Below are 558,854 nucleotides of genomic sequence, written 5' to 3'. Positions count from 1 at the left end.
AGAGAGAAAGATTGTAACATATTGGCAAATGATAAAATCCATCAAGAAGATAAAACAGTAATAATTTTTATTTATTTTTTGTCCATGCCTATGGCATGTGTAAGTTCCCAGGCCAAGGATTAAACCTGCACCATGGAAGTGCCCCAAGCCTCTGCGGTGACAACGCTGGATCCTTAACCTGCTTGCCATGAGACAGCTCCATAACAATAATAATTTTTAAAGCAAAACCAACAGGAAATTTTTTAAAAATTAAGAATTCCTTGGATAACATATTAACTCGATTAAAATGTAATTATAGGAAAAAATTTTATTATACCTTTCTCAGAATTTTACAGAGTGAGTGGTTAAATTATCAATAATAATAGTTATTTAATTAATTGATTGAATATATGTATATATAAAACAGTGCACTTAAAACAGAGAACATACATTCTTATGTTCATAGAACTTAAAATATACACCAATTTCATTTCACATTTTTAAAATTCTAAATTTTTTAAAAGCATATATTTCATAGGTCTCATTCTTTAGATATAATCCAATATAAGTTTATATTAAAGAATAAAAACTTTATAAAGTTTTCCTGAATCCAAAAGAAGAACAAGTTATACATTTTTTAAAAAGTAATTTAAAACATTACATTAATTCATATGGCACACAGCTATATTAGGACTCAGATGAGAGCCGAAATGCATTTATTATCAAATAAAAATAATTTAACATAAATATTCACTTTGAGGAAAAGTTAAAGTATCATAAACCAAAACAAGAAAGATAATGGCATTAATAAAAAGGTTGAAATTATTGGGAAAAAAAACACATACAAAGATGCTCAAAATCATTAGTCATTAGTAAAATGCATAGCAAAACTTCAATAAGATACCACTATGCATTTATTCAAATGGTGATAAGCACCTTTGTCAAAAGGAATTGGCTATAAATATAAGGGTATATTTCTGTGCTATTAATTCTATTCCATTAATCAGTATGAATATACTTATGCCAGTACCACATCGTTTTAATTACTGTAGTTTTGTAATAGGTTTTGATATTGGAAGTGTTAATTCTCCAAATTTATTTTTGTTTTTCAAGATTGTTTTGGCTATTCTGGGTCCCTTGAATACCCACGTGTGTTTTAAGACCAGCAAATCAGAAATTTGTCAATTTCTGCAAAAAAAGAAAGTAGGATTTTGATAGGCAATATACTGACATAATCATGTAGGGTTTTTTCTGTATTATATTCATATAATGTGTTACATTGATTGATTTTTATATATTAAACCAAGCTGACCTGGCTGGTGGGCTAAATCCCACTTGGTAATTGTGTATGATCCTCTTCTGATGTTACTAGACTCAGTTTACTAGTATTTTCCTGAGGAATTTTGCTTTTATATTAATAAGGGATATTTGTCTATAGTTTGTCTTTCTTGTGATAACTTTGTCTTGGTTTGGTATGAGGCTTAATATTGCTCTCACAGAATATGTTGATAAAAATTTCCTCCTCTGCATTTTGTGGACATGTTTGTGAGTATTGGCACTAATTTCTCTTTGGTAGAATTCACCAGTGAAGCCACCTGGGGCTGTACTTTCCTTGTGAGAATTTTTTGTTGACTAATTCAGACTTTTTCTTGCTATAGGCCTATTCAGATTTTCTATTTCTTCTTGCACTAGTTTCAGTAGTCTAGGTCTTTCATTTCATCTAGATTATCTCACTGGTTGATTTAACAAGTGTTAATAGTATTCCTTTATAATCCTTTCAATTTCTGTAAGGTGAATAGCTTTTTTTTTTTTTTTTTTTAATTTTGATTTCAGGAACTCCCATTGTGGCTCAGCAGGTTAAGGACCCAGTGTTGTCTCTGTGAGGATGCAGGTTCAATCCCTGGCCTCACTCAGTTGGTTAGGGATCCAGCATCACTGCAAGCTGTGGTATAGCTTGCAGATGCAGCTCGGATCTGGCGTTGCTGTGGCTGTGGTGTTGCAGCTACAGCTCCGATTCAACCTCTGGCCTGCGAACTTCTGTATGCCACAGGTAAGTCCATAAAAAGAAAAAGAAAAAAAAATTGATTATAATAATTTGAGTCATCTATTTCTTGCTCAGACTAGCTGAAGGTTTGTCAAATTAACTGATCTTTTCAAAGAAATAGCTTTTGGTTTTGCTGATTTTCTCTTTCTCTGTTTCATTTATTTCTGTTCTAATCTTTATTATTTCCCTCTTTCTGCTTTACTTGGTTTAATTTGCTCTTCTTTTTTAGTTTTTGAAGAGGGAAGATTAGGTTATTGACTTAAGATCATTCTTTTTTCTTGATATAGGTAATTATAACTATATATTTCCCTCTAAGCACTGTTTTAGCTGCATCCCGTAAGTTTTGGTATGTTGTAGAACTGTTCATATGAGCTATAAACTGGTGCTCTTTTCAGGAGGCAGTTGTCAGGTAATAAAAATTCAAGGAGGTCTATGTTTAAATTGGCATTGCTATTGTCACTCAATAAATCTAATACTGACACTGAAGAAATGTGCAGCTTTTAATGGTCAATATTCAATTCTCCGTATTAACATTTCATTTATATGCAATATTCCTACACATTCCTACAATCTTACAGTTCATACTACTACTGTCTCCTGAATAGGAAGAAAAAGATAGGGGAAACATTTTGACAAATGTCTTCACTTCCACCCAGAGTCAGCTAAAACTTTTTTTTTGATCTTTCATTCCATTTTGGAGTTTTAAGGATTAAACAATGTTAAGTACTCTGACAGAATAATGTGATAAAGGTAGATATATATCTTATCATTTTCTGTTTATAATTTTCTCACAAATCCCTCAAACTTTATTGCCTTTTGTCCTGGCTCACATCCCTTGGGGTAATACGTATGTAAAGAATAAAACATGTGATTTGTGTTCCAAGAACTATTTGTATCCATTGTCTCAGGAAAAGATGGCTTTTTAATATGTCCAGTTGTTTTTTAAAAATCTGGAAGAAACGCTGACAAGATATACTAAAAGTAATTAAAAATTGAAGGTGCCAAGACTGCTTTATTTCAAAGTATTTTTTTTTTTTTTTACTCATCCTATTAAAAACTGAGTCTTTCTCTAAACCAGTTTTATTAGCTGCAAGTTAGGGTGGCAGTTTTAGAACAGTAGGAAAATCACTTATAAAAATTTTCTAATAGCCGCATAGGTCATTGTCTTTATATTTAACTGAAAAAATATCAGAAAAATATACCAGACTTTTTTTTATTCATTACTCTCACTGTATTTCTGAGACTTTTCTCTTGACTATCCTACTCATGGCTTGGAAACATTTTTCTTTTCTAATATGCTTAAGTTCTTTTGAGGTTTCACATTTTTAATGCACTTTGTCTTTCTCTTTAATTCTCAATAACACTAATTTATTTGACCATTATATACCTATTATTTTGTAAGAATTTGCTTGGTTTTCATTCACTCTAAATAATCTCTTTTATATGCCAAGAAATTTTATTAGAGTATCAATTTCAAAATTTATGAAACTTGGAATTTGTTCTGTTTAGTCTTTTCTTTCTAGCTACTAGCTATTCTCTTAGGTTTTAGTAATTTATAAATCAGAAGGAAAATGTATGCTCGCATTTCTCTCATTAATTCCAATTTGGCTTCCAGAAGTAGAACTCTTTCCCATAGAAGTCAAACTCACACTTTTAATTTCCTTTACCTCATTCTTTGACACAATTCAAAACAAAATTGTAGTCTTTTAACCCTACAAACTTGTTATACCTAATATTTGACCTGAAGAAAACATAAAGAAGCTTTCTTTCCCAAGCAAAAGAGGAAACGAGGCCCATCTCTTGCACTGGAATTTGTTTCTGATTCAGAAGACCTTTACACCTTCTTCAATTCTTATGTCTAACACTAAATTCTTTTGACACTATTTATCTGTACTTCTTTACAATATAGATCTGCAGATTACACATGGTAAAAAGCCAAATAATCCTTATCTTTTGAGAGTAAGAGACACTTGTTTTTTTAACTCATAAATTATAGATTATTTAATCTTGGTATCTGTCTCAAAGAAAGTAATGGAGATGAACCAGTTTATAAATAATTCTTTGCTTCTTTTACATCTGATTAAAGATCTTAGAGTTAAAGGCAGGCAAATTGGTGAAGCATTATTCAAAACTCTATCTCATATTTGCAAGATACACCCAAATATTCAAAGGCTTTCTCTTATTAGTTTCTAAATAACTAAAATTTGTTTTCTTACACCACACTCGGACCTTCATACTCATGTTAAAATGTCAGCAGTTCTAAATCATGAGAAGTTTTAAAGGGAACTTTCAAACAAAAAGAGACCTTAGATAACCAATTAAGCACTTTTAACTGAATAAGGAGGTATAGTAAGTAGACCAAAGACTTATCAAGATTGCACATAGTGACAGATATCTGATTCAAACACAAGTTGCTAAAATCCTAAGTTTTCTTTCTCAATTGCTTTCTATGGCACAATGAAGTGTCTCTTAACCTTAGAATATGTTTCACGCATAAGAACACATGAAGCCACAGGAGTAAAGTAACTCCAGTTGAAACTCCTAGCTATTAAGTCACAGATTTATGAATTTTTGCTAGGATGAAAATACTCAACAAAAGAAAGAAATATAATACTCTTAAAATCAAAAATATTTCTAACTGTAAGTAAAATATGTTTTAAAGAGCCTTAAATCTTATTTCTTAACATTTATCACACTGTTTTCAAAGTTGACTACACTTATTAGATAGGTCAGCCTTTTATTTGTCTGAATGTCTCTGTTCTTTTGAAATACAAATTCCAGAAATATTTCCCACTGAAATACAATAACTCAAATATTGGCTTGTGTTAACTAAACTCCATAATTATGCACTATCTATAGGGCTATAGTATTATACAATATGTTTTTTTTTTCAAGTCAACAATTCCCCATTGAAAGGAAAATATCTATTATTCTGGGCTTTACTGAGGAAAATGCATTTTAGAAAAATTATTTTTCCCCACAATGGTTCCACAGTTTTGCCTGACTACTATTTTGGCTTATGATTGGAACCACAAGATTAAAGTCTAATGTTTATAGTCCTTTCATTTTAGTTTTATTTCTCTGGACTGCCCATAATCCCTTCTAATCATTTCAGCTATGGCAATTTTACCAGCTGCGATAATGCCTGCTCCAACATTCAGGCTTTTGTGTGTAGCTATGTTATTCGACTGGTTTGGCACATTTGTGTCATATTTTCAAGCCTGAGTTTTTTCAGTGGGCTGTCTTAAAGCTTTGTAGTCATTAACTTGAAATACTACTTCTTGCTGAAATGTTGATCCTGTCCAAACAACAGAGTCCTGTTCTGTATATTATTATTATTCTTTGTCAGGAAGAAAATTTTAAATATGAATAAAATAAGGCTCCATTTGCCTTTGCTTTCAACCTTATATCTAAGAGAAAGTATAAACATGGTTCCATATTATTAAGTAATATTTATTATAAAGATATACTTTGATATAAAGATATAATAAACCAAGAACTGTCATATAAGTAAAAACATGTTAGATATTTCTAAATCAAAAACAGGGTAAAAGCTCTTCTAGAAAAATATATATCAAACCAAGAAACTCCACAAAGTAACTGGCTTAGGGAAAAACAGAAAAAAAAAAAAAAAAAACTATGGAAGCATTTAAACTTTGTTTCAATAAAGACCTTGAGACCTTCAAAATACTAACAGCAAATGCTGTTCCAGACTGGCTTATAAATTCAAAGAAATGTATTTCACAAGCTACCAGAGCTTACTACTTCATTTTACAGAATTCATACATGAACTGCCACTCCTGTCACCGCAGAGAAATTATAGAATGATTCTGAGAAGAGAGACAGGAGGGCGTGAAAATGGATGAGTGAGGATTTTCCAGGTTGCTACTCTCAATTTTCTCATGGGATTCAAAGTGTCAACTGCCTTGAGTGATATTAAAGTGTCATTTTCAAATGCCAGTGTGACCCACTGAATCTGATATCTTTCTGGGAAATAGATTCTGGAAACCTAATCCAAAGAGCACTAGGAAGACACAAGATAAACTGTAGTACTGAGTGCCTCAGGGACACACCTTTGGCAGGAAGCTTAAAATCTAGGACCTTTAAAGAAAGGCTCTTCTAGAGTATTACACAAATTCAAAATATTTTTGAAGCTCCTGACCATAAAATTCTGGTCAAATAACAGGAAATTAAACATTGTCAAGATGATAATCACAATAATTTATATCTGTAAAATATCCTTGAATGCAATTATTAATAGAATGACAATGAAATAAAATGCTTCCAGCATTCTCTAGAAATCAACTATCACCCAATGAAGAAATACATTCATGTAACACTAAATGATCAATAATAACTATTCAGTAGTTTCTCTTAATCTGCCTGAACTCTTCTGAATTTGTGTAAAAGAACACTTCAAAATCAAAGTTTAATGATTGAGCAGCTAATCAAGCTTTAAAAAAAGACCCTTGCCATTAAATGACAAAATCCACAGCCCTTCAGGACTAATTAGATGATATCAACCCTCAATCCTCCCTAATTAGACCTTTGTAAGCTTTAGACCTATTTAACTTTTTAAATTTGAAAGCTGTATAGACGTGTCAGAGTTTGTCCTTTTACTTGAAATAATATTTTACATTTTGCATTTAAATTGTTAAAGAAAAGTCTCTGACATTAAAAATTCAGTGTCAGTGTAAGTTAATCAGGAACCTTAGAAAGACCCTAAAGCAGTTCTCCAACTCACAGAAGACAAGAATCGCCTACAAAGATTCAAGGGAATGTTTTAATAATTCATCCTTCTATTGTGCACCTTTTAAATTATTTAACTTCAAAAATCCAAGTCCATTTCTAGGTCACACTCATTCAACTGCATGTTTTTCACAAAGTGATTCAAACTCCACATACTTTTTAAATGATTATAACATATGTGGAAATGTGATTAACTGTAATCCATCCTGTGCCTGAATGATACTGACCATGGAAGTGAATCAAAGTTTGGACTTTATTCTCAGCATAACTGATCAACTTGGTAGTGTGCTCATTTTCACCCTGAAACAATGTGAAATCAGAGAACCATATTAAGGAATAAACATTTGTTTTGAATTCCTAAATCAGAAAAGGCTAAAATTTTATAATAGCAAATATGAATATTTAAGAGCTAAAGCAATATCTACATGTGGGATTTGTTATCAAGATTTACCATTTTCTCTCTGAATGCATTTGTGTGGACAATACAAACATTAGGTCATCTTTGAAGATAAGTAATTTAAAAGGTCCTATGCTCAAGTACACAGTAGAAAAAGCAACTAAATCTTGAATGATTTGTAGGATCATGTCCTAATGCTATATACTTGGTAACATTTAAATTTTAAATTTAGAGGAATTGACCTTTCATATACACTTTTTCTCTTCTTTCTCTCTCATGGAAATCTTTTTTTTTTTTTTTTTTTTATGCTTTTTAGTGCCATACCTGCAGCATATGGAAGTTCCCAGGTTAGGGGTCAAATGGGAGCTGTAGCTGCCAGCCTATGCCATAGAAACGCAGGATCTGCGCCACATCTCTGACCTATACCAATGCCAGATCCCCGACCCACTGAGCAACGCCAGGGATCGAACCCGCATCCTCATGAATACTAGTCAGATTTGTTTCTGCTGCGCCACAACAGTAACTGCAAAATCATTCTTATCATTAAGAATTAACCAAGCTGGGAGTTCCCATTGTGGCTCAATGGGTTAAGAACATAACATAGTGTCCATGAGGATGTGGGTTCGATCCCTGGACTTGTTTAATGGGTTAAGGATCTAGCATTGCCACAAGCTATGGCACCAGTCAGAGACGTGGCTTAGATCCTGTGTTGCTGTGGCTGTGGTGTAGGCCAGCAGCTGTAGCCCTGATTTGATACCTAGCTCAGGAACTTCCATATGCTGCAGGTGTGACCATCAAAAAATAAAAAATAAAAAAGTATTAACCAAGCTGTCTTCAAGTAAATTAAAAATACTTATGCTTTCTCAGATTCATGCTTTAGACAGAAAAATCACTTCTATAGAGCAAAAAATCAAACTATTAAAAGTCATAAAACTTTATTATGTGTGTTATTTTTGTAATATCTCCACCTGAAAAAATGAAACTATATATACTCATTATGTCAAAATCAATTAAAATTGATTTTGTTTTTAAAATATAATTATTTAGCATTTGAAGTTGTGAAAGATTACTTACAATGGGTTTTTTTCTCTCAAATAGCTTGTGATTTTTAGTCTTGTGTGCTAAAATGTTTGTTTATTACCAGTTGTCTTTTGTATACTAAGACTGCATAAAGTGTTTCATTTGGTTTAAATTACAAAAAATATTTTCAACATCTTTGTTTTCTGTGTCTCCCCTTTACACTACATATGCAGAATACTAACCTAAGTAAATGCTGTCATTCTCCTTAGAGTTAAATATTATTTGGTATCTAAAAGAAAATTCAGGGGAGTTCTGTTGTGGCGTAGCAGAAACGAATCTGACTAGGAACCATGAGGTTGCCGGTTCAATCCCTAGCCTCACTCAGTGGGTTAAGGATCCGGCATTGCCGTGAGCTGTGGTGTAGGTCACAGACGTGGCTCGGATCTGGTGTTGCTGTGGCTCTTGCATAGGCTGGCAGCAACAGCTCTGATTAGACCCCTAGCCTGGGAACTTCCATATGCTGAGGGTGAGGCCCTAAAAAGACAAAAAATAATAATAATAAATAAAAGAAAATTCAACATAGGCTGACATAAAATCAACTTTTATTTCCTGAGTAAAAAGTTTTACTTTTGAAAGCTTAAAATCAATAATGGCAGCAATGAAGGTATGTGGTAGGGCTGGTTTATTTTCATAATTAGGTACTAAATGGTAAAATTTAGAGGTGAAGTACCAGAAAGAAGCAGCTAGGAATGGCCCTGGTTTGGCTTGCATAGTGCAAGACACCCATAAGCACAGGAAAATGATATAGATAGCATCATGAAGTACACAGAAAAGTTTAAACAGTAATTGATAAATCTCATAAATAATAACATCAGTATTAACATAGTAGTACTTTTTACCCCCAAAGCCACACTCACTTCTCCCCTATCTTCGCTACACTTCTAGGACAGAAGAACAAATTGAACTTTTTCTGTGTCTTCAGAGTGAGGAGTGAGCTACAATTGTCTCAACAAGTTTGAAGCAGTGTAAATTATCAGGACCCAAAAAAGGTCCTGATAAGAACTTGATTTTGATTTTTTTTAAAGGGAAAAAGTGTGAAATAAAGTATAAGCAAAACTCAGGGAGAATTTCAGAGGCAGAACTTTCTTAGGGGCCCTATAGCAATAGGATACAGCAAGAACGAATCTTTATAGTTGTGCCCATGGCTGAAGGCCTGGATGGGAGGCTATGTTAGAATGCTAACTCAAAAAATTTTCCTATTAGTTTTCTCATGTAAACGTGTACCTGCAGGAGTTTTAAATAAATTTTCTATTAAAACATACTATAAAAGTACTGTAATTAAAAGAGTTTGGTATTGCTATAAGGACAGACATCATCAACAAAACAGAAGAAATACTATGAATAACATTAAGTTTAATAATATATTACATAAGGGATCAAATCAAAGAGGAAAGAAAATAACTTTCAATAAATGGCTCTGAGACGATTAGCTATTTTGGGCAAAATCACTTTAAGATCATGTTTTCATATCATAAACCAAAATAAATTTCAAGTGATAAAAATTATGTTAGGATAAAATACTAAAATAAAATAGTGACTTTTTACTAGCCCCTGAATAGGAAGAATATTCTAAGTTAGAGAAATCATAAAGGAGTAATATATTTGACTCTATAGAAAGGTAAAATTTCAGTGCACAAAAAATTTAGCAAAAACAAATGTAAGGTAAATTAATTTTTTAAAGGGATTGAAATATTGTCTTAAAATACAGAAAAGACTAAGCATTCTTCCAAAAATTGACAGTTTTACATCACCAAACTTGTTCTTGCCTACTGGGACATGAGAGTTCTAGTTCCCTATTTAGGACTTCCAACTATCAGTAGAAATACTGATAGAAATGTAGAATCAAAATAGTAATTTAGAGATATAACTTGATTAGTTACCTGAAAAATATAAAATTTCTAGAAAAATATTATGCAAACTATTATTTTAGCTTATAAAGTCAATTTTCATTGGATACTGTCTATTACAACACAGATTATGCAACTGTTGTATTTGTTTACATCCTCAAGTCAGGAGCCCTACAATTTCCAGTAGAAGTCATTTTAATTTTCATTTCTCTTCCTTGGAGAACACCTTTTTTTCTTTATTTTGTATATATATTTTGTGCATGTTTTTTGTGTATATATATATATGTGCATGTTTTGTGTATATATGTACATATATATGATAGGGAATTTTTAAAGAGATGCTTAAGAAAAAAAAACCCTATTTATAAAAGGGATGTTAAACATTAGGGGAAAATTGTTCTTTTTTGCATACAACTTTGTCACATGAACATCAAATTAAAGGTGTCCACCTGGCATTCTTTTATAAAGGCATATTCATACAATATATGCTAGATCAAAAGTAATCAAAGCAATAGTCATAATAAATGATGCTTTGCTTTTACTTTTAGTTGGATTGCAAGTCCAGAGTGTAGATTAGATTTCTGGTTTATGAAACAGCTTGATTAGCAAACACTCTAGGAATTCATGAATCTATAATAAGAATAATCACTAATCAAGCATGCAGCTATATGGCAGCCAGAGTGCTTAAGAGTTAACTGCACTTTAGTCTTTATCATAATCATATGAATTATGGACTCTCATCATCAGCATTAGATGAGATGAGGAAACTGAAGCTTCATATAGTTAAGCAATTTTCCCAAAGTCATATAGGTAAAAAATGGTGAAGCTAAATCTAAATCAGAGCCCAAGTACTTAATTCCTATTTTATTCTAGACACTCTCACCCACCAAATGTTGACCTGAAATCATGGAATCCTACTTCATTTATAAAAATTAAATTTATAATAGTTCCCATGATACAAACAGTAACACAGAAAAAGGACAAATGCACCCCATTTTCAATATGTTTTCTAAATTACATTCAATCAGTTGCTACATGTGAAAATATCTAAATAAGGTCATAAATTTGTAGATTTAGTCTACATATTGGGGTCAAATTTTGGAGGATATCTGAAAACCATTCAATTGAAGGAAAACTATTGATCATTTGGATTTTTGTGATTTATTCAATTAACAGATATTTTTCTATGAATATATTAGGTTTAAATATTAATTATTACTCTTTCACTTATGGAACTTTGATTTTAAGGGAAGAAATTTCATATGCAACTTCCTTTGTAGCATACTATGGTACCTCACATAAATTCATATAGTAACAAACAGCAGGATATGAGGCTTTTAGAAATAAAGATTTGGGAGTTCCCGTCGTGGCGCAGTGGTTAACGAATCCGACTAGGAACCATGAGGTTGCGGGTTCGGTCCCTGCCCTTGCTCAGTGGGTTAACGATCCGGCATTGCCGTGAGCTGTGGTGTAGGTTGCAGACGCGGCTCGGATCCCGCGTTGCTGTGGCTCTGGCGTAGGCCGGTGGCTGCAGCTCCGATTCAACCCCTAGCCTGGGAACCTCCATATGCCGCGAGAGCAGCCCAAGAAATAGCAACAACAACAACAATAATGCCGAGGGAGCGGCCCAAGAAATAACAATAACAACAACAACAATAACAACAACAAGACAAAAAAAAAGAAATAAAGATTTGTTTTCATTCAGGAAACAAAGTTCTTTTAATAAAAAAAAATTCCTAAACGCAGATAATTTATTTTACAATTTATTATGCTTCAGCAGAACTACTCTTACACATCTATCATCTCATGCCAGCATACTTGCTCAGCTGTTACCATGTCTTTCTGTTAGAATTCTTATTTTTGGATGAGTGATCAATTTTTTCATGTTGATTTCTCCCAGCAAGCTATAGATTCACCCCAGCTGCAAACATTTTCTAAACTCTGAGCAGAGGCTCCATAGGAGAAGTCAGGATATGACCTTTCAAATATAAACAATGTAACTCTGTAGGTATCTATTTAGGAATTTGAAAAAGGAACTTGTGAGAGAGTAAGTTTGTAGCATTTATGGCTGTTTGCAAGGCTGACTTTAAAAAGTGATTAAAACCCACATATAAATGACTATACTTAATTCACATATAGGACTTGTGATATACTTTTATTCAGTTTACAAAAATTTATCCTAAACCCATATTACTAGCTATTCTGCAAAAGAAATTAAATCAGAAACTTGGAACAAGTTTTTCAGGGTCATCCAATGCAAGTGCCAAGTTAGATATACAGCTTCTAGTCTTCTAACCCCAAATCAATAATACTGAGTGTATCCTGACCGTCAAACATTGATAACACACATGTTTCCCCTAATAGATTGGATTTATTCCACATCATATTTCCAAAATGGATTGAAGTTGAATGTTTAAGATTTTGAACAGACAATCTGACATATGTTTGCATAATTATCATTCCCTCAGAGAAGTCTGATGAAAATAAAACCAAATTTATTTCCTTTGGCCCTGTCAGATTCTGCAAGGACTTAACTAGTTGCTCCCTAAACTATCAGAAAAATACAAGTTGAAGTGGACCTTGTGTCCCACACTTGACTCAAGGGGGATCTACAGCAAGATGATATGGGCATCAGGACTCCACTGTTCTCCATGTATAATAATCATGCTACAAAGTAAAAAAAAAATCCTCCCTCTTACAAATGTCTTTCATTTTTCCCTCAACCAAAGGCCCCTCATTTATTGCATTAATCTATCATGAAAGCATTTCTTTATTGTAAAACGAAACTTAATTACACAAGTGGCCTTACATTCAGGGGCAGTTTATCCTCATTTCCTTTCTTTTATCCTTCCTTTTAGGAACACACCTCTGCTTCTCAAGATATGATCCCTCAACTAGAATTTCCCAGCATTCCTTGCATCCACATGACCATGTGATGTTTCTTGCTAAGGGTAATGAGGCAAGAGCAATGTGGGAAACTTCAGCCTTCCGTATTTCAAAGAGAAAAATCCCTTGCCTCTCCTATTTTCCATATAGCATAGTCTATAAAGCAAACAGTGGTGAGCCAGTGTCCACCAAGCAATTGAGGACAATCTTAGGGAACAGCACAGCAACAATATAGAAAGAAATTGAAAGAACCCCCATTCTGAAGGGTTCCTGAATGTCTCAGCACCCTTCTTCTATTTAGTTACATTAAACATCTACTTTGAGCCCCTGTGTTTTAGGATTTGTTTGTCACAGTCTCTTGTCTGTATCCCAAAATAAAATTATTCAAATTGGAACTCCTTTCACTTCATTACTACTACTTCTGTATGCATTGAAACATTGCTGTGGTGACAGTTTTGCTAGGTATGTAGCAAAAGGCTATTAGGAGGTCAGTTTTGATTCACTTTTTGGACAAACAAAGTTAGTTTGTGGTGTATACATGAACCACTGTGTTGTCTATTCAAACTTGGGTTACCCAAGCTGTTACTCTTTAGTTCCATGATAATTGTTTTTAATCATTTTCTTATAGTGTCAATCTTATTTGAAGTTTTTTTTTCACTGTGTTCTTGTATTGAATCTCTTTTCTGCCTTTTTGATTATCATCATAGAACATTTATTTGTATGTAGTTATTATCCATTATTTGATGTGTCTGATGAAGGACAATATGGCAATAGTATTGATTTCACTGATACTCCCCAAATTTCCTGATAGATCCTCCCAAGCTCTCCCATTGGACTAATGCTGAATATATAAGACCTACAGCAGCAATGTTGCTGCAGGTGTTAGCCCAAGTTATTGTGGCCCCAGTGCTCACATATTTTAACACTGATGCAAGTTTTTCTTTGTCTTTTTAGAGACGCATATGGAAATTTCCAGGCCAGGGGTCGAATCAGAACTGCAGCTGCTGGCCTATGCCACAGCCACAGCAAGGCCAGATCCAAGCTGTATCTGAGACCTACACCACCGCTTACAGCAATGCCAGATCCTCGACCCACTGAGTAAGGCCAGGGATCAAACCCACCTCCCCATGGATATTAGTCGGGTTCATTGCTGCTGAGCCATAATAGGAACTATGCACGTTTTCTTGATAACCTTCTACCACCTGGATTTATTGCAAACAAAAATATAATTATTCTCATTTCTTCTTAAATCCTTTTTTAAAGGCAAAGGTTAAAGTCTCAATGAAATGATGTACAACTACATTGAAAAAGTCTTACATAGAATCTGTAATTTCCAGTCTTTCTTACAGCTAGAAAAAAAAAAAATGCCTAGGGAGACCCCATTGTGGCAAACTATAATGGTTGCAGATGCAGCTCAGATCCCACATTGCTATATCTGTGGTGTAGGCTGGCAGCTGCAACTCCGATTTGACCCCTAGCCAGGGAACTTCCATACGCTGTGGGTGTGGCAATAAATAGAAGAAGAAAAAAAAAAGGCCCCAGAGAGTTCCTTGTGCCTCTGTCATTTGAGGACACAACAAGATGGTTAGGAGGCTTAAAAAAAAGATGCTATCATCATGGAGCTCTCAGTTCTCAGAAAAACAGGCTTTCCCGTTGTGGCACAGTGGAAAGGAATCTGACTAGGAACCATGAAGTTGCGGGTTTGATCCCTGGCCTCACTCAGTGGGTTAAGGATCCTGCATTGCTGCAAGCTGTGGCGTAGGTCATAGATGCGGCTTGGATTCCTCATTGCAATGGTCGTGGTGAAGGCCAGTAACTGCAAATCCAATTTGACCCCTAGTCCAGGAACTTCCATATGCCACAGCTGCAGCCCTAAAAAGAAAAAAAAATAATCATTTGAGGTATTGTTTTTTAAATGAGTTCCCTAATATTTGAAGAGTGCAAATCTAATCCAAACCAAATGAAGGAACAAGAGCTTAAGAGAGTTACCTGTGAGGTGAGAACTGATTGGCAGTGAAGTTAAGATGGCATCCTAGTCTCTTGACATCTTGTCCAGAATTTTTATACCAAAGTTATAAAGATTGTTTAATAAAATGTGGGCACTCAACCACACATAATTAACATGACACAGCTACTCTCATATTCATGTAACTTTTAGGAGTTTCAACATCAACTTCAAATTTCCCTATATTTTTCATCTGACTTATAGTTCAAAATAGTTCTAAATGTTTTGATTTCTATATACACCAATCAAGATTAGTATTAGTATTTTTCTACTTTAGAAAAGATAACTTTTTAATTTAAAAAAATGCTCTACAAAATAAAAATAAATTTTAAAAGCAATAAGGATGTACCAGAATGCACAGGACTATAACCAGAAACGTGATTCTAAATACTGCTCTGTTGTCAAAGAAGTAGCTTTGTACCCTTTCATTACTAGTCACATCATCTTGACAAGCCTCAAATTTTCTAGCTTTTTAAGGAGTTAGTCTATATGACTTATAAGGTCTCTTCCGATCTAAAAATCTAAGACCCTCCCTTCCAGGTTAATTCTGTCCATCCCAAGATAAAGCAGTAAAGTATATTCAGTGTATATCTCTATGCATAATTTATGTATGTATATATTAGCATATGCATACAAATCAAAGGAATCTTTTAGCTTTTAATTTTCTCTATGGGGTTTTTTCCATTTTAAAAAATACAATGTTATTCGCATTCAATAAATGTGCACTTTTAAATGTGAGTTTTGATGAACATATACAGTTACATAATCACCACCAAAATGTAGACATATAACAATTCCATCATGCCAAAAAAATTCCTACATCCCTTTAGAGTCAATACCACACCATTTCTATCCCCTAGCAACTACTGCTCTGTTTTATTCAATTGTGGTTTCATCTTTGCTTCTTTGTATATTTTTTAAAAATCTTGAACCTTCTTACCCTGGCACCTTCATCTATAGACCTGAAAGCTAAATAGTATACTCTGTACCTACTCTGATGGTTGCCTTATATCTTGCTTAATCTTAACAATAATTTTGACAAAATTCCTTGATGTGGGCATCACTACACTTAGTTTACATATGAGGAAACTAAGACTCATAAGAAGTAATTTTCCAGGGTAACACAGTTAAAAGTAAAGAACCTCTGTTCCCTAATGACCACAGAACCACATTATACAACCTGATATAGCCTATCTCCAGACTTCTTGTGTGTGAGAGCAAAATTAAATTTTATTTGTTTGAACTGTGAGTTTTCTGTTATATGAAGCTAAATCTAACCTGATTTGTTTTGAACCCTCTTTTTGGAGCAGACCCTTCTTAGAGTACACACTATTTATCTCTGCAGTAAGCTTACTAGACACAGGGAGATGTCATAGTTTAATTTGTAATGTTACATTTTTGGAGCCACAGACCCAATACCAATATTAATTATAGCCACAGACCCAAGTACCTTCTCAATTCTTATTTTTAAAATCTTCATCTATTGGAATGTAAGTCTATATTTCTATTAGTTCCAAACCCTGAGGAGAGCAGGAGTGATCCTTACTGAAGCTCCAAAACATCAACATTTATTTTCATTTTTAATTTTCCAGATGATTGCCCATTCTCCAATTCAACAATTTAATTGGTGTTATACATAATTTTTAAAAGCTGCTTAGTCTTTTTTTTTTTTTTTTTTTTTTAGGACTACACCTGAAGCATATGAAAGTTTCCAGGCTAGGGGTTGAAGCAGAGCTGCAGTTACAGGTGTACACCACAACCACAGCAACAGCAGATCCGAGCCACATCTGCAACCTACACCACAGCTTGTGGCAATGCCAGATCCTTAACCCACTGAGCAAGGCCAGTGATTGAACCTAAATCCTCATGGACACTATGTTGGGTTCTTAACCTGATGAGCAACCATGGGAACTCCAGAATTGCTTAGTCTTGATTTTAGAAAAGTGTGTTAAAAGTACATCTTATGTCATACTCACATTCACAGAGGTTAATTTGCTTTAGCAAAGGCAATTCCGATGCTCAAATAGGACAAATCTTCACATTCACAGGTGCAAAATCCACAGGCCAAGATTCCTTCCCTTTAAGTCCCCTTAGAGTATTATATACAGTGGAATATAGCTCCATGAACCAGCTTTCTCAATCTTAAAGCTATTGGCATAAGAAAAATAGGTGTCTCCTATAAGGAAGAAGGCTAGAATGGCCTGTAAATTTTAAAAAAAAAAGGTACCTATGTGGGAAGAACAGAAGCCTGCATTTTAAAACACTGTGCTTTCACGTGTGCATTTATGTTAAGCAAAGTGATGAAAATTCAAAAATATTTACTTCACATTGCAATCTGCATATAAATTTCCACGTAAGATATATGAAGGATACAATTAAAACATCAAACCATTACCTACACAGTACACAAGAAATTTACTTGAATGAGTGGGTTAAAAAAAAGGGGGAGTTTTTTTTTTAGTGTTGGAATCACTAACTTCAGGAAGGGAAAATAATGTTATCTGGTACTTTTAGATGATAACAAAACTAATCTTTTAGAAATTGGAAGAAAGTCATAGTGTATACATTTGTCATGGAAGAAATTTTTCTCTACTCTCAGCATGAGTATGTGCTCCAGAGGACCAGTAGTTTTATTTTTTGCTTATGGACCTTCTCACTGTTGGACCTCACAATGTTTTGCTCCATTATTTTTTTTTACTGCTAAAGTGTAGGGACATGTTTATGTACCCCTTCCAGCAACCAGATCTAAATTCATAACCTATGTTTTATGTTCTAACATTCCAGAGGTCATCTTTTCTTTCTAATCGTCTTTTCCTTTTGTTTATTTTAAATCATTTTCTTTTTTAAAATAGAGGTATTCCTTACTATTTCTTAAATCATCTGTGGAATAATACAAATTCTAAATTAATAACTAGTAAATGATGCTAATATTTGTACTTTAGTTACCCACTTAATTAAAATCATACAGGTATTAGAAAAGAATGTGAACGATATTTATATTATCATTTAACTCTATGAGATCAGTAATCAGAGGATGTTACAGAGTCCTTCTCTGTCATTGCTATGAATTTTATTTAACTCATAGAGAAACAAAAACCTAAGAAAGTAAATAAGTCTAATGGTTCAAAAATTAGAAACCTGATATTAATGCACTATTACTGACTCCAAGTTCAGACTGGCATGTCAGTTATGCATCAACAGAATGAAAGCTAAAGTTAATCAGAGTTATTATTTTAAAAGTGTAGATATATTTAAATATAACCATACCACTGTGTTTTGGTTGGTTCAATTTCTTTTTGCAGATGAACTCAAGAGAAAAATACATTTGCTAAAATATTTGTGTAGATATATGAATCACTGTAACAATATTTTTACATAAAGTAGAATAAATCAAAAATACTCAATATTAATATAGCTTTCACTAACAGTACAGGAGGAAAGAGAAGGGAAAACATTCATTCTTTTTAGAATCTTTTACCTTTGTTAGGACCCCAGGCAATTTTCTCTAAACCTTTCTGTCTTAGATGCAAACATTCAACATCATTAGACTGAAACAGTTTAACAGAAGGACTTCCAATTTACCTCTTCTAGACCAATTACTACAGATTGGTTGTTTATGCTGCCTCCTCTCACTTTCAGTTTATCCTGGTTTGAGATCCATTATGTAGTCACCCTAAATGTGATGGATTTCAGTTGCTCCCAAGATAGCAATAAGGCCCTTACTTCTAAAAGGCCATGATTCTGTCTCTGGGAGACAAATTAATGATGCAAAGTGAGGGAAATCACTCTCTGAATACTATGGCTAAAGATTTTTATGATTTGCCCTTAAATTATCTAGTCTTACAGCATATTTGGGGATTTTTGTACAAAGCGCATAAAAATAATTCTAGATTAAAGCCATGAGAGGTTAAGTGACTTTCTCCAGGCCACATATTTACTAAGTAACAGAGCTAGAATGCTCTCCCAGATTTGTTGGATTCCAAAGACAGTGCCTTTAACTACCTCTGCTGCAATAACACCGTCTGCCTTAATCTATCATTCTTGTCCAACTCACAATTTGTCGGAACTCTACTGTACAAAGGCTGGCACACTGCTCCCTCACTCCCATCACCTCCCAGAACCCCTGTCATGAGATCATGACAACTCTAGTTTCTAATATTTCCATTCTTCTCTGCCAAATCAAAATTAACCTTTTTTTCTCCTGGTCTAACCTAAGATCTGTAACAACAGGTGATAATAAGTAATCAGATAAAGTAATCATTACTAATGAGTTGATTTTGAATGTGCAATGTCTACTCAGGGAAAATAATATCATAACTATTTAAAAGAGATATTACAATATGCTGATTAAGGGGCAGTATAAGTATTATAAAATAAACACATGTCAGTGGGGTTGGGGGCATAGGAACTGGCAGAAGGGCAGTATTCTGAGTCAACTGCATTCTGACATCTGTCAAAACTACTGCGGAAGCCTCTCAGTCTACTACTATGTAAGTCAGATCTAGATGCTTATACATATGAGATTGCTTAAATAGAATTCTAGAGACAAAAACTTTCGGTGTATCCCCACCACCACCACCACCACCACCACCAAAGTCCAAGAATAGCAATAGGCTTGGATTAGCCTAAACAAAGAACTCACTTGTCTGCCCTCACCTCACTGAGCCCCATACCTGCATAAGATAAACCACTCTGCAATGCTTTGCAGGTTTGCTGACTTGATGAGAAAGTAACCAGGGATAAGTGAAGGAAGCCCATAAGATCAAACATTCAGAATAAAGAGCCAGTAAAATCATAAGTTGTATGCTATACAATAATGTTGTAAACTATTTTTATATTTCATCTGCTTTGTAAAAATTTTATTCAGACTATAATATTTTAGTGTCCTGTCCTCATATCTCACAAACATTTTTATCCCTCGGAGGCAGCCTCTTCACTTCTGTCACTACTTCTCAAATCACTAAGCCAAGAGATCCTTCCTTATAGCTTTAAGAATATAGATTCCCAGGCAAAAGGAAGAAAGGAAAAAATTGTTCGATTTCACTGACCTGCCTAAGCAATTTTTGACCTATAGCCTGATTTTCACTGGGTTTTTAATGAGATTTGTATCTCTTCCCATTTGTTCTAGAGCTTATTTTCATGAGAATGTTATCCCCATATTTACTTGTCTGCAAACAATTCCAGAAAAGCTAGGTACAGCACTACCCAGAAAAGAAGTTGTTGAATCCCTTGGGTATGGGGCTCAGTGAGATGAGGGCAGACAAGTGAGTTCTTCGTTTAGGCTAATCCAAGCCTATTGCTATTCTTAGACTTTGGTGGTGGTGGTGGTGGTGGTGGGGATACACTGAAAGTTTTTGTCCCTAGAATTCTATTTAAGCAATCTCATACGTATAAGCATCTAGGTGTCATCAATCAGAAGGCTGATGTCCAAATCAAATTTTTGGCAAAATGTGGCAAAAGAGTGCTAGAAAGTCTGCTTTTATACATCACAAGAGGCATGATACTGCTGTTCATAAAATTTACAGTTTGTCCTGTATAGTTTGACACTTAAGTCAAGACATCTTCCAAAAATCTGCAGCCAAGTACATGCCTTCTTACACATACTAGTGGACTGGGGCTTAGGATGCAGCTGAGCTCTTACCAAAACTATAAAACTTAATTTCTGTGATACAGAAGCCAAAGATTACCCTCTCAAAAGTGAAAAAAAAAAGTGTAGTCTTTAGACAGGCATCAAACAATATTATTGGCAGCTTACTTCATTCAAAATGATGTTCTGGTGTTAATTTAAGTGTCTATAACATTATTTGAGCTCATTTGGAGCCACTAAAAATACATACAGAACTTGTGACAATAGCTGTTAAATTCTTTGCCTACCTGACCTAAAGTGTTCAGATACCTGTTTGCTAAGAAACATCTTCCTTCTTCAATAGCCAGTAATGCTTTTGACTCTTAAGCTCTTTCCCAGGTCATGGCCAAAGTAAGATGTTTTGAGCATAACAGATATAAACTATCACTCATCGGTTCTACCTCCTGTTTTTCTTATCCCTCTATTTCCACCACTCCCATCATCCTCATCCAAGTTAACAGAATTTCTCACCCATATTTCTGCAATATCCTCATAACTGATCCCCTTTCTTCCAATCACATCCAAGATCATCCACTTTTTGCTCTGCAAATAAATTTTTTTAGCTGTGCCATATTTCCACCCATTTGTGTAATCTCCCATTTGCGTAATCTCCCATTTCCTTAGGATATAAAGTAGAAGAGACTCGACTCGAGGCTGCTTACATTTCCATTATTGGTTTTTCCTGCATTCCCAGTCTTTCTGGTCCCCAGACTCACCAAGGTCTCTTGCCTGGAGAACTTTGAAATGCTAATCTCTGCCTCCTCTGAATTATCCCACCCACCCCATCTACCAGCATCCCTTCAACATTTTACCGGCTCACTTCTACTCCTCCTGCAATCTCAGCTTTAATTTGATTCCCCAAGAAGTCTGTCATTGACCTCTGGTTTCCATATTATATTCTTGTGATGTATTCTCATTGCACCCTTTATTTCACCTTTCTTGATACTCTTAACAGTTGAAATGAGTTATTATCTACATTTCCCACCAAGTTATAAGTTCTGTGACATCAGTAACTCTGCACATGCTTCACAACATGTATACCCAGTGCTTAGCACATAAATGGAGCCAAATAAATGTTTGTAGAATGAGCTAATGAAGGTGATGGGATTCTTTGATTTCTGCTGTAATAGGCAAAGTCTCCAAGAAAAACTTGCCAAACCCTAAGTTAAGCGTCCATACATTTATCATTGTTCCAAAAACAGTCTCTAATTTATATTGAATTTTCAGGACTCAGTCCACTCTTTTGAGCATAAATAGAATGCAGAATCAAAAGAGTATTTTGAAGTCAGTTTTATATTCTGCCTGGAAAAAAATAAAGTACATGTGAATATTTATATATATACTTAAATACTTTCACTCTTATAATGTGTGTTCCATGCTTATTGCTTAAGTAAAAAAGTTTAGAGGGAAGGAAAAATAAAACTGTATGCACATGTGTACATGTGTACAGTGGACATGTGCATATATATATATATATATGGTTAAAATACTTACATATTAATGGTATGTGTTACCATTTATAACTTATCTACTTTGTATGGGTCTTCTTTGTTCTCCTTTGCTTCTTCCATCATCTTATCCTTTTACTGTGGATTTTTTTTCCATCAAGTTTACTAAATCCTAGGAGAAATCATTTGTTTATTTAGTGACACGTACAAATTTAAATTTTTCCAGAGCTGATTCCTGAATAATATATACCTTAGAGAGTTTACTTGATAAAGCAAGAACAGGCTCAGTTTAAAGAGAGTAGATATAACATCAAAGAGATGAGTGAAGAAATAACAATGCTGATGAACCAGAAGCTTCTAAAACATACACAGTTTCTTGATTTTTTTGCTCTACTCATTTAATAAGAAATATACACAGAAGCATATTTTCATCTTTGTTTGGGATTTTAAATTTTACTGTGAAAATATTACCTAATAAACAAAAGAGAATAGTTCAGTTAAGTCCTATATACTCATCACCTACATTCAATAATTATCACAATTTTGCCACATTTGTTTCTTCTATCTTTTTTCTTTTATTCCCAGATATTGTATCATTTCTGTTTAACACAATTCAGTATTCATCTCTAAAAAGATCAGTGGTTGCTAGGAGTTAGAAGGGAAGAGGGATAAATAGGTGGAGAACAGAGGACTTTTAGGGCAATGAAACTATTCTCTTCACCATTTAGTAACTGTATAATACTACAATGGTGGGTACATGTCACTATACATTTGTCAAAACTCAAAGAATGTACAACATGGAGAGTAAAATCCTAACATGAGCTACAGATTTTGTCTGCTATTGAGTGATAATATTTCAAATAGGTTAATCAATTGTAACAAATGTATCATGCTGGTATGAGATGTTGATAGTGCAGGACACTGTTGTTATGTGGGGGCAGGAGGTAAATGGGAATTCTCTGTATTTTCCACTCAGTTTTGCTGTAAACCTAAAATTTCTCTAAAAAATAGTCTAAAAATAGTTTGTGTTTGCAGCATTGCCATTATGCTCCTGCCAATACCATCACTTTATAGATGCACGATTTACTTTCCTGTTTTTAATTCTTTCCACTTATTACCATTTGACAAATATTTATTTATGTAAATGCGTCTTATTATTGCAGCCTCCCTAGAACATAAGCTTCATGAGAACAGGGAGCTCTTTCCAATGTATGATGCCTAATTCATACATAGTAGGTGTTTGATAAATAAATTGTCCTTGTTTCTTGTAACCAAAACATATAGTTTTAAACATATATATTCCAGGCAGACGTTAGAAGTTGATAAAGTTTGAATGATTTAATGGTCCAAAAATATGTTTCCTAACCAGCTGCCAGTGTATATGAAAACATATTATTAATCCAGGTTCTTATTAAGGGTTTGGCTTTAAAATAAGACTCTTAGCAACACACACCAAGGTTTTAAACTATATCTTTTCCACTTGTCAAGAGTGACCTAGTTAATAATAGAAAGTGATTTGAGTGAAGGAAAAACCATAACATGGGGGTAAGGAGGGATGGAAAAAAAATGTCACCTACTTTAAACTTTTCCCTGGTGTCTCCCTTTTGGAAACCCAGATGGACTGATTTAGGAAAAGACACAGAAAATCGGGACCATACTAAACCATTGAGAAGCTATTTTACCTTTAAAGATTTCTGCATACATCACTTCAATGCCCACTCATTTTGATTTGTTTTACTTTTGTCAGAACTTCCTATCAAATGTATAAAAGTCACCTTTGCCTTATACCTCAAGTCACTTGTCTTCTGAATAGCAAATTTTATTGTGAACTTATAATGAATCTGATTATTGTCAGGTTATGTAAAATCATTCCAGAAGAAACACAGAAATAGAGAAGTGGCTGGTTATTCTGGTTCATTTTCAACTAGTGAGGGTTATCCAAATTGGTACAGGGAATGGAATTTTCACTTGCATATTTGGATATAATTCAGCTCTTTGTTCAGCTACCAGTTAAAATAATTTTACAAGGTTTTACAGGAATTTATGGATTTTTTCCATACTGAATGACTTTTAATAATATTTTAAGTATCTTTGAGAATTAGGAACTGGATACCTAAAAATTAACTTCTCTCAAACAATATTCAAAAGAGAGTCTTTGATTTGATTTTCCCCTGTACTTGTCAGACATTTTTTTATGCTGACTTTCAACACAAAAAATAAAATTAGCAGCAAGTGTGCACTCTGAGGAAAATGAAGATTGCTTCCAGCAGCACCTTCGGCTGAGTGCTCCTTAACATAATGAATTTTTATCCACCTGGAGAATTTTGGAAGTATAGTAATATTCAAAATATACTTGTATCTGGGGATACTGTGACCACAAAATCACTTTTGTATTGCTGTATCCAAGTGAAATAGCTATTAATCTTAAATTATTATAGAAAAATGTAATGAGATTATTAAAATAACTATTAAAAACCCTCACACTCAGACTTTTTGCTATTATGACAAAATTTTTAACATATTTTATATATGTGTGATTCATATATGATGGAAAAATCATACACTGAGAAAACTTAAGTTCCAGATCCAGCTTCTACTGGTATGGTCAAGTTACTTGACCTCTTTAAACTTCAATTTCCTTATAAAAGAGGGATATTAACACCTAGCTTATAAAATTATTTAATCAGCAAAATAAAGTATTAAAATGCCTAAAAAACTACTTGAACATAATAGGTGCTCAATATTTAATATTGGGGAGGGCGGAAATTAGCTGTTGGGTCCAAGTCAAAATTGTTTCCATTAGGCAAAACATTGTTATCTCTTCCAAGATTAGTGTACACTGACTACTAAATAGTGTTATACGTCTGGATACGGCCAGCATGATGGCAGGGCATATTAAGCCACTGTCTTAAGAGATCTGACTCAATAACTTCTTGAGGATTTGTTACTATATAACATCAGTGTGAAAATGGCCTCTATCAGCTTTGCTTCCTTTCATCCCCACTGAGTGACAGTAAAATAATAACTTATTCCTGCTCTGAATTCATATTCCAACATGGGATTCAATGAAGGTTGAGAGATTCACAGTTTCATTTAACTTTATTTATACCTTTTTTCCCTAAGAAACTCATTATTCCATATGCCTTTACTGATCTGCAGACTGAATAATCTCAAAACAGAATTATACCTCTTGTCCCTTGAAGCTAAGTTGCACTCACTGATTTGCTTCCTAAGAACAGAATATAAAAAAAGAGAGTAACTTTACCATGGAGAAAGCTGGAAAACACCGCTCTGATAGATGATCAATGTCAACATCCATTGTGATAAGCTGTGTTGATAGCATGTATTCCCTGATGTGATGAGAATGGCACTTCCACTCTAGTGGAAAACCCATAACTCTCGTTTAATTATGAGAAGATATCACACAAACCTAAATTGAGAGACATTCTACAAAATCTCCAACCAATATGCCACAAAAAATGTGAAGGTCATAAAAAACAAGGAAAGAATTCACAAACTATAAGAGACTACAGAGGCATGATGATTTAAAACAATTTCTGTTCCAAGATTGAATCCTGGAAGAGAAAAAGCATTCACAGAAGATGAGTTAAAGCTGTATGAAATCTGTAGTGTAGTTGATACAATGTACCAATGTTGGTTTCTCAGGTCATCTGTATAAAACAGTAATAACAGGAAAAAAAAGATGAAGATAACAGAACTCTCTGTACTACCTTTGCAACTTTTCTGTAAAAATTAAATGTATTTCAACTTAAAATTTTTTAGTAAAAAGTTAATTTAAAAAATAAAAATAAACTGCAAAACAGAACTATAGAGAAAAAATAAAATGCAGCTAAGCAGTTAGTCTTCATTTTACCATAATTTTAATTAAAATAAAAGGTTTTAAGTATATAAAGTATAAAATGTTCTACAATATCATTTACATTATGAATCAATAATTTGAATAATTTTTGTTATCTAAAATGTGTGGACATATGTTATTTTGCTGGAGTCAGAGCATTCATTAGCTTCTTAAAGGGTTCTAGAACTCAAAGAAGGCATGGGAGGAGGAGGAAGAACAGAAGTAAGAAGAGGAGGTGGAGGAGAAATAACATTCATGGAGTGCAAGCATGTTAATGATCTTATCTGAATTAATTGAATCTTCACAATTTCTTGAGTTATATGCATATATATATATATACTTTTTTTTTTTCTGTCTTTTCTAGGGCCACACCCACGGCATATGGAGGTTCCCAGGCTAGGAGTCTAATCGGAGCTGTAGCCGTCGGCCTGCACCACAGCCACAGGAACACGGGATCCAAACCGTGTCTGCGACCTACACCACAGCTCACAGCAATGCCGGATTCTTAACACACTGAGCGAGGCCAGGGATCGAACCCAAAACCTTATGGTTCCTAGTTGGGTTCGTTTCCGCTGTGCCCGATGGGAACTCCAAAGAATCAATATTATCTCTCTTTTCCCAGTTAAGCAAAAGAAGCTACGATCTTGCCCAAATTCACACTGCTAATAGCCAGGAGTATTTAACTGTAGAGCCCAACCAAATGTGAACTGTATTATACTGTGCTCTTGTAAATCAAAAATTTTAAGGGCCTCTTATCCACATGGATAAAAATGATGGAGTTCTACTGATTCTAAAAAGAAGAAAAAAGAAAAAAATTAAAAAATAGGACAATGACCAAACTTAGTAAATTATTTACCCACTTTTTTAAAGGTGCTTAACTTAAATTCTGTGCAGTTTCTAAGCCACAGAAATATCTGGCCTTATAAATATCTCCTTGCTGTTTTTGATTGTTGTCATTCTGGAAAAACAATTATGTTAAACATTGTTTAAAACAACCTAAAAGCCACAAAGAAAATCTGTTTCAATTTTGAGACCTATGTCAGTTTAATCTTGGTGACACAACTGGGGCAAGCCTTGATTAGAACTCAAGAGTTCTGGACTTCTTGCTCATTACTCCCACCCTTGGGAACTCCTAATATTCATGAAAGTTAGACTAGAACTCATGGAAATAGCAACAGTAGTACAAACATAACTAAAGAAAACAAATGCATTTTGGAAGCCTTATCAAAAGAGGAAAATGTTCTTTCATAGCTCAGGGATTCAAGCAAACTGCCAACTTACATGTTTCCATCATAATTATTTCTTTCAGTTGGACTTTCTGCCTCTCCCATCAATGAAACGCTGGGCATACTTACAATGTTGTGAAATTGAGGCCCATCCCTATCACCAAAGTTTATAATCAAAAGAACAAAAAGAACAAATATAAGAATAAGCTTCATCACACAGGACTGACAAACTCAGGGAAGACCTAAGACTTATCCATTATGCAAACCTAAAAAGAAAGATTTGTTTCAGCAGAGGAAGAGATGGCACTGGGATGAGATGGATAATTGGGCTTTAGGACCATTGAAAACATGGGTTTCTTTCTACAGTGTGACTATTGAGAGTCACTTGAGCGCATTCTTTTGCAGAAGTGTATTCTGCCTTTTGGAAGAAAAAACAATGATCGCTAGCTCAGTGAATTATTTCCAGCAAACTCTGAACATAGGAGCACCCATTATCATGTTATCACTAGAGACAGCTTCTAGCATTGAAATAACAAGTTCCCTGTTCTCCATAGAAGTAATAGTCAGATTTTCTATGAAATTTTAACGTATCCAACATGACCTAACAAAATCATTTCCCATGTTATATTTCTGTCCTCTCAAAATAAGGGTATCACCACAATTACAGAAAGGTAATTTTTCAATCCTTATAGTAAGTTTAAGAGATACACAAATCTGGAGTTCCCGTCATGTCACAGCGGAAACGAACCCGGCTGGGAACCATGAGGTTGCAGGTTCGATCCCTGGCCTTGCTCAGTGGTTAAGGATCCGGCATTGCGTGAGTTTGCGTGAGCTGTGGTGTAGGTCGCAGACTCAGCTAAGATCCCGGGTTGCTGTGGCTGCGGTGTAGGCTGGCGACTACAGCTCTGATTCGACCCCTAGCCTGGGAAACTCCCTAAAAAAAGACAAAAAGACCAAAAAAAAAAAAAAAAAAGAGAGAGAGAGAGATACAAATCTACTGTCAGCAATGAGTTCTGGTGTGTGGTAGCCATCATCAAGTTAAAAGCTATACACAGAATCCATGTCAACGAAATTACCTGATATGGTAACATATTCAAATGAGAAAGAGCATGCAAAATTCTTTTCACAGAGCTTACTACATTAAAAAAAATCCAACAAATCTCAGCTATTGTTTGATTATCATTAGCTTTCCATGGCCCTACCTCTGATACTAAACCTGAAATCATAGGTAAAGACAAGATACACCTGGAGAGGTCTATCAGCTTACAGACCAAACTAGCATAATAATAAGAGAGAAAAATAATCTAAGAAGATTTCACAACCTCTCTCCCTGATTCATCTTAGTGTTAACAACCCTGTCAGGAAATTCCTCAATTAATCTAACCTAACTACCTCATACTGCAATTTAAGTTTATTTCCTCGTGTTCTGGTTTCAATGGAGATAGAAAACAGATGGTCACTATTCTTTGCATAATAATGGTAAAAAATGTTTTATAGATTCAAAGACTTAGTAAATTTCTTCTCAATTATTTTCTTCTTCTCAATAAATAAGTCTAGTTCATTAAGCACCACCAAAAGCACTGTGTTTGAGTATAGAAGACAAGTGTTAAATATTAAGGAAAATATATCTGTTGCTATTTATGTGCACAAAACATCCTCAAATTTGACTATTTTGAATAGGCATCTGTATATATCACATAGCAACAGGATAGGAAGTGATTTCTTTGAAGATCTTTTTGAAGAAGAGATTTCTAGGAGCTCAATACAAAATAAAATTAAGAAAAAGCTTAAGTAACCAACAGTAGGATAAATTCTATCAAAAAAATGAAAATGACTGGGATCAATTCGGCCATATTGTTAAACTAATGTTCAGTGTAAGAGGGATCTGAGTATGTGCAGATTAATTTACCTAGGCTAATATAAACTTCAGAACAAATTTTAGAGTTTCATATTTTATGGAAACAAAACAACAAAATTCTGGATAAGAAAATAATATACATCATCAAAGAATCTTTGATAAGACTGATGAGAAAAGCAGATAATCTGTTCACTTAGCTGACAAGATTTGAGAACACATCAAGAACTGAATAGATGAAAACAATTTTTCACTAAAAAGTAGTGTGTGTAAACCAAGCAGGACTTTACTGCATGTAATTTATGAAAAAAAGAATGATTTCTGGAATCAAGAGGACAATTCATTCATCTGCCTCTTCAGGAAATGAATTTTGTCATTTTGGTTTGTCATTTTGTGTTTCTCTTTTCAGTGTTTTGTTGTTTTTTTCCCACTAATTTTTCATTGACAGCCTTTTTCCCTCTTTCTTACTTTCAAACATTTCCATCAACTTTTGAGCTTTTAAAAAACTATTCCATTATTAAAATCAAATTCTATTATTGTTAACCAACCCCTTATATTTTAGAAATTATAAAAATTCAATCTAAAAAGTGTAAATATCTTTTTACGTTTTTCAGGCTGTGGGATAAAATGTTGATGTTTTGTGAGTCTGAACTCATACTCACAAGAATTGGACAAATCTGTAAACAGGGCTGAGCATTACATGTTTTCCAGATTGTTTTCCTGCAGATTTAGTCACTCGAATTCAACATGCGTTTTTCTAGGAAATATTCTCTTAATTTTCAGCCTGTTCATTTTCAGGAAAACTTAATCCATTTGTAAGAATCATCTTATAAAGTTACTTAAATCAAATTTAATTTATTTAAATGTAAGTTAAATTCACTTCTAAAAATATATATCTCCTCCCATTTAAATAAATGTATATCTGGAATTCCTGTCTTGGCTCAGTGGTAATGAACCCAACTAGCATCCATCAGGATGTGAGTTCAATTCCTGGCCTTGCTCAGTAGGTTAAGGATCCGGCATTGTTGTCAGCTGTGGTGTAGGTTGCAGACATGGCTCATATCCAGTGTTGCTGTGGCTGTGCTGTAGGCCAGCAGATATAACTCTGATTCAACCCCTAGCCTGGAAACTTCCCTGTGCCATGGGTGTGGCCCCCCAAAAAAAGACCAATAAATACATATGTATTTATCCATGTATGTGTGAGAGAGATCCATCTCCTGTGTGAGAGAGATTTGTTATTAAGAACTCATAGCACCAACATATCTATGTTTTTACTAACAGAATATGTCAACTTCTTTTTCCTAATTCTTACATATATTTCTCTTTGAGTTGCCTCAAAGAGAAATAACAATCCAATGTATAATTTGAACTTTCATTCACCAGTGGAAACAGGTAAACTATGTACATGTCAAAATCTTATTTTGTTTTAGGTAAAGAATTAAAAATAAACTCTAAGGGACTCTTTTTTGAAATCCAAGATTATGCTAGATCATTCTTTTGAATATTTTAATGATATACTGTACTTCTCCTTCAACATAAAAATAGTTATATTTTTAATTACTTTGTGAAATTAGCTATTTAATCACCCTCCCCCCTGAGAGAACCTGAATTCCATGGGTGTGGGTATGCCTCTCTTATTCTAGAACATTGCCACATAAAGTCAGCACTCAAATATTTACTGAATGAAAAAATATTTCATGAATTTCAAGTTTTTGATATTCAATTAAAATTGGAAATAATCCCTTATGACTCTATGAAATGGCCTTTAGGGGAGGTAGGATCCAGATGGCAGGGTAGGAAGACACTGAGCTCACCTCCTCCTGTGAACAGACCAAAACTACAACTACCTATAGAACAACTCCCTCTGAGAATGGCCTGAGGATTAACAGAAAGGCTTCTCTACAACCAAGAATAGAACCAAGACTGGTAGGAGGGGAAGAGAAGCAATCTAGTAGGGATCCACACCCTGCCCCCATAACATGTGACCTGAAAGAGTAAGAACATATTGCAATCTAAGGTGCAAGGGGCTCTAGCCCCACTTTGGGTACCCTGGTCCTGGGGTCTGTACTTAGGAAGATACAGACCAATGAGGCTTAGCAAAGGACTATAAGGAACTGAGACTCCACACTTAAAGGGCATGTGCACAGACTTGTTCACTTCTGGTGCCAGCACAGATTCAGCAGATTGAAAAATGCCTGGTGCTCTGGCTGTCTTCTAACACTGTTTCAACACACTCCTCAGACAATACGGGGCTGAAGCTCCAGTCCCTCCAGCTCCAGCCCCACCCCCTGTCAAACCAGTGACTGCTACTACACTGTGGGAAAAGTCATGGTTTGCACTGGTATATGGTCCTAGCCTCTCCAGCTTCAGCCTCATCTCCCACCAAAGCAGTGACCACCAGTGCACACTGGGAGAAGCCTTGGTCCTGCTCACTAAAGATCCAGCTCTCCCACCAAAGTCACTGGATATATGCAGATGGCATAGGAATGCTCCCACACAGAGAATATACCTTCAACTCTTCACCTAATTTCATGTAGACAGAGAAAGTAAAACAAAACAAGAAGACAGAAGAGGAGTCCCCATTGTGGCTCAGTAGTTAGCAAATCCGACTAGGAACCATGAGGTTGTGGGTTCGATCCCTGGCCTTGTTCAGTGTGTTAAGGATCCAAAGTTGCTGTAAGCTGTGGTGTAGGTTGCAGACTTGGCTCGGATCCCGTGTTGCTGTGGCTCCGGTGTAGGCCGGCGGCTACAGCTCCGATTCGACCCCTAGCCTGGGAACCTCCATATGCCACTGGAGCAGCCCAAGAAATGGCAAAAAGACAAACAGAAGAATATGTTCCAAACTAAAGAACAAGATAAAACACAGAAAAAATTCTAATAAGTAATTTACCTGATAAAGAGTTCAAAACAATTGCTATAAAAATACTCGCCAGACTCAGGAAAATTTCAATGAAGAATTAAAAAAATAAATCAGAGCAGAAGAATACGATAATCGAAATGAAAAAATACACTAGAAGAAATTAACAGCAGATTAGGTGACACAGAAGAATGCATAAGCAATTTGGAAGACAGAATAGTGGAAATCTCCCAATCAGAACAGCAAAAAGGAAAAAGAGAGAACTCTTGTGTACTTTTGTTGGGAATGTAAATTGCTACAGCCACTATCAAAAACTGTATGGAGGTTCCTCCATAAATTAAAATTAAAACTATCATATGATTCAGCAATTCCGGTCCTGAGTATTTATTCAAAGCAAACAAAACCACTAACTTGAAAGGATATATATACCCCTATGTTCATAGCAGCACTATTTACAATAGCCAAGATATGTAAGCAACCTAACTGCCCATCAACAGTTGAATGGATAAAGAAGATGTGGTTTACACATATATAATGAAATATTGCTCAGCCAGAAAAAAATAATAAAATCTTGCCATTTGTGTAAACATGGATGGACCTGGAGGTTATTATGCTAAGTAAATAAGTCAGACAGAGAAAGATAAATACTGTGTGTTTTAACTTATATGTATAATCTAAAAAGCAGGACAAATAGAACAGAAATGGACTCACAGATATAGAGAACAAATTAGTGATTACCACAAAAGAGTAGGATTGGGGGAGAGGTGAAATAGGTGAAGGGTAGTAAGAGGTACAAACTGCCAGTTACAAGATAAATAAATCATGGGGATATATTATACAACACAGAGAATATAGTCAATATTTTATAACTTTGAATGGTAACCTAGAAAAGTATTTAATCATGTTACATACCTGAAATTAATGTAATATTGTAAGTCAACTATATATCAATACATTTTTTGAAAAGAAGGAAAAAGAAATGCCTTTAGAAAACTGGATTTATGACACTCAAACAAAATTCATCTGGATCCCTAATACTATCTCACCTATATTATTGAACACAATGCTGGTAAAGACAGAGAAATAGATATTTTCTCTGGCTTATTAAATACTGCTATAAATGATAGAAACTGACATCCCTAATAGTCTCTTTTGTTTTAAACAATGAAAAAAATGGTTGGATGACAGTTTTCTCATAGAATTAAGTTATTCCATTAAGCATCTTACTATAAAATGATTCTGCTGTGCTATTCATATCCCCAGAGATGGTTATGTAAAGAAACTTCTTCACTAAATCAACAGAAAACAGATGTTTCTCTTGCCCTTATGTGTCAGAATTATAAAAGCATTCTATTATATAAATTGTGCATCACTTTTATGTTCATTGTATCCATAACAGTGTAAAATTAATTAAGGGGCAAATCCCTGGAGCTTATTAGCTTTCATCTTCCTTTTAAGACCAATTACATGAAGAAAATAAGCTCCCATAAATAAGTGTTTTTGGCTCACCTCATCTCCCATTTTGTCTTAGTAAACATGAATATTTACTTGGACTTGTCAACTTTTGAACAAGGTGTCCTGCTTCCAAAAATATTTATTTGGATTCTAGCCCACTGACAAAAAAATAAATAAAATAAAACAAAAAACACAGATGTCAGAAACAAGCCTGGGTAATACAGCTATGCCAAAACTTATCTGACTGTCAGAAAGGCAACCCATGAAGGGTCAGATCCACAAAACATATCCTCTGTTTCTTTAAACTCAGCAGCGCTGAAAAAGTTCCAAATGTTTGGGGGGAGCTGGAGAGCTAATGTTCTAACTCTATTAAAACATATTACTTGGACTATCCTTTCTCATCTATACTATTGGTATTTTCTTAATCCAAAAAAGATATATTTATCACAGTTATCTCAAATATAGCAATCTTAATACTCATATAAAATCTAACATTAAAATAAGGAGTATCCCAGATACTTAAATTTGTTTGAAGGCAATGGGAGCATGGATGACTTTTTTCCTTAACAATTCTAATAAAGCCTTCAAAATCAATGCAACCCAAACCATCAGTGGCTTCAATTTGTTTCATACATAGTTAAAGGTTTCACTAGCTTCTTCAGTGAGTGATTTGGCAAAATGAAAATTCTCAGTTTGAACCATATTACATGGTATATTAGGCAGAAAATGCCAAGAGGAAAAGGCTATCATCAGGTGCGGGGTCCATGAAGGAAATTTACTGAAACTCTTAGTAAATTGACTGGATTATTGCTTTTAAAATTCCACATAAATCATGCAGGCTGTATTTAGAAAAAGTCTGTAATTGCCTAAATGCAATAGCAAGGAATGATAACAGAATGCTCCCTGATGTTACTTTTGTTAAGAATGACCTCCCTTTGATCCAGACAAACATGTTTCAATCCTTATTCAAATAAAGAGTATGGGATAGCTTTTCAAAACTAATAACAGAAAAATGCTTTTGGAAAGCCAAATAGAGAATACACCTCCACTTGCACACCTTAGTACACAGTCCCCACAGTTTGTGGTCCTACATCTAATTTCAGTTGGGAACAGCAAATATCCAATAACAGAAAGTTGCTGCCATCTACAGGCTTCATGAAACCTTATCCTAAATATTCAAAATTTGTTTTCTGAAATCAAGGACAAAGAGTCCCTGTGTAAACAGAGTGGGTAAAGCCAAAGTATTTATTCTTGTGGTTCTCAAACCTGGTTGAACATTGGAAACTCTTTGGGAGCTCTCAAAAACTATGGATGCCCTAACTTTATTTCAAGATTCTGATATTAACAGAACATTTTTTTTTTCCAAAGCTCCCCAAGTGATTCTGTGTGGCAAAGTTGAGATCCAGTATTATATATTCAGTTGTACATTTTTTATTCTATAGCATAACAAAAATTAAAATATAAATTCTTTCAACTATGTACCTGAGTTGAAAACTTGTTATGGTATTCATCAATTGTACAGCTAATTTTACCATGCTGTGTATATTCTTTTTCAATAATGTTTATGTTGAAAACACTTATTTATAAAATAAACCTTTTCCTAGTGGTTGGCACATTTTGACAATGAGTTGAATTTAAAAAATCATATTTATTCATACCTACCAGCAATACCACCAGTGAGGATTCTATTATTAAAGCATACCTGATTATTTGGTTGAAACAGTTCAACTTGTTAGTTTGTGGTTTAAAAAAGCGAGAGCTCTCTGTAAACCTGATTCTTAAGTAAGTTACCCTAACCAAATTGGAGTAAAAGCTATAGACTAATTCTATATTTGTAATCTGATAATAAATGAGACCAAAAAAAGGTGAAAGGAGAGAGGTCATTATAGTCTAAAAAGGTTAGCATTTCACATTTCTACAAGTACATTTTGACGTTTTAAATTACAAGTTAATATTTACAGTCTGTTATGTCTGAATTCAGTAGCAAAGAATCAATGTAAATATTTGTCGGTTTAAAAAACACACCCAGGGAGTTCCCATAGTGGCACGATGGAACCAATCTGACTAATATCCATGAGGATGAGGGTTCGATCCCTGGACTCGCTCAGTGGGTTAAGGATCTGGTGTTGCCATCAGCTGTGGTGTAGGTCGTAGACATGGCTCGTATCCCTTGTTGCTGTGGGTGTGGAGTAGGCTGGCAGCTGTAGTTCTAATTCAGCCCTTAGCCTGGGAACTTCCATATGCCATGGGTGCACCCCCTCCCCCCCAAACCCACATACACACAAACAGCTTTATGTTACAGAAAAATTTCTTTATTCACTGCCACATATGATAAAAATTACTCAGAATGTAAGGGTTTTATTCTAATTGCATATCTGTGTTAGTTCTAACAACTTCAGCATGGTTAAAATGATTCTCTCAATTACAGTATAAATATAAAAACACAGCACAAAATTAGAATCTTTCAGTAGCACCTTCATCTTAATATGGAAATTTTTAACAAATGATTTACTATTTGCCAAGGTGCTCACCTAAAAAATATTAGCATACTTTTGGAGTGCAAACAGATGCTTCCTCATATGGTCTATCTAGTCAATGTAGTTGACACACAATTCAGACATTAAAATTACAAAAATAAGAATATTGACTCAAAGTAGAAATTAAACAACCAAGGGAGGGAAGTAAGCTTCTCAGATATAAGCAACCTATAGGATAAAGCATTGGCGTAACTACTTACATGTTTTGTGAATTTAATACACTAAAACCATACACACAGAAAAACACACACACACACACACACACACACACACACACACACGAGTTATAAGTACTATAGGAATGTCTATACTCCAAACTAGAAGAAAGAGAAATAGAGGAAGATTTTGCTCAAATATTTTTAAAAAACTGCCTCTATTCTTATAAATTTAATGCCACAAACTGTAAAAAGCTAAAATCAATAAGCACTGACTCAAAATAAGTAAATTTCAAAAGCACTATAATGCCTAATAAGTCCACAACAAAGATGAAGTAACTATCATTTTAACTGTCTCTTTGTACATAAATCCAAATGATGATATAGATTAGACAAAACCATACTAGTGTCAGAATGACAGAATTTTATTAATACAGTTACATTAGAGAACATGTAGTCCAGTATTTTCTCAATCTTTTAAAGCTATGACAATTTTTGAGTAGCTAATAATTGGATGGATGTATTATATATTTACCATGTGCCAGATGCTATTCTGTGTGCATTATGAGGTAGCTATCAATATTTCTCATTTTTCTAGAGGAGGGTATGAGGAATAGTCATATGATGAGATGTCAAGTAACTTGTAAACTAATGCCTTGTCTGACCAGGCTTCAAACCTGAGGAGCTGGTTTCAAAGCCCAGAATGGAATTCCCTACAAAGTAAGACAATAACAAAAATATGCCCTCTATCAATATTTCAATTTTGAAATTAGGGTTTTAATTTTTTAAGTATTTTAGAATATTTTTAAGATTTTTTATTTTTTCTGTTATGGTTGATTTGCAATGTTTTGTCAATTTTTGCTATACAGCAAAATGACCCAGTCACACACACACACACACATATATGCATTCTTTTTCTCATTATCCTCTGTCATGTTCTATCACAAGTGACTAGATGTAGTTCCCTGTGCTATACAGCAGAACCTCATTGCTTATCCACTCCAAATGTAATAGTTTGTATCTACTAACTCCAAACTCCCAGTCCATCCCACTCCCTCCCCCACCCCTTGGCAACTACAAGTCTGTTCTCTAAGTCTATGAGTTTGCTTCTTTTCTGTAGATAGCTTATTTATGCTATATATTATATTCCAGATATAAGTGATATCATATGGTATAATATTTAATACACATTTTGAAACAATTACACTCTTGAAAGATTTGTATACTCCTCCTTGCTCTCCATATTAAAAAACATTGCTCTTGTAAAATTTTGCTATTTTACAGATTCATACTTTAGGAATATTTCATAAATGCCTATATCGGGTAATGAACCAAACATGAACTTTTCCTCAATGATACTCAAAAATAGATACATAAATAAGTAAAAGGTGTTAAACTTAATAAAAGATGGGAAAGTATGTGATAATTCAAAAAGCAAAAGATTACCTGAATGATTCTGATAGTAACATTAAATGGGATCTTAAATAATGGATTAGATTTAGATAAATTTAAATGGTTTAGAAAAATGTTCCAAGTTTATGGAAGTTATGAGCAAGGGCTTCAGAGATAGGAAAGTGCATGATGAACAGAAAACAAAGAGTCAAATTTTTCAGAAACAAAATGTATATAAATACATATAGGAAGAAATAATGTTGAAAGTAAATGAAGGAGGTGCTGGAAAGCTAGACAATTCTGTAAACAAGGAGATTTGAGATGGATAGGTATAATAAAACTAGAGCTCAGTTTTAGGCAAGTAAATCTGGTAGCAACGTATAAAATAGATTGATATGCTAGTGAAATACACCTGTAAGAGAACTATAAACATGAAGGTGGAAATGGAGCAAATAGGAGGAATGAGAAAAACATACTACAGAAATAGAATCCATACATTTTGAGGAACAAGTGAGAACAGTCTAAGAGGACACAATTAAGAAGACAGATGATTATGAAGATGAAGGGCCATCAACAAAAAAAGTAAACTCAAGAGAACAGCAGATACAGGAAAGTAGATCATGATTTCAGTTTGAAATGCTGAATTTGCATGGTCAAAAGAGTCAAGGGAAGATATCCAGTGAACAATTTTTAAATGTTGTTTTGAAACCCAACAGCAAAATATGTGTTGTATTAGCTACAGATTCTGTTATATATAAGAAGATACCAAGGCAAATAATCTAGAGTGGGAAGAATAAAGAATAAAAGCAGGTCCTTGGGAACCATATACATTAAGGAATGTAGTAGTCCATTGAAAAGAGTAGTCATCAAAGAGGGTGGAAATTCAGGCAAGTTGTAATTAGGAAATTATGGGTAGGAAGTTTTGAAAGAATATGTGGTAAAACCTGAGGAAATCCACTTATTATTAAGTTCCTGATATCCTTTGAAAATGCGCCTGTGATAGGCAGAATAATGGCTGTAATGACAGTCTTTGAAGATGTCCACATCTAAATCCCTGGAACCTGTGTGAATATGTTACTTTAAGCGGCAAAAGAGATTTTGCAGATGTGATTAAACTAAGAATTTTGAAATGGGAATACTATCCTGGATTAGCTAGTTGAGTTCTAAGTATACTCACAGGGTCCTTTCAAGTGAAAGAGGGAGACAGAAGAGCGAGGGAAGAAGATGTGCTGATGGAAGCAAAGTTTGGAGTGATGCAGTTGTTGGATGGGGGGCCATGAGCAAAGGAATGTATATGGCCTCTAGAAACTGGAAAGGCAAGGAAACCTACTCTCCTCTTAGAGCCTCTAGAAGGAAATAGCCCTGCCAAATCTTGATGTTAGCCCCATGAGACCCATTTCATTCTTCTGACCTCCAGAACTATAAGATAATAAATGTGTGCTGTTTTAAGCCACTTAAGTTAACAGTAATTTTCTACAGAAAAAATAAGAAACTAATACATTTGGTTAAAGTAGTTGCCACCTTCAAATAAACACTTGGGCTCTGGAGTTAAGAAACCTGAAATCAAATCTGAGTGTGTCAAGTGACTTAATTTTTCCGTGCTTCAATTTCCTTGTCTATAAAGTGAGGGTAATAATAGTGCCTATCTCACAGGATTGTTGAGAATATTAAATGAGATAACACATGTTTGGATGTATTTGGATTAGTGTCTAGCACATGCATTTTTTAGTGTCCAGCACATAGCAAGTGCTCAATAAAGTTTATTATTATATAATATGATATAGGATTGAGAAGTACACTAACAGCAAAAAAGTAAGGCAGTGAGACCTAAAGAAGGCTGGAGACCTATAGAAAGGTCTCAAGGTCACAAGACTACTTTGAACTGACCCAAGTCATTTTTCCAGTTATGTTGGCCTCTAGGCCCAACAGATCTTCTGCACTATATTATATTATTTGTAGCAGAGACTGCTAACTGTCCCCTTCACTTTTTTCCTGGCACAGAGTCACACATCAGACTACTTCTTACAGCCTTCTTTACAAATAGATGTCTCCATGTGTCTATTTTCTGATCAGTAGGATGTGGATATAATTAAAATATGCCAGTTCTGGGCCAGTCCTCCAAAAGGAAGATTTTGATCTCTATTTTCTCCTTCCCCCATCCTAAAGGCTAGAACATGGGCAACATGTTGGTGAAGCAGCTCCAGCCATATAAGAGAAGACTTCATCCTAAGATATAGTGGACAAGAAAATGAAAGGAAACCAGACTCCTAGATGACCTCATTGAGCTGGGTTGACCACTGCCTTGGACCAGCCACCTACCTCTGGACTCTCACATGTAAGAGAATCAACTTCTATTTTGTCAAAGACACTTGATCCATTCTCTATATATTTATACTGTTTCTATAAATAAATTTAACAAAATGGAAGGGAAAAGAGGAATAGGGAACAAATATTAGAGGAACTCTGAGGCTTCACAATAATAAATCTAATCATTACTCCAGGAAAATACTGAAAATATCTATTCTGAAGAGTAATAAAAATATTGATAATAACTTTAATTGTAAACACATTATGTTCCAGGCACTAAAGCAAAATTTTTGCATACACTGTCCCACTAAGCTCTACTGTACTTCTATGACGATGGTCCTAATATATTTCATTTTCAGATAAGAAAGGTGACTTTTAATAATATTAACTAAATTGTTCAAGATCACATGAGTAAAAAGTAACAGAGTTGAGATTTTTAACCAAAGTTGGCCTACTTCTACAACCCCATGTCTTAATCACTCTATCCTGCCTCCCATGGAGGAATAGTGAACAATTTAGTGATTTTGGAGATACCTAAGGTACTAAGACTCCATCATATATACTTTTACAGTATATTACTGCCAAGAAGTTGTGGTTTTTTGCTACTGGAAAACTTAATTTGCATAAGTACCTTTTCTTCTACCTAAATTTTATGGGTGTCTGGACATGTTTAAAATTGGAAATTTAAATTTGGGCTGCACATCTCATGTGCACACATATACACAAACATATTAAACTTCTCAAGTTAATAATGGAATCAGCTGGCTCCAAGTAAGGGAACAGCTGTATAGAGTTTGGAACCTAAGCTGATAACTAGCTTTTTGTTCAAAGGAGCCAATATTAAGCAAATTGTAATTTCAAATTATTGTATATTCTTCAAATAGACATTCTTCAAACAGTTACTAAAGATTGTTTCTGGAAACTGAAGCCTATCTCCTAATTACATGTTTTTTGGTCTTTGAATGAGACTTCTCAAAAAAAATAGATTGTAGTTTTGTTTAAAGACTACCCAGAAATTTTAGTCCTTTTTCTAAAGCATATTATTTCCTTCAAGTATAATATATATAGTTAGGCATAAGTAAATACCACTAATTTGAGATTTGATTTCTAGACCAGCAGTCAGTTCAAGAAAGGACAGCAAAACATGATTGTAAATATGGTATGGACATTTGGGCCATTACTTAGGAATATAAAAATTCTTTCATTAAAACCATATCATCAAAACTATGTAATATGTTCCAAGCAAGCTGCAGACTTACTGTTCATTACTAAACTTAATAGGACTCAAATTTAGCCCATTGAAAGAGGTATTTGAATACAGATAATTTCTGATTTACAATCAAAGCTTTGTTCTTGCCATAGACTGCATGTTTGTGTCCCCCCAAATTCATATAATGAACACTAATCCTCAATGTGATGATATTAAGAGGTGATATCTTTGGAAAGTGACTCATGAATTGGATTAATGGCCTCATAAATCAGGCCCCAGGGAGTTCCCATTGTGGCTCAGAAGGTTAAGAACCACCTAGTCTCCATGAGGATGCAGTTCAATCTCTGGCTTTGCTCGGTGGGTTAAGGATCCAACATTGTTACAAGCTGCAGATATGGCTGGGGTCCAGCATTGCTGTGACTGTGGTGTGGGTCGGCAGCTGCAGCTCTGATATGACCCCTAGCCAGGGAACTTCCATATGCTGCAGGTGTGGCAATAAATAGAAAAAAAAAAAAAAAGGCCCCAGAGAGTTCCTTGTGCCTTCTGCCATTTAAGGACACAACAAGATGGTTAGGAAGCTTAAAAAAAAGATGCTATCATCATGGAGCTCTCAGCTCTCAGCTCTCGGCTCTCAGTCTACTAGGGAAGTTGATTTCTGATCAGAGCACCATGAATAAATGTTTAATTACAGCTATGATGGAAAGATTAAATTGTTACAATTGAACAAAACGTGAGTACATGATCTAGTCCATGATATCAGATAGACATTCTCTGAAGAAGATATGTTTAAGTTCTGCACTCAGATTTTAAAAGTTACCAGAGAAGTTGAAGGTATGCAGAACTGTATGGGAGAAGGAGAGAGCATTCAAGGAATTAAAAGGAAGCTGGAATGTGGAGCTTGAAGCAAGATGAGAATGGAGTAGAAGTCTGAGCCAGAATCGGCAGGGTTTTATACACCATGTTAATGATCTTGGTCACTGTCTTAGGAACAAGAGAAGCCAATGGAATGATGGGGGACATAAAAATTCCTTATCCTCCATGCCCAGGAAAAGGGAAGTCATGCCAAATGCAAAGAAAACAAACAACAAATTATCTTGATGACTTATTGGCTATTTAGGGATTTCGAAGTGTATTTTTTTGGGGGGAGGGGGAGTTGTTTGTTTGTATAGGGATTTTTTGGCCATATCCACAGCATGCAGAAATTTTCAGGCCAAAGATCAACCAGTACCACAGCAGTAATCTGAGCTGCAGCAGTGACAATGCCAAATCCTTAACTGCTGAGCCACCAAGGAACTCCTATTTAGGGAGTTTTTTAAAAGGTAATTGTGATTACATTTGACCTCACATTGAGAGCTAACTTTAAACTAACATCCTCCCATCACCACCACCACGTCCCATTATTATATCTGCCAGTAGCTCTGTACTCTGGAAGTACACAGAAGGCAAAACATCTGGTCAAGTTAGAAGGGACATTTAGAGGTGTTAAAATCTGATATTAAACTATATTTTGTCATCAGCAGTCATCTTATTTCTTTTTCCATAGCTGTCTTAGAATAACCTTCTTTTTAAAAATTCTCACTCATTTACCACAGATCCCCAAAATGTGAATTATGGCATTTGTGAAATACAGCTACAATGACTATTAAGGAAAAAACCTTAAGAGTATATTTTCCAGTTTGCTCTAAATATCTCTTTAAGTTGTAATGAGATTTTATTATATATAAAGTATAGTGCAATGGTGTTAATTTAATAAGAGAACACAAGACAATTGCCTGAGAAAGTTCTAAAGAAAGAAATAAATTCCTTTAAACTCTCCTAGAATAGAGGAATATAAGAAAGAAAGAAAGAAAGAAAGAAAGAAAGAAAGAAAGAAAGAAAGAAAGAAAGAAAGAAAGAAAGGGAGAATGAAAAAAAGGAGGGAGATAGGGAGGAAGGAAAGAAGGAATCTAGAGAATCCAAATTTACTCAAAGAAAAATATTGTTTCTAAATTGAATTATTATCACATATAAACTAAATAAAGAAACTACTAAGTCCTTCTATATTTCCAAACACGAGATCTCCTAAAATTAACATTTTTCAGGATTTGGGCAGTAGCCACACCAAATAACAATAAAATATGGGGCTTTCATGTAAGATTTCTCTATAGTACAGGTTGAACTTCACTGAGATAATAGAGAACATTTAATTCAAATTTTAATGACAAAAAAAAAAAACTGCCTCTATATGAATGACTTACAGATCTTGAGAAAACTTCATTTCATGGAATAGATATGCCACCAAAATATTCATAAATCTTTTATTTTTCGACTAACTCATAATTTTTAACTTACTTTACCTTTACCCCAAATCATCCTTCAACTGGCAAAAATGCCTAACAACTTGGCTTTTATTTTCTCTGTCAAGAACTTGTCTTATGGTAAATGATTTATGATTTTCAAAACAAAAGAACCAACAGATCCTACTTAAAAAAAAGAAAAGAAAAGGGGCTTTTCAGTGAATATTTTTGTGATATAGACCCATGAAGCAGAGTGGAAATTCAAAAGAACACTTATCTTACCTTCCAAACTGTATTAGTTTGAACTGAGCAGTCTGTGTTACAATAGCAAATAAATCCCCAAGAGTCAGTGGCTTAACATACCAAAGTTAGTTTATTACTTCCTGATATTAGCTAGGGAGCACTTCAAGGCATCTCTCTTTCATGTGATGACTCAGAGATTCAGGTTCTCTTCATCTCAGCTCACAGCTTTCTGGATTGCTATGGCAGTAGAAAATGCTGCTAGAAGATTCTAAAGGACAAGTCATGGTCAGACCTGTAATTTGCATGTATTGTTTCTACCCAATATGCACTAGACAGAATTAGACACATGGTCTCCATCCAACTGCAAATGGTAACAAAGATATTTGGTAAAGTCTCTCTGAACCACCATTTATCAGGTTTTATTGTTTGCAGATACACTTCAAAGAGTGTCTACAGCACAACAGAATTCATGTCCTAATAGGTTTCTATTAAGTGTGTATGTGCATATGTTTGAATAGATAGGAAATAACTGAATCATACCCACTTGACTGAACACTAAAACACACCATCTACAAATTCTTGTCTTCCCTTGCTATTCCATTAATTGGAAACTTCCTCTCCCCTCTCATCTATTTATCTTTCTTTTCCATCACTTGTTGCCTAGGAACGGCTTCCCACCTCTACATTGTCCATTCTTGTCTAACCAGAGGGCTGATCCAAGGTGTTCTATTATGTTCTAACATAATAACATAGTAACTTAATAACATAATAGTTCTATTGTGTTCTAAAATAATAGAACTAGTAAAAGGGCAGGTGACTTAGAAGAAGAGGAAGATGGAAATCATTAGCTACTATTCAACACTCAGTTGCCCACTACTATCGCTAAGTCTTCCATCTCAATGCTGATTTGGGGGCAAAATACTCAGTCTGCCTCCCATATTCTCATTAACCGACCAACAAAGGGGAGGAAAAGCAAGAAATATAAGTTTGAGGATTGTAAGAGAAGAGGAGTTTTATAACAGCACCAAGAAGAAACAAGACTAAGAGAATAAATGGCTTTATGGTACCTCTAGACAGAAATGTAGTCCTTCAAATGGTCCCTATGCACCAAGTGTGGCAGTGAAGCAGCAAAAAGTTTCTTGAACTGAAAGAGCCATAATTCTGAGAGTGCAGGAGGTCACTGCCATCACACAAACATGCACAACTGGAAAAGATGCTGGAACTCTGGCATAAACCATAGAGAGCTAGAGGAAATGCCAGGAGGGATGGAAATTACCTAATGTCCAGACCCAACCCACTGCAACAGCAAAATTGAGTGAAAATTCAAAAAGCAAATTGAGTCACAGTCACAATCTATGTTTATAAATAGGTCCATACCAGTTATAGTTGTATATAATTATTTAAAAATCTGTGTATACATGTAAATTATAACAAGAAGAGAAAAGCAAAAATAAAACATGCTAACTTCTAGGGATTATGAATGATTTTGTCATTAAAATGTCCTCAATGTAGTTTTATTAAGCTAACAGTGCATACTTACTTAAATTACAAATGACAATGTGGTTTTGAAGCTCTCAAGATAAGACAATTTAGAGAAATTTATTAAAATATATTAAAAAGCATTGGCCAGTATTGAGTAACTAAAATTAAATTATAGATAGATCAAATACAAGAAACTAAATAATTTCTCACATGAATCTGATTGTCTGTTCTCTTTAGTAAAATTTCCAATGAAACAATCTAACCAGACCCTTTTGAAAGTTGACACCATGTTAAACTGTAAAAGTTGACTTTCTAATATATTTAAATTATGTTTATTTTTCCTTATCTTTAATATCTATCTGCCTGATATCATAGTTGATTCATGGCTGAATTAGGAAAACAAAAATGTAAACACTTTGTTAACTGCCTACAATTGATTTTATTCTTAAGGCATGCTTATATTTCCTATTAACTCTAGAGAATTTTGACTATCAAATAAATATTACCTGCTGGTGAAGTGAAGCAATAGGCATTCCAGTGAGCAAAAACATCATGAGTATCTGAGGCATGAACAAAATTGGCACTAATCTAAGAATGGATCCTTGGCGATTACCAACAGTAAAGTTTTTATCAGTAAGCAGAACTATTTGATCCCTTATCTTGAATAGAGAAGAAAAAGTAAAAAAAAAAAAAAAAAAAAAAAAGCGTAGCCTCTTGAAGCAGTAATTTAGGTTCATGACACAAGAATATCGAGAAACAATGAGAAACATGACTACTTCATGAATATCTTCTCCTGCAAGGATCTTTTGGACTTCTCATCAAATATTGCTTCTGGAAGTTACACTGAAATTCTGAAGTACTTTCTTCCACTAAAAATGGAGGATTTTCCTGCCTGTTGTAAATAGTTTCGTCGCAACATATCATTTAGTAAGCAAGTAAAATGTGGCTCTTTATTCTCATTTAGTGAAGTAAAGGTAGCTATTAAAAGATGAAGACACCTTGTAATTTGAATTGCTCCAGCTGAGCAGTCATCATCTGGACATATGCTATGCAAATGATATTCCACTTCCTGCATTGCTCTGCATTTAAAGCCATCAGTTTTACCTCTCAAATTTTGACACTGAAACAAAACAAAAGTTTTTAAATCATTCATAATCCCTAGAAGTTAGCATGTTTTATTTTTGCTTTTCTCTTCTTGCTATAATTTACATATTTACACATTTTAAAATAATTATATACAACTATAACAAGTATCGACCTATTTATAAACGTAGATTGTTACTGTTAATTTTCTGTGCAATTAAAGTACAAATAACTTGATATATTCTGCCTAATCCAATAAAATAAAATGTTTCATTATGTTAATGTTATTTTTCTGTAATTCTGTAAATTACAAAGCAAAAATAATTTTCTAAAGTTTGAAAAATAGCTTTATACTACAAGAAATTGTGTGATAAAATCATAAGCAAAAAATTCAATTTATCAGACATACTGAATTTAGTGAAGTAATCCTTGTTCTAACACATTTTTATGACCCTGGACAATGTATTTTATCTCCTTAGGCCTCAGTTTCTCATACGTACAATGGGAATAATAGAACCTAATTCACAATGTAGTTATGAAGTTTAAAGGAAATAATAGACTTTTAAGTACTCATCATAGTGCCTCCAACAGAGGAAGTGCAAAAAAAGTAATTATCTATGAATATTATTATAAAGTACACCATGTATGATGTCAAAAATCAAGTAAAGGAGGATTGTTTTAAGCTTTGAAAGATTAGGCTCAGTAAAATCTCTTATCCATAGAAACTTTGATAAAATATACAAAAAACTGGTTTGGCAGCATGCTATGTATAGGAGAAAAATTCTTTGTTCAGTGTTATGGTCTTATTTTACATATTTAGAAAAAAAAACTATTATGATTTGCAGTTACATAAAAACTGCTCTCTTTGCTCAAAAATCTGTTTTAAGATGTCAATCCTACAACAGCAAGCAGAAACTGAAGAGACAATGCCCTTTTTAGAAGAGAAGCAAAATAAGAGAAATCCATATTCCACTAGATTTTCTTTAAAGATGCTCCCTAGTTTGTACTGTAAACAGTAGGGCTCAAGCAAAGCTTGAGCAGGTCAAAGTTCATGGTTGATCAAGCAGACGGAAATTGATAAGAGAAATTCTAGACATGAGGGAGTTACAGAGGGGTCAGCCCTGAACTGCATACAAATTCTGTTAAATCTTTGAATAAGTTCTAAATTTTAGAGTATAGATTGAGATTTCAAGGATCCAGCTGGAAGACTAAAAATTGCATACAGAGATTTTATTAGTTGACAATTTCTGGGAGGACAGTGTTTGAAGTTCAAGTTAAACCAAATTTAAAGGATTCACTTTCTATCAAAACTCAAGGAGTGTCAGCCTTACAAATAAAGACTATATCCCAAGATTAAGGGCTACATCCTTGAGCAAAGGTAAAATGAAAACAAACAATCCTAATGGGGCCTAAACAAATCCTTCACAGGACCAGGTAATTTGCCAGTGATCTAAGTGCCTATTACAAGCAAAATTCAACACTCTTCAGAGCAAGAGAACAGACTCAATTGTCCAGAACACACTATCAATAATCTTTAATATTAGACATGCAAAGAGGCAAGCAAAATTGACCCATAATCAAAAGAAGGCATCAATGGAAGTAGAGCCACAAACAAATAGTCAGAATTAGTTTATAGGAATTATAAATATGTTAAGAAAATTGTAGGACAAGATGGATGTAATGACTAAATAAAGTGATAAGGAATATCAAGAGAGATTTTTTAATTCTACCCCTCCAAGATGGAAATTATAGAACTTGAAAATACAATACATAAATTTAAAAATCTATTAGATTAATAGCAGATTGGACTTGGCAAAAGCAAGGAACAATGAATGTGAAGACAGGTTCATAACACAGGAAAATAGTAAAAATAAACATTGAATCAATGAACTATAAGACAATATTAAGCTATAAGATAAGTGTCATTGGAGTCCCAGAGGGAGATGAAAAGGACAAAAAAGGCAGAATAATATTTGAAGAAATAATACTAAATTTTTTCCAAGTTAAAAAAAAAAATGGAAACTGCAGACTCAATAAGCAGAGTAAATAAAAAGAAAAATCACTCTACATGACAAGAGGAAAAAGGAAAAAGTCCTCATGTGATAGTCAAACTGCTGCAAACCAAAGGTAAAACAATAATCTTAAAAGAAACCAAAGAGGGAAAAGGACACATTTACACGGAGAACTATTGATAAGAATGACCGATGACTTCTAGGTTTTGTTTTGTTTTTTTTTTTTTTAAGGAGCTACTAGACAATGGAATATCTTTAGTGATCTGAAGTGGGAAAAAAGCTGTCATTATATAATTCTATATCTGGTGAAATATCTTTCAAAAAATAAACATGGAGGTAGAGCAAGATCGCGCAGAAGAGGAAGAGATCACACTCACCTTCTACCACAAACACACCAAAAAAACCACATCTACATGTAAAAATGCTCACATAGAACATCAACTGGATGCTGGCAGAAGAAACTAAACCTCCAAAAAGGGCAAGAAACTCTTGACATAACTGGGTAGAACAAAAGAAAGAGAGAGAAAAGGAATCAGGACTGGACTAGCATTCCTGAGAGGGAGCTGTGAAAGAGAAAAGGAACCCACATCCTGGGAAGCCACATAACTGACAGAAATATCAGCTGAATCTGCAGGACCTCAAAGTTGCCAAGAAAAGTGCAACGGCTGGACCAAGAACAGCAAAGCAGAGTGAGAGCCACACAGATCATCCATCTGAACCACCGGCCTGGACACCACAGTCTGAGATGCTTGGGTGGGGGCTGGGCCCTGAGACTCAGGCTCCAGAGGTCAGTCCCAGGGAGAGAACTGGGGCTGGCTGTGTGGGTCAGCATGAGGGGCTAAGGAGCAGTGTGCCACAGGCAGGGGAGCAGTATGCCACAGGCTGAGGAGGGGAATGCCAGGGCAGAGGGAAACCAGGAGAAGGTCTGGATCCACAGGAGAGGCAAGGTACCATTGTTGGGGAAGGCAAGAGGAGGAGGGGCGGGCCGCGATAGGAAACTCCCTGCACGGGAGCTGTGCATGCCCACAGGCTCTCAGAGGGTGGGGTGGCTCTGGCACGGGATACTGGGCAGCAAGAAGCCTCTTGCTTGTTTAGGGGAGACTGGGTGCTTCTTATGCAGGCTAGTGGTGGCCAGGCATCTCTTGTGTGGGCTAAGGGCATCAGGGGGCTAAGTGCAATGTGTGCCTCTTGCACGATCTACAGGTGGCAGGGACAGACTGCGGTGGTTGTCTCAGAGGCCAGAGGGAGGCATGGCTTGCCACCACTGGGGGCCTGTGAGTGGGCTCCACCTGCGACCCCAATCACCTCAGGGGTTGGCAAAAAAAAAAAAAAAAAGGGCCCTGCAACCAAGTACCATATGCTGTTGCTCTTACTCCCCTGGAAACACACCTGCCCTGCAGCTTCACTGCCAAATGCTCTGGGTGATGCCCAGACACTTGGTCACTGTCCCTTCCCAAGACCCTACAACTAGGAGCAGTTGGTACAGCATCTCCTGCGTGGGCTAAGTGGGACAGGGTGATTCTTGTGTGGTCTACAGGCAGCAGGGGAAACCGCTGCAGTTATCCCTGATTCCAGAGGAGGGCATGGCCCACTGCCACTGGGGATACCCGAACAAAAATCACTTGCAGCCCCATTTACCTCAAGAGCACCACAGAGGAGGGCATTGTGACCAAACACCACCTGTTGGTGCTCTTGCACCCTAGGGAACACACCTGCCCTGATGCTGCCACTGCCGAACGCTCTGGGCAGTACCCACACGCCTGATATCTGTCGCTTCCTAGGATCCTGCAAATAGGAGCAGCCTGTACAGCACCTTCTACGTGGGCTAAGTGAGATGGGTTGCTTCATGCAAGGTCTACAGATGGCAAGAGCAAACCACCACAGTTATCACTGACTCCAGAGGTGGTCATGGACCGCTACCACTAGGTGTCCCTGAATAGGCACCACCTGCAGTTCCAATCACCTCAGAGGAGGGCATTGCAATAGAACACAAGCTGTTCTTGCTCTCACTCCCCTGGGAACTCATGCACCCTGCTGCTGCTACTGTCAAATGCTCTGGTCACCTTGTAGACCTGCCTAGAGGACATTACCACTTCCCAGGGCCCTGCAACTAAGAGTAGCCTCTGCCACCTTCCTGCACTGACTGCTGGCCCTACCCATTTCCCCCTTCTCCCTGAAAACACACCGAGCATCCTGGTGATATCAGCCTACTCATGCCAAAGAAGGAGACAGCAAATATTCAAACTCCCACACCAAAAATAAATGGTAACCCCCAAAAAATATAAAGGTGTACTTTTGCATAGAATTAGCCTTACAAGACTACAGTTTGGCTTCCCCAAACTCACAGAAAAAGAAAAACACAAGCAAGATGAAGAAGCTCAGAAACCATTCCTAGTTAAAGCAACAGGAGAATTCACCTAAAGCAGTCAACAATGAAACAGACCTCTGCAATCTGATAGACACTGATTTCAAAAGAGAGATAGAGAAAATACTGAAGGAATTAAGAGAGGATATGAACAGTAACGTAGATTCCTTTAGAAAGGAATTAGAAAATACAAGGAGGAGCCAAGAAAAACTAGAAAATTCATTTGCAGAGATGTAAACTGAACTAAAGGCAATAAATAACAGAATGAATAATGCAGAGGAATGAATTAGTGACTTGGACGATAGAATAATGGAAATCACCCAATCAGGAGAGCAGACAGAAAACCAAATGAAAAAAACATGAAAGAAATATAAGATACCTATGGGATAATATAAAGTGGGCCAATATATGCATAATAGGAATTCCAGAAAGAAAAGAAAAAGAAAAGGGGATTGAAAATATATTGGAAGAAATTATAGCTGAAAACTTTCCAAATCTAAAGGATACTGATATCAAGATACAGAAAGCACAGAAGGCCCCAAACAAGTTGAACCCAAACAGGCCCACACCAAGACATATTCTAATAAAAATGGCGAAAGTTAAAGATGAAAAGAGGATTCTAAAGGCAGCAAGAGAAAAGCAAAGCACTATTTATAAGGGAACCCCCATAAGGCTATCAGCTGATTTCTCTACAGAAACACTACAGGCAAGAAGGGAGTGGCAAGATATATTCAAAGTGCTGAAAGGAAAAAAATTGCAACCTAGAATACTCTATCCAGCAAGAATATCATTTAAAAGAGAAGGGGAAATAAAGAATTTCTCCAACAAACAAAAGCTAAAAGAGTACAGCAATACTAAACCCATTCTAAAAGAAATACATCTCTAAATTAAAAAGAGAGAGAGAGAGAAGAAGAAAAGAAGAATTAGGATGTAGGAAACCACAATTGGAAAGCAGTCGCTTAAAAAAGAGAGCATACAGATCTAAACATGAAGATGTTAAAAAAAAAAAAAAGACATTGAAATCATACAGTGTGGGAAAGGAAAGTAAGAAAATATGGATTCTTTTCTTATTTTAATGATGCGTTTGAGCCTCTATGACTATTGGCTAAAGCAAGCAGATATAAGAAGGGGTTAACATACTTAAAAAACAGGGACACATATAGATTGAAAGTTTAGGCATGGGAAAATATATTTCATGCCAATGGACAAGACAGGAAAGCAGGAGTTGTAATACTCATATCAGACAAAATAGACTTTAAAACAAAGGCCATAAAGAAAGACAAAGGAGTGAAATGAGCCAGAAAGACAAAGACAAATACCATATGATATCACTTATAACTGGAATCTAATATCCAGCACAAATGAACATCTCCTCAGAAAAGAAAATCATGGACTTGGAGAAAAGACTTGTGGCTGCCTGATGGGAGGGGGAGGGAGTGGGAGGGATCAGGAGCTTGGGCTTATCAGACACAACCTAGAATAGATTTACAAGGAGATCCTGCTGAATAGCATTGAGAACTTTGTCTAGATACTTATGTTGCAACAGAACAAAGGGTGGGGGAAAAATGTAATTGTAATGTATACATGTAAAGATAACTTGATCCCCTTGCTGTACAGTGGGAAAATAAAAAATAAATAAAAAAAAAGAAAGACAAAGAAGGACACTATGTAATGATTAAAGGATCCATTCAGAAAAGGATATTACAATCATCAAAATATATGCCTCTAATATAGGAGCAGCCAGATACCTCCAAAAAATACTAACAGACATAAAAGCAGAAATTGATGGGAATACTCATAGTAGGAGACTTTAACACCCCACTCACATCAAAGGACAGATCCTCTAGACAGAAAATCACTAAAGCAACAGAGATCCTAAAGGACACAATAGAAAAGTTAGACTTAATTGACATTTTCAGGACATTGCATCCAAAAAAAAATCAGAATATACATTCTTCTCAAGTGCACATGGAATATTCTCAAGAATTGATCACATCCTGGGGCACAAAGCTAACCTCAACAAATTGAAGACTATAGAAATTATTTCAAGTATCTTCTCTGACCACAATGGCATGAAACTAGAAATCAATCACTGGAAAAGAAATGAGAAAAAACTTACTACATGGAGACTAAACAACATGCTACCAAAAAAACCAATGGGTCAATGAGGAAATCAAGAAGGAAATTAAAAAATATCTCAAGACAAAAAATAATGAAGACACAAACACACAAAATCTATGCAAAAGCAGTGCTCAGAGGGAAATGCCTAGCAATATAGGCTTTCCTCAGAAAAGAAGAAAAGTCTCAAATCGACAACTTAACCCACCACCTAAATGAATTAGAAAAAGAAGAATAAACAAAACCTGTGGGTCCCCATGCTGTACAGTGGGAAAAAAAAAAAGTGTGTTTGGGGAAATAACAATAATAAAAAAAAATCCTAAAGTCAGCAGAAGGAAGGAAATCATAAAGATAAAAGAGGTAATCAATAAAATAGAGATTTTTTAAAAAACAATAGAAAAAATCAATAAAACCAAGAGCTGGTTCTTTGAAAAGGTAAACAAAATTGACAAACCTCTGGCTAGACTCACCACGAAGAGGAGAGAAAAAACCCAAATAAACAAGATAAGAAGTGAAAAAGGAGAAGTTATAATTGATACTACAGAAATACAAAACACCATGAGAGAATACTATGAACAATTGTATGCCAACAAATTTGACAACAGAAGAAGAAATGGACAACTTTCTAGAGACTTTCAGCCTGCCAAAACTGAATCAAGAAGAAATAGATCAACTGAAAAGACCAATCACTAGAAATAAAATTGAATATGTCATAAAAACCCTCCCAACAAATAAAAGCCCAGGACCAGATGGCTTCACAGGTGAATTCTCCCAAACATACAAAGAGGAACTTATACCCATCCTCCTTAAACTTTTTCAAAAGGTTGAAGAAGAAGGAACACTCCCAAAGATATTCTATGATGCCACCATCACCCTAATTCCAAAACCAGACAAAGATACCACCAAAAAGAAAACTATAGCCCAGTATCTTTGATGAATATAGACACAAAAATTCCCAACAAAATTTTAGCCAACCGAATCCAACAACATATAAAAAAGATCAGACACCATGACCAGGGAGGATTCATCCCAGGTTCACAAGGATGGTTCAACATACACAAATCAATCAACATCATACACCACATTAACAAAAAAAAAAGTCAAAAACCACATGATCATCTCAATAAATGCAGAGAAACCATTTGACAAAGTCCAACATCCATTCATGATAAAAACTCTTACGAAAGTGGGTATAGAGGGAACATTCCTTAACATAATCAAAGCCATTTATGATAAACCCACAGCAAATTTAATACTCAATGGAGAAAAGCTGAAAGGCTTCCCACTAAAATCTGGAATAAGACAAGGATGCCCTCTCTCACCACTGTTATTCAACACAGTACTGGAAGTCCTAGCCTAGCAATCAGACAAACAAAAGAAATAAAATTTATCCAAATTTGAAGAGAAGAGGTAAAATGGTTACTGTATGCAGATAATATGATACTATATATAAAAAACCCTAAGAACTCAACCCCAAAACTGCTTGAACTGATCAACAAATTCAGCAAAGTAGCAGGATATAAGATTAACATTCAGAAATCAGTCACATTTCTGTATTCCAACAATGAAATATTAGAAAAGGAATACAAAAATACAATTCCTTTTAAAATTGCACCCCAAAAATCAAATACCTGGGAATACACCTGACCAAGGAGGTAAAAAACTTATATGCTGAGAACTACAAAACATTAATCAAGGAAATTAAAAAAGATGGAAAGAAATGGAAAGATATTCCATGCTCCTGGGTTGGAAAAATTACTATTGTAAAAATGACCATACTACCCAAAGCGATCTACAGATTCAGTTCAATCCCTATCAAATTACCCATGACATTTTTCACAGAACTAGAACAAACAATCCAAAAATTTATATGGAACCACAAAAGACCCAGAATTGCCAAAACAATTCTGAAGAACAAAAACCAAGCAGGAGGCATGACTCTCCCAGACTTCAGGCAATATTACAGAGCTGCAGTCATCAAGACGGTGTGGTATTGGTACCAAAACAGACATACAGACCAATGCAACAGAATAGAGAACTCAGAAATAAACGCAGACATCTATGGTCAATTCATCTTTGACAAAGGAGGCAAGAACATAAAATGGGGAAAAGATAGTCTTTTCAGCAAGAATTGCTTGGAAACCTGGACAGCTGCATATAAATCAATGAAACTGGAACACGCCCTCACACCATGCACAAAAACTCAGTGGCTTAAAGACTTAAATATAAGACATGACAGCATTAAACTCCTAGAAGAAAACATAGGCAAAACATTCTCCGACATCAACCTTACAAATGTTTTCTTAAGTCAGTTTCCCAAAGCAACAGAAATAAAAGCAAAAATAAACCAGTGGGACCTAATCAAATGGACAAGCTTTTGCACAGCAAAGGAAACCAAAAAGAAAAAAAGACAGCTTACAAAATGGGAGAAAATAGATTCAAATTATGCAACAGACAAGGGCTTAATCTCTAAAATATACAAACTTATACAACTCAACAGCAAAAAAGCCAACAACCCAATTGAAAAAATGGGCAAAAGACCTGAGTAGACATTTCTCCAAGGAAGATATACAGATGGCTAACAAGCACATGAAAAAATGCCCAACATCACTGATTATTAGAGAAAGGCAAATCAAAACTACCATGAGTTACCACCTCACACCAGTCAGAATGGCCATCATTAATAAGTCCAAAAATAACAAATGATGGAGGCGGTATAGAGAAAAGGGAACCCTCCTGCACCATTGGTGGGAATGTAAGCTGGTACAACCACTGTGGAGGACAGTGTGGAGGTCACCTTAGAAAACTATACATAGAACTACCATATGACTCAGCAATCCCACTCTTGGGCATATATCCAGACAAATCTTTCCTTTAAAAAGACACATGCACCCACCTGCTCACTGCAGCACTATTCACAATAGCCAAGACATGGAATCAACCCAAATGTCCATCAACAGATGATTGGATTAGGATGATATGGTATATATACACAATGGAATACTACTTAGCCATAAAAAATGAAATAATACCATTTGCAGCAACATGGGTGGAACTAGAGACTCTCATGCTGAGTGAGGTAAGTCAGAAAGAGAAAGACAAATACCATATGATATCAGTTATATCTGGAATCTAATATACAGTATCACTTATATCTGGAATCTAATATATGGCACAAATGAATCTTTCCACAGAAAAAAAAATCATGGACTTGGAGAACAGACTTGTGGTTGCCAAGGGGGAGGAGGAGGGAGTGGGGTGGTTTGGGAGTTTGGGGTTAATAGATGCAAACTTTTGCCTTTGGAATGGATTGGCAATGAGATCCTGCTGTGTAGCACTGGGAACTATATCTAGTCACTTACGGTGGAGCATGATAATGTGAGAAAAAGAATGTATACATGTATGTGTAACTGGGTCACCATGCTGTACAGTAGAAAAAAAAATTGGGGAAATAATAATTAAAGAATAAACACAAAGTCATCTTCATATACATGAAATTTTGGCAATATTTGTTGCTGGCAGATCTAAGAAATGTTAAAGGAATCCATCAGGCTGAACAGAAGTGATAACAGCTAGAGAGAACAAGCACTGAAAATAGTAAATATGTAGGTAAATACAAAAGACAATTTTTTCTTCCTAATTTCTTCATAAGACAATATGCTGTTTAAATAAAAATATATTCTTCTTAGAGTGTAAAAATATGCAAAAGAACACCATTCCCTCCAAACAAGAAAAAAAATAAATAAAAAATAACCTAAAAAAAAATCTTTTCTTGAACCCATTAGAGGCCTCTGGTAACAAGGCAACCAACTGAATTGAATTTCAAAGTGTGAAAAGTCCCTCTGAAAAGAATTGGACATATGAACTCTTTCATCAGTGGCAGAGCACAGGAGGAACAGATGGTTGCCAAAAAAAAGAAAAAAAAGAAAAGAAAAAAAAAAGAAGTAACCAGCTAAAACTTAAAATTTTAAGGCCAAGTGTGGGCTTATAATAGTTTAGAATAATTTAAAGCTTCAGAAATGAGGGTAGTTTATGCCCACAAACTCTGTTCCATGGATCTCTGCTAGGTCCTCAGAAGAAAGATTCTGGGCAAGGCCGGATAGCAGGGGTAGCCACTCCTCTCAATGGGGACATCATGGGGGATGGTGACCAGCTACCTGAGGCATAAGCACAAGATAGTGCTGCTTCCATTCTTCACATGGGGCAAAACCATAAGATGCTGGGCAAGAGGCATCAGATAGTTTTGCCACCACACCCTAGGAAGAAATTACTGCTTCTGAGCAATAGAATCCTTATCTTCCACCCCAAAGAATCAGGCAAAGATTGACTGCTTCTTGAAGAAGCATAGAAGCAAAACTATCTTTTTTGTGGAAAAGGCAAGAAAATCTTCTAGCCCACAATCCTACACTGATACAAGGCCTACGTTCACTGAGAAAGAGGAAGAAAATTCTACTCCTTCCCAAGCCTTTCCAAAGCTATAATACATAGTTTGTCTGCCACCAGAAGGAGGACTAGGAAGGCTGAGAAGGTCTTACTCCTAAGGCCAGGCATACAGGCCCTACCGAAAACTGAGGCTGGACAAGAACACCAAGCACAAGGACTGCTTAACTATTAGGGCTGAGGAAAAAAGACTGAGATAAACCATCTGCTACCTCAGCCACCACAGGAACCATATAGAGTTCATGTGTTCAATCTCTTTTCAGAGAAACTTGTCACACTTTTCAGTTGGTTGCCTTGTCAGGCCACCACTGGAGAAATTTGTAGCCTAATATGTGATGAGAATAATGATAATAACAACAAAAACCTAAACTCAGCTCACTACTAATTATATTGAACTAAACTCCCGCAACAATGAACCGGAAAAAAATGCACACCATTCCAAAGCATAAATATTATTTCTGTCAGCTTCAACAATTCTTCTCCATACAGTGGCAGGTATTTAATCCAAAATAATACAGCATATCTCATGGTGAGTGTTCTCCAGAGAAAAGAAACAATAGTATGTGTGTGTGTTTATAGAAAGAGATTTGTTTTGTTGAGAGGCTTATGTGGCTATAGAGTCTGGCATGTCCAAAATCTTCAGAGTAGGCCAGCAGCCTGAAGACCAGGGAAGAGATGATGCTACAGTTTAAGTCCGAAGGCCATCAGGCTGAAGACTCAGGGAAAAGTTGACATTGCAGTGGAAGTCTGAAGGCTGTCTAATAGCAGAATTCTCTCTTGCTCAAGGAAGGTGAGTCTTTTGTTCCTCTGAGATTGAATGAGGCCCATCTACTTTATGAACAGTAGTCTGCTCTACTCAAATGCTACTGGTTTAAATGTTAAACTCTCCAAAAATATCCTAACAGAAATATCCAGAATAATGTTTGATCATATATCTGTGTACCATGATATTATTAAGCATCACTCTGCTTTTTAGTAAAAGCAAGAAAAAAAGGAACATTTTCAAGAGATAATACAATCAACAGAATCAGAGGACAAAAAGCAAATTACTAATATCATCAATGAAATAAATGACATTAGCGTAGATCCCGAAGACATTAAAATAAGGAAATATTATGAACAACTTTATAGTTTTTTAATATTTTCTATTACTGTTTCAATAGTTATTTCCCCAATACAATTTTTTTTTCTACTATACGGCATGATGACCCAGTTACACATACATGTATGCATTCTATTTATGCTCCATCATAACTTTATAGTTTTGATAAAACTGTAGGGAGGTACTAAGTCACACAGAAATCTTGATGATGTATACATCATCCCAGTTCCTTATAGTGATGGGAAGGAGGGGTGTTGAGTAAATATTAACGACAATAGAATCTGCCATATCCAGTAATACCACTTTGTTAAAAAAAAAGAGAATATATTATTCTGTGTACATGGAGGTCACAACATTATTTTTAATTGCAAAAATATTAGGCATCACCTGGAATAGAGGAATAGTTGAATATATTTTAGTGCAATCTTACAATATTTTGCAGATAAAAATAATTAGAACTATCCATTTAATAATTTATCATATTTTCTTAACCTATTTCCAGTGGGCTCCTATACTTAGCAAACTGTATTGTTTTGTGTATTTTTTTTCTCCTGAGCATTATGATTTTTCCTACTCAAACATCTGATCCTCCTCCTAATCTATCAGCATCTCAAGTATGTACAAGAAACTTCTGAGATATCCCCATCCTTCTAGTCATGAATAGGTCTTATACTCAAACCTAGTAATGAAAAATGTCCTTTAAATATGGAATAACAACAACAATAATAATAATAAAGTGCAGACCAATTCATTTCATGAAAACAATTAATGCCAATTTTTAAAAATTTCTTTTTGCATGAATCTTATCTCAGCTATAGCTTGAGTTAGAAAGGCTTAATCTCCTGAAAGTTATAACAACCTCAAAACTTTCAGTTACCAGTCCATCAATTGTTAATAAGTCCGATGTTCAAGCAGACAAGTTGATTTAAAATAGTATTTTTTCCACAATATTATTACATAGTATGGTTGGATATGTTTTGAAATACTCAGATAATACATTTCCCAAAATAATTCAAATCAACAAAAAAATACATGGACAGTTATGATATGCCTGGTTATGTGCAAGATACTACAAAGAATAAAATTAAAAGATAGATATTTGCCCTTTAAGAGTTTATATGACATTTGGTGAGAATGTTACAAAAAACAAAAATACATTACAATACTACATTAGCTATTTCACTATACCTGATTCAAGTCAAGGCAAATGAGCTTTAAAATGGTATAGTATTTTCTCTCACTTCATACTCAGTTTGTGGCAGTAAGGACTTCTGAATATATGTCAATCCATTACATTTTACAACATTATATTAAAATAATCCATGCAAAACTTTTCCTAACAAACCATTAGCACTTCTACATCAATTTATTTTTGTCTTGTTTACATCTTGGGTATGCAGTAGAACTGAAGTTCAACAAAATTGGCGCTGCCTGTATTGGCCTGAATTACAAAAAGAGGACTCTAGGAAGGATGGCAGACAGTTGTGTTTCTTTATTGCCCCAGCATGCTTTGAATACCCCCCCACACCCTTCGTATGAGGAATTTCCTACTCTTTAACTCCTGCTTGCCAAGATAGAAAATATCCCTGCAGTTAAGAGCAATCCCGAAGCTCAATCAGACATTCCAGTAGGAGACCTTAGCAAGCAATATAAGGAACCACACAGGGGGTAGAAGAGGAAGTGTGTCAAACTCTCAGCCACAATGCAATTGCAGTATTGTGTTCCTGGTGCAAAATTGCAGCAGGGAAAGTTCTAACATCTAGCAGCAACAGCAGCAGTTTTCCTTCAGACAGTTCTGCAGTGTGGTTTGGGCATTGTTCCTGGACATGCAGCCTTGAGTCTGATTCTTCAAATCTCCAACAGTCCTGTGAGATTCCTGTTACCTTTTAAATGAACTTTTCTGTTTAATTCACCCAGACTCCTTTTCAGTTGCTTTTAGTTAAGAACATTAGCTGGTACACTTAGTTTAAGCAAAGCAAAGCAATCCCTAGAGTCACTGATATATTAAAATTAAGATTGATACTTTTCTCTATACATAGAAAATAAGGGTAATTCTAGTTATCAGAAGTACTATATTGGGAAGAAACACATTGTAGGAAGTGGACCAGGATAAATTAGAACCAACACTCAAAGATTCATCCTCTGAAATCCTTCCATCCCTGAGATCAGGCAAGTTGATGTGAAGAAATCAGCCTTCCAACCACTCCAGTCTCATGCAGAGAGAAACTAAATGGCTTATTTTTCTTATTTCAACCACTATTCCCAAGACGTGCTTATATGCAAGAACTCAATAGCAAAACTGTGCAAGGACAGAAACAATAACATTTCTGAGGGTCTATGCAGCCAAACATATCCTATGTGCACTGGGTTTTTTAATAGTGTCGTGCACATTTTGTTTTCTCAGCTGTAGGCTTGTAATGGAGTAATTTGACTTTCAGTGTATGAGTGATTCTAAAGTACCACTGGAGTGAATCCACCAGCTCTTGCCAACGATGGGGAGCAATAACCTTCTGACCAGTGGTTCCTCGAGCCTGGCTGAACGTTGGTACATCCATGGGGAGATTTTAAAATATTGAAACCTGGGTCTCAATACCAAAGAGCCTAGCTTAATTGTTCAGGGATGTGACCCGAGGATCAGGATTTTTCTGTTTTGCCAGGTGTTGCTCATGTGAGCCAACACTCAAAACCACAGGTCTAGACTCTGGCTACTGCAAAGACCAGAAGCTTGTGGAAATTTATTAAAATATGCCATCTCAGGCATTGCCTCTGAACTACTAAATCAGAATATGCATATTTAAAAGGTCCCAAATGAGCTTACAAACACCAAATTTTGAGAACATTGGCCTAGACCATTTTTACATCATTTGGGTTGTTCGATAAAACTCCATAATTAGTATTGGTCAATAAAGGTTGTTTTTATTTGTCTTTTCCTTTCCCTTTCCCTCATTCCTTCCTCCTCCATCCTCTCCCATTCTTCCAGCGTTGTTTGAAGCATCCTGAGCAAATGTTTCTCTTCAGGTTAATAATGTATGTGCCCGGTATTTGTTTAATATTGCCATCTTCCTCTGGAAATTAGCAATTTCACAATTAACCTGGTTGTGGCTTAAGATATTAAGTGTACTGTAAAGCATAAATTCATACTAATCACAGGCATAGCATGTGAGGAAAATATTGTTGATGAAGGGTGTTTTGCATAGAAAGGATATTTTATTTTGAAATGAAAAAACACTTATATGCATCATTCCAACTTTATTAAACTGACAGTAGTATTGTTAATTGAGATTTTTACAGAATAAAGTAACAAGCTTTCTGAAATTTAAAAATAGTTATATTTACAGTGTTCCACAGCAAGGAAAAACATAATAAATTATTTTACATGGAATTGGGTTGATTGTCTGGCTTTTCCTCTTTTGTTTTGGTGGGGGGTTTTTGTTTCATAAAAGGAATGGCTTTGAAAGAAAGAAAAATGTAAAGAAACATATTCTCTGTAGTTATCATTCATTTGGCTTATAATGTAGTATTTAATCCTGACAATTTCATGACTCCATGAATATTAGATATATGTATTTTACATCTTTAAATTTAGCATTTTAGCTTACAACTTGGAATATAAAAAAGTTGCCGAACAGGGAAGTTCCAGAACCTTTATAATAGTTTTTAAATTCAAAACCAAGAGACACTTTTTGGAGGCATATTATCATTCCACCAGACTTAAACCAAACATCCCTTATCCTTTTCCTATCTTTCCATGATTTCACAATATCTGGACTGGGATAAGTTTCTCCCTGCTCAAAGTTTTTATCACCTCCACATATCCTAACCATCCTGACAGTGTTTGCACCTCATTATAATTATTCCTTTGGTGCCTGTCTTCCCCAGAAGATATTAATTTCAGGGCATGAAAAAAAAATCTAGCTGTTGATTGCTATATTCCCAGGTAGGGACTCAACAAATTATTGTAAGATTCAAATAATCAACTACCGTTGAGTGATATCCAAGTATGTACTTTATTCACTAAAGTTATAACAAAATTTCTACCATCAGGAGACAAATAATTTAGAGAAGTTGGGAACTCTTTTATAAATCTACCCATTTTTAATTATATGCTTCTCTAATCAATATTAGAAGTGAAAATAAAGCACCCAGAAAAGGGAAATCTTGATGCATTTTTCCAATTTGAAAATTGTGCTATTTAGCACAGAGTAAGAATATCCTCTTACAGTCAGCTGTGAAAAATCACACATACAGGGCAAGAAGTTCTTAACCAGACTATAACTTAAAAGCACTCCCTATCTTTCTTGTCATAAATATTTTCTTTAGGATTCTTGACATATTCCATACAATTTCATGCCAGTATTTTATATTTTTCTTGGTTATGGCTTCTCTTACCTGAATACACATGATGAGGATGATGGTTGTAAATTTTCTGGAATGCTCTCTGCAAAGTCACATTGGGATTTGTTAGAAGATCTTCCTATTTCACCTTTATTAGAGGTTATTTCTATTCCCTTTTCCTTTCTCATAAGAAAAAATATGCTTTACATGTCAAGCTGCAAGAGCCTAAATTGGAGGAATCTTTGCCCTTATTGATGTCATTAAATAAATATTTTTGGGTAAACTTACATAAGCTAACATGTGGTAGAAACAAAAGATGAATGAACTTTAATGAGTTTTTAGACCAATACAGGAGATTAGATTGTCATTTAAACAACAACTGCACACAAATGTCATGAGAGATATAAATCAAGTATGTTGACGGGTCAAAGGTTTCATGTGCCTCCCTCCTTCACTGCTATAAGCATCTTCTCTGGGCACTACTCAGAATTATTATGTCAGTTAAAAATTGCTGCCAAGTAATACAAAGTCCCCAAAAGGTGGTCTAAACAAATCATGGGTTGTGTTTTTCTCACATCATGAGATGTCCAGAGATAAGTTGTTGTTGGTATTAGTTCAGGAACTCAAGAATGTAGGCTCTCAGGTCTCATCCACAGTCTAGTCGGGAAGACAAGAGGCAAAAAGACATACCAGCTAAATCTGGCTCCTTTGTAAAGAACTTTTCCAGAAGTTTCACTTCCACTTACAAATCACTGGCCAAATTAAGTTATGTGACTACTTTGACCTTCAAAGGAGGTGAGGATTTTGTTTGGGGTTGAATATGTTGCTACCCCCCAAAATATATGAATTCCCTGAGTATAAAAAGGAGAATAACTATTGGATAGGATGCATCATGTCTACATTTTTCATTCTTCCCTAAAATAAGGCTTCCTTACATGCCACTTCTCTGGCCCTCTCATTGGCTCCACAACTTCTCCTAACAATATCAGTATGAGAAATACGTGTATGTGTGTGTAGTATGACTACGGTGTATGTTAATGAATTACTTTCTCATCCACAATAATGCAAACTTTGTAATAAAATGAGAAAAATAAATTTGAGAGAAATTATTTCTTTTTTTAATTTTTTTATTATAGCTGATTTACAATGTTCTGTCAATTTCTGCTGTACAGCAAAGTGACCCACATTCTTTTTCTCACATTATCCTCCATCATGTTCCATCACATTTGATTGGATGCAGTTCCCTATGCTATACAGTAGGATCTCATTGCTTATCCACTCCAAATGCAATATTTGCATCTACTAAACCCAAACTCCAAGTCCCTCCCATTCCCTCATCCTCCCCCTTGACAGCCACAATTCTGTTCTCCATGTCCATGAGTTTGTTCCTTTTCTGTAGATAGGTTCATTTGTGCTATATATTAGATTCCACATATAAGTGATATCATATGCTATTTGTCCTTCTCCTTCTGACTTACTTCACTTAGTAAGAGAATCTCTAGTTCTATCCATGTTGCTGCAAATGGCATCATTTTTTCTTTTTATGGCTGAGTAGTATTCCATTATATATGTACCACATCTTCATCCGTTCACTTGTCAGTGGACATTTATGTTGTTTCCATGACTTGACTATCATGAATAGCACTGCGATGAACACGGGGGGGGGGGGTGTGCATGTATCTTTTTCAATGAAAATTTTGTCTGGATATATGCCCAAGAATGGGATTGCTGGCTCATATGGAAGTTCTATATTTAGGTACCGCCATACTGTTTCCCATAGTGGTTGTGCCAATTTACATTCCCACCAACAGTGAAGGAGGGTACCCTTTTCTCCACGCCCTCGCCAGCATTTGTTATTTATGACTTATTAATGATGGCCATTCTGACTGGTGTGAGGTTTGATTCACCATAGTTTTGATTTGCATTTTTCTGATAAATAGTGATGTTGAGCATTTTTTCATGTGCCTGTTAGACATCTGTATGTCTTCTTTGGAGAAATGTCTATTTAGATATACTATTTTTCAATTGTGTTGTTGATTTTTTTGCTGTTGAGCTGTATGAGTTGTTTATATTTTTTGGAGATTAGGCCCTTGTCAGTTGCATCATTTGCAACTATTTTCTCCCATTTCGTAGGTCATCTTTTGTTTTTTTTTGTTTGTTTGTTTGTTTTTTATGGTTTCTTTTGCTATGTAAAAGCTTGTAAATTTGATTATGTCCCATTGGTTTATTTTTGTTTTTATTTCTATTGTTTTGAGAGACTGACCTAAGAAAACATTTGTAGGGTTTATGTCAGAAGATGTTTTGCCTATGTTCTCTTCCAGGAGTTTTACAGTGTCTCGTCTTATGTTTAAGTTTTAAGCCATTTTGAATTTATTTTTGTGCATGGTGTGAGGGTGTGTTTTAGTTTCACTGATTTACATGCAGCTGTCCAGTTTTCCCAGCACTGCTTGCTGAAGAGATTGTCTTTTTCCCAGTTTATATTCTTGCCTCCATTGGCAAAGATTAATTGACCACAGTTGTCCGAGTTTATTTCTAGGTTCTCTATTCTGTTCCATTGGTCTGTATGTCTGTTTTTGTACCAGTACCACACTATCTTGATCACTGTAGCTTTGTAATATTGTCTGAAGTCTGGGAGAGTTTTGCCTCCTGCTTAATAGGGGGTATGCTTGGGTATGGTCTGTGTGTGCTTCCAGGGAGATGGAGACAATGGGCAGGGCTCGTAGCCAGTACCTGGTTGCTGGGCCCTTGATAGTGGCAAGGACCTATGGGGAGGTGGCACAAGCTGCTTCTAGTTGCAGGGCCCTGGAAAGTGGCAGTGACCTTGGAGTAGGCGGCACCCAGAACATTTAGCAGTGGCAGCAGCAGGACGGGTGTGTTCACAGGGATGTGAGAGCAACAATGGGTAGTGCTTGTTTGCAGTGCCCTCCTCTGGGCCGACCCCTGAGGTGACTTAGGGCTGCAGATGGTGCCTGTTCACAAACCCATAGTGGTGGCAAGCCACTCCCACCTCTGGAGTCTGAGATGGATGTGGCATTTTGTCCCCATCACTCATAGCCAGCACAAGAGGCGCCCTGCCACTGGAGAGCCCATGTGTGCACAAAGAAAGATATTCCTATGGTGGTCCTACCCCTCCTCCTGTCCCCCTCCCCATCAATGGCGTCTTGCTTCTCCTAAGAGTCCAGGCCTTCTCGCATGCTCTCTCAGCTGTAGCGCTCTGTGCCCCAGCCCCTCAGGCTGCCTCCACACAGCCAATCCTAGTCCTCTACCCAGAGCTGACTTCTAAGCCTGAGTCTGCAACCAGCCCCCACTCGAGCATCTCAGACTGTGGTGTCCAGGAGCGGAGGTACCCATAGTTTGTGCAGTTCTCTGTCTGCTTTGCCCTCCTCAGTCCAGCTGCTGTGCTTTTCTCTGAGGTTTTGAAGTCCCTCTCTCATGGCTGATCTCCCCTTCAATTAGGTGGCCTCCCAAGGTGTGAGTTCCTTTTCTCTTTCACAGCTCCCTCTCAGGAGTGCTGGTCCCATCCTGATTCTTTTTTTTTTTTTTTTTTTTAATCTCTCTTCCTCCCTCTCTCCTCTTTTTTTTTTTTTTTTTTTCCTTTTTCTATTCAGTTATGTGAAGGGTTTCTTGCCTTTTTTGGAGGTTTAAGGTCTTCTGCCAGCATTCAGTAGATGTTCTTTGTGAGTCTTTCTACATGTAGATGGGTTTTTTTTTTATGTACTTTTGGGAGATATTGAGTGCCACGTTTTACTCCTCCACCATCTTGATCCTGTCTTCAGGAATCTATTTCTTTACAGCAAAGTGAATCACTGGTATTTCATTTCTTAAATTCTTATGCAATGTGAGAAATAAATGGTCTGCAATTTGTTCTCTCTTTGCTGTGAAAGAAAGATTATCCAAACTAATCTCAAAAAAATGCAAATGATAGACTCTGACACACAAGCTAATGATAGTTGAAATTATTAGTGAAGTTTGATAGCAGGTAAGATTTTTAATTCATTGTCTGATTTGACAAGCAGATTCTTTGTGTTGTCTTATACCACAATATAAACGCATATACATTAGAGGATCACAAACATCTATATATTTAGGCCAAATTGAAATCATTAAAGATATTTTGAAACAAATTAAGGGAAACCTATTAATAAGACAAATTGTTTTTTAAGTAGGAGTGTCAATTACATGTCCAGAGAAAGTATGGAATACTTATCACTGTTAAAGAAGTTGTAGAAGTATAAAATAGTGCTTAATATAGATTTCAAACAAGACTGGGAAAAAGAAGTTGCATATCTTGATTTCAAATTGACTTATTTAAATCAATTCTCCACTAATGGTTACACCTAGAAGAAGTCTAACAATGGCCACACAAAATTCCCAACTCTCATCTATTCAATAAAACTCTAAACCATGTACTACTCTGAAGGCATTTTGCAGATATAATTGAAGTTTCAAGTCAGTTGATTTGAAGATAAAAAAATTATCCAGGGGAGAGTGATGATCTAATTACATGAGTCCTTTAAAAGCAGAAGAGAAAGGCAGAAGGGGAAGTCAGATAGACTCAATGCCTGAGAAGTATTAAACATACCATCACTAGTTTGAAGATGGGTGGGTACATATGAGAAAATGCAAGCAGCCTCTAGGAGCAGAGAACAACCCTAGCTAGCAGCCAGCAAGGAAACAGGCACATCAGTCCTACAACTCCAAGGAACTGATTCTGTCAACAGAAAAAAAGAGCTTGGAAGCAGAGTCTTCTCCAGATCTGCCAGATACAGCCCATCAAGATGACCTCTTGATTTCTGCCTCTGGAGACTCTCAGCAGAAAATTCAGTATGTTGGCCTTCTGATCTACAGAACTCTAAGCTAATAAATTTTTATTACTCTAAGCTGTTTTATATGCGGTAATTTGTTACAAAGAAATGGAAAACTAATTGAGATTTTTGGGTCAAGAGTGGGGCGCTGCCAGAACTAAAACATAAAATATAAGAGTGGCTCTGGCAATGAGTAGAGGCTGAAAGGAGTTACGGGAGAAACTTAAGGAATAGTATGGAAGCCTAGATTATGATGAACAAACTGTTAATCAAACTATGGATGTCAGGCACACAACTAGGAAGTGCTCAGAATGAAGCACAGAACACGTTACTGAAAACTAGTGAAAGAGGATCCTTATTATACTGTGGCGGAAAGATTAGCAGAATTTTGTCCTGAATTTATGTGGAAAGCAGAATTTCTGAATGATAACCTTTATTTAGGTGAGTAGATTTCCAAACAAAGTGTCAGAGGTGTTGCCAAGTTTTTAATGGCTGCTTATAGTAAAATCTGAGAGGAAAGAGACAAACTGATGAAAGAGCAGTAAAAAAGGAACCAGGACTTGATCTGGGAAATTCTCAGCCTATCCTGATTGCAAAAGCTGCTAAAATTAAGAGTTTGTTTCTGAAAGTGTAGCATAGAGAAAAGATGAGTGTTTGGCTAGGTACCCCTTTCCTCAAATTTTGGAAAGATCAAAAGATCAGAATATTAAGTCAAGAGATTAAGGGTTTGCATCATAGATCCTCTCAAATAGGGAATTTCTAGGAAGCTTATGCTTAGTGTTCATCAGTCATTCCAAGAGACACCAAAGATAGAGAAGCAATTATCTCAGAATGTACTGTGGACTTGAAGTCTGTCTAATGATATGAATCCCTGTGCCAAAGGAGACCCACGAGTTTCTTGAGAAATCTGTGTCAACAGAAATACTGCTAGAGTAGACCAGAAAAAGAAGGAGGAGGGAGGTGGGAGGAAGAGAAGAAGGGAAGGAAGGAAGGAAGGAAGGAAGGAAGGAAGGAAGGAAGGAAGGAAAGAAGGAAGGAAGAAAATGAAAAAATTAAAAGTAGGTTGTTGGACCCTCAAATTTACATTGGCATGAAGTGGGTTATGATCATTATACAACTACAGAAGTGATAAAATCATTTGAGTAATAAAAAAAAATGAAAAAAAAAAGAGTCCAGATAGTGGAACTGAGACCTCAGTGGAGAGAGCTGAGAGCCAGGCTTTGGTACCTAATGGAGTCTGCTCAGATGGATTTCAAAACTTATTTGGACTGGAGATTCCTTTTATTTTTCTTTTCCCTCCATTTTGAGCCATAATGTCTAATTATGATCTTGATGCCCCACCATTTTATATTTGAAGCAGATTAGATGACTGATCCACAGATGATAGGTATTGTGCCTAGGAGCCTCATCGGCACTATTTAGATGCTTTAGATGATGAGATTTTGAATTTTGAGAGGATGTTGTATAGGAATGAGACTTTGCGAGGTCTTGAAATGGGATGAATGTGTTTTAAATGTGAAATAGATATGCGGCCCATAAACTGGGGTAAATAAAACTGTGGTCATTCAAAAATATCCTGTTCTAATCCCCAGAACCTGTAAATATGATGTGATATCACTCCCATGATTCCATAATATTGCATGGCACAGTGACCTTAAAATAGGTGTATCACAAAAGATTAATGTAATCTAATTTAATCACAAAAGAAGAAAACTTTTCTGGCTGGTAGCAGAAGAGAAAGTCAGGAAAAGGATTCAACATACCTTTGTTGACTTTCACTATGTAGTGGGCAGGAGCCAAGGCATGCACATAGCCTCTAGAAGCTGAGAACCACCTCCAGCCAGCAGCCCTCACTGTTAACAAATAAGCCTGGAAGCAGACTGCCTCCCCCACGAGGCACCAGATAAAAGCCTAGGCTGGTTGCCCCTTTAATTTCAGCCTTTCAAGACTAGCTGAGCCTGCCTGGTTTTCTGACTTATGTAGCAATAGGTTATGTAATGCAATAATACATAACTGTTGTTTTAAACCACTAAGTTTGTGGCAAATTGTTACACAGCAATAGAAAACTAATATCATGTTGAAAAATACAAAAATACTTTGTAAAGACTTTTTTGGCATCAGAAATCATCTTGGTATGGGAATGCTGTTCATTAACCAAGTAACCGATACATTTTCTCTGATTATAGCCTGTGGAAATCATTTCTATGTGGGAATCTAGAAGTAAAACATAAATCTTAATGATTTCCCCTTCAAATTGAAATTTTAAATATAAAAACAAGACTTCAAAAGAATGAACAAGTTTAATGAAGTAAAGGAGAGACTTCAGTTCCTAAAGCTTTCTTAACTAATTAAACAAATGTTTTTTGAGTACCTAGCAAGTACCAGACTCTTTATGTGTTATTGGTAATGTAAAAATAAACCAGGTATAGTTGCTATCCTCAATAAGCTCAGAAAAACTAGATGAAAGATAATCCCAATGATAGTGATTAGCATTTACTGGAGAAAATTTATGTGCCAGGTGTTGTCCTAGGATTTTATTTGTATCTTCCTTTTCAACACACAGATAAGCCCACAATGAAGGACATGATAGAGGAATAAACTAGGCAGTACTCACGGTTAAAAAGAAACTTGGCAAACATCCCTCATGAAGCAGATTGAGAAGGTTTGAGCTTCTCAATTGAAGATAAATTAAGGACTCATATAAAACAGATAACATAAAGAGAAGCAGTCAAAGCAGAGACGATAGTATATATCGAGTCTTGAGAGCATGAAACAATGAGATTTATTTGGGAAAGTTATAGGTACATTAGTTCAGCATGAGAAAAGAAGGTCACACTAAAGACATAGGCAGTAGTCAGTCAGTGGAGGAACTTGTATGTTTAGTTAAGGAATTACAGGCCTATGCTAGCTGTTTCAAAAATATTTTAACTTAAGTTGTAAGAATAGACCCTTTCTTTTCCCAGTTCTTATGTTGAAGAAGGTTGACCTACCTTGAGGAGAACATATACAATAAGAAAATAAGTTATTTTAGAAATCCTAGTGAAAAACTACTCAGTGAATTTTACCTGCCTGTTCCTACCCACTTATTTTAACCACTGGGAATAGTGGGCCCCAGGGAGGTTATACTATCTACCGCCTAAGTCCTATAACTAGAAAGATGCTTATTAAGAATCTGGGTTTAAGTATTCTGACTCCTATTCCAGGAACCTTTCCACCTGTGCCTTATTTTTGCAGTTTTCACACAATGATGTTTGAAAACTAAAGAATTTTTTATCTTTAAAATATTTGAAATCTTATTTTTAAAAACAGGTAAAACTTTGTGTTCCATCTGTAGTGCAGTGGGTTAAGAATCCAACTGCAGCGGCTTGGGTCACCACAAAGGCGCAGGTTTGATTCCCAGCCCAGTGCAGTGGATTAAAGGATCTGGTGTTGCCATAGGCAGCTGTGGCTCAGATACAACCCCTGACCCAGGAACTTCCATATGCCTCAGGTGTGATCATTAAAAAAAAAAAAAAAAAAGTACATTTTTAAGACAAGCGTTCACAATTAGCGCAGTTTTACAAATCTAATATAGTATATTTAATTAAATGAGTTGTCCCTCAATTACTTATTCAAAAGAGAAAGAAATAAAATATATGAGAAAGAAGAGTGAAAAACTCTGATCTCAGTTTTTGATACACAAGCACACTGAGTTTCTCTACTCAGCCAGAGTACCTTAGAGTCCTAGGCTCTGATACTAACCTTCTTCACAGATTTTAGGAATTTTATTCAGCTCATGAAAAGAACATCATGATGAGGAACACCAACGAAGCATATTGGACTCTTCTTAAGCCTGACACAGCGCAAAACTTGCATCCAGATTTTTATAGATGGCTGTCTGGCAGCTATTATAATCTCTTCTCTTTCTTCTCTTACACACATACAGACACACCCAGACAAGCACACACATACCTTCTCATCACTGTATTAATTCACGTTCTATAGTGATAATCTATATTATTTGACCAATGAGTCTTCTGATATTTCTCTTTTGATTTTCCTATCATATATATAATTTCCTAAAATGCAGTCAATCATAACTGAGATTATTTGATTTTGGTTTGAGAACCATTATGGATTCCCTAATGCCCTCCCCTATAAAAAGTCAATCATGGAAGATAATATTCTAATACTCAGTACCCTTATATGAAAATCTCAGAGGCATAGGTTTTATATCGAGAAAAAATGTACTTTTTTTAACTTTGCTATATCTATCACAACAGTTATAACTGAACTCAAGACAGAAGAATTCCAACAAGTTATCTCCAAAGGATAAGGATTCTCATCTCCAAAGCTTTTTAACTAAGTGAAGAAAGATGTTGATCATTTTAACAAGACATTTTAGACTTAGGAAAGTTTACTCCTTTATTCAAATAATTCTTTCTTAGGCAGGAAAAAAGAAAGGAGGAGAATAAAATAATTTCATACCAATAAATTTTAAACTTTGGGTAAAAGTTTTTATAAAAGTAAAATAGACATAGCAATTAAAGTAGTTGACTCTACCCACTGTGGGCAATTATATTAACATTCAAAATATTTGAAGCCTCTCTTTATGATACCTCCCCCTAAGGGAGGAGTGTAAATTCCCAGCCTGTTTAAATTAGGCATGGCCATTAGACATCCTTTACTCAATGAAATATAAGCAAAAGAGATGTGTCCTGTTCCTTCGAGGCAGAAACTTTAGGAGCCAAGACACTGTTCGTCATGAACATTTTCCCTCTACCATGTAACTGATAATATGTAAGACATGAATAAGAAGATACATAACAAATTATAGGTATATAAGTATATACGTAGATATGTATTTATTTGTATGTATGATACCTACACATGCTACAGTGTGTGTACATTTTTGATATAGGTGGATATACCATATATGAATGATAAAAGTACTATCTTCAGAAGGGAACTGACAGCCAAATAACCACAATTAGAGACTTTAGTAACATTGCTAGATGTATCATCAATGTAACAACCAATGCAGAAAATCAATCACATCCCCAAACACCCATAATAAACAGCTAGAAAATGAAATTTTTTTAAAGTTTCCACTTATAACAGCAATAAGATACCAGCAATAAATCTAACAAAAGATTTCATGAAGAAATGATAAAATATTATTGGAAAACACTGAAGAAGATCTAAATAAATGGAAATCTACACCCCCAAATTAATCTATTAAATCATTGTTACATTCAAATTCACAGAAGGTCAGTTTATTGAAGTTAACAAAACTTTTTATCAAATGTATAAGAATGAGCAAAGGCCCCAAAGTACTGAATATAATATTGAAGAAAAATAGTAAGATTCAAGATAAAGAAATACAATACTGAAGAAGAATAATAAGGTATGGAAAAATCACCCTACTGATCTCTTGGCTAACTAATATAAACGTAATTGAGACAATGTGATATTGGCTCAGGGATTTAAGAAAAAAAGAAGAAAAAAAAATAGATCGGAAAGAAAGCCCAGAAATAGCACATCTGAGAACTTAGGAGATGATGAGGATAAAGCTAACTATATAATGAAAAATATCTTTAGGCCTTCAAGATGATAAGAATAAACAATTTTAAAAGGTTGATACATTGAATATATTAAAGTATAAAACTAATGTATGCCAAAAGACACCATGCGAGAAACAGAGTAAGAGGGAGGAAAACAGGAAGGAAGGGAGGGAGAATGTCTTGGAAAGGATATTTGCACTACATATAACCAGAAGAAAAGTAGTAGCCAAGCATATAATCATACATAAGTAATAAAAAAAGTATAATGATAAAAATGAAAGAAGAATAGAAAGAGTAAATTCCTCAAAAAAGGAAACCAGAAAGGCCAAAAAACATATGAAAATATGATAAATCATTAATAATCAGAGAAATCCAAAGTTAAATTTTTAAAATACAATTTTTTTTTTTTTTTGTCTTTTTGTCTTTTTGCTATTTCTTGGGCCGCTCCAGTGGCATATGGAGGTTCCCAGGCTAGGGGTCGAATTGGAACTGTAGCCACCGGCCTACGCCAGAGACACAGCAACGCGGGATCCGAGCCGCATCTGCGACCTACACCACAGCTCATGGCAACGCCGGATCCTTAACCCACTGAGCAAGGGCAGGGATAGAACCTGCAACCTCATGTTTCCTAGTCAGATTCGTTAACCACTGCGCCACGACGGGAACTCCTAAAATACAATTTCTTACCCCTCAAATTGGCAAAAGTTTAAAAGCCTGACTGTAGGAAGAAACTGGGAGACTTCATGTGCTGGTGGGAGGTGAAAATGGTTCGATCACTTTGGAGGACAGTTTAGCCTTATCTAGTGCAGAGATGTGCAGTTCCATTCCTCAGTACGTGCTCTAGAGAAACTCTTGCACAAACCACCATGAGACACACACAAGAAGGGTCATTGTTCTACTGTTAACATTGATGAGGTTCTCATCCATAAGATGGGGGTAAAATTAATACTTACCCCAAAGGGTTTTTGTAAGGAATAAATGAGTTAGAACATGTAAATCCTTAGAACAGTACCTGAAATTGTGCAAGTGCTTAAAAATCGTTTGCTGTTGTTAATAAATCCACTTTTAGGGCTCCCCTTACATTATTTTGATACCTGGCACCTACTTCACTATGCTCAGTACTTGAGGTATTTTCCTTTGCAAGCTTTCTTCTCTTCACAACTTCTGACCTCCTTTAATGGGTAGCATCCAAAGTCTCAGACAAGTCGGCTGGCCACGTAATAAGACTGCAGTCAGACCTGCTGTGATCTGGGTGGGTCTGGCTCATCCTCTCAGGTCATGTTTATGCTAAACCTTTTCTCCAGAGGTGAGCTGGGCAAATATCCCATCTTACATTCTCCCCAGCGAGGTCTGCCAAAGTTCTTAAAACTATTTTAATCTATGAGATTAATGAATGCTAAATCATGCCAATAGGCATGTCAATTTTACCCCTTAACAGGATTTTTAATTGTTAAGTTTCTAGTTTGAATAAATGTAAAATGAAAGAGAGAAGGAAGGAAGAAGGGAAGGAGAGGAGGAAATGGAAGAGGAGAGAAGGGAAGGGAAATTGAAAGAAGAGGTTCCAACCGCATGTTATTAACCATATATAGAAATGCTTTTGGCACCCCGTTCAAAATTTCAGTGTGAGTAAATTTTGCATTCCACTTTTACCTACAACACTGTTATGACTCCTGTCCCTGTTCGAATAATTAATCTCAGAATCATGTCCTTTGAAACCCTCAATCCTATAAACAAATCAATACTAAGGATCAATGGGCACTGACACAATAATGTATCATACTTTTCACATGGCATATTGACATTCCTCTATAGCCCCTAAAATAGATATAATCCATTTAGCAGTATTCTCTAAAAGTCAGTTCCTCCAATGTTAAAAGTTTTAGTCACCATGGCCGTTGAGTATGGGAGAAATTCTGGAGGAATAGACTTTTAGGAATCTACTAATTTGCATTCACTATCTGACTCATTTATAGGTAAGACTGGCTCTGCAAGTACCCTCCATCCCACCCCCTACCTGTTTCATATTATAATCATGGAAAGGGATTAAAAATGTATATTCTTTTATTAATGACATTTATTTATTTATTTATGCTTTTTAGGACTGCTCTCGTGGTATATGGAAGTTCCCAGGCTAGGGGTTGAATCTGAGCTACAGCTGCCAGCCTACACAACCACAACCTACATAGCATAACCATGCAGCAATGCGGGGTATGAGCCGCATCTGCAACAGGGATTGAACCCTCACCCTCATGAATATTAGTCAGATTCCTTTCTGCTGTGCCACAACAGGAACACCCGTTAATGATCAATTTATTTATTTTATTTATTTTTAAATATTTATAAAACATTACAGCATATCAGGCAAATATTAACCCACTTAGTCACAAATCATTATTTGATTTTTGTTTTTTGTCTTTTCTAGGGCCGCACTCCCAGCATATGGAGGTTCCCAGGCTACGGGTCTAATAGGAGCTGTAGCTGCCGGCCTATGCCAGAGCCGCAGCAAGGCAGGATCCAAACCACGTCTGCTTAACCCACTGAGCAAGTCCAGAGACCGAACCCTCAACCTCATGGTTCCTAGTCGGATTTGTTAACCACTGAGCCACCACGGGAACTCCTGATTTTTGTTTTACTCTATTTAACTATACCCTTTTCTAGTCTCACTTGCTCTGGTCCTTTCTCTTGTTTTCCCTCTTCCTCAAAAATGATAGACAATAAAGGAATAAGGATAGCATCCATCACCTGTAGGAAGAGGCTGGCAAGAGTAGGCCAGTAGCAGTGAACTGGGAAATAACCCAGAATACACTGAAGTTATAACAGTCATCCATAATGTGCCAAACTTCCTGACATAAATAAAGATGTTTTCTCTGGAGATATTTTTGCTTATACACTCTACGGTTTTATATTCTGCTTCTATTAGGGAGAGCTGCTTGCTGAAAGAATTTGTATGTTTTGTGACATATCTCTACATGTATGGGAGCAATCATATGACAGGGGTTCTGTCATCTCGGGTGATACACTATCACAGTATGGCCATGAATAAGTAAGACTAAAAATTAACCCTTATTGAAATCGTCAAGAGGATGAAAGCCACATGCAGAAGTGATCACATGCTGTTTACTCAGTGCTTATGCTAGTAAAAATGTTAGCTACTATCTGTTTAGTGCTGGTAGACTGGAAGGGGCTTGAAAGGAGGATAAATTTTGTAGAGCAAAAGGAGGAGGTCTTAGGAAAGTCTTTGGTTGGTCAGTGTTCTATTAAAGTGGAGTTTTCTATTAGGGTGGGATTTGGGGAAGTTAGACGAGGAGACTTTCTGACTAGCTTTTGGCAACCTTAAATTGATTCTCTATCTACTGGCACATAACTTAGTTTTCCAGAGTGATTAAGGCCATATGAGTTTTCCTGTTTCAAAGACTATCTGGTCTTATGCTTTAGGTTTCAAGAAATTCATAAAGGTAAATTATTTTCCAGTAAACTCACTATTAATGAGTTTTATTTACCTTTATTGCCTAGTACACCCCATATCGCATACACTTTTACAAAAATAGTGGTTATTTCCTTGTTCAGAAACTCCTTACTCAAGCACTTTATAGAAACTTTGTAGATAAAGTGACATTAAAAATAGTACAATAAAAATAGTGCAATGAAATAACTCTTGGTTTAATTATATTATGAATTAATATGACCACTAAAATTTTATGAAAAACAGATATAGTTCATCATTTTCACTCCAAATACATGGCATTTGAACAAAAATAATACTCCTAGGATGTGGATCTCTGATCTGATGATCTCTATTCCTTACCAAGTCCTTAATTTGTTGTTTGTTTTGTGAAGACAAAAGTTCTCTGAGTAGTTGTTTGTTTTTTATTTATCAACAAAGGACCATTGTGGGTTTCTTCGGGATTTTTTGCTCTTGTTGAAATGGTATTTTGGTAATTCGTTTAGAATTAGTGTTCCTTCTCTCATGTCAGGATGACCAAAATCCTCCCTGCCATTTGTTAGGAAGACTGTTGCAATTTCCCATTCCTTTCTGTAGTTGCATCAAATACTCTAATCATCATATTCTGCATTTTGGTCAGCGATGTCTTCTTTATGCCCTTCAGCTATGTCTCTTCCTACGACCACTCTAAACCTTTTAACTTTATACAGCTATAAATGCTGAATTATTCCTGCCTTTCATCATGAGTCAATTCCTCCTAGACTCCTCAATTATCCCCAGACTCCTACTTTTAACATTTCCCAATTAGATTGCACAAAAATAGTAAAGTTGGTCCAGATTTGCTTTTTAATACTAACAAAGAGAGTTGTGTAGTGAGTCTCTATCCCAGATGAGGCTCTTCCCAAGTACTTTCCATACACATTCTCATCGAATCTTCCCAATAATTGTGTAAGGCAGGAATTTACAAATAAGAAAACTGAGACTCTGTGAGTTCAGGAATTAGAAACTTTCATTTCATCACACAGATAGTAACTGGGGAACCAGTGTATGATCAATCTAATCCCAAAGTCTATGTCCTGCCTTAAACCTTCATCAAGTGGTTCCAGACAACTGTCTGTACCAGAATTACTTGGAACAGCTGATAAAACACAGAGCCCTTCCCAGCTCTTTTGCATTAATAACTCTGAGGAAAAGAACCAGCAATATGCATATTTAACAAGACTCTGAAATGATTCTTAGGCACACTAAAGTTTTAGAGTCACTGAACTGCAAAGCCCACATATGTGTCACTCTCTATGTCTCCATCATCAAGCACAGTATCTAGTTAGTAGAGAGTAAATACTGATGTGCTGAAATCAACTAAGCCTACTGCAAGGAACATGTTTTGACACTGATTCAGTGCCTTTGGCTCTTCAGAAATAGGTTCTATAAAATAGTAGGAAAGATTAGTACTTTTACATCAAAGTTAGCTAGTCCTATTTCTGGCATGTGCCAGCACAGGGAGAGCCACTTTCATTGGGCACACACCATAGTAAGGCCTTGCACAGGGGCTTCTGTTATGGGGAGATCATTGGAAGGCTGTGGAACATCACAAGACTGTTCATGATTTAAAGTTATGCAAGCCTTGGTTTTTTAAAAATCTCTTGTTCAAAACGTCCTATTCTAATGCTGATGACTGCATAAAACTATCTTCCAGCATCCTATGGCAGTACTGGTCACCCCTTCTATTGTCTAATAATAAATTGATAGTTAAGAAGGTTTACTATGAACCATTAGCCAAAGTAAGCATCTACTGGGGGCAAAATTAATTACATGTATAAATAAAATCATGGCTAGTCAGCAAGAGCATTTGGCTTAAAGTGATGGGAGAATTGATGGCTATAAAAGATAATATTTTTAAATATACTTCCTATTAAAGGAAGGACATGAGGGTATTGACTCTATGGTATCAGGGGTCTTTGCCTGTTTCTTTTTAACCTCACAGGAAATAGGAAATACTAAGTCAATTGTCAAGATAATTGTAAAATCTTTCCTAGGGAACTTGGAATGCTAGAAAAGACAAACCAAATGAACTTTCAAAATTCCAGCTCTGTTTATTCACTCAGTATCCAGCTAGCTAGGTTTTGTGAAGGGTGAGGAATTGGAATACATATATATATATATATATATGTATATCATTGTAAATGGTTGTCCAAAATGTAATTCTTCCTGGAATTTAAGGTGTATTACTTTTTATCTAATTGACTGCAATAATCATATAACTTACTAAAACTATTCCCAGGGAGTTTCTGCTGCATTAAAGCTTTAGCTTACTGAAGCCCTCTTAATCATTGGAGACAATTATATTCATTCTTTTGAACTTTCCTAACAGTTTCACACTCACAAAATTCTCCAAGTTTCATGTGGATGTTTTCCCATTGGCCCTTTCCTTCCTAGACGGGTCATAGGCCGCATGTGGTTCTAGTGTTCTTTTTCCCCACCTCTTCCTCACAGATGGCTCAAGGGCTGCAGGTAATTCTTGACTACTTCTCTTTTGAGTTGCAGTAACTAGCAGCTACTTTGCTGGTTCCTTTCCTTGTTTTAATAGCCAAGAATCCTCTAGCTCCTAAGATTTGACCACAGAAGTTGTTATTTATTAGTCTGCTGTCCTTGTGTGAAACACAAAGGCAGTTATCTATGTACTGAGAGAAAAGCAGTGAACAAGTGTCCTGTAGCCAAAGAATGCTAAAACTGAGGGCAAAACACTGGGCAAAATTCCTCAAAATCCAAGTTTCAGGGCAAGTCCCATCAGATATATGCAACATGGCTGCTAAATACTAAAATTAAATTAAATCAACATAATAAGAACTGAGAGAGCCAAGAAACAGAAAAACTACCAAACAGATCTCAGATACAATAGAGGAGACATCATAAATCAGAGATGAAGAGAAGACAGGCTGGGGTACTTTAGTTCTGGAAATAGGCTATTTAGATTCTCAGTAATAAATTACACATGGATTCAAGTTGCATTTAGTCAGTAATTGCATACTTATCTAGTCTATGGAAAGGAAAAAGTTTTCTAAGCTAAAAGCAATCAAAATAATTTTTAAAAGGGAAAGAATAATTTTGAATAAACCAAAATTTAAAACTTTGTAATATTAAACAGTAAATCAAAATGCAAAAGGTGAGCAAAATCTGAACAAAAATTTTTAAATACTCCACAAATACAAAAAAAGCTCATGCTTACAAATAAGAAAAATACTAAGCCCTCATTGATTAAATGAACAAAGGTAATGGATAGACAATATATAAAGAAGAATTGCAAATGGAGAGTGAACATTTGAAAAAATGTTCAACTATATTAATAAAGAAAAATGTAAAATCAGTAAAAATGTAATACTACCTTATTTTAATCCACTAAATAAGAAAAAAGGTAACGCTCAGTATTTTCAAGCACTTAATAATGTAAGTACTCTCATACAGTGCTGGTAAAAAAAGGCAATTGGTAGAGCCTTTCTGAAAATAACTTGGAAATGTATTTCCATGGCTAATAGCTTATCATAAGGAATAAATAAAATATAAGATCAATATTTATGTACAGAAATGTCCAGTATAATATTATTCATAAAAAAATTGAAAACAACTAAAAAGTCTAGCAAGAGAGGATGATTAAATAAATTATGATACATCTATAAATGGAATATTATATAGCCAATAAAGCTATGTTTAAAAGACTTAAATGCTTATAATGACTGTGTAGAAAAATCATAAAATTGTTTATAAAATATGATCTAAACTCATGTTTAAAGAACTATTTTTAAAAGTTGAGAAGAAGTAAAGCAATAATGTTAACTGGCCATCTCTAGGCAGTGGAATTTTGTGATTTATTATTCCAATTCTTTATCCTGATTAGTACTTTCCACATTTTTCTGCTAAAAAAAAAAAAATCAGAACATAGCCACCTGCCAAATGAGGGATATTTTTGCTTTTTTTTTAGGTCAAGAATAATATAATTGAGAAAAAGTGACTAAGGTACACATTTTAGCTTAATTTGGTTTTAGAAGTCTGCCATAATAGTGAACGTTGCATAGACTATTTCAAATATACAATGCAAAACGTACACATCAAACACATTAGAGTTGGCTGTGTGTGGATAGGAGAAGAGAATAAAGATAAAAGAGAATGAATGAAATGCAAAAATAAACTGTTCTAAAAAATACGTGAATCAGCTTCCTTCGGTCATTAGCAAATATGTCCCAGGCTTAATTGAACAAACTAAGTTGTAATTTTATGATTGTGAGTATATTTAGGTTTCACTCTTTATTCTTAAAAGGTGATATCTATTTTTTAAACTTAGATCTGTAAACTTTACATAATGAAGCAAAAAACAATACCATACTCCATGACAGCATGAGTTTCCTTTCCAGATTGTTTCTACCATGAAATTTTCTTCTCTCTTCCCTCCCATTCAACTTGAATTACACTAGATCTCCTTGTAGAACTCAATGATGGAGAGGCACCCCAAAAGAATAACCAAAAACTGGTCTAAAATGCTGTGTTATTAATTTTATATCACTTAACTAAAATTACATCATGGTCACTCCACTTAAACGTCAAGGACATAGCTACCTATGGGAACTATTTCAAAATACTGCAGGTTAATTTGGTTTTGTAGATGGGGTAGAAACAAAAATGAAAAAATGTATGCATCATTTTGAGATAAAAGTTATCTCTTTTATTCCTTTTTTCCCGGGTATTAGTACTTCACAAATGTCCCATAGCTACAGAATTTATCATGTCTGTCTTACAGGTTACAAAGGTGAGGCCTTAAAAATGAAAAACAAAAAAAGAATGTATATATGTATATGTATAACGGAATCACTTTGCTGTACAGCAGAAATTAATACAACATTGTAAATCAAGTATACTTCAATTAAAATAAAGTTACTTATTTAATAGTAGGATAGATATATGATCTTGAAAATAAGCTTAGACATAGTTTAAAATTCATCACTTAAAATTGTGTCCCAGAATATACAATTCTCTTTTATCTTCACTAATAATACTTTTCCTCCCTAAGACATCAAAACTCACTAGAAAAGATTCTCATATGAAAATAGTCTCATAAAAAACTATGCTATAAAGAAGTAATAAAAAAATTAAAAATAAAAATAAGAAAAAAAAGAAGTACTAAGAGAAATAGGAGATTTTGAAAGTCATTCAGCCAGCTACCTGATTCTCATTCACTTGACACTTCATTTGAACTCTAACTTCCTGCTAATCTTCATGTTCTTCCTCAAAACATGTTGATGTGTAAACCAAGAATTCAAATCAGTGAATATTGAGCTACAAGGTTTGGTAGGAATTTGTGTTATATACAAATTTCAAAAGTATCTAATCATATTTGACATTAAAACAATAAAAAACAAGAGCTTAAAAAGAAACCATAAACTATTTAGAAACAGAATACTATTGCTTTATGGTAGGCATTAAATTTATCCAGAATCATTTTTGTCACATAAGAAGTAAAAAATAATGATTTTATTATTTTCTCAGGATAATGTGGTCTGTATAATTTACTGTATTTATTGAAAATGCTAGTTTATAGATTGCTATAGACACTGATTTTGGTACCACATACTGTTTTATTCTTTTTTTTTTTCCTATGAAAAAAAAATCCTGGGACTTAACATATATGTCCTTTCTTCCTTTGTACATTTAGTGTCAACGAATCCCTTCTAAATATAATCCCTTATCCCTTCTGAGTAAATCAGTAACCAAGAAAAAAAATTTTTTTAATTCTTTAGCTGCTCCCTATTGTCTACAGGATAAAGTTCAAATCCTTTCATTCTGCCATTTGATGCTCTGCACCTTGCTTTCTTCTGCTTTCCTGAATATCTTTTCTCCCATATAGAAAAGCCCCACTCAAGCTCTCCATCCTGCTCAGATTCAGATCTGGTTCATTCTTCTAGAGGAAACTGTGTCAGGGTGTAAGGGTAAACTGATGAAATAAATGGCAGGAATAAGGCAGAACAGACACTCAGAGTTCATTTTGAAGGGAGAAACCACTTAAGATTTTCCCTTAAGAACTCCTAAGTTATAGAGAGAAAGAATATGAAAGAATAGAAGAAGGAAATCTAAAAAATGATAATACTGTCTTGGACTATTATTTGAATGCTTTTTTGTGTATATTCTAACCTCCTTAGAGTGAGAACATTTTTTTATATTTTTTTCTTTATATACTCACATGTTCTTCATAATGGTAGGCATTCAATAAACACTTGTTGAATGAAGGAATAAAGAACATCAGTTTTCCCAGACTGTCATTTTATTACTATCTCCCTTTGTTTAAAAAAAAAAAAAAGTCTACGGATGTTCACATTTATAAGAAGACGTTTTCCTTATGACAACTTGAAAGGCAAAAATTGAGTGAGACAACATCAAGTGTTAGAGAAGCTAAAGATCAACAGTAACATTTATATGAGGACTAAGATAAACTGGAACAACCACTTTGGAAAACAGTTTGGCATTTCTTTGTAAAGGCAGAACATGTCCATATCACATAACTTAGAATTTCCAATCCCAGAGAAGTTTTTACATATGCATTAGAGAAACTCTTGCACATGTAATCCAAAAGGTTCACAGTAGCAATAGCTACAGTAATAAAATAGAATTTGAGAAACCCGTGGTTATCTAAAAGAAAATAGATAAATAAGTTAGAGTGTGCTCTCACATGGAATAACAAAACAGTATAGATGACAAAGTACAATTCAAATGTCATGATGCCTGTTATACACATATTTAAATGAAAAAAGCAACAATATGAAGGCTATATACAGTGTGACAGAAATGTTATAGCTCAAAACAAGCAGAAATAATTCTATACTGTCTAGGCCACATACACATTCTTTTTTAATTTAATGTAAAAGAATGATAAATATCTGAATTTATTCTCAGGTTGGAGCAGGGAACCAAGAGGGTAAGAGAAGACACAAGCATTCAGTTTATATGTAAAACATTGGTAACCTCTTTAAATTTGGTAATGAGTTCCTTGATGAGTTCCTTCATGTCCATTATATAATTATACTTTAATTCACATATAAGTTACATATATTATTATCACATAGCAGGTGACATATTTTAAATTGATAATGAAAGAAAAATACTTAAAAATAGCAGACTGAAAAAATCAGTTTTTAGGAAAAAAAAAAACCATATGGTCACATGTAAACATGATTTGTAGGTCCTACTCTAGAGAAATGGCAATGTCATAACAACTAATAGCAACATCTGACAGTGGGAGACTCAGTATTACAATGAATTTATTGGATTCATTACTTGTTTTTACTTCATTAACTTTTTTGCTCCATCAAAGTATTCTAAACAATAAACTTAGTTTGTCCAACATATGGGAAGAATTAAGACAGAAAAATCTTTTATTTCACATTGTCATGCCCAGAACAATCTCTTTGTTTAGCCAGACATTGGCTTTGTCCTCAAATTTACCAGGGACAAGTAGGAGGGGGAAAGTTATGACAAACATCAATTCAAGCATTTTTGTTTGCTTTTTCTATGTATTTTTGCAGCAACTTTGTCACAAGAGCTTTTCCAGAACTTTATGTTGTCTGATTGTGGTACAAAACCTTTATGCTTTGACATGAAAGTCAACAGAAACTGCAATGTACCTTGAAAATCTTTAGCTCATTATTTTCCACTTCCTACCAACAGATTTTGTCTCTATTACCTCTCTCCTTGGATATCCTAGCATACTGCTGTCTTACCGGCCAGACTTTCTTTCGGAATCCACATCTCCCTTAGGAAATTGTTCCATTCCAGGGTATTGTTTGCACTATACTGTCACATCAAAAGTGAAGCATGCCCTTGAATAACAACACAACACTTCTAGTGGCAGTAATCCTTATATTTACACATTTTAAATATCTACTTTTCTATACAAGAGTAAATCTCGTGTCTCTATGTTTTGGAGGATTACATCTTAAATTTTTTTTAATTCCTAAAAGTAAGTGATATGAGTGAATGATGGAACAAAAATTTTCCAAAGAAAGCAAATCTAATGTTGTTACTGGAAATTAAAGAAAATCCAGAGAAAAGTTTGCTGCATTCTCATGTCTAAATTCCTTATTTATTCACTGTAGGAGAGAAATCAATAAGAGGATTGCATAGAAATTTAGCAGCCACAGGTTAACTAGACATTTCTGAATTTCCTAAATATCTCAAAGAGTCCGATTCCTCCCCATTCCTTCTGCCATATCCTCTCATTTTGACTTATTCAAATTTACAGCTGCCCATTAACCCCAGGAAAGTTAACAAACGCAAAGTCAATAAATATTTCCTGAATGGTATGGTAGATTGAAAAGAAAATCTCCAGCCTAGATCCTCACATGTCTGAGAGTTAGAAGTGCCTTTAAGGGATCCTTCTGTGCCATGAATACTCCTTTACCCAGCATCTCTGACCAATGGTCGTATAGCCTCCTGCGACAGGAAAAACATCATCAGCAGGAGAGGCCTGTTCCATCATCGGACAGCCTTGTTGGTTAGAAAATTCAAAAATTACAGCTTTTTAGTTTTTCTACTTTTGCTTTTTACCAACCAATTATCATACCAAGCCTGCCCTCATGTTTACATAAGGATTTTTAAATAATGCCTTTTTAAAATGTCTCCTTTTTGTTTGTCATTCCACTACAACATTCCCCATAGGACACAGTTTAGGGGAAAATTTTTTCTACAAGAGTTTCAGTTTTATTTTTCCTACATAGCATTTGTCAACATAACTCTAAAAACATGGTACCTAGAGCAGATTTACTATTTTATAGGTATATCATCTTATACTATAGGCCCTAAACTATTATTCCTGCAACCAGACGTAATGCTAGCTTTTATATAATTCAATAATTATTCATTCAGCAAACATTTATCAAGTATCGAAGTACAAATTTAGGCTAGGCCTTGGGGATTCAAAATCAAGTAGTCCCTGTCCTCATATAGCTTCACTACACTATTAACTCAGGGAAAACATGATCAGTCAGAAGCTTAGTTCTTTTTCATTTGCATTTCTACAAGCAGATCAACCACCTCTATCTACTCTGTCTTTACTGCTATGTAAAGAAATTTTCCTCCAACACTGATAAAGTTCACTGTGATTTTCATCACTGCACCCACTTTAAGAATGACAATTTTGGGAATTACCGTTGTGGCTCAGTGTTAACAAACCCAACTGGTATCAATGAGGATGCAGGTTCGATCCACAGCTTTGTTCAGTGGGTTGGGGATCTGGCGTTGCCCTGAGCTGTAGTGCAGTTTGCAGATGCGGCTTAGATCCCTTGTGGCTGTGGCTGTGGGTAGGCCAGCAGCTGTAGCTCTGATTCAACCCCTAGCCTGGGAACTTCCATATGCTTCACGGCCCTAAAAAAGAAAAAAAAAAAAAAAAGAATGGCGATTTTTAATTCTGGTTCCCCATACCGTATATTCTGTCACTATCCCTTTAAACCATTAAATCAAAGATTAGAAAAAAAATCATTCATTTTCTTAAGCGGCTTTTATAAAAATGAGTAGCATAGAGTCAAGGATGCACACCTATAATGAGCCTTCAACCTCTCTGCTCTGTATAACTCACCATACAACACATGTTGGGTACAATGTTTCTAACCAGATCAGAATTTATCACTTCTATTATTCACCCTGCATTTTATCAATTGGTTGATAATGAAAAATACACCAGCCGTATCAACTGCTTTTCTCAAGTTATATTGTGCACATATTTTCCTGTTTACCATTTAAGCAACTCTATTAGAGAAGGATATTAAATATATTGTCTTATTACCAATGAACTCATTTTGAAGCCTTGTGATGTCACATTTCTACAAAATTCTCCAAAGTGCTCGGTTTTATGTTTTGTTTTCATTTTTGGCTGTCTAGTAGCATAGGGAGCTCCCCAACCAGGGATCAGATCTAAGCCACAGTCTCGACCTAAACCATGACCTCGCCAATGCTGGATCCTTAACCCACTGTGCCAAGTAAGGGAACCAACCTGTGTCCCAGTGCTCCCAAGATGCCCCCCCCCCCAATCCCATTGCACCACAGCAGGAGCTCCCTCACAGTGTTTTTATTATTGCATTCTATATTTTTGCTAGTGATTGGGATTATGTTTTTAGGTATTGCTGTTCTCATGACTTAGGAAACTCCTGTTTTTCAAGTTTATGTGCTGACATGTTTATTAAAGCATGAGGTTATACAAAAATAATTTATAATAATATATATAGCTGAGTTACATGGAAAACATTAAAACTCAGTAAACATTAATAAGGTTACATATTATAAGAATAGCATATTAAATCTAGACTGAAAAGATACTTTAAAATGGATAAGTTGAGCCAAAATAAAGAAAAAAGAGTCTGAGGGAAACTGCTATGTTAGATATAGATAATAAAGTTGAATTTGCTCAGGGTGTCACAAAGCTGCATCCTAAATCCCAATATTGGACTTAAACATTCCTTTTCATCCTCTGGAAGTTTGACAATTAGTTGTCTACAGTTTTCTGTCACTTTTCATCTCCCACTCTTCTTCATCCTCCCCCCATAAGAAAATTCTAATACTTACAGAAGCAGGAGGTCAGTAACACCAAATGAAGATATGGACTTCAGGTGAGAGCCAAAAGCTGCCTCCTCATCCCATACTGTTGTGGTTGTCAGACTTCTTTCAATTCCTATACTATTTAAAGTGAAAAGTTAGAGGTAGCCCAATAACTGAAGGACATACAATTGAAGCTTCTTTGGGTGAAGGAAGAGAACAGAGCCCTTCTTCTAGAACCTTGCTTCTCACACTTGAATATGCATATGAATCTCACCTGAAGATCTTGTTAAACTAACTTTCCCAGATTAGGGTCCAAGATTCTGCTTTCTAACAAAGTCAAGGTGATGCCCATGTTCTGATTCATGGACCAGACTTTATATAACAGGACTCTGGGCCATCTTCACAGTCTTCCCAAGGTTCTTCAAAGAATTATACTTCATGTGGCTCTAGCATTTCCAGCTGCTTTCTCATAGACCCACATCATCTCCCTCTATGGTTGGCACAATTATACCCCCACAAATGACATGTACATTCTAATTCCTGGAACTTATGAATATGTTAGGTTCACATGATAAAGGGGAATTAAGTTTGCAGATGGAATTAATGTTGTTAATCAGCTGACCTTAAAATAGGGAGATTACCCAGGTAGATCTAATGTAATCACAAGGGTCCTTAAAAATGGAAGAGTAAATCAAAGTCAGAAAAGACACGGGTCTCAGAGAATTGTCATGGAGATACAATACTACTGGCATTGAAGATGGAGAAAGAAGGCCAGGAGCCAAGGAATGTGAACAGTCTCTAGATGCTAAAGAGAAAAAAAGAAAAAGAAAAGCAAGGAAACAGATTTTTCCTTAGAACTTCTGAAAGGAACTAGCCCAGCTAATATCTTGGTTTTGGCCCAGTGACTAATGTCAGACCTCTACCCTACAGACCTGTAAGATAATAAATTTGTGTTGTTTTAAGCCCCTAAATTTGAGATTCTTTGTTATAGAAGCAATAGAAAACTAATATAGCTGTCTCAGTGTTTTTCACTGGATAACTAAAGAGCTGACTCTAATAGTTTATGTAACATCACAGTTTTCTCTTTGAAAAAAATAGAAAATATTTGAGTGATGCTTTTTTCCTGAATCATTACTTCATTTTTAATCTATGAGTTGTGTAGACACTGAAGGGGTCTCTCTATATAGAAGTCAGTAATTCCTGCATGTGACAATATAGTAGACTTTATTAACTCAGCATCTGGATTTAAAAAAACTTAATTGTTTTGCTGGTTTTAGAGAAGGATTTACTACTCAAACTAATTGCCTCGAGTCTGACTTTAAATATGACATTTTACTGTTTTTCAGTGTTCAAAAACGTGTCACAATTATTGCTTTTAAAAAATACTTGAAAATGCATAAAATGCTTTTTGTTGGTATTTTTCTTCTTCATGGTATTTAAGAAGAGATTTGTCACATTTACCACCAAATAAGTTTAAATATCAGTGTAAGTTTTCCATAATTCTAAATAAATTAGAATTTTGGCTGAAAGGAACCAGTAAAAGCATTGAAATTGAAATCATCAGGCATTAGGGCTCTTATGTGAACAATCTTTAACTTCCCAGAAATTGGTGGGGGGCAGGGATTAATAAAATTAAAGCATTTGGGGATAGCATGTCTCAATACAACTCAAGCTTCAATACAATGCAGCTTCAACCAAATAAATTACCTAAAAATAGATTTACACCATTTGTGTGGCAAAATCTCTTCATAGCAAGTGATGGGATTTCTACAGAATGTAAGTGAAACAACATCACAAAACCTATGGATGAGCTTTATCTATTCAGATACTATGGCTTCTGCTTTATGCATCATTCATCAACCTATATGTGAGAAAATGTTGCTTCCAGGTGGTGGCAATGCAAGTTCTCCCTGTGAAAACGTGTGATACATTTATCAGCTGTCTGTTTCCATCTCCCACTAGAAGAGATCAGAAAGGAAGACAATGGGAGATTAGGGTGAAAAAGGCATCTAGAAAGGCCTTAAAGGGAAAGAAAAGCAGGGAAGGGCTTCAGTACAGAAATAAACTAGAGTAGTTAGAGGGGCATTGGGTGGTCATTAGTCATGCTTTGTAATTTCGAACAGCATAAACCTCCGTGATTTCAGAAAAAAAGAGAATTTACTAAAAAGTGAAAGAGTTGCTCCTAATTCTCTGAGTTGAAAATCAGGCAGAAATGAAGGCAAGGAACTGTGTCCAAGCCATTCCAGAAAACCAATCCAGAGAACTTGCCACTGCTTCCACCACTACAGTGTAATGTAAGCATAACTTTTATATGTACTATGGTACCAAAAAATTTGTGTAACTTGGTTTACTGTGATACTTGCTTTATTGTAGTGGTCTGGAACTGAAAGCACAATATCTCTATGGTGTGCCTGCACATGTGTAAGGGAATCTTCAAGGTCACAAATTCTCTATGAATACATCTACTCTAATTCTAGTGAATTCCATGTCACCGTTTTCCACCAGTTTTCTTGATCCCCAGTTTAAACATCCTGCTCCTCCTGTTAAATTACATTCAAAATTTAGCTACTGGCTGAGATCTTAACAATGGTCAAGTGCCTGTATGTTACTGCCTCAAAAGCAAATTATCAAACAAACAATTGGATCAAATACAAAAATCGAGACACACAATCAACAGAGTATTTGCTGAGTAATCTTGCCTGTGGTTGAACAAATAAATATGCCAGCTGATATCCATTTGATTCTATCCTCCTAGATATAAATTGGCAGTTTTGACCTTATTTTTTTGTGCTGCTGTTAGCTGTGATCAAAGCATCTTATGACAAATTGTACAGAGATCATTTGGAAAAAAAAAAAAAAAGAAAGTCTGCTGGAGACTACTCAGATTAAATCACAAAAGGTAGAAGACTTATTTAAGTGTAAAATTAGTAATGTTGAAAGGTTTTTGTGTTCCTGAGTTTGTTACACGTATAGTGAAAATAATATGTTTAGCACCGTACAATGAATTTTGTTACTTTCTATTATTTTATGTTGCCTTTTTTCTGCAGAAAACCAGAACCTAATGTTTTATCAGAAATTTATCATTAGTCTTTTTCAATCTGTGATTTCATTTTTTTCTTCTTAAGAGACAAAATTTTAACTAGTTAAGTGTCATTTCTAATTCAATAATGAAAGCAACAAGAAAAACATAAGCAAATTTACTTAAAGATTTGGATAGTAAAGTTTTCTATTCCCACAAAGGGAATGGTAGATGAGTTGCTGTGTGTAGTTAAACTGTGAGATACCTTCTCTAGTTAAATAAATGCTTATTTATACATAGCGACAGAAAACTGAAGCATATGAAGAAAGAATCAGAAGTACTCTCAACCAAAATTCCTTTACTTTTGATATAGGCCAAGTCCTTCATCTTTAAGAAGTAATTTGTATAGAGAAGAGTCCTAAATTCTTCCAACAGTGAAATTTTAGCTGCTCCAAGTAATACATCTTGTCCTTGTACGTGAAAAAGTGTTTAGTAAAACCAGATGGCTGTTTTCCTGTCCTGAACCACTTAAAACTGGCAAGAATATATTTGAGGTCAACTACCTTAAAGATCTTAACGATATGAACAGACACTTGAAAACTCTGGTTCATCCATAATTATATTATTTCAGTTATTCTCCACCCAATTCTTATTAAGACAGTTTGTTATCTGAAAAATATTATTCTAACACACATAGAGCTCAAATCTCCTCCAGCCCCACCTTTGTGAAAGGCTGTACAAGACTTACAACATCATTTAATTCTAAGGAACCAATGGAGAATTAAAATTAGGAGTTCCCACCATGGCTCAGTGTGTTAAGAATCTCGACTGTAGCCATTAGATAACTGTAGTGGTTCATTCCCTAGCCCAGCACAGGTTAAAGGATCTGGCATTGCTGCACCTGCCATGTAGGTCACAGCTGTGGCTCAGATTCAGTTCCTGGTCGGGAAACTTCCATATGCCACAGGTGTAGCCATAAAATAAAATAAATTAAATTAAATACTAGATTTCACCTCAGTATTTAATTAACCCATTTTTATTACTGGATAGCCTGACCATCCCCCCAGAATATTCAACTTGGAGAAATCCACTTATGCACCAAGACCTAGCTTGATCATAAAATCTATATAGAAAGACAAATGGAAATTGTAGGCCAGTGATTCCCAAAGGAATTGTGTAGTGATCTTATTAATATAAAGATTCTGACTCAGTGAGTGCAGAATGGGGTCTGAGGACATGCATTTCTATTAAGGTCATAGGTGATACCAATACTTCTGGACTGTGGAACATTTTGAATAACAAATTCCCAGGACTAGACAATGTTCTGAATTCTACTGCTGCCATTCCTCCCAACTTTTCCCATGACTGGTTCCCAGCCTACTTATTCTCTTCTCCATGACCCACTTTCATGACACCTCACCTTGAAGCCCTTTTCATTAGCTGTTGGTGCAACCACACAGTTTATCACTTTGTCCATCTCTCCGCCCTCCATTTTCTTATCTCAATGGAGATTATCTCTTGTAGTCTTTGGCTTCTAGAATCCCTCCCTTCATTTTCACATCACCTCCAGAGCTCCTCTTTTAGAGAACAAGAGTGGGAGAAAAGGAAAGAAAGAAGACTCTAACTACCAAAAGGAAGTCTAAGATAAGAAAGGTGCCTTTGGGGAATCTTAAATCCATGTGAGAATCACCAGATAATTAAACCTAAAAATCTGTTATCAGTGTAAGCTTACATATATGAGCCAAGGGGTCAACCAGTGCTTAGAAATTCAGAAATACGAGTAAGTAATTCCAGCATACAAATGTAGGGAAGCTCTATGGGAAATAAGAAGGATAAACTCTACCTTAAAATTTGTATAGGGATTAGATTGGTGAAGTGGTGTGGGGATAACATTCTAAGCAGAGAGGATAAAAGTAAGCAAAGAGGCAAGGGTAGAAAGGTTTAAGTAAAGGATGTAAGGAGATCAGTGAGTACACCCATCAGAGAGACACGAAGAGTTAATACAAAGCTCCTGAGTGCCCAGCTAAAAAAAAAAATTAGTTCTGTCATTGGTGATGGAAGGCACTGAGGTTATAAATAGGAGTGACGTGACTAGGATGATCCTATTTCCCACTTTGCCTGAGACAATTCTAGTTTACATTACTGACCAAGCATAATTATAACTATTAATATCCTCCCTTTTATTGTTCAAAGTGGCCAGTTTGAACAACAAACTCTATAGCCTCCCTAGACATAATTAAATTAGTATTTCACTCAAATGGATTAGAACAGTGGTATGCAGCCTGCAAACCAAGATGTGTAATTCACAAAAGGTGGACTACAGAATGCTAAAAGAGCGTATTTTCTTGGTGTGGTTATGCTGATTATTACATGTGGACCAAATTTTATTGTAGTTACACATTACATGTCTTAGATATATATAGGTAAATTAAGTAGTGTGCCGGCTTATAAACCAAGTTTATTTTATGGCTAGAACTTTTCAAAACATAAACTTCAGAACAAGAAAAGTAACAAAGGGATGTGCAGAAATATGTAAGAATAAATTAAGAAGGCAATGGCAGTTTGGTGGGTGTGCGTGAAAAACGTAAGTCAGATGTTAGATACACTCTCGATAGAGAATCAACAGGTCTTAGAACCTACCTGGCTATAAAAGTCAGAGAAAGGAAAAGGCAAAGGGTGATTTTTGAATTTTAGGCTTGAATGTGCCAACTAAAAATTGGCACTTGCCATCTACCTCTATAAGGATTAAATGAGCCACAGCAGCTGCTGACCTTCAACACCCTCTGAAAGGAGTTTTTGGTGGAGATTGGGAATGAGATACTCTGTGCCGTGGGAAAAACTGGCAAAACAGCTCTTCAGATAGTTAGACATTTTCAGGAGAAGATTTTATGAGCCCAATATTTGCATCTCCTTTTATTTAGAAGAGCACTAAAATCATTCATGGTGACACCTGCTCCTCGTGGCAAGCAGTAACCTTCACAAGACTAGCAGAAACCTTCTGCAAAAAAGATGTGTGCTTGATTGCTTGGACCCCCTCTTCACCAAAATCACATAAATACTGACCTTCCTCCCACCACACACACACCTCTTTAGAGCAGTTTCTCAGAGCTATCTGAGATGCTATCTCCTAGGCTATAGCCCTCATTTTGACACAAATAAAATTTAACTTGCGAGTCTTACATTGTACAATTTTTTTTCAGTTGACAGATGCCTGAAAGAAATAAGAAACATAAAAGGAATTGCAGAGTAGGCGAGAGGGGAGTTCCAGAAGATGCATCAATGGCATGATGTTCATGTGGACATATTCAATAGGTATTTTAATTTGTATTTTTTTCTGGAAGTGGATCTTTCCCTTTCATTTTTTCATTTATAAAAGTCATATCTATATTGTCTGTTATCTCTTACTTATCTTTAGATCCAGAGAAGAGAAAACTCAATGAAGTGAATCCTTCCCCTGTGTGTGTGTGTGTGTGTGTGTGTGTAAATGTCAAACTTCTGGTTTATAATCCCATGGAGGTTCAAAATATTTATATGACTAACTTGACACTTCTTTTGAAAACTTTACACCAAGAAAATTATGAATTTGAGGGATGGTTCACAGCATATTTTTTACCTTAGAAATCAAGCCATGCCCAAATGCAATGACATATAAGAAAGCAAATTTTATTAAAAATTGTAAGTGAAAGAGAAAAATGGCTTGGTTTACATATATGAGGATTAGTTTGCCTTCTTCGCCTAGATTCAGTTTGCATCAGCAATATATTCCTGCTTTACTCTCTCTTCTTTCTATTCCTAAGACAGACATAACGGGTTTGCAATTGCCTGAACAGGAGATGTATGAGGGATTGGGGAGGAAAAGTGTTAGAATGAGTGCCTTAAATCTATCTTTCTATCATTTGCCTTGCACTTATGGCTCTTGTCAGTTCCCTAAGTCCAGACTGATCAGACGTCAAGTCCACTAGCCTGCTTTGACCCGCACCATATGTTTCCTACTGAGTCCAAGCAGAGTACCTGACTTTCATATCCAAATGCACCCTCACTCTTGTTTTCCATCCTATGTTCTTTTTGTTTGTTTGTTTGTTTTTCTTGCCATTTCTTGGGCCGCTCCCGTGCATATGGAGGTTCCCAGGCTAGGAGTCAAATCAGAGCTGTAGCCGGCAGCCTAAGCCACAGGCACAGCAACACGGGATCCAAGCTGAGTCTGCGACCTACACCACAGTTCACGGCAACGCCGGATCCCTAACCCACTGAGCAAGGCCAGGGATCGAATCTACAACCTCGTGGTTCCTAGTCGGATTCGTTAACCACTGAGCCACGACAGGAACTCCTTTCCATCCTATGTTCTAATAGCATTTCAAAATAAATCTTTTGTACTTAGGGATTATTCTGAGATTCTTGCCACCCAAATCATAATGCTAAAGTAGGAAAAAAAATCTTGTGGAACAGACACTAATTTTATAGCTGAGGAAACTAAGCCCATTTGTTTTAATTAGTCAGAATCCCATAGCAAATTTGTGGCAGAATTAAAACTAGCAGGCAAATGTTATATCTTCTAGTTCAAGACTTTGTTTACCACAAAAGCTTTACTCCTTAGCTGTGATCTCAGTGCTGAGACCAAATTTAACAATAATTGTATTTCAATCTTTAGCATGTATATTATCCTACCTTTTGTATCTTCTTCCTAAGTTTCACTTACAAGATACAGGTAAGAATTCATTTTTACCTGTATAAGTAAGGTACTCTTAGAATAAAATATAATAGTTACTGAAGCAAATCACTAAAAATAAATTTAAGTGATGGAGAAATAACATATTACCAATGTGAAAGAACATAGGGAATCTAAATGATGCTGAGTAACTATCAAAATGAAAAATGCAGGAATTCCCATTGTAGCTCAGCAGGTTAGGAACTCAACTAGTACCCGTGAAGATGTGGATTAGACCCCTGGCTTCATTCAGTGGGTTAAGGATCCACTGTTGCTACAAGCTGTGGCATAGGTCACCGATGTGGCTCGAATCTGGCATTATTGCAGCTGTGGCTCTGATGTGACCCATAGCTGGGAAGGTCCATATGCCACGGCTGTGGCCCTGAAAAGACAGAAAGAAAGAAAGAAAAGAAAGAAAGAAAGAAAGAAAGAAAGAAAGAAAGAAAGAAAGAAAGAAAGAAAGAAAGAAAGAAAGGAAAGAAGGAAGGAAGGAAGGAAGGAAGGAAGGAAGGAAGGAAGGAAGGAAGAAAGAAAGAAAGAGAAGGAAGGAAGAAAGAGAAGGAAGGAAGGAAGGAAGAAAGAGAGAGAGGAGGGAGGGAGAGAGGAAGGAAGGAAGGAAAGAAGGAAGGAGAAAGGAAGAGAGAAAGAGAAAAGACAAGAGAAGAGAAAAGACAAGAAAAAAAAAATACAGCTCAAATACATTTTCACCTTAGTGATGTTCTTGGAGAATTGCTACCATCAAGGAGAAGTTTCAAGGGTTTTTGGAAGAAGTTAGAAATTTAAGATTTCCCAGGAGCACAGAACTAATTCAGTTGTAAAGTACTGATTCAGTACTATTTCAAAAGAATAATTCCCCATTCTAAACCGCCAACATTAATGCTCTAACAAGCTGAAACTCATTTTGTGTACAGACTTCAATTCCATTTAAAGATAAATTAAACAAGCAACAATAAATGTTATAACCCAGCACTGATTGTTGCTACAAAAAAGCCAAAAAAAAAAAAAGATAAAAGCCATAGTAGAATTCCAGAGTCTCAAATGTACATCTTGTTCCAGCAACAACCCACATGAATTTTGTCCTTCCCCACTGAAAACCAAAACACTAATTTAAGTGCTTCAAAGCTAGCATGGTTTTGTGCAAAAGAGCTATTGGATGCTTGACAGGGCAATAAATCAAGAGATATTTTTTAAAAAATGTTTTGCATGAAAGAGTAAGGATTCAAAATCCAGGTCAATGTATTCTTTTTCTTTCCCTTTTCTATTTTCCATAGCAAATCCCAGAGGAAAAGACTAGGCATAAATAATAAGATGGGAAGAATAAAAATTTGAACATCTAACCTCTCAAACCCTCAACAGAGATATATCAATTGAAAAGAAAATTAAAAGCTGAGGCTTGCTTGTTTCTCTCAGGAATGGGTGCTCCTTTTTGCATAAACCTTTTTATGTGTGTATCTTTAATAAGGAAAATAGAAATAGAAAGAACAAATCTTCTAATAAAAATGCCTTTATAAAATTAACAACATCAACTTCAATCAGAAGAATTATTAGCTTCCTTTGCTTTGAGGATTATAGATACTATACAGACTTCTGAGCTAATGAAAGATAAGAAGATATTTCATATGTATGTCCAACTTCAGAAATGACTGTGTCTCTGTTGGATGTTTTCTCCATCAGGAAGTTAGAGTGGCATGGGTGGTCTTTTATCTTAGTTTTAGTCACTCAAATATTCACAGTAATGGTAAAAAGCCCTAACATAAGTCATCCCCCTTGCAACATTTTTGAAGATCTCAGGAAGAAAAGTAACCCAATTAACTGAACAACTACAATGTTCCTGTTTTGATGCTGAGTTCATTAAACACAATATTTATGGTAACCTTAGGAAGCAGATATTATTGACCTTCTGTTAAAGACTGTTGCTACTCAGATTGAGCCAATGGGGGAACGAGAATTCAAATCTAAATTTTTTTTGACTCCGAAACTCACTCTCTCTCCACAGCACTGTGTTGCTTACTAATAACTGCAGGTGATCAACCAAATATGTTGAATTAGACAATGATTTATTGTATATACTGCAGAGACCATATAAGCTCATTTAACTGCATTTACTGATAACTGCATACAAATACTTATGTAATTATTTTAACTGTAGGCTATCCAGTGCAAACAGTGTAATTATTGTTTTCTTAAAATATCACTGATGCATATACAACTAATAAATTCTTCTAAGTAATTTAGAAAAATTCCCCAACTATTCAGTGCATCATATTTCTGAATATGCATTTAATTGCCCTCTTATTTCCCCCTACATTTCCCTACCAGAAGGAATAATTAGTAATAGGATGATTTCACATATGCAGTTCCAAAGAACTATCACAAAATGCAACTTGAAGTTGATTGCTATTAATAGATGTGTTTGCTCCAACCTTCAGTTTTGAACAAGCATCTAAGGAATACCCAACCAGTAACTTGAATATAGTCTGTGGCTAAGGAACAATGTGTGACACTAACCAGCACATAGAGAGGGCTAAGTTATGTTGACCTCACTGAAATCAATCTGTCATCAAGTAAACTCTCTGGGTAGAATGATCTATGAACTCTTGATGGCCCCTCCAAAAACCCAAGAGTTAACTATATGCCCTAGCTCCAAATATAGTCATACGCCCAGTTACCAAAAACCTCAGTCATGCATAAAAATATTAGGAAAAAAACTTCAAATCTACTTTCAATCCAGATTCGCTTTCTGATTAAAGGTAAGAGAATGAAAGTATGGGTTGCTCCTTATTCATACTGTTATGGCATAAATCCATATAACATTCAATTATCTGAAATATATTAAAATCAGTTATCCACTCTTTTAAGACTCTGAACTTTGCTTTACTTTAGAAAGAAGTGTTTGGTATTTGGCTCCTCTTGCTCACAGCCACATTACTGCTGAGTGAAATAACAAAACTAGATTATTTAAGCATGGCAACTTGCTAGGAAGCACATTTCTGAGTGGTTATCACAGACCATACCTCAGGTGGCTGTTGTAAGCCCTGAGGCCAAAAGCAAAGTGATTCACAAGAACTGCATACATCAACTAGAAATTATTTTACTTGGCTTTCCCATTGCCATTGTAAAATGGAATTAATATAGTCTAATAAATTAAAATATGTTAGGTGCTAAATTCATCCTGTGCTTTTTCCTCATGTTCATAACAGCTTTTGGTTTAAAAGTACCAGAAGACAGAAACCATGGATATAATTCTCCAGCTTAAAACAGAAATTCTGCAGCTTGTACCTGGTTTCTGGCCACGTACCAAGTAAACAGGAACCATGTCAAAGTCACACATGTGACAAGTGAGGCAAAGAAACCATGTGGTCAGTGAGGTAAAGAAGGGAAAGGTGTTTTTCATACATTCAGAAGCAAATGTTAGCCTCAAAGAACTTTAAGAGAAGGTTAATCACCAATTTTCAACAGGTAATTTTGAGTTACCTATTTGGGTAGCTCAAGAGAGCTACTCATGACAACTGTACCTATTGCCAAGGAATTTCAGAATTCTGCCTATTCTACTTGAAATTTAGTAAATTTCAACAAAGAATTGAAAAACCTTAGGTATAGGCCAAAATGATATACTGATAATATCATGAGTACTTGTTAAGTGACAAGAACTTAGCATGCATTACCTCATTAAGTCACAGTACCTTTATTTTAGGAAAATTCTACGTTAGATACGAGGAAACTGGAGTTCAGACATCAAATAATGTCTTCATTCACTTGAATGTTATCTCCACCAGGGCAGATATAGTATAATTCACTAATGTACCCTCAGCTCCAAAAACAGTACCAGGCACACAACAGATGATTTCTCAATAATTGTTGGTGGATGGTTTGAACAATTACAAAGTTGAAGGCACTTTCTCCTGTCCATGATACTTCTTTGGAGGCAGAGGAAGACAAGAAGAGGAGAGGAGGAGAGGAGAGGAAAAGGGAGAAGAGGAAAGGAGAGAGAAGGAGAGGGAGAGGGAGAGGGAGAGGAGAAGAGAGGGAGGGGAAAGGAGAGAAGGAGCATGGAAGGAAGAGGAGAAGAGAGGAGAGGGGAAGGGAGAAGAGGAGAGGAGAGAAGGAGAGGGGAAGAGAGAGGCAGGGAGAGGAGAGGAGAAGGGAAAGAGGAGAGGAGAAGGGAGAGAGGAGAGGGGAAAGAAGAGGAGAGGAGGGGAGAGGAGAGGAGGGGAGAGGAAAGGAGTGGAGAGGAGTGGAGAGGAGAGGAGTGGAGAGGAGAAGAGGGGAGAGGAGAGGAGGAGAGAGGGAAAAAGAAAGAAAAGAGAGACAGAAAAGAAAAGGAATATCATTTTCTTGGTGTGAAAAAAACTACATTTTCAACTATTTGAAACCAATGGGCAATTTTTAATTGAAAGGACTTACAATATTATGTTAATTTCAGGTGTCCTGCGTAGTCATTTGACATTTGCATACATTATAAAATAATGACCACAATAAAGCTAGTAACCATGTGTCCCCATACAAAGTTCTTAGAGTAGTATTGACCATATTTCTTATGCTATATATTATATCCCCATGGTTTACTGCTTTTATAATTGGAGTTTTGTACCTCTTAATCCCCTTCACCTATTTCTCCCTACCCATCCCTCCTGCTCTGGCAACCACCTGTTTGTTCTCTGTATCTATGAGTCTGTTTTGATTTTGATTGTTTTGTTTCTTAGATTCCACATATAAGAGAGATTAATGATATTTATCTTTCTCTGTCTGACTTATTTCACTTAGCAAAATACTCTTTAATCCATTCATGGTATCCCAAATGGAAGTATTTCAATTTTTATGGCTGCGTAATATTCCATGTATATATACCCCATCTTCTTTATCCATTCATCTATTGACGGACACTTAGGTTGATTCCACATCTTGGTTATTATAACTAATGCTGCAATGGACAGTATTGTACATGGATCTTTTCAAATCAGTGTTTTTGTTTTATTCAGATAAATACCCAGAAGTGAAATTGCCAGACAATATGGCCATTCTATTTTTAGTTTTTTGCAGAAACTTCATACTGTTTTCCGTCGTGGATGTACCAATTAACAATCCTGCCAACAGTGCATGAGGATTCTCTTTTCTCCACATCCTCATAATGGGCAATTATTTTTGTATCCCATCCCTGTCTATCTCATGAACAACTTCTTACTAGTAAATTCAACAAGTTATATGAAATGGATGAATTCCTTTAAAAATATAAAGTACTAAAACTCACTTGAAAAGAATTTGATAACCTGAATATCTCATTATCTTTTAAAGAAATAAAAATTAACTTTCCCACAAAACTAGATTCCTTTGTTACTCTCTTGCTCCCCTACATCTAATCAATAACCCATGCTTATCCATTTTTCTTTACAATTTATTCTTATGTCAATCCCTTTCTTCTACCATCAACTAATCAAAGTCTTTTTCAAGTTTTGCCTGAATTAGTATAATAGCGTCTAAGCTGTGACTCTGCTTTCTGTCTTTCCTGGTTCAATCTCTATATTATTTAAAGCATTTCTTTTATTTACCTGCTTAAAACAATCTTAGAATTCCCTTTTGTCCACAGAAGTGGTTTAAATTCTGTTCAGAGTCAATTTTCCATAGTTACCACAGGTTCATCATGTGAAGCAATGTACTAGTTACCCTTTGTCTCAGATTATCTTTCCAAGGATGTCTATATGGAAGATAGAGATAGTCTCTTTTCCGCTGGAGCAAAAGGGTAGGCAGGCTACTTTCCAGGATAAAACATCCAGGTCCCCTAAATTCATGAATCCTCTTCTGTAATGACACCTACTGTGTGTAAAGGTATCACCTGGCCCTCTTTGTATCACCCTATGAGAATCAAGGCTCAAGGAACCAGCGCCAACCAGCAGATACTCTGGCTACTGATATCTCTACAAGTAATAAGCTGTCCTTTATCTCTAACTAAGGAATATCATGTTTTAGGCCAGCATCCTTGAAAATGTGGCAGACCAAGTTTTAGCTAGCAAATAGAGTAAAATTTCAGACCCCTCACTGTTCTTGAGAATTAGAATCATCTTGAGAAGACATTTTTAAAAATACCATGTCCAGTCTCCATCAAATAAATTAGCTCAAAATCTCTGGAAATGAGCCCTCACTTTTGGCTTATTTAAAGCTCCTCAAGAAATTCTAATATGTAGCCACATTAGAGTAATCTATAGCCCAGAGTTTGCATTCAAGTCCCTCAAAAATTTGACTCAAATTTGCCTTTTCAAACTCATTTTCCAAAAGGAAAATTGGACATAAAAGAAGAGACTAAGCTAGAGCAAGAGAGACATTTTCACAAGAGAAACTTGAAATATAGAAGAAAGGATAAACAAATGCAACAAAAAATGAGATTATGAAAGCCAGAATAGAAACATATAAAAAGGAAAAAGAGATCTACCCAGGATTGTCTGCTGTTAAAGAAGTCATTAGAAAATAGATGATTAGTGAGAACCTACTATATAGCACAGGAAAATCTACTCAATATTTTATAATAACCCATATCGGAAAAAAGAATGGATACGTTTTTATGTGTGACTGATTCTCTTTGCTGTACACCTGAACGTAATACAACATTGTAAATCAGCTGTACTCCAATAAAATTAAATTTAGGAGTTCCCATCATGGCACAGTGGTTAACGAATCTGACTAGGAAACATGAGGTTGCGGATTCGATCCCTGCCTTGCTCAGTGGGTTAGGGATCCAGCATTGCCGTGAACTGTGGTGTAGGTCGCAGATGCAGCTCAGATCCCGGGTTGCTGTGGCTCTGGCGTAGGCCGGTGGCTACAGCTCCGCTTTGACCCCTAGCCTGGGAACCTCCATATGCCACAAGAGGAACCCAAGAAATGGCAAAAAGACAAAAAAATAAAATAAATAAATTTAAAATAAAATATTGCAGAGTTTAAAAAAGAAAGAAAGAGAGCTTATGGCTACTAGAGCTCAATAACATCTAATATGCCATATAGTAGAAAAAAAATTGTATTGGGGAAATAACTATTAAAAAATAATAATAATAAAAATATATTTTAAAAAATAACATCTAGTAGAAGAGAGAGGTAAAATCTCAGAAAAGAAAAAAAAAAGAATGACTCCCCCAAGGAGGCCAGGATCCTGGAAACTATTAAGAAGTGATTTCTTAAGCTAGAAATGCAGGCTCCGTTGTAAAAGTAATTGGGGAACAAAGTCTTAAGTTTAAGACAGCAATACTAAATTGCAAAAGAAAATAAAATCTGCCTAAATTTGATGGGAGAATGTCAGGATTATCACGGTAAAATACTTCAAGAATTAGTAGGTGAATTTCAGAGTGATACCCTGGAAGCACATGTCAGAAATATGGGTGAAATTAAGACTCTAAGTGATGGCAAGCAAAGAGACACATTAAAGTGGAGCCAGGCAGGACGAACGCAGATGGAGTCTGAGTTAGATGTTGGATCCTAAAACATATAAATTGAGCAAGATAACATTTGACAAGTTCAGGTTTTGGCAATCCCAGGATCTCACTGTACCACTAATAGCATCTACATGTAATCTGAAGGAATAGTGTAGAAATAGAAAGAATAACTTAAAGGAGGAAAAGTAAATAGATCAAGCAAACAATGTTAGAGAAGAAAAGGAAACAACCTAAGAAGCTGATTAAAAATTCAGTTGAGCTTTCTGAAGACGTAATGAACAGTAGGGATAACTGAAACTAGAGACAAATATTCTACAGCTACAGAAAAAGATTTGGGAGAAAATAATGTTACTCAAGACCTGGACATTTAAAAAATTTGTGCAATGCCTTAAATAGCAGCCCCCTGGAAGTACAGATTTTAGAATTATCAAAAGGGTCTTCAGTTGAAAAATCTATTAAGAGTGATTCTCAGGTAGGTACCAGGGACAATCTTCCCTAGTAGCAGTTTCTAGGATTAGGCAGTTGATATAAAAGAGGAAGAACAGGTACAGGTCTGACAATTCCTGCTGACAAGACATTGGATGACCCGATCTCTAGACAGAGTCCACATTCATTAAGCTCTTGTGTCAGAAGCATAAGATTCAGAAATAAAAAATGGAAATTGAAAGGGTTTAAATACACAAAAGGAAAAGAAAAACACATCAAATAAGACCCATGGGCCAAATTTACCACCATAACTTCTAAGCTTGGAAGAAAAAATATACAGTACATGGGTACATTTCCCTGCACAATTCTGGCCATGGGATTGTGCTAAAATTACCTCTTGCTGGGAGGGATCTCAGACGTTCAAGTTCCCTAGTTGTGGATTTGAAAGAACTGACCATAGACAGGAATTGCAGCAAGTCTGAGAAGAGGAGAATCTAACTTTTCACTTTCAAATGCAGCTTGGACTTGGATAAGACTAAGTGAAAGGCCCTGGAGACAGACCATTGCTTGGGGTCAAGGAGATGGGAACTGGCCCATTTTCTAAGTTGGGTGAGAAAGAGATCAATGCTCAGATGACATTTTTGTTCTGTTAACTACTTGGACACTTTTTTAAAGACAAGGATGTGAAAGATTTAACTCTTACAACTGAAGGAACTACATGTATTTTGGTGAAAAACCCTAGCCACAGATGCTCAAGAAAACCTAACTCCACCCAGACACCAGAAAGAGAATAAGAAATTGGGGAAGACTCGAAGTCCTTTGATTTTAATTTAACCTAAGCAATGTAATGTGATGCGAGACTCTCAATCTTTGGAGTCTCCCTGGAAATGTTATGGGTAAAAGGCACTTGTATTCAAATATGGGACATCTCTATGTTGATAGCAGTTACTTACCAGGGTATCTTAATGTTTGCATTTGCTCTCACTGAAAAGCTCTGCCAAGTGATTGTGGATACTATAATGGTCAGGTTTGGTCACAAAATGTTTATTGAATTAGTATGCTGTTCTCTCTCTCTCTCTCCCTCTTTTTCTTTTTTTGCTTTTTTTTAGTGCTGTACCCACGGCATATGGAAGTTCCCAGGCTAGGGGTTGAATCAGAGCTACAGCTGCTGGCCTACACCATAGCCACCAACAACGAGGGATCCGAGCCTCATCTGCAACCCACACCACAGCTCACTGCAACGCCGGATTCCTGATCCACTGAGCAAGGCCAGGGATTGAACCTGCATCCTCATGGATACTAGTTGGATTCATTTCTGCTGTGCCACAGCAGGAACTCCAGTATATTGTTCTGACTTATTTCAGAGACTTCTGAATGCTACATCTTATAATGACAACCAGTGGTCACAGAAGGCTTAGTAACAGGTAGGAGGGCAGTGACCTCATGAAAAGGGACATTGTCACAAGAGTTCATCACCTCCCAAAAAAGGGAGAGCCACACACCTGATGGACCGTAGTCTTCATGGTTGAACCCAATAGTTTAAAAACAACAAAAACAGTAACTCCATGGAATGTGGCAAACAGAGGATGGGGAAAACTCGGTATATTCAACTGACAAATTTGGGAACAAGAACCAGACAAGCAGAGCCGAAATCCTTCCCCTCCTCTCCTCCTTTTAGGGAACAATTTGCTAACAGAGAGTACACATTATCCTCTATCCTTAATACAACAGAAACGTTACATCTCTGCCCTGGGGAAGGAGGTCTGCTGGAATCCAGACAGGCTTGTGGGTTGGAAAGTCTGGATATTTATGGGATTCGGTATTTATGGGGTTTGGTATCTTTGCCACATACCCAACACAAGTGTCCCAGCAGCTCTGGCAATAATACAGCTAACATTTGGATTCTCCTCAGCTAGACTTCTTTGTCTAGCTGAGGATTTGAATTACAGTTAAGAGGAACAGGAGTTCTCGTCGAGGCTCAGTGGTTGATGAATCCAACGAGGAACCATGAGGTTGTGGGTTCAATCCCTGGCCTCTCTCAGTGGGTTAAGGATCCGGCATTGCCATGAGCTGTGGTGTAGGTTGCAGATGTGGCTCGGATCCTGCTTTGCTGTGGCTGTGGCATAGGCCCACAGCTACAGCTCCAGTTAGACCCCTAACCTGGGAATCTCCATGTGCCACGGGTGTGGCCCTCACAAAGACAGGAAAAAAAAAAGAGAGAGAGAGAGAGAGAGAATTAAGAGGAACGATTCAGATGGATGATATGCACTGCTGCTCTCCAAACCCAAATCTTTCTCATTCTAAAAGCTAAACCAACACCATATTGCCTCACCCCAGATAACTCTGGTACTCATCTGACCCAAGTGGATATTTGATTGTGACCCCTGAAAGAGCATAATCATAACAAGAGCAAAAGAAAGTTTATTGAATAAATATGGATGGATTTGGTGATAGATTGGTACCAGTTTGGTAAAAGGAAGGAAACTTTATAGATGACGCCAAATGTTTTATTTTGAGGAGCAGAAAGGAACCTGGACGTCGACAGTGCTGCTGTTAAAAGAAATGAGAAAGCAGAGTGCAGCCTGATATCACTACTCTTAGCACATCCATGCACCAGGCGCTGTGTATGAGTTAGTGCACACAGATGACGGGCAAGAAGGAAGCTCTTTGCCAATCACCTCATTGTCTCCTGCCTGGTAGACCCAGCAGCAGCCTCAGTAGCACACAACACACAGTGGAACTGTAAGCTTCCTGACCCAACATTTTACTTTCATTCATCAAACAACATAAAAAGATCTATATGCATGGTCCACAATAACACAGCAGAATCCCTTTTTTCTCCTCAATTCTCTGCTTCCCCCAAGGCTTCCAGAAACTCTCAGTTCCCAAATCCTCAATTTTTTAACCCAGAGTTGTTTTTTTGCTGCCTCCTCTTGAGTTTGATTCTTCTCTCTTTGTTTACCTTCACACTTGATACTCCTAAAACAGATTATAACTTTCTAAAGGATGTCATCTTATATGTCCCTGAATTTTCTCCCTAAGAATCAGCTCACTGACTTTATGCTGTCCATATCTGTACCTGTTCTCATCACCTGGCATCACAAACAACCTAAAATCCTTCCTGGAAATGTCAGAAGCCTTTTGAAGGTAGTTGAAGGGATGAGGCTAAGAGACAACAGCCAGAATCCTCTTCAGGGGAAATTAGAGGGGTAGAATTGAAAACACTTATGCAATGTTATCCAACTATAATAATAAACATAATTAATTAATTAAGAGATTTACTATATGCGGGGATCTATGCTAAGCACTCTTACATGAACTATTTCATTTGATGTGCCAGTTCTTTGAGATAATTGCTATTATTATTTCTGTTTTAGAGAGAAGGGTCTTAGCTTAGGAGTTAAATATTGCCCAAGGTCACAAAACTAGAAAGAAGCAAAGCTAGAACTGGGAGCTGGGTCCGCCTGACTTGGAAACCTTAAACCTTCTTATTCCTTGTTTAGTTCCAGACGGTCATAGCTTGCCTTTTTCTTCCCATCGCTCTCCCAAAAAATTCTGATTGTTTTCAACACTTTTTAGTGCAAATTTCCAAGAATCTTAAAGTGCTTGGAGCATTACAGTGTATAAAAGCATGGACATGGGTCCAGCATGTTGTCAGCACTCTGGTAATATTTGTCCATTTGACTTATAATCTCTAAAACAAAATCACATACATCCACCCAGTTCTTAGCCTCCAAATGAGTTGCCCCAAATTTTCTTTCTTCTATAAATTATATCATTTCCCATATCCCCCTGCGCCCAGGAAATAACATTAATCTGGAGCCCACTCTCACAGAATCTCTTCAGTCAGTATCTCCTATTCATCCTTTTTTAAGAATGCCACTCTCATCAATGTTTTCAAAATCACTGTCGTGCATAGCCTAGTCTCTCATTAGTTTAGATCATAAAGTGCCACAATACTGCCTTAATTGGATCCCTGTTTCTAGTTTCCCAATTATAGCAGATTTGACACACTACATATTAACTTTATACCAATCCTTCAATGACTCACCACTGTCTTTAGACTAAATTTCACATTATTTTATCACAGTCTGCCCCCTACATTTTGAATCTAATATCCTACTGACCCCCAGATCAAAGACTCAGCTCCAAAGATACTGCCCTGCTCATTGTTCCCTGAATATATGCTTACATTTCTTTCTCCTAAGTGAAATGCAAACCAATAATATACAAAAAATAGGTTCATCATTACTCACAATCAAAGATATACTAGTTAAAACAATGAAATACAAATTTAATCCAGAAAATAGATGTGGAATCTAATAAAAATGATACAAGAGAAGTTACAAAACAGAAACAGACTCAAAGATTTCAAAACCAAACTTGGTTTACCAAAGGAGAAATGTGCAGGGGGGATAAATTAGATGGTTGGTATTGATCTATACACACTATTATGTATAAAATAGTTGAGTGTCAAGGACCTACTGTATAGCACAGGGTAATTCACTCAATACTGAGTAGTAACCTATATGGGAAAAGAGTCTGAAAAGGAATGGATGTGTGTGTGTGTGTGTGTGTGTGTGTGTGTGTGTGTGTATAACTGATTTACTTTGCTGTATGCCTAAAATTTACACAACTTTGTCAGTCAACTATATTCAAATAAGTTTTGTAAAAAATCCAGTAAATAAAAGACAAAATTAAAAAGATTCAGTATTAATGATAAGGTAGGAAAATAGGCATTCTGATTCATTGACAACACAAATTATTTGAGTGTTTGAAGGGCTATTTCAAAAATTTTGAGGGCATCCTTATAACTTTACTGTAAATAACATCAAGTACACAAATTCATTTACTAAACATTATTGAACTATTAAAAATACTACCTAGGAAAAAACCCAAAGGTCAAATAATAAATAAGTAAGCAGTTAAATAAATTATGATGCATCTATACAATGGCACACTGCACTTTTGGGAATTAACAAATATATATGGTTGATCTATATTTGCTAATGTAAAAAGATATTTATGAAATGTTGTTAAGTGAAAAGAAAAAATTGCTGCAATAATATTAATGTATCTCAAAGGAATTATGCTGAGTTTTTTAAAAAGGCAAATCATGCCGAGTTTTTTAAAATGGCAGTCTCAAAAGGCTATAAACTATACACTTCCATTTATAGGCCATTCATGAAATGACAAAAATCACAGAAATGAACAGGTTAGTAATTGCCAGGGGTTAGGGGCTGACAATGTAACTGTAACAGAGTAGCACAAGGGAGCCTTGTGGTGAGGGAACAGTTCTGCACTGTAATTCTAGGGGTAACTATAGGAAACTGCCTTTATGATAAAGTTACACTGAAGTATACACACACACACAAACACCCTCACACACACAAATGGCTGTATATATCACTGGTAAAGTCTGAATAGCTCTGCAAATTGTACCAATGTCAATTTCCTGGCTTTGCTACTGTACTACAGATGTTAACGTTGGGGAAGGGGAGGGGAAGGGTGAATGGGACCTCTGAGTATATATCTTTGCCATTTCCTGGGAATATATAATTATGTCAAAATTAAAAAATTTTTAGTATATATGCATTTTTCTTGTTCACAGAAAATATAACACATGCAAGTCTTACCAGGAGGCTGAATATTGTTAGTACATTAAGAAGGAGATAGCTCTTGAACAAAGAAGGTTAGAATTATAAAGCCTGCTGATATAATCCTGTATTAATAAATTTTTTCTGTAAACAAAAAATAAAAAGAACAAGTTGTAAAATAGGCAAATGGTTATATCTCACTGGTGTAAAGCATAGCAATATTTATGTATTAAAATATCAGGGAATAGCCACACTTAAGTATTAACAATGACTAGCTCTAGGGAATGTGTTAGGGAAATGTGGGAACAAGAAGGGGAATTACTTTTGACACTATACACTTCCATATTATTTAATTTTCTTTTCTATTGGCATGAATTTCTTTCATAATTTAAAACTGATCAGGAGGATGAGGAGGAGGAAGAAACTGAAGGGGAAAAGATAGAAGGAATTTCTTCCTCTGAATCTCTACTTATCTTATTTCCTCAAGGCCCATTTTAAAACTTTCTTTCCTCCATGAGATCTCAATAGAATTCTGAACTCCAGAGGTATTTTGCTTATTGTCTACACTATGTATTTGGGATTTAGAAAAGTCTTTCCTGGAGGTCCTGCTGTGGCTCAGCAGTTAGCGACCCCGAAGAGCATCCATGAGGATGTGGGTTCCATTCCTTGCCTCACTCAGTGGGTTAAGGATCCAGCATTGCCGTGAGCTGTGGTGTAGGTCGCAGATGTGGCTTGGATCCCAAGTTGCTATGGCCCTGGCATAGGCCAGCGGCTACAGCTCCAATTGGACCCCAGCCTAGGAATCTCCATATGCCTGGGTGCAGCCCTAAAAAGACAGAAACGCCACCCCCCCCCCCAGAAAAGAAAGGAAAGAAAGAAAGAAAAAAGGGGGAAAAAAGTCTTTTTTGAAATACAAGACCCTGAAATAGGAGAGTTCCAAAGAAAGATTCGTCGGGTAATAGTAATACTTTATATTCATTAAAAATGGATTGTCCACAAAATATCTGTACCACATTGTGCACCACCACAAAAAATAAAGAAGATGCTAATTTGAAAAGCACAGACCTGAATTAAGTACCTTAATCTTAAACTTCTATGTTAATTAGTCATTGAGAAAAAAAAAATTCAACCTTAAAGAATTATTCAGGAATTGCCATCGTGTCTTAGTGGTTAATGAACCCGACTAATATCTTTGAGGACATGGGTTCCATCCCTGGCCTCACTCAGTGCGTTAAGGATCTGGTGTTGCCATGAGCTGTGGTGTAGGTCACAGACACAGCTCAGATCCCGCGTTGCTATGGCTATGGTATGGCAGGCAACTGTGGTTCTGATTTGACCCCTAGCCTGGAAACCTTCATATGCCAAGGGTGTGGCCCTAAAAAGACACACACACAAAAGAATTATTCAGATTTAATAAAAAAGAATTTAGGGTTATAGGAATACTGCTCCTTCTATTAGAAAAACAACCCAGGTTTTTGAAAATTATTAAAATTCAGATTAACACCTGAAAAGGATTCTGTCCAGCCCTACCAGTCCAGTGCTCACCAATCCTCTCCTGTATCATGTCTTGTAAAAGCCTGCCCTGCACTCTTGTGGTGGCTTTTGTCCTATGCAACAAACGTGGAAGAAAAATAACCCAAACTTCATTCAGACTTCCTATATCTTTCAGTGATGTTAGGAAAAAGATGGGAATTGCTTCATATATATGAAGTCAAGGCAGCAGTACACACCTTCAAGAGCTAAGATGAAGTACTTGAAGGTAGAGCTATATTTCATTCTACATTGATAGTTGTATGGCAGATGATGGTGACAATATTTGGATATATATCAATCACTTGAAATAACTGAAAGAAATAGGTATGCTATATTAAAATTCTTCTTCACTGAGAGCTAGAAATTAATTTTACCAAGAAAAAAATTATATCTGCATTTTATACTCCAAGGAATTATTGTATGCAGGCCACTATCTCAAAGGTATGATATATAATGTCATCCCAATTATTAAATTATAGTAGATAGAGGAGATTTGCCTTTATCCAGATGCAGGATAAAATATAGAAAGGCTTTAGGGATTTCCTATTGGTTTTCAAACAAAAAAACTGTGCTTTGTGCACCATCTAGAGGATATATGTAAAATTTATATTAAACATAAGCCATTGTATTGGTTATAGAGACTAAGTGAACAATCTCATCATTAGAGATATAAAATAGAAACTATTGTCATCTGCCTGAGATGATGTTCATACAGCTCTGCTGAAATATGACTTCCAATCTTATCTAGATGAAGTAGATGCCATTTGGTTGGAATCTAGCATAAATTGCTATAGCTGCAATCACTAAAAATCTGTTCTTAAGCATAATTTAAACTCTAATTTCCTTTAGTAAATTGGAAAGCCTAGAGCTAGATTTTCTTCTAACATTAACTCAAAGACCATGTATTTACAATTAAACATAATACTTGTGTTACCAACAAATAGTTTAAACAGCAAGGAAAAACGTCTCTCTTTTATTCTCCATACCAAAAAACAAAACAAACAAACAAAAAAAAAACCTATATCACTGACAGGGAAACTGTAATGTAGATTATAAAAACTTTCAAACCTAAATGTGTTATTACCAAAAAAGAGAAGTAAAAAAATTGAATTTTATCACCGAACATTTTTACCAAATACCTTTCTGGACCTCATAGCATCTACGTAGCAAAGGGTGTTAAATTAATACTCAACACTACTTTCTACGAGTAAACATTTTTTGGGGCCACACCCACAGCATACAGAAGTTCCCAGGCCAGGGATCAAACCGGAGCCACAGCAGCAACAGCAAGCCACAGCAGTGACAATGCTGAATCCTTAACTGATAGGCCACCAGATAACTCCTATGAGTAAGCAGTTTCAATAGGCAACTATGTCTTTATGGCAGATATTCCACTTATTTTCTAGAAAAATTATTAATGTTACTTATAAACACAATTTTTTTAATGAGAAGAGGTTCCTTACTCTTATTATACTATATTCAAAACAGTTAATCTGGACAAAAACTGTATGCCTTTATCCCTTCTCTCTATAGGCTCTCTCTTCCCAACTAGTCTAATTCAAAAATAAAGTCTTAGTTAATAATTCTATGCCATTGACTCCAAATTATTATCTGTAATACAGATCTTATGTCTACATATCAAAAGCCAACTCAGCATCTCCATTTGTATATCTCAAGAACAGTTCAACTCAACTTGCTCAGACCCATTTTATTCCTTCCCCCAAGCCTCTTTCTCTTGCAAAATCTGTTCCCTCTTGCCCATGTCCACTTCTGCAACCCCAGTTCAAACTACCAACACCTCTGAACCGGGTAACTATCTTAACTTCCAAACTCATCTCCCTTCATCACTCAGGCCTATGCTCAGTTTACCACACAACAGCCAGGCCATCCTCCTCACATTGCTCCCGCCCCTGAAACCCTCTTATAGTCTTCAGTGGCTTCCCAGTGCTCCTTGGGGTCAACACTCCAGTTCTGAATCTACCTAAGAAATCCCGCTGCACTGACCTCATCTGGCCAGTACCTGCCTCACCCATCTCACATCACATTGCTTTTCCCTTTGATGTCCATGTGGAGTCACCAGGATTCTTTCAGTTCCTCTAGGCACTCTTCTGTTTCCCTGGCCTGGAATTTTATAAATACTTTTGCTTTTTCCTAGAACACACCTCCTCCCACCCTATTTTAATATAATCACCATATTCTCAGTTATTCCTCAGATCTCAATTCAAATTCATTTCCTTGGGAAACCTGCCCCCTGAGGTTAGGCCAGGCCCCATCTCTTACCTTCCCCCTTTGGTATGCCTGCAAGCATAGAAAAACTCTGGTTTTGCTTATCATTATTTTTTCAGTACATGGTATAGAGTTAGTAAGCACTTAATGAATATTCTTTGAATGGGAGTTCCCATCATGGTTCGGTGGTAACGAACCTGACTAGTAACCATGAGGATGCAGGTTCAATCCCTGATCTCCCTCAGTGGATTAAAGATCTGGCATTGCCATGGGCTCTGGTGCAGGTCACAGAAGTGGCTCAGATCCAGCGTTGCTGTGGCTGTGGTGTAGGCCAGCAGCTTTAGCTTCCATTCGTCCCCTACCCTGGGAACTTCCATATGCTATGAGTGTGGCCCCAAAATGACAAAAAAAAAAAAATCTTGAACAAACACATAAATACATGAATGACAAAGGCCATATTTTATTCAAGAAAAAAAAATTAAGATGAAAGATAGAGTACCTATGTTTATCTCCTCTATTTATCGACTCAATGACGATAACACAGAGGTATACACAAAAAGTGTGTAAACAGACAATGAGAAAGAGAATAGAAAGTGGGGTACTCAGCAAATGATTTCAACAAATGTTGGGAAGACTGGAAGCAGATGATGATGAGCTACTGCCTGTAAAGTAAGGCAAAGAAAATGCTATAAGTATGCACAAAGTCGGCTGTAGTGCAAAACAAATCTGCCCAGTGGAGTCCAGAGGACTGAGAACTTTGAAGTGGCAACTGCAGTGGCGAGCAGAAGGGAGGCCTGGGCAAAACGCAAAGAGATTGACTGAGACATCAGAGAAAACATGTTAACCCTCCCCCGCCCCACACACACACACACCCTCTCTCTCAACCAACATCTTTCTCACAAGGTCCAATTACCGAGCATTCGCTCTCATCCCAATGCTAAGTGAAAGGAGGTAAGAAGGGAGGGATGAAGGAAGGGAGGGAGGAAGGAAGGGAGGGAGGAAGGGGGAAGGAAAGGAGGAAGGTAGAAAAGAAGAAAGGAAAGAGTAAAAGTTGCTATTCATCTGTATAAAAATCGAATACTCTGCTTGAGAAGAAGCATGGCAGCTTGCATGGGAGTTTTAAGAGTCTCAAATTATAATGTGCAGCTCCCCACCCACACACCTTAAAACAAAGCTTGCCAGTGCAATAACCACCTTTGACAAAAACTCATTCAGCTTTTCTGTTATCTCTTTCTAAAGTATAAATTGACAAGCAAGAACCACCAAATATCTGGGGGAAAATATGGAATGAGAAAGATTAAAATAAACTAAATGACTCTAGGAAAAACAAAAGTGATTCATCAACAAGGAGATTTTTAAAAAATACTTCTTATTGAATCCTCAGATGTATTCAAGAAGATATCATATCTATTGCCTGCATAAAACTCAACAAAAAACAAGAACAGAATGCTATTAAAAATTAAATATCAGAAATCAAATATACTATATGTCAAATTAAAATGAGTGCTAAATCTGTCAAAATATGAATACTAAGAATCTTCCAGAGTAATAAAATGAAAAGACAAGAAATAGAAGTTATAAGAGAAAACAAGACATATATGATTACTCCAAGATGTCCAGTATTAGAATGGTGATCATAGAGAAGAGGTGGTAATAATAATAAATACTAATAAACAACCTAGAAGAAATCTCTTACAGCTAAAGTACATTAATGAAAGTCTGCAGATTGAAAGAATCTGCAATATGTCTTGCTCACTGACTAAAAGGAAGACATTTACTGAGTCATATCATTTTAAAACCTCAAAACAATAGGCAAGGAGAAAATATAGCTAAAATTTCCATTGTGGAAATAAAAACAAATTCCTTAAAAGGGAACAAAACACAGACTGTCATAGGAATTATCAGCAGTACCAGATGATGGAAAACAGTGGATGAATGTTACAAGATTCTGAGGAAAAATGATCTCCCGCCTAAAAGTCTATATATAGCACAACCACCTATTAAACGTGAGGGCAGAAAAAAAGACATATGTTCAGATATGTAAGCAATCAGAAAATTTAGCTACCATGGTGCCTTCTGATGAAATTCTTTTTAGGATATACTCCAATAAAAAGAAGGAATAAGCCAAGAAGAAGTCAAATGCCAGAGAAGAGTGGCTCCTACTCAGAAAGGCAGTAAAAGAAAGCCCCAGGATGACAGTGGGGCACCAGAACAAGTCATGCTGGCTAGACCAGGAGGATGATGGAGGGCTGCAGGCAGAAGAAATTAGTGGGAAAAATAGTCCACAATATTATAGACTGCCTGATATGCAGTTTGAACAAAATGTAAAATATAGTAAAGGGAGTTCCCACTGTGGTGCTGTGGGTTAAGGAATCCAACTACAGTGGCTCAGGTCTCTGTGGAGGTGAGGTTCAATCCCCACCCCAGCACAATGTGTTATGGTCCAGTATTGCTGCAACTGCAGTGCAGGTCGCAGCTGTGGCTAGGATTCAGTCCCTAGCCTGGGAACTTCCATATGTCACAGGTACAGCCAAAAAAAAAGAATAAAACTGATAAATCTAGGAATACATATATAAGCATATTTGAGAGGTATCTTTCACAACTGTGTGAAAGCTAAATTAATTTAACCCCATTGTGCCTATCTCCTCATTTGTAAAATAAGAGCAATAATAGCATATGCTTCATGATTTTATTGTGAGGGTTAAATGAGTTAATATATTTAAATTTCTTATCATCTCACAGAGTCTTGGGGTATTCTGGAACCTCCTGGGGTATCAAAATCCATGGATGCTCAAGTCCCTTATATATTAAAATGACATGATATTTGTATATTATCTACCACATCATGTATACTTTAAATTATCTGTAGATTTTTTATAATATCTAATACAATATAAACACCAATGTAAATAATTGCCTATGTGTGGCAACTTCAAGTTTTGTCTTTTGGAACTTTCTTGATAATTTTTCAAATATTTTTTATCTAAAGTTGATTGAGTCCACAGATTGCAATATGTGGATACACAGGGCCAACTGTACTTCCTGGTATGTGGTAAGCTCCACATACAAATACACACACATATGTGTGAATGTATTTGATGCCTCTTGATGAGGTATAGTGGTGGGGATGGGGGGAAGGAAGCCACAGGACTTTTAATTTTCATTATTTACCCTCTTATATTATTTATTTTTTAATAATTTTTTTAATTTTCCCACTGTACAGCAAGGGGGTCAGGTTATCCTTACATGTATACATTACAATTACATTTTTTCCCCACCCTTTCTTCTGTTGCAACATGAGTATCTAGACAAAGTTCTCAATGCTATTCAGCAGGATCTCCTTGTATATCTATTCTAAGTTGTGTCTGATAAGCCCAAGCTCCTGATCCCTCCCACTCCCTCCCCCTCCCATCAGGCAGCCACAAGTCTCTTCTCCAAGTCCATGATTTTCTTTTCTGTGGAGATGTTCATTTGTGCTGGATATTAGATTCCAGTTATAAGTGATATCATATGGTATTTGCCTTTGTCTTTCTGGCTCATTTCACTCAGTATGAGATTCTCTAGTTCCATCCATGTTGCTGCAAATGGCATTATGTCATTCCTTTTTATGGCTGAGTAGTATTCCATTGTGTACATATACCACATCTTCCGAATCCAATCATTCCAATCATCTGTCGATGGACATTTGGATTGTTTCCATGTCCTGGCTATTGTGAATAGTGCTACAATGAACATGCGGGTGCACGTGCCTCTTTTAAGTAGAGTTTTGTCCGGATAGATGCCCAAGAGTGGGATTGCGGGGTCATATGGAAGTTCTATGTATAGATTTCTAAGGTATCTCCAAACTGTCCTCCATAGTGGCTGTACCAGTTTACATTCCCACCAAGAGTGCAGGAGGGTTCCCTTTTCTCCACAGCCCCTCCAGCACTTGTTATTTGTGGATTTATTAATGATGGCCATTCTGACTGGTGTGAGGTGATATCTCATGGTAGTTTTGATTTGCATTTCTCTTATAGTCAGCGATGTTGAGCATTTTTTCATGTGTTTGTTGGCCAACTGTATATCTCCTTTGGAGAAATGTCTATTCAGGTCTTTTGCCCATTTTTCCACTGAAAATCAATATTGTAAAAATGGCCATACTACCCAAAGCAATCTACAGATTCAATGCAATCCCTATCAAATTACCCATGACATTTTTCACAGAACTAGAACAAACAATCCAAACATTTATATGGAACCACAAAAGACCCAGAATCGCCAAAGCAATCCTGAGAAACAAAAACCAAGCAGGAGGCATAACACTCCCAGACTTCAAGAAATACTACAAAGCCACAGTCATCAAAACAGTGTGGTACTGGTATCAAAACAGACAGACAGACCAATGGAACAGAATAGAGAATCCGGAAATAAACCCTGACACCTATGGTCAATTAATCTTTGACAAGGGAGGCAGGAACATCAAATGGGAAAAAGAAAGTCTATTCAGCAAGCATTGCTGGGAAACCTGGACAGCTGCATGCAAAGCAATGAAACTAGAACACACCCTCACACCATGCACAAAAATAAACTCCAAATGGCTGAAAGACTTAAATATACGACAGGACACCATCAAACTCCTAGAGGAAAACATAGGCAAAACACTCTCTGACATCAACATCATGAATATTTTCTCAGGTCAGTCTCCCAAAGCAATAGAAGTTAGAGCAAAAATAAACCCATGGGACCTCATCAAACTGAAAAGCTTTTGCACAGCAAAGGAAACCCAAAAGAAAACAAAAAGACAACTTACAGAATGGGAGAAAATAGTTTCAAATGATGCAACTGACAAGGGCTTAATCTCTAGAATATATAAACAACTTATACAACCCAACAGCAAAAAAACCAATCAATCAATGGAAAAAATGGGCAAAAGACCTGAATATTTTATTTTTTATAAAAGAAAAAGTATTGCTCTGATAATAAAAAAGTACTTGTTTAAAATAACTTTCAAAACCATGTTTTACTATTGATTAAAGTCCATTCCAAAGCTTAGAGATGACATATTTAAATTTATATGATATATTTTTAAGCTTTTCTGTAACAGTAGTGAAAATCTCTATAAAGTCAGATTGAATTAAAGGATTGAAATGAGTACAAGTAAGCCAAATTCTCACCCTTCTATGATCTTCCAGGCAAAGGTGTTTGGATGCTCTGTTTATCTTCATCATGTACATTGATGGTTCTGTTCCTTTGCCCCTTCGCTTCTCTTCATTCTCCCTCCCCCGACCCATCCCTTTTGTCTTTCATTGTCTTCTCTCCCTCTATACTGATTGCCTTGCCTAAGCTTTAGGTTGTTAGTGGCCTATCTTACAGAGCTTGCTTATCCCTGATCAGAGTTAGCTTGTGACCATGGAAATAGTTTTTTAAGAAATTAAAATTTATTGATCTCTGTAACACAGTCATTGTATCACATAAGTGCAATTTATTCTTTATTATAATGCTGGAATGGTTTCCTAAGATCTCAGAAATCACCACACTTTTAAAATTTAGGAAAATAACCTTTAAAAATGTTTAAATAAATATGAGCCATACTTTAAGAGTATTACAAAATTCTATTGTTCTAATGAACCAGTGAAATATTTGTGCCTTTAACATCATCTAGACACTTTAAAAAAATACCAAAAAATAGAATCACTTCCTATGCATTTATGTCCTATCACTAGTTAAAATAAAACTTATTCTAGCTAAGGGGAGAAAAATCAGATCCTAGGGAATACAGCTCTCTGAAGTACTATATTCAGTGATGTAGCTTTGCGAAGAATAAACGATTCTAGTGCTGGAGAGTAGAACTTAGGAAATTAATCATATTAAATACAATCTAGGGGCTTTTAAAAGGAGATTCAGGGTTGGTTTGTTTGTTTTTGTCTTTTGTCTCTTTAGGACCACACCCGAAGCATATGGAGGTTCCCAGCCTAGGGGTCTAATCGGAGCTACAGCCGCTGGCCTAGGCCAGAGCCACAGCAAGAGCTGCATCTGCCACCTACACCACAGCTCACAGCAATGCAGAATCCTTAACCCACTGAGCAAGGCCAGGGATCAAACCTACAACCTCATGGTTCCTAGTTGGATTCGTTTCCACTGGGCCACAAATGGAACTCCAGGATTCTTTAAGAGACTTTTTCTTTTCTTCTAAGTAGCCTTTCTCTGCTGCATTTATTTTTAATTCAGCGACCAAAAATAGCCCATGAATTAATTTATACCTCGCAGCAGTAACCTAGCCTGAACAGCAGAGGGAGCAAGAGGTACAGGCCAGTTTGTGAATGTCAGGCACCTAGTATCTCACCACTACTGCTGAACTCCTGGGAGGCATGCATACACCCAACTCCGCACTGAGAGGGCAAATAAGCATATTGATGGCAGTAATTGGAGATTTCTTTATTCTCAAAAATAGAATGAAAATTTCAAACTACCCTTAATGGAACTCATTCTTGCCAAATATTATTTCTTGGGTAAATATAATCAGGAAAATGTCTTTATTTTTTAAATATTTTACAAACACCGTTCAAAAATATTTCACCACCTCCATGATCGTCATTGTACCACCAATCAGTGCAGAGTCTAGGATCCTTTTATGAAGGTTTGCCACTCTGGGTATGGAGTTAAGCCAAAACAAATCATCTTCTCATGAGTTCTTCTAAAAAGGACTTGCTAGGGTAGCCTGGTTTCTGTCTTATTCCCACAAGTGAAGCATTATAAAAACCTAAATGTCCATCAACAGATGAATGGATTAAGAAGGTGTGGTACATATATACAGTGGAATACTACTCAGCCATAAAAAGAAAGAAATAATACCACTCTCAGCAACATGGATGCAACTTGAGATTATCATACTAAGTCAGAGAGAGGACAAATACCATATGATATCAATAATATGTGGAATCTAAAATATGGCACAAATAAACCTATCTACAAAATAAAAACACACCCACAGACATGGAAAACATACCTGTAGTTGCCAAAGGGAAGTGGGAAGGAGTGGGATGGACTGGGAGTTTGGGGTTAGTAGATGCAAACTATTACATTTAGAATGGATAAGCAATGAGGTCCTACTGTATAGCACAGGGAACTAGATCCAATCTCCTGGGATAGATCATGATGGAATATATTTTTTTTATGGCTGTGTCACTTTGCTGTACAGCAGAAATTGGCACAACACTGTAAATCAACTATAATTTTTAAAAATTCCTATTCACTACTCCCTTCTCTATTGCCTCATGGTTTTCCCACTTGTTTTTGTCATCTATTTCTTTTCCTTTGTATTTTACTTCTTTTATTTTTTCTTTCATTTCCATAAATCCTTTTCTCCAAATGACTCATTGTGTTCTTTCCTATTTTTATCTTTTTTTCTATCACATTTTATTTCAACCTGTGTTTTTTGTTTTTTCTGCTTTTTAGGGCTTCACCTGCAGCATATGGAAGTTCCCAAGCTAGGGGCCGAATCGGAGCTGTAACTGTTGGCCTACCACCACAACCACAATGATGTGGGATCCTAGCCACATCTGCGACCTACACCACAGTTCATGGCAATGCAGATACTTAATTCATTGAGCAAAGCCAAGGATTGGACCCATGTCCTCATAGATACTAGTCAGGTTTTTAACCCACTGAGCCATAATGGAAACTCCCACATCCTCTGTTTTTTATTTGCTCTCTAGTTTCTTTTTCCTAATTTATTCCTTTTTTAAATTCATCCTTTTCTTCCATCTGTAAGTTTCCCCTCTTTTATACCATTGTTTCAAAATTTTTCTTTTGATCATTCTCTTTTCACATTTTTTTGAAAAAGCTACCTCTTTTCCACTTTTGTAAAGTAAGAGCAATATCTGCTTCTGTAATCACTAACTTACTTACTTTATAAATGCTTAAGGCATGTCTATAGTGTGAAAAATATGTACTAGGCACCAGGGTTGGGGGGATAGCAAGAAGGAATGAATGAAGAAAATAAGAATGAAAAAGACATTATTCCTTTCCTCTGTTGCTCATAATATATATAATAAGAAATAGGGAGTTCCCGTCATGGCTCAGCGGAAACCAATCTGACTAGCCTCCATGAGGATGCGGGCTTGATCCCTGGCCCTGCTCATTGTGTTAAGAATCTGGCATTGTCATGAGCTGTGGTGTAGGTTGCAGATGCAGCTCAGATCTGGCATTGCTGTGGCTGTGGTGTAGGACAGCTGCTACAACTCCAATTCAACCCCTTGCCTGGGAACCTCCGTATGCCATAGGTGTGGCCCTAAAAAAAAAAAAGAAAGAAAATAGATACAAATAAAATATGAAAGCAGTGTAATATCAGAACTACAAGAAAAATATGATATTTTTCTCTAAGGATGTGAGGGATTCACGTGAGAACTTTCTAAGGACATAATCTCTGAGAGGAATGTTGAGGGAGGGATATCAATGAGCGTAAATGAGGAAAACAAAATGAGTAATAACACAAAGTGAAAGGGAAAAGTTTGTGTTAAAGCGTGGCGTCCACTTGAAAGAATCACTAGGACTTTTTACGTATTTGTCAAAACAATGAGGATGGTCCATGTACAGTATTCATAATAGACTCTGCCTTTTGGTAAAACCTCTTCCGCCTTTCTATGGGAAAGACTGAACCTCACAATTCCTAATCCTCTCCCTTCCTTTGCCACTTTCCCCTTTTGTAAAATGGGATAAAATAGTACTTAATTCATAGGGATTTGTTGAGAATTAAGTGAGTTAATAAATGTAAGATACTTTAACTGTTCCTGGAATATGTTAAGTGCTGTAAAAGTATTCCTTTTTGCTGGTGTTTTGTTAAGGGTTAATTCAGGTCAATTCAAATAGTACACTACACTCTTTCCATACAGTTGTTTTTCTAATCTCTCCAATCTTTGATGCCTTTTTTTTTTTTTTTCTCTTTTGGCCTCCCCATGACATATGGAGTTCCCCAGTCAGGAATCAGATCTGAGCCACAGTTTGCAACCTACACTATAGCCGAGGCAATACTGTAACCCACTGCACCGCCCAGGTATTGAACCTGTCTCCTGGTGCTCCAGAGATACCTTCAATCCTGTTGTGCCGCAGAAGGAACTCCTAATCTATGATGACTTTTAATTTCACTATACTCCTAGTCAGGGTTACCCAAATAATATTATTCTCTATTTTATGTCTCTTCATTTTGTGTCTTCATTAGATCATACATTCCTTTTGGTAGGTCCCACAAAATATTGCATACTTGCTTGATTTGTCCATGAAACTAATATAACTGAGCACACCTAAGAGACATTCAAAGAAGCATCAGCTAAATTAATCAATGTATTCCGTGTCTTAGAAGTAAAAGGTGACTGAGTATGGCATTTAAGTCTGCACATGCATTAGTGGGAAGCGAAAATTATCAAAAGCGCAGAAGAAACCCGAAAACTGCTCAAATAAATAAACAGTATTTCACTGTTTCAGGGTTATTTGACAGTCTCAGGGAACATTTATCAAATATTTACTATTACATATCTCTTTATCCACAATAAGTTCATCAGCTAAATTTTCATGACCACTCTATGAGATTTAGTAAGTGGGTGAAGTTCAGAAAGGTTTACAGTCACATTGTCATTAATAAGGACAGAGCTATGGAATTTCCACTGCGGTGCAGTGGTTTAAGAATCTGACTACAGCAGCTGAGATGGCTGTGGAGGCTTGGGTTCAATTCCTGGCTTAGTGCAGTGGGATCTGGCATATTTCTGGAGTTACCCAATACAATTTAGCAAGAATTAGTAAATGTCAAAAACTAATGAATACAAAAGAATAAAATTTTGTAAATTAATTGTAAAATCTCAAATCATTACTATTCAATTTTTTTTCAAAGGTGAAACATTTTTTTTTTTACAAGTGGTATGGGAAATCTTGGATAAATGTTTCTTGAGAGAACAAAGATAATAACAATAAAATATTTTGATTTTCATTTCGTGTTTTTAAGGGTCAGCCTTACCTCTTCATTGGCCACATGAGTGGGTCATTTCTTTGATAACTTGTAATAGGATTAATACATTATTAAATGGAGCCTGCCTTATGCCAGTTCCATTTTTTTCTTTTTATTTATCAAGTATTGCTTATTCCTTAAACCTTTTCTAGTTAATGACAAATATCACAGATTAAATTTTAATTTTAACATAGGGAAATAATTTTATATTCACCAAGGCTTAGAATAATGCCTTAATATGTCACCATAAACTTTTGATTTATAAATAAAATATTAACAACCATGAAAATTTTCTTAGTTTACCGAATCATTATAAATCAACTAGGTTAGTAACTATTTTGGTTACGTTTGCTTAATATGAAGAGTGGTTGGACTTTGGAGATGATGTCAGGTTTTGGTGTAGTTGAAGGTCATGGACCTTCTGCAGAGAGTACATTAGCAATCTCAGAATCTGGGCTTCTGGCAATGCCAGTTTGCAAGGGAGGAAGAATGAATCAGTAAAACCTGGGTAGGAGAGGGAGCTGGCCAGCAGATCCCATCACAGGTGAACTTCTTCCTGATCTGGGCCAGTACTGTTGCCCATGAAAGGGAACCCAAGGAATAGCTGGGCTGCTGTGATGCTGACCTAAGGTATAGTTTGCTAAAACTGTCATAACAAAATATCACAAACTAGGTCTTACACAACAGAAATTTATTTTCCCACTATTCTATAGGCTAGAAGTCCCAGATCAATGTATTAGCTGATTTGGTTTCTTCTGAGGCATCTCTCCTTGGGTTGCAGATGGTCACCTTTTCTTTATGTCCTCATATAATTGTCCCTTGGTATGTGTGTTGTCTGTGTCCTAATCTCCTCTTCTTATAAGGACACCAGTCATATTAGATTAGGACCCATCCATCTGACCCTTTTAGTTACCTCTTCAAGGGCCCTACCGTCCAACGGTCACATTCTGAGGTCCTGGTAGTTAGAATTTCCACAATGAGGGGGTTGGGGTGGGGGAGGACACAATCCAACCCATAGCACCCAGTATCAAGATCTGAGTCATCTATGGAGTTCCGGTTGTGGCTCAGTGGTTAACAAACCCAGCTACTATCCATGAGGATGTGGGTTCAATCCTTGGCCTCAATCAGTGGGTTAAGGGTCCGACGTTGCCATGAGCTGTGGTGTAAGTACAGATGCAGATCGGATCCCACATTGCTGTGGCTGTGGTGTAGGCAGTTGGCTACAGCTCCGATTGGACCCCTAGCCTGGGAACTTTCATGTGCTGATGGTGGGGTCTTAAAAAAAAAAAAAGACAGGGGAGTGCCCGTCGTGGCGCAGTGGTTAACGAATCCGACTAGGAACCACTAGGTTGCGGGTTCGGTCCCTGCCCTTGCTCAGTGGGTTAAGATCCGGCCTTGCCGTGAGCTGTGGTGTAGGTTGCAGACGCGGCTCGGATCTGGCGTTGCTGTGGCTCTGGCGTAGGCTGGTGGCTACAGCTCCGATTCGACCCCTAGCCTGGGAACCTCCATATGCCGCGGGAGGGGCCCAAAGAAATAGCAAAAAGACAAAAAAAAAAAAAAAAAGAAAAAAACCTAGATCTGAATCATCTATCTGTTTGAAGCAAGGCTGCAGCACCCAATTACCTAACTAAGCATTGGGCAAAGCAGGCGAACCAAAACATGTTTTTTGTGTGGGTTTGGAGTTCTTTCGTTTTTGAATATTTCGATATTTTTAAAAAACATCAAAGCAATCATCATAGAAAAAGCAGAACTTTATTGAACTTTCTTATACTTATCATTATAACAGTTTTGTTAATTGGCCTCTAGGGGTCTTGGCTGATCTGTGGCTAAGCAAGAAACCCAGGGAAATAGATAGGTCAAGGCAGGGCTCTAACCTAGCATGGGAATTAGAATGCAAATCAGAAAACTGTGACTGGATTACAGTTATAGGGTCCAGAGGAGTAAAGCAAGTTGAAAGGGAAGGCTGCCATTATGGGCTGGAAAAGCCACACATTCACTCCAGGCATATCCGATAGGAGACCTGGGGTACCAGGTTTGATTTGGATTTCTTCATTCCTTGAAAGTTAAGTCCTAAACGAAGTGATGGAAAGGCATCAGTTTTAAAGTGAAAAAGTTCTGAATCAAAACACTACATATATGTCACACTGGTTGTGATCTACGAGAACGCGATCAAAATTCTCTGGGTCTTAATTTCAATAAATATCTCTGCAAACACTAGGTTTTTTTTCTTCTTTACTCTTTTTGCATAGCTGAATAGATATTGAGAAGATAATTACCGATAATTATAAATCTAATTTAGTGAACAGCAAACCAGAACTAAATAGGACCAGTAGTAACATATAATATACCTTTAACCACCAGGGTTTGCAGACACATGTAATAAGTATGCAGTTCCCTGGCTTTGCATGAATATGTAATGAAAATATCTAAGGACAAAGGTATCTCCTTTAATTTCTATCTAATAGTCAAAACTTGCCTGAACACCAGATATAAGAGTCTTCCCTATCAAGCTTAAACATTTGCTTATTGCCATAGAAGCATGATGTTGACATTTCTGGTTGCTAGGAGCGTCATGTGTTGGATACGTATACAATAGCATTCTGTCAGCTCAATTGTGGAGCTTTTTAATCAGCAGGAGTTTCTTTTTATACGCCGGTACAATAATCAAACATACAGATTTACCATGCAAATTATACATGAATATTTGAATTCACTAATCTAAAGAAATAAAAGCACCAGTTTTTAATGACTCATGTTTAAGGATTTTTTTTTTTTTGCTAACATCTTTCAGAGTGAAATAAATAAATAAACAGAAGCCTTGAAACAAAGCGGATGCCCACCAGTAACAGGACGGCTGAATATATTGTGCTGAACACACACCACAGAATACCATGGAGTCATTAAGAGAAGTAAATTATAGCTATGCCAGTTGACTTAAAAGAATTTCCACCATGTGTTGTCAAGTGAGAAAAGCAAAATGCATAACACTATGTATATACAGCAACGTTCCTAGAGACGTTAGTCACAACAGCTAAAAGGGGGACACACTTAAAATTTGATTACATAATTCTTAATATTTTATAACTTAAAAATATATTAACATAATCCTCGTTTTTAATATTTTACATTTATTTTAAAACACATTTTATTAAATATATTCAAATTTGGATTTTAAATGCCGTAATGCTTTGAATATAATTACATTTTTAATACTCTGATGGTTACCATTTGAACACAAATTATGTAAAAATCTTTATGACAACCTAATTATTTTGCTGAAATAAAGGCAAAAAGAAACAATTTTATGAAATAAATATATAATGATTATGAATTTTATATGTATTTTATTAATCATCTGAAACACTTCTCATCCAACAGATACCAGACAGTAATAATTAAATTTGATCTTTTGGATATTTTACCAACTTAGCATCTTTAAAAAATACAGTTTTAGGAGTTCCTGTCGTGGCTCAGTGGTTAACCAACCCAGCTAGCATCCATGAGATGCAAGTTTGACCCCTAGCCTTGCTCAGTGGGTTAAGGATCCTGCTTTGTAGTGAGCTGTGGTGTAGGTCACAGACAGGGCTTGGATCCTGCATTGCTGTGGCTCTGGTGTAGGCCGGTTGCCACAGTTCCAATTGGAACCCTAGCTGGGAACCTCCATATGCCACGGATGCAGCCCTAAAAAGACAAAAAGACAATAAAATAAAATACAGATTAACATATGTCTTTCAAATGTTTATTATGAATATGTATTTGTCAAGGTAGGAAAACAACTTATTTTTACAATTTATTAACTTGATTTGTGATTGTCAAAGACTCTAAAATATGTATGTGATTCTAAAATATGTACGTGAGTCTCTATTTTTCCTCTTAACCCAGGCTACCCAAATTTCCTGAATGGGCCTGGGAAGGACTCTGAAATCAGGATTTATGAGAGTCCTAAGGTTAGGGCACTTAAGGAAGGGCACAGGCTATAGGCTCAAGATATCTTGTTGCCAGATTTAGTCAAGAGTAGAGAAAAATACTATTTCTAGTTCATACCCATATTCTGAACTTCATTCATCTTGCTAAGGAAAAATCATTTCCACATCCATTTTCTCAGTTAACAAATCTTTCTGTGTTTATAAATTTTTTTTGATAAAATTAAGATTAAAGCCTTCAGAGAGTGGGCTTTTCCTTAGTCTTTCAAGTGCTAACTAACCACTCCTGGAGTATGCATAGCTACTTAGGGTAATTCAAATGTTAACTAACTGCCCTTAGAGTGTAAATTACAATAAACTATCACACTACATACCACTGTTTAAAGAGCAGTATTTTCAAGTAAATTAGAACAAACCTAACATTCATCATATATTAAGGGCTTTATAATCCAAAGTTCTGCCATTACTTAGCAGTTCTTTAATATGATCTTGCATTCAAACAATGCCAGACTTTTCTCTGAAAGGTCAGAAGTCATTGAATTCTACCCTGGCAGGCTCAATTTGGTCTCTACTGTCCAAATCTGCGCTGTGAGCCCATAGACTAGAAAGGACATTTACCTTTCCAGCTAGTCCGCCAATACTGCTTCAAACAGGTTAGAAGTGGTTGCCACCTCCCTACACACTTCTCAGATCATGGCGCACATCTACCTAAAGCCACTGAAGTCAATTTTTCCAGTTTAATCTTATGTTTAAGGTATGGGTAAATTTCCTTAAACAAGCTGTGTAACTCAACTTATTAAGAGGGCTCAGATGTCCATCAAATGATCTGAATGAAATGATCATTTAAACCCCACTATTTAGAAAGATGAAGTTCAAACACCTTCTGTCTTGGCCATCACCTCCACTTGGAGCAGAACCAGTCCCAGGGAACTGACACTGAAAACCTAGCATGATGCTATTCTATCGGAATGCTTATTTACATCTGTGAAAGAATACTTCCACTTCACTTCCAGAAAAGCTAAAAACTGCATTAAAGTTTTATATTTCTCATTTGCAGTAGCTGCTATAAAAGTCACCTGGCTTAGCTTGAGTTCCTGCTTCCTGTCCAACATGAAGAGGCTGCAGTTAGGGTGACCAACCATCCTGGTTTGCCTGGGACCGAAGTTGTACCTGGGGCATAGGACTTGCAGTACTAAAATGAGAAAGTTCTGCGCAAATCTGGACCAGTTTGTCACCCTGGTTGGGGGGCTGACTGGATTCTAGCACATTTGGCATACAGTGGGAGTTTCACATAGAGCAGTGCCAGCCCAAGTCTGGTACAAGAAGTATTAACACATTTCCTACTTTAAAAGCTCCTCTGGACAATCCCTTTAACATTCAAGGTATAGCCTTAGGAAAAAAGTTTCTTTGACCTTATTGAAAATTTTAAGAAATTAACTCTTCATAGTCTTCTACCCTCCACTTATTTTGTCACTATTGACAAAGTTTCATTTGTTTCCAAAGTGACCTCAAGCCTGAGACTCTCTGACATTCCAGGATTCTGATTATTTCCTGCACTCATAGTTCCTCACATGCGTCTCAGTTGAGCTATCCTTAAGCTACCCTTCTCTTCATTTTCTTTTCAGAAACTAAAAAGTTTACATGGACTGAGCCCTAATAAGTTGTAAGGTGTTTCCTTATTATTAGGTAGAGTACATTTTATCCAAAGGGTTCACTTAGGAGTTCCTGTCATGGCCCCGTGGTTAACAAACCTGACAAGGATCCATGAGGACGAGGGTTCGATCCCTCGCCTTGTTCAGTGGGTTAAGGATCTGGCATGGCCATGAGCTGTGGTGTAGTTTCCAGACATGGCTTGGATCCTGCGTTGCTGTGGCTGTGGTGTAGACTGGCAGCTGTAGCTCGGATTTGACCCCTAGCCTGGGAATCTCCATATGCCGCAGGTGCAGTCCTAAAAAGACAAAAAAAAAAAAAAATTATTCATTTAAGAAATATTTATTGAGCAGTTCTATATTATAGCAGTGTTTACTGCTAAGAATACAAGCGTGAACAATAGAAGCACAAACTGCCAGGCTGGGAAGAATTACTGAGAAGTAAATGAGCAACTGCTGTGTGGTAAACACCACAAGGGTCAAGTTCCACACACTACAGAAGCACAGGGCAGGAAGAAGTACCCAAATTTGAGGGTCATGGAAGAGTAGACGATCGTTAGCACTTTTCTGTTTGTGTATGCATTGATTAAGTCAACAAATATTTATTGAGAATCTTTTGTGTACCAGTACTGCTATAGCCATTTTGAATGAGAACGAATGTTTATATGACTTAGTCTTTATGTTGAAATTGTATCATTGTCTAGCATGAAAAAATATATCTAAATATATCCCTACAATATGATGTAACAAGTGCTATAATAAAGGTCTCCTGGGAGGGTTTGACCAAAAGAGGTGACTTCTGCATGGAAGTGTATAGAATCGTACTTGCCCTTGAAGGAGGAACTTTTGGGATAATGGGGAAGATGAAGGGCTCTCCACACAGGGGCAACAGAGCTGTGCGGAGAGGTGTGAAAGAAGATGATCAGTAAGGTAACTAGAAGAATTGGGTATGGCTAAGGGTAAGGTGTTTGTAAAGACAATGGCTAAATTGGTAGAGGGCATCAGATCACAGAAAGTCATTTTACACTGTCTTAAAAGGTTTGGATTTATTTTGAAAATTATGGGAAGCCACTGAACCATTTTAAGTCAGGAAGAGAACTTTTCAGATTTGTGTCTTAGAAAGATATCTGTAAAGATTGTTAAGAGTAGACTGGAAAATTGAAAAAAAAAAGGAGTTCCCCTCGTGGTGCAGCGGAAACAAATCCGACTAGGAACCATGAGGTTTCTGGTTCGATCCCTGGCTTCACTCAGTGGGTTAAGGATCCGGCGTTGCCATGAGCTGTGGTATAGATTGCAGACATGGCTCAGATCTGGTGTTGCTGTGGCTGTGGCATAGGCTGGCGGCTAAAGCTCCTATTAGACCCTAGCCTGGGAACTTCCATATGCTGCAGGTGTGGCCCTAAAAAGACAAAAAGACAATAAAATAAAATAGAGTAGATGGGAGAAAGAAGCAACTTATTTGATCCTCAAAACCACTCTGAAGTGAGTATAACAGGTATTTTTACTCACATTTTACACATACAAATCTAGGACTTGGAGGTGTCAAGTGATTTGCTGAAGGCCCCATAGGTCATTGCAAATTGAAGAAAATCAACACTTTGTCCGGACAGAAAGGTAGATGGAAACCTCTATGCACTTCTTCACCTTTGGTTTCAGTCTTGCTATCCTTGAAAGTAATAATTACAAGCTAGTCTGATTGCACTGCTGATTCCCCCTTGTTTTGCATAATTGATTAGAGAGAATTTATACAGTCTGAATCGGACACTTTAAAGCATCAAAGTACAACAAAATATGCTTTTCTATTTGCTAGGGAAAGGCTTGGTTCACTCATATTTTCCAATGTTATTCTAAATTTTCTAAATCTTACACTCCAGGCTGCAAATGAGCCATGGAAATATTCCAACTTTCCTAATTTGTAGTCAACAGGAGGCAGTTCAGTTTAAGAAAATGATGTTTTTATCCTCTAACATCATAAACATTTCAAAATTGTTGACTTTGGCTCAAATATGTTTCTTCTGATATTTGTGGGATATTATAGGTGGCAAATACTTGTGAATTAGCTTGATTTGGTCTTCTTCCCTTCTCAGTTTCAGATTTAAGTGCAAATAAGCCAATAAGGATTTTCTTTTCCCCAAAAATATCTCTAATAAATTCTTAAAGTTTTCAAAAAGTTTATTAATTACAATAAATATTAAGGATTATGTTATAAAGAAAACATAGTACTTTAAATTATTCCTGGAAATTCTGGATTTTGTTGAGGAGAAGTGTGAACAGCAGCAAGCCTGTGAAGAATCGTACTTGCCCTTGAAGGAGGAAGGGAATGTCAGATTACTAATTTTTCTTTTACAATTGTGGTTCTCAAATTCTGGACCCAGGGCCAGCAGCATCTGTGTTACCTGGGAACCTTTCAGAAATACAAAATCTTGGCCTGAACCCCAGATCTACTGAGTGGAGCAGGGGATGGGGAAAAGAAGCAGCAGTTTGTTTTTCAGAAGCTCTCCAGATGATTCTGATATAGGCTAAAACTTGAGGCACATTGGTAAAAAAGGAAAAAAAAGCATATGTTTCAGACTGCAAAAGGCATGGTTTCCATTCCAAACACAGCCATTTGATTTTAGACGCACCACCTATTTCCTGGTGTTATCATCATATTAGCTGCTTAATAACTTAACCCTGTGGCTGACCTGATGAGTATTATAACTAATACCTGCTCATTTGTTACATTGATAGTCTCCTGCCTCCAAGTGATTTGGATACAGGATAAAGTTTGAGAGCCACTGATCTATATGTGTAATATATTGGAAGCAGATCAGCTATATCATTTGAGGGACCCAATGCAAAGTGAAAATGCAGGGTCCTTTGTACAAAAATTAAGAATTTCAAGATGGTGATGTGCAGAGCATTAAACCAAGTATGGGGCCCCTATTAAGTATAGGCCTACAACTGCACAGGATGAATGCCCAAAGAGGAGTTTTTGCTTGTACCAAACCACACCACTTAGTTTTGTTTTCAGATAGAAGTAATACGATGCCATGAAAGTAGGCCACATTTCCTCCTCAGACATGATCTCCTGTGCTGTCAGTCAAATAGATTGTGCTTATTAATTTTCCCATCTTTGCTCAGTGTTATGGGATAGTTTTTAGCTATTGAAATGCATTTTTACTTCAAGACCCAACTTAAGTTATCCATCTTCTAAGTCTTGCCTTACTACCTTAACTCATTTAACTCTTGTCTTTCTAAACTTTTCAGTACTTGTTTTATGATATAAATTTAGATCTTTTTAAAAATATTAGTAACTGCTGGTCATTGTGTTCCTCTTGTTTCTTAAGTCAGAGTATGAACATCTGAAGTAGAGATGGGCTTTTGACGATGCAGTGTCATCATCATACAATGAAAAGAGGATGGGCTTTTGAACTCAATAAAGCCTGGCTGTAAACACTCCCTCTTGTTTACTACCTATAATATAGGTAAATTCACTTTGAGTCTCAGAATTTTCATTGGGAAAATGAAGTAAGACCTACTGCACTGGGTTGTTAGGAGGATTAAATTATATATGTAAATCCCTGGGCATATATAAATGCTCAACAAATATTAATTGATTTGTGGAATGTCTCCCTCCATACATTTGATTTTATTTCAGCAAACATATCATTGATGAACACAAAGTTAGTATTCAATATTAGCTCTTTGGAAATCGTGTGTATTTTATTTTTTATTGTATTAGACGTACCTAGGAAATAAATCTATTCTATGTTGAATTTCATATAAACTGTAATTGTTACCTCTAACTTGTTAGTAAATTCTTTTTTTTAAGGCCACACCCATGGTATATGGAAATTCCCAGGCCAGGAATTGAATCCAAGCTGGCAGTGACCGGAGCAGAAGCAGTCATACTCTTTGCCCACTGCCCTGCGATGGAAACTCAGTTTGTAAACTCTTATACTTACATTCTGACTTTTGCAAAAAAAAAATTTCTGTACATTTATTTTGTACAATTTTTTTGTACAATTCTTTATATATTCAAAGTATTTTCACACCTACTATATTATTAATGTTATCTCACAGGGGTGAAAGAGTTTTACTCCTAATAAAGAGATGGTAAATATTGGCACAGACAGATTAAGGGATTTCTCTAAATTACATACTACCAGTAAAATCTAATATCCATTAATGTTTCCTAAATCAGATATGCTGACTCCTTCTGTAATATTTTCTCCACTATACCAAATCTGTAAAGGACATAACACAAAAAGGACAATTATTTTAAGAATATACCTGTAAATTATCTAACGGAACAGTTATTTTGATTGAGACGCTTTCTTTTTATGCTGACCACATAGTGAGCATTCTGTGTCTGTCAAATTAAACAGCATGCAAGGTGCCTATTACAATTCTTGATTCACTGTAGTATGTGTTCAGTAAAGAGTGAGTTATTAAATTCCTCTTTTTGATAAACGCATTCTAAAGGAACAATTTTTTCCCAATGAAAATTAAAAGACAAGGTTCATTATTTTCAAGACCGTTTCAACTTCGGGCCTAGCAAATCACGCTTAAAAGCTGTTTTTCCCGCATGTGAATTATTACTCTCCTTCCCCCTGCCTGACCGAGGCAACCACACTTTGCCTACCAAACTTATGACTCAAAGGCCCCTGAGGACTTTTTGTAGCCTTCCAGCCAAAACCCAAGCACCCAAAGCCGCTTCCACGTGAAACAACCAAACACACTCCCCTGCCCCTAAGGTCAGCTACAGCGAGAGCTTCTGTATAAAAGGCGAATGAAAAGGCAGCGCCCCCCTTTTAATCCCACCCCTCCACGTCTGCAGTATCCAATCACTTTTCTTTGTCGTGAGTTCAGCGCCTGGGATTGGCTGCGAACGGAACCGGCGCGGGACCAGTGCGCACAGGCCGAGCGGGGAGACTTGTCCATCACGTGCGGCCGCCCGGCCACCCCGCCTCACTGCACGCCTGGCGGGGCCGGGGGGGCGGGGCCCGGGAGCTGCTGCGCCTGCGTTGTGGGCGTTCTCGGGGAGCAGCTGCCGCCGCCGCCACCGCCGCCGCCGCCGACGCCGTCGCTACCGCCGCGTTCGGGTGTAGAATTTGGAATCCCTGCTCCTCGTTAACAATGAAGCAGAGTTCGAACGTGCCAGCTTTCCTCAGCAAGCTGTGGACGCTTGTGGAGGAAACCCACACCAACGAGTTCATCACCTGGAGTCAGGTAAGGGTGAGGGCACGGCGGCCTCCGAACCCCCTGACTAACCTCCTCTCTCGCTCGCTCCAGCGGGGTTGTCTCTCGCGGCCTGCGGCTCGACTCCCTCTGCGAGGCCCGCGGCGCGGGGGATGGCGGGGTGGCGCGGGCCTCGGCGTGCGGCCTCGCGGGGGACCCCGGTATTGTTCGCTCGGGTAGCCGCCGGGGTCCGGACCGGCGCCGCTGGCTCAGGCCGCGGTGGGGGAGGGGCGGCCCGCGCGGGGCGCCGCTGCCCGGGAGACCCCGTAACGGTCCGGCCAGGCGGCGTTCGGAACCCGGCCTGCTGAACGCGGGCGGCCGATGAGACGCGGGGGCCACGTTACTGCACACTCATCCTCCGTCCTCCCGCCCGGCTCGCGGGCTGTAGCTCAATGAGGGCACCGGCAGCTCTGCCCGAGATCTTCACCGCGGGGTTTTTCTGAGGCGGTCGTTACCACCGCGACCTGATTCTTGCCCCCAAAACAGACACTCAGCGCGCCTCGCGCATCGGCTCTTTAGGACAGCAGTCAGAGAAGGAGGCAATTGTGTAAACGCAGGTTCCTGCTTATCAGGAGGTTTAAAAATATTATATAGAAAATGGTACATTATTCACGGGAGATCCCGAGCCATTGATATAAGCGCATTTTTAGGATTATTTTAATAAAAGTGTCCACAGACAGGTGTTCAGTAACAGAGTGAAGAGCTAAATTTCACCGGACGGTTGCCAGCAGTGTGGTGTATAGATGCCGTGATCATTGGTTAGATCCTAATTGTGCCACAAAACAAGGATGACCTTAATCAAGATCCCTGTCTTGTCTGGCCCAAGTGTCATCCTCCGTAAGATGAACGGGTTGCTTAGGTGATCCAAGACCCCCTTTAGTTCCAAATGCTAAGATTCTAATTAGAGTGATTATTACATAAACTGCGCTTACGTTAGAATACACTCTTAAGCTCTTGGAATCATTTTGTGAAGGGGAGCGGAGTTTTCTTACTGTAGATCATCTGTTTGGGATGTTATCTTGTTTAGAGGTCTGGAAAAAAGTGAAAACTACCTGCACAATGCCTAGCACCTGTTAAGTGCTGAGTAAATGTTTCCTTTTCTTCTCCCTTTCTTTTCGGTTCCTTTCCTATTATAGGAACCTTAAGTTTTATTACTTAACTTTTATGGTAATAGGGAGCACTATATTGAGTATGTGAAGTTTTGACTACTATAACAGCATATTCTGCCTTATATTGCTGTCAGTTTTTAATTTTCTTTATCTCCCTCTAGGACTCAGTTTTCTTGAAGGTCAGTATCATCGATTGAATGTTGTTTGTTAAACATTCGATGAGTTCTGTAAAGTTGTACTAAGAATGGTGAAAATAAGGAATCCAGTCACCAGTATACACTTAAAAATAAAAAATGTCTCATGCTCTTCATCAGTCATAAGGATTAAAAGTTGACAAGAATGGATCAGCACAGATTGCTATTACTCAGCAGAGTTAGGGTTTGGACTAAGAGTCTCCCCACTCCCAAGCTGACTTTTATCATACCTATCTTGTTTTTATTGCCTAGGAATGGTCCCTAAATATATTTGTAATTGGTTTTAATTAAGGGATATTTTGTCAGTGGCAGGTCTAATAAGATCTGATAGCCAAAATATTTTTAAAATATTCTTCTTTAATGGGCAATATCAAATGTGGAGAGTTTCATACTAATCCATAAGTGCATCACTTTATGAATTCTAACTGAAATAAGCCACTTAAAATCACTCTTACTTTTCCCATTTTTTAAGTCTAAACTTATGTTTTAGCTATTTATTTTGTAAAACATAATAGGACAATTAAAGTATAAATTCAATGAAGGCAGGGAATGTATTTGTGCCAAGGGACCCAGTAGGTACTTAATAAATGTTTGATGAAGCAGTGAAATTCTTGGAATAAGTAATGGAAATGAGGAATGATAAAGTTAGAATTAGGCTTGAAAATCTCCAAGATCATCTGGTTTGGTCTTAGCCTTATGTGGATGAGGATTTGAGGCTTAGACAGGTTAGATTATTTATCTATAATTACAAAGCTGTCCATTATTGGAGATGGGACTCTAACATAGATTTCTGACCTCTCAAATTATTTTTCCACCAATAGCAGTACACTTAATACAGGTTATCACAGTATTTAGTTTTATACCAAAATGTTTCCCCTCCACAAGTCAGTGGACAATTCTGGATTAATTTTGTCTAGGGCTAAGCTTAGTTGTGTAGGGAAACTGTTTTACTCTCCCACAGATTTTTCCAAAAACAGGGTTAACAATGAAAGGTAAAACTTTAGTTGAACAATGATGTTAGATGGAAAAACCAAAATAATTTACTCTCATCTCTTTTAAGATGCTACTTACGGTTGTTTCTGGTTTCTTTCATACTTGTTTTGCTGGACTTCTGTTGAGGTAATTTAGCATTTATACTATCTGAGTGAAAATCATATTAAGACCTTTAAGAAGTAGCAGATGTTTTGGAAACCAGGCAGTCTTTTATGCAATTATTTTCACTTATGAAAAATAATTTATTTCTCTAGCTTTAATATAAGGAAAGGGGAGAAAAGTCTTACCAACTGCAATTTGAAAAGCTTAGTTTAATATTCCTGAAGAATTATATTTGTAATAGGACAAAAATGAAACAGTACCCCTATCCACATCATTGATTACAGAATTATAATCTTCTGAACAATCAAAATTATACTGTTATGGACTTTTGTGTATGTGTGGGTGTGTTTTTAGGGCTGCACCCGCGGCATATGGAAATTCCCAGGCTAGGGGTCGAATGTCAGAGCTACAGCTGCCGGCCTGTGCCACAGCAACACAGGATCCAGGCCACGTCTGTGACCTGCACCACAGCTCATGGCAAATCCACTGAGCAAGGCCAGGGATGGAACCCGCATCCTCATGGATACTATGGATTCGTTTCCACTTTGCCACAAAGGGAACTCCCTGTTACAGACTTAAATAATAAAAATCTCTTTATATTGAGAGATTTTAAACCTATTGTACATCCCTTAAATTTCCACCATTGATGTTTCTTTTTCTTTTCTTTTTGTTTTTACATGCCCTATTACTTCAAAATTTTGTATAGCTATTTTGACTCTGGTAGGCAGTCTATTATCAGAATCAAGGACAGAGTACTGTCAGACTACCTGAACCTGTTTTAAATGTAACAGAGTCCTAAACAGAGGGCACAGGTTTAGCTTGGAAGCAACTGGGGAAACTTGATATTCAGGGACAAGAGGTTGTGGAAGTTGAATGGAAGTTCTCACCATTGATAGTGAGGAACAGACTTTACCATTACTGGTATATGATAATTAGTGTATATTGAAATCAAGCAATATGAAAAAAGGAAAGTCTTTGTTTTGCCATTGTTACTATCTTTGTCCCAGTTCTTCAGGTTGCTTCACAAAACCAAGAAGTGATTTCCACTAAGGACCTCATACCTGTCTGTTCCATCTTTTGGGGTCCTATGGCAATCTCAGCTTCCCTGTCTGTCTCAAATCAGCAGAGGCAAATCAGGAAATAGAGAAAGGGGGTAAAACCAGAATTTGTCCAGTGTTTTCTAGCTGTTTTGGATGAATTTGAACAGTAGATCCTTAGACTTCCTACTGTTATGATATTGTTTTGAGGTTTCCAACAACCATTGCTTTATTACAGTATTCTCAAGTGAAAATAACAAAGGCCATAAATGTGGTGGCAGAGTAGGGGTAAAATCCACTTTAGATGGGCCTACAGAAAAGATGATCGATTCGTTGACAGGTACTTTTTACTTGTATACATAAGAGAGAATAAGCTAGAGACTCAGAAGGAATGGTTGGTAAACATTAAGAAATTATAGACTGGTTGTTTAAAAAAGTGTTAGAGATTTCTGTTTTGGAAAGTGTTTTTAAGTAATGAGCCTGAAGTATTATATTATTATTGAGTATTTTGGACATATTTAACCAAGAATGCAAATTTGAGCAGAAACAACTGTTACTACTCTTTGGAAGTTTGCCAGTATTTATGAGTAAGGCCTAAAGAAAAGCTATCATCCTTCCCATCCTACTGAGTAGTAGTGGCTTTTTTGTCCCTTAAAAAATGTAAAGGGAGTGTTCTATGTTATGTTGTTTAAGCTTCACAGGTTTAAACAACAGTAAGGTGGAATATTTGCTCTCAAAGAGATTATTTTTAAATTTTGGAGTAGAAACTGAAGGAATACCATAAGCAGAGACACAGAATGATGTGAATGAATGAGTTAGGGTTGTTTGTGTTTGAGAGAGCAAATATAAACAAGAGGCATAAATCTCTTCATTTAATATAATCCAAGAATTGAAATTCTAAAAATATAGTATGGTTCACTGTGACTAAAGAGTCATCTATTTAGTAACTCACAAATGCTTGTTGTGACTCTTGTTAAGACCAGACAGTGTGCTAGATAATAGGAATTCATTCAGGAGTGAACAAAATAGCTGCCTTCATAGACCTTACATTTTAGTGAAAGATATTGGTAATTAAAAAGTCAGCAAACACAAATGATATAATTTCAGTTAGTGAAAAGTACCATAAAGAAAATAAAGCAGGATAGAGAGAGTGTCAGTTAAGAGTCCAATTAGGAGGCAGAAATCACAGTATTTTGAACAGAGAAAGTTTAATAGAATTATTAACTATATCAGGAGAATTGGAGTAAAGAAAACTCTAAAGAATGTAAGATGCATTCATCACTAATAGGTCTGAGGTAGAGTGCTCGAGTAAGAGCCCTTTCTCCCAAGTCTAAGACTTGTTGGAAAGAGAATGACCATATCTTATTGAATGGCCGAGAAGTCACTGATGCCACACTAGTGGGACCTAGTGGAAATCTGTCCTTCAGAACTTGCTGAAACTATGCCTTCTATGGCAGGGGTTGGCAGATTTTATGACCCATGGGCCAGTCATCTGTTTTATAAATAAATTTTATTAGGAATATAGCCACACTTAGTATATTTATGTATTATCTATAGTTGTTGTCTTGCTAGAAGGGCAGAGTATGACCTTATGACCTGCAAGCCTAAAATATTTACTGTCTTGCCTTTTAAGAACATATTGATCAGCCTATGCTCTAGAGTACCCTAGAAAGGTGTTCATGGGAGATGTTAGGCAGATGCTCCAATTTGAAACATCCCAAGGGAGAGGGAGTGTTGGGGGAAGCTGCTGGCCTTAAAGTGCTGCTGCCTCCCATGCACTGCAAGAGCTGGGTACTGGAGAACCTGCCTGCCCAGCAGGAATGTGCCAAGGAGACACTGGAACCAGGAAGGTAATATCTCTAGTATCTTCTGTGACAAAGCTTAACATCATGCTAGAAAAAAGATATTTAAGGCTTAGCTCCATATTTGCAGAGTAGACACTGAAGAATGAATTTGGAGCAGTAGATTGATAAGTAGCATGTAAAATGACTGGAATTTGTTGCTATTTTAAGAGTGATGAGGAAAGCCTCTTTGAGGAGGTGATGTATGAGCAGAGATCTGAATGATTAGAATGGATGGGCCAGACAAAGGGGAATGGCAAATGTAAAGGCCTTGAGCTTGGCATGTTCTTGGGATTGCAGAAGGCTCATGTGGTTAGATTATCTTTAGATAACATGAGCGTGAGGTCAGAGAGGTAGGTAGGAGCAGATGGTGCAGGGCCTTGGGCCATGGGAAGGAGATTGTAAATGAGGGATCTAGTTAGAAGACTATCATAGTTTTCTATGATGGTATTGAAAATAGTGTGGTTTAGGCTAGGGTAGTAGCAGTGGAGGTGATGAGAAGCAGTCAGTTATGATAACTACTTTGAAGGCAGAGCTGCATTAGTAGTACATTGGCTGGAGTTGGAGGAAGGACAGAAAAGAATTAGAATGACTCATAGATTTGGATGATGGTACCATTTACTGAGATGGGGAAAATTCAGAGAAATGCAGGTGGGATTCTGTTTGGTCATATTAACTTTGAGGTTCAAATGGATCACTAGTATTATTTGAAAATCATTTTGTTTTTCTTACATTTCATTGACCACACTTGGTCAAATGGCCATACCTTATTTCAGAGGAGGTGAAGAAGTACAGTGCTGGGAAAAAGGAGAGCATGAATGACTTCATACCAAGACTTTCAAGTGACCACGTTAAATACGATGCTTAGGTAATGTAAGTTTCTGGCGTTCAAGGTGGAGTTTGGAGCTTGCGAGTGGTAAAGCCATGGGACTGGATAAGATCATCTAGGGAGACAAATGAAGATAGAAGGACCTGAAAGATAAAGTACTTCAATATTTAGGGAATATGAGGACAAGAAATAGTCAGCAGAGGAGATTGTGATGGAACATTGAGAAGGGAAAAACGAGAGTAGAAGAAACTGGTTCAAGGAGATGATTAACCATGTTAAATCTTGTTGTGCATATTCCTATATACCTCTTGTGGTGTATATAAGCAAAAATTTCTCTAATTTCTCTACCTACATTGAAGGGTGAAATTCTAGAAAATAGGTATGAAATGTGCAGCCTCAATATCAAATTATTTTCTGAGGAAATCAAACAAGTCTGTACTCCTGTTAGGTATGCATGAGATTTTTCTAATAGTCCATATCTTCACAACTTGTTATTCTCATTCTTACTAATTTTTACCCATCTGGTAGATATAAAATGTTATCTCAGTGAGGTCTTGATTTATATTTCCCTGACAAGTGATATGTTCAAGCACTTTTCATATATATTGGCCATTTGTTTCCTATTCTATGAAATGTTTGACCATTTTCCTATTTGATGGTTTACCTTTTTATTATTTGTAGGAATTCTTTGTATATTCTCTGTATTGGGGGGATATATGTGTAGTGTATGCCTTCTCCTATTTGTGGCTTGTCTTTTTTACTTTCTTTTGATGAGTATAAGTTCTTAATTTTAGTATAATTTATCACCCTTTTTTGTGGTTCATGTTTTTTGTTTCTTCAGAGTTTTTTTGCTTACCCACTCCAAGGAAAAAAAAAACTTTTCCATCTTTCTTCTGAAAGTTTTAGAGGTTTGCAGTTTATATCTAAATCTAGCTCACGTGGAATTGATTTGTGTGTGTGTGTGGTATAAGGGATCCAATTTTTCAGTTATTTCCAGTTATTTTCCATATAGATATTTAGTTGTTTTAGCTCCTTTATTGAATAGTTTCTTCCTCTACTGATTTGTGTTGCTACCTCTCTCTTTCGGCAAAATTATAGATAGCTACTGTGATTTTGTGTTTAGGTTCTCTGTTCTGCTCCATTGGATGTTACCCCCTTTTTTTTCCCCACATATCACATGTTTTAATTACTGTAGCTCTATAAAAAGTCTTGCTTTTGGGAAGGCAGGCTGTTCCTCAGGAGTGTCTTGACTACGATTTGTCTTTGCTCTTCCATATATGTTTTAAAATCAAGTTCCATTAAAAAAGAAAGCAGCGGGAGTTCCCATTGTGGCTCAGCGGATTAAGAATCCGACATAGTGTCTTTGAGGATTTGGGTTCAACCCTAGCCTTGCTCATTGGGTTAAGGATCTGGCCTTGCCACAGGCTATGGCATAGGTCACAGATGTGGCTTGAATCTGGTGTTAATATGGCTGTGATATAGGCTCTGATTCAACTCCTAGCCTGGGAGCTTCTGTATGCTGCAGATGCAGACCTAGAAAAAAAAAGAAAACAAAACACCTCTTGGGGTTTTTTGTTTGTTTGTTTGTTTGTTTAAATTGGAATTGTATTGAAACTGTAAATCAGATTAGAAAAAAAAATCCTTATGATGTTGAGTGTTCCTTGTGATATTGAGTGTTCCTATGAACAAGGCATATTTGTAAATTCATTTTGTTTAATAAAGTTTTATATTTTTGCAATTAGATTTTGCTCATCTTTGTTAGATTTTATAGATATTTTAAGTGATATCCTTTAATGAAAAATAAATAGAGCTGTTGCTGGTAATTAGAAATGCAAGTAAGATTTATATATTGATAATAAACTAGTGAGATAATCATTTTACTGATTTGGATTCTCTAAGTGTACATCCATAAGTGTCTGGATAAAACAGTTTTTGTTCTTTCAGAACCTCATACCTTCATTTTGTTTCCTTTTTTGCGCTGGCTAAGACCTCAGGGTGTCAAATAGAAGCAGCCATTATGGAATCTCTTTCTCTTATTTTTAAAAGGAATGTTTCAAATATTTCCCCTTTAAGTTACTAGCTGTTAAAATTGAGAGTCTTTAATTTGCCTTTTTGTTACTGGTGTGGGAATTAATAGGATAACTTAAAGGGAACAGGGCATGCCAGGATGGAGAATACAGGAAAAAGTTGACTTTGAGAGAGTAGGAAGATGGGCTTGAAATAGACAATAGGTTGAGAACATAGTGAGTTAAAGGACATAGAGTAAAAATGATTGAAAATTCAGGTGGTAAATTTGAGATGGTCAGGGGCAGAGGCATAGATGTGATAATCATCGTACATAATAAAGTCAGTAATTAGATACATTAGATTGCCTAAGGAAAGCGTGTAAAAGGAATCATGATCAAGGATAGAAATCTAAAAAACACACTGCCTCTTGATAGATGGAAGACAATTGAAAAAAAAAATATGAGGAGACCCAATAATGTATGGTTTCAACACCATAAAAGGAGAACATTTAAGGAGGGAACTGTCAGTAGCCAAATGAAATGCCACAGAGAGGTGTAGGAAGATGAGGACTGAAAAGAGGGCATTGAACATTTGACATTCTAGAAAAAAAAGTTTCATAGAATGAGAAAACTAAAGCCAGTTTTTAGAGTAAGTGGATGGTCTGAATTGGAGAAAGGGGCTTTACAATATTTTTTGTTAAATTTTACAGTGAACAGAAGATACATGGGGTGGGTAGATTGAGAGGAATTAAGGTAGAGGGAAAGCCCTTTTAAGAGAAAAAGATGTATGCATTTTTAAATTTTAGTATCTATTACCTAACAACTGACACTAGTTATTGTCCAATTTTTAAAATTTTGTCAATCTAATTAGTGAAAATCATTTGTTTTGCTGTATATTCTGTTGTGAATGAGACCCAACCTTTTTCTGAATTTCACATTGGGTTTTTCATCTTAATGGTTTGTTAGAAAAATTTTAATTAGTGAATGCAGTTAATTTTCTGTCATAAATATTAGAAATAATTTTTATGTTAATAATCTTTAAACGTCATTGACTTTTTAAATAGCTGTATTATCAGTGAAGTTTAAGTCCAGAAACAAGTAATAGAAATCCAAATGCCAGTGGCTTAAACAAAATGGAGATATATTTTTCTCTTACATCTGAAGATACTGAGTCATCTCTTTTCAGCCATACTTAGTTCCTCTGTTTCAGTGATTGATGGAGATCTAGCCATTGGCTTCAAATTCCAAGCAGAAATACGGAATGTAGAGGTTTGACACTTTGAATTTATTGCCTTTTAAGAAGCTTTTGTGAAAGCCCTACTCAGTCCATCCTGTGCTTGTATCTTATTTGCCAGGTATGTTATTTGGTCACCTCTGTTTGTAAGGGGAGCTGAGAAATGTAGTTACAGCATCAAACAAAATTGTGCTGTTACTTAGAATTTAGAGGGTTATGTTGTAAATGGTAGGATCTCCCTCTTTTTAAGGCTGAATAATGTTTCATTGTGTATGTATGTACATGTATATAAAATTATGTGTTTATATGTATATAAAATTATATATGTATATAAAATTATATATATGTATATATATATACATCACAATTTCTTCATCCATTCTTCCTTTGAGAGACACTTGATTGTTTCTGTCTTGGTTATTGTGAATGATCTGCAGTAAATACAGCAGTACAGATACTGACTTCATTTCCTTTGGATATATATCCAAAAGAGGTTTGCTAGGTCATATGGTAGTTCTATTTTTAATTTTTTCAGGAACCTTCATAATGTTTTCTATAATGACTTGACTTTTTTTTTTTTTTTTTTTTTAAGAACTGCACCTGCGGCGTATGGAGGTTCCCAGGCTAGGGGTCCAATCAGAGCTGTAGCTGCTGGCCTGCACCACAGCCACAGCAACATGGGATCTGAGCCATGTCTGTGACCTACACCACACGGCAATGCAGAATCCTTAACCCACTGAGTGAAGCCAGGAATCGAACCTGCATCCTCATGGATACAGGTCAGATTCATTTGTACTGAGCCACGATGGAAACTCCCATAAAGACTAAATTGTAAATTGTACTAATTTACAATCCTGCCAACAATATACAAGGGTTCCCTTTTCTCTACCACCTCACCAACACTTGTCATCTTTTTTTTTTTTTTTTTTTTAGTAGCCATCCTAACAAATATGAAGTGATGATCCCATTCCCTTCATACTTGATTTTGGTTTGCGTTTCCCTGATGATTAATGAAATTGAGCACTTTTTCTTTTGCATAACTTGTCCATTTGTATGTCTTCTTTGGAAAATGTCTAAACAGATGCTTTGCCAATTTTTTAATTGGGTTGTGTTCTTTTTGCCATTGAGTTGTGAAAGTTCCTTATATATTTTAGATTTTAATCCTTTATCAGGTATGTATTTGCAAATATTTTCTCTCATTCCATTAAATTCTCTTTTTGTTTATAGTTCTTTATGGTGTAGAAGCTTTTTAGTTTGATGTAGGTGTTATGTTAATTAGCTTGTCTGTAGTAGTCATTTCATTGCGTTTGTGAATATATGTCACATCATCATGTACATCTTAAATGTATACAATTTTAGTTTTTTAAAATTAAGAAAGTAGAGAAATCTGATGTTTCCTTATGTTTTCTTCTAAGATTTTTATAGTTTTAGCCCTTATGTTTAGGCCTTCAGACTATTTTGAGTTAATTTTTTTGTATATGGTATAAGTTGGAGTCAAGGTCATTCTTTTGCATGTGATTATACAGTTTTACCAGAATTGTTTGTTGAAAAGACTATTTCTCCATTGAATTTTCTTGGCACCCTTGTCAAAAATCCTTGGGCTGTATATATATATATGAGGGTTTATTTCTGGGTTCTCTGTTGTGTTCCATTGATTGATCTGTCTTTATGCCGGTAGCCATGCTCTTTTGATTATTGTAGAAAAAGTTTCAAATTATTTTTTATATGGAATAACACTAGTGACTTTAAATACTAATTAGTAACTGGATATTACTGAGTTCTCTTGTGGTTTTTCAGTTGATTGTATTAAGATACAAATGTGTCTGTTGATAAAATACAGCTTCCTTTCAAATTTTATCTTATTTTTTGTCTTAATTGCATTGACTTAAATAGTTATGCTGGCTGTATACTGTATTTCTTTTTCTTGTTTTTGATAGAAGAATGGAAATCCTCATGTTTTACCATAGAATATGAAGCAGCTTTTGTTTTGAGACATATTCTAAACGTTTGAGGCTGATGTCTTAAAGCTTAATTGCAATTTGGAGCTTGATTGCAGTTTGGAACTTCGTTGCAGTTTGTTTTTGTTGCTATTAACAGGAATAAAATGATGTGAAGGTGGAAAGACTGCCAAGTCTGGGGATTTGTATGTTGGGGATTTGTATGTATCACCTAATGTCAGAGGATCTTTTTTTTCTTTTCTTTTCTTTTTGCTTTTTTCTTTTTTGGGCCACATCTGGGGCATGTGGAAGTTCCCAGGCTAGGAGTCGAATCAGAGCTGCGGCTGCCAGCCTGTGCCACAGCCATAGCAACACTGGATCCGAGTTGCATCTGTGACCTATGCCAGATCCTTAATCCACTGAGTGAGGCCAGAGATGGAACCTGTGTCCTCACGGACACTATGTTAGGTTCTAAACCCACTGAACCACAACGGGAATATCTGTCAGAGGATCTTAACTAACTGTCTTTTTCAATTTTTTTTTTTATTTCAGAATGGCCAGAGTTTTCTGGTTTTGGATGAACAAAGATTTGCAAAAGAAATTCTTCCCAAATACTTCAAGCACAATAATATGGCAAGCTTTGTGAGGCAGCTGAATATGTGTGAGTATGGACAGTGGTTTATTTGGACTATTGTCATCAGCTGCTGATAAAACCGTTTCCCCCACTGGGATGATAAAGGAAAATATATTCCATAGATACACCATTAATTTTTTACTTTTGTATATTTTAGCCACCTGAATTTTGGATCTTTTTCAGATGGTTTTCGTAAAGTAGTACATATTGACTCTGGAATTGTGAAGCAGGAACGAGATGGTCCTGTTGAATTTCAGCATCCTTACTTCAAACAAGGCCAGGATGACTTGTTGGAGAACATTAAAAGGAAGGTGAGCTATTGTTTATATGCTTTAATTAGGGCATTACCATATAGTATGCTTGTCCAAGATTAATATTTCAGTTGTTGAAATTAAGAATATACTGAAATACACAGATACTTGTTGTTGGGATGTCTTAAACTAATAAAGCTTTAATTATTTCTGTTTCATTTTTCTCTGCACTCAACTACATGGAGGGCTCAGTCTTTAAACACTTTTAGATAGAAAGAAATGTTTACATTTTGACTTAGAATAAGGAGTCATCTAGATTGGGATGACTCATTCCGTCTAATTTAGCCTAAAAAATGTAAGCTCCTATGAGAAAGTCAGCCGCCTGGAGGGCCTTTTTCTGTAGTTCACTGCTCAATATCCAGTGCCTAAAAGAAATCCCTTATATGTAGTAGACAATTAACAATACATTTTTTTTTCCTTTTTGTCTTTTTGCCTTTTCTAGGGCTGCTCCCATGGCATATGGAGGTTCCCAAGCTAGGGATCTAATCAGAGCTGTAGCTGCCAGCCTACACCACAGCCACAGCAACATGGGATCCAGGCTGCGTCTGTGACCTGCACCAGAGCTCACAGCAATACCGGATCCTTAACCCACTGAGCAAGGCCAGGGATCGAACCCAAAATCTCAAGGTTCTTAGTCGGATTTGTTAACTACTGAGCCATGACAGGAACTCCTAATAATGCATTTTTTGAATGGATGATATGTTTTGCTGAAATAAGTATGTTGACTAAATCCACAGAAGGAAGGGGTAGGGATACAGGGTAGTGGACCATGAAAGAAAATGGCCTATTACCGCATAATTTTAATTAAATATGGAATGTGTTAATAAAAGGCTTGGGGAAATTAGAGGGAATTTTAGCAGAAAGAAATGACAAAAAAAAAAAAAAAAAAAAAAAAAAAAAAGATGTTCCAGCTCATGGAAACTTTCCCACATTAAAAATAAATAAACTGATTATGCCTTATCCTCTCTATGAGCTGTGAAGTCTGTACTTTTCCTGGGCTTTTGGAACTAGATCTCACTTCCTTGAATAGGCTATAAAAACGTCTTATAACAGGGAAGCCTTGAATTATAATGCTAGTATTTAGTATTTGTTTAATTTCCTAAATTTACTTTTTAAAAGGTTTCATCTTCAAAACCAGAAGAAAATAAAATTCGTCAGGAAGATTTAACAAAAATTATAAGTAGTGCTCAGAAGGTTCAAATAAAACAAGAAACTATTGAGTCCAGGCTTTCTGAATTGAAAAGGTAAAGTAGTATTTTCAAATATAATCCTGATATGAGGTTTGGTATGTCTGTATGTGTGTTTGGATTGGAGGTTGATGCTTTAAGTACTTAGATTATGTTGTTGAGCCAAGATTAAAAGCCATTTTTCTTAAGTGTTGATTCCCTTTACTTTTTTATTTGTAGCTATATATAGACTTTACCGCAATAGTATATTTTTATGATTGTGATTAAAAAAAAGTATAAACCTGGACAGTCAAAACAATTTGCGCAAGTTTTACTGATGAAATAATAGATCACTAATTTGGTGTAGGAAATAGGATTCTGCTTTCATATGTTTACATATGAGGACACACAAGTCATAAAAAATACTGTATATATAACTCGTCCTTATAGCAGTGTAAGATATTTTCTGTGTGGCCTATCTTTTAAGACACAAAAATAGGGAAAAAAGGACACAAGAGACTTGCCCTACTTGATAGTTACATAGACTTGAGAAAATATTACTCAAACCTTTTATCTGCAGAAGATGCTTTATTTTGCTTCAGTACGTTTTTTGGCACCATTATCCTAATGCCACAGTAACAATTCATATATAGAGTAGATGTGTATTTTTATTCTTAGTAAGTAGCTAGAAATTTTCTTTTAGCGTAGTAGGTGCCAAGGTCTTGAGAGTAGTTCTTTTATGTATTGTCCCTTTCATGTCAAATATGGGGCATTAGTTTAGCTATTTTTTTTTTTTTTTTTTTTTTTTTGTCTTTTTGCCATTTCTTGGGCTGCTCCTGCGGCATATGGAGGTTCCCAGGCTAGGGGTCCAATCGGAGCTGTAGCCACCAGCCTATGCCAGAGCCACAGCAACGGGGGATCCGAGCCGTGTCTGCAACCTACACCACAGCTCACGGCAACGCCGGATCCTTTAACCCACTGAGCAAGGCCAGGGGTCGAACCCGCAACCTCATGGTTCCTAGTCGGATTCGTTAACCACTGCGCCACGACGGGAACTCCAGTTTAGCTATTCTTAAGTATTTTCATTAAGAGAATAACCTTGGGCTTTGATTCTCTTTTTGAATAAGCCTTAATTTTAAGCTTGCCCCTTTTGCATGTTTTATTTAAGCACTTGTATTGGTTTACTGTATGTATCTTGTGTTTTCTGAAGTGCCTTTTGACCCAATTCCTTGAATTTCAGGTTTAGCCCTTAAGGAATGGGATCCAAAATTCATTCTAAGTCTCAGTGGTAACCATTCTCTTACTTATCTGTAGTAGGCAGGTGACAGTATCTTTACATTTCTGAATCAGAAAAAAGTACAGTAGTTATTCAGTAAGTATTAAAGTCTTATTTTCTGTGCCCTCTATACCTAAATCCAGTCCCTTTTGTAATGGTCTGGACTGAGAAGGTTGGCTTTTGTGGAAATTAATAAAAGAACAAAAATAAAATCATTTAATAGATAAATTATCTTTCATGCCTTCTCAGCTTTATCATTGCTGACATTTAGTAACCGCAATTTCAATAAAAATGGTGAATGAAAGGAGAAAACTTACTACTAGGCACATAGTTTGTTATGTATTTGGATATGCTTAAAAAGCACGCTTTTAATATGCTTTAAAAAATTTATATGCTTATGTTTGAGACAGACAGTTTTAGAGTCTGATAGACTTTAGTTCAACATCAACACTTACCACATTGTGTGATCTTGGGTAAGTCTTTTCAGTTCCCTGAGTCTCAGTCTCCTCAGCTATAAAATAGTTATATAATTCCTTTCTGGACAGATTTAAGAAACATTTAAATGAGTAATATGCATAAAATGCTTATATAAATAGTGTCTGGCATGGCAAGTGTTGGTTAAATGTTACTTCCCTTTAAGAATTGTTTCCTAAGCACAAGTTCTGAATTCACATGATTGAAAGTTAGCTTATTTTTATATTTATTTTTTGCCTTTCTACAGCATATGGAGTTCCTGGTCCGAGCCACATTTGGGACCTCTGCCCCAGGTGTGGCAATGCTGGATCCTTTAGCCCACTGTACCAGGCCAGGGTTCAAACCTGCATCCTGGCCCGTCAGAGATGCCGCCAATTCCATTACGCTACAGCGGGATCTCCAAAAAGTTAGCTTGTTTCTTAAACAAGAAGTGATTAACCACATTGTCAGAGGAGTATATGGCCTATTAAGTGTTTGTATATATACTGCCATGAGTAGAAGATACTATAGTTATAAAGGAAAGATTCTGGAGTTGTGTCAAAATAGGTGTCATTCTGTGTAATTGAACCACAGTTTTCCTAGTCTCATGAAGATAGGTAGTAAAAACTAGTTCTGTTTTATGGTATTCTTAAAAATGTTGAGGCCTGGTTTTTCTGACTAAATTTATTAATTTTTATTTTTAATAAATGATAACATAGTGAGAATGAGTCCCTTTGGAAGGAGGTGTCAGAATTAAGAGCAAAACATGCACAACAACAGCAAGTTATTCGAAAGGTAAGCTTTTTTTTCCTGTGACCATAATCTGCGTTTATTTGAGTACTATTTGTGACCTTCGAGAAACCTCTATTAAATAGTGATTGATCTTAGTTTTTTTAATATATTGGGTACACAGAAGTAAACCTATGAAATCAAACAAGCCAATGTTATATATTTTTTAATTAAAAAATTTCTCATTAGCTAAATACAGTCATTGCATACTTGCAACTAATGTTTCATTAGCTTTTAGTAAAATCTTTTTCCTGATATAACAACTTTAGTATACTTCATTCTTAGGAGCATAATTAATATACTACCAATTTCTTAACACATTTTATATAAAAGACATAGCCTTACTATGTAGGATGTTTTTGTTTTTTGTTTTACTTTAAAAGGTATAGATTCAGTCTCAGATAAATGACTAATATTTTCAAGTTAACTGATCAAATTATATGCTCAGAAGAGTTACTAGTGTGTGCTGTCATTAGTCTGTGCAGAAAAGCAGTGAATGCAGTGTTATAAAATGTATCTGAGCTGAAAATTACTAGGGGAACCAAAAAAAACTCTCGGCCACATAGTGTCCTTGTACTTTAATCTTCTCATATCAGCTTTCATATGTTAATAAGAGGTGAAACATAAAAGTAATTAAGGCAGCTATTTTTTGCTCATGAGTAAACTGGACTCTTAAGTTTAAGCAACAGGTTTTTTTTGGGGGAGGGAGGGTGGGCGAGCTTCAGTTTGTTCCTAACCCAGAGGCCTTTAGCTAAAAATAGGGTTATGACTGAAAAGATGTGGGTCTGATGGAGCAGGCTTAGAATACAGAGATGAATGGTAGTTGCAGCCTTTCCCCTATAATTAATATAGGTATACTGATTTTTAAAAATCACTATGAAAATGGAGGTTGAATGTAGGTAGCATTCAGTTCTAGGTGTTTAGTCCAAGTTTTATGTATTTTCAGAACTTCCATAGTTGATTCCAACTTGAAGCTATGTTTAAGAATACCCGACTTAGGAGTTCCCATGTGACTCAGTGGGTTAATCATCTGGCATTATCACTGCAGTGGCTCAGATTGCTGCTTTGGTGCGGGTTCAATCCCTGGCTGCCATGAGCACAGCCCCCCCAAAAAAGTATACCTGATTTAAAATGATAAGTGTACCTTAACCTGTATTTTATTTTAAAAATTTGCTTCCCCCTGCCCTGGAAAACAGTGTTCGGGTTAAATATTAACTCACAGTACTCCATAATTTGAAGTGGTTTTTTTTTTTTTTTTTTTCCTGAAAGCAGTAGTAGTTAGTAAAATATTTATTTAACATTTCAGTTTTACATGAAAGCTAACATTCTTTCTGCTCAAATTTGAGTTTGCATCTATATTTTAGTGAGGTTAGGGTGTTTACATAATGCATGATGACAGCTGATAAATTTTTTCTCTATTCCTGGAATTTGTTTCTAACTCTTCCACTTTTTGGCCTTGGAATAATAATATATGGGAGGTATCTTTATAGGATTTGTTAGGTACAGAGCTGATAAGATAGATAGATATATGGGTAGATGGATGTCCTAGGCTTCTCTATATTTTAGGCAGCAGCTTTATCACAGATTTTTCTTCTGCCTGGAAGCTGGTATGTTTCTTTAGATACTGTAAGATGCACCCACATTTATAATATGTTAATTTTCAAGAAAGTATGTGACTTAGAGGACATATACTATGTGAGTTAATTTTATAAGACTTGTAATATGGACTAAAGAATTAGGAATCTGTAATGGAACATCTTTAAATTTTCCTTTTAGATTGTCCAGTTTATTGTTACATTGGTTCAGAATAACCAACTTGTGAGTTTAAAACGTAAAAGGTAAGCTTTTATACTACATCTTGACCTAGTCATAGACAACCAGACATGTTAAGAGTTTAACCATGAATTGCCTACATTTGTTCAGTGTATGCCTCTTGTCCAAGATGAACAGTCCTCCCTTGTTAAATTATACTTTCAACATTTTAAGAGTGATGTTGTGGAGTTCCCATCATGGCGCAGCGGAAACGAATCTGTCTGGGAACGATGAGGTTGCGGGTTCGATCCCCGGCCTTGCTCAGTGGGTTAAGGATCTGGCGTTGCTGTGAGCTGTGATGTAGGTCGAAGATGTGGCTTGGATCTGGCGTTGCTGTGGCTGTAGCATAGGCCAGCAGCTGTAGCTCTGATAAGACCCCTAGCCTGGGAATCTCTATAACAAACAAACAAAAAGAGTGATGTTTCCTACTATGTCATCTTGCTGTTTTTGAGAGCTAAGGATATCCTAAATGGTAACTTTACATATATATACACGTACAGTTAATAAAGAATCAACTTTTCATTCACAGTATCAAATTATTGCAGCATTAGAAGGCCCCAGTGGGAGAAATTCTTAAAAAGAGGATGCATGCTGAGAAAAACATCAGAATTTTTACTTGATATCTCTTGTGTTTAGTCTACTCACAAGTGTATTTAAAAACCTGTGTATCGACCATGGGTTGTGATGCCCATAAATGTCAGTAACTATCTTTGTCACAACTAAATCGTAAGACTAGTGGACGAAGGAGTAGGTAGAAGGAGAAAAGTATTGTCTTATAATGCTAAGGATTTTAGCAAAACTTGGTTATATTCACAGCTTATGTTATAGTATATTCTTTATATTACCTATTTCTTACTAGTTATTTATACCATAAAGTTACATAGTTCAGTCTAAAGAAGTACATTTGGAGAGAGTAATTTATAATACAGAAGAATGGAGAAATAAAAATCCTGGACACGCTCATCTGCCAGTTTCTGTTTCTAAGATTAATCATTTTTAAGAATTTCTTATGTATCCTCCTTGGAATTTTTTTATGCATTATTAAAGTGAGTGTGTTTATATGTGGGTCAGTTATTAGAAGTAATTTAAATTCCTTGTATGTTTGCTTCACTGAACTTCATAGACATCTTCTGATTTTTTCAGGCCTCTTCTTCTAAACACTAATGGAGCCCAAAAGAAGAATTTGTTTCAGCACATAGTAAAAGAGCCAGCTGATAATCACCATCATAAAGTAATTTTTAAAGTTCTATTTTATGTTTGTTATGTCAAACTAAATGTTATTACATCAGTATTTCATGCATTTTAAAAAGTTTTTTTTTTTGTCTTTTTGTCTGTCTTTTCTAGGGCCTCACCCTCGGCATATGGAGATTCCCAGGCTAAGGGTCCAGTCGGAGCTATAGCCTACACCACAGCCACAGCAACGTGGAATCTGAACCACATCTGTGACCTACACCACAGCTCACAGCAACGCCGAATCCTTGACCCACTGAGCAAGGCTAGGGATCGAACCCGCAACCTCATGGTTCATAGTCAAATTTGTTAACTACTGAGCCACAATGGGAACTCAGCATTTTAAAAAGTTTACTGAATTACGCATCTGCTTACCCTTTAGCTTTTTAAAATCATGACTTTTTATTATTTGCCTTAGTTATTTTAAGAAATAAACCATTATAAATATAGTTGTCTCAATTGCCTGTTCCCAAGTTCATTTTTCTCTTCCTTTCCTGTCTCCCCTCTCATGCAGAGATAAAACTATCTTGAGTTAATATTTATCATTCCCATGGCAATTTCATTATGTGTGACGCGATGTACAATACTTTGTGTTATTTGGCATATATATGAACTTTATATAAATGATATTATTTTGTACATAATCATTTTGCAATGTGGCTTTTTTCACTTGGTTGTATTTTTAAGATTTTTTTTAAATGATTTTTATTTTTTTCCATTACAGCTGGTTTTCTACTGTATAGCAAGGTGACCCAATCACACATACATATCTACATTATTGAGTTTATTAAATGTAGAGATTTAGTTTATCTTAACTACAATATGAGGTTATTATGATAATGTAATTATGTACTTGTCTGTTGGATATTTTAAGTTGTTTTCAACATTTATTATAAATGTGCACAATTTTACTATAGCAATTTTAAAAAAACATATTTATCTTAATTTTTTTCTTATAAGCTCTCTGGATAAATTGTCAAACTTATACCCAGTGGCAAAGTAGTTGAGTCCAGACTCCTTTTAATAACAATTTATTATTATTACTTTCAAATCTTAGTTATTACTGCTTTCAAATCTTAGAGTTTTTAAATACTGCTTTATATTTATTATTAAAGTATTGCATTTTTTGTTCTTAGGCAAGTCAGAGTTAACATCTGGTTTCCCCTTCCCATCGTTTCTAAATAGTCAAGGACATCTAACAGTTTTTAGGATTGAAGACTAATGTAAATGGATAAAGATTTCTTAATTGAAGTTGATTTATATCTTTTGCCCTCTATTATCTGGTGTTGAAATTTATAGAATTTTGCATTATAATAATGACTTTAGTTTGCTTTAGAGAATTGAACACTTCATTATTAATGTACCTATGGTCCTAATGTTATCTATAGCTGAATTTTAAAAAAAGCAAATCATTGCTGGAGTTTTCTATTGGCCTAGTGACTTAAGATACAACATTGTCACTGCTGTGGCTTGGGTCAGTCCTGTGGGGCAGGTTTGATTCTTGGCCCAGGAACTTCCACATGCCACAGGCATGACCAAAAAAATGCAACAAAACAAAAAAGCATTGTTACGAAGACAGACTGACATTTAGCTGTGGGATAGTTGAAGTGTTTTCTCCCTATTAATGAAACCATTTAATAGGTAAGAATAAAACATGTGTTAAGCAGAGTAGCTTGAATTGAAATAATCCCCATCAGCCCAGTGGCCATTTGATTATGCTTGAGATTTCTGATGAAATCCTAAAATTTAGGAGTTTCCTTCGTGGCTCAGCAGTCGATGAACCTAACTAGGATCCAGGAGGATGGGGGTTTGATCCCTAGCCTCACTCAGTGGGTTAAGGATCCGGCATTGCCATGAGCTGTGGTGTAGGTCTCAGACGTGGCTCAGATCCTGAGTTTCTATGGCTGTGGCCTTAAAAAGTTGCAGGTGCAACACTAAAAAGCAAAAAAAAAAAAAGAAAAGAAATCTTAAATTTTTACTCTCTGGATGTAAATACTTCAGATTTGAAGGTCTTGGAGTTCCCATCATGGCACAGTGTTTAGCGAACCCGACTAGGAACCATGAGGTTGCGGGTTCAATCCCTGGCCTCGCTCAGTGGGTTAAGGATCCAGCATTGCTGTGAGATGTGGTGAGGGTCGCAGACATGGCTCGGATCCTGCGTTGCTATGGCTCTGGTGTAGGCCGGCAGCTACAGCTCTGATGGGACCCCTAGCCTGGGAACCTCTGTATGCCGTGAATGCAGCCCTAAAAAGACCAAAAAAAAAAAAAAAAAAAAAAAATTGAAGATCTTTTCTAGAAACATTCTGAGGCATGTCATCTTTAAGGTCCCTTAGAGTGAAAGAAATAGTTACTATAAGTACAATACAGCTAGCACACCTCATACCTCTCATACCAATTCAGTGTACAAGTCCCATAGGTTAGAGAGCACAATCTGTTTTTCTTATTGTGTCTCTAACATGTAGTTAAATAGTAGGTTCCCAATTAGCATTTTTTAAATGGCATGTTGTTTGGTAGTCAAAATAATTTCAGTTTTTTGATATATTTTCTGCCTGACATTTTAGGTTCCACATAGTAGGAGTGAAGGTTTAAAGCCAAGGGAGCGGATTTCAGATGATATCATTATTTATGATGTTACTGATGATAATGCAGATGAAGAAAATATCCCAGTTATTCCAGAAACTAATGAGGATGTTATATCTGATCCTTCCAAGTAAGTAGCTTTGTAAAATTAAACTTATGAAAATATTAGTTAACTTTTTAAAAACAAGATCTAAATTTAAAACTATTTGTTAAATTAATATCTAACTCATATTTTTATTATTGAACTGAAAAATTAAGCCAAAGTGTTAAACCAAATACCTCTCTCTGTCCAGTGGAAAGATTACCAAGAAAAAAATGAGAATTCTTATTTTTAAAGTTTGGAGTTAAAAGACCTTTAATTGATTCTTTGTAGTCTTATATTGTATGAAGTATCAATATTTATCATTAAGCTACAGGCCTAAGAAAATTAAGATTTTAATAAGTGGTTTGAGGAGAGAGTTTCCTTGGGGAATGAATGGATAGAATAAATTTATTGAATTAGTGAAGTTATAATTTGTTCTTTCTCATATTGCTGATCTAGCTGTAGCCAATACCCTGATATTGTCATTGTTGAAGATGACAATGAAGATGAATATGCTCCTGTCATTCAAAGTGGAGATCAAAGTGAACCAGCCAGAGAATCCTTAAGTTCAGGCAGTGATGGCACCAGCCCTCTCATGTCTAGCGCCATCCAGCTAAATGGCTCATCTAGTCTGACCACAGAAGATCCTGTGACCATGATGGATTCCATTTTAAATGATAACATCAATCTTTTGGGAAAGTGAGTGCTCATCTCAATGTTATCTAAATGTATTTGCTTTCTTTGTTTACTTTGCATGTTCTGTTTCTCTTTGAGTGATTTTCCTTTCACACTATGAACCTGTTGTAGTCAGCCTTTCTCTACTTCTGTCAGTGCTGAACTCTGAAAATGGTATTTTGAGAAAGATTTAATTATGCCCAGAGCAGTCTTGGAATTTTCTTGTCAAGACCTCAGGTTTCTTTTTTCTTTCTTTTTCTTTTTTAAAATTTTATTTTATTCCTCAGGTTTCTTAATGAAATAACTTACTTTTGAATGTCCACAAAGTGTGATTATGTGTATTTATGTTTTTATCAGAACTGTGGAATAGTATAATCTTTATTATGGAACTTATTTGTAGTAGAAATTAGCAGTAACCTGTAATAAGAGGTTAAACATTTTGTAATTTATTGTATAGAGGAAAAAGATAAATAAGACTGTTACTACAGGAATTCCTATTGTGCCTCAGCAGGTTAAGAACCCAGCTAATATCCATGAGGATGTGGGTTCGATCCCTGGCCTCGCTCAGTGGGTTAAGGATCTGACATTGCCTAGAGCTGTGCTGTAGACTCTGCTCGGATCTGGCTTTGCCGTGGCTGTGGCGTAGGCTGGCAGCTATAGCTCCAGTTTCACCCTAGCCTGAGAACTTACATATGCTGAGGGTGTGACCCCAAAAGACCAAAGGAAAAAAAAAAAGACTTATTGCAGAGCTTTTTTCTCTAAATACTGAAGTTTTGTGTAAAGGCTGTGAGTTCTCATTAACCAGTTTTTTTGGAATCCTGAATACTGATTATGATCTCTTAAGGTTAAGAATTGGTAAGGATTCAGCAGTTGCTAGGTATATTTTGCCTAGAAAACTGCAGTGTGATTTTAAACATAAAAACAAGGAAACCTAATATTCCATTTTTTTTTAATCTTTTTTTCCTTAGGGTTGAGCTGTTGGATTATCTTGACAGTATTGATTGCAGTTTAGAGGACTTCCAAGCCATGCTCTCAGGAAGACAGTTTAGCATAGACCCAGATCTCCTGGTTGATGTAGGTACTTTGAATATTCTTTGTTGTACTGGCAGTTTGTTTATCAGAGAAGATGAACAGATGGGTTCAGGACAGCAGAGGAGAGTGATCATTATTTGTTTCTAAGTAGAAGTTCAGTTAATCCCCCTGTAACAACATATCAACTCTGTTCAACAGTACTATTAAATCCAGGTCTTGTCTGGACTTGTTGCTGTGTTATGTTTTGCTCTAGAAAAAATTATCGTGGAATAGAAATCAGTGGAAATTAGTAGAAATGATTAGCCAGGAAACAGCATGTAAACACTTCTTAATACCTGTGAATTAATGTTTTTCAATGAAATGCATTATTATATGTTACTATATTTGCTACATTTTGAAAATTTTTCTATCTTGAGTCCCCTAAGGTTTCTCTACTCCAGTCCTCACCTACCACCTATGAACCTGATTCCAGTGTTGTTGACTTTGAATCCTTATCTGTTGTTTCTGGCACTACCTACTTTCCTTGCTCTATTTTCTCTTGTTCCTACCAGTCTCCTCTCCCTTACCTAATGTTTCCTATGTGACCTAGTCTCATCTAGACGAGTCTTCTTTCCCTATTCCCATTTTCTGTTGTGAATATGTTTCTTTCTTTATCCTGAAAAGTTGGGTTTTTTTGCCTTAAAATGCAGCTTCAGAAGATTCTTCAGAAGTCATGTATCACATGACCATCATTTTTCCTAAATCATTGCCTCACAGGATGGGTTTCACCACCTATGAAGATTTCCTTTCCATGTTACCCTCTTAAGTGAATTCAACATCCATGTTAATGACCTACTTTGACTTGTTAATGTAACTTGACAGCCCTTAAAGGTTCTGTCAGTCTTTGTTCCCATTCTGAAACCAGAGACATTTTTTAGCTGATCACTAAGAAGGAAATAAATCCTGTAATTCTGATTCTTTAAATCTTCATAGTCTTCGACTCAGTCATTTTAATTTAATGTTGTAACAGTTATCACATTTGTTTGTCTTCAAGACCTTATCAAACCAACTCTTCCATACTCAGAGTGATTCACCATGCCCTGGTCTTCTTATAGGCTGTGGAATCTCATATCCTTTCTTCTTAGAGGAAGTACTTAATTCCTCTTTAAAACCAGTTTTTACACCCGCCCTCTGCCTCTCTTTTTTTCTATTTCTATCTCTGAGTTTTCCCATCTGTGTTGAGTAGGTACTAAAACATTTTGATTTGTTGTTCTTCTCATTTACCATTCTATATATCTCTAATCCTTTCACTACAAAACTTTAGAAATGAATGGTTGTGTTTCACTTCTGTTTTACCCTCTATTTCTTTTGAAACCTTGGATTGTCTTGCTAATTTACTCAAAGCCTGTGCTGTCTTGGCTTATCCATTTTAAGTAGGCTGAAATTTTTTTTTTTTTTTTTTTCAGATTAGACTGCTAGGCTAGTAGATGAAGGTTTGTTTTGAATTGGACAGATTTGGGTTCCGCTTTGGCTCATGTTACTTACTGCCTTTGTTATTAATCCTGAGAAAGTTTACCTCTCTTACTCAGTTTTCCCATCTAGTAAATGTAGCTAATGCCTGACATGAAGGATTTTGGTAAAGATTGTAAGTAATCAATACTGTTATTATTTAACTATTGATTTTCTACAACAGAACTTTTTCTCTGGGTTTTAAAGGCACTGGACTTTGTTCTCTTCTTGTGTCCATAACCATTCTGTTTCTTCTAAGAGCTTTTCTTTTTTTTTGCTGTCTTCAACTTGTAGATATTACCCAAGGTACCCAGTCTTTTATCCTATTTTTCCTACATGTCTGCTATTTTTTTTTTTTTTTTTTCTTTTTTGGCTACATTGCAGTATATGGAGCTCCTGGGCCGGGGATCAGGTCCAAGCCACAGTTGTGACCTATGCTGTACCTGCGGATCCTTACCCCACCATGTGGGGCTGGGAATTGAACCTGCATCCCAGTGCTACAGAGATGCTGCCAATCCCATTGCACCACAGTGGAAACTCCTCTCTTTTTTTAAATCCTGCCTGCTGGAGGGATTTTGGCTTACAGGATTGCTCTCAAATGTATATCTCCAGCTCTTAATATTTTTTTAAGGTAAACTTGGAGGAGTTCCTGTCGTGGCTCAGTGGAAACTAATCTGACTAGTATCCATTAGGATGTAGGTTCGATCCTTGGCCTCCCTCAGTGGGTTAAGGATCTGGCGTTGCCATGAGCTGTGGTATAGGTCGCAGACATGGCTCGGATCCTAAGTTGCTACTGCTGTGGCATAGCTCCAATTTGATCCCTAGCCTAGGAGGCTCCATATGCCTCAAGTGCGGCCCTAAAAAGATAAACAAAAACAAACAATTGAATTCTGATTTCATTCCTTTGGGATCATCAGATCTTAAATTATTTGTGTTTAACACTAAGCTTAAGTTTATTCTCTAAATTAGCTACTTCTTTAGCTTTATTTTATGTAGTGGTATCAGACCTCTCTTTACTCACACAGGATAGTGATCACAGTTGTCTTGGTTTCTTTTATCTCCTCGTTCATTAAGTCCTGTATTTTTTCCAAAATAGCATTCACAAACCACTCCTACTGTATATTTCCATTGTTGCCTCTCTCATTTGATACTTCATTGTTTCATCCTTGAATCATGCTTTATTGTTGTGAATAAAAATTATACCCGTAGGTTGTCTTGTTCTCTGAGATGGCAGAGATGTTAAGGACATGAGTAATAAGTGTGTTCAGGAGGAGTTCATGGGCTCTCACTGCAGAGTTCAGTACTGAATGATTCAATGTGGAATCAGCAGGAGAGACGTGGCCTTAAAATTCAGCTCTGTCAGCTCCTCATATGATCTACTTTTTCCTACTTCACACCATGTGTTTGTTGGGAGTACTTGAAAGTATCCTGACTCAGTAGGTAGGGGGAATGAGGCAAAGAAGTGAGGAGTTACACTGCTGATCTTCCTCAGATGCCTCTCTCAGTAGGGACAAAATTTGCTCAGGCCTCTGAGGCAAGGACAGGCTGAACTGGCAGAGATTGGCAGTGATGTGTACTTAACTCTTAAGAAACTCTTCTTCATGGATCAGTAGGTGGTATGAAAGGAGGAAAAATTAATGAAAGAAAAAGAAGAACTGTAGATATTTTTAGGGCTTCCATGAATGTGGAACTTTACGGAGAGAAATCAGTGTCAAGAGAGGGTGGAGGAGCCTCTCTGCATTTCATTCTATCCTGCAAACCATTTGATGTGCTCATTCTCTTAAAATGCTTTAATCAATGTATTTCATTGCTAAGGCCATTCCCAGCTCTTTTGTTGTTGACAGAATGTCCTTTCCATAGATTGGCCTTGCCTTACTTTTTGAACCTTAGGTATACAACTTGCTGTTCAACTCAGAACTTCTCTGTTATTTGTACTAGTCATCTTATTTCTAGAACTTCCCCCACAACCATTCCTTCTCTGTTGTTGCTAATGTTCTAACAGTGTACTCCTTCATCCTCTCCCTTCTAAGTCCTAATCATTCTCCAGAAACTGATACATGTCACATAGCTTTATCAAGATTTAGACTTTTCGTTTCATCCTGTGTATGTGTATGTCTGTGCCAGCGTTTTCCTTTCCCTTTTTCTTAGCTCCTTAATACTTTTGAGCTCCCCCATCCATTATTTTTATAATACTGAATTGTATCTGATCATATGCTGCTATTTGATGTTGTTCTTATCTTGTCTTTTAGATTGTAAGCTCCTGGAGAGCAGGAATAGTGTCTTCATCTTGTGTTCTTCATAATGTCGATTATTTCTTAGATGCTCAATAAATCCCTGTGGAATGGATGACTTTGAGGCTTATAACGTAAATGAAAGTTACGTCTGTTAACTGGTTGGTCTGAGGAGTGCAGTAAACAGTGGTCTTAGCTTTATGACTTCCTTTGCTAGGTGAGATGAAAAGAACCACCAGAATTATGCATTTGGTCAGAGGGCTCCGCTTGAGAAGTAATTTAGGAGCCACTGTCATAGAGCAGATTTTATAAATTTATCGCATAATTAGCAGGTAGTCATTGAAGGCTCAGCGTCAAGGCAGGGAACTCTGGGTACCATTTAAGACCAAAGGCATTTAGGGAGGGAAAAAAATGAAGGAAATGAAGGAGAGGGGAGGTGATTTGTCTCAAGTGATTTACCCTTCTGTTTTATAGAAGAGAAATTCTTACAACATCTAATGCATGGGCTAGCTTGCTCTGCTTTTGTTTGTTTTTCTTTCAGCTTTCCTGCTTTTCTCTTCAAACTTGTTTTACTCTATGGAGACTTCCTAGTGCAGGAGCTTACATCTCTTCACCCAACATGGCTGTATAAAAATTTTGAACACACAGTTAATTTTTTAAAAATATTTTTTAAACTTATCTTTCTTGTTTGGTCTTTCAGCTTTTCACTAGTTCTGTGCAGATGAACCCCACAGATTACATCAATAATACAAAAGTAAGTTTTAATTCATGTTGCTCAGGACCCATAGCTGTAAGAATTTGAAAAAAGTCCTAGTAAGTAGAGAGCAATATCACGCCCAGTTACAAAAAGCATTTATATTCTTATCTAATATATGTGATCAAGATAGTAAAATTCTAGATGAAAAATTAGCTTTTGGTTATGGAGTGAATCATTACCAAATTCTTCTGTGCCTTGTGCTATTAACTGTCAGTATTAAATCAGCCTTCAACCTGCTAGGAGATTAACTAAATTTGGCATGTTCAGGTATATCACTGGAAAAACTTACTAAAATATTATTTCTTCATGTTTTATGTCTTTATTTTACATTCTTATTCCTTCTATAAACAACTTCTCAGAATTTTTTTATTGAAAATTTATTGGTACTCATTTTTTAAAATAAGTTCCTTAATTTCGTTAGCATACAGTAAAAGTACAGGAATTTGTATTATTTGTAAGGTGAGTTGAACAGTGAAGGCTGGATTTTGGACTTTAAGTAATGGTTTTATTTGCATAAACATATAGGAACTACAGTTGGGATTAGCAAGTGCTGACATTCTTTAGAACTGGCTCTTAATGAGTAATAAGGACAATATAAAGTTGTTAGAGCAGACATTTAGAAATTATTCTGTTACTTTGTTTAGTTTATTGTCTCAAATAGGTATATGTTTCATTGATCTTGGATTTACAACAAATTGTTCAGTAATCCCTATTTTTCCTTGAATAAAAATGTAAATCGGGCCATCTGAAATTTGTACAAATTCTAGATTAGTGGAATCAAAATTTAATTTTTGGAGTTCCCATTGTGGCTCAGTGGAAATGAACCCAGCTAGTAACCATGAGGATGAGGGTTAAATCCCTAGCCTTGCCTAGTGACTTAAGGATCTGGTGTTGCTGTGAGCTGTGGTGTAGGTTGCAGATGCAGCTCAGATCCTGCGTTACTGTGTGTGTGGAGTAGACCGGCAGATGTACCATCAATTTGACCCCTAGCCTGGGAATTTCCATGTGCTGCACATGTGGCCTAAAAAACAAAAAAAAAAAAATTTAATTTTTATTCTTGTTCTTTATAGTCAAAAATAGGCACATATCAAATATAATAATGCATTATTAGAGTGAGAAGGTAGAATTCTTCTGACTATTGTTATGTGTAAAGATAGCCTACATTTTCAAAGTAGTAGCCTGGGCAGTTTAAAATTGAAGAAGGAGTTTCCACTGTGGCTCAGTGGAAACGAATCTGACTATTGTCCATCTGACTATTGTCTGTGAGGGTGAGGATTCGATCCCTGGCCTTACTCAGTGGGTTAAGGATCTGGCGTTGCTGTGATCTGTGGTGTAAGCCAGCAGCTACAGCTCTAATTTGACCCCTAGCCTGGGAACCTCCATATGCCATGGGTTCAGCCCTAAAACAAACAAAAAGAAATTCGTGAATTTTTGAACCATAAAGTTGAAAGTTGTTTATACATTCAGTATTTGGATGATTTATATCAAGGGTTGGCATACTTTTTCTGTTAATACTAGTTAGTAAATATTTTTGGTTTTGTAGGAGGCCAAGTGTTCTCTGTCACAACTACTCAACTCTGCAATTGCAGTGCAAAAGCAGCCATAGACAATATGTAAAAGAATGAATGTGGCTATATTTCAGTAAAGCCTTACTCACAGAAACAGGGAGCATGCTGAAGTTGGCATGTGGACATAGTTTGCCTAGGTTTATATTATAAAAATCGATGGACTATGGAAGTGCCGTCTTTCAGTAAATAATGATATTATTGAATGTTAGACCTTAAGTTGAATGAACCCGTATCATGCATTCATTTAATGAATGTGCTCTGCTGTTTGTTTTTTGCTAGACATCGAGTCATTCTGTGTTCTTGAATTATCCTCATATTCCCAGAAGCTTTCAAAAATAACACTTAAACAGCAAGTTGCACATTACTTTACAATGCTATAGAAAAATTGAGTGTGACTTTTTATTATAGTTCTAGAATCTAGATTATTTTCAAATAATGGGCACATCAGCTCTCATTCCCTTGCACATGACAGGTATTATATGACATGGATTATTACAATACTCTTTCCTAATGACTCAGAATACCTTATACTCCTTAGCATAGTGATCTAAGTGGCCACTGCTAATAAGCTAAAATTTGCATGGGAGATGAAACCCATTTGTCATCTTGGTTCTCATATGCTTTTGAATTACTACAGTGGCAGCCTTGGAAAATACCTTTTTTGGGAAGTAGAAAAATAAGGTATTACTGCATTAATGTTTATTGTGAATGCTAAATGAAAAATTATATAATTTTTTTTGAAAAGTTTAAGTAGTTTTTATTTTGTCTTAGGGTCATTATCTATGAATCCTGGAAACTTGTACTGCTTCATTTTATGATGAATATCAGGGGAATTATAGGAATTAATATGTTTGTTACACCATATATACTTAAGCATGCAGGTATCTGGGACTTAACAGCTATTCAGGAAAAATGGTGAACCTCAGCACCTCAGTTTGAACATCGTTGAAAAGAGCACTGTGAAGAACTTAACATTAAAGATTTAATCCCCTTACAATCAGATGTAAGGAGAGAAGACAGTTTCTGAAAGAAGCAATTTTAAATGACAGAAAAGAACTGAAAGAGCCACAAAAAGGAAATGAAGAAACATCACCTCAGCTTTGAGGCTTCCAAACATAGGGATAAATAGTTTTTAGGTTGTTATCGTGTCATCCTGAGTTACTGTAAATGTGTTTTTTACTTATGCTAAATATTCTGTTCGTGAGCAAAAAAAAAAAAAAAAAAACATGTAATACATTTTAAATCAAAATTGTTTAAAATGAATTTAATGGTTTAAAGAATTATCTCTTCATTAACACTTTGAAACTAGCCATCTTTTATTCATTCCCATCTTCTAACCTTGACAGATTCTGTCTATTCTGTTGAAATGCCCCCTCCTTTTTGTACTTACTGTCATCCTAGTTCAGGTTCTTTGTTTCATCCACTTGATGACAGCAATAGTTTTCTTAGCCAGTCTTATTACCTCTAATGAAATTTCTTCCTTTCCTAGTTCATCTTTCCTGATGCTCCCTTTTTCCATATATTTTCAGATAATATACCAGTGTTAATATGCTATATTAGCTTTTAATTTTTTGCTATTTTTCAGGAACATATAAAGTATAAGACAAGTACTTTTATGTATTTTTTTCTCTTTTAGTCTGAAAATAAAGGATTAGAAACTACCAAGAGCAGTGTAGTTCAACCAGTTTCAGAAGAGGGAAGAAAATCTAAACCCAAAACAGGTAGGTTATAAATGTAGTATTAGCTTCTGTAGATTTTTTTTTAAAGTAAGATTTCTGTGTAGTTGGAGTTCCCATTGTGGCTCAGCAGAAACAGATCTGGCTAGTATCCATGAGGATGCAGGTTCCATCCCTGGCCTCTCTCAGTGGATTAAGGATCCAGTGTTGCCATGAGCTATGGTGTAGGTCACAGATGCGGCTCAGATTTGAAGTTGCCGTGGCTATAGCATAGGCCGGCAGCTACAGCTCCTATTTGACCCTTAACCTGGAAACCTCCATATGCTGCTGGTGCGGCCCTAAAAAAAGATTTTTGTGTAGAAATTAATGTGAGCCAAGGTGAAGGTCTTTTTATGCTTAACAGTTGAATACAGATTTGTACTAGTCTCAGTTCTAGGCATAATGTGTCAAGGTTGCAGCATGTAAAGGAAATTGAATTGATGTGGTAGTAGTTCTTAAAGTCTCCTGTTTTGTTTTATTTTCCCGTTTAGGAGAAATTGAAAGAACCCTGATTTCTTAATTGTTGAATAAAAGACTACATTTTCTGACTTGTGTGTTTTTAAATTTATTGATACAAAGAATCATAATTCTTGTTTGGTTATATAAGAATAGTGATTGTACATCTGCATCTGTTTTTTAAATCTTCAGCTTAAACTCTATATAAGTTGGTGATAAAAGATCACTTTTCTAATCTTCGTTACAGATAAGCAGCTTATCCAGTACACTGCCTTTCCACTTCTTGCATTCCTTGATGGGAACCCTGCATCTGCTGTTGAACAGGGGAATACGGCATCATCAGAAGTTATGTCCTCTGTAGATAAACCTATAGAAGTTGATGAGCTTCTAGATAGCAGCCTGGACCCAGAACCAACCCAGAGTAAGCTTGTTCGCCTGGAGCCATTGACTGAAGCTGAAGCTAGTGAAGCCACACTGTTTTATTTATGTGAACTTGCTCCTGCACCTCTGGATAGTGATATGCCACTTTTAGATAGCTAAATCCCTAAGAAGTGGACTCTATATGTATATATTCATCAAAATGATGAACTATTTATTTTAAAGTATCATTTGGTACTTTTTTTTTGTAAATTGCTCTGTTTGGTTTAATCAGATACTGTGGAATTGTAAAGCACCTTTTGCTTTTCTCACTAACTACACACTCTTGCAAAGCTTTCAGATGTTACTCAGCTATGTGGGTGCATAATATGTGTTCAGTCACATTATTGGCATATCTTTAAGTTGGATTCAAATGGCCATTTTTTCTCCAGTTATGGTAAATTGGATTTCTTTTTTGCACATATGCTCATTAACTCCAGTTAAACTTTTTGTTTGTTTGTTTTACTTGTTTAATGCTATCTCTTTGCATTGAGTGTTAAGTCACTATAACTAATGGTAGGACTCCTAAAGCTTTCTCTGTTGCAGTTGCTTTTAATAAGTATTTTTCACTTGGCTTCTTTTTAAAACTGGGAACATAAAGTGCCTGTATCTTGTAAAATTTCATTTGTCTTTCTCAGTTCAGAGAAGTTCGTTCATGTTCAAAAAGGAAGGCAATGTATACTTGAGTGCTTACTGTCTGATTCAGTTTCAGCTCCATATACATAGAAGAAGGGGATGGGATGATGCAACCTGTCCACCTTATTGGACTAGTTCTAAGTAAAAGTTTCTGGTTCGTTTCTGTTTTTTTGAAGCATACTATTTAGTAAAATAAATATAATGAATGTTGCGTACCATTGTCTTATGTGTCGTCGTTGGAGGTGATTCCCACATGTAACAGTTTTTCCTTTTCATAGGAAGTAGATAAACAATAAATTTTGCCTGTTGTCCATTATTCTTAATATAAGTCATACCAAGATCTTTGTGCGTCCTCTCAGAAGATAGAGTGTGTATTACAACAAGGAATATAATACAATGCCTCCAAATTTAATGTGTTTTTAAATTCTTCATTTAAAAATTATACTGGCTTGCATTCTATGTTTCTGATAAAGAACCGAGAGAAATATCCTCTGATTGTCTCAAATGAGGTAAGAACATTATCTCTGGATGCCAAAGGCCTGTAATTTTTGCCCTGAGAGAAGGTAAGAGACACAAGTCAAATCACTTCTTCCCTCTTGAACACTTGCTCAGGATTAGAGAGACTTAACGGCAAGGCTAGGGCACTCTCACTTGAAGAATTCCACCTTCAAGCAGAGGGCTGGAAACATTGAGCTAGTATCTGAGTATTTTACAGGGCTGTTAGATGAGGAATTACAAAGATAGACTTTCTATTGGCTATTTCTATTGTCTCTTAATACCTTAGAATTTTAAATCATCTCTTACTATGATTTAAAAATTCAAATAAAGCCTAGCACAGAGAGGTAAGAAACTTGCTTAACAGATTCCAAAATACTTGACTCTGACAGTGAGATCTTGGTGAACTAAATCAAGACCTCAGAACTTTTTCTGCATAAACTTTAGAGGTCACTTTCCTAGAAAAGTGTGAAGAGTTTGGAGACAGAGAATTTCAGACTTTTTCATTAACCCCTTCCCTTCCTCTCTGTGGGATACGATCAAGCTTTTTCATTGGGGCTATTTTGGAGCTCTAGAAGTATTTAAATAATTTTGAAGACTTTATACTTCCTAGTACTTTGAAGGTGACATTTAAAATTTTTCATCTTATGTTTAAGTTGTTGGGAGGAATTTAGAATATTGTTAATACTGCCATTTTTAAAAATAGAGTTGTTACATGCTTTTACATGTATCTAAAAGAATCTAAATACCATAGTGATTTGATATCCATCATCCATTACACTTTGTCCAAAGAATTTTATCCATTTATTATGTGTGAGTTATACATTGAAGATAACTGCCACACTTCTCCACAACTGAATTTCAAATAGTTTCCTGTAACCTAAAATTCTGAGCATCAAAGTTTGTCTTCAGTTGATCAAAACAGGATAAAAGTATGTAACAGAGGCTGTTAACTGATTGCTGAATGATTTCCTATCATGCAATTGGATAATTTCCACCTCTGTAAGCAGAGTAGCTCTGTAACTGAGTTGTAATGAATCAGGAAAAGTGATGTTCAGAACTTATAGGTCTGGTCTGTGAAAACCTCCCCCATGCAACCCTCCTTGCCTTTTACCTGTCTCTAGCTTGATGCCAAGGAGTATGTGGCTTCCAAGGATACACATGAGAAGGAAGAAACTGGCTTCCTGTATAACTGCTTATAGGAAAACCACCTGTCAATCCTGGAAATTCATTTTAGACTTCAGGTGAGGGGGGAACAAACTTTTATTATGTTCCGTCTCTGAATTTTTGGGGGGTTGATCTGTTAAGAGTTTTTAGTGTTCACTGATACAGTGCGGTTCAAATTTTGATGAACCATTATTAAGTAAAATTTTACCAGAAATACATCTTTTAATGGGGTGAACAGGTATCAGGGTTTTATTTCCCAAATGTCTCATTATCTGGGTAAGTTTATATCAGTGTAATGAGAGGTAGCATCAATTTTTTGTTTTTATATGGTGCTGAGTAATAAAAGGATGAGAATAGAAGGAATGGTTTTACAGCAATGTCGCTTAATTCTTTCAAGTCCTTCAGAATTATATACCAGAATTCACTATTAAGTATTTTTAAAAATGTATTAGCTGGTGACTTAATTAGATCATAGTGATTCAATTTTATTGAAATCAAAATAGAAATCATCTGAATTGCAAAGGATTTTTAAACCCAGTGTCATTCTCTTACCGATATTTGGGTTTCTCTCTTCTGAGAATTCAGTGGTTTTATCCAAAGTGTTTTGGTATTAAGATTCAGAATTCATTAAAAGATAGATCCTTTGTTTTGTCATGTGTGAAAAGAGTAATTGTTAAGAGGGTTGATGCCTTTTTCTGAGGCATCTTTTCAGGTATATCAGCTTTAGGAAGGTATACACATGGAAATTGATGCTCTGGAAACTGGTTCTTTTAAAAATAATCTAGCTTGTGTTTTATGCAGAAAGTTCCTTTGTACTATGAGGAAAACAAACAGCATAGTATCAAGAATTTAGAGGGTGCCCCCGATCTTCATCCCACCACCAGGTTTCTTTTGCCTCAGGGAGCTAAAAGTAGGCCCATTAGGAGAGCTTGTCACTTAGAGCTAAGTGTTCTAGGGTGTGTCACTATGTGTTTCATAGGAATGGTAAACTCAGGAGTTTAGAGGCTGAAGTGTGAGAACAAATGGTATACAGACTGAGGAAGTGACCACATGACACTCATGATGAACATATAAAATGCTACACTTGAGAATTGGAGCCTACATAAAATATTAAACATACATGAAATATTTTCAAGGATTTAATAATAAATAAGCTAGATCTTAACAATTTTGAGATTGGCCTAGACTGATACTTTGTAGTGTCCTTCAAATTGGGGTACCTGATGTTTCTTCCCATAATTAGACTGGAATTACAGGTTTAGGAAATGATCATAGAGGTTAAGTGCCGTTTTCAACACAGTTACGTGCTATGTGGAGTTCCTGTTGTGGCTCAGCGGAAGCGAACCTAACTAGTATACACGAGGATGTGGGTTCAATCCCTGGCCTTGCTCAGTAGGTTAAGTATCCTGTGTTGCTGTGAACTGTGGTGTAGGTTGCAGACGTGGCTTGGATCTGGCTGTGGCTGTGGCATAGGCCAGCAGCTACAGCTCCAATTCATCCCCTAGCCTTGGAACCTCCAAATGCTGCAGGTATGACCCTAAAACAAAAAGAAAAAACCAACAACAAAAGTTACGTGCTATCAACTTGATTTTTCAGTTGATGCTAACCTTGATTTAGTAGATTGGACTTTCAAAAGGAACATTTCTGAGTCCAAAGCTTTTATAATACTTCCCGTGAAACTGCCAGCCCACAACTTTGGACTTGTCAGCATCTGTAATTGGTGAGCCAGTCGTATAAGTGTCTTTGTATTATATGTGTGTGTTTGTGTGTGTGTGTGTGTGTGTGCATGTCTTGTGAATGTATAAAAGCACACACCCTATTGGTTCTATTTCTCTGGAGAACTCTAGTAGACTCACTAAAAAAGGAATAAAACTTACCCTCGTTCTGTATCTTAGAGCACAGAAAATCAAGGGTAGAAGAATAAAACATCTTTGGCCCAGTAAGTGGCTTTCAGAGCTGTCATAGGACAGTACTAAAAAGGGTGTAACACTGGCCAAATAGTGACAAATTGAACATAGAAGGACAGCAAGACAGGTAATTGAAACAAGATAAGTTCTTAAAAATTTGATAAATTAAAGCTAATCAAAATAAAAACACTTTTGCTCTGCAAAAGACCCTGTTAAGAAGATGGAGAAACAAAGCTATGGACTGGGAGAAAAAATTTGTAAACCATGTCTTGACAAAAGACAAGTATCTAGAATATGTGAAAGTCTCAACAGTAATCAAAATAATCCAATTACCAATGGCAAAAGACATGATGAATAGACATTTCACCAAAGGAAATAACAAATTGCAAACAAGCACATAAAAGTATATTCAACATCACTGGCCATTTGGACAAGGCAAATTAAAACCACATGGCAAATTAAAACCACAGTGAGATACCACAACATTCTTATCAGAATGACTAAAATAACAAATTGACATCACTATTGGTGATGATGAGATCATTGCTAATGGTGAGATGCAAAGTGAATTGCTCATAGATCAAATGTGTGAATAGGAAGTGCTACTCTGGAAACAGATCCGCAGTTTCCTGTAAAGCTAAACATCGAACCCATCCACAAATATCCTTTTCTCCCTTCACCTCTGATTCTGAGCAACCAGTAATCTGTTCTCCATTTTATTTTGTCAATGCAAGCATGTTATATGCATGGAACGATACTCTGACTTTTGGGGATGAGTTTTTTTTTTTTTTTTTTTTTTTTTTTGTCTTTTCTATGGCTGCACCCGTGGCATATGAAGATTCCCAGGCTAGGGGTCTAATCGGAGTTGTAGCTGCTGGCCTACCGCAGAGCCACAGCAAGGTGTGATCCAAGCCATGTCTCCGACCTACACCACAGCTCATGGTAACACTGGATCCTTAACCCACCAAGCAAGGCCAGGGATCAAACACACAACCTCATGGTTCCTAGTTGGATTCCTTAACCACTGAGCCACAATGGGAACTTTGGGGATTGGCTTTTTTAACCCAGGATAATTCCCTGGAAATTTCATTCAAGTCGTGTGTACCAAGTAATTTGCCTTTTTTTTTTTTTCAGGGCCACACTCAAAGCCAGATCCGGGCCACATCTGTGACCTACACCACAGCTCACGACAATGTTGGATCCTTAACCCACTGAGCGAGGCCAGGGATCAGAACCTACATCCTCATGGATACTAGTCAGATTCATTTCCTCTGGGGCACAACGGGAACTCCACATGTCTTTAATCCATTTTAAGCTTATTTTTGTATATGGTATTAGACAATGTTCTAATTTTCTTTTACATGTAATTGTCCAGTTTCCCCAGCACCACTTATTGAAGAAACTTTTTTCTCCATTGTATATTCTTGCCTCTGTCATAGATTGACTTTAACTGCTTTGAGTTTATTTCTGGGCTTTCTATCCTGATGTATTTACATGTATTTCTGCTTTTGGGCCAGTACCATTATTTCTTTAATTATTGTAGTTTTGTAGAATAGTCTGAAAGCAAGGAGCAGGATTCCTCCAGCTCTGTTTTCTTTCTCAAGATTGTTCTTTGGCTATTTGGGGTCTCTTGTGTTTCCATGCAAATTTAAATTTTTTTTGTTCTAGTTCTGTGGAAACTGCCATTGGTAATTTAATAAGAGTGCATGGAACCTGTAGATTGCCCTTGGTAATATGGTCATTTTAGCCATATTGTTTCTTCCAATACAAGAACATAATATATCTTTCCATCTGTTTATGTTTTCAGTTTGTTTCCTTAGTGACTTCCAGTTCTCAGGGTACAAGTCTTTTGCTTCCTTAGGTAGGTTTATTTCTAGGTAAGTTTATTCCAAGGTTATTTTATTCTCTTTGATGTGATGATAAATGGGACTATTTCCTTAATTTTTCTTGATATTTCAGTATGGAATTGAGCATCTTATTTTAAGTAAGGGATTTTTAAAAAATATTATCATAATAAGTGTAAGAAAAAGAAGCATCAAAATGCAATTTAGAAAGAAAATGCCTGGAGGATAGAAAAAGCAAGTGTAAGATATCTATCAGGTGAATTATATAAATAGTCTTCAAATTTGTCCAATTCCTGAAGATTCTTTAGGAGAATCCAATCATCTTTGAGCTCCAACTTCAGTGTTGTTACTTACAGAAAACTAAAATCATAAGTATCACCTTTAAAAAAATTCAGTTTTTCAGGACAGAAAATGGTCTGTTACCCTCTAGTGTCAGGTTCTTTGACACACATGTAGAAAGCAGGTCTGGGTATTACACCACTTAAATTTGAACTGCTAAAGAATTAGTAAACATACCACACTTTCTCTGAATTCTTTATTTAAAGATAGAACACAGCCATTCAAAATTATGGAACCAATTATCAACATACAGAATAAAGTTGGGGAATTCAATTTGTTATATTTCATTTACATGAATATCTTAAAAGAAGCAAATGTAGATTTTAAGATTCATTAAGACACTAATGACACAAGTAACTAAGAGTTTTCTAAGTTAACAGTCATACTGCTTGATTTCCAGATTGAAAGAGTATATAATAACCTATATATTTCAATTAGATGGTAGCAAATACAAACATCTTTTGAACTGTATAGTGTACTATAAGCAGGAGTTTATTCTACAGCAGCCATCATTCTCCTGGCCTCAGTTTATGTATAGAAGGCATGCTGGACACCAGCAATCTGTCACAAATTATCCACCACTTACAAGGTGTAAAATCTGTTATGCATGTGAATTTCCTTTTTGGCCGCACCTGCGGCATGTGGAAGTTTCTGGGCCAGGAATTGAACCAACAACACGCCAATGACCTGAGTCATAGCACTGATGATACCAGATCCTTAACCACTGTGTCACAAGGGAACTCCTGAATAGAAATTATGTTTGAATGCCAAAAAGAATGCCAGTTACTTTTGATGGACTTGGGATTTCCCAGCTTTGCTGCTGATTAGCTCTCTTAGCTATCTGAATCTGTACTTTAGTTTCTTCATTTTTAAAATTAGAAGACTGGACTAGATTCTGTCTACTGAAGCAGTTTCTTCCTGTCCTGTCAAAAGTTTACCACCCCTGATTTTCAAAACTTTTGAAATGATGTTCAATCACCTCTTTCTAACCCATGATTACCCTTTTCAAAACCTTTGTCCAAATCCTTTATAGTTCCTAACATCTCCACTGAACTCACTGAACACATCTGCCTGTGTTTACAATGACCCAAACAAAGTTCACTGTGTTGGTATGGAAGGCTATCCCTACCCCAGAACTTACAACCTACTTGGGTATTCAATTTAGTACCCACCCCCCCACCAGCAATCTGACTTTCTTTGAAAGCCCTCTGTCTCAATCCCCATTATTAACTTGCACTGTTGTCAATCAGACACTCTATACCTATTTCCTTACCTTCATATCAGGGAAAAACCTGAAAAGATTTTTTAGGAAACTGGCCTTTAAGTGACATGTGTATACATCTTTATACAATTTTAAAATAGCCATGTTCTTTGCAGTCTCCTATAGCACAAGGCATCAAATATTTCAAAAGGCAGCCATACACTTCTTTTTATATTTTTCTAAAACAGCTTAAGTCCTAATAAAACTTAAAGAATTAAACTGTCAGTGACTCATTCTAACACACATATCAATGCACTTGGCGAGACTAATGAATAAAAATGGCAAGCGGTAAAATCTAATTCATGCCAGACCACTGGAGAAGTTACATGGGAAGCACACACATACACAACTTTACAAAAATTGGGAATACTGTTAATTCCAAATAAGTGATGATCAAAGTGAGACTTTCATGCCAGAAGTCTCCTTCAGTCAAAATCACGATTTGTAAGAACAAGTGGTGCCACCAGTGTCCAAACATACAGCACAATGCCAATCCAACTAGAAGATATTTTCACCCAGACAGCTGTCCACTGACTTTTCATCTCACGAGAAGGCTCATACCTAAAAAATTTAAGGAAAACAAAAAGGGGAGAGCCATTAGCCTAATCATCAAGCCATTAGGCTTTATTTCTTCAGATATATTCTTTGTACATTTTGTGATAACGGATACAGAGTTGCCAGACTAATTATCTGCTGCCTTGCTTTCCATACTATTTTGACAGCTAATGCAAGGGTTAAAAAAAAAAAAAAATCAATTTTCTTTAAAGGGGTGAATGGCATAGGCCTCTGAAGTAGCTCCTTTATATAATACTCAGAATCTTTATGTCTTCTGGCTAATGAGGTAGCATAAAATGGATTGTGACTTCTGAATAAATAAAAGATGTTATTACAACAAAGATCTATCAATCCTAACCCGTATAAAGACTATATGATCTGTTCAAAGCATATATAGGAAACACCTTCCACTTTCTCAGATTTAAGAAATGGGGAAGGGGAGTTCCCGTCGTGGCGCAGTGGTTAACGAATCCGACTAGGAACCATGAGGTTGCGGGTTCGGTCCCTGCCCTTGCTCAGTGGGTTAACGATCCGGCGTTGCCGTGAGCTGTGGTGTAGGTTGCAGACGCGGCTCGGATCCCGCGTTGCTGTGGCTCTGGCGTAGGCCGGTGGCTACAGCTCCGATTCAACCCCTAGCCTGGGAACCTCCATATGCCGAGGGAGCGGCCCAAGAAATAACAACAACAACAACAAAAAGACAAAAAAAAAAAAAAAAAAAAGAAATGGGGAAGGAAATACATTCCAAATTTAGTTGATTTTTATCTTCATGAAACATACCAAAAATATTGTTGATCTAAAGGCTTAACATTTATTATTACCTGACAGCCAAAGCTGTGAATTACTGAGAACTGTCTGGGTTCTTATACCTTAATATGCTGCAGTATAGATATTTTCAAAATAAACGCTGGCAGAGATTGCTCTCAAATAAGGCAAAGAATGAAAAGCCAAAAAAAAAAAAAAAAAACTTCGGGAGTTCCCATCGTGGTGCAGTGGTTAATGAATCCAACTAGGAACCATGTGGTTGCAGGTTTGGTCCCTGGCCTTGCTCAGTGGGTTAGAGATCCAGCATTTTCGTGAGCTGTGGTGTAGGTTGCAGACGTGGCTCGGATCCCACGTTGCTGTGGCTCTGGTGTAGGCTGGTGGCTACAGCTCCGATTAGACCCCTGGTCTGGGAACCTTGATATGCCATAGGAGTGGCCCTAGAAAAGGCAAAAAGACAAAAAAAAAAAAAAAAAATGATCTTTTTTCTACCTCTTTCGCTGGTATTCAGTCTTACAAATTTGTAAGAATATTATGCATTAAAAATTATTAAAAATAGAACGTCCTAAACAAAGTTCAAATCGAATTTTTTAGTAACCCTTTGACAAAATTAGAATTTTTAAAAATACAAACTGCTACCTTCCTCTTAACAAAATTATTTTTTTTGTCTTTTGTCCTTTTAGGGCCACACCCAGATCCGAGCTTTGACTGCGACCCACACCACAGCTCACGGCAATGCCGAATCCTTAACCCACTGAGCGAGGCCAGGGATTGAACCTGCAACCTCATGGTTCCTAGTCAGATTTGTTTCCGCTGTGCCACTATGGGAACTCTGAAAAATTTGTTAACTTTGAAGTGATAAAAGAAGAAAAATACTGTGTTAGGAAATCTAAGCAAGTTTCATGAAACTTTCACTTTCTTCAAGAGTTCAAAAAAAAAATCAATGAAATATTTTCAAGTTTATGGACACACCAGCAGCATATGGAAATACCCAGGCCAGGGACTGACTCCAAGCCACAGTTGTGCAGCTGTTGCAGTCAGATTCTTAACCCACTGCACCACAATGGTAACTCCTGATTGTCACTTCTAAATTGAGGAAATACAGCCTGCATTTCTCACACTGATCTCACTATTCATTTACTTGTAAATTCTGAAATAGACTGGAGGATAAAAAGTACTCTACACCACATGTTTTAGAATGAAATCACAAAAAAACCACCAGACTTTCCATATGCAAAGTTTTCATAAAATATAAATACCTGTACCAGTTGGTAAGGGTCATCATGATATAAAGTGAAGCCAGGAAAAGCATAAAGTGAAAAAAGGAGTAACTGTAAGTGACACCATCCCTTTCATTATCGATGGCTCGGTGAACATCATCTCCATCCTCGAGTGATCCATCACTTCTGGCTCCACCATCTTCTATTAATGTTGATTCGTCACTTGTTAGAGTCAGTTTATTAACTTGACTATTGTTTGAAGTACGGATACTGCATGAGAGTTTAGTAAGAGAGAAAGAAAAAAAAAAGGGGTATTTAAATAAACAATTCATAAATGAATAGCTAGACTTCTTTAAAAAATTAAATCCATAATTTTCTTACCTTGAATAAAACACACATAATAAAAAGAGGATTAATCCAATAATTCCTTGAGCATGCCACCACTGTACAGACTCTCCCTTCTTTGGGATAGTGCTTGTTGTATTATATCCAATTATGCTCAGTAGACTTGGGTTGCAGTCTGTTTCTATAATACAAATTATGGTTAAATTAAAATATTAGTATAAGAATTTTTCGGAGCACAACTGTAGTTCTTTTTACCTTTATACTCTTGTAAATTGAAAAAGTTTTGCTGGAAAAAGGCATAAACAAAAATAAGATTATGAATAACGAAAGTTTATAGTACTAATTTTATAAATATGCCTGGAAAACAATTTCATTTTCAACCTCATGCAGGAGCTGAGAGACATTTAAGACACTGATCAGGGAGTTCCTGTTGTGGTACAGTGTAAACAAATCTAACTAGTATCCATGAAGAAGCAGGTTTGATCCCTGGCCTTGCTCACGAGGTTAAAGATCCGGCATTGCTGTGAGCTGTGGTGTAGGTCAAGCCTTCAGCATACAGAAGTTCCCAGGCTAAGGGTCAAACCTGAGCTGCAGCTGCTGGCCTATGCTACGGCAACAGCAATGCTAGATCAGAGCCATACCCGAGACCTACTCCACACCTTTCAGCAATGCCAAGTCAACTCACTGAGCAAGGCCAAGGATCAAACCTGCACCCTCACAGACACTATGTTGGGTTCTTTACCCTCTGAGACACAATGGGAACTTCAGGAAATTGGTAAAATTTAAATGACCTCTCTTCTAAAGTACAATAAAACACAGAGTTAAGAATAAAAATCAGATACTCTAAACCAAAATGCACTGGCTTTTCTAGCATATATTGTGAAATAACAGTGATTTCATGAAGTTATCAACTTGTCAACATACATTGTTATATATAGCAGGATAGCTTACACATAAGACTAGTTAATAGAATTTTAGCACATGGTTTGTGGAAATGACCAAATAAGTCATAATGTAATCTAATGCTTACTCAGCTTCTTGACTCTTGTGAGAAAGAATTATAATGGGATTGGTATTCACTTAAGTATCCTAAATACGTTTTTTCTTCCCACAAAGCCAGAAATGTCAGTTGCCACCTTATCGATGAAAAATGATATTTACCTTAAAACTCTTTGTATAAGGATAATCCCTAAAGCAAATCACTAAAATTACTATATACAAGCAAAACTTTCCTCCAACTAGTGATACCAGTTAATGATAAAAAGCACTTATAGGAGTTCCCGTCGTGGCGCAGTGGTTAACAAATCTGACTAGGAACCATGGGGTTGCGGGTTCGGTCCCTGCCCTTGCTCAGTGGGTTAACGATCTGGCGTTGCCGTGAGCTGTGGTGTAGGTTGCAGATGCGGCTCGGATCCCCCGTTGCTGTGGCTCTGGCATAGGCTGGTGGCTACAGCTCCGATTGGACCCCTAGCCTGGGAACCTCCATATGCCGCAGGAGCGACCCAAGAAATAGCAAAAAAGACAAAAAAAAAAAAAAAAAAAAAGCACTTATAGGAGTTTCTGTCGTGGCTCAGCGGTTAATGAACCTGACTAGGAACCACGAGGTTGCAGGCTGGATCCCTGGCCTTGCTCAGTGGGTTAAGGATCTGGCGTTGCTGTTGAGCTGTGGTGTAGGTGGCAGACGGGGCTTGAATCCTGCATTGCTGTGGCCCTGGCGTAGGCCAGCAGCTACAGCTCCAATTTGACCCCTAGCCTGGGACCTTCCATATGCCACGAGAGCAGCCCAGAAAATGGCAAAAAAAAAAAAAAAAAAAAAACCACTTATATAATTTGTAAACTCAGTGAAATGATGAGATTTTTAAAAAAGCATATTTCATAATTTTTCCTTATTTTAAAGAAAATAGACCATTGCTTCCTTTTCAAAAAACAGTAAGTTGGCTCTTGAACGAGATCAGGGACACTCCCCTGCTCCCCCTCCAACCCCTCCCCTATGCAATTGAAAATCTATGTATATAACTTGATGGCTGGCCACTGTATCCAGCCCTTCCATATCTGCAGTTCTGCATCTAGAGATTCAACTAGATGCAGGTTGTAAAGTATTGCAGTACATACATATTTTTGAAAAAAAAAAAAATTCATGGATAAGTGGACCTCTGCAGTTCAAAACTCTGTTGTTCAATGGTCAACTGTAACTAATTTCTAATTTGTTTTCCCCCAAATGACATGTACAGGAATCTACTTCCATGGAATGCAATATAACTGGCCTATAACCAGATTACAAAGACCAGTTATATTCACTTGTAAGGTAGTTGCAAAAAAGAAAAAATTTCAGTAAGTGAAAAGAACCTACCCTGTTTATAACAGACTCAACAAACATTTTAACAGCTTTTATTTCTTCCTACATGTACTATCATATGCACGGTACAAATCTGGTATATATTTCTTACAATTTTCATATAATTTCTGATAGTTTTTGCTAGTGAAAGAAGAAACTGAGTGAAAAAATACAACAGTACATCAAAGATGAAAATGCTACTTCCATTCTCTTCACTCCTCTAGGAGCTTAATTTTACAAAATTACCATCTTTGAAAAAGAGAAGAGCTGCGGGATTCATTAAAAAGAAATAAATCCAAGCAAACGAAACATACCTGGTTCATTGGTCATAGCAGACCATGTCAAATACATTGTGTAGACTGTAATTACTGAAGACTGTAGCAAACCAGATCTTGGTTGTGATTCCTACCAAAAAAAACATTAAGCAAAACAGAAAAATATTCTGTTATTCAAGATTTAGGAAAACTCAAAAAACAGCTCATAAAAACTAACGATAAAAGGAACTTACTTGGATTTTTGGCAGTATAGACATTATAGAAGCACCAAAGCAGAGGAGCATATTGACACTGATGAAGGCTTTATTTTCTGCACAACTGGCTGGATGAGTATAGTAAACAAAAAATAGGACGACAGCAACTAAAGACAGCAGATAATTCAGGGCTGTAGCTGATAGCAAAGCTGTGAAAGAAATACACTGAACAATTAGATTTTACCACAAATATTAGAAATAAGGCACAGGGCTCATTTTAAAAACAATTTTATTCAAAAATTTATTTTAAGCAACTAACACTGTGTCAGCACTACACAGTTTATAAAAGCAGGTAAGGATATTCTGAACTTTATCACATAAGAATGTAAGTCTTTTACACAGATTATATTTTCAAGGACAACACTATTATATTTTCAAGGACAACAATATACTAATTGTATTTTCAAGGACACTTATATTTTCAAGGACAATATACTAATATGATTTTTATCTAATAGTAAAATATACAGTTTCTAAAACATTCATACACATTAGACATTATGTTCAAAATATAGAAAAATACTAGGAAAGTAATATTACTTAAGGTTTTTAAAGAAGGATAATCATTCAGTTGTACACAGGGCATTAAGAAAATTTTCACTAGTAATGCTAAAACAGTGATACTTTTCCTCATCAACTAAAATCTTAAATTATGCAAGAGTAAGTCATTATTATATGAGACCACCTGAGTTTCTTCTATCATGCACATTTCATCACACGTTTTATTTAGCTTTGTGCTAATGTGTCCTTAAAATACATATATTTATGTAGATGTGCCTCACTGACAGGTGATCTATCCAACAAATACTTACTGAATGCCTAACAAAGGCCATGGGGAAACGGTAGAGAACAAAACAGAAACTCTTGCATTAGATTTAACATTAGAAAATTAGATATTCTAGGAGGTCACATCATGGATCAACAGTAACAAACCCGATTAGTATCAATGAAGACTCGGGGTTTTGATCCCTGGCCTTGCTCAGTGAGTTAAGGATCCAGCATTGCCATGAGCTGTGGTATAGGCTGGCAGCTGAAGCTCTGATTTGATCCCTAGCTTGGGAACCTCCCCATACTTAAAGTGCAGCCCTAAAAAGACAACCCCCCCCCCCAAAAAAAAGATATTCTTTGAAGTAAATTTTCCAAATGACTACAGCTTGTTTTTTTGAACACTAAACTCTACTTTAGCCACTAATATCAAAGATCTCAGACTAGTTGTATGACAGAAAACATGAAGTGAGCAGGCATGCTGGATTTAGCTTTCACTCTGATTTAAAAATAATTTAACTGTAACTCAGATCATTTCACCAAAAAATCCAGAAATACGGCTTTTGGAAAAGAAAACAACAAAAAACAAAAATTAAGCAACACTTGGTGTTTCCACAAGGCAGTTACTGGATGGAAGTGAGAAGTAGCTATGCACTCACTTTAGATAGGGGCCTTCACATTCTCCAATTTATCATAGTCCCTTCTATTTGTATAAGGACTGAAAACGCACTTAAACCTGGTTCTCCTCCCTTGTTTCTGTCACCTCTCGTAAGAATCTGAATTTGGTCTCTGTTTTAGAGTTTAACCATAGGAATCAAGCTCGTCATTATAAACCTTAAATACATTAATATAAAAATTCCCTCAGGTGCTACTGTTAACGCATAACAGCATCCTTTGCATTTGTTATAAAATTGCTTTTTTATTTTTCCTGCTAGTTGATGTTTAAAAATTGTACCACTGTTTGTTCAGTTATTTCTAGAAGTCCTTGTCCTTTCAATATTTTACTTTTAACCTGATATAGGCTTCCCAGGAAAGTAGGCTGTGAAATATATATATATATATTCAGCAACAGGCTTTGGAACTTCTATTTTAGCCAGTCAGGGTATTCTGGATTATTTCCTGGTTCTTGGGTATGTTCCTATTGACATGCCAAAAGCTCTACAAATAAAGTTGCTGACACAAATGTGCTAAGATGCCACTCATGAACTTTTCCTCCTCGCAAAAACTAAACCATAAAAATTGTAATTTCTCCATAGCCTATATATCTGCTCTCACTTTCAAAGTTCAACTACCTTGAAGATGTTTTGTTAAGACAAAAAAAAAACCTTACCTGCATACCAACATCTCGAGTTCCCTTCTTCCATTTTTTCAACCCATGATTCATTCCATGAATGGGCAAAATCAATAAGTAAGACTAGCTGTATAAGGATGAAGCAAAAGGCACCTGCCATGCCTACATAAAACCACACTGAAAGGGGGAAAAAAAAAACCATAAATGACTGACTGGTTCACTTTTTATTCACAATCAATACACAAAAAAATAAAATTTTATACAGACGCCTTCATTTTGCTAACCAGGGTGGAGGAAAAAAGGAAAAAGCAAAACAAAGAGTTACAGTTCCAGGCAACAATTATTTCAATTCCCTAATAAAATATCAAAAATCACACAATTAAAAAAAAAATTTCTTACCAGTTGTAAAAGTTCCTTCTGGAATGAAGAAAGCCCCAATAATAATTGCAATTGCTACAGCAAATTTAAAGAACCAGAATCTAAAACAAAAATAAATTTTCATTAATAAATATTCATTCAACAAGTAATTTCATATATGACATCTTTAAGAGCTAATCCTAAAGAACAGCTAAACTGAATGCGACTAATCTTTCTGAGAACTGAAGACTATCATGTAAACTGTTTTAGGACGGTTTTGATTCATTATGATAAAATGAGGATATAGTTTCATTTCACAGGTTTATTTTACATAAACGAGTATGATAACTTATCAGTGTAAATAAGGTACACTGTACAAATGAATAACTTCTGAAAACACACAATAAACACTTTATCCAAGACTCTGTACTAATTTAAAACAATCAGCTTTTAGTACATCAGCTTCAAGGTGGCATGAGACATCATTTTTGTCCCCGTATTTTTAACAACTGTGTATCCATCTACACATAAAAGTGTCTCTCTGGTAGGTAGAGGATTCAGCAATATATGCCAAGAGTCTCAGAAGGAGTCTCACACACCTGTTTATCTGGTAATAGGCAGACAAGACCTCAATATGGGGCTACAGAACCAGCAAACCCATCCCAACTCTCCCGGCTGTGGTCGGGGAAAACCTAGAGAGTGCCAATTTGGGCACACACTGGAAGATGAGAAAGAATTTATAAAAGTTCACCCCTCCTGCTGGGAGATGCCAGTAAGCTACATGAGGGGGAAAAAATTCAATGCAAAAGAAAGGAATTTTGCCAGTGCTGCTTTTCCATAAAGGCAACACAGCAGATACCACCTGTGGAGGAAAAGGAGAGCTGTGAGTGACTCTACCCTAGCTCTGTGAGACAATTCAAGAGAAACCAGTTTCTTTCCAGCAGCACCCAGGGTACTGAGGAAGGACTCCATGACTAAGGGGAGGGAGTTGGGGAAAGAGGCAGATAAGAATATCAAAGAGAATTAAAGGAACACAGTTCCTGCTTACTGAGTTCCAGACTGAAACATTCAATCTGTCTATGAGCTTCTGGGGAACCTCAGCTGAGAATCTTTCTCCTGGTTATGAATGCACCTCAAACACTCTGAGCACTAAACCCACAACTCCCTGACTCTATGGCCAGCTCCTTGTGTGTGCTGCTCTCCTTAGTGCAGTGGCATAAGCAGATCCAGTAATGGGGGGTCCTCTGAGAAACACAGTCCATAATCTATGGGCAAGGGAGAAATGACAAACATGAGCTATAGGGGTCCCCTCCTGGAGAACAAAAATGATTTCCAGTAGCCAGCCAGATGAGTTGAAAGAACCAGAGAAAACATAAAAGCTTAACAATTCTGCCACAGAAGGAAGCAAAAGCAAGCATACGGAGTCAGAGAGAACCCCAGATAAAACAGGATCAATAAACAGTATACCCCATGTGAAGTCAACTAGTAAAGATTTCAACTGTCTGTTACTTCAAAGGTGAAAAGTAGCCATGCAAAACTACAAGGAATCTGAAGAAACCAGAAAACATTTCATCACCAAAAGATAATAATCCTGCAATAAATGAGCTCAAAGGCATGGAATCTTACAATCTAGCAAATGAAGAATTCAAAATAGCTATTTTGAGGAAACTCAACAAGCCACTAGAAAACACAGAGATAATTTAACAAAACCAGGAAAAATAATACTTGGATGAGAAATTTAGGAAAGAGACAGAAATCATAAAAAAAGCAAACATTCTGGAGCCAAAGAATTTGATGAAATGAAAAATGTAATAGAGATATGCAGAAGGATAGACTGAAAGGAAGACAGAAAAAGTGGGTAAGAATTTTGATATAACTCAATCAGGGTGAACAGAGGAAAAAAATGAAAAAGAGTTGGAAGAAAGCCTAAGTAATCAATGGAATTCAAATATTAGAATGACTGGCATTCTAGGAGAGTAACAGAAGGGAGATGGAAGCTTATTTAAAGAAATAATAGCTGACAATTTTCTAAACCTGGACATTCAAGTTCACAAAGCTAATAAGAGCACACCATCATCTCAAAGCAAAAAGACCCTTAAGATATATAATGAAACTGTCAAAAACTGAAGAAAAAGAATCCCAAAGGCAGCCAGAGAAAACAAGATAGTTATCTACAAAGTAATTTCCATTAGGCTATCAGTGGATTTCTCAGTAGAAAACCCTTACGGGCCAGGAGAGAGTAGGACAACTTTGGCATAACATACTCAAAGTGTTAAGAGGAAAATACTGCCATCCAAGATTACTCTGTCCAGTAAAGTTATCCTTCAGATACAAAGGAGAAATAAAAATATTCCCAGTCAAAATCCAAGGAATTTATTACCATGCTTTGTGAAAAATGGTAAAAGGATTTCTTCAGGTTGAAATGAAAAGACACTAATTAGTGATATGAAAATATACAAAAGCATTCAACAGACTGGTAAAAGTAAACACACAGATTTAGAAAAATCGAATTCTTTAACAGGATGGTGTGTTAATTTCCTAACTGGGGTATAAAGATTAAAAAAAGTATTAAAAGTGGCTACTATAATTGGTTAATGGATATACAATATAAAAAGAGGTAAACTGTGATAGAGATAAACATAAAAAGAGGTAAAATGTGATAGATATTCAAAGAGTAAATAAGTAGAGCTTTTTTTTTTTTTAATTTTAAATTTTTTTATTTTTTTTGTCTTTTGTCTTTTTTTTTTCTTGTTGTTGTTGTTGTTGCTATTTCTTGGGCCGCTCCCGCGGCATATGGAGATTCCCAGGCTAGGGGTTGAATCGGAGCTGTAGCCACCGGCCTACGCCAGAGCCACAGCAACGCGGGATCAGAGCTGTGTCTGCAACCTACACCACAGCTCACGGCAACGCCGGATCGTTAACCCACTGAGCAAGGGCAGGGACCGAACCCGCAACCTCATGGTTCCTAGTCGGATTCGTTAACCACTGCGCCACGACGGGAACTCCCTAAGTAGAGCTTTTTATGCAACTAAAGTTCTAGCAGCTTAAAATGGACTGTTTTACTTGTTTTACACAGGCCTCATTGTACCCACAAAGCAAAAACCAAGCAAAGATTCACAGAAGATAGAGAAGCTGAGCATACTGCCAGTTTACAAAGAAAATTACAAATTTACATAGGCACTGAAGAAAAAATAAACAATGGAAATACAGAACAACCAGATGGCATTATTAAGTCCTCATACATCAATATTTATGCTAAATGTAAATGTAGTGAATTCAGCAATCTAAAGGCATGGTGGCTGGATGAATTAAAAAAAAAACCCATTGAGAACTATGTCTAGATACTCATGTCGCAACAGAAGAAAGGGTGGGGGAAAAAATTGTAACTGCAATGTATACATCTAAGGATGACCTGACCCCCTTGCTGTACAGTGGGAAAATAATAATAAAAAAAAAACCCAAAAAAAAACCAATTATATGTCTACAACACTCATTTCAGAGGCTCAAAATGAAAAGCTAGTAAAAGACATTTCATTCAAATGAGTATCAACAGAAACCAGAGGTAGCATACTTATACCAGTATTAAACAATCTATGGTTAGCTGAATCTGTGAATGCAGAACCACAGATATGGTAGAACAAAAGATCTGAGGTAACTATGTATACGGAGAGCAAACTACGAATTACACAGTTTTTCCACTGTGCAGAGGGTGAGTACCCCTAATCCCCATGGTGTGTAAGGATTGACGTATATACATGACCAACACTGGTGGAGCACCTAAAACATAAGCAAGTAGTAATAGCAGGAAGGAATGAACAATAATAACAGTGAACTTCAAAACCCCAATTTCAGCAGTAGATAAATCATCCAGACAGAAAATCAACAAGGAAACACTGGACTTAAACCATACCTAAGTACAAATGGACCTACAGATATTTATAGGACAGACATTTATTCCATCCAACAGCTGCAGAATACCTATTCTTTGCAAGTGTACATAGAATATTCTCCAGGATAGATCATGTAATAGGACAAAAGTTTTACTAAATTTAAGAACAAAATCATACCAAGTCTCTTTCCCAACCATAAGAGAGTAACTCTACAAGTCAGCAAGAGGAAAGTCGTAAAAATTTAAGAGTATGTGAAAACTAAACACTAGACTCCTGAGAAACAAAGGGTTCAAAGAGATCAAAAGGGAATCAGGAATTATCTCAAAACAAGTGAAAATGGATATTCAACACAAAACATATGGAATGCCATGAAAGCAGTTCTGAAAAGAGGCTTCTAGTGTATATAAAGAAGTTTCAAATGCAGAGAGTAAGAAAATAAAAAGATGTCACATAGACAATCTAACTTTATACATCAAGGAATGGAAAAAAGAACTAGCTAATAAGCCTAAAGATGGAAAGAAATGACAAAGATCAGAGTAAACATTAAATGAAACAGAGACCAGAACAACAGAAAGGAATAAAACTAAGAGCTGGTATTTCAAAAAGATAAAGCTGACAAACACTCAGCTTTACTAACAAAAAAAGAGGATTCAAAACCAGGAATGAAAGCGACATTACAACCGATACTACAGAAATACATAGTATCATAATAGACTGCTCTGAACAATTTATGCCAACAAACTGTATACCTAGAAGAAATGGATAAATTCTTAGAAACACACAGCCTATCAAGATTGAATTGGAAAGAAATAGAAAATCTGAAGGACCAGTAACAAGTAGAGAGATTAAATCTGTAATCAAAAATAGGAATAAATGGTTTCACTGGTGAATTCTACCAAACATTTAAAAAAGAATTAATACCAAAAGGAGAAACTGAGAAGTTATATAATAACAGTGGGGGATTTTAACACCCCACTTACATTGATGGACAGGTCATCCGGACAGAAAATCAACAAGGAAACACAGGCCTTAAATAATACCCTAGGCCATTTAGACTTAACTGGTATTTACAGAACAATCCACCCCAAAGCAGCAGAATATACATTCTTCTCAAATGCACATGGAAAATTCCTCAGAATAGATCACATCTTGGGCCACAGATCAATCCCTGGTAAATTTTAAAAAATTGAAATATTTCAAGTATTTTCAATGACCACAACGTGAGGAGACTAGAAATCGACTACAAGAAAACAAAAACATGCGTTCCTGTTGTAGCTTGGCAGTTAACGAACCCAACTAGCATCCATGAGGCCTTGGGTTCGCTCAGTGGGTTAAGGATCTGGCACTGCCGTGAGCTGTGGTGTAAATGTTGCAGATGCTGCTTTGATCCCCCATCGCTGTGGCTTTGGTGAGGGCTGGTGGCTACAGCTCTGGTTGGACCCCTAGTGCCATGAGTGCGGCCCTAAAAAGACATAAAGACCAAAAAAGAAAAACAAACAAAAAACCCACACACTTCTGGAAGCCAAATAATATGCTAATAAATAACTAATGGATCACTGAAGAAATCAAAAGACATTTAGAGACAAATGACAGTGAAGATATGACCATCCAAAACCTGTAGGACACAGAAAAGCAGTTCTGAGAGGGAAGTTTATAGCAATACAATCTTATCTCAGGAAACGAACATCAAAAAAACTTAATGTAACTTTACACCTAAAACATCCAGAAAAGGAAGAATAGACAAAGCCCCAAATTAGTAGAAAAAAAATCATAAAGATCAGAGCATAAATCAATGAAATAGAGACAAAGAAAACAGAGAAGATCAATGAAACCAAAAGTTGGTTCTTTGAAAAGGTAACAAAACTGTTAAACTTTTAGCCAGACTCAAATCAAGAAAATAAGGGAGAGAGTTCAAATCAATAAAATTAGAAATGAAAAAGAAGTTACAACTGACACCACAGAAATACAAAGCAACTACAAGCAACTATATGCCAATAAAATGGACAACCTAGAAGAACTGGACAGAATCTACAAAAGTACAACCTATAAAGAATGAACCAGGAAGAAATAGAAAATATGAATATAGCAATCACAAGGACTGAAATTGAAAATGTGATTTAAAAACTTCTGAAAAACAAAAGTCCAGTACCGGATGGTTTCATAGGCAAATCTATCAAACATTCAGAGAGGACTTTAACACCTATTCTTCTGAAACTCTTCTCCCAAATTGCAAAGAAGTATATACTCCCAAGCCCATTCTATGAGGCCACCATCATCTTGATACCAAAAAGATATGACAAAAAAATAAAATTACAGGCAATAACACTGATGAACACAGATCAAAAATCCTCAACAAAATATTAGCAAACTAAATCCAACTATATATTAAAAAGATCACAAACCATAATGGGATTTATCCCAGGGATAAATAGGCTGGCAGCTGTAGCTCCAATTTGACCCCTAGCCTGGGAACTTCCATATGCCATGAGTGTGGCCCTAAAAAGCAAGAGAAAAAAAAAAAAAAAAAAAAAAAAAGGATGGTACTGGCACAAAAGCAAAAATATAGATCCATGGAACAGGACTAAAAGCCCAGATATAACCCCAAGAACCTATGGTCAACTAATTCATGACAAAGGAGGCAAGAATATAATACAATGGAGAAAAGACAGTCACTTCAAAAAGCAGTGCTGGGAAAATTGAATAGCTACAAGTAAAAGAATGAAATCTGAACAATCTCTAAAAGCATACACAAAAACAAACTCAAAAAGGATTAAAGACCTAAACGTAAGGCCAGATACTATACAACTCCTAGAGGAAAACACAGGCACAACACTCTTTGGCACAAACTGCAACAACATCTTGTCTGACCCACCTCCTAAAATAATAATAATAAAAACAAAATAACCCAGTGGGACCCAGATAAACTCTAAAGCTTTTGCATAGCAAAGGAAACCTTAAAAAAAAAAAAAAAAAGGAAAAGATAACCCACCAAATGGGTGAAAATCTTTGCCAAGGATGCAAATGACAAGGGCCTAATCTCCAAAATACACAAACAATCCATACAACCCAACAACAACAAAAAACACAATCGAAAAATGGGTAGAAGATCTAAATAGACATTTCTCCAAAGACATATGAAAAAGACACATGATAAAATGCTTACATCAGTATAAGAGAAATGCAAATCAAAACTACAATGAGATACCATTTCAGACAAGTCAGAATGGCTATCATGAATAAATCTACAATTAACAATTGCTGAAGAAAGTGTGGAGAAAAGGGAACCTTCCTACACTGCTGGTGGGAATGTAAATCCGTACAACCACTATGGAAAACAATATGGAGGTTTCTCAGAAAACTAAATACGGAACTACCACATGGCCCAGTATAACCATTCCTGGGCAAATATTCAGACATAACATTCATTCAAGAAGATACATGCATCTGTATGTTCATAGAAGCACTATTCACAATAGCCAAGACATGGAAACACCCTAAATGTCCAATGACAGATGAATGGATTAAGAGGTCATGGTACATATCTACAATGGAATACTACTCAGCCATAAAAAGAATGAAATAATACCATTTGCAGCAACATGGATGCAACTAGAGAGTCTCACACTAAGTGAAGTCAATAAGAGAAAAAAATACCATATGATATCACTTACATGTGGAATTTAAAATATGGCACACACACACAAATATGGCACAAATGAACCTATCTAGAAGAGAAATATAGACAGAGAACAGATTTGTGATTGCTAAGGGGGTTGGTGGGAGGCAGTAGGATAGATGGGGAGTTTGGGGTTGGTAGATACAAACTATTACATTCAGAATGGATAAGCAATGACGTTCTACTATATAGCACAGGAAACTATATCCAATCTCTGGAGATAGAACATGATGGAAGATAGTATGAGAAAAAGAATTTATATATATGTAAAACTGGATCACTGCCGTACAGTAGAAATTGATACAACACTCTGGGTCAAGTATTAATGCCAGTCCTTTTCAAACTCTTCCAAAAATACTACTACTACTACTACTACTACTAAATCCAAAGAGGAAGGAACACTTCAAAACTCACTTTACCAGGTCAACATTGTCCTGATGCCAAGTCAGATAAGGACAGGACAAGAAAACTATAGACTAATTCTCCTAATATACTACAGATGCACAAATCCTCAAGAGAATGTTAGCAAACCAAATTCAATATCACATTAGCAAGATTATACACCATACCAAAGTGGGGTCCATCCTTGGGATATAAGGATGCCTCAATATAATATGATTTTTAAAAAATAAAAAATCATTTCATCAGCTCAATAGATACAGAAAAAGAATTTCACAAAATATAACATCCTTTCATGAAAAAAACGCTCAAGGTATTGGGTATATGTAAGAAACATACCTCCACATGACAAAGGCCATATGTAAAAAATCCACAGCTATTATCATGTTCAATGATATAAGTATGAAATCTTTTCCTCCAGATTAGGAACAAGACCTAATCTTGTGCCCATTCTTACCACTCTTATTAAATATAGTACTGGCTAGCTCAAGCAATAAGACAATGAAATAAAAGGCATCCAAATGGGAAAGGAAAATTTAAACTGTCATTACCTGCAGATGATATTATCTTACATATAGAAAATTCTCAAGATTAAACCAAACAACTATTAGAACTAATGAACCAATTCAGTAAAATTGCAGGATACCAAAGGCAATATAAAGAAACCAATAAAAATCACACTAACAAAATATATCTATAAAAGCAATAAAACTATCTCATTCACAATAGCATCAAAAGACATCAAAATACCGAGGAATAAATTCCAAAGTAAAAGACTTGTATGATGAAAAGTACAAGACTTTGATAAAAACTGAAGACACCTACAAATTCAAAGTATTCCACAAAAAAATTCCAATGCCATTTACAAACAAAAAAATAGAAAAAAAAATTCCTAAAATTTGTATGTAACCAAGAAAGATCCCAAAGTCTAATCACTAATGAGAAGGAAGAGCAAAGTTGTAAATATACTTACTTATTTCAAATTATACTACAAAGCCATAGTAATTAAAGCAGTACTACCATAAAAATAGACAAAGATGAATGGAACAGAATAGAGAGAACCTAGTAATAAACCCTTGCATTGTGGATCAACTAATATTTGAGAAGAAAATCAAGAAGAGTCAGTGGAGAAAGAATGGTGTCTCTTCACCAGTCTTGGGAAAGACAGCCACATACGGAAAAATGAGACTGGATGCCTTTCCTACACCACTTACAAACATTAACTTGAAATAAGAGTTAAACATTTAAGACCTGATACTAGAAAGATACTATTACTAGGAAGACAAAAATAAGGAAAAAGCTCCTTGATACTGGTTTTGCAATGAGACACCAAAAAGTACATTAGACACCAAAAAGTACATCTAAAAAAGGTAAAATAAAACAAGCGAGACTATATCAAACTAAAAAATTTCTGCACACCAAAAGGAACAATGAACAAAATGAAGACAACCTACAAAATAGGAAAAAGAAATTTCCAAACCACATGTCAAAGAAGTGGTTAATATTAAATACATATAAAAATCCCATCCAACTCAATAGTGAAAATAAATACATAAAGCAAATAATCTAAAAATGGACAGAGGAACTAAATAGATATTTTTCCAAAGAAGGCATACAAGTGGCCAACAGGCATATGAAATATGAAAAGGTGCTTGACATAATGTTAGAGGAATGCTAATCAAAATCATTATGATATATCATCACCTCATACCTCTAAAATGGCTATATCAAGACAACAGGAGTTTCCGTCATGGCACAGTCGTTAATGAATCCGACTAGGAACCAAGAGGTTGCGGGTTCTATCCCTGGTCTTGCTCAGCGGATTAGGGATCCAGCATTGCTGTGATCTGTGGTGTAGGTTGCAGATGCGGCTTGGATCTGGCATTGCTGTGGCTGTGGCTGTGGCTGGCACCTAAGTTCCGATTAGACCCCTAGCCTAGGAACCTCCATATGCTGTGGGTGTGGCCCTAGAAAAAGGCAAAAAAAAAAAAAAAAAAAAAGACAACAAATAATAAGTGGTGGTCAGAACGTGGTGAAATGGTACCTCTTATGCACTATTAGTGGGAATGTACAATAGTTCAGTCACTATGGAAAACAGTATGAAGGTTCCTCAAAATATTAAAAACGTAACAAACATACACTCCATCACCCCCACTCCTAGGTATATACTTAAAGAAAATGAACAACTTTTCAGAGTACTGAAAAGATATTTGCATACCCATGTTACATCAGAATTATTCACAACTGACAAGACATAAAAACAACCTAAGTGTCTGTCAACAGATGAATAAAGAAACTGTAGTATATATACTCAATGGAATATTATTTGGCCATGAGAAAGAAGGATATCCTGTCATCTGCAAAAAAAATAAGATGGTGGAAATCATTAATGTGAAACAGAACAAAGAAAAAAGAATGAAAAGAAATGAGGACAGTCTAAGAGAACTCTGGGACAACTTTTAAAGGCACCAACATTCACATTATATGGGTGCCAGAAGAAGAGAGGGATAAAGGGCTGGAGAAAATAGAGGAAGAGGTAACAGCCAAAAACTTCCCAAACACAGGAAAGGAAATCACTCAAATACTGTCAGCAGAACAAATACCATATAGAACAATCCCAAGGATAAACACCTCAAGACACATAGTAATCAAATGATCGAAATTAAAGACAATGAGAAAATATTGAAAATAGCTAGAGAAAAGTAAAAAGTAACATACATGAGAAGCCAAATAAGGTTGTCCGCTGATTTTTCAGCAGAAACCCTGCAGGCCAAATGGTAGTGGCACCTAAGTGATGAAAGAAAAAATTTCCAACCAAGAACACTACCCTAGAGGGCTCTCACTTAGATTTGAAGGTGAAATCAAAGCTGTCAGAAAAGCAAAAGCTAAGAGAATTCGGCACCACTAAATCAGTTTTACAACAAATATTGAAGGAACTTCTCTAGGTGAAAAAGGCCACAACTAGTAACAAAAATACTACAAATGACAAGGCAAACAAATAGCAAAAATAAGAAATCACGCACAAATATGATACCGAAACCAGCCGTCAGAGAAGAGGAGGGTACAAATTCAGGATAGTGGAGATGCATTTACAAGTATGAGACCAGCAACTTAAAACAATCTTGTGTATTTATATATAGACTCCTGTATCAAAACCTCATGATAACCACAAACCAAAAACCTACAACACGTACACATATGAGTAAGAAAAAGCAATCTAAACATAACACTAAATATAGTCATCAAGCCACAAAAACAGGGAACAAGGGAAGAAAAAAGACAAAAATCCAAAATGATTACTAAAATGGCAATAAGAACACATACATCAATAATTACTTTAAATGTAAATGGACTAAATGCATCAACTGAAAGACATAGACTGGCTGAATGGATACAAAAACAAGACCTATATATATGCTGTCTACAAGAGCTCTACCTCAGCTCTAGAGGCTCATACAAATTGAAGGTGAGAGAATGGAAGAAGGTATTCCAGGGAAACAGAAATCAAAAGAAAGCCTGAGTAGCAATACTCATATGAGACAAAGTAGATTTTAAAACAAAGATGGTTACAAGAGACAAAGGACATAATGTTCAAAGGATCCAAGAATATATTACAACTGTAAATTGATATGCACTCAACATATAAGGATACTCATTTTTTTTTAATTTATGGGGGGAAAGAAACAGCAATAAAATTTAAAACATTCAAAACTGAGTGTCAGAAGTAGTACTCTATATTAATGGAAACTGATAAAAGAGACCCTGAAGTTTCTAGGTTGTCCAGTATAACCCTTCAGAAAATCAATCACCTTTCTTCAAAGGAATAAAGTTTTTCATTTTGGCTGCACTAAAATTTAAAGAACTAAGTTCAGTTTTATGTCATGAGTCTTGCCTAAGAAAAGCTAAAAGGAGGAGGAATGAGCACCTTATTATTATTCACAAAATGTGATAAATCTTTTTAGGATGAAAGTATAGCTGACTCCTGAACAATACTGGGTGGGGTTAGGGGCACTAACTCTCTATGCAGTTGAAAATCCACTTATAACTTATAGTCAGCCCTCTGTATCTGAGGTTCCTCATCCATGAATTCAATCAACCAACAGATCATGGATTATGTAGTACCATAGTATTTACTGTTGAAAGAAATATGTTTTTAAGTGGACCTGCACAATCCAAACCCATGTTGTTCACAAGGGTCAAATTTATTAAACATTATGCATTAGAGATTATACCGATAAATGATTCAAGGCTACTATTTAATAGTTTTATTTCCAAATTCTGACACATTCTCTATTAGAGACAACAGGATGCTCTTACCATTTCATTCATGAACAAAATAATTCTGCAGATTGTTCATGTTTACTTTAAACTTTTAGACAGACTCAAAATTACTGAGAAGAGGCTATCAAGACTTTATATTGAAGTTTATTCAAAAACCTACCCATTATGCACTGCAGCTCTAGGATCACTGCTGCTCTTTACTTTGATCATCAGTAGAGACAGGAGAAGATGAAACATTGCCAATCCAAAGCACAAACGGTATACAGCTTTATAGCCAACCAGAATATTACAAGGGACCACTCCTTTCTCATTCTCACAAAATCCAGGAATCTGAAAAACAAAAACAAACATTTGTGATCTAGGATTTTTTTCAAGTAAAAATGAAAATTCCTGTGTAATTGAACAGTTTAAGGTTTAGAAAATTGAAGTTCGTTTTACAGTTTACACTGAAAACGTAATCAAGGCTAGAACATTTTCATAGGACAAATTTAACTTTTTTTTTCACTTTATGTGAGTACTGGATAAACTACAAATAAATGCCAATCCTAAAGTGGATGTTTGACTTGGAGACTTATTCTAAGTTTTTTAAAACTTGCATACCACTGTGATATACTGAATCACATGTCTAAAAGAAAAAAAATCAAAGTTTAAAGAATTACAGAGTAAATAATTAAATCAGTTTCTAAATACTAAAGAGAACAATGATGGCTTTTCAAAGCCAACACTATTTAAAGTCATTCTGCATTTTGGGCACTTATTCTAAAAGCATTATTTCTGATAATGGATGGATCTGGATTAACAGCATAATGGCTGGTGTATTTTGAATTTAAAATCTTGAAAAAGACTGATTATGGTTTCAGAAAACCATACTGGAATCAGAGTAAAAGAAAGTATTTAAAAATATTTTTAGGTAAAATAAATGAGGAGATTCACTATTCACATGTATCAGAGTATATCACTGCCTCTAGGAAATATTAAAGCAAACCAATATGCTACAAATGGTAACATGTACCTTTAAAACCAAGAACCTAATATCATACTCAAGCTAATGGAATTGTTACTTCTTTTGCTAGTTTCTATGCAGTCTGTAAACTCTTTCCTGGTCTCACTTCAATCCTACCTTCCCAACCCAGTTTAACATTATGGCAATATGTACTTATCCATACTTGTAACATGTATTCACTAACACCCTTAATTATCCAATGCCCTTAAATGACAGCAGCACATTACCTGGCCAACTTCCATCATCAAATTTCAATTCAATCACCTGTATTAGGTAAAGCTGCCACAGTATCAACCTCCAAATACAGTGGCTTAAGAAGGCTACATTTCTTGCTCATGTGCATAAACATAGTTGACTCTAAATAGTCAACTAAAGAATGCAGGCTGTGAGAGAAGCCACCATCTCAAACGATGTACAGGTTGTGACAGAGGGGAAAAAAAAAAAGAAAAAAAAAAGAACCTACAGCAGCAAGTAGAGGTCAACGTGTATCACTTATAACTCACTGACCAGTACTGGAGACATGGTCTTATGGTCTTACATATCACAAGTATTCTAAGAAATGCAAGTCTCTATGACCTGCAGAAAGCAGAGGCAGAAATATTTGGGGATTAGAAACATTTGTCAACTAAACCACTCATACCAGCAGTCAACTGGATCCATGACAAAACCATATGAACACCTTTTGGCACATCTTTTGCTTATACCCAGGACTTGAATAACATCAACTGAACATCTACATTGGCCATGTAAAATGTGAATTTCACAACTGTAATAAGCTAATTTCTGAAATTTACACCATTTTTCCTCATGCCAAAGCCAACCCCAAGCAGACATTTATAACTTAAAATGGAGGTCATCTGACATAAATACTCTGTCAACCTCAAATATTTTATTGTTATTCATCTTTTCTTGGAGGAAAGCTAACTTCTATAAGCCTTCTTTTGATCACATTCTTCCTCATGGTTAGATCCCTTACAACTACCCTCAGTATTCAAATGATTAAATCTTCCTATCCTAAAAGACCCTTTCTTTTAACAGCCTCCCTTTCATTAAGAAAATCCTCAAATAAGCAGTTTATACCCATTTGTTACATTTTCTGATAGCTAGCTAGCTAACTTCCTCCCACTTTTTCTAGCTCCAGCACTCTAAAAATACTGCGTTTTCAAGACACGAGGCACATACTGGTTGTCAAATCTAGAGGCTATTCACACTCTTTCACCTCCCCCCCCCGCTACCCCAAAGACATTATAACACCCTACTCCTAAGGCCTACAAAACAAGTATTTGGTTCTTTTTTTTCCCTACAGTTCCTTCAGAGGTTCCCTTTTCTCCACCAACCCCCTTAGGAGCTTTTGTCAAAGTTCTAGCTCCGCTCACTCCAATAGTCTTCTTCAGCATATGCTATCATAGTTTGAATTTCATCTCTATCCCTGATTTGAGTTACACATCCATATTTTCTACTTCCTGCTCAATACACTGCAGAACTCCTAAGCCAATGTATTAGAAACTTTATTTTCCCCATCTCCTTTCACAAACTGACTCCTAGAAAAAAAAATTTTTTTCCCTCCAAAATAAAACACCCTAAAAAAAAAAATCCTAAGTTTACACCAAGTTTCCTCTCAGTTACCCATATCAGAACCTTGTTCTACCACTGTCAATGTTGAAATCCAGATTCAGTCAATTCTACATTCAGAGAATCTATTGCAGGCCCTCTATGCACTTCATGATTATACCATTCCAACAGCCTCCACACTTTAACTGCTTGCCTTCTGTCTTAATTATCAGATAAATCTTCCTAAAGCATACTCAAAAAGGTTTTATTCCCATTCTGTTTTTCAATCTCTGCATATCAAAAGTTATACTCATTCTTACAATGTCCATTTTTCCATGAGATCCACAGTGATTCTGATATTTCCCTGGTTAGAATTATTTATTTCCTCTTAGTATCACAGAGTTTAATAAACTGCTTTTATTGTTCGTCTTTTCTAAAGGATTATGAGCTACTAAAATTGGAATTAACTGTTATTTTACTTTATACAGCATCCTGTTTACAATACACAACAAGCAGTCTTGTGTGTGTATATATATACACACACACATATACACACACACACACTAAGGTTCAGTTAATCTTTTTTTTTTTTTCTTAAAGACTAACCTTATTCAGTTGTTCTTCCATTCCTGGTATCAACATTACACAAGCTACACACACTCCAACAAGCAAAAAAAGGGCATAGATCAACCTAGTTACAGTGGAGTTGTTTCCACTTGGACAGCATCGGCACAGCAAACACGGGGCACTGCCACACAAACACGGTATCTGGAGAAAAGAACATTAAAAGTCAGTATGGTTTAAAATGATACAGTGAAAAATTTACACTCTATCTACTCAAAAAAGAAAGGACTGAAGAAGTTAATTAGCAAGATATTTGGGTCACATATATTCTCTATAAACATGAAACTTAGTGACTTTTGCGTAAAGATGGAGCAAAATAAAACAAAAATTGCTTGCCCTTTATATCAGACAAAATGAATACTCAGTTAAATACTTAGTTCATCCAAAAAAAAAAAAAAAAAAATCAGCAGCAGCAACTAAAGTTTAGCTGAAAAAAGAAATGGAATATTCATAATTAGCTGATCTCAACTCCTGTTTTTTAACCCCCAGAAATCATGCTAATGAATTCATACAAGTCTGAGATTTCTCAGATACCCCAGTGGAGGAAATAAGTGAATTCACATTCTTGTCTTTGCCCTCTTCCGACTTGGGGTGGTGTTAGCACTAAAAATTTCTATTAGAATTGGGCAAAATAGAGTAAGTGAACAACTGGCCTAGCTAGCTAGCATTCTCTAACAGACCTCCACATTAACCAGCAGTATATTCTAGGAGAAAAAGACAGCTCCTTAAGCAGGAGAGGTTAAAAGTATTTAACAATATCTCCGAAATGCAAATTGAAAGTATTCTCATAAGAACTGAATATAATCTAGGCTGAGTTCCACATACCATCAGACACCACAGGAAAGAAGTATTGTAGAAGACAAACATACCGTAGCAATTCTACCCTAGGTAGAATCAGGGCCACTTATACTAAATTTCACTAAGATAAAAATAAATGTCATGGCAACAATAAAACATACTTTAGCAAAACATACAAATAAATGAATACCCCTCTTAGAGGGGGAAAAAAAGGCATTTGAAAAATCCTATCTGAAATAAAACAATCAGTAAGAAAAGGAAATTCCCTATAATTGGCTCACTTGAAGCAAAAAGGAGAGCACAAAAATGAAATAGGAAAAGAACAAGATGAAAAGGACGATTGCAGGGCTCTGAAGAAATGAGGAGAAAAACAAGTTTAAAACACTAAAGATTAACTATCATGAAACAAAAGGGAAAATGCTGAAAACAAAATTACTGATGGATAAGTAAAGCTTGGGATAAGTACCACACTTTCAGGCCAAGACAGAGTAATAGTGACCAGACTTATCCTACTTCCATGGGAAAAAACGAAAAAATGTTTTTTCAGACAATTAACAGCCATTGTATGATACTAATTTCTGAGAGATGAAACAACATTAGTGCTATGATTGGCCCAATTTTTCTGCCTGGTTTCCAGTGCAGGGAGGGGAATTTAGACAGAAGGGAGTAGTCTATCGACTTGAGGAGGCAGAGCTGAGACAGAAGTGAGAACTCAGCAAAGTGAAAGCAACTACAGTTTATAGGGCAGAAACAAGGAGGAGAAAGTTACATAGAGTGAGATCTGCAAAGGCTTCAACTTGTGTCTTTAGCAGGATATTGATCAGTACATGCAATTGATTAAATTACTCTGTGTATGGGGAGGGTGGGGGGGAGAGTGTGTGTGTGCAGGGGGAGGAACAGAGGTGGGGTTGGTATTACTAGGCAGAGCGGAAAAACTTTATAATCATGAGGCCCTAGTAATTATAGGGCTATTATGATACAGTATGGGGGAGGGTAAATCAGTCATAAGGCTAAGGGCCACTCCAGTCTCAAAGACTAAAAGCAAACATTGAAAAGATCAAATTCTCTTCAAATAACTCACCTATGTCTAAGAAAGGGCCCAAGGATATTTTTTAAAAGTACAAGATATCTAGCACCAATCAAGGTAACATTTACAACATCTGACAATAAATTGTTGGGCATGCCAAGAAGCTATAATAAAGTCAATAAATCAAAACCAACCTGGAAATTAGGCAGATGACTGAATTCAATTATAAATAACAACACTCTAATGTTGCTGTAACTATACTTTGCTCAAGTAGAGAAAAATACAGTATATTGAGGAAAGATGTGAAAGATAATTTAAAAGCTCTATATTAAACTTCCAGAGATGAAAAATAAGATGCCTGAAAAGTGTTTGATAAGACGCTGCAGAAAAGACCAATGAAACTGAAGATACAGCAAAAGAAATGATGCAAAATGAAAAAGATATAAAGACTAGAACAAAAATAACAGGATTAGTGTTGTGAGAAAACTTCAAACAGCCTAATACACATGAAATTGGGGCTCCTGAAGGAAAGAAGAGACAGGAGAGCCTTTTTGAGGAAATAATTGCAAAATGTTCCTAAATTAACGAAAACCATAAACTCGCAGACCCAACAAACTCAAAAGCCCATGCAAAATAAACATAATGGAAATGCATGCCAAGTCACATCATAATCAAACTGTTTAAAAACAATGATAAACAGAAAAATGTTAAAAGGAGGCGGAAAAATAAAGGAATATTACATAAAGAAGCAAAAATAAAGATCTTAGACTTCTAGTAAAAAAACTTTGCAAGCCAAAAGTCAGTACTGAATGAAAATAATTGTAAACATGGAAGTTTATAGTCAGAAAAAAATATCCTTCAGAGTTCCTGCTGTGGCACAGTAGGTTAAAGATCCAGCATTGCTGCAGCTGTGGTGTAGGTCACAGAGGCAGCTCAGATTTGATCCCTGGCCCAGTTACTTCCATAGGTAGTGGGTGTGGCCAAACAACAAAAACACCAAAAAAAAAACCAAGGGAAAATGAGGACATTTTTAGGCATAGAGAAAAGAATCCAAAGCTAACCAACTTAAACTGTCAGAAATGTTGAAGGAAAGCTTTCAAGCAGAAGGAAGGTTACACTAGATAGACATGTGGATCTACACAAAAGAAACGAACAAAGGAAATGATAAGTATGTATTTATTTTCCTTATATAAAAAAGGTTACTTTAAAAGATAATTATCTTTTTAAAACAAAAATAACAGCAATGTATTCTGAGTAGTTATAACAAAGATGGGGTGTTCCGTCATGACTCAGTAGTTAACAAATCCAACTAGGAACCATGAGGTTGAGGGTTCAATCCCTGGCCTTGCTCAGTGGGTTAAGGATCTGGCGTTGCTGTGAACTGTGGTGTAGGTCGCAGACACGGCTCGGATCTGGCATTGCTGTGGCTGTGGTGTAGGCCAGCAGCTACAGCTCCGATTAGACCTCCAAGCCTGGGAACCTCCACATGGCCCCAGAAAAGACAAAACAAACAAAAAACAAAGATGGAAGTAAAATGTGTGACAATTACAATTAAGCTGGAAGAGGAGACATTCAACCATACTACCCTAAGGTTCCTAAATTAGAAATAAAGTAGAGGAGTTCCTGTCGTGGTGCAGTGGTTAACGAATCCGACTAGGAACCACGAGGTTGCGGGTTCGGTCCCTGCCCTTGCTCAGTGGGTTAACGATCCGGCGTTGCCGTGAGCTGTGGTGTAGGTTGCAGACGCGGCTCGGATCCCGCGTTGCTGTGGCTCTGGCGTAGGCTGGCAGCTACAGCTCCGATTGGACCCCTAGCCTGGGAATCTCCATATGCCACGGGAGTGGCCCAAAAGAAACAGCAAAAAGACAAAAAAAAAAAAAAAAAAAGAAATAAAGTAGATATGACACAAGTGTGGATAGTAGTAAGTTAAAGAAAAACACTATAAACCCTAAAGTGACCTCTAAAAAACCAAAACAAAGAAATACAGCTAGTAAGCCAAAAGATATAAAACAATACTAAGAAATGGCTAATTAATCCAAAACAAGGCAAAAACTAGGGAAAAGGGACAACGAATAGGTAGGACAAGCAGGAAACAGATGGTTGATTTAAGCCCAAACATAATCAATAATTACGGTAAGTATAAGAGGACTAAATACTCCCAATTAAAAGGCAGAGATTTTCAGACTGAATAAAAGATTAAGATTTAACTATCATTTCTGCAAGAAACCCACTTAAACAAAGACACAATTGGTTAAAAAAAAAAAAAAAGACAAGGGGACATACAAGGAGATATGGAATATTCAGAGGAGACATATTTCTGCATCTAAGAGAATTTCAAATGCATCAAGGAAAAATTAATGAAACTGAAAAGAGCAACAAACAAATCCACATTTGTGTTTTCATTAACTGAAATAGAACAACAAAAATCAACAAATATATAGATACTTGAACAACATTATCGATCAATTGTACCTGACATTTAGGGAACACTATCTAACCAAAGCAGAGTAAATTGTTTTCAAAAACACAGAGAACAATTAACTAAAGCAGACCATGTTCTGGGTCATAAAGTAAATCTCGATAAATATAAAATAATTCAAGTCATACATGTATTCTTGGCCTACAATAGAATTAAACTCTGATTAGTAACAGAAAGATATCTCTGGAAACTAAAATAATTAACATAGTCTAATTAACCCACAGACAAGATATCAAAAAGGAAATTAGAACCAAAAAAAAAAAAAATCACATTTTTGGAATTTACCTAATGCAATGTTTAAAGGAAACCTGTATAATCATTAAGTGGCAATACTAGATCAAATATAAACATATGGGCAATTTTATTCAGTAATTCAACAGCTTAGAAAAAATGGACAAACTCCATGAAAAATCCAAACTACTAAAAATCATTCAATGAGAAATATGTAAGATGAACAGCCCTGTATCTATTAAAGAAATTTGTAGTTAAAAACCTTCCCAGGCATAGATGGCTTTGCTAGTGAATTCTATTAAACATTTAAAGAAAAAGTCACACCAACTCTACAAATTCTTCTGGAAAACTGAAGAGGCAAAACACTGATACTAAATCCAAAGACATCATAAGAAAACAACAGACCAACACTCTCTACGAACATTAAAAAAAAAGAAAAAAAGAAGAAAGACTTTAACACCTTGTCAAGTATGAATCAACAATGTAAGAAGTATTTAAAGATTTCCAGTTTCCATTTCCACAAGTAGAGAGCACAGAAACCACTACTCCATCCCAAAAAGACTAAAAAAGTCAACAACTCTTCTAGGATTCATGAGCTAGGTGAGAACACAGGGTTAAGTCATTGTCCCAAGACTGAAGAGACAGACAGGTAAATGAATACAGGGAGTCAAGGCTTACTAGAGCAGAACGCCCACAAGCAGAAATCAACCTGGGAACCAGTGTGAAGGTAGGATAATCTGAACTACAAGTGAAGAATTGCTGGAGACTCACTGTGGACAAGTGTTAGAGTTAAAAACTAAAGGAAAACCCAATTATAGAAAGGCCCCCATAATTCTGTGAACCTTCCCCCTAGGAGTTCAACCAGATTCTCACAGTAAAAATGAGAGAAAAATTCCCTCATGCTTCTTGCACCAAAGGGGAAAAGGAACCATTTTATTATTATCATTATTTTTTTATGGAAACACCCCTGGCATATGGAAGTTCCTGGTTCAGGGACTGAATCTGAGCCACAGCTGTGACCTACACTGCTGGTCAGGTTCTTAACCCACAGCACTACTGAGGGAGCTCCCATTTTAAAATATACTAGAGCATTCCGTTGTTAACACCTGACTTCAGGAGAAACTAGTTAAATAAAGCCTAACTTGCTGGGGTATTAGGAGGATAAATAACCGAAGAGAAGAGAAATACTCAAATCCAACCTATTCTAGCCATTCTCTCCCACCTAAGCAAGGAGGAAAAAACTGAGAAACCATTGTGAAGTTCACAGTCCAGAGGCACAGGCTTATTAAAAGACTGAGACCTAATCAGAGAATGATGGAATGTTTCTCCTTCCCCCACATCTCACCATGACATGATTAAAAGTCTCTTTATAGCAATTCCTTTTAACCTGCTACATAATGTCTGGCTATCGAGAAAAAAATTACATGGCATAACAGAAGGCAAAAAATACAATCTGAAGAGACAGAACAGGCATCAAAACCAGACATGACAAAGATGTTGAACTTATTAAAAATATAAAACAATATGTTAAGGGTTCTAATAGATAAATTGCCAGCATGCACGAAACAGAGATGGAAATTCTAAGAAAGAACTCCCTCTCAAAAATGCCAAAAAAAACCCACCGTCACAGAAATGAAGAATGCTAACATGGCTGAGGAAATAATTTCTGAGCTTGAGGCTATCTCAACAGAAATTTCCCAAACTGAAAAGCCAAGAAAATAAAGACTGATACTCTTTTTTTTTTTTTTTTTTTTTTTTGTCTTTTGTCTTTTTGTTGTTGTTGTTGTTGCTATTTCTTGGGCTGCTCCCGCGGCATATGGAGGTTCCCAGGCTAGGGGTCCAATCGGAGCTGTAGCCACCGGCCTACACCAGAGCCACAGCAACTCGGGATCCGAGCCACGTCTGCAGTCTACACCACAGCTCACGGTAACGCCGGATCGTTAACCCACTGAGCAAGGGCAGGGACCGAACCCGCAACCTCATGGTTCCTAGTCGGATTCGTTAACCACTGCGCCACGACGGGAACTCCCAAAGACTGATATTCTGTTCAACAAAACATCCAAGAACTGTGAGACAACAAAAGGCATAATAAATGGAAATACCAGAATGAGAAGAGAGAAAGGAACAGAAGAAATATCTGGAAAAAAAAAAAAGGCAGAATTTTTTCAAGTTAACATAAACAAAACAAAATTTACAGAGGGGAAAACCCCTAAACCTAGGTATGTTACTTTCAAACTACAGAAAATCAAAAAGAAGAAAAAATTCTGAAACAAGCCAGCCTTACCTATAGAAAAACAAAGAATTACATCCAAGTTCTTCTTAGACACCATGCAAGCAACAGTGAAGTGAAATATTTTAAAATGTTGAGAAAAAAAAGCCCACCAACCTAGAGTTCTGTACTCTGGATATTATCCTTCAAAAGTGAGGGAGAAATTCTTTCTCAAACAAAAATTAATGGAATTTCTTGCCAAACTATAGACCTGTCTTGCAAGAAATGTTCAAACCTCTTCAGCAGCGAGGAAAAATAATACAGATCAGAAACTCTAATCTACATAAAAGGGAAAGAACATAGAATAAGTGAAAGTAAAATAAAAATGTTGAACATAAGCATGCTTAAAATAAGACAATGATGTATTTAATTACATATGCACATATGCTATCCTTATAAATATACTTGTGTATGTATACATATATATACACATATACATAAGTATGTATATAAAATGAATGACTAATGCAGAAGAGACAGGAGGGAGAAATTAGGATTTTTTTGTTATTACAAGGTACATATGCTATTCATAAAGTGGTACAGCATTGTACTTAAGTGTATAGTGTAGTGGTATACTGTTAATTGAAAGCAGATTAGTTTTAGACATATAATGCAAATTCTAGGGTGTTATAGATTGAAATTCATATGCTGAAAATCTACTGCACAAGATGATGATGTTAGGGTGTAGGGCCTTTGCGAAGCATTAGGTCAAAAGAGCAGAGCTCTCGTGAATAAGATTAGTGCTCTTATAAAGTAGGCCCTAGAGAGCGCCTCACTCCTACCATGTGAAGACACAGTGAGAAGCTGGCAGTCTGCAACCTCAAAGTGGGCCTTCACCAGACACAGAAGATAACCATGCAGGCACCCTAATCTCAGACTACCTGCCTCTAGAACTGTAACAAATGTCCACTGTTTACATGCCATGACTACGTAAACAGCACCCCAAATGGACTAATAGAGCAACAACTTAAAAATAAACAAAATTTTAAAAAATGTAAAAAAAAAAGCTCAACTGATATGCTAAGAAAGGAGGGAAAACTGGAATCATATACAATGCTCAATTTAAAACCACACACACAAACAGGAAGAACAGGGGCAACAATAACAACAAAAACAACAGTAACAAATACGGTAAATAATAATCCAAATCTACCAACAATCACTTTGAAGATTGTATCTAATGATCTAAATGTATCAAATAAAAGACAAAGACTGTCAAGAATGGATCAAAAAAACAAAACCCAATTATGTTGCCTATAAGAAACCACTTTAAATATAAAGACATATATAGAACAAAAGTAAATGGATGGAGGAGTTCCCACTGGGGCTCAGCAGGTTAAGAACCCAACATAGTGTCCATGAGGATGTGGGTTCAATCCCTAGCCTCGCTCAGTGGGTTAAGGATCTGGCGTGGCCTCAAGCTGTGGCATAGGCCGCAACTGTGGCTTGGATCCTGTGTTGCTGTGGTTTACACAGCTGAGTTCCAATTTGACCCCTAGCCTGGGGAACTTCTGTATGCCAAGGGTGAGCCCTAAAAAATGAAAAGAGAAAAAAAAAAGTAGATGGAGAAAAATACACTAGGCTAACACTAAGTGAAAGTAGGAGCAGCATATGCTGCCAAAACTCTCACAAGAAATAGACAATCTGAATAGGCCTCTATTAAAGAAGTCCATCATTATAAACTTCCAAAACAGAAAGCACCAGGCCCAGACAGAATTTACTGGTGAATTCTACTGATTGTTTAAAGAAAAATTTTTATCAATTCTCCATTTTCGGAGAACGGAAATAGAGGGAATACTTCCTAACTCTTTCTCTGAGATCAATGTTACTCTAATAACAAACCAGACAAACATAAGAAATAAGACCATGGATTAATTGCTGTCATGAATAAAGAGGCATAAATCTGCAAATCAAATCCAACAACGTACAAAAAGAATTACAAACCATAACCAAGGGGGATTTATCCCAGAAATGCAAGACTGCTTCAACATTCAAAAATCAATTAATGCAATCCATTACACCAAGAGGATAAAATAAGAAAAAATCTAACGATTTCATTTTAGATACAGAAATGCATCTGATAAAGCCCAACACTCATTCACAATAAAAACTCTCAAACTAGGAATAGAGAATTTCTCCAATTTGGTAAAGAATATCATCAAGACACCTACAGCTAACATCATACTTAATGGTGAGAAACTTTCCCATTAAAATCGGGCAAAAGTGTTCCCTTTCACCACTCCTCTTCAACATTTTACTGGAAAGTCCAGAATGCAATAATAGAAGGAAATAAAAAGTATACATATGAGGGGGCGATAAAATTGTCTTCATTCACAGATGACATTGCCATCTATGTAGAAAACGCAAAAGAATCAACAACAACAACAAAAAACCTCTTGGAGCTGAAATGCAATTATAGCAAGGTTGCATGGTACAAGGTTAATGTACAAAAGTCAACTGCTTTCCTATACATTAGCAATGAAAAAGTGGAACTTGAAATAACACAATACCATTTATATTAGCATCCAAAACCATAAAATACTTAGTATAAATCTAACAAAGTATGTACAAAATTCGTATCATGAAAATTACAAAATTCTGATGAGCAAAATCAAAGAACTACACAGATATTCCAAGTTCATGGATTAAGACAATACTGTCAAGATATCAGTTCCTCAAACTTGATTTACAGATTCAATGCAATCCCAATCAAAATCCCAACAAATTACTGTGCAGATATTAACAAACTCTAAAGTTTCTACAAAGAAACAAAAGACCACACAATACAGAAGATGATGATGACAGTTAGAAGACAATACCAACAGAGAAGAAAAAAGGTGAAGGACCAACACTACCCAACTTCAAGACATTATAAAGCTTCAATAGTTATCAAGATAGTGTGGTACTGACAAAAGAATAGACAATGGAATAAAATGGGCCAGAAAAAGACCCATATAAATATGGCCAACTGATTTTGACAAAGGTTCAAAAGCAGTTCAATGGAGCAATGATAGTCATTTCAACAAGTGATGCTAGAACAACTAAACACCCACATGACAACCAAGACACAGATCTCACATCCTTTCCAAAAATTCATGCAAAATGGATCTTAGATCTAAATGTAATTACAAAACTGTAAAACTCCTTTGAGATAAAACTGGACAAAATCTAAATGACCATACTTGTGGCCACTTTTTAAGTTCAATACCAAAGGCATGATCCAGGAAAAAAATAATTTATAAGCTAGTCTTCATTAAAATTTAGAATTTTTGTTTTGCAAAGACCTACATCAAGAGAATGGGAAGACATACCAGACTGTGTGAAAATATCTGCAAAGGACACATATGATAAAGGACTGTTTTCCAAAATATACAAAGAACTCTTAAAAGTCAACAAAAAGAAACAACCCAATTTAAAAAATGGGCCAAAAACTGGCATTCCTGCTGTGGTGCAGTCGGCTAGGGATACAGCGTTGCTGCAGCTGTGTCTCCAATTCAATTCCTGGCCTGGGAACTTCCATATGCCAACAAGTGTGGCCACTAAAAAAAAAAAAAAAAAAAAAAAAAAAAAGGTATACAAAAGGATTACACATTGTGACCAAGTGGGGTTTAGTTTGGGGGAAGCAAGCAAGGCTCCTTAGGCTGTTAAAAATCAATTCACCACCTTAACAAACTAAAGAAAAACCACTATGGTCATCTCAATGAATGCAGAAAAATCATTTGAAAAAATTCAATACCCAGTCATTATAAAACAAACTAAAACTTACAACAAATAGAATATTCTTGATAAAGGTCATTTACAAAAAAAAAAAACAAAACAAAAAAAAAACAAACAAAACAAACAAAGAATCTATAGTTGTCACTCATACTTCATGGTGGAAATCTGAACAATTTCCCTTAAGATCCAAAACAAGGCAATGGATATCTGCTCTCACCACTTGTATTCAACTTCATGATGGAGGTTCTAGCGAATATAACATGGCAAGGAAAAAACAGGAAAAGGTGTATCCTTTGGAAAGGAAGAAATAAAACTTCCATCTTTCACACATAATGGTCGACATGAAAAATCCCCAAATCTCAAAAAACTTACAAAAATGTTACCAGAACTACAAGCGAGTTTAATAATGTCACAAGACACAATGTCAATATATACACACTAGCAACTAATAACTGGAAATTGAAATTAAACATAAAGAAATACTTAGTATAAATCTAAAAAAATATATATTAGATACCAAGTAATGAAAATTAGAAAAACACTAATGAAAAAGGAATCAAAGATCTAAATAAATACCAAGATAAACTGGACTATGAACTGGAAGACTCAATATTGCTAGGAAATCAATTCTTTCCAAACTTGTTCATAAATTCAACACAATTCCAATCGTAATTCCAGCAGGAGTTTGGTAGGAACAAACCAGCTGCTTCTAAAACTTTCACGGAAAGGCAAAAGAACTACAATAGCCCAAAAAAACTTCAAAAAAGAACAGAGCTGGAAGACTCATACTACCTGATTTCAAGACTAACTTTAAAGCTATAGCAATCAAAATAGGGTAGTTTAGGCAAAAGTACAGACACATAAAGGAACAGAGTTCAGAAACAGACTTACACAAATATGGTAAAGGGGTTTTTGACAAAAGTATCAAAGCAAATCAATATGGAAAGAATAATCACTTCTACTGTTTGAAAGACACCATTAAGAGTATGAGAAAACAAATCAAAGCAAAAATAAACCAATGGGACCTCATCAAACTGACAAGTTTTTGCACAGCAAAGGAAACGAAAAAGACAACTTACAGACTGGGAGAAAATAGTCTAACAAATGCAACTGACAAGGGCTTAATCTCTAAAATGTACAACTTAGACAACTCAACAGCAAAAAAGCCAACAACCCAATTGAAAAATGGGCAAAAGACCTGAAGAGGCATTTCTCCAAGGAAGGTACACAGATGGCCAACAAACACATGAAAAAAAAATGCTCAACATCCCTGATTATTAGAGAAATGCAAATCAAAACTACTATGAGGTACCCCCTCACACCAGTCAGAGTGGCCATCATTAATAAGTCCATAAATAATAAATACTGGAGAGCATGTGGAGAAAAGGGAACCCTCCTGCACTGTTGGTGGGAATGTAAAATGGTACAACCATTATGGCAAATAGTGTGGAGGTACCTTAGAAAACTATACACAGAACTGCCATATGACCTAGCAATCCCACTCTTGGGCATATATCTAGACAAAATTTTCCTTGAAAAAGACACGTGCACCCACATGTTCACTGCAGCACTATTCACAATAGCCAAGACATGGAAACAACCTAAATGTCCTTCAACAGAGGATTGGATTAGGAAGATGTGGTAATATATACACAATGGAATACTACTCAGCCATAAAAAAGAACAAAATAAACCATTTGCAGCAACATGGATGGAACTAGAGACTCTCATACTGAGTGAAGCAAGTCAGAAAGAGAAAGACAAATACCATATGATATCACTTATACCTGGAATCTAACATATGGCATAAATGAATCTTTCCACAGAAAAGAAAATCATGGACATGGAGAACAGATCTGTGGTTGCCAAAGAGGAGGTGGAGGGAGTGGGATGGATTGGGAATTTGGGTTAACAGATGCAAACTATTGCCTTTGGAATGGGTAAGCAATGAGATCCTGCTGTATAGCACTGGGAACTCTGTCTAGTCACTTATGATAGAAAATGTAATGTGAGAAAAGAGTGTGTAATTGGGTCACCTTGCTGTACAGTAGAAAACTGACAAAACACTGTAAACCAGCTATAATGGAAAAAATAAAAATCATTATTAAAAAAAAAGTATGTAAAAACAAACCAAAGACAAAATATCAGCTGGTGGGAATGAAACCTGGTATAGCCTTCTTGGAAGTATGGCAATTTCTTTCTTTCTTTCTTTTTTTTTTTTTTTTTTTTTTTGCTTTTTAGGGCCGCATCTGTGGCATACATAAATGCCCAGGCTAGGGGTCAAATCAGAACTGCAGTTGCCAGCCTACACCACAGCCACAGCAATGCCACATCTGAGCCATGTCTGTGACCTACACCACAGCTTGCGCCAATGCCAGATCCTTAAACCACTGAGCAGATTCATGGATTGAACCCACATCATCATGGATACTAGCTGGGTTCACTTCTGCTAATCCACAATGGGAACTTCAAAATTTTTAACTCTTAGTTTAAATTAAAAAAAAAAAAAAAAAAAAAACTTAAAAAAATACTAGTCAGGTTCATTACCCACTGAGCCAGAATGTGAACTCCAATTTGGCAATTTCTCTAAATCAAACTTACACTTACACTTAGCAATCCCACTGCAAGGTATTTAGGTAAACAAAATAATTCACAGTCACACACTGAAACAAAAGAAGGGAATGTTTACAGCTACTTTATCAGCAAAATCTGGAAATGCCTCTCAACTAGTGAATGGATAGACAAGCTGTGGTACATTCAGGCACTGGAATACTACACAAAAAGGAAAAAACTACCAGTACACACCACAATGTGAATGGATTTCAAATGAACTATAGTAAGTAAAAGAAGCCAGACTCCAAAAGCTATATGCTGTATGAGTCCATGATATTCTGGACAGGCATGACTGAAAAAAAAAGGGATTGTCCAGGATGAGGATGGCAGAATGTTTTAAGGTGATAAATGTTCTCTAGTGGTTACACAACCACACGACTGATCAAAACTCACAGAACAAAATACTACAAAGTTTGAATTTTACATAAATTCCATCAACTAAAAAATGACAAAAATATAGAAGAAATAATATGGAAGGAAAACAAAGATAATGTAACATAAAAGTATTTCATAATTCATATCCTTAAAATGAAGAATCCTCTAAATAAATAAAACAAAAAAGGTCAAAGACATAATACAGTTAGAATTTCCTTGGATGAATAAACCTGTATTTTCAAAAGAACACCATTTTCCTGAAGAAAAAAAAAAAAAAGTGACAAAAGATTTAAAGTCAGACACACTTGGTTAATTAATTTCAAAGATACACAAAACTCTTCAGATACCCAGGCAGAAGTAGTAAGTCAACTGTGTATATCAGAGGTGTTGGAAGGGTGATGGCTATCAGGGCAGGGTAAGACAGAACACAATCTATAGAAATAACCACAAAGTTCTAAGGAACTGTGTATACTATTATACCAGTCTACAATGTTTCTCAAGAATGTAAGAAGCACTTTTAAATAGGAAAAAATTCAGGGATTTCAGCATCCATGAATCCTTTTTGAAAAAATCTATTAGATAACCAAATTTAGTCAATTATGAGACCATATTAAAAAAAAAAACAAAACAAAACTAGTCAGAAGCTATACGAAAAAAAGAATGTTTTGAGCCCTGAATCCATTTAAGTATAGAATTGTGGTTTTCAAACTACAGTATCCATCAGAATCACTAGGAGACCATATTAAAACAGAATGTGGGCCCTAGTCATTGTTACCAGTAAGTCTCCTAGAGTGCTAGTCTACGGACGCTTATAGGAATGACAGGTTTAGTTTTAAGATTAAACAACTACGGGAATTATAGTGCCACAGTACATGGCACTACTGACATTTGGGGTCAAATAATTATTTACTGTTAGGGGCTATCCTGTGTATTATAAAATATTTAGCAGTATCCTTAGCCTTTTACCCATCAGATGCTATTATGATGATGAAAATTATCTGCAGACATTGCCAAGTATCCCCTGGGGTCAAAATCACGCCCAGCTGAGAACCACTGCTATAAAAACCTCTCCTGATGAAGAAATGTTACTTAACACTCAACAATTCCTTTACTTTTTAATTTGTTAAATTCAATAAATTTAATGCTTTGTTTAAAAATACACTCAACATGCTACCATTCTTTTAAAAAGTATTTCTGCCTATTCATTCACCTATTTGTATGTATGCATTGAGAAAAAAGGAATGTTATTAGCAGTGGGATTTTCTTGGTGACATTTACATTTTGTACTCTGCAATGCTTGACTATTCATAGCAACTATGAATCATTTTTACAAAAACAAGTCATTGTACTAAAAAATAAAAATCTAGCAGATAGTGCAAAAAAAAAAAAAAAAAAAAACCCAGGCAGTCAGGAATCACAAGTTCTTTCTTCTCCTTAACTACATTAAATATCTTGGGCAAAAAAAATGATAGTTATTGTATACAAAAAAATCAATTCTATTCACTAAAAGTTATAAGATGCTGGTGGGGAAAAACACTTAAGTAGGCATAAATTGCTGGTAATGTAGTTACAGGATTAGGCAGGAGGTCCACAGATGTTTATAATAATGCTTAAAGTAACCACTAATCAAATACATATCCATGCATAAACCAAGGATTATGATCAATCTAACTCTAGGTCACCTAACAGGAAAAACACACACAAAATAAAAAATTTAATACTCCAATCTCTGCACAAAAGTATTACATGTAATTTCTTTTTTATACTTTTTTCAAAGTGCAGACATTCTACAAAACAAAAAAATTTACAAAAATTGATTAAAGAAACTTGAGTAAAGGAAGTTAATTTCTTTTAATTCTGGCTTAACTGATCTAATTTAATGACTTGAATACTTTGAATATTTAACAAAATTTTAAATTTGTCAAAACTTCTAAGTAAATGAGTATATTGGCTGTTAAGACTGGGAGAAATGGATTTGTAAAATAAAAGGCATATTTCCTTTCAATTGCTATCAGACTACACTAAAATCAAACAATTCAGCAATAAAGAGACAGAGGCACCAGGAAAGAAAGGAGAAAAAATTACTAGAAATGCATACTACAGAATCAATTTCTAGATTGGCCATAATAATCTAGAACAAGGATGAGCAGCCTTAGCCATCTAGGCTAACTACCAGAGATCTAATTACTTGAAAATAATGAAAACTACCTCCTTGTTACTATCTTCCAATATACTTTGATATTAAAAGATAGTGTCAATTTTATCACTTTTTTTTAGTAGAAGTGGAGAACTAAGTTGTAAAAATGTTAATAGGAATACAATTTTTTCCCATATTGTATACTAAAACTATTTTCGTTTCAATTTAAAACATATACATATTTTTAAAACCCCCTAGAATCTTGTTTTTAACCGTAATTGTCCTTGAGGTCAAAAAGATTGATCATCACTGACCTAGAAATTGAGAACAAAATGGAAAACACGTATCTCTCCTTTTAAATTTTTACTTATACAAAGAACATGCCTACTTGATAAGTGGACAGAACCTGACTTTACAAATCAAATTACACATCTCCCTTCTCCCCCCATTAAAACAATTTTATAATCATCATTTATATTTTGTAATTCAATGTATTACACTAAATATGCCTATATATATAATAGTCAAAGGATTCAAGTAAATTCTCTACTTCCTGAGATAAAAATAAACCAGTTTTCAAAGAAAAAAAAATATAACAGCTATCCACACCCAACTATAAGAAAAAAATACCATAGAATCAAGACAATGACCTAGGTTTGACTAACAACCTCTATGCATTATTCTACTAAAAATTAACATTTAGAGTTCAAGCTATATCAAGAACTTAAGGAAAAGAGGAAAGGTATGTAAAACAAAAATGCTGTCTAATTTATATAGGGGAGTCATTTGGGAAGTCAGACCAGCAATTGTAAGAAGTGGAATTCATCAAACCATAGATTAAAGAAATACAATTTAAACCTAAATATCTCGCTAGAAATTACAAATATCTTTATTAACTGTAACGTCAATTTTTGTCTACTGGGAGGCAGGGGAGTGGTTATATCAAACTCAAGTTTATTTGTACCACCTGAATCAAATCTTGCCACAATGATGAAGAATGGTTTCACTCTAACGTTAACTAAGCAAAATGAAACCTACATCTAATTAAACTTCAGATGTCAAATTACCGAAGCACCTTTAATGTCAAAAATTAGGTATTTAATACCACAGAACTGAGTAGGTTTTTTCAGATACATAAATTACATGAGAAGTACGTATAGTAATTTTCTATGACCCAGTCGTAGAGCTAGGACTATTTAGAAAGGACACAATGACATCAATATTACTGTTAAGCTGTCCCACATATGTGTAACTTAATTGCAATCCGCGAGACAGAACAAAGAGGCCGACATGTCTCCAGGGATGACAATGCTGCAGTCTAAGGTCGCTGAGAAGGGATGAAGAGAAGTGATGAGGTACTCCACAGAAACAAGCGGCCTAAGACCTTTTAGCAATGGCCTAGGCAAATATAAGACAAAACGACAAAGGGGGCCCGGAAGAATAGGGAGCTACTTTCACCAAAGACTGGTTGGGGAAGGGAGACCATTAGCTCTCCACTTCACTTCTCCTATCAGGGTCATCTTCCCATTTCCACTGCTCCTCACGGCCACCCGGGTCAGCTCTTCAAAAGACTCAGGGCCCAGAAGCTGAGTTGGAGTGACCAAGAGAAACGATGAAAATGGGGAAGGAAGGCACTCCCTGTTGGGTGGAGTAAAACGGTGGCGCCGGGCCTCACCCACCCCGGCTCGGGTGCCTTTCTCTTTTGTCCCTCACGGCAGCACCCCGAAGTCCCCTAAAAATCACCTTACCCAGCTCGCCATGGAGCAGAGCCCCAAGACGCTCCCCATCTCCACAACGTCGCAGGAGCAGCAGATGCCAACAAGATGGAGACAGAGCCTCTGTGTCTGTCTGTGCTTATTTACTAACTACAAGCGACTTCCGGCGCAAAGCTCACCCCGCCCCTCGGCTATACGTCACTTCCTTCAAGGCCTCAGTGGAGTGGGAGGAGGCGTGCTGAAAGTTGCGCATGCGCGGGCCTGAACCCGAGGCTTTCTGCATTTGTGCTTTTCTAATTCAGCAGGCCAAAAGCGGCACTTTTTTTCACTTTTGCATTACGCCGCGCCCCCCCCCCCCCCGCCCTTACATTCTTAAATTATTCCTGAAGCCCACTGCCTAGGACAAATTTTATTGGGCTAGTTCTACTCATTTTTTTGGCGTGTTTCCAATTTTTTTGTATTGCTGTTTCAGTTGACAACGCATTTTTAAATTCTTGTCCAATTAATGTGTTATAAGAAGTTTGTAAGTTCAAAATGTTTTAAGTACTTAGATAAGACGTGCTAATAAGTCTCAAACATAGTACAGATACTATTGACTGTCCCAGCGTTTGAGGAGACATTTGGAACCCTTGTCCTTAGATGATAATGGACATCTCCAGGGAATGTAGTCATTAAAAGTCTAGTTATGTTTATAGTCATTAGTCCCTGAAGATATTCTGAGAAAAGAGTTTGGCACACAGAAATAAATTTGAAGTAGTCAGTGTCATAACTAATAAGATAGTGTCTTATAAAATTACCAAACTTGGGTGGGGGAAGCTTATGTAACACCTAAGAATCTGAGAGAACTGTAACCATCAAGTGACAGTAAAAAGGAAGGAATGGGACTGGATAAAAAATAATGGGTTTAGCTTGGACTTGTTGGACTTGAAGTCTCTGAGATGCTATCACTCAGCACTTGAAAATCTAAGTTTAGGAGTTTCTGCTGTGGCTCGGTGGGTTAGGAACCTGACTAGTATTCATGAGGATGTGGATTTGATCCCTGGCCTCAGTCGGTTAAGGATCCAGTGTTGCCACAAAATGCAGCTCAGATCTGTTGTGGCTGTGGCATAGGCTTCAGCTGCAGCTCTGATTCAACCCCTAGCTTGGAAATTCTCTATGCCATGCCACAGGTGCAGCCCTTAAAAAAAAAAAGAAAAGAAAAAGAAAAAGCAAGCTTAAAAAACCAAGAGTTAATGAGATACAAAATTTAAAGTAATTCATACTGCAGTTATACTTAAAGATATAGGATTGAGAAAGATAACCAAAGAGAAATGTTGTGGAGTTACGAGGCCTTAATGTGGAACCAAAACAATTAACTCTGGAAGAATCATCAAGTGCGGAGAAGCTATTGACTTAGTTTTTGCCTTCTCACTTTGGTTATTGAGGTTGTATCTGCACACTTGTCCTTCCAAATTTTTTTTTTTTTGTCTTTTCAGGGCCACACCCTCGGCATATGGAGATTCCCAGGCTAGGGATCTAATCAGAGCTGTAGCTGCCAGCCTAGCCAGAGCCGCAGCAACACGGGATCCAAGCTGTGTCTGCGACCTACACCACAGCTCATGGCACTGCTAGGTCCTTATCCCACTGAACAAGGCCAGGGATCAAACCCTCAACCTCATGGTTCCTAGTCGGATTCGTTAACCACTGGGCCATGACGGGAACTCCTGTCCTTCCAAATTTTGCATTTTGAATTCTGTTTTCAGTATAAGTTGTGAAAATATCTTTAGTAAGACCCTTGACTCCTCAGAATGTCAGTGTCCTTGTTAATAGTGCAGCAATCCTAAATAGTTGTGAGGGTTAAATAACATCACATAGTCTTATAAGTGATAGCACCAGGTGTGGCAGATTGTAGATTATCAACACAAGCTAATTTTGTTCCTACCACGACTAATTATCTTTTGTGGCTTGTCAACCTAGACTATACATAATGTAAACCCAAAAGGCTACTTCAAATTCTCAGATAATTTCTCCAGGTCATCTAACATTTTCTGGTCTATTTCTTTGGGAAGGATATAATATTGTGTCCCATAACATGGAAGCTTACTTCCCAGACTCCTTGATATTTTTATGAGTGATACCCAGATAGCACTTAATTTTTTTTTTTTTATGCTTTTCAGGGCCTCACTTGCAGCATAAAGAAGTTCCCAGGCGAGGGGTCAAATTGAAGCTATCAGAGTTGCAGCTGCCAACCCATGCTACAGCCACAGCCACATGGAATCTGAGCTACATCTGTGACATACACCACAGCTCGCAGCATTGCCAGATCCTTAACGCACCAATCAAGGCCAGGGATCAAACCCACATCCTCATGGATACTAGTTGGGCTGGTAACCCGCTGAGCCATAATGGGAACTCCCAGATAGCATTTAATCTTAATCGACCATCTAGAGATCTCCTATTCAGTTGCAGTTTCTGATCTTAGAGCCATGTCTCTTCCTCTGGCAGGCTTATAGTCATTTATATGAGATTGACCTCTTGTATGCAATCCAATAATAAAGTGGTATTTTCACTATAAAGATCAGAAGGTAAACAAGTTTGTTTTATCACAATCCTTGGGAAGACATTTTAGGGACTCTGCAATTATGGAAAATCAGAAAATCTACCAAATTTGATTAAGAAGGAGTAGTATACAAGTAAAAGAGATCCTAACCCACTGAGCTAGGCCAGGGAGAGAACCCACAGAGACAATGTCTGGTCCTTAACCTAATCCACAATGGGAACTCTGATCTATTCTTTATTGATTTGTAGATGGTTTTGATATATTTTTGGATACAAATTCTTTGTTATGTGTGTAGCAATTACATCCCTCAGTCTGGGCTTATTCTTTCACTTTTTTTGTGGTGTCCTTTAATGACAACTCAGTGTGGTTTTAAAATTTATTATGATGTAGTCAAATTTAACACACTTGATCCTTAAGTTACATGATTTTTTTTGTTGGGAATGCCTTACTAGTACCAGGATTTTAAAGATATTTTTCTCTGTGTATTTCCTTTTACTTTTAACATTTTGCTCTTGATATTTGGAACTTACTGTTGTGTATGCTATGAGGTAAAAAAAACCAATCAATGATGTTATGGTAAACTGTCTCTCTAGAGGGTGAAAAAAGCCTGGATATAAAATCCATTTGCGGATTTCCAGCCTAAATTCTTCCACCATAGCCTATTCCCATCAACTAGTGAAACTACCATCTACTAGTAACAATACTCTTGTGCAATTCTTGATTATTTAGCAATTGGTCGGTTTGATTTGGTTCCAACATACCACTAGGTCCAATTGCATTCTAGTTTTTCTTATGGATGACCAATTGTCCTAGTATGAATTAGAGAATAATAATCCTTTCTCATCTGTAATGCCATTGCTGTCATATATCACATTTCCATACATACATCTGTTTCTGAACTGTGTTCTATTTTATGGATTGAGTTGTCTATATAGTGTTTACTAACACATGGTTTTAATTATAGTTGTGTCTCTACTACATAGTTTTAATTACAATTGCTTTAAAGTAAGATGATAACTGGAAGTGTTTCTATACCTTATTCTTTTCTTCATACTTGTTTTGGATATTCATATCCTTTGCTTTCCTCTTTATATATTAGAGTCAAGTTGTCAATTTGGATGATAAATTGTATGGTCTCAGTAATCATAAGATTTGATCATTTTTTATTTTATTTTACTTTATTTCTTTTCATGGCCCCACCTGCAGCATACAGATGTTCCCAGGCTAGGGGTCAAATTGGAGTTGCAGTTGATGGCCTATGCCACAAGCACAGCAATGCAGGATCCAAGCCACATCTGTGATTTATGCTGTAGCTTGCAGCAATACTTAACCCACTGAGGGAGGCCAGGGATCAAACCCACATCCTCACAGATACTATGTCAGGTTCTTAGCACACTGAGCCACAATGGGAACTCCAGATTTGATCATATTTCAGAGGTGTGTGATAAGTTTGACCATAAGCTTCTTAGTGGCTAGAGAATTTCTCAACAAAACATTATTTGCATTTTAGATCAGAGTCTTTATTGTGTGAAATTATGCTTTATGAGACAGATTCATTAGTGTTATTAACCTCCACTTACTTATTATCAGAATTATCCCCAACTCATTGTGATACCCACCAAAGGACAATATAACCATTGGGGTTAAGCCAATAGGAAAACAAAGAAAGGATTAATCATTAGTTATAATTAATAGATTGTCTCCTTGCCAGCTACAAAAGAGCTAAAATGTTTTTTTCAGATTTGTACTCAAAACAAAACCCAAAATATATTTTCAATGCAAACCAGCAATTCAGTAGCAGCACAGTTTCTCTAGGCTACCTATTATAGTACAATGTGAAGTCATAATGCCAAAACGCAAATTAGTAAAAGTAAGTAAATTAGGAGTTTGAAAAATGCTGTCTAATTGCTCAGTTCTCTTATGGTGTGACCTGATTCAGGGATCAATTTAGACTATCTCAAATGGGGAATTTCCAAATATAGTAGAATAATAGTTTTTTGAGATGTTAACTGGTAGTCACCCCAAAAAAGATTTCAAATAATTTTGGATGGTACTGCACATTATATTCTTATGATTGATGCTGCATATTGACATTTGAAACTTATTTGACTTCCAAAATCCTTTTTTCTTTTCCATGAAACATGCAGTAATATCTGTCATAATTAATATTCTGTGAAATACAGTTTAAAAAATACTTATGGAGGAAAGGCTGGACTGTATAGCCTTCTGGCAGTCTCATAAAATATCGTTTTTCATAACTGAACTTTTTCATCATTAGGTCAAAAGATTAGATCTTTGTAAGCATTAGAGAGGGCAAGGTTATATTCCACAGCAAGAATATGAACATGCTCTATGTTGCCAATTAAAGACAAGATAAGAACTTCAGCATTAAAATAAATGGAATTTAAAATTAATACTCAAGGAAATTCAGGAGTAAGACCAAGACACAGGTCAGAATAGACATGCACAGAAGTGGGCTCAGAGAACTTTGGAATACTAGGCAGGCTTACAGTTTTCCTCAGGTAACATGCTGTGTTCATTCTCATATATGGATAAACAAAGAATTGAAGCTCCCAAGTAGAGCTTAATTGTGATCATTTTAGCCTGAGAAAAATGTAAAGCACCGTTATTAAGGTTATCCTCAAATAGTAAATTGTTCAATAATATATTCAGAAAAATCAATTTAGACCAGTGTAATCTCCAGGATGAATTAGGCACAAAATTTACCCTAATGTAACTAAATAAGTTACTTCAAAATTCATTTATTGACTATCACTCATTAAGTATTATGAGAATATCTATCTAAATAATAATTTTGTTTTCAGAACTTACCTGCATGGCAATAAAACCATACCTTCAGTTAAAGGAAATACTTAGGCTTTATGTTTTCTATGGCAATCCATGCCTGGCTTCAAATCAGAAAAAAGATCAAAACACATATCTGCTTTATAATATCCTGGTAATTACTATCTGAACTATATGGAGAGTGTATTCCCATTATCCCTACTTCTCATTTATATTAAAGTAGTTAAGAAAAATAAGACTAGGCCAGGCTTCATATTAAATTCATATAGCACAGTCCATGATTGATTTTTTTTCTCCAGAATAAGCAGGAATAATGAAAGATCTTTTTAAAAATTGGTTACAGAGGCCTCATTGTCATGCACTATTCTTCTTGAGGGTTTATTATTACAGAGTAATATGGAACTAACATTATGGACTTCATGGCATGGTAGCTTTTGGCACTACCCCACACATACTCCTGAGCTGCTGAAGTTCCTGCTCCCTGAAAATCAGCACTGTTGAAACTCTTCTAAAAACTTAAGATTTTCCCTTTTTTACTATCTCTGCAGAGCACAGACTGAAAAGAAATTAGTTCAATATCTCATGCAGAGGCTGGCAATTTTAGGAAACATATGGAATGCATAGAGTTCCTGTTGCAGATTCTCAATAATGATGTATAGGACAATTTCCACTGCTACCTGGGCTGGTTACTGTTGCCATGGTCCTTTCTGTATTGTCTAGTGGTCATCCACAGCCAGTTCCTCCTCCACTACTTGTTGCTACAGATGCCTGTGCCCAGAAGTTGGCAGTCTGTAGCCTTTCACCCTCTCCTGTAATTCCTCACTCATATCCATAAGGAGATGGTTTAGTATCTTGCACATCACATAGACAGTCTCCAGTTTAACCTAGAATTCGTGTCGCTTCACCAAGGTTAACTGAAATCAGACTTACCTTGGGTCTCAAGGTTTTCCTGCCTTATACAAATTTCTGTGTAAACTTTAATTTCTTTTTCTTTCTTTCTTTTTTTTTTTCTTTGCTTTTTAGTGCCGCGCTGATGGCATGTGGAGATTCCCAGGCTAGAGGTCGAATCAGAGCTACAGCTGCTGGCCTACACTACAGCCATGGCAATGGCAGATCTGAGCCACGTCTGCAACCTACATCACAGCTCGCGTCAACGCTGGATCCCTAACCCACTGAACAAGGCCAGAAATTGAACCTGCAACCTCATGGTTCCTAGTTGGATTCGTTTCTGCTGCACCACTATGGGAACTCCTAAACTAATTTCTTAATGGACTATAGCTATGAAACATTGTGAAAATAGATAAGCTGTTTTTGCAGAGAATAACAGGTCATGTTTTGCTGTAAATCAGAAATTATGCAGAAGTTCCCATTGTGGCTCAGCAGTAATGAACCTGATCTGTACCCATGAGGATGTGGGTTCAATCCCTGGCCCAGATCAGTGGGTTAAGGATCCAGCGTTGCTGTGAGATGTGGTGTAGGTTGCAGACGCAACTTGGATCTGGAATTGCTGTGGCTGTGGTATATATAGGCTGGCAGCTCCAGCTCCAATTCGACCCCTAGCTTGGGAATTTCTGAGAACTTCCATGTGCCATGGCTGTGGCCCTAAAAAAGAAAAGGATAAAAGAAGTTATGCTATTTCGTTCCCATGTGCTCAGCAAACCAACACTGAAATTATTGAGGGCTAAAACATGGTAGGCCCTGAAAATAAACTGTCTTAAAGATGAGTGAAATTTTGCATTTACAAGGAGAGGAAAAGCCTATGAAAAGTATTTTATAGCTATAATTGTAAATATAAACATGTTTACATATTTCACCATATGGCCTGTAAAATAAGGCAGAAATAGATTAGGACATAATAACCCATAGGGGTCAGTATAAACTTAAATTTGGTAGAAACCATATCCCAATTAAAGATATGCTTTTGTCAGTAGAGATAGATTTTTTTTTTTTTTTTTTTTTTTGGCTGAGGTCATGGTATGTGGAAGTTCCTGGGCTAGGGATTGAACCTGCGCCATAACAGTGACCCAAGCTACTGCAGTCACAACACCAGATCCTTAACCTGCTGTGCCACAGGAGAACTCCAGTAAAGACAGATTATTTAAAATAATAATAACAACAATAATAATAATGTTAAAAACACACTGTCCTAAATTATTAAGTTAATATTAAAACATAAATGAACAATTTTCTTTTCGTACAGATTTTTTTTTTTTTTGGCCCAAATCTAAGCTGGTAATTCCTGTAGGCAATCATGCATGTTTATGCTAGTGAAGTAGATGACTACAAAAATATAATATTTATTTCAGGCAAAACAATATAAATTTAGAGAGAAAAAGCAAATATTCACCATGAAAACAATGCAGTGGGTAGAAAATTCAAATATTTCTAATGTTTAATATACTGTTTTATAACAATTGAGAAAGACTGCTTTAAAAAAGGCTAGCATTTCTTTCTTATTTATTTATTTATTTATTTGTTTTTTAGGGCTGCATTGGTGGCATATGGCATCAGTGGCAAGCTAGGGGTTGAATCAGAGCTATAGCCGCTGGCCTATGCCACAGCCACGCCAGATCCGAGCCGTGTCTGTGACCTACCACAGCTCACAGCAATGGCAGATCCTTAACCCACTGAGCAAGGCCAGAGATCAAACCTGCATCCTCAGGGATGCTAGTCAGATTGGTTTCCAATAAGCCACGACAGAACTCTGTTAATGACATTTCTAAAATATTTTGCACCTGAAGGGCAGTTAGCAAAAATGTATTTAGGATTTACTGAGCTCACATAGGAGCTGATCAAATATAATGTTACACATATTGAAGAAATATTAAAATATTAAAATTAAGCATTTATTTACCAAAATATTGGTATACCAATATGTGATCAGTAACATCACATTCCTGGACATAACTGTTTATTTAGAATTTAAAGTTTTTTAGGATGTTTGATAAATAGTTGCTTATACATAACTATAAAAATTAACAATTCATCTCAGGAAATATTGCTTTGTGTGAATAGTATTACAGTGAATATATCTATTTATTCCTTAAAGTTTCTACAGCAAGTTTGTTTGCTGTGCAAGTGAAAATGCAATTTTTGTTCTTCTAGTAACTCATGCTCCACCTGTAATCTGTCAGAAAATGGTGCTATTTCTTTCTTTTGCATCAGTAATAATTATTGCAATTGGAGCCTAGCTGCAATTGTAATTAAGAAAGAAATTTTATTCTTTCTAGAATAACTGGAAAAGCTACCTTTTAAGTAAAATTTTAAAAGAAAATATACTTTCACACATTTTAGAATTATATATCTTAGTGTCAAGTTTAAGGGTACAGTGTTTTGCTTTTAATCCCTTGGGAAATATATCTCTGACCTTTAGCAATATAAATCTGATATATATTTTCCTCCATTGTGCATGAGCAAAATGGCACTGAATTTCATTGTCTAATGATTCTATAAGCCTTTTAGAAATAAAAACAGGCACATGAAAGAGCATCACATAGCTCTTTAAAAATTATTTTTGCTTCATTTTGAGAAAAAGGCAGTACTAAATAGACTGCATACTATGAAGAGTAAATATTAAAAAAAATATTTTAGGAGTTCCCGTCGTGGCACAGTGGTTAACGAATCCGACTAGGAACCATGTGGTTGCGGGTTTGGTCCCTGGCCTTGCTCAGTGAGTTAACAATCCGGCGTTGCCGTGAGCTGTGGTGTAGACTGCAGACGCGGCTCGGATCCCGCGTTGCTGTGGCTCTGGCGTAGGCTGGTGGCTTCAGCTCCGATTGGACCCCTAGCCTGGGAACCTCCATATGCCTCGGGAGCAGCCCAAGAAATAGCAAAAAGACAAAAAAAAAAAAAAATTTATTGTTCAACCAAATAAAGATATAATACAACTAGTTAAAGACATTGATCGGAATAATCAAAATTATGTTGTGTGATAATTAGTTATAAATGATGAGTCCTAATATGCTTACAGTTGCCTTTATCATCATTCATGTGTGTACAAATGGAAGGTCATATGTGAGTGTTTTATGTAATGTTTGACTAAGTATACATGGTGTCTAAACAGGAGGTTACCAATATATATGTAGAGAATATTTTTATATATTTTATTTCTAGAAAAAGACTGATTTTTAAACAAAGAAATCAGTTAAGGCTTCTGTGACATAAAATTGATACCTTTATTACACTGCTCCAATACTTCTATGTTATTTTTATTTATTTATTTTTTGTATTTTTGCCTTTTCTAGGGCCGCACCTGCGGCATATGGAGGTCCCAGGCTAGGGGTCTAATTGGAGCTGTAGCTGACAAGCCTACACCACAGCCACAGCCACAGCCACAGCAATGCGGAATCTGAGCTGCATCTGCAGCCTACACCACAGCTCACGGCAATGCCAGATCCTTAACCCACTGAGCAAGGCCAGGGATTGAACCCACAACCTCATGGTTCTTAGTCGGATTCGTTAACCATTGAGCCACGACCCGAACTCCTTTTTTTTTTTTTTTTTTCTTTAATGTTATTTTTAAACACCTATTTTCTAACCTCCCTCAAGCTGCCTTGGTTAAATAAACCACTTTACCTTAAGTTAACTACCATTCAGGTGTGGTGGTTGTGAGGGGTCTTGGTCCATTTCTGTGAGAGGAAGAGAGACAGTGGCAGGTATCTCACCATATTCCTGGAAGTGAAACACATTGAGAATGTTAGAAATGGTATACAGCCATAAGGAATAAACAAAAGCCACTATGTTTATCATGAAATTCAAGCAATCGCTCAAATCTATAGGAGCATATACTTGCATAATTTGTATCAAGGAACAAAATAAAATCCTAGGAATCCAAGAGCATTTGGTAAAACCCTTAATAAGAAAATTGCTACTAGGTTGGAATCTTACTAGGTAACTCAAACAGTTCTGCTTTTGGTTTCCTTGTCTGTGAAACACAGATGATTATAGTGTTGACTTTATAGGTCTCTTTGGATGATTAAATGATATAATACATCTGATGTGTGTAGTGGCACACAGAAAATGCTGAAGGGGCTGTATTATTTTCCTAAAATTAGCACAAACTTAGAGGTGTAAAGCAACACAAAGGTATTGTCTTAAAGTTTTGAAGGTCAGAAATCCAAAATAGGTCTCACTGGGCTAAAATCAAGGTGTTGGCAGGACTGCATTCCTTCTGGAAGTCTTGGGGAGAATCCATTTCCTTGCCTTTTCTAACTTCTGGAGTTGTCCACATTCTTTGGCTTACAGCCATTCATCACTTCAATCTTTGTTCTCTTGTCATATTTCTCTCTCTGACTCTCCTGCCTTTCCCTTTTTTTTTTTTTTTTTAATCAAAGTCATAGCAGTGACAACACCTGATCCTTAACCCTCTGAGCCCCAGGGAATTCCACCCTTCCCTTTATTTTATAATGACTCATGATTACATTGGGCCCAACTAGATAATCTTAGACTAATATCCCATTTTCAGATCCTAAACTTTATCATACCCCCAAAGTCCCTGTGCCTTTAAGGTAACATAGTCACAGGTTCTAGAAACTAGGATGTGGCCTTCTTTGGAGGTGCCATTAGCCAGCCTACCACAGGTGCTATGATTTTGGCAAAAACTGCAGAGATTGTTATTGCCTGGTTAATGAGTTTTTTATTCTCTTTAATTTTACATAATGTTTGTGAGAAATAACTTTTAAGAAAATATTTCAATATTATTCAGAAATAACACATTTGCAAAGTATTCACCTGAAATTCCAATGAAGCTTCTGGTCTTTTTTCATAAGCTCTTCTCTAGAGAAGCATATTGTTGCACATTTAAGTAATATGTAGTCCTCAGCATGCCCAAAACACTATACTCAGCATTTAATCAACAAAACCTAAGCAATTTACTGTATCTGCAAAATGAAAACATGCCCTTGATGTAATAGTTGTCTTTAAGTTAATATTGGTTAAATTAATTAATGAACTCTGGAGCCGGTGTGAAATGAACTTGATTATTCCTTTTAGTTGTTTCCCTGCTTGAATGTCTCACTGTAGTATAAATTACATAAGGCTACAGATTTTTTCATATATGCTGATACTATTTTATATGCTCTGATAGTACTGGACATGCCTCTACATATAATATAATGAGTAAGAGGGGGAAAAAAGTAAAGGGGGATTTGGATGTCACTAGTTACTTGCTTAGGGCCCCTTTCTGCCTTTTCTTGATCCTGCAATGACCATATTTCTTTAGGAGACTAAAAATTTCTGAAGTCTTTCAAAATTATTTTCTTGAAAGTAATCTAGGATAGCAAAATCTGTAAATCATATTTATTTTTCCCATATTGACTATTACTGTCTATGAAAAAAATCAAAATGTTGGAAGTCTTAAATACATAGATAGTATTAAATCTTAAAATTTTAACAAATTTAGATAAAAACAATCTACGACATTATCTATTGAGAAAATCTCAGAGTTTTCTTCCTACTTCCTGTCCCATCCCCCAAATTCCAGTAAAATAGAAAGGCTTGAATGCTGTTGGGGAGGGAGAAATTTTTCTCTACCCTTCTAGGTACTTAGGGCTGGTCTAATAATTAAATAAACATGAGAGATGGTGGTTTTTTTTTTAGGACCTCACTTGCAGCATATGGAAGTTCCCAGGCTAGGGGTCACACTGGAGCTGCAGCTGTCAGCCTATGCCATAGCCACAGCAATGCCAGATCTGAGCTGTGTCTGTGACCTGCAACGCAGCTGGGGCAACACAGGATCCTTAACCCACTGAGTGGGGCCAGGGATTGAACGTGCATCCTCATGGATACTTACTAGTTGGGTTGTTACCGCTGAACCACAATGGGAACTCCAACATGAGATAGATTAAGTGGAGAAAATGAAACAAAATTTTAATAACATGTCCACATGAGAGATACCCAGAAACTGAGTGACTCATCAAAATGACTGAAACCCTCACTTAAAATACCATCTTCAGCTAAAGACAAAAGATGTTGTGGGTGATGGTTTGGAAATTCAAAAGGGAGGAAGGCAATTCACATGGAGATAGAAAAGCAAATGTTTGCTAAACAAATGTTTGCTGGGCCACACAGAGACAATAGGACACAGGGTGGTCTCAGCTCTCTGTTTCCCTTTTCACACTGAGCCCATATTCATTGCAGATATTTCTGGTGCTATTCCTGTAACTGGCCCTCTATCTATATAGTCTTTGGTCAGCTGCAGGAAGATCAAAGTTTCTTCTGGAGTCCTTTGGGCTTGATTATTATTATTTTTTCATTTATGATGATTTTTATTTTTTCCATTATAGCTGGTTTACAGTGTTCTGTCAATTTTCTACTGTACAGCAAGGTGACCCAGTTACACATACATGTATACATTCTTTTTTCTCACATTATCATGCTCCATCATAAGTGACTAGATATAGTTCCTAGTGCTACACAGCAGGATCTCATTGCTAATCCATTCCAAAGGCACAGGTTTGCATCTATTAACCCCAAACTCCCAAACCACCCCACTCCCTCCCCCACCTCGTTGGCAACCACAAGTCTGTTCTCCATGTCAATGATTTTCTTTTCTCTGGAAAGGTTCCTTTGTGCCATAGTAGATTCCAGACATGAGATATCATATGGTATTTGTCTTTTTCTTTCTGGCTTACTTCACTCAATATGAGAGTTAGATTCCAGATATAAGTGATATCAAATGGTATTTGTTTTTCTCTTTCTGACTTACTTCACTTAGTATGAGAGTCTCTAGTTCCATCCATGTTGCTGCAGATGGCATTATTTTGTTCTTTTTTATGGCTGAGTAGGATTCCATTGTGTATAAATACCACATCTTCTTAATCTAATCATCTGTTGAAGGACATTTAGGTTGTTTCCATGTCTTGACTATTGTGAATAGTGCTGCAGTGAACATGCAGGTGCACATGTCTTTTTCAAGGAAAGTTTTGTCTGGATATATGTCCAAGAGTGGGATTGCTAGGTCATATGGCAGTTCTGTGTACAGTTTTCAAAGGTACCTCCACACTGTTTTCAATAGTGGCTGTACCAATTTACATTCCCATCAATAGTGCAGGAGGGTTCCCTTTTCTCCACATCCTCTCCAGCATTTTTTATTTGTAGACTTATTAATGATGGCCATTCTGACTGGTATGAGGTGATACCTCATAGCAGTTTTGATTTGCATTTCTCTAATAATCAGGGATGTTGAGCATTTTTTCATGTGCTTGTTGGCCATCCTTGGAGAAATGCCTCTTCAGGTCTTTTGCCCATTTTTCAATTGGGTTGTTGGCTTTTTTGCTGTTGAGTTGTATAAATTTGTATATTTTAGAGATTAAGCCCTTGTCTGTTGCATTGTTTGAAACTATTTTCTCCCATTTTGTAAGTTGTCTTTTTGCTTTTTTTATGGTTTCCTTTGCTGTGCAAAAGCTTGTCAGTTTGATTAGGTCCCATTGGTTTATTTTTGCTTTTATTTCTGTTGCTTTGGGAAACTGACCTAAGAAAACATTTGTTAAGGCTGATATCAGAGAATGTTTTGCTTATGTTTTCTTCTAGGAGGTTAATGGTGTCTTGTCTTACATTTAAGTCTTTAAACCATTTTGAGTTTTTGTGCATGGTGTGAGGGTGTGTTCCAGTTTCATTGATTTATATGCAGCTGTCCAGGTTTCCCAGCAGTACTTGCTGAAAAGACTGTCTTTTCCCCACTTTATGTTCTTGTCTTCTTTGTCAAAGATGAATTGACCATAGATGTCTGGGTTTATTTCTGGGTTCTCTATTCTGTTCCATTGGTCTGTATGTCTGTTTTGGTACCCATACCACACTGTCTTGATGACTGCAGCTCTGTAATATTGCCTGAAGTCTGGGAGAGTTATGTCTCTTGCTTCGTTTTTGTTCCTCAGTATTGCATTGGCAATTCTGGGTCTTCTGTGGTTCCATATAAATTTTTGGATTGTTTGTTCTAGTTCTGTGAAAAATGTCATGGGTAATTTGATAGGGATTGCATTGAATCTGTCAATTGCTTTGGGTAGTATGGCCATTTTTACAATATTAATTTTTCCATCCCAGTAGCATGGAATATCTTTCCATTTCTTTCCATCTTCTTTAATTTCCTTGATTAAAGTTTTATAGTTCTCAGCATATAAGTCTTTTACCTCCTTGGTCAGGTGTATTCCCAGGTATTTGATTTTTTGGGGTGCAATTTTAAAAGGAATTGTATTTTTGTATTCCTTTTCTAATATTTCATTGTTAGAATACAGAAATGTGACTGATTTCTGAATGTTAATCTTATATCCTGCTACTTTGCTGAATTTGTTGATCAGTTCAAGTATTTTTGGGGTTGAGTCCTTGGGGTTTTTTATATATAGTATCATGTCATCTGCATATAGTGACAGTTTTACCTCTTCTCTCCCTATTTTGATGTCTTTTATTTCTTTGTTTGTCTGATTGCTGTGGCTAGGACTGCCAATACTATGGTGAATAACATTGGTGAGAGTGGGCATCTTTGTCTTGTTCCAGCTTTTAGTGGGAAGGCTTTCAGCTTTTCTCCATTGAGTATTAAATTTGCTGTGGGTTTGTCATAAATGGCTTTAATTATGTTAAAGAATTCTCCCTCTATACCCACTTTGGTAAAAGTTTTTATCATGAATGGATGTTGGACTTTGTCAAATGCTTTTTCTGCATCTATTGGGATGATCATGTGGTTTTTGACTTTTCTTTTGTTAATGTGGTGTATGATGTTGATTGATTTGTGTATGTTGAACCATCCTTATGCACCTTGGATGAATCCCCCCAGTCATGGTGTCTGATCTTTTCCATATATTGTTGAATTCGGTTGGCTAAAATTTTGTTGGGAATTTTTGTGTCTATATTCATCAAAGACATTGGCGTGTAGCTTTCCTTTTTGGTGGTATCTTTGTCTGGTTTTGGTATTAGGGTGATGGTGGCATCATAGAGTGTCTTTGGAAGTGTTCCTTCTTCTTCAACCATTTGGAAAAGTTTAAGGAGGATGGGTATAAGTTCCTCTTTGTATGTTTGGGAGAATTCACCTGTGAAGCCATCTGGTCCTGGACTTTTATTTGTTGGGAGGGTTTTTATGACATATTCAATTTCATTTCTAGTGATTGGTCTTCTCAGTTGATCTATTTCTTCTTGATTCAGTTTTGGCAGGCTGAAAGTCTCTAGAAAGTTGTCTATTTCTTCTAGGTTGTCAAATTTGTTGGCATACAATTGTTCATATTATTCTCTTATGGTTTTTTTTTTTGTATTTTTGCAGTATCCATTGTGATTTCTCTTTTTCATTTCTTATTTTGTTTGTTTTGGTTTTTCCTCTCCTCTTCTTGGTGAGTCTGGCCAGAGGTTTGTCAATTGGGTTTACTTCTTCAAAGAACCAGCTATTTTATTGATTTTTTCTATTGTTTTTTGAATCTCTATTTTATTGATTTCCTCTCTGATCTTTATGATTTCCTTCCTTCTGCTGACTTTAGGTTTTGTTTGTTCTTCTTTTCCTAATTCATTTAGGTAATGGGTTAAGTTGTCGATTTGATATTTTTCTTCTTTTTTCAGGAGGGCCTGTGTTGCTATGAACTTCCCCTGAGCACTGCTTTTGTGGTATCCCTTAGATTTTAAGTGGTTGTGTCTTCATTACCATTTGTCTCGAGGTATTTTTAAATTTCCTTCTTGATTTCCTCATTGACCAATTGGTTTTTTAATAGCATGTTGTTTAGTCTCCATGGGCTTGATTATTTTCAGCTAGAAATAACCCAAAGGCCAAAGAGATATTTTGGGATGGCAAGTTTTGTTTCCTTACAAAGCACAAGAGTATTGAATTAAACTCTAGCTCACAAAACAAAATTTCATATTCTATTTGGTTCATCCTTCGTGATAGAAAGGGTCCTAAGTGTGGAACATTATGATAAAATATCTCAATAAATGTCACTCATCTAATGAATGGGACCTGTAAACATATAACATCTTCTGTACATAAGTGGATAAAACAAGTGACTACCTTGGAGACTGTGAATGAAAAATGTTGTCCACCCTACCAGTGAACAAAGGATGTCACAGCCATCAAGCCATCACATTACAGCCACCCTGATGTAAACTCAGGTGAGCCCTTAGGGATCTCAGAATGGAGGCAGGATGCCCCCCATCTAGTATTCAACCAATGCAGGCACACCCAGTGGTGTACCCTGAGGAAACTCAGGATGAGAAAACATAGGATACTGTCCCCAAATAGCTGAGGTGCATGTCAAAGGAATGATTTCAGTGAGTCCAGACTCTTGCATATTCCCACACTGAGAAAACCACTAAATTCCTTAACTCAAGATATCTGGTATTTCTTCTTTCCCTTCCTTTCCTTTCCTTTCCTTTCATTTTCTTTTTTTTAGAGCAGCACCTGCGACATATGGAAGTTCCCAGGCTAGGGGTTGAATTGAAGCTGCAGCTGCCAGCCTATGCCACAGCAACACCAAATCTGAGCTGCATCTGTGGCCTATGCTGCACCTTGTGGCAAGGCCAGATCCTTAACCCACTGAATGTGGCCAGGGATCAAACCCACATCCTCATCAATACTAGTCAGGTTCTTAACCCAGTGAGTCACAACAGGAACTCCTTTTGGTTTTCTTTTCTTAACATTGATCTTTTGATGTTCTGTCTTTGCTGCAAAAATTCCTATATATTCTGTCCGCCACCCCAACTCTTGCCTCTTTAGAGCATTCTCTCAGAGTTTTCTGGGATGCTGTGTCCCAGGCTTAAGTTCTCAGTTTTGTCCACCAAATAAAACATAACACTCAACCTCTAGGTTGTGCTTTTTTTTTTTTTAATCAACAAAACAACTTGAATCTATGATTTGTCTTAGAATTCAATTTAGAAAGCCAGAAATTTGAGTTGTCACAAATTTTAACATTTAGAAAACCAGAAATGTGAGCTTCCATGAGTTTCAATTAAGAAAATCCTTGTAGCCTTGAAGAATTTTAAAACTTTCCTCTTAGCTTTTATAAATATCAAACCAATTTAAAGGTTCACAGCATTCATTCATTCTCTATTTTAGAAGGTACCAGTATTGACTCAGAGAATTAAAGAGATGTGGAGAGGGAAGCAAGTCTTGCAGAAAGTATGGTTGCTTAATCCATGAAATGCTTTCAAGTTGTTGAAGAGAGAAGCAAAAAATAAACTGAACTGAAAAGATAAAGCTTGACTATGAATGTTATACAAGTGAACAAAAATCAAAACATCTCATACTGTGATTGCAAATAATTTCATAGTTATAAGCATATCTTATTTGTCATTTGTTGCCCCCCAACTCACAGACAAGTTTTAAATTGGCATTTACTTACAAGTGAAAATAAAAAATTTCTAGTGTGTTTATTCTCTCTTCCAAAAAATGCCTGAAGCCAATGTTAGTTGTAAGTGGATTGATTTTTGGTTCTTTGAGAGGTCTTCATTGCTTCCTCAACAAGACCCTCTTCTGTAAGCACTGATAAGGGAACAATGTCATAGATTCTTTTGACTTTTGCAGCTTAACCTTTCTTTTGTATTTAAAGGAAGAATGTAAGTTTCATAAAAAGCAGGCATTATAATGCTTGAGAGATTTGTGGTAGTTTTTATATAAATAAAACCAATGTTTTGTCTGAGAAAGTAGAACAGATATTTCTTCTAAAAATAAGTTGATTATACAATTATCTTTGAACTAGAATTTCAGTTTCATAGAAGAGTTTTATCATGCAAAGATACTGAATTTTATCTTGAAACTATACATTAAAACATTTGAAAGTTGGGTTACGATATTTAAGATTAAATAATCTTGACTTATTTTATAAAGTTATTGGTTATGTCCTAGGGTAGGGCAGAAATTTGTGGAATACAAAATAGGCTGCAATTTAAAGGATATTGTGTATATTGTCTCTCTGCAATAATAAGATTTAACCTTTTCCAAGGCAAGGTAATGGAGTACTCCACCATAGATGCCCTTTAAAATCTTATGATTTTGACACTTGTTTTATTTATTTATTTATTTTTCTTTTTATGGCCACACCTATGGCATATGAAAGTTCCTAGGCTAGGGGTCAAATGGGAGCTGCAGCTGAAGGCCTATGCCACAGCCACAGCCACACTGTATCTGAGACACATCTGTGACCTCTGCTGCAGCTTGCAGCAATGCCAAATCCTTAAACTACTGAGGGAGGCCAGGGGTCAAACCTGCATCCTTATGGGTTCTTAACCCACTGAGCCACAATAGGAACTCCTTGATATTGGTTTTAAATTATAATCAGATTTTTTTCCCTTAATACTCTATCTAGGCAGTGCTTGAATTATTAGAGGCAATTTTTTCAACCATTAATGACTCTGATTTTTTTGTAATATATATTTATTTATTTATTTTTTTTTTTGGTCTTTTTAGGGATGCACCCATGGCATATGGCAGTTCCCAGACTAGGGGTCTAAGTTACCAGGCTATGGGTCTAAGTTTCTAGGCTAGGGAGCTGTAGCCGTCAGCCTATGCCACAGCCATAGCAACACCAGATCCAAGCTGCATCAGCGACCTACGTCACAGCTCATGGCAATGCCTGATCCTTAACCCACTGAGTGATGCCAGGGATGGCACCCGAGTCCTCATGGATACTACTCAAGTTCGTTACTGCTGAGCCACAGCAGGAACTCCTATATTTACTTTTTTTTTTTTGGCTTTTTGCCATTTCTTGGGCCGCTCCTGTGGCATATGGAAGTTCCCAGGCTAGGGGTCTAATAGGAGCTGTAGCTGCTGGCCTATGCCAGAGCCACAGCAACGCAGGATCCGAGCCATGTCTGCAACCTACACCACAGCTCACAGCAATGCCAGATCGTTAACCCACTGAGCAAGGGCAGGGACAGAACCCGCAACCTCATGGTTCCTAGTCGGATTCGTTAACCACTGCGCCACGACGGGAACTCCACTCCTATATTTACTTTTAAAACATGAGACCCAAATAAGAGAGTTGACATTCCTGAATGATATTCCATTTCAAAAGTAAAAGCTAACAAGAATATTTTAAGTGATTCTTTATCCATTTTACAATTAGTCCCTTGGTTTTATATTTAATTAGAGGCACAGCCATTTATTCCAGGGTAGTAAAAGTAATCACTTAGCTCCTTTTCTTCTACATGACTTTTAACATCATCATCAATTGTAGTAATAACAATATTTTAATCTAAAACTTGTATGCAAGCCATTATTATAAGCATTTACATGCATTAACTCATTTAATCCTCATCACAACTCTATAAGGAAAACATTATTAATATTTCTATTTTACAGATGAGGAATCGGAAGCCTGAAGAAACCAAGTGACTTGCCCAAAGCTAACAAGTCAGTTAAGGTGCAGAACTTCAGATGGCCACTCATAGGAAGAGGGATTTTATTTCTTCCTGTTGAAAGAAAAAGAGTCCTGAAATAAAAGGGAGGGTGTGCAAAGTAAAGAGAGCTTTTCAGGTTTGGTTTTTTCCCTATTAGAGAATCACATCACACATTATATTTTAAAGGAATGGAGAAATCCTGTGATAAACCTATTAAGTCAGTGTTTCTCACATTTATATAACCTCAGGACTTTCTATCTCTGAAGAAAAATAAAAGAACATATATTACATCCCATGAATAATTTTTTGGGAAATACTGTTAATATATACTCTTTTAGAACATGGTAACTAGATGATCTATATTTCCATGGAGAATAAAACTAGACAAAAAGAGAAAACTGGATTAATCCATTATGTGGGATATAAATAAGAGTTCTAAGGAAGAATTTATACACTGAAATTATTTCCCAAAAGAAAATTCGAATCTTGTTTTAAAAAATATAAGAGATAGTCATGGAAAGTATTTATTAGAGCAGTTTGGGTTAAAACATTAGAACAAACTAGCATGTCAAAACATAATTCTCTAGGTAGAAGGCAGATGTATCAGCAATAAAAACAACACAAAATTCTTTGAAATAATCCAGAGCCTGAATAAAATCAGTCGTATGTGACTGGAATACAGAAATTAGGATCCAAAGGAAGCACACATAACAAACAAGAAACAAATTAAGTCACAAAACAAGGGTTAATGCATTTCCAAGTCAAAGATAAAAAAGAGAAGAGCTGGTTAAGGATGGCTAGTTGAAGGGCAGAAATGTCCAAGGCAGTGTTACAGCAAAAGATGGAGTTCAGGTTTATTAGTCGAAGGGTGGTGATAGAAATCCTTTGCAGATTGAAGAGTGCCTGAAGCTTAAACAGTCAACTGCATCTGCTGATGTGTTCTTTGTCATGAATTAACAATGAGTGTGCTTGAATCAACTGCGAGTAAGTTACAGGCATGATTCCGCCTTTCTGCTTCGTGGTCTCTTAGTTAGAACGATTTGTCTTAAGAGGTTCTTAACTTTTTGGAAGACTGATCACAGTTTATACCATGACAATATTTTTCTTTTATACTTTACTTTTTAAAAGTGAAATATTTTAAAACTTCTTAGTTTAGTTGTTCCAATACTACTATCTACAGAACACATTCGAATTTTTCCAATGATCCTAATATCATCTTTTAGAGTAGATAGATCAATCGATAGATTGATCAATTGATAGATAGATAATCTGGTCGAGGATCCAATGAGAGATTATATGCTGCCTTAGTTGTCATATCTCTTTATTATCCTGCCTTCTGGAAATCATCCTCAGTCTTCCCTTTTCTTTCATGATCCTTTGTTTTTTGAAGAATGTAGGCTAGTTTACCCGTAAAACACGTTTTGCGTCTGGATTTTGATGTGCTTTTTCCCATTACTAGTGATAATAACTTTTAACCCTTGTTTAAAGTGGTATCTGACAAGTTTATCCATTGCAAAGTTTGTTTTTCTCTTTATAATTAACACATATTTTGAAGGGGGATATTTTGAGATGTAAACATCTTGTTGCTCAATATCTGTTTACCCGTTCATTTCAGCATCTACAGGAGGTTCTTAGCTCAAAATATTCTTACTATTATGGTTGTCAAGTCCTTTTTCTAGCAGTGAGAAACGTGTTTCCCATTATTCTCAATTGATTTACTTATTCATTCTTTTTGAATGTAATCAAAATCTGATCCAGCGAGTTGCCTTCTCTGCCCTGCCCACCTCAATAGCCCCAACACTGTCCTTGGTCCTACTGATTTCACTGGCCTTGGCCGCTTCAAAGGAAAAGAAGTGAAAGAAATGAACAAATATATATTTTTTTAAATAATGGATAAGCAAAGAGGAAGAATCTTTTTTAAAAAGAGAATTTTAGAAAAATCAATTCTGTCCTCTTAAAATATCACTCATCATTGAATGAGTTAGGTTTTCTTAGACTAGTCATTTGTAAGAGGTTCCTTTTGGGTAATGAAGACAAAGTAGACTGTCAGACTAGCAAGTTTTCATAGTGCAAAGGCTTTCTTTTCTTCTCTTACAGAGTCATGATGCTTCCAGCAAAAACGACTTTTTTAAAGTTCTTCTTATATCTTCCCCCTCTTAGGAGGAAAGATGTGTCAACTCAATCTATCTAGTCCTTACACCAAGGGTCATAAACTAGGAATATTACTTACTGACATCAGAATGTACCCCTATTTTCAGGAAGTATATGTTTGCTGGTGTTTTTTGTGATCTCTTTTCTATGGGCCCCGGCTCTTGAGATTTCTCTCTGGGATTATTTCCCCTGCCTCCTTTATAATCCCAGTGAATAGCAAGTGCTTTTGGTGGTCTTGATATAAAGTGCAGTCTGGAAGTTAAAGATGACTCCAAGTTCTCCAAAAATGGTTTTTGAACTTATAAAAGCTTCTTCTTGTAGCTTTCGAATAATTCACACAAGAAGGGGGAAATGCTTAATGACAGTCATGCTCATAGTTGTCACATGCTGGGTCCCCAGGAAGAAGACTCTGAGATGAGGTTTAGCATGGGGATGTTTATTAGGTAGTGCCTTGGGACTGATACTTGCAGCAGGAAGGAGAAGGAAAAGAGAATGGGCAGAAGGAGAAGTTGTGCTATGATGAAGGCCCAACTGCAGCCTCAGCTGACTTCATAGGGAAGCTCTGGACCTAGAATGACCTTTTAGACTTGCCCAAGCGGGGGTAAGATAACCAGACACCTATACCCCAGTATCAAGCAGTTGTTGGTATAAGAGCTCTAGAAGGGGCACAGTGGCAGGCAAGCCAAAGCTTGGCAGGGGCTGATGGCTGAGGGCATTTGAAGATAGCAACTCCCACAGCTGAGGCAACAAGTCTTTCCTTGAAAGTCAATTCCATCACAGTGTCCTGGTAGATGTGTTCTGAATAGGCTCTTCTGGGCTGTAGTCTTCATTGGATTTCAAGGGTTCATAATGTAAAAATGTAAAAAAATCACAGATTTTTGGGAAAGTTCATTATGTCTGTGACTTAAATGTTTCTATCTAGGAAGCATTGAGCTGAAGTTAATTTCTGAAACTAGTTGGTAAAAACAAGCATTCTGTTTTTTGGGGTTGGCAAATTCCCTTTAGTTGTATGTGAGGATTATGAGTACTGAACACTCTTTGTAATTTTATTACATGACTAATAAAAGCAAAGACCCACCAAGTGTGCTTTTGTTACATAGATATTTCTGGAACATTTGTAGGTTTTATTCAGAGGTTTCAAGCCATTTGTCCCGGTTCCTGAGAAAGTATTGCCTAGAACCAAGAGGGGGCAGCAGAGGGCCACCAGAGCAGCAAACCAGGGGTAGGGAACACATCAGTGAGAAGGATTCTGGCTTGGGTCTCAGAGATTCAAATAGATAAATAGATTTATCTATTCATGCTAAATATAGAAGGTGGTGCCTGGCTTTAAGAAGAATTAGATATTTTATAAAAAGAAGAAGAATAATCAGTTATTAGCATACTGGGAGAATCGCCAGTTTTTCATGTGTAGTACTCATGGGATTAAAAACTCTGAATAAAGGAAAAACAAATAGAATCCAGGTTTTAGGGAAGCCATAAGTTTGCTGGGAGTGTGCTTCTTTGGATCTATGACCGAGGGGATTTTTGGACTCTAAATCAGTATTACTACAGAGTACCCAGGAAACAATATGAAACTAAAGATAGGCTCAGTAACTTCTCCAGAATTATATTTAATTTCTTTTCCCCTAATTCTTGGACCAGAATAAGGGATTTCAGAGATATTCTTTCAAATAAAATTCTCTCCCAAAGACCTGGTTTTGCTTTTATAAATCAAACTACTTTTTTCTTTAAGATTCTAGTTTGACTTACATTATTTTCACTGCTCTAATGTCTTGTGTTTTAAGATGCTTGTTCTTTTTATTTTTCTTTATTAAATAACTTAAGTACAAGAGGTTATGCATTTGTTTCTATATAACTTTGCCATATCTTGTACATTTTAATAGGAAGAGTTCTTTAAAATTGTTGTTAATCTTCTTTATTGGTAGCTTTGGTTTTCTTTTAACTGAACAATTATTTAGAACATGTTTTCCATTTTTCAATTTGGTGAGCTTTTTGTTTAAGCTACTATCATTAAATTACAGCTCTATTACATTGTAGTCAGAGAATACAGTTTTTACCATTTCTACACTGGCATAATTCAAGTATTGTATCCTAGTAGTTGATTAGTTTTTGTTTCATGCATCAATGAAAAGGATATATTTCTTATGATAAGTTCTCTATCTAGCTAAACTCAACCTCATTAATTAGATTATCCAAATTTTCTGAATTAAAAAAAATCATTTTGGACTGTCAAAGCATGAGAGGTATTAGAATCCTCTATGGAAAAATGTAGGAGTGGTTCTCAATGTCTTCATGTTTCTAACAGATTTTATTATACATGTATTGTCTTGGGGGCCATGCCTACAGCATGTGGAAGTTCCCAGGCCAAGGATGGAACCCACACCATAGTAACGACTTAAGTTGCTTCAGTGACAATGCCAGATCCTTAACCCACTGCATCACAGAGAACTCCAATATATGTATTTTAATGGCTTGCTTTTCAATGCATAAATGTTCATTGTTCTATAACTCTGATATTGGTGATGTCTCATAAATAGAGCCTTTTGTCTGTGGTTCTACTTTATCTTTTTCCACGAGATTGAGAACTCCCTGGAGTTTTCTAAAACGTTTTTCTGCTTCACTGCTTCGCAAAATTCACAGGCATGTCCTTTTTCTGAGCTTTAGGTTTATATTTTCTTTCCCACGTCTTTCAGAATCTTTTCTTGGACCTTAAATTTCCTTAATTATCTTTACATAAGGGGTGGTCTAGCTGGCCCAATATTTGCGGACTTGTCTTTGGCTTTCCTCCCTGTACCTTGACTGTAGGTATGTACAATTGTCTTCTTGGGTCCATGGCTAAGCTGAAGGCTATTTCCACTAATCTTGTCGTTGTAGTCATTTATCTACTGTGGCACTGCTGGAAAGAAATGAAATCTTTCTTATCTTCACTGTTTATTGCTTGCTTTAAGTCTTTAACTATTTTCTTAAATTGTTCTTAAAAGTCGTGAGACATATATATGCTTATGTTAATAGAGAATGAAATCGAAAAATCTATTAGTAATTCAAATCAATTACTAAATATAATTCCATCCAGGCTAGTTTTCTCATTTGAGAATTTCATTTACTAATTCATACTAAATCCAAACACCAAAAGTTCAGAAACCTTGTAAGTTATGCTATAGCATTAAAAAAATTTCATGTATCTTAAGGATATTGATTAAGAAAAGCTCACTTGCTAGTTTGAACTTTGTTAGCTTTGTGACCTTAATCGAGCCACATAACTTTCTGGACTTGTATTTACCCCTTTCTAAAAACAGGGCATAGGCTACTGGTGCAAGATGATATATCCTTTTGGTAGGTATCTGGAAATATTTAGGTTTGTTTAGTTGTCGTAGTAACTGAAGAGTGCTATGGAGCAGGGGCCAAATGTTAGTTATCCTTTAATTCATGGGATGCTGTTGTATAGCAGAGACTTGTCCTGACCAAAATGTCAATGACACTTACCTTGGGAAACATTGGCAAATGATCACTAAGCTTTTAAAATATATTTCAGTTCCTATAATTCCAGAACATGTGTTGAAAAGTAATGGTAAAAAAAAAAAAAAAACCCTCTAAAATAACTCACTTCTGTTTTCATTTTAGGAAATATTTAATAAGAAAATAATAGCATTAAAATTTTAAGTTGTTTTTCAATGTTCTAAGACTCTTGTGTGACTGATTGATAACTGCTGGCAAAATATCTTGATGATAACTACATAAAAAGCTCATTATTCATACATTAAGTTTTTTTAAAAAATAAATTAAAAAAACTTAGAATGGTTATAGATTTACCAAAAATTTGTAAAGATAGTATAGGAAGTTCATGTACATCCAGCATCCAATTTTCAAAGTTTTTTCAATAGTTCCTGTGAGAATGGTGGTGGTGACAGGGGGTAAATGGGATGAAATAATACAACTAAGACATCGGACTTAGCCTTGCAACACAGAAATGACTACACATAACCAATCCTCTCAACTCTGTTTCTAAAGATAAATCAATGTTTTATGATGTGTTTGTTGAGACAATTGCCAGATTGGCCCATGATAGAGAAAGCTCTTTCTGCAATAACCAGTTCAATTTTGAAGTCATTGACTAGCCAACGAGATTAGGAATAATGGAAGAAAATTCTCAACAAACTTTGAATTCCTAGGTAGCAGAGGCTATGTCATGCTCATTTTTTAAAGCTCCATATCTAGCATATACTAGATGCTTAATAAATAGTAATAATACTGGATTGTAACACTGAGGAAGGGAACAGAAGATTGCCTCTCTCAATCTTTTTCTACAAATAAATTTTTATTTGCAGTACATTTACAGAATTAGTAAAAGAAATAATTTTTTTGGAATTTTTTTTGCAAATGGCTGGTTATAAACTATTACACCGTGTGGCTGGAATTCACACAAAAAATGCCACCTGGGATTGTCTCTAGAATTGTTCTGATTACAGCAGAGAATTAAGAAATTACCTCTTGCCACATGCATGGAATTCTAGATATGGTTTATTGCTATAAAATAAGTAGATACTGCATTTTCTTAGATACAGGGAAATTCATTTTCTTTGTATGCTAAATATAGTAAGTTCCAGAATTTTTGGAGATGAACTCAGAAGCTCATGAATTATGTAGACCCTGCTCTTAAAGATAACTTCCCAGTAACTTTTTTATAACTAATTACATATCTTCCTTGAAAGAACCAGGCAAGGCTAGTGAGTCTCTGAAATTTTCATGTAGTGACTAATCAAGATTTAAAAGTCACAGAGGAGGTAAAAATCATGCCTCATTAGAGGCTTGTGTATTACTTGTAAATTTATCTAAATGCTATCACTATTATGAATAGTTTTTTTTTTACCATACATATTTTATTTTTTTTTGTATTTAATTATTGCATTCAAATGATAATTAATGTCATTTATTTTTTTTTCCCACTGTACAGCAAGGGGATCAAGTTATCCTTACAAGTATACATTACATCTTTTTTCCCCACCCTTTGTTCTGTTGCAACATGAGTATCTAGCCATAGTTCTCAATGCTACTCAACAGGATCTCCTTGTAAATCTATTCCAAGTTGTGTCCGATAAGCCCAAGCTCCCGATCCCTCCCATTCCCTCCCATCAGGCAGCCACAAGTCTATTCTCCAAGTCCATGATTTTCTTTTCTGTGGAAAGGTTCATTTGTGCTGGATATTAGATTCCAGTTATAAGTGATATCATATTTTTGTTTTGTTTTGTTTCATCTGTGGCATGCAGAAGTTCCCAGCAAGGGATCAAACCTGAGCCACAGCAGTGACAATGCCGAATCCTTAACCACTAGGCCACCAGGGAACTCCAACAATTAGTGTTTTATGTTAATAATTTCTATAAATGTTTCGTTTCTTAAAACCCAATTCAGATTGGCTTAAGGAAATAAAGGAACTTATTTTATATTTCAGGGTGACTCGGAGGGTTCCCTGTGGCTCAGTGGGTTAAGGATCTGGTATTGTCACTACTATGGCTCTGATTACAGCTATGGTGTGGATTTGATCCTTGGCCTGGTAACTTGCTTAGGAACTTCTGCATGCCATGGGTGTAGCCAAAAAATAAATAAATTATATGTTTAGGATCTTCTTTTTCTATTACCAATCTCTTCTACGCTTGTAGCTTAATTCTCTTCCACTACCACAGACTTCCTTCATGAAGGTTACATATCCTTCCAGTTAGTACCCCCAAGTGTTTACTTGGGGGTATTATAGGGCAAACCGACTGTCTGGCTTTAGTCCTACCCATTCCTCTGCCACTTTCTGTGGCCAGTGAAGTGGTCAGCCATGGTTGTCAGGCCTTGGTACATAACCATCTCTTAGGTCATGAAGGTGAGGCACTGTGATTTTTTTATCATTTCATTCTCCAGGCTAGGGTTGAAAAAGGACAATTACCCAAAGAAAGTGGGGACTCCAATATCAAGCAAGTTTAGGAAAGACAAAAATGGTATGGGAAGATAAACAAAAACAAACTAAAGAGATTTCTATAATATTTAGTCAAACATATGCAGCTACATTATAGTTTCTGGTAATAAGTTGATTCCAATGCACTTAATGGAAGTTCCTCAAATATTTTCTAGAATTTAAAACAGACAACTATCCATATTTGGAAAGAAGCAAGCAAGGGATAGATTTTTTTTTTTTTTTTTTGGTCTTTTGTCTTTTTTGTTGTTGTTATTGTTGCTATTTCTTGGGCCGCTCCCGCGGCATATGGAGGTTCCCAGGCTAGGGGTTGAATCGGAGCTGTAGCCACCGGCCTACGCCAGAGCCACAGCAACGCGGGATCAGAGCTGCGTCTGCAACCTACACCACAGCTCACAGCAACGCCGGATCGTTAACCCACTGAGCAAGGGCAGGGACCGAACCCGCAACCTCATGGTTCCTAGTCGGATTCGTTAACCACTGCGCCACGACGGGAACTCCTTTTTTTTTTTTTTTTTTGGTCTTTTGTCTTTTTTGTTGTTGTTATTGTTGCTAAGGGATATATTTATAAGTTTTTTTTTCAATTCTTAGTTCAGTGGGCTGAGCATACATTTACTACCTTTTTTGGTAGACTTTGCAGTAATGGGTAATGAGTCTCCTTTCTGAGGTCAGTGGGTGTCAAGTCTTTTGATCTTGGGGATTATGGTTTTAAAAATCTTTAATAATCTATGTTCCTCCTTATTAATTATAGAATATTTACCATCAATTAAATGTATTTTCCTTTTGATAATTCATTTAACTATAAAGTTCACCCTGTGTTAGGGAGTATGGGCCTTGACAACCTGGAATAAATACAGATGTAATGAATACTGCTTTTTTTTTTTTTTAACTATGTAGTTCAAGTAGCATCCATGCCATTAAGGGATCAATGTCCAGCAGCTGAGTGCAGTTGCTCAAATCATGCTACCCTTCATTTAAGACTCCTTGAAAGCTGATGTTAGTCTCTCTTAATGCAATTCTTTTCTAATTTTAGCATGTTTGTTAGAGACATCTGGATGCTCAGAGATAGTTACTTCCCATGGCTTAAAAAATGATTTAGCACATATCCACAAACTGTGCTATATTTTCTGGCTTTAAATTATTGTTTTAAAAAATTTGTCGTTCTATATAACATGTTTCATATTGTATTTTGGTATAGACAGAACTGTATACTTTATTGACTGAAGGACAGATATTTTACAGTATTGTAGTAAATAAAATATATTGATTTTAAAATATATAAAGATTTGCATTGCAGATACTTTTCAGGGCATATCCTAACCTCTTCAAAGTTGAAATGGTATCTTAAATACCTCAGCATCTCAGGAGTACATTTTTAATTCAAGAAATATAAAATGCATTTTGTTTAGTGCATTTTTGAGAAATAGGAAAGCATCAATGCCTTAAAATAACCAGATTAAAGTTGTCTTGAAATATTTATTTCCCTTGGGGTCTGTGACTTCCCTTTCTCTTATGTTTCTCCTATGACTCTTCTTAATGGAGTTCTCTTTTACTGCTCATTCTTTAAATGTTCTCAAGTTTCTCTCGTTGTCCTCTTCTCATTCTATATCATAGATCATATACGAACTGGTGATACCATAGACCAAATCTGCCTACAGATAGTGAATAACAATGATGATGATGATAATGATAACAACAACAGCAGCAGCAACAACAACAATTTGGCCATAGAAATATTTTGAAATAGATATATTCAATATTTTAAAATTTGGGGATTACACATTAAATATGTTTTCAGTTTTTCCTAAAAAACTGGGCCATCTGCACAGCTTAAGGTGGTATTTCCATAGGGCAATAGTTAGCTAGAGCTGTGTGTCAGCTGCCCATTTGGACAGGACATGTACTATCGCTTCCACTTACTGGTCCTTTGCCATCCTTCACACATGGACCCTAAGCCTCAGTTATCACTTATCTCACTTGGACTGCTGCTTTTCTTGTCATAGAGAAGTATTTCTTGATATCCATGTTTCTATAAAAAATTGGAAAATGAAAGACCAAGAGACCTTTGGGTTTTAAGGAAAATTGGAAGAAGGCAAATATTAATGTGCAAATGGCAAGTCTACTATCTTATCCCTGAAAGCTTTCATTTCTTCCACAAGATTTCAGCTACAAATTTTAATTAATGTTTCTAAATATATCTCTCCCATTTAGATGCTTTCCCTCAACTTTGACCCATATATCCAATCACTTGCTTGGCATCTGTGCTTGGATGTCAATCATATAGGCATTTTAAGCATCCCATGTCTGATGTGAACACAACTTAACTTGGCCAAATTTGCTCTTTCACCTGTGATCTCTCTTGTGGGGGACTATATTATTGTTTATAAGTATTCATTCTCTCCTTTCCCAAAAGAGGATTGTACCCAAAAGAGGATCCAACCACTGTCATGTGCTGACAGTATTTTCCTTGAGAGGAGTATACTTTGCCATATCATAGAGATCAGGCTCAGGCATAGGCATGCTTTGGCCAATGAAGGTGAGCAGAAGTCACTGTACATTCTTCAGAGCAGAGACTTTTACACTGGGTGTTTCACCAGCAATTTGACTCTTACTCTCTACACTGAGGTCAAGTCGTAGGTGAGGTATCCTTCTTCTACCCAGGTTCTGGAGTAAAAGAGCAGAACAACTGGATAAAATGTATATACATTTTTTGTCTTTTCTATGGCCACACCTGCAGCATATGGAGATTCCCAGGCTAGGGGTTTACTCGGAGCTGTAGCTGCAAGCCTATGCCAGAGCCACAGCAACATGGGATCCAAGCTGCATCTGCAACCTATACCACAGCTCATGGCAATGCCAGATCCTTAACTCACTGAGCAAGGCCAGGGATCAAACCTGTAACCTCATGGTTCCTAGTCATATTCGTTAACCACTGAGTCACGACGGGAACTCTAAGGATAAAATATTTTTTAGGAGTTCCTGTTGTGGGTCAGTGGGTTAAGAACCTGACGTAGTGTCTGTGAGGATGCAGGTTCAATCCCTCGTCTTGCTCAGTGGGTTAAGGATCCAGCATTGCTGTGAACTGTGATGTAGGTTGCAGATATGGCTCAGATCTGGCATTGCAGTGGCTGTGGCACAGGCCAGCAGCTGCAGCTCCTAGTCTATCCCTAGCCTGGGAACTTTCATATGCTGCAGGTAGGGCCCTATATATATAAAATATTTAAATGTAGAACTATAGGAAAAGTGAGGAAACTCCTTAAAGTCTAGAAATTATAAGAAATTATGAATCTCTTTCCAGGTCAGTGCTAAAATCAGCATCTGCACTGAGGGCACAGGGCACCTATTGACCCTGGCAATTTAATTTTACTTTAATGGGTATATTATTAAAGACAGAAACACTTGGGCTCATATGCAAAGTGAAAGATTGGAGGGAAACACAGAAGCAAATCTAGGAATCTCAAAGGGAATATATGAAGTAGACAGACTATGCCATCCAGGAGATGGTGATTATAAGGATGCTTACCTTTCTTGGCCTTCGCCCTGGGTAAAAGGGAAACAAGAAAATTCTTTGCTTGAGCATTCTTACTAAGTCTTCCCTCTGCTTTGCAGCCAGAATCCACATGCCTGGGGAAAAAACAAAGACAATATGTGAAAATGGTCCTGGACTGGTAGTATACACAGGTTCTTGGCATTTCAGCAAACTCAAGTCCTCTCCACAGAATGACATATTTTAAACTCAGGCCTCAAAGAAATGCCACTGATAAAGTTCCAAGGAATATGAGCTCATAAAAATATTTTAAAAGGACTTAGAAATAAGCTACCTTTAGCAAAATCCAGCAGAACATAAAATGAAGAGTCAAGTTCCCATATATTTGAATATTTAAAGACACAATATAAAATAGTTGTTTATTATATTTAATGGAATAAAAGTGGACAGTTTTAGAGCCTTTACCAATTTCTTCTCTATAGAAAGATAAGAAATCCTGCTTTAAAGAGTAGTATTATTCAGGATTTGCATTACATTTATTCTGTGCTTCTTTGACTGAGGCTTTGCAATAGTAAGTGGCAAAGTTTTAGAGCAATTTCATCCCTCGTGCTATGTTTGTAGAGATAATCTACCAGTAAAAGCATTTTAATCTTATAATTTGTATTAGTGTAGATTCTTATAAATTTACATTCTTCTTTTTGCAGAAAGAGTAAAGCATTTAAATAAAAGTTAATTAACTCATCAAAAAATTTAACCTTAATACACAATACTAAATAGTTTTCCATTACCAGAACTATTATTTCAGTTTTATTTCATGATAAAACTCTGAGTTTGAACCATTTGTTCCAGGCATAATGGCATATTTTGAAGGCCAAAAAATAAAATTAAAAAGTATCTTTTAAATTTGGTTTTCTATTTATGACTTCTTTGAGCTCAGTACACATTAAACATCAACAGCTGTCACTTGCAGAGAATAAGAGAATTTTAAAATGACCAGTTTAATTTTTTAGTATTTTATAACTCATAGGACCAAAAAACTAATTTTATTAGAAAATTTTTATTAATTCATATCCATGCAAAGATCAAGTTGGTCTAAATAACGTAAAGTTGGAATTAAATAATATTTGAGAATAAAGACAAGGTCTTTTTATTCTTTCAAATACACACAGGAACTTGAAAAATAAAGTGTTTCTTTTTTCTTCCCTTTTTTTTTTTTTTTTTTTTTTTTTTTTGCTATTTCTTGGGCCGCTCCCGTGGCACATGGAGGTTCCCAGGCTAGGGGTCCAATCGGAGTTGTAGCTACCGGCCTATGCCAGAGCCACAGCAACTCAGGATCCGAGCCGCGTCTGCAACCTACACCTCAGCTCATGGCAACAACGGATCGTTAACCCACTGAGCAAGGGCAGGGACCGAACCCGCAACCTCATGGTTCCTAGTCGGATTCGTTAACCACTGCGCCACAACGGGAACTCCCTAAAGTGTTTCTTAACAGATCCCTTGGGAAGTTGCTTTAAGAACAGATAGGACATATTTTCAATGACTGTTGGTTCATTTGTCCATTTATGGAATTCCATTGTGGCTCACTGGGTTAAGAACCCAACTAGTGTGAGGATATGGGTTTGATCCCTGGCCTCATTCAGTAGGTTAACGATCCAGCACTGTTGCAAGCTGTGGTATAGGTTGCAGATGTGGCTTAGATCTGGTGTTGCTGTGGCTGTGGCATAGGCTGGCAGCTGCAGCTCCAAATCAACCCCTATCCTGGAAACTTGCATATGCCACAGGTGTGGCCCTAAAAAGAAATAAAATTAAATTAAAAATAAATTAATAAGTAGTTTGTTCATTTAAGTAAGTAGAAAAATCTCCACTTGATATCTTGTTTATTAAATTTTAGTGAAGTGTTTCCTCATAAGTTTTTATAATTCCTAGCATATATTTGAAATTACTGTGAATTAAAGGACCCATGCTGACTAGTAGGTTCCCTGTAGAATTTAACATGAAAAAGTCTAATGTCCTGGAGTTCCCGTCGTGGCGCAGTGGTTAACGAATCAGACTAGGAACCATGAGGTTGTGGGTTCGGTCCCTGCCCTTGCTCAGTGGGTTAACGATCCGGCATTGCCGTGAGCTGTGGTGTGGGTCACAGACGCGGCTCGGATCTGGTGTTGCTGTGTCTCTGGCGTAGGCTGGTGGCTACAGCTCCGATTGGACCCCTAGCCTGGGAACCTCCATATGCCGCGGAAGCGGCCCAAGAAATAGCAAGAAGACAAAAAAAAAAAAAAAAAAAAAAGTCTAATGTCCTACAATAGAAAATAAAAACGTTAAGGAACACAAGCATTGGCACTTGGGATGCCTGTCTTTCTGAAGGGTGTAGCGTAAATAAAGAGCTGTCTTTTTTCCCCAGTCATTTGTTCTTCACATCATCCAGGCAATTCCGCTCATTCCCACCTTCAAGCTTCAGATAAGTCTATCTGGGGACTGGCTTCTGCTTTAACATAACTGCAGAGGAGATCTCAAGATGAATCAGAGTTGGCTTTCAGTTCCCACTCCTCCTTATACATTCATCTTTCATAATTCTGATCACGAATGCTCCATCCCTCACCCGAGTTCTTGCCTTCACCTTCCAAGTCTCTTTGTGCCTTCTGCTAAGATTGACTCTTGGATTATGCATATGCTCTCTTTTTCCTTTTAAATATTTAATAGGTAACAGTTCCTATCAGCCTTGCCTGAATTCCCAATTCTGATTATGCTGCTGCAGACCTTAGTCCTAGTCTCCTTCCAGGTTTGTGCCCTGCATCCAGTTTTCCTGTGTCCCAGACCCCTCTATTAGAGGGGAGGTCAGAGACTAGTCCTACTGCTGTGTGACCCACTCTGCAGTTGTATCATTGTTCATTCAGACCTAGCTTGTAGCAAAAGCCAGGTTGACTGAAACTGAGAGGATATGGAAAATATAAAATCAAATAGGATAGGACAGCATCAAAAGCAGAAGAGATTCCACCAAATGAGGCAATACTGAAATAAGTACTAAAAATGGGAGTAGCCAAGGTATGACGTTAGGGAGAAGAGACAGGGGATAGCAGAAGGGTAAGAGAATCCCTGTCACATATTGGAACAGGGAAGATTCTTTCCTGGTCTGTCCTTTAAGTTCCTCAGGCACATTTGAAAGATTTGCCATTTAGAACTGAGGTGAGCAGACACTTGATTCTAATTTCCATTCTAGCTCACTCTGTGCTAATAACCTTACTCCCATCCATGGGCCAGAATGATAGAGGTACCCTAGTCATGTATGGATCTTCTGAATGTTTATTTAGTGGGTTCTGGCTTAGAATCTCAGAATTACTTTTTTTTTTTTTTTTTTTTTTTTTTGGTCTTTCTAGGGCTGCACTGGTGCCATACGGAGGTTTTGAGGCTAGAGGTCAAATCAGAGCGGCAGCTCCTGGCCTACATCACAGCATCGCCAGATCTGAGCCACGTCTATGATCTACACCACAGCTTATGGCAACACTGGATCCTTAACCCACTGAGCAAGGCCAAGGATCAAACCTGCATCCTCATGGATACTAGCCAGATTCGTTTCCACTGAGCCATGATGGGAACTCTGAATCTCAGAATTTTTAAAGGTAAAAAGGTCTTAAGAAATGTTCTAATCACTTAAGGATTTTGCTGTTTGTTTTTAAGGGTGATTTTTATTAATAACATAACATATTCAGAAAATCACAGAGGTAAATGTACAGCTCTTGGATTTTTACCAAGTGAGCCCATCCTAATGACCATCTAAACCAAATTAAAGACTATTTCTAGTACACCTGAAGCTTCCCTCAAGCTCACTCTCAGGCATTATTCAGCCCCCAAAGTAACCACTATGTCAACTTCCATTAAAGAATTAAAAAAAATGTTTTTCTTTTGCAGCACCTCTGGAAAATGTCTAAACAGTAGACAAATATTCACTAAGAACCTACAATGCATGAAAAAAAATGTGAGTTATCTCCCAAATAATCAATGTCTGATCTTTCCCCTGAATAACAAGGTGGTCTGAGGCTCTAGCCTGGAAGGGAGTTTTGAGAACCAGGCCTGGATGTTGGAATGGAGCATGCTGGAAAATGCAGTGTTCATGAGAGAACTTGGGTGGAGATTTCCCTCCCTCTCCAAATAAAACATAAAAATTTATTCGAATAGACCATTAGCTTCCAGAGGATTGAGCAGAGAGCTGAATACACAGTACAGAGCAGAGACTAGCATCCAGGACAGCAGGGGGAATTGGGGTTAAGTGAGTGAATAGGAGGTGACACCTACAAGAGAGATTGACCTGTGTGTCTATGTACGGAGTCAAGAGGTTTCATCCATGAGTGGTGAAGCCCAGGAACAGAGGTGTTCTCTTAAAGTTTAATTTTTCTTGAATGGAAGCATCCCAATTAACAGTATAAATATTGGAGTGACTTAGTTTCTACTAGAAATGAGCTGAAGCAGCACAGGACTTCAGCTGCTGAAAGCTGCAAACTACTTCATCTTCTGGAGGAGGTCAGTTTTGGGGTAGTAAAGGTAGAAAAGCAAGGGAACGAAAATGCCAATAACAACTGATGAACCCCAGAACCTCACACATCAGAGCTATGGGTAACACAGGGTTCCTGAAACCTACACCTTGAGACATGGTCTTATCATCAGATCATTGGTCACATTCTATCCTCAAAATGATGCACAGCTTCTCGGAATCACTGAGGTTGAAAGGCTCAGCTTAGTTTGCAAAAACCTTTCTGCCTCATAACAAAAGAACTGTGAATAATTTTGTTTTAAAGTCCTCTAAATGAAATATTATGTAGCTATTTCACTGTTTGATATGATTTAAAAATAGCATGGAAACAGTTTACCTTATAATGTCTGACTTTATACACAACTTATGCAGACATCCTACTTATAACTGCATAAAAATGGCCACAAGGAGGAAAAACATAAAGGAGGTGTAGTCTTTTAAAATATTATTTCCAGTATTTTTAGATGAAGGAATGAGTTTACTTGATTTAAAAAAATTTTTTACTGTGTTCTTCAAGTATTCTTTCCTTTCTTCCTTTCTTCCTTCCTCCCTTCCTTCCTTTCCTTCCTCCCTTCCTCCCTCCCTTTCTTTTTAGGGCCACACCTGCAGCATATGGAAGTTCCAGGGCTAGGGGTCGAGTCAGAGCTGCAGCTGCTGGTCTACACCACAGCAATGCAGGATCCGAGCTGTGTCTGTGACCTACACCACAGCTCCAGCAACGCAGGATCCTTAATGCACTGAGCGAGGCCAGGGATGGAACCTGCATCCTCATGTATATTAGTCAGGTTCTTAACCCACTGAGCCACAAAAGGAACTCCCAAGTATTCTTTCTTTAATGGACAATTTTTTTAAAGTACTAATAAAATAATGTATTAGTGCTAAATATGTGCAAAATCAGAGCTTAGGTACAGTAGAAATAAAAAGGTAAAAAAGACAAGGGGACTTTCTTAAAAAGTTGTATTGTAGCAGGGGAAATGAGACTTACACACATAACACAATACATATAGGAAGGAGCAAATATATTAGGAGCGCTTAATAAGTGCTGTACAGATGGAGAGAAAGAAGGGTTTATAATTACTGCCTTGCGTCATTTTTATTTACTTTTTATGCATACAGGTCGGCTTTACACCAGTGAATAACAAAGCTAAATCCATAAAATAGATCTATGTGTACCTTTAGAATATTTTATTTACCATTCATATTTCAGAGAACAGGAACCTTGTTGCTGGTATTTTATTGACTCTCTTTCCTTCCAGATTTGGAAATGTGTTTTAAAGAATAAAGGTAATTTAATTTCAACAGACCTGTTTTGACATGGCTCTAATTAATTGGAAACACACCTGGGAATTACAGTAGATTAAAGACAACTCTCAACTCATTTTCTGGTCTAAAAATAAATTCAGAGTGAATTTTAAATATGAAAATAACCTTTTATGAGACTTTTATGGTGAGGACTTTAAAAGCTTCTGTAATTGACACAATGATGTTCAAAGGCTGAACTCCTGACTTCCTGAGCATTTCTGAAGCATTATGAAAAGAAATCTCTTAGCAAACATGAAATCTCATCCTACTCTTTTCAGAATGGTCATCTGACCTCAAGATAGAAAACCATACACAGAGAATAACAGGAGGAAAGGACATCAAATATTGATAGTATCTCTCATTTCATTTCCATTTAGAATACAGTATTGTGGGAGTTACACAGGTCACATATAGTTGCTATTCAAAGTGTCTCAATAATAGGATGGCAGAGTGAGTACAAAATAGAATCAAGCATTTTATTTCATTATTCAGTTTTTAATCCTTTATTTTAGGTTATAAAGAGAGACAAATACGGCAGGTGCACAATGATTAAATCGGTGGGAAAATGGAGTTAAGTAGCTAGAGTTTAAATTACATTATTCAGAATATGTTAAAAGTACAATTAACAATATTAGAATTTGGGGAATTACAAAAGAGAACAATTAAGCATATTTTGATTGTGCTTTGAATTCATTCATATGGAAATTTTAAGAAGTTTACTTGAAGAGAAAGAAGAAATACTTTCTTTGGTAATTATATACATCTAGATAGATAGATAAATAGTTAACATCAAATTTTTTAAGGAATGTTGCAGGACAAAGACCAGTTCTTTAGCAATGACCTCTCCATGTTCTAGCACACAGGTTCATTTCAATAGCATTATGAGGTTCTGGTAACTTAGAGCAGTAACTTTTCAAATCTACTGACTGCAACTCTGTAGTTGTAGTCACTGTAAAATCACAGTATTTGAAGTAAGCCAAAAAGATAATCTAGTTCATTCCCTCCCTTTGAGGCTGAATCATATCAGCCATTGGCACAGATGTGAAGCTTTTCTATTCTTGACGCTACTATGATTCAGCTCATCTGTAAAATGAGGCTAATAAGATTTGCCTCATTAGAGCTAAGATTAAATCAAAGGATGTAGGTAAAAGACCTAGTATGAGTATCTTATACTGAGGAGGCAGTAAAAAAAAAAAAAAAAAAAAAAAAAAGTAGCAGCTATTATTGCTATTATTATTAATGGGTTAATATGGTAACCTCTTTTGAAATGAAAAAAAAAAAAAACCATTTCATTTTTTCCTATATGTCTTTTAGACAATTGAATTCTCCATGCCACAATTCATACTCTATGTCTACCACTTAATGGCAACATCCTCTAATTTATTTGTTTCTCTCATTACTCTCTGTCATCTTATTTTTGTTTCTTTTCTTTTCCCACACCCATGGCATATGGAACGTCCTGGGCCAGGGACTGAACCTGGACCATAGCAGTGACTCAAGGCACAGTAGTGACAAAAGCCAGATCCTTAACCTGCCGAGCCACCAGGGAACTCCTCTCCCTGTCATCTTCTAACCATGTAAGCTCCTTCAGGGTAGGAACTTTATCATTTCAGTTTCACCCCCGGTGCATAGCACTGAGCCAGGCATACAGTGAATTCTTAACACACATTTGTTTAATGAGTATGAACATGAAAACATTTTTAATGAATGCATTCTTTTTTTTTTTTTTGTCTTTTTGCCATTTATTGGGCCACTCTTGTGGCATATGGAGTTCCCAGGCTAGGGATTGGATCGGAGCTGTAGCCACCAGCCTACGCCAGAGCCACAGCAAGGTGGGATCCGATCCGCGTCTGCAACCCACACCACAGCTCACAGCAACGCTGGACCTTTAACCCACTGAGCAAGGCCAGCGATCAAACCCGCAACTCATGGTTCCTAGTCGGATTCGTTAACCACTGTGCCACGACAGGAACTCCTGAATGTATTCTTTTTTATTCCTTTTTGCATTAATTTTATTGTTGAAAAAGTAATGCATACACATAGTTTAAAAGTTTAAAATGTATAACAAAATACAATAATTTTCTGTCAATTCCTTCCCCAATTTTTCCCCAGAAGCAATTATTTTTAAATTCTGTAGAGATTCCTTCTTCATACCTACCTGTTCATATTTCTCAATAATATGCATATACTCCTATATTTTGATTATTCAATTTTAAATATTATCAATTGACTTTCTAATATTGTGGGTGAGCATTTAGCTCCCTGAAAATTTCATCTCCTACCTAGTTCCCTCCCTATTTCCCATAATAGGGTTATATTAAAAGTTTTGTCTAGCTTTAATTGCTTACATTATTATGACTATGTCAATAATATTTATAGCTGAGCATTTTAGGAATTTACTAAAATCACATTTTCTATAAAACTTGTATTTTTCTTGACATTGGTAACAGCCTTGCTTTTAGATTGGTTTTATTTAAATCTTTTGCTAATTTTTCACAAGAGCCTTTCAGTAGCATTTCCCCCAAGATCATTCTTCTTAGGTAATCTATCAATTCCAATTATTTTGTTATGAAGTCACCCATCTGAAGACCTCCATTCATTTTCTCTTTGCACTGACTGCTCTGTAGGGATACTGCAAAGCACTTGTCTAGGAAATTCCTTGCCTTGTCATGTTGAGAATTCCCTTGTTTTTCTTCTAATTTCAGTATCCTGTTTTTCTTGATTCCCTCTTTTCTTCTTTCTTACTCCCTTGTTTTATTGGAGTGCACCCTCTATTTCCTGAGAAAAGCTACATGGGAAATACAATATTTGAGACTCCATATGTCTGAAAATATCTTTACCATAACTCTGGTAGGCAGTCATTGATTTCTATATTGGAAGTTTTTTTTTCTTTATAATTTTGAAAATGCTGCTCCATGCTCTTATAGGGAAAAGTGCTGCTGTTGAGGTATCTCATTTGGTGCCTCATTTTCACAGAGCATACTTGTCTTTTTTTCCCTATCTGAAGCTTATCTCTATTTAATTGAAATTTCACTTACAGATCTTAATTGGGCCTACTTTTCATCTTTTTTTTTTTTTTTTTTTTTGCTGTCATTAGTAGGATCTTTTAATCTGGAAACTTACGTCTTTCAGTACTAAAAAATTTTTTAAAATTATCTTATTGGTGATTCCCTGCCTTTTATGATGGTTCCCTTTTTCATCTGATTTCTCTTTTGGAAACTTCTATGATTCAAATACTGTATCTCCTGGACCATCTTCTTTTCTTATCTCTTCTTTCATTTACCATCTCTTTGTCTTTGTATGCTAGTTTCTGGATGGTGTCCTTGACATTATCTTTCATCACTACTATTTAATTCTTCACTTCTGCCATTACGCTTTTTATCCTGTTCTCTTCCCCACCCCACCCCTAAATGTTCCTTTATATGGCAAGGAAGTCTTGCAATATATTCTCCTATTTTTTTGAGAATAATTGAACTTTCTTCTCCTCTCTCTGGTTTTAGTTTCAATTTTTTTCCCCCTCTACCTGTAATGTTCTTCAGATGTCTCATTAAACTTGTCTTCTCATTTTAAGACGGAACTAAAAAGTTGTCGGCATTGAGCCAGCCTCTGGAAACTGGGAAGGAAGAGCACAGCGGTCTCAACATTCAGTACTCTGCATTCAGTATGTCTATATGCACTTAATTCACCTGATTTTCACACTGCTCACCAGTCCAGAGACCTTCAGCTTCATCTTCAAAGAAGAAAACCTCAGCCTTTCTGCTAGGTCAAACGAAGGCAGTCAGTCGCCTCACTTCCCAGAGTGGTGGAAGAAATCTATGGCTCAAAGTACTTGAACATCCTTCCACCAATCTTTTCTCCACTGCTGCCTCTCAGTTCTGAATTCATCCTTTTTACCTGCTCTGTGAACATGGAGACCAGCTAATGAAATATTTTGCTTAGCAGCAAGGACCAGTTAAACTTTGCCACTAGAGGGTGCTAGAGAGACACAGCAGAAGGAGGGGCTTTTCTTCCTGTTCCAGTTTGTTCCTTTTGTCTGGCTCCTGCACTTGGATTCAGATTGTTTCTGCAGCACTAGGCTCTTCCAGTACGGGCACCTTCTCCAGTGCCCAGCTGGACAGTTCACATCAGGCAGCAGAATGCAGCAGCCTGCAGCTTCCTTGGACCCTCCACCCTCAGGGAGGTTTATAGCAGAGTGCCTCCAGTGAATCTTCTGCCCTCGAATAGTTTTCCCTTGCTCCCTACAGGGTGAATTTCCAGCAGATTCACCAGGGCAGCATCACAGCCTCCTCTCTGCACCCTGTGAGCCAGTTGCGCGCCCTCTCCAACAAGGTCCAGATCCCAGCCTCGCTGGGTGGAAGTAGGTTCGTCTTTGGACTCCCTGCTCCTTATATCCAGGATTCCAATATTCTTTAGAGTTGTTTTTACTTCGTACTAGCTAATCCATGGGTGCCCCAGTCCCCTCTTCTAGTTATTCTTTATATGAAACCATTCCTGTTCAAAGTACTGTGATTTGGGCCTGACTGCTATAGTCACTTCCAGCCTGCAGTTCAAGCCCACAAGAAGCTGAGTGTGCCCCCCAGGATAACAGCATGATGTGCAATGCTCTTCTCCATCAGCCCTTGACCCTCTCCTCATTTATCCCCTGACTTTACTGACTGCCTGGCACTCTGCTCCCCATCTCTAAACCCTTTTTTAAGACTGCTGAATTAGTTATATTTTTCAGGATTCACAGAAAAAATTCACAGAGAAAATTGATACCCCCTGGCAACAAATGGATGCATTTCCCTCACTCTAGAGATACCTTAACTCAGAGTGTCATTGTCTCTAAAATTGTTCAGGCTAACATTTTCTAAAAGTCTTCCACAACCCTTTCTCTCTCTCGAAATTAGTTGTTTTTTTTTAACCTCTTACTCCTTAGGGGCACAAGCTGTTGGTAAGTCTACCTCCCTGAGTTTACAGTGAACTCTTCCTCTTTCTATTACCAGACCTATCATGTTGCCCTTTTGTCCCATATGAAGAACTCAGTAACCTTTGTGAAATGAATGAATGTGTTTAATTTTTAAATAATCTAATTTACAGTTGCTTCCATAGAGAACTGAACTATGAATATAAAGCAAAATCAAGGTGAGATTTCAGGAGGGGGAAAAAATGTTAAATGGTAGGATTCTACCCTGACATGTGGCCCTCTATCCTCTGCTGTCTCCACGATTACAGCTGCACCGCCCTGCCATTTCCAAGCAGCTGTCAGACCAGCTTGAACCTGGAGCTCTTCACAACTTGTGACTTTGGATCAAAATGACACAGGTGCTTCTAATTTGGTTGAAGCAAAGTGACACTTCTAATTTAGGTAAAACACATTGTCAGTGTATTCCTGTATTCTGGTAGACATTTGCATTTATAGGTCAACAGGTATAACTGAGACTCCGTAGTTCTCAAAAAAAAAAAAAAAGAAAGAAAGAAAGAAAAAATTTAGACATTAGCATTTCCTAGCTTTCTTAAATTCACCAGTTTAACATTATGTACTACTGAGTTGGGATTTATTTGGGCTTCAGTTTGACCCAGACATGAGGACTCCTACACTAGATGACTGTGGCTGCAAATGACTTTTTTTTTTTTTTTCTGATGAAAATAAGACATTAACCTACAGTAATGACGGGAAAGTTATTAGCTCCAACTACAAAGCAGAGATTCCTGAATTTTCCAGGTACTGTCTCAATGATCTTCTTTGAAGCTTTTAAAATATGTGCTAATTAGGTTTCTAGTTTATTCATACATTGTACAGGTACATAGAGACATAATGTTAAATAAATTTAAATATACCAGTATGGTTAGTAGGCACACAGAATACTCATAATGCTTGTATTTGACTAGTGTTTGTACTCACTTAAAAATGACATTTTCAAGAAATCTGTACAGTGGCAGGGATTACTGTCTTTATTTTACAGTGGAAAGAAAATTGAGTAGAAGAGGGGTTATCTATCCAAGGTCACAGTCAGTATCCTGGAAAACAAGGATTGATCAAGGTCTCCATCCACTTTTCTGGCTTAGATAAGTACATGACTTTGACAGAGTAAACTCTAAAAAGAAGATCAACATTTTAATTAACTGCTCAGTTTGTTCTCTTTCTTAAAATAGAGATTCATGCAAGGGTGTGCCACCAAAAAAAAAAAAAAATCAACGAATTAAACACTAGATACCTCACTTTTCTAAGTGACCTCTAAACAAATCAATTCAAAGGAACATTCTGTTAGTGACTTGAGGGAATTGCTTTCACAGCTGTTTTGGAAAAATGAATTCCTCCTTGAAGATTTTAAATAACATCACCAGCAAGTTGCAGATGAATAGATGGGGTTCTACAGCTGAAGATGTCGGCAAATCAAAATGTAATAAGTCATCCATTCATTTATTGAGCAAATATTTATTACGCTCCTCCTTTGCTCTACTCACTGAGATAGGCATATATAGACAGAAAAATGACAATCTCTGGTGGTGAGTGCTCCAACAATTATAAGCCAAAAGCTGTGGGGAATCCAGAGATGAGACTGATCTACTTGTTTGGAGGAATCAGGGAAATCAGAGAAGAAATGATTTGCTTTTTGAAAATGAATATGTCTTATAATGTTAATTTTTATTTTAAGAAATGAGATTTGAGTCTGGAGGATGAATTGCAATCTTGGAAAAAAGGAAAAAAAAGAGAAGGGAGGTCTTTCCCAGGAGAGGGACCATTTATGGAAGTTGTAAAAACATATAATGTATTCTAGGAAAGGTGAGGAATCCAGTATGACTTGAGAATGGGTTGCATGGGAGGCTGGAAGGATAGTCGAGGGTCATATGCAAAGGAGCCTTTAGGTTTTAAGTTGTTTGCTTTTTATCTTGTAGGCAGCAGGGAGGCATTGAAAGCTTATGGCTTTTGGCAGGCACGATTGATAAACCCGCATTTAAGTTGAGAGAAGAAGAGATGCCAAGTGCTAAAAGGAAAGAAGAAATAGAAGATAAAAGACCTTCAGACCTTCAGAACTAGTCCTGAATGTGGCATTCTATCTTTGATGGGAGAAGAGGAATAATTTCATATCCTAATTTTGTGCTTTTCTATCCAGGAGACCCTCTTTTTCTTTCAAATTGCCATTAGGACCTTAGCTCTGGCTCGACCTCTTATCTTGGTGTTCTGCTTTCTTTCAGAACATTACTTATGGCTGGCTTAAGATCCTGTTCACTATCATTCAGCTTTTCCTTATTAATGATGATGCTTTGGAGGAGGCTAGTTTCATCATAACACGTAAGAGAAAAACTCTCCACCTTGGAAATATACAGATGTGTCTAATACAGAAATACCTCCCAAGGGTTCAGGGACTTGCCCCCTTGGTGAAACTTCTAGAGGTCTGGTGGTCTGAAGCTTGTTGACAGGTGACTGAAGAATGAGTTACTGCATCTGCCTCATCTAACAGTAAGAAAGAGGCAAACACCTTGTGGGCCTCTTTGAATTTTCAGAGACAACATATATCTCAATTGGACTATCTACTCCAACCTATTTACCAAAGGCTGCCTTGAATAGGACCTGAGGAAGAGAAGGCTCTTTATTGGCTCCAGGCTGCCATACAAGCTGCTGCAAAATGAATGGGCCAAATGAATGAGCAGATCTGATACTGCTTTTTTTCTCTGTCTTTTTAGGGCCGCACCTGCAGCATATGGAGGGTCCCAGGCTAGGGGTTGAATCGGAGCTATAGCCGCTGGCCTGCACCACAGCCACAGCAATGTGGGATCCAAGCTTTGTCTGCAACCTAGACCACAGCTCACGGCAATGCCAGATCCTTAACCCTCTGAGTGAGGCCAGGGATTGAACATGCGTCCTCATGGATGCTAGTCAGATTTGTTTCCGCTGAGCCATGACAGGACTCCTGGGATCTGATAGTTTTGAAGTGTTAGAAGTAGATAGGGATGCTGTCTGAATGTGGTAGGAGGTCCCTACGAATGAGTCATAGCACAGGGCTTTAACAATTTTTGTGACAAAGCTTTGCCTTCTCTGCAGAAAACTTTCCTTCTTTTGAAGAGCAGTTTTTGGCTTGTTCCTGGCAAGCCATAAACAACTGAAAGCTTGAACATGGACCATTAAGTTACCAAATCACCTGAGATACCTATCATGAACCAAGTGCTGACAAGAAGTCAAAGCATTGGGCATGGACAGCAGTACCCCATTATCACATGGATGTAGTGATACAAGATCAGGATCAAGCAGGTCTTGAAGGCATGATTTAGCACAGAGCAAACGTCACAGATGCTCACGGCCCATATTTCTGCCTAAGTTGCTTCCTCCATCTCAGTTTGTACATGTGGTCTCATGGGGAGCTCACCATGCCCAGCGGACTACATGAGAGCAAAATGTGTGGTCTGGTTTACATAGGATTCTGCACAACATGCTGGCATTGCTCTAAAGTGGAAAGCTGCAGGACTACGGCTCCAGTGAGGGCTAGACCTTAAGGACAGTGGCAAAGGAAATCCTTCCAATGGTGGAACTCAGAACAGTGCACATGGTTGTTCATTTCTGCCTGGAAGAAGAAATGGCCAGAGGCACGGATCTAGCCTGATCCATATGCGGTGCCTAATGTGTGGTGGAAGAGTCAGAAACATGGAAGGAACATGATCAGAAACTTGATCACAGGACAGTCTAAGGAAGAGGTGTGTGGATAGACTTCTCTGTGTAGAGGATGAAGATACTGGTGACCCATGTTAATGCTCACCAGAGAGTGACAATAATTGTGTGAAAAGTTGCTATTCAGTGGATGTCAATCAGAATCTATCCCTAGCTACTGCTGTTCTTGCAAAATGAAGACAGAAAGTGGCCATGGCAGCAAGGATGGAGGTTTTGCATCAGCTCAGTAACACAGGCTGATCTGGCCATAGCCACTGTTGAATGTCCAACCTGACAATAGACAAAATCTGAGATACTTATGTGGCACCATTTCCCTGGTAATTTTCCCAGCCACCTCCTGGCAGGATGATTACAACAAACCACTTCCATCATGGTGCTTTATTTTCACTGGAATTTTCACTCTTCTGCATATGGATTTGCTACCCCAATCTGTAATGCTTCTGCCAAAACCATCATCCATGTACACATAGAATGCCTTACTCAACATCATAGAAATCCACACAGAATTGTGTCCAACCAGGAAACTTATTTTACAATAAATAAAATGTGGCAATTAGAGGGCTTAGAATTTACTGATTTTACCATGCTACCTTATCACCCCAAAGCATCTGGCCTTATAGAACAGTGGAATGATCTTGTGAAAATTTAGAGGTGGTGCCAGCTGGACAGCAACACCTTTAAGGGATAAAGTAATATTCTCCAGGATTAGGTATGCTATCTGAATCTGAGACCAAAATAGGGTACTGTTTCTCCCGCAGCTCAGATTCAAAGGTTAGAAATAGGTATCTATCTATCAACACTTTTGCTTCTTACTCCTGTAACTCTCAACTCTGCTGGTTTGGAGGTCTTAGTTCCCAAGGAGGGGATATTTCCTTTAGGGGATGCAGCAATTGTTTCACTAAACTGGTTGTTGAGATGATAACTGGCCACTGTGGGCTCCTCACACCACTTAACCAGTTATCAAAAAGGGGGTTATTAGCCAAGACATGGAAACAACCTAAATGTCCACTGACAGAGGAGTGGATCAAGAAGATGTGGTACATATACACAATGGAATATTACTCAGCCATTGAAAGGAGTGAAATACCGGCATTTTTAGCAACATGGATGGACCTAGAAATTATCATGCTGAGTGAAGTCAGCCATAACAAACGCTTTCACTGACATGTAGACTCTGAAAAAAGGACAGACTGAACTTCTTTGCAGAACAGATGTTGACTCACAGACTTTGAAAAATTTATGGTCTCCAGAGGAGACAGTTCGGGGGGTGGGGTTATATGCTTAGGTTGTGGGATGGAAATCTTGTGAAATTGGTTTGTGATGACCATTGTACAACTACAGCATGATAAATTCATTGAGTAATAAAAAAATAAAATAAAAAAGGGGGATATTGTGCTATTGAGGTGATTGATTCTGACTATCAAGGGGAAATTGGGTAATTACCATACATTGGAGAAAGAAAAGTGTATTTGGAGTAGGGGAGATTCTTTGAGATGCTTCATGGTACACTCATGTACTATGATAAAATTTAATGAAAAATTGCAACTGAATGATAGAGACAGGGCTTGTAAAGGTGCAGATCCGTGAGGAATGAAGGTTTTGATTATCTGAATAGTAAAGAAACCACCACCAGCCAGGGTGCCTGCTCATGGAATGGCTCATAGATGGAGAGTATATATGCTAGCTGTGATTACATGGCCAGCTGGGAAAATGAGAGCTATTATAGCTATGAATATTGCTTCTTTATTTTGACATGAATTCATCTGTATCTGTACTAACTGATCATTTTGATTTCTTCTTTCTGGTTCCCATTCTCCTGCTATCTAAATAGTATAGTGGTTAAACTGATTACTGAGTATCTAATTATAGGACAGCAAAGAGGGAGTGTGATTCAGAAGAAGAAATCATTCTAAGGTGGTATTTCATGTATCTTCCTTTGGGGCTGAGGCATAGCATGTTTTCAGTTATGCAAGAGATAGCAGGCAGAAGCATGGTTTTCCTTTTGTTTTATATGGAATATGGTTAAAAGAGATGTGTGTTGATGACAATTTGACTAGGACGGAACAATTTCGGATTGTGCTGTCAACTTGGTTAATTGGAGAACCATATTTCCCAGAATCCTCTTCTAAGTTAAGCTTGGTCAAAAGAGAACATGTATGAGATTTGGAAGGTACAAGTGTGAAATAGAAGCCTTTACTCTCTGGAGATCATTGTGGTCAGATAAGGTGACAGAGAGAAGGAGCTCTTCTTCCCAACTTTTGGGTCTAGTGATTAAGCACAGCTCCAGATTTGTCACCAGATGCTTGGCTGTACATCAACGGAAGCCATGGCTAGCCTTACAGAGACCTCCCCTATCACAGTCCCACTTTGGTGGGTTCTACTAGTCTTCTGAAAATTCCCTGAAATTATGGACTTTTTTATTTGCACCAGCACCTCAGCAAGACTCTTTAAGGCTCCTTCTTTGATCCTCCTATTTGCCCTCTTTGTTGCCAATTCCCCAGCACTTCCCGCAGTTGTGCGAAGTTTACTTCCTGCAATATATCCCTTATCCTATAGCACTCATTGTGACTCTACTTCCAAGACTGAACCACATATGTCCTCCAAGATCTTTATTTTCTTCAAACCTTCATAACCTTAACAAAAGTAACTAAGTGAATTTTAAAGAATTATTTTATGTGTGACTTTTCTTCCTTGGGAGATATAATAATATATAACAGGAAGACTTGAAAATGAAAAGCTGGAATTATTGAAATGAGGGGGAAACTGGAAATATATTTGTGATTTTTAGGCCTTTAAATTCCAGAAACCCATCTTGAACTTATTATAGCAGAAGAGGGAATTTAATAGCTCAAATAACTGAGAAGGGAGGGCAGGTTGTATATATAGGCTTTGGGCATGGCTGAATTTAGGTGTTCACACATTATCAAGAGTCTCTCTCTCTCTCCCCCTGCACCTCTCAGCTCTGCTCTTTTGGCTGGTTTCATTCTCAGAAGCTTTCTAAGTGGTAGGAAAGATGAGCACTGGTTAGTACCAGGCTTATTTTCTACCAAGAAACAATGCCAATGGAAGAAAAGTGCTCTTTTCCCAATACTTTTCAGCAAAAACCTTCAGGCTAATTTGGTTGACCTGCCTTGGGTCATATGTCCATTTCTTAAGCAGTAACTATGGATTCTGATTTTTTTTTTTTTTGCCACACTATGTGGCATGTGGAAGTTGTATCAAAGTCTCAAGAAAAATCTGAGTCTGTAGTTTCTGTTTCTTATCGTTAGGCTCAATGCTCTATTAATTTTCCAAATCTTAGCTTACAGGTTTGCCATGGTGCAGGGCAATTGGTTGGGACTGGAAGTCAACAACTAATCCCCCCTATATCTCTAGCTGCTGTGATGGGAAGGTCCTTTCCACTGTCTTTTAACTAGATAATTAGATTGGGGAAGAGAGTTTCTGTTATTTTCACCTAAAAACACCCTATCAAAACCTTTTTTAGACAGGGAGTAGTTGCTGAAGTTCTTGGGAAGGATATGGAGAATTATATTGTGGCTTCTTCTTTTTTCTTTTTTGGCCATGCCCATGGCATGCAGAAGTTCCTGGGCCAAGGATCAAACCCAAGCCATAGTAGCAACCCCAGCAGCTGCAGTGACAACACCAGATCCTTAACTGGCTGAGCCACAAGAGAACTCCTAGATCCTATTCTTATTTGCAACATGCCGTCACCTTCCCTGGATTTCCTTGCACTAACTTTTTCTTGGGGTGGAGAATTTGCCTTTTATAATTTTCAAAGTACGTGGCTATTTGAATCTTGGATTTTTAGATGCAGCCGTAATGCACAGTAGTGTTTTCTTCTTTTTTTGCTTTTAAACAGTGAAGCTTGACAAGTTGAGAACTCATCACTATATTCCAGCATCCTGACATTTTTCTACCAACTTCCCTAAGGTTCTAACCTCCGTAAGCATATAACCTGAGTCCAAAGGTATGACAGGTAACAGTTTAACCATCTGCTTTGCATAGCACAGATGGGCCACATTCTAGCTGGTAAAAGGGGAATATCCACTACCTTGCAGCCCAGATCAACTTGGCCAACCTTTTAATATTTTTTAGTAACAACAACTGACTCCCATATTAACCAGGATATTTTTAGGTGAAATGACAGCAACCTCATCTAATTATTTTAATGAAAAGAGAAAGGTATTAAATCAGTTTGCAAACATAAAAAGGCCAAGAATAGACCTTGGTTTGAGGCGCGGCCAGATCTGAATATCCTGGCGCTTTAACAATGATGTGGGAAGTCTGTCTCTTTCCATTTCTAGCTGTTTTCCCCTGTCTTTCCTTAAGGCAGACCCTCTCATGGGATGACAAACAAACATGGTCACAGGCATGGCCTTTCTATCCTCAAGTAGTTTAGCATCCCCAGTAGAAAAAGCTGTCTATTTTTCAAAATTTCCAGCAAAGGTCCTGGGCTGAATTTGATTGGCCTAACTTGGGTCACATGCCCAGCCTTTTCCCAGTCATTGTGCAACTGACTAATCAGCCTGGGATCTACCACCTGTCCTTGATGAGGAGATGAGGAGGGTCTTGAAAATAAAAGAAGATATTCAGTTATTATAGAAATTCAGTTATTATAGAAGGGGTGCAAGCAGGCACACAGACATGCATTATTGTCATAGTGAGCATTGGGCCAGGAGTCGGAATAAACAGAGTCTAATTACAGGTTCCATTACTCTTTAGTCAGGACTCTTTTTGAGATTTAGTAGCCGCCTCTGTGAAATAATGACATTAATATTAATCTCAGTTATTTCACAAAATTTTTATGACAAAGTGAGATTTTTATATAGAACCTCAGAAGTTATACAGAGAAAGCAGACATTATTATCAAAATATTTTGGATGATCTTTTTTTTTTTTGGTTTGTTTGTCTTTTTAGGGCTGCACCCATGGCATATGGAGGTTCTCAGGCTAGGGGTCTAATCTGACCTGTAGTTGTTGGCCTAGCCACAGCCACAGCCACACCAGATCTGAGCCGTGTCTGAGACCTACACCACAGCTCACGGCAATGCTGGATCCTTAACCCACTGAGCGAGGCCAGGGACCAACCCCGCAACCTCATGGTTCCTAGTTAGATTCATTTCCGCTGCTCCACAATGGGAATTCCTGGATGATCTTTAGAGTAATGCTTATGTTGCTTTGAAAACATGTTATTTTTCTGGGAGTTCCCTGGTGGCTCAGTGGGTTAAGGATTCTGCATTGTCACTGCAGTGGCTGGGGTCACTACTGTGGCTCAGGTTCAATCCCTGGCCCTGGAACTTCGGCATGCCAGAGGCACAGCCAAAAATAAAAAGCCCATTATTTTCCACATAAAAATAAAATAAGCCCTCTCCCTCAGCACAATTTCAATCATTTTGAAGTATTTCAACTTTCTTCTTTTTCTTATTTTCTTCCTCAAAAACATTTTCTCATATAACTATATAATCGTCATAATGCTCAGCTGTCATAGCAAAATTTGATTAATCAGACATACATAATTTTCCTGACCATTTTATACTGTTGGGCATTTCGATTATTTATTTTTTAACATTATAAATAACACTATGATGAATATACATATAATTAGTTCTATAGAATTGCCAACATTCTAAGGCTCTTGGCAAATAGTCAACTATCTTTCTAAAATAATTGCGGTGAATTACATTATTCCTAGCAATGAGTAGTACAGATTTCACTGTAGCTCTCACTGGCTTTAGTAGATGCTAAAATTATTTTTCCTGTCTTCCTTGAACTGGACCATTTTGGTGTACTCAAGTGACACCAATTGCTGGAATCTGTATCCATGTGCCTAGACTTTTCCTGGGATGAAAAGCATTTCTTTCAATTGTGTGTTGGAGGTCCGAAATGCTAGGGAATTAACATACCCTAGGAACATCCATCAATTAATGACCAATGGGAGCTGATGAATAAATATCCTTTGAAGCATGTGTTTTACACCATAATCTGTAAGATTAAATCACCTACCCACCACTAGTAGCTACCTTCATAACACAGTCCCTTGTCCCTCATTTTAATTGAGATATAATTGACCTATAATGTAATTTTAAGGTATACAACATGATGATTTGATATATGTATACACTGCAAAATGATTACCACAAGATTGGTTAACATACTCATCACCTCATATAGCTACTACTATTTGTGTGTATGTGTGTATGTGTGTGTGTGTGTGTATGTGTATATCGTGAGACCATTTAAGACTGACTCTCTTAGCAACTTTTAAGTATATGACACATTATTGTTAACTGTATGCTGCAGGTTAGATTCCCAGGACACATTTATCTTATAACTGGAAGTTTGTGCCCTTTGACCATATTCACCCATTTCTCTCACCCTCCTTCCCCTGGCAACCACCAATCTACTCTGTTTCTATGAGTTCAGTTTTTATAGATTCCACAAGTAAATGAGATCATACAATATTTGTCTGTCTCTAACTTACGTCACTTAAGCATAATGCCCAATGATGTTAATCCATATTGTTACAAATGGCAGAGTTTTCTTCTTTCTTATGGCTGAATAATATTCCATTGTATGTGTATGTATGCATCTGTCATCTATATTGATATTAATATCTATATCACACTTTCTTTATGCATTCATCTATCAATGGACACCAAGGCTGTTGTAAATAATGCAGCAATGAGCACAGAAGGTAGATATCTTTGAGATAGTAATTTTATTTCCTTGGGATATATATCCAGGAGTGGGATTGCTGGATCACATGGTAGTTAGGTTTTTAATTTATTAATGCTCCTCCATACTGTCTCCCATAGCGGCTGTATCAAATTGCATAATACACTCTTGATCCACTATCTTCCCTTCCCTGTTTCGTTCCACTACTCCTCTGCCAAGGTTTCTTGTACTACACAGATACTTGTACTTGAAGTCTCATTTCAGCTAACAATAGGAAGTGAGTTATTATTTGCATCAACATGAAAAAATTGCAAAACCAATTTATTTTATTTTATTTATTTATTTATTTTTTTGTCTTTTTGCTATTTCTTGGGCCGTCCCCGCGGCATATGGAGGTTCCCAGGCTAGGGGTCGAATCGGAGCTGTAGCCGCAGGCTTACACCAGAGCCACAGCAACGCGGGATCCGAGCCGCATCTGCAACCTACACCACAGCTCACGGCAACGCCGGATCGTTAACCCACTGAGCAAGGGCAGGGACCGAACCCGCAGCCTCATGGTTCCTAGTTGGATTCGTTAACCACTGCGCCACGACGGGAACTCCGCAAAACCAATTTTTAAATGAAAGAAGCAAACTAAAGAGAATTTAAAAGTAGGGTATACACACAACAATTTTATATACGAGAGCAATGCCGTATATGGAAAAAAATTGCATACATGCAACATTTTATAAAATGTTATAAAATATGATAAATTTTATGATAAAACCTGCTTGAGAATGATAAAGCCAAAGAGTCAGAATGGCACTAACCTCCAGAGAGAAGGAAGGGGAATTTTATTGGGAAGATAACATAGGAGGCTTCAGTTATTCAATAATGTTTTATTTTTAAAGCCACATTGTAGCTTTGTATAGTTATATCATTGCATATGCTTTTTGTATGTCTGAAATATGTTATTACAGAATTGACTACCTAAATCACATAAAGTAAAACAAAATATTTGTAAAAAAATTCACCTAATATTTGTAAAGAAATATTCATCTGGTATTTAAATGAAAAAACCATTTAAGTACAAAAGACAGAAATAAAAATGTCTGATAGACCTGACTCTTAAAATGTAAATTTTTGAGATACTGCAATGGTGAATATATATCATTATACATTTGTCCAAGCCCTTAAAATGTACAACACTAAGAGTGACCCCAATATAAACTATGATCTTTAGGTGATTATGACGTGTCACTATAGGCTCATAAATTCTAACAAATGTACCACTGTGGTGGGGGACATTGATAATGGGAGAGATCATTCAGTTGTGGGGAAGGAGGTATATCTACCCCTTCTGCACAATTTTACTGTGAATCTACAACTACTCTAGGGAGTTCCCGTTGTGGTGCAGTGGAAACAAATCCAACTAGGATCCATGAGGATGTGGGTTCAATCCCTGGCCTCGCACAGTGGGTGTGGGCTAAGGATCTGGTGTGCCATGAGCTGTCGTGTGGTTCACAGACATGGCCTGGATCTCGAGTTGTGGTGGCTGTGGTATTGGTGGGCAGCTGCAACTCTGCTTTGACCCCTAGCTTGAAAAACTCCGTATGTCACAGATGCAGCCCTAAAAAGCAAAAGCAAAAAAAAAAAAAAAAAACCAACCAAACCACGCAGAGAGAGAGAGAGGAGAAATGATGTACTGATGAGAAATCAACAAACGCTGTTTGAGTTAGAAGGAAATGTTGATAGAAACAATGAAAGCCAGGAAGATTGATTTCTACTTCAAATGTGAGTGAAATGAGACTGGGGAGCTATGGACAAAAATAGTCAAGGTTGAACCAAGACATTTTTAGAGGACTTGGCAAAGGAGTTAGCATGAATTTTGATGCTTCAGGCTGGTAAGAGTGCTACTTAACATGAAAGGAAAAAAAGGTAATAGTTTATTTTTGCTTTGCCCCCTTAATATCTTTTTAGAATCTTGAATTCTACTTGTTCAAAATGGAACTCATCAATTTCCCACAAAAAAAATATACCTCTGGGCTTATCTATTACTATTAATTATAACACTGTTCTTCTATTTACCTAGATGCCAAACTGGTACCTTTGTTTTTTCCATTTCCAACATTCAATTTTTTGCCTAGTTTCCCTTTGTCTAATCTATTCTTTCTTCCCATTTCCAAGGTCACTACCCTAATCTTCTTGCCTTCTTGGTCTCTGTTGCTTCTTGCCTTGGCTCTCAGAGCCTGTCAGCTCTGCCCACAATGTATATGATGAGGTAATCTTCTGGTGGCCAGATCTCATCACATCCCTCTACTTGTTCAAGTAATTTCTGTGACTCCTCATTACTTCAGAATAAAGTAAGGAGTTAGAGGCTGCCATAATATAGCTTCAGTGTACTTTCTCAGGTCTATTTCCAATTACTTCCTTATAGTCTTATATTCTAATCAGATTGGACTTTTCACTGATGCACTGACATAAATCATGCTTTTTCCATCTCCCCATCTCTGCATTTGTGTTTTCTCTGCATGGAATAGCCTTCCTTTCCTTCTCTAGCCCACACAATCTATTCTTCAAGACTTATCTTCAAATCCTTCTCTGAAGATCTTCCTGGTACATCAGATTCCTTGGAGTTGTTTTCTCATTTGAATTCTCTTTATATTATTTTATGTCACTTCCTTTATCTTTTCTTAGAAGAATATATGAATTACTTCCATTTCTTATACTAGATTATAACCTTTTCTAGGGGGTTATAACTCACCCTTATGACTCCTCACAAGAGATTAGGCACTCAGTAAATATTTCTTCAATTGAATGAGCATTAATTAATAATTGGTAACAAAGCAAAGTATTATTTACAAAAATACAATGCATTATTTAAACATTCATTCATTCATTCAAATTTTAAAATGTAAGATGTTCTATTTCCTAATTAAAAAAGTACTATACAACAAAATAAGAGTTATCTTCTGGTACTTTTTCATGACTCGAGATCAGATTGTAAACAATATTATTCCTTAAAATAACCTAGCAGCCTCTCCATGGTTTAGCTTGAGTAAATCTGAAGGGTTCTAACAAAAGTAGCCACATCAAATAAATGATACAAATTAAACACTACCAAATGTTTCTCATTTCGAGATATTCAGGTGCAAAGACATTGTATAGAGACAGATGATGCAGTTAGTCTTGTTCTGGAATTATCAAAGATTGGTGTTAAAGTGAAATTGAAATATTTCTTCTAATATTTAATGTATAAAAATATTTTCAGTGAACTTATACTGAAATTATTTAACAACTATTTTACATGTGGCCAGTTTTACTAGTTCACTATATTAAGGCTTTTCAATTTGTTTTCCATCTGAAAAATAGAGTATTCTATGTGAAAGCAATTAAATTCAACCACTTAAATTATTTGCTTAAAGGTTCTTCTATAAGTGCTGAAGTAGTTCAAGTGGAGTATAAACAGGGAAAAGCATGTTCCTTCTATATTAAATTGTGGATTACAGATAACAAATCTTAAGAAATTGAAACCTGGTTGACGCTGATGGGAAATTGGGAGTTCTAGAAAAATGACTTTATGTGAAATGATATTGTTTTCATTTCTTCTATTAAATGGAAATAATGTTAAGCCTATTGCCATTAGTATGTTACTCAGTAACTGAATTAGAAATATATTTCTTCTATATCACAATTTTATTTATTCTCTTCTTCTTATTTAAAAAATAATTGGAGTTCCCGTCGTGGCGCAGTGGTTAACGAATCCGACTAGGAACCATGAGGTTGCGGGTTCGGTCCCTGCCCTTGCTCAGTGGGTTAATGATCCGGCGTTGCCGTGAGCTGTGGTGTGGGTTGCAGACGCGGCTCAGATCCCTCATTGCTGTGGCTCTGGCGTAGGCCAGGGGCTACAGCTCCAATTCTACCCCTAGCCTGGGAACCTCCATGTGCCGCGGGAGCGGCCCAAAGAAATAGCAAAAAAAAAAATTATCTTTTTCGTTAACCTGTTAAGAAGTGAGCCATTTGCCTGGGCAGGGATTGCCCAGCTTCACCGTGTTAGTTAGGTCTCCCTGAGCACCCAGCTTTTCATGTTGCTGAAACATTTGGGACTGGAATTTTCCTGAGTCATATCTGCATGCACCATACACTATAAGCAGCAGACTACTATTTAGTCTGGTATCTTTTCGGTTCCTGGCACACCAACATTTTTTTTCTTTTTCCTTTCTTTCTTTTTTCTTTCTTTTTTTTTTTTAGGCTGAATCTGTTTTAGTGAGACTACAGTGGAAAAAATTAATTGGGTAAGTCAAAGAGTAAGGTTTATTTTTACTGAATGTTGTGCTCAATATCTTGTCTGACACCACCTGTGGTAAATCTGCTTTTTCACTTCCTCTAGAAAACACAATCTAAACTGATAGAGAAGCAAACATTATCATCAATTTCTGTTGTCTTGGCTACCCTAGGTGTATGGCACCGATTCTATATCACAGCCTGCCAATTGACCAGAATCCTCCATCAATTTCAGGCTCAAGGTACAACCTGGGTCACACTAAAACCAAAGACCTTTGGAGATTGCAGAGCCGGGATATCAACTCAGTCCTCAAATAGCCCTAGTAATTTTGTGGAAATAAAAATTTAACTACTACATCACACTGTGATTTGGAAGAACTGAACCGTTATAATCCTATCACAATTTTTCTATATAGAATAGTTTCTAGGATTAAAGCAGTTTCTTGGTATTGAAACTGAAGATCTCCTGGGAAATGCAGATTTCTGTTTAGGGAATTTCTTCCCCCCATCAGTCATCTCAGAGTTGTTTTTATTATAACATTTATTTTACAGTGGAAGATTTTCTTTTCTTCTTAACTTATGATTGCTAGTTATTATCAAAACTAGGCAATGTTGAGCATGAAAAACTGAACAGAAAAGAAGTAATGCAAATTCTTTAGTCAGAGAGCCCCCTCAAAGGACTTTAGATTTGGTAAGGACTTTGAAACAAGCCTAAGTTAAATTTAAATAACTCTCCATATAAATGTTGAAAAACAATTACCAAATCTTTAAAATTTCAAGAACAAGATTAAAGATTTAAAAGAAATTCATTTTGTCTTTTACACAAACTTAATCCTCCTTTTAATGTGTTTTATTCTTGTAATTCTGTGATTTACCCATGTGCATTTGCCTTTATGGTATTTTTTTGTTTTTCTTCCCTATTATATCTTAATCTCTTTTGTGGGCAGGGACCATTGCAAATCCTTAATTGTGACAGATGTCTCTGACTACTGAGTAAATATTAGTTGATTGAGCCATGAGGATATGTTTTCATGATTGCCATCTTCCTATACATAGGAATCATTGTTTTTGTTCTAGAATTCTAACTTGATGGACGAGAGTGGTCTGTGTGTGGAATGGGTAGTAATTGGAGGTGTGGAATATGACATCATTCTGAATTTTTAAAATGTGCCTTTCTTTCACATATATATGAAACATATATATACATATACACATATATGCATATATTCATGCATATACATATATATATATATATATATATATATGAATATAAGTGTATGCTGAACCATGAACCATACATTGTTCATAGTGGTTGCATATATATATGAATATATATATATATATTCCCTTGAGGGCAGAGACTGTCTTTTACCACTATGAACCACACAATTTATGGTTCACAGTACACAACAGTTGCTAAAAAATTTGTGCCTCTTGATGATGGATGAGAGGACTCTGTAGTCTCCATAGAACTGATACAATAACAGTTAACATCCTGATCAAAGTGTTGAAGTCCTAGATTCATCTATGTCATCCTTGGGCCTTAATGTGTCTCCCTAGAAGCCAGAAGATGTTCTTCACCAAGCAGAACTTATCAGTCACACCACTGGGCTTCTCTTAACTGTCTCCTTTTGCCATGAAAGAGCAGAAGAGAATGTAAAAGAAAAAAGCAGATGTGGTTATTCTTTTTTTTTTTTTTTTTTTTTTTTTTTTTTTGTCTTTTGTTGTTGTTGCTGCTGTTGTTGCTATTTCTTGGGCCGCTCCCGCGGCATATGGAGGTTCCCAGACTAGGGGTCTAATCGGAGCTGTAGCCACCGGCCTACGCCAGAGCCACAGCAACGCGGGATCCGAGCCGCGTCTGCAACCTACACCACAGCTCACGGCAACGCCGGATCGTTAACCCACTGAGCAAGGGCAGGGACCGAACCCGCAACCTTATGGTTCCTAGTCGGATTCGTTAACCACTGCGCCACGATGGGAACTCCAGATGTGGTTATTCTTTAACAACCCACCCTCATCCAGATAAGAATGACTGGGAATGGTTTCAAAGATCAAAAGATGATTTTACATGATAATATGCTATTAAATAATTCTCAATAAAAACTGTTTTTTTTTTTTTTTCAAAAGCTATAAATATGTCTTTCAAAGAGGCTGAAGCTACGAATGATGTTACCTGTTGGAGGAGTGAAACAGATACATGACCACTGTCTTTTCTAACACATGTTTTTGGGATGATAGCTGCTTTCTTTGTGGCTATTGATGGTGTTTGTAGAAGGTACACTTCTTCTGTACTGCTTTTTTTTTTTTTTTGTCTTTTTGCTATTTTCTTTGGGCCACTCCCGCGGCATATGGAGGTTCCCAGGCTAGGGGTCAAATCGGAACTGTAGCCACTGGCCTATGCCAGGGCCACAGCAACGCGGGATCCGAGCCATGTCTGCAACCTACACCACAGCTCACGGCAACGCCGGATCGTTAACCCACTGAGCAAGGGTTAACCCACTGAGCAAGGGCAGGGACCGAACCCGCAACCTCATGGTTCCTAGTCGGATTCGTTAACCACTGCGCCACGACGGGAACTCCTGTACTGCTTCTGATAAAGGAACCATATTAGTATGTTACTATATAGAAACCTCTTGAAGTAGAGGCTGGAATATAGGCTCCACAAGGTCAAGGATTTTTGTTTGTTTTGTACTTAGGTATCCTAAGACTTAAAACAATACTTAGCACATAGTAGTCACAAAGGAAACTGTTACTGAATGAAAGATTATAAATATGGACACATTGTTCTTGCATATTTTTTGGCTATGCAAGTCGTGTTTTGTTTTCCTGATTTCATAATCATCTACTGAGTATTGATTAATGCTAACTAATATGAAGAGAAAAACAATATAGAACAGTCTTGGCAATCAAAACAGAAAAGCACTTCTGTCATTAATGTTTTATTTCTTTTCCTTTTTGCTATTTCTCTCAAATAGTTTGATTATATGGGATGCTATTGGACTTCATTGCATAATACACTGTAGAAATCAAACAAACTAAGCTTTGGTGAAGATTTTTTGAAGAAAATTAATAAAGCATGTAATAATTTTATTTAAAAATATATTTCAGAAACGTTTTATTACTAGCCTTAAAACAGAAATGTTAATAGCATCTTCTACAATATTCAGATAGAAAATGGTGAAATAGGCATGTCAAAGCACTTCTATGGAAAGACTGACATGTTCTTAATAGTAATATTCAATTATTCTTAGAACTGAGAATTTTTATTCTAATAATGACATACCAATATGACACATATTAAAGATCAGACTCATAATTCATCTTGCAGAATACAATTTTTCACAAATGATTCTCTGAAATATCTCTTCAGCAATTTTCTTTGCTTACCAGGTTATTCCATTGAATCTTTGCTGCTTTTACTTTAAGATGCTACCTTAGCACTATACCTCTTCCTACCATTCACTTAAAAAAAGTACACACTCTCACACACATATATGTCATTCTGCAGTTATAATCCTAGTATGTTTAATTTTCTTCTAGGCATAAATACCAATTCTAATGGGCAGCATTAATCATAATGATGATAATAATAATTATTATAATCCATTCCAAATTACTTATTTTCATCAACAGACAAATTTACTTTTTTTTTTTTTTGGACCTTTTTTTTGCCTTTTCTAGGGTCACTCCCACGGCATATGGAGGTTCCCAGGCTAGGGGTCAAATCGGAGCTGTAGCCACCGACCTACACCAGAGTCACAGCAATGCGGGATCCGAGCCGTGTCTGCGATCCACACCACAGCTCACGGCAACGCCGGATCCTTAACCCACTGAGCAAGGCCAAAGATCGAACCCGCAACCTCATGGTTCCTAGTCAGATTCCTTAAGCACTGTGCCACGACGGGAACCCCCTTTTTATCCATTTGGGGGAGGAATGAGAGAAATAGGTGAGGGAGAGTAAGAGGTAAAAACATCCAGTTATAAAATAAATGAGTCATAGGTATGATATGTATAGTGTAGAAAATATAGTCAATAATATTGTAATTTTTTTGTGTGATGGTAGATGGTAACTACACTTACTGTGGTGGTCTTTTTGTAATGTTTAAAAATATTGAATCACCACGTTGCACACCAGGAACTAAGAGTGTTGTAGGTCATTTTACTTTAAACAAGCAAACTGAGAGAAAAAGAGATCAGATTTTTGGTTACCAGAGGTAGTGGCTGTGGGGAGGGGAAATTGGATGAAGGTAATCAAAATGTACTAACTTCCAGTTATAAGATAAATAAGTACTAGGGACACAATGTACAACATGATAAATATAATTAACACTGCTGTATGTTACATGTTCAAGTTGTTAAGAGAGTAAATCCTAAGCATTCTCATCACAAGAAAAAAATATTTTTTTCTTTTCTCATATTTTGTATCTGCACGTGATGATGATTGCTCACTAGACCTATTGTAGTAATTATTTCATGATGTACATATGTCAAATCACCATGCCATACACCTGAAAATTACGGTGCTGTATGTCAATTATATTGACAGTTACACAAAATTGGAAGGAAAAAATGTCCTAGACTTAAATTTAAGTAATTTTTCTTGACTTCAGAGGTAAAGGGTTCCTTAGGATCCTCTGAGACAAATGAAAATGGAGCAGAAAGACCAACTATTAGCCTTATCAAACTTTCACTTGGATGAGAGACTAGGATGTTTCAATTGGGTGGAGAGCTGCAGTTAATATGTGGTGTCTTTGCAGTTTGGGAGAGTCTAACTTGGGAAATCAGAAAGGAATAATGGGAGGTCTTAAATACCTACTATTTTCCTGGTGGTCTGACACCGTGTCCCCCTCTTTTGAAATGTTTGAATATACTGGATCTGACACAAAGGGGCGTGCCAGATAGGTTAAAACCTTTCTTAACTCTTCCATAGCCAGTAAAATATCTTTTGTTAGAGGATCTTTTGAAAGATGATGAAATGATAGATAAGAGGGCAGTCCTACTGAAGAGATCTAAGAAGCTCTGCTATCACCACTCCTGCCCCTGCTATCACCACATTAGGTTAAATTCTTGCTTTGAACTACCTGTGCTACCTTTACGTGGCTACTAGAGATGAGCTTTTGGATGGTGACTATACAATGCTGGGCCCAGCATTAGACTTGGAAGAGATAGAGATAGATGATTTGAGTGGTGATTTAAATCTTGTGTATGAGGAACCACTTAACATACAATGTATATACAGAACTAAGGCTGAATGAACTCAGTCTTATCTATAAGATATTATATATCATTAATGACTGTGAGGGAGGCAAATGGCTACTTAAAGTATAGGTTGACAGTTAAGTATAACAGAAGATCTAATTAAAATGCTTAGAGCCCAATCAGAAAAAATACATATATATACTGAGAATGAGAAGACTGTAAGAATGTTTACAAGTATTAGATTTTAGGGCAGTATCCCCATCTTATTGCTACATATTTCATCAAATAAGTACCATTTTTTTTCTTATCTCATGGGAGATCAAATGCATAAGTTAAATTAAAATTTATATCTACAAACCAGAGGTTAAATGTCAGTACATTTGGAAATTATAATAAACCCTAGATTAACTGAACTATGAGTAGAATTCTAACCAGGTGTTTTATTTTTGCATAAATGAATGCAATAAATAAAAGAATGGAAGCAAGCTAGAGGCCTGTGAAACACTGATTAAAGATCTAGTGGATTTTTTTTGGGGGGGGGCTACATTCCACATTTAGAAGAAAGGTACAAAAATATTGAGTAAAAATATCTCCTATCTTAGATATTATTAGCTTTTATATCATAGATATTTAAGTATACTTGAAAGCAAACAGAACCAAAAAATGTTAAATTATAATCTATCATATTATGTATTCACGGTCAAAAGAGTGGCCTTGGTTTATTAAGAAAGGACTTAAAAATGGAAGGTTGAGATTAGGTGTGAGCTATCCAATGAACTTACCATTGGTCTAAAATATTAAATTCATTAAATAACTTACTTGCAAGGTATAATAATCAATGGGAGAGTATTTATCCAGTGCAATGAGGTAAGATATATAAAGAGCAGCAGGTGGTCTACTGAATAATTGAACACCTTTCAACTTGACGCGGCTTTCCCTGGACTGACCTATCTGGGATATCTTTATCTGCTACTTTTCAACACACAAAAAACTAGAAGCCTAATAACTGCCTCAGTTATTGGGTTAAAGATGAAAGGGGCCACAGATTAATTTCCTCCCTCTCTCACAGCTTAAAAAAAGTTAAGTCTACAGAAGTAAAATTAAATTACATAAGTAAAGTCAGTCCCCTCCTTACGGCAGGTTCTCCATCTGAAGATTCACTCACTGTGGTTGGTTGAATCCATGAAAGTGGAACTGTGGGTAGAGTGTGCTGACTGTGCCATATCATTTTATTTTATTTTATTTTTTTGAGGTTGCTTTTCCAGAACTGCTTTTATATTTCATTTTTTATGATGATTTTTATTTTTTCCACTATAGCTACATCATTTTATAAAAGGTACTAGAGCATCCCTGGATTTGGATATTCACATGGGGCAGTGATAGTGGTGGTGGGGAGGTGTACTGGGACCAATCATGCTGAGTCCTTGCAAAATGTATATAACTTTTTCTCACTCTGGGCTTTTCTTTGCTTTAAATAAAGACTACGTGCTCAAATTAATTTGGTTTTGAGATTTGAGAACTTTGAAATATTTCCAAAGGAAGATGAACTCTTCTGAATAGGGATCACATTTTGTCATATTTATGTCCCTAGCAATTAACAGAATGCCAAGTGCATGATAAATGTCCTCTGAACTGGATGAAAGTTTACCAAATTGATACGTGACCAAGGCTTAGTGAAATCATGTTTTGAAATCATCTACTCAGATGATTTCAATTTTCCACTTTGGGTGGGTGAGTTTCAACTATCTAAATTGAAAGTAAACTGACCTATTAAACCAAGAATGGCATTGTCAAACAGGAACTTTCTTATGTCCTGGTTTGGTGTCTCATTATTTGTGTTGTAATTACTAAATGCTGTCTTGATATTGTCATATGTTTCCTTCATTTTAATATAACTACACTTTCTATAACTTATTTCTGACTGTCAGTGGCCTGATAATTCACTATTATAAATTATGTTGTCAAATGTGTTTTGATTCATTTTTTTTTGTGTCCTTCCATAGAACTTTTGCCTTTCAAGCTGCTATAACTTCAAAGAAGCCTTAAATAAATGAAGAGATGTACAGGCTCAGTGCTAAAGGAGAGGCATCTTAACAACCTGGATAAAAATGGTTATATTTTTCTTTTTGGTCTTTAACAGGTATCACATTCCTAAGTCTCTTCTTGAGGAAGCCTTTCCCCCATACTTTCTCCTTCTTAACCCCTTATTCATTCAGCATGTGTACAAATTATATACATACAGTTGAAATTGTAGCAGATGAGAGGACTTGGATTTAGCAGAACAATCCAGCAGATGGGCCTTGGGACAGAATTTGAGGAGATGTGAATCTACAGAACACAGAGAACAGCCCCCAGAACTCCAAGTCTCAGCCCTGGCTACTGGCTCTTCAGGGCAGTTATGGCTTTAGCACCACAGGAAACAGCTAAGTACCTGTTAGAACAAATCTCCCTGTGCCTCCACTGCAAGGGGTGGAGGTAGGGGGGTTAACTTCACTTCAGATTTTGTTGTTTGCAGATAAAGGTGTACCAAGCAGCCGCTTTATTCAGACAGATAAAGCAAACTAAATAAATGATAAGGGTTTATCTTTTGTACTCTTTCTCTTTTTTCTTTCTTTTCTGGAAAACACACATTTTGTAGCCTAGATACATTTATTTAATTGATACCTATCTGTTTACACATTGCTTTGTTTCCTGGTATGGTTTTTTGTTAAGTTCTTATGGAGATAGTATAGATTGTATATATGCCTTGTTTATGCTTATTGAATGAGAGAATAAATGAAGAACAGAAATATGCCATGCATATTTCTCAGAATCAGGAAAAAAGGAGGGGGGGATATTTAGACATATACTTAGGAGGATAGAGTGGAGTATACAAAATACTAAATTATTGGTAAGGATGAGTGGTGTCTAATTAAAACATTTGTCTTACTGAGCTCTGGGCCTTGTTGTAGCAGATATGATCTCTTAAAATGCAGCCCAATGTAGGAAGAAGAGCTTCATGAAGAGCTATTTTACATCAAGGATGATTCACAGAGAAACTTTGTGAGGTTTCTTTGCAGGAAGTTTTATAGCATAGAGGTTAAGATCGCTGGTTTCGTGCTTAGTCATGCCGAAGTGAAGTCTTGAAACCTGATTCCACCACTTAAAGGCTGTAAGATATTGGGTAAGTTTTATTTAACCTATCCCTGCCTCTTTTGTTAAAGGCAATAACACTGCATACCTCACAGATTGTTTTGTTAAAGGCAATAACACCGCATACCTCAGAGATTGTTTTAAGGAGGCGGTGAATAAGGTATTGAAAGAAAAGCGCTTAGCTTAGCAGGGCTCAGTAAACTAGAGTTACATCCCCTCCCTCCCCGGAGTGGAAGTTTATAAACTTAGGCAAACAGCAAAATGATAGACTTTTATCAGTTCTACAGGACAGAGTATAGATTTTAGCTCTTTAGTTAATTTGATGGATACAGACACAAACGATATGATAGTTTAACCCCCAAGGTAAGGTTTTCAGGTTTTAGGTAAGAGGAGGACAATTAGACATTTTTCTTGGTTTAGCTGGGCTAGGGAGAAAGGAAGAGTCAGAACTTGGTCAGGGAGATGCTGGAGATAATGATGACAGTGGGGTGATGGTGAGTGTGATGTTTTCCCCCAGGGTTGTCCTCTGCTCACAGATGATTACGGATGTCTGTTGACAAGGACTGGCAGAGAAAATAGATTGAAGAAGGTAAAATCATAGAGAGGATCTGCCAGTGGTAAACTACTGCATGGCAGTGTGGTTACTTTAGAACTGCCCCTTCCTGGAGTTCCCACTGTGGCTCAGTGGGTTAAGACCCTGACATAGTACTCATGAGGATGCAAGTTCGATCCCTGACCACACCCAGTGGGTTAAGGATTCAGGGTTGCTGCAAGCTGTTCCATAGGTCACAGATGCGGCTCATATCCAGTGTTGCTGTGGCTGTGGTGCAGGTTTCAGCTGCAGCTCTGAATCAACCCCTAGTCCCGGGAACTTCCATATGCCACAGGTGTGGTCGGAAAAAAAAAAAAAAACAACTGCTCCTTTCCCTCATGAGTGTATCTATTATGAGCTTTACTTAAAACAACAACAAAGCAAGGATCTCATCCATATGGGAGGATTAAGGTTTATCCATTTCTTTATTTTCTTTTTAGAGTTGCACCTGTGGTATATGGAAGTTCCCGGGCTAGGGGTCAAATTGGAGCTGCAGCTTCCCACACACACACATATCCTCTCCCTGTGCCCCACCTCCCCACATACACAGTTGTTATCAGGTTAGAAAACTTTCTAGGACTGTATGCTTTTCGAATAACTGAAGGGCTACTGGAAATTATTGCCTGTCATTACTGTTTTTCACACTGACTTCCACTGTTTCCTTTACTAGAAACAAAAAAAATCCATTCACCATTCTTTGTAAAATAACTCTGTAGATTAGAATGTATTCAAAATGAAATGTCAAGATGGTAGTTGGAATCAAAGTCAAGAACTCAGTATTCTGTTTCTGGTCTTAATAGATTGAATGTTTGTATTTGGCAAAAAGAACTTTATTTTCATAATACCAATTGTTTTCTGGATACCTAACCAGAAGATTTTGGCCATGGAGATATGTAACTTTATCAAGCATTAAGAAATCAAAATTTTTCAAAAATTAAAAAAAAATTAAACCATAACTTTGTTCTTACAAGTTTTATTCAGATTTTAGCCAAGAGGATTTACATTTTTCCTGTATATTACACTTTATCTAACAGAATGACACCAAACCAAATTTAAGCATCTTCTGGGGTTCCTGTCATGGCTCAGTGGTAATAAACCTGACTAGTATCCATGAGGATTCAGGTTTGATCCCTGAACTCGCTCAGTGGTTTAAGGATCCAGCACTGCTGTCAGCTGTGGTGTAGTTCACAGATGAAGCTCGGATCCGGCATTGCTGTGGTGTAGGTCGGCAGCTGCAGCTCCAATTCGACCCCTAACTTGGGAACTTACATATGCTGCAGGTGCGGTACTAAAAAGACAAAAAAAAAAAATTAAGCATCTTTCAATTACTGCAGAAATATAACACTTCAGATAAAAGTTTGGTTCAAAAAACTGATCATCTGGAGTTCCCGTCGTGGTGCAGTGGAAACGAATCTGACTAGGAACCATGAGGTTTCGGGTTTGATCCCTAGCCTCGCTCAGTGGGTTAAGGATCCAGCGTTGCCATGAGCTGTGGTGTAATTACAGCTTGGATTGGACTCCTAGCCTGGAGACCTCCATATGCCGTGGGTTCGGCCCTAAAAAGACAAAAAACAAACAAACAAAATTGATCATCTGTACAGAAGGTTTTAAAAAGCAAAGTGAACGATGTATCTATTAATATGCTTAACTAGCAGTCTATACATTAGGTCGCAAATGCTGATTTACTTTGTAGTCTGTTTTGTTTACATTTTTGCTTTAATTTCCAAGAGGTGAAGAGCCAAATGTTTAATCTTAGTAAATCCAGGCAAGGTGGGTGATTTATTTATTTCATTCCCTTTTATATATGCATTTTTTAACAAATGTAACTTAATTTCATTTTATTTAATGGTCTTTTATAATAAATTCTTTTTGGAAGCTGGCAGGATATCAGTTATATAGAATGAATAATGAGTTCTGCAATTAGTTATTACAAACTACCTTTAAATGTAGGAGGGAGTGGTCTAAAAGAGGAGAACTAACTAACCTCTAGCCCTTCGTGATACAATTTTCTATTATTATATTTGGGGTTTTTGAATAACTGTATCTAACTTTTGTTTTAAGTTAGAAGCTTGAGTAAATTTTGGACATTGCTAATCATTGAAAGAATCATGAAGGAGTTGCAAGTTTAATACTGTAACATTGTATAGTCATACTTCAGAATCAAGGATCTGGGACACATTTGCAGGAAAGAAATATCCTTGCTTTCTTGAATGGTTTTTCAGAGCACTTTACTCACCCACTGGAAACTTTGCCTATAAGTTGTATTTGTCATCAAAGAAATCAGATTTGCTTCAACACTAGGATTATTGTGCAATGACAAGAGATATGAACTTCCTTAGAGTAAAATAAGTACAGTTTATTTAGAGTAAAACCTTGAGTTTAACAACTGAGTTTTAAGGATGAAGGTGGTAAGTAGCAGTGCTGCTTCTTCTTTGTTTTTATTTGGTCACACCCACGGCATGTGGAAGTTCCTGGCCCAGGAATTGAACCGTGACACAGCAGTGATCTGAGCTGCTGCAGTGATAATGCCAGATCCTTAACCTACTGTGCTGCAAGGGAACTCTATTAATGGTGATTTTATCAGCTAATTTCCAGAGCAAGACTTGGAATTGGCTCCTTTATTGATAATGAATAATTTACAGAAAACACAATCGTTAAGGTACTCCAAAGGAATATAGATAGAATTTCAATATAATCCTAGTTAAGACTGTTCTTGTTTGAATCCAACATTAAAAACCATTCTTAATTTTAGAGAGGAATGCCTACATCTGTTACCGTTTTACATGAAAAGTTGTCAGGGACAGAGCTGAGACTAGAACTGTGTCCTTCACTAAATTCTCCAGGTAAGTTTTCCTCGGAGCAAAATGTAGGTAAACAGAATTTACCCCCTTTATTAAAGATTTATTTCATTCAATCCAAAACATTTATAGAAAGTGCACTGTGTGTCGTGAACTATTACTAATGATTTTGTGGAAAAGGACTTACACGAAAAACAAAATAAAAACAAAAACTGAAAAGCTAAAACAAATTACTAAATGGACTTCTGCTTCAGGTCAAGATGGAGTAATAGGAACCAGATGTACCCTCCTTCCTGAAACAACTATAAAGCAGGCCAAATACATGGGACAAGGTTTTTCAGACATTGAAGTCAGGCACCACAGGATGGTGATCTCTGAGAAAGACAAAACCCAGAAGGTAAACACTGTGACTGCCTCAGCTCAGTGTCTAAAAGAGAGTTTCCAGGTGCTAGTGCAGGGCAGGGGAACTCATGCTAAACCTGGTCATCACCTAGAGTTAAAGAAATGGATCTGACTATCTGGGGAGTCAGGGCACCTAGAAGCTGCAGGGCACAATTCCTGGGCAGAGAGAAATTCACAGAGAAATCTCCTGAAATCTCCAGAAGATCCCCTCAAGTCTTCAGCTGGGTTAAATCAGTGTACCTATGTAAGGAAATAAGAAGCACTTGAATAAGCACAAAGACCAATCACCAAAGCTTACACAGAGCTGAGAGTTGTTCATGTTCCTAGGCTGAGGTTTTAGCTATAAATCAAGAGATACAGGTAGACTCAAAAACTTAGTGGGTAGCCTCAAAAGGAAAAAGACCAAAAACAAATGAACAGAGCATCAGTGATCTGTGGGACAACTTCAAGCAGATAAGCAGATGAGTTATTTGGATTCCTCAAGAAGGGGTAGATAGAAAAATTATTTGAAGAAATGAGTGGAGTTCCTGTCGTGGCTCAGTGGTTAACAAACTCAACTAGCAACCATGAAGACTCCAGTTCGATCCCTGGCCTTGCCATCCATCTTTAATTCCTTCAGTGATGTTAGAGTTTGCCCCCAAATCAAAAAAGACCTACTCATTCTATAAGACATATTAGCATTCATTATATTTATCCACAGTTATTGAGTAATTCAGGACCATAGTAAATATCTACCACGCACAATATAATAGATCATGAAAATATTACTGGAGTTCTGATAAAATATATATCTTCTATTATATGAAAAGAAAATCCTAGAGACACCAAGATCCCCTATGTTAGAAGTCATGAGTTAATTTTTTAATTAAGATGATCATCTTAAAGCTCTCATCTCCGATTTTATGAATCTATACACAGAAGCAATTCATATAAAACTATAAAAAATATTTTTAACTATTTCTTATATATGTTGTTAAAAATAAAGCTTATTTGGGTGAATAAATTACCATGTACTAAGATAGGAGGGAAGGGGGCAGGGCACAACCCTTCAAGAATGACACAGCCAGTTTAGAAAAACTGGATACTACAAAAACTAGTTAGAACTCATTAGGCCCAAGGTGGCAAAAGATTCACTGCCAGTAGACCTGAGCCTCATTGTACGCTCACTGTTATACATTAGTGTGCTAAACAGCATACCCACAGGTGCCATGACTGCTTGGAGGCCAACCATAAGTGGCCAACAAGTGAGTAGTGGCCCAATTCTTGGAACTCCCCACCCTTTCCCCAAAACAGTTGGAATAAATCTGCCACTCGTTAGCATGTAAAATTACTCAGCTCCTAAAAACTAACTGCTCCATATTTTGAGGTCACTCCCACCTTCTGAGACAGCCCTCATTCTGCCTTTGGAATGTGAACCTCTGCTTTCATTTTACTTTATGGCTCGCTCTTGAATTCCTTCCTGTGCAACCCAAGGACCCTGACTTGCCATCCCAGGGACTCACTCAGGACCTGGAACACGACCATCCTCTCGTGCTCCATTTTCCTGAGACGTCTTTTTAAAGGAAGAGGGAGAGGGTGGTCTTCCCTTCCCCACTTTTCCCTTGATTATAAAAATGTAGGTCACTTAGGTCTCAAGACAGAGCCCTCTTGCCTGCCCACATGTATCCTCCACAAGCATCCCGTATTAATAAATATATTTCTTACCTATTACTTTGCCTCTTGCTGAACTTCTGTGGCGAGACATAAAGAACCTGAGCTTCATTAAGTCCTGTGCAGTCTCAGTTGGAAGATTGTGGTTCAAGTTCCGTCTGAGCTGTGTGGTTTCAAAACTGGTGAATCACAAAAATATTTTTGTTAAGTTTTATATTTCTTTAATTTCTTTTGATGCTTTTGCCAAGTGCTAGGGTCATTATATTGAACAGAAGAGGGAGAATGGTTGGTATTTCTATGTGTTAATTATGTAATTATGATTGAGTAGGAAGGTGAGAATTTACTTATACATTCATGTGAAAATAGTTACTAAATGCCTACCCTGGGCCAAACACCTTGTGGATACTATACCAGTGGATAGCTAGTCAGCAATTTAAAAAATTGATCCTAAACATTTCAGAATTGCCTTTTATTGGAAGAAATTAGAAAGTACTATTATGGAATGTAAGAGCTTCATGTTAAGAAACAGTATAATTAGGAGGATTAATACACATGAAAGATTTAAAAAGCATGCCAAAATCTTGAGAATAATATTTTCTTTTAATTAAAATTGCTGCACTCCTCAAACTCATGATAGAAAGGATATAAAACTTGGATATCGACTTGGCATATATTTGAAGGAATTGCTCAGGGATGGAAAAAATCATCAATAGATATCTGGAAGTAGATTATTTGTGAACCAGAGTTTGAAAAAAATTAAGTAATATTGCTTAAGAGTGGAAGTAGTAAAAATAAACATATTTGTCTGCACCAATTATGAATATTGGAATGAGGAGGTCATAAGGAGTGCTATGTTGATTAATTTATTGGGAAGACAGGATTTGTACTGGAAAATGATAACTAAAGAGAGATGGAGATGGTGGCTAAAGTGTTCTAAATGTTGGGCTGAGGAGTTTGAATTTAATAAGGAAGCAAATTCAGGGATCTGGGAGAATTTTAGAGCAGGACAATCCATTAGTCCTTTACTTTCCCTTCAGACAAAACTGACTTTACTGAAGTTACACACTATTAGTAGCACTGCCACTTGGGATTAGAACCCAAGATTTCTGTTTTTAATGTTCTTTTCATATACCCCTACTACTCTTCAAAACAATGCCCCATTGACCAGGAATAGGAGAGATGCATGAATACAATGATACTCTAAAATACTTTCTTAGGAAATTCATACTTTAAATACTAAAATGAAAGTAGTCTCTTCCTCTTCCTCTGCCTTTCACTCCACAGCCTCTGAGCTCTGGAAAGTCAACTGTGCCCCAATCTTTTCACCGTCCAACCTTGGTGGATGTAGGTCTACTGTATCACAACAGGAGTGGGATCACCAGCTGGCAGCTCAGTCTCCACCCCCTTCTGCCATCGGCCACTGTGTTACCCAGGTTTGATCTCAGGGCAGTTTCCTTAGAGGCCACTGAAAGAGGGATGCTCCTCTAATGGGCTCCAAATCTCAGTGTAGTTATGCCGCTGCCCCACTACCACAGTTTGAGCTCCTTTCATTGTCAGTACTCAGAAAAGAATGGATAGAACCTTTAATGGAATGGGTGGTTCCTATGCTGTCATAAGAAGGGAGAAAGGACCAATGGCTGTGATGCTGTTAAAGGACAGTCCCATTTGGCTCTGGCTACTCAGCTGTTTCTCAGAGTGCCTGTCAGCTGGAGAACAAAGACAGTACAGTTAGCACAGTAACACTGTTTCAAGATTTCTTTCTCCCTGCTCTGAGGGCTTTTAAGATTGTCCTCTATAAGGCATGCCCTAGGAAGCTAGCTTGGTCTCTGCCACAGGCACACAAGATCACTCCTCCAGCCCCTCCAAAGCTCATGCTAATGGGGAAAGGTGACATGTGGTCATCTTGTAAGCTTTTCTTTCATATCAGGGAACCACCTATGTCCTCTGGGATGGGGGAGTGGCTGAAGAGGAGGAGTGGAGAAACCCATTTCCTTAATTCCCTGAAACAAGACTTGGCACTATCCCAGGTATACAAACCCTCTCCCAGTCCCAGTTTGTCCCTAAGGACAGGAAGCTACCTCCAAGCATGTAAAATCTCTTTGTGCAGCGTCAGTCTTCCAGATTTTATATGTATTAAATATCATGGCTGGAAAGAAACACTGGTAAGCTTCATACTATTATAACTCTCTTGGTTTGCCAAATAGAGCTGAAAAGCTATCAAATGCCAGTATCATCCAGCCTGGCTAATTCCTGTGGCCTCAGCCAAACCCACTGTAGTGGACTGAATGCTGGTCTCCAAAAAGGTATGTCCAAGTCCTAACCCCACAACCTGTGAATGCAACATTAATTGCTAATAGAGTTTTTAAAGAGATAATTGAGGTAAGTCACTCCAGATGAGATGATCCTGGATGAACCAGGTGGAACCTGATCCAAAAAGGGTAGTAGAGAAGAAACAGAGGATCTGTGAGGATGGAGGCAAAGACTGAAGTTGCACAGTAACAACCAAGAAACACCAAAGATTACCTAGAGCCACCAAGAGCTAAAGATGGAAAACAGGATTCTCCTTGAAAGCCTTCAGAAGGAGTATTGCCCTGCCAACACCTTGATTCTGAACTTCTGGTTTCCAGAACTATGAGAATAAATTCACGCAGGCTCAAGTCACAAAATCTAATGGTAATTGGTTATGGAGAAACCTAGCCAACTAATACACTAGTCTACAGAGACATGGAGGGGGCTGATGGAACTGCTGTTGGCCTCTCCTGACCAGTCTCAGCTAACCTGGCCCTGAAGAGAGGGAACCTACATGTCATTGAGATCTAGCAGCCACACTCCTTCTCCCACCATTCTCCGTCTCCCGTTGAAACATAATCCTCTGCATTTAACCCTTCCCATTGCTTCACCTACATTCCCATTTCTCCACTTCTTCCAAATAGGAGCTGCTATATAATTTTCAAGTCCCAATGCAAAATGCAAATGTGGGGTCCCTTGTTTAAAAATTATTAAGGAGTTCCCATTGTGGCTCAGCTGGTTAAGAACCTGATTAGTATCCATGAGGATGCAGGTTCCATCCCTGGCCTTGATCAGTGAGTTAAGGATCTGACATTGCCTCAAGCTGCAGTGTAGGTCGCGGATGTGGCTCGGATCCAGTGTTCCTGTGGCTGTGGTATAGACCAGCATCTGCAGCTCTGATTAGACCCCTAGCCTGGGAATTTTCATATGACACAGGTGCAGTCCTAAAAAAGCAAAAAAAAAAAAATATATATATACATATATATATATATATATATATATATATTAAGAAGTTCAAGACTGGGGCAGCAGAGCATTAAGACAAGCACAGAGTTTCTTAGAAATAGAGCACTGTCCGATATACAGGCTGCACAGCCATAAAGCTAGTGCTGCCTCCTAAATCTATCCTTTCCGACCTTGCAGAATCTTTGTTCAATAATGAAAAATCTTTCCACCTTCATATGCTATTTGCACAATGCTTCCTCCACTTTCTTGCTTTAGGTAAAAATCAGCTTTCTTCTAAGAATAATTTCCTCTGGATCTCCCTTCAATGTAGACTGCTCATTATCTCACACCCTAGGACCATGAGAGGCAGCACTGGCATCCTTGTAGCTCCCCAGCATTGCGTTTGACCTGTGAACCACATATTGTTACACTTAGACTCTTGTTTCCTGGATGTACACCTTCTGTCCCAATTCTGCCCAGTCATCCACTCAGTTCCTGATCATTCCATAACAGACACGGAAGCCTTTGGTATGTAATTCATTCCTTATCTACCTCACAGCATCACCGCTGGTGGCTTTAAGGTCCATGTGATAGCCTCTCTAATACCTTAGTTTCTAAATGCTAGATCTTCATTCTATAAATAAAGAACAGCTAGCCACAGAGACAGCTCTTCCATAACCCTGCCATTATTCTACTACTAACACTTTCAAAAAACTCTCACCTCCTGACTACAACTTATTTTTTATCTCTCATTTTTTAAAATCTCTCTTATTTGACTGAGATTTGTACTTCTTTGTCTTCTTTTTCTCTCTCCTTTTATGTCTTCACTTATTTTCCAATGTAGTCTTAAGTCAACCTCATAGCTCTGTCCTTCAACAATTCTCTTAAAAATAACATCGAAGCTCTCGCCTTTTCTTTCCATCAAATCACTTGGCAAAACCCTAAGTGGGATTAATTAAACTTTCTACATTTAGAGTCATAAATTTTACAGAAATTCACACAATTGTGTGGAACTACTGGTATCACCAATTCCTTCACTCAAAGGTTTTTTTTTTTCAGTTATAGTCAGATTCTTGCTACCATTCCCAACAGCAGCTACTGCAAACCTTCAGACTCTTTACCTGACTCCATTATCTTGATTATTTTCCTAGTAGAAAGGAGAAGCTATCACAAATCTTCAGTCTACTAATAGACAAAAGCAATCTACAGTGCTGTCTTAAGTCATTATTTTGTCTTAGTTGAAGAAAATGAGGTTATATTTATTCATTTAAAATTGCTTATTAAGCAGCTACGGAGGGAATTGTTTTCATGGAGCATACATCCAAGGCAGTTCTGAGATTTCAAATATATAACTTAAAAGTGCATCAGTAATGGCTAATGATTTTATCAAATTTGCCCCAAAATACAGGTTTTATAAGACAAATTTTGTGAGTGTGAGGACAGTAGCAGAATTATAAAAACCCAATCACTGCAGTGTAACTCGTAAATCCAAACATTTTAGCATCTCTCTTTATCACAGGCTCTCTAAAATGAATAGGACTTAGAATAATTTGTCTTAAATAATAATAATATTATAGTCTATTAAACAATACTTTTTTTTTTTTTGTTCTTTTTTCTCAGGGCTGCACCTGTGGCATATGGAGGTTCCCAGGCTAGGGGTCTACTCCGAGCTGTAGCTGCTGGCCTATGCCACAGCCACAGCAATGCAGGATCCAGGCCATGTCTGTGACCTACACCGCAGCTCAGGGCAACGCCAGATCCTTAACCCACTTAGCGAGGCCAGGGATCGAACCTGCAACCTCATGGTTCCTAGACGGATTCGTTTCCACTGCGCCACGATGGAAACTCCACAATAAAATATTCCGACATTACACAAAGGTATAAATAAGTCTCAATCTCTTTAATTACTATTTTATGACCACACAAATCACCTTGCTTTTAGAAAACAAAATGCACCAGTGTTGGCATTTAGAAAAATTACAAGTTTTACTAACAGGGTATAATTTAAAGACTGTCAACCAACCTTAAAGGCAGGAAGATTTGAGCTCAACAACTGACTTGGAGTCTTCCTAGATATTTTATTTTCTTTAAATTATTTAACCTTGCTGAGCCTCAGTTTATTTGTCTGAAAACAGATGATTATTATTACATTGTGGGGGCAGGAATATTAAATAATTTAGAAAGCTCGACGGTAGCATCATTGGCAGATACATTAAATATTTTCATATCTTACATAGCTTTTGATTATGAAAATATTGGAAGTAGTCAATGTGAAGTGGCAGATGTCCTAAGCTTGGGTAGGAAGCCGGAGTCCCGTATCCGTGAACATATTGGTGTTAAGAAGCCCTTAGACACTGATAATGTCCTTCAGGAAACCAGAGGAGATCTCAGGACTTCTGTGAGGAGAAACCACCTTCTCAAGAAGCAGAGAAGGGCACCTTCATTTTATGAGCGGTACCACCATCCATCTACTACGCTTTCTAAAGGACGCAACGAGACCTTAACAGTATGTACTTCATTTTCCTTAAAGTGAAACTTGATAAACACTGATTTCTGCTTTTCTTTGTCCCCAGGTTGTCTACATCGCACGTGGTTTCTCAATCTGTTAAAACAATCAGTTAACAAACACGAAGACCCACATTCCGGGTGCTGATAAAAAAAAAACCACGCACATTCCTACCTTCTCCATACAACCACGATTAACGTGGAGCACAAAGGCTCGAGGGCACGCACGAATGGGTCCGGGACTACAGAGGGAGCCTTCACAAACTGGGAAGGGAAGTGAAATTCCCTCAGTCACACCAATTAAATTCTTAACAGACCCTTAACAGCTACTCAGAGGAACTGAGAGTGGTAGGCGAGCAGGACACGGGTTTTAGGTTGCTCACCGAAGATTAACTGTCTGCTAACACGCACGCAGGAGAAAGAGTGCGGTCCAGGACTCCAGGGCTGAAGAGACACCGTCGCAGCTGCCGGGCAGCGCAGAGAGCGAGACCCCGGCGGGGGAACAGCGCTCGACGCTCGGGGGCGGGCCTCTGCGGCCGCTCTCCCCGCCCCCGATGTCGCCGCCACCCCCTGGCTGCGCACCAGCTGGGCAGCTCAGACGCGGCCGCATCCTCGTGGACGGTAGAGGCGGCAGCGAGCTAGAGCCCGAGTCACAGCTCGCCGCCGCGGAGAGGCCAGGCGAGCCCGAGCGCGCGGGGATCCGGCCCAGGGTCGGCGGGCAGCTCTGCGCGTGGCGGGTAAGTACGTGTTGAGGAGGCGGCGGGAGGGGGGGGGGGCGGTCACTGGTGCGAAGGTGGAGGGGAAGGACTTGGGCAGTCTGGGGAAACTGAGCGAGCGAAGATGTGGTTAAGTGCAACTTTCCTATTTTCCGCCCAGTCCGCAGGAGCTTGTGGGGCGGGGGACGGAATTCAGAGCAAGTGCCTCTTTTTGCCAGCGACCACATCATTTAACGTGCAGAGGTACTTGCCGCCTGGAAGGGGGCCGCTCAGATCAACAGGCATAACCAGGGAGGTCTGGTCACCTCATTTTGCCCAGCCTGCCCTGAAAGTGGACATTGGTGACCTCCTCTCTTAAGTTGCTGAGGCTTCGCCTCTCCCACCGGCAGTGCCACGTCGTTTCCCACCGGCTGCTCGTTCCCAGCTCAGGAAGCCGCTCGAGGCCTCGGGGTCAGCCGAGACCCGTGTTCTAGCCGGATCTGCCCGCGTCGAACTGTGTGGCTTTAGCCAAATCACTTTACATCACTAGTTACCGTCCATTCTTTGAGGAAACATGGGCATGATGAGATGGGGCGAAATCAAGGGTTGCCTACAGCTATCGGATTTCCACAGAGCCTAGGACCCGGGCTGGCAGCCTGGGAGGGAGGCGAGCGCAGTGTGCTCCCAGGTGCTCAGGAGATGGGCTGCGTGGGTCCTGATGGCAGATACTGCAGCAACCCGTGGGGGGAAGGTCCTGATAGTGCCATCTGGGGGAGATGACCCTGATTTATCAGCTGCCCGGAATGGCAAAACCCTGACGAGTGGGCTGAGACCGACGGGCCCATTCCATCATTGTAGAGCTCATGCCAAGGAACGCATCCGAACAAGGTTTCTTTGGAAGAGAGCTTGGTACAAGTGTGGCACACAGGAAACACTAAAAAAACAAAACCCTCCAAACTGCAGGTAGTATTATTAATCGGTGTCTGTGCAAGATTATAGAGATTCTTTATCAGTAGAGATGTTGATTTAAACATTCACTTCGAAAAACAAAAAAACTAAAACACTCATATTGGTTTGGACACTGAAAAAGTATTGGGTTAGAACTGCTCTGAGATTTCATTTCTCTGTGCGTACATGCACATTCAAAATCCACCCATTTTACTTCTTCACAAGATGACTTTCTTCTTATTAATATTACTACACACACAAAAATTCCTCCTGGGATTTAATATTCAGAAAGCTCACAATTTGGATTATTAAAATGAGATCTGATGGTGGTAAAGCTCACAGGAAGTTCTGTAATGGAGTTGGTTCTGGATCAAAGTTAGACCAGAATTTTGAAAACCTTCGCTTTTTTTTTTTCCTGTTAGTATGTCAGGTGCTGGTCAATACTCCTGTAATGATGTTATCTTAAGGGAGTTCATTTTCTAAAATAATGTTTTAGAAGATCAACTGATTTAATTTTGAAGTAAAGTATATGTTGGAAAAAATTGCAAAAAGTTTTTAGAAATTAACTTTTTAGTCTTATCTTGACCACAGCTTTCTTCAACAAAAGTCTAATGGAATACCTATGCAGGATATTTCAGATTTCATTTTTGTTAACTAATTTTTTCTCCTTTTTAGTCAATTTTAAACTAGAAATTGGAGTGTTAGAAATTTATCCCTTTCAATGATTTTTAAGGAAATTTTACCAAGTTGTAAAACATCACCATAGTTGAGTTTTAGAACATTTTCATCACCCCAATAAGATCCCTCAAGCCCATTAATAGTTAAGCTCTGTTCTCATCCCCAGCTTCAGACAACCACTAATCTACTTTCAGTCTCTATAGATTTGCCTTCTGTGGACATTTTACATAAATGGAATCATAAAATATGTGGTATTTTGTTTACGGCTTCTTTCACTTCTACTGTTTTGAGATTCACCTACATTGTAGTATGTGTCAGTATTCCATTCCTTATTATTGTTGAAGTTTTCCATCAGTATTTCATTCCTTATTATTGTTGAATGTGGATATACCACATTTTGTCTATCCATTCACCAGTGGATGGACATTTGGGTTGTTTTCAGTTTGAGCCTGCTGTGAATCATGATGCTAAGAATATTCACATGCGAGTGTTTGTGAATACATATCTTTTAATTTCTCGTGGGTAAATGTTTAGCAGTGCAGTTGCTGGGTTGCATGCTAAACATATGTCTAACTTTTTAAGAGCATTATAGAATGAATTTTATGTAGAAGTTACGTATTTACTACATGTAGAACATTCTGGAGAAGCAAATGTTTCTTATAGATTATTTATGATTTGATGTATATGTAGAGAGAAGGTTGGAGAAGAAACACTGCTTCCTTTTATACTTAGAGATCAAATACAGCAAATAAACTTGAAAAGAGTATATTTCTCATAAATAAAATATTTCTGAAGACTTTTTTTTGGGAGCAGTTTTAGATTCACAGCAAAATTAAAAGGAAGGTACAGAAGATTTCCAATATACCCCTTGCCCCCACACATGCAGAGCCTTTCCTATTATCATTATCACTCAGAGTGGTACATTTGCTATAATGGATGAACCTACATTGACACATCATAATCACCCAAATTCCATAGTTTACCTTAGGGTTCACTCTCAATGTTGTACATTCTATGGCTTTGGACAAATATATAATGACATGTATCCATCATTATAATATCATAGGAGGTATTTTCACTGCTCTGAATATCCTCTGTTCTCTGCCTATTTATCTCTACCCCCAATGTATTTTTTAATGCCAAATAAGAGTAAATCAAGCTTAATTATGACTAAATTTCCTTCAGTCTCCATTGAGAATGATAAATAAAGCAATTTGGAAATTGTATTTTAAGATGTTGATGAGACTCAGACCTGAATGGCTTGGTGGTAAATTCAATGATTTCCCATTCCTTTAACACAAAATTTTAATTGAGTAAGAAAAAAATCATCCCTTTCAGAATATAGAAAAGATACCCTATAAATCATATAATGAAGTAATATTCTGTAGCTATGATGCCACATAATTCTTTTAAGTACTAATTAACTATATATATTTTATTATTAGATGTAGAGATCTAAGGCCTAAGTTTAAGTGATTTACATGTGCAAAATTATGTGCTAGAGATAAACCCAGGGCTCCTATCTTCTTGTTTAATAACTGCTGTCGGAGTCCCCTGGTGACCTAGCAGTTAAGGATCCAGCATTGTCACGGCTGTGGCTTGTGTCACTGCTGAAGTGTGGGTTTGATCCTTGGACTTCTACATGCTGGGGGCACAGCTAAAAAACAAACAAGCCTGATGGGAGGGGGAGGGAGTGGGAGGGATGGGGAGCTTGGGCTTATCAGACACAACTTAGAATAGATTTACAAGGAGATCCTGCTGAATAGCATTGAGAACTTTGTCTAGATACTCATGTTGCAACAGAAGAAAGGGTGGGGGAAAAATGTAATTGTAATGTATACATGTAAGGATAACCTGACCCCCTTGCTGTACAGTGGGAAAATAAAAAAAATTATTAAAACAAACAAACAAACAAGAAAACCAAAGTGGGGGAAAAACCCTTCTGTTGTTAGTATATGCTCTTCTGAATCCTGTTGGTCTCAGTAATTTTTATATTAATATACTCTACTTTTTATGTCATTATCAGTTTGTAACATTGCATAAAGAGAATATTTGAACATATCCAGAAAACCAAAAGTGGTTATTATTTTTTATTTTTTTTTGGAAGTATGTTCGACCCAGAAATCAAATAAGTAGTCTTCTTTATGCTCAACTGGGATATATTTTTCATTCTCACTCTCAGAGACAAATAGCAGTTTTATGCATCTTTCCAAATATAAAGCATGCTATGGACCTTATAAATCCAAGTAGGTTTTTGTTCTCTAATAAATACTATTCTTAAAATGTGATAGTATCCAAGAGTTGGATGCTTGGTTGGAAAAGAAGTTCAGAGCTATCTAAATAGGAATAAAACAATTCACATTTGTATATATTCCTGAACAGGAGAAAGTAAACTTACCTAGAATCCTGGATCAGTCAGAATAGGATTTCTCAGACTGGAACATGGGCCATGAGGATGGAGATACTTTAAGACTGTATAGTCTGGAGCCTACGCAGCTTGAATACTTATTTGGGGAAGCAGCAGCAGAAGCATATATAGACAGTATAAATGGAACTGAACGCCTTCCTCTGCCTCTTGGATTCTGCTTCCTCCCAGTCCCTGTTTCTTGCTACGCCCTAACATCTACTGCGCTGATGAAAAAGAACCCCGTTGGGAGTATGGAAATCAACATGCTTAACTGTAGGTTTTCTTCTTTTGGGTGAAAGAAAGGAGAAAATTGAGGTTCAGTGTGATAGTTTCAGGAATAAATCCATGGAAGACAGTAAAGAATTAAACAGTCTTCCCAAGCATGATTGTATTAAATAACTAAGAAGTGATTTTCTTCTGGACTAATCTTTATGGACTGGGCTACTATGTCTCAGGAGAAAACACTATTCTTAAAAATCAGTGTGTGCACGTGTGTGTGTGCGTGTGTGTGTGTGTGTGTGTGTGTGTGAATAAGGATGACTTATAATTCCTGTAATGACATTTGTTTATTTTGTTTATTTTAAAAATGAGAATAAGTACTTCTATCATGGAGCTTCTGGAGCCAGGTATAATATTAAATCTCAAAACACTGAAATAAACCCCTATGTCTGTCTTTCCCAAATCTAATTAAAAGCTAGATTATAGATATGATGGATTTTGTAACATTCCAAAGGTTTGTAAAGAGTCTATCAAGCTAGAAGAAGATGTTACAAAGGCCAGGGCTTCCATAGAAACCATTCTGCCTCTCAGTTTCTATATTCCTGAAGAAGGATGCCTATCATAATTGGGTTCATTGCAGTAAAGAAGCAGAACTTTTCACAGTAGTGACAAATTAGAAAAGCAAAAAATAATTAAAAAAAACCACAACTCTGCATCTTTTTAACATGCCATGGAGCTGTACGTATGTACCTATATATACTCTTGTAGCTCAGAAGAAATTGGACTTAAGGAGTATGGGACAGACAGTTGCAGCCCAAGCAAGAGATGTTAGAGAGGGAATCAGGGATTAGAGATGAAGAATTTAGAGATGAACAAGGGTACCCAAAGTCTAGAAATATTAGGAGTGGAAAACAATTAGGCTTGATGATAATTGAGATAGGAAGTTAAGGGGAGGTGGGATTGAAGCATTCTTCTGAGATTCTTGGCCTGAGGTTGAGGAATAGCACTGTTTACAAAGACGGCAATAGAAAAACGAGGGCAGATTTGGAGCGTGTACTCGTTTGGAAGTATCTCCTTAAAATTCGTGTACTTTCTGGAATCTAAGAATGAGACCTTGTTTAGAAATAGGGTCATTGCGGTTGTAATTGGTTAGTATGAGGTCATACTGGAGTAGGGTGAGCCCTTAAACCAATGTGACTGGTGTCCTTCTAAGAAGAAAAGAGAGAAAGAGACTCATAGAGGGAAGGTAAACATGTAACAATGGAAGCAGAGATTAGAGTTAAGCTGCAAGGAGTTCCAAGATTTGCCAGGCAACCCTAGAAGCTAGGAGAGACTCATGGAACAGATTCTCTTAAGAAGAAATCAACCTCGCTGATACCTAGATATTGGCGTGAGAGCTGTTTAAAATGTGCACATCCTAAGTATCTGTTGTAAAGATGGTTCTACAGTAAGCAGTTTAGTAACTTGGGCAGTGTATCCACTGTATCCTGACATGGCCAAAGTCCTCTGCCACCGAACCAAAAATAGATCTAAACGAGATCATTTCAGGTTTTCCATTCTTTGTGCCATGTGGGTTTGACAGTGTGAAAACTGGACCAGGCTACAACATGGGCCGGGGGGGGGGGGCATAGTTTTTATTTGTTTGCCTCAGGGAGGAGTGGGAAAAGGTTTTCAGAAGTGAGGAATACTTTCCTTATAGTCTAGATCTGGGTCAGCTCCCTGAGCTGTTTGTGGATTTTTGCCAAAGGATATTATGCTTCAAGTAAAACCCAGCATAGGTTGTTCCAGCTCTGAGAAGTCCATGGGTTCTAGGTTTGAATGCTTTGAAAGGATATATAGAGTTCCCGTCGTGGCGCAGTGGTTAACGAATCCGACTAGGAACCATGAGGTTGCGGGTTCGATCGCTGCCCTTGCTCAGTGGGTTAAAGATCCGGCGTTGTCGTGAGCTGTGGCGTAGGTCGCAGACGCGCAGACGCGGCTCGGATCCCGCGTTGCTGTGGCTCTGGCATAGACCGGTGGCTACAGCTCGGATTCAACCCCTAGCCTGGGAACCTCCATATGCCGTGGGAAGAGGCCCAAGAAATGGCAAAAAGACAAAAAAAAAAAAAAAAAAAAAGCATGACTTTGGAGTTCCCGTCGTGGCGCAGTGGTTAACGAATCCGACTAGGAACCATGAGGTTGCGGGTTCGGTCCCTGCCCTTGCTCAGTGGGTTAACGATCCGGCGTTGCCGTGAGCTGTGGTGTAGGCTGCAGACACGGCTCGGATCCCGCGTTGCTATGGCTCTGGCGTAGGCCGGTGGCTACAGCTCCGATTCGACCCCTAGCCTGGGAACCTCCATATGCCGCGGGAGCGGCCCAAGAAATAGCAACAACAACAACAACAACAACAATAACAACAAAAAGACAAAAAAGACAAAAAAAAAAATAAATAAATAAAAAAAAAAAAAAAAAAAAGAAAGGATATATAAACTTTTCAAGTATAACTGCAAAATGAGAGGAAACAGCATTTTTTATTTTATTTATTTTTTATTTGTTTTATATAATAATTTTTTTTTCATTATAGCTGGTTTACAGTGTTCTGTCAATTTTCTACTGTACAGCATGGTGACCCAGTTACACATACATGTATAGATTCTTTTTTCTCACATTATCCTGCTCCATTATAAGTGACTAGATATAGTTCCCAGTGCTATACAGCAGGATCTCATTGCTTATCCATTCCAAAGGCAATAATCTGCATCTATTAACCCCAAGTTCACAATCCATCCTGCCTTCCCCCCCGACCCTGGCAACCACAAGTCTATTCTCCAAGTCCATGATTTTCTTTTCTGTGGAAAGATTCATTTGTGCCATAATTAGATTCCAGATATAAGTGATATCACATGGTATTTGTCTTTCTCTTTCTGACTTACTTCACTTAGTATGGGAGTCTAGTTCCATCTATGTTGTGGCAAATGGCATTTTTATGGCTGAGTGGTATTCCATTGTGTATATATACCACATCTTCCTAATCCAATCATCTGTGATGGACATTTGGATTGTTTCCATGTCTTGGCTATTGTGAATAGTGCTACAATGAACATGTGGATGCATGTGTTTTTTTCAAGGAAAGTTTTCTCCAGATATACACCCAAGAGTGGGATTGAGGAAATAGCATTTTTTAACTCATAGATGTTTATTTTTACCAACTCACTAAAAAAGTATCTTAATTTACATAATCTGTTGAAAACTTGTCAAATTATCTGTCAGTAATTACTATTGTCTTAGTACCTAAATGGTTCAGTTCTTCACTTTGTGGGTTTGTCTCAATATAATGAGCTTAAAATATGGATTAATGAAATATGATTCTGTCTCAGAACAACAGTTTATGTTATATCTAAGGACATATCAAGTTATTTTACAAAAGGATTTTTAAAGGTTTATTTTATTTGTTAACTTCTTTCAGATATTTTTATCATAAAACTATCACACTATTAAGAACATTTAAAGATTTTAGAATTTCAATTCTAACATTCAAACACAATTATTTCAACATTTACTGTCTTCCAGTCTTCTTACATTTGTAAGGATGTGTTTTTATATTAATATAATAATGGTATACCACTTGTATCTTATTTTTCTTCTTAGAATTACTATTACCAGAATAAAAATAAATAGGAAGAGCAAATTTCAAAAAAAAACATTTTGTTATTATGTAAAGTGACCTATGAAATAGTTTTGGCTGGAAAATTCTCTTTTTCAGCTATCAAGGGTATGAAACAGAAACTTCCAGTTTATTGAAAGGCTACATCTAAATTTTGCTGCACCCTGTGGTGATTATCAAGTTAACACAGAAATAAGACAACATAAAGAAAAACATACCCAAATAATTGAAATATGTTGCTTTAAGTATTAGCAGTGTTCAAATGTAGAATTCAGTTTTTCCAAGGACAATATGTGCTTGCTATTGTAAATTCTTCACCAAGAGTCACAGATGTTAAAATATAATCAGGTGATTTTTTTTTCTTTTAATCTCATTGTTTTGTCAACTCTCCATTATTATATCATTACAAGTTATTCCACATGTTATTTTCTGGAAAGATAATGTTTGACACTTAAAATACCACTAAGTTTTAAACTTCAAAATTTTGAAATAGCATTTTTGAGATAATATACACTTGCAGTGAAAATAAGAAATTTCAAAATTGTATTAAGAAGAAAATAAAGTCCACCTGTATTTCTACCATGAATTACAAACTTCTTTTCATATATGTAGCTTTTAAAAACAAAAGTGATATGTCCTGTCCCCTATGTCTCATTTAATATATCATCTTACTATATCTTTTCAAGGCAATAAATTATATTTTTAATAGCTACATAGCTATTAAATTTTTAACTAATCCTTATTGGTAAATATGCTGAATGTTTCCCAGTTTGGTTTTATAAATAATATCATAGTAGATAATTCTGTTCATAATCTTTATACACTGTTTACAGCTATTTTATTAAGTTCTTTCAATATATTTCTAGACATGGGATGCTAGGTCAGAGGATATTCACTTTTTAAACATTTTTAATGCATTTTGCAAAATTCCTTTTCAGGAAGCCAGTAACAATAAAATTTTTACCAACATACTAATTACTGTTTCAAAAAGTTTAAATTTGGAAATCAGTAGGAAAATGTAGCTCATATTTGTATTTCTCTGATTTTGAGTGAGGCTGAATATTTTTAGTTAGCCAATATATATGTTGGATATTTTGGGGTTTATTTTTATGAATTGCTTTCTTATATTCTTTATCTGTTTTTTAGTCCCTTTTTGTTTGTTCCAGGAGAGTTTAATTCATAATGACGTTAACTCTTTGTATGTTTGTTATGTTGCATTTTTAAATCATTTTCTTTTTGTTGCCATTAACCATTTAGGAAGCAGTACTTTGTAAAATACTTAAATTTTACGGATGTCAAAGCTGTCAGTTTTTTTCACAGTTTCTGATTTTGTTAAGCTTGAGAAAGACTTTCCCACATGTAAACGTATACATCTACATTTTTAATAGTACTTTTATATCTTCTTAATTTAAAATTTTTAATCATTTGGAAGTTATTTTAATAGAGAATGAAGCAAGCAATCTAATTTCATTATTATTTTTATTTTTTATTGTCACCAAATTTTATTTTGTTTTAATTTTTAAATTATTTTTATTTTTATTTTTTTATTACTCAATGAATTTATCACATCTGTGGTTGTATAATGATCATCACAATCCAATTTCACAAGATTTCCATCCCACAACCCAAGCACATCCCCCAACCCCCAAACTGTCTCCTCTGGATACGTGTAAACATATACATCTACATTTTTAATAGTACTTTGATATCTTTTTAATTTAAATTTTTAATCATTTGGAAGTTATTTTAATAGAGAATGAAGCAAGTAATCTAATTTTATTATTATTTATTTTTTTATCTTCACTGCTTTTATTTTGTTTTATTTTTTAAATGTATTTTTAAAAAAATTTTATTAGAGCATAGTTGATTTACAGTGTTGTGCCAATTTCTGCTGTACAGCAAAAAGACTCAATCATATAGATAGACACACATTCCCTTTCTTATATTATCTTCCATCATGTTCTATCCCAAGAGACTGGATATAGTTCCCTGCACTATAGAATTGGACCTTATTGCTTATCCATTCTAAATGTAATATTTTGCATTTGCTCACCCCAAACTCCAGTCCATCCCACTCCCTCCCTTCTCCCCCTTGGCAACCACAAGTCTGTTCTCTTTGTCCGTGAGTCTGTTTCTGTTTTGTAGCTAAGTCCTTTTGTGTCATAACTTAAATTCCACATATAAAAGATATCATATGGTATTTGTCTTTCTTTTTCTGACTTACTTCACTTAGTATGAGAGTCTCTAGTTCCATCCGTGTTGCTGCAAATGGCATTATTTTGTTTTTTATGGCTGAGTAGTATGCCATTGGGTATATGTACTACATCTTCTTAATCCATTCCTCTGTTGATGAACATGTAGGCTGCTTCTATGTTGTGGCTGTTGTGAAGAGTGCCACAATAAACATATGTGTGCATGTATATTTTTGAATTGTAGTTTTGTCCAGATATATACCCAGGAATGGGATTGCTGGACCATATGGTAGTTCTATATTTAGTTTTCTGAGGAACTTCCATACTGTTTTTTATAGTGATTATACCAATTTACATTCCCACCATCAGTGAAGGAGGGTTCTGTTTTCTCCACACCCTCTCCAGGATTTGTTATTTGTTGACTTATTTATGATGACCATTCTGACCAGGGTGAGGTGGTACCTCACTGTGGTTTTAATTTGCATTTCCCTAATATTTAGTTAAGCAATTAGTTTTCCCTAACATTAATTGATCATTTTTTCATGTGCCTGTTGGCCATCCATGTGTCTTCTTTGGCAAAATGTCTATTTAGGTCTTCTACCCATTTTTTTTTTTTTTTTTTTTTTTGCCTTTTTTTGTCTTTTGTTGTTGTTGTTGTTGTTGCTATTTCTTGGGCCGCTCCCGTGGCATATGGAGGTTCCCAGGCTAGGGGTTGAATCGGAGCTGTAGCGACCGGCCTACACCAGAGCCACAGCAACGCAGGATCTGAGCCGCGTCTGCAACCTACACCACAGCTCACGGCAACGCCGGATCGTTAACCCACTGAGCAAGGGCAGGGACCGAACCCGCAACCTCATGGTTCCTAGTCGGATTCGTTAACCACTGCGCCACAACGGGAACTCCTTCTACCCATTTTTCAATTGGGTTGTTTCTTTTTTTGCTATTGAGGTATATAAGTTGTTTTGTATATTTTGGATGTTATTATTATTTTAAAAAAATATCTAGTCTTATCTCAAATTCATTTATTCCATAACCAATTCCTTCCCTACTGAAATAGCATCCCATGCCACGTACCTCCTTGGAGCCCACCTTCATCATACCTGTCCTTATCATCCTGAAGTTGCACAGAATTTCCTCCCACGTTCCTCCCTGGCTGCCATTCCTCCAAATTACTACAGGCTCTTCAATTGCCTCCCTAAGATGCCTGTATGCACAACTGTCACTCACCACCTCAAACTTGGAAGGAAAAGGAATTCCATGTTCCAATGTCATGGCTGCTGGCTTTCCTGAATTTCCTTGTTACTAGTTTTGGAACATGTCATTTTGTTAACCTTAAGAAACAGATAATTTTCTAATGCTTTAAATTTCCATTTTTATCATTTATCTACTAATTTCTCCTCTCTGCTTTGAAACTTTATTTTGCTTTGTGCTGCTTCTCCCAGACCTAGTCTCTGTTTTTTATTCTTCCTTCAAAACCAGTCTTTCATTTCTTCTGGAACACTGTTTCGATCATGATAAACTCCTCTTAACCTCCACTTTTTCCCTCTTTCCCTGAAACCCGACTCTCCCAGTGGTATCTCCCTTCCCCTTGAGCCCTTTCTATTGGAGACTATTCATTACACCATAGTTCATGAATCCCAGGGTAGAGAGGTGGATCTCATGTCCTCCATACAACCTCCCACCTCTAGACCATTATTTCTCTACCTCTTATACTCATTCTTATTCCTTTGAGCTATATTATCAACTACTATTGCTCATTCCTATGATCTGTTCACCACTGAACAAACCCCTCTTTCACTGAACAATCAAGCAACTCATTTGTACAGTCATCTTCTCCCTCCCATCCGCTCTTCTCAACCTGGGTGACTTCATGTCTATATGCAGCACCACAGCCTCTCAGTTTTTGACCTCCACAACTCAAGCAGTGGCCTCATTTACTCCTTTTCAGCCAACCCCTTCTATAGTCACACCCTGGATTTATTGTATGAAATTATTCCTTCCTAAAATTGCAAATTCAGAAACTCTCTGGGCACAGCATCCTATATTCTTTTTTTTTTTTTTTAACATAAATCCAAAGGTTCACACCAACACTTGTCCTTTGGCTTCATTGAGATGGCCAGTTACTTGATTTGTCTAATTTTACTCTTCATGCTTGGATGAAAATGTTTCTCAGTGGAGCCCACGTTTCCAATCAGCACAAGTCAATGGAGAACCTAAGAATTCTATGTGCTTCTGTAATCTCTTACCACCCTCTCCCCTAAACAGCAGCCTCAGAGCCTCACTACCACCTGCCTCTAGTCCTCTGTGGCCTAATGACCCCATTATCTTCTTGTTTATGCATATTGGTGCAAGAGTCCCTATCCTTCCAAGTAGCAGGATCAACTCTGCTGGTTTTCCTAGGACTAAGGGCCTTCCCAGGAAGCCGTGTGGACTAACTCCTTGACTTAAAGACACCACACTTCTGAAATTTTTGAAATTCCATATTTTCTTCTTTACATATTACTCAACTTTATCTTTACCTTCAAACTGTAAGCTATTTATTTCATCTGCATGTAATAGCTCTTACTGTTCCCTCTCTTTCTTTATGACCTTTTGAATATATTGTGGGTTGAGAAACTCAGATATCTGAGTGGAATGCTACAGTTGCTCACAGTAGAAAATCCACTTCAGATTGGCTTAAGGAGAATGGGAGATTATCAGATTTGTGTAATCCAGTTTTTAGTAACAGGTTGATCTAGAGCTCAAACTATTTTGTAAGGACCCAATTTCCTTCTCCTTCTTGACTCTTCTTCAATTTGGCTTCATTCTCAAGTCCTGCTTGGTGACAAAATTGCTATCTACAGCTCCAGGCCTAACTTTTCAAGTTCAAATTCAGAGAGAAAAAAAGTGTCTTTACTTAGTAGCTTTGGCACCAGTCCAAAGGTGGACTAACTTGCATCACAAAACCATTCTTTAAGCATTTGCTGGTTGGAAAAGTGTGATAAGCTTTTTGAGGCAGGTTTGCATCACACAGCCTTTCTGAGCCAATCACTGTGGCTCAGGGCAATGGGAGTTCTGATCTATCAGGAAGGGGGGGTCTTAACTTCACTCTTAGAAACAATAGAATCACATGCAGTGACCATAGGAGAGAAGGTTCCTCAAAGGAGAAATGGATGTTGGGCAAGCAAATTTTTTACTGTCCTCTAAATTAGTGACAAGAAGGTTAAAAACAAAGCAGTGCCATAAACAGGCTCTGATTAAATCTGTAGGAGTGTCTTATGAGTAACAACCGTGAATATTATTCGTGCATAAGTTTTATGGCATTTATTTTGACTAAACAGCAATATTTTTTCCTAATTATTTTTACTTATTTTGCTGTGCTTTGTTTAGAGATAAAGTTTCTGTGGAATACTAATATATAGGAAGTATCCGTTCGTTCATTTAATAAATAGTTACTGAATACATATGCAAAACCTACCATGAGCTATGGTAGATTAAAAAATGAATCGGATACAGATCATATCTCAGGTGCGTATGATCTACAGTGGAAATTAGAACACATGTGTAGACCATGTTAAGTGTATATTCTGATATTATAACTCCAGGAGTAACAAACCACACCAACGCTCAGAGATTTTTTAGTAACTTAAAACAAAAGTGTATATTTCTCTGTTTATGAACTGTGATCAGCTGGGCGGTTTTGACTTGGAATCACTGATGGCATTTACAGTCTGTTAAGAGTTGAGCTGGAAATATCTAGATTCCACCATATTTGATCTCCAAGATGCATCGTTTACATGGCTGGCAATTGATTCTGTCTGTTGATAGGAAGTTCAGCAGAGGTTATCCATATGAATGCCTACCCATGGCCTTGCTGTGTGTCTTGAGCCTCTCACAGAATGGCAGCTGGATTCTAAGAGGCCCAGATATAGCTGCAAGACTTCTTAAGAGCTCCTGGCATCATCTTTTTTCTCATAAGTGTTCTCATCATTTCTTCTAATACTGTGGCTCCACAGTTCCTTCCAAACCTCTGTCTTCTTCAGTTTAACTTATTTTATCTTTGTTCAGTTCCAAAGACCTTATCATCAGCCTTCCTTAAATACCATACTCAGCCAAAGACAAGTTGAACAGCAATATTTTTAATCTGATTCTTGACTGTTGTCTTTGTAGTTAAGTTGCAAAATAAGATTTGTATAAATAAATTTTGTGTAATATAATCCTCTTTAGTCATCATTAATGCATTTTAAATAATTAAATAATTAAATAATTTAAATAATTAAATAAATGCATTTACATTAAATTAATTTAATTTAAATTAAATTCCACCTGTTCAAATAATAATTTGAAAATAGATAATGTAAGAAGGGAATCTTTCTCCTTATATAAATATTTTTGCAGCTAATATTTATGGAAACATTTCAACATGTGATTTGAATGATAATAGTAGAGAAAATAACTAAACTAGAAATTAAAAAGTCTTGTTGTAAGGCCAACTCAGCTTTTAATTAGTCATGTGACCCTGAAGAAGTCTCTTAATCTGTTGAGATTTCAGTTTTTGTCAACATGATTACCCTAGTAGGAACAATATGGTTTCAGTTCTTCATCATAAAATCAATACAGAGATAAAAGTACCTGCATTATTCTAAATAGAATCTATAATTCCATATTTTAGTGCTATATGCACCCCTTGACATTAAGTTTCTTTTTTGTGGATGGTTATAGATAGTCTTTACTTAAGTTTTTCTCTTTTTTTAGTTTTTCTTTTTGGCTGCCCTGCGACTTATGGAGTTCCCAGGCCAGGGATCAGATCCGAGCCACAGTTGTAACCTATGCCACAGCTGTGGCAACCCTAGATCCTTTAACACACTGAAAGAAGATAAGGATGGGAAGATAAGTGGGGGTGCAGTGAAGAATTGTAAATGCTGGCATTAAAACTTGGGACTTAAATTTGTAGCTAATTTTTATCCTTGAAAGTGAGTAGAGAGTCATATAATCAGTGCTATGCTCTGAATAAAAACTTATTTTGACAGGTTGCATATATAGCTAAACACAAGTTGTGTAAATTTTTAAAAGGAAATTGGATAGAGAAGAAATGGTTATTGGCAATATCTGTTAAAATAATACTAAAGAATTTTGACTTATGGCCAATTCGATATAATGTCAAGTGGTTGTCCAACAAAGGTAGTATATTTGTAAGTTGTATAAATAGCAGTATCTTATCCAGAGCAAAGGAAGTGATGGCCCAGCTCTGTTCTATCATGGTCAGATTGTTCTGGACACTTAACTCCAACAAATAAACACGCACACATACATTGATCAAGATGGTCTGTTATTGCAGAAGTGATAGAAGGAATAATCATAAAATGGAGATATTTCACTAGGAGAAATGAACACCTGGAAAAGCGGGTGTTGAAAGGCAGTATAACATGATGTATAAAAAAGAGAAAAACAACCACAAACTTTGGAGTTGGATCTCAGCTCTGCTCCTACGTAGCTGTTTTATTTTGGGAAAGTCACTTATCCTTTCGAAGGCTTAGTTTCCTCTCGTACTCCTCTTGCCCCTCTCCCTTCCCCTTTCTTCTCCTCTTCTTCTTCTACTTTTTTTATAGCAGTAGCATAGGGCTGATACTCTTCACTTGCAGTTTCATTTTTTGGTTAATAATTGTCAAGTACCTAGCACATTTCCTGACATCCAATTTACCTCCATTCCTGTGGCCATTATGCTTATTTGAAAGACTGTCTCATATATCTATATCTATCTATAGATATATCTATGTATGTATATCTATAGATACACACACACACACACACACACACACACACACGAGTTTAGACTGGTCCTGTGAAGTTCCTGCAGAAAGATTTAGGACTATTGGAGAGAGAAATATTTTTGCTTCAAAATAAAAAAAGATAGTATAGGAGTTCCTGCTGTGGCACCATGGATTAAGAATCTGACTGCAGCAGCTGGGTTGCTGTGGAGGCAATAGGTCATTCCCTGGCCCGGAGCAGTGGGTTAAATTATCCACAGCTGTGACATAGGTTGCAGCTGTGGCTTGGGTTCAATCCCTGGCCTGGGAACTTCCTTGTACTGCGAGTGCAGCCATAAAAAGAAAAGAAAAAAGATATCATAAAGGTTAAAGTGCAATTAAAAAAAGATTGTATATCTAAGTAGGGTACTGCTTTTTTTAATTCAGTGGTGATAGGCTAGAGTCAAAGCTATATATGTTTTACATAAAAGTAATCTTTCTCTTCAGCATCTAAGAAGGAGTCCCCAAGAGAAAGGCTTTTACTCTTTTCCACGAAAGAATTACCAGAAATTTAGATGCGTAATTCAGAGTGCTCCACAGAGAAGTACAAAGTTTCTTTGAAATTTCATATTCATCATATACATTTGTATAATCTTGCATTCTACTTTATATGTATTTTTTGTTTTAAAATATAAATATGCTTTAAATATATACTGTAAAGTAAGACTTCTCTGATAAACAAAATTTATCACGTGGTTGTGAGTTTACTCTGGTATTTCCAAGGGTGCAGATTTCCTAGTTTTGAGGGAGCACAGCCTTAATGGTATTTAGAACCCTTAAGCTTATAATAGATTAGGAAGTCCCCCTTAAGTTAAGACAGGTAAGCTAAAAATTCAGATTTCTATTGATTGGAATTTGTGTTGCATGGATTAATTTAGGTCATCACATTACTGCTAATATAAAAAAATTGTCAATATTTGGCATAAACATATATGTGAACTTAAGCTGTAGACAAGGCGTAAAAGCATTATTATCTTTAAAGATGGAGGCTTATATCTTTAGCTCCTAAGAAGTGATGAGGTAAGAGGTTGAGTGGCTTCATGATATTGCACCTGGCTGCTGCATTTGTGGGCTTTTGTGTGTTGTTTGCTCATGTTCCTATTTATTTTTTTTAAATTAGTGCTTTGTGGGAGACAGATGTTGAGTAAATGCTGTTTTGTGAAGTATTTTTTAGGGAGGTTTTAAAATTAGAATAGTTTTTTCTTGCTTTTTATTTAGCTCTGAATTTTTGTTTGTTTCTTTTCTACTCTCTTCCCTACTTCACTTGCACCCAGATTTCTACACAAGCTGCTTTAGGAGTTACTAATCTGAATGGGAAATTATCTGCCCTGAGACCAGCTCTAGACCACCCCTTGGTTGCCTGACTATGAATACCCCTTGAATTTCATGTTGTTATGATTACAATAAAAGGAGCACAGGAAATCTGATTATTTTAGCCATATTACTGGAAGGGTTGGATCACTGCAGAGGTATCTACTTATTTTCCCTCAATGATTCAACATAGTTTAGAAAGAAGACCAGCCCAGAAGTCAGGAGAATAAGTTTTGTTTTGATTTTTGGTGAATTGCTTTATTACCTCATCCCTGGTTAATTAAGAGGCTAAAAATGTCCAATCCTCATGCATTTTACAATATTACCTAGGAGTTGTGTTCTCTAACCATTAATAAAACTATTGGAAAAATAGCTCCTTAATGCTAAGGAATATGCCAAGCACCAGAAAGACCAAGTTGAACAGAACAAGGTCCTAGCCCTTTAGAACATGGGATTCACACCGAGTAGGTAAATTACTGCGAAACAATGTAACTAATGCCACTGTAGCAGTATGCATCTAGCATAAGGTGCTCAGAGATAGTTATAAGAAATTCTAAAGCCAGGGGCAGTTTCCTGGAGAGGTGATGTTATTGCTAGATCTCGAAGGATAACCAATGGTTTTGCCAGGCAAAGAGGAATATGTGCTAGGAAGGGAAAAGGGGCTTAAAGTGTGGGATGTACTTAGGCAGCTGTAATTAAATCAATGTACTGGACAGCTGCCGATATGGCTGGAAGTTCAAGGGGAAGTTGATTCAGAAGTGCCTCACATTTCAGGATAAACAGCTTGGACTTGACTGAAGGTTTTGAATTGGTGGAGCAGTAGAATCGTATTTGTACTGTGGTAGACTGGCTGTGAGTCTGTATCCCTCTGAGCACGTACCTCTTTCTCTACAACAAAGAGGTAAAGGACAGTCCAGGAGATAGGAGCAAGGCTGGACTCATGTTTGCATGTGTGGGGAAGTTTTTAGGCTGGTTGGCTGGGTTGTTGCCTTGTCCTAAGAGGCAGATCAGATATGGATGGAAAAATATGCCTAATTTAGATTTGTTAAGAGCCTAGAACTAAAAAGACAGAAACGTAGGTTAAACTAGAGATAAGAATTGAAGATATTTGCTAGAAATTGCTATACTTAGAGTTATGTGTTAAGCTCTTTTAGGAACAGGCTTACCGTATGAGTCATGTGGTTTAATATGTTTTCCCCATTTTGTGGGGTTTGTTAACAGAAAATATCTAAATAATAAAATTCTTTGAAATTATGAAAGGTTTGAAACTCATATGTTAAACATGATTAAAAAAAGGAATGGCCTCCTTTATATGTGTGTGTGGTTTTTTTAATAGATGTTTTCCAGCCATGGATTTTGGCTTTTGATGCATTAGTTTCCTGTCAGCTTCTCTAAAGATTCAAGGATAGAGTTTAAATTAAGGATGCATTCAAGGGAATCCTTCAGGGTAGGAACTAACTCTGCTCTGATTTTTATTTAGTTGGAGAGCATCCCGAGAAATGTGTATGGATTATGTAACTAGTCACTTAGGGCCCCTGGCCTCCTGTTAGCCTGGCCCTGTTGAGAGGCAGTGCACTGGGAGCAGCTGGGTCAGACTCAGCGCTGTTGCCTAGCAGTCCAAGAGGAGCAGTCATAAGGGGTTGTTGCTGAGCAACCAGGGGGCTCCTGGTGTCGCCTCATCCCCCACGGAAATGTACAGTAGTGGTGGGCCTGTCCCCATGGGAGGAGCAGTACAGTCTGGCAGGGGGCCAAGCCTCCCTCAGAGGCACAAGGGTTGTTAGCAGTAAGTATTTGATCTTAGAATCAAAGATGATAACTTATGTTTTGTTAACATGCAATTAATTTATGGAATTATTGATGTAAGTTTAATTAAACATGAACTTGGAGCAAGGCAGGTAGCTGTGTCAGCCAGAGTTCTCTTTGCAAATACTTTCATTCCAGTTTCTTTCTTTCAGGCTTAGTTGCAAGTTACCTTTTCTGGGTTAATGGAAAGTAATTTTTCTTTATGCCTCATGGAATATGTAACTTTCCCTATCAACATTATTTAGCCAAAGCAAATATTTACATTTGAGAAAAACCAGCAGGCTAACTCTAGTTTGTCAAGTGGGCCAGCATGGCAGAGTATTTGACTCAATATGAATGCAAGAATTTTCTGCTAATATTTCAGATACTACTCTGAGTTTCCTCTCTGTATGAAAAGTCTGAAAATAATTCACCAGAACCACATCTTACTTTATTTTTTAGTATTTAACACAGTCCATAAGTGACTCTTTAGGAGAGTTGATAAAATGTCGAAACTAATCAGCTCTTGTAAGAAGGCTAAGTTATGCTTTTAGGACTTAAAGTGGTCCATATTGAGCAAGCCTTTTCCTGAAGATCCAAAAACATATTTTAAAAGCAAAAATTCAGCTTTTTCGATCTTTTGGAGTAACACACAGTTGCATCAAAGACTAAAGTGTGAAGTAGAGGAATAAACATCCATCACTGAGAAATAATTTACATTGGCCAGCTAGAAAGAAGTGATATACACCTTTTTTAATCTTCCTCTTCCCCGTATTTTTTCATTCAGTAATTTTGGCTTTGAGCTGTAACCATTTGCCTGTGAAGGTTTCAGGAAGCTGGGCTTTGGGTACAAAGCGGGAGGTTTCTTTGTTGGCATTGGGGTCAGCACTCTTTGAGAGACCTGTATTCTTTTGAAAAAAATACTTAAAACCTTAAAAATTCCTCAAGAATTGTGCATATAGATTTTTGTCTTACACACACATGCATACCCACTAATATGTCTAAACAATTTAATCAGAATACACCTGGGATAGTATAGCAATAGTAATAGAAAAATTAAATTTTTCTAAAATGCCTTATTTTTAAAGCTACTTATTTAAAAGTGAACATTTTACTGCCTTTATCATATTACCATTGGCAGAGGTTTTCTATTTATCTTTGTTACAAAGAATATTAATAAATCTAAAGCATATTAAGCACAATATATGCCAGGCACTATTCTTTGTAAATTAAACTAAGTATATCATTTAACTCTCCCAAAACCCTGTGTGAAAGGTGATAGTTTTATGAATATTTTACATGTGGAGAGGTGTAGGCCTGCCCAGAAAGATCAAGCAACCAGGCCAACTATACATAGTAAAGACTTATAATCAGGAAGTTTGTCTTCAAAATTTGTGCTTTCAATCATTTTATGCTATATTTTGAACACCGTATTATTTCATGAGGGCATCCCAGTCAGTAATCACAACAAACTTGTTTTTAATTTATAATGATATAGTGAGAGAACACAAGAGAATGAAAACTATGAAATCTTTTACATAACTAAGTTTGTTTCATTTATTCTTTGGGCCTATAGTCCACAGCAAGAAGCCTTTTTAATCAAATTTCTTTCTGTCTGTCCAAATTCTATTAAATGCAAAATAAATTTGGTAGGCATTTGGCACTAAAGTTGTTTCTTTTCAGGATGAGATATGTGGTCTCTTTTCTTTGGCATATGAGATGTGAAGAAAGAGGAAATGGTTAAAAGAAAAAATAGAGGAAATTAATAAGTGAACTATTTTTGAGTCAATTCTCCAAAAAAAAAAAAAAAATCCTCTAAGATATAGAGCTACAAAACATCAAGGAACTGCCGCCTAGTCATGAGAAAAATAATGCAGAGGAATAGTTATGTATAAAGGCTAGGTCAACAGTCTGGGAATATTGTAAGGCATCATGACGCATAGTGGATCAATGGCAGGCTTTCTAGTCAGACAGAGATGAACTCGAGTCCTGTCTCTGTGACTTATCAGCTGTGTGACCTTGGGGAAGTACCTCACCATCTCTAAACTTTGAAAAAAGTGCTTTCTTCTTTTTGGAAAAAAAAAAGATTAATTGTGATGATTAAGTGGAATAAAATGCAAAGTGTATAGCAGGGCTCATGACACAGAACAGTTGTTTATGGAATGTTAAAATCCCTTTTTCTTTTTTAATTTTATAATGATTTTTATTTTTTCCATTATAACTGGTTTACACTGTTCTGTCAATTTTCTACTGGACAGCCAGGTGACCTAGTCACACATACATGCATATATTCTTTTTTCTCACATTATCATGCTCCATCATAAGTGACTAGATATAGTTCTCAGTGCTGTACAGCGGGATCGCATTGCTTATCCATTCCAAAAGCAATAGTTTGCATCTATTAACCCCGAATTCCAAGTCCATTTCCCCCCCCCACCCCCCACCTTGGCAACCACAAGTCTATTCTTCAGGTCCATGATTTTCTTTTCTGTGGAAAGGTTCATTGGTGCTATATATTAGATTCCAGATATAAGTGATACCATATGGCATTTGTCTCTTCCCTTTTTCTCTTCTCCTAGCAGCACAACAACAGAGTGAAAAGGGGCTTATCCTGGGTACCAGAAGGGTCAAGGAAATTTTTCAGTAGGATTTCGGGGTCAAAGTTGTTCAACATTTTTAAGATTCTTGGTCAGAGTTGCCAAATTGTTATGTAAAAGCAATATTACAATGCAAATATCACCTTTTAAAATTAGAAAACCTGATTTTTTACTTTGCCTATGGTTATGGTATTGACTTGAATCTAAGGAGACGGATACAATGTTCAACTTTCTGTGTTAACTGAATCTGAAATGTGAATGTATCTCTGATTCTGTCATTTTCATCAGTTCCTCCTCATTAATTCTTCAGCTGCTGAGACTTCATTCAAAAATTTCAAAATTAAAAAAAAATTCAGATGATTAATTTTAGATACACTAGAGATATGACACAGATAAAATTTTGATTTTGCTCATTTGTGTATATTTCTTTTCAAGTACTCTAGCTGTAACTCTCTGTCCCCTGAAACAGGGTCTTTGTTTCCTCCACGGCATCTATCAAATGGTAGATAATAATATTTGCTGAATGAGTGAATGGATAAAACAAGTTATTTGCATTTTATGTCCATGCAATAGCTATTAAAGCTTTTGAAAATGTGGCAGTTGTCAAGGATCTTGTTAATAGCTTAGCTTAAAAACTATCACAGTTGTAGAAATAAAGCATGTACAGTAGGAAAAAATAGAAGAGACTAGACTAAGAGTCAATGAGGGGGAAACTTAATAAATAAATAAAGGAATTTTAATATAATAATGCTAATTTGATTGTGAACACATAAATTAATACACGAGTTTTCTATATTTTGAAAAAGGTATAAATTCATGATACAGATTCACCCTTTTTAGAACTACATATAGCAAGAATAAGCATTAAGACATTTGCAATTCTTCGTTTTAAAGTTATAATATACCTTTTGCTCATGTAAGTAAAGACGTGAATTTTCCATTCAATAATCACTATTTGAGTGCCTACAATGTATCGTGTCAAGTGCTGTAGATAGATGAATAAAACATTGCCACTCAAGATGTTCATTGGCTGCTAGTGAACACAGAGCCATCACACGAAGTCAACCATGATAAGTGCATCAGAGAGTTAAGAACAAAGTGATTTAGGGGCAAGGGTTATGATTCATACCATACTCAGGCAGTTCCAAAGAGCTTTACAAAAGCAGCAACCTTCGAGCTAGGCTTTTAAGGATGGCCAAGAGCCTGCTAGTGAGAGCCCAGGGTGATGATGTGCATTCTAGGGGGAAGCAGGAAGTTTTTATATGGCCTATTTGTGCAATTCCTTTCATATTTGTTGCTAGTCCCCTGGCCAAGGGGTTCATACCAGCACATTTTATCACACCTTATACAAAGTCTCCTCAGTAAGTATTGGTTTTTGAATATCTGAATGAATGAATGAACAAACTTACCTTCTTAATATGGGAAAATAATTTTCAAAGAAAAATTATACTTCATTGAGGGTTGTGTTCTTATACCTGTGCAATTCAAAGGAAAATACACTTAAAAAAAACCCCCTGTGATTAATATTCGTCTCACCAGATTTTAAGAAAACACAGTTATGGGAGTTCCCTGGTGGTTCAGCAGGTTAAGGATCTGGTGTTGTCATTCTGTGGCTTGGGTCATTGCTGTGGCATGGATTTGATCTCTGGCTTGGGAACTTTTGCAGCCATAGGTGTAGCCAGAAAGAAAGAAAGAAAGAAAGCTCCACTATGGACTTTATTCTTATCACTCTGTTTTTCTCTTTCTACACTTAATTTCTACATTTTCAGTGGTTTGTTTGGATACATGAGTTCAAATATATTCATTTGGGTTTTTTTTTTCAATCTAAAATAAAACCTCCTTAGACTGAGGCTGCTGTGCTGCTTATATATAAAGTGATATTCAGGTTGGTATTTTTTATTTCCTTTTTAGAAACAAAACAAGTTCATCCTACTTTAATTGGAGCCTACATTCTCCAATTAAAAACCTACAATATATTGACAGAAAATGGGCACACATTTCCTATTGGAAAGTGTCCAGTAATATCTGGAGGGTTTAGCTAGGTTTTAAGGAGATTGTATTAACATTTGTGCCATAAATGACAGTTGGGTTATTTTAATTACATGACAGTTTCAGCCAAGATTTGTCACTGTTGTGGGTTCCTTTTCCTTTTCTTTCCCTTTTAGATTTCAGCACGTTTTGGAAAGCCAAGTATATTAGAGTATGATTCCTTTGGTATTTTATTTTATTTTATTTTATTTTATTTTATTTTATTTTATCAGAAGCTCAAACAAAACTCATCAGAATGTTACAGTCCCGAAAGGAAGCTGTAAGACTTAGGAGTGTGACCACAACTACCTTTCTAGGATCTCAAACCTAATCTAGTGTTAAACACAAGAAGCACACTTTTTACTTCTGCAGTACTTCAGGGAGGGTAACAGAATAATATTGCATATTCATATTTTATCGTGGATGATCTTGCTTGATTCTAAGAACAACCTGGAGAGATAAGCAGAGTAAATATTTTCACCCCTATTTGATAGGCAAGACTCTGTCATTTACCTACCAAAAAGATGACTCCTCAAAGTCAACAGTTGATAAAGGGATGAGCAGGAACTAGAACAGAGTTCAGTGCATCTGCCTCTGTGTTACAACACCCTGAGGACTTTCTTTTACTGGCTTACTTGTAAGCTATGAGGAAATGTGGAAGCCACTGAAAGAGACAAGTAATGCAATTATTTGCAAATGACCTAAGAGATGGCTAGCATAATGCTGTTGGCATTGGGAGAAAAAGGCTTTACTTGAGAATCATGGTGAAATATTTCCACCACATACAATTTTTGGGTTTTATACAAATCACAAGTTCAATAACTGTGCCAGTTTGAGTGGAAAGTGAAACATGGATTGAAGAGGCATTTCTCAAATCAGGGAGACTAGTGAGGGATGTTATAATCTCCGTAAGAATTGATGGGGTGAAGTCAGATGTGGGTGAGGAAGGTGGAAGTAGATGGTGCCTGTGGAAATGGAATTAGAAGGAAGAGTGATATCAAGGAGAGTTATGAACCTGGAATAGAATTCGGTGGTTTATTACAAAGGAGAGAAGAAAACAGCAAACAGCACTGGATTCTCACCTGCTCTGAATAATCCTGGTTAAGTTAGGCAGCACATACAAGCATAGGAATATTGACATTCCTGGCTCCATACTTTATAGAAAAAGGAACAGATGATCTCCATAACAGGAATGAAACATGATCCTCATCTAGGACAACTAAGCCTTTATTTTGTGTCTGCTCAAATATGTAGACTGCCTGAGTAAAGGTATCCTGGTTTACCCAATTATTGGTTGTAGCCACCTCAGTCAGGCGTGTATATGGAAGTGAAAATAACACAGTTGTTTTTCTCTGTTATTAGTATTAGAATGGGGCTTTTGATGTAGAGATACCTAAAAGGATATGAACAGGAAAAGCATGCAAGTGTGTCAGATGCCTCTTCATAGCAAAATTTCAAGTTACCTTTTGATGTGGGCCGGATTTTATTGGGTTGATTTTCTCTTCTGGAATTCCAATCACCATGTTAGATAATTGAAGAAAACAATGCCCTTGCTCCTTGGCATTGGAATTTAAAGATGAACTGCTGCAGGGATTTTTGAATTTTAAGATCACATATCTGAGAAAGGCTGTCACTCAGTGAAACTATTTTCAATGGAAATTTGAAAAGCTGAACAAAAAAATACATTTTGCTGTATTGTTGATTTTACTCTTTAGTAGGAATGTCTCTGACTGCTCGTATTACACAGTCTTAGAGCAAAACACAAGAAAGATTGATCAGAATACACTTGGTGGGTTTGAATAGGGAATGAAATAAAAAGAAATATACTCCTCTTTTATGGGAGAGTGCTGAGCTGCTTACTCAAGAAAATTTATCCTGTTCCTGTTATAAACCAGAGAAGTATAAAAGAAATCAGGATGAGGAATGAAAAAACAACAATGAACATTGTTTTAAAATTGTGTGGCATTTTGTCATTAATTTAGATGTTATTGTCCAAGAAACCATTTGTTCTTTTCCAAAAGAGGCAAGGAATAAGGGATGTTTATCTTAATAAATCTTTTTTCCCCCCTTTGTTTCCTTCAGAGGTCATGGTATACTGAAAAGGCACTCAATCAAGAGAAATCTGGAGGGAGTTGGAAACCATCAAGTTTTTGAGGACACAAAGGGTGCAGAAAAGATCGAGGTTGGTATACTTTTGATTCATCAATCCTGTGATTGAAGGTGTCCCTGAAAGTATCTCTGTTGCTGTAAAGCCAGAGGGCAGCAAAGAAAAGGTAAAGTGAGAGGTCTTTATTTTAGAAAACAAATCCATATGGTTAAATTGAAGCTTGATAGAATCTTAATGTCACATTAGTAGCAAGTAATGCATGCTGAGAACTTGAGCTACTTGTTTCCAGCCTCTGTCCACCAGGGACAGAGTACAGAGATGAAGCTTGGTTTGATATTTCTGTTCTTAGCTATGCTTATTTAAATTGTTCTCAACAGAAGCAGCTCATCCACCAAAATAATGTTTTAAATTTATATCTTTTAAAACAGAAGAAAAACTCATTATCTATCAGGTCTAATAAATGTACTGCTCTTCTAATACTGATCTCAGAGATCATACTGATGGCTTTATAAGCAGTATATGCAAGTAAATATTCTTGATGACACTGATTGGTGGACATAAATCCCAAATGCTTTCTATGTCCTGCTGATGTATTTGAGGCCCCCCAACCTCCTAGTGCTGCGTTTCCCACTCAGAGTGAGAGACCCGCTCCCCTGTTGCCGTTAAGATGGAAAATTGGAGGCCTTGGAATAAGCCTCTGCCTGCAAAAGGCTCTGGCAGTCTCCTCCCACTCTCCATTCCCATGGGAACCAAGCCTCAAAGGAACGGGCAGGAGTGGAAGACATTACATTTGGTTGAGGCTTGTTGCCTGGTTTTCTCAAAACCAGTATAACTTTCCTATTAACCCACTGTGATTTCATTTAGACAATGGCATCATTGTAATTGTGTTATCTGAGCATTTTTACTATTTTTGTGTCAACTTTTTCAGGTTATGTCAGCAGAGAATAACATGTTTTAATTGAAGTCTGCCTTCTTTTATGCTGTAATTTCACACAAATAATATTATCAAAAGCACTTTTATTTCTACATAAGCAACAGAAATCTCCATCCTTAGAAAAAACAGCAAGAACCTATGTGAACATTAATTTTGTAGTCCAGGAAAATTAAGGCTAACGTCACATAATTTATTGAGTCTATTGTGAGTGGAGTGTGTAGTGATTTATAGATGGAATACCATGCAGTCCTCACAATAACTGTGTGAGAAAAGTAAGGAAGGCATAGTTATTCCCTGTGACAAAAGTGCACCTTGCCAGTTGCACACATTTAGCTAGTGGTGGTGAAATTAGGATTTGAGGCTAATTTTGTTTGATCTTAAGCCTATGCCCTTGACCAGCTTGGATCATGCAAAGATGAGCAAAGTATCTTGTTTACATCAGGTATTTATAATCAGTGGTTGAAAATATACATTTTTAAGGAACACATCATCCCATGCTCTATGAACTCTACAAAAGAGATGAAAAATTTTTCTGATTCATGTAACCAAAAGCGTAATACTAAAGAACAAAAAAAAATTAAAAACACTAAAGTAGCCCCAAAGAGAAAAATCACAAAAATTCACTGAAATACTAAATACAGGAATATGGAAATCAGCACAATAGAATAATACAACAAAGTGGTGTTTATTCTAGAAAGTGGTTCAATATTGAGAAATTTATTTTAAGTTCATAATCATAGACAAGAAGGATAAAACTGCTATTTTTAATTTCTTAACAGGTTCCAAGTTACATTTAATAAAATACTACTGTATGTCATTTAAGAACACACATGTATACAACATAGTAATTTAGAAATAGAGAGATGTTATAAAATTGTGAACAAGCGGAAAAAAACAGAACATTAGAATCTTACATGCCCTATTTCATCACTTAATTTAGCATCATTCTACAAATTCTAGCCAATGTAATAGATTTTTAAAAATGACTGTCATTTTAAAACTTATTATATATGCTGGAAACTGTTCTAAGTACTTAACCAGCATTAACTCATTTAATCTTCATAGCAATCCTAGGGAGTAGTAGTCACTATTATTCTCATTTTACAAATTAAGAAATTGAGGCCAAGAAAAACTAAGTAACTTTGCTGAAGTTGCATAACTAATCAGTGGTAGAGCCTAATAAGCACTCAAGTGGCTTAACTTGTGTCTTTAATTTAAAACACTATGATATGCTGCCTTTCAAAATTTGTAATTATTAGAAGTGACATCTTTTTTCCTTAAAAAAGTATATATGTGTGTGTATATATATAGAGATTTTGTATATATATATATATATATATATATATATACACACACATATATTTTGTAAATATATATATAATTTGTATATATGTGTTTATATAGTATATATGTAGACACATATGTTTATATATATATATATATATATATATATATATACTTTTTAAATATACACACATATATTTTACTAAAAATCCCAAGAAAATCAACTAAAGAACTGTTAGAATAAGAGATTTCAGTTTAGTGGTCATACGAAAGATTTATGTGTATGAATATCAATCTATAACAGCTGCAAATAGAAAACATGAGAAAATAATCCAATATATAATAATCATGAAATGTCATATCCATGACAATTCTAATAAGATAAAAAAACATTTATTGAGAAACGCAGAATAAGATTAGCAGTAATGGAGACTGATATTGTATTAGAGGATGAGAAAAATAAACATTGTAATGATTTTAGCTTCTCCAAATTAATTTATAAAATTAATGCAATCCCATACAGTACCACAAAGAGATTTTTAGGGAAAGGTTGGAAATGTGATTATTAAAATTCATCTGGAAGAATGAACAGATTGCAAAAAGCAAATTTTTGAAAAAGTGATGAAGAGATAACTTCTAATTCCAAGTATTTAAAAATATTGTAAAATTACTGCTACTAAGACAGTATGATATGTTTTACTGAAATAGAGACCTCGGAGGAGCTTAATCATCTTGAAAATTCCCCCGAGTTAAGCACATAAAGGTAATGTTTGGTAAAGACATCATTTCATGTTGGTGGAGAAAGTATTGATTATTACAAGAACACAATTGCAATAATTAGTTATTATTATGAAAAATTGTAAAGTTGAATCTTTTATTCACACAAATACAAGTAAATATCAAATTAATTGAAGAATAGAAAATAATGAGATACAACTGAAAAATAGATGAATAATTTATAATCTTATTTAATATGACATCAAAGGCCAAAACCAGAAATGAAGATTGATAGGCTTGACTATGGACATATTAAAAGTGTTTTATGTACAAACAGAAAGGAGACTCAAGCAGCATGCCTAGCACTGTGTTTCGACATTCTTTTCTTGTTTTGGGGGATAGAGAGTGAATAAATCAGCAAGTTCTGTTTGAATAATATTCCAAACACACTACTGTTTGAAGGCTTAATAAAGCAGAGCCCATCCTGGGATAGTACTCATTTGGTATTGTACTCACTATAGGCAAAGAGCAAATTCCAATGGTGAAATTCTAGAGAAGATAATGACATAGTAGCTAGGATTGTTCCACCTCAAAATGTCAACTAAATTTGAGTTATAGCATCCAATAGAGGAAGGGATTTCATCTAGACAGTTGTATAATCCTTACACATGCCAGGGCATTTCCATTTCAGTAGAAGTTATTCACATTTTTGTGTAACATCTGAATTTTTACAGTGTGTTAAAACATGTTATGTCTAATAAAAATAAATTATTTCCAGTTTCCTGTCTTGAATTATGCAGGAGAATTATGGATAGTTGCAGAGGAAGGACAAAAATATAAAATTTGGAGAGATATTTCCTGTTTTATTGTAGAGTACGGTGCAAGAAAGAAAGTTGTATTCTATTTTTTTTTTTTTTTAATGGCTGCACCCATGGCATATGGAAGTTCCTGGGCCAGGGGTTGAATCTGAGCCTCAGCTGTGACCTATGGCACAACTGCGGCGATACAGGATCCTTTAACCCATTGCGCCAGACCAAGGATGGAACCTGTGCCTCCATATCAACCTAAGCCACTGCAGTTGGATTCTTCATCCACTGCACCATGGAACTCTGAAAGACTGTATTCTTTATTTCCCTCTAAAGCAGCTTTTCTCCTTTAATGTCGGGGCCCTAGGGCAAGTAGGAAAGCAACATTTATCATTTATCAATGAACAATGAAATAAAGAAAAATAAAGTTTTATTTTAAATATCCTAGGTAATATCAGCCTGCACTATGACAGTCAATTCACACTAACACTAACAAAACAGTAATTTTCTGTCCTGGGCCCTATTAGAAAATTGCTAGATTCCAAGCCTCAAATATCTCATGGGAAAGAGTAACCAGCAGGCACATTAACTTCTTTGTCTATCTCTTCATATTCTGTCCTTCTCGGTGTCCCTGGCCACTGCTAGGGACACCTCCTGAGGTCGTTCACCCTGCTCCATGCCTTTCTGCTAGTGGTCCCTCAGCTGACACAGAACACCCCCCCCATTCCAACCTCTCCCCCATATGTAGTGCTCTTTTGTTTCCAGGTTCAAATTGCCCAGTGTTCTGCATTCAGCTACCCTTCCTCTCTTTTCTAACCTGACCATTGTCCTTAGAACAAACCACTCAGGTTTTTTTCTTCAACTCTTTTTGTCCACCACCTCTAAACAGGTTCTTACCTCTCTGACACAAGGGCTGGGGCTGTTAATAGATGGCTTTTTCTCAAGAAGCTTACAGGTCTTGGGGATTGGCTAATAGCTATCATTGGTGTCCTTCCTTATAAGGTCTTTCAGCTACTCATGAAGTTATATCCTTAACGGGTCCATCAAAGAGAGGCTTAGCCATTTTGTGTTAAATAAGAGTAAAAATATCAAACAAATGCAACTCTAAAGATAAATAAATCAATCTTATTAATTTTCATGTTAGCCAAACTGTCAGTTTTGAAGACCGTTAAAAAACTTTGCGAGCAGTGAGTTCTGGAGGGGAAAATGGACAACAAAACAAATAAAACAACCAACAAATAAGAGAGCAGAACAAACAGGCATCATTACAAAGAAAAGAAAGGAAGTCTATACAAAGAAAGGAGATTGTCATTGAGAGTTTAGCACTAATTATTAGTGATCAAAATAATTTCCATTTGGGAGTTCCTGTTGTGGTGCAGTGGAAACGAATCTGACTAATATCCATGAGGATACGGGTTTGATCCCTGGCCTCTATCGGGGATCTGGAGTTGCTGTGAGCTGTTGTGTAGGCTGGCAACTGCAGCTTGAATTTGACCCCTAGCCTGGGAACTTCCATATGCCATGGGTGTGGCCCAAAAAGACAAAAAAAAAAATAGTGATAATTGCCATTTAATGCTCATACTGTTTGCAAGACTCATTTTCTCATCTTTCATTCAGTACATATTGAGCACTTGTCCCATTTGCTCTGTGCCAGGTGTGAGCATGGAAGATGTAGGGCTGAGGATACTCTGCAATCCCCAGGGATTGGTGAACTGCAAGGCCTAGAGGAAAATTGACTAGAGATGGTGAGGAGACCCAAAGAGCACCATATCAAGAGTAGCTGATGTTTAGTACTTTGGAGAGATTCTGAGGGATGATGTGCTCACTTTCTTCAGTTCAGTGAGGAATATCATCTGTACGATTGAGCAGGCAAAACTCGGTTGAGTGGATATGTCAGAGGAAAACATACTTTTATTTAATCAAAAGATTGGCTACCTCTAGTACCTGAGATAGTTCCAGAAGCTTGGTACCACGAGGCAGGAAAGTGACACAGGGGATTCATAAGTGAAATGGTGAGAGGCTGAAGATGGAGGGTTGGTGATTAACTCATCTCTGAAGACAAACCTTCCCTGATCTGTTATTGAGAGACAGTTGAATTGGGAATGGCTCCTCTGAGGACTCTTGGACCTTGGCCAAATTTCTTATCTCTGAGTCTTATTTCCTACATCAGAGGAATAGGGATATATCTCATAGGACTGTGGTGAGAAATGAGTTGAATAATGAGTGTAGATGAACAAATTTTAAATGTTCAGCCTAAAATAGGCATTCAGTAAACAATACTGTTATTATGGGGACCTAGAAGCTCATCTTGAGAAACACTTGGACTGCCTTAAACAATCCAGGAAGTTAAAATGATGCCCATTAATGTAGAATGTCCTTCCCACCCCATCCTGGCATTTGAAAAAAACAAAATCTTCCTAAAATGTGCAGTGAGGAGTTCCCATCATGGCACAGTGGTTAACGAATCCAACTAGGATTGCAAGTTCAATCCCTGGCCTTGCTCAGTGGGTTAAGGATCCGGCGTTGCCATGAGCTGCAGTGTAGGTCGCAGATGCGGCTCAGATCCGGCATTGCTGTGGCCCTGGCATAGGCCGGTGGCTACAGCTCCAATTCGACCCCTAGCCTGGGAACCTCCATGTGCCATGGGAAGCAGCCCTAGAAAAAGGCAAAAAGACATAAATAAATAAATAAATAAATAAATAAATAAAATGTGCAGTGAGCAATAGTAAACATACGACGTTATAAAACACATTGGGCCAATGGTTCCATTTTGTTAGTATTTTCTTATTATTTGTTCTTAGATGCTGGAAAGATTCCTTTTTTTAGCTCAGTCTCCAGCTCTTAGAATTATGCTAAGGGACCTATATTGGCAACCTCCATATGTTATATCAAAAATGATCTTTAGAAGTTCCCATCATGGCTCGATGGAAACTAATCTATTATCCATGAGGATGCAGGTTCAGTCCCTGGCCTTACTCAGTGGGTTAAGGATCTGGCATTGCTGTGAGCTGTGGTGTAGGTTGCAGACGTGGCTTGGATCCTGCATTGCTGTGGCTGTGGTATAGGCCTGCAGGTGCAGCTCTGATTCGACCCATAGCCTGGGAACCTCCATATTCCACAAGTGTGGCCCTAAAAAGACAAAAAAAAGAAAAGAAAAAGAAAAAGATTTTGAACAGTACGTTATGACCTGTTGAAAGAGAGTCTGCTTGTGCATGTTGGATGAGTTTGAAAGCTTCTGGGCCTTTGGTTCTAACGATGTTATCTGTGTTGCAATCGGTTCCTGTGTTTCAGTCTGTTGTTGGTATCAGCTATTGAATAATTTGAATTGGCCTTTAAGTGGGCCAACAGGACCTCTGGTGGTTGTGCTGCAGCCAGGTTTTGCTAACCCAAGCCAATAAAGCCATTAGTGATTGCCCGTGATGTCAACTCAACAGACTGTGGTTGACTCTGAGTTATGCTCACCAGCTCCAATTAATGAGCCACTCCAGTATTGTACACTCACTTTTCCAGGCCTGTCTTTGATAAACTCCACCTTCGCTTTGTTTCTGTAGTCCATGATATGTGTTTTCTTAGTGTAATTTATACACTGAGATATTTAAACAATTCTGAGAAGAATAAAAGAATAATTGAAAACTCCCACCTCTCAGAGTTGACACATTTCATTTTATAATACTTGCTTAAATTCTTACGGGGCAATTAGGTAAGTCTCCTTTCAGAAGCATCTATAAATTAGGATACATTGTTACTATCCGTTTTATACTTTTTACTTATGTATTTATGCAACCATTCCAATACTTTGTCCTGATTTGTATATTTTAAATTTACAAAAATAATACCACACTGTGTTTTTGAGATCTATGTAGTTATATATAGTTCTAGCTTTGTTCTCCCTGGTGAAATTTGAGGGTTTTTTGATAAGACATTTACTAGTCACATTTAGTGGCCTTCCTTACTGCTAAATTAGGTTCATGGATGACAGGATGTTATTGCTAGAAGATTTAGGAGAAAAATATCATTGTAATTTATGTCTTTATATATTGTCAACACCGGGACTTTTTGAAAATGACAAAAGCTAAGCCAGATGGGAAGGCAGGACAATGTAAATAAACTAGGACTTTCCCAGGCAAACCTCAATGGAGGGTTAGGTTTTATTTAAAGAAAACAAGGCTGCAGGAAGAGAAATGACTTTCTGGGTTACACAGCTGGCTAGTGGCAGACCTTGAAATACCAGCCCAAATCTCAAAATCAAACAATTGCATAGGATAAGGTATACGTAGAATGCTTTCCAGTCCATTGTTCTTTTCATCATGGTGCTTCTCTGTTTAAAAAAGATATAGAGAAGTAAGGTGATGGATTCTTAGGGCTGCCTTATCAGGAAATCACCCGATATCCTGCCTTTAGAATAACTAGTGACAGCCTGGCTTTAATCCATCATTTTTTTTCCTTATGATTGCTCTCTTCTGGCCTGGGGAAATGTGATTATTGCCTCCTACCACTGGATAAAGCACCCTGTCCCATTGGTCCAGGCAGGTAGCAGAATGTGGCCAGGTAACTCAGGTTTCCCTTGGGATCAGAAATCATCTCCTTTCCATTTACTTGTCAGCTTACCTTTGTCCTATACTAGCCTTGTTAACAGTGGGCTAGTTAATGAATGTGACATATCTGTTTCTGCAAGGTTTGGGTGTGCCAAGATTATACAGGAGAGGGAACTGACTCATTAATTAAGCAAGGGTTTTTAGTTCCAGCTCAGGTCTGCACTTTCCTTATCCAGGCCCAGTCTCAGGTGTTCTTCATAGTGTGGTAGTATTGCAGTTATAAAATTTGTACTACATGGAGTTAGGACAAACAATTCATTTTGTTTTTATTTTAAACTTTTATAAATTTAAAAATCTACCAGTACAACTAGTAGATGGCTTGCACCTATTTTAAAATATATCATTTCAAATTTCTTTTTGTTTTTTTAAGATTTTTTTATACATTTATAAGATACAGAAAGCCAGTCTTCTTGATTATTTGCTGGTGATAGTATTTAATTGCTAAAACACTCTATAGAAGTTAAGTGATAGATACTTTGAAAGTGAATATTTATCATATGTAGAGTATCATGTTTCATCTAATTATGTTCTTACTAAAATTGTGTTAATTTGATTATTTTACAAATAAAATCAGCCTGTAAATTTCTAATTGGCAAGTGCTTGAGGGCACAAGATACTTTTGATTAATTTAATGTCAACCTATTATCGTATTTATAAATAGTATAGACATTGTAACTATAGTCATAAAAAATAAAAATCCATTGGTAGGGAAGTGTAGTGCTTATGGTTGTTTTTAAACACATCCCTAAGAGGTCAAGAGTATAATTCTTGAAAAGATGAGGTCATTGTCCAGAAGCTGAACATAAGCTGATTTTGTTATTTATCTCAAATGGTGTATCTTCAGACTGCTAGATGATGTCATGAATATTTTAGCTGCAATTGTTATTAAGGTCTGCAGTGTATGACTATTCCATGTGTGGGCATGGTTGCTGCAGGATGGCTAAAAGGATAGTATATCTCAAAGTCATGTCCAAATTGCCTATCTGTGAAAGCTCCTCTTTGTTTTAATTTGGTTGGTAGTTAAATGCTATTTGTATATCATGTGGAACATGGCTCAGCATGACCAGGGGTCCACTTAAAAGGAGCCACCTCACTTAAAATTATTCCATGTTACTCTGTAGAGTCAGTTTTTGGTATTTAAATACATAGCATAGCTTAATCACTCACATCAAGTTATAATTTCAACAGTACTTTATAATTTTTCTTTGGCTGTTTGCCTTGTGGAAGTTTATTATTCCATCACGTGAGGTTTCATAGTCTTTCTGACCCTAGCTGAACATTTGAACGACACAGAAGAATTGGTGGAAAGACTGCTAAATGTTAGAAGTCAGATCTCTATTCTGTATCTTGTTTTGCCACCATCCAGCTGCATGGGTGTTAGGAATTCATTTGGAGATAAAGCACCATGCAGTGTATTAAATTACAGAATACCAAATTTGAGTCTCACTTGTGCCATTTATTACCTGGTAAATTTCTCAACCCCTCTGTGTCAAGGTTTGCAACTGGAAAATGGCACTGACAACAGTACTCTCATATGAAGTTATTAAGAATATTAAATCAATGGGTATTTATAATGCACTTAGAATTGTGCCTATATGACTGATTGTTTAGTAAAACTTCACTGTAATTATATTTCACTGGGTATGATTTCTAGAAGAGTATTTCTAGTTTGAAGATTACATTATCTTAAGTTTCTGCTTCTTACCTTTGTTTTCAGAACACTTTTGACTCTAAGCTTTTGCTGGTGAAGATGTTTGTAGGCAAAGTATTAGTGGTTACAGTGATCAAACAGCAATATTTTTCTCTCTTTTTTTTTAATTACGGCGCATGTGCAAAACCAAAGAATTTTTTAAAAATATAGGCAAGGAATTCTTGGTGTGGCACAGCGAGTTAATAATCTGACTGCAGCAGCTCAGGTTGCCATGGAGGCGAGAGTTCAATCCCTGGCCCAGTGCAGTGGGTTAAAGGATCTGGTATTGCTGTAGCTTTGGCATAAGTTGCAGCTGCAGCTTAGATTCAGTTCCTTGCCCAGGAACTTCTATATGCTGCAGGTGCAGCCATTAATATATGTATATATGCATATATATATATATATACACACACACACACACATATACACACACACACATATATACACACATACACACACATATAGGCAAAATATCTATATATATTCTCATAGTCGTATTGACTGAAACAGTCTCTATAACTGGGTTTGGAACTTGTGTTTGTATTGTGTATACACTTTACCTTCTGAAGGGTTAATTTATTTTATTTTTCAATTTGTCTTTATAAATGTGCTTTTGGAGGGAAGGCTGTTAAAAAACTGAATTGATTACTTTTCACCTCTATAGTGTCAGTGAAAAAATTCCACTGTTCATCAGGTTTCCTTAAGTACAGGTTGGTGCATGAGTTCTATATTTTTAAGCTTATCATACACCCATAACTCTTTGTTAAACAATTTCAGTCTCTTTTAATTAAGCTGGAAGCCTGTTAAAATTGAAATATTTTGTAGTACATAAAGCAGTCTAGATATCAGGATAAGAGCTTGGTGGTAGAAGGACAGATTAGTTTGTTTTTTAAACACAGGACATGTCCACCAGGGTGTAAGAGGACACTGAAATTGTAACTCATTTTAGCCCATGGGAGAAAGTCCAGCTAAACTAGCAACCTTATTATCTGGAGAGTGATGACAGCAACAGGAGGCTGTCCTGACAGGCAGGGAGTTGGAGTTTGAGCTGACCAGCAAGTGCAGCAGATGGTGTCCCAGCAGGTGGGTGGGCCATGGTGACACAGAGCCTGGAAGCAGGTGATATCCAGGCAGGTAAGCAGAGAGGTCTGATCACAGGTAGTATGGCCCTGGGGTAGGGGAATGAAATTCAGGGGCTGGAAAAACTGAATAGATTAGTGCAAAGACCCATTTTCAGAAAGTAGGGTACTATTTGGGGCATTAAAGCAGAGACTCTGTTCTTTGGGGCCACAGGTTAAAGAAGACTTGTGACACCCTTAGTTTGGGGGTTGTGTGACCTGGAGGGATGCTGGAGTAGGGAACCAGGCCAGTCTCTATAGATGCTAACTTTGGTAGTCCTTAATATAGGTTCATGTGACTGTCTTTTGAAAATTGAAAATTCAAATGTGTTAATTACTAAACTGTACTTTACTTTATTGCTAATAAATTAGATTAGAAGAAAACTTTGATGTAATCAGCCTTGCCTCCCCTCCCCTTTTTTCCTTTCTTTTGTAAAACTTGCTGCAACTTTTAAATCAGAATAAATTCCATGGAGTTGAAAATGCTCACAGGGGGCTTAGGTTTCATGAAGCTTACGTTATAGAGATGTTATTATTCCTGCCTCTTCGTGGATTCATCCTAAGGAAGAAGTCATGTATCAAAGAAGAGGGTATAAAATGAGAGGATTAGCAAATAAATGGTTGTTTCTGACTGAGCTTTGCTTGAAATGGAGAAGAAAATGCCGTGGAAGTTACTGAAATTAATTTTGTTATAATGGCATGGAATGTTAAGTGGCTCTTTCCTGAGAAGTCAATATTTCAGGTCTCATTATTTTAGTTGGGAGTGCTCTACCTCAAATCAGGACCTCCACCTCCAAGCAATAAGAGAAAATTGAATTTTGACTCATGCCTGTGTCTTAGCTTTTCTTTCTTTCTTTCTTCCTTTTTTTTTTTTTTTAAGGGCAGCATATGGAAGTTACTAGGCTAGGGGTTGAAATGGAACTACAGCTGCCAGCCTACACCACAACCACAGCAATGAAGGATCCTTAACCCACTGAACGAGGCCAGGAATTGAACCTGAGTCCTCATGGATACTAGTTGGATTAGTTTCCTCTGTGCCATAATGGGAACGTCTGTGCTTTAGCTTTTAACAGCTTCCTGTTTTTGATCTAGATTTTGTGCCTGTTGACATACTTGTGATGAAAGGAAACAAACTCCCAAATAAAACAAAATCCAAGCATTCCTATTCTTTTATGTTTTGATTTAAATCTTAGGCTGATGTCCACTTCAAAAAATTTTACATGGTTATTATGAAATTCCAAAGCTTCATTTTTGTTTCTCCAAGTACTATTTTCAATGGAAGAAAATCTATGGATCTTTCTAATATGCTTTATCGTGATGAATAATGTCTAGAGAAATTAAGCATTCAGCTACCAAATGAAAGTTAATGTATGTAATTAAGATCAAGATAAACCTAGCTGTCATGAAATCTAGCTTAAAATTCTAACTTTCTGTGTGGTTCTGGAGCAAGTTATTTACTATAACTGGCTTATAATTTCCTATCTCAATTTCTATCATATTCATAGAAACATTGTGTTTTTCTAGTACACCTTTGGGCATCATAATAGATAACAAAGTTTCCCCCTTTTTAATGGAAAGTTTTTAGTGGAAATCATTTTAATATGTCCCACTCTCATATGCCCTCATAATTTGAACATAATTATATTAGTCATCATTCCATTAGAGAAACAGAACCAGGAAGAGATGGGTATTAAAAGACTTATTGCAAAGGACGGCTTCAGTGTTTGTGGAGGCTACCTAGCAGGGTCTGAAATCTTAGTGCTGGAAGGGCAGGCTGGAAACTCTGGGGCTGGATTCCACAGCTAGCATTTCTTCTTTCTCAAGGAAACCAGTTCTGCTCTTAAGACCTTTCATATGGTTGGATCAGGCCCACTCAGATTATTGAGAATAATCTCTTTTTCTTAAGTCAGTTTTTTGTAGATGTTAATCACATGCACAAAATTCCTTCACAGCAACACCTAATTCAGTTTTTGAATAACCAGGGGCCACAGCCTAGCCAAGTTGACACATAAACCTGACCCCCACAGTCCATTCCTCAACTTGGCATCCATATAAATTTCCTTAAATCATACTTAATCTCAAAGTAATGGCAACAGCAAAGTCATACTTCCTAAAATGATTAAAGTTATCCAGTGTATAACTAAAACCATACTAAGCTTTTTTTTTTTTTTAATCCAGAAGAGGTGCAGAGTTTACTCTTTATATGCTGTAACTTAAAATACTGAAATATAGTTGCTATTATTAATATGTCTTATGTTAGGAGATAAGCCCTTGAGAGGGAAGGAGGGAAAAATATTTGAGACACACATTTCTGGAACTGGTCATGTGGTCGTAGCTAGCATCTATAACTCCTTTCTTCTACTACCCAATCTACATATTCCATATTCCCTTTGCTCTAAAGCGCATACCTCAGCTGGTTATGCTTCCTTGCCTGGTGGGTGACCCAGACCTTCATTCCTAAAGGATGTTTATGGGCCATTAGCTGTTTTTTTATGGTTTTCATTGACTTGTGAATTGGATTGTGGTTTTCACTGACCTTATCCACAGAACGTGGTAGTGAGAAATGTCCTAAGGGATCTCCTGTATTATAGAGACTCTTCCTTACTCCCCATTGTGTAGTACAGCCACATTGTCCCCTTGGTAATCAGAATCAGTCATTCCAGGCAATAGAGAAACTCCCTTCTTTGCCTATTGGTTCAGCGCCCCAAAGAGCCCAAAATGACTGGCAGTCTTTAGTCTCCATGCAGTCAAATTGTCTCCTGGTGGAAACACTCTTCTCTTTGAAACTAAGACCTCCTGACCCTCAAAACAAAAGCTCACAAGGATGGGAAACAAAATTTTGCTAGCAGATTACTAAGGATAATACTGATAGTGTCACTTTCATTTCTACCCCTCGATTCCTGGACCCATGAATCATGGCTACAGGAGACATAGGACCATATACTAGATGCTGATTTATAGTATTTATAGCTTCTTGGAGGATACTTCCAAGTGCTGCCTGGACATATACTGTCACCTCGCTAGCACTGTAACTGAGTCTGCAAAGGCCATTCCACTCCTCTGTCATGCTTTCTGCTTCAAGATGATGGAGGAAATTGTAATACCAGTGAATGAGCATTGCTGGACTTCATTTGCTGTGAACTGAACTCCTTGATCAAAAACAACACAGTGTTCAGAGTTCCCGTGATGGCTCAGTGGTTAACGAATCCGACTAGGAACCATGAGGTTGTGGGTTCGATCCCTGGCCTTGCTCAGTGGGTTAAGGATCAGGCATTGCGTGAGCTGTGGTGTAGTTTGCAGACGCGGCTCGGATCCCGCGTTGCTGTGGCTCTGGCGTAGGCTGGTGGCTACAGCTCCGATTCGATCCCTAGCCTGGGAACCTCCACATGCCTCAGGAGCAGCCCAAGAAATGGCAAAAAGCAAAAAAACAAAAACAAAAACAACGCAGTGTGGAATACCGTGTCGGTGGATAAGGCATTCTGTATATCCACAGATGGTAGTTTCAGCAGAAGTATTGCTTGCAGGGAAAGCAGCTCTGTATCTAGAGCATCTGCTACAGTAGGAACAAAGCATCACCCCTTTCATGATGGAATAAGTCCAGTATAATAAACCTGCCATTAGATAGCTGGCCGATCATCCTGGGAAATGATGCCATATTTGGAACTCATGTTGTATTTGCTACTAAAAGATTGGGCACTCAGCAGTGTTCTGCAGCCAGGTTATCCTCAGTGAGTGCAATTCCATGTCGCTGAGCCCATGTATAATTTTTACCTCTGCCAAAATGGTCATTGGTGTCAGCCCATTAAGAGGCACAGATCCACAAAATAGGTCATCCTATCCATTGGATTATTAAAATCCTCATCTGCTGACGCCCCCTTTTGATGAGCATTCACATGCAACACAAATATGTTCTCATTCTTTGCCCATTCAGGGAGGTCTATCCATATACCTCTCCCCCGGTTCCCTTGTACCAATTTTCTGAGCATTTTCTTTCCAAATTACTGACCATCCAGTCAAACCACTGGTCACAGCCTATGATTCAGTACAGTTTTAGACCTCTGTCCATTTGTCTTTCTAAATAATATGAACACCCATCAGCACTGTTCAGAGTTCTGTTCCCTGGGAGGATTTCCCTCCACTGTTGTCCTTCAGAGATGTATGAGAAAGGGCTGTGGTGCAATAGCTGTTCACTTTCAGTTGGTGCTCACATTATCATACAGAACCATCTGTAAACCAGGCCCAAGTTTTATCTTCCTCAATTGACTAAATTTAGGGAAATCCCACAAGGCAACAGGTATGGACTGGTAGGGGATAAGTAATGTAACAAGATCAGGGGCCATGGGTATTTGGACCACTTCCTCATGTCATTTACTTATGTCTTCAGGGCTTCAGAGCCCCCAGTCTCCTAGGTACCTCTTTCAGTTGATATTTGAGGGCTGCTGTGTACTCCCAGCTTTATGGCATGGTAGATCAGACAGAAACCAGTTCATGATAGGCAGTTCAGGTCTCATGGTAATTTGGTGGCCCATGACTAGGCATTCATATTCTCCTAAGACCCAGTAGCAAGCCCAAATCTGTTTCTCAAAAATAGAAAAGATACCTGCAGAGGAAGATGGGGCTTTGTTCCAAAAGCCTCAGGGTTTGCATTATGGTGCAGCATTAGGGGCCTGCCAGATCTCCAAACAGCATCTCTGTCTGCTATTAGCACTCATAGGAGAAGGCTGGGAGAAAGATCAACAATATGATTGCTTGGCAGGACAGCAGGTTCTCAAAGGGAGTTAGCCTCCCCTTCATTCAAGGGGTTCTTGGTCTGTATACTAGGTCAAGACTAGAAATAGATGGAGAGGTTGTAGCTGTTTTGATGGTTCAACATAGACCTCTGTTCATTAGTTATAGAAATCTCATGCTTATACAGATCAAGTAGAATTTATTAGCTTGCCTGTCTATTTTATTTTCTAGGGAGACTGTGATCAACTAGCCAACACTATACATCTCTCTCTGCAAGTCAGACTATTCTGATTACTGATTAAGCTCTGCTGTCCATTGTGGCAGCCACATCTGTCTTTGGTAATTAAGTGCTGCCATTTGACCCTGTCCCCCCTGGTACCTGATCTTCCTCATTGCATTTAGGGATCCCAATTCAGTGCTAGCAATTCCCACTGTAATTTCTGACTTATAGAAAAGAATGACCCTGGAGTTCACCAAGGATGCTGAGGTTCTTCTCACAAATGTAGTTCTTACAGTCATAGGTAAAGATGTGTCTGTTGGACCCTCCTGGGGTAGGTAAGCAGGTTTTACACGATAAAGCCGCTTTGGCTTTGGCATTTATTATACAGTATACCAAGGCAATTAGTTCTGGCCTTTTGGTTTCGTTTAATGTTGACCCTTGTTTTAACCAACTGAACAAAGTGCTAGACCCCTTTCTAAACCCTTGAGCTGATTCCATATTCTCTATTTAGTGAGCGCATATCAATAAATTCATTCTGATTCAACTTTATGTACCTTTCACAGTTATCCAGAAAACACCCTTAATATTCCATTCATGCATATATTTACCAGATTTCTCTCTGGGGAATAAGTTGGAGAAATCATGCATTTCTTTTGGTATGTAGCACACTTCCTCTTGGGCCACACTGTGTATCCTTGGAGCATGCTAGAATGTGAGTCTAGTTATAAATCTAGAAGAAAGAGGGGTGTCAGGGATAAATTCCAAGGAAATCAGCAATGTCTTGCAAAGCAGCTACCTCAGGAGAGACTATTATAGGTTCTCCAGACAAAGCAGGGCTTAACCTCTTCACACGGAGATGAAAGGGTGGCATCTATTGGCCAATGATGCAGCAGAATTTAGGGATTTAGAATCCTCAGCTTCACTGGGATTTCCCAGATATATCTATTTCAATTTTTAGGATTCCATTTCTTCCCAATCAGTGCCCTCACTTTAACAAAGATGTTCTGCAAGTCTGGGAATTCAATTTGTGTTGTAATTCAGCAATTTACAGCTTGAGATTCTGGATTTGAAATCTCAACCCTAGAGCTACAAGAGATAATGGTTTCCTTCCTGACAGACATAAATGCTTTCAGCTCATTTACGTGGAGTTTGAACTGGGCATTTCAAGCCTTGAATGCATCCTCTTCTTTCCCTTTTCTATAGCACGGTTTGGAACAAACAACCATGAGAGGGATTATATAATTGTGGTTTTTATGATTATGAAGACTGGTTAGGCAAGTCCAAAAGCCAGGTTGGCAGGCTGGAAACTCTCTGGCAGGAATTGAAGCCTTAATTTACAGGTAGAATTTCTTCTTCCTCAGGAGAACCACTATTCTGACCTTTAGCTGATTGGGCCAACACCATCCAGATTAATTGAGGATAATCTCCTCTACTTAAATCAGTTGATTATAGATGTTCTTCTACAGCATCATCTAAATTAGTATCTGATTGAATAACTGAGACTATAGCCAAGTTGACCCATAAGACTGACTATTTCAGTAGTCCAATTTTTTGTGTCTTTTTTTTTTTTTTGGTCTTTTTAGGGCCACACCCATGGCATAATGGAGGTTCTCAGGCTAGGGATCGAATTGCAGCTATAGCTGCTGGCCTACACCGTAGCCACAGCAGATCCAAGCCACATCTGTGACCTACACCACAGCTCACAGCAACGCATGATCCTTTAACCCACTGAGTGGGGCCAGGAATCAAACCTGCGTCCTCATGGATACTAGTCAGATGTGTTTTCACTGAGCCATGATGGGAACTCCTTCAGCAGTCCAATTTTGTTCTTGATAGCTCATAGTCATCACATGTATAGGCATATGGAAAGGATGTATACAAAAAAAATATGACTAATTACCCAAGGACAGGCTCTAGAACTTGGTTTCTTAAAAAAGTTCCACATAATAGCTTGCTTTTTAGTTGTTTATTTTTTCCTTAAAAATAGATGAAGTGTTGCAGCTACAATATGCTCTTTGGTAGCATGATGTTGATGTGATTTTTTTTTTTTTTTCCAAAAAGAGCTTTAGTGGCTTTTTCTCAACAGATTTTCTCACCCTCCAGAAAATCATCTTATGTGTGGTCTGTGACTATTATCATCTCTGAATTAACACACTGTTAAAACATTCATAATAGGGTGGGTCAGCCATGATCTTTGGGATCAGTAGGCTTTTCTGTTGTGTTCATTTATTGTTATCTGTTGAGGGATTGATTCTGCTAATAGCGTTAGAATTTAGTTTTGTTTAGCTAAGAATTCTAGAATTTATAAATTCCAGAAAGCTGATCCTTCAATATCTGAGTTTTCTCAGAATGCTGTTTAAAATACACTTTAGAAAAAGCTGACATGTAGCTAATATAATAATATCTCTGTGGAGGGAAAGGGGCCCATTCCTGAGTGAACATTTGGTTGTTAATCATAAAACAAGGTGACAGAGTTTCCTGGATTGATTGTACCAGGTGACTACAACCTTCAGCTGAGCTCATGTGACTTGTTTCCTTCAGCCAAGCTTCTGTGACTTGTTTATCTGGAATAATGGTGTGTGTTGAGCCATCTTCTTCTCTTACGTATGCTCTAGTGGCCAAGAGGCAAGATATAAATTGCTTTGACAAGATTTCAGGTGCAATCTATGGCTATGAGAGAGATTTTTGTGAGAAACCTCTAGGGCAGTTTATTCAATGATTTATAATTCAGACTAGTGGCGGTGGAGAGAATGGAGGAAGAGGAATCTGATTCCAGACCATGTACTTTTTCCTCTATATTAAACTCCCCACATTTTGTTTAGTACAACAAGAAAAAAAAAGAATTGGGGTAGGGATGTCTTCCTGACAATGATGCCAACTCCCTCTCTCTTCCCTGTCTCCATTTGTGATAAGGGGGTCATCACCTCTGTTTGATTTGAGGCCAAATAATCTTAGTGCTTGAGGCCAACCAAATCCCATCTGTTGGCTCTCCCTGTCTTTCCTCATGCTCTCATCCTGATGTTCTGTGATGTGATGTAAAGAAGTTGAGCTTTGGAGTCAGTTAGACCAGGGTTTGAATTCTTACTACCTTAAAAGGTTTGTTACATTTACTAATACTTGGTTTCCCTATACAGGAAATGAAGATAATTTGAGCATCATGTTGGAAAAAGACCATCTATATGAAAAGCGCATGGTACAGGGTAGGCACTTAAAATGTGTCTTCCTTGCTATCTGCCCCCCGCCACTTCCTGAACATAAATGTACACAAATAGCATTTGCACAGTGGGTTAAGGATCCTAGGTTGTCACTGCAGAGGCTTGGGTGGCTGCTATGGCATGGGTTCAATCCCTGGCCCAGGAATTTCCACATTATTATGGAAAGAAATTGCTAGAGGGAATAGACAATATTTATAGTACTTAATGTTAAAAGTAACTTAATTTTTTAAAAAAAGCATCTTAGCCTTTATAAAAGTTCACAGTAAAATAGCCATTTTAGGTTTTAGTCTTCTATCTATAAAGTACTGAGAAGGAAATAATTATTTATGTCATGTCCAGCTATAGAGCTTGGAAATTTATTTAAGACGGTGCTTGAAATTGCAAAATTTGAGCTCAATAACAATAGTATTATCATAATATAGCATTTTTCTACCTTTGTTTGTAATTTATCTTTCATGATATTATGAGTTTTGTTTGCCTGGTGTGCAATCTTCTAAGGCAAAATTTTTCTTCTCTTTCTAACTAGGAATATTCTGGTTTAGCATCAGTCAATGCTTATAACTAAAAACAGCAATTGACCATTGAGCTACTGCATGTGCCAGCAGAGTCTGACCAGTGTAGTATTTATCTTCGTTAAATAACAGATCTGGTAAATTTGTTACATAAAAGAATATTGTGTTGCAGACATGATATCATCAAATTTTACATACTCTTTTAAAGAATGGTAACAATATAAAACCTTATTTTTATTTTAAGTAAACTGAACACTAAGACTTTAAATATAAATAATTGGAAAGAATCAGTTCATAAGGAAATAAATTTTAAAAATTTGTTTACTTGAATAGATTTTAGAGTACTTGAATTTGAGAAAAATAATTTTTGCCTAGCAGTTTTGGTAAGGACTTGCTCCTATAACATCAAGGAAACCTTTTTAGCCAAATTGATTTATCAGTGCTAAGATTTGTCCCTGTGTGTGTCACCTGGCCACTCTTATTCCTCTGACCCTGACATCCAGGTGCAGCAGAACCACAGAGTTACAGCTTTCTACATGCAGCCAGCCAGGAGAAGCCCAACTGGGAGCGGTAAAGGAGCAACGAGGTTGATGGAGGAGTTGGACCTCTCGGGAGGAAAGGAGATAGGAGACAAGGGCATTCCTAGATCCTAGATGTGGTCCTGAGGGTGTAGAGGCAGAACTGACATGTGGGTAAAAGTAGATCATTGTATCCATGAAGACAAGGTCACCAAAGATCCACATGTTTGCTCCATGGCACACTTGGTCTGTTAGCCACATACTTCCATCTGATTCACCTCCTCAGGGAGGCTGTCTCTAATCTCTTTATCTAATTCAGATCATCCTTGAGTACTAATTATTCCCTAACAACCTATTTTCCCCCTTCATCACCTTCATCAAAACTGTAAACTATTGGTTTAATTGATTATATGTCTTATAATCTCCTTTGCTTTTAGCATTCTGTCTTTCTTGCTTACCACATTATCCCCACTATCTTCTACCTGTAAATACATAGTTATTAAATGAATGACAATTGAAACTTTTAATTGGTTGATCTCAGTCTTACCCTTTATTCAGTAGAACCTAAGTCTAAAATTGCTACTCTTGGCTATTTATTTATTTGGAGCTGTCATGAACATCACCAAAATATTCAAAAATGTTTTCTTTCAGTCAGCTTGACATAGATGTTGGTGGTGTTGTTATACCAAAAATGCACCTATTCATCCTGACTTAGTATCATGATTTATGTTAGAGTTGTTAATTACTTTTTATTGATACCAGTGACTGGTGTTAAAGTGATATTTTGGAGTTAATTTAGTTTTAGTCTTGAGGGGTAATATGTAGAAATGAATTGGTGAGAGGTATGAGTGAGTGATTATAGAGGTGTTTGGGGATACCTGCGAACCGCTTCCTTTTTTCATCATTAAGGAAGAGATGCTTGGGCTCTTCCTTACAATGATCCTTCCAGCAGACTCTGTTGATGTACATTGAGCTCTTTTTCAGCTGTGTGTTTCTTAGCTTTGAAAGATTAGGGAGTAATTCAACTTAAACATTGGCTTTCAGCCACATCTCAGTGTACTCAAGCAATCAATATAAGTTCTCTTTGTCCAGCTTCACCATGAACCATACAGCTCTTGCTGGAGCAATTAAGGGACATGACGAAAGACAAGGGTTTTGTCAAATATCAGCTATATGATGGTGTGTAGATTAACCTTAAAGAAACACTCACAGATTCTAAATCACTGCCATTGTCCCAAATCTCTGAATTAAGCTCTTTACATCATGCTGATTAAGATATACATTAAAATTTACTTTACTAACCTTCATGCGAATTTCAGAGAAAAACCTGCCTGGAACCTTGATTTGTTAATTAGGAATAATTAGGAATATTATGTACTTTTAATCCTTTGTAGGTCTAAAATGTTTTTTAAATAGGTTGGTTTTGTCCTAGTTCTGAATAATTAGTAGGAAGTAGTAGAAAAAAACTTAACATTTGCAAAGTGGTTTGGGCAAAGTCATTTATATAATGCCTTGACAATACCTGCACACATGGGCATTGGATTACTTACTGTATAATTATGATAGTTGGATGGCCCTTACTAAATGATGAGTCAGGTTTGAATTAACATTCTGAAAAATAATGATATGTAAACATTTTGGCTGTGTGTTACTCAGAAATGGAGTAGAAATGTATTGGCTTTAGTTGCCAAGAGATTTAAGATTATGACTTAACTTCTATCCCTTGAAGTGCAATAAAACCAGTTGCCTGACTTAACTTTTCAGTAATTGCCTTCATTCAGTAATATACCCTCATTTTTCCTTTTTTCAAGTTAGCCGTTATTGCTCTCATTATGATGTAATTTGCACATCACTATAGAAAGTTAACAAGATTGGAATTCGAGCTTGACTTTTCCTTAGTAGAAGGGACTCTCTCTGTGCAGAACTCCTTTAGAATTATGGCCAGAGGAGTGCTCCTTATTCTTGGCAAGAGCAGACCTGACTCAGGACCACCACAAGCCACTACAACTTCTTACCTTAAATCTGAGCCACAGGTCGCTGAGGATAGTGGTCTAGGGGAAACATGGTCTCTTCAATAAAGAAGTTCTTAGCATTCATTTTAATTGTGCCTTTGCCTCTGTACTGCATCACAAAATAGCCAAAGACTGTATTGTTATCTCAGAAAAGTTGTGAGAAATAATGAGATGTTCCTAGGAATGGATTTAGTCTATTTTAGATGTAGCAAAACATGAAAAATGCAGGATCACAGTTTTAAGGCACTAACATTACTCATGGCAAATGAAGCATTTATATTCCATGAAAAGGGGGAGTGAAAATAAGTTGGGTAACCATTAATGGATTTCTTATCCAGGAAGTATTCTGGGTTTTCTATTGAAAAGAATCCCAGTAATGTCTTTATTGCTTCCGTCTTTGTTACTTTGAAGTGTCATTGGAGTCACAGTGGTAAGGCTCATAGAGAAGAGGCTGCTTTAGGGGAGTACACAAGAATGGGTAAATTCTAATTTGCCAAAACTCTAGGAAAATCACTATCCCCAGAAAATGAGAACTAATAATTGGATAGTGTCTTTGGACTGGGCTCAAAGGTTGGCTTTAAATATTGACCCAGGAACTAACCAATTTGTGGCTTGGGCGGTCTCCCAGCCTGTTTTCTCATCAAAGAAATGAAAATAATCATACCTATTTTGAGAGTGTTAGGAGGACTCTGATAACAATTCATGTTAGCTGCCTAGCATATTTCAATTGCTCAGTAAAGTTATTTTTATAATATGTTTTGCTTTAGCCAAGATCCCACCAAAAGCAGGACTTGGAACAAAGTTGTAGGGGAAGACCATACTATACCTTTCTTCTTTGGCTTATTATTCAAAAAGGAGCATAGTACAAACAAGCCTAGTTATTGGAAATAATTAAGGGAAAAATCAGAATAATGTATTCTGTGTGCTCATCTGTAAGTTGGAGATAGTTGTATCTGATTTATAAGGTTGTAGTGAAGCTTAGATTAATCAACATATGTTGAGGTTTAAAACCATATGTGGTACACAAAAATGGCTCAACAATATTATTATTATTATTATTATTATTATTATATCTTTGCTAGTATTAATAGTAGTATTGTTATTGTAGTACAGGGGTTAAGCTCAGAGTCTTCAGTAAGGGAAAACTGGGTTTAAATTTCTAAACTTTCTCTTTTTTTGCTTTTTTTTTTTTTTTTTTTAAGGTTCAAACCTGCTGCTTATGGAAGTTCCCAGGCTAGGGGTCTAATCAGAGCTGCAACTGCTGGCCTACACCACAGCCACAACAACATGGGATCTGATCTGCATCTGCGACCTACACCACAGCTCATAACAACACAGGATCCTAAATTCACCGAGCAAGGCCAAGGATGGAACCTGCCTCCTCATGAACACCAGTCAGGCTTCTTACAGCTGAGCCACAACAGGAATTCCCTAAATTCCTAAAGTTTCTAAATGGGCAACCTTGGGTATTATCTTAGCCTCTTTGAACTTAGTCTCATCTATAAAATGAAGTAACAGTAGTTCCTCGCCAATAGAGCTGGATGAGGATGAAAAGCAACAAAATAGAAAGTTTAGCATAGTTGCTGGCACATTTGAAGCATTCGGTAAATGTTAGATTTTATATTAACAGTGACAGCTATTTGTTTATTTAGCATTCATTTGACAAATTTTTATTAAGCACCTGCTTATGATCTGCCAGGCAGTCTTCTAGATACTGTGGATATAATATTAATTACAACAGAATCAGAGCTTAATGGAACTAAGATTTTATAATATTAACAGTAGGCTTGAATTACTTAATACTTTTAATCAAAGAAAAAATTTTTGTCAGGGGCAAAAACTAGACTTTACCAAATAGAAATCATATGGACTTTTAAATGAATAAAGATGGCTTTATTTGCATATATTTACATGAAAATGGGTGCTTCTAAATTTTTTAAAATAATTCATTTCCTTGAAAAGCTTGAAGATCTCTATTTCTCATTAGAATTTTATTTACTTTGTTAATTTACATAACAAAATTAATAAGGCTTTGTGTATGTGTATGTATATATATATGTATATATATATAATATACTGGAATGCATTTAAAAATGTTTAGATATAGTGCAAGTACATATTTTCAAAATTGTTGGCCTCAGGAATATTCAGCCCTTGCCATGCTTTTTCCCTCAGAGATGATGCAAAATTTAATTATGCTTTTAAAAAACATTGTGAATAATGAATCTATTGATAAATCAAACTAAGAAATCATTATGTAAGACAATTTGGCTGTTATGTGATTTATTTATAGGAACTCTCCCTCCCCATAAGCACAGAGTAAGCTTTGACTTAGTCAAGGAGAATATTATTCTGTCATCCTCAAGGTTCATGGCAAGAATTTTGCTGTTTGAAAGGAGACGTATCCTTAACTAACCTTTAAAATTCTAATTTGATAAATTTCCAGCCTCAAACTTTTGGGGGTTAAGTTATCTGTGTGACTAGCTGATTTAATGGAGTAGCAAGAGGGGATTTTTAAATGTAAAAGTGAAATAAATTTGAAAATCTATTAGCTGAGAGACTTCTGCTCATGCTATCTTTAGAGGACACAAAGAAAAAAGTAAAAAACAAGACCCTTATAAAGACACACAAAGACAGTCAACAATACAAAGTGCTGCACAAAAAAAGTGAAAATGTTTATCCTGAGCTGCATCATATTAAAATGTTCTGAAAGAGCATGAAAATTAATTATCTACTTTAGTTTGCCTTTACAAATGAGTTGGAAATGTCAAACACATTTCTGGATAAATGAGAAGGCAAGCACTGAATCATTTGTAGGTGTGTTTTGAATAGAGCAGAATCTAGAGGATTGTGACATGCTTCAGAAAGTGTGCATATTGTATGCATTTTCATTGTTGTGGACAACATAATCAAGAGCAAAGAAGCCCACAATGCCTGATGCTCTGAAAGACAATATGATGTGAAAAGAACACTAGGAAGATTCAGAAGACTTGGATTCTGATTCTTTCTCTATTCTTCATCTTGGCAATTCATTCAGGGACTGGGGCATATAGGGCCCAAGTTCTGAAATTAGAGGATTGAGATTAGTTAAGTATGTTCTTCTAGAAGGCTCCTCCCAACTCTAGCATTCTGTAGCTCTGTGATCTGCTTTTATCTTACAAACTAAACCATAGACACAGTAGTGTCCTCCTTGCTTAGACTTCATGACCAAGGGAGCTTACTTAATGTTTAGAATGGTAATCACTGGAAAGGATAAAAGGCATGGATATCTTTGAATTAAATAAGCACATAGTTATTTATACTAGGAAGTACCTGCTCCATTAAGCACATATCACTGTTTGGAATAAGATGTCAAACCCCGCCTGCCATTTTATAGTCCAAAGGATGATCTTGTATTTTATTAAGTCATCAGAGAACATGCTTTCATATGGAAATTTGTGACTTTATCAGGAAAACAGATTTGGAACTGAGTTATAAATAAAAGAGAAAATCTCAGTGATTGACATATTCCTGCATTCAATATTATTACCATTCATCTAAAAAATTCACCCGTTTAATAAACCTTTCTATTTATGCAAAGCATTTATATTTACAGATTGAATCTTCATACTTAGACATTTCTTACTATCTTAAAAGAATAAACAAAAGGTAAAACATATACAAGATAAGTAAAGTGTAAGGAGCTGACATCCTAATTTTACATTCTGTGTTTAGAAAAAAGAAAACAAGCTCAATTTGGGATCTGCAATCAAAGTGTTTTTCAAAATGCTTTAAGAATTAAGTGGCTCTGTGGATAAACGTGATTGGCATATTGTACATTAATCACATCTCAGATATTCACATGGAACATTAACATCCTCTAAGAGTGTTTTGCAGTAAATTTACTTAACTTGAGAAACATCTTTATTGACATATAACTCACATACCGTTAAAGTCATTTATTTAAGGTATACAGTTCAATGGTTTCTAGTATATTCATGCACCATCACCACAGTCACCTTCAGGTCATTTTCATCACCACAAGAGAAACCCTACAACCATTAGCTGTGACTCTAGAATTCCCCCCAAACACACCCCCTCCCCAGCCCCAGGAAACCACAAATCTTCTTATTCTCTATAAATTTGCATATATTGGACATTCTATATAAATGGAGCTACACATGTGTTTTCTTTCACATAGCGTAATGTTTTCAAGGATCATCGATGTTGTAGCATGTATCTACACTCCATTTCTTTTTATTGCCAAATGATATGTTGTAAGGACACTACATTTTATTTGTACATTTATCAATTGATGAACGTGTGAGTTGTTTCCTCTTTTTAGCTGTTGTGGATAACATTGCTATGAACTTATTCCCATGGCAGTTTTTGTGTAGATAAATGCTTTCACTTTTCTTTGGTGTGTACCTAGGAGTGAAAGAGCTGGGTCCTATAGTAACTCTGTTTCACAATTCAAAGAATTGGCAGCTATTTTCCAATGAAGCTGCACCAATTTTACATTCTAACCAGCAGTGAAGGAGGTTTTCAGTTTCTCCACGTTCCTTCTTGTCAGCACTTGTCATTGTCTTTTTTTGTAGCCATCTTGGTGGGTGTGAAGTAGTATTTCATTGTGGTTTTAATTTGCATTTTCTAATGGCTCATAATCTTACACACCTTTTCATGTGCTTATTGGCCGTTTGCATACCTTCTTTGGAGAAACGTCTCTTATCTGTTGCCCATTTTCTAAATCTAGGTTATCTCTGACTAATTTAGTTGTAATAGTTCTTACATTTGTTAAGTACAAATCATTTATCAGATGTGTGATTAGCAAATAGTTTCTCCACTCCTGTAGGGTAATCTTTTCACTTTTTGATGGTGCATTTTAATGCACAAAAGTTTTTAATTTTGGTGACGTTTAATTTATCTATTCTTTTTCTTTTGTCATTTGTGCATTTTTGGTATCATATCTAAGAAACTATTGCCTAAACCAAGGTCATGAGACTTTACTCTTATTTTTCTTTTAAAACTTTTATAGTTTTAGCTCTTACATTTAGATTTATTATTGATTTTTGAGTTAATTCTTGTATGTGGTATGAGATATGGGTACAACTTCATTCTCTTTCATCTGGATATGTAGTTGTCCTGGCACCATTTTTTGAGAAGACTATTCTTTCCCGTATTGACTTGTCTTGGCACTCTTATTGGAAATAAGCTGACCATAAATGAATGTTTTTCCCCTAGACTCTCAACTCTGATGCTTTAATCCACATGTCTATCCTTATGTCGGTATCATACTGTCTTGACTACAATAGCTTTGTACTAAGTTTTAAAACAAGATGTGTGAGTTTCCAACTTTGTTCTGGTCATTTTATTTTTTATGTTTTTTACGTTTAAGTTGAATTTTAGAATCAGTTTTCAAATTCCGGAAAAAATTAGGTTGGGATTTTGATGGGACTTGTGTTTGAATCTGTAGATCAATTTGGGGAGTATTGCCATCTTACCCGTATTAAATCTTCAGATCCAAAATCCACCTATGAACTCTTATCTTTCTTTCTTGAATGGACCCATTTAAAGGAGGGGGAAACTCTCTAGTGACATTTTCCATAGCTCTCTTCCTGGTGGAGCTATGCTTAATATTAGCAAGCATTTTTTCAACTTTGTTGATAACACAAGACAGGGAAAGGTAACATTTAGTAGAATTGATACTTCAGACCAGGTCAATAAACTGAAATCAATCAACTGAAATTCACAAGCCTTAAAAAGTAAACATATTTAAGTGAAAAAATTTAACTGTTCAGCAGCAGTTTGGAAGAGGTTTTGAAAATATTAAATATGTATTTTGATGTTTATTTTAGTTTGAGAAGAAAAGATTAGGCCATGATGGCCAGCCTTTAGACATCTGAAATTCCACATATGGAACGTGAAACAAAATGAAGCAAAAGAATAGGATGATGTCATAAGGGGATTGATTCAGTACTATGAGCATACTTTGTACATTATAAAAGGCTATTTTGATATATTTATTAAAGTATTATTAAAAAAGATTATCCTGATAAACTGTAGCCCACCTAATCTTTGGGACAGAGCCTCCTTGCCTGCCTGCTTCCATCTCTCACAAGCATTCTATCTTAATAAATCTATTTCTTGCCCGTCACTGTCTCTCGCTGAATTCCTTCTGCATGGAGAACCTATACCTCAGTAGGTACCTATAGAACCTATACCTATACCTCAGTAGGTCCAGACACCAGAGACAGTGATAACCAGCCCTTCGACAAGGATGGTGTTCAATCAGAACAGAATGAGGAAAAGGAGATAAAACACCAGATGGGATGGATGTGTGTGGGTTGAAGGAAGGATGATGGTTCCAGACAAAGACAGGGCTTCTCCTTTCTCATCAGAAATGACACCTTTTGGTGTGTTTTACAGGGATGAACTAAAACCCCAACAAATGGAAGATGTTAATGAAGCATTCTTCATCCTAGAAAGAAAACCACAGGACCACTGAACACCTGCTTTGAAAATAATGCAAGCCTCCCTCTACCCTTATCCTTATCCACTCCCAAACTGTAAAACCACCTCCCAATCTCTCCCTAGGGGAGGAACAGTCTTTAGGACATTAGCCTGCTGTGACCATCCTTTGCCTGGCAGAGCAGTAAAGCTTTTTCCCCTTCACCCAAAACTCTGGCTCCACATTTCTATTCAGCACCAACAAAATCTGAAGAGGCCGAGTTTCGGCAACAAAAATCTCCAAGCATAACATATAGAGTTTCTTTCCAGCTCACACAGAGTTCTCCTCTCTTGACTGGGCAACAATCCAGAGCAGCTGTCCTCTACGGCATTGAGGCAGGATGTCAACTCAGGTAGTCAGTGTAGGAGCATGGGCTTCGATCCATTCTTTTTTCTTTCTTTTTTTTTTTTTTTTGTCTTTTTGCCATTTCTTGGGCTGCTCTCCTGCGGCACATGCAGATTCCCAGGCTAGGGGTCGAATTGGAGCTCTAGCCACTGGCCTACACCAGGGCCACAGCAACAAGGGATCCGAGCTGCATCTGCAACCTACAACACAGCTCACAGCAATGCCGGATCCTTAACCCACTGAGCAAGGCCAGGGATGGAACCCATAACCTCATGGTTCCTAGTCGGATTCGTTACCCACTGAGCCACGATGGGAACTCCCTCGATCCATTCTTGATATGGCCATTGATTAACATTTGTGGCTTAAGGGCTCCAGGGAGTAACATCTCCACAGGCCTTGTTTACTAAAGGGAGTGTACCTACGCCCAGATGGACATTAATTCCTAATCCACTGCGACTCATTTTACAGAAAGAAAAGGACAAAGAAACTATGAGACTTATAGGACATTTCCACCCCTAGGATCCTATTGGACAAGGACCGATATGGGTAACTGAATAAGGCCAATGGGAGAAGACCACATCTCTCTGGACCCCATGTTGGTACCCCCCAACTTTAAGGAATAAAAACCCCTATAGGACAATAAAGAAAGGGGGCTCTTCTTTCCCCTCCTGGGAGCTATCTGCTTTTCTTATAAAGACTTTGCTTGCTCACAAAAAATAAAAAATAAAAAAATTTTAAAAATTAAAAAAAATAAAAAAGATTATCCTAATAACATTATATGCTTAGAATAATGATCATCAAAATATGCAAGTGGCTGAAAGATTAAAAAGATACTGACATTTCTAATAGCTTCTATTTACCAAACAAGAGAAAGGGATTAAAACATTTTAGGAAGATTTTTTTTTTTGGCCACACCTATGGCAGGTGGAAGTTCCCAGGCCAGGGATCGAACCTGTACCACAGCTGTAACAACACCAGGTCTTTAATCCACTGAGCCACTAGGGAACTCCCTAGGAAGATTCTTATCAACAAGATTCGCAAAAGATGCATATAGTCCAAGAGAGGTTGTGGCTTTTCGGGTACTTTTTAGAGTTGACCCATTTTGGTGCTGGTTTCATTTCTCTCTTTAAAAACAGAAAGCAGATGTCTGGAGGAATATTTCTTCCATGGGTGAAGTGGCAACTTAAGTCAACATTAAGATAGTAATAAGAATAGTCGCTGATAATTACCAAATGATTTCTTTGTAAAGTTGGTAGAATTATTAGTCTCATTTACTAGCGATCAAAATAATGTTTATAACTTGCCTAAAGACACAGAGCTAGTTAGTAGTGGAGCTAGCATAATTCAAGGGTGTCTGAGTCTAACTGCTATGTTTAACTACCTTCCAAGATAAAAGCTTAAGCAAGAATTATGAAGGTTTAGTTTAAATGGCTCAACCCCTTAAACATATTTCTTGTTTCCTTTATCCTGACTGTACCATTTCTTTTGCACTTCCTTAGCTTTAAAAAATTTTATGGCAATAGGTACTATAGTGATTCTCATACATCCATTTGTTCTTTTGAGTGTGTTGCAACTTCTAGGCATGAGTAAATGTGGTGGCAGCTTGATACTTCATAATACCAAGAGGCCATGGGATAGCCGGAAGCACTAGACACACAAGCTGCTGTGGGATATTTGGTTCATCTCAAGCCATTTTTATGTATTTTTAAAAATCTAAGCTCTATTCATCTGATCCTGATTTTTGTTTATCCTCAGTTATCTATGCACTTAGGAATGCTTTAATTTGTGAAATGCCTGAGTAAATGTGGCCTGAAGGAAGAGTCTATTAAGAGTTTTCACTGTGGGTCCCTAAGTCAGCACATGCTATACCCGTGCCCTCTAGGAGCTGCTGATATTCTTTCATCATCTCCAGATGGATGACCCCAAAGGACTGCTGTAACACGGTACCACAAACTGGCACTTAAAACAACAGAGATGTATTATTCCACAGTGCTGGCAGGGCTAAGCCCCCTCCAGAGCCTCTAGGGTAGAATCCTTCCTCGTTCCTTCCAGCTTCTGGCAGCCACAGGTGCCCCTAGGCTTGTGGATACATTATTCCAGTCTTTGCCTCTCTTGTTACATGACATTCCTGGGTCTCTGTGCCTTCACATTTACCCCCTCTTTTTATAAGATCACCAGTCATATTGGATTAAGGGCCTACCCTACTGAAGAATGACCTCATTTTAACCTGGTTACATCTACAAAGACTGTTTCCAGAAAGATCACAGTGACAGGTACTGGGGTTCTTTCAAGGGGGACACAATTCAACCTCTAACACTATATCTTGTGTTTGTGATACTGCTCTAGTGTGATTGACTCAGGCCAGTCCCTCAGAGAAATGCAGAAGTAGGTGGAATTATGGTACTGAAGATGAGTGAGTCTCTTGGCATTTAGAATGACTGCTCTTTTTACCAGCTCCTTCATAAAACGGTTGTCTTTTCATGATGATGTGGATTTTCTCATACTGGAAGGTCCACATGATGATGTTATTTCAACTGGTGCAGCAGGATATGACAACAGTAATGCTGCAATGCGATGCAAATATCAACAACCACAAAATCTGGAGGCTGAGCAGATGATATGACTGAACTAGCTCCAACAATCAGCAAATGATTGATGTGTGAAGCACAGCTTTTCAGAACAGCTGCTTCACTGAGAATTGGTTTTAGTGAATCACCACTGCAGCTGCCATTTTTCTCTGAGCCAGATAAATCCTGACATGAACAAGGTGCTGGTATAGGAGGTGTAAATTCAGCTAGTAATAAATGTCACTGGCCCTCAGTATGAGACATGTAGTCATTCTCAAATTCAAGGAAGGGAAGGAGATCATTTTGATGTGAAATATGTTTTTGTTGAGTTTTGCCTTTTTAAAAAAAATCCTGTTCATAATCTTCTTGCCTGGAGTTTAATGTTTTAAAGTGAAGCTTATTTAAATAGGTGAATTCATCTTCTAAAAAACAAATGTATTTAATATAAAGAATTTAGTGTATCTAATAAAAATAATAACTGAGAAAAAGCATCTAGGGTAGTAAGCAAAAGTCTAGGGAAAAACATGTCTTGTACAAAGGTGTATTAAGACTTCTGTGTATTCTCATTTTGTGCTTTAATAGCATCAACAGTTTTTAAATTCAGCTGTGAGTGTTGGGCTACAGGGTGAGAGTAGTCTATACAGCCTAATGCAGTGACCTGCTATAAATGTCTCTCCCGTTCTAGACAGATCATGAATTAGAAAAGTGAAGGTTTTTTTTAGTTGACCCATATACCTGGAATTAAAAAAAAAAAATCCTCAAAATTGTGACACAGCAATAGCGGTGACAAAGAGAAACAAGGTTAGGCTGCCTCCCTTCGTAAAAGATAAGTAGGAAAACCAGAAATGGGCATTTCAGCCCAGGCCCCCTTATTGATGAACGAAATATGAAATCTTAAACTGTGTCAGTTTACTTTTCAGAGATTGTTCTTACTGATAGTCCCCAAGAGTCACTCTCTGAAATACCCTTTAAGAATGAATTTATCTCCAAACGCTTTTTCAGATTTTTTTCCTAATGTTTTTCTAAAATCTGAAACAAACAATTCTGAATTTTATTTAGATGGAAACATCTAAATTTGTAGATTGTTAAGTAGTTAGCAAAGATATATGCTCCAAATAAGATTTCTCTAAAACATTTTTTTCTACATGTGTTTTTCCTAAACTTGTAGGATGAAGAAATAGCAATGACTGAGAATATTAGGATAAAGTAGATTAAAGAGGGAAAACTTCGGGCCCAAGAAATAACCAGATCAAAGACAAACAGGACCAAAATCACACACAATTCATACAGGGTTAGTTTTGAAAGGAACAGGAGGTCAGAAAGGGGAAAAATTTTGTCTATAAATCTCTTTTATAAAGAAAAAAATCAGGAGTTCCCTTTGTGGCTCAGTGGTTAACGAATCTGACTAGAAACCATGAGGTTGAGGGTTCAATCCCTGACCTTGCTCAGTGGGTTAAGGATCTGGCGTTGCCGTGAGCTGTGGTGTTAAGTCGCAAACGCAGCCTGGATCCCACGTTGCTGTGGCTGTGGCATAGGCTGGCAGCTACAGCTCCGATTCAACCCCTAGCCTGGGAACCTCCATATGCCGTGGGAAGTGGCCCCAGAAAAGGCAAAAAGAAAAAAAAAAGTCAAAATGCATGTGAAAGTTTCACAGGCCTTTTCTGGCCCTCTGTTGGTAATTGGTTATTTAGAGGCAGTTTGGTTTTACATGAATCTGAGTTTATACTCCTTCGCCCCCAATAAAGTAATGGCCTGTGATCTTGTGCTACTCATTAATAACCTCCTAAAGTGCATTTTCTCCCTTGATACAAAGAATATCCTAATAATAATGACTATTGTTTATTAAGAACTTACTATTTATTAGGTGTTTCTACTAAGTACTTTTCAAACATTGTCTCATTTAATCTTCCTAAGATTCTGTGAGGCAGAAGTTTTATTTACACATTATAAATAAGAAAAGTTGGGCTCAAGTAGTCCAGGTTACAGCTTTTATGTTCTAGAGCCAGTCCGGCTCCAAAGCTCGTGTGCCTAACATAATCCTGTCTTTAGTGTTAGGATCTCTCCCAGCTTTAGCCTTCTCTGACTAAATTTCATGATATCTGAATTTCTCTGCATGGTGTTCCCACCACTGACACTGCCTTTCTGCCAGAGTCAGAAAGGTTAACCTTGCAAAAGCCCCTAAAGCTCCCACAGGTTATCTGTACAGATATGGAAACTAAAATCCAGAAAGTTTACTAAATTGTGAGAGGTCATTATGTCCATTTCATAGGAACAACTTGCCTCATCCCAAAGAGCACGAAATCTATTTTTTAAATGATTTTTTTTAAAAATTGGGGATCTACAATGGTTTTTGTATTCCTTCCCCACCTCTCCCCTCTGCTACTCTAGAAGCCTGTCTAGTCACTTCTGGTAGATTTGCAAGATGACAGCACATTTAATGCTAGTCCTGACCTGCCTTCAAGGATATTGCTGTGCGTTTTAAAAAACAGATCAGGTTCCTTTGAATAGGTTACTGATCTTATCAAGGTGGGGATGGATCATCTGATGTTAAAGTATAACGCTAATAGGATGACTCATAAAAACCACTTTAAAAAAAAAAAATAGGTGGGGTATCCAAAGTGACCTCTAGAGTAGAATTCATCAGCTTTGCTTTACCATGTGTTTACTCTTTGCTGCTCCTGGTGGGTTGACTTAGTCAAGCACCACTGCTATTATTGAGTCAGTATGACTTTGTGGGTTCAAATTTTTTTTTTTTTTTTTTGCTTTTTTAGGGCCTGAACCTAGGCTGGGGATTGAATTGGAGCTGCAGTTGCTGGCCTATGCCACAGCCACAGCCACAGCTGCATTGGATCCAAGCCATGTCTGTGACCTACACCACAGCTCACGACAATGCTGGATCCCCAACTCACTGAGCAAGGCCAGGGATCAAACCCTTGTCCTCATGGATACTAGTCAGATTTGTTTCTGCTGTGCCACAATGGGAACTCCCTGGGTACAAATCTTGACACTGCTTGGCAATGACTCAGTTATAACCTCGGGATCCCTCAGATATCTGATGGTATTAATATTTCCTTCTGAGGGTTTTTGTATTCAGTGAGATAATGTTTACAATGTAGCTGGAAAGTTATGGGCAGTCAGCGGTTGTTTGCTCCCTTTCTTCCCAAAGAATTGGTATATTCACTTTAATATATAACAGAGTTTCATCAGCTTTCTTTTGTGAACATAGATATTTGAATGCCTAATCTAAATCTATTAGTGTGAATATTACAACATTTGGTTTAGTACTTAACATTTTAGCTGTTTTATTATTAACATCAAAATTACTTTGTTAACTGTAATGCCTATAAGTTTTCTCTTTAGCCCCAGGTCTACCTATTAAAGTGTTGTAAGTCATATGGAACACAGGTGAGGCCTTTGAGCTCAATTCCTGTTGTTTGAAGATTGTAATATAGGCAAGAAAGTAATACAGGCTAAGAAGTTTAATATTGTTGGAAAAATGTAAAAGGTACTTTCTTTATGGAAACTGAAGAAACGTTATGAAACCGTGGTGGTTGATAATGAGTATGTGTGTAGTGCTTTGATGCCGTGGTTTTTACATGACTAGTAAAACAGTGAAGAAAGGGGCTTTCCAGAATGATCAGAGTGGCTTTCAGAGTATGTGTTAATACCAGGAATTTCTATATAAGCCATCCCTGAGGAGATGAAAGGCAAAGATAAGAGTGAAGCTAGACAGTTGTCCATGCTGAACACTAGGTACCATAAAATAATCCTCTCTCTTGCTCCCACCCCAACACACGCTTGCCCTTCCCTTATACCAACTCAGAATTTTTAAAAAGCTGTCTTACCCCCAACCTAATTTGATGGTGTACAGTAACCTTTGTTTAGGTATTTTGCAGCCATTTAAAAAGGAGAGATCATTTGGGGGCAGGCCCTCCCACCCTGATATACTTGGAGGAATGAATAGTAATGTCTGGTCATTATGTAAAAAAAGGGGGTGTGTGGAATCCCCAAATTCAATCCATTATTAAGAATTTAAAAGATTATGAAATTCAAGTATAATGCTAGGAACAACAAGGACAAAAACTATCCTCCAAACACTTTGCAGACCATGGATAATGCAATCACTATGTGAAGAGGAAAAGATTGCTAACAGGCCTCTCTTCAAAGGAGAAGAGAGGAATATCAATTTCTCATACAAAGTGAATTAGCGTGATTGGTTTCAATGAAAATGTAGTGGTAAAGAATCCTCGAATTCTCCCTGATGTCCCTTGGGTAGCTGAAATGTATGTTCTGCAGGCTAAAGTAGAGAGAAAATAATCTTAAGAAAAAACTCATTTGGTGAGCTTCATCAATCTGATGTGGACCGTGGAATGAAAAACAGAAATCTTTGGTCTGACTCCTCTTTGGGAAATACCTTTCTGGTTGGATGGCTGAGGCCAGGTGGGGAAGGACTGTTTAAGGATATGGTACAACAGCATTGCCCGAATATTTTGGAATACTGGTGACCATCCAGTAATTGGAATGCATCTGGTGAGTGATACATTGCATTCCCAAACTCTTGCTTCTTATAAAGAGGAATTGACTTCCATGGTGCCATCCTTAGTTTAACTTTAAACGTGAAATTTAGATCTAGTGTATCTTTAAAAGTATGTTAATGAAAGTTGGCGAGGAGGCTTCTGTTTCGTTTTGTCCTTTCCACTTATAAACATCAACCTCCTGGAAAGGATGAGGGCAGTAGCAAAACACTTCTGCTTCCATTTCCCTTTATTCATTTTGTTTCAGTACTTCCTCTGTCGTGAAAATTAAAAAAGGAAAGAAGGATATAAGTACTTATGGTTTATTCTTTGGTCTCTTGGAATTCTGGAAGTTTAAGTTGAAACTAAAGCATGATTGAGAACTAACTTGTTCAAAACACTGATGAATGCTTTCTATTTAAAGAAAAGATCGCTTTAACTTTTCATGATATCTTTAAGTAGATTTAAGAAGTTTAGACCACATCAAATTCCTTTTGAATTTGTTTGCCACCTTAAAGTTAATTCTATTGTTCCATATTTTCAATCATTACCCTTCTCTTATGAAGATAATAATGTTCTTTTTTATCTTTTGCTGATTTCTGCTTCTGCCTCCTGTGAGAACAAGCTTTTATTCATTGGTACACTCTGATCTCTCATAGCCTGAGATTCTATCAATTTTTATCTTTTAAACTCTATATACTATACATATTACTGATATTTCTTTTCTTTTTTCTTTTGCTTTTTAGGGCTGCACCTGGGGCGTATGGAAGTTCACAGCCTAGGGGTCGAATCAGAGCTGGAGCTGCTGGCCTACACCACAGCCACAGCCATAGCGACTCGGAATCCGAGCTGCATGTGCGACCTACACTACAGCTCATGCCAGATCCTTAACCCACTGAATGAGACCAGGGATTGAACTTGCATCCTTATGGATACTAGTCGAGTTCATTACCACTGACCCACAACAGGAACTTCCTGAAATTTCCATTTTTAATTTCTCTTCTCTGAGTTCCAGGCCCATAGTCGCAGTTACTTACCAGGCTGTCCCCTCGGCAATATTACCAGCATCTCAACTTACTATTTCTCCTTCTCATCTACTATTTTGTTAGTCTTTTCATTATCAAATTCCCTAAACATAAAACCTTCAAATTGTTTCTAGCTCATTGTACAGCCCAGGAAGGTGACACAGAGGTAGTAATGGCTTGACCATATTAGGGCTTTGTCATCCCCCAGGTGTTGTCCTTGTCCACATGGTGAATGATGGCTCATTGCCACAGATACAGTCTATTTTCAGAAAGGGGAAAAGAGGAGGGAGGGACCACACTCCTCTTCCTTTTAGGGTATAATCTAGAAATGGCTATATCACTTTTGCTCATAGCTCATGTTTAAATGACAAGATCCAGTTGCATGGCCATAGCTAGCAGCATGGATGGCTTGGTAATGTGTTCCTTAGCTGTGCACTCACCTAAGCTTTCTATTTCTTAGAGAAGAAGGCAAGAAGAGCTGTGGGGAGCCAACCAGAGGTCTCTGCCACATCTTCCTTAGTCTAATTTTACTGTCTTGCCCCTTGGTGGGCCTTTATTTCCAAAGCTAAGATTACTTCTAGAGACTTACAGCTGGATTTACTGTTTGCTCACTATCAACCCACTCGTTCTTACCTTTAAACAACCACTTATTTTTTCTTCCTAAGCCTCAATTTATTAGTGCACAGCATAAAGTCTCTGTTTCAAAGCTCACTTTGTGGAGAAAAAAACATCCTCATGAATTGTCCATGCCCTCTCATGTCACAATGATTCATCTTTTGATGGTTGTTTTCATCTTTGTAATGCCTGAGAGATTAAATGCATCTTAAGAACAGCCTTTTAAAACTATGTCTTGCAGTTGAAGTGGTCAATTTGCTTTTAGAAATCAGATGACATTCACCTGACAATTTGAATGTTCATGCCTTTATACATTTAAGAACTGTTATTTGTCTTAAAAAAAAATAGAAAATAATGCTCCTTGAAGCAGCTATCTAGTAGCTCACTGAAATTATAAAATAGCTTAGTGAAAACATGGACTAAGTATTACTCCACGTGTTATGGTTCTCTAGTTGCTTATTTGTTCCCAAACAGCTTAACTTCATCTTCAGCCCTACAAGCTGAGGTGTGATGGTCTTTATTGCAGAACACACCTTAACTAGGCTTTGTTCCTCAAACTGTATTTCCTTCTCCTACAATCATAGGCATTATAGAGGCAGACATTTCCTTAAAATAACTATCCAGACATTATGTTTATATTTGGATTTCATTTTTTTTCAGAAAAGTTTCTGGACCAGGTCTAGGGCTAGGGTGAAGTATGTGAGCCCAAGCTGTGCAAGTGCAGGGTCAAATCTTTACTTAAAATTTTGGTATTTTTCATCATGAATTTTTGGCACTAATTTTGATTTTTTTTAAATGGTGCATTAAAATATTATTGATCTTGATTTCTGCGGTTTGGGGGATCCTCAGAAGATCTTGTGTCTGAGGTGCACTGGATCCTTCTTTATGCAAACTTTTGCATGTTGACCTGGCTGACTGCTTGAGTCATGAAAACTTTCAAGTTAGAAAATATATATTTCAAGGAGAAAATAAGTATTTATTATTTTGCTAGACTCTAGAGGCAAAAATTACTTTAAATCTTACCAGATCATACCTTAAATATTTATATTTGCAAATAAGATCAGTTTAGAATGTGCAAGGAAGCCAGTCCATGAAAACAAGGCAGAGCAGTTCCTGTCATGGCTCAGTGGGTTACGAACCTGAGTGGTATCCACGAGGATGTGGGTTTGGTCTCGCTCACTGGGTTAAGGATCCAGCATTGCAGTGAGCTATGGTGCAGTGAGCTATGGTGACGTGGCTTGGATCCCGCATTACTGTGGCTGTAGTGTAGGCTGGCAGCTACAGTTCCCATTCGACCCCTTGCCTGGGAACTTCCATTTGCTGCAGGTACGGCCCTAAAAATTAAAAAAAAAAAAAAAAAACGAATAAAAAAAAACCCCATAAAACAAAGTAGGGATATCAAAGGGTAGGCAAGCATCCAGATTAATAATTTCAGCTACTTTATCTATTACATTGTCTTGAAATGGTTGCTCTTTTTCTATCTGCAGCCTAGTAGCCTTATCTCTAAAAAAGCGGTGTGGTCAAGTCTAGAAGAAAATATTTACAAAGTATGTCTGATAAAGAATGTATATCCAGAAAAAAAATTTTTAAATAGAAGTGTGGTCAAGTAATTTTCAAACTCTAGTCCTGGAGGGAGAGGAGAGAGAGAGAGAGTAGGTAGAGACTGGAAATGCTTTAGCTAGACCATTTCTGCTTGCATCTGTCGTGTATATTGGCCACCTGCTAGAGTTAGTTCATTTGGGAAAAAATATGTAAAAATAGTTTGAAAATAACTGGACTAATGATTTTCAAGATCTTTGCTAATTTACAACCCTGAATATCCATGTGTTTCTCATACAGTGGATTTCTGCTGGTCGACCCACACGTTGATCTGCTTCCCTTGCAAAGTCTGTAATAACCTTTGCTGAGACCATTGGCCTTTTTCCCTTCGGAATCTCTTAACCTTCATATATATATAAATGTATAGGTATATGTATATATGTTTAAAAGATATCACCTTTGGATCTTATATATATATAAAATATATATATATATAAAAAATGTGGTGAAATATAGATATATACATATACATAGATTTTACATATGTATTAAAAAACCTAGTATCTCCCTACCTATCTATACGTATATACACACACACACACACACACACTCGTGTGTGTATATATATATATATACATCTCACCAGGTTTTCTCTAGATTTAATTGTAGTTCCAAGAGAGATAATGGAGAAAGACCTTGTATAGTAGAAATGTCTTTTAAATTCTTCATCCAATCTGAAGGTTTAGGAAGACCATATTAGAACACTTATTTATATTTACAGTATTTTTATTTTATTTTAAATTTCTGTTAATGTTATTTAACATACATGACAATGATAATGATATATAAATTATAGTTGTCATTAATAGAGTAATACTATAATTTATAAAAATAAATATTCATAGGTAGGAAATGTATGCTCAAAACAATTCGTCGTTGTTGTTGTTAGGGGCGTGTCACTGTCCTTAAAAACCTCTTCAGGAATTGCTTCTCTTTTGGCAGTAAAGTTTTTGATTATTGATCATTTAAAGGATAAGTAGAGACTCTCATTCTCTTTATTTATAGTGTATTTGTATTTAGCATATCCCTCATAAATCTGAATTTTGATATATGTGAGGAATCAAAGCTACATATGAATACTATTTTTAAAGCCCCTTGCCTGAGTATATTTGAGTGTAGTATAACCTTCAAAGAAGTGGAGAGGTAAAAATAATTATGCCACTCTTCTATGTCTTTCTCTCTTTTAATTCTATTACAATGGGCAGATATAGGTGGAAATTCATAAAATAAAAAAATATAAACCTGAAAAAGTATAATAGTATAGATTTTTTAAAAACATGCATTTATTAGATACAAATAACAGTGTTTAGTTTTATCTAATTGACTTTAAACTGGATTCCTGTTTGCAGTTTCTACTAGATCTTTGCTAAGAGCCATATGCAAATGTTTGAAATAAATAGGATTACAAAAGTATTTTTCTTAATCTTGTTCTTTCAGGAGTGCATATTGCATCGTACTACATAAATTTTGAAGCTTATAAATTTTTATTTTGTTACTGCTTCCCATATGATCGTTTTATTCATTTATTTTTCTCTTCCTCTTCTCAGTTCCTTATATTCAGTCTGAACAAATAAGACTCATTTGAAGAGAAACAGTCTCAGATACACAATGAGAGGAACAGTGAAAACCATATAGGAAGCTGGGTAGAAGAATGTGGTTAAAAGCTGTCCCCTTTGGATTTTAAATTCTTCCACCATAGTAAGTGTGCATTGAGGCATCTCTGAGTCTGAAAAGCACTTCACAAACCTTGACATTCGACAGATTTTTATTGCATCCCTCCTAACATGTGCAAGGTGAATGAGTCATGGTCTGTGCCCTCAAAAGGCTTTAAAAAACTTTTGTGAGGTGGAGGGGTGGGAAGGCAGGTACTAATCAGAAATTAATAACATAGGTGATAAGTTCAACAACAGAGATAGACCAGAGGGTTTTGGAGCACAGAGGAGGGAACCTACCTAGTCTGAGGGGGCACAGAAGGCTTCTGATAAAGTGGTTCCCAAGTGAACCCTGAATGGATGAATATGTGTTAGCTGGAGAATGGGGAGGGGGGTGAGAGCAGAGTTTGGGTCTAGAGTAGTCGGGCATTGGGGAAAAGGAAGGAGAGGCAGATTAGGGCCAATTCTTGGAGGGCACCATGCCCCCTGTGAAGGGGTTTTGACTTGATCCTGTAGGTGATGGGAAGGCTGTGATGGATTAATCACATAATGTTCATGAGCAGATTTACTTTCAAATAATTCCATCTGACATCTGTGTAAAGAATGGATTTGCAGGGCCAGAATGAATAGAAGAAAATCATTTAGAATGCTGTTGCAATTGTCCATTAAGAGGAAATGGCAGGCTGAGTGGGAGTGGTGGAGGGTATGTGGGAAGTGCCCTATTGCTGTCAGTGGTTAATGTAAATACCTTTGTTTCATACTCCTATTATTTTTCACCCTTCTTGGGTCAGATGCTCAGCCTTGAGATACAGGACCCTGTCTGTGAAGAGAAATTGCATGGTAGTTTACCTTCCTTTCTTGGAGCAAGATGGTTGGATTTCTTTCACAGGGTCTCCATGTGGGTAATGAGAATATTGGTACAATGCTTCAAGGCACTTAAAAAAGATGTAAAAGATTCTCTATGGTCATATTGTAAAAGCATACTATGTTTCTACAATTCCCAAAGGTGTAGCCATGCCAAATGTTTTCTTAATAGTCGTTTTCTATGCCTACAAGTGTTTGCTATAATGGACGGTTGTTTTTATGCGATGATTTCTAGACTTGACTCTTTAAATTTTTTTTTTCTTTTTAGGGCCACACCTCTGGCATATGGAAGTTCCCACGCTAGGGATCAAATCAGAGCCTATGTCACAGCTACAGCAACAGATCTGAGCAGCATCTGTGACCTACACTGCAGCTTGCAACAACACCGGATCCTTAACCTACTGAGCAAGTCCAGGGATTGAACCTGCATCCTCATGGATACTAGTCAGGTTCTTAACAGGCTGAGCCACAATGAGAACTCCTCTATTTGACATTAATTCCTAACAGCACTGATTCAGTGATGATTCATTGCATTTTGTAGCTGGCAATCCTACATTTGTTATTTGAAATGAAGTCTTTTGACTTTTAGTAGAAAACTTTATCATAGAATTGGAGGTTCTGCTTTTCTCAAGAATATCAAGCAGGTCATGGTGTTTACTAGCTTTAAGTTAAAAAAAAGAGGCAAATGATATAAATTTGGTGATATGACTGGATTTTCACCTTTTCTTGTTCTTCATAGTTGTTTTTTTTTTTTTAATTTACAGGAAAAGGGGTTAATCAGAGTTTCTCCCTATACCTGTCTTAGAAATAACAGCATATTTTAATCAGAGATTTGTAAGTATTTTTTTCTTCTTTATTTAGGAAATTAGATATTGATTTTGTAGAAGAAATGGCTCCCTCAATAAAACACTTGACAGGATACAGCATTTCAGTCAGAGTTCACATACAAAATTTGAATGAGAGTGCAACAAGCACAAAACTCACCCTTTAAAAAACAAAACAAAGGAAATATATTCTTAGAAAACCTTCACCAAATCTATCTACAACTAGTGAATGTCTGAGTTATTTTTTTTTGGCAGCTTCTCTTTCTAGATATCATTTCCATGACATTTCCCCCTTTGTAAAATATCTGTGTGTTCATACATTTTAGAAAGTCTGTAACATCAGTGGGAAAGAAGAGGAAAAGAGAGAATTAACACAGAAAAGGGGGAGAATTTGAATTCCGTTAAAAGTTATATGGCTTTGGGCAAATTTGTGTTTTCCATTAATGCTTTTGGTGGATTTAAAAAACAAACAAAAAAAACAAAGCAAGCTAGATCTCGTAACAGCTATGGTCCATTTGGTTTCGTCATATTTATGAAATGCCTATTATTATGCTATATCTAAATTTGTTAACTCAGGAATAGGGGATCTGGTAAACCTTTCCTATTTCAACTTAGTGAGGGATCAAGATAAGCACATCTTTTCACCAACAAATATTTTATTAGATGAATTGAGAAGAACCAGCGAGGGAGAAAGGAAAACACTCTGTCCTAAAAATGTATCTGTAGTAGTAGCATTTTATATTTCATTCCCTGAAAGATATTTCAGGTCTAATATAGACTTACTCTAGCACTAAATCAAGTAGTTGGCATACTGAATGGAAAGGCATACAGCTTAGGGACCATGGTATAAAGACAGATTAATGAAGCAGAGTCAAGTAACTAAGGTCTGGAGCTGGGTGGGCTTCTCACCAGGTGAGAGTCCTTGGACAACATACTTCAGGTTTCTCAACATACTTCAGGTTTCTCAACAGTAACAGTTTGTGTTTGAAGGTGGTTGACTAGATGTGATGATTACCTTGGATCATTTTATGATTCTAGGTCACCCTTTAAATACTGTTGCGGAGTATTTGCTAGTCATGGTAACTTGGCTAATCTATGATCATTATAATGACATTAACATTTTGAAGTAGCTAATAAAACCAGCCAACAGGAACTGAGACATATTGCTAACTTGCTTCATCAGATAAGATCTCAGCACATTGTTTAATTAAAAGGTTGTACTGAACTCTTAATTGCATATTCTATAGCAGTGTAGGCTGTTCTTTAGCTATGTGGCATTAGTTTTCAGTTCCACTGTATCCATTTACGAATCTTGTGGTTTGGAGGAAGTTACCTGAATGCTCTACTGCTTCAATTTGTCAATAAAATGAGGGTAATGCATGCTTATATCACAGCTTTGTTATGGGATTAAATGCAATGTTGAAATACAGTATAAATAATAATGATGAATAGACCCCTACCGCAATCATAATTTCCTGTCTTTATTATATTTTGTAGACTTTTTGAGGTTTTTCCCATGTAATGATTTCATTTGTCAGCATCTGTAAGCTGTTTACAAAATCACTGAAAGTATTGTTAAAATGCAAATTTTGGGCCACATTCCCAGATGTTTTTAACAAACATCTTAGATAATTCACATGAATATGATGTACAAGCTACCCTTTGAGAAACACTAATTTTGCTTTCAAAATGAGCCCTAAACCAGTTGATCATTAAAGTCACACGATAGCTTTGTAAAAAATATTCCTAGGGTTCCATCTTGAAGATTCTAATTTGGCAGATCAGGTGCAAGGTGCTGGAACTTGTTTTCCAAAAGTTGCCACACTGTTTTTGATGTTTGCAAACCACTGCTTTATAGCCTTACCATATCTATATATTTTTATTCATAAAGCTTTTGGCTCTGCTTACCATGTATGGATGAGGAGATACCGTTATGGATATGTGCTGCAACTAGTTCAATGAAGTCACAGGAGTGAAAAGGATGAAACTGGATGTCTGCCTTTGCATGCATTAACCAAATCAACAGACTTCTTACCCTTGATTGTGTAGCTGAATTATGTAAATCCAAATGCTAAGCCTGTGCATGGAAGAATCCTTGTGTAAGAAGAGACTATAGGAGACCATCTACAGATGATTTCAGAGATTTGCCCAAGGCCATGGGGAAGAGTAGGACTAACTCTTAGATTTCTGCCCTAGCTCAGTTCCATTTCCATCACCATCAGCTGACTCTGACTCAGCCGTTTCAGGTATCTGCAACACCTATGAAACCAGTTTCTCTAGTGTTGGCTGTAGGCTTCCCAGCAGTTATAGAAAGTGCTCTGTGAGTCAGCTTTCCTACTTACCTGTCCAGCTGTCTGAAAGTGAAAGCTTTTTTTCTTTTCTGACTCTAGTTCTCTGTCCTAAAGAAAAAGAAGCAGGAAGGCCACTGAGGGACTGAAAGTACTCACCAGGGAGGCAGCCTGTTCCAGCACTGGCACCATCTTCTCGATCACCTTTTTTTCTTTCTTTTCTTTTCTTTCTTTTCTTTCTTTTCTTTTCTTTTCTTTTCTTTCTTTCTTTCTTTCTTTCTTTCTTTCTTTCTTTCTTTCTCTCTCTCTCTCTCTCTCTCTCTCTCTCTCTTTCTTTCTTTCTCTTTCTTCCTTCCTTCCTTCCTTCTTTTCTTTTTCTTTCTAGGGTTGCACCTGCAACATATGAAAGTTCCCAGGCTAGGGGTTGAATCGGAGCTGCAGCTGTCAGCCTACACCACAGCCGCAGCAGCCTGGGATCCAGGCCACATCTGTGACCTATGCTGCAGCTTGAGGCAATCTCAGATCTTTAACCCACTGAATGAGGCCAGAGATGGAACCCACATCCTCATGATACTAGTTGGGTTTTTATCCTGCTGAGACACAATGGGAAATCCTCAATCACCTTCTTGATTCTTTGTCTTGGCCAGAACCATCTGTGCCTTTTCTCAAACTCCATATCTCTAGATGGCAGAGCCGTCATCATTTTAGTCTGTCTTCTTATTTTTGCATCATTTTTTTCCTTTTGACATCCCTTATATCACTTTAATTGCCCTTATTTAGACATTGTTCAGCTCTGAAATGCCCTAAGTTCAACAAGTATTCAGTACTACTACTCTATCCCAAGAACAGTCTTGGGTATTAGAGATGTAAAATGAATCCAGCATGGTCCTAGTTTTGGAGGAGTTCACATTACCACAGGGAGGGAGATCAGCGTAAACAATGCCACAAAAGTGCTTGAGCCACAGGAGCCATGGCTGCCACTTCTCGGGGAGTCCAAGAGGGGACACTGGTCTGTTTTGAGTGCAAAAATTATAACCCTCAGTGTAAATGGGAAGCATTTTGCAACCACATGAAGAGAAAGTTTTGAAGGCTTAATGAAGAGAGTTGATGCAATTGAGATTAATAAGACAAATGTCAGCATGATGGAGACACAGGGACCATGCCACATGTGGCCAAAGACCTGGGTCTTCTCCTCTTTGTGTCACCCCTACCCAATCAAGCCAGACTCTCTAGATCTCATTTGACTGCTTGTTCAATTCATTCAAATAGCATGATTTGTGTTACAGGCTGTCCTACATACTTGGGATGATATAGTCAGGTGGGGGCAAAGGTGCCTCCCAGACAAAGTGTTTTCTGAGCTGAGGCTTCAGGGTTGAGTCGTTGTTGACCTAGTGAAGAGAAGATTTGGAAGGAGAGTGCTGCAGCCAGTGGCCTGAATATAGAGGTGAAGGGACTGTGCCTGGGAGGTACATGTCCTAATTGGCCAGCAGTTTCTTTTGCCTGCAGAACCAGAGGGGAGGGTAGAGTGGCAAGGGGTGAGGCTGGGAAGTAAACAGAGTATAGATCAGGCAGGGTGGTGTGAGTCATCCTAAGGAACTGGGTGGCAGTTTTCTTGGCATAAGGGGAGTAGTCAAAGAACTGAGATAGTAATATTTGCTTGGCTAGTGCCGAGAATGGGCTAGAGGGCAACACAACGGAGGCAGGATAATGAGTGAAGAGGATCATCTAATCTAGAGAGGCTGGTGCCCTTAACGAGGGCAGTGAAAAGCTGAGCAGAGTTGTTGGGCTGTTGATTGAAGAGCTATTTAGAGAACAGACTATATGTCTGGATGATCACAGGGGATGGTTGGAAAGGATGCCTGCTGGGTTTCTGACTTGTGCAGCTGGGTGGCTTATAGTGCTGTTCACAGAGACAGAAAACCCAGGAGAAGGAACAAGTTTGAAAAGGAAGATGAAGATCTCTAACAGGAGAGGATGAGACCTGCTGATTTGTCCTGGGGCTCTTCAATATGGACTGGCCTTCCACATGCTGAGAATATCACACACGTTGTCCCACTTAATCTTCTCAACTGTGGGAGGTATTATTATGTGCACTCAAAAGATGTGGGAACTGAGGCTCAGAGAGCTTAATGCCTCCCCTAACATGCCTCAGTTAACAAGTCGTGGAGCCAAAAGTTCAGACCAGAATGCTAAGTCAGGTGTATTTCATTCTATAGCACACATACTTCTATCATCTTGCTTTCCTTTTAGCTCTGACACATTTAATTCTGTGAAAATAGGTCACTTTTAGAACACAGGTAAATTTAGACTTTATGGACTGTTAAATCGGAGGCATAAACTTGACCTTCTAGTTTATCATTATCTCTCACTTGGAGTGCTGCATCTGCCTCCAAACTCATCTCTTGAATCCAGTCTATTCCATTTGAAGCAGCCAAAGGGATCATTTTAAAATTTCGTTTTGATCCTCACACTCTTGCTTCAAAGACTTCAATGACTTTCCAGTGCTATTAGGATAGTAGATGGAATCCTCAACACGCCTCAATGATGTAGCGCCTATTAACTGAACTACTCCTTCTTGTGTCATTTTCTACCTTCTCTGCATTTAGGCCACACCGGCCTTCCTTCAGCTCCTGAACTGTACTGTGCTCTTCTCCTCTGCTAGAAACACTCTTTCTGCCTCTATACTAGCTGCTCCTTTTCTCCCTGTCTTAGTTCATATTGTCAATGCATCAGATTCTGATACAATCACATAAACCCTCATAATTCTTATCTACGACTTACCACAGTTTGTAATCATACATGGATTTATGTGGATTTTTTTTTCCTCACCCATTAGATCTCATAAAAGGAGTTACATAACTTTTTTTTTTTTTTTTTTTTTTTTTTTGTCTTTTTGCCTTTACGTGAGCCACTCCTGCGGCATATGGAGGTTCCCAGGCTAGGGGTCTAATTGGAGCTGTAGCCACCAGCTTACACCAGAGCCACAGCACTTGGGATCCAAGCCGAGTCTGCAATCTACACCACAGCTCACAGCAACGCTGGATCATTAACCCACTGAGCAAGGGCAGGGACAGAACCCGCAACCTCATGGTTCCTAGTCAGATTCGTTAACCACTGTGCCACGACGGGAACTCCTGGAGTTACATAACTCTTGCCAGGCATATCATTGGCATTCAATAGATGTTTTCGAAGTGAATTAATTAATTTATAAATGAATGAACATGAGTCTGGATTAGCTAATTTATGTTTGATTATTTAGTATATTACTGTTTAGAACTGAAAAAGAATATTTTTTGATTCCTGTGAAATAAACTGAATTTCAGTCATATACTATATTGTTTTTTAATACCTCAATGATATAGTATTTCCCCTGGTGTTACATTGTAATTGTACTTCCCTTTCTGAAGTCAATTTTCCTTTGGTCGATAAATGAAGCTAATTCCAACAGCACAGGGGTAATTACCAAATTGACATTTTTTTGAATTCAGCCAATTAAACCAAGGCAATTAAAACTTGGAAATGGCAACTATAAAAGAACAATATGTCATCATTCGGTGTTCCAGTAAAGGATAGAAATGTGTTATAATTTGTTTTTAAATGTCACATCTTTCTTGCACTTGCTAATTAAATGAGACTTTCCATCCCAGTCTTGCTGAAAATATTTTAGGATTTTCAGGAGTGATATCTTATTTTTTTTCCCTCAAGAATAGTTCTTGAGGGTTCCCTAGTGGTCTAATGGTTGGGATTTGGCGTTTTCACTGCTACGGCCTGAGATCCCACATCAAGTTGTTGTATGCAGTGGCAAGAAAAAGGAAAAGGAAAAGGCTCTCTGCCATGTGACCACCATACTCTCCCAAATGGGTAAGGGCTACAGAAGTGTGATGTTAATGGGTCAGCCCACGGCTCTAAACTGGAGATGGGCTGTCAGTCACAGGAGGCTCCCAAGACTCTGGGCTGAACAGATGATTGCACTGTGGGATGGAATATAGCATGAGAGATTTTGGCATTCTATTCCACACATGTATTGCTGAGGCCCTGTGGAATTGTCTACTGAACACCAACAGTCATGGTTATATAGCCTTTCCATCTCTAAGAGCTATCTGAGTGGCTTAGATTAGGTGAATGTTAAATGATTTTTTTCTTTAGCTTGACCAACCTATAATACCAGATGGAAGAAGAGGGGAAAGGGGGAATTGAGTGTTGGTGGAGGAAGGCTGACATGTTAGTTATTAAAGTTATGGTTGTTACAGGAGACAAGGCCTAGAGGTGAGGCCTTTTCCCATTACAAATTACACTCACCATATCCACTAGTGATCTTATGTTAAAAGTAGTTTTTATACTTGAAAAAATTAGAAACTGTCATTATTGTGGGATTAGAACCGCCCCGTACGTACAGTGATATGGTATTTAGACTTGATTCTGAAATTGCCTGGATCTCCGTCATACCAGCAATCTGGTCTTTCCCCTACCTTTGAAATCAGAGTTGCTTATATGTTGTTGTTTAATTTTTGTTTATTAATTTGCTGATGAGCAGAGTTCCTTCTAGCCCCCAAATTCTCATATATCTTCAAGTCACTTATATGTTGTCAATTTTTTTGTGTTTCTCTTGACAGTCTTTAACGGCATTGATTAGTTTGACTTTGCATCAATTCTATTAAATTGTAAAAATAGGAAAGAGGAACTGGATTAGACATGCTGTGGTTAAGGTCAGATAGACATTTGAGTCTCTTTTGAAAAATGTTACATTTCAGTTTTTTAAATTAGCCTATTAAAAATTTTATCTGTATTTTTAAATACAGAAAGCACACTTAGTATCTTCACCCAGCTACTGAACTTCGTAGGTCATTAAGAGAAGTTATTCACTTGCCCCCAGTTATAGATGGTGGTAGAATTAGGAAATGAATCATATATTTCCATACTACCCTTAATGTTAAAAATGGAAGTTACCACTTAAATAAATTAAAGGGAGAGACCGTGCCAAAGTGCAGCTAGTATTTTTAAAATACAGTTTAAAAATTCTATTTATAATTATAATTACTACTATGTATATGAAAAATAGAAATGAGAATTACTCAACATATATTTCTCAGATAAATCTGGAGGAAGGTTATAGAAAGGATTAAAAGAAAGAAGATTCTTAGCCTCAAAAGAATGTACCTCATGTAAAAACACAGCAGCAAAAGGGCTGCTCATCTTGGCCTCAGTTGAACAAATGCAATGCCTATAGGAAAAAAAATAGCAAAAATATTACTTGTCTGGGCTAGCTTATCTTAAATGTCTTAATTAACACTCTGTTGAGGCTAAGATGTGTGAAAAAAAGAATGTATATATGTATAACTTCTGCACAGCAGAAATTGACAGAACACTGTAAATCAAGTATAATAAAAACAAAAAAAATTTTAAATGAATTAATGTAATTCCCACACATATGGCTGTATGGACATATTATGTGTCATTTTCTGATCACTGTAAATTCATGGAAAAGCATATATATATATAATTTTTCTATGTTATATTCAGTGTGTTTCTTTTTTATATAAAAATTAACTAAAAAAATACATCAAAGAAACATGGCGTTTCAGACTACAGAAAGCCTTCTAATTTAGAATTTACTGGGAAACAGGTTTTGAATTTTAATCTTGGCATGGTCTTTAAAACATAAATACTACTCGAGTTAACAGAAGATAGAGACTTCTGCTTTCTGTCCATGCTTCAAAGAGATTTTGCTGGGGAAAGTGACACACACAAACAGGTAAAAAACAAACAAACAAACAAACAAATCCTGAAACCTATGGGTGTTTGTATTGTTTTCCTTATTTCCACCCCTGTGATAGGGAATTCTAAAAATTCCAGAATGCTTCTTTTACCCTCTGATGTATGATTACGTATTGTCACTGGCCTGCAGACCCTAGCATGCAAGGCTTTAAGGTTTTCAGAAACCTTAGTATTCTAGGTTGAAGTTATTTAGCTTGTAATTTAAGAGTCAACTCCTCTGAGACTGAAAGACTCAGGGACAGTTGCCTGGTGACACAAGAGTAACGTGAACCAGAACACTCATAATTCAAATGAAACAAGAGCTAGCATATACACGCTGATTTGTTTTTCTTCAAGCTCTACTTTTCAGTCCAAGTAAAATTTTTTTTAATAAAATTTATCCATCTAGTTCAGAAAATTCCAAGTTTTGAGGTTATTGTGACAAATACACCTAGTCCAGAGGTCTTAAAAATGAAGCAGATTGGCTTTTAAAAGCTTATAAGTGAATTAGAATATACTTTAATTCCTACTTACACTTTTCATTCCTGGCTATTTTTGATAAATGATTAGGGAATTTAGTTGGGTTTAAGTGTGTAAGATGAAAGGAGTGAAAGAGGTAACAGTTGAAAACTCCTTAATTACTAGAAAAAAACCTGTAAGAATCTAGGTTCTCCTGCCTACATTACAAATGAAAAACAAGGGGATACTTTAGTCATTGAGGATGCATTTCATGACAGGGACTAGGGAAACTGCCTCGGAGGGGTTAAAAGAACTGCCAATGTCATGTAATTTGTGGCACCAAAAACACAGGTTTTATTCCAACACCCTACCAACCTTAAAAATAGAAGATAAAATGCTGATAATTTAGGAAGGTCTTTCCTTCATCTTTTCCAAATCTCTCTCCTTTGCCATTAGCTAATTTGTGAAAATGCCACCATCATTGACAAGTTGGTGGTGGTGAACTTCCATTCTCTTGGGTGATACATACCCTGAAACAACATTATTTATGGATTTTTTTTCAGTGTATCACTAGGGAAAGATGGAGGAGAATCTGACCTAACTTCGATTCCAGTTCAGTTATTCTCAGACTTGTGTGATGGTAAGAATCTCCTAGAGTGCTTACAGTACATTAGCCTCAAACATATAGGATCTGAGGCTCTAGAAAGGCACCGGGAATCTGTATTGTTAAAAAATTCTTCCCTTGTGAATCTTCAGAGCAGGTAAATTTGGGAAACACTGCTCTGTGTCATCTCACATAAAATTAATTTCAGGTAAATAGGCTTTTTTACCCTTTGCTCTCTCTTCCTCTATTTCTCCCTCACTCCCCATTAGGATTTTTTAAAAAAATCTTAGGAAGAGCTAATTTGCTTTAAATTCACTTCATTAGTCTCCAGGTTGGCATAGGTGAGATATAGTTTTCCCAGAGACCTCATTTTTTTTTTTTTTTTTGGGCTTCTCCTTCCTTCCCACAATTTAATCAAGTGTAAAGGTGAAAAATCTAGTTCTCTGTGAAGTGGCTCATAACAAAGAAGAATTAATTTACACTGCCTGGTGTCAGGATGTAATATGATTATGTTGGCAAAGCTATAAAAAGAAATATCCAAAGCTTATTTTTAAAAAAGTTGAAAGAGGTCACTATTAGAGCACATGGATGAAGCAGAATGCCTAATCAGTTAGTAGTTACTGGGCTAAAAGGATATTTAGGCTAAGGTGTACATAGCAAGGGCAGTTTGGAGAAGGTCACTAAATCCAATTATAGCTTTCGAGGGAGGAGTTCAGAATTTTACAATAAAATGCATATATTTTTGTCTTACTGCATACAAATAACTAAAAGATCTGGTAAATTCAGTGCCGTCAACTGTCATTTACCCCTACAGAATCCAAGTGGGTTTCATTCGCTGTGTTCTTTGGGGCCTTCTCTGCTTTGTAATCAGAAAATGTCTTTGCATAAAGTGCAAACTTATTTTCATACTTTAACAAAAAAACTAAAAGGAAAATTGCAGCAAAAAATTAATAAAGTCCAAATTAAACCAAAAAATGCTAGATTCTTTAAACGAACATTTACATCTACCTCTCTTGTCAATGAATTCTGCTAATTGTTGTGACATGGAAGTTGGAAAGTAAAACTAACACAACTGAAGATAATAATAATTAAATTATAGATAAAATTATACCACAAATAATAAGAATTTGCCTCCATTTTATTCCGTGAAAGATTTTAAGGCATCTACATATGTAGGTTTAGAGATTATGTAATTACACTGTATATATATATTATATAATAATTCATGAGAAGTATAAAGCGAACAAAAAGTAATTTTTATTCAGACTTGTACATATTATTTCCAACATATGATCTTCATTTTTAAGATTCAAAGTTGAAATAAAGTTTTCATGTCAGATGAATTGCTTGAACAATTCTGAGTTTAGTTTAACATCATGGAATATGTGTTCAAGGAGATAAAATATTCTCATTGAAGGAATTTGTACATATGGTGCTTAGCATAGGTGAGTTTTAGGTGGTTTCAGGATCCCTAACTTTATTACTCTAGTTATTTTTATTCTATTCCAATTTCTTTTTTTTTTTTTGGTCTTTTTGTCTTTTTGCCATTTCTTGGGCCGCTCCTGCGGCATATGGAGGTTCCCAGGCTAAGGGTCTAATCGGAGCTGTAGCCACCAGCCTACACCAGAGCCACAGCAACATAGGATCTGAGCCGTGTCTACAACCTACACCACAGCTCATGGCAACGCCAGATCCTTAACCCACTGAGCAAGGGCAGGGACCGAACCCGCAACCTCATGGTTCCTAGTCGGATTCGTTAACCACTGAGCCACAACAGAAACTCCTCTATTCCAATTTCTTTTCAATTTATAAAAGTACATGATTCCAGAAGGGAGGTAATATAATGAAATAATTAAAAGCCCATGTTTTGGAATCACATGTAACATAAATCCTAATTTAGTGCAAGTTCCTAAGATTTGGAAGATACAACTTCAGTTGTCTCATTGGAATTATGGAGATCATTCTCTATCTCTCTTCTGTATGTCTAACATTTGTTGTAAGGGTTAAATAAAATAATTTATATGAAGCAATTTAATACCTTGCTAAGTAAAGACTCTATATTAAGAGTAGCTGTTTTAAATGCACATAGATGATAATTATTTTAATTATCAACTAGGATTTATTTACTCCTTTATACTTCCTTTAATTCTTTCTATAGACACTATTTACTGAGCAATGTTATATATTATATAGAGTAAATGTACACAACTTTTTGATTAGCTTTTTCATAGTGAAAACAAAGAGCCATAGTCCTGAGAGTCAAAGTTTTCTCTAGAAAATAACTTGACTTTTTGAGAGAAAACTTTGAGCTATCTCAGCGTAGAGAACTGGGAACAGACTGTAGAATGGGAAAGAGTATATGATTACAAGAGTTTGTTTTGCTATTTCTGGGAGGGAATTGAATGGTTGACTAGCTGTTGGGAGACAATTCAAGATGTGTTGAGGCCCTAGGCAATGTCTGAGTCTCTGGGAAAGGTGCCCAGGACTCACTGGGTTGAGCCACAGGATGATTAAGCAATAGAAATTTGAGTGGGATTAGGAAATCCAGGTTTAGAGAGGACTGTGTCTTAATTCCCAGGGAAATTGAGCATCTTCAAAGCTCCATATCTAGTATAACCTTAGAAAGATAGAGAAGCATGGTGAGCCTCAGCAGATGGGCCTGAGTTCCGCTTCGTGGAGTTCCTGAGCCCTTACATGGGTACAGAAGAGATACAGAAATGACCTCAAGAAGGGTGCAGGGCAGTTTAAAAAGGCCATGGACCCTAAATGTCCTGAGGATGGAACAAAGAGGATGCAGCTGCATTTACCTCTTCTAGAAGCTATAGTTGGTTATACCTGAAACAGCAGCAGAGGACCCCAGTGCACAGTTGAGGAAGCAGGACAAGTTGCAGCTCAGTGAGAGTCATATGGACACAGGACATACATGAACCTGATGCCTTGTCCTCTCTATACTTAAGGCTCCCTTTCAAGAGGGAAAGAAGAATGGTATTGGTGGCAGGGTGTTTAAATTAACTCCTATTCACCCCATTGGTGGAGGAAGGATTCCCATCATAGCGTCATGGGGATGGGTAAACATGACACCTGCCACTGGACAGGTGAGGTCAGATGAAATGGACAGCAGTTTATTTATCACATACACTCACAGCCTTGGGAAAGAGGACCCCATGCAGGACCACACAGGGAATGAACTTGGAGACAAAGTGATCAGCCTGGGCTGTGAGAAGCAGGCTTGGCAACAGTAAGGGCAGGGTGCTTCTTGATTCCTGCAGGAGGATATATGATTGCCTTGTTTGAATAATTCTGCAGGCAGATGGGGAACTGAAACCCAGTACTCAGAGATGAGCAGGAATTGTGCCTGATGCCTTTGATAATGGGGGTGTTTAACTAGGAGATCTTATTTATGGGTACATAGTGGGAAAGGGAACTTGGGTTAGGCCATTCAAGACCCATTTTATTAAATATCAGGGCACCACATAATACTAATCCTTAACTTTTGATTTTATGCCACAATTGATCCTTGGTGCCCTGACATCAATTTAAACTTTGGTGATGATGGGGACTTTAAGGGAGCAAAGTAAGCACCTGACCAGGTACTTCAGATGTGTCCCCATTTTCAATCAGTAAAGGTAATTGAGAGGTCTGTGTAGCCTTGGTGTAAGGAGTGGGGATCTCCAGGAGGTGGGCATGAATCTTCCAGTTTGTGACTTAAATAGGAATTCTTTAAGGAACCCGTTAAGTCTCTTCAATTAAACTAACTTCCTGGAGCTGACTGCCTGGAGCCCTCAGGGGAGGTGGAAGTTTGACGGAATGCTTTCTTCAGGAGCTTAGCCCTGCATATCCCAGAAGAAAGATGAGTGTCTTGGTCACCCTCAGTAGTGTCTAGAACCCTGAAGAAGATACAGAACATCCTGGTGAGGCCTTGTACTGTGGCCTTAGTATATATGATCTGCTACTTTGATGTATATTATGGTATCTGTGGAGCAAGAGAGTCCCCGAGTTCTGTACCCCAAAGGGGGCAACCCCTTAAGTAATTACCCTAGAATTTATAATAATGTACAGATGGAGTCAACTGATAATTGTCTGAAAGGTACCACTTGTGCTGACTCTTGAGTCTTGTCCTTTATCAGGGACATTTTGCTTAAATGATGAAAAGCAGCAGCTGTCCTCTGAGCACTATCATTTATCATGGTAGTGATATCATTAGTAAAGTGTATGAAGGTCCATTGCTATTCATTCAGCTGATCCCCAAAAGGCACCCCAGGTATCAAAGGACTCTGGTGCAGGGGTGACCTCTTCTAGCATTGTGACATTAATCACAGGATTGAAGACAGGAGGCCACCCCCTCTAACAGATGAAATATGCCATCCTAATGGTGCATAGTGCAAGGCTGAGAAAGGCAGTTTCTTGCATCAGAAGTCTATGGGCAACTTACAGCCGTCATAGGTGGTCCAGAGATTCTAGGAGGCATAGGATAAGGTTGCTGAAGCCTCTCCAGTAAAGAAGGCTCTGAGGGCACAGATGAGTGCTCGTTGATTCCAGTGTAGACAGACTTCCAGAGTTTTTTGTTGGGAAGAGCTCCCTTTATGGTGGGCTGATTTGGAAGAAACAGCATCAATGACATTAAGTAATATTTGTAAATGAGGAATATGTTGTCTTCAGAACTCAAAAAGAACTAAAAGATATTGAACTTGTATTAACCTTGTGGATACTTAGAGGGTCAATATCTGTTTCCTGATGATGTCAGGAAACTTTCAGTTTATCAAGTAACTTTCAGGAACCTAATGGAAGTGGCAGGTCCATGCTCTATGTGTGGACAATGGTTTATCCCCTTTCTGTGAGCTCCTTTGTGAGTATTCATGTGTCTTCAATGGGTACGTCACACAAATCTCCTTGGAGGAGGTAGTCACGGATGTAATGTCATACCTGCGCTCCTGGAGAAGGGTGGATATCGTTAAGATCTTGCCTATAGAGATTGTGCACAATGGCAAGGCTGCTGAGGTATCCCATAGGTAACCTTTTAAGTGTGGATTGTGTCCCTTTAGTGATAAAGACAAATGTTGGCTGAGAAATGGTAGAATTAGACATTGAACAGAATATAGTGGCCAAATTTGTAGCAGCAAAACATTTGCCAGTTGCTGATTGGATAGAGTCAGCAGTTTCCATAATTGAGTTGTTGAACAAAGAGGCCTTAATGGGATAGGACCGTGACTTTATACTTGCAGCAGTCCACTATGGTGTGCTATTCATTTGTTCCAGGTTTAAGAACAGGTCAAAATAGGACTGGTAAATGGAGAAGCAGTGGGGATAACAATCCTTCACTTGTTTCTTCTTATATAAAACAAGTTTTAATCCTTGAAGACCCTGTTTAAAATTACCTTGAGTCATGTTAATTGTTTTAACTGGGGTAGGGGAGGTCATGGGTTCTCATTTTGTCAAATCAATTTTTAGCATCAAAGACTTAATTTTCATTTATTTTTCACTGGGTTAGAGTTTCTGTGCCCACACTGGGATGTTTGGGGCAATGAGTGCAATAAGTATGGGGAATTTAAGCAAAATAACATTCTGATGGTTAAGGTGATACATATTTATTTGTCTTCTCTTTTATATTCAGTAACCCCCTAAGTAAATCTCCCATTATGGGGGATATGATATTTAAATTTAGTGGGATTCCCAGGTATAACTGTAATTTTAACTCTAGTATTGGTTAAAGCCATAAAGGTTTGCCACTTGGTGAATTTCAGCAAATTTTAGAGTTAATTCAAAATCTATATAGAGAAGCACAAAAGCCAATCTGTGTCCTCTCATCGTCGGCTATATAAATTAATTCAGTAAATTCTGAATTTTCAGTTGGGTCAGATTGTGCACTTTTATTTTATGTTATTTTTTTCTTAGTGTCCTCCTCACAGTATCCAGGTTTCTTTCTTTCCTTATTTCGTTTATACTATTATTGTGCTTGGTCACTGGATATGCTTGAGGGTGGGGTGGTCCTCTTTACCCTGATTGTTTAATAAGTTGCCTCCTCCAGAGACCCTCAAACTAGTATTATCAGGGCTAGGGGTCTACCTCAGCAATGGTTGATTTATATGGCTTAATCAACCTGGGCTTAGGTTGGGTTTGAATTATCCCCTTCATGGCACCATAAGGGTACCATGAATGTTTTCCTATAATCTTGAGAATTAAGGTCTTTGTTGCAGCAGGGACATAGGCAGCAGAATGGTGCAGCGGAAGAGAGGTGGGCCTACAACCCACACTTGATGGATCAAAACCATCCTCTGCTGCAGTCCCTTTGCTGGTATGTGGGCTTCTGCCTTGTTTTTCTTTTTCTTTTTTTCCCCCTCTGGGAATACTCTGCGTTTCTAGGCATGTAAATTTGCAGTTTTCACTCTCTATCTGTACAATCACCTGCCTATCCCCTTCTGGGTGTTATGGGGAAATGTTGAGGAGCTTAGTGGCCTTTCTCATCCATGAGCAGAATGTCAGTCTCCCAGGGATAAAGGTCCACATCTGCCAGAGCCATTTTGTCTATGACTTGGATGGAGGCCATAAGCCCCATGATTGCAAGCTTAGCCCTCTGGTGTGCTGAGCAAAGCCTAGGTGCATTGGCTATGGGTTTTGCATTGGGAGAGCAGTTGAGTACCAAATGCTCCTTCCTCTCCCCACCTTTTTTTTTTTTTTTTTTTTTTTCATCAGCCCCTGGGACACAGGCCGCCATGGATGTGCACCTCGGTAATCCTGGGTGTCAGGAGAGTGCAAGCAACAGCCTCAAGGGAAGCGGCAGCACAGAAAACCAGCAAGGTCACTACCCTTGCATGAACAACAGTATCAACTGGGAATATGACATGTTTGCTTCTGTGTGGGCTGGCGGGCTCCTTCCTTTACACAAACCTCACAAGAGATTGTCTCTGGGCCTGTTCCAGAGGTGCACAGTTACAAACAGAGTCTGTTTAGCTTCTCCAAGCAGCCAGTGACAGTCACCAAGCTAGATGCAGTGACCTGGCCTGACCTTGGTGAGCAAGATGAAGCACTGACTGGTTATGGTGCTGTGTTTTCCCTGCCTTTACAGGTGGCTGCCTCAGAGACCTCCCCTGCCAAACACAGGCTAAACCTGGCAGCACCTTTGTAGGGTAAATTAACAAATCTCATCTTGGGGACAGAGAATTTCAGGGCAGAAAGAGTGCAGTGACTAACAAAGACAACAGAGTACCACACAGGACATAGTTCAAACCTGCCAGAAATTAGTGGTTCCATCTCAGACGGATGTGGTTCCATCTCATTGTATCATGGAAGCATATAAGTTGACCAAGAGTAGCTAATTAAAGTTGACGAGGTATCCTCGGTCATGGTTAGGCATGTCATGTGGTTCATGACACCAGTGGTTTTTATTGCCTCCAACTCATCCCACCAGTGAGGGAGAGTGTCCTGTCCTATGGATATGGGGATGGCTAAACACACAACACTTGGCAGATGAGATTGACAGCAGATTATTAGTTACATACATTCACTGCCCAGGGAGAAGGACACTATACGTCATACACAACCTCATGGGCCGTGTAATCAGGAACAAGGGCTGTAGGAAGCAGACTTTGTAGTAACAAGAGGGTGTGGTGCCTCCTGGTTCTCACTAGAGGATGTGATTGACTTGTTTGAATAATTCCACTGTGTACTCAAGGATATGCAGGAATGGAGACTGGTCCCTTTGATAAAGAGGGTTGTTTAACTAGAGTACCTTTTCCGTAGGAACAAGGGGAGGCAAACTTAATGATTAGAGGCAAACTTAATGATTAGACTATTTGAAGCCCTCTCAGTTTGACTAGACATTACGGCAGCATGTAATACTGAGCCTAAATTTTATTTTTAATTTTTTAAAATTTTTTATTTTTTTTTCTTGATTCCAATTTTTACTTAATTCTGCCTTGTGAGATGTCTGCTTTTTTAAAATTGTACAATTGCATTATTTAATTATAATTATCATAAATTCTTTGATGGAGAGGAAGTCAGAATCAGATATAAGAAGACTTCAGCATTCCAAGAATGATGTCAAGTGACCCCCTTTATGGTGGATTATGCACTTATATACTATGAGATATATTTCTCCAGAGATTCCTTGTTTGTGTGTCAATTATAGATTTTTGGTTTGCAGTCATTCTTAAGTTTTGATATGAGTCTATATGTATATGAGATTGTTTTAAGTTGTTGTTCTCTTAATTGCAAGTTCATCGCCAGTGTCCTGCATTTGTACCCACCTCTTCTCATGATTTCTGATTTTGGTGGTATAACTGTGCATGGATGATTTCGTATCTTTACTGTATATATACCTTTCCCAGTGAGCCTTGTCATTTGTGGCATTTTTGTTTCCTGTTGCTGTCTTTTCTTTTCTGCCTAGAGAAGTTCCTTTAGTATTTGTTGTAAGGCTGGTTTGGTGGTGCTGAATTCTCTCAACTTTTGCTTATCTATGAAGCTTTTGATTTCTCCTTCAAATCTGAATGAGAGCCTTGCTGGATAAAGTAATCTTGGTTGGAGGTTTTTTCATTTCATCACGCCACTCCCTTCTGGCCTGCAGAGTTTCTGCTGAAAAATCTGCTGCTAACCTTATTGGGGTTCCCTTGTATGTTACTTGTTTCTTTTCCCTAGCTGCTTTCAAGATTTTCTCTTTGTCTTTAATTTTGGTCAGTTTGATTAATATATGTCTCGGTGTATTCCTCCTTGGGTTTATTTTATATGGTACTCGTTGTGCTTCCTGGATTTGAGTGAGTGGGTCCTTTCCCATGTTAGGGAAGTTTTTGGCTATTATCTCTTGGAATATTTTTCCTGTCCCATTCTCTCTCTCTTCCCCTTCTGGCACCCCTATAATATGGATGTTGTTGAGTTTCACTTTGTCCCAGAGTTCTCTGAGACTCTCTTCGTTTGTTTTCAATCTTTTTTCTCTTTTCTGTTCTGCATCCATAATTTCCACTAATCTGTCCTCCACCTCGCTTATTCATTCTTCTACCTCCTGTATTCTGCTGTTAGCTGCTTCTAGTGATTTTTTTATTTCAGTTATTGTATTTTGCATCTCTTCTTGTTTAAGTTTTATATCTTGTATCTCTTTGCTCAGTGTTTCCTGCAAGTTATCCATCTTTGCCTCCAGTTTATTTCCAATGTCTTATATCATCTTCAGCATCAACAATCTAAAGTCTTTTTCCTGGAGACTAAGAGTCTTCTCATCGCTTAGCTGGTTTTCTGGCTTTTTTCCTTTCTCCCTCATCTGAGTTATAGTCCTCTGTCTTTTCATTTTTATAGGTTTTTGGTGTGGTGACCTTTTAACAGATAATAGAGTTGTAGCCTCTCTTACTTCTGGTGTCTGCCTCCCTTGTGGCTGAAGTCAGTATGGGGGCTTGCTGTAGGCTTCCTGATGGGAGGGGCTCATGCCTGCCCACTGTAGGTGGAGCTGATTCTAATCCCTCTGGTGGGTGGGGCTTAGTCTCTGGCTGGGATTAGAGGCAGCTGTGTGCCTGAGGGATCTTTAGGTAGCCTGTTTACTGAGGGGCAGGGCTGTGATTCCACCTGGATTATTGTTTGCCCTGGGGCTTCTCAGTGCTGACTGATGGGTGGGGCCAGATTTTCCCAAAATGGCCACCTCCAGAGAAGGGCAGCTGCTGAATATTCCGGAGAACTTTGCCTTCAATGTCCTTCCCTCACAACAAGTCACATTCACCCCTGTTTTCCCAGGATGTCCTCCAAGAACTGCAGTCAGGTTTGACCCAGATTCCTATGGAGACCTCGCTCTGCCCTGGGACCCAGTGCACATGAAAGTCTGTGTGTGCCTTTTAAGAATGGGGTCTCCGTTTCCCCCAGTCCTGTGGAGCTCCTGTGTACAAGCCCCACTGGCCTTCAATGCCAGATGCTCCAGGGGCTCTTTCTCCCAGTGCCAGATCCCCACACATGAGAGTTTGATGTGGGGCTCAGAACTCTCACCCTGTAGGTGAGTCTCTGTGAGCCAGTTAGTTTTCTGTCTCTGGAGATTCCCACCTGAGAAGTATGAGGTTGTTTATATCGTGAAATCACCCCTCCTACCTCTTGATGTGGCCTCCTCTTTTTCTTCTGGAGTAGGGTATCTTTTATAAAGTTTCCGTTCCATTCAGGTGGAGATTGCTCAGTCCTTAGTTGTGAATTTTGTTGCTTTTAGGGGAGAAGTTGAGCTCCAGTCCTTCTATTCCACCATCTTAATCCCTTCTTATTCAAGATGTCTCCTGAGCCTCAATTTTAGGCCTTACATCTCATGGAGAAATGAATCCTGTGAATGATTATGAATTGGTCAGAAACTTACCCCAGAGGAAATAAATTTTAATGTGGAAGTGAATGGAAGTGAATGATTTTACTTTGAATCACAGAGCTGTTTTCTGCTATGAAGGAAAAATGGGGGTCTTGGAGATACGTTCTGTTAAAGAAAAATGCAGTTATGTTATTGCCTATCTGTTTTTTTAATGAATGAGTGAAATGGGTATCTTATTATTGGATAAGAAATTATAGATACTTTTACAGAAGTTTCTTTTTCTGACACTCAGGGAGACTTAATGTCCTTTAAAAAACAAACAAACAAACAAACAAACAAAAAACTAGTACACAACACCCTCAAATGTAGGATAAGATATTTTCAAAATTCTTTTTAAATGAGTGTTTGTGTTGGCAAATAAGAGAATGCTTCATTAACCCTCAACAAGGAGAAACCACAAATCTAGAGGCAGGTGAGTGCTGTACTCAGAGGCTTCCCTGGTGACTCACGACTTCTGTTTTAAAGAGCTGGGTTCTGGGGAGAAGGGAAGAAACTCAGGACCCACACAAGCTGGGAAATCAGATTAGGTGCCCAGCACAAGGTTTAGTCCGCTGAAGAGTGACAAGCTTAGTTATAGGCTAATGTGGCAAAACGCTGATCTTCAGAGGAAGACAGTAAGGATACTTGCCCGTCTTGGCCTTGCTTTGGGTGGAGGGGGGAAAAGCGCTCTCCTGATCATTTATTAGCAAAAGTGGAACCTCACACAAGTTTGTAGCTCTGGTGTCTGTGTAGTCTGAAAAATTCCATGCTGAGAATTTATTTATTTTTCTCCTTTTTAGGGCCACACCTGCAGCATAAAGAGATTCCCAGGCCAGGAGTCAAATCAGAGCTACAGCTGCCGGCTGCAGTCACAGCCACAGCAATGCGGGATCTGAGCTGAGTCTGCAACCTACACCACAGCTCCCAGCAAAGCTGGATCCTTAGCCCAGAGTGAGGCCAGGAATCGAACCCGCAAACTCATGGTTCCTAGTTGGATTCGTTTCCGCTGCAAACTCCAATGCTGAGAATTTAAAGCTAACCAATTTGGTAATGACCCCAGACATCCAGTAGAGGCACATTCAGAGCCTATGTAGAAGAAAATACCTTAACTCAGGTCTCAGGTAATTTTCAAGGAAAAAGCTTAAAAAAAAACATGAGCTCAACCCAAAATATCACAAAGCATGCAAGAAAATAAGCCATCATGAGAGAGATTCTATGTAAACAGTAAACCACAGGGTCAGACTGTAAAGAATTCAGATATTGGAATTACTTATACAAGCATTTTTTTAACATTTTTATTTTATTTTATTTTATTTTATTTTATTTTATTTTATTTTATTTTATTTTATTTATTTGCTTTTTTGTCTTTTTGCCTTTTCTAGGGCCGTTCCCAGGCTAGGGGTCTAATTGGAGCTGTAGCTGCCAGCCTACACCAGAGTCACAGCAACGTGGGATCTGAGCCATGTCTGCAACCTACACAACAGCTCATGGCAATGCCGGATCCTTAACCCACTGAGCAAGGCCAGGGATCAAACCCGCACCTCATGGTTCCTAGTCAGATTTGGGGTCTAATTGGAGCTGTAGCTGCCAGCCTACACCAGAGTCACAGCAACGTGGGATCTGAGCCATGTCTGCAACCTACACAACAGCTCATGGCAATGCCGGATCCTTAACCCACTGAGCAAGGCCAGGGATCAAACCCGCACCTCATGGTTCCTAGTCAGATTCGTTAACCACTGAGCCACAATGGGAACTCCCTGAACAAACATTTTTAAAAATAGGTTTATTATATTTGAAAAGACTATATGAGGATATTTAAATTATGTGTGACAAAGGAATAAGATACTTTAATGCAATAAAGCAGACTTGAAAAAGAAATGAACAGGTTGTCTAAAAATTAAAAGTATAATAATTAGAAATTAAAACTTGGTTGTATAGCTTATACAGCAGATTAGACACAGATGAAGACCTAATAAATATGTATATATTAGATCTAGATATATATTGATCTATTATAGGGAGTTGGGTCATGCTATTATGGAGACTGAGAAATCCCAAAACCTGTAGTCAGCAAGCTGGAGACCCAGGAGCTGATGGTATAGTTCGTTCCGGAGTCCGAAGGGCCTGAGAAGCAGGAGAGCTGATAGAGTAAATTGCAGTCAAGTTTGAGTCTGAAGGTTGGGAGGAGGGATGCATGTCTTATAGAAAACAGAGGCTACAGAGGTAGCCTCTTTTAGGCTTTTGTTCTCTTCAGGCCTTCAATAGATTAGATTACATTAGGGCAGGGCAATCTGCTTTACTCAGTCTGTTGATTCAAATGTTAATCTCATCCAGAAACACCCTCATAGATACACTCAGAATCAAGTTTAAGCAAATATCTGGGTACCCCGTGGCCCAGTCAAGTTGGCAAATAAAATTAACCATCACAATCAGCAAACTTCTTAACAGCAAAAATGGACTGAAGTAGGATAGTATTGTGAGGCACTTGTAGAAGTAATGTCAGTCCAGAGCAGTGTACCTTGCACGAATGAAGACTGACTAACTAGGTTTTTTCAGATATACAAAAACCAATAGTACCTGCCACACACACACATACAAATTGTAAAGACTGCATTATGTCCTGGAAAAGGGGGGAAGTATCTCACAATTACAATGCAAAAAAAAAGTGTATTGTGATAACATAGTGATATTGTGGATCTAGAGAAGAATGTAATTCTTAAGAGATATGTGCTAAAATATTTAGATGTGAAAGTGTCACGTTAGCAGCTTGCTTTTCAAATTGTTGAACAAAAATTGTGTGTGTGTGTTTAGAGAGAGAGGTTAAATATAGCAAACTGTTAAGAATTATTAAAATCAAGTGGAGGTTATGCCTTGTTTTTTCAGCTGTGTAAATAACATTTAAATAAGATTGTATTCATATATAGTCTTTTTATTATAACAACCATTTTTTTTTCATGAGTAAAAATCTTCCCATCAATACCTTGTTTTCTGGTGTTTCCTCTCTTGTGAATCCTCTGAGATCACCAGCAACGGTTAAACCCTTACAATAAGTACAAGTGACCATATAGTAATTAGACCCTTTTTGACAAATCAAGGGACCATAGATATATGTGTCTATTTCTGAGTCTCTATTTTATTCTATTTTTCTATTTGTCTATACTTGAAGAGTACCACATTGTCTTAATTGCTAATACAGTGTAATGAATTTTCCTATCTGAAAGCATAAATTCTCAAACTTTTTTTTTTTTTTTTTTTTTTGCTTTTTTTTTTTTTAGGGCTGCACCTGTGGCATATGGAAGTTCTCAAGCTAGGGGTCAAATCAGAGCTAAGCTGCTGGCCTATGCCAGAGCCACAGCAACTCGGGATCCAAGCCATATCTTCGACCTACACCACAGCTCATGGCAATGCCGGATCCTTAACCCACTGAGCGAGGCCAGGCATCGAATCTGCATCCTTATGGATACTGGTCAGCTTCATTACTGCTTAGTCATGACAGGAACTCCCTAAATTCTCAAACATTGTAATGAATCTTCAGAACTGATGGTGTCCTACCTTTTTTCTTCTTCTTTTTAAAATTTTTGGCTGCACCCATGGCATGTGGAAGTTCCTAGGCCAGGCATCAAGCCTACACCACAGCGGTGACCCAAGCCACTGCAGTGACAGTGGCATCCTTAACCTGCTGTGCCACAAGGGAACTCCTTTTTCTTCCTTTTTTAAAAAAAGAAGCTATTCTTATTCTGTTGCATTTATAGATACTTTTATAAATAGCTTATCTCTCTTATTATGGTGAGTTTCATATCCTTATAACAGTTCTCCTTCACATCAGTCTCAATATTCAAACAGTGCATCTTATATACACACCTTTATTATGTGACTTTGAAATGTTCATGGCTCCCCAGGGCTTACAGGAAGAAATACAATTTCCTTTATAATGGCATTTACTTTTGTTGCAACTTGAGTTCTAGGTATGACCGTGGTCCAACTTATTTTTCCAACTCTATATGGCATGATACTCTATTAGGGCCAGGTGTTTCATTTTCCTTTATTTGTAACTTGCCTTTACACTCCTATCTTCATGATGTAGCTAAAGATATTTCTTTGGCTTAGTAAACCTTTTCATTTTCTTTCTACCCAGATGAATCCATCCCAAATATTAAAGCCCAGTATGTGTTCTACAGCTTCTGTGAAGTCTCTCATGATTGCCCCCCAATTCAATAACATTTCTACATTTTTATATTATCTTTCATTTATACTATATCGTATGTAATATGTCATATGTTGACTTCTATTTTACATTTCCTTCAATATGCATTATTTCATTTGTATATTAGGTCACAGGCTCTTTCAGAGTGAGGATCTTGTGTTATGCGTCTCTTGCGTATACGCATTGTATCTATCATGGTGTTTCATCTTATTTGGCCCTATTTACCCAGAATTCTGTACGAAGTGAGGGATATAGTTGATGCTTGGTTGAATGAATACTAAGTCTTATTCAACAAATTATTGTTGGAGTGTAAATGAGTGAGAAAGGAATGAGGTAATAAAATGGGTTCTGGTTTTGCCCCTTGTCAAGTGCTAACTGGTTGCTTGCAGCCAAACCGTTTTATTTCTGTGATCCTCAGTTTCCTCACCTTTCAAATGAAGAGAGTTAATGACTGCCCTACAATACAGAGTCACATGAGTTTATTCTCATTAAAAGTCTTTAAAACAATGTGTACTCAATATATTTATGCCATTTTTCATATTATAAAAATCTTCCTTATAGAAAATTTGGAAAACACAATAAAGTCCAAAGAAAGAGATACAAATCATTTAAAATAATACTACTGAAAAAGAACTACTGTTGAAATTTTGGTTTATTTCTCTTGCCATGTTTTTCTGTGCATGCATTTTTAAAATTAATAATATATAACTTTTTGTAGGTTTCTGAAATTTTTAATTTGTTATGTAATTTGAATATATTTCAGATACATTTTGTCATGAGGACTTTTTAATTGAGCTTACATAAAATAAATGTAGTTTTATTTTTTATTTAAAAATATTTTGTAAACATTAAATGAATCCACATAAATAATTTCACTTATATTAACTTAATTTTAAGTTAATATGAATATATATCATTTGATGAACAAGAATATTTCAAGGGTATGATTTTTATTTTTGAAGTTATTTGCTATTTGATTGGGGATTTCTTTTGCCTGTGTATGACCCAGAAAATTCTCGAAACAACTTAAAAATGTTTGCACTGTGATTCTGATTGAATGTCGGATTTGATGAGACATTACAATGGTTTCTTCTCTTGCAAAGAAAAATAAGATACTGAAGAGAACTTAGAAAACAATTCAGAGCTTGAAAAGGCTCAATCATTCCCCCCTTTTCTCAGTTGGAAGAAAAAAAAAAAGATAAAAATTAAATTCGTTATAAAAGGCACTAAGAGACATCCCAAGGAATTCTTCTTTCAATTGATGAAGTAGAAGAAAAAGACATTCCTGGAACTTTTAAAGTTGTGTGCACTTTAAAAAGCACCTTACCTCTGTAGTAACTTTGTTTATTCGGTTTACTTAAGGAAAGGCTTGTGAATGATTTCAGTCCTTCGCCATGTCCCTTACTTTTGTCATTGCATTTGGCTTTTGGCTATGCATAGTTTATGTAGTTGAAACTTTAGCTTTTCTTTTTTCAAAACTTCTACTAAAATTTTAGAATGATCTTGGCCTGTAAAAGATGGCATTTTTAAGACATAATAACAGCATGATATAAAATAAATATAATCTAACTTCAAAATGCATCCATGTAAGATATGTATATGATACGCATATGTATTTGTGCACTGAAAAACTTCTGGAGGGCTGTGCACCAGAATAATGTAACTGTGCTGTCGCGGGATCATGGGATATAAGGCAATTTGTTTTTTCTCTTTTGTGCTTTTCAGAATTGTCATTTTTCCCAATAATGAGCACATATTATTTTCATATGCAAAAAGAAAAGAATTCATTTTGAAAAACAAAAATGGAAAGATTGGCATTCTCTTGTGGTGCAGTGGGTTAAGGACCCAGAGTTGTCACTGCTATGGCTTGGGACACTGCTGTGGCACAGGTTTGATCCCTGACCTGGGAATTTCCACATGCTATGGGTGTGACCACAAAAAGAAAGAGAAAAATAGAAAGATAATTATTTCATTCAGTGAACAAATTGTATAGAGTACCTACTAAGCACCAGGCATAGTTTTAGTGTGTGCATCAGTGAAAACATCTACAAAAACCTCTGCCTTATAGAGTTTATATTCCAGTGGAGGAAGACAGACAGTAAGTAAGTGCAATCCTTATAAATTGTAATTATAATGTGTTTTGGAAGCTATTAAGAGCTGGGGGAAAGGAGAGCAAGGCAAGTTCTCAGGAGCTATGGGGAGGAGATGCCATTTTTAATGGTGTATATGGTCAGGACGAGCCTCACAGAGAAAGCTGAGCTCTTTTGCATGTGATCTTTTGTGACCCTTCTTTCCTCACCATATTATGTCACCATGTTATTACTCAGATGAAGAATTATTTTTCAAGTATCACAAAGAAATTGAGAATTTCAATTCCATATTAACTATTAAAGAAACACTTAAGGAGTTCCCGTTACGGCTCAGTGGTAACGATCCAGACTATTATCAATTAGGACATAGGTTTGATCCCTGGTCTTCCTCAGTGGGTTAAGGATCTGGCCTTGCCATGAGCTGTGGTGTGGGTTGCAGATGCAGCTCGGATCCCACGTTGCTGTGGCTGTGGTGTCGGCCAGCAGCTGCAGCTCCAGTCAATTTGACCCCTAGCCTGGGAACTTCCATATGCCTCACGTGCAGCCCTAAAAAGAGAAAGTTAAGTCATTGCTCTAAGTTACCTTCACATTGGAAGAGTCATTATGGGACTATTTTTGTCGTCCATGTATCTCTCTTGATAACAATCATAGACAAAGAAAATAAGCCCAGGGGATAAAGGAATTTGTTTTTCCTCTTGTTAAAGAGTGAAAATGGTAAAGGAGAATTAGTTGAATAAGTTAAAACTATAGGATCTGGTGTGTTTAAATTATCAGAGAATTGCATATTTGTACAGGGGAAAGCTAATGAATTGTGTGTAACTGACTTCAGGTGGGCAAGTCTATTCAGTTAGCAGTCCTATCCAAAACTCCTAAGACAAGTGGTCCACACCAAAAAGATCCTGGAAATTTAGTCCCATACACAACATCCATGAGCATATTTGGTTCAAATGGTTTTCAAGTCCCTTTTGGTGTGAACCAAATAAATGGTTCCATGGGTCTTTTGGAAAGGACCAAATATGACCAAATATCAAGGACCTTTTGGTGTGGAACATATGTCTTATGGATGTTTCAGACAGGATCAAGTGGTCCTGCAAGGATATTAACAATTTAGTATATATGGCTCCTTTCCAGAGAGGGCTGGCGCCTGAAAGATACAACTATCCAGATACCTTGGATGAGGGTGGTTTTATAAGAGTTTTTGCATTAACTACAGCCCTGCATATGACAAGCAGTGTTACTGATACCTGCAAGGCATTGTATTTGTCATAGCCTCCAATGCTATTTTAATGTTAGTGAAACAAATTTCATTTTAATATTTAATAATTGAATTTTCTGTTTTTATTAAGAATATTAATAATTAAAAGCACCTTCACTGTCTATGTTTGCCTACTCATAATTTATAGGTATCAGGTATTAATTCAACATTTATTTGTCGAATTTATTAGGCACCTATGTTCCAGTCCACATAACCAGGCAGAGGGATACAAAGCCATCTCTACTGTGACCACGTTGGTCAGAGTTAACTTCCTCTTCTACACTTCCTACTGATCTCATCAAAAGTCACTTGACATTTAAAAACCACCGTCCCATTAAAAGGGGAACTGACTTCTCAAACCTCTGTGTTCACTCTAAGCACCCTGAAACAGAAAGGGAGCAAGCAGATCATATGGATCTCAAATTGTGTCATTTTCCCACTAGGGGAAAAGTTGGGATTCTTTGAGCTTGCAATGTCTTTGTGGCCCTTTTGAAATCTAGGAATACTTTGTGTCCAAGTGTGGTTGGAAGATGAGAAGTAGATGGTCTGAGAACAGCCTCTCACTGGAACTTGCTTATTCATTCTCTGGGACCCTACTCAAATGCTAGTTTCCCTGTGAATCTCAACCCTCTTTTCCGGCTTGGAATTAACCACTTCTCCTCTGCGCACATTGAGGAACTGCCTACCATGCAACCTTCTGAGGTCCCCAGTTGAGGTAGGAAAGTCCTTACTTATCATGGAAAATCCCGTAGTAACCATGACCCCCCCCCACACACAAGGGTCTTACTTACATGGTTTGTTGCAGTTGAAATCTGTACCCACACCTGTCCATATTATTCTAATTCTGTGTGGCCCTATCTTAATATGGCAATTATCATTGTGCTAGAAAGGTACTCAGATTTATTTACTATTTTATCCAGAAGATTATAGGAAAATGAGTTTGACTTTGCATTTTGAATTTTATACATTTAAGATGTCAAAAATTCTCTGTGATAAAAATAGCTTCCAATATATGTTGAAGGGTCTGTTTGTATCATTATCAAGCAAGAACCTAATCACAAAAAGAAATATGTTTGTCAGCATATAAAAGTTAGAATTCCCTTTGGCTTTTACTTGAAGCACAGAAATGCCATATGTGGAGGGATTTTTAAAAACAGGAAAATCTCTAAGATAAAATAATTTTTATACATGTGTGCATTTCATGTAAGCTCTGTTTAGCCTAAAATAATCTTGATACTTAGCTGAATAGGAGATATGTCAAAGGATTCACATTTTATAGGTGGATTCTCTTACCTTATTTCCAAAGAATAGGATTTAAGATCAAGAAAGTTAACTGGAAAGATCATAGTGTGTTTGATCTCATCATACTATGGGTTTCTCTTTGTAGCTTGTGAGCCTAACACAAGGCCAGGCACTTAAATTAGTAGGAGCTTGATAAATGTTGACTAGATGAATAAATAATTGTCTGTGTTTGTTGAGTAACATTAAAAGGTCATTGTTAAGAGTACTCATTGTGGTTCAGTGGGTTAAGAACTCAACATAGTCTCTGAGGATTCGGGTTCAATCCCTGGCCTCGTTCAGTGGATTAAGGATCTGGAGTTGCTGTGAGCTGTGGCATAGGTCACAGATGTGGCTTGGATCTCGTGTTGCTGTGGCTGTGGTGCAGGCTGGTGTTAGCAGCTACAGCTCCAACTTGACCCCTAGCCTGAGAACTTCCATATGCCATAGGTATGACCCTAAAAAGAAAAAAAAAAATAGGCAATTGTTATATTTCTGTTACTTTGTTGGGAAAAGGTTTGTATATTCAAAAACGGAAAATCAAATCAAAGAAACACGGCAAAAGGAATTAAGATATTGAAAGCTGCGGAGAGACAGATGAAGCATTTGGCTTTCAGCTGGGATCAGTGCATGACTCTCTCCCTCTTTTTATGTCTTCTGGCCAGAAAAGCACTGACTTTCCAAAATACGTGTTCTTCCTTTGTTTGTTTACTTTAAGTGCTTTTCCAGATAGCCTGACTCATACCCCTAGAGAACTGATTTCGTGGGTAAGAAGTTTATTTAGAGTCCTACATGCAGAATGAGTAGTCATTTCACTGTGGGAGATGGGGTGACTGCTCTGGATCCAGAGGTTAGAAAAAAAAAGGTTCCACCTCCTGTGGGCTTGAGAAAAGGATGAGTTCGAGCTAAGAAGATGGACTGTCTATTTGGGAGGGTAAGAGATTGCAAAACTTTTTATTTGTTTGTAATTATGCTTATAACATATTATGTATACATAACATTTTTCTTAGCAGGCCATTTTTGAGCCACTGGGAGCTGACTAGTGGTTTCCTTATATATATGTATATATTCCTCCAGTGCTCCATTTAGCTTGAATGTCTTTGTGCTCTTCAGCTGTACTGGTGTTGTGCTTTTACTATTTTGGAGACTGCAGAGATCCTGGCATGTGTGTATATGACTGCATAATGATCTTTTGTTAAGGTATCCTGAAAACTGTGTCTTTTCAGTAGAGGAGAAAGTGTGTCCCAGGCGATACAAATCTCATTATATGCTATAGGCCATGCAAGGACTTCTGAGAAGTGTCCCAATGTCCAAATGGTTTTGGCTCCTATAAGCAGCCACAGTTGACAAAGCAGAACTCATCCAGATTCCACTGCTAATTCTATAGAAGAAGAAGAGTTGCTAGTGAGTCAGTTGCCTTAGCAAACATAAACACAATTATCTTTTTAAGCCCCAGAAAATTAAAAGAACCCAGAGGTTAATCTCTCTTTCATTTTTCCTTATCTTTCTATTGGTTTTATATGTATGTGTGTATTTTATATATATATATATATATATATATAAATTTATTTATTTATTTATATATTATTCCCCCCCATGCTCATGGCATGCAGGAGTTCCCAGTCCAGGCATTGAACCTGTGCAACAGCAGTAATAATGCCTGTCCTTAACCTGCTGAACCACCAGAGAACTCCAGGTTATATATTTTTTAAATATCACAAAGCAGTGAAGAGAGCAATTCTATTTTATATATATATATATATATATATATAAGAAATATGTATATAAATATATACATATAATATATATACTATATATGTGAAATATATAGAGATACATATATATACTTGGTGTACCTATATATACATTGTGTGTATGTGTACACAATGAGTGCATATACAATGCATATGCAATCAGTGTTATATAGGACAATAGCAACAGACAAGTAAGATGGCTAGTTGGGAAAGGGAAGGACTGTCACTTGAAGATATACTATTTTATCAGTTCTTGCTCTGGCGCAGCAGGTTAAGGATCCAGTGTTGTCACTGCCGTGGCCTGGGTCACTGCTGTGGCTCATGGCATGTGTTTGATCCCTGGTTCAGGAACTACCACATGCCATGGGCATGGTGTGTATATATACACACATACACATATACATACATATATATATATATATATAAAATATAGTAAGCAGCCACAGTTTACTATCCACAGTTTTATTTTGGATAAAATTGTCAAAATGTTACTTTTAGAACCTTTCTGTGTTAGAAAACCTGTGTATTCATAATTTTGCTAGATGACTGTGTCTCAGTTCCTTTAAAGACATTATTTTTAACATATTATTACAAGTTAAAATATGTAAAGAGATACCAAAAGTGGTTAATAGTCTCCTTGTTCTCTCTTAAATTCCCAACTAGAATTTTTATTCTTTTTACAAAGTTGATTTTACGTTATATTCATTACTTTTTTCCTTTCCCCCCTTTGCTGTAAATATTACTTTTTAAACTTGCTTTATTTCACAGTCTGTCAAGAATATATCTCCAGTAGTTTCCGTCATGGCGCAGTAAAAGTGAATCTGACTAGGGACCATGAGATTGAGGGTTCAATCCCTGGCCTTGCTCAGTGGGTTAAGGATCTGGCCTTGCTGTGAGCTGTGGTATAGGTCACAGACACGGCTTGGATCTGGCATTGCTGTGGCTCTGGTGTAGGCTGGAAGCTGTAGCTCCTATTAGACCACTAGCCAGGGAACTTCCATATGCCATGAGTACAGCCCTAAAAAAAAAAAAAAAAAAAAAAATCAAAAAAAGAACATATCTCCATAAGTAGATCCTACTGGATCTAAGACATTCTTTTTAATAGCCATATAATATTCCGTAAGATAATCTATATGGTTTATTCAGTCATTCTTTTCCTGGTGGACTTCCAGATTATTTCCAATGCTGTGTTAAACTTCTTTACAAGGGAATTAAAGGAGCTCTGTTAAGAATCACCTTGTTCGGAGTTCCCGTCATGGCGCAGTGGTTAACGAATCCGACTAGGAACCATGAGGTTGCGGTTCGGTCCCTGCCCTTGCTCAGTGGGTTAACGATCCAGCATTTCCGTGAGCTGTGGTATAGACGCGGCTCGGATCCCTCGTTGCTGTGGCTCTGGCGTAGGCTGGTGGCTACAGCTCCGATTCACCCCTAGCCTGGGAACCTCCATATGCCACAGGAGCGGCCCAAGAAATAGCAAAAAGACAAAAAAAAAAAAAAAAGAAGAAGAAGAAGAAGAATCACCCTGTTCATTTCTTTCCAGTGATTGCTAAGTCTTGGACGCATTCTGTCCAGAAGATCAGATGATTTTTCACTGTAGAAAGTGCCCCACACCGCGTCCCTGTGGGGCTGGTCTGGGCAAACAGTCTATCTCATGGGGGAGCTTGACATCCTGATCATTCAGTATCAGTGACAGGCTCTGAAAGGAAGGTATTGCCCAATGAGAGTTTGGAAAAGGACCAAGTAAAGCTTTGAGTAAAGTAACCTGTTGCTTGACCACCCTGCCTAGACGTGTCCTTTACCTCAATTATTCTTCATGAGAATCCTGTCAATATTCACAGCATTCTCGTGAAGAACAATTGAGATAAAGGACACGGGATGTGGTGTGGGGAGGAAACTGTGACTTAGAAATTAAATGGTTTAACCCATATCACCTTGCAAGCCTATACATATAGTGAGTTCTTTTTGACTAATAGTCCAGTGCTCTTTACTTTTGGCAATTGACTATTTGACAATTGGTGAATACTCAGTAATTAGAGGTCCAAAATTATGTTTGAAAACTTAGCATTGCTCTCAACTTTTCCATGATTCCTGGAAAGATGAGACCATCTGGGGAAGTAGCCTAGGCTACTCCTGGACTCCGAAGGCCCACAGAAAGTTTCCTGGACATTTCCAATATGCTGTGGACCAAAGAAGCTGTGTTTCTAACATCACATGCATTTGTGAATAGTTCATTTCATTTTTAGCATTTCCTGAATTGAAGTTAATTGATGGGTAAGGGCTCCCTTCCAACTAGAGTGAAAAGTTTGGGTTGCTTTGTGTAGGCTGAGGTTCACATATTTCAGCCAGGAGATCCCACAGATGAGTGTCTCCATCCATTGGTTGATACCCAGCGCATTCTGTGTTATGATGTTATCTAGCCTTGTGTGGATAATTTTTCTCCCATCCAAGAATGAAAGTCCCCTAAAAATGGAAAGTAAATCATTCTTCAGTACTCTCAAAAGACCCAGCTGAGAGCTTAGCGTTTAATAGGTTCTCAAAAAAAAAAAAAAAAAAAAAAAAAAAAAAAATTTGCTGCTGCTGCTGCTTTTAAGATACTATTCAGTGTTGACTTCTTAGGAAAGATTCATTAGAAAACAGAGTGTGAAAGCAAGGGCTAGTTTTAGAATAAGCAATATCTGCTGCCTCCCTTCCTGCAGAGCGAATGGTTTCTTAAGAATTCTTTTGCAGAGCGAGACAATTACTAGGAAGATAAAGGATGCTTGGGAAAGTGCTAGTAATTACCATATGTCCACCGGAAGGTAAGAAAAGGTAACACAGGTCTTACTCTCCTAAACATGAACCTGAGGCTACTGAAAATTAGGTCTGAAACTAGAGCAGATGGAAATACACAGCTTCCACTGTGGGAAAAAAAAAGGCCTTGAGATAAAGTTGAATTTATTTCTAAAGAGTAGGAACAGAGTGTGTTTTATTTGGTCTTTACAAATTATAGTGATTTTGTTTCAGCTTGAACAAGCACCACAAGCGAATACTGGGAATACTGGCAGGCAGCGTTCTCCATGGGAGTGGCCCAACAAGTCAGTTTGCATTTCCTTCCAAGCCCTCTTTTGGCTGATCCATCCATAGAAAAGCAGAACAAAAGGCAAGAGATTAGTGCACCCTAAAGCTATCCTAGTGACTCCTCAGCTCCCAGGTTATTTATAGCAATCTGGCTCACGCTGAGGCCTTCCTGCTTTATTCAGTAAAGGTACAAATGTGCAGGCTGAAGCTGCAGGACCTTAATGGTAAACACAGATGCAGGGCACGATGGATGATTAGATTCTCAAGGCTTCCGTGTTGTTGATCTGGGCATGCCTTTTAACCAGCATGGTGAACATGGACCTGGAAATAGGTTCACCCTCTTCTTCACGTACACATTCTATTTATAGATGTTGCTATGAGGACAGATTCATCAAAAATGACGGATGTGGAGCCTGTGGTCAACAATTTCGCATCATCAGCAAGGGCAGGCCGCCGGAATGCTCTACCAGACATCCAGGGTTCACCCACCACGGGTGGAACTTCGGAGCTGCCCCTCAAACTGGAAGCCCTCTCCGTGAAGGAAGGTAACACTCAAAACCCTCTTAAAATCTGCAGCATTTCTCTCTTCTTAATCTTTTCCTCTGGAACAGTCTCCCTTTTAACTAGTTAAAAGTGCTTTATAAAAAAACTTATTTACTAAAACCTCTCTGCTTTTGTTTAAAGCTAAGTAGATTTTCTCAGCCTTTGGAAAAGTGGATGTTTTCCTCTTTTTATGTCCTGGTGTAAATGGAGAAACTGAACATTTATTTATTCATTGGATATATATAGTTAAGAACAGTGCTGGTAATTGGGACCACAAAGGTGAAAAAATGTAATCCCTTTCTCCATTGAGTTTATGAAATGTTTTGAGAAGCTCTTGGAAATAAAGAAATCTTCCTTCTGCCATCCATCAGCAAATCACTCTGGATGCTTCTGCTCCGTTGTAGTATTCTGCAAGCTCTTCTATTTTTCATACTAAGAATAAGTTTGTTATCAACTAGAGAGGAGACTCTTAAGGGGAGGAGAGTATTTGTTTAAAGGAGAATCATTCTTTAACCAGTATAAAAAGTTGAATTAAGAAAAAAGAGCTGTCAAACCAGTGAAGGAAAACCTTGGGTCTTTGACTGCATTGCTTGCATACAGTTCATAAAGCTTCCAGGGTTTACTCTTGTGAAAATATAGATAATAGTACTTAAAGTGTTAAAAAAAAGTTCCTTCTTGTAGAAACATTCAAATAGTTTAAAGATCGTTTTAGTTCCATGTCGTCACCAACATACCTGTGCCTTCTGCCCATTTCAAAGTAGACTCCAGTGTGTGTGTAGAAATTTATTCCTGGTGACACGGAGGCAAGAGAGAGCCGGAAGCTTCTCTGCATCTCCTCTCTTCATGTCAGCCCCGGAAGAGGGCTCTTAGTTCTTTGCCTCAGGAGGTGACTTTCTACCTGACAAAGTTACAAATGTTCCTGGTGTGATCTTTATGAACTACTTACATCCTTGTTAGGCCAGGGACTGTGGCCAGGTCCTGGAGTCCCATGGTTACCTCATCTTTTTCTAGAGTCACTGTGTGTCTCATATGGGCCACTACCAGTAATAATAAAAAAGTATACAAGTGCATATAAACTATTTTAAGATGAAATAAAAGATGGAAGAAATAAAAGGAAAAAGAGAAATAAAACTGCAGAGTTCCCATCATAGCTCAGTGGAAATGAGTCTGATTAGTATACATGAGGACACAAGTTTGATCCCTGGCCATGCTCAGTGGGTTAAGGCTCTGGTGTTGCCATGAGCTGTGGTGTAGGTCACAGACAAGGCTTGGGTCCTGTGTTTCTAGGGCTGTGGCCTAGGCCAGCGGCTACACCTCCATTTCAGCCCCCAGCCTAAGAACCTCCATATGCTGTGGGTTCAGCCCTAAGGGAAAAAAAAGCCCCCCTCCCAAAAAAAATACGTACACAAAACCTTTATGCTTACCGACGTTAATTTATTTAAACAAAGAACAAATATGCTGTAAGAGAGTTAGTAGTTTTTCCATTTTATTTTGTTCGCTAGAGAGACCATTGTTTCTATTTTTATATTTTTCTTTAAATAATTTTAAAATAATGTGGTATTAAATTAGGAAACTCAAAATGTTAAAAGTGAATCAACATATAACACCAGATATTAAAGAATACACAAACAGAAACAAGTTTACATAGGTAGATGGCATAGACAATGTTTCAGTAACAAGTCTATAAACAAATAGCTTTAAGGCCTATCTTCGTTTCTATTAGCTAAGTACAGACATTAAGGGTTTAAAATGAATGATCTTCAACTGCTAATAGTAAGGAAAAGCTGGAGTCTGTCTCGGACATTACGGTTTCAATGTTTTAGTTATTTAATAATAGAAATTCTGGGAAAGAGCTGCAAGTTTCCCCCAGATCTGTCCTTCTTTTTGGTGGTGGTGTTATTGGTTTTAATATTCTTTGGTGGGGAGAAATCCAGAGTCTCAGATATCCTGCCTGAAATTAACTTGCTTAAAATCTTCCTAGTTCATAATCTGTCTTAATCTATCCCTTACAAATTGATAACCATGTTAGAAAGGACAATGCTTAGATATATTAAGACAGAGGGTGGCTGCTTAGGAAACTGTAAATGTCACAAAGGGCCTTTCTTACCTCCCACTATCCTTAACTATTTGTTTGATGCATCATTCGACCTAGTGCTGAGTGCTAGGCACCATTCTAAAAACTGGCCATATAGTAGTGAATGTAAAACAGCATAAACTCTTTTGCTGTCATGCATCTTGTATTACAATGGCAGAATTAGATTATAAACAAGTATATAAGTCAACAGTGATATGTTCTATCAGAGAATTAAAATAGGATGTTGTGGTAAAGAGTTACTGTGCTGCTGCTTTAGATTGAGAAATTCAGGGAGGTCCTAATCAAAATCTGAATGGCAATGGTATGTTTTAAATAACAATTGAATGGTCCAGGCACAGGGAAAACAGAGGGAAGAACATTCATTTCAGAAGGAGCAGCTTGTCAAAAGCGCTGAGAGTGGAACAAGGTAGACGTGTCAGGAAGCATAAAATCTGGTCGCCTTGGCTGGACAGCAGCAGGTGAGAGCTGCCATTGGAGAGACAAGCAGGGGCTAGATCTCTGGACTTTAGAAACCTGGATGAATAAAGACAATTTTATTCTAAATATGAGGGCTTTCAGCAGGGGAGTGATATTCATGTTTAAATATCCACTTCGTTATGTGAAGAATGAATTGTAGAAGAGCAGTTGAGTTAGAAGCTTTTAGTTGAGTTAGGAGGTGCAGTCCCCATTTGGAAATCTTTGGGGGCCAAATTAAACATTCAGACTCATAAGACCTCATTTGGTACCAGTCTGCTCAGAATTATGGGTTTAGAAACACAACGAGTGGGATTTCCCTTCATGGTTCAGCAATAAACTAACCCAACTAGTATCCAAGAGGATGAGGGTTCGATCCCTGGCCTCGCTCAGTGGGTTAATGATCCAGCATTGCTGTGAGCTGTGGTATAGGTCACAGATGCAGCTCAGATCCTGATTTGCTGTGGCTGTGGCTGTGGCTGCCAGCTGTAACTCTGATTTGACCTAACTCTGATTAGCCTAGGAACTTCTATATGCCAGAGGTGTGGCCCTAAAAAGACACACGCACACAAAAAAGAGCAAGAATTTAAAAAAAAAAAAAAAAGAAAGAAAGAAACACAATAGGCCAAAAGGGCTGTATTACATCATTTCCTCCTATGGGAGTTCTTGTGGCAATCCATATAAGCAGACCCAGGGGCTAGTCCTTGTGCACCCCCACCCCACCACTCACTGAGAACTCAGATGCAAGGAGACAAGATCTGCATCAGTGAGGGCAGTGGGTTAGAAGCCTTATGTCCCATGGGGGCTAATACATTATAACAAGTCCTTGGACACTGCTTCATGCTCAGTTACAAGAGTCATGGCGTTTGAGGAATCTCTATGCTATAATCTCCTACCAGATATTTATAGTTAATATGCGTTTTCTCTCACTACAGTTATATTTTACCACTTGGGTCATTTTTACCATAAGTTTAGTAACCAGGCTGAATTCTACCTTAATCTGATTTGCAGAGTAATAGAGCTAGAAGACTACCCCCAAGTCAAATCCATCTTTAGAGAAGGAGAAGGGCTTTGTTCACCTTTACCCATGGGACATTTGCAGTAGTCCAGTGAGAGACGAGGGTTTTTTAAACAGGTTGTGAAGGTGGAGAAAGGTGGGTGGATTTGGAATATGTTTTATAGGCAGAATCCATAAGACTTGCTGATGAATTGGATGTGGTGGAGATGACTACAAGTAATGAAGAAGAAAAATGGAGGATAATGCCTGGAGCTACAGGGTAGAAGTGGTGCCAAAAACTGAGAAGGGCCAGCCTCAAAGAAAAGAAGTTTTGAGGGTTAGACGAGTGATTTGTTTCCTCCCTATTTCATTTGAGATGCCTATGAGACATGCACATGCAATCAGCTCCCTTTCAAAATTGATTCAGGAATTTGCCATTTCCCCCCTCAAAGATCTAGTCTCTTGGTACCTCTCTAGCCCCATTTCCAATCCTTCTCTTATCTTCATTGTCACAATTGCAGTTCCTTTTTGCACGTTGCTGCCTTTGACCTGGATGTTTTCTCTGTTTGGAATGCTCTTCTCCCTGCTACACACCTAGCTAATTCCCTCACCTCCTCCAGTTTTTACTCACATGGCCCCTTCTTGGTGAGGGGAGATGCCAACCCTATCTAAAATTGCAACATCCAGGCCCCAAGACTTTTTGACAAATTCCCATTCTTTAATTTCCCCTGTAGCACTTCTCACTTCCCATATGCCACACATTTTTCTTATTTTACTTATTTTCTATATTCCTCATGGAATATATGTGGGGGTTTTTGATTTTTGTTTGTTTTTACTGCTTGGTACACAGCATGTGCTTAATAAATACTTGATGAATGAAAGTTGGAGAACTGAATAGTCTATCATATTTATTTTCAGTGATGCCATTGACACCGAATAGTTTTATTTTTAAATTATGACAGCAATAGATAATACACTTCAAAGAGTAAAAGCAGAGCCAGTGAGTGGAAGAATTGCAGTTGAAAGAAGGCCTTTGTCGAGTTGGAAAATGGTAGTGACTTGAGGAAATGAAGGAGCCAGGAAAAAGGGGGAAAGTCAGATGCAACGCAGGAGGTCCGGGGTGATCACGAGTGCTGCTGAGATGGAAATGGATGGGATCCTGGACCATGAAGGAGCTGAACGTGATTAGTAGGAGCAGCACCAGGGCCAATTCCAAGGGTGTGCTGGCAGGGCAGCTGCACAGGGCCCTGGACCTAAGGCTTGCACTTGATTTTGTTCTACTGTTGCCATCTTGAAATTTTCCATATTTTTTGAGTAAGAGGTACTGTGTTTTCACTTTGCACTTGGGCTCCAACAATTTATGTAGCCAGTCCTGAGGAGCTCATTGGCCACTGTAACCGGAGGGAGGGCAGAAGGAATAAGTCCAGACTGCAAGGGTTTTTAGAGCTTTGGTGGCAGAAAGTTGAGGCTTGTCTGATCTGGTCATTTTGATTTTTTTTTTCCTGTGATATAGAAAGTGAAATCAGCTCCTATGGGCAAAGGAGGTAGAAAATGTGAGAAAGCTAGAGAGACTGTGATCCAGCACAGGGAGATGGGGGAAGGCAAGGGCAGTCAGCCTGGGTTCAAATTGTGACTCTGTCACTTACCAGTTTGGTGACTTTGGGCAAGTCACTTAACAGTCAATTTGCATCAATAAACTAATCTATAAATGGAGATTGTAATAATACCTTAGAAGACCACTTGACATAATTCTGGAGAATAGGGAAGAAGGAGAATTAGGAGAGTGGACCCTTTTCTTCGTATCTGCACTGATGACAAAGTATGTGCTAGTCAAGTAGAAAATGACTAGGCTGCATGAAGGAAAAAGCCATGTGTTTTATCCCAGTATAATACAAAGTAGCTTTCAATATGTTCTCTATATGAATGAAAATTATTTACTTTTTAGATGTGAAAAATAAAGATGAAGAAACAGCGCAAGACCAATCAGAAAAGCCTGAAGATGAAGGAAAATGAAGGCTCATAACCTATCAAAAGTGCCGAATTTCTGCACGTTAAAAGACTTAGTGGCTCTGCTTTCCTGAGATGTTTGATCTGGTAGTAACTATGGTAACATTGCAGCCCTAAGCAACATTTATTGTATTAGATAATTTTGTTGTGACGCTACTCACTTGGATTGCAACCGTGATGTCCAATGTAGGTTATTAAAAGGTAGATTACTTCCGAATTGCACCCAAGAGAGAGGTTAAGAATGTATGGTCACTTAAATAGGTATCGTTGTCCATAAACCCAACAAAATCCACTGTTCTCTTCTGGATTTCTTTAGCCACCTGCAATTTTAATCCCATTTTTATGGTAATGGGTAAACCATGTCTTGGTAAATATAAACCAAATACTATTAATTTAAAACTTTATGGAATTTGTAGGAAATTATGTTTTTTTGGTGACAAAGACTCATAGAAAGTCAAAATACATAGATAAAAGTATGGTTGTTTTTTTTTTTAACCAAAAATGTACCATTTTTTTCCACCAGACCCTAAAAAGATCTGGACAAACAGTGAAAGTTTGACAGTCCAAACATCTCTAGGAAGTTTTTGTTTGATGTATTTTGCTTCTGGTCTATGCATACTGTGTTTTTTCATGTGGACTCTTAAAATGGAAAATTTGTGGCAAATTGTTTATATGGAATATACCTATTAAATGAATCTCACTATCTTCCTTAACTTTGGTGTGTGTATGTGTGTGCACATGTTTTTCTTTAATGTGAATTACACAAAACACTTGTTGCTTTATACTGTCTTTTCTTATTGTTAGGGCTTTTGTGTATATGATCTGTTTCTAAAATAATTGCCTCAGGAATGCAGACCTTAATTTTTATATCTTTCCTAAACTAGCTAACATAATCATAGGCACTTAAGTATTTAGTGAATGGTGTAGGTAGAAATAGAAAAAGATTTGCTTTTAATATATATTTGAGTATATATTTTAAAAGGAATGAAGCCAAAACCAAAGCTTTAGTAAATTTTGATTTATTAGACATTTTAGGAAAATCATAGAATTCTGAATTTTTAAAGAAAATCTGACTAATGAATTTATTTTTATTTTCAGATATATATGCATGCAGTGATATTTTATTTCATTGTTGACTTAGGACATGTCTGTATACAGTAATCAAATAAACTCACTATTAAAGAAACTTACTACTGACATAAGCCTCCTTCATTTTATCTCCTACAGTATACCAGCTGAAAAATGGTGATGCATTTTAAAGAAGTTAACTGTCTTTGCAGTATAAAACACCTCCTGCTTATCATTTCATTGACAAAATTTACCTTTACATCTGAGATATACCAGAGGGATAAATTTCAAAGAATCTAGTTAAGTTCTTAAAACATAAATTTTCCTTTAAAAATAATCAAAAATAATATTTTACATGTAGCACTAATGTAACATTCACTAAAATGTCTTATAGCTGTTAAAATTAGATTTGGGGACATTATTTAATGGCATGATACTATATAATTAGTATAAAGACGGGTTAGAGTAGAACAGTGGTTTTCCAATTTGCCTCCTGGAGGACATTTGGTAGCATTTGGAGACATTTCTAGTTGCCACTAGTAGGGGAAGGGGCCAGGGAGAGAAGGTGCTACTGGCATCCTAATGGGCAAAGGCCAGGGATGCTGCTAAGCATCCTTTAGTCCTCCAGGGTAGACCCGCATAATAAAGAGTTGTCCAGCCACCAATGTCAATGGTGCTGAGGATGAGAAAGCCTGGAAGAGAGTTAAACTGTCTAACACATGGATTTTGTGTTCAGATGACCTGGGTTTGAATTCTAGCTATGCTACTCACCAGCTGTATGATCTTGGGCAATTTGCTTTATGTCTCTAACTTTTATCCTCTTGGAATGGTATTAATAATAGTACATACTTTATAGGGTGAGTGGAAGTAATAAATGCAATAGAATATGTAAGACACTTGGCTAATGCTTGGCGGAGAATAAGTGTTCAATAAATACTAGCCATCATCATTATCATCATCATATCATCTTTATTCTAGAAGTTTTTGTATTTTCTGGTGGTGGAGATGATGGGCAGCTGGATTTGTTAACTTGGCTATCTCTGCCTTCTTCTGTGATTTCACAGACATCCCCAATCTTAGTGCTGGGAGAAGACGCTGATGGAAATTGACAATTCATGGTAATTACCATGGTGTCTATTCAATCATGCTTATGAGCTGCTGACAGGTGATGAGTATTACCCTTTAACAATGAGTCACCTCATTAGTGTTTTATGACAGTTACTGACACACAACAGAATTTTGAGTTGTTATTAAATGAATAATGTGTTCCATGAAAACGTAGAAGAAAAAAAAAAGTAACAGCTCTTGGGTCATGGTTATGTGATATTTATCTCTTACTTAGAAGACCAGAAATGTGGCCAGGTCCCTCCTTGTTGTTGCTAGTAATAGCATATATTCTTAATCTTGTATATCCAAAATCACTTTTTCATCATAACACACACAAATGTCCCATTTTATACATATAATAAGTTGTATCACACAGGGTATAAGCCATGTTGATTATTTGATAACAAAAGGATCTTTTTGGTTGAGAAGGAATCCAGACCAGAAGAAGAGGTCAGTAGTAGTTTAAAAACAAAATTGAAATCGACAACCAACTTCTTAAAAAATCACGCTGTTTGGGGGAACCTATAGTGTTTTGTAGTAGCAAGTAGACACTTTCAACAAAGACTCTAGTTGGGACTTACTGAAGAAAATCTCCATGCTCATTTTTGTTACTGTTTCTTTACAAGCCACTTGCTTTAGTCAGAAGCTATAAGACTTAATGCTGCCGAAGAAACCAGGATGAAAGAGGATGATAAAGGGGCTCTCTAGAAGGAGAAAGAACAGAAACCATTCCAAGTCATGTGCCCAGACATTTTTTTTTTGTGATCTGGGCTGGAAAGGTTTGAACTTTCTCAGATATGAGTGCCTGCAGGGGGAGGTATCCTATATGCAAAAGGAAACACCGCATTAGCTTTCAGTTTTGCTAGGTCAGGTGGCTTGGGCAGCTTGGGCAGATGATGGTGGAGAGAGAGAGAAAGGGAGAGAACAAGGGGAAGAATTACCAGGCACACTAGCCTGTTGCCTTTTCTGTGGAACCTGGCAGCTTAAGTTCAAATTACAGCTCTCCATTTGTACTCGTGACTTTGGTTATTTTACTGTGTTTCATCTTCTCTACTGTGTAAAATGGTGAGTTATTATGAGAATTTAGTGAGTGAATACTGATAAATTGCTAAGGAAAGTGCCTGACAAGTAACAAAATCTTATTATTAATTACTATTATTATCATTATTAATTGCATGAGCATAAAGGGAGGTAGAGACTTCAAGGTGAATGTCCTAGGTCTATTGATTCTTTCCACGTTATTTGCCAAAGCAGATTTTTCTCTTATTCCTTTGCTCTCTTTTCTTTCTCCTTAGCTAGAAAAGAAAATAGGACTGATTAATCAGAATACATACCATTTTTTTTCCAGAGTTATTGATGATGAGTCTTAGAACATCAAAAATCTGCAGCTATTTGGAAGCATTGGCTCAAACAAAGGACTAAAGGGAATGTGTTGTTGCTACCTGTCAAAATCCTGGAATGGATTTCTCATTGAGCACACGGTAATAGGAAAAATTATTATAGTCAGACTTTGAGTGCCTGGTGATTACTAAGCACCATAGTAAATCCTTTTGAAGCTTCATAATAATAATCATACAAAAGAGTTGTTAATATTTCTCATTTTACAGATGAAGAAAATGGATTCAGGGAGTGCCTTTGGGAGTTCACTCAAGTGAGAAAATGGGACAGGGCTCTCAGAACCAAAATGTGCACTGCCTCTGCACTAAATGGCCCCTCTGCCTCAGACCATCTCATCCACAAGTTTTATTAAATTTGTCTGCATTCCACTCAGGAATCCTAAGAATACTAAAAGGTTGTACATAAGTGGAAGAGCATTGAATATCTTAGCACAAGCAGTTTTATTTATTTGCTTGGCATTCACTCATTTGTTCACTCCTTTCATTAATTCGTATTTTACCTAAGTCCAGAAAAGGTTTTAGAGGGTAAGCACAATTGCCACTTAATTTGCTGTAACTGACGACACTCTGTAGGAATAGAAAATTGGTGAGGAGCCTGTGGCTCTTTGGGGTAGGAGGTAGTAACTGGAAGTGAGGCAAAGGGGACAAAGCTGAACTGGAGAGAAGAGAGGCCCCACACCCAAACTTAACTCAGTTCACGTTTGTCCTGGGGCCATGCCTGAAAAGGGCACACCGGCATTCCATGGAAGACAGAAAAATAATCTGGCATGAACTAACTGTTAAGTGTCTTAAAAGGAAGGCCACATAGGCAAAAGCACTGATCTCCCTTGTTCTCTAATGTAGATCACAGAGTGAGTAATGTTTGGCCAGTACTGATGGCAGAGAAGCGTCTAGAGCACTAGATAAGGGATGGGAATGGCTGCAGAGCTCTCAGGAACCATTCTTCTCAGAGCTGGAAATTACAAAAAAGTGCTTGCTCCAACTTAGGGTGTATGGAATTGACTTTGGAAGCTCTGTAAAAGCTCACACGGTGCTTTAGATATATTAGACATTCAAAATTCCTGTTTTATAATAAAATGTTCACCTAAATTGGATTTCCATTCGTGAAAGGGATTTGTTCTTTAAGTCTTTCATTTCTTTGATATTATAATGTTGGGGAGAACAATAAGACAAGCAGAGGGAAATCTGTCAGTAAATGTGGATTTGGTTCTAGGATTTTGACTTAAATTTAACCTAAATTGGCCTCTAGGTAAATCATTTTCCTCTTCTATTTTTATTTTTGAAAATGACTCAAAATCAACACTAGGTGGAGCCGGCATCACACTTGTTACTAATTTAACTGAAGTCCAATTTAATCCAATTCCCTAAGGTTTCCACTTTGTTTTGTTTTGTTTTACCAATTCTGCCACTTGTGTTAGTCAAGATTGGTTCAAAAGCAACAACAATAAACAAAACCCGCATTATTTCAAACACGGTTTTTCTGAGACAGTTTAGAATGGAAGTTATAATATCGTGCTTATCTCTGGCTATTATTTAGGGCACTCTATGCTCATAGATACCAAAAGAGGGTGCTATAATACATTTTTAAAATGTACTTCTTGGGAATACAAAAGCTACTTCTTCCATGCAACAAAAAGTTCTTTTCTGTGTAACAGGGTTGACTGGATTTATTTCTTTTTAAAATTTAAGATAGCTATACACAAATGATTTATTCATTAAAATAAAATTTAAAACAGTTCTCAATTCTTCAGATTCAAAATTAACCTTTGATTTTTTTTTTTCCAAGTTAAAAGCACTATTTTCAATTGTGACTTTGAGACTTTGAAAAGCCTCCGCAGTAAATGATCTGTGAATGTGTGGCTTTATTCTTGATTTAATTCAAAATATCTTCTATCACTTAATAGTTTCTCCCTCCACTTAGGAGAAAAATGGGTCTCATGAAAACAGAATGGAGGTTAACTAAGTGATTATTCCTGGTCTTCCAAGGGCAGGAAGAGAAATAGGTAAAACTTTTCCCACAAATCCCACTGGATGTTGTGTGGGAAAGTTGAGTGCACAAAGGAGACGCTGGTCAAAGAGTCTTGGCAAGGATCCTGCTGGGACAAGAGACTCTGAGCACTGCTTCTTGATATCTCTGGAGGGCTTTCACAAGACTAAAGGTCACATTCAGGCATGGGCCACCTTTGGGGGAGGCGAGGGTGGAAGATAAAGCTTAATATTAATGAATTAGCAGCTAACCCTTCATATGCATCAAAGACTATGGCCAGTGCTTTCTGCCTGTTAATTGATTGAATTATCACCACAGCCCTACATATCCTAAAACAGGCCTGGAGAAGGCATTGCCCAAGGTCATTCTGGTGTAAGTTTGCAGATCAGGCCTCTGCAAAATGCACCACTTTGGCATGTTAATTATTTAGCACTAAAGGCAATGCAGACCCTGAGGGCTCAAGAGAAACTACTGTATCTCCCTTAACTCCCTAGGAGAATTCAAATTCGGGATTTCTCCTAGAAAAAGAGTTCTTACCAGAGATAAATTTTATCTAAGTAGCCCCATCTATATGGCAGGGCAAACATTTTATTACCCAACTTCTGTTCTTATCCTCCAGACCCTCCTGTCCTCAGAGGCCCCAGGCCCCTACCCCATTCCCTAGTTTGTTGAACCTAGAATCTGTGCTTTTAACCACTAACCTACATCATCTCCCCAAATGAGGGCAAACACAGAGTGCTTACCAAATGCCAGGCACCGTTATTCTTCTAAGTTTACCCATGTTAACTCTTATTTCTCATGACTCCATGGGTATTATTGTTCCCATTTTATAGTGAAGGAAACTGAGGCACAGATCAGTCAAAAGGGTAAAATGATGATCAAACTTGAGGGTGTGCTCTAAAGAAAAGACTTTAAAACAGTCAGGATACTCAGCAGGTGCAGAATTCAGCTCTGAGCCCCTTACCATAACTTTCTTCTTTTCCTTGGAGTTCCCTTACTTCCATTGATGTTGTCCCTGCTGGTTGCCCCCGACCCCCAGCTTGCCACGTTGCCCCTTTTTGGTGGCTTTGGTTTAAGCTTGGGGATGAGCCTCTTCTCTTGGTGCCTCTTGTCTCTCCTTGGATTTAAACAAGATGTATGACACAAAATATAGAGAACAAGAAATACTGACTTCTTCTGCAGGAAGTAGAGCTTTCACTGAAGCCTACTGGCTTCCCAGCTCCAGCCTGCCCTCTGCAGACACCACCTTCCTACCAGGTGCCCCCCTCCCCTCTCCGGCCAAGATGGCTTTGAGTCTTCTCCTTCCTACTGGTAATTAAATGAATGGTTCCACTCTCCTAGTGAGAATGCCTGCTTGCTTATAGAAATGGGATGATTAGATGTTTAGCCAGGAACCAGTGTGAGGGGAAGTGAGGAGGGCATAGACCCAGAAGATAACTAATTAGTTACCCATTAACAAAAATTGTGCCCAGGAGTAACCAAAAGTCCAGAAGGGGAAGAAAAGAGAAGTTCTTTTCCATTCAGAGATTCTTTTCAAATACAAGGATTCTTTATATCTTGGAACTTTAGCTTTCTTATATGTAGAATAAAGTTATTGAAAAGTCTTCTAAATCCTACCTAGCCCAGGAACTTCCACATGCTGTGGATGAGGCTAAATAAATAAACAAATAATAATAGGGATCAGGTGGGGTGAGGAGGTCTCTGACTTTTGGACTTATTTTAAAAGATATTTTAAGAGAATAGATTTGATTATCAGCAATAATAGCATATGTATTTTTAACTTACAAATTCATATATTGTTTATTTTTACATTTTTTTTCCTGTGTTGCTTATTTCATCTTCCTGGCTGAGAAAAGACCAATTGTCCATTGCGTGTGCATGCTTCACAACTGCAAACTCAGCAAATGATTGATAATATAAATTCTCAGTATTAATCAAGAGAATGGTCAAAAGTTCTATAGCAAGTAATGCTGTGTAAAACTTTCACTTAATTTAATTTGATTGAGTGCCTTACAAAGCTGCCCTCACTCTCCCCTCACTGCTTCTTCAAGATATGGAAATAAGCAGCTCCACAATGGTGTGTGTTCTGATCCAACACATTATACTTGGTAAGGAGCCACTCCATCTGAGTGGCCAGCGACTCTAAGGACATTTCTTCCCTTTTCTTAAGATGTTCACATTTCTAAATAATCTTCCTGTTCTTCCTCACCCCACCTGATCCATATTCTTTTTCTTTTCCCAATTATTTTTTTGCCTCATTTGAGGCATGAAGTTCCAGGGCCAGAGATTGGACCTGCGCCAGAGAGGCGACCCAAGCTGCTGCAGTGACAATGGCAGATCTTTAACCCACTGTGCCACCAGGGAGCTCCTGATCCCTATTCCTGGATGTCTTTTTTCTTTTTTTTTTTTTTTTTTTTTTTTTTTGTCTTTTTGCCATTTCTTGGGACACTCCCATGGTGCATGGAGGTTCCCAGGCTAGGGGTCGAATCGGAGCTGTAGCCACGGGCCTACGCCAGAGCCACAGCAATGCAGGATCTGAGCTGAGTCTGCAACCTACACCACAGCTCACGGAAACGCTGGATCCTTAACCCACTGAGCAAGGCCAGGGATCGAACCCACAACCTCATGGTTCCTAGTCGGGTTTGTTAACCACTGAGCCACGATGGGAACTCCCCCTGGATGTCTTTAGAGTTTTCACATTTGAGTTATTTCTGGCAACAATAGTCAAAAGAGAGTGAGAGAAGCCATCAGTGGCTGTCTTTCTGGGGGGGTCTTCTAGAGTATCTGCTGCCTGCCAGAATGGAGAGGCTGTTTCTGATGTGATCAGAGGCAGATGGGAGGCAGAAAGGCACAGAGCGTATTTGGAGAGAAACGTCCCAGTGTGTGGCTGGCATTGAAGTGACAGTAGTGGAAGATATAGCAAATAAGATTAGAATGGAGATTCAGAGCAGACTCTAGAGACTTGGGAAAGGCAGAGAGAAGCATCTGGACCTTAACCTCTAGGCAATAGGAAAAAAAAAGTTGTGGGTTTTGTTTTTGTTTTTGTTTTTGAAGTGAACCAATGCAATGAAAACTAATAAACTATTTTCTTCAGTTACATAAAAAAAAAATATTTTACGTCTTAGGCTGAGTCAATAAATGGGAAATGGGCAGCAACTAGTTCAAACTTACCAACTCTGTCAAAAATCTCCACATCAGAGAACAAGATCTAGATGCTGCAAGAAACCTCAGTTCTACAAAGGCCTGCTCAGATTTCACACACGCCCTCTGGGTACACTTGATATATTTCTTGCATATGTAGCTCACCCTACCTGGCAGTCTGCTAACAAAAGCAATTTCTCCTCAGTTGAATGTTTCTTTGCCCTTTCTCTCCCATGGGGTGTGTGTGTGTGTGTGTGTGTGTGTGTAGAAATTTCATTTCAAATGCCCTCAGTCTTCAGGGAAAGCAGGCAGATGTGGGAATTAGAATCTGAACCGCTGTTGTCTCTGTCACTAAGTCTCCTGCATTTTAATAAGCTGGTGACACAGCCATGCTCTGGTAGCATAAGTGAGCAGAATTTCCAAATCCATAAAAGGTCTATGTGGATTTTCTAAAAAGGAACAAAACAGTAAACATATGGTAGTTAATAGGCCAACTTTAAAGGCAAGTATTTGTTTTGATCTCTTTCCTAAGGGAAAGAAAATTAGCTAATTAATGGAAGAAAAAGTAAGAGAAAATCAAGAGGGGAAGAAATACTAACGATGATGAATAAAGAGGAACGTGAGGAGGAAGGGATATTGAAAAAGAAGGGGAGCAAATCAGTCAGTTCTAGGAGAATAGAAAATTAGAGAGAAAAAATACATTACTGCAGATTTTTCACCAATTGGTTGCCTAAGAAACTTAAATAGAAATGGTACTCTTTCTACTGAATAATTGTTGAAGAACACACTGAATTTAGAGTCTGTTGGCTCTACCAGTATATCAACTGGAAAACAAACACATTTCAGTCATGTTAGTTGACTGTGTTTTCTATATTATGCTTTTCTCCAAACAGAAATGGTCGATTTCAAAGATTTTGGAAGTTAATAGAAAAGGAACAGTTAGAGGAACACAGACATGGTGAGATTTTTGAGAAGTCAGGTTAGTCTAGGATAGCATATTAGTATGTATAACTCCCAGTAACAAATTGTGGAAAAGATAAATTAGGAAGCAGCTCAAAGCCCTCATGTGAGGCCATCTTTACGGTTTGTTAAGTATGCGGTTGAAAGAGTGTGGTACACTGAGGTCATAGAGTGTAGGTAAAAAAAAAATTCACTTTACAAAGCAGTTTTTTATCATCCATTAATATGCAGCTCCCTTTATTGCTGTTATAAAGAACAAAAAACAGTGAAAATACTTTGCTGATCCTCTTTGAATTTGTCTTTTCCATAGTTTATTTTTCTAGAAAATATTATATATGTAATATTATATATACATATACATACATATATATTTATATATACACTCATCTCTACAAAGTTGTCCTCATATTTCCTGGGCCAAATTCTCAGTTTTGTATATATGTGTAGGGTGTGTGTGTTTATATGTGTTTTTAGAGTAGTGTGGAAGAAGGTGGGATGCAATGGGAGTAAGAGATTTTTTTTTCGAAGATGGCTCGAATATCTCTTTTTCCTAAACAAAAATAGAAGGTAAGAGTGTGAGAATTTGGGGAGTTCCTGTTGTGGTGCAGCAGAAATGAATCCGACTAGTAACTATGAGGATGTGAGTTCAATCCCTGGCCTCACTCAGTGGTTTGGGGATCTGGTATTGCCGTGAGCTGTGGTGTAGTTCGCAGATATGGCTCGGATCCCACATTGCTGTGGCTGTGGCTGAGGCTGGCAGCTGTATCTCTTATTCTACCCCTAGCCTAGGAACTTCCACATCCCATGAGTGCAGCCTTAAAAAAAAAAAAGAAAAGTGTGAGAATTTCTGCTGCTGTTTGGAAACATACCTTGGCTGTGTCACTATATTTTTCCTTTACATGGAAAGTATGAATATCTATAAGGGAAACTTCCAAAATTATATTCTATTCTTTGGTATAGAATAATTCCTAGACTAAGTATTTATACTTGTAGACAACAAATTGGAAAACATAGCATTAAAAAAAAAAAAAAGATGATCTTTGGCTTTTGGCAAATGTTTGAATTTCTTCCTTGGAATTCATTTTGTCAATTATTTATTCCTCTTTACTTTCATAGCAAAAAGTAAGTCTAGGAAGTCCACAGCAGGACTAGAAGCAAAGCAAATGTTATGCTCAAACTTTAGCCACCTATGTGGATCACGGTGAAGATTTTTTCCAGGATAAGGATGGGAGAGAGAAAGCCAAGAAAATCATAGTGGCTTTTTGCTTTTATTGTATTCATTTATTTTCCTGGATCTAGGTAGGAAATAGAAAATGAGAGGAAAAAGCCAGATATATTTGCCAATCTCTGCATATTTTATGTCACTTAAACTTAGCTTATAGATGTATGTCTACATTTCTTCAGGGCATTTGGAGGTTCACAGGCTAGGAGTCTAATCCGAGCTACAGCTGCTGGCCTACGCCACAGCCACAGCAACGCATGCTCCGAGCCGTGTCTGGGCCTACACCACAACTCGCAGCAACACCAGATCTTTAACCCACTGAGAAAGGACAGGAATGGAACCCACAACCTCATGGTTCCTAGTCAGATTCGTTTCCACTGTGCCACAACGGGAATTCCAGGTCTTTCTATGTTTTAGTTGGGCAAGATAGCCACACATTTCAATTGTAAGTTAATCTTACAAAAGAGTAAAACAAAATCTAATTCAATAATGTTTGTAATAAAACAATTTTGGGACTTGTAGTCAAATTTGGTATTATAAGTTTTATATAGTATATTTCTTACCTTCTGCCTCCCAGGTTATACTCAAAGATTGGCAATTAGCTAAGTGTATGACCCTGATACCCCTCAAGTATTACATGAGGGAAGAGGCTAATATGCTCTTCTAAGACATCTATTCTGAAAAAAATCTATAGGTTTTATTAATTAAGAAGCCATTCATTATATAAAACAAAAGAAAAATAAAATTGGGGATATGTTTATAATTATTAAGGTAATATAAAAAAAACCATAGGAAAAACATTTTTCAAATAAAAAAAATAAATAAGTGACAATACCAGAAGATAGTCCACAAAGGAGGAAAGACAATGTCTGAAAAAAATAAGAGAGTGTAAATAAGAATGAATTTATTTGTTTAATATTTTGCTATTGAGTTAGTGTGGCACGGTAGTTAAAAGTATGGGTTCTCAGGCAGACAAACCCGGCTAGGATCACTGTTGTATATCTCTTAAGATGGTAAGCTTCTGACAAGTCTCCATTTTCCCACTGTAAATTGAAACTAGCAATGGCACCTACCTCATAAGGAGATTAATGATGGTTTAAATGATATTATTCAATGTGCTGAGCACAGAGCCTGGCATATATTAAGAGTTTCTTTTCAATAAATTATTCTTTCATGCTGGTGGAAATATATAACACAGATATTTTAATAAGCAATTGGATAATGTATTGATAAAATATCAAGCAATCCTTAACATGCTTCAAATAGTTTTTAAGAACACCGGAAAAATGTATCTAGCAATCTCCTTTTGGGAACCATAATATATAAATGTTTCCAGATTTTTCCTTTAGCAAAGGTTGTTAACTATAGGCTGTTTTGACTCAATACCTCATTCTATAAGGAGAATATATATGTGTGTGTGTGTGTGTGTAGAAAATACCTCATTCTGGAGTTCCTGTCATGGCTCAATGGTTAACGAATCTGACTAGGAACCATGAGGTTGTGGGTTCGATCCCTGACCTCACTCAGTGGGTTAAGGATCCGGCATTGCCGTGAGCTGTGGTGTAGGTCGAAGATGCAGCTCAGATCCTGCGTTGCTGTGGCTGTGGCGTAGGCTGCCAGCTACAGCTCTGATTAGACCCCTAGTCTGGGAACCTCCATATGCCATGGGTGTGGCCCTAGAAAAGACAAAAAAGGAAAAAAAAAAGACCAAAAAAATAAAATACCTCATTCTATTAGAAAAAATATATAAAATACATATATATATGCACACACGTATATACATATGTGTATATATAATATACGTAGATGAATCAGCATATATGCGTATATATGAATATATATAAACAACAAAAATCTAAATAAATTCAATAAATAAATAAATAAATAAATTCATGAATATTTGTTAAAGGGTTTGTTTTATCACCACTGTATAGTAAATTCTATATCTAATTTTGAAAACTGGAACATGAAATTCTATTTACAGAAATTAAATTTTATTTCAGGATTATTTTTCAGAGGGAGATATATACGTATAATTTTTAAAATTTTATGGAAATCCTCACAGGGCTCTAAATTTCCTAGCTGTTTTAAAAAATAAATGACTTGTAAGTTCATACTTAAATTTAATAAACTTATTTATTTCTAAGAGTATTGATTTTTTCACTAGTCAAATAACTGGATGATGTAATTATATCGTTTATTTTTTATATAAGATTTTTGAGAGATTCTTCTAGTTTTTTGAAATATTTACAACAAGACTATAGTTATAATTAGACTACTTCAGAACATACTTTTTCTATTAGATGAGTTAAGCACAATAAAAACAAAACTACCAAGTATAATAGATAAATAAATAATAAATAAATTTGTATTATATCTAGCTATATACTTTATAGTATCTTATAGAATTTTTGAGAATATATTAAAAATAAAAGATATGGGCAGTCCCACTGCAGTGAAGTAGGTTAAGAATTTGACTACAGCAGCAGAGGCCCATGTTTGATCCTTGGCCTGGCACAATGGGCTAAGATTCTGGCATTGCTGCAGCTATTGTGCAGGTCCCAGCTGCAGCTGGGATTCAATCTCTGCGTGGGAACTTGCATAGACCACGAGTGTGCCCGTAAAAAAAAAAAATTAAAGATGTCCAGTAAATAAGACTTACCAAGTCTAAGATTGATCATTAGTTTTTAATATTAGGTAAGAATGACAGAATAACTTTTAAAAAGCTGGATTTCATAATGCTCTTATATGTAACTCCTTTTTCCTATGTTAGTCTTTATTTCCTTTAAAATAGTAAAAAGATTTAAATCTTGGTTTTAAATATACTGTTACAAAATATTTTAATGTAATCAGATTAGTATTTTTCTTTTTGGTGGTTCTTTAGTAGCTAAATGGAACTAATTTAACCTTTATTGTTGGGATTGCATGATTACTTGGGCAATGATTATCCAGATTTTTAAAACTTAATGATTTGTTCTAACTTCGCTGTTTGTAATTAAGCACATTTCAAAAAAGAGTAAAACTCTATGTTATCTGTATTTTACTATTATATGTGCTAATGTGCCCAGAGATTAGTAAATTAAAATGGGTTTTCTCAAGTATTCAATTTCTCTTAAAATAATTAGAAAACTGCAACTTGTCACACCAGTTCAGGATTTTGAGTTCTCGAAGGTGTGAACCAATAAGAAGATGCCAGTCATTGAGATGAGGGTTCTGAAATGATAATTTTCTTCTTTGTGTCATGCCATGTCACTCATGCCATGGAGTTTCATTATTTTCGAAGCTCTAATGCAACTCTCAAATATCTATTATTTAATATTGTGAAGCAATCAACCTTTGCTTCACAGGTCACTCACTGCTGCAAATTGCCTGGGAGAGGGTCTGTAGTGTGTAGTTTTCATGATGGGCCATTTGCACCACTCATGTTAGCCCTGAGGATAGAGCACACAATCCTTTTCCTCCACCTGCTATTAGTCCCATCTAGGTAGTATCAAGCCCTATCTCTCATATGAATCCATACTGCATCATCTTAATCAGGTTATCATAAACTTAAAGTATTCATCTGTGTTCTTTGATTGCAAGATGTGGATGCTCAATCTGAATTTAAGCAAAAATAATTTATTGACTTAGGTAACTGTAAGTCCAGAGATATAGCCAACCTCTTGAGAAGGAGCTCCAGAGCTTTCAATAATGCCATTGGGATCTGACTGCTATTTTAGCCCTCTGTGTGTGTTTGGTTTGTTCACAGCTGTGGCCAGCATCTCATGCTAGTCAACAGGGCTGTGACTCACTTCCTCTACCTCTGCCTGACTTTGGTTTTCCACACTAGAACCAGACATATGACAGACAAGATGACCTCCAGCAATCCCAGACTCTTGACTCCCGGCTTAAACATTCCACAGAGGAAAGGGATGGATTGCTTCCCTGAAGTTCCAGAAAACACTTTCTGGAATACTTTGATCAATCTGACTTGAGACATGTTCTAGTACCAAACACTTTAGCCACAAAAAGAGGGTATTTGGATTGGCCGCAACTGACACGTGTTCTCTCCACCATGGCAAGGAACAGAAAGGTTCAGCCCATCTAAAATCAATGGAGTTGAACTGAAGAAGAACTTGATACTTACACTTATCAAAGAAGCGAATCATCAAAAAGAGGCAAATACCTTATTTTGCTAAATTTTAAAAATATTTTACTGCACACATTTATTAAAGAACATATAACCATGGTGATAACCGTGGGAGCTAAATGATGATGAATTTTCTCTCTACATCTGTGTATATGTAAACAGTTCCATGTTAATGAGGGAAAGGAAGTGCATCTCTATTTCTGAGATCTGGTGTTCCTAGGTGGAATGGCAACGACTCACAATCCTAAATATTAGCTCTCATGGAGTAACATGGCTTGTAACCTTAAACATTAGCTCTCATGACTAACACCATACAGCTTCCATATGTGTGTGTATATATATGTATCTATATAGCGTATATATAAAGACTATATATTCTTTCCTTGGAGTTCTCATCATGGCGTGGGGGAAACGAATCCAACTAGGAACCATGAGGTTACAGGTTCGATCCCTGGCCTCGCTCGGTGGGTTGGGGATCTGGCGTTGCCATGAGCTGTGGTGTGGCCCGGCACAGGAACCTCCATATGCTGGGAGTGTGGCCCTAAAAAAGACAAAAAGAAAAAAAAGAAAAAAGAATCTATATTCTTTCCTATAGACTATAATCTTGAAATTTAAGGCAGCTAATTATGCTTAACTGCCATGAGTATTTGTGGGCTGTCTCCTTGTTACTGTTAAGCAATGCTTCCAGTGCAGGAAAGATTTGAGGAGAATGATTCAGCTAAGATAAAAGACAAAGTTAACTTGTCACATTCCTTCTCAAAAGCAGTAAGAATGCTGTAGATTCTTGCATCACGAAATATAATTTTCCATAATACCAGACATTCTGATTCTTGTGCCTTTTCATGTTGCAATTTGTTTCCAGTATTAACCATAAACTGTAACAGCATTTGCCACAGTGACACATGGTGACAGAAGAATATTTTAGAATATTAAGCAATTTATATTACCTTTAATTTTAAATTGTGATACCAGTTCAATTAGATGAAAATTGAATGCTAGAATTCTGGGTAGTTTCAGATTTATTAATGTATATAATAAGAATTATGTAAATTTTAAAATTAAATAAAATGTTTAATATTTATTAATATTAATAAGTTGTTTAATATTTACTAACTTTAAATTATATTTTCTTTTTCTTTTTTTTTTTCTTTTTGTCTTTTTGTCTTCTTAGGGCCGCACCTGTGGCACATGGAGATTCCCAGGCTAGAGGTTTTATCGCAGCCTTAGCCGCCGGCCTACGCCGGAGCCACAGCAATGCCAGATCCAGCTGCGTCTGTGACCTACACCACAGCTCACGGCAACACTGGATCCTTAACCCACTGAGGAGGCCCAGGATTGAACCCAAAACCTTATGGTTCCTAGTCAGACTCTTCTGCTGTGCCATGAACGGGAACGCCTGTATTTTCTTTATAAATTTGTAGATGATATTGGATATTTCAGAAGAAAAATGCTTTGAAAACATAGAAAATGCTTTCAACTTTTTGCACTAATTTTAATTTACTTTAACAAAACTATTTCAAGTTTTGTACACTTTGAATGTAATTATATACTGTCTTCTAATCCTTTAGAATAATTGCTGCCAATAGGACACAAAATAAGTGAAAAATCTTGATTATGATGTAATTATTTTACTTAAGTGAACATTAAAAAAGTTTTGAATAATTGTATAATTTATAAATTATGCTTTTTGTTATGTCATCCATCTATTGGTAGCTCATTAACAGTGAAATAAGACATGTGCAGTAATAACTAACTTCATTTGTCCTCAGTATTTTGCTAATTTTCATCCTTATCATATCTTCCTGCTACATATACCTTTGGATTATGACTGTAGGGAGATAGGACATATATTTAACCACATGTGGGCCTCCATTTTTACTCTTACTCTGGGATCCAGTAGGGTAAAATGCAGCACGAACAGAGAGGGCAAGAAATTTGGTATAAACCTGAATGTCATGAAAAAATTTCAGGCGTTGATAAAAACAGCATTGAGATGATTTGCTTTTGGGGAAGGCCTGTGAAGAGAGAAAAATGAAGTCAGGAGGCAGCTGACAAATATGATAATAAGAAAAGTTGAAAGACTAGGTTTATGTGATGGAGTTTTTCCCATTTTTCTGTGTTTTTGCGCTAAATATGCTGTTACTTTGATCCTCGATTATCTGTTGCACATATGTCTCATAATGAAACAGGCACATTAGGCATCTTTTTAGTGAGTTTAAATCTTTGTGTGAAAATTCAGCTTTAATAAATGCATACACAAGTATAGACATAAATATATGTATACTTTTTCTTTGCTCATTCTAGTCTAGAAGGTATCATGAAACTCATGTGTCAGGTCTACATAATCAAAATTGATTCAGGATCTTTATTCTTAACCTCTCTGTGATGTTTTCTCATTTGTAAAATGGGTTTTAGAGTAGTACCTACCTCATAGAGTTGTGAGAATTAAATGTGTCAGTATATGTAAGCTACATGGAATAGCACCTGGTCTGTAGAAAGCCCTTTATGTTTGCTAATGTTATAATTACCTCCACCCTCACCCTTGCTGTTGGTCCTAAGTGCTGATGGGGGGTTATAGGCAAGAAAGGTCGGTGGGGCTGCATCCTGCCCTTGATTTTCATCGTCCCTGCCTGCTTGCTAGACCCTTGCTGAGAAGTCACATTCCTTTAAAGTTTCCACTCAGGTTACTACCACATCCTGTCTACAAGGCCTTTCTGGTTTCACTTCACACTTAGCTATTTTCACACCTCTTTTCACACATTTGGCTCAGGAAAATTCTGGGTTAGACATGGGTTAGATAATGCAATGGGCCACCTTTATTTAATGCTCAGCTGTGCTGCTGAGTAAGAAGGGAATGCAACAAGTTTGCTTCCTCTTCCCACTCCACCCGAGAACTAAGGCACAGACTCTTGTCTCTCAGGTCCTTCCAAATGCATAGTACAGGATTTCTGTCCCATATTCCACTTTGGGACTTAGGAAGTGGAAGGAAGGTGGTGGAGGACCCTGGGCTTTGGCGGGACTCACTAGCTCCCAAGCTCTCTGGCTTCCTGCTCCACTTCCTCCTTTCTTTTCCCCCATCCTTTTGCCCCTGCCCAGGTAATCTTTATTTCCTGCAGACCTTATGGAAACTGAGCTGGAGGACTGACTTGTATTTCATCAGACTTTCCTCCAGATCCATTGTTGTCTCTGCGTCCCACATACTTTGACATCTGTAGCTGAAAATCCACTGCCCTCCCCAGCTTCCACCCCTATGCCCCTCTCCTGCTTTTCTCTGTGGGCACACCTCCTCCAGGAGGCTTAAATGTCTAGCAAAGTAATTTACTAATTTGATTGCTGGAAAGGCCAAGGAGCATAAAGGATCAAGGATTTGTATTTCAAAATATTAGGAGCTCCCATTGTGGCTCAGCAGGTTAAGAACACAACTAGTATCCATGAGGATGCAAGTTTGATCCCTGGCCTCGCTCAGTAGGTTAGGAAACCATCATTGCTGCAAGCTGCGGTGTAGGTCACAGACATGGCTTGGATCTGGCATTGCTGAGGCAGCTTGGATTCGACCCTTAGCCTGGGAACCTCCATATGCCTCAGATGCGGTCCTAAAAGGAAAAAAAAAAAATTTTTTTTATTCTAGTAAGTCTTTGTGTTCTGTGAAAGAAAACTGACTTCTCATAGAGGTGTGTTTGTCCTGGTCTGCAGTCTCCAAAAGGGTGAGAACTGAAGTTATTTCACAAGAATCATCACTTCCTCATCATGCAATGCCTGCAGGCTGTTCTTTTCCTCCCCCTTCTCCAGGGTTAAGTCTAAAGAGTAGGTTTCACATGCAACTCTCTTGAATAGAATTGCTCATCATTCTAAAGAGTTCAAGTAGTGGTGTAAACCTCTCACATCCTCTCTTGCCCTTCTCTGGGAACGCTGGCCATGATGCAGGTTGAAGCTACCCTTTAAGAATAAGCTCTGGCTGGAGTTTCCTTCATGGTTCAGTGGTTAACAAACCTGACTTGTATCCATGAAGACTCGGGTTCCATCCCTAAACTTGCTCAGTGGGTTAAGAATCCGGTATTGCTAGATGTGTGGTGTAGGTCGCAAACGTGACTTTGATCCTGTGTTGCTGTGGCTGTAGTGTAAGCTGGCAGCTGTAGCTCCGATTTCGACCCCTAGCCTAGGAACCTCCATATGCCACAAGTGGGGCCGTAAAAAAGCGAAAAACAAAAAAAAAAAACAAAGAAACCCTCTTCCATAATAGGTGAAGAGTTGGCTTTGTCATAAAACATATAAAATATAAATTTAAAAAAAATATAAAAAATAGTTGGCTTTGCTTATCGACAAAGTGGTTTGTACCCATTGTTTCAGACACCTTTGAAAGTGAAAAGGATAGTATTTTTTTTTTTTTAGTCTTTTCCAGGGCCACACCGGAGGCATATGGAGGTTTCCAGTCTAGAGGTCTATTGGAGCTGTAGCCACTGGCTTATGCCACAGCCACAGCAATGAGGGATCCGAGCCACATCTGTGACCTACACCACAGTTCAAGGCAACGCTAGATCCTTAACCCACTGATCAAACCCGCAACCTCATAATTCCTAGTGGGATTCGTTAACCACTGAGCCATGACGGGAACTCTGAAAGGGGATAGTATTCATAATTATGCCAGAACAATAGCTGTGAATATTTTCTCTCCCTCCTAACAAACCTAGCTTTATGGCATAGTTTTCAGACGACAAAGCTCTAGTTATATCCACTTCTTCCATATAGGGACTGCCTTGATTTTTGCCATGAGTTGTCCAGTTCAGGAAAATGTTGGCTGAGCTTAGGCTGTGTAGGTTCTGGGGCCCCTCTCTGATTTGTTGAATCTGCCTAAACCTGCATAATCTCTGGTTTTAGCTATAGTTTCTTTTTAGGAGTCTCAGCTAAAAACAAAATGCTGTTTTCATGAAGACAAAAAAAAAGAAAAATACTTATTCCAGATTTAATGCCTAGCAGCTGTCTGAAACTCTCTGTCCTAGGGACTAAGTGGTTCTTTCTGACTTTACCATGGAGTCCAAACTCCTCTCCCAAAGCATGATCTGTTGCCTGGCATGTACCCCAGGCTACTGCTTAATGACAGCTCTGCAAGGTAATGGAGCTCTCTGTCTTGCTGTGCTTTTGTAGACAATTTGAAAAGAAATTCAGAACCTAAGGAATGGGCTGTAAATAAAACTCTCACTCCTTCCTATGTGTTCTCCAGGGATTCAGAGAACTGAATCTCTGTGGCAATGTATAAGGCTCTGTTGACCCTTGTTTCTTTCCATATATAGGTTCCCCTGCATCTACCTAGAAAATGCAGTAATTTTCTCACCCTCAGTCTCGTCACTGTCCAGCAGTTTGTCTAATATCAGTATTGACTTTGGAGTTGGCCTTATCCCCACATGCCAGTTTGTTCTGCAGTGCATGCCTTTGTTAGAGATAGGCTTCTGCATGTAGGGTAGCACTTTAGCCCACAAACCTCAGTTGTATAAGAAATATAACTTTAAATGGAACGATTATGTTACTCACAGGTAAACAATGCTAATCACTCCCTTCACGATGACATTTCCATTTCTACCTTGTCTTGCCCCTTGCTTCAAGCTCTGTGTACTAGCAGCTCTGATTTTCCACCAAAAACAATATCAGCTATACTGATTTAGTCCCTACCGAATTAGCTCAGACACCTGGGAGACTTGAGATTAGTTTCTTGAGGCCATCATCACACAGCAGTCAACCTTTTTCCCAAGCATTCTGAACTCACTGAGCCAAGTCAGAAGGTAGAGAACTAGTATTTTGGAAAACTGCTCCTCTCTTTCAAGCCCTTTGTTATTTTCCTTAAAAAAAAAAAAAATTAAAAACTGACACTGTCCCTAACATGCACTACAACATGGATGAACTTTGAAGACATTATGCTAGTTTAAGTAAACCAGACACCAAAGAACAGATACTGTTTCATTCCAATCACATGAGGTCCTTAGAGTAGCCAAATTCATAGAGTCAGAAAGTAGAATTATGTTTGCCAGGGGCTACGGGGAGGAGGGAATGGGGGGTTAATGCTTAATGGGCACAGAGTTTCAGTTTTGCAAGATGGAAACAATTCTGGAGATAGATGGTGTTGATTTTGCCCAAAAATGTGAATGTGCTTAATGACATGGAATTATACATTTTAAAAGTGTTAAAATAGCTGATGCATATTTTACCACAATTTAAAAATAAATAAATAATGTTTTGTTTTGTTTTAAAAAAAGAAATATAACTTTATTTATGGAACTCCATAAATTCCATAAAGTGGTTTCCACCTAATCTCTGTCAATTCTAGATAATCTCAATTCAGGAAAGTTTTGTTTTCAGCTGATGAATGTATTGTATTTCCTAGAAGAAAACCAGACAAGTGTTTCCTCATCTTCTCTCATCAAATCCACTAGTTTTCCTGCTTCAGTGCCCATGTGCCTGCCATCCCCCCTGCTTCAATGGAAGAAATATCGCTATTTCTAAGGCAACGCCTTCACTACACTGTAGTTCTCAGACATGTCCAAACTTCTTACGGATTTCTCTCCTGAAATTATATCCCCCCTCCATGACCTTCAAGTAATTCAAAAGGTCAGGCTTTTTCAACTCAACAGTGTTAGCTCCCAAAACTTTTTTGTTTGCCTTTCTCACCCCCTGTTCTTCAGTGGTGACAATAGGTGCCTTGAAGTCTGGTTTGAAAGAGTAATGGGATAAAAGAGCATTTCCAGGGTAAAAAATCATTAAACAGTACAAAATACATTATCCTGTTGCACTTTGGTTTACAATGTCATTTTGTACAAAGTTTTACGGTGTCGAACTTTGACTTTGCCTATAGCAGGCTCTGAGGCAGACTGAAGAGTGCTCAGTGCCTCTGCTGAGACCACCACTGCTCCCCACCCCTCCCACTTTTTACCACCATGGATAGTAAATGATACCATTTCCATGAAGGCTGCAAAGAGGGCCGACACTAAATTCCTCCAGGAGTCCATCATTACGAATAGCCTTACTCTCCGTGTCATCTTTCGTAGCTCATACCATTTCAGGCTCTAGCGTAGCTCCCCGCCAGCCCCCTAAAACTCCATCGTAGCAGCCTGCAGGAATTCACAGTCCATCATCAGCAAATCCTTATATACTTCATCCTCATATCTAGATTTTTCCTTCACACCTTGCTCTGAATTCTGTCTTCCCCTGAACAATGGTGACCCTTGTCCTCCCACTGAGCCTGGAAGTGAAGTGACTCTCTTCCTTGTTGTCTCCAATTCTTCCACAGGGTTGTTTCCCCTAACACCCCTCTTCTGTATGTGCATAGCATCCTTCGAAGCACATGTTCTATAGAGGGATTTTAAAGACTGGATTTTCTTCTTTTACGTGTACCAGTGTTTTATCTGGAGATTTTTGCAGGGACTGGAGAAGAGACTCCTGTAAATAGGAAAATCTTTGGCTAACCCACAGCTCCCACTCAAGGCCTTACGGTTTGATGAAGAGCCTTTTGGAACAGGCTTCAGAGCCTCAAAGAGAGTCTCTTGCCTAAATATGATTTTAGAGGTCTCACTTCCTTGGCTTTTCTCTTGACGGTGAATAGCTGAAAATCGATCAGACAGATCCAGAGGTTTATCCATCACATAATCTCCGTTCATGGAAGACTGATTACCCAGTGGAAAAAGGAAAGCATTTTCTTTATCAAAAGAGGCTTGGGGGCAGCTTACTTCATCTTCATTTTCTTCCTCAATTTTCTTCCTCTTGGTTCTGCCTCCTAATGATGTCAGGGGTACAACGTGTTTATCGGTAACAGTATCTTTAATGTGATCAATATCATTCTGTTCACTTACAGGTTCACTTACATTTTTACTTATAAGCATTGGCTTGTTAGATGACAGGTTAGTGATCTTGTTCACTTCAGACCCAAGATTATGATGTGTGAAAGGGTACTATCTTCAGATTTTGATCTAGGTTTCTCCAAGGCATTGTTTTCAGGTGGTTTTTCTTCCCACTCTCTAAAAGAGAAGGCGGCAAACTTGTATTCAAACCTAAACTACTTTTCATACTAGAGGCAGCTCCAAATACAGGAGATGACCCCCGAGTAGTCAGTTCTTCTTGAGGAGGAGCCTTTGAAATCGAATCTGAAAATCTTCAACTATTTTCACTATTTCTTCGTGAAATAGGTTCTCAAAAGGTTGTTTCTTGTGATCTCCTTCCAGACAGTGGTAGAGCTTATCACCAAGAGGGCTCCTGGAGCCTCGAGATTCAGATTCTTCTTGAACACTAAGTCCAAGTGTTTCAGCAACAACTGTAGCTAAATTATCACCAGGACAACTGCTTGTTCCATGTGTTTTAGCTACTGGAGCCTGACTCTGATCACAAGTGTCGGCCACTAGAATTTCACCTTTGTTAGGTTTATGTTGTGGATGAGTGGAAGACCAGAACTTTTCTCAAGTCATTTGCACACCCAGAGTGCTCCACATTGGTCTGTGTTTGTTCCACATATAAGACATGAAGGTTCTCCTTTCTTTGTAGCTGGTTAGCACCAGGAAATGAAAAAGCTGTTATTGGTGAATCTGGAATAATGTCTTCCTCAGATTCAAGATCAGTTACTTGATGTGGCTGATCATTCTCAATTTTCTGCTGCAGCTGTTCAGAAAGTCTTTTATTTTCTTTATAGAGTATTCTTTTCATTCATAAGCTCTGGGATAAGTTTAAGATTCTGCTGCCAGATATTTTCAAACTCTTGCTGTTTCTTCTGCATATGTTCTTCAGTTACTGCACAGCGATCGCATAATCCTGCTCTTAATCCATCTTCTAAAACTTTAATGGTTTCATGAAGGACTTTTTGTTGCTCTCTCAGCTGTTGATTTTTGGTGAAGAATTCTTCCAGTCTCTGTGCATCTAAAATTCATTCCTTTTACTGTTTGTTTACTTTTACTTGTAAACCTTGTGCTTCTTTATCATACTTCTTTAGTTTTGCCCAAAGATCCCTGCAGAACCAGGGCTTCCACAACTGCCTCCCGAGACATTCATCTTGCTTAATATGCTTCACACTTCTATTGCCTAGTGTTTTTCAGACCTTTTCTGTTAACGTTATATATGCCTGAAGTTGTATTGCGCCAGTTTAAATACGGCCTGCAAGATTGCCTCGAGATCCTGGAATGCTTCAGCAGGGAAGCAGGCACCCTCTGGGGCTGTGAAGAAATGGCCGTTTGCTTTTCTCCTCTTTCCCTCTCTAATCTGCCAGTCCCCCAGCAACAATGCTACCCCCTTGGGGCAGCCCGCTATTGTTGTCTTTTTAGGGCTGCACCCATGACATATTGAAGTTCCCAGGCTAGGAGTCAAATTGGAGCCATAGCTGCTGACCTATGCCACAGCATAGCAACACTGGATCTGAGCCATATCTGCAAACTACACCACAGCTCACAGCAACACCAGATCCTTAACGCACTGAGCAAGGTCAGGGATTGAAGTCGCATCCTCATGGATGTTAATCAGGTTCATTACCTCTGAGCCACGATGAGAACTCCTTTCTACACCTTTAAACACATTTCCTGGGTAAATTCCTTCCCCTATTCTCTGATGCATCTCTCTCATACATTTCTGCTCCTCAAACACTATTTCCTCTTTATTCTACTAATAAAGTTGTATCTAATCTCAATGAAATAATAAAAGTAATTAGAAAAGACTTCCTCTCTCCATGAGCTTGTTCACCAATATGCAGGCATCTGTAGAGATATGGTCTGCATTCTAGTTGCATCTAACCCCAAACTTTAAATTATGTCCTGGATCCTGCATTGTCTTGCCCACCTAAGTGCTCTGTTCCTACAGTCATTCCCTTATCGACTGCACAACTCTCACTCCCAACATGCTATAATATTCCCCTTTAAACAAACAAACAAGGACTTTCCATGACTTCACATAACCTTCCAGCCACTTCCCCAATTTATGAGTTCCTCTTACGAAAAACTTTTCCAAAGGCCTGTTTGTACTGATTACATCCAATTCCTTTCTTGGTTGCTCTGGAACCCATTCTCATCACTCCTGTCAGAGGCACCAATGGTCTTCGTGTTACCCAATCTGAAGATCAGCTCTGGCTTCATCTCTGCCAGTATCTCATCCTCATGTGACAGTCACTTCCCTTGAAGTGCTTCTTCTTTTGGCTTCTGATCCATAACATTACCCATGTTTGCTTCCCACCTAATGGCCACTTTTTCTTAGATTCTGTGTCTGGACACTTCTACTCTTCCTGTTTATCAATGGAGAGGTGGTAAGGCTCAGTCTTTGAATCCTTTCTCTGCACTGCACATGTTCACTCCTTGGAACCTGACGTTAATGATCCAATTCAGCCCCATGTTTTTAAAGATCAACCATATGCTTCCAGTGACTCCAAAATATGTATCTTTACCATAAAGTTTTCCTCTGAGTTCCAGGGGGCCATATTCAAAAGTCTGCTTGATATCTGCCTGAATACATAATGGACATTTTTTTTTTAATTTTTTAGGGGCCACACCCACTGCATATGGAAGTTGCTGCAGCAACTTGGGATCTGAGCAGCATCTTCCACCTACACCACAGCTCACAGCAATGCCGGATCCTTAACCCATTGAGCGAGGCCAGGAATCAAACCTGCATTCTCATGGATTGGGTGCATTTGTTACCACTGAGCCACAATGGGAACTTCTATAATGGACATCTTAAACTTAACATTTCCAAACGAGAAGTGCTGATTTACCCCTACTAAACTTCTCCTGGGGTTTCCTCAAAGTATTAAGTGGAATTATGATTCAATGATTTGCTCCAGACAAAATCTTGTCATCTTCCTTGACACTGCCCTTTCTCTCCTGTGGGACAAGAAACCTCAGCATCTGATGCCCTGGGGTGAACTCCGCCAGTGTCCAAAGAAAATGCTTGAGGATCTGATGCTCTGATGCTACCACAGCAACCTCTTTCTGGCCCTGGCCTCTTGCCCTTTCGTCTCATCCCCTGTCTTCATGTCTTAGATGAAACCTCATGGAGAAGGAGGAGGAAACCCTTGAACTGACTTAGTGAAAACCTAAAATGTCTCAGTATCGCAACTTTTACTAAGTTTCAAAAAAGTGACCATATAAAATTTTCTGTTCTTCGGCAAAAATGAGACCTAAGTTAGTAACCAAGCTCAGTTACAGAAGAACAAAAATATACTTTATTATATGTAGGTCTGGACTGTGAATTCATACCCACTATCCTTGAGGTTTCTCTCCTCATGTGGCTGAAGGGCCTTCTTTCCTGACAGGCTGCCCAAAAAGGCTACATGCATCCCAGTGAGTCAGCAAGATGCTCTATAAAGGGACCAGAAGAAAATACTAATGCCCCCACTCATTTAATTTTATATAAAATTAGATACAAATTATTCTTTAGCAGGATATGTATATGGATTGACATTTGTCCTTTACTCTGGCACACATCAGTCACTTGTCATGCATGCAGTGTCCTGAGAAAAGAGGACATAACAGACAGTAATTATTCATCCCATTTCAGTTTACTATGCTGTACAGTTTTGTATATGGACCCAATTAAGCAAATTCATAAATTACATTATCTAGTTTTATTTAAAATGAGACAAAAAGATTGGGGAAATGTATTTCAAAAACTGAGGATTTAAAATAAGGCTAAGAACATACAACCTAACAACAAAAAAAGAGTGCTAATATGTATTCTACTTCTAGTGCAAGCTTTTTGTCAGCTGCATTCTAGGGTATACATTTGGAGCATAAAAATAGCTTTAACAAAAATAAATTTGGCCAAGGAAGTTCAAAATTATAAGAGCCCTTTAAATATGAATTTATGTCCATTATTACTGAAAGTAATACTCAACCACTCAACCCTAAGTGTATATTTGGCCTCAAACTAGTAGCTAGCTGTAATATGAAGCCATGTATAATTAGCAAGATAATATACAAAAATATTATTTATTTTTGTCTTCATCTCATTCTCATTTATATTTTATGTGTTATAATATACATGCTATGTTATTATGGCAATGTATGCACATGAGTTATGAATAAATCTACAAATATGAGGTGGATAAACATTTTTATTCATGGGGTACAAAATAAAAAACATTTACAGATCATTGCTCATTAGGAGAGCAATTATCAAGGCTGCTCCTAAATCTTATAGTGGAAACCGTAGAGTTACACAGTGCTTTAAAAAGTTTATTAAAGAAACGGTCTCCTTTGGGACCGCCATCATATTTTGTTCTCTTCTTGGATGTTCTTTTGTAAAGCTATAAAGCAGGGCCACTAGTGTCACAAACTCAGAATGAATCCCATGCCTTCCCATTCATTAATTTATTCAAATATACTAACTACACCCTATGTGTAAAGTGTGACAGGACAGAGCTCAGAGGTTCCTCCTGAGAGTTTCCAAATCAAGTAACAAGAGTTCCTGGCAGCAACTCTAAATTGTATTTGGCTGCCATCCTTCCCCACAGGGTGTGTGCCAACTATGCAAATCAAATACAGAAAGACATTTGTCATTGCTCAAGCTAAAAATCTAGACAGGCAAAGTAATTCTCATTAATTCCAGGGATGAAAACTGATTTGTAATAAAGAGCTAGTTTTTCTTTCTTCTTCTTCTGCTCTTATTTTTCTCCTTTTGATGTGTTGAAGTAATGTGATAAATTGTTAGAAGCTTCTACTGTTAATCAGGGTTAAGCAGAGGATACAGAATCTTGACAGCAGCCAAACATCTACTGAGTACTTATTGTGACACTATTCTAAGCATTTTATTTGTATTAACTCATTTAATCCTTACAACAACCATTCAGTTATGACAGTGACCATTTTGAAGAAGAACTGAAGTGCAGAAAAGTTAATTTAGTTGATTTTATACATGGTAAGGAGTAGAGGCTCTACTTAGCTCCTCTTATTCAAGCCAAAGAGCATACGTTCTGAATCATTGTGATTCAATACAACTCTAGCCCACTTCTGTTGTATTTGGTAAATGTCATTTTTTTCTTTTTCTTTTTTAACTTTATTAAGATAAATTTGCATACAACAAATATGTTCATTTAAAGTGTACAGTTTGATAGTTTTGACAAATGTACACACCCAAGTACCCAACAAACTAATCAATATAGAATTGATTACTAACATTTTCATTACTTATGTTTTTTTGCAAGAAAGAGTACTTGAGTAATTTACTCTTTCAAACTTATAAAATGTCCCTCTTTATTCCTTATAAGTTTCCTTGTTCTGGTCTACTTTGTCTTATAAAAACAACACCATTCAGCTTTCTTATGATTAGTGCTTGCATGATATTTTTTCTATCATTTTTCACTTTTAATGTATGCAAATTTCTATTTAAAATAAAATTTCTTGAAGACAGCATATACTTTTGACTTTAAAAAAGTTATGTAATCTTGCTCTTTGTTTTCTAGTTATTTAATCCTATCTTTTCTTTTTTCCTTTTTTTTCCCTCTGTTTCTACCTTCTTTTGGATTAATTGACATTTTTTAACATTTCATTTATAGCCATTTCTGGCTTATTAGCTATAACTCATTTCATTTCTGACTATGAAAATATGGCTAAGGAGTAATATACATTAACTATTAAATTGGTCAATTGAACAGCCATTTTTTGTTCTTATGAGTGGCTCATTTGTGAAAAGAGCAAATATCTTAATTTGTTATAACATTATATTGTTAATATTATTTACATTAAATAAAGTCACTTTATTGTTATATTATTATGTTACATATTGTTATATTATACCAACCAAAATGGATATGTTGAAAATTACAAAATGAAAGAAATGAGAAAATGGAGGTAGGATAATTTAAGGATAAATATATAGCCAGTGGAAGAAACCCTGTGTTGTGAACTCAGACAGTAATCTTGCAAAGCCAAAAAAGAAAATCTTCTCGTAATAGGCTTTTAATATAGGGCAGCCAAAGATTTATATTAATTTATCTAAATGCTGGATTTGAACAGATTTAAGATTAAAACTGATAATCCCTGAGTTATGGAGTTTTGCTTCGTTTCGTTTTTGTTTAATTACTTTTGCCACTAAAGGGTATCTTAAAGAGACTCAAGGATCGAGAACACAAACTTTATATGCAAGAGATAAACACAATACTGAAGGAATAATTGGAGCTAAAATCTTATGGTCTCTAAATGGAAAAATTGCATATATTAATGACTCAATCTTTTCTGAAAAAAATTATAACCTGCACTTCTTAGTGACCTGAGCTACTGCAGTCAGATTCTTAACTCTCTGCACCACAGCAGGAACTCCAAAAATTTATAAATTTTAACTTAATTCTGACCTGTTAACACTTTGAAAAGATAGTCAAGAGACAGAAAGACTATCCTTTCCTGGAGTATCCCCAGATCTTGAACTGAAACATTAGTTCACCATTTTATCATCCATTCCCTCTTTGATAAAAACTGCATGCTTTCCTTTAATTTGTTAAACCAAAACAATGGCAATTTTGAAAATATCCTCTTTCCACACTAAGGATGCTCTCCCTCAGTAAAGGATGTGTGTGTGCGCGCGCGCGCGTGTGTGTGTGTGTGTGTGTGTGTGTATCTCTTATGAATTGAAAGTCATTGCCTTATTCCAAGGAGGCAATGGTGGTTCAATACCCATGTATCAACCAACTGTAATACACCACATTAACATACTGAAGAATAAAAATTGCATGATCAGGAAGTTCCCATTGGGGCTCAGTGGTAATGAGTCCAACTATTATCCATGAGGTGCAGGTTCAATCCCCTGCCTCACTCTGTGGGTCAAGGATCTAGCATTGCCATAAGCTGTGATGTAGGTTGAAGACAGAGCTAGATCTCACATCACTGTGGTTGTGGCGTAGGCCAGGAACTTTAGCTCTGGTTCAAACCCTAGCCTGGGAACTTCCATATGCCACGAGTGCAGTCCTAAAAAACGATAAAATAAAATAAAATAAAATAATAAAAATAGTCTGAGGACCTAGACATTTTCCCAAGAAGACATGTGAATAACCAACAGACACATGAAAAGCTGCTCAAAAATCATTAATTATCAGGGAAATGCAAATCAAATCACAGTGAGCTACTCACTCACACCTGTCATAATGGCTACCATAAAAAAAACAATAAATTAAAGTGTTGGTAAGGATGTGGAGAAAGGGAACCAACTGTTGGTGGGATTGTAAGTTAGTACAACTACTATGAAAAATGGTATGATGTTCCTCAAAAAATTGAAAATAGAATGGTTATACAACCCAGCAATTTCACTTCTGGTTACTTACCCAAAGAAAACAAAAATACTAATTTGAAAAGATATATACACACCAGTGTTTATTACAGCATTATTTACAATAGCCAAGTTATGGAAACAATCTCAGTGTTCACTGACAGATGAATGTATAAAGAAGATGTGACACACATACGCACAATACACACATATGCAATGGAATGTTAGTCATAAAAAATGAAATCTTGTAGTTTGCATTGTGGCTCAGTGAGTTAAGAAAATGACATAGTGTCCATGAGGATGAAAGTTTGATCCTCGGCCTCCTTCAGTGAGTTAAGGATCCAGTGTTGCCTCAAGCTGTGGCGTAGGTGGCAGATATGGCTTGGATGCAGAAACATACAAAATAACATACAAAGTAAATTATGGTATCAGTAAATGTATTTGAGTTCCAGGAACACCTCAATTTACTATAATTTCTCTACAGAATGCTTTCTTTCTTTCTTTCTTTCTTTCTTTCTTTCTTTCTTTCTTTCTTTCTTTCTTTCTTTCTTTCTTTCTTTCCTTTCTTTCTTTCTTTCATGTCTTTTTGCCATTTCTTAGGCCGCTCCTGCAGCATATGGAGGTTCCTAGGCTAGGGGTCTAATCAGAGCTGTAGCCACCAACCTATGCCAGAGCCACAGCAACATGGGATCTGAGCCACGTCTGCAACCTACACCACAGCTCACGGCAGCGCCGGATCCTTAACCCACTGAGCAAGACCAGGGATCGAACCCACAACCTCGTGGTTCCTAGTCAGATTCATTAACCACTGAGCCACGACGGGAACTCCTTTATATTTATTTTTATCTACAAATGTTATTTTCAGGATTTTAAATATTTCTAAATAGATATTAAATTAACATGAAGAGCAGAAAATTTATGTTACTTTGGCATTTTCTGAACATCTCAAGTGGAGACTCACTCTTCAACAAACTGATGGGTACTAACCATTGTCAACCTATTCCTAAGTGCCTAACAACAATAACAAAAATAACACAATCATAATAATGTTCTCAGCTGAGAATTTCAGCTTAACAAGTTGCTTTGGAAATGAAAAAAAATTAATACCCATTTCATTTTATTTTTATTTTATATCACTAGCTTTCAAAGATATGCTTATACTACTATGCTTTCCAATTAGCTATTGGATGAAAAATACCATCTCAATGGCCCATGAATAATTTATAATGATGCTACTGATCAAATATATCAAGAGCTTTTCCAAAAACTTGTCTTGAAAATTGTGTGTTGTAAAGACTTAAAATTTATATAGAACACATTATTTAGGAATTCTGTTTCTTCTGGGAAGTGAATATGAAAATATTCATGAGAAGGCCCAGGTAGACCAGATGCTCTCTTGGGAGAAGACTTCTCAATGTCTACAGAGATATTTCCATATAAATTAATAGAGAGCTCCTTAATTTTATGAATCCTGGAAATTCGTATTATGACTTATTATAGTCTCCATTACAACACAGAATTTTACATGTTAGCATTGGTTTAATATATTTCATTCTTAGGATAGTTGGATCATGTTTCTTCCTTATTGAGTGTCACGTGACATGTTATTTTTTAAGTTTTTTTTCTTTCCAGTTTCATTAAGATATAATTGACCTTCAGCATGGCATAAGTTTCATGTGTAATACACATAATTTTAAATGTGGAGCCATCCTTGATATGTTACACACTATTTCTTTTTCTTTTTTTTTAGGTCCACACCAGTAGCACATGTAGGTTCCCAGGCTAGGGGCCCAATCAGAGCTGTAGCTGCAGGCCTACAGCCACAGCAACGCCGTGTCTGAGACCTACACCACAGCTCAAGGCAACACTGGATCCTTAACCCACTAAGTGAAGCCAGGGATCAAACCTGCATCCTCATGGATGCTAGTCAGATTCATTTCCTCTGAGCCACGATGGGAACTCCTACACACCACTTCTGAAATTGGAGGGTCAAGAAACTAGTGGCATCACTGTTCTCTGGGTGTCACCTTGCATTTTGCATTGAAGGAGTATCAGAATCCAAATTAATTAATGTGATTTTAAGAGATTAGAATATACTATTTATTTTATAAATCATAAGGCACCGAATGCACTAACACATAGAATTTCAAACTAAAAATTTGTTTTTCAGTACAAAGCTCAGCTTCACCCCAGATCACCTGTATCAAAATCCCTCTGGATATCTTTGGACTCTATTATAAGTCTCCTCAGGTGATTCTAATGGTTATGCATTTCACTACTCTAAGATATTAAAAGACATATAAGATCTCTATCTTTACTCTCCACGCTTAAGAAACTTTTTAGAAACACTTCTAGTTATCTCTGTATTGTGGATGGGATGTGGTAGAATGACTCCCAATTTTTGCTCCCATTGCCTTCTGTAGTCTTCTCTGCTCTGCAGAGGCAGCAGAGAGCAAAACATTTCCCAAGATCCTTTATACCTGCATTTGATTTAGGTCCTGCTTATCATATATGCTTGAGTAAGACTTGATTTCAAAACTCAGCTACGTGGTAAGAGAGAATGTGTCCAAGATATTCATTTTGTTCTTGAGACCTGGCCCACGTGGCATGCCTCTGGAATCACTGTTTCTGGGTGACAGTACCCTTGCTGGATGAGAGTTGAGGCTAGCAATTTCTGGAGCCGGCAGGTGCGAAAGCAGCTTCCTAGTTCTCCAGCCTTCTGATTTTAATATAAATAAGTCTTTCCTTAGCAGGCCAGTTGGTTTAAGGCAATGGTATGTTCTGGAGAAATTACTGAGAGCTCTGCTCAGCCTAAAACCTAGTCCTCCAACCCTTGTAAGAATTTTGTAAGCATATAATTCCCTGTATTTCATCCTGTTTCTGTTAAAAATAGCTAGAGTAGTTTCTTTAATCTTCAACTTATCCCAGATTAATACCTTCCTTTTATAGCTACCTATCTGATAATCATTACTCAAAGCTTGCTTTGGCATTTTATGAGCAGAGTTAGCAATAGAGCTCTTTAAGGATTATGGGAACAACAACAAAAAACCTTTTAAATTTTTTATTTACAAGCCAATAACCCACATTGAAAAGATCAGAAGATCCACTGAAAGGACCATTTCCATGCATGCTCATTGGTAGCAGGTTTCCATGTATGGCATAAACACAAACCTCTCCTACCTTTGCATTTAGTAAAGCCATCACACATTTGGATGGTCTCTCAGACTATTCTATATGTTTTTACTTCAAAGAAAGGAATCCTAAAAACAATGACCTTAATTCCCTTCCAAATTCACAAGACAGGAAGGAGGAAGAGGTTCAGAACTCCTCTGGGAATTATATAGGTTGCAAAGAAAGGACAAGTTTGGATAGAGACTTGGAAAAGACCATTTGTACAATAGTTTATGTTCTTACTTTTTTGAAGTTCTCTGATTCTTGATGTCTATTCTCTATATTTGTTCATACCTTTAACATTTGTTGAATAGACACTGTGAAGTTGACACCGTGATAATGAGGACAGAGCACAATGGAAAATAAAAAAACTTAGATGCTAAAATAGATGCTTCAGGGTATTCATGTTCTAATAGGAGAGGATGATATTAAACAATTTATTATACAATTATTTAATTAAATTTATGATATGATATATAAACAAAACTATGGGGTGACATGATTGCTATTTGATCCAGTCTTCTTTGAGTGAATAATATTTGAGCTAACCTCTAAAAGGCAAGAGTAAACTAACTATGGGGCTGAAAAGGAGGGTTTTCTTGGATGGTTGTGGCATATAAATAGCCTGAGGAGGGATGGTCCATAACTCTTTCATAACGAACCTTGAACAAATTTCTCTCCCAAATCACTTCGTCAGATCTAGAAGCAGGTAGAAGAATTCCTAATTTGTTTATGTTCAAGAAAATATGAAGAGTGGAATACTGAGATAATAGGACATAAAAGGAGAAACAACAGCAAAAAGTCAAAAAGAATGATGAGAACCGTGGAAAGACAGTCCAAACCTCAATAGCTTGCCTTTATTAGCATTTCATCCTCCAGTAGAAAAATACAACACTTCTTTTCAAGATTGTGTCACACCTGGAGGTATAGCTCCTCTCTGGTCTGGTTTACATTTGTTTGTTTGTTGTTGTTGTTTTTTAAGCAATTTCCTTTATTTTTTAATTTTATTTATTTATTTATTTATTTTTTGTCTTTTTGTCTTTTCTAGGGCCGCAACTGTGGCATATGGAGTTTCCCAGGCTAGGGGTCTAATCGGAGCTGTAGTCACAGACACAGCAACACCAGATCTGAGCCTCATCTACAACCTACACCACAGCTCATGGCAACACCGTATCCTTAACCCACTGATTGAGACTAGGGATCGAACCCGCAACCCCATGGTTCCTTGTTGGATTCGTTAATTACTGAGCCACAACGAGAGCTCCTGGTTTATGTTTTAAAAAGTGTAATAATAGAAGTGTAATAAAAATTTCACAAGACAGAGGGAGAGATAATTCACAGGTGTTTTTCCACACACCTCCTCCTATGGAATTCCACAATTCCATGGAATTATGGAGTTAACTCCTGCTTGAAGTTTGGAATCTTTATCACTCCTGAAGCTTAGTTTAGCTGGTTGATTGCTTTGGGGGGAGGGAGTGTGATACAAGCTTGCACATGACAGACAGCTGAGAAATTCGCTATGGAAGCACTGAACCACTGTTTCAGGAGAAGGTGTTGTCTAAAGATATTACCTATCATGGGAGAGATGGTGGGTCAAGAGTGCATTCATGGTGTAATTACACTTCATTTCCAACTACAGAGATACTGTATTACTATTTTGTGTTGTTTGGTAACAAAAAGAACCTCGAGCAATTATTTTGAAAGTTATTTAATTTCTTTTGGTGCAGATCCTTAGCTATTTTATAGGAAATAATATTGTGATCTTGGTTGGCTTACTTGGCTCAAGAATGGTGTTAAAATTTTATTCAAACCTTCTGTTTTCTTAAGATCAAAAAAGTTTCATAAAGCAGGTGCCAGGAGAGTCAGCCCCACCTCCAGATTTTGCCAAGATCTCCCAAAGCAACTTGCCTTTCTTTATTTGTTTTATTTCATTATTAAAAATATTCTTTATCATGGATTTTTTTAAGGGTCCTTACTGCCATTAGTCAATATATAAAAGTAATAGGCCTGAGAGAGGGGTTAAGCTGTCATATTCTTTCCTTTTTTTAAGCCTGTGGATGAGTTTATATTACAAAAGCCATAGCAAAATCTTAAATTTCTCCTGGGTTTAGGAAAATTGAAAAAAAAAAAAAACCTATTACCTGAATCTTTATCACAAGACAGTCTTTTCTCTATTCTTTCACTTTCTCTTCTATTGAAGTCCTAAATAAACAGAGAAAATAACCTATAAATTGAAAGCAACCAATTTTAGGTATAAATCTATTATATCCTGAACAATTAAAATAGTAAAATTAGGAGTTCCTGTAGTGGTGCAGTGGAAATGAATCCTACTAAGAACCATGCGGTTGCGAGTTCCATCCCTGTCCTTGCTCAGTGGTTAAGGATCCTGCATTGCTGTGAGCTGTGGTGTAGGTCGCAGACGAGACTTGGATCCGGCATTGCCCCGGCTGTACCGTAGGCCAGCAGCTGTAGCTCCGATTGGATGCCTAGCCTGGGAACTTCCATATGCCTCTGGTGGGGCCCTAAAAAGACAAAAAAAACAAAAACAAAAACAAAAACAAACAAAAAAAAAAACCACCAACCAAACAAAAAAACCCGAAAAACAACAAAAAAACAAAATTAAATTAAATGTGTCAGTTTAGAGAATTACGAAATAGTCAAGTAGCTTCTAAAATTTCTATCACAGACATCTGTTTAACAATATTCTCTTTGGCTTATTAGTAAATTAATATATAAATTCCAAAAAAACCTATCTCTTGGGACTTCCTATTTTGGCACAGTGGAAACAAATCTGACTTGTATCTATCCATGAGAATGTGGGTTCGATCCCTGGCCTCGCCTTGCCATGAGCTGTGGTGTAGGTTGCAGACTTGGCTCGGATACCGCATTGCTGTGGCTGTGGTGACTCAACCCCTAGCCTGGGAACTTCCACGTGCGGCCCTAAAAAGCAAACAAAAACAAAAACAAAAGCAAAAACCCATTTCTAAGTTGCTGGGATTTTATGTTTCATTTAAGGTATAAAAGAATCAGAATTACAGAAATGTAATTAGAAGAAATATATCATTAGCTACTTTCCTTTTCTAAAAAGTAGAAGAAATAAATGAATATGGATGAATATTTTAGCACCATGATCAATAAGGAGCTAAGATGAAGATGTCTAATACAGGGGCCCTGCCACAATGATTTTCCATTCTTGGACTATGAAAAAGAAATAGTTTATTGTATTTTAGAGCAACAATTAAACATTCTACTAGTTTAAATCGGTTTTATTAAGTGGAATATCTAAGAATATTTTGATATAAATTGTCCTGAGAACTTCTACATAGAGGATGGTTTGTGTAAATCAAATTTCTGTTTGAACAGAAAAAAATTCTGAAGAACACATTCAACTAATGATTTTTATCTCGAACATATAAAAGATCATTATTAATTTTTATTGTTACAAAATCATTACCAAGTGTTATAATTTAGTAAAGACCAAATAATCCAATTGAAAATGGACAAAAGATTTGAAAAGTAACTTCATCAAAGAAGATACATTAACCACAGAGGAGTGCATGAAAAAGTGCTCAGCAACATTTGTCACTAGGAAGATGCAAATTTGTATTTTAAATGCATACTTGACTGTAGTGTAGTGAATGGTCAGCAGATCAGATATAACTACTGGGAGAACAGTTAAGAGGCTATTGTCATAGGACTGGTAACAGACAGCGGTTGCTTGAATTAAGATGGTAGTTGTGGGGATAGATAGAGAATGACAAATTAGAAAATATTCAGGAAGTAAAATAGATAGGCCTTGACATTGACTTCAAGGGTAAAGGGTTAGAAAGGATTCCAATTGTTCTGGCTTTTGCAGTTGGGTGGATGATGGTGCCGTTCACAAAAAAAGGTGAAAACTGGAGGAAGACCAGATGTGGGGAGTTTATGTTAAATGAATACTTGAGTTACATTTAAGACCCCACAGTAGAATCATAGAGCCTACAGTTGGAGTAAGATGCACTCTGAGCCCTGTCTCTTGTCTTTATTTGGTAAGGACAGAAGCTGGAAAGCAGTGGATTGAGGTGGAAATGGAGGAAAGAGGGAGGAGAGCAAGGGTTGCAAAGTCAGATTCCCCTGATCTCTCCTCATGAAAATGGAGGAACTTGCTTTTCACTGGTGGTCTACACTAGTAAAGCAGGAATATGCTCTGAGTAAAGGAGAGTGTGAGTCCTCTAAATACTTTACTTAGAACCTTGGAGCTATCTTGCCATTTTTGAGATGCCCTAAACCAGGACAAACCCGATTCAAAGCTCTTCTGATTTCCAATGTAGCTTCCATTCCTGCCTTCCCCCCATGCTAACTGGCAACTTGTAATCAGATTGTATCTATGAAGATGCAGCCTCAGGGCATTAAAAGGTTCTATAGGGCAGCTCATTTAAAAATCTTACCAAATGAACTTCTGTCCCATTTTCCCACATGGATTCTATAATCTGTTGAAGGAGAAGGAAAAGAGAACATGCTTTGCTTTATTTTTGTAGCTCATTAGTGAATCCTAACCATACTCACCCTTAGATACCATTTCCATTTCATTCTGGTTCTTAAATTCTTAGAAAAGGACAATGGAATCTTTAACTTCACTTAGTTTGTGTTGGGAAGAGGCCAAAATTAAAGTGCCATTAACACTCAGCTGGCATAGCCTTCTAGCAGTACAATCTCTAGGAGGCATTTGCACCTCCTCCTCCTCCTCTTCCCCTAGTTTGGCATATTCTAGCTCGTGTTTTGCTCTCCCTATAAATATGAGGGAAAAAAGACACTATTCAGCCTCCTTTGTCTGAAAAGTCTGGCATTTCAGTGCTTTTCCTTAAGGGGGGTCCTCATTTGTAACCAGCTTTGCCATCAACGGAAATCAATCTGAATGTCCTATTGTGCATTTTTTTCCTTTCTTCACAGTTCGAAATGGCTTTTGCCAAGTTTTCGAGCTGAACCTGAAAGACCCTCTCTCATTTTCCGCTCCCTGCCTCCAGCTCCATTGAATCATAGCAGAGATTTCTCAGCAGAAGGGCTGCAGTGTGGGGTTGGGAGGAACTCGACCTACTCTGCTAACCCAGTGGCCTGAGCCAATCACAAAGAGGATTGGAACCTCGCTGAGCGCCCCCTTCCCACCCCCTCCACTGGCAACAGCCTCCTGTAAAGACGGACTGTTTGCAATTCAAATCCTTGGCTTTCTGCCCGCCTCCTTTCTAAATAAGAAGGCTAGAGCTGCTGCGAGGTGCAAAAGGGTCTTCTGAATTGCAGTGGCCATAAGATCTGAAGATTCTCGCCTCTGCCTCTTTAACCTGATTCTGAAGCTAAAGGGATTAGGGCAAGGATGGTGGAGGCTTTCTGTGCTACCTGGAAGCTGACGGACAGTCAGAACTTTGATGAGTACATGAAGGCTCTAGGTAGGTAAAAAATAAGATGTGCTGTTCTCTTCTTAACCTGAGGCTTCAGACACTTGAAGATTCCTTTTCCCGCCCAACAGATTAGCCAGAGACAAAAACATATCACATTGACATAATCGGGTGCTAGTCTGTGCATTTTCCACGGGATGGATTTTTAAATATGGCATTTGCCTGCTTCCTTGCCTAGGGCCAAATAACAGAGCATTTCGAAATCCGTGGAGGACATGAAGCTCTGATGTCTTTTTCGATTTTCTCCAGCATCCACTTACTATTTATGCATCCCGATAAGCATCCACTTATTGTTACAGTTCAGGAGTTGTCTTGCATGATTAATGAGCTAAGCATACTCTAATGAAACTTACGCTTTAGGACGTGAATTCCAGAATAGGAAAGTAGATTCCTGCTTTGGGGAACTATTTTGGAGGTTGGAGCTGACTGTATTGCTTCCTTTGCTACTTTAGGTGTGGGCTTTGCCACTAGGCAGGTGGGAAATGTGACTAAACCAACGGTGATCATCAGTCAGGAGGGGGACAAGGTAGTGATCAGGACTCAGAGCACATTCAAGAACACAGAGATTAGTTTCCATTTGGGAGAAGAATTTGATGAAACCACAGCAGATGACAGAAACTGTAAGGTAAGGAGCCACTCCTTTTCTGGGATGGGGATGGAGAGAAGAGAATAAAGGAGAGAGTCCCAAAGTTTCTTTTTTCCTAGATGATGGAAAGTGAAAAGTGTTCTCGGTATTTCACTTCAGAGAGAAGGACCCTGGGTTAATTTTGCCTGCTAGTGTTCATAGCTTACATTCTGAACAGTGGCTACCTGCTCTTGATCAAATCTTATTTACCATAGGTTTTTCTCATTTTATATCAAGCCTGTATTTCAGAAAGTATTGGATAGTGTTCATTTGAAAGAAAGATTGTGTTTTGTTAAATGCAATCTTTTGCTTCAGATTGACTAAATCAATAGCTTGCCTCATTTTAAGGCTTTGTTTATAGGAGTAGGATGGTTAGTCAGCACTAGTTCAGAGTCTTTATTTGTGGTATGTAAATCTTTGCATCTGGATGTACACATTGCAATCAAATTATGAATTGCTAGAGTTTTCATGAGAATGACTCTGGAAGCAACAGGAAATAGTAAAAATGTGATAATTACTTGATCACTCTTCAATTATATTACTCTCTTAGAAATAATTTGATTTCCATATCAGGAATCTTATCAATATCTATTGCTATATTCTGCTTTTGCTCTTGGTGTCAGTCTGTTGTTAGCCTGGATGGAGACAAACTTGTTCATGTACAGAAGTGGGATGGCAAAGAAACAAATTTTGTAAGAGAGATTAAAGATGGCAAGATGGTCATGGTAAGTAAGAGCAATTTCCTCTTTCTTCTTTCTTGTCCCCTTCCTCAACCCTTTCATTGTCCCCTTCCTCAACCCTCAACATTTCCCATCTCCTTCCCTGTCCCTCCCTCCTTTTGTCCCATCTCTCCTACTTTAATAACATTAAGTCATTAGCAAGGTTCTTTAATCATGTGTAAAACAAGAGAAATAAAAATATCTTAGCTAATGTTTCATCCACTCTGCTTCTCTTATTAAAGAAAAAGAGAAAAATGCTACTTACATATAGTTTTTGAAAGTTGCCACTGATTTAGCTAAAACTGCATCAAAGAAAACAGTTTTTGTTGGGTTCCTGTGAATGTCTAATCCTCAAATGCAATCTAAATATAAAATCAATCATTATGAAAATAGATAAAGATGATATTATGCTATCAAGTTTGGTGAATCTCAGAAAAATTACTTCATAGCTTCTAAAATAAATAACAAATCTTTAAACATTTTATATTTTGGTTTTTATAAGGTTATACAAGTTCAGTGCAGATGGTTTCAAATATAACTATAAAGTATAACAAAAATATAAAAATCCTTTATAATATCCCCTCATTTTGATATTACTTCCTTTCAGTCTTTCTTTTTAATTCATAACATGACCTGAAGACAGTCTGTTCAATACTGGATAGTCTTGTAAAAATCATAAAATGAAAAATAATTTAAAATAATTTCTCTAATGATGGAATAACATCATAAAAATGTTATGTTTTAATCAAGCACCCCATACCCCCCCTGTTTTTTTGAGCTGAGTAATGGAAATTTGATGACATTGAAGCAATCAATTCATCATTTTGGAGTTTTTTTTTTTTTTTTTTTAGGTGGTTGTTTTAGATATTACTAAGGTAATAGGAGGAAGGGTTTTTGTTTTGGTTATTTAAGACGATTGATTGACTAGTTTTCCTTCTCCTTCATTTGACTAGCAGCTGTTCTGGATTGAGATAGGGGTTTACATATTCACACTTCTTTTCTTGGGTGGAAGTGGGAGTGGGGGACAGAGGGACAGTTTTCCTTTCATGTTAGTGAATATTTGCCCACATTTTCCTTCAGCAGTCATCATCAAAAAACTAAAAGATTTATTTATAAAAGATTCAATCTGAAGTTCTCCTTTATGCTTTTATAATTCTTTTTTTCCTGAATACACAAGAGTAGATAGGTCAGTGTGGGCATGTAAGACTAATCAGGCAAGACTGAGTTCAAAAAAGGAAATGAAAATAATGGATGACAAGGGCACACCAGTCACAGGACTACATAAAAATGATGAGCACTAACAAAACACTAAATTTTGTAACCAGGATTTATAGCAGTTCTTCAAATTGGATTTGACATAAGAGCCCATGTTGCTACATTAGAGCCACCTTACCACCAAGGGTCACACACGCTGAAGCATGACAACCAAAGCAATGAAAATATTTGTACGTTCACTTTTCCTTGCTGATGGTTGAACAAATCATTCCAAATACCATTTGTCTAAATAATTTGGATTTTCTAAATACCCTAGAAATGTATCTAGGTCATGAATTAAATATTATGACAGTTCTCTTGTGTCTCATTGGGGTTAAGGATCTGGCATCTTCGCTGCTGTGGCTTAGGTCTCTGCTGTAGTGCGGGTTTGATCCCTGGTCCTTGGAAATTCCACATGATGTGGGCTTGGCCAAAAACAAAAAGAAAAGATAACTACTATGAAAAGCTACTATAAATTTCATATACTTTTAAAGCAGAGAGCTAATCTTCCCTAATTACCCTGATAATTTAAGGCAAATAGAATTCTTTCAACCTGAATCTAGATAGTTAATTTCAGTTTTCACTTCATTTTCCTTTAGAGACATGAGCTATGTATTCACATTATTCACTCAACAAATATTGGAGTTCCCTGGTGGCTCAGTGGATTAAGGATCAGGCATTTTCACTGCTGTGGCTTGGGTTGGTGCTGTAGTGCAGGTTCAAGCCATCACCCAGGAACTTTCTGATGCCACAGGCTCAGCAACAAAACAAAACAAAACAAACCCTCAAATATGAGAATTTCTTCTCTTTCTTAAAGATGAAGAGCTTACTTACCCAGCATTTAATGTTTGTAAATGCCATTCTTTTGTGTAATACTTAAAATTATGTATATTCAGCTACTGACGTTCCTGTGTGAAAAGACTTGGTTATCTTTTGAATCTTTCAGACTCTTACTTTTGGTGATGTGGTTGCTGTTCGCCACTATGAGAAGGCCTAGGAAGCTTCCTGATCTGGGGACGGAGAAGCTCTACAATCTTTCTGTTTACTCAAGCCTCAGTGCTACACGGCTATTACAGCATAGCTGATCACTAATTAGAAGGTTATCCTTGGTGTGGAGGTGGAAAATGTGATTTAAAACCTTGTTTTAAAAACTGGTTACTACGTGCAATCAAAACCAATTTTGATCTGCAGATTTAACACATTTTATAATTCACATTAAACTTTTCAGTTTTTTTTTTTTAAATATAGAAGTGGATACATTCTATACTTTCCACTGGAATGCAAACCACGTTGGAATAAAAATCTTAGACCCATGAGAAATTTTGTTTTTCTTTTTTAATATCACTAATCTGGCTGGGAATTGTATACAGAGTTTTAAATAAAAATAGCCTTTTATGGCATAAAGTGAGGCAGGGAAATTTAGCATTTTAAATAAAACATTAACTTAAAAAACAAGCAGAAGCCTAGGGAAATGTGGAAATGCCATAGTTTTGGTTCAGACATCTAGAGAATTTGTGAGGATGAAATTCATTTGGCCAGGATCCAAAGGAGCTTTGTTATGGTGGGCTGGCCTGCACAAATAAAACAGGCAATCTGAAGAAGCAAGCTGATATACATGAAAATGTCTTTTTGAAAGGTAAATATAATCAAAAACTCATATAATCTAAATGTTATTAACTCAAGTTTCCTATGGAGAGGTATTAGGAAATGGGAGTGAATTTTAACCTGGACTATCAAGATATGTCTCCAGTTAGGTACACTGAATTGAACTAAGCCAATAATAGTGCTAAAGTGGATATAAGGGAGTGTGCAGCGTGTGCCTAAAGGCATCTGAAATCCTTTGTGAGTGGGGAGGGTGGAAGGCCTAGGGGTGGGGATGGAATTCCTCGATCAAATGAAAGTAAATATCTGTTTGTAAGTGGCTAAGTTTCCCATCTGTAAAGTACAAATAAATAATATTTTGTATTTCATTGTTTACAATACGCTTTTTATACATTGTCTCAAATGCACAATGTGAAGCAGGTAAGGCAGATTTTTTTTTTTTACTTTTTTGATGAAGAAATTAAAGATTAAACTCGTATGTCCAAGTTCTCTTAACTAGTGAGTAATACTGAGAACTGCAAACCTTGCAATTTTCCCCTTTCTTCCTCTCAAAAATTAATATTTTACCTAAGTGTTCCATTGAAACAAAAACATAAGATTTTATTTTTCCTGAATCATTCCTTAGGAAAACTTTCCTCTGTTAGCCTCTGTAAGGGGTGAGGGGGTGGCAGGGGAAGGGTAAATGTTTTTCAGGATAAACATGCAATATTTATTTTTAATTAATTGCCTATTTTCAGTAAGTTTCTGTAAGTTAGTTCAAGGTCCAGTTACCTTACAGATATAAGTATGAGGAAACTTCCTTCAACTTACACAATTCACCATAATGATACTATTACCTGACTACTGTATAACTTTAACTACTATAATAAAGAGTAGAGAAATCTAAAGTGCAGCTATAGAATTTAACACAGAATGTACAATTATTGTGAATGTCAAGATAAGATTGGCGCAGAAAAACCATCACTAAAACTAGAGTCTACCTTTGTGTACAAATGCATGAAACAGCAAAGAGAGGGCGATCCTTCACTTGCTCTGGAAGCCTTGTCTCTGCTTCTGGAGGAAGGCTGCTTTCTCTTGGTGATTTCAGCCTGTGCTCTAAGAGAATCATGGCTTCTGGCCTCTCTATTCTTAAAGACAGAGGGGCAAAGATAGGGATTCAGCTTTGGCCCATTATAATTAGGTCAAATAACCTCCTGACATTCATTTCCATAACAACTGTCTCACTGAGTAAAGGATGGAAAGGTTTTGGGACGGCCTACTGGGATGCAAAGTTACACTGGGTTAAGAATCAAGGGTTACAATAGTGGATGGATCAAATGCATTTTTCTGTTTCCTAAATGTTTACGATTTGTTGCAAATCATTTTCCTTCAACCCATACAGTAATATGCCAATGTACTAACTTTCCTGGTTTGCTCTTTTTGTTTATTAACACAGTTAAAAAGGAAAAATTACCAAGCCCAAAGTCAATTCGGCCAACTGGCCCTCGCTTCTGAAATTCCAAGATCTCAAATATGCTAACCATGCTAAATGTTGTCTTATGACATCCAGTCATGGATTCCTGACCTTGAGTAAGGACTGGTTTCCAGCTTGTTACCAGTGTTGTCTCTCACCCAGACATAGCCTCACAGCAAATTATACCTACATTTGACACCTGGGGATCTACAAACACATGACCAGATGTGAGGTGTTCATCCAGAGATGTTAGGGCATGCAGTTTTGTGCTTCTTAGGGAGAGAGGGTATAAAGGAAAACCAAAGAATGCAAAGGGAGCAGAAGGGAAGATTGTGTTTCTATCTATTAACTCAATACATTGTCTTTTAAAAATTTAAGCATCTCTTGAGTTTCAAAATGTGTATGCCAAATTTTATGGTTACTTACTGATGTTCACAATCAATTATTACTTCACAACCAATTTTCTTCCAGGAAAGTTTATTGGAAATTAGAAAAAGAGTGAAAATTGCTATTTGTTCGATTTCAAAAAAAAAAAAATCTTTTTCCTTCCAAAATGTTTGTCCTAGAAACATGCAAGTTATTTTGCTGTCCTTAAACTTGTTCTCTCACATCCATTTCTCCCTGCCTTTTTTTTTTCTGCTCCATTTCCTCCACAGTCTAGAGAAACTCCAAAGTTTGTTTTTGTTTTTGTTTTTACATAATTGGAAAGCACTTTGGTTCTCCAAAGGCAATTGCATCATCCTAAAGCTGAGGCAGGACTTAAACAGCCCTGGAAGGACATTAAACAGAAAACAGAGGTGCCCTGATTCCAATTTCAAAGCCCCTTTCATGAGACACTTTCCCACTAAATTACACAGGATACAAAGTTAGGTTTCTCTGTTGGGAAACAAGTACACTTTAAAACATCCTTTATGAGGTTAGTAATTCTGGAGGGTTTTTTCTTCTTCAAAGGAATTCCAAGCCCTATAAATTTAAACTATATGCTTCTTTATCTTAAAGAGATCATCATCCTCATAAATGGTAATAGAAGGAACAGGGAACGCAAAGAAATTTGGGGATCTTGGCTACTTTGTCAGACTCTCCTTAAAAGTTCCTTGGAGAGTAAAATCAATCCGTTCTACATGTGATTTTAGTGCATCTCTGGAATGCATAGTATAGAGTTCTGAGACATTGCTCTAACTCAGTTGCAAAAACAAAGGAAAAACCCCAAACAAGTAAAAAACCTAAAACCTAGTGTTTTTGAGCAGTGATTCTCAAACATCACCTTCACTTTAGCATCATATAGAGTACTTGCACAAATACAAACGACTGGGCTTCACCCTCAGAGTTCTGGGTCTGGGACGGGTCTGGGACGGGCCTGGGAATTTTCACGTCTAACTAGATTTCCCAGGTAGCGCTGACACTGCTGGTAAGGGCACCACACTCTTCGATCTACTGTAATGGGACCTCTGCCGATCTCCTCCGGATTAAGACAGTTCGAAGTTCTCTGCATCACTGCTGCAGAGGAACCCCGTGTGCTTAGGGCAGGCGGCATTTAGAGAAGATGATCTGCGCGGGATTGCCACAAGCACATTCCCTCCCAGGCCAGTTCCTGACGCTGATAAACAAAAATACAGATATTCGCTCAACAGCCGCTGAGGATCAAGACAACCGACTCCTTGCGGAATCTCTCCTCGCACGTGACCGCTGGGCGTCTACACTCATATAAGTCCTCTACCTCCTCCCCAGCCCGGGGCGGACGGTCCAAGTGGAGGCGCGGAACAGCCGGAGCGACCGCGACCCGCGATGGCGCTGCTGGGCGCTCTTGTCTGCTGCCTGCTGGCCACCTGGCACAGCCGTCGGGGCCTCGCGCTGCCCCTGGCTCCCACTGGCGGCCAGAGTCCCCCTCCCGTGGTGGGTGAGTCGTCCGTACGCTTTCTTTCCTGGGAGCTGCCCAGGAGCGCCGGCCAAGGCGCCTGCGCAAAGCCGGGACGTGTCGTGGAGCCAGTGGAGCGCCTGGCCCGGGCTCGGCGCGTGGGGCTGTGACTCTGCTGCGGGGCGCCGGGAGGGCGAGGGCGACCAAGGGACCAGAGAGTCAACGCGGCTCCGCAGGGAGGTCGGAGCTGGCTGGGGGAAGGACTCGTGACAGTGGGGGGCGCTGCAAGGGGAGCGGCGGCCGGATCCTCCTCCCATAAGTTGTTTTCAGTTTGTGTCTCCGGGTGTGTTTTGCTCCCAGGGGAAAGGAAGGGGAAAACTGGGTGTCTTTAGGGAAAATGAACCTGGGGGTTTGATGCCCCACATTCCCAAAAGCCCGGAATCTGCCCAGCGTGTAGGGAGAGTTGCGCGGTTTTGGCTTCTCAGCAGTGTAAATTTCAGTGGGACTCTCTTCTGTCCTGCTGGCCAAGTTAGGTGCCTTTTCTTCCCACTCCTCAACCAGAGGCACCTTCACAGTCGCGGTGCTCCCCACTCCTTAGTCTACGTTAGAATTCACAGGGCCTTCATTTCACTTTACCTGGACACCACTGGGCTCCCCGCGGGCAGGGCCAATTTTATTCATTTCCAACACGTAATCCAGTGCCTGTTGTAGAAGTGGTTCTCTAAGTGAGGTCCAGGACCAGGAGCACCACCGTCACCTAAAGTTGTTAAAGATGCAAGTTTTCAGCCTCACCCAAGACCTACCAAATCCCAGACTCCTAGACTTGGGCCCCCACAATTGGTTTAACAAATCCTCCAGGTGATTCTGATGGGTACTACGGTTTGAGAACCACTGGTCCAGAATAGGCAATTGGATGAGAGATTTTATGATGCTACAGGAGCCATCAGTGTCAAAGGTTAAGGTACCCCAACCTCCCTCAACTCCCTCTAAGTATAAGGGCTCTGTTATCTAGAGGGGGGAAGTGAGGTAGATGGAGTTTTTTTTTTTTGGTGGTTGGCCACAGCTGTCTCGGAAAGGGCACAGGGCTTAGTGCTAAAACCTCTCCTCTCTATCGCTCATATCACACGACTTTGGAAATGCTCTGGGAGAAAACTGCCTCCTTTTTGTGCAAGAGCCAAGTCCTCATGACTCAGCTGTCTGGCGGTTGAAAGCAAGAAGTGTTAATCTGGTTTCCCAACTGTCAGTCATAACAAGAATTTGTCCCCAGTACTTACATATGCCGCTTTCTGCTTTAATTAAAGCCGTTCTTCTTTAATTATGGGGCTGTTTAGGATTTTGAGATAAAATGTCCCAGATTGCATGAGGCCAACCAATGGCAAATTCTCCTTTTGATTTTAAAGATCTGATAGCTGAAAGCCTTGATGACAACCTTCTGGGGTCTAGGGAACTTCCACACTGCCCTGTTCTGGTAGGGAAGCTGGGTGATGGAGAGTGGAGTCACCTGGGGAAGAGGAAGGACGAGGGGTAACTGCAATTCAAAGACCACGTGAAATGTAGATCCACCAGTTCCATGTTGGATGTATTAGTGTATATGCTTTCCACTTGGCGTGACCTTACTTCTTCTCCCCCTGATTCCCACCTCAAATGCTTGGACTTCTTTACAACACTGTGGCACACGTGCGTGTGTGTGTGCGCGCGATTGTGTGCGTGCAAGTGCACACGCACAAATTTCCAGTCTCAGCTGTCTTTCTATCAAGTCCTATAGATCATAGGGAGACTTCCCCTGGGGGAGTTTGGCCACAGTTTTTTAGATTTAGTAGGTCAGGACCTGCTGGAGTATTGGTAGGAACAGACATTATAAACAAATAAAAACAGCTATTTTAAACAAGAACCATATGCCCAGATATCTGAATTATGGTTTAATAGAGTCTTTGGGATAAATTATACCTTTTAACATATATTATAAGATTTTTTTGAACATTTATCTAGATATGTTGACAACACACACATATACATTTTTGGAAACCTTTTTAAAGATTATCAGCAGAACAAGAAAGTCATTGTGTAGTAAAAAGAACTTTGGACTGTGAACTAGAGAATCTGGATTGGTGTGTGGACTCTGCCACAGGCCAGGTTTATGGCCTTGGATAGACAGACAGACAAATAGACACATAGCATTTTGTATAAATTTTATTAGAGGTGGGAGGTGAAGCCTCCAGAGGTTCATTATTCATAGATCTGAAGTTAAGAACCTGTCAGAACTCCATTCTTGGCTTCTGCTTAAAGAACACCCTCAGTGCCTCTAAATAATTACCCCTCACTTATCTGTCTAGCATGCAATGTAGTGGAAAGAGCTCTAGACTGCAAGTCTGGAGAGACTGGTTCCAGTTCATCTTTCATTACCGAGTCACCATGTGATCTTGAGGAAATCCTGAATCTACCCATACCTAAATAATGAATGTTTATTTAGGAACTACTGTAGGTCAGACACAGTCTAGATGTTGGAAATATATATGTCTAGGTACTAGGTGACATCAGAGGAAAGCGTCCTTCATGTGCTTCCACTTTTCTTTTACAAAAATTTAATATAGTAAAAATTTTATGTCTCTTACTTGTCACAGTATCTCATATAGGTCTAGTTGTTATCTATTTTACATGAGGCAAGTGATACGGAAGGACTTTATTTTTTCTGGAAGGACATTTGAATGTGAGCAAACACAGAGAGACACTGTGTGCAGTGGCTAAGAACTATGTGGACTCTGGAGTCAGATTTCCTGAATTGCTAATCTTGGCTCTGCTGCATGTGAAATAAGTGACTTGGACTTGATCTCTGTGTACTGTAGTTCTTCATCTTTCAAATGGAAATAATGATCAGTTAATACATGTAAAGTATAAGAAACAGTCATTAAAACTATAGTAAGTACTGAATACATTTTACCTATTACCTGGAAATGGGGAAATTCAATCTCAAAGGCAAGCTTGACATTACAGATTAATAACATTAGTATAACTAATGTTGTACTTGCCAGATGCCAGGCCCTTACTTCTACTAAGTCACTTAACCCTCATTCACTGAACAGTAATACTCCGATTTTATAGATGAAACAGGCCAAGATCACACGCCTAGATTAGGAATTAGAGCTTGGATTCCAAGCCAGGCAGTCTGACTTTTTTTTTTTTTTTTTTTTTTTTGTCTTTTTAAGGGCCACACCCATCACATATGGAAGTTCCCAGGCTAGGGGTTGAATCAGAGCTGCAGCTGCCAGCCTACGCCACAGCCACAGCAATGCAGGATCCAAGCCACGTCTGCGACCTACACCACAGCTCATGGCAATACTGGATCCCCAACCCACTGAGGGAGGCTGGGGATTGAACTAACATCCTCATGGATATTAGTCAGATTCGTTTTCCCTGCATCACAACAGGAACTCTGAAGCCCCCATTCTTAAGCTTAACACTATACGTTTTCTGTATAGTTTACTACATACCTTAACATTCTATGAGTAATAATATACGTATTTACATAAACTGAGATGCATTGTATATTTATATCCCAAGTAAGGGCAGCCTCCAGGGTGATTCTGAAGCTATCTGCCAATCCACTTTATATGCTGGGTAAAGTATGTCCAAGCTGGAAAAAAATGTTGGAGTATTTTCTACATTATGGAATAAAATAAGTTACTCTTGACCACTGTTTCCAAACAGGGACTGAATACCAAGTAATTGACCATAAATGCTATTTTATGTCTACTTTGTTCTGGACCTTTTGTTTACCACCTTTTAGCTGTGATCTTAAATGTGTTATAAAATTATAGAAACACTGTGAAGAAACAATGTCCCAAATATAATATGCCTTTTCCACTTTAAATTAATTGCTTTCAGATTTCTTCTTTATTATCTATGGGTTTTATTCATACTTAACTTTTATTACTTGTGTAGCTGAAACTTTGCATTCTACTTGTTTGCTTTGTGCTTCTGATGCTACTGTGTTACTTCTGATGTGTTTCTGATTGTAAATTAGTCATAATATGAGTGAGTGTAAAATTCAGTGTGAAAAAAATCTCAATATTAAAGCAGTGTATTGGCTGCATATGAGAAGGCAGAAAAATTGTTGATGAAATATGCAAATTAAATATAAGCAAACTTGAGAGCCCTTCAACATGGAGGTTTGGATTTTGACTCTGCCATTTATTAAGCTATATATACTCTAGAGACACTAGAGAAAATTTTCTAATTGATCCAGCAATAATTTCTCAACTCTAAAATGAGAACAATGATTCCAACTTCAAAGAGTAGTTTGAGAATGAAATGACATAGTGTGTTAAATTGCTTGTCACGATGCCTGGCACGTAGTAAATAACAAAGAGAGATAGTGCTGTGATTATTAGTGTTTCCATCAATGGGAGAATCTTTCTCAAAATGATTTCCAAGCAGGGTGCTATCAGATGGGTCCCAGGCTTCTCCCTGAAAACCCAAAGGAAGTACCTCCTTTAGCAAATGCTTCCCTTAATATGATAGAAGATGTTCCTCTATTAAATGGCTTTTAAGAACCTCTGGCTATTGCTAGTTTTTGCTGAAAGCTGGATTAAAGATTCTGTTTCCATTAGGGTTGAGAGACAAGGTTTTACAAGAAATTAGGGGTGAGATGTGGTTACTGGTTCTGCAGTCTATTCACTGTGGAGCCTTAACAAACCACATCATGTTTCTTTGTCCATTTTTCTTTTTTTTTTTCTTTTTTTCCTTTTTCATGATCTTTGGTGTATTTATTGTAAGAAACTCTTAACTGCTTGTCGCCTGACTTTTGCCCCTCCAGGGAATGTTGATAATGCTGTGAGACTGATCTTTTTTTGGTTAAGATATCACCATTTCATCCTCTTGCTTATAATTATTATTATTTAGGCTTTTTAGGGCTGCACCTATGGCATATGGAGGTTCCCAGGCTAGGGGTGGAATTGGAGCTGTAGCCACTGGTCTAGGCCACAGCCACAGCAACACAGGATCCAAGCCGCATCTGTGATGTACACCATAGCTCTTGGCAACACCAGATCCTTAACCCTTAACCCAAGTGAGGCCAGGGATCAAACCTGCGTCCTCATGGATTTTTTCCACTGAACCATGACAGGGACTCCTCTCGCTTATAATTTTTAATACGACTTCCCATTGCCTTAGATGTAAAATCCCACATTTCCTTGGAAGAAATGCAAGAACCTTCAAGATATGGCCTTATTTTTAAGTCTGTCCTTCTGCATAAGTCAGACATGGCATTTGGTGATCATCTCACAAACCTGCACTTGTCTACAGCACAGACTCTAGAACTGCCTGCCCTGTTTATACAGTCTTCTGTTTTGTTTCTTTTCTTTTCTTTTCTTTTTTTTTTTTTGCCATTTCTAGGGCCCCTCCCACAGCATATGGAGGTTTCCAGGCTAGGGGTCTAATTGGAGCTGTAGCCGCCGGCCTACACCAGAGCCACAGGAACTCGGGATCTGAGCCGCATCTGCAACCTACACCACAGCTCATGGCAACGCCGAATCCCCAACCCACTGAGCAAGGCCAGGGATCAAACCCGCAACCTTATGGTTCCTAGTTGGATTTATTAACCACTGAGCCACGAAGGGAACTCCAACACTCTCCTGGTTTTATCAACTATACCCTCCATGACTTGAAACGAATTGCTTAATTTTAAAGGATTTAAAAAAAAAAAAATCCTCAGTTTTTTCACCTCTGAAATTAGAATAACAATTATAATAATTTCCTCATAAGGCTGTCTTATGATTTCATTATTATAGTATCTGATACATTCAGTCAACAAATATTTATTGATTGCCTATTATGTGCTACACAATTTTCAATGCTAGAGGTATAAAATTAAACAGGGAAAATCTCTGCTTTTGTAGACTCTAGTGAATGTAATTGTTTCAAGAAATATTAGTTGCTATTATTAATAATGCTTATTTAAGACTTAGCTTATACATTTTTCTACAAGAAGAATATAAATCAATTCTAAAACCTTAAATTCTGCAAAGGAGACATGCTTTTAAGAAACAATATGGGATTATTATTGACTTCCCAGAAGGATGTCTCCATAAATAGGGCTACACAATGTTTTTTTATATAGTTTTTTATATAGTCTTTGTCAACTAGTCATGCTGCCACTGACCTCATCAGTTCTGATAGGGGTAAATAGTTCTGGTAAAGTCTTGCTACTGTCCTTAGAATCCTTATTTCTGAGAGGGCAAGATTGCATATAACCTCAGGGCATATGCATATTTAAATTAGTAGGGCTTTCTTCTGTCACAGGGTGGAGCAACTATCTCTAGTCTTATTGTAAATATTTGTATGGGAAGTTCAAAAGAGAAGTAGATTTAACACCATTTCTTTCCCCCTCAACAGGACAGTTTTGGCATGTGACTGACTTGCACTTAGACCCTACTTACCACATCACAGATGACCACACAAAAGTGTGTGCTTCATCCAAAGGGGCAAACGCCTCCAATCCTGGCCCTTTTGGAGATGTTCTGTGTGATTCTCCTTATCACCTCATTTTGTCAGCATTTGATTTTATTAAAAAGTCAGGACAAGAAGCATCTTTCATGATATGGACAGGGTAAGTGACTATATAAATACCATTAATTACTCAGTATGTATCTACAGTGTCCTAAGCTTCATTAGAATGCTGAATGTCATAAGAACATTAATTACATTTTAAGAATCGTTTGGATTGAAAAAACACTAGGTCAAATTAATCACCTTTCTTAGGGGCAAGAAAAACTTTAACAGTCTCAGTGGTTTTTTTGGTTTGTTTCTTTTTTTTAGAACACAGGCCTGAGAAATTTGAGGTGAATCCATAAGAGGTGAATCCATAAACAGCATATTTGTGCCAGTCTCTTGAAGTGTTTATTAATGTGATAATAGGTCTTGATTAAATAATCCAAATCCAAAAGGCAACAATGGGAGTTGATCTGTGATAGCAATTTTGTAAACATCATCTTCTAGTTCCATCCAAGAAGTTCCTGGACATGGGATCAAATCCGAGCCACAGCTGTGGCAATGCAGGATGCTTAACCCACTGTGCCATAGTGGTAAGTCCTCAAGTGACTTTTTATAGAAACTGATCTTGTTCTCTCTGATTCTGTCTCCTTTTTAGGGATAGCCCACCTCATGTTCCAGTGCATGAACTCTCAACAGACAGAGTCATAAATGTGATTGCTAATATGACAACCACTGTCCAGAGGCTCTTTCCAGATCTCCAGGTTTTCCCTGCACTGGGTAATCATGACTACTGGCCACAGGTAAATTTGACCACAACTTACAGAAATGCTTAAAAGATTTTGCCCATCAGTAGACTTAAAATTATGCTTATAACTAGCTGATAACAGGGTCAGGGAGGGGCCTCACGGAGGCAGAGTATGCTCTTACTGCTGACCATTGAGGAAGGAAAGACATGTGCTTTGGGGACTTGAAAGTGACTGTTAATAGTTGATACAAAGTTAGGTCCCTAGTGAGTTTTCGGAAGCCAGTTATCCAGTTTGTGGTTTATTAATTCTGGATTTCCTTTATATTCTTCCTCAGTTTCTCCTTTCTTTTGAATAATTTTGTTCATTTGAATTTCCATGTTCAGGTTAGTAAAAAAGGTTAATGTTAACAAGTGTTTACAATTTGTCAGAATTTCTATTGGGTATACTATGCTACCCATACTCTGATCTAAGCTAGATTGTGATTAAAAACAAAAGCATAGCAAATTATCATAAGAACCAATGTTCAAGATGTAATTCAAGGTAGAGATTGCGTTCAGAATATTTAAGGCTTGAGAGAACCCAGGCTTCACCCTACTAGAACAGCTGTTTATTAAGCAGACTGTGTATTACAAACAGTTGGATACCAGCCCTGGTTTCAGGAATCTGCTATCGTAGTGTAGAATCTTAGATTTGTACGTATTCAGGAAATCTTAGAGACTATTGTTTTGTGCAGGGCTTGGCAAACCATGGCCTGTAGTCCAAATGTGCCCTGACACTTGTTTTTGTAAATAAAGTTTTATTGGGACACAGCTGTGGCTATTCTTTCTGCTTTGCCTGTGGCTGCTTTTGCACTGTAATGGCAGAATAGGATGGTTGCCACAGTGACTGTATGGCCCCAAAGCCTGAAGTGTTTATTTGATCTTTTATAGAAAAAGTTTTCTGATTCCCTAATCTAGATCAACTCATCATTTTACAAATGAGAAAACTGAAGCCCAGAAATATGAAGTTGCTAGTTCAAGTGCTCATGGTCACTTATTTAGTGGCAGAGCCCACATCCTGGGTCTTTTGGGTTCAGCTAAACAAATTTCCTCTCACACACATCCTTTGCTCTTGCCAGACTGACCTATTAATGTTTCCTGAACATGGTATTTACTTTCATGCTTGTCGTTGCCTATGTTTTTCTTTTTGTTTAGAATATCTTTTCCATCTCACATCAAAAGGATGCTTAATGAGGGTTTTTTTTTTTTCCCCTTTTTTTTGGCCATCCTGAGGCACATGGAGTTCCCGGGCCAGGGATCAGATCTGAGCCACAGCTGTAGCTACACGGGATCCTTAACCCATTGCTGGGGCAGGCCAGGGATTGAACCTGTGACCAGGGCCTGCAGAGATGATGCTGATTGTACCATATGATCCCATTTTACCATAGCGGGAACTCCATGAGGGTTTTGATTATATTGGTTAATCTAACCTGAATACAGTGACTTTGAAAAGTTGTATTCTAGGACAAGCTCAAGTTTCAACTGACTTCTTGGCCCTGGGCCTCTAGTCTTGAGATGAACAGTATGGGAGTCTTTGTGAGTCAGCCTCTCAACTGGTGGTCAGTTTTTGTTACAACTGAGATGTCAGCCCACACAGGGCAGAGGTTTCGGGAACCGACAGTCTCCAGGAGCTGGAAGTTACACACAATGTGGAAGTTGTGCACAATGTGGAAGTTGAGCACAATGTTTTCATATGCTTTAGGTGCCAGGCAGACTGGCATAATGGAAAAACATGTGGGGTTTAGAGTCACATTTACTAGAACTAAAAAAACCTGTCCTACCCTGCTTCTAATAGCTTGAGCAACTTGGACAGTAATTCACGTAACCAACCCTGATCATTTGTAAACTTGAAAAGCCTTAGGGAAAGTTAGTGATACTATAAGGAAAGGGCATAGTTTGCTACTTGCACATGATAAGCCCTCAGTAAGTGGAGAGGTGGTTATTGTAGCATTAAGCAATGACATGGGATCTGTGTTTCCCAACACCATTTAGGATTTCTTTCTTTCTTTCTTTCTTTCCTTTTTTTTTTTGCTTTCTTAGGGCCACACCCACGGCATATGGAGGTTCCCAGGCTAGAGGTTGAGTCAGAGCTACAGCTGCCAGCTTACCCTACAGCCACAGAAACGTGGGATCCACCTGAGTCTGCAACCTCCACCATAGCTCACAGCAGCACCAAATCCTTAACCCAGTGAGAGAGGCCAGGCATCGAACCCACGACCTCATGGTTCCTAGTCAGATTCGTTTCTACTTTGCCACAATAGGAACTCCCGTTGTTTTTGTTTGTTTGTTTCATTTTATTTTTATCTCTGCTATTTTTTCAAAGCCAAAGATATAGATGCACTATAACTTCTAAAATATATCCTATTATAGGTACAGCTAGGATGAATTGGGCAGCCTGTATTCCTTAAACAGTTAATTTTTTCTCTTTCTAGCTTATGCTCTTATATCTGAAAATCTTCTTTCTCTTATTCTCCTGCCATCCTTCCACCTCAGTTACTACAAATGTCAACTGTAATTTGAAAGTCCCACAACAAATTCTCCTAGAGACTCATATCTGAGATTGAATTCTGGTGAACGTATAGTAACAAATAAATTGGGTGTGTCATGTCTCCATTAAAACACCATAAACATGTACCTAAACAAAGCTGCATAAACATACAAATACAGACACAAGACCCTACCTGTTACATCAGAAGGAGATATTTGTGTGGATAGCCCAGGAATTTCTTCCCATTGCTGCTCAAGAAAGTGTTCTGGGCTGGAGACCTCTTGTACTCCTGCTCTGGTGAGGCCACCAAACTGGGGTTGTGGTCAGTTCCCATTATTTCTCAGCAATTTCTCAGCAGCGATCATGTCACAGCCAAAAAGGATTGAGATTATAGCATGGTACAAAAATAATTGGATCTAAGAGTGATGGAAGAAAGACTTGAGATTCAGCCCAGCTGCCCTTGGATTAATCACCTAATTTCACTAGTGCTCATATTTCCCACCTTTAAAATAGAGAAGAAAGTCTAGAGTAATGTTTCTATAAAAGATTCTATATATGCCAGTATCTTGGCATCCATCCCAAAGTAAACAAATGGCTAAGATTTCAAGTTTTCGAGGATGCTGATTACCAATTTTTAATCAGAATTTAGATTAGCTTAAGCCACTGTGTAGTTTTCAGACAGATGATTCTGATCTCTGCCACAAATTGAAAATATACTTTGGATAATTAGTTTCAGTTAAAAGAAGTCATTTGTTTATTTCTTGCCCTGAATGTATTTATGTTTTCATCATGCATTATTAGGCATATGTATTAGGAACTAATGTGACTTGGGTGTCATCTTGAAAGGAAATCAGTGTTTTAATTAATGATGACATTCTTCTTCAGTGTCTTTAAGAAATAGATCTGTGTCACCAATGTACAGAAGGAAGTGAGCAGAGTGAAGAAAATGGATTCAATTTTTTAGTATACTTTTTTGGGAAAAAAGTACAAATGATTACCCAATTTCACAAATGATTTCTGTGTTTTAATTCAGTATCTACTTTCTCAAAAAAAATTTTTTTTCTCCCCTAGAGCTTACCATAAAGATGCTTTATTATAATATAATAAAATAGGGTGATAAAAAGATACTTTATAATCTATTATACATATGCTATTAAAAAATCAAAATGTTGATAAAATGTAGGCTGACATAAAGACATATGGTTGCAAGTCTTCATTCAAGAAGTTAAGAAGCTTTATGCTAGTGCTCAGAGGACTTTAATTCTAAAATCATGACATTTTCTCCACTTCCAGGCCTTTCATGTTCAGGTTTAAACCTGTCTTCAGTGTGTCTTTAATGAGCACACGTCCACATCCTTTCTATCCAGCCAGGCCAAAACAAATGCTTTCTTCTGTATATGGCACCATGCTGGTATCTGTGCCATTGGTTTTGCTTGGATTCACTTTCTTTCAACTTGATGAAATCATTTTCAAAGTTTGGTTCGAATGCTGTTTTCACTCTCCCTACTGACTCTCTGGGCCAGACTTGACTGTTCTTGCTTCTCCACTCCCAGAACCTTGTGGTGGTACCTAGCACACTGGCTTAGAGATGACTGGTTACATTTTGTCCTTCCCAACTAAGTTATAAATTCCTTGAAAAATCTCTCTAGTATTCTTGCATCTCCAGATGCCTAACATAGTAATAATCACTCAAGTAATATTTAAATTAATTAATCCATATATCTTTAGAGTTTCAATGGTGGATTATATTGTTTGTGGCCAGGATCAACTGCCTATAGTCACCAGCGAGGTGTACAATGCAGTAGCAAACCTCTGGAAACCATGGCTGGATGAGGAAGCTATAAGTACTTTAAGGAAAGGTAAGTGAAAGATTTGCTTATCCCCATTTTGTCTCTATTTTTAATTCAGTTCATGTTTAGACTTAGATCTTTAATGTTTGCTTGGGCGTACTAGTTCTGAAGAGCCTCTGTGCCCAGTTTTTCTGGAGGCCCTGCCATTTCTTCCTCAGTATTCTCTGGCAAGATTCTTGTGTATTCCCATTCTTTGGATTTTAGATTTCACACTATCCCCAAACAGACAAAAGTAGGAGTTGATGTATTAATCTTTTATAAAATTCAGTACTTATTGCCTAGTGCCAAGACATTTAGTTATCTTTTCATGTGAAGTTGGATACAAATGCTGTTACTTCAATATGTGGCACTGGCAGCATTGGACCTGGCACATAGTAGAGTTTGTTTCTTTCTTTTCTTTCTTTTTATGGCCATACCTGCAGTAAACGGAAGTTTTCAGGCTAGGAGTCAAATCAGAGCTTCAGCTGCTGGCTTATGCCACAGCAACACCAGATCTGCAACCTATACCACAGGTCACGGCAATGCCAGATCTTTAACCCACTGAATGAGGCCAGGGATTGAACCCATATCCTCATTGATACTAGTTGGATTCATAACTCTCTGAGCCACAATGGGAACTCCTGCATAGATTTTCATAAGTGTTTGTTAAATCTGATTCTTATCGTTTGACAGCCTAGGTAAGTACAAACTAAACAATGGGCAATAAGTGTAACCTTCCTAAATGGCTTGTAACCATAATTAAGAATTTGCTTTCACAGTATCTATGTATCTGCCTGTCTATTTTTCTAGAATGTATTTAAACATTTGTTTTTATAGGTGGCTTTTATTCACAGAAAGTTTCGACTAATCTGAACCTTAGGATCATCAGTCTCAACACAAATTTGTACTACAGCCCAAATGTCGTGACCCTAAATAAGACTGACCCAGCGAATCAGTTTGAATGGCTAGAAAATACACTGAACATCTCTCAGCAAAAGAAGGAGAAGGTAGATATCATAGACCAACATTATCAGGGGATAAACAGAGGGTCAAACTTGTGTATTTATTAGAGTTGGGGGGTCAGGTATTAATAAAAGTATTAATATTAATATATATAATTATATATTATTTATATATTATATAATAATTAATATATAATATAATATTAATATAATATTAATAAAATTTAAAGATGTTCTTACATGAAACACTTTAAGATTTGCCTCTGTTGTTGATCATTTTATTTTGTTTTGTTTGTAATGCTTTGAGGATTGATTGACATCTGTCGATATTAAAATTTTTTTTGAGCAAGGTCACAGTTACCTTATATCACAAACCATGTAGTTTGAGACAAGTACAAATATAGGGCCATTAATAGTTTCATAATTTTCATCTTTTTTCGATAATAAATAGGAAATATGGTATTCACTTTCTAAAATGTAATTAACATGCTTTCTATCTTGAGTATCTAAATGTCAGTGGTTATAATAAATGTGAAATGTGCAGATTCTCATCAGTCCTCTTTGTGTCTCTTCCTCCAGGTGTACATCATAGCTCATGTTCCAGTGGGGTATCTGCCTTATTCAAAGAGCACCACGGCAATGAGAGAATACTATAATGAAAAACTGATAGATATTTTTAGAAAATATAGTGACATCATTGCAGGACAATTTTATGGACACACTCACAGAGATAGCATCATGGTGCTTTCAGACAAAAAAGGTATTATAGTGTTCTATTTGCATCACTCCAATCTAAAATGCTAGAGCAAAGCAATGAATATCCATTAATTTCTACTGATTCAGTAAATTAAAAGTTTTATTAGATCTACCTGCCAGCCTTTTCTCAGTTACCCTCTATGAGTGTATGGCGACTGTCCAAATCACATTTAGTCCTGCAACTGGGTTTCTTCCTATTAGCTCCACCAGGCCATCATCATTTCATTGCTGTCAGTACAAAAGCCTCTGAAATCCTCAGCTCACTCAAAGTTCTTTTAGATTCTCAAGTTTAGAGAACCATTGCTTTTTATTTACCAGCAAGACTCAAGTTTCTTTCGCTATGACTAGTTTTATCTCTCAGAATTTAAAGGGCAAAGCACAATTTACTGTTAGTTTAAAATAAAATATATTAAGCTCTTTTAAGTGCTTTTTGACATTATCATCTACTGAGCATTAAAAGAAAAAAATAGAAAAAGCTCTAGCTTTAAATAAGACAATGATTATTTTTAAATATCACTTCTGCATGAAGTCAGAGAACTGAGTTAACAAGATAAGAGTCTTGATTTCTTACTAGTCAGCCAGGAGATAAATCAATATGTTATTTCTTTTCAATAACTGGGGAACAATTTTGAAATGCTTTACCTTTTTCATCTATAAGAAGTGGGCTTTTTCAGCATTTGATGTCTTTTTTTTAACTCAGAAAGAAATTTAGTTCTGTAATAGATATGTATGAAACACAGTGACACTTTAATCAAATTCTTATTTTATGATTATGGGAATATTATTATAGATAGGGTACAGAAACCTAGCTTTGTATTTTTTACATGTGTATACTTATCATAAGTTGGCTATTTTATTATGAAACATTTTGAATATATATGAAGGCAGAGAGAATGATAAAGCAAACCCCTATATACCATCACTTAGATTCATCTCCCTATCTATAAGATTCTGCCACATTTATTTTACCTATCCATTTTTATTCTTTTTTTCTGAAATATTTAAAAGTAAATCTCAAACATCGAATGTATTTCATCTGTATATGCTTCTGTATTCTTTGCTAAAATATATAGATAACTTATATAATCATAATACCATTAACTTATCTAACAAAATCAATAAATAATTCTTTTAATCTCTCTGTAATAAAACTTTCCCTGTCTTCTCAAAAGTGTCTCTTTACTGTTGTTTCAAATCAGGATCCATCAGGATCCCACATGATTTGGCTGTTATGAGCTGTTAACCTCTTAATCTAGAACTTGCTCCTATTTTTAATATAAGCTCAATTATTAAAAATATGTTTATGTGCATATGTTGTATCTAGGAAATCCAATAAATTCTTTGTTTGTGGCACCTGCTGTTACCCCAGTGAAGAATGTTTTAGAAAAACTGACCAACAATCCTGGCATCAGACTATTTCAGTATGATCCTCGTGATTATAAATTAGTGGTAAGTTGGCGCGATTTTAGAATTGACCCCATAGTTATACATACATATCTTTGTGGTTTTATTAGTTTAGTTGAATATTTTCAGCAGAGCTATCGTGAGTTGTACTTCGTGTTGAAATCTCAGGATGTCTTTCTTCTTTTTGTATTGGGAATGCAGCACTTTCTAAGTAGGGCATTATGAGGTTAGCCTTTGGGAAGCTCCTTGGGTCCTCCTAAGGACTTCACATTTATTTAGATAAGGGTCTCATTGGACAGTGCTTTGTTTGTGGACTTGTAGGCATAGAAAATGTTTCACTATGTCATATTTGTTATAATTACTATTTGCCATAACATAGCTTTGAAGAAGAAAATAGGCTCTGAAACCATACTCTCTAAAGAATGATCTTAACCTAACTTCTCCATGTCCTGGTCTATTCATTTGTAAAACAGGGATTAAAATATTACTGACCTTGCTGAGTTGCTGAGAGGATTACATGAACAAACGTTTGTAAAGCACTTTAAAAAATGCTTGGCTCATAGTAAGCACTCAATAAATGTTGGCAAAAGGTTTTTGTAAAGAAAATAAATTGAACTGGACCTTTGAGACCAAAGTTCTCTGGAGCTGGTACATGACTCTGTGCTTTATATCAGTTCAGCATCAAAGGGCTGGACATTTAGCTTATGGGTACTGCCCCTTTTAACAAACAGAGTGTGAAAAGAATTTCCCAGTTAAAGACTCTATTGATATAAGTATGTTTTTCTCTTAGATGAATTTAATAGGAGATAGCTCTGTTATTTCCTAGAGCATGTTTTTACAAAAAAGGCAAGGCAGGAGAAATCTAGTTTAATCCATAAACATTAGATTAAATGGGAAATAAGACAACTGACTGATAAAATAGCCCAAAGGAATTTTCCTTGCAACTATTAGTTGCTTATTTTTGGTCACAGTTTCAATTTCAGCACTTGTGATAGGTCTGTTCATCTTTTCTATTTCATCTTGGTTTAGTCTTGGAAGATTGTACTTTTCTAAGAATTCATCCATTTCGTCTAGGTTTTCCATTTTATTGACATGTAGTTGCATGTAGTAGTCTCCTATGATCCTTTGTATTTCTGTGATGTCCGTTGTAACTTCTCCTTCATTTCTAATTTTATTGAGTCCTCTCTTTTTTTTTTTCTTGATAAGTCTGGCTAAAGGTTTATCAATTTTTTGATCTTTTCAAAGAACCAGTTTTTCGTTTCATTGATCTTTTCTGTGGTATTCTTTGTTTCTATTTCATTGATTTCTGCTCTGATCTTTCTGATTTCTTTCCTTCTGCTAACTTTAGGTCTTGTCTGTTATTCTCTCTCTAGCTGCTTTAGATGTAAAGTTCACTTGTTTATTTGAGCTTTTTCTTGTCTCCTGAGGTAGGCTTGTATTGCTATAATCTTCCCTCATAGAACTGCTTTTACTGCATCCCATAGGTTTTGGAGTGTTTTATCTTTGTTGTCATTTGCTTCCAGGTATTTTTTAATTTCCTCTTTGATTTCCTCAGTGATCCATTGGTTGTTTTGTAGCATGCTATTTAGTCTCCAAGTGTTTGTGTTTTTTGAAGTTTTTTTCTTGTTGTTGATTTCCAGTTGTATAGCGTTGTGGTCGGAAAAGATGCTTGATATGATTTCAATTTTCTTAAAGTTACCGAGGCTTGATTTGTAGCCCAGGATCAATCTTAGAGAATGTTCTGTGTGCACTTGAGAAGAATGTGTATTCTGTTGCTTTTGGATGGAATGTCCTGTAAATATGTATTAAGTCCATCTGGTCTAATGCTTCATTCAGGGCCTGTGTTTCCTTATTGATTTTCTGTCTGGTTGATCTGTCCATTGCTGTTAGTGGGGTGTTAAAGTCCCCCATTATGGTTGTGTTATTGTCGATTTCTCCTTTTAAGGTTGTTAGCAGTTGCCTCATATATTGTGGTGATCCTATGCTGAGTGCATAAATATTTAAAATTGTCAAATCTTCTTCTTGGATTGATCTTTTGATCATTATGTAATGTCCTTCCTGTCTCTTAAAATAGTCTTCATTTTAAGGTCTATTTTGTCTGATATGAGTATTGCTATTCCAGCTTTCTTTTAATTCCCATTTGCATGGAATATTTTCTTCCATCCTCTCAAATTGTTTATTTTTGGATCTGAATCTCTGATACACACACATACATGGGCACACATGTGCATATATAAGTAAATGTATATGTGTATATACATCTACAAACTGATATATGTATATACACACTGATATAGTACCATGTAATTTTTAAAGTGCAAAACAGTTTGTATAGTTTGATTTCATTTTTTGAAAAAGCCAACAATGTAGATACAGAAATATATTCTAAATATTTATATTTGTTTTGTACATAAAGTCTAGAATAGCACACATACACTAGAGTGCTGGTAAATGTTTAACAACTGTTCACTATAGGGGGGAAGTGCTTTTATTTGTAGTGTCTTCCAATTTCCATGATATAAATATTCCCATCATGGCCAGTTTCAAGCTGCCAAAGAGTTATCAACTCACTCACAAGACACCTGAAAATTTGACAGCTAGCACTGTGGGCCACTGCCAACATATGACTGATTTATACAGAACTATTAGCAGTGGTTACTTCTGAGGTATGTGAATTGAAGGCTTTTCATTATGTACATCTCCCTTCACAGTTTAGACTATTTTCTGTTATCCTCTTTCATTATTTTTAAGTGAAAAAAAAATATAGATTTTTCTATTGATGCTTTTTTTTTTTGCTTTAAGAGCAATTCTTTTAAAAAAATGATTATACTTTAAATTAAGAATGTCACATAAATTCTATAAAGATCTTCTTGCTCTGTGGTACTTTACATGCCAAAAATAATCCAGACTTTATTACTTGTTTTAACTATAGAATATGCTGCAGTACTACTTGAACCTGACTGATGCTAATCTAAAGGGAGAATCCAATTGGAAGCTGGAGTATAACCTGACCCAGACCTATGACATTGAAGATTTGCAGCCAAAAAATTTGTATGGATTAGCTAAACAATTTGCAATCCTAGACAGTAAACAGTTTATAAAATACTACAGTTACTTCTTTGTGAGTTATGATACCAGTGTAACTTGTGATGAGACATGTAAGGCCTTTCAGATTTGTGCAATTATGTATCTTGATGTTATTTCTTATACAGACTGCCTCAAACATTACATAAAACGCAATCCATAGTAGTTCACAGTTTGTACTCAGAAAATTTGATATTGCTCTATTTCTGAGATTACTTTGTGGGAATTGTTATGCAAATCTCTGTGAGTTACTGAATGTGAGAAGAATTACTGTCTTTGGTTTTTTATAATGCCCAAATATAGAAATTTTTAACATTCTAAATTTTTCATTATATTGAATATATTTAAATTTCCCATTACGCGAATGATTTTTGGATGTAAATATCTAATCTTCCAGTTTATATAATTATATCTAATTTATACTCTTGTTGAAATTGTCATTTATACAATAAAACAAATTACTTTTCCCTAAGTATGATGAATTATTTTTAATATGGGAGTGTTCAGTCTTTTAATTCATTCTTGTGGAAACTTCATGTGGAAATTGAGGTTCAAACTATTTAAGTACCATGACGTTAACACTGTTCATGCACTATCTATACCCTTGGGAAAACACCAAGGTTGCATTAGGGTTGTCTTGGAGTCTATGAAACATCATGGGACATGTTCTCACTTGCTGTCTTCATTCTGTGAGTTGAAGGGGAGTCCTCTTTAGTATCACTAAGTGTCAAGGAAGAGAGTATCATAAGTTGCACTTAATGCAACTGCAATACTAGCACAAGGCCTAGGTCCTAACCCAGTGTCTGGTACTTAGTAAATACTTGCTGAAGTGAATTCACAGATAGGAATATTTCTCAAAGAAATAAGCTAGGGTGCAGAGGTGGCATTTTCTTTGCCATGCTATTCCAGGAGAGGATGAAAATGAGCTTTTATTTCATGGAACGATTTTTAGAGTTCTCCCATGGTTGCTTGCTTCTCTTGAGCTTCTCTCAAGATGTTTTTTGCTTCCAGCCTAAGTGGGAGAATTAAAGTAGAAGAGAAGAGGAGGAGGTAGAGAGGTCTGGGGGAAGAGATTGTACACCCCCATACTCTGGCTTGCTGTAGAAGACACACAGTCAGCAGCCTTACTGAGGCCAGCCAAAGAGGAGAGTGCAACTCATTATCCATGGGACTCATCTAACTTTATGCGCAAAAAAATGATTATAGCTATAAGTTCTCATCTTAATGAAACCAAAGAAGCCTAATTTCCAGAGGACAGAGAATGTGAATATTACGAAATAAAAACATTACATCTAAGCAATTATCAATATTCGTTAGGTAAACTTTAAAAAAAAATTAGGTTCAAAAATAAATTAGCAAGTTTTAAAAGTGAAACACAGCAAAAATTTATTCTTATAAAATAATAATCACATTGTTTAGAACTTGTCCTACCTGCCTTTATATTTAAAGTTGGTATTGTCAAATTATTACATCATGCATTTATATATTCTTATATGTATGGACAGAAGTTTTAAGAAAATAGGTTTGCGCATGTAAGGAACATTTTAAAATAGTGCAACCAAAGGTGACGTGAGCTGATTCAGTGAGTCCCAGAATGGGAAGGAAACAAGTTTGGGTTTGTGAGATAATTGTGGAGGATATTCTTGCTTCTGCTGGGGATTTGAGGCAGTGAACATTTAGAGTCCTTCCCACATGATTCTACAGTTTAAATTTTTTTTTCGTCTTTTTTTTTTTAGGCCCACACCCATGGCATATGAAGGTTCCCAGGATAGGTGTTGAATTGGAGCTGCAGCCAGCAGCTTTTGCCACAGCCGCAGCAACAAGGGATCTGAGCGGCATCTACACCATGGCTTTTAGCAATGCCAGATCTTTAACCCACTGAGTGAGGCCAGGGATTGAACCCTTATCCTCATGGATAGTAGTCGGGTTCTTAACTCACCAAGTCACAACAGGAACTCCTACAGTTTAAAAAATTTAATGTTACCTTTTGTATGCTGTTTGCTTTTACCTTAAAATAGAAATAAATAATCTTAAAGTTTGAGTAACATTTAGCAATGTTATCAGTATATAGTTAATAAATTTTCCATTCTAAAATCAGAACATGTTACAATTATTTATTGTGGTTTATTTCAGATCATGTTCAAAAATGTAATAAATTTTATTATGCCCACAGTAAAACTTGTCTTGATTTGCATCTGTTTATTAGATAGTGCTTTTGCAAATTCATAAGCATCCTATTTAGATGTTTTTAAATTGCTACTTTGAAACCAGTTTTTTTGTTTGTTTGTTTTTTTACAATGCTTCACCACACATTGACTGGGGGGGGAGGGGAGTGAAAGGTTAGGTGAATGGGAGAGAGTCTTTGATAAGAACCATTGAGTTAGGTGGGTAGAGAGATTTAGGGGCAAAACATACCTGCTTATATATACTAGGAAGTATCCATTCCAATGAATTTTTTCCATTTATAATAGCTACACTCTCATATATTATGGATGGGCTGGCTAAACTGAACAGGTATCTCCCATCATGAATGCAGGAGAAGAATCTGCTTAGTGAATTCAGCATCTGTCCTGGTGGTGCCTAGTCCCAGGACACCATCCCCTCATGTGTTCAGACTCCTGAAAGAATTCTGTTACTCTAGATTCTTGAAATGTGAGCTGAATTCCACCTCTCAAATACTGTTACAACTTCCATGAGCGACTTTTTTATGCAATGTGCTTTATGCCAAAAGGAGAAAGCTGGAACTTAATTGGGCTAAAAGTACAGGTAATGTGACCATTTCTGAACCTGATTTCTAAATAAAATCTATGATTTCTAAATAAAATCTTGCTTTCATTGTTAATATAACAAAGCTGTTTGAGAAGAAGGCTAGTGGAGCCTCTAAAAAATGGAGCTAGTTTTAATCCAGGAGGATGCAGATTCGACCCATGACTTTGCTCAGTGGGTTAAAGATCCGGCATTGCCCTGAGCTGTGGTGGAGGTTGCAGATGCGGCTCAGATCCTGTGTTGCTGTGGCTGTGGCACAGGCCAGCAGGCATAGCTCTGATTAGACCCCTAGCCTGGGAAGCTTCATATACTGTGGGTGCAGCCCCCCTCCCCCCGCCAAAAAAAAGCCTTACAGACAAGAAAAAGCTGAGAGAACTCAGAACCATCAAACCAGCTTTACAACAAAATGCTTAAGGAACTTCACTAGACAGAAAAGAAAAGGACATAGCTAGAAACAAGAAAATTATGAATGGGAAGCTCAATGGTAAAGGCAAACATTACAGTAAAGGTAGGAAATCATCTAAAAAATGTGTATGTCGTGAAAAACAATTCTAAAAAAGGAAGAAGAGCTGTTGTAGATACAAGGAGTCTAAGGAGGTATGACAAGTAAATGCAATGTATGACCTTTGATTGGATTCTGAATCCCTCTCCCCCAAAGCTATAAAGAATATTTTCAGGACAAATATGAAAAATTGAACATATATGAATATATTGAATATATATTAAACTATTGCATCAATATTTTTTAAAAATGGAGCTAGTTGTATCTTCCAAAAGAGCTGGATCACTGTAAATAACTACATTGGGTCAGTTCTACAACATAAAGTTGAAGATGAAATGCTCTGTTGTTTAGCAATTTAGTCCTAGAAGTGTACCTAAGAGTAAACTCTCAAAAATATAGAGCAAAAGTATAAAAATATCTATGGCAACATGATTTGTAGTAACAATAGCAAACTGAAAATCACTTATACATACATCAATAGAAAATGGATAAATGAAATATTTTACCAAACCTTAAAATGCATAAATACATATACATTGCTTAGAGATATATGTAATAGACACCCCACCCCCACCAAAGAGGAGTGTTGGTGAAATAAACATCAAGTACAGGAATATTAGAGGTTAAAGAGTAGGTAAGTTGATTGGGAGAAATATAGAAGGGGGTTTAAATGTGCTGGTGAAGTTTTATTTCCTAATGCAATCAGTGACCATGTTGATGTTTGCCCTATTTTTCTTTATATATTTTTAAATATATTAAATACAATATTAGGCAGTTTTTGTAAGGGGAGATAGTGATACAGGCTTTAAAATTGATTGCTTTGGCTCTATTATGGAGCATGACTCATTGTGAAAGCTTGGAGACAGGTGGAAGGTGTGAAGCATCCCAGGAGAGAGGGAATTGTAGATGGGCTGAGGTGATGTCAGTGGAGAGAAGTAGCCTACTTTGTGATAGATTTTTTTAAAAAAGTCGAAGCAGGAGGATTTGTCGATGGTGTGGATGTAAGGGATACAGTACAGAGAGAAATAAAGGATGATTCCTAAATTTTTGACTGGAGAAACTGGTAGATGGTTACATCACGAGAGAGTTGAGATTTCTTGAAGAGGACAGGGCTGGTGGGAGTGTGTGTGGGGAGACAGAGCAACAGCTTCAGACTATTATTGTGTGTTGAAGCTAATACAGACCACCCAAGAGTTCCTCTAGGTCATTAAGCATTTTGCTATTCTAACCATCTCTGAATTGAGAACTTTAGGGTTACTTTTTATTCTTTTTAAAATTATTTATTTATTTATTTTGTCTTTACGTCATTTTCAGGGCTGCACCCGTGGCATATGGAGGTTCCCAGGCAAGGGGGTCCAATCAGAGCTGTAGCCACTGGCCTATGCCAGAGCTACAGTAACGTGGGATCCGGGATCCAAGCCTTGTCTGCGACCTACACCACAGCTCACTGCAACGCCATATCCCCAACCCACTGAGCAAGGCCAGGGATCGAACCTGCAACCTCATGGTTCCTAGTCGGATTCATTAACCACTGAGCCATGACGGGAACTCCAGGAATTCAATTACTGATGAGCTATCTATTCTTTTAGTGGAGAAAGGATTTCCTTAAGCTCAAGCATCCCCTATTTGGGTTACTTCCCCTTGGAGAAATTATGTGCGGAAGCATACATAATATAGGCAACCATTCCATGAACATTGAAAGAACAATATAAGGATCATATCTATTTTAGAATTAGTTTTTCAAAACATATCTGAAGTTCTTGTTTCACAAGATTCTCATTAAACTTTAGGGTGATTCATCATCCTTACCTTTTTTTTTTTGCTGTTTAGTGCTGCACCTGTGGCATATGGAAGTTCCCATGTTAAGGATCAAATCAGAGCTGTAGCTGCCAGCCTACACCACAGCCACAGCAAGGTGGGATCTGGCTCGCTGCATCTGTAACCTACACCATGCTCACAGCAATGCTGGATCCTTAACCCACTGAGCAAGGCCAGAGATGGAACCCACATCCTCATGGATACTAGTCAGGTTCGTTACCACTGAGCCATGACAGGAACTCCTCCTCATCCTTACCTTTTGTTTATTTTATTTTATTTATTTATTTATTTATTTTTTTGTCTTTTTGCTATTTCTTTGGGCCGCTCCCGTGGCATATGGAGGTTCCCAGGCTAGGGGTCTAATCGGAGCCGTAGCCACCGGCCTATGCCAGAGCCACAGCAACGCGGCATCCGAGCCGCGTCTGCAACCTACATACACCACAGCTCAGGGCAACGCCAGATCCTTAACCCACTGAGCAAGGGCAGGGACCGAGCCCGCAACCTCATGGTTCCTAGTCGGATTCGTTAACCACTGCGCCACGACAGGAACTCCCTTACCTTTTAATAAAATAAATTTCTTTCTACAGTCTTGTCTTTGCTTTTAAATAAATCAATCTAAAATTCCTTTCTCTTCTAATGTAAAAATTCAGGTTCTTCACATTCTATACTTTACATAGTATATTCCCTTTTGAAGGTTATATGTCCCCAAACTGGTGACTTAGGAAGATGGCTGTGAATGTCCCTGACCATTAGCTTGAAGCCCTGGAGGACTGCTTTTCATACAGGACCAGGGGCCAAGTGGTTCTGTTGGTTTCTATGGCCTTTGTTCCTGCCTCAGTGCAGACCCTTACCTCCCATACCACCTCATATTCTAATTAAAATAAATTGTTATGGAGTTCCTGCTGTGGAGCAGTAGGTTAATGATCTGGCATTTTTTCTAGTGGTGGCACAGATTTTATGCCAGCCCCATGCCTTGGGTTAAGAATCTGGCAGTTTCAGCTGCAGCTCAGATTTGTTGACCTCTGGCCATGGGTACAGCTAAAAAAAAAAGAAAAAAAATAGACTATCAGTTTCTAAATACTCATGTAATTACCCATTTTAAAAGATTTTCAATATGCATACTTAATAAATCACTTGTATTCGAAATATGTAACTTGAAGCCCAGCAGTAAGAAAAAATCTAATTTTTTAAAATGTCATAGAGGAGTTCCCATCGTGGCTCAGTGGTTAATGGGCCTGACTAGCATCCATGAGGACTGAGGTTTGGTCCCTGGCCTTGCTCAGTGGGTTAAGGATTCAGTGTTGCCATGGTGAGCTGTGGCATGGGTCACAGATGCAGCTTGGATCCAGTGTTGCTATGGCTGTGGTGTAGGCCAGCGGCTGAAACTCGGATTCGATCCCTAGCCTGGGAACCTCCATATGCTGCAGGTGCGGCCCTAAAAAGACAAAAAGACAAATAAATAAATAAATAAAATCTTAAAACATTCAATGCTTCACCAATGAAGAAATGTGAATGGCAAATAACTATGTAAGAAGATACACAACATTAGTCATTAAAGAAATTTCAATTTAAAATTAAAAAAATTTTAAATAAAAGCAAAAAAATTACTACTATACACCTATTAGAATTGTTTTTTCAAAAATTGACAATATTGAGATCTGATAAAGACACAGAAGTAGAAATCTCATATATTGATTTTTTTTCACACTTTTTAAAGTGGCACACTTTATTGGATTGATTTCTATTCTTTTACTAGCTTTAGAGGTAGCATATATTTCAATTTCCTAATTTTATTATAAGGTTAGGATTTATTTATGTATTTTTCATTTTTGCTGACATTTATCATTTACTTTCTAGTTTTAAAAGTGATACATATTCTTTTCAGACAATTAGAAATGAATAAAAGGATAAAATAAAAAATAACAATCACCAATAAACTCCACACAGAGACTAATGACTTTAATGACCATTAGAATTTTGATGCATTTACTCCCAGTGCCTACATATATATATATTTTTAATAATTCAAATGTAATTCACCTACAACATTATGTTAGATCCTGGTGCATAACATAGTGATTGGATATTTCTATACATTACGAAATGTTCGTGATGAAAAGTCTAGTTACCACGTGTCACCATACACAGATATTACAATATAATTGACTATATTCCTTATGTTATACATTTCATTTCTATGACTCATTTTTTAATTGGAAGGTTGTACATCTTAATCTCCCTCAACTATTTCATCCATACCCCCATCTGCCTCCCATCTGGCAACCACCTGTTTGTTCTCAGTATCTATAACTCTGTTTCTGTTGAGTTATGCTAGTTAATGTTTGTTTGTTTGTTTGTTTTTCTATTGCTGTTTTTTAGTTTCCACATATAGGTAAAATCATACAGTATTTGTCTTTCTCGGTCTGACTTGTTTCACTTAGCACAATGCACTCTAGGTCCATTCTGGGATTACCCATTCCTTTACCTTTGCTCACATTCTTTCTTTCTCCTATTTAAACCCCATTTCTTTCTCTAATTTAAAAAAAAAAACCAAAAATTGGCATTGTGAAAATTTACCTAAACTTTTCAGGCAGAATTAATCTTTTTTTCCCATGGGGACCTCACTGTATCTTATTTAAAATCATCAATGCCACCACCATGCCTTCTTTTCTCTTGTTCCCTTTCTTCCTTTAGTTCTGAGAAGACAGGGCTCTGCTTTACTTAACTTTGTATTCCCATCACCTAACACAGTGCTTGACACATAGGTAAGTAAGCTTTATAATAAACTGTATCAAATGAATGAAATTGTATCTAATTGGGGGATGTTTTTCTCAGTTTCTTGCTGATGTCCAAATCCCTTAATGAATACATAAAAACATCTACTATTATCATTAAACCGCAGAGATTAAAGGTTTATGATGGAAATGTTTGGCTTAGGCAACTCATTGATGGAAACTTAATTACACTAAAGGGAAATGAGTTGATTAGTCAACCCTCCTACATGACTGAGAGCATCCTCATTCCAGTTGAGACAGAGAAGATGGATTCCAGCATTGGCATTGGCTGGTTGGGGAAAGGCAACTGAGAAGGGAAGTGGGAATTTTGAGACATAAGAAATGAAGGGTAGCGTGTCCTCTTACATTGTGGTAGTGAGGAGGGCTTAGTGACTGAGGAGGTCACTGGGAGGTGATATGATAAATTAATGAGGCCAGGGACTCTAGTCTGAAGTATTTTCAGTCTGGTCCCAGCTCCTCCACACATTTCAAGTGTAGTCAAGGTATTTACCTCTCTGTAATTCAATTTATCTCATCTATTAAGATCACCTGATTTATAACATTGTTGCAGGTATTACATGAAAATGGAAAGTACAGAGCTCAGTTTCTGGACATTGTAAGAATTATGTAAGTGTTATAAATACTGATATGATTTTTGGCATTATTAAATGCCCAGTATGAACAAAGTAGATTTGATAGGGGCTTGGAAATATAGAAGATGGAAGATGAAGTTAAGGAAAACAGAATCTCATATTTTTAAATGTTGCTCTGGGAAACATTCTCTTTATACACAAATAAAACCATAACCATTGTGTTTTGTATTGCCCAAATCTCTCTACAAATATATATCGGGTTTCTATAATGTTCTAGACACTGTTCTAAATTCCAGGTATAGAGCAAATCAAAGCAAAGGCAAAGATTCCTTCCCCTATGGAGCTCATTCTAGCATGTGTGTTAGTGTGATGGGTGTGTGTGTGTGTGTGTGCATGTAAGTACAGTTTACTGGGAACACTGATTGCCTTTGAACCACATTGTGCAGAATTAAAACTGATTTAATATTAAAATAGTTTTAACAGGATCACTTTCATTACAATGGACTTTATTCAAGTCACAAAATAAAAGTGTCAGAAATACAACTACATTACAAAGATGTCCACTTAAGCCTTCAATAGTTGGGAAGAATCACGAAAAGTTGCTAACATGATTGCTTTGTCTAAAACCACGTAATTGCAAAAACATGGAAATGGCTGCACAACATAGAAGAGAACCCTATGTTCTGATTAGTCTGTCAGGCAGATTTTATTATTTTGCAGATTAATACTGAGGTTCTTGCTGGATACAACTTACAGTATCCCTTTTAATGTGTGTGTCTTGGAAGCATTTATTCTCAGATCACTCAGACAGCAATAGAATTGTGCTGGGAACAAGGACTGGAGTGACATGGAACATTTTGCTCTTGTCTTCATTTGTCTTCTTTCCTGTTAAGCCTGCAAATTACTGCTGAGTAGTATCAAAGCACCATAGCTGCAGCCTAAGGCAGTTTCTATTCACCTGAAAATTCATTCATCATGAATTCCCTTAAAATCTATCTGGACTCTTTAGCTGAAATATATGTAGTTTCTTATAATCTGTTACTTGTTTTGCAAGGGTTATTAGCACTGGTTTTAATATACATGGATATTCAAATCCTTTGAAAATAAGAAAGTCGCTCTATTCATTATCATAGTTTTAATGGCTATGTTTGTTACAGAAGAAAGAACATCTGAATAAGAACACACACACACACACATATGTATATATACACACACACAAGACTTCCCATTGTGGCTCAGCAGGTAATGAACCCAACTAGTATCCATGAAGATGTTTGTTGGATCCTTGGCCTCACTCAGTGGTTTAAGGATCCTGCATTGCTGTGGCTCTAGTGCAGGCCAGCCCCTGCAGCTCCAATTGGACCTCTAGTCTGGGAACTTCCTAAAAAAAAAATCAAGGAATATATATATACATATATGTATATAACTGAAGCACTTAGTTATAACCTGAAACTAACACAACCTTGTAAATCGACTATACTTCAATTTAAAAAAAACAACACTGGCTAGATTAAAAAACAAACAAATTCTGAAATCCAGTATGCTAAATAGAAAGAGTAACAGCTTCCTGATTAGAATTTGGCACTGACTACTCTAGGGCCTTTCCTTCTTGCTTCTTGGTAGCAAGTGAGTTGACCACCTCAGCACATGAACTTTCCTGTATTACAATGAACGGGCTCTGGAAGCTGAAGCTTACAGTATCTTGCACATACATAACATAGTATCTCTGATGGGATATTTTTAAGTCACCAACAGTGAAACACTGAGTTTTGGTCAATATGATCTTAGATATCAGGTTGGACAGCACATTGCTGTTTATCTCCTAGGCTAATGTTAAATATACACCAGACACATAGTAAATGGGGCTCTGCTTGACTTGAGCTGATACCTCGCTTTATCTCTATTCTTTGGTTGTCTGAGATGCTAAAACAACAGATTGTGGCAAAACCCACACTCTTCCACAGGCAGTAGTGTTGGGGCTCACGCTACCTTCATTCTTACAGAAAATTTTATCTCTGAGGATTATATCTCCCAGAGTTCTACAAACATTTCTCCTCATTTTTTGCCTATTTATTTTCTGGAGGTTTTAGTCTAATTTTTATAGAGTGAGATGTGATGACTAAGGATGAGGGAAACTGATTCTCAGGTTGCTGCCCTCAGGCTGGAGAGAGGTACCTGCCATGATTTCTAGTTGGTGAATGTCTTGTGCTTCTGAGCCAGTGGCAGACATGGGGTTAAGGCAAAGATTTCTTTTTTTTTTCTTGCAAAGCAGCAGGTTTACATTGCTTGATTGTATATTGTGCAGAAATCAGTAATTGTTCTTTCTATCAATTTAGCAGTTCAAATTCTTTCCAATTCTGACAACAGGATGACTCCTAGTCTTGGTTAATTATTCTTCATGAAATATTTATGGAATTCCTCCTACATCTTAGTTGCTGTTTTAGGCACTGGGGGTACAGGGGAAAGTACCAGTGGCAATATGGTGAGCTGTTAGACAGATGTTATTTGACACTGAAGTTCAACCTAAGACACAGAAGGCATATAGAATGAACTTAAAATTTTAAAGGTTTATCAGTTCAATATATTTTAATATCTATAAGTTGATCATTAAGGAAATTAAAGTTCTTAAATAATACTGTACAACTTTCAAAATAATAATTCCTTTAGGTCTTTAATGTTAAAAAAGGATTTTAGCCCACCTACCACATTATTTATGCACAGAGTTGACTCAGAAAGATTAAGGAAGCTGCTCAAGGGATATGCCCAAGTAAGTAAAGAAGCTGAAACTCAACCCACACCTTCTGACTCCAAGTTTAGTACTATTTCCATTATACTAGTCAAATTTGCAGTTTCCAGCACTTTCCACGTTGATGTATAATTCATTATGTTCACAGGGCAACAGATAACAAATTCTTCTACTAAAACAATTTCAGTTGTTTCACAATTGAGTTAGACAGTAGATTTTTTCCAAGACTGTCAGTATTTCAAAATACATTTATTCAGTAACCTCTTGCCACTTTCCTGTTCTAGATCTCAGAATCAACATTCTTCTGAGGCTACATGCCTTTTTATGAGGAAACACTCACTTGTTGGTTGCTGATGAGTTGAAAATACAACCAAGGCTTCCTGATGTAGTCTTGACCTGCTTCATTAAACTAAAACTTCTGTTTTATATTTTGATTTCCTTTTTCTCCTGACCAAGATATAGAAATCATGTAAGAGTTTATCCTTTTTCTATTAACTTTTCAAGTATAAGAGTTTATTTTTTCAATTGATTTTTTATATGCTAAATGAATCATTGCTTTCAATATGTTGCTTGAAATCTTTTTTTGTCTTTTTTTTTTTTCTTTTGGGGCTACACCCGTGGCATATGGAAGGTCCAAGGCCAGGAATCAAATCCGAGTTGCAGCTGTGGCTTATACCACAGCTGTCGCAACGCTGGATCCTTAACCCACTTCACTGGGCCAGGGATCAAACCAGCACCTCAGCAGTGGCCTGAGCCACCGCAGAGGCAACCCAAGATCCTTAACCCTCTGTGCCACAATGGGACCTCCTATCTTTTCCTTTTTAAGAGTTCATTATATATTTAACTAAGTTCAGTCAATTCACCCACATGCACCTACACACACATAGTAAGGTACTGTCATGAGAGGAAAGAATTTTCACTCAAAAATGAGAAATGACAGCATCCAAACTCTTTTATATTTTCTACTAATATAGCTTTTTCAAAAGATATTGAAGTGATTTTTTAACCATCACATAATAATTATTCCAAGCAAGTACAACAATGGATGCTGAAACTTGGATGAAAGTTTGAAGAGGAACAATATATTGCATCATCATATTGCTACAGATTACAAATTGATTATCAAAGTTAAAATAGTAGCTTCATAGTCCAGAAACCTGGCAGATGCTATCTCAACCAAGTACTCATAGTCACATGTCACTGATAAATAAGTGAGCTTCCTATTGTGATCAACTAATGATATATACTTCTGCCTGAATGACATAAAATAAACATACACATAAGGAAACATCAGACAAATACACAATGAGGGACATTCTACAAGACAACTGGATAGTAATCTTCAAAAAGGTCAATGTCATGTAAGAAAAAGAAAGATTGAGGAATCATTTCAGATTAAAGGAGACTAAAGAGACTCGGCAAGTAAATAGAATGCAAAGTCCTGGACTGGGACAAAAATTTCCATAACGAATATTACATGGATAATTGGTGAATAATGAAAATAAGCTGTATATTTTATAATATTGCATTTACGTAAAACCTCATAAATTTGATAATTGTATGTGGTTATGTAAGAAAATGCCTTTGTTCTTGGAATAAATGCTGTGATATTTAGGAGGTAAAAGGTATGATGTTCGCAACTAACAAACAGTTTAGGTAAAAAACTAGCACTCACACACACCAACATGCATACCTATGTCTGTATACATATACAGATATATACACATAAAATAAAATGTTGAAAAGTAAAATAAAATGTGAAAAAGTTAATTCAAGGAAAACTTCCAAGCTGAAAACCAAAACAAAATGAAGCAAAAGAAAGTGAAAGTTATTAAAGCCACAACTGTTGTTTTTTTCTTCAGTCTGTCTTAAAAAAATACTGGCATGCTTAAATCAAGTCATAAAGATCAGGGGCAACATTTTGGAGGTTGTTTTATTTATGCCCTTCTTACTATCTAAAATGTCCATTTTTTGCTTCAGTGACATCAGCTATTTCTTAATTGTTTTAGGTAGCTTATAAAATTTTACACACAACGTGACTTAGTTATGTCATCTTGAGCTTTTTTCACTCTCTTGCTATACTCACCATTTAGGCAGACTGTTTTGTTGCTGTAATACAGGGAACCTTTTGATCTCATACCACTCCATCCCTGGTGCCTTTATGTAATCTCCATTCACACTGCATGTTTAGCATTGCCTGTCATGAGGCTGCCTGAACCATGGTAACCCCTTGTAACTCAGTAAACAATGGAAAATAGATGGATCATTCTTTCTAGCAGCATGTTGTGAGGTAATTGGCTTTCATTACAGGCTTTCTTGTGGAGGGGATAGGGATTAGATGCTGTAAACACAGGGTAGAATATATCTGCTCTCCCTAAAGGCCAAGTTCAAGGGCTATATGAATCATTCTTACTTTCTCACAACTGTTTTTCAGTTTCTTTCTGAGCCTTTAAAACAGACGACTCCTCTTAGCATGGCTTCTTGCCATTTTCAACATCTCTCTTAAGGGATTCTCATTCCTCTATTTAAATGATCATAAAGAAAATATTTCTTTCTTTCATGTGTTAATGCAGCAATGAGTAGCTAGAAGCGATATGACTACAAGTTACATTTTCCTGGGAAGAAAAGACTACTTCTCTCACATTTTCCTTTGGAGCTTAGAGGAAAAAGAAAACAAAAAGCTTTCTTTTGTGTGTGTGGTTGTGATTACCAAATGCCTTACACAAAAATCAATCAAATGCACTAATTTATATATATATATATATATATATTTAAATTTTAGTGTTTTTATTGAGTAAACTGGCAATTTATAATGAAGGAATTTACTCAGGACCACTGTAAACAGTATGTTCATGTTATCAGTGACCCGGATTATTTTCATCATTTCCTGGTGCTTCTTGTTGCTATGACATCACTTTGTCTGAAAGAAATGCTCTCTTTAGCAACAGGAAATTTTTGACACACTTGGTTTCTGATGGAGAGTTTTCAGGCAGATTTAATCAGTCATCTGTGTCTCTTTTACTATTAAATACACTACAAGCATTTTCCCTTTGCTGCATTTCTCTTTGAAGCATTTTTTTTTTTTTTTAATTTGTTCTGGGGGTGAAGTTTGGCTGTGCCTATGGCATGTTTAAGTTCCTGAGCCGGGGATCTGAACCTGAGCCACAGCAGTAACCCAAGCCACTGCAGTGACAATGCCAGATCCTTAACCTACTGCACCACAAGAGAACTCCAGAAATGATTTGAATTTATATTTAAATAGTGGTTTTATTTGGCCAAGGAAAAGCTTGAAAATCCGTCTTTTGTTGCAAATGAAGAAGCTCTTTGGTATGCAGGTAATTGTGAAAAGAATTCCTCTGTGATTTGTAATAAGAAGTTGGGGCCTTGTCCAAAAAGTTCAAGAATTGGTGTGTGTGTGTGTGTGTGTGTGTGTGTGCGGGCGCGCGTGCATTAGCATTATTTTTGTTTGTCTAAATATAGATGGAAGAGCTTGATGGAATGGAAATTCCTCATATGTATTCTACTTCTAGAATTCTATGACCATAACAACTTTAAGCCTTGAAGACAGTATGCTTACATGCGCAAATAATGCTAAGGCGTTCCCTGATGCACTCTGCCCAAAATTTAACTACCTAAGGAAGCACATGAAATAAAAGCATCAAATTCTCTTCCTCTGTCCCAGTCATAATCATGTTTCTCCCACTTTATAAAGAAAAGCATTCTTCTCCTCCATCCAGGATCTTTCTGTGGGTCATGACTCCCCCATGTAAAAATTTACTGGATATCAAATAAAGGGACACTTAAAAATATGACAGTGTCAAGAAAGTGTATATCCTTAATGATTGGACAATTTTTTTTTTGCAAGTCAGTTGGTTTATAATTCTTTCTAATTTCTAAGTTGAGATATACTGATAGATTATTAAAATAATTTTTTATGATGAATTTTTTATAATTTTTTATGTGGGATTTCATTGAATTCAAGGGATTCAAGGAATAGATGATATTTCTATTTTGAAATTGTTCCCCGTACTATTTATGTAAATAATGTTTCTCAGTATGCAATATAAATTCACAAAAAAATGTTCAGCAGTCACCAATATAGCTCAGTGGTTAACGAACCTGACTAGTATCTATGAGGATGCTATTTTAGCCCTGGCCTCAGTCAGCGGATGGGGAAACTGGTGTTGCTGTGGTGGTGGTGTAGGCGGGCACCTGCAGCTCTGACTGGACCCCTAGCCCGGGAACTTCCCTGTGCTGCAGATGCAGCACCAAAAAAGCCAAAAAAAAAAAAAAAAAAAAAGTACAAAATAAATGCTCATTTTGTTTTATCCAAACATATGATGTATCAACAATATATAAATTAACAGGAAAAAAAGTACCTTCCATATCCTTAACAGATGCCATGGTAAACTACATTATTGGCCCCAAATCTTTATTCTTTCTTCTCTTTGCCTTGAAATCTTGCAGTTACCCCCACAAAAGGCGTAGAGTATATTTCCCAATCCCTTGCCTCTGGTTTGACCTTGTGACTTGCTTTAGCCAATAGGACTAGTGGAAGAGATGGTATTTTAGTTCTGAGACTAGGTTTCAACAGACCTACATGTTTCAACTTTCTTTTTTATGTTTACGTTATGGCCATGGGAAAGAAGTGGCCTGGCCAGGGAACTTGCCCATGGAGGGCATGAGAGGAACACTTAGGAGAATTATTCCAGATAATCTGCCCCAACCAATACCAACTTAGAATAAAGTAGACACCCAGCTACAGACACATGAGCTAGAAAAATAAATTGACTTAATCACTGAGTTTTGGGGTGCCAGCAGCAATTGCTAACCAAAATAAATATTTAATAAATAATAATGTACTTGTGTAATATTGATCAATTTCTGTTAATAATGAAATAAAATCTGTAAGACCTGTTTTAGTACTTCAAGTATTATGGCCACAGGGAATTAAAAAAAATAATTTATGCATTTATTTTAGTTGAAGAGAAGTCTGATGGAGAGATCAACATTTGGGTAAAATGTAAAATTACAACATTTGAGTTAAAATGGAATGCAAATGTGAATTCAAGGAATAAAATGCATGAACTTTCTGACCATCCAGGAAGAGATGGATCATGTGTTTTCTTTTAATGAATAATGATGGGGAATAAAATTACTATGGTGTTTTGTGCATTAGGGTTCAATCAGAACCTCTTGGGGGGGGGTCTGTCCATCTACTAACCTATCTCTTTATATGGATTTATCTATTTTTGTAGAATAAGAGATTTTCCACAAGGATTTGATTTGATACAATTTGGGGAACCGGGTAAACAGTTCCTGTGAAGTGGTAGCCTTTGTATCTGGCACAGAGCTTAAAGTCAACAAGGCAGACAGTTGGGAAGGGGAAATAGAGGAAAAGTTGGGAAGAGCAAGTATGAGCAGGACCCCTTCAGCGTGAGCTCGAGCAAGAACAGACTGGGATCTGAGTCAGTCCTCAAAACTTCATGCTGGACGAGGGTGGCCTGTAAGAGAGGGTGGTGCCTTGACCACAGAGCTGAACACAGGCTTGTCCCAGGAGCTAGAGGAGCTGAAGGAGCATGGGAAACAGTTGCCCATCAGGGTGATGATACCTGGCAACAATGCGAATCAGCAGGGAAACAAGGATGCATGAGCCACAAAGTAGCTTCCACTTTGCCACTGTTGCCCAAATTTCCTGCAAAATATTTTCCTGTGCCTCACTCCTAACAGAAACACATTAGGAGGGGAATTCTGGGGAAAAGAGTGCATCCTAGCCTAGTCGACATATTTGGACCCATCACACTTTAGATACTTTTCAAAGAGCTTTTAACAGATTTATTTTAAAGTGTCAAAATTGGAATAATCAGGATTTATATTCTTTGCCATTAGTTAAATTTAGGATGAGTGGTTTTCCATGTGCACATAAAAAGGTGTGGGAGAGCACATAGATTTATAAATTTCTTTAGAAAGTGTGTATGTAAAAATGTTTGAAGAACCCTGAGATGGGGTTTCCTTTACAGAAATTGTTAAGGAGAGAGAAACTAGTTGGGATCTGATGGAAACATTCCTGAAAGTGGAGTGCTAGCTGCAGGTGCGGGTGCAGATGGGGAACTTTCTGACCAACCAAAAAAGCCAGCCCAAGGAAGCAGATCTTGCATTGCCTTCAGAGACACTCTCCAGATATGAGGATGATGTATGTTACTAACTGGTGCCTGCTTCTCCCTAATCTTTTGTCCCTATCTTCGGTAGAACCACAAGACCTAGACCTTGATCAAATAGCTCCAAGCAGTTATTTCCCATTGCTCTGGACCCAGCCTCCTTCCTCATCTCCTTGATGAGGGTTCTGGCCCAGACAGACAGATTTCCCAAGGAAGTGACATCCTGTTGTATGTCTGGCTCTGGCTTAGCTAAATTATTGCATGAATTCCTAAGCACATGCTCTTACTTAACTGAGTCCCTAGATACCAATAACTTTCAGATTCTTGAGGGAGAAATGTGCAACCTTGCTCCCTGAAGAGTGTGGAGGAAGGGAGGACAGTTGAGGGATTAAAGATGGGAACCAGATTTTGCAGTGTGAAATTTTTTTCACTTTCTTTTCTTTTTTCTTTTCTTTTCTTTTCTTTTCTTTTCTTTTCTTTTCTTTTCTTTTCTTTTCTTTCTCTTCTTCCTTCCTTCCTTCCTTCCTTCCTTCCTTCCTTCCTTCCTTCCTTTCTTTCTTTCTTTCTTTCTTTCTTTCTTTCTTTCTTTCTTTCCTTCTTTCTTTCCTTCCTTCCTTCCTTCCTCCCTCCCTCCCTCCCTCCTTCTCTTCCTTCCTTGCTTCCTTCCTTCCTTCCTTCCTTTCTTTCTGGCTATGGGTGTGTGGCATGTGGAAACTCCTGGGCCAGGAGTGGAACCCACACCACAGTGGTGACCCAAGCTGCTGCGGTGACAGCATGGGATCCTTAACCCACTGTGCCACAAGGAAACTCCCTGAAGTGTGATGTTTTGAGGAGAGAGATGCAGATCTGAGTCACTGTAGAAAACTGGAAAGGAAAGCAACGAGGCAGGAACCTGGGAGATGGCATAGATGATGAAGCCAGATCACAAAGCTGAGTCCAGCCTACTCAGCATGGAGTTGGGGCAGAATGACAATCTCTTGAGGGAGGGTGGTGGTGAATGTCCTCTGAAACATGAGTAATAACTGACTCTGGAGTTAAAATGAATAATATAGTCAATACTGTAACCATTCACACAATATTAGAAATCTAGAGTGTTTCCAGTGCTTTGTCACAGCAATGCTGTGAGGGATATTCTTACATACTAATCTTCTAGTAGATTTTTTTATTATCTTAGTGTTAATTTCTAGAAAGATATTTACTGGATCAAATGATTTGAAAAATTTTAAGGCTGTTGATGCCAGTTTTTCTTCATATAAGAGTGTGTATTCCAATTTACGTCTCACTAGCAAAGCATAGAATACACATTTTACCAATGATTATTAAACTTTAAAAAAAAAGACTTTCAGTCATGTGATTAGTGATGAATTACTTCACATTTTTTTGAATAAACTTTTTTTTTTTTTTTTTTTTTTTTTTGCTTTGTAGGGCTGTACCCGCAGCATATGGAGGTTCCCAGGCTAGGGGTCGAATTGAAACTATGGCTGCCAGCCACAGCCACAGCCACGCTGGATCCGAGCCGGGTCTGCCACCTACACCACTGCTCACGGCAGTGCTGAACCCTTAACCCACTGAGCAAGGCCAGGGATTGAACCTGCAACCTCATGGTTCCTAGTTGGGTCTGTTTCTGCTGCACCATGAAGGGAACTCCTGAATAAACTTTTTTTAAATGAGTAGTAACTTCTAAAAAACAAAGAGGCAAGACTACTCTGGATTATAAAATATGTTTTGCAAAGTGTCTCTCCATCTCAGTTTCATACACAAACTAGAGGAAAGGCTATACTTGGTGACTCTATTTGTTTGTGTGATACGATTAAAATCCTGTCACCCCTTCCCCCACCCTCCATTCCTCAAATGCACTGAAAATTCAATTTTAACCCTTTCAGCTGACTGCGGTACTGTTGGTACAACTCTCTGAAACAGAGTTGATCACTATCAAGATTCAATCCTTTGTCTCAGGAATAACACCATTAAGATGGTTGTTATTTTTTTTTTGGATTTCAATAATAACCACAGGCTTTTAAAGTGATTTAAATTGGTCTCAATGAAAGCAAACAATTTCGGAGATCCCATCCTGGCTCAGTGGTTAACGAACCCAACTAGCATCCATGAGGACTCTGGTTCAATCCCTGGCCTTGCTAAGGATCCGGCGTTGCCGTGAGCTGTGGTGTAGGTTGCAGACACGGCTTAGATCCCACATTGCTGTGGCTCTAGTGTAGGCCAGTGGCTACAGCTCCGATTCGACCCTTAGCCTGGGAACCTCCATGTGCCACAGGAGTGGCCCAAGAAATGGCAAAAAAAAAAAAAAAAAAAAAAGACAAAAAAGAAAAGAAAAGAAAATGACATGCAAAGTGTACACAATTCACAAAATTTCTGCTCATAAATAATTAATAGCGTTCACTAGAAGCTTAAGATGCCACAACCAGCATCAGTTCTGGGTGTTACCACACAACACTGCACCCCCTTCTTATTCTACCCCCCTCATTTATTTGGTTATTTTATATCTTGGCACCTTCCCTCACTCCTGATATTGAACTTGCAGCTTTTTCCAAGTGTGAACTTCAGATGCTACTCCATCAGTCATGCTCCCTCTGGTGTTTGCACAGTGCCCAGTGGAGTGGGGATTAATGGTGAAAACCTCTCCCTCCTGCAAGCCTCTGGGTCTCCTTCTTTCATACTTTAGGGATGCTTTGTCAGCCTTTGAATGCTGCCTCTTTGGTGGCCTTTGTGGGGACAGCTTGGGCTCAGAGGTGATTTAGTTGTAAGCTGACTGCCGCTCCATGTGTGAAGAGAGCATGACCAGTTCGCAGGCAGCCAGTCAGGGCGCCTCCAGCCTGTTACATCAGCATCGCATGATGGGGAACCTGGCAGCACCTAACAGTCTCTTCTTGTTGCTTTTTTTTTTTTTCTTTTTTAAATCTTTCAAGGAAAAAGAATAAAGCTTGAGAAAAAACCAAGATATGCCTGCTTTTCTTTGAGAATCACTGAATGCTCTTCACTGTAACAACAGCAACAAATGTGTTTCACTGATGTTCTATAGCAGGAGGGGAGAAGCAAAGGGAGAGAGCAGAATGAAAAAAAATTACAATTTAGTGACACTTGAGTCCAGTTATCTCGGCTTTACCAGTTTTGGTAATTTACTGAACCCTCCCCCACGATGCCCTCCCCGCTTTTTTCATGGCTTTTACCTAGAAATGTATATGCTCTTTAACAAAGCCGAGACAAAGTAACACTTCTGTTTGTTTTGGTTTTGATCAAATTAAGCGGATTGTTCTTCCTGCTTCTTAATGTTCTGGATGGTATTATAATGCTCACAGCAGGCTGTCTGCTCTAAATAAAAGGTGAACTAGATCCCCTTTCCTCACTTGGGTCCTTCCCCATCAGTGTCAAATACTGGTCAGGGGAGTCATGGTGCATGAAAGTCCCGTGATGCAGTGGCTGCAACATTCACTGTAGCTCTTTCCTAGCTACGAGGAGCAAGAACAAGCCCTCTGTCCTACTGTCCTGTGGAAGCAGTTGTAATCAACACTGATGACCCGTGGCCAACAGGTGTTTTTGTGGCATCAACTGTTTTGAACTTGAGTTTGCACATTTGGCCAAGAGAGTTTTTAAAATAAAGAGCTTGGTTCTGCTGAGATCCAGTAACATCTCCATAACCTGTGGACCAGATTCCTGAAAGGGCTTCTGGCTCCTTCTCTACAATAAAAATCGCAGAATTATCTTTGTGATCACATGGGGCTCATGGTATCCCTGCTGATAATACTCTTCATAAACTAAAGAAGGAAGCATTTGTCTTAAAAACAGTGAAGTGTGCTTTCTTATAACTCTGGGAAGAGGGACTACCGTTTCTGAGAAAACTTGTTCAAGTTATGAAGCAGAGGCGCCAAATCACAGACCTCAAATCTTCCCGTCACTTTTAATAAAGCTCATTTATAGCATGACTTTATGCCTGTCCCCTTTCCCTTGGCAAAGGACACCCCTAACTTTAGTGGCTAAAATGCTAATGAGAATATCTTTCACATGTTGTTCAATATATTTTGTTAATTTGATTACATAAGTCAAAGAACATCCTCATTACAGAAAATTAGAAAATGTAGAAAACCTAAAGGATAAAACCATTCTGCCATTCCACTATTTAAAGGAAACATCTCTCTCTCTCTCTCTTTTTTTTTTCTCTTTTTAGGGAGTTCTCAGGCTAGGGGTTGAATTGGAGCTACAGCCGCCAGCCTACATCACAGCCACAGCAATGTGGGATCTGAGCTGCATCTGTGATCACCACCACAGCTCACAACAATGCTGGATCCTTAACCCACTGAGTGAGGCCAGGGATCCAACCCACGTCCTTGTGGATACTAGCCGGGTTCATTACTGCTGAGCCACGACGGGAACTCCCAGGAAACTTCTCTTAATGTTTGCTCTATGGGTTGGCTGACAGATGACTTGTGAAGGGGAACCTGGGAAGGCATCCAACCATCCATGTTGATCCTGGCAGCTTTTCTTTGCTGCACTTGTCACAGCTAAAATGATCTTGTCCTTTGTGTAATTTTTATTTCTTGTCTATCTCTCCTTCACTGATATATATGAGCTTCATGAGGACAGGCACTTTTTCTGTTTTGTTCATGGTTGTCTCCCCAGCACCAAAAAGGATGTCTCGCATTCGAAGGTACTCACTACATATTTGTTAAATAATGCCTTTGTGAATGAACATGACTCTTATTTCCTTGAATAGTCCTTGTCTAGTTGAACTTACTCTGACTAAGCAATTTTGTATCATGATATTTAAATGAACATTAGGAAAACCATGTTTTCCCAAGCTTTTCTGAGGGATTCTTCAGTATAATGTTGCAGTGTCAGATGCTAAGAGAATGGAACACACTGCCTGAGTAGGACAGGACTTCTTTGTGTTTGTTATTAGGTGGTTGTTCTATTACTATTTTCTTTGTCCTTTTCAAGCTGCTTTTCTTTAGCCTCTGGTGCAGAGAATGGCACAGGTAGATGGCCATGCCTTCCTTCTGTGATTCCTTCTGGCTCCACTGATCTCCTGAACCTGCCCAACTCCTACACAGGGCCTTTGCACATGCTCTTCCCTTGCCTTGGAGACTCTTCTGTGATTTTCAGAAAAAAGATGCCTTCAGCTCTGCACTTGGCTATCAGTGAGTCAGTGAGCCTTTCTTGACATGCTGCAGGGATCTACCTACACTTATCACTATCTGATATTTTAATTATTCATACATATGTATCTGCTACCTCTGTAGTCCCACCTCCTACAAGAATGGTTTCATGAGAGCCTGACACTTCTTTTGGTCTTTGCAGTACTCAGTAGAGCAAATAAATAAATTAAACAATACTTTATCTAAGGAACAGGAATTAAATTTACGTGTTCTACCAAGCTAGGGTTACATACTGGGAATTTGAAGCCTACTGACTATGAGGCTATCCTTTTCCTTGGGGCTTATATTCTAAAAAGAATTTATAAAGCCCCTCCTATATGAACAGGCCTGTGCACCTTGCCAGGAAAACAACACTGAAGGAAAAGAGATCTGGCTTGGAGTTGGAGTGGGTAGGGTTGGGGAAGGGTACAGGTCAAGGTAGTGAAGACAGAAAATAAAAAAAAAAACAAGTGTCATGAGATAATTACAGTTTTGATAAGTGCTACAAAGGAGAGTAGACAACACAGCCAGGATCTAGTTTGGATTGTTTGATTAATTCCAGATAACCTTATTTACCATTCTGTCAGAAAATTAGACAGAAAATCAGATGTGTTTATTTAGTACTCTTCAGATGAATGCCATGAATTTTTTTTTTCTCCTTGTTTCTAAAGAAGCCTGGTGTATTTCTACCCAGAAGCACCCATCTACATCAACGGAGTTAAGCCAAGGAAACCAAAATTTAGGCTTATTGCTTTAACATTACAACCAGTACTAAGAAATCCAACCTGTGTGTGTTTATGTCTGTCCTCCCTCCCTCCCCCCCTTCCTTCCTTTCGTTCTTTCTTTCCTTCTTTCTTTCTTGGCTGTGTCTGTGGCACGCAAAAGTTCCTGGGCCAGGGATCAAATCCAATCTACAGCAACAACCTGAGCCTCAGCAGTGATAATGCCAGATCCTTAATCTGTAGTCCACCAGGGAATTCCTATGTTCTCTTTCTTTCGATGAGAAAATAAAATTCTGAGACATAAATGTGGATTAGACATTCTGAAATAAGTCAAATGCCAGGACTCAAAAAATTACCCCAAAATAAAATTGGATGCATTCAATCCCATTAAAGTTATGGCTTTCCTTAAAGCCACTTAACTATCTGATCACGAAAAAAATTTCATGAAATTTCTCTTGCCTATGGTAGTAGGCTTCATATTCAACCATAACATGTAACTCCTGGAGTTTTTTATTCTGAGGTGCTATGGTAACTCAGTGACAGAACTAATGTCCATGGATCCTTTGATGACACTTTAATTTCTTCAAACCAAGAAAATGGTGAGTGAATTTTATTAGGGGGTAGTATTAAAAAATAAAATAACTTAAAATAGAATTCTTATCTTTTACATGAATACTTTATTGAGTTGCAGCTGTATGTAACTCTTTACTGCCCTCCTCTGATCAATTTTAGGAATGTTGCTTCTGTCAGAGGAAAAAACTCTTCCACCATTAAGAAAATAAATGTAGTTACTTTCTCTGATGGATACATTTAAATGGCCTCTTTTCTAGGAGGCAATATCTTCTACGTCTCGAATTGCTGTATATTAGCTTATCCCCAAAAGTAATATCCAGGAAAGAAACCATAGCTTTAATTGACACTATCTCAATGCCCTGAGATCTCTAGAGTGGTGCTAACTTTCTTCCGGTTCAGGGAGTATTACTCTCATCTCATTCAAAGACTAGAGGTGGGAATAACAAAATTGAGTCAAGCTCACTCTTTGATACAGTTTTTCAATTGAATTCGTGGGTAGTTACTGAATCCTAGTAGCTCCAATACAGCTTTATGGGAAATGCATTGCCCTACTTTTTCCCCTAAATATAAAATTTTAAAAGGTGAGCTGGTGGTGGGCTGTTTGATTGCAAAAGGTAGAATAGGAGGGCCAAAAGTGAATCAGAGTTAAAGCTAGTGCTAGCCCTTGAATTAAAGTATGAGGAAACTGAGGCCCAGAGAGTGCAGTGATACTGAGTCACATGTAGGAAAACAGACGGTGATCCAACTACTCCCCGATTTCCTTTTCTATGAAGCCTCCACTACAGGACTTGGGTTTGGAAAAACCTCTCCTCTCCTAAGTGTTCACCTGGGTTTCAGTCTCTTTAGCGTCCGTCATCAAAACCTTAATGCTCTCATGCTGCCCTCTGGTGACAAAGTTCTTGTACTACAGCTTCTTGGCTTGGTCAAGCACACCCTTCCTTTATTCATCATTCAACAAATAGTTATTGAGGTCTATTAAGTGCCTGCCATTATTCTAGACACTGAAGTTTCAGAAGTAAAAACGAAGGACCATATTTCTTCCCTCATGGAATTTATGTCCTAGTGGGGAGGGACAAAACCGTAAACATTATATAACACATAAGGACTGTAGCTTTCAAGGAATCAGGGAAGGAATAGGAGTGTGTGGGCAGGAAGTTGCAGCTTCAAATAGTGCGTTCAGGGAAGGCCGCAGCGAATTGGAGAAAAGACTTGAAGGAGGTGAGACAATAAATCAGGTCAGCATCTGGGGAAAAATGGACGAGGCGAGGAAATGCGAAGATGCCAAGGGGAGAGCGTACTTCCGGAGCCCGAGCTGAGAGAGGAGAGAGCGGGAGACTGACCCAAAAGATACACAGATGGAGAAAAGAAGGCGCTACGGAGCCTGTTGGCCTTAGCAGGAGTCTGGTTTTTCTCTGGTGAGATGGAAATACCGAAACTTGATTAGTAGAGGTGTGACAGGAAGTGACATATGGTTTTACAGGATGACTGTGACTGCTGCACTGCCCTGGTAGAAGCAGAGAGACGGATTAGACCACCGAGGCAAAATGACGTGGTGAGCACCTGAGGGAGCCATGGAGATGAGATTCTGAACATACTCTAAAATTTAGAGCCACTGGCGCTTGCTGATGCTTTCATGGAGGGTGTGTGTGCAAAAAAAAAAAAAAAAAAAAAAAAGATGTCAATGCTGATTACAGAAAATTTTGACCTTAGGATGGAAGGATGGAGCTGCCATTAAATGAGATAAGGAAAGACTAAGCCAAACCGAATTTTGAGGAAAAATTCAAAAGCTCAGTTTGGGTATTTTGATTTTTATGTGTATCTACATATTTACCACTTACGATGTTCTTCATTCCCTTATCCTAAATGAGGATTTGTCTGGTATAATTTTCCTTTTCTCAGAAAACTTCCTTTCATGCACATCTGTTGATGATTAATCCCCTCCGCTTTTTTTTTAATCTGAAACAGTATTTAACTTTCATTTTTAAAAGGTATTTTCACTGCATATAGAATTCTACATTGACAGGCTTAACCTTTCCTCCCAATTCATTCAATTGTTTCACTGTCTTCTGGCTTTCATAGTTTCTGACAATTCTGTTGTCAGTCTTTGTCCTCTGAATTTATTATTTTCTTCCCCTAACTACTCTTAAATCTTTTTCTTTATCACCAGTTTTCAGCAATTTGAGTTTGATGTGCGTTGGTGTGGTTTCCTTTATGTCTCTTTTCTTTGGAGTTCTTTGAGCTTCTTGGATATATAGGTTTATAGTTTTCATCACATTTAGAAGGTTTTTTGTCATTGTTTCTTCAAGTACTTTTTCTATTTTGTCATTGTTTCTTCAAGTACTTTTTCTATCACTTCCCTTTTCCGGATCTCCAATTACACTGTTAGATTGCTTGATATTGCCTCACAGGTCACTGATACATTGTTCTTTTTTTTTTTTTTTTTAATGTTTTAACTCTGTGCCTCATTTTGGGTATTTTCTATTGCTTTAAGTTCACCTCAACATCTTTAAATTCACTGATTTTTTAAATGAAATTTCTAATCTATGGTTAATCCCTTCCATGTTTTTCATTTCCCATATTATATCTCTACACATTACATCTGGTTCTTTTTATATATTTCACTTCTTCTCTCTTAATGTTCATGCTTTCCCTAAATATATGGAGTATAAACATAACAGTATTCAAAATTCATTGTTTACTAATTTTACCATCTTTGTCAATTCTGGTTCTGTTGCTACTGATTGATTTTCCTTCCAGTGACGGGTCATATATCCTGCTTCTTTGATGCCTGGTTTTTTATCTGAAGACAGATATTATGAATTTTAGGTTGTTGCACGCTAGATTTTGTTGTAATCACTTAAATAGTGCAGGGCATTGTTCTGGTGTGTGGTTAACCTACCTAGGTTCGGTTTGGCCCTTTTGGCGTCTACCTTAACCTTTGTTAGGGTGAGTCCAGAGCACCCCTAATCAAGGTCTAATTTATCCCCAATACTAGCATGATCTCTTGTGAGGATTCTACCCAAGGCTCTAAGGTTGTACAAGGTCTTTATTCTTTGGCTGGTGGAAATATTGTCTTCCCACCTCTGCATGTTCTTTTCTATTAAAATTGTTCTCCCATTGCTTTTGGAAGGTTCTTTCTCCAGTCTCAGGGAGTTTCCTTTCACCTGTGCTCATATCAATGCTCAGGCAAACACTCGGATTCTCTCTATGTGACTCCCTCCTTCCCTGGAATCTGCCTCACAGATTCTAGCTGCCCTGGACTCTCTGAACTCGGATCTCTGTCTTCCAACTCAGTCAGACACCTGGGTTCTGTTTAGGTTCCTTCTCCTGGCTCTGCAGCCAAGAAACTCTCTCCAGGCAGTAAGTGGGGGCCCCTCATTCATTTCCCTTCCCTCTGGGGTCACTGTCCATACTCCCTGTTGTCCAATGTCTGAAATCTGTAGTTTTATTGATTTTGTCTGTTTTGCTAATTGTATAATATTGGGCTGCTGCCACTGCTGCTGGCTCAATCCAATCCCTATTTATTCCATTGGGGCAGGAAGCAGAAGTCCTTAAGGCAGTTTTAATTTTGACAGGACTCTGTTGAACATGCAAGTGAAGATGTCAAGTAGTTAATTAGATATATGAGTTTGGAGTTTAGGAAGGAGATTCAGAATGGAAATACACAATTGTAATATAAATGTATCACCTGTTGCCTTGGGTCATTTCTCCCCACCTTTGGCTCCAGCCATCTTATCAGAACTAAATTGTTCTGCATCCTGTAACCTATCAGATCCCTCCTAAAGAAGAGACAGACTAAATAAAATAAGATCATATAGTGTCATTGAATTCCTCTTTCCAGGTACATATTTATGTGTTAATAAGACTTACTCAGTGTCAATATCTTAGCCAAGCAAGCATGAGTAGATTTTTTCTGAAGTGCCAATTCTTGTCCATTAATAGCAGCTTCCTGAAGTGTTAGATACAGAAGGGATCTGAGGCCATGCCCAGGCTCAGGGGGAAAGAGTGCCATGATTGATTGCTCCTTTCTGTTGCGAGAGCAAGGGAGAGAATAGAGGCAACTGTACCATGTGTTTAATCCATCTGTCTTAACGTAAAATAATAAATGGATATATTTGGGGGCAAGTGACAAATGACACAATATAGACTATGAACTATCCATATAGAATATAAGCTATTCTGCTTTCATTGAGAAAGATATTAATTATTTCCAAAGAAAAACTCATAAGCACATACGTCCAATGTCAAATTAGTTAAGAACACAAACACTTGTTCCTTTTTCTCTAGTATGTTGTGGTTGGCAAATAGACTATTTAGTTGTGTAAACCATACATGCTTTCATTTGACCTAATGGAGAGGGGTGCCAACAGGCTAAGGACATCTCTCCCTTTTTCTTTTTATCTTGCAGGACTCATTACTGGGCTGTCACTGTCTTTTCTGTATAAGGGGCAATCTAGAAGAACACATCTCATCCTCTGACCTAAAGGTTAAGGAAAGATTCACCCGTAACATCAGAGCTCAACCTTCTTTAGATTACATTGCATTGTATCTTCAAGCTTGTTTTGCATTGTGTTTAGACAAAAGTATGCACTCCATGAATTTTCCTAAGTGCATTAATGTGATGTTTCCATTTTCCACCTTGAATGGATATCTCAGCCTAGTTTCAAGGATTTTCCTTGCAGTAAAACGTTGACATACTGGGCTCACAAAGCATCTCAGGGAAGCTGGGAACCCTTAGCCACATAAAAGCTACTAACTGGGGCAGATAAGCCCTCTTCAAAAATGTAAAGTAGGTATTAGAGCCCAAAATGAGCTCTGAGACTGAGGTTCCATCATTCTACAGGGACTGCTTATCATGATTCCTTTGCGGTTGACTCAAGCAGCATTGGTTGCATTAGGGAATTGTGTTTGCAGTTCAGGTTTAGTTCAGTTTGACAAATGTTTAATGAGAACGTACTCTGTAGCAGGGTTTCTCAACCTTAGCATTACTGACAGTTTGGGTTGTCTAATTCTTTGTACAACACTGTCTTGTGTATTGTAGGATGTTTGCAGCATCCCTGGCCTCTACCCACCAGGTACCTGTACTATTTCCTAACCTCCCCTCATCTTCCATTCAGGCTTGATGATATTTACAAGCATTGCCCAATGTCCTCAGGAGTAAAACTCCTGCTGTTTGAGAATCGTTGCTCTATACCCTCCTTTATAGATAAACCCTCCTTGAATTTTCCTTTTTGTTTCCTCTTTATGGCTGCACCTGCAGCACATGGAAGTCCCAGAATTAAATTGGAGCTGCAGCTGGGGCCATGGCAATGCCATATCCTTAACCCACTGAGTGAGGCCAGGGATTGAACCCATATCCTGACAGAAAAAACAAGGGGTCCTTAACATGCCACAACAGGAACTCCCTGAATTATCCTATTTTGATTATGGCATCTGTATCCTGTTGGAATTATGACTAATACACAGTGTGTGCAAAGCTAAATGAATCCAGTGTTTGTTTTGTAGGGCACAAGGAGAGAATAAATATTTGGTCTTAGAATATTTGCTTAGTTTAAAAATAAGAAAAATCACCTTGGCTAGCAGGAAATGTGTCTTAAGGGCTACATCTTGAATCAGGTAGAATTCCTAGACAGCTACAAAAATATTCAAGACATGTGATTATGAGGGCCTAAAATAAGGTTTCCCCCACTGAATGAATGGGAAAGAGCTGTGTAAGGAAGTGGATTCCCTCATCTCTGGGGATGGCTGAAGGGGTCCCAGGGCCTGTTGTGTTCAGCAACCTACAATTAGATCTCTTTATCTCTACAGGCTTAAATTATGTTGAAAGTATGAGAATTCACTGGCCTAAGTGAATTCACTGACAAGGAGGATAGAAAAGAGAGCCTGGATTTCCAAAACACTGAAGGGGCAAAACTGATTAGACTTGGCAGTTTATTTACTAATATGGGGGCAAGAGATAGTGATGAGTCAAGGATGACACCTGCGTTTGCTCAGGTGCCTGGATATAGAAAGAGGTGATTTTGCCAACTGACATTGGGACCACAGAAGAAAGGGCATATTTTTGGAGCAGTAGTTCTCAGCATGTGGTTCTGGGACTAGCCTCATCGCATCACCTGGGAACTTGTTAGAGATGTGAATACCCAGCCTGCTGAATCAGGAGCCCTGGAGGTGGGGGCAGCGATCTGCTCTAACAATCCCTCTGGGTGACTCTGACATTTGACAGAATTTGAGAGCCTCTGTTTTGGAGGAGAGGTGGCAGTATTTTCAACATGAGACTTGTGGAGCATTCCAGGAGGATGATCGGGTAGGGATATTCTAGTGGCACCTGTACCATTTCATTGTGGTTAGTGATTTGGATGCACTTTTTTGAGTGAATGAAGATGTCAGAATGCTTCCCCCCCACCCCCCACATTTTCTGAGGACTGAAGATAGGATCACAGAGAATAATCCCTTCAGCAAAAAGATGTAAAAACTTGGATAATGATCTTTATGAAGTTTATATTTCAGTCTTAAGGCTACTCTTTCTTTCTTGGCCCTGGAATTCTCCTGACTGACTCATTGGTTGATTTATGTTCAACATTTTCCATAGTTCTGCTTTCTGGGCCTCACTGGTAGTTACTAAATGTCTTGAGTATGTCCTGTACTCAGCTCTCAAAGGGAAGCAAGGAAGTGAATACACAGTGGTAGGAACTTTGGTGCCCTTTGGACTCATCACTAGGTGGCAGGACCAACACAAGGGTAAAAGTGCAAAGAGAGAAGTAGTGAGCAAACCTGCTGCCTCTTCTTCCTCCCACCAGCTTTTTTTTTTTCCTTTTCTAGGGCCACTCCCAGGCATTTGGAGATTCCCAGGCTAGGGATCTACCAGCTTTCTATACAGGGGTGAGGAGTGGCTCTTGGGCCAACTCTAGCTTGTGGCCCATTTTTGTGTATGAAATCTTATTGGACCATCATACCCATTAGTTTACAAATTGTCTGTGGCTGCTTTTTCATTACATTGCAGTTGAGTAGTTGTGGTAGGTATAATACAAACTGCCAAATATAAAACATTTACTCTCTTGCCTTTTAAAGAAAAAGTTTGCTGATCTCTTCTTTAGACTAGTGGTTCTCAAAGTTTGGCTTGCAGCATAACTTCCAGGGGCTTTGAAAACAGAAGATTCTGGGTGGTATCCACAAAGTTTCTAATTCTGTAGGTTAAGGTTGCAGACTGGAAATTCAAATTTCCAAGTTTCCAGGTGATGCTAATGCTGCTGGTCTGGGGACCAGACTTTGAGAACCACTTCTTTCATTTAAGACCTCAGGATACCCACACCTGGATCAAAGCAAAAACTGCCTTAGCTACAAATTCCAGGGATGATTTCAGGTTCTGTCTCTACCTCAGCTTGAACTATCATCACTCTTGTGAAACTTCATTTCATCCAATGGCCTTTCTCCTTGGTTCTTTCCCTCTGTACAGATCTTTAAGGTAAAAAAAATTCATTAAGAAATAAACCTGGCATTCTTCTTACTGTCCTGAGGTGAAATATGTTGACATTTTTGCATCCAGCTCTTTTTAAGAATTAGTAACTACTGTCATCAATAATCCTTTTCCCTTTAGTCATATCTATTGACCCCATTCCCATACCATATCAAATAAATAATTTGAAGCTACATTTGTGTTCCTTATTTGAGTGAAAGCTACAAAGGAGAGGGAAACTATGATTTTTATCAGGTACATAAGTGACTACATATATCGGCTTGAAGTAGGATTTAGGGAGAAGTTGAAATTGGATGTAATAGAAGGGGTGGTTACTTTTGCCATCTTGATGTGTTAGGCCTTTATAAGATTGTTTCATTATTTTGTTAGAAGTGCTATGACTTAATTACTAGAGTAAGAGACAGGACCATATATAAATATAGGTGAAAGCAGGTTCAGTGATAAAAGCTTTTGTAATATCCATCATTCAGAACTATCCATGTGGCTGCTCCCTTCTGTGCTTATAGTAATGTAAATGTGACTGCCTCTGGGTTTAGCATGAAAGAAAGTTGATATCATTTAATTTTGAACTTTAAGTTCATAAAAAGCAGAGCTATATTTATTTTGTTAGTACTAGTAGAGTACTATATCCATCCAATTGTTTAATAATATATGCAATTATATTCCTTCCCCCCAGTCTGATATTTTGCTTCTCAGGGTTGGTGGCTGATGGGAGAAACTACCAAGGGATAAGGAGGGTTTATAAGTCAATTTATTTCTTCCTCCATCTGCTTTGAAAACAGTGAAATTGGTAGTGGGGAAATATGAATAACGCATCAACCAGTTTTTAAAAAATATGAAACTCTGGCTCTGATTAACTCATCATTCAACTTTTAAAAAACATGGAAATTAATGGACTATTTAACTAAAGAGTAAGGAAAACAACTACCCAATCTATAAACTGCTCAGCCAGAAGGAAGTCTTACCAGCCTCACATTAAATATGAAATGTGCTAGTACTGGTTATATCCATTTATCATAGATTTTATGCCTCAAATGTATTCATAATGGATTACAATGCTGATGTTCATTCCTCACATGTTTATATATTTAATATTGTTCCCTCAGAAGATCTGAACATCGCTAAAGGCAAAGTTATATTTTTCCTTGATGATAATAAAATAATAAAGTGTTACAAATAAGGAATTTATGGCTGAAGTTGCCCTGTATTTCATGTTGCAGAAATAATGCTCTTGCTTACCTGACTTAGTGCCTTCTTTCAGCATCATTATTCATTTGTCTTGGGACCTGGTGCTAAAAGGTCATCTTTTCAAACTTGGCTCTTTCAGTTCTTGACAACTCAAGATAATATATGTTTAGAAAAACAAATACCCTTAAGAATACCTTACAAAACCCAAATGTCTCTAATTGCTCTCTTTGTTTGCTGCCAAATGGATAATAATATCACTAATATAAAATGACAGAGCTGTTTCCATTTAAAAGAGCATTAGCACAGCTATCCAATGGCATTAAGAGGTTAGAATGGTTACACCGATGATACACCAATGACACATGGGAGGGAGGTAGTCCCTTGAAAGGGGCATGAAGAGCCTCTTGAGGTGCTGGGAATGTTCTCTTTCTCAATCCAAGTGCTTGTTTCATGAATGTGTTTATTTTGTGAAAATTCATTGAGCTGTAGACTTACAATTTGGGTCCTTGATGGGTGGTAAACTTTACAAGAATGTTTATTAAATAGAAAAAATGCAATAGATTAGGGTGATTTAGGAAATCAATTCTGGGGAGTTCCTGTTGTGGCGCAGCAGAAACAAACCTGACTAGTATCCATGAGGATGTGGGTTTGATCCCTGGCCTTGCTCAGTGGGTTATAGAGCTGGCATTGCCATGAGCTGTGGTATAGGTCACAGACACAGCTTGGATCCTGTGTTGCTGTGGTGTAGATTGGCAACTATAGCTCCGATTTGACCCCTAGCCTGGGAACTTCCATATGCCCTGTGTGTGGCCCTAAAAAGCCAAAAAAAAAAAAATTCTGTTTTTTATTATAGTTGAAATTTATATGTCTAAAGTCTAAAAATCCTATGCACAACATAGTTATTTTTTTAATTTAGAAAATATGCAGAGTTCCCGTCATGATGCAGTGGAAATGAATTCAACTAGGAACCATGAGGTTGCGGGTTCCATCCCTGGCCTTGCTCAGTGGGGTAAGGATCTGGCGTTGCCCTGAGCTGTGATGTAGGTTGCAGATGTGGCTGTGGTGTAGACCGGCAGCTGTAGCTCCGATTAGACCCCTAGCCTGGGAACTTCCATATGCTGCATGGGTGTGGCCCTAAAAAGAAAAAAAAGACAAAAAAAAAAAAAGCAAGAAAGAAAATATGCTTAATTTTGTGTGTGTGGGTTGCCCAACCAACATGATTCTTTGTGCCTGGGCATCCCCTTCTTCTCTGCATCACTTCTGTGATTAGAATATTCCTCTTTGCTGCTGCTGACATTACTTTTATTGTGGCATGCCCATTTAGGGCAGCTGTCTGTGAAAACACAGGAAGGGATTTTTTCCTCTTTATTAAGTTTGTTATAATTTGAAGGTTCTCGGGAATAACTCTGGAAAGAATGATGCTGATAGTATCTAGTACTCCAGCTTCTATGATTTGAAATAATACTTTAGGAACAAAATGTTACACATATATGTATATATTATGTATTTTCATTCCATAATATATTCTATAATAAGGCATATAGGCCTGGGAAGGATAAGAGTACTATCCATTAACATTTCTGTGTCAGTTTATCAGATCCTGTCCTATGATCGCACAGCCAGCTGATGACAACTCACTGCAGAAGTTATGTAACAGGTTCTTTGGGCTGGAGATAGGAAAGTCCAGGATGGTTGTGGTTCACTGAGTATTTGGGTAAGGGGCATACTTCACATTTTAACTGAGAATGGCAAAACCTGATACTGGTTGTCCGTGACCATACCTTGGCAATCTCTTCATGAGGAAGTGCCTGCAGATGTGGGGAAGGGAGATGAGCAGAGGGGTAAGGCTGGGCTCTGGTCTTGGCTCTTGCAGGTGCCTTGTCAGCACTGATGTGTGAGTGGCATCAACAGCTCCTTTCCAACAGGCACACTTGCATGTCCAGATGCCCTGGCTGCTGAATAGAAAACTAATGAATGATTCAGCACACACAGTTAATAAAACCATCCGAGAGTAAATTATATCCAATGCTCTAGATTGGATTTCTACAAATGAGTGTATCTGTTTGCTTTGAAGGCATTTATGCATGCCTTCATATCATTATGTTTATAATGCTAATATAAACATTTCCACAATTTTCAATATAAAAATCAAGTAGCCAAAGTATACATATGTTAGCATAATGTTTCCTTATTCGGCAAGACTGGAATTTCTAAATTTCTCAACTAGAGTTCATATCAGGTCCTTCTTTTACCTCCTCCACTATCTCTGTTCTAAAAATTCTTGGATGAAATGAAACCTTGTAGAAAATTATTATTAGCTTTCCTGAGAAAATAATTTATTTCTTAATAATATAACAGAGAGTAGTTTCTCTGATATAAACCTATAGATAACATTGTTATTAATTTCTAGAAAATAAAAAGAATTAAAAAATAACCCAGGGGGTGTCAATAAACCTTGCAGGATGCAGCTGAACTGAGCAGAGGTTGCACTGGATATCTCTTTGTGAAGAGTGCTTCTTGTTTATAATCCACTGGCATACTTTGCCAATGAAAGTAAAGCCCATAGTATCCTAATTTAATCTGTGAAGCCAAGAATGGCCCAGCTGCTGGGCTAAGGGGAGAGTGATGTGATGATGAAGCTGGACTAATTCCTTGGAACCAGTTAAAAGCTTTGATCCTTAACCTCATTTCAATAAAAGAAACGGCTGGGAGTTTCTGTAGATTAAAAGAACAAAAATGGCTTGTTTATATCAGGAAACAAGAAAAAAAAAAAAAAGATTAGGACTGTTTGAATCCAGACTCTACCATTTTCTAGTTTGTGACTAAGCTCATGACCAGTCTGAACACTAGTGATTCTATCCTCAGAATAGCCTGAAGCTGCTCCACTGACATAAGCCATATAAGTGCAGTTTGAGAAATTTCAGAAGCTATCACTGTGATTGATACAGAAATACCAAGCACCTACCATACTTTGTGCTCTTGGACAAGCTTATGAAGCCTGTTGGGAGGAGGGTGTTTGAGCAATTTGCTATGTGGCTCAGTTTCCTTCATTTGAGAATGGATGGCCTTGATAAACTGTTTTTAGGGAGACATGTACAGCGAGGCTGGGATTATTCCATAAGTTTCAACAAGAATAGGGAAGGAAAGAATGAGACGTTCTCCCCCCCCACCCCAATTTCTGACTGTGTAACTTCTTTGCTCATCTGTCTCCATTAGAAAGTGTAGGGAATCTTCCACTCAGGGCGCCAGAGGAGAAGGGAAAAGTATGACTAGATGTCATTTGTGTTGATCATTCAGGGATACAAATGAGGAGATCAAATCCCCTATCAGGGAGGAGAAACAGAAAGAACTTGATTGTGGGGGTAGTCGGGGAGAGGAGGGTGTTTTCATTGGTGCTCAAGCTTTAAAAGAGGCCAAAGAGTGAGGCTTCACCAGCGGAGGGCTGAGAGTAGTATTTGTGTGATTCTGACTATCACCTAGTATTACCTTGAGTAGAAAATATAGAAATACTGTTAGAAAACTCTTCAGACTAAGAGTTTGTTCTGAGCGTTTTTTTCCGTGATGTATAAATGCATTGCTTTGGGACTTGGCAGAGAGAAAGTTTTCTTTTCTGACCCTTGTCAAAAATTCCCCTGAAATTATAATTTCTATGTTTACATATGTATATATCCATACATCTACGTATCTCTGTCCTTATCTCTGTCTCAATAACAAGTGACATTTTGATGCTCAATCTTATCTCCTTCTTCTTTAACCTATTCTCCAATAAGTTGCTAACTTCTATACTTTCCTGCGTGAATTGCTACTTACCTCCATTTCCTCATGACCATGGCCATGAACCTTGACTCTTGCAGAGGTTGATTTTTGTTTCCTCTTTCTTTTCACTTGCTCTCTCTACATTCTATTACATCCTATACATTAGATCCTAATCTTCCTAAATAATTTCTTAGAAATGTTTTATAGCTCCCCAATACCAAGGAATTAGGTACCAAGTCCTGAATCCTTCATTAACAGCCCTCTCATGCTAATCTTAACCTACCTAGTTTTAATTCTCCACTGTTCTCATGCTTGCGTCAAACCTGTTGGAGTACTTTTTGTTGCCAAATATGTCCCTGATCCATCGGATAATATCTCTTTGCTGGACATGTGTTCTCATCTTCCCTTGACCAGACGCAGGTCAGGTGTAAAGTCCTGACAACACAGGGATTTTAGAGAAAGGAAAAGACTCAAGAATGTCTGAATATCTGCTTCTGGGATGAAGTGACAGAGGGAAGAAGAAATCTTACCACAGAGAAGAAAATCAGCCATCCCTGGCACAACGAAAACCACATTGGTGTCCAATTTTTTTTTTTTTTTTGTCTTTTTGTCTTTTCAGGGCCACACCTATGGCATATGGAGGTTCCCAGGCTAGGGTCCAATAGGAGCTGAAGCCGCCGGCCTACACCACAGCCACAGCAACGCGGGATCCAAGCCACATCTGCGACCTACACCCCAGTTCACAGCAACCCCGGATCCTTAACCCACTGAGCGAGGCCAGGGATGGAACCTCATCCTCATGGATGCTAGTCGGGTTCACTAGCCACCGAGCCACAATGGGAATTCCCATTGGTGTCCAATTTTGAAAGTTTGAACCTGACACCAGGGCTCCATCCTACTCCATAGTCCACTAGTACCACGTACCTATCCTACCAACTTCCTAAAACAGGATAACTCATAGTTCCTTCTCTTCTTTCCCCTTATTATTTACTTTTATTGTGAAATTATCATATACAAATGGACTTTTTGGATAGACAGTTCTATGAATTTCAGCACACATGTAGATGCATGTAATCACACTGTAACCAGAACACAAAAATCTCTATCACCCCAAATGCTCTCATGCTACTCCTATAAATCATACCCTTACCTCGCCCGTAACTCCAAACAAACTCTGATGTACTCCTCACCATTATAATTTTATCATTTCGAGCATATTATGTAAATGGAATCATATGCATGTTCCCTTTGTATCTGGCTTTTTTTTTTTTTTTTTTTGTCTTTTTGCTATTTCTTTGGGCCGCTCCCGCGGCATATGGAGGTTCCCAGGCTAGGGGTCGAATCGGAGCTGTAGCCACTGGCCTACGCCAGAGCTACAGCAACGCGGGATCCGAGCCGCGTCTGCAACATACACCACAGCTCACGGCAACGCCAGATTGTTAACCCACTGAGCAAGGGCAGGGACCGAACCCGCAACCTCATGGTTCCTAGTCGGATTCATTAACCACTGCGCCACGACGGGAACTCCTCTGGCTTTTTTTAAACTCAGCCTAAGGCCTTTGAGACTCATTGAAGTTATTAATCAAAAGTTTGCTCCTTTCTGTTATTGAGTAGTATTCTGCCGTATGCTGTATCATGGTTTGTTTATCTATTCACCCACCAAAGGACATTTAGCTTGTTTCTAGTTTTTGGTGATTGTAAATAGAACTGATGAAAACATTCTTGAACAGGTTTTTTGTGAGAACATAACTTTTCATTTATCTAAGGTAAATACTTATGCCTTTAGTCAGTTTAGGCTGCTGTAAGGAAATACTGTAGACCAGGTGGCTTATAAACAATAGAAATTTATTTCTCACCGTTCTGAAGCCTGCAAGATTGAGATCAGGGTGCCAGTATCGCTGGGCTCTAGAGAGGGCCCTCTGAACACTGCTGGTGTCTCACTGTATTCTCCCGTGGCAGAAAAGAGAGCAAGGGAGCGCTTGGGGATCTCTCCTTTTTTTTATAAGGGCAATGATTCCATGTAGGAGGGCTCCACCTTCATTACCTAATGATCTCTCTAAGACACCACCTTCTAATCCCATCACATCGGGAGATAGAATTTCAACATATTAACTTAGGGGCAAGACATCTAATCCATGACAACCCATAAACTGGTTAAGTGTCTTGCTTTATAAGAAAAAGGCAAACTGTTTTCCAGAGTGGCTATGTCATTATGCATTTCCACCAGCCATGTATCAGAGTTCCTCTTCTCTGCATCCTCACCAGCACTTGGTATTGTCAGTATTTTTAATTTTAGCCATTCTGAGAGATGTCTAGTGGCCAATAATGTTGAGCATCTTTTTACATGCTCATTTTCCATTTGTATATTCTATTGGGTTCAATTCTTTTGTCCATATTCTAATTGGGTCATTTCTAGTCTATTGTTGAGTTTAGAGGGTTTTTATATATTCTGGATATGAGTCTCTTGCTAAATATTTGATTTGCAAATATTTTATCCTAGTCTAAATCTTGTCTTTTTCATTTTCCTGACAGTGTCTTTAACTGAATAAAAATTTTTTTTTTGCTTTCTTTTGGTGGTGGTGGGTGGCACATCTGTAGCATATGGAGGTTTCCAGGCAAGGGATCACATCAGGACTGCAGCTGCAGGTCTACACCACAGCCACCAGCAATGCAGATCCAAGCTGAGTCTTCAACCTACATCACAGTTCATGGCAACAATGGATCATTAACCCACTGAGTGAGGCCAGGGATCAAACCTGCATCCTCATGGATACTAGTCATGTTTGTAACCTGCTGAGCCACAACAAGAACTCCAATAAAGATTTCTTTCAAAATGAACTCCAATTTATCTGATTTTTTCTTTTATGGATCTTGTTTTTTTGTGTTATATATAAGAACTCTTTGCCTAGGCCTAGGTTATGGAAATTTTCTGTTTTCTTCTAAGCATTTTATACTTTTTTATGTGTCTGCATTTAGATATAATGATACATTTTGAATTAATTTTTGTATAAGATGTGAAGTTTAGGTAGAGTTTTTTTCGCATATGGATACTAATAACAACAATTATCATTTGTTGAAAAGAATATCCTTCTCTCATGGAATTGCTTTTGCGCCTTTGCCAAAAATCTATCGGCCATATGGATCAATTTCTGGGTTCTTTGTTCTGGTCTACGGTCTACCTGCTAATACAACACTATCTTGATTACTGTAATTTTGAAATCTGGTAGAATGAGTCTTCCAAACGCACTACTCTTTTTCAAAAATAATTTTAGCAATTCTAGTTCCTTTGTCTTTCCATGTAAATTTTAAATTATCTTGTTTATATACACAAAAATCCTACTTCGATTCTTACTGGAATGCATTAAATCTACAGATAAATTTGGGGAGAATTGCCATCTTTTACCGTGTTGAATCTTCATATCCTTGAACATGGCATATCTCTCACTTATTTAGATCTTCTTTGACTTATTTCATTAGCATTTTTGTACTTTTCAGCATATAGATTTGTAAGATTTGTTAGAGTTATACCAGTTTCATTTGTGAGGAGCTATAAACAATACTGTTTTTAAAATCAGTTTTCATACATACTTTGCTAGTACATAGAAATGTCATTGATATTTGCGTATTTACTTTGTATTTTAAGTCCAAGATAAAGCCACTTGTTAGTTTTAAGAATGTTCTTGCAGACCTGCTCAATTTTCCCCCAGATAAGCCTGTTGGAAACCTTAACCTTTTTCCAAGATCTGGGTTTTTTTTTCCTGTACAAAATATTATTTTTATAGAAAAAAAGCATGGTTGATATATACAATATTATACTAGTTTCAAATGTGCAACATACTGATTCAATATTTTGTAGATTATACTCTATTTAAAATTGTCATAAAATATTAGCTATAATCCCTGTGCTGCACAATGTATTCTTGTAGCTTATTTATTTTATACATAGTAGTTTGTATCTCTTCATCTCCTGCCCCATCTCCCCCCTTCCCCCTCTCCAAGGCCTTTCTTAAATATAATTCCTTTCTGAAACCTGGAAGTTTCTCTTACCAAAAGCAACTTCTCTCTTAAATACACATTTCAATTTTGTTACATGTTACTTGTCTATTTTCCCCTATGTTATGATGAATTGAGTATTATTTTTATTCCTCCATTATAATATGGAGACCATTATGGTGTTAAATGTTTTCAATAATAATTCTGTTTCTTCTCCCTCTGGGATATTGGATGTTTCCTAATCTTTCTGATCTTCTGATTTTTTAAATTTGCAAAACAGGAGTAAATAATAACAACATGCTACGTTTACTGTGAGGTTTATATATATTAGGAGCTCAAAAAATAGCAGGATTTTTTCACCTTTTCCCTGGAGTTATACAGTTGAACCTTGAACAGCACAGGTCCACGTATACATAGATTTTTTTTCCCCAAAAATACAGTACCTTTATTTTCATTTTACAGATGATGATGATGATGATGATGATTGGCCTTGCCCGTGGCTTGTGGAAGTTTCCCTGCCAGGGATTGAACCGCAGATCCTTAACCACCAGGCCACCAGGGAACTCCCATTTTATAGATTTTTGAATTAACTGTGGGGGAAAGTTTGTGTTCCCTAAGAGATCATAATATGTGGAATCAAAAGAACTGGGATTTGAGTCCTGATTCTAATCAAACTGTTTCAGTCTCCTGCCCTTGGCTGACTCATTTATCAATTCCTTTGGTTTTTAGGCAGAGAATAGAAGTTTGAAGATTTTTCAGCCGCACAGATGGTCAGGGCCCCTAATCCTGCTGTTGCTCAACAGTGAACTGTACCTTCTTGAGAACCTCCTGTAACATACTTGTTGAATTCTCTGGACTGTCTAGGATGGAGTAGGATTTCTGTGGATGTATATTAAATAGTATTGACAGAACTCAGCACAGAGCAAGGCATACCAGCTGTTCTTAGTAAACTCTTGTCTTACAAATTTTCATTCTTTCTATGACAAATCTTAACATTAATAATAGTGAAGATCTTTAGGAAATTAGCCAACCTGCAGCATTAACATAAGGAAGGCATGTGGAGAAATAAGTTACCTCAGGTTCTCTAAGCTGCTATTTAATAAGTTAATAGGAGGTCACCATGGGCTGATCAGAAGGTTAAGAGTAGAGGAAATAGGAAAAACAGAAAGGAGCCAAATAGGGAGTTCCCAACGTGGCTCATCAGGAACAAACCCAACTAGTATCCATGAAGATATGGATTTGATTCCTTGGCCCTGCTCAATGGGTGAAGGACCCCGCATTGCCAGGAGCTGTGGTGTAGGTTGCTGATGAGGCTCGGATCTGGCTTTGCTGTGGCTGTGTCATTTGCCAGCAGCTGCAGCTCCACTTTGACCTTTAACCTGGGAACTTCCATATGCCACCAGTGTGGCCCCAAAAAGCCAAAAAAAAAAAAAAAAAAAAAAGAAAAGGAGCAAAATCAAAAGAACGAATTTAATAGTAACTGAAGAATAGATGGAGTATAAAACAGTCTATCAGCTTGAGAGATTTCTTTGGGATTTCTGGTGGAAGAGGGAAGTTGGGGCACATCACAAGTATTGGATTAGTAGGAGATAAAGAATAGAATTCTACAGAGTTCCTTGGTGGAGCTACCATTCTTGTTATTGCTATCACAGTGCCATTAGGCTACCTCACAGGCAGAATCTAAGCATGTCTCTTTGTGCACTACAAGATAAATGAAAATAACTCTAACATACAGAAACTTGCTTTCAGTTTCTTGATACTCATTCAAGTTAACTAGTGGCTTCATTCTGGCTGCTGTCACACACACACACACCCGTGCGCACGCACACACACACACACAAATACTAAAGACCGACTGGCTTAAACAACAAACATTTATTTCTCACAATTCTGGAGCCTGGAAGTCCAAGACCAAAGTACCAGCAGCTCTGATATCTGGTGAGAGCCCACTTCCTGGCTTGCAGGCAGCTGCCTTCTTGCTGTGTGCTCACATGGCAGAGACAGAGATGTCTTTCTCCTATCTCTCCTTATAAGGGCACTAATCCCATTCAGGAGGGCTTCCCCCTCATGACCTATTTAATTCCCAAAACCACCACTTCAAAATACCCTCATATTGGTGATTAGGTTTCTGGGGGCATTCAAATATTTAGTCCATTGCTCTGGGAAAAGCACAAATTTTTCCAGAAACATTGAAATAAAAATTTTTAATAGATGGGTTAGTCTGTGAACCAAGGAAGAGGAGAAAAAGGTTTTGCATAGCACTAGAGACTATGTCTCATTTGTGAATATATGGAGGATGCCTGTCCAAGAGAAGGTGGCATTCCCAAGAGAGTCCAGCAGGGCGCACTAAGAGGCCAGGAGAAGGAAACACAGCAGGAAACTGAAACCTCACTTGCCCCAGTGAAAGTTATGTTTAATACCAAGCTTTTTGGGACACTCATTGCAGAATTATCTGGATGAGGGCAGGAGAATATTGGGATGGAGAAAGGTGTAAGATAGTAAACAGGTCAAACATTATAGACTCAAGGATTTTTGGAATATTATTAAATGATACCATTTTAACATTTAATGTTTATGCCTAGATTGAAAAAAATGCCCTGCAAGGATTCACAGGCTTTGTCCCTAAAACAAGCTACAGTAATTTTATTCTCTACCACATGAGTCTGGCACATGCTAGGGTAGATATTTTTCCAGAGTCTTACAAATGCTTATGCTTTTTTTTTTTTGCTTTATTTCATCATGTACATGTCAAAAGTAGGATTGCAAGTCAAAAGTAGCACCATCAATCTTTCTTCCTGGGGTTGGTTATGACCAAAAGGGGCTATACAGTGTTGTCTTTGGCACTGAATGTATGCAGTCATTTTCTAAATGCAATGTAGCAGCCTCAAGCGTTACTAATAGACAGACCAATGCATTAACTGCAACCCCACTCCCCCACCGCCTGCTGATCTCATGGCAGAGAAATATGTAGGCTCTTCTTAGCTTGGGGATGACTCTCAGGGGACCATTAACTCTGCTTTGCCTGAAGCTCCGGAAGATGTGGCCAGTTTGCTCCCTTAAAAGCTTAATCTGCTCCACACCGGGAAAGCAAGGCTGTGTAAAGAAGAGTGTTTACTGCTTACGCTAAAAATCTAAACAGTAAACATGCTACAAACCTCTAGACCAGGGATATATCAAATAGAGCTCTATGTCCGGATGTATGTTCTTTATGTCTAAAGCAGTTTCCACTCTAAAGATAGTGTTAAAGGCAACAAATACAATGCAATTTGATGCAATACGATGCCAGACAATGGAAAGAGCTGAGGGCTTTAACAATATTGAAATATGCAGTCTAGGGGCTTAGAGATCGTGGTCCATACATGGCATCATACCTATAAATTATTTAGCTAGGTCAGTGCTAGAGAGGACAAAGTGAGGTCAGCAAGCTCAAAGTGAGCTCAGGCCTTTTTCTCAGAGTTTTGGTTCTCTAAGAAATGGGAATTAAAATCAGAAGGAGCTGTGATTCCAACCCCACTTTCTGAAACTCCATTCCTTTCTCACTGAAGAGAAATGGAATCTTCATCACAGACTGACCGAGTTCATATCCAAGTCCCTCTGTACATTAGAATTTGTTCGATTAATTTATCCGCCTAGTCGTCTGCCAACACCACACTCTTTTAGACTATCCTCTGGTATTTAGTTCCTCTTACTTTTTATTTAATAAACATTTATATAACACCAAGTGCCAAGTGTTACTTTTAGTGATTTATAGCTATTACAACATTTCATCTTCAAGTATTCCTATGAAGCGGGCCCTGTTACTGAACAATTTTACAGATTAGAAAACTGAAGCACCACGAGGAGTGACATAAATGCTGGCTCCCTCAATCCATATTCAGTAGAAATGCTAGCCACCCACCCCCACCCCACTCCCCACACAAGATTTCTAGGAATTCCAAAGGACTTAATTTCTCACAGTAATGTTTTGGTTCAATGTTATGTTTTTTGAAAACTGAATTTCAATGGTATTTCCTTTCACAGAGCTGCTTTCTGCTCTCTGCCTTGTGCCTAGTAAGCTAAGAAAAACAACCACTTTTGTTTTTTTGTCTTGATGTCCCTAAAACACTCATATTCCCATAGGGCTTTTTATGTAATAGTCAATTTTACAGACTGTTTTGCAAAATGGACAGCTAATATGATATCCCAGCATTGACATGTCCTTCAGCTCATTATCAAGGGTATGTCATTGTCTCTTTCTCTAGTTTTCAGTCTCTCTCTCTCATACTTTCACACATATATTTGAAAGAGATATATATATATATTTGCTTTTCTTTTTCCTCTTCCCCTAACTTTGTCCCCTTAATACCAACACACATTTATCTCTTCTCACTTTTGGTCTGTATTCTACCCTCCTCAAAGTCATATACATAGAAGATTAGCTTTTACATCCAAAGGGTCCTATTAGAGTGGTTGCTAAAATAATAAAATGGGCACCTTCTCTGGATTGAAAGTATCCCCACTCACTTAGGGACAGAAACAGCTATAGTGAGTTGTAGCTTTAAATGATAATTGACCACTTTTATCTTTATCATCATTAAAATATTGCTTTTTTTTTTTGGAGTTCCCGTCGTGGCGCAGTGGTTAACGAATCCGACTAGGAACCATGAGGTTGCGGATTCGGTCCCTGCCCTTGCTCAGTGGGTTAACGATCTGGCGTTGCCCTGAGCTGTGGTGTAGGTTGCAGACGCGGCTCAGATCCCGCGTTGCTGTGGCTCTGGCGCAGGCTGGTGGCTACAGCTCCGATTGGACCCCTGGCCTGGGAACCTCCATATGCCGCGGGAGTGGCCCAAGAAATAGCAAAAAGACCAAAAAAAAATATTGCTTTTTAATTTATGTTTATTGAACATAAACTCATAGACTCTTACAACTGGAAGAGGCTTTTGATGGCATATAGCCTGAGTTGGCTTTTATAGACCAGCAGTTCCCAACTTGGCTGCATACTGGAATCACTCGGCAACCTTAAAAATGACCTACATCTGAATGTACTCCCAGATATCCAGATTAAAATTAGTCTGAATATCGTTTGGCTATCAGACTTTTCCTTAAGTTCTCATAGGATTCTAATGTACAGTCAAGTTAAGAATCACTGTTATAGATCAAGAAAAAAGAAATCGGCAAAAGGTCAAATGATTAGTTAGGGACAGAATTGGATTTTTTGGGGAGGGGTCTTTTTAGGGCCGCACCCACAGCATATGGAGCTTCCAAGGCTGGGGGTCGAATTGGAGCTGTAGCTGCTGGCCTACACCACAGCCACAGCAATGCCGGATCCTCAACCCACTGAGTAAAGCCAGGGATTGTGCCTGAGTCCTCATGGATGCTAGTCAGATTTATTTCCGCTGAGCCATGTTGGGAACCTCCCCTTTTTTTCTCAGAGTTGGATTTCAACTTGATATTTAAGACCAAGTTCTACTGTTTGCTGTGGTACCTTGCGTAAGTTTCTTAATGCTTCCCTGTGTCACTGTGCCCAACACTTGTACTCTGTCCAGGTTTGAAGTTGGGAAGTGATGGGAGCTGGCATGGTGGAGACCAAGGAGATACGTGCATGCCTATGGGAGTCCTATAGCTTTTTAAGGGGTAACTCCTTGCATCTTTAAAATAAATTTACCAATAAATAAGATTATTTACTTTCAATCAATATTATGAAAACAAGGGCTCTCTAAGACAGGTGCACAAAGGGAAGAGAAGAACCTTAAGGAAAGGATGACAGAGAGCCATTGCCTTCAACATGTTGAAAAGCCCTTTGTGTTCATTTTCTATGGTTGTATAATTAATTATCAAACTCAGTGGCTTAAGAAAGCACCCTTTTATTAGCTCAGAGTTCTCTAGGTCAGAAGTCTAGCATATCATGGCTGGATTCCCTGCTCGGGGCATCTCAAGCCTGAGCCACAAATGTCACATGGATAGAGTTCTCATCAGAAGGCTCTAGGGGAAAATCTTCCAATTTCATTCTTAACCATTGGCAAAATTCAGTTCCTTTTAGTTCGTGGACTGAGGTCTCTATTTCCATGTTGGCTACCCGCCAGGGGCTGCTCTGAGCTCTTAAATGTCACCCGCGTTCCTTGCCACACAGTCCCCTCTATCCTGAAGCTAGTGGTGGTATTCTAGTCAAATCTCCTTGTGCTTTGAATCTTTGACTCCTTTCTGGGCCATCTGCCAAAGAAAATGCCCTGTTTCTAAAGGGCCTGTGTGATTACATCAGGCCCTTCCGATAATCTCCTTTATTTAAGATTGATTGACTTGGGATCTTAATTACATCGACAATATCTCTTCACAGCAGTACCTAGATTAATGTTTAATCGAACTATGAGGAGAAGGTATGTGTACACCAAAGGCTGGGAATCTTGGGGTCACCTTAAGATCTTGTCTACCACATCCTACTCAAGATTCATATTCAGTTTGGAAGATTTTTATTCCATAGTCCATCCTCAATTCTGAGAACAACATGGCAGTATTTTTGAAAGGCTTTATGGTAGACTGAATAAAGAACAAATATCCTTGATAAAATAAAATAACAAAAGAACCCATCAACTTAATTTCTCAAATATAAGAAGTAATTGATCTTTGTCCCCTACAAATGTTAAAGGGAGAAATTGTTTTCTCTTTGCCAAAACTTTTCTCATAGATAAGGATAGAAAGAATATTCTGGACAAAGAAAACTACACAAAAAACCATAAAAGGTGAAACTGAGTGGTGCTTTCCAGAAACGTGAAGTAAAGATTTTAAGCTACGGAGCGACTTGAGCAGGCTTATATTTTTAGAAATCTCAGCATGAAGTCAGAGAATGGGCTGTTTTGGGGAAAGTTTGGAAGGCTGGAAGATCTGTTAGGAGCTGTCCAAATGGGAGATGAGGAGGAATGTAGCAGATGGGAGGGAGAGAAGGTTAAAGAAGAGGATTGGACAGGATTTACAGACCAAGCAGAAGTGAGAGAGAAAGAGGGAAGATGAGGAGAACTCCCATTGGTGTCAGGTCTTGGCTGAACCCAGAAGGGCTGCACAAGGCAATCTAAAGCCTTGGTTACTATATTTTGGGGTCAAGGAAATGCGGGGGGAATCAGAAGAAGGACATATTAGAGAACCGCTTTGAGGAAGAACACTTGGTTTTCCATAGTACAGGAGAGGGCCCTTACCTGTGCCGGGTATGTAGCAATAAAAAAAGGAATGTTTGCTTTTTAGTTCAGGCTTGTCTGGAAAGCTATGTTTATTTTCATTCACCACCTTTCTCCCTTTTCCCCTGCCTTCCATCATCTATGTATCTCAGCCACCTCTTATCTTGTGCCAAGAGGAATAACACCTAATACAAAATGATGACCCTCACTTAGAATATTAATGATTACCAGGCACTGATACATAGGCATTGATTTATTTGATCCTCATCATGGCTTTGTGGATGTGCAGGGCCGATGTTCTGCCCATTTGATAAAGAAACCAAATCTGAGATTAAATGATTTGGCCCCATATTTGGTAAGTGGCAGAGTTCTGTCCAGCACCCAAGTCTTCTGATCAATAATGTGGTGCCCTTTTCACTATACCATCTTTCAATTGCTGCTGGCTGAGTATATTTAAAGAGGATTGCATTTTACGTAAAAATCTAGAGCAGTTGTTCTTGTACTGTTTCACAAGTACTGTCTTGACCCAATTTTGAAGTCATGACTAAGAACTCTCAATTCCCCTTTGCACACAGTTTGCTAAGCCCCCATCCCAACTACTGTCCTCTGACTCAGCTCTGACACCTTTGGGTTGCCATACCTACATACTCAATATAAAAAACCTAGATACCTGACTTCCAGGGACAGTCCCTTCTTCTTTGAACCCAAAGAACTATTCAAAATACCCCATCTCCAAGGAGCCCCTGATAACTGCACCCCACTTGCCAGACATAAGCCTTCTTCTTCAATTCTGGTTTATGCCATAACCCTGGTACAATACCCTGTGTAGCACCACAAAGCATCCTTCTTTCACTGGGAACAGTAAGTGAAGAGAATTTTGCTTTTTCTCTATATAAGTGTCCAGCCATCCAAAGAACCTGTAACCATACCTAATATCATAGAACAGCCCTCATCCTTAGCTGCACCCTGGAAGCCCAGAGGGCTTTACAAACTACTGACACCTGGCTCCCACCTCACAGATTCCAATTTAATTATCATGAAGATTTGGAAGTTAAAATTTCCCTGGATGATTCTAAGGAATCATTTGGTCCCAGCTCTGCAGTTTGAGGTTGTCTGCATCAATAACAATTGTAGCTGATATTTACTCTTAATTGTCAGGTACTTTAAGGTTGATATCTATTTTATCTCATTTCATCCTCACTGTAAAGCCACATGGGAGTTATTATCATTACCCTCATTTTACAAATAAGAAAACTGAGGCACAACTATTAAAATGGAGAGTCAGGATTTGAGTCTGGAATTTTGATCTGTTTAACTGCAATGACGAGGCTCTTAGCCACTGAATTGCACCTATTGATGATTTTGAAACATATAATACACCAGTAGCAAGCTAAGAAGTTTATCTTGTCATTAACAGTTATTCAAGAACGTCTATACACACTCATGCACACTTACAGTTAGGCATGTGCACACACACCTAAACAGACCCTATAATAGGATGGTCTTATTACTAGATGTATTAATACTGCAAGTTATATTTCCTGAAAGCTGAATTTACTACAGTTAACTTGGTAAATTCTGAAGGGATTTAGTGTAATGGGATATTCTGAAGGGATTTAGTGTAATGGGGTAGAAAAAGACCAGGAATTAGGAAACTCGAGTAGCAAGTAGCACAGACCAGCTGCAGGATGCTGAGATGGCCATTGCTCCTATTGTACCTGGTATCCACAATTATGCAATACAGCATTTGCACTGAATGATCTCTAGGGCATTTTTTCTTTTTAGGTGCAGCAAATGGAAGTTCTCAGGCTAGGGGTTGAATTGGAGCTGCAGCTTCCAGCCTTTTCACCGCAGCCACAGCAATGCCAGATCTGAGTCGCGTCTGTGACCTACACCACACCTCGTGGCAACGCTGGATCCTTAACCCACGGACTGAGGCCAGGGATAAAACCCGCATCCTCATGGATACTAGTCAGTTCGTTTCGGCTGAGCCACAGCAGGAACTCCAAAAGTTTTAATTCGTAATTTAAAAAATGTTTGAAATTCATGCAATAATTCAATAGCAGTAAAAAATGGTAATGATAATTATAATGATAATAGCTAACATTTACGAAAAACGAAATTCTAGGTATATTTATGAATTATATATATTAAATCATTTAATCCTCATAAGTGTTCAAAGAAATAGAAACTGTTTTTAGTCTCATTCTAGAGGTGATCAAATAAGGCATGAAAGAGATGGTAGGTAGCTTACCTAAGGTCACACAGCTAGTATGTGACAGAAGACCAAGGTAGTCTGACTCCTGAATTTGTTCTTTAAACTATTGCACTCTATTTTTCTATAGTTTTTAGGTGCTGTGGAAGGAGGATTTACATACTAATTAGTGCAGTTTATTTAATGACACATTAAAGAACTGTAAAGCCCTGCAATAGTAAAGCTTCTACACTTCAAAGGCATTTGATTTAATAAAATTCGATCTCTCTACCACTCACCCCACCATATACACACATATCCTTCATTTTATTTATAGCCCATGAGTCAGATAATCTCTGGGATATTCCTTTATGAGAAAAATTTAAATGTCATATTTAGAAAAAATAAGAGCATCTGTGTTTATGTTCAGGACATTACATCTCTTCACTTCTCCCTGTGCTCTGGGAATTTAATTAAAATAATAAAGTAGAGAGAGCTATCATAGTTTGTCACATAATGATGATAGCAAAAAGGAACAGCACAAAATTAATCCCTTCTTTCTACAACCTTGCCTGATGTGCACATTCATCCAGAAACTAATGATGCCAGTCTTATCAATAAAGGACAAGGGGCTCACTGCAAAATCTGTGGGACTGGCTGCTTATAGACGTGTTTCAAGTCTCAGCTATAAAGATCTAGAAAATACACAGTGGCCTAGGAAGTTGCCTTTGCTGTGGCTGTCGGTTGCCATGGTTTCTAGGTCTAAAGGTAGAAGCGCTGGAGCTTTAGAGGCCTCTGAGTTCAAGCCCTTACTTCCAAGGCAGAAAACTGAATTAGAGCAATAATCGGGACAATTTTCACAACGAGAAGCAAAAATGGCTTCTCCACTTCTCTAGGAATAATTTATCTGGATGATAATTTTTTATCATTTCTCAGTATCTGGATAACGTGCAGCTTGCCCCTCACAGAATGTGTAAATTAGCAGGAGTTGGACAGTGCTGTGTTTTAATGTGAAAACAAACTCTTGCAGAAATGCTTGATAATTTTGTCTTTGAATATCACCTGTGGGATTGTACATATTACTTATTGAATATTAATGTATAATATAATATCATGTTACATATTATATGCATGTCTATTAGATACTAAGACAGCCAAAGCATATGAGAACAAAGATGTTACTTTCCCAAAGTTTATGTATACATTAGTGGTTTAGGAACCCCTAGTGCATTTTTCTAGCAAATATAACAGTCTGATTAATTTCTTTTCTCATTTTCACTCGATGAAAGCACATTTAGTGTTACACATACTTAAAATATGTCTTGATTTTTCTGGTTTCTAGAGTCAGGAGTCTGTTGCTGTTATGAGAAGAAGCAGAAGCTGCCAGAAATGCCAAGAATGGGTCTGTGGGAAATTCCAAGTGTCCTCATACTTCCTTCACCTCCTCCTCCATCACCTGGGCCCCCGGGTGCCTCTGCTCAGTGTTATGAGATATCCTGAATCTCTTGCCAGGGCACCACATACCGGAGCCCTAAGCTCTCAGAAGCAGTCTATTCCCTAAGTTACCTATGTATTATTCTCTTGATTCTCTTCATTTTTCAATCAAAAGCAAAACAATAACATGCACAAATCCAGATTTCTCACACATAAGGAATACACAGATTTCTTTTTAAAAGAGTCTTCCCATGCTGACTTTATAATTACCATATTATTCCTTTCAAAATTCTATACATACATTTCAGATATACATTGCTTATACTTATTTTGAATACAACTATAAATTAAAACCATAAAACGTTTATAAGTCAAAGTCAGAAAATTCAAATAACAGTAATACTATATAATGAATGATCTTTGAAGCTAAATGATTGTTGTTGGGTTTAATAGTAGAAAGATGTTGATATATTTTACATTTTATTTGTTAGCTTGACTTTTTAGATTTTTGAGAATGAGACCCTTAACTGAATTACTTATATTAATATCTTTTATTGTTCTTTTTTTAAAAATTAATTTTTACCATCAATCTTTATCCCAAAGAGCCAGTGCTTATTCTGAAGTGTTTAATAGTGTATTTCAAAATAAAAATCTGAAAAGTATTTTGTATGTCTTAGTAGTAATAAGCTGTTATTAGTTGGTGTACAAATAGTATATATATTATATATATTATATAATATATATACTATTTGTTATTAGTTGGTGTACAAATAGTATATATATAATATATGTTATATATTATATATAGTTGGTGTACAAATAGTATATATTATATATATTTTTTATATATATACTACTTTTTATTGGTGTACAAATAGTATATATAATATATTATTACATATTATATATAGTTGGTGTACAAATAGTATATATATATATATATATATATATATATATTCTGCTAATGAGCTGTTACAAATTAGTACCTGTAACAATACAATCTGCAAGGAATATCTACTCTTTTTTTTTTTTATTACTCAAATGAATTTATCACATCTGTAGTTGTATAATGAGCATAACAATCTGATTTCACAGGATTTCCATCCCACAGCCCAAGCACATCCCCCCACCTCCCAAACTGTCTCCTCTGGAGACCGTAAGTTATTCAGTGTCTGTGAGTCAGCATCTGTTTTGCAAAGAAGTTCGGTCTGTCCTTGTTTCAGATTCCACATGTCAGTGAAAGCATTTGATGTTGGTGTCTCATTGTATGGCTGACTTCACTTAGCATGATAGTTTCTAGGTCCATCCATGTTGCAAAAAATGCTGGTATTTCATTCTTTTCAATGGCTGAGTATTAAGGAATGTCTACTTTTACTGGGAATGGGGAAAGGATTACTATGAAGAAAGATTTTTCAAGTTTGGCAATTCTATAGCAATATGTTCCATGTAACGACTCAATTTTCTCATCGATTTTTTTCTACTTGACCAATAGAGAAATTCTGTTCAAATATCTAATAGGATTCCCTATTTCATATGGAACTGTCAGATACTTATAAGAGTCTAGAGGCCATTTAAGATTCGCTCACCCTCTTCCTAGTGTTTCTTCTTTGACCCCAAATCACAGTTCCCCTTAACTGCCTCTATCTTCACTTTTCACTCCAAGGAATTTTATTGTTAGTCTTTTGTTATAGCATAAGCTGCTTCAAATCATGGATCATTGTTCCTTTTTGTTCACTGTTATATTACAAAGGAATAGTACCTAGAACAAGTAGCTGTTCAATGACTATTTGTCAAACAAATTAGTAAAGGTAATAAAGCAAATTTATTTACACATCTAGGGTTCCCCTATTGCTAAAGATAATTTTTGTTTACTTGGCTACTTACCTTCCCCTAAATCTGAGATTTTTTTTTTCCAGTCTTACTTTGACACCTTGTGAGTCAGAATTAGGCAAATGGGTAGAAAGAGGACTGAAGAATCAAATGATGCAAGGATAACAGACAAAACCACTTGCCAACTGAATGCTGTAGAAATTCTTTTTTTTTTTTATTTTCGTAAATGTTTTTTTTTTTAATAATTTTTTTATTTTCCCACTGTACAGCAAGGGGGTCAGGTTATCCTTACATGTATACATTCTGAATGTCACTGGTAGGTAGTAATGGTGAGGATGCTAGGAGACAGACATTCTGGAATGTTAGAGAGAGAGGCAAAGATCATTTTAAGAAGTATTGCCATGAGTTAGACGTGGATCTCCTTTAAATTACTTTCCATTACTTGAGATGTTAGTGGCATTTCTTTGAATTCTACACTATATCAAGAGCCTGAAGGTGCCCTGCCTCATAGTCAGAATATATTTTTCTCGCTCTCTCTCTCTCTCTCTCTTTTTTTTTTTTTGGACTAAATTGATTATGGATACGAATTTGCACAACTGAGTTGCATTTGATTATAAGTTATTGAAAGTCAAAACTAAGTAATAAGGTAGATCTTTGACTATCATAACTTTAAAAATAATCAAGGAAATAAGACAAATATTAAAAAATTAAAAATATAGAGATGAAGACAGTCAAAAATACAAACTTCTAGTTATGAGATAAATAAGTACTAGGGATGTAGTGTAGAATATTATCAATTTAACTAAACTGCTGTATGTTATAAAGGAAAATTGTTAAGACAGTAAATCCTGAGAATTCTCATCACTAGAAAAAAATTATTTTTTTCCCTGGAGTTCCCATTGTGGCACAGCAGAAAGGAACCCAACTAGTATTCATGGCTTTGCTCAGTGAGTCAGGAATTCAGTGCTGCCGTGAGCTGTGGTATAGGTTGCAGATGGGATCTGGCATTGCTGTGGTTGTGGCACAGGCCAGCAGCTGTAGCTCTGATTCGACCCCTAGCCTGGGAACTTCTATGTGCCATGGGTGTGGCCCTAAAAAGCAAAAAAAAAGAAAAAAAAAGTTTTTCTATTTCTTTAATTTTGTATCTGTAAGAGATTATGGAAGTTCATTAAATTTATTGTGAAAATCATTCCATGATTTATGTAAGTCAAATCATTATGCTGTATATCTTAAACTTATACAGGGTTGTATGTCAACAAAACTGAGGGGGAAAAACACATACAAAACTTTAAGAATAGAATCATTCCTGAAAATGGTAGATACCCTTAGATGCCCTTTAGTTTTACCAGGGAGATTTTTCAGAGAACTCAGTGTTAACAGCTCAGAAAGAGCTCCTGCCTTCCTCAAGGAGGATCACAGGAGACCACCCCCGTGGCCTAAGAACAACTTTGTTCTGTTCTTAAAGTGGGTTTTTCCCATGGAGTTAGACTTCCAGACACTCTGAGCTCTCTTTAATGCCTCCTGCAAGGATCTGCTCCTACACCTCATACCAGGCCCAGATGGAAGCATGTGTATACTCTGAGTGACTGAGTCATTCATTCAGTAAAGCACTTTTCTGATATGGTACATGGCTTAGAAATTCCCTAACCTTAACTTTAAATTCAGACATGTTTGCTAGAATAGCATTCTACTAGACCGATAATGTTGATGCAGTATAACCTCAAGAATTAACCTTAATAAAAGTTAATGATGTGACTTTCTGGGTGTCGAGCATTAATGGTGGCCATACCGACAGGTGTCTTACCATCATAGAAATTATGGCTAATCTCATTGCCTCTTCTGCACAAAAGTTCTTTTGGCTCCTTCACCTTTTAATTCCCAAGTTGCATTTGGCTCTTTGTGTTAAGTTTTCCACTTGCTGTGCCTCACATTTTCTTAGGGGTAAACTTGCTAATATCCTATTATCACACATATATTATTCTAGCCCCTGATAGTACATGTTCTGTCTCAAGATAATTGGCAATACAAAAATTTTAGATAGCAAAATTAGATATATATTCTTGATTTTTTTTCACTAACACAGCTCTAATTTCATAGGCATCCTCTTAGGAAATCTCACATTGAATGGAAATGACAGTACTTTTTTTCCTGTATTTTTGCTTCTCTACTGAATTTATACTTTTATTTTTATACTTTATTTACCATTACATAAAATAAGAACCACTACCAACCTAAAAGTCATATTATAAATATAAAATAAGTATCAATCATAGGCAAAAACAAAGCACATTTTATAAAATACATATGACTTGGTAAAATGGAATTTAAAGATGAAAAAACCTGGAGGGACCTTTTGACACTACCATTTATTTCTTTAAAAATTTCATTAAAGTATATATTTGATTTATAAAATTCTGTCAATTTCTACTGTAGAACAAAGTGACCCAGTCATATATCTATATCTATCTATCATCTATCTATTTATACATATACATTGTTTTTCTCATATTATCTTCTATCATATTTTATCACAAGTTATTGGATATAGTTCCCTGTGCTATACAGCAGGACCTTTTAACTTATCCATTCTAAATGTAATAGATTGCATCTACTAACCCCAAACTGTTTATTTCATTATAGTATTTCCTTTACTTAGGACAAGATTTCTGTTGGATAAACTTATGCCCACTGCATGAATACTTTGAATGAGTTATTTTAGTGTAAGGATGCTCTTTCCATCTTTATAGAGCACTGTTTGAAATTTTTTCTTAGTCTAAACCTAGATCTATTTCATCATAATTTCTAGTGACTAGTTGCTGAAAATTCTTCCCCAAATTTGAATTTCTTGATCTCATAATTGCTCTTCAAATATTTAAACATAACTCACAATTATAGGTAAAACAATGGAACTACCATGAAGAGAAACAAGGAGGTTCTTCAGATTAACAGGTGAATGGAAATTAAGGCATGAATTGACTAAACCAAAAGAAAGGAAGGAAATGAGACCCAGAGCAAGACTAAAGGCAGAAGTTACTCTGAGGCACTGGAACCAAGGAATATGTGGGAGTCCTAAAATTCACAGAATGACACTTGACCTTCAGGAGGAGAAGAGTGTGAAAGTCTGCAGAGCTGATTGGGGTGTCTAAGGGAAAGCAACATCAAACAGCCAGAGAATGCCTAGGGTAGAGTGACCATGGGCAGAATGAGCTGCTGCTTTGCTTTGTCAACGAAAGGTAGATTTGTCTAACAGGCAGAGGTGTTCTGTGATGGTTATGGCTGCTGGGAAACAAGTATAGGCAACTCTATGATCCCCTAATGAGAACATCAGGAAGGGCTTCTCCTTAACTCATGTATATGGGGATGAAAAAATGTCCTTATGTAAAATACAGTTAGTATACTTTGATTAGGACTGCATTATCCTATATTGATATTCACAGTTGCCAAATATATAATATATATAATGATATAAAATAAAAATATGTATCTGATGGACAGAAAATTGAATAGACTTTTCCTCTTTGCCTGGAACATCTGGGCAAACATATCTTGGTGATGTACACTCTGAGTTATAACCAAGCTAGGCAGGGAATAAGACAGGCCACACCACTCTGTATTTCTATATTTGTGACTTTTTTCTCCCTATGGGTTCTCCTCAAGAAAGCTTCCTCTATTTCCTTGAATTTGGCAGCCAGCATCTTTATACTACTTACATCCAGAAGTAGGCTGAGGGCTGGAGGAGACTGAGAACTTTTTCTAATATACAGGAGGTCAGGGTCCCTGGAAGACCTGTGATTACTTAATTTAGCCACATTTACTAATAAGTGGACTGCATGTTTGTAGTGAATAATAGCCCCACAGAGATGCCCATATTCTAATTCCTGGAACCTGGAAATGTCACCTTACTTGGAAAAAGGGACTTTACAAATGTGATTAAGTTAAGAAACTTGAGATAGAGATGTTATTCTGGATTATCCTAGTGGGCTCTAATTTTTTTTGTTGGTTGTATACCATTTGATGATCATTATTTTTTCTTTTCTTTTTTAATTTTTTTTTTACGTGTATACATTCTTTTTTTCTCACATTACGTCTTCCGTCATACATGAGTAGACAGAGTTCCCAGTGCTACACAGCAGGATCCCATTGCTAATCCATCCATCCCGAAGGCAACATTCTGCATCTATTGACCTCAAGCTCCCAGTGCCCCCCACTCTAAATTTAATCACAAAGGTACTTATAAGAGTAATGCAAAAGATCAGTCAGAGGGAGGACAGGTGAGGAAGGAAGCAATAGATCCCAGTGGTGCAGAAAGGAGACAAGGAAGGCATCCTCTAGAAGTTGGAAGAGGCAAGGAACAGATTCTCCCCTGGAGTCTCTGGAAGAAATATGCCCTGCCAACACCTTGATGTTAGCCCTGTTAAGATGCATTTTTGGATTTTTAGAGTCCACCAGAAGTCCAAGAGAATACATTTGTTTTGTTTAAAGTCACTACATTTATGGTAATTTGTTACAGCAGCAATAGGAAACTAACAGTATTTTGTATATTTTCTATTAATTTGATTTCTTTCTACAAATATAGTATAAGAGCCTTTGTTTTTATATCAGATATTCCCAAGGTTCTGTGAAGGGAAGGCTGACTGGGGAGTATACATTCAACCATGCAAAAATACAAGAAACAAGATTGTATCAGTCAAGGTCTGTTAGTTGCAAGGTTCAGAAAACAACTCTGACAGATTTAAGCAGAAAATGAATTTCCTGAGAGGATATTGGGAACATTACTGATTATAGGATTCAAAAGATAAATAAGAACAAGGAGGACCAGGCATTACCTAGGACCAGGTTGGGAGTATGCCCTGAATGAATCCTGGGGAGACACTGAGGCTGCTGACACTGACCATCACAGTTCCCGGACCCCAAGCCCCACCCTGCTTGGCTGTTCCCTAGTGGTTTTGCTGCTGCCGCCAATCTCTGCCAATGGAGTAGAGTTTGCATAACCCCTGCATCTTTGAATCATTAACTCCTGCTCATAGTCTAAGTTGGGTAAATCTGATTGGTCAATTCTGGATCAAAAAACTTTTGCAGAGGAAGCTGGGAAACAAGCATCTGGCAGTTTCACCTTCATCAGAGAGAAGTTGCTCTATTTCATGTGACTGGTAAGATAGGAATTCCCAAAATGTAGGGAAAGGTTTCAAATGATGGGTGGCTTAAAAAAAAGTATAAATGCCCACAACCTAAGTGGTCAGGGAGACTGATATAAAATGCACTGATACATGCACAGGAAAACAAACCAAGGAATGTAGTAAAACACATACAATGAAACATGATATTTTGAATTTTGGGGAGAAGACTTTAAAACTAAAGAGACATTGAGAACTTTGTCTAGATACTCATGTTGCAACAGAAGAAAGGCTGGGGGAAAAATGTAATTGTAATGTATACATGTAAGGATAACCTGACCCCCTTGCTGTACAGTGGGAAAATAAATAAAAACAAACAAACAAACAAACAAACAAAAACTAAAGAGAAAAACACAAATGAGGAAGTATCACTATTGAAAGAAATGGGAGTCATAATGAATATTTATTAAGTGGCTTGTTATATGCCAAACACTCTTCTAAGTACTTAACATATGTAAACTTTATTAATCCTTGTAGGAAAGCATTTACCTCATTTATAGGTAAATAAATGAAAGCATGAGATGTTTAAATAACATACCCAAGGTCACAATCTGGAAGTAGTAGACCCAGACTATAAACCAAGCAGTCTGCTCCAGAGTTGTAATCATTGGAGTGTATTGACTCCTGAGAAAAAGACCTGTTTCTTTAAAAGAAACAAATAAACACACCTTTACTGGCTTTTTAATTTAAAAAGTCAGGCACGCTTATTGTTGAAACAGCAAACAGTACAGAAGTTTATTTGGAGTGGAAAGTAATAGTTCTCTTCCCCCTCTTTCCCATAAATCTCATACCACTCTGAGGGACATTCATTTGTGCAGTGCAAGCTCTCATGGTCTTCAAGTTGAGTGTTAGGCTGCCGCTGTATTATATCATTTTCTATAGAACTCAGTCTTGTTAACCTCAGGAGACTGACTGAGGATAAAAGGGGAGAGAATCTTTGGTGATTTTGATGTGGAAAGGTCCTTTTGGGCTTTAATTTGGTCCATTTTCTTCCTAAGCCCCATCTTATGCTTTGGGTTTTGGGCAGTCTTTGTATAAAATTGGAGCTCAGGTAATGAGCTGATGATAATGATACAGTGAAATTAAATTATACTCACACAGGTTTTGTTTGTAGTGGCAGGGGGCTTCAAGGGGGTTTAGTGAATTTCATGACTCTAGCTTAATGAATTAAATTGTAATTGAGGACTATAATCGAGGACTCTTGGAATAAGACTAAAATCTTACCCCCAAATCTTAGGGTAAAAGAATGGGGTTGGTGAGATCTCAGTCCACACTACCATGTTGGAACCATTAATCCTCCTCCTTCATTTGTCTCCTACTTCTTTGAGGATTTTGTAACAAGCTGAATTTTTGTGCTATTTGTAGGTGTTGTCAACATTCTTTCTCCTTCATCCTCTGCTTTCATACCCTTTCAGGATCCAGGGTGACATCAACATCTCTACAGGAAGAGCCGGACATCTGGGCTGCTTCCAATTTCTAACCTATACTATCTTCACCTCTCAGTAACATTTCCATTGCCATATTTGGACCAGATCAGATCATCACTTAGAGAGAGAATTGGTCCAATCTATCACCTCAACTTTTTTTCTTTTTTTTTTTTTTTTGATTTAGGGCTGCACCTGTGGTGAGCCGCATTCCTTAACCCACTGAGCGAGGCCAGGGATCAAACCCGCAACCTTGTGGTTCCTAGTTGGATTTGTTTCCCCTGTGCCACCATGGGAACACCTCGCCCCAACTTTTAATCCCTCTACCTACCTCACTCAGTGTTTCAGTCAGTATTTCTTATAAACAAAATAATATGATCTGGATTGTTTAAGCATGACCAAAAAAATGTTAAAATATACTAGTTTGAGCAAGGATGCCAGAGAGTCATGTACACGTGCCAGAAACTAGGAATAGGGTTTGACCTTGTTATGCGCTGCTCTAGTGAAAATAACGCTGCTGCCAATATTCATTGCCACCAGTGTTTCTGATTCTAGGGATGACCCTGGTGTCACTGGATGCTCAAGTCCCCAGTTCTCCTGAGAAGCCAGGCATCTTTTTGATATAGTTGGTAGGAAGTGATTCCACTTGGCCACATCCTCACATTGCTCACTCCTAAAATTGATGTTCTAGGACTACGAACCTGGTTGTTGTTCACATGCCATTCTGCAGTAGAAAAGTTTGTTCAGGGAAGTTTCTTGGTTTCCACCTTGGCTAAATACAACCCAGAAGATAGAAAGTACTCAAGTATTACATAGGTATTCAAAACCTTCCTTAAAGCTAGGAACTATTCAAATAGCCAGTATATTATTTCTTTTTCCACTGTTTCTACCTTATCAGGAATTCTAGTGCAGATCACTTTATGTCTACCTTATTTATACATTTTCCATTTTCATGTCATCTCCAACTAGGTTAGAGTTCATGGTGCAGTTTCAATCAATTTCTTACCTACATACTGAGTTCCTTTGACCCATTATTTGTCACCCAGACTAACTCAGTGTTGAACAAATCCAACTGTTTACATTTTTAAAAAAATCTCTGCATGGGGCTGGGCAATATTGCCGGAAGTAATTACACAATCAAGCCTATAATTTTCACCATATTCGAAAGGATCTGGGGACCATATGAACACACACCCTTAAGGTTTTCCAAGAATTGTGCTCTGTTTCCCTTGTCAGTTCTCTTTCTCCACAGGTGCCATCTCAAATGTTCTATTCTTAAACCTCTACCTTACCTTTCTGTTAAGCCCCTTCATATTTTGGGAAATTAATCTTGTCTGTCACTTCTCAAAGAAAACAGATCCATCAAATAGAACATTTTCAAAATGTTGCCCATGAGCCTATAAACCTAATACATACACACCAGAATTTTCCTTTTTGTTTCTGCCTAATAAAATGAGACAACTCTTTGGAGTTTATCTCCTTCTTTCAGAGTTTAGGCACCCCCATATGACTCCTTATTAAATTAATTTAAAACATAAAAAAGACAAGAAAACTGTTGTATGAATGACCATACCCCTCTCTCCCAGTAACTGTGCTATTGCTCTTTCCCTCGAGGGAAACCTTATTTTCTGTCTTAACTTTCCCCCAAAACAGCTCTTTAAAAGGTTTTTATTACCTAATTCTCCCTCTTTTTCTTTCTTTTTTCCTCCCTCCCTCCCTTCCTTTCTCCTTCCTTCCTTCCTTCTTTCTCTTGTAATGCAGAATTTTCTAACCTTATTTAACTCCTCTAGGTCTTTAAGGATATTAAAGGCTTTTTTCTTCTACCTCATTAGCTGAGACCATGGGAAATAGTACTGTTATCCTGGATTTTTCTTAGGAAAATGATTTCTGGTAGCTCCTTGATTAAAACTCAAGCATGTCTGAATCCAAAAGTAACACACAAATTTTGATTAGGTTGCATTCCATGAGTCTTTCTGTAGTCTGGAGAGTCTGGTTGCAAAGAAGAACCTATAACATTAGTTTAAGTAAAATTAGGAAGACAATGGAAGTATTCAGAGTTGCTTCGTGGGACTGACCAGCTGGATGGGCAGGTGGCACTCAGAGCCTGTGCTCCTGGCTCTGTCTCTCAGGGCCCTGAGGTTTTTTCCAAGCAGATCATCTTGATTCTTGATCCCTATAGATTGCCTTTTTCTATGTGCATCTTCTCAGGGCACATAGACAGCTGACTTTGGGTTTACATTCCACATACATAGTGTTCTCAATATAACACTAGAACTATTTCTCAGAGATTTATTGGTTTCCAAGGAAGTAAGTATTTTAGTGCCTAAATCCCAGTTTCTTCCATTCATCCCACCTAAGAACTGTTTTCCAGGAGTTCCCTGGTGGTACAACAGGTTAAGGGTCTAGTGTTATCACAGCAGTGGCTCAGGCCATTGCTGTGGCTTGGGTTCCATCCCTGATCTGGGAACTTCACATGCTGTGGGCATGGCCAAAAAAATTCTTTTCCAATCACTTGAGGTCTGAAATCATGTTTTACCTGTATTTTACTCTCGATTTAGAAATCTTTCTCACTTGGCCCCTCTTTTTCTTCTGGCTCTATCTGTATCACACAGAATACTGGCTGATGAATGCATTTAAGGTTTTTGTGAACTTGAACGAGCTATCTTACCTCTTTCCAGTTTCTTCAGGCCTTCTGCTCTCCATTTCTCTAAAACATCCTCTTCTTTACCTGTCACATATTTTTCACTTTTATTTTTTAAATAACTCTGAAATTGTTTTTTTTTAAATCTTCCTATGATTTTATTAATAACATATATAAACTCATCTCAGGAACCATAGCTTTTAAAAACGAAACCATTATTTATATAGTCTGTAAATATCTTTTAAATGCATACTTGTATTATGTGATGTGTTAGGCTCTGAATAAACAGAATGCATAAAATTTCCTTCTTGTCCTCCATCTTCTGACATCATGATTTTTGGCTCAGACATTAGAAAATTATTTCATAAATGAAACATTTATACTTGGAGAGTTTAAGTAATATTTACCCAAGATCCCATGGTTATAAATGTAGAGGCAGGATTCAAACTCATCCTCCAAATCTGTGTTAAATTCTCGTGGAAATCTTCCATGGTGGCAGATTGCCATCCTTTTGTTTGGTGGAGAATTAGGTTCAATGGAGGCTTCCAAAAGTTACTTGGACCCAAAAATAATGTAAAAGATATTTCACTAGATGAATATGTATGACAATCACAATGTGAATGTAAATTTATATATTTTTTTGGCCTCAGAACATTATAAATGTAATAATATGATGTTACTTATATGTTGAATCTTAAAAAAAGGATACAGATGAACTTATTTGCAGAACAGAAACAGAATCACAGACTTTGAAAAACTAATGATTACCAAAGGGGACAATTGGGGGCAGGGAGGGATGGACTGAAGGTTTAGGGTTGGCACATGCACACTGAGGTATATGAAATGACTGGCCAATGGGAACCTGCTGTATAGCACAGAAAATTCTACCCAATATTGTGTGATAATATATGTGGGAAAAGAATCTGAAAGAGAATGGATGTGCATACATGTATAACTGAATCACTTTGCTGTACAGCAGAAATTATCACAACATTGTAAATCAGCAATATTCAATAAAACTTCAAAAAAATTTAAAAAAATTAAAAAGTTCTACAAATATCTTGACTACTGACTGCCTCTCTAGAATGAGTATATATTATAGTTTTCCGAGGTGAAGAATAACTTTTGAGTATATGCACATGTTCTTTTTTTTCAAAAACGAAATTAATTTACCACTAGTCCTGGAAGACTTTTAAAGGAGAAACACCTTACTTTAACCTCCACCATTTATCACCATAGGCCAGTTATTCGTCATATCAGTTTCTGTTACTTAGGCAACCGAGGGGGATGAGAGAACAAAGACCATTCAAATAAATACTAGGCAAAAGGCATTCTGAAACATAAAAGTTCTACCATAAAGTTGATGTAATGCGTTTGTGTAATTGGGCTAATAAAAAGATTAAGATCTGTAGCATCTCAAAATATGTATTTCCTATGTTTAGATTTAGGCTTTGAGTCAACCTTCTTTAGATTATAGTTTTTAATTGGAAGAAAATGTGTTCTTTCCTTTTGTAGCATATACAATTTACTTATCCTCATTGTTTGCTCACCATGTTATTCTTAAGGCAGTTTTCTGTCCTTTCATATCTTTCTGGATATCACTTCAAATAAAAGAAACACACATCTCTTCATTCTTACTGAAAAACACAGACAAATGCCATCTGTCCCTTAAACTGTTCCAGGTACAGTGACCACCTATCGCTTTCCATCTGTCAGATGTACATTTATCCACATCAGCTGTGCTGCCAGTAGATTCTTCACTTTAAGAACAGTGGCAATAGTTCTCTACATCTCATTTTATGTTTGGTAAAATATGGAATTTTGATTTGCAGATAAAATATGAAACCATAAATCAGTGAATACTGTTTTCTAAGTTGACTTGGAAGGACATTTCAATGGAGAATTTCCAAGAATTGTTGTGGCAGCATTTGCATGTATGTTTGGCCTTTTAAATGAATTATTGGGATGATAGCACTCACGTGGATGATTACCGTTCAGTAAGTTAAACTTTTAAAAAATCACATCTTTCCGTTTTATTGTCATAACTCACACAAGTAAATGCTATAATGGCAGCTATAGTAAACAAACTTAAATAAAGTTAGGCACTTAAATAATAAAATATTAGCATTGCCTGCTTCCTCCTGGCAATTTTAAGTAGATTTTATTGCAATGAAAATTGTAACTTTAGCAACATTTATATTAAAAAGCTTTGCCTCAAAATGTAAGTTAAATGATGGTAAAGGAAAGAACCCCCAAATCATAAGGCATTTGACCACAATTACTAAGCTTTTAGTTATATATTAAAGTAATTATATTTGTCTTTATTGTTGAAGAAGTTTGCTAGGAATGTAAATGAAAGTTACAAAATACACATTCATAGTAGAGTCCTACAAAAATGGCAGAATAAGAAATGCTGGCCTTCATTACCCACAGAAGCAACAAGTTAGTGATATATGGATGAAAATAACTATGAGAGGTCCAGAATCTAATTACAAAATTGCTATACTTAAATGAGTGTAAAGCCAAGAACAGCCACACTGAAATGAGTAAGAGCAGCAATCTCACTTTACCTGAATCAGCCCCTCCTTAACACAGCATAGCTTTGCACTTGGGAGAAAAGAGAGTGGAGTGGTCTTTTGGTGCACTGCCCTAAGGGCCAGTTTCTGTCTCATGTGACATGGTTGAATTGACATAATTCAGATACCTCCGTTTAGTTAAGAACAAAGGAAAAATAGCAGGTGAGTCACTGTGCCACATGGCTCTGTGATGGAGATGAGGCACAGAACCTGAAGCTTCTCTGCCCCAGAAGAAAGGACACGTCATGGAGCACGTCTCCACCACTGTAATCTTCCAGATCATTGTCTGAGGGACTGACTTCTGTCTTGTCTCACCAAGAGCACTGACAGATCTTGCATGGTTTGATGGAGGCGGCTAAGAACAAATGGAAAGGGGCAGGCAGCTTGCAGTATCCAGCACAGCTGTGTGAGATTGGGAGAAGAAACAGAACTTGAGGCTTCTTCACAAGGAACAAAGAATATTACTTAGAAAATCATCCATAAAAAGAATGAACTCTTACTATTTTTGACAGCACAATTGGACCTAGAGAGTATTTTTTCTAAGTGCAATAAGCTAGAGAGAGAAAGACAAATAGCATATGATTTCACTTATATATACCCTGTAAAGATCAAAACAAAGAAGCAAATGAAGCAGAAATAGATTCATAGATACAGAGAACAGACTGGTGGTCACCAGAGGGGAGGTGGTATAGGGTTGGGAAAAATAGATAAAAAGGATTAAGAGGTATAAATTTCAAGTTTGCAATAAATAATTCATGAGGATATAACATACATTATAGGGAGTATATCACCAATATTTTAATAATTTTGTATGGTAACAGGTGTTTACTAGACTTATTATAGTGATCAATTCATAATAAATTTAAATGTCAAATCACTTGGTTTACTCTGAAATGAATACAATATTTATGTTAATTATACTTCAAATAAAGAAATGAGGAGGAAATAAAAATAAGTAAAATGACCCCAAATTATCAAAAGGGACAAAAAAGGCCATTATACAATGATAAAGGGGTCAATTTACCAGGAAGATATCACAATTATAAATGCATGTGACCCCAACATCAAAGCACCCAAATATATGAAGCATACATTGTCAGAACTAAAGGCAGAGATAGATAGCAACACAGTAATAGAAGATTTCAAACCAAATGTTCAATAATGGATAGACTATCCATCCAGACAGAAAACGAATAAGGAAATGGAGGACTTGGACAACTTGGAATTAACTATGCTATATAAATTTTACTAGAATTTTTTAAAGCTTGCAATGACTTCATTTATATTTCTCCTTTATTTGCTGTCATATTCTGCACCTCTCTCCATCAAATCTGCTTTAATCTTATACAGGAAAACTTATTTCTCACTCTTGGCAAAAGTAAAGTATAATTAAGAATAGCAAATCACAGTATACACAGTTCATCAAGGATTTTTGTTCCACAAGCCATTTACTCTATGAAGAGTCAAATCAAGGAATTCATACTAAACACTTCAAAGTTAGGGCACTGATTATCCAATTTGATAGAAAACTCTATTGACCTCACAACAGCAGGTGTTGCAATGTGAAAGACATTGGGAGTAAACAGATAGTAATAGTATATTGACAAGAGTCTTAAGTCTGCCTATAATACAGAATTAAAGGGAAATTCTTTCTGTAATGTTTCTTTTAGGCTTAGGATGAAATTAAAATCCAAGGGAATTTCAGTTTGATTTTAGCATCCTTCAATAATTATTTTTTATGTAATTATTTTTATTTTTTTTCCATTATGCTGGTTCACAGTGTTCTGTCAATTTTCTTTTTTTGCATCTATTTTATTGTTATAATTATTTTTTAAATAGTTATTTCCCCAATACAATTTTTTTCCCTACTGTACAGCATGGTGACCCAGTTACACAAACATGTATACATTCTTTTTTCTCACATTATCAGGCTCCATCCTAAATGACCAGACATAGTTCCCAGTGCTACACAGCAGGATCTCATTGCTAATCCATTCCAAAGGCATCTATTAACCCCAAGCACCCCATCCATTCCCCCATCCCCCTCTTGGCAACCACAAGTCTATATATTTCCTTCAGTTCTTATCTTTAAGCACTAAACAAATCCTTTTTACTCCTCCTAGAAATATGAAATACAAATGAAATCATTATTTTTATCATGAAATCTACAAAATGAATTCTTTTTCTGTGGATAGGCAAGGGACACTGGTATACTTATAAACAAAGTTCTTTTTCTTTAAATTTCCTGTTTTCTATAATAAGTTTAAAGCCAAGAGCAAGCTCTCAGTTGGCTATGAAAGAGTAGGTCAACATTCCAGTATATGGGTCTGTTTCAGACTTCTTTTCTTAAGCCTTGGAAAATGTTTTCAAAGACATAAAATACTAGTGAAGGTGTTGCCTGCAGGATGGTGATTTATCCAAATATTATATTCATTTGTCTAAGAAATGAAGTTGCTGTACCATCTTCGTCAATTTATGATCTCCAGTCTCAGCATGGGAGCACTAGGAAGACAAGTGCAAGTGGTTTAAAAAAATGGATTGAGGATATTAAATGTCAACACGATGAAAACATAGGATATTGCATAAATATCTGAAACACTATATATAGAAAGTTCATATTGGACTATTAATAAGGCCTTCTAAGAGGCACTTTAACTACTTTTAAATCTTTTAAACTATTTCTTCTCTGGTTGTCTTTATATCTCTAAATAATATCCTCACATTGATATGTTTTATGTTGTTAATTTTATGCCTCATATTCTGATTTCATGCTATGCTGGCTTCTTTGCACTATCTCATCCCCCTTCTCCATTTATTCATTAAAGAAATACTCACTGTGTGTGCACTGTGAGCCAGGTTGTGGGGATACAATATTTAATGAGGCAGATAAGATCCCTGTTCTCAAAGAGCATGTGGTCTTGTGAGAAGAGAGAGATAAGCATGTAAATGAATTAATGAGAAATTTCAAATGTTAATGGAGTGAAATGAAGACAAAAAAGCACCATGATGTTAAGGAAAATGTGGTTGGAACTATGGTAGAGCTTTACATGGACATGTCAGGAAAGGCTCTCTGGGGAGAGAGAGCTTGAGTAAGGGATTTCCCTCATAGAAATCTGGGCAGTAAGTACATTCCAGACAGAAAGAAAAGCAAAAGCGAAGGCCCTAAGGTAGGAATTTTCTATCGAGATTACATTTACCATCACATAAATTTTAACACATTTTTATACTTTAGTAATTTTTTTGCTCCATTTATATTAGAAAGCTTATCTTCGTTTTTCAATATTTAAGTTTTTTGTTGTTTTCAAATCTCCTTTTCATAGTTTCCATTTTAGGGTTTGCCATCTAAACTTTTGAATTGATAAAGTTAATAATATCTATATCATGCTGTGTGACCCAAACTAAGTTGTTTGATTTTTCCATACATTAATTCTAAAAATTAAAGATGAAAACAGTGTTTACATTTTTTTGAGTGGTAAAAATCTTGCTCTTTACAGAACCAGTGGTTTGCCATGAAGTTTTTTCTTTTGTGTACAGTTTTTTTTTGTTTTGTTTAACTTTGCCTCCGGTTTCTTTTGCTTTTTTTCTTTTTCTTATACTATTTGGTTTATCATATTTTCATTTTTTTAATCTACCAATCAAGCATTCTAACTTTCCCTTTTCTCTGGAGGACTTTCTCTGAAAATTTTCTGAACTTGTTTGCTATCTAGGCCTATTTAGGAAACTATTGTCTTGAGATTTTCTCTGTTTTTCATATTTTATCCCACAATTTCCTGTATCCCATGCCTTTTTATTGTATCACTAGAATAATTTGGACAGTAACAAATTCACACCCAGATGACCTACATAATTACCAAAAGAATCACCTCACACAAAAGGAGTCCTGAGATGTAGTGATTCTAGGGTTGTTAATTTGGTAACTAAATGAAACAAGTCTGTAATTACTTTCCATCTTATTCCTTTGCTACCCTCAGTGCACCGTTTTTGTCCAACTGTCTTGCTGCTCTCAATAGGGCAACATGGAAGACACAATTCTAAGTATCACATGTAGGCTTGGAAATATCCAATCTCTTTTTTATTTCTCTATTTCAGGGTTAAGAAAATCTTCCCTAGAAGCCATTGTGCATACTTCTGCTTTTGTCTAACTTCTAAATAAATTATTGACAAGGACAATAGAATTAGTATGATTGGCTTAAATAATCAAAATTTACTTATAAAGTAAGAACTAGGATCACCATTTCAAGATCATCCGGAAGAAAGGTAGACACCTACCTGCTCCCCTTATCTCCCTTCCCCCCAAATAGGAAGAATGGAAAGATTTGCTATTGAAATAATATCCACTGTACCTTTTTTTCAACTGACACCCTTGTTGATCAGGACCAAATTGACTTAAACAGTGTTCTAAGGAAAAGTGTGTGGAGGCAAATTTTTTGGGTCTCTGGATGTGTAGAATTGTCTCAGTTTTGTCTTCAAAAAGATTGGCTATTGCCTGGTTTTGGACTCCTAGAACGGAAGTGTTTACCCAGGACTCTGAAGGAATTGCTCAGTCAACCAAGTTCAGTGATGATAATTTTTATACAGAACTTTGTAAAGGATCCACTTAATCCTCCAGAAGTTTTTAGGATATGCTCTTTATTCTTGGTGTGCTACAGTTTCATAGTGTAGTGTTGTGTTTTGTTTTTTTCATTCAGTGCAGTTCATCTTTGAATCTAGGGTTTTTTGACCTACTTCTGCTCTGGGATATTTAGTTTTATTGCTTAAAAGACGATTTCATCCCTTTCTTTTCTTCATTCTCTGTTTCTGGAATTTATATTAATTACATATTTGAAGGCATGAATTGTTCTTCTAAGGTGTTTTATTTTTTATCTCTTTCTCTTACATTTTTACCTCTTTAATTGTTATGATTTCTGGGAGGTGATCTTCATTTTATCGTCTAATTCTCAGCTAAATTTTGATTTCAGTAATCTTACTTCTAATTTTCAATGATCTTTTTTACTTACTCCTATTATTACTTTCTTATTGCAGAGTATTCTGTTTCAGTTATAGATGTAATGTCTCCTCCAGCCTAAACGCATTTATGCTAAAGCCAACTTCTCTCATCATTTACTACTAACAGACAGATAATGTTTTTTCCTGTATTTCTGAGTTGACAAAAGGATTGAAAGGAAACTTTAATGGCTCTATTTCTATACAGAGGTATTGACTTCATAAGACCATTATGCCTCAGCTGACAAGACTAATTCAGGCAGAGTGGAGAATGATATATGCAAAGACCAACAACATATGACAGTTGGGAGGTTGATTTCAGTGGTGTGATCTTGGGACACCACCAAGTTTTGCCATTGTCAAAATTGCAAAGATACTCGATTTGTGCTCAGTGTTCACCTAATTCTGTTTCTCCTTCCCATTCTGTGTTGGCATTTTCCCAATTTTCTCCAAACCCAAATGGGTCCCTGCTTTCACATTGCTTTACTACCACTCTGAGGCTTTACTCAGACCTTTGTTCCTCAAAGTACATCTAGTTTACTTATACTCTTCATCATTTAAATCTGCTAATCTGCAACATTTCAAAAATTAGGTGATTAATTCACATTTATATGTGAATGATTAATGGTCCAAAGAGAGATCTAGAAAACTCAATAATCTTTAACAACATAACTGAGAAGGAAAACTATTTTTAAGAGCCTATCTAGGGCCTCTTGTTTCCTCTAGGAAGTCTCAGAAGCTCTTCCTCCCAACACATTAAAACAGCAATCAGTAATTTAATGTCTTAATTCTGAAAGAGCTTTATTGTGCCAAAAATTGATTTGTAAATGAATTCACTTGATATAAATCTACAGATATATTATGTAGATAATCATAATCATTCTCTGTGTTTAGGCAGAAGGTTATATCTGTCTTTCCATGTTTCTCAAGGTCCAGATACAAATTACAGCCAATCCCAACATAATAAAGCCTGCAGAAAGAGTTAGCGGTAATTGTTATAACTTACATCTCCCTTTCTTTTCCAAAACATCTAATGTCTTTTTTTTTTTTTTTTTTTTTTTTGCTTTTGCTTTTTAGGGCCACACCTATGGCATATGGAAGTTCCTAGGCTAGGGGTTGAATCAGAGCTACAGCTTCTGGCCTACGCCACAGTCACAGCAATACCAGATCTGAGCCATGTCTATGACCTACATGGCACCTCATGGCAATGCCAGATCCTTAACCCACTGAGCACAGCCAGGGCTCGAACCTGTATCCTCATGGATACTAGTCAGATTTGTTTCGGCTGAGCCGCAAGGAGTACTCCCTTCTAATGTTATTTTGACTGCAACTCAAAGTCTTTCTAATATGGACTAAAGGAATTAGCTAAAGATAAACAAGAGAGCTGTACTTGTTATATACTGATTACCAAGTTAGAAATGCACTTTGAAGCGTATACCTGGTTCAGTCTGTTTATTGTAAACAAATTTGTAATATATGAACCACAGGTGCACTGAAGAATAAAAGTTAGCTATATAGCCAGAACAGAGCTAGATGACTAGCAAGATATGTAAGTATGCCAACCCCAAAACTAAAGGCTTTCCTATAGTTGAACTCATCCTTGGTTAATTCCTCATTATGGAATCACAACATATCCTAGTGAGGAAATGGTTCAAGGCCTCTACTGTGTTTATGCTGGACATGCTGCTTCACTTGTCATATCTTTTGCTGATTATCAGTAACGTCTGGTGCCACATACGACTTATGTGTTGGGACAGTCTATTTGATGTTCTCAGCTTTTGTGATCATGCAGTCTGTATAGGTACAAACATCTACTATTCATGGTATCTTTGAAAGAAAGATATGTTCAGGTAAACACACACATCCCTTACTGCATTTGAGTACAAGCACAAAAGAGGAACTATTGTATAATTAAAGAATAAGGATGTTGGAGTTGGATTTAGGCTTGAATCTCACTTTTGTAATTAATTAGTGTGTACATTTCCTTACCTCTTTGGATTTCAGTTTCCTCATTAGCAAGAAGAGGACACATGAGTAATCTTAATAGACCATGGCAATTAAATGATGTAATTTATTGACTGCACTTTAGTCTTGTCAGATAGTAGATTCTAAACCCCCCTAATTTTCTCCTTTTCTTTATTTCTCACAGATCACTCTTTTAAATCAGTCTTTCCTGGCACACTATTACACTGCTGCCCATGCATGTATACATAACCCAGTGATGCACATACCCAATTTCGCATTTAGATTCACTGAGGGGGGGGAGGTTAGTGATTATAAATAATGATACCTGAATAGGTAAGACAGAAAAATAAATTTTTCTTTAAAATGTGAGAATCAGTGACATGCACTAAAATCAAGCATCAAAGGCTGAATATTACATAAAGAACCAAAATTTTCTATTACAATACAGATGTCACAAGCATGTGCTTTGCAGAAACATCTAGGTTTTTTTTTTTTTTTTGGAATAATTTTTAACCTTCCACTCTATCCATTTCCTAAAATAACACTTTTATAGTTTATATGCTAATCTCATGCTTCAGTCCCTTTCTGTATAATCTGGGACAGCCCATTGCCTATTATGCGTTTTAAGATCCTATTGTACATCATAACATGGGAGGTTTTGATGAAGAAATTTGTTGGTTGCTAGTTACAAGAATCATGAAATATCAGCAAAATGTGGAAAGAGTATTTGGTGTTAGTTTATCAAAATAATGTTGGTGTTATTGATGGTTTTTGAAAGGGTGTTTTGATATCTCTTCCAGAAAGATATAAATCTAAAAACTATAATTAAATATGATATTAGTCTTGTGCTTATTTATAATTTTCATATACATGCTTATTTATTTACTTTTGCTTTTTAGGGCCGCACCGGTGGCATATGGAGGTTCCTAGGCTAGGGGTCAAATCTGAGCTACAACTGCCAGCCTACACCCAGCCGCAGCAACACAGGATCCAAGCCACATCTGCAACCTATACCACAGCTCATGGCAACACTGGATCCTTAACCCACTGAGCGAGGCCAGGGATCGAACCTGCAACCTCATGGTTCCTAGTTGGATTCATTTCTGCTGCACCACAATGGGGACTCCATTTTTTTCCCCATACTTATTTAAATACCTAATTATTTCCAATTACAATTTTATCCATATTGTGTGTGTTAAGCTATTTTCTGGTAACTCTCTTGTTAAAAAACATATAGGCAAACCTAGATTAAGTTACTTAATGAGATACTGATTTTGATTGCTATAGTAGGAATTCCAGCTTAAGCTCAAACAATAGTATTCCAGCTTATTATTCATATCTGAGAGTCAGACATATATGGACCCTTCCAGAGAACTGATAGGATAGTCATATGGAAATCCACCTTTACGGATGATAATTCATCCTAAGAAGAAGCAAAAATGGGAGCATCCATGAGGACACATGAGGACACAGGTTCAATCCCTGGTCTCACTCAGTGGGTTAAGGATCCAGCGTTGCCATGAGCTGTGGTGTAGATTGAAGACACGGCTCAGATCTGATGTTGCTGTGGCTGCGGCATAGGCCAGCAGCTACAGCTCAGATTCTACCCCTAGCCTGGGAACCTCCATTTGCCACAGGGATGGCCCTAAAAGCAAAAAAAAAAAAAAAAAAAAAAAGAAAGAAAGAAAAAAGAAAAAGTAAAAATGCACACAAAAAAATCTACTCAGTAATTTGTAATAACCTATGTGGGAAAAGTATGGATATATTTATATGTATGACTGATTTACTTTGCTGTGTACTTGAATACAGCATCAAGTCAACCACACTGATAAAATTCAGTTTAAAAAAATTAAAAATAAAATAAAATAAGGAATCATATTGTACCTGCTAAAAAATTGACTTAATGTAGGAAAATGGAAAGTAAGGGATAATTCTCCTCTGTGTAACATCAGATTACTATGGAATGTTGGCATTTTGAAGAGTGTAGTGCAGTTCCTTTGGGGAGGCAAAGTGGAGGTTAGACACTTTAAGACTGCAGGCAAGACCTTCAGAGTTCATGTCAACTTGGACGCATAGGTGAAATGAAAACCTGTTTGGTTCACAGTGAGCACAACATGGACTGTACTGATTACAGATAATCCACACCTTAGGAATGAATTTTAATTGGTTCTCTACGTATTGTACTCAGTAGGGAACAACCAGCAAAAGGAGATTTTCTCCTAACACCACCACTCAAATATAGCCGCCAGGATCAATCATTCCTGCCCCTTTTCAGAATTTTGGAAAGATTTCATAGTTTTCAGTCATTTTTAGATATTGAAAAATGAAATTTAATGTAAATCAAAATTCTAATTTTACCTGTATCTTAAGGCATCTCTCCTTATGGAGACGGTACACAGCTGGGACTGCCTGTGGCTCTGTTCTTGTTCAAGGTACTGGGTCCAATGACTCAACGCGGGCTTCAGGGTCAGCTGTTATCCCACCAAGTCCTCCACGGGGCATGTCCCTCCAAGCATTTACAATGTACCCTCTCGTTAATGACAAGAACTTTCCCCCAAATAAAAACAAATGCAGCTATAATGTGTGATTATTTCATATCACGCAAAGATAGACTATGTGTATTTTCTCTATTAAGGCATTTTATCAAAGATAAAAGGAGATGCTAAGAAATGGGCAGAGCGAATGCACATTAAAACAATCTTAACCCAAGCCTTAGCACAATCTTAACCCAAGCCTTCAAAACAGGGATGGAAAGGAAATCAGAGAGAGGAAAAAAAAAGAGCTCAAACACCTATGCAAGCACCTGAGGTGAGGTGACAGCTTAGGAAAGAACCACTCAAGAATGCAGAAAAGCTCCCTTTAGAATGACAATAGAGTGTCATTTACAACCTAGTTAAAAAAATTGTCCAGACTTTTCTGCTTAAATTGTAAACAGCAGAAACCCATCTTATTTCTTTCCAAATCATTTCTCCTGTGCATTGTGCAAAACGATTTAAATGAGTGATAATGAGAGCCAGGGTTTCTCCTATCACCCGAATGTTTAGAATGTATGTGTGAAAACATAAATAATATACCCTCATCCCTGCAAAACCAAAGTATGGAAAATGAGAACTTGGAGTGTTGATATAGATTGAGGTTACCCTAGAGGGAAATAAAATGTGCTAATGAATATTTATGTTCTCAATAAATATATGAAAGATTTCTGCTATGGATAAATAGCTAAAATTGCAGTACTGAACTCAGGTTAGAGGCAACAAGGAATTGAAGCATCTGAATGTGTTCAACATTCTATTGCAAGTAGCTGTTCTACAGGCACGCTAATGAGCAGTTCCTTCGAAAAAAAGTAATGTTGATGTCAGGATGCATATATATTTAAGCTTTTGTGGTTTATTGGTAAAACTTTGAATTAAAATTATCTATTTTTCTTCTTTTAAAAATTATGCATAATGATGTACATTATATTAAATTAGAAAAAAAATTAAGACAAAAATTCAAAAATTAACCTCTGAAATTCCAGCATCTAGAAGTAAAAACTAATGCTAAATGTTAGATGTCTTTTTAGTGTCTTTTTCTATGCAAATATAAGTTTATATAATATTTTATAAGCATGGCATATAAATATATTTTTTAATTTTAAATTTTTTAGTCATGTGATTTTTAATAATATGTCATAATTTTTTTGCTGTTATAAATAGTGCTACAATAAAAATCCTTGCACATATATCTTAGTACTGCAAGGTCTGAATACTTGTGTCAACCCCTTCCTCAGCAGATAAATATGTTGAAATAAACACACAATGTGATGGTATTCAGTGGTGGCACCTTTGGGAGGTGCTTCAATCATGAGTGTGGAGCCCTCACAAACAGAATTAGTGCCCTTACAAAAGAGGTTCTACCAATCTCCCTAGCTCTATCTGCCATGTGAAGATACAATAAAAAGTCTGCAGCCTGGAAGAGAACTCTCATCTAATCACACTGGCACCATGATCTCAGAGTTTCAGCCTCCAGGAAAGTAAGAAATAAATGTTTGTTTTTCAATAGCTACCCAGGTTATGATATTCGGCCTGGGTAGGATATGATATGTATATATACAGCCTCTTTATCTTTTAATGAATTTTGCCATAACTTATTTTGTCTAAAATTAACATGCTATCCCAGCTCTCTTCTGATCAGTTTTGCAAAATATATCTTCTCTCATCATTTTATGTTCAGCATGTGAATGTGTACATATGTTTGCCAATGCATGTGAGTGTTTTGGGTGTTTCTCTTGTCGGCAGTATAGGGCTGGATTTCTTTCAAAAATCCAAACCATCAATTTGCTTTTTTTCTTTAATAGCTGGATTAATCCATTTACATATATTGGTGCTAATAAGTACAACTAATGATTAGCAATATGGGTTTATTTTTGCAACTTGTATTTTCTGCTTTTCTTTTTTTTCTTATTTTTCTGCTTCCCTGCCTTCTGCTGGATTTTTTATTCCTTTATTATTTTAGAAATTTCATTCAGTTCAATATTAATTTGATATTTTATACATATTAAAAACCTATATATTAACTAATTCTTTCAAACAGCTCCATGAATTATATACTGTTAGTGTGTTAGTTTTATGGAGAGGAAAATCAGAATATAGAGAGATAAAATAGCCTTAGTTACATAGTCAGTAAGTAATACCCAAATGCTTTTGCCTCAGAGTCTGTGCTCTCCCTAAACACTGAACTAAATCAGTGCCATGGAGCAAAATATAGAGTTTTGGATAACTGTGGATATCTTTTTATCATATTACATACCATGGTAGTAAATAATGTAGTAATAAAGGCTTCATTCTGAAGGTGATTTTTAAAAGACTTGAAGAAACAAGTTATACAGGTATCTGAGGAAGGAGAATTCCAGGCAGAAACAAATACTAAACCTTGTGGTGGCTACAAATAAGGAGTCCTTGTGTCTGTGAGAAAGTAAGGGTTTCTGACAACAGTGAGCAAACAAGAGGATAAGTCCTATAGAGGTTTGTACAGGAAAAACTTGTTTTATTGGGACACAGACACACCCATTCATCAGCACATTGTAGAACAGCAGAGTAGACTGGTTCCTATAGAGGCTGTATGGGCTGCAAAGCTTAAAACATGTACTCTCTGACTCTTTACAAACAGGTTGGCCAGCCTCTCTTCTACTTCAAAAATACTTGTTAAATGAGTGAAAAAACACAACTCAATTTTAATATTTTATCATATAATTATATTATTATAGACCACACAATATATATTATATAGTTTATACTGCATGTATATTAAATATATATATGTAATATATATGTATAAACATAAATGTATATGTGTAAATAGAATATTAATTTCATGTGTATTAGATGCATACTAAAAGTATGTTATATAATTTATAAATAATATATAATAAAACAATATACACTATATAATTACATCTAGCTATATAATTATATATAACTATATAATAATATAGAATTATAGCTCTGTATAACTTTTATTTAATACACATGTGTGTATATTAAAAATATATCTCTATAGTTTTTATTCTCCCTTCTCAACTAAAACTAAAACAGGAATGTGCCTTGTGCCTTATATTTTCTTTATGACTCTGTTACCAGTATATGATGCTAAAATATTTAATAAATACTTGAATTGTCATAAAATTATTTAGTTAAATTTTTTTTTTTTTTTTTTTTTTTTGGTCTTTTCAGGGCCGCACGTGCAGCACATGGAGTTTCCCAAGCTAGGGGTTGAATTGGAGCTGTAGCTGCTGGCCTATGCCAGAGCCACAGCAACGCAGGATCTGAGCCACATCTGTGACCTACATCACAGTTCACGGCAATGCTGGATCCTTAACCCACTGAGCAAGGCCAGGGATCGAACTTGCACCCTCATGGTTCCTAGTTGGATTCGTTCACCACTGCGCCACGATGGGAACTCCTATTTAGTTAATTCTTAACCTATTGCCATATTATAACTGTTTGCTCCTAAATTGGAGGCTTATGTCAAAGATCTAGAAGAGAGATATGACATGGATTAAAATAAGTGATTCAAATTTAAAAAATCAGTAATTTATTGCTGGAACAACCATATGTGGACAGGGTAAGTACACTCTTCCTGGTGAGTTGCAGTTAAGCAGTCTCACATAATTAATGAACTTCTGAAAGTGCCTTGTCAGCAATAAATAGTTATAAATAAGGAATAGTGAGCTTGATGTACTATGGAATCAGAACTTTCTGTGGTAGATTTTTATGCTTCTTTTCCACGGGGAATTTGGTCCATTTAGAAAGCTATGGACATTGATGGTTTAAAAAGAAAAATGTCCAATATTGCTTGAAACCATATAGTCCCAAACTGCATGCTTCACTGAAGCTACTGAAAAATAGTGTAACTCTTGTTTGAAAAGAAAATGTAAGTAGGGGAAGTGAAAACAACTTGGAAGAAGCTAACTCCACAAGTGAAGGGCAGTGATGTGTGTTAAGTTTGAAAAAAATGTCTTTGATAATGTGTTCTGAGAGCAAAAATCTATTGTAGAGTTATTTTAGGGCTAGCTATCTCTTCAATTATAATTTGCCACTAGCTGTTGGAAACTTTTAAGTATCATAAACACTGCCTGACAACACACATTAAAAATCTCTATTTTACACTATGGACACTATTTGTATTGGTGTCACTTATCCTAATGAGTCCACAAACTGTATAAATGATATAGTTCATAAATGCACAGATATTTCACAAGGAGACATGAAATACTAAACCTTTATTGTATCAGCTTAAATCTGTTCTAACTTATTACTTGGCATAGTGTCCATCTGATTGATGCTCCAAAGTCTCTATGAAAAAAGATGGAAGTTTATTTTTATTTATTTATTTATTTTTGTCTTTTTGCTATTTCTTGGGCCGCTCCCGCGGCATATGGAGGTTCCCAGGCTAGGGGTCTAATCGGAGCTGCAGCCACCCGCCTACGCCAGAGCCACAGCAACGCGGGATCCGAGCCGCGTCTGCAACCTACACCACAGCTCACGGCAACGCCGGATCGTTAACCCTCTGAGCAAGGGCAGGGACCGAACCCGCAACCTCATGGTTCCTAGTCGGATTCGTTAACCACTGCACCACGACGGGAACTCCATGAAAAAAGATGGAAGTTTAAATCACAACTTGCACATTAGAAGTTACTGAACAAATTAATTCCTTGAACTGCAAATGGTAACGTTCAGGACCTTAAGTCTCCTACTCTTTTTGCACATGCATTTTTATTTTTGGCTGACTGAAACCCAGTGGTCTCCTCCAATGCCTACAATGCTAGTACATGTTCTCCTTTGCTTTTATGTAAAAACAAAGGGCAGCCTTAAAAAGTCTGTAGAGTTTGGTGAGAACACTTTCTGGTATTGGACTTTGAACATGAACTGTCAGCTCTGAATTCTATGTTCCTATACTCCAATTTTTCTTATATGAGGGACAATGGTTCTCTCAGGCATGTAAATTTAAAATTTTGTAGAAAAATTGGGGCTGATTCATGAGAATGGGAGTTGATAAGGGATTTGTACTAATCTTGTTACTGGGAACAAAAGACGAAAAACATTTTTCTGGTGAAGGAATTGTACTTTCTTCTTCTGGTAACTGTGTGAGATTTATTTGTTTTTACCCTAAGAAACAAAACAGCACTTTACTTAATAAGTCTAAGGATATATGAAGAAAGAAATGCTGAATCTCAGTATACAAGAGAGAAGAAGGAACTAATACTTACTGAAAACTGAATGTGCATGATACTGTGATAGAAACTTTACAAACATCATCGTATTTAAACATGGCAAGAAATTTACAGATCAAAGAACTGAGCTTTAGCGATATTGACTCTCCAATCCCAATATACTTTGGTTTGCAATTATAATTTATCATCCAAAATGTGATAAGAATTCACATTGCATGAAATCCAAAGCAAAGGGTGGGCTTCTGTGTTGACTGATTCAATGAACCAAATGTTATCAAAGACTTGTTTCCTTTGGTCTCTCTGTACAGCCATCCACAGTGGGGGTTACAACTTAAGGATGGTTCTTTCATGGCCCTAAGATACCTGGGAATATCAATAGAGCTTCATACTTCCTTGCCCACCTGCAAGAGAGGTGAGAGAGAATTTAATTTTTAGAGGCTTTCCCAGAATCTCCTGACAACAGCAATATTCTCCTTGAGTTTCAGTGGCTTGGGATGGTGAAATCTCATCTAATTTCATCATTTTGAAACTCAACTAACCTATCACTAGCAAAAGAGACAGATGATTTTTAATGGAGTCAGGTCCACTTCCAAGCACTGGTGGTAGAGGCAATTGCCTTGAAAGTCAAGGGCTCAATGGGATGGAGTGAATAAACGATTAAAATTTAGTTCTGTTAGAGCCAGATGGCAGAATAGGAAGTCCCAAATCTTCTTCTCTGCTACCCCACTCCCACCCCCAGAGACACTGAACAACAGTACATGGACTAATCTCTTTGTGGAGAAATTTAGAAACCTAAATTAACCCTCATAACAATCTTATTAAAGTAGGTACAATTACTTTCATTTACTGATAGGAAAATTAAAAGCAGAGAATTTAAGTAACTTGTTCCTGCTAAGTAATGTGTAGAAAAATTCAAACAGAAGCAGCACAATTACAGGATTCACTCCCTTGAAACATGTGAGAGAAATTACAAAGAGAGCTCTAGTGTGAGAAAATATTGTTAGAGTTAGCCTGCCTTATATGATTGACAAAATCACTAAAGCAGCTCATAAGCAACAATAATATTAGCATTGATTCACAGCATCTCATGTGATTGATTGAAGATAAAGGGAGGACCTAGGATCATTAATAATGTTCCTATTTTGTCTCTCTCTCTAACATACACTCTTCCCCTTTGCTGTTTAAGTGTGGTATGCTCTTGACTTCCTGACCAAAATATGTGAATTATATTGACCTTAGTTAAAGAAGAAACCATTAGAGACTCAATGTTTCCCCTCTTTTAACTTCTGCCTACTATGATACACACAAAATACAATTAAATACTCAAAGAATTGACTATAAATCATTTAAGGTAATAAGCTACTCTCCACAGAAAGTTCAGCTCTGTATCTCTTTAAAAGAAACTGGAAAAATTGTCTTGATAGACCAGTACTAGCAGATTCTCCAGAGGACTTTTAATCTCCAGCATGATATTTTTCATCTCCGTTTTTATTTTTATGTTTTTACTTTATATTCTTTTTCCTTCACAGGTGGCATGCTGAGGGCTGTCACACCCACACCATGGTGCAATCATAAAGAACCATAAAGAATCACCCTTCCACTGTGTTGCCATATAACCATCTCAGAGTAAAGTAGTCATCTAACTTCATGATTTTCAAGATCCCAACTTTTCATTTTTCTTCTCAACACTATGTTAAATTTGTATGTGTTCCTGGTCTTATTCAAGTTGTTTAAAACAATATTCTTTAAGTTCCATTAAAAAGCATTAAATTTCCATTGTGCCAAGTCAGCGTAATAGAATTTGAAAATAATATATTCAAATTGTATTTTCTTATCATTTCCCCTTTTGACATAGTTCTTCTTACCTATTGTCCTGAAAGGGGATTTTAGTTTTTGTTTTTTTTGCAGAATTTTCCTTTGGACTGTTTGGTTAGTCCATGGAGTAATTGGAACACTTAGTGAAAGTTTTGTTTATTGAAAGGGGATAAATTTAATTAGACTATCTAGATCTAAAACTCTAAGAATTTTAATCTTGAACATTCTTCAAAATTATCCTCTTGTTAGTACCAAGGAGTCACTTGAATAATTTACTATCTATGCTCTCCAGTGTGTTTTTCAAAATCCTCTTTATTTTCTTTAATTTTTAATTATGGGGATTTTTCAAACATACACATTAGAGGTAATAGCATAAAAATTTCTTATATCCATAATTCAGTTTCAACAATTGTCAACATTATCCCAGTTGTTCTTAAATTTCCATGACTCTCCATTTTTTCTCTAGCATGTTTTAAAGTAAATACCAGACATTGTATCATTTCACCTGTAAATGATTTCATTTGCATAGAGCTTTTGTTAAAGGGTAAGAGTTATGCAGGAAAAATATTCAAATGAATATGAAAACCAAAGTTATCCCTTTAGATATGCTCAAGTAGCAGAGAGTGAAAAGGAGCCCTAGCATGCTTCTAGTTCCCCTGAGTTATAATCCTGACTCAGGCTCATATTAACAATGAGATTTCAGTCATGCACCTTCACCTCTGTGTCCTCAGTTCTCATTTTTAAAGTGGAAAATTTAAATGTCTTTTACCTCAGAGACAAATACACGGTTGTTATAAGGATGCAACATACAAAGAAGGAAAATTGACTTTGTAAACCTCAAATACAAAGGCACCTTTTACTAAACTTTGAGCATAAAAGCACCAAACAAATATGTATTAAATGGAAGAACAAGTATGTAAAAAATGAATTAAAGGCGTTATCTGTACAATGTTAGATTGTTGCATGAAATACATGAAGTTGAATGACTTCATCAAATGTTTTGCTCAGCCGATGAGCAGATAGCTATTTAGTAATAGCAATTGAATATAATGGATATAAAGTATATCTTTAGACCATTTGACATTTTAGTCTTTTGTCTATAAAGTACCATATAATTGACAGATATTTTCATTTTTCACTTGATGCTTTATTATTATATACACATGGCAAGAAAAATGTTATATTTTGCTCACTATTGCTTATGGTAAATGTCAGATCTTTGCATCTAGTTTGTAACCTGTGTGCTTAGGGCATTTTGCTGCGTGACATGGTGATCAAATGGATCTGCTCACATGAAGTATTGTTGATCATCAGTTGTTCATGGTGACTGCCATGATTTATTTATTTATTTTAAATTTAAACAATTATTGCAGTTGATTTACAATGTTCTGTCAATTTCTGCTATACAGCTAAATAACCCAGTCATACATATATACATACTCTTCTTCTCTTCGAACATTATCTTTCACCATGTTCTATCACAATGGATTGGATCTAGTTCCCTGCACTATACAGCAGCACTTCAATGCTTATCCATTCTACATGTAATAGTTTTTGCATCTATTGATTCCAAACTCCCAGTCCATTCCTCTCCCTTCCCCTCTACTGCAGTGATTTATTATTTGTAAGAAAATATCTTTTTCCCTGAAAGCCTTTTTTAAAAGTAAGAATATTTTGGACTAGTTACACTTAGTTCAATTAGACACAAAAAAACTGAATTTTGTCTCTTCAGAGACTATCATATTTTGTGGCTGTGAGGGATGCAAAGATGAAAAAGCCATGGTCAGTGCCCTTTAAGAGCTTGGAATTCTGTCATAATGAAAAATATGCAAAAAAAAAGTTTGCTGCTACACAGAGCAAAACATATACTTAATAGAGATACAAATAAGCAGATGATAGAGGAATAAGCCATTAAAAGCAAAGGAAGAGCGGGAAAGAAACAAAATGTTGGACTAGTATTGAATACAAGGTAACACATTTTCTTGACCTGAGAGACCACCAAAAAAAAAAAGCATGACATAAGTAGGAAGTCTACAGAAATCAACATAGGTTTTTCTTTTCTCCTCTTCATCTACAACCTGGCAGGATGGTTGATAACATGTTGCATATTTACGATTGATATAATAGAAAAAAATTACAAATAAAAATAGGAGAAAAGAGAGTTATAATCATCAGTTTTTTCCTAAAGGTACTATACAACGTTGCAGAATTAAACAGTTTCAGAGGGAAAAAATGGCATAGAATTACAATAAGCCTTTTAGTCAAAGCAGCTGCTCTTGTGATTTGTGTGAGGTTTACGGAATTCACACAACCCTAAGAGCATTCTCGGGTGCCACGGTGGTTGCTCTTGTCTCATCACACTCAATCGTCTGTATAAACCATAAAAGGGTTACAGCACCTAATAAATGGATCTGATGAGATATAAGGCCCTCGCTCCCTCCATTCTAGTGCTGTGTAACAAACTGCGTAGAACCTGAGAATTTATTTTTTCTGTTTTAAAAATGCTTTGGGGGAATCTGTGAGTGTATTATAGCAGCATGGAGAGGACGTGTGGCATTCCATTGCTGTGAGGGATGGTGAGTGACACATGGGCACCCAACACTAAAGGCATGCGTGCTTTTTATGCTTCTTTCCAGAGGAATGCACAACCCCCGGCTGTAGTTGGGGAAGGGGACTCTTCTGCCCTCACCCGGATGCTCCAGGAGGCACAGGCTTCTTCCATGGAGAATCCCTGGATCTCCCTGGGGCCACACTGCACAGAGTTCCCTCTATGCTACCCTCCTCAAGCTGGCTGGTACCTAAGTGGAGTAGGGCATGAATGGTGGGCTGTGGTCTCCTTTCTCCTTGGTCACACATTCTTTGGGACCATCCTCAGCTTTCCTGAACTTGACTACAGTGCTGTGTGACGTGCAGATGAAGCACATCTCTCTCTGCAGCTATCTTCATAGTTCCCTTGTCCTAAACAGTGAAGGGAGGATCATGCTTATACAGATAGAGTCAATTGATTCCCATTCAATGTGAGTCATGTTTGCTTTAATTGGTACATAATCAATGTCCATTCTGCTAAGGCAGTCAGTATGCTCTTTGATGAATTGCTTTTAATTTTGCTCTGACAGTTTGTGGTAGATTCTCAAAGGTAATATTACCTTATTCATTTAAAAGAGGAAATTCTAGATCTATAGCCACACAGAAACATACTGACATTAAAGCATACTCATTTGAAAGAGTATAATGCTAACATTTTGAATACTCCATGCCAGCTTCTGTATTGCTTTAATCAAAGAAGATAATGCACCAAAAGTTACTAATAAAAGGCACAGAGTCAGAGAAAAAGTCAAAGAAATTGAAAAGTGAATTTCTCTCTAAGATTGAATCCCAGAATTGAGTTACTAAGAGTAGATTTAAGAGTGGGTTTCGAAACCACTGTTTAAAGTTGAGACAAACCTGTTTTCCACTTCAATTTTATTTAAGAATTAAATTTTTCGGAGTTCCCGGTCGTGGCGCAGTGGTTAACGAATCCGACTAGGAACCATGAGATCGCGGGTTCGATCCCTGCCCTTGCTCAGTGGGTTAACGATTCAGCATTGCCGTGAGCTATGGTGTAGGCTGCAGATGCGGCTCGGATCCCTCGTTGCTGTGGTTCTGGAGTAGGCCAGTGGCTACAGCTCCGATTAGACCCCTAGCCTGGGAACCTCCATATGCCACAGGAGCGGCCCAAAGAAATAGCAAAAAAGACAAAAAAAAAAAAAAAAAAAAAAGAATTAAATTTTTCATTCAGTAGCAATATCACAAAAACAAACCAGTTTATAAAGAGAATGTGAAAGATGTTTAATCAAGTCATAAGAGCTAATAAAGATATACATTATTTCACTTACTTCCATTTTACACAACTGAATAGAAGTAAACAAACCATTTTGCTAGTTAAATAATCTGGGAAACATTTGTACTCTATATAGATTCTACTTACATTTAATATTATTATCTGTGTAGAGGATTTTATTTTTTTTATTTTTTATATAATGATTTTTTTCCCCATTGTAGATGGTTTACAGTGTTCTGTCAATTTTCTACTGTACAGCATGGTGACCCAGTTATGCATGCATGTATACATTGTTTTTTCTCACATTATCATGATCCTTCATAAGTGACCAGATATTTTAAATTTGAAAGAAATGTTAGAAATTATCTAACTGAACACCCTTACAAGTGAGGAAAAAAGTGGTTAAGAGATCTTAAATAACCTAATCTAACAGCACAGCAAGTAAGAAAGACATAATTAATATTTGGTCTCCTGACTCCTACTTATGTAATTTTTACCACATAATTCATAAAGCTTTTTCTTATATGTTTTAAAATACTTCTATTATAGTATTTTATTTTATATTTATTTGAGTTTTTGAATCCACTGAGAAACCAGGTATATTCTTGAAACCAGAAAATCAAAGGGTATTATTCATTAATTCAATGTGTATTTATTTCATCCCTATAAAACAAAGTCCTAACTTTGTAGTTATCTATACTTATACATACTAGGGAACAGGATAGACAAGGAGAAGGCAGGTAATTATACTGGAACATGATATGAGACACAGGTTATTATACAGTGTTTTGAGTGCAGCATAGGAGCACAGACAGTCTTGGACAGAGAGGGGTGGGTTGTATAAAGTCAATTTCAAATAAGCCTTGAATAATTAACAGTCGTTATTACCACATTGTGGAAGGATGGAGGAAGTATGTTCCAGGACTAGGGAGCAGAGTGTGGAGCAGTGAGGAAAAGAGTGTGAAAAGGCTCAGGAGTAAGACTGGGTAGTACTTGCAATTTCAAGGATGTACTAAGAGATTGATTTTACTGAAGCTGAGTGAATGGCAAGAGAAATGAGTAGAAAATCATGAAAGGGTTGGATAATGCTTGGACTTTAAGCTGAGGGAAATAAAGATCTGTTGAAGGGCCTTAAGGAAGAGATAGAAAGTTCACATTGATTGAAGGGCAGAGACTGACACCACTATGGTGAGGGCAGTCATTTTACTATGCGGCTTTCCTGCTTTCAATCTGCAATGGCTTTTCTTCTCCTTAAGACAGAGTCTAATCTCCTTACACAGTTTATAGGCATCTGCTTCTGTTTCTTCTACCATGGAACCAAATATTAGCCACACTAGAACAGAATGATTCATGCTAAGAAAGCTGGCTTCTGGGCCATTGAAAACGGTGCTTCATACCTGGGACACTTTTTCCCTTCCTTTTTATCCAGGCCCCACCTACTTATAATGTAGGTTTCAGCTCAAATGTTACCTCCTCCAGGAAGCCTTTCTTGAAATCCTCCAGTCCCCAGTCTAAACTGGTTTTCATCTACTCTGTGTCTTCAGGGCCAACCGTACTATCTCTGTTACTATCACTGTTGTCATCCATAATATGATTGAATGAAAATGCTGTGTTCTTAAAAAACTATTGAATGTAAATGATACGTGTGCCATATTATATGAAGTGAAAACAGTAAAGCCGAAACTGTTGGAAAGAGAAGCTGTGATTGCAAAGTTATTTATCTTTCTCCTCACTGGCTGTAACCCCTACTCAGTGAATGCCTGTTGAATAAATAAATAAGCTGGTATAAAACTGGGGCAATGAGACTAATATGAAGTGGTTACAGATGTGAAGTAACCAAGACAATGGCAATGACATTGGAAGGAAGTGGTTGGTCTCTAGAGCTATGAATATTATAAAGGGGAAGAACGGACCAGACCAATGGATCAGCTGTGAAGGATGATGACAGAACAAGGTTAACCTTAAGGTTTGGCTTATACAATGGCTTGATGGGGGTACCTGTCACTGAAATAGGAATAGGGAGCCCAGAGGCAGTGTACTTTGATTTTATGCATGTTGTATTCATAGGCCTGAAGGAAAGCTTCAATTTTATGCATGTTGTATTCATAGGCCTGAAGGATCTACAAGTATAAATAAGCTCAAGACTGTGGTAAGTGGGCCTGGAGTTCCTCAGGGAAATTGGGGTAGAGAAGTCTGAGTCACTGACATGAGAGTGGCAGAGAAAGTGTGTAGACTAATAGAAAAAGCTGAAAATGGAACTCTGTGGAACACAGATATTTTAGGATTGGAAGAAGAATGATGAAACTGTGAAGGTACAGAGAGATAACAATAATAGTTAACATTTGTTGTGGACTTATCATATACAGACAGTGCCAAGTGCTATGGCATTTAGTCTGACAATACAACAAAGTATATTATATTCCTGTTTCTCACTTTTTCTTTCATATTTTATAGCTATAAAGTAATATACGCTTTTACAAAATTCACAATATAAATATGTTATTTAGTAAGTAACTATATTACAAAATCCACTCTACAAAATAACTCTTTGTAAAGTTTAGTGCATATTTCTCTAATTCTTCCTACTGCATATTTATACTGCTGTAGATATATATTTTTAAAAATACTGTGACATTTTGTGCAACTAGGTTTTTTCCAGATGATCACAACTGATTTACTTTACATTTTATTTTACTTTATTTTATTTTATTGCCTTTTTTTTTAGAGCCACACCCACAGCATATGGAGATTCCCAGGCTAGGGGTCCAATCAGAGATACAGCTGCCGGCCACAGCCAGAGCCACAGCCACAGCAACGCTGTATTCTTAACCCACTGAGCGAGGCCAAGGATCTAACCTGCAACCTCATGGTTCCTAGTCAGATTCGTTTTTGCTGCACCATGACGGGAACCCTACTTTACATTGTAGAATAGTTGTCAGGCATTTCATTGCATGGACACTGTAAGCAGTCTAAGTAATGCTGCAATGAGTAATCTTCACCATGAAGAAAATTAGGCTTGTAGGTTAAAATAGACTTAGAGGAAAATTTGTCAAGGGGAATGGCTAATAAGTTTTGGAAACAGGACTCAAAAATGAGAAGCCAAGTAAGTAACAGACCATGGAAGCCTAGAGATGACTGGATAATGTGATAAGAAATATGGGAATAGTAACAGTGCAAAGGTTACAGCAATTAAGGAATGTTTAGCATGAATTTGTGACAACCACTAATGCATAAGTACAATTTATTTTTATTTTTTATTTTTGAAATTTTATTGGAGTACTGTTGAATTGTTCTAATGGAGCAAGTCAGAGGATATGGTCCAGGGTGAATAGAGGATAACTAAGAGGAGATAGTAACTTTAGACAGCCTTTAAACAAGTTTAGAGAGGAGAGGACAGAGGAAGGTGGTAGTTAGAGAGTTCATGAGGTTGAAGAACTCCATAAAAGATAATGATTTTTGGAAATACAAGGCCATTTTTATAACTCATCAAAACATTTTCTTTGATTCACAATTGGATGAATATAGAAACACTAAAAAGGGTGGTTCCTGTTGTGGCTCAGTGGGTTAAGAACCGACTAGTATCCATGAGGTTGTGGGTTCAATCCCTGGACTTGCTCAATGGGTTAAGGATCCGGCGTTGCTGTGAGCTATGGTGTAGGTCGCAGATGTGGCTCAGATCCCAAGTTCCCATGGCTGTGGCATAAGCCTGCAGCTACAGCTCCTTTTTGACCCCTAGCCTGGGAACTTCCATATGCCATAGGTGCAGCCCTAAAATCACCCCCCAACCCAAAAAACAAAAAAAGAAACACCAAAGAGGATGAGTGATTACGTCTTTGGACAAAAATGATAATCAATAAATGTGCATCACATACCTTGATCTGTATATATAAGTCACTACAGTGTTTGTATGATTTTGAAGCAACTCTGATTTCTTCTTTCTTCAAAGCTTATTGTGAAACATTAAAGACATAGAAATATAAAGTAATTATAGGTAACTGTTATGCCAATTATAGACTAAAGAATGAAATAGTGCAAATTATTTAAAGCTCCAGGGTCATCTCACTTTGATTTTTATCTTTCTGCCTTCGCCTAAATGGTTACCAATATTATGGATTTGGTGACTCTTTTGTACGGTGTAAACTAAAAATACATTCTCATTGTGTTATTTTCATGGAAGTAAGACGACAGCTAGTAGGGATTAGTGTAATGTTGATCTGTTACTTTACACCACAAGAAATTCTCAATTTTGAAAAAGTTTAAGATAAATTTTTATACTAACAGTAAAATGAACTTTAGGAGGTGGTTTAAGCCACATTAGCTAAGTACGTTTTCATGTAAACCAGACAGTCTAGGCATTATAGAAAAAGATAAAGCTTATGAGCTAAACTAAAGCTTTTGCTTTGACTGATGCTCCTAATTTCATGCCATCTCCTTATTCTAATGGTGTCTAACATAACATTTTATGCTCAAAATGATTTTTTTCCAGGGTTAAGCCTCTTAGGATGAAACATCAGTTTTCCTCATGAGTTATGCAGTTCATTTGGTAGGAAGGCTGTGTTATTTACACAAGTCTGTTGCCAGTACAAGTCAAGGCACTGGGTTGGTGATGTGAGATGAGATGGGGGAAAGATGGGATATAATTTTTTTTTGTATAAATACATCTCAAGTATTTTATCAGACATATTTATGCTAAACATTTTTATTTTTGTTTATCTGAGAATTTTATCTAAGCATGTTTTGTTTTGATTTTTTTCTAAGTCAGGCAACCCTACTTTGAACTGCCTTGGACCCCAAGGGACCCTCTGTGCCTCTGGATGTTAGTCAAGCTGTATTGTTTGTAGCTCCCTCTGCTGGGAAGGCCAACCATATGTTTGGCTTGAGCTCCACTGAGGCTGTGGGCAAGGCAGAAATGGGTGGAGTCGGAAGAAAAGTATACAATGATTACGGGGAATAGTGAGTAAATCTACATGCATGAAACAAAGGGTAAGTTTTAAGATTTGAGCCATAAGTAATTTTTTTCCTTGATTGCTTTATATTTTAGGAATTCTTACAGCCTTATGAAGTCACTCATTCTTTAATTTTGAAATCATTACATCAGTGTTTTATTTCTTCTGTTCTGTAATGAATATACATTCAACTCTTTCAATATGCTCTTATAACTTAGACCCTAGAAAACTTTCAACTATCTTTAGAGTCCTATTTTGTAGCTTCTGTATAGTTGCAGGATCAGTAGAGAGAAGTAGGATATTACTTTCAGTAATTAGTGTTCTAGCAATAGAAAAATTGAAAACTCTAATTGGAGAAAATTGCTACTAACAGCTTTTTTTTCTCATCATAATATTATTTTCTTATTATGTTTTGCTTCAGTAAAAGCCATTTAAATCTTTTTTCCGCAGTAACTTGATAGGCACATGCTACAAAGTTGCTGAGGTATGGGAAAGTATTTATAGTAAATATATCTTTTAGTCTTTGCAACCAAGTAGTGTGAAAACGGACAACAGCAATTTGATTGAGTCATATGCCAGTCTTACAGGGCAGCTTATCCTGGCGTGGGTATAACAAATGGCTTTCCATCTATTGGCTAACACCAAACTCCCTATCAGTTTCTTGAAATGTGAGGAGAAACTCGCATAATCCAGTGAGTGAAAAACTGAAGGCCTATTCTGACCCATTCAAAGTATATTCTGCCTTGAATTGCAATTTTGGTGGTCTCAGGAACAATGTTGGCTGGATAAAGAAGAAAGATAGGGCAAGATGATCCAGTCTGTGAGATGCTGCTGGGCTCTGGGTGCTTCTGTGGAAGGGCCTATGGCTTTCCTAGACAATGTTGGAGAAGAGATGGGCTCTTGGCCATGATTCTGGAAGCAGTAGGTCCTAGGGCCTGGCTAAGGTAGTCCAAGTACAGCCTCCAGTGTTTAGACTGGTGAGAGAACATTCAGAAATCAGAGAGTTCATGGTCAATTTCTGGAGAAATTATCTATTGAGTACTGACATCTGGTTTCAAATGCAAGGGAATGTTCTAGCCATAAGGAGGGCAATAAGAACAAGCAAAGCAGAATAACAGATGGCTAGTCAGTGTGAAAGGGCCTGGGGCATGATTCATATCCCGTGGACTGGGTCTGCCTGTGGGTCAAATATGAGGAAGTTCCAATTTAGGGAACCTACTTGAATGAGCTTCTGACACATCATGTCCCAGGGAGTTTGGCTTCTAGAGCTGAGGTGAGAGTAGGTCAGCGGGCAACACAGATTGAGCATCCAGAAGCTGCAGTGAGTAGTCCACAAAAATCTCAGGTTTGAAGCATGATAGAGGAAGAGCTTAGACAGAAAACATCAACTTATATCAAGGGATGAAAGTGGCAGTTAAGCAGATGTTTTGGTGGCTTGCACAGTGTGGAAAGAAATCAGAATATACAGAAGTTGCTCTCAAATTTGCCACAGTTACAAACATGTCCTGGCTGCTTCACATTTTAAGATATCCAGCTGCTGGGTCTCTAATGACAGTTGAATTTGGAAACTCTGATTGACACCTTACTTTTGATTGACACCTTACTTTTGTTTTGAGTGATCTGAGAAGCTGAGAAGGGCCAGAATCTTCAGGAGCAGCTAACATTGGATTCAGCTTTGAGAACCTGGGTCAACCAGAGACAGAGAGAGTAAGGTAGCTGCTGACATTGCTAAAGAGAAAACTACCATCAGAAGTAGAATCAAAGATGTCTGATTATTTGGACGCATAAACTAACTAAGCTTCACTTTGATTGACGAAGCCAAGGCCAGTCACTGTTAATTATATAGAGCCAACACATATACTTTGTAAGGATTCTAGGTTGTATTCTTATAACATACTTTTATGATATAATTATTTGAGGGAAAGAATGCTAGACAAATAAGCTTTCCAGAGATTGCACAATACCCAAAGTCCTTTCTATGGGTTCTTGGGGGTACTATCTAAAATAGGTTGAGAAAATCTGTTTTGGGTGGTTAAGAAAAATTTAGCTGCTCCTAAAGAGATGCTAAAAGGATGCCCTTTAACTTATGGTAGGATAGGGCATCAATTAGAAAACCCACAAAGTAGCAGCCATTATCCTGAAAGATTCTGCCTGAATTTATGGGCCTGTGGCCATCTGAAACTAGAAAACATGACTTGACTTAGCAGTATAACCCTAAAAATGAGGCTTTTGCAAACTAATCTTCTAATAGTTCAGATAATTTAGTTGCAGTGTATTCTACAGTGGTAAGCTAAAAATGAAGCAGAAAGTTGCCTAGCACAGGCTCTACATTGGTTCTCAATAAATATTTGGTGAAAGAATAAATGAATTTGCAAAGAACTGAAGCTCCACTCCCATCTCTAAACAATATTTTTTTTACAAACTTCATCTGAGGATCAGGCCGTGATATACTACACTCTTTGTATCGGTAAGAATGTCATTTTAATAATCCATCAACACATATCCATCTGGTCATTTTCAAGAATTTCTTGCACTTATATAATCCTCTTTAGTAAGCCAGAAAATAAACAGTTTGGGAAAGGCACGTGGATGTTTGTAAATATTGCCTAAGAGGAATTGAACCAATGGAAATCTAAGGAAAGCTCTTTCAAAGGATGATTTCACTAAACTACAAAGGAAATCTGAGAAACTGATTTAAAACACCCAGTCAAATGTCAAAGACAATTGCTTTCAAGACTAAAAATTTTCACTTGTATATTACATGGACTATTTCCACTTAAAAAAATTTTGCCTACTGTTGCAACACATAGGGATTTTTTTTTTTTTTTAACTCCACATGTTTTACTTTTCTTCTGCTTGTTTTCACTGGTGGTCTTTTTGAACATGAAATGTGTGCTGAACACTCGGGCTGTAGGCAGGGCAAATATACTTATGGTTTTCATGTGCTTGTTGTCCAAAATTTATTTCAAACATTGGTGAAACTTAACTAATTATGTTCTATTAGAGCAAACCCAGGTCCTATTGGATGATTCTTAACTGATATGATGCAATAACAGGAGTCTCACTATTTTGGAGAACAAAAATGAAAGAGATTCAAATTTGAGCAGTTGGTATGAAAATATGTTATAACTGAAATTATATGCCTCAAAATAAGAGCAGTGAAGCAGAACTGAATTTGTTCTTATCTGCTGGTGAGACACTACAAACAGGATGACATTTAGTCACAGGCATGTTCACTGCCATTGACAAGCCTGGATATAACTGCCTTTATTTAAGAAATGACAAGCCTTGGAAATTCAGCTAAATAGTAGTTTTCCACATGTACTTCTATTGAAGTATCTTTGCTCTGACAGACTCTTTAGGATTGTAAATTGGGGGGAGAGTGGACTCATTTTAGAGGGTTTAGTGTTGCTTAAAACAAACTGCTGCTCAGGGGGTGCATCCAGCTGCAGATTGTGTTAAAAACAGCTGAGGTTCATAGTTCATATACCTCCATCCTGACCTTCACACACACACACAAACACACACACACACACACACACACACACACACACACCTCTTAAACCTTTTATGGAGTGTTTTTCCTTGAGGTGCTCCTTAATGATAATTTTAATCTAGTTTCACCTGCATAGCTATATTGGAACTATTGACACATGAAATTAAGTAACTCAGACAAATCTCTATAGGAAAGCCTTTATTAAAAGTAGAGAGCAACTTTGCAAAATAAAATAACTAAAAAATTAATTTAATATAGATTTCTGGTATTAAATAATATTGAAATAGTTATATACAATACATATTATAAATTTAATAAAACTGGCCAGGCAAATAAGATTTAATGTGATCACCTCCTTGATTACATTTTCTTCTCTGAAAGAAGGGAGAGCAGTACAATGACCCTCACTGCATCAAATAGGGTCTCTGAGAAGCATTTATATCATCAGGGAATAGCTGGATCAATTTCCCATTACTGGTTTCTGTGAAGGTGTGACATTATTGATAATACAACACTAAGATGAAATGAGAATTTGTCATCTACGTCAGCAACACCTAGTCTACGCAATGCTTTTAAAAGCCATATCATTATTTTAATTTTTAACTTATCTATAGTATTACCTAGATATGGAAAAAATAGAGGAAAAAAACAACAAATCTCTGGAGGAAAGAATTTTGCCTTTTAACTACCACAATAGAGACTCTAAATTATCATCATGACAATGGATGTCATCAAGGTATTATGTCTAAGTTCTTTTAATGCTTTCCTGTAAGGATGAGACTATTCGTTATGAGAAGAAAACTTTAAAGTCTTTGGTGCATTTAGATATATTAGAGACACTGGTCTTTGGAGTCCGAGGGTTACGTAGTACTCATAGAAGTGTGTGTGGCTAGATAAAAGGGCAAACTTGTGGGACCCTTGGGGTAACTGAAATATTCTGTCTCTTGACTGTATCCATGTTAATATCCTGATTGTGATGTTACCATTGGGGGAAACTGATGCTAAGAGTACATAGGGTCTCTCTGCATTAGTTCAGAATACAAATCTAAAATTATCTCAAAATAAAAAATTAAATAAAAATTCCCAATTTTAAATTTTATTTTAATTAAATCTTAAATTTATACTTTTGGGATCAGCTGTTGCTAGTCTGTAAGTAAAACTTACAGGTACAAATAAATATGCACTTATGAAATAAATATTAAAAGGAAATTTAAATATATGTTCTAACGCTTAAGTAAATTTTTTTTGGTGAACATGTTAGATCCTAGTAGTGAATTCATAATGCACACATAGTCCCAAAAAGTATCCAAAATAAAAGATGAAGAGAAAAAATGATGAAAAATGCAGAGATTACAGTAAGAGTTATAATGGGAACAGTGAGGATGTACTGCATATTTATAACAGGAATTCCAGAAGCGAAGGAGAAAGAAAATGAAGCAGGGACAGTATATGAAGATGTTGTGACTTAGATCATTTCAAACTAAATGAAAGCCATTAAGATAGAACCAAGAACCCCAAGCAGGCCTTTAAAAACTCCTTTAAAGAGGAGTTCCCATCATGGCGCAGCAGAAACAAATCTGACTAGGAACAATGAAGTTGTGAGTTTGAGTCCAGGCCTCTCTCAGTGGGTTAAGGATAGAGCATTGCTGTGAGCTGTGGTGTTGCTCTGAGCTGTGGTATAGGTCACAGACACAGCTCTGATCCTGTGCTGCTGTGGGACGGTTTTCTTTGTTGGAAAGAGAGGCTCATAGCTATGAATGGGGAGATGGGGGCTGTAGACATACCCACAATGTTCTATTCCTTAATCTGGGTTGGCATTTACACAGGTGTTTGATTCATAACACATCATTGAACTGTACATCTTGTTTCATGCCTCTTTGGTATGTATATTTTATTGAACAATAAATGGTATAAAATGCTTTAAAACATAATAACATTCACTCTATCCATTTTTAAATACAGCAGTAAAACAAACTGTCCTTTCAGGTTGTGTAAAACACTTGAAATCCTTGAGTTAATTATTTTCCAAAAAAGTTTTAATTAATCCTTTTGTTTAGTTAATTTATTTTCATATTCTAGTTCCTACATTACTTTGTATTAATTTGGCAAAGTGAGTTAATATTGAATGAGAATCAAGTGCCCTGGTGTTATCCAGATAAACACGTTGTTTAATTCTTAGATGGCTTTGTGTATTTATTTTGGTTTCAGAATTGGTTTCAAATATACAAAAGAGACAGAATAAAAGCACAATCATATAATCATTGGAGGACTTAATAAGTTGTAAATATAACCAACTAAATAACTCTGACAATAATACTGCGTGACAAAGGCTGTTTAGATCATATACTGATTTATTAAAATGAACCTTACTTAAAGCAATTCTATTATTGATATATAATGAAAATACCTTCACTAAATATATGTCACATCATACCAATGATCAACAAGTTTAATTTTATTTTATAAACTCCTTTCTAAAAATATAGTCTAATATTTGCATCTCCGGGAACAAAATTAAGCAATTGCGTGTTACATACTTTGAAGGATTTTAGATTTAACCCTACTTGCAAGCTAAAAAGTTAGCTGGCCACAGTTTCATGGATGCAAAACTCCTGGGTTAGAGAAGAAAGACTTGGGTGCAGCAAACAGTGAGCATCAGCATATTTTAGGCTGGTTTCCCTGAGCCGCCAATCCTGGAAGCCTAAGAGAAGAGGCTCAGGTTATATTTGCATACACAATGGGTGGCCTTACAGGAAGCAGCTCTGAGTTGAAGGAAACCAAATAGGCCCCCTTGCCCTTTCTCCTGTCTTCTAAAGCTCTAAAAAACCCTATCCTTCATTCAGATGGAGGTACTATCTCCAGCTTCCAAGGCTCTTCCAAGGCTGTTCACTATGTGTACATCCTTGAAAGGGTACTCTCAGAAAAAGGACAGCTAGGGCCTTCTCATGAGACATGCAGAAAGAGATCCATGGAGAACTGTCTCTCTAAATTAGTGATGGCTAAAACGTCTTTATACAGTTGATATGAGACATTTTCTTCCATTTCTAGGATACTAGCCTAAATTGAATTTTTCAAAAATTTTTGAAATGGGAACCAATTTTTTTAAGTTTATATTGAATTCAGAATGCTTTAGTCATAATCACATAAAACCCTAGAAGACCTTGAATACATATAGATAGATCACAGATAGATCGATAGATAGATAGATATTATATATAATACATGCATATCTCTATATGGTTTATTTTCAGCCTCCTTCATTTAAAATATAAATTCCTTAGAGTTCTGTCCTGGCTCAGCAAGTTAGGGATGATCCACGTTGTCACTGTCATGGCCTGGGTTCAATTCCTGACCTGAAACTTCCGCATGCTGTGGGTGCGGCTAAAATAAGAGTTAATTCCTTGAGGATAATGGCTATGTGTGGGTATGATTTCTCCTGTGCGTAATTTATTTTTTATACTGCTTCCTACATTACTTTGCATTAACCTAATTAATACAGAGGTAGAGGTCTGCCATCCCTCTTTCTCTTTGTCAGCACCATTTCCTTGAGAGCAACAACAAAGCGTGTCTATAATCTGAGAGATCTAATAGTCATTAAATTTGACAACGTTTTTGTATCTTCAAGACCACCAATCCATAGATTCTAGGACAACACACACAAAGTGGAGCACAGTAAATATTTGTTACATTGAGTTGACTTGAACTCAGGACCTCATTCAATGTTTTGTAAGTCAAAAGTTACTCTTGATCACAGTAATACTTGCTGTGCTTTGAAAATAGAAAAAAAAAAGTTCCTATTCCTCAAACCCGTAGTTATCTTATGCTCAAAGACTCCTGTTAATTTATGATGATTCTAGAATACAGATGTATAAAACTCAGGG

General features: G+C 37.1%; 5 protein-coding genes, 1 long non-coding RNA gene and 1 pseudogene across 23 annotated transcripts; 4 read left to right on the top strand and 3 right to left on the bottom strand.

Moving 5' to 3' along the window:
• Nucleotides 1-132,223: 132,223 nt before the first annotated feature.
• HSF2 (heat shock transcription factor 2) lies at nt 132,224-165,226 on the top strand. 2 transcript variants are annotated; one of them, XM_005659227.4, is made up of 13 exons: nt 132,224-132,412; nt 144,256-144,364; nt 144,521-144,648; nt 145,768-145,892; nt 148,263-148,338; nt 150,109-150,170; nt 151,288-151,375; nt 153,936-154,084; nt 154,496-154,735; nt 155,680-155,785; nt 160,163-160,216; nt 163,424-163,508; nt 164,206-165,226. In XM_005659227.4, the coding sequence occupies exons 1-13, from the start codon at nt 132,320-132,322 to the stop codon at nt 164,496-164,498; spliced, it is 1,608 nt and encodes a 535-aa protein (XP_005659284.1). In that variant the 5' UTR covers nt 132,224-132,319; the 3' UTR covers nt 164,499-165,226. The 2 variants fall into 2 exon arrangements, with proteins under 2 accessions (XP_005659284.1, XP_005659285.1); XM_005659228.4 differs by lacking the exon at nt 160,163-160,216.
• Nucleotides 165,227-170,945: 5,719 nt separating this feature from the next.
• SERINC1 (serine incorporator 1) lies at nt 170,946-213,081 on the bottom strand. Of its 5 annotated transcripts, none has more exons than XR_014839839.1 (10): nt 212,999-213,081; nt 195,587-195,748; nt 192,587-192,756; nt 180,223-180,302; nt 179,863-180,000; nt 177,747-177,916; nt 176,657-177,643; nt 174,940-176,375; nt 174,598-174,828; nt 170,946-172,585 (listed from the first exon to the last, which is right to left on the bottom strand). XR_014839839.1 is itself a non-coding variant. In XM_013992615.3 (10 exons), the coding sequence occupies exons 1-10, from the start codon at nt 213,035-213,037 to the stop codon at nt 172,450-172,452; spliced, it is 1,362 nt and encodes a 453-aa protein (XP_013848069.2). In that variant the 5' UTR covers nt 213,038-213,081; the 3' UTR covers nt 170,946-172,449. The 5 variants fall into 5 exon arrangements, 1 of the variants encoding a protein (XP_013848069.2); XR_014839847.1 differs by having other exon boundaries at nt 174,940-175,500; nt 176,687-177,643; XR_014839854.1 differs by having other exon boundaries at nt 174,940-175,497; nt 177,071-177,643.
• Nucleotides 213,082-216,663: 3,582 nt separating this feature from the next.
• LOC102157594 (uncharacterized) lies at nt 216,664-294,002 on the bottom strand. Of its 4 annotated transcripts, XR_014839872.1 has the most exons (5): nt 289,508-289,609; nt 283,440-283,564; nt 244,241-244,341; nt 222,716-222,980; nt 216,664-219,481 (listed from the first exon to the last, which is right to left on the bottom strand). It is a non-coding gene; the product is annotated as an uncharacterized LOC102157594 (long non-coding RNA). The 4 variants fall into 4 exon arrangements; XR_002343051.2 differs by lacking the exon at nt 216,664-219,481 and having other exon boundaries at nt 220,248-222,980; XR_014839874.1 differs by lacking the exons at nt 216,664-219,481; nt 289,508-289,609 and adding an exon at nt 293,844-294,002 and having other exon boundaries at nt 222,848-222,980.
• Nucleotides 289,739-398,677, top strand: PKIB (cAMP-dependent protein kinase inhibitor beta). Of its 9 annotated transcripts, XM_085016183.1 has the most exons (8): nt 289,739-289,861; nt 315,493-315,592; nt 356,566-356,716; nt 358,299-358,368; nt 367,423-367,499; nt 374,154-374,258; nt 391,761-391,937; nt 397,426-398,677. In XM_085016183.1, exons 6-8 carry the CDS (start codon nt 374,174-374,176, stop codon nt 397,491-397,493), a joined length of 330 nt encoding a protein of 109 aa, XP_084872309.1. In that variant the 5' UTR covers nt 289,739-289,861; nt 315,493-315,592; nt 356,566-356,716; nt 358,299-358,368; nt 367,423-367,499; nt 374,154-374,173; the 3' UTR covers nt 397,494-398,677. The 9 variants fall into 9 exon arrangements, with proteins under 9 accessions (XP_084872309.1, XP_084872311.1, XP_020944437.1 ...); XM_085016185.1 differs by lacking the exon at nt 356,566-356,716; XM_021088778.2 differs by lacking the exon at nt 367,423-367,499.
• Nucleotides 398,678-419,833: 21,156 nt separating this feature from the next.
• LOC100738404 (DNA endonuclease RBBP8 pseudogene) lies at nt 419,834-421,519 on the bottom strand (annotated as a pseudogene).
• Nucleotides 421,520-436,143: 14,624 nt separating this feature from the next.
• FABP7 (fatty acid binding protein 7) lies at nt 436,144-440,217 on the top strand. The gene is given in 4 exon segments (NM_001025229.1): nt 436,144-436,296; nt 436,758-436,930; nt 437,554-437,655; nt 439,850-440,217. Coding segments are annotated over 4 exon segments (399 nt in total). The 5' UTR covers nt 436,144-436,223; the 3' UTR covers nt 439,901-440,217.
• A 3,472-nt stretch (nt 440,218-443,689) lies between these two features.
• On the top strand, nt 443,690-463,787 carry SMPDL3A (sphingomyelin phosphodiesterase acid like 3A). Of its 2 annotated transcripts, none has more exons than XM_003480256.5 (8): nt 443,690-443,855; nt 450,204-450,417; nt 450,958-451,102; nt 455,337-455,433; nt 456,241-456,410; nt 456,945-457,125; nt 458,446-458,570; nt 461,458-463,787. In XM_003480256.5, exons 1-8 carry the CDS (start codon nt 443,744-443,746, stop codon nt 461,770-461,772), a joined length of 1,359 nt encoding a protein of 452 aa, XP_003480304.1. In that variant the 5' UTR covers nt 443,690-443,743; the 3' UTR covers nt 461,773-463,787. The 2 variants fall into 2 exon arrangements, with proteins under 2 accessions (XP_003480304.1, XP_084872280.1); XM_085016154.1 differs by having other exon boundaries at nt 455,303-455,433.
• Nucleotides 463,788-558,854: the final 95,067 nt, after the last annotated feature.

This window comes from Sus scrofa, chromosome 1 (genome assembly GCF_054392235.1).
Source record: "Sus scrofa isolate SSC_HxYL_T2T_F1_AM1 chromosome 1, Sscrofa_HxYL_maternal_Yorkshire_Landrace_v2.0, whole genome shotgun sequence".
NCBI classification, from domain to species: domain Eukaryota; kingdom Metazoa; phylum Chordata; class Mammalia; order Artiodactyla; family Suidae; genus Sus; species Sus scrofa.
Note: the sequence above shows the minus strand (reverse complement) of the source record. Positions and strands in the feature narration are given on the sequence as shown.

What these genes read in the sequence shown, in the direction of transcription:
- HSF2 (XM_005659227.4), top strand. Translation starts at nt 132,320, where the DNA reads ATGAAGCAGAGTTCGAACGTGCCAGCTTTCCTCAGCAAGCTGTGGACG. An exon ending in AACAGCAAGTTATTCGAAAG is followed by an intron (nt 148,339 to 150,108) that starts GTAAGCTTTTTT and finishes TTTTCCTTTTAG; the next exon opens with ATTGTCCAGTTTATTGTTAC. An exon ending in GTTATATCTGATCCTTCCAA is followed by an intron (nt 154,085 to 154,495) that starts GTAAGTAGCTTT and finishes TTGCTGATCTAG; the next exon opens with CTGTAGCCAATACCCTGATA.
- SERINC1 (XM_013992615.3), bottom strand. Translation starts at nt 213,037, where the DNA reads ATGGGGAGCGTCTTGGGGCTCTGCTCCATGGCGAGCTGG. An exon ending in TCTGCTCCATGGCGAGCTGG is followed by an intron (nt 195,749 to 212,998) that starts GTAAGGTGATTT and finishes TCTTTTCTCCAG; the next exon opens with ATACCGTGTTTGTGTGGCAG. An exon ending in AGAAGGAACTTTTACAACTG is followed by an intron (nt 180,001 to 180,222) that starts GTAAGAAATTTT and finishes TCCCCCTTTCAG; the next exon opens with TGTGGTTTTATGTAGGCATG.
- PKIB (XM_085016190.1), top strand. Translation starts at nt 374,174, where the DNA reads ATGGATGTGCACCTCGGTAATCCTGGGTGTCAGGAGAGTGCAAGCAAC. An exon ending in CAGCACAGAAAACCAGCAAG is followed by an intron (nt 374,259 to 391,760) that starts GTCACTACCCTT and finishes TTCTATTTATAG; the next exon opens with ATGTTGCTATGAGGACAGAT. An exon ending in AGCCCTCTCCGTGAAGGAAG is followed by an intron (nt 391,938 to 397,425) that starts GTAACACTCAAA and finishes TTTACTTTTTAG; the next exon opens with ATGTGAAAAATAAAGATGAA.
- SMPDL3A (XM_003480256.5), top strand. Translation starts at nt 443,744, where the DNA reads ATGGCGCTGCTGGGCGCTCTTGTCTGCTGCCTGCTGGCCACCTGGCAC. An exon ending in GAGTCCCCCTCCCGTGGTGG is followed by an intron (nt 443,856 to 450,203) that starts GTGAGTCGTCCG and finishes CCCCCTCAACAG; the next exon opens with GACAGTTTTGGCATGTGACT. An exon ending in TATAAGTACTTTAAGGAAAG is followed by an intron (nt 455,434 to 456,240) that starts GTAAGTGAAAGA and finishes TTGTTTTTATAG; the next exon opens with GTGGCTTTTATTCACAGAAA.